This window comes from Drosophila sulfurigaster, chromosome 2L (assembly GCF_023558435.1).
Source record: "Drosophila sulfurigaster albostrigata strain 15112-1811.04 chromosome 2L, ASM2355843v2, whole genome shotgun sequence".
In the NCBI taxonomy this organism is placed as follows: domain Eukaryota; kingdom Metazoa; phylum Arthropoda; class Insecta; order Diptera; family Drosophilidae; genus Drosophila; species Drosophila sulfurigaster.
In genome coordinates, this window is record NC_084881.1 from 17,471,338 (window position 1) to 18,048,053 (window position 576,716).

The window sequence follows — 576,716 nt, forward strand, 5'->3', positions numbered from 1 at the left end:
CTTGTTCTACTTCTTTGTCTTCACCTTCGTCTTATTACGGTACTTACATGCTGTCCTTTTCACTCGCAGGGCAATGAATACAGCGCTGAGCTGAGTGGTCTGCTGGAGAATTTGCATGTCTCGCTGGGCTCCACTTTGGGATTACCACAAAGCGGTAAATAATACTAACACACAAAAAAAAAAGAAAAAAAACAACGCATACAACACAATCGCGCATTAACTTGTTGCTTAATAACCACTTTACAATGTTTTTCACACCTTCACTTATTTTTGCTGGCATTACAGCGCTTTGCTGATCTGCAGCTTTTATTATTTATGCATTTTCAATGCACATACAATTTAATTTGCACTTGTATAAACACTAACAAAAAAAAAAACACACACACACATTCCAATTGCACTATAAATAACACATAAAAAAACCAACGCACTTTAAATTTGCGAAATATTGCGCATTAATAACGACTTTTGCGTTGGGAAAAGTGTGGACAAAATTCGTGAAGATTACACAAATTGATTTTCAATATGGCGATCACAAAAGTTAGTTGACTTAAGTTAACGAAGCATTGAATAGTGCAATCTTTTTTAATATTTGCGTACATCAATTAACCGATAATAGCAAAAAGTATTACTGCGCTTACTGAGTCATTAATTTTACTAGTTTACTTCACCTTTGTGCATTTTTTATACACTTTCAAAAAAGCATAACAAAATGCCCACTTTAATTTTGTACTTTTAAAATACTTAAACATTCATTCGGTTTTGCTAAAAAAAAGGCGCTTTTATAGCGTCGGTAGCTCCAATTTCGCGCCAAGATATAAATGTGGCCAAAACTTTCTAATCCTTTCGCGGCCTTTTGAAGGTAACTGTCGATCCGCACTTGTGACATCACAATAGCAAACATTCCTTCGTTGAGGTCTATGCTGACGTCACACGACTCAGCTGTTTTTACGCACACAATGCATGTGACGTCACGATACCAACAGCATTCTTTTGTTGTGGTCTCTTCTGACGTTACACAAGCTATCCATTCTTATTAGAATTATCGCGCACAGCGATCAATCGATAGTTTTAACACTTCACTTATTGCAATGTGGTCACATTGACGCCCGCGATTTTGTCAAAGTAACGGAAGTTCTTGTAAAATAAAGAAGCAAATTCTGTACAAATCTTTAAAAACATTAAAGTGAAATTAAAATAAATAATATGTATTGAAAATAGGCATTAGCAGCATTAAGGATGAAATCAAATACTGGAAGCAGAAGTTGGGCCAAAAGTCCAGTTCCCGCTTAGATCGCGAGACCGCGCAAATTTTCATTGGAGTGCTGGAAAAGATTGAGCAAAAAATTGGGTAAGCCTTAAAAATGTGCAAGAATCGCAAATAAATTAATACAGAAAACGCACGCAGCTCAATTGATAATGGAAGCAATCGCATTGAGGAGTTTCTCGACCATGCCCACAACAGTCTCGACGAACTGTGGCGTCTGCCCTACAATTATCCGCAACAACGAATGGCCGACTTGTTGGACATTATGGGCAATCGCCTGCTGGAGGCGTGTCTGCTGCAACTGCATGCCGAGGACATCTGGAGTCTGGCCTCGTACAATGTGAACAATCTGATGGGACAGTGCATGGACACAGTGGACGCTTGGATGCAATTGTGCGATTCGTTGACGCGCCTCTTTTGGCCCAACTATGTGAAGCATCCGTGGTTGGGGGAACCGCATGTGCCGCGTCGTGGGCAGCAGTTCAAGGCGCGTCTGGGGGAAATACGCAGCATTAAACAGCTGTATAAACAGATTGCCACACTGCTCAACGATGCCGAGTTGCAGGAAATGTTCCAAGAGCAGGCGGCCTTTAGTGGTAAGTAGCTTACTCCCCCTTGCTCTGCTACCGTTAATCGAATTTCCTTTTAGATTTCAATATATTCGACACCACGCCACCAGGGCAAAGCAAATGGAATAAGGCGCTGCAGCATTTCGAGCTTGTGCTTCAACCCATCGATGAACGCATTGCTGCCGCCTTAAAATCCCAGCTGCATTATCATCTCAGCAATCCACGCCAGGTCATCTACATATTCAGCAAGTACGAGATGCTCATCCAACGTCCTGCGGTGTTGGAGCTGCTCAGCATTGAGCGCGAACAGTTTTTGCAGTCGTTGCATCTGCTGTTGCAGGATTTGCGCAAAGCGATGACGGACACCAACATGGAACCGGATACGGGACACTTGTCGGTCATTTGCAACGAGTGCCGCTGGCTCAAGGTGGTGCAGCATCAGATACAGGAGATTGAGAAGGTTAGCCACTTGATAAGTGGACGCGAAGGCTTTGAAAAGATCAACAAAGCGGTGCAGGAGATCAAGGAGGAGACGGAGTCGCTGTTGCGCACCAACTTTGAGATCTGGTCGGGTCAATGCTCCACGGCTGTGAAGAGTGGTGAACTAAGGTAAGTTTCCTAGCTATTAAAGAGATCTTTAAAGGCGCTACTTAGAAAGTGAAGGAGTGTTGTAAGGGAAAGAGGCATCTTCATCACTATAAACTATTTAAATTCTGGGTTAAAGGCACTGCAAAGTCATGTACATCCATCCGTCTGTCTGTCTGCATGTTAAGAGCACTAAATTCCTTGTTTTTGTAATACAAAATATCTTCTATGAATGCTCTCAAACAGAAGTTTCCTAATGGAGCAATCTTCTTTCCACTGTTTTCGTATAATCTAGCCTTTTTTGTAAAAGAATTTGATACTTAGTTATTTAGCATAATAATTAATTCTTTTCAGACTTTCGATATACCAAATATAGCCTTCGTTCGAATTTTTGCGGTATATTTTTGGTATATTTTTAGAATATGGTTTATGAAGCATACTCGTCTGCAGCTTTCTAACTTGTTATATTTTAAGGTATTAAGTATAATTGCTAATAAATTCAATTCTTTTCAGACTTCGCGATGATCAGGCTGTAGTCAAATTCGAAAAAGAAGGACGTCAATTAATGCGAGTCACCTTCAACCCCAAGCTCGTAACATTTTGTCAGGATGTGCGCGAGTTTGAGAATCTGGGCTACAATGTGCCTCTCGAGCTGCGTTCTGCGGCCACACACGCAGCCAAATACATGTGCTATGCGCGACGTTTGCAGCAGATTGCCACCTTTCATAATACCATTGGAGATCGCATGATTCCTTGCCAGCGTCCCATTATGCTGAAGAATGCGCTGGAGCTGCAGCGTCTGGTGCAGAGCGAAACTGTTGCCTGGCAGGATGAGGAGTCGGTGCAGCGTTATGTCAACACTCTGCAGCAGGCAGTGTCCAAGCTGTCCGCGGATAATACGTTGCTTGTGGGTTACCATGAGCAGGCGAAGCGGACAGTCACCAAACTGATGGACACAGATCTGATGACGCAAAATCAAGTGTGGAAGGATGAGCTGCGTCACTTGCGTGAGCTGCTGGCGACGTTGGAGCGTCAGGGTTACACGAATTTAGATGCCTTTAAGCTACACTGGGATCATCAGCTGTACAAGGTGCTGGAGTATCAATATATACTTGGCCTGCTCGATATGAACAACAAATTGCCCGATGTACACATCAAGTTGGTGCTGCGCCAGCGTGAACTCTGCTACAGTCCGCCGCTGGAGGAGATTCGTGAGATTTACTTCTCGCAGCTGCGACGCTTCATCGAGCGTCCGAGTAATTTTCATGGACTCTCCGAGCACAGCGCTGCGTTGTTCCAATCGATGGTCACCTTGAATCGCCATCACTTTGGACCGTTGTATGCGCGAGCAGCGGAACTCTTTGACAAGCTGGAGGATTTCAAGAGCATCTGGTTGCCCTGGATTGCCTTGGGCTGTGTGGACATCGAGCAATTGTGTGGCATTCATTTGAACGAAGCTGCAGATTGGGATCGCAATTTCCGAGCTTGCAAGCAGTTTAGTCAACAGCTGGCGAAGCTGCAGCAATCGGAGGAATCCATCGATTGCATTGTGATCAATGTGCTGTCGCTGCGCACGGACATTGAGTACTTGAGTCGTCGCTACTGGGAAGCTTTGGCCAACAGCTTGCGCACCTCGATCCTCAACGATGTGAGTGTGGTGCAGGAATTTCTGCAGAATGCGCTGCAATTCCTGCAGAACGTGCCCATGGATGAGGGCAGCATCAGTCAGTCGGGCATGAAGTATGAGAAAATAATGCAGGAATTGCCGCAAATTGCCAACACGTTGATGCTGGTGCGTGAGAAGGATGCCTGCTTAGCTGGTTGGTGCAAGGAACGTGTCACAGCCTTAGCTGCCATTATGTTGCAGTGGGAGCAACTGCAGCCACTGCTCGAGAATCATGCGGTCTTATTGCAGCGTCAGGTGGACATGATCAAGACGCAGGCGCACACACAGCTGCAGAATCTGCGTAATGAGGCGGATAAGTTTCTTTTACGTTGGGAATCCACAATTGCAGAGCTGGAATCCAACGATCAGGCGAGCTTGGAGCTGTTCAAAGAGCGTCGCGAGCACTGGCAACAATTGCAGACCAAGAAGCAACAGCTGCTCGACGAATGCAGCAAATTCAACATGGAATTCCCCGAGGATGCATTGGCGTCCTTCACCGCCATCGATGAGCAGCTGGCGGAGCAATCCAAGCAGTGGCAAGTCTACGATAGTTTTCTGGCCGAACTGCAGCCCATATTGCAGGAGGAATGGGCCATCTATAGACGGCGTCCATATGTTCTAAACGAGTTCATTGCACGCTGGGAGAGCTCAGTGCATGCCTCGATTGATCTGCCCTCGAAACGCATTCGCCAGCAGGTGGAGCGACTGCAGGCCACGTTGCCCATTCTGCAGCAGCTGCAATCGGATGCGTTGAGCGAACGCCATTGGGCGCACATCTTTCAACTGCTGAAACGCAGTCAAACGAAGCCGTTGCATGCCATGTTGCTGCAGGACATCTTGCTGGACATGGACGCACTGCAAGCGGCGGCGCCAGAGATTAACAGCATTGTGCGGCAGGCGGCATCCGAACAGATTGTGCGCCAAGCGCTCGTGGAACTGGATCAATGGTCGGTGACGGCGCAACTGAAGCTGATTGAGCGCACCGATGCTGCTGGACAGACAATGTCGCTGATTAAAGACTATCAGGAGGTGCTCAACAAGATTGGCGACAATCAATCGTTGCTGCAGTCTGCCAAGAACTCGGCGGCCTTTGACAGCTTCTCCGATCAGGCGGGACTTTGGGAGAGTCGTCTCAACACGCTTGACGTGCTCTTGACTAGCTTAAGTCATTCACAGCGACGGTAAGAGAAGTTAAATTAACCTACATATATAGATTTACGATTGTAATTTCTATTCCGTAGTTGGGTCTACTTGGAGCCCGTGTTTGGCGCTGGCACTTTGCAGCAGGAGCACGCTCTATTCAAGCGCATCGACAAGGACTTTCGCTTTGTCATGCGTGAGATTCAAATGGATTCACGCGTCACTTCACTGCTGAAGATCAACAACATTAGCACCATTGTCAACGCGCTAGAAACGCAACTGGCGAGATGTCAACAGAACCTAATGAGCTACATTACGGTAAGCGAAAAGTCTATAGAGAAAAGGCAATATTAATATCTGAAGGCACGAATTAGAAAGCTTATATTTAGAGTAGACTTTTGTCTTTATTTGGTTTTATCTAGCTACCTTAATTTTAATCTTTATATTTGTGTTGAAAGTTCAGATAACTTGACATCAATTACTGTCCGTCAGACTATTTCATGTACTTTATAATCACATCTTAAATACAACCTTCATCGCACTAGCTGCAATCTTCTAGTAAAAGACATAAAGCAGTGAAAAGACCAATTAAGAAAGATTTCATTTAGATTACACTGTTACTTTCTTTTGACATTTTTGAGTTTCCTTTTCATAATTTGTTGGCGTTGAAAGTTCAGCTAACTTGCTGCAGTGTAATCTCTTTGTCAGAAAAAGCTTCCTTGGATATCCTATATCCTTTAGTTGTCATTGGTCACAAATAAATTTCTGTTTTTATAAAGTATCCAATTACCATAAATACAAAAATATACCAAGGCCAACACTTAGAATATCGATATTTTGCTACTATATACCGGATTATCGGCCAAAGCAACTAAGACTAAGATTGAAGTTGATGTTTTTTTCTATACGAATTTTGATCTTATATTACTTATACAATTTGTATTTCTTGGCCACCAAATTTAAAGCCTTTGCTTTAAAATTACAGTTGACTGCCTTAAACAATTTCTCAAAAGCCTAAGTTGTTTTTGACAGCGAAAAGTTTATATTAAAATGCGTTATTGGGTTTACAAATACTTAATTAATCTGGAAACAAATTATAGAGAATATAAATATACCCTTTTTATCTTAATGCAATATTGGGCATTCGATTTTTGTAAGCATTCAATTTTAGTTACCATATTGTATTTCAATTCGTTTGTGAAATGACTTTTTGCTACTAAGTTGAGACCAATTAAAAATCTATTATTTAGATTAATGAATACCAAATAACTTTGCTTGCAATTTTTTCGTGCAAATCTTTTCTATACCCACACACCCAAAATCTTTCTAGGACAAACGCAATTCGTTCCCTCGCTTTTACTTTCTGGGCGACGATGATCTGTTAGAGTTGCTGGGACAGGCAGCCAAGGACGCGGAGATTATCAAGCGACACATACGCAAGCTCTTTCCCGGCTGTCACAGTCTGGCCATCGAACAGTCGCCCACAGGAAAACACTATCGCATTCTGGCCGTGCACAGCGCTGATGGCGATGAGCTGCGTCTAAGCCAAGCGGTTGACATGACGGGCGACATAGAGGTAAGAAAAAGTAAATCAACTAAAATAAAATCAGCAACTTTTCTAACAAAATTTACGAACAACTTGCAACAGCGTTGGCTCAATCAACTGATGCTGACGATGCAGGAGACGCTGCGCAGTCAAATCAACGAGTGCTACAACAATACGAACGGAGCCAGCGACAATGTGAACGAACAATTGTTGCAGCGTTATGTTAGCCAAGTGTTGGTCACAACGCGAGCATTGCATTTTACGCGACAGGCGGAAAAAGCCATTGGCAGCATGTCGCTGGCGAAGCTGCAACAACAGCTCAAGGCGGAGATAACCCATTTGTCGGGAATGAAACAACGCACGACGACGACATCGGCGACAACTGGAGGCAGTTTGATATGCCTTAAGCTGAGTGCTTTGCTGCTGGATCTGGTGCATTATGTGAGTGTTGTGGAGCTGCTGCAGGCGCATAATGTGATGCATGCTACCGACTGGCATTGGCTAAGTCAACTGCGATATTACATGGACAGCGGGATCGGGAGCGGAGGGAGCGAGAAGCTTCGGGTGCGAATGGTATATGCTGAATTTGAATACGCCTACGAGTTTCTGGGGCATGCCAATAAGCTGGTGCACACACAGTTGACACACAAGTGTTATCTCATACTCACCCAGGCCATGCACATGGGACTGGGCGGTAATCCTTTTGGCCCAGCTGGCACTGGCAAAACCGAATGCGTTAAGGCATTGGGCGGCATGCTTGGACGTCTCGTGTTGGTTTTCAATTGCGATGAGGTGAGTGTAACCACACACATACACACACACACACACACACTTCCTCTCTCTAGATGCAATTTGTCATTATGTGTCATCTGGTTTGGCAGAATGTGGACACTGAATCGATGAGTCTAATCCTCACTGGGCTGGCGCGTTGCGGTGCCTGGGGCTGCTTTGACGAGTTCAATAGGTTGCAGGAGGCCACTCTATCATCCATATCAATGCTCATTCAGCCCATCCAAACGGCACTCAAGGACAAGTCGGACACTGTGCAAATTGGCGAACGAAAGGTGAGAAATTACTTCTTGCTCGCGATTGATACACTGCATTAATAATACGCTTTGCTGTTTTGCAGGTGCAACTCAATCAGCATTGCGGCATCTTTGTAACCCTAAATCCAGCGGGCGGTGAATACGGCGGCCGCCAAAAGTTGCCCGGCAACATTCAGGCGCTCTTTCGACCCATTGTCATGCAACAACCTGAGCCAGGAGAGATTGCTCGTGTGATGCTGTTTGTGGAGGGCTTCGCGGCGGCCGCGAATATTGCGGAGCGTATTGTGGAGCTGTTTGATTTGTGCGGCAAAATGTTGTCCGCCCAGCGGCACTACGATTGGGGACTGCGCGAATTGAAGACGGTGCTACTCGTCTGCGGCGAGGGACTCCGTGCGCAATTAGCGACGACGTCGTCGTCTGCGTCTGTTAATGAGCAGCGTGCGACAAATATGGAGCATGAAATGCGCATTGTGGTGCACTGTCTACGCTCATCAACCATGTCCAAGTTGGCACAACAGGACGTTGAACGCTTCGAGATGCTGCTGTTGAATGTATTTCCGGAAATTGGCATCACAGCGACGCCATCAACGCCACTGCAACAAGCGCTCGCTGCCGCTTTTGCGCCACTTGGTCTTTCCCCGAATGACCGACAAATCGAGAAGGCATTGCAATTGCATGAGCAGCTCCAGAAGCGAATGGGCGTCGTACTCGTGGGTCCGCCGGGTTGTGGAAAGTCAAGCATTTTGGCGCTGCTGCGTCAGGCATTGACCGCAACAATGGGCACTCAATTGCGCGTCCACACCATCAGTCCCAAGTCGATGAGTCGCGTTCAGTTGCTCGGCCGGCTCGATACGGATACGCGGCAGTGGCTAGACGGTGTGCTCACCCACACGGCGGTGGTTGTCAATCAGGAGGCGGCTCACGTGCACTCTTGGATTGTCTGCGATGGCAGCATCGATCCCGAGTGGATAGAGGCTCTAAACTCGGTCCTTGATGATAACAAGTGAGTCGATTTTTTTTTTTTGTATTTAAAAGTTTATGAAGATAGCAATCTGATTTTCTTCATAATCAATATCTACATCAATGTCTATATCATATTCACTGAAATATTACATTCTGGCTGTTCTTGGGGAAGCTACTTACATACCTATGTATTTGTCAAAGTTTTATTCTTATGTTTGGAAATTTCCAAGTATATTAATTCACTATTTCAAATAACATAAAAGAATGAATTAGTCCAAAATGTACGAAAATTGTTTAGAAAAGCTTATAGTTAACTTCTTGCTGTATAATTCTCTGAAAACATTTTTATACCCGCTACCCATAGGGTAGAAGGGTATTATAACTTTGTGCCGGCAGGAAATGTATGTAACAGGTAGAAGGAGGCATCTCCGACCCTATAAAGTATATATATTCTTAATCAGCGTCAACAGCCGAGACGATCTAGCCATGTCCGTCTGTCCGTATGAAACACTGGATCTCAGAGACTATAAGAGATAGAGCTATAATTTTTTTTCGACAGCATTTGTTATGTTTGCACGCAGATCAAGTTTGTTTCAAATTTTTGCCACGCCCACTTCCGCCCCCGCAAATCAAAAAAAATCGAATAACAAGCGTAATTTTGCGAATTTTGGTATATATAATAACTGCTATAGTAGTTATGATTCCTGAAAATTTGGTTGCGATCAGATAAAAATTGTCGAAGTTATTAAAGAAATACTTTTGTATGGGCATAAACGCCTACTTACTAGGGGTCTTAGCTGCTTTGGCTGACAATCTGAAATATTGTGCCGTCTACGGTATATTTTGAATGCGGTACTATGTCGATATACCAAATATACCATTTGGTATATTTTTAGTATATTTGCAGTATATTCGGTATATTTTGAGAAAATACCGCAAAATATGTTTCTTTTATTCAAAATGGGTAGCGGGTATCTCACAGTCGAGTACACTCGACTGTAGCTTTCTTACTTGTTCTAACTGATGATGGGAAAGGTTCTCATGAATTTAAATTTGTGGTCCTAATTTACATATGAAAAGTTTTAAATATGTTCGATATTTTTCCAGTTTTTTATATTTTTCACCAGGTTTTATTCTGAGGAGAAATAAAAATGTATATTCTGCCAAGCTTATTCCAAATTAATTCTCTCTAATATGCTTTCAAAGAATATCGTTCACATCACCCTATTCCAGAGGAATAAATTTGTTCAGCACATACGAAAATATTTTAGAAAAGCTAAGAGTCCGATTATTGATAACAATTTTAAAATGAATTTAATTGGAGCTGTAAATTTGACTATCGCATTAGCTTTAGCATGGTTGAAACTTATCACATCCAAATTTCGTAAATTTTGAACTTTCGTACAACATTCCTCAAAATTGAAAGTGCAAATTATCAAAAGATAAATCCCTTTTCATCCACCCAATATTGAAAAGCACCTTCGATTCAATTTCGCAACAGCTTTTGCTATTATTTTATATTTTGCTCGTATTTGCGCATAAATTCGTAATAATTATTTGCGGCTTGCCATTTATATATGTATGTATATGTATGTATATGTATGTATATATCATTTATCATTCATTATACTTGTATATATACTATATATGTATGTATGTATATCGTATTGGGTATACAATTATCATTATATCGTATCGTATCTTATAGTTGCAAGTATTGTATTGCACGGGACGAGCCAGAAACGAACTTAGCTCATCCCCTATCACTTAGCTACCAAACTGAAAATAGTTTACAGACTTGTATAAAACACAAAAAAGCGAAATGCGGATAATTCTTTTGATGACATCAAATGAGGGGAAGCCCACTATAAAACATAACGTAACGTAACGTAGCGTAATGTAATGTAACTTAAGTGTTAACATAAACGTAATACACAACGTAACGACATTTTACAAATGACGTTCTAGAGTTCTCTTACATATTGAAGGGGAGTAGAGTCTTCTTCCTTTGTTCATTTACGTGTTTTGAGTATTGATTTTGTCTAATATATGAACAATTCTTTTGCTTTACTTTCATCTTACTTTTAATCGTATTAACTCAATTTATGCGAGGATTCGTAAGATTTCTCTATTTCTGTTTAATTTAACTGACATTAATTGATTTAATTGAATTATCTTAGGTTTAAAGATTGAGAAATACGTCACGATAAATTTTGCTAGTTGTTTGCTAGTTTAAATATTTAAAATGCAAATATTTTAGAAGGAATAGAAAAATACTTTGTGATCAGCTTTGCCAGTCTTTTTTTTTAAATATTTAAATTAAAAATATATTAGAAAGGCCAAGAGAATAACTTTCGAAATTCTTTGCTACTTTGTACGTTTAACAATTTCATGAAAACAATTTACATCACATTTTATAAGAATCTCGCAGAAATTAGAATACAGTATATAAAGGCTCTATTTTGTTAAAAAGTTAATAAATTAGTGTAGCAATAAATATACTCTATATTTTTAAATTAAGCTGCACAAGTATTGTATTACAAATACAGGAAAATCTATTCAAAAATGTTCTAAAAAGTTTACCAAGCTTTACAAGATCTCTACTTTAACTAAATAGCATGATTTTAAAGTGAGAATCGCTTTTCAAAATCCTCGCATAATTTAAGATTTTAAATGTACAATTTTCTTTTGCTACACGCAAATAACACTGAACTGTGAATACTCTTTCCACTCTCTCTTCGATGCTCTCCATCTTCGCTTAACTAAAATAACATAAAACTGAACTTTTCAAATGCATATGTGTGTGTTTGTATGTGTGTGTGTGTGTGTGTGTGTTGTGGCTAGTTGAGAGCTTAAGAACTAAAGGCGAGTTGGGTTGAATCTCATTCTCACTGCTGCTGCCCATGTGGCGGTGGCTGCAACTGTTGCTGCTGCTGCTGGGGCGGCGGCGGTGGTTGCTGTTGCTGCTGGTGTGTTGTTGGTGGCGGTGGCGGCAGGACAACTGTGGGCGGTGGTGGCAACGGCGCCGGTCGCATGTGTTGCATGTGAGCTTGTGGCGCCATGTGCTGGAACATGTTGCAGTGTTGCTGCTGCTGCTGTTGTTGTTGCTGCTGCTGCTGCAGATGATGTTGCTGCTGTTGATGGGCATTGAAATGATGCTGTTGTTGTTGTTGCTGCTGCTGCGCGGGATTCACATCGGGCGGCGTTTGCAGTATAATCTCTGGCTCCAGATTCAATGCCATCTCCGGATCATCCGCTTGTCCGCCTCCGCCGCCGCTGCTGCTGCTGCCACGCAACGAGGCGAGAGCCGCTGCCTGGGCAGCAGCCACCGCCGAGGCAGAGCTTGTGGCCGCAGCCGCTGCAGCGGCACTTAAACTACTCACATCCTGGCCGTACTCCTGTTTGATGCCATTCGGTGGCCCGTAGATGGAGGCGCCCAGATTCTGATGCAGTATCGGATGGCAGAGTTGTGGCATCAACGTGACGCCGGCGATGGGCAGGGCGGGATGTGCAAAACTGGGCGGCGGATACAACTGTTGCAGCTTATTCAGCTGCTGCAAATGCGTGGGCGTGGCATGCGCCGTCGGCGTATGCATGGCGGCATTGCCAGCGGCAGCCGCCGCCGTTAGTTGCGTCAACGTCGCGCTATTCAGACTCGATGTTGCCGTTGGCACGTGGGACATGTTGCGACGTCGCTGCTGCTGTTGTTGCTGATGTTGTTGATGTGCTGCTGCTGCCGCTGCAGCTGCGGCAGCCAATTGTTGTTGCTGTTGCTGCAGATGATGTGTGGCTGTCTGTTGTTGCTGCTGCTGCTGTTGTTGCTGCTGCAATGTTTGTGATTGCTGCTGCAACGTTTGTGATTGCTGCTGTTGCTGCTGCTGTTGTTGTTGTTGTTGCTGTGTCTGCGGCGTCGAAATAATCACCTCAGGCTCAACAGGCACTGGCGGTATAATGGCCGCAAACTCCGGCGGCAATTGCGTGGGATCTGTGACCAACAAACCCTTCTTACGCTCCTTGCGTATCTTATCACGCAGCTTCTCCAGCTGTCGGAACGCTTCGTTGGCCCGTCTCGCCTTTTTGCGATCCCGATCACGTTCCTGCTCGAGTCGTCGATACTCGGGATTCATGCGTTTGATGCGCTTGCGTTCGCGATCCCGTTCACGTTGTATCATCTTCAGGCGCAATTCCTCCTCGGGCGTCAACTACGAGTCGAGAGATGAAAGATGGAAGAGAAAATGTAGGGGGAAAACTTATTAAAGCAAAACGTAGCTGGATTAAGCAATTGTTTTTGGTTGTTGTTATTTTCATTTCTTGGTAATGGAAGAGGCAAACAAAATACATAGTAATGTCGAGTCAAGTGTCCGTCGTAAATCGAACGAAAGCTAAGCAACTAATTCCCCACGCTCCCACTCGAAAAATAATCCTAGATTCGAATACTTTGTTAAACTAAATGATGTCTAGGTGAGTGTGGGTGTATGTGAAGTGTGTGCGTGATTTTAAATATTATTTAGAAATATATATAAGATATTGGAAAAATGCTACGTTAGCACGTCGTGCCTTCTTGCGAAATCTATCGCGCTCGCGCTCCATACGCCGATATTCGGGATTCAGGCGCTTGATGCGCTTTCGCTCTCGATCTCGCTCGCGCATGATGAACTTGTGGCGCGCCTCCTCCTCGGGTGACAGCAGCTGCAATTAGAGATGGGAAGCGGTTTTTGTGTTTGTTTTTGTTTCTTTTCGTTACAGAGACTGAGAGAGAGAGAGGAGGGTGTGAAGTTCAAAATAGAACGCAAGAGAAATTTTGTGAAGCATTCTTCTTCCTCTTTGATCATGTATATGTCTCTGAAGGCTGTCCCAAAATGTAAAATAAAATAACACTGTCTCAAACAAAACAAAAAACATAACATTCTAGCTACGCTGTTAAGTAACATTCACATTCATATTAACATTAACATTTTTCTTGCCTATGGACATATACATGTCAAAGAAGCAAAGCAAAATTATAATTCAGAGAGTGTGTTCTTATGTTTGTTTGTGTCTTCTTCTATGTTTTATACATTTACAGGCTGCTCACTTTGCCTTCAGGCTGGCGCATTCAATTTGGCAACAATGTCAACTTCATATTCGAAACGGACGATGTGCGTCACGCCTCCCCGGCTACCATATCACGCATGGGCATTGTCAACATGAGGTGAGAACTAAGTCAATCTAATTGAAATGCTCTCCTAATATGAATCGAATTTATCTTTGCAGCTACGACTATTATCCTTTGCAGGAGATGCTTAAGCACGAGCTGAGCAAGGAGCCTTATGGCGATCTACTGCAAAGCTATGTTGATGGCAATTTTCGCATAGCAGTTGATTGGCTTGAAGCTGAACATGTGCTAAGGTGAGTATTTGCTTTGAAGAAGTGAGAAGAATCATCATATTATTGATACAACTACTACATTTTGAATTTCGATCAATTAAAGTGAAGGGGTTTGAATAGAAGACTTTTTACTGAATGAAAATTATGAATGGCTGATAAATCACATGCCAATCAAACAGTAACTGGAGCTGGTACAAAGGAATACGTGTAAACATAAACGATAGCCATGCTACAAACCATGTTAATGCTTGGGAAAGTGGAAAGTATCAGTCAAGCAATCATCAATCAATTGTTAATAAATGAAATGACAACAAATTCTTTAAAAATTGTCATTTCAAATTCTTATTTATATAAAAAATGTGATGTCATTAATTGACAAGTGAAGAGAACTTCACAGAAGTTTTGAAAATGATTCTGCTAGCATTTATATAGCAATCAATCAATTGTTGTTGTTGAAATATGTTAAGTTAAAATGAACTTACTTATGAGAAGAAAAAAGTTTGCTGACTATTGGATACTCTCAATACAATTTACTACTCTTGAAGAATAGTAATTTGGTCAATCAATGAGTAATCAATCAATTTCCTTGATTGATGCATATTATTAACTTGCAAAAGAGGTTATTTGGTATGCTAATTTATTCAATGTTAGACAATAACACATGAATAATCGATTTAGTCAATCAATATTGATTGATGGAAACTAATAGCTCTGAAGGAGTTGTGTGGAACTTACTGATTATCTTAGTTTACTTAAAGCACTTTAAATAAATTTGATTGATGGAAGATTTTACTACTCTTTTCTCTACTCTACAGTCAAATGCCCGGTATCAGTCAAGTCAGCTTGCTGCGCTCGCTGCTGCTGCAGCTGCACAACAGTCAATCGCTGGAGGAGTACGGAGCTGCGACACTGCGAGCACTGCTCGGCTACGTGCCTAGCGAGCGGCATCGTGACTTTGCGCAACTTGTGCTGCAAAGAGCCAATCTCTATGTGGCACAGCCGAATCATGCCGATCTCAGCTACTTTGAGCCGCAACGTAATGCACTCGAACAGTATGCGGTGGGCATGATTGAACCGCCCGAGCAAGAAAGTCAACTGATAGTCACAGCGTATGTGAAATCCTATTTGAATATCATAGGATCAATGCTGGAGTTGCCCGCTGGCAAGGCGGCACCTTTCATGTTGGTCGGACCAAGCGGAGCGGGCAAAACGCTGCTGCTGGAGCAGGCGATGCTCGATCACTCGGGCTATCAACTGGCCAGCATCAATTGCTCCACCCAGCTGACGGCTGGCTATGTGCTGCACACGTTGCGGACGCACTGCGTCACGGTGAGCGGTGTTCGGGGGCGAGAGTATCGGGCGAAACAATCACGTTTGGTGCTATTCATGAAGAATCTGGATCTGTGTCAACTGGATGCCTGGGGTGCTTGTGAAATTGTTGAGTTGCTGTTGCAGCTGGTGCAACGTGGTGGCTTCTATGCCGACAATCTGCAATGGATTACCGTGAGCGGATTGCAAATCTGTGCGTCCATTAGCGGTAATTTGCTGAAAATTGCGCCCCGTTACTTGGCCATCAATCAATACGTGCGCATCGGCCGACCCACAAACTCCGATATGCTGGCCATCGTCCAGTGTCGCCTCGAGCCGCTGCTCAATGGACATTTCAGTAGCAGCAGTAACGGAGGCAGCATCAATTTGCAGCATGTCAGCGAATGTCTAATGGAGTGCTTCGAAAAGGTAAGCCAAACCCCTCGTGAAATCTCTCAGTCTCTCAACTCATTGCTTTCCCTGTGTCTCTCTCTCTCTCTTGCAGTTGCAGACGACTTTTACAGCCTCTGGAGGTCAGCAGCAGCAACAGCAGCAGGTTCACTATCAGTTCAGCCCCAAATGCATTATGAAGTTATTGCAGTCGCTTCTCTTTTATCCGCCCACGGACTTCAATGAGGTAAGTTCATTTATTAGTCGCGTCTCTCTTTGAATTGTCAATTTCGGGTTTCGTTTCACTTGCAGGCTTTGTATTGCGAGCTATTGAGCATGTTCAAGGATCGACTTGCTAATGAGCAACATGTCCAGCACTTTGAGGCCATACTCAAGCAGACTATGCGCAAGTATTTCGGCAAAGAGGTGTGTAACTTACATGAAATCAATTCTCTTTGTAATTGCTAATTGTATTGCATTTGTTTTGCCATGCAGAAAGTCTACTTTGTGCCCAAGTCGCCCAAATCGAAGGGACAACTGCATGGACTAACGCACGATGAGTGGCTCGAGGAGGTGCAAAGGCAGATCACCATATGCAGTGAGTGCAACATTGATTATACGATTAACTAAAGTACATTAAATAAGTTTTAAATTCGTCTTATTCTTTTGCATTCATTTTGAAAGCATTCGTTTCTTGTTTAAAGTACTTTCGAAGCTTCATTTCTTGAACTATTCTTTTAGAGATTTCTATTGAATTTAAATATCTATTCATTCATAAGTTCTATTCAATTAGATTGAAATCCGACTAATATACTAAAACTAGATCATTCTAATTCAAGTAAAAAACCTAGCGATTGATTACTATTCTGTTTATAATAAGCCATTATAATCCTGAAGTATAATAATTTAAAAAAAAAAACTATCCATCTAGATCTTCAAAAGAAGTATTACACTTTCTTTAACAATCGTCATAAAGCAAATGTCAACCTTAAACTTTTGTTAAAAGACGAATGGAAGACTTTTCTAAAATAGTTAGATATTAAGAACTTTACTAAATTCTTTTAGGGTGTTTTGAACCATTCCCCCACTGGAAATCTGTCCGTTTTTCTAAATATATATTATTCTATTCACACTTGTGGCGTCACGCGCATCGAAGTTGAAGTTGTGTACATTGCTCCAGAACTATAGATTTTGAGCAGAAAGTCGCATTAAAGAACTTTCTTTAACTGTTGTTTTCTCAAATATGCAAACTGAATATAGAAGTAGAAGTGAAACATAAGAAGAAGAGCACAATCTGTGAGTGCGTGTGTGTGTAGGTGTAAGTGTGTGTGTGTGTGAGTAAGAGAGTGTGTGTGCTTAGATGATTGGGGATAACTACACTGGGCCTTGGCGTCTGTTTGCGAAATCGATCCCGTTCCCGTTCCATTTGTCGATACTCGGGATTCATGCGTTTGATGCGCTTTCGTTCTCGATCTCGCTCCCGCATGATGAACTTTTGGCGTGCCTCCTCTTCGGGGGTCATCCACTGTAAATACAATACAAGAACGGGTAGAAAAAAACAGAAAACATTTGCGACTTTTTTTTCAGATAAAGTTGTGCAACAAATTTAGAGATTGGAATGGAAGAATTTCAACTATTTGTTTTTTTTTTTTCGAGTTAACTAATTCCATTTGGAGGCAACTTCAATAACGATGCGCGGGTAGAGTTTATCCTTATCAATTAATATTAAATATAAATAAACTTTTTTTTAGTATGACATGCAATTGTTAGTAAGAGGTGCGCTTAGATATGAAGTTGTAGGAATAAGTTTATGATTTGTGTAATATGTATTGAATGGAATTAATGCTAACTATTCGGGAATCAACTTTAAGTCTGGTCTTTTTCTGTCCGTATTAATAAATGTCTCAACTATTATCCTCTTATCTTGTAGATGCCGAAAGCTACAACATTGCAGCGCCCATTACTGAAGAGCTGCTCCAGCAGACAGCCAAGATAGCTCGCGTTTTGTCCCGCAACGATGCGCACTTGCTGATCCTCGCCGAGGCTGGAGATCGGCACATGGATGCCATCTATGCAGCTGCTACACTGCAGCAGGCCAAAGTGTTGAGTCTGCAAGGTGGCGTCAGCTACAATCTCTCGGATTTCTACAACGAATTGAAGTTGGCCATGCAAACAGCTGCACTGGAGCAGCAGGCAACTTATTTGTTAATTGAACACTGCTGGCTGGGCTATGTGCCGGATATATTGAAGCCTATTGAGGCGCTCCTCGAGGGCAGCGAGATACTCGAGCTGTTTGGCGATGATCTCGAATCGGTGGCGAGTACGCTGAAGCAGGCAGCGCAACTGGAAGGCTATCAGGAATCGCTAGGCGCCTACTTTATGAAGCGTAGGTAACCGAAATTTTAAAACGAAAGCTGTTCCTTAATACCTTGCAATTTACAGGCGCACGAGAGCAACTGCATTTGATACTAGTCTTAGATCCAAGCAGTCCTCAGCTAACAGAGTACTTTAGTAGCTGCCCCGCGTTGCATCGCCAAATGGATATGCTTTATGTGTGTCCCGAATCGCGTGAGACACTCGCCATGCTGCCCAAGCAGTTCATCGAGCTGCTCAACGAATCCAGCGCAAGTGCGGGACGTGGCAAAGTCCCCGTTTGCAGTCACTTTGCGGATGTAGCCGAGGAGCTGCCGCCGGAGCAGCCTTCGCATCGTTACTATCAACTCATCAGCAGCTATTATCACATGTATAGCAATGCAGCAGCTGAGATTGATCAGCGTTTGAGCAAGCTGCAGCTGGGCGTGGATAAGCTAGCTGCTGCTCACGGTTTAGTGGATACTTTGAAGTCCAATGCCGCAGCACAGGAGCAAGCTTTGGGTGAGAAGCGACAGCTTGCGAATGATGCGCTGCAAATGATATCGCAGACCATGCACAATGCCAACGAACAGAAATCGAATATGCTGGAGCTGAAGCAACAGACGCAATCGAGCAGTGAACAACTGAAGCAGCGACAGCGTGAGATTCAACAAGAACTTGCTGAAGTGGAGCCCATATTGGCGGAAGCCAGCAATGCAGTGGGCCAAATTAAATCCGAGGCGCTGTCCGAGATACGTTCGCTGCGTGCGCCGCCCGAGGCAGTCAGAGATATTTTGGAAGGCGTCTTGCGACTGATGGGCATCAGAGACACCTCCTGGAACAGCATGAAAACGTTTCTGGCCAAACGTGGCGTTAAGGAAGACATACGTTCACTGGACCCCGCTCACATTAGTCCCGAGAACTGTCAAGCTGTTGAGCGTTTGCTCGAAGCGAAGGGCGATTCCTACGAATCAAAGAATGCAAAGCGTGCCTCAGCTGCAGCGGCTCCATTGGCTGCCTGGGTGCAAGCCAGCGTGCGCTATGCTCGCGTCATTCAGAGCATTAAACCGTTGGAGCGGGAGCAGAAGCAATTGCAGCGCAATCTCAACGAGGCAGAGGATGAGATGCAACAGTTAGCCAGCGGACTGGACGATGTGGACAAGCGAGTGAAACAGCTCTCTGAAAAGTTGCAGACCTACACTCAGGAGGCGGCTGTGTTGGAGCTGAAGCTGCAGGAAGCGGGCGCCACTCTGCAGGCAGCGGAGTTGCTCGTAGGCAAGCTGAGTGCGGAGTATGCCACGTGGAGCGAGCAGCTGGCGGAGTTGAAGCGTGCGCACAAAACGCTGGATAGTAAGATGCTGCTGCTTGCGTTGGCCATCAACTATTATGCGGGCTGGGGCGTGGAGCAACGCGGGTGAGTGGACAACAAAATAGTTGAGATTGAGGTGTATTGCAAGACATATTTAAGGGACCAAAGCACGTTTATACAAATTGATTTGATTAATCTTGAAGAAGTTTTCAGAAACTATTCGAAGCATAACCAAATTGCAATTTATCATTTTTAAATCATTTTGAAATTGATATACTTCGATGAATGAAAGGTGTAGGAACTAAAGGAACTTTATCACTAAATATGGTGGGTAGAGCTAGAGATCGATGGCCCAAAAATCGTCGAATATCGATGGCGCCCACTATCGATAGTTCCCAGCCTCTAGCTATAGCTCCAATATCTGCTCAGATCTTGATGTTCTTTATGAAGATGGATGGTCTGACAGACAAATCGCTTTATTCGTTCAAAGCTACTTTCTGATGTTCTTATAATGTAAAGATATCAGGTATTTAAAGAAGCCTCGTTGATCAATTAGTAAAAGATGGAAACGTTAACTAGAATTCGTATTTATAAGAGGCAACATTTAAGTGGCTTAATTTGGAAATATGCATAGAGTTTGTCTAAGTATTATGTTATGTCTATCTATTTTATAAGAAGTTTCTCTATAACGCCTCCCCAAGCGATTAATACATAGTATTAACCTGAGATGGTATTTGCTTTGAAGATCAGCAATTTATCTTTATATCATAAATATTAACTATTTTCTAAAGAATCTGATTCTGAGATTAGAAACATTGTTTTCCAACAAAATTTGATTGGAGTTTAGAAATACAATTACAAGTGTCTTTTGGGGTTGCGATTGATTTGTTCTGAATACCTTATATTATTTATAGCGTCTCATTTAGCTATTAGAACCCTTTTTTCTGTGTTACAAATCGTTGCTAATGCTCTGCTCTCACTCTGCAGCGCCTCCATGAAGCGTCTTGGCCAGGAGTTTCGTCTGCCCGCCGGCAGCTATGAACTGCGGCAAACGCTGCTAACGGAGCAGCAGCAGATCATCTGGGAAAGTCAGGGACTCGCACGGGATGCACAGATCATTGAGAGTGCTGCATTGCTGCGTGAAATACTGACGTTGCCCTATGGTAGTTGCCCTGTGCCGTTGCTGCTCGATCCTACGCAGACAGCGGGAGCTTGGCTCTCGGCGCATTTGCAAGCGACGGGAAGAGCGAGTGAATTGACCACGCAAAGCAACGAGAGACTTGCCTACCAATTGGAATTGGCTGTGCGGTTTGGCAAGACGCTGCTGGTCACCGACTGCGAGCAACTGCGTCCGCCGTTGTTGCAACTGTTGCAGGGACACATCTACGTGCGCTTCAACAAGCGACAGTTGGCTGTGGGCAGCAAATTGGTGGATTTACATGAGGAATTTCAGCTGGTGTTGATCAGTAAATCGCAACGAGTGCAGCAACTGCAGCCGCCGGAGCAGCGTGGTCAGCTGAATGTGCTGCGCTTTACGGTGACTGCCACAGGATTGGCCGATCAACTGATGTCCAAGGCAATTGTGCTGCAGAATGCGTCGCTGGAACAACAGCGCATTGAACTGCTGCAACGCGAAGGAGAACTGCTCAAGCAACGCATGCAACTGCAGGATAAACTACTTGAACAGCTCTCGAAAGCCGAAGGCGATATATTACGCAATGAGCCGCTGCTCGCCAGTCTCAACGAGGTGAAGCAGAGTAGCGCACAAATCGATGCGGCGCTGGAGCAATCGGGACAGGTGAAGCAGACGCTGCTCGCCGAATTTGGGGCATTGCGTGAACTGTGCGTCAAGGCAGCAGAGTTCTATGCTGGACTCTGGCAGGGTTACGAATTGTCCGCCTTGGTGTTCATCGAGCTGTTCTTGGGCGCCTTGCGTGGCCAACAGTTGCCGCAACTCTACGAACGTCTCGTGCGCAGCGTCTACTTGCAGCTGGCGCGTGCCACGCCACGCGATGGCCAGCTGACGTTGGCCTTGTGGATCTGCCGGCAGGCTTATGGCACCGCTGTCGGCGCCAAGGAGTGGGAGCTGTTTGTCAGCAATTTTATGGTCAGCGCCGATGGCAGTCAGCTGAGTGGCTTGAGTGGATTGCCCGATTGCATGAGTCGCGAGGCGCAATTGAAGCTGGGGCAGTTGCTGCAACAGTTGCCTGAACTGCGTGGACAGCTGCAGCTGGACAAGGATTATGTGTGGCGCGGCTTCATCGAGCAGCAAACGGACGATGTGCTGCGTAAGTGAAGAGCAAACTTTTAATTTCTTTTGAAGCATAATAACTTATAAATTCTCTACTTACAGCTGCTGTTAAATCGCCATTTCAGCGCGTGCTCTTGGCTCAGATCTTTCGACCCGATTTGCTGTTGTCTCAGCTGCGTTTGGCCAGCGGCCAGCTGTTGGGCCTCTCGCCAGAGGCATCAAGTCAACCGAGTGTACAGCAGTTGCTGGAGCAGAGCAGCTGCGAGCGTCCCATACTGATGATCAGTCAACCTGAGCTGGATCCGGCCAACGAGCTGCGCGCCTTGGCCCACAAAAAGTGGGGCAATCAAAAGTATCACGAGCTGGCCATTGGTCGCGGCAGCGAACAGCGTGCGTTGGCTGCAGTGCGACAAGCTGCCGCAGCAGGACAATGGCTGTGCGTCAAGAATGTGCATCTGGTGCCCGAGTGGCTGGAGCAACTGGAACGCGAACTCGCCGAGCTACCAAAAGCGCCAGAGTTTCGTCTGTGGTTGCTGTGCGAAACGACGCGCGGTTTCAGCTCGTCGACGTTGTATCAAAGGTGCCTCAAGGTGCGCTACGAGCAGCCGCTGGGACTCAAGCAGCAGGTGCTGAGCATGCTGCAGAATTATGCCGCCAGCGTGGAGCCACAAAAGCAGCAGCCAGCCAAGTGCCTGAAGATGCGCCTGGTGCTCTTTCTGCTGCAGGCTGTGTTGCAGCAACGTCGTCAGTTTATACCGCAAGGTTGGTCCAAGTACTATGAGTTTGGTGAGGCCGATTTGAAGGCGGCGCTGGGCGTGCTCAGCTGGCTGGATGCCCAGCTGGCCAACGGACGCTGCGATTGGACATTGATGCAGCGTTTGTGTGAAGCTTTGGCTTATGGCGGACGCTTGAACAACGAGCGCGATGTGCAAATCTTGAGAAGTTATCTCGCGCAATTTTGCAGCGCCGATGTGCTGAGCAATCGATGGTCGCCGTTAGGATTAGGCAACGCCTTGCCCACCAGCGCACAACTGCAGGATTATTACTCTGCTTTGGAGAAGCTGCCAGCTCAAGATGAGCCGCGAATGTATGGACTGGCGAGTCAGGCGCAGCAGCAGCGTGAAATTAAGCAGGCGCGGCAAGTGATTAAACAGTTGCGTGTGGTGCACTATGGAGGCGGAAGCGGAGGCGTAGGTGACGCAGCTGACGAGGATGTGACCACGTTAAATGCACGCCAGCGTTTGGAGCAGCAAGTCAAACCACTGTTGAGTTTATGGCGCAAATTGGCTGCCGCTTGCAGCATAACGCAGACAGCCAAGGAGGCTGAAGTAATGAGTGCAACGACGAACACAGCAACATCACCTTGGACGCTCTTTGTGCACGCCGAGCTTAAGCTGGGCGCACAACTCTATCGAGCAGTGCATCAGCTGCTTTCCCAACTACACAACTGGCTAAAGGAGTCGACAACAGGGCAACAACAAGCTCTAGAACTGGAAGCCACAACGTTGAAGGCGCTGGCTGAACAGCAGGTGAGTCTATGTAGAGCATAATGTTGATAACACAAATTGCACTTAACTGCAATGTGCAACTAAATGAAACATTTTTTGGCATTCTTTTCACCTTTAACGAAAGTTCATGACCTATTCATACCTCGCCACAATCGAGTACTTTTTTCGCTGAGCTGCGCTGAGCAACTTTTGCGCGCTTAAGTGCAATTTTTCATATAAAAGGAGTAAATCAATCGATGAAAGAATTCCTTGAACAACTGTTTAGCGATTAACTAAACATTTTTCCGTGCAAATCTATACATCGAATGCTTTTAAAAGACCCTTTTATCCGTTATATGCAATGCATTTAAGTTTCATTTTACGATTGACTTAAAAATTAATGTCATTATCTAAAACTGAGCATAAAAATTGTATTATGCGCAATGCAGTTAAGTTGGACAAGTGAATCTTACAATTTACATTAAAGTGAATTAATTAACTGCAATTTAACTGCAAATTTGTTCATATGTCTTAAAATTCCGATGCAGTAATCCGAGATGTGCAATTATGTGCAATGCATTTCAATTAAAAGTAAAATACATTTTATTTTACAATTTCCTTACAATCACGACTATACTATATATGTGTATAATCAAATTTAATCTCTTAACCCTTCCCATTATCCCGTATATGGGCAATCACTAATCGCTTAACCCTTCACAGGTGCCCAGCAGCTGGCAGAAACTGTGGCAGGGACCCAGCAGCAACAGCGCTGTGGATTATATGCGTGCCTTGATGGTGCGCGCGACTGCAGCGGAGCAGCGCTATAAGGAGCAAGTGCAGCTGGTCTTTGGCATGGATATTAACCTAATGCATGTGTACAACTGTGAGAATCTCTTTGCCTGCCTCAAGCTGCAGCAGGCGCAGCAATTTGGAGTCTCCACACAGCGACTGCAGCTGCAGTGCTTGCAGGGCGGCAGAGACGGGGCGGCGACGTCGACGCCACCCGCAACTGCCTTAGTGCTGAAGCTGGCACCGCTTAAGGTAAGTCTAAATTAATGAATCTCCAAAACTGTGTCCGTCTGTTTGTCTCACTGTCTGTCTGTCTCTTTCGCTTGCCTTTTGTCTGTCTGTCTGTGTTTTTTTTTTGCGTTTTTCTCACTCGCGTTGATTTTTTTCTTGCGCTTACCTTGCCCATCTTGGCCATAAAATGCGTCTCCAGCTTGTCGAGTTTGATGGTTAAACACTTGTCGCTTGATTCAATTGCTGCACTTTTATTTACAACATTTAGTTTGCATTTGTTGGCTCTCGCATTGATTTCGCTGCACTTTTTTCTCGCTTTTTTCTTCACGCCGCTTCTTTTTGTTTATTTGATTGACATTCCGGCGCTCTGTTAACTCCGACCAGGGCTACAGTGCAACTCAATGCGCACTGTTAAGCGTTGCAAGTATTTTTTGGGTAGCTCTGCTAATAACTCACTGTTGGTGGACTAACAAATTCCACTTGCTTAATGCCGCTATTTTTATATGCATTTAATAGTGGCATTTTACGCGTTATTATTGAGGTTTTCTTTTGATTGATTAATATTTTTTGGTGCTCCTCACAAGTATCTTACGAGTTAACAGTGCGGAGCTGCTGCGTTTTATGTTAAGTTTAACGGCGGATAAAGGCGTGTACTTAACATTATTATCATATCCAACAGCTTTTGTCAGAGCATGTGCTTGCGGTATTGGTGCTTGCACAGGCTAATCTAAAGGTTTTTGTCTAAACTAACTTGCGATGTTTCTACTCGTTATCAAAAAAAATAAAAAAGTAGGATACATTTAAATTTATTAATTTTAATTGAAATTATTATTGTTTTCAGCTCGATGGAGACACGCAATCAACGAATGCCAGCGAAACGAATGCATTTTACATCACATACAAAATTAAAGATGAGCGCGAGGCGAGCGCACAAATCGATAAGTTTAAGAAAATCGATCAATTCGTGATTCCCAATCGCAGTCAGACGTCGGAGGAGAAGCTTACTTTACCCCTCTATTCGAGGGCGAGCAGAGACAAGCTACTTTGCCATCTGGAAGTGCAATCGATGGGCGCCACAGCCGAACAGATTCTTTTAGCTGGAACTGCGCTCATCGTTAGCGATTATTGATCATCCCAGAAAAACGATTCGATAACGTAAATGAAACACGCAACTCCACACCAAACATAAATGAAAAGAAATACAGCCAGAAATAACATTTTTCAACATTCAATTAAAAATAAACTGAAAATGATTGAAAAAGCAAAGAATATCTGAAAAAACACTTCTTTCTATGCTTATCGATAAAAGCACAAAAGGAATTAACAATCGATGTCACCATTTCACTTGCTTATCGATTTTGAAAACCTAAAATCGGTTATTTTTTGCAGGTAATAATGGGAATCTCGTTTTAATTTGGATACGCGTATTTTTCCCTTCCTTATTTTTTCCTTTTTTTTTTTTGAGTGCAAATATTTTATTTACTTACGTATGTGTGTTTTTTTAAATTTTTTTAAGTGCATTTTTTTTATAATATAATATTTTATTCCCTTATGTGATTTTTTTTTGTAATTTTTTTAAGTGCAATTTTTTTTAATTTTTTTTATTGTGAACATATTTAATGCACCTAATGTGTATCTTAAAGGGTATTTCATTCTCGGTAATTTTTTGCAGGTGTCTTAGATCAATGAGAATCTCGTTTTAATTTGGATACGCGAATTTCGTTCATATTTTTTTTTGTTTTTTTTTTTTTTTTTGAGTACAAATATTTTATTTTTATTATTTTAGTGAAATTTTGTTTTTTTTTATTGTGCAAATATTTTATTCACTTAATGTGAATTTAAAATGTTATTATTTTTTTTATACAATTTGTTTTTATGTGCAAGTTTTTTTTTTAATTTTTTTTTAAGTGAAACGTTTTTTTGTTTGTATGTACAAATATTTTTTTGAAATTTCTTTAATGTGAAAATTTTTTGTTTGCCCAAAAGGCATTTTTTATATGAGCAAATATTTTTTATGTGCAAATTAAAAAAAAAGGGAAATGTGAATTTTTGTATGTGCAATTTTTTTATTGTTTTTTTTAAGTGCAAATATTATTGTGGTATTATTTTTTTTTTTATAATTTTTCTTGTGATCTGTTTTTTTTTTTAAATTTTTGTTTGTGTGTAAAGTGTTTATAATTTTGGTTTTAATATTTATTTATTATTCATGTAAAAAAAGTTTATGGATGAGAATGAAAAAGTTTAAAGTGTGTGATATATGTATACATATGTATATTTGTTATTTTTCCCAAACAACATTGGATTTATCATCTTACCAACGGATTTCAATGGACTCCATTTACTGGTTCGTTTATTTTTTTTTATTTTAATTTTTAATAAATCTTATGTTTTAGATCTTTCTAATTATAATATTTCCATATATCTAAAAACTTGATGCTAACGGAATATTTGTAATTCTAATAACCAATTCCTGTTCGTTTATCTTTGAACTTCTTTACTGCATTGAAGTATTATTGAAATGCCATCGGCAAATTGAATATATAGACAATTTAATTCAAGTGGCTCAATTATTTAAATGAGCAACAGTGTTGCAATTGAAATAAGTAATTGCCGCATTTGGCTTTTAGCTATCGTTTAAGCCAATTTGCAAATCTGTTTAAATATTTAAACGGGAAGTCATAAATGTTTAACTCCATCCATGTGTGTGTAGAGAGAGAGAGGGAGAGAAGAGAGCGAGTGAGAGAGAAGGGAGAAGAGATGATGGTTTATTTCTGTTTTGCGTTTGCAACATGTTAAACTAATTGGGTAATGCCAACAACAAAGTGTCATAAATGTTTGGAGCATAGTTTAACACTGGTTGCAGCTTGTTCTGCCAAGATGCCACGCCTCCCCTTACCTCTCCCCTCTCTCTCTGTACAACGTCTGTGCGCGCGCCTCATTTGTCGGAGGCCTTTGGAAAAGTTGCTTAACTTTAATTAAGTGGCATTATGTTCAATTAGGCAAAGTTTCGAATATGCAAATGAACACAATTTGTGAGTAAAGTGCTTCAAGGAGAAGGCCGTCTGTCTTTCTGTCTTTATTTCTGTCTTCGTGTCTGTCTATGGCAGGCAAATTGCTGGGGAAAAACACAAATCAAAGCTGCAATGACAACGACATCTCACACACACACACAAACACATATAACACACACTCCCAAATCGTTTCATCCATATCGATGGTGGGCGTGGCCGTAATTGTAATTCACCGAGCTTTTAGTTTTGCCTCTTTTGCCATAAATAAATTATACACTCCAAAAGCACAGACCAAGACCAACAACCAGAAGTTATTACGCATTTTCCACCCATCCCCAACCCCCCACATACGCATTTTCCTAGTCAAATTTTTGGGCTGCACCTCGCAAATAACTTTTGAATTTTCCAAGGAAACTTTGCTAAGCCTTTTCCTAGCTTCGCATGTTCATGTGAAACGAAAATAGTCGAAATTATTATTGCTTTCGCTTTTTTTTTTTGGGGAAAATGAAGTGTGCTCGACTGGGAGAAACTTCAGTTTTCGGTCTAATAGAATTAACTTAATCGACAGAGTAATTAGTTGTAGACGTTTTCCCAATTTGCATAGCGTTTTTGGAGTAAGTGGATAATGATTTAGTTAGATACTAACAGCATTTATTTAAGTGTGTGAAAGGCAACCGACAAATTGCTGAATTTAGATCACTTAATTTGGGAAAATTTCTAAAGAGTTTTCTAATTTTGCGAATTTTCTTAATTTTTTGATTGGTTCAATATTTTAATTAATGAATTTAGTCACGATACTAACAGCATTTATTTAAGTGTCTAAAAGGCTAAAGAGTTTTCTAATTTTGCGAATTTTTTTACTTATTAAAAAACTTTCCACATTTTTATGTGGATAATTGATTGGTTCAACATTTTAACTAATGAGTTTAGCCACGATACTTTATTTTATTTATTCAAGTGTGTAAAAGGCAACCGACAAATTGCTAATTAAGTGATCTAATTTTCTGGATATCTATTAAATTTTGGAATTTTTTGATTGTTTTGCTTTTTTTCTATAAAAAAAAAAGTTGCTGTTTTCTGCTCAGTAAATTTATTCAACATTTGTGACGAGGTTTTAAATTTTGTAAATTTAGTAACTGCTTTTCTTTTTACTTTCTAAAAAATTTCACTGATTTTTTATGTATATAAAAGAATTTTTCACCATTTAAATTAATTAATTTCAAAATTCAATTGTTGAAAAATTAATCTAAATATGGGAAGGGTCTTTTAAATTTTGTCAATTTTTCTGCTGAGTAAATTATCTAAAGTTTGTGAAAAGTGAGATTTTTTTACTGATTTTCTTTTTACTTTTATAAAAAAAGGTTCGCTAATATTTCCTGTACACAAAAAAAAAAACTAGATTAAAAATCTTGACTTAAGATTTTTTGATCTTTAAAAAACAACAATCTTGAAAAAGATTTTTGTTTTAAAAAAATCTAAAATCAAAAGTTTTATGCTAAATTTACATTTTAAGATTGAAAACATTTTAAATTAGGATCAAAATCTTGATTAAAGAATGTTTTCTTCCACATTAGATTACAAATCTTGATTTAAGATTTTTAAATTAAGAAAAAAAAAAACAATCTTCAAATAACATTTTATTGCATAATATATATATATATATAAAATGGGTTACTTTTAAATTATCTAAAAGTTGTGGAGATTTTTTAAATTTCGCGAAATTATTTACTGATTTTCTTTTTACTTTTTTTTTAATTTTCGATGATATTTACGGCACTGGTTATGATTGATGAAATGATTCAACATTTTAATTAAATTTTTTATTTGAAATTATGTTTTTTTTTTGGTTAAATTGAATTTTCTGTGAAATAACTTTCTATTATAAAATTATTATTATACCCGCTACCCATAGGGTAGAAGGGTATTATAACTTTGTGCCGACAGGAAATGTATGTAACAGGTAGAAGGAGACGTCTCCGACCCTATAAAGTATATATATTCTTGATCAGCGTCAACAGCCGAGACGATCTAGCCATGTCCGTCTGTCCGTCTGTGTGTCTGTCCGTCTGTCCGTCCGTCCGTATGAACACCTAGATCTCAGAGACTATAAGAGATAGAGCTATAATTTTTTTTCGACAGCATTTGTTATGTTTGCACGCAGATCAAGTTTGTTTCAAATTTTTGCCACGCCCACTTCCGCCCCCGCAAATCAAAAAAAACGAATAACAAGCGTAATTTTAAAGCTAGAGTTGCAAATTGGTATATATAATAATAACTACAGTAGTTATGATTCCTGAAAATTTGGTTGCGATCAGATAAAAATTGTCGAAGTTATTAAAGAAATACTTTTGTATGGGCAAAAACGCCTACTTATTGCTGACAATCTGGTATATTGAGCCGTCTATGGTATATTTTGAATGCGGTACTAAATCAATATACCACATATACCATTTGGTATATTTTTAGTATTTTTGCAGTATATTTGGTATATTTCGAGAATAATACCGCAAAATACATTGTTTTTATTTAAAATGGGTAGCGGGTATCTCACAGTCGAGTACACTCGACTGTAGCTTTCTTACTTGTTTTATTTTGGCATATGCATTTTTGGTTAAATATATTTATTTATTTATGCTATTCAATTATGGTATTCTTTTGTTTTTGGAATATGTGTACAGTTTTGTGAAATACATTAATAATTAAAAAAAAAAATTATTCTTTTATGCTATAACAAATTCTATCACTTAGTTAATACAACCGAAATTATAGGATATAATTTCCGTACAATAAAAACTTACAAACACTTTCTTCGATAAAAACAAATAAAGTTTTCGCTTTGTTTGTTAAGTTAATCATGAATTCAATTTGAGGCAAAAGTAAATTTTGTTGTGAAATGTAAATGATGCTTGAATGTGATACAACTGGCTTGAAGTGGCTTTTGGATGTTAACTGAATTAGATATTCTCTTGTGTCCACTCGCGGCTTAATTATGTCATGTGTGGCAATTCCCAATCCCCTATTTCAAACGTTCCCCTCTCTTCGCCTTCGGGGCAGCTTCATTGCGAATTCGAAGGCGAAGGAGAAGCCTTTTGTATAGCCCAACTTTGATGATTAAATTTCCAAATGTCTAATTGGAATTTGATTGGGAATTGTGTCTCGTAAAGGAATGTCGAATGTGTCTCTGTCCGTTTGTGTGTGTGTGTGTGTGTGTGTGTGTGTGTGTGTGTGTGTGTGTGTGTGTGTGTGTGTGTGTGTGTGTGTGTGTGTGTGTGTGTGTGTGTGTTCTCTGTGACATTTGATAAATGCATGGAACAAATGACTATAGTTGTAATCCTCTGCGCTGGCAAATGGGCAGCTGGCGTCTCTAATTGCACTGTGCCCCGAAACTTCAATGTCAAGGATTACAAATTAATTAAAATTAAAGCAAAGCTCTCGACAGTCACTGACATTTGCATATGTCCTCTCTGTATTTGAGTGCCAGTCTCCTTTACACTTCCCTCGACTAATTGTAAGCCTGCCAAATGTGATTAATCGGCCATTCTTCTTCTCTCCCTTCCCCCTTGTATTTTACTCGTAAGGCGTTTCTCGCTGTTGTGCTTCCACTTGAATGAATCGTTTCATGCATCAGGTCAGATTTAAGTGGCGGCTAAAGGTTATGACATGCCCTCAACATATATTTCAATTGTCGGAAGGCTTTTGTGATGCGCTCATTCATTCATCGGCCTGGCCAATTGAGTGTGGATGCGGCTTAAATGAGCAAAGCCATCGCTGCTCTGCTGCTTCTACTATCACTGATGATAGCTGAAATGCTTGACATGTTACGAGTCCTTTCACCGCAGTGTTTACTTAAATTAACTACAGAGAGAGATGTGTTTAATGAAGCTTGCACTTGACTGCACTGAATGATGATATTTTGTGGCATACAAGTAAATATAAACTAGCCATTTTGTGTATGCTAATTTTAATTCGTTGGTTTATGTTAAGCTTTTGTGGTTGTGTAAAAACTACAGTATTTTATATAGTGTGATGCCAACTACAGAAAAACGCCATTTATCGGTTTATTAATGCACCAATTTCAATTAAGAAGAATGAAATGAAAAAATACGAATTGCAAAATGCATTCTTATTTTATGATCAAATGTGTTTTTGCTATGTCGTTTAAAATGTACAGCCTCCTTTTAAAATATTGTTTATTTAAATGTATTTTATATTTTTGCATGCATGTAGTTTGATGTCAACTACAGAAAAACGCCATCTATCGGGTTTATTAATGCACCAATTTCATCGTTGAGAAGCGTCATCGGGTTCGGGTCTGTGTTAAGCATTAGTTAAAACACAGGCTACGGTTTTTGTCTAGGCAAAACCTATGTACGATGTACATACATAACATAGTTCAGTTTGTGTCTGGGTAAAAACGAACGACTTCAAAAAATTTGAATTTTCATAAAATTAAGTAACATAATAATAAGAATGAAATAAAAAAATACGAATTGCAAAATGCATTCTTATTTCATGATCAAATGTTTTTAGCTATGTAGTGTAAAATGAACAATCTTCTTTAAAATGTTGTCTATTTAAATGTATTTTATATTTTTGCATGCATGAAGTTTTATTAATGCACTAAATTCATTATTGAGAAACGTTATCTGGTTCGTGTCCTTGTTGAGCATTAGTTGATGTACATGCTATGGTTTGTATCTAGGCAAAACCTAAGTACAAAGTTCATGGTTCATTTTGTATCTGGGTAAAAAGGAAACGACTTCAAAAAATTTCAATTTTCATAATAAGAATGAAATAAAAAAATATGAATTTGCAAAATGCATTCTTATTTCATGATCAAATGTGTTTTCGCTGCGTCGTGTAAAATGTACAGCCTTCTTTTAAAATGTTGTCTACTTGAATGTATTTTATATTTTTGCATGCCCGAAGTTTGATAGCAATTACAGAAAAACGCCATCTATCGCCATCTATTAATGCATTTGGTACATTGTTAAGCGTCATCTGGTTAGTGTCCTTGTTGAGCATTTGTTTATGTACATGCTATGGTTTGTGTCTAAGTAAAGCGCAAAAGTAATAAAATAATAAGAATGAAAAAAATGAAAGACAAATTTCCAAAATGCTGATCAAATGTTGTGTAAAATTTACAGCATCCGATTTTTTATCTTCTTATCTTTTAATACAATCTTTAATGCGCTATATAAAATATGTAGCGTATATATTAAGAAAATTATGTTTTATTGTACATTAAAACAGGTAAAATTAACATATCTTATATAAAATTCCTCCTAGATTTTACCTTACTTTACTCTCTCAAACTTTTTATACAATCTTTAATGCGTAATACTATTGATACTACTATAATATGCTTAATCGTAAGTTTTAATTAATTCAAACTTTTAGCACGATCAAATTATGCAAACTACATCAATTTTATACAAATTGTACCCCCCTAGCTCTTACTTTTGGGATTTTTATTATTCAAGTGTTCGATTCACATTTTCCTTACATAATTGCATCAAAGTGCTTTCATTTTGATTTAATACATAACGTTTGTTTCTCATCAAATAGAATTAATATGACATTTATTAAAGTTTGAAATTTAACTTGAATATAATTACAAATTAATATTTGTCTACAATTTATTTATTATTGCTGCAAGCGAACATCAAGCTTAACAAGTTATCTAATTTATGCAAATATGTGCTTCATTATGGATACCAAGGCATACACAATTTGTGTCCCAATTTGTGTCTTCCCTTTAGCAGTCATGTTGTGAAATTTGTTGCAAGTTTTAAGCAAGTCAATTGATACGCTTCCTTTCGATCTGAATAGTTTGCGCTGCGTTTTGCCAGCGGCAGTTGAAACTTTCAACTAATCAGAATTTCAGCATTTTGAAAGAGTTTTAGTCAGATATGATTATCAATGAAGTTATCAGATGTCGAGCCTCGAGGGATTCACACTTGATAGTCTCGCTGTTGACTTCAAATGCTAAACACAGGTGCCAATTTTCTCATGCTAATGAAATCATTTTGAGCTCAGATTTATTATAAGAGAGGAAGAAAGAGGTGAATTTAAAGGAGAAACCCGCTGGAGAACCACAGAAAAGCAACAACAATTACGACAAGCTGCATCACAAGTGGCTTTCATAAAGTTTTTGGGTTTAGAGCGAGGCTCTGTCAAGGACGTGAATAGTTTGAGCAACTGCCATGCCAAATTCTCAGCCAAAAGCACAGTTCTCAACAGCAACAGCAAAAATAACAATAACAACAACAACGTTAGCGAAAGCAAAACGAAAACTTTTGTAAAACCGCACGAAACTTTTAAGATTCAAAACTGCAACATTATTTGAGGCGTGTTGAAAGAGCAACAAGCATACACACACACACACACACACAAACATAGAGACATCCTGCATATCCTGGCTTGTGCTTAGCAAATGAGTTTTGTCCTAGTTTGTTTAATGCCCGAAGCCAGAATTTATGTCCACAACAACAATTCTGACCGGACTGTTTTGGTGTAATGAACAGATAACTGCTGGCTAATTGTACCAACATCCATTAAATGGCAAAGTGAGTGAAGACTAGAGTTTATTCTGTACAAATATGCATAAATATGTTATATAAAGTGAAGCGCAACAGACGTATTTTAGAAAATTATACTAAATTTAGCTATTATACCCACTATTCATAAGGAAGAAGGGTATTTTAACTTTGTGACTGCAGAAGGATTTATCTCTGACCCCAAAAAGTGTATATATTAACGATCAGCGTCAACAGCCGTCTCTCTGTTCGTTCTTATGATCCCCAACATAGATCTAAGAGACATCAGAGATTATTTGTTATTTTTGCACGCAGATTTGTTTAAAACTTTTTTGCAACACTCACTTCTCTTTCTCAAATCGAAAAAAGTCAAATAGCAAGTGTAATTTTGAAGCTATAGACGCGATTTTTGGTACATTCATACAGTATTTATGATTCCTGGATGCGATCAGATAAAAATGTTAGAAGAGTATTTAAGAAATAATTTTGTAAGGAAAAAAAGCCTACTGCAAACGAGTCTTAGTTGCCTTGACTGACAATCTGGTATATTTTGTATTCTATGGTATATTGTGAATGTAGTATGAAGTGTTTAGTATATTTTGTATTCTATGGTATATTTTTAATGTTGTACAATATCGATATACCAAATATGTTGTGTAGAATTTGTTGTATTCGATGGTATATTGTGAATGTAATAAAAAAATGGATATACCAAATATAGTGTTCAGTATATTTTGTATTCTATGGTATATTTTTAATGATGTACATTATCGATATATATTTTAGTATTTTAACGGTATAATGTCGGTATATTTTTAGAATGTGGTTTTATTGAAAATATTTACCGGGTATCTCACAGTCAAGCATACTCTACTGTATTTTGTGACATTAGTATTTTAGTATTTTTGCTACACATTGTTGGTATATGTTTAGATATATATAAATAATGGGTACCTGGTATCTCACAGTCGACCACATTCTACTTTAGTATTCTTGTTTTCTCTTGCACCTGTTGCCTGGGCAACTATGCTGTAAATGCACAAATGGAATTCTCGCTCTTATAGAAAATCATGATGGCAAATATTTTTCGAACGCTTGCACATAAATTCCATTTCATTTAGCTGTTAATTCAATTTTATTTTGCACCTGTGGGTTGGCTAAGCGAATGAGTGAAATAAAGGGGGAATGGGGGGAGATATTGAAAAAGCAACGCGCTGTGGAAATGCAAATTAACCCAGAAACGTTTTCGTGCATAAAATGCCAAAAATGTTAACTAAAATTATGCAGCTTTGTTAGTGCTGCTGCGCCACAAAACCGGCAAAAAAAAAGAAGTCAAATGAACGCGACTCTCGAAATTCACCAATGGGATAGACAGCAGCAGATGGAGAAGGGGGAAAGGCAGCACAGGGGGGAATGCATAAAGCGCTGATTGCAGAACAGGCCGAAGTTCCCGTCCCTCGCTCTCTCTTTTTTCTCATGAGTACGTGACTGAGTTTACACGCAAATAAATAAAAACGCGACTCGAGCATCAGCAACGAGAACAACAACAACAACAACAAAAAAACAGGCAACTAAAATGCGAGTCTTGCATAATAAAATCGCGGGCAATGTAGGGTTAAGCATCGACAACATCAACAACAACAACAAGAACTGAAGCAGCAGCAACTGCGACTCGCGCCCTGCCAAAACAAATGCAATTTATTTGCTGCAAAAGAGTTTTGCCTCTCTGCTTTTTTTTGTTCCCCTTTCTTCACTCTCTATCTCTGTCCCTCTCTCTCTTTTTTGAGTCGCTGTCATAACTTTATCACGTGCCGTGGCCAACCGTCGCCAGGTGCCGCTAGTGTAGACGGCAAGCGTCGTGCGCCGGAAACGGAAGCGCTGTCAACAGGCCTGTAGCTGGCAAACTGGAAAAGCTGGTAAAGTCGCGCGTGAAATGCAACGCGTTTTATCTCTACATTTTATATCCGGTAAATAAAAATTAAAAAGGGTTTAAACAGCTAATTGAGAATGTGAGAAATAAAAAATACATTCTTAAACTTCTTTAGCGATCTTCAATTAAGTGTAGTTTTCCTTAACATGTATATATAGTTTTATCTTAAACAAAATAAGGTATCTCTTGGTCGTTCCAATTCGCTTTTTTTTTCTTGATTTTCCTTTGCATTTTCGCCAGCAAAAAAGAAGTGTGATAAGCTGCCCTTTTGGCTTTCGGGAAATGCAGTTTACCTAAAGCGTATATTTTGGTTGAGTGAATCGATAAGATAAGATGTGAGCCAAGGCAACACATGTTACGTTTTTGAGGATTTGAATGCGGAAACTTTGAGAAAAGCCGCAATGTGTTTGATGAATTTTAGATGCGAGAGATGAGTGAAAGTTTTTGTATACAAAAAATAGTAGAAAGGATCCGAGATAGGATAGAATGAAGGAATAAAATACATGAAATACAGATTCTAAACAATTTGATGAAATTTGTAGGAAAGGTTGAGAATTAGAATAAATATAAGAACGAAAAAAAAGACAAAATATGGTTTCTAAAGGGGTCTAGTTAAAAATAAAGAATAGGTTAAGAGAATGGATAAGAATAAAAATAAATAATATAGATTAAATATGGATTTTAAAAAGTTTTATAAAATAAATGATGAAAAATGTGTCAAATAGAAAGAACTCATTTGGAAATATTATAAATATAATTGAAAAAATGGTCATAAAATGATAGATGAGGTATAAAATAAAAGTTTAACGAAGATTATTAATAATATTGAATTCTCTTCTATATCGTATAAAGTACTCGTAGATGGCCGAGAGTTAAATGTCACAACATTAAAAGAGAATTTCTTAAGATTAACACAGCTTTTAATGGAAAATAAATGCAGTTTTAGACGGATGAAAGACAATGTGGCATAATATTAGAAACGAATATTTCTTTAAGAATATCTTACTATGTATTGATGGAAAGTTTTCTAAGTTTTTTGCTTACATTGTGTGTTTTTATTTCATTGCGTTATAACTTACAAATATTCAGAGAGTAGTGTATATAAAATTTGTTGTTGATGTTTTTATGGCGATTCTTTTGTTTCGGCATCGTCACATTTTTCTATCGATTGCTTCCGAGGAGGAGTCAAGCCCAGCAAAAAGTCGATTGATTTGGAGCATCATTCAGTTGGCATTACTAGTGACAATCTGGACATTCTTTGCCGTACTCATTTGCATAACGCCGCCCGATGATCATCAAACGGATGTCGTCTCCCTGCCGCCGCATTTGCCACAGTTTGTCAAGCTTCTGAAGGTGCCTTCGGGCGATGCTGTTCGAATAACGCTGCACGGTAGTATTAATGTATTGAAAACCATACATCGAGGCCGAGTGTCGGAAAATGAATTGTATGTTGGTGTTCGTCTGATCAACTACAATAATCGGACTAAGGAAATGGTTTGGAAGTCGGGTGAATGGAAAGTCTATGTCTATACGAATATCTATAAAGTTCGAACTGTGCGCTTTGACATTGAACTCAAAGAGGATGAGAATGACGACGGCGGCAATCAATTGAAGCTTTTATTTTTGAATCATAAAAATGAAACAACTGGCTTCTCGTTGGCCATCGATGCGAATCCTTTTAATCAAATTCACGGCATCTTTTGTGGCCTTCTGCTAATGGCATTGCTTTACATTCTGCTGATATTCAATATTATGGATCCAATATTTGCTGCCTGGCTGGTGGCATGTGGAGCTCTGGGAGTTCTCTGCTTGGATGATTCACGACCAAAACTTGCCACAATTATTGGTTGGATCGATGTGGAGGCGTTGGTGCTGCTCTTTGGCATGATGATAATGGTTGCAATACTGTCGGAAACGGGTCTCTTCGACTATTTGGCTGTGTTTGCCTATCAACTGTCGCGAGGCAACGTTTGGTATCTTCTCTTTTATCTGTGCTTGCTCACAAGTGTCTTTTCTGCGATTGTGGACAATGTATCGACATTTACGCTGATGCTGCCCGTCACGTTGAGGTTGTGTCAAACGCTTCAGTTGAATTCGACATTGGTGATCATTAGCATTGCGATCTTCTCGAATATCGGTGGAACTATGACGCCAGTCGGGGATACGGCCAATGCGATAATTGGCCAAGACAAGCATGTAACGGATCATGGCATTACTTTTCTCAAGTTTTCCTTACACATGTTACCAGGCGTTGTGGCTGCCATGGTCGTCACGTTTATATTGCTCTATTTTCTGATACGCAACGAACTCTTTGAGTCGAAGCCAGCGGATCCTTTACGTGCGACACGTTCGACACGTGTCAACTTGTTGGATCATCATCGACACTGGATGGAGTCGAACATAAGACATCGACAACGCATTAATCATAAAGAGTTGCATTTTATGGAGACACTTGAGGAGATGAAAACGAAATACAGAATCAGGAATAAACCGCAACTGATTAAATGTTGCATCTGCTTTGGCTTTGCTCTGATTATGTTCGGATTGCAATCGATGCCGGGCATTCGAAGTGTGAAGCTCTGCTGGTCAGTTAGCTTGAGTGCGATATTGTTGGTGATGCTGGTGAATCAGGCGAATCTTGAGTCGATTATGAAACGCGTCGAATGGTCGCATCTGGTCTATTTGGCAGCGCTCTTTGTGCTCATGGAATGTCTCGTCGAGATGGGCTTCATCGATTGGCTGGGACAGCTGACCATCAATTTGGTGATGAGTGTGGACAAGTCACAGCAATTGACGGTTGCCATTCTGCTGCTGATGTGGACAGGTGCTCTAGGCTCGGCTTGTGTGGATGCAGCGCCCATCACAACGATGATGCTGAAGGTGACCATTCAGCTGGCTGCCAGAAATGAAATTCCCTTTTCACCCTTGATTTGGGCTCTCTCCTTTGGCGTTTGCTTGGGCGGCAATTCGAGTTTGATTGGTGCATCGATGCGTTTCTTGCTAATTGGTTTACCAATCACAATTGCCACGGTGTTTGTTTCGACCGTTTATCTGCTCATTGCACACTGCCTTTTCCATTGGCATGGATCAGATGATATGCTAAAGATATGATAATGCCGTAAACTCTTAGGAAGTGAATTGAATTAAGTGTTGGGAATTAAGCCAGAGACAGATCGTAATTGATTTAATCTGAATAGAGATAACAAGAAGTTATGGACTACAAAATTTTTAAAAAAAAAGAAACTTATAATTTTGTATAGTGTTTTTTAAGTAAATTGTATAATATTTTATACGAAATTGAACAACTTAAAAGAAAGGATAATATTCGTTTTACTTATGCATTTTGCTCTTTCAAAAAGGCTTTGAAGATGTTTGATATCAATTGACAAGATTTTTCAACTGTTTTTTAAAATATAATTTAAATTTCTATTATATATATTGTACAAATTTAGATCGTCTTGAAATTTATTTTTATTTTCAATTACAATTGGCAATTTTTTCAATTCAAGGACTTTCCACTTTAATTTGTCATTTATTATTCAGTCATAGAACCAAATTCTTAGGTTTCTAATTATTAATTTTAGCACACTTGTAGCCAAGGTTTAGATGCCCATTTCTTCTCTTTTCTCTAACCTTAGTCTGATTAGTAGTCAGACATTTCATTGTCTTCATTCTCATACTCTTCTGTATATATTTTACTTTATTCAGTTCATTTGTAATCATCATCAAGATCTGTGCAGCGGCTGCTTCGCTTGGCTAATTTATGCGTCTCGTTTGATAATAAATTTTATATTTACGTTGAGGAAATACAAAATATACACCATTTATACTATATATACAGACTTACACAAAATGGACATATGTATATAAAGTATGTGTTATGCATATGTTATGTGTGTGTGTGTGTTTGACTTTTGCTCTATTTTTGCCGGTCTCGACGCTGTTTTGCCAATGACAATATGTCATTTGTTCCACATTCGGCGATGTCCTTCGTTCATTTGTTATTGTACTCAGCTCTGTGCTTCTTTTTATCTGTACATACCTGGTAACTACAATGTGTGAGGGGTGTTTTAAGGGTTTGGTAAAAGGAGGGTTCAAGTTATGAAGGTAAAAAATAAAGAATATATTTTATTCGAACAGTGTTTATCTATCCTATTTTAACAAATTTTGGTTTGTTAATAATTATCAGGTATCTTACAGTCGTGCGGACTGTGTAGTATACTTTGCTCTTAACATCAGCAGCTGTATTTGTTGTTTCAATTCCAAAACCATTTGTTATCGAATTTGTTTTTGCTTATTTAGTATGCCGTAGCCTAAGCCGAAATTGGGGGCAAGGGTCTTTCAGTAGTCGTGGCTGGGCAGCACAGGCTGCTCCTGTGGGCAAACACACACACACGAGTACACACACTCACGAGTACACACACACTCACACACAGAGGAGATAAACTCGTATGCATGTTAATTTGCTGTGATTCAATAGGTTTGCATTGAGTTATGGCCGCATTAGGCATCGGATCTAGGAATCTTAGGGGGCAACCATATGTACAATACATATGTACGCATTTGTGTGTGCGCGCGTGTGTGTTTTGGGTAACAAATGTTTGCCGTCTGTTAAAGTCCTTTGAGTACCAAAAGCCGCAATATGGCGGAATATTAATTTATATTGGCCATAGACAAAATTGCTAATAACGTTCTGTGGTCATTAAAATGGATACAAATTTAATGTGTGTATTACCATTTGCAAAATATCATAAATTAATTTTGGAATATTAAAATACTTTAATTGGGTGAACGTTTAAAGCATTACTGCGTATTTTAAAACATATTTGTAACTTTTGCAATCATTTGAATATTCCTAGTTTGTTTTAGTCCACTTAAAGTAATAAATCGATTGAAAACGTTACAAATTTAATGTGTGTATATTTTAACCATTTGAAAAATACCATAAATTAATGTTGGTATATTAAAATACTTTAATTGGGTGAAAATTTAAAACGCTTTTCTTGAGTGATTTTCATCATATATTCACAACTTTAAAAGTCACTTCAATATTCTTTGTTTGTATGATTCCACTTTAATTAAGAAATAAATTGAAAACGCTGCCATTTGAAAAATACCATAAATACTTCAATTGAGTGAAAATTTAAAACTCTTTTTAAGCATGTTTCAATATATATTTATAATGTTAAAAATAATTTAAATATTTCAAGTTTCTTTTAGTTCACCTTTCTTTTGAAATCAATTGAAAACTTTATCATTTGCTAAATACCATAAATTAATGTTGGTATATTAAAATACTTCAATTGGGTGAAAATTTAAAAGAATATTCATGTGGGCTTGAATATATATTCATATATTTAAAAATCATTGAAATATTTCACTTTTATTATGAAATCAATTGAAAATGTTAAAACTGAAAGCATGCTGCAGCACATAACTTTAATATTGCTGCCGGAGAAGGAAAGCAATTGAATCAAATTTCAATTTTGCCCTCAGTCAAAGGCGATGCCATCAAATTATGTTTAACATGTTCAGGAAATTCTTATAAATGTTTATGCATTTTCTGTTGCGCTTGGCAAACAGCTGCCGATCTACTGGAGAGTGGGGGACAAAAGCAAAAGCTTATTGAAAACTTTTACCAACTGCTGCGATTCCTTTGGGCATTTTATCTTAATGCTGCCTGGTTGTTGGCTTGCTTGCTTCCCATCCAACCAACCAACCAGCCATTCAACCAGCCTGCCTCTCAACTGTTGCCGGCTGCATCCTGCCTGCTGCCTGCTGCCAAAGAGGTCGCCAATATCTATGTGGCAGCAATGTGGCCTGGATGCGGAGCGGAGGCTTGTGGCACTCACGGGGTTGGAGTTGAAGTCGAGGTCGGGTTCGGGTTCGAGTTTCCTTTATTTGTTTACAGCTTGTAGTTGGGCCGTGACTGAGCATGTTCAAGTTGCTTTTTATACCCACTATTCATTGGGTAAAAGGGTATTATAATTTGTAACGACAGGAAACGTGTGTATTAGGCACCTAGATCTAAGAGCTTACAAAAGATGAAGAGGTTCAATTTTTCGTATAGTAAAAAACGTCTATTGCTGTTGGATCTCAGTTGCTTTGTTTGACAATCTGGTATATTGTGTACCTTTGGTATATTTGAGTGAAGCATTAAATTGATATACCAATTATAGTTTTCGGTATATTTGGTAGAGGGTAAGAAATATGTCACACTGATTTTCTTTTATTAAGAATCTTACAGTCGATCTGGTATATTTTGTATCCTATGGAATATTTGGGATATACTATTATGTTATTAGGTGGATATACCATATATATATTTTCGTATTTTTCGGTATATACATTGTGTACACTTTAAGAATATACTTTTTTCTTGGATATCTTATAGTTGAGCAGTCTGCAGTTTGATATATTTCAGTATTTTTTTGGTATATATATTTTGTATACGATTAAAATTGTACCACACTATTTTTCTTTTATTGAGTATCTCACAATCGGTCTGGTATATTTTGTACCCTATGGTATTTTTTTTTAAATATATTCGTATATTGATACACCATATAACCTTTGATGTATTTCAGTATTTTTTTGGTATATACAATTTGTTAACTTTAAAAATTATACCACACTGTTTTTTTTATTGAGTATCTCACAATATATATTGTAACCTATGGTATTTTTTGAATATAGTAGTATATTGATAAACCAAATATAACCTTTTATGTATTGTATTTCAGTAAATATATTTATTTTTTTTGGTATATCGATTTAGCATACGTTAACAATAATACCAAAAATTATTTTCTTTTATTGGATATCCGACAGTCGAGCACACTCGACTGCAGCTTTCATACTTGATGTTGTTGTTTTTGTTGATGCCGCTGCTGCCACTTTGATTGGCAAAATATTGCGGCCGCTGAAGTATCTGATGCTCAGGTTCTGCTCCTGCTGCTGTTGCCCGCGTTGTCATTGGCAGCACACATGATAAATATATATGTATACAGTCATGCCAGGACACAAATACAGACACACTCGATTAGGTGCATGCCGCACTCTCGTGGCGAAACTTAATTTATACAAATGTTGCCACTGCCAGTTGATGGCAGCTGCCACGCTATAAATGTAATTGATTACGCACCGAAGAAGATATGTTCCCCATTCTCCCCTTGGGCTAAACAGTCCTGAGACTGCCCACAAAAGCTGGCCAGCAATTTCACGGCATTATAATACACTACACTGGCTCCAAGAGAGTGTGGGAAGTCTATCTCTGTGTGTGTGTGCTTGTGTGTGTTTGTTTTTTTTATATGCGCCCATCACATTTGCATATGCAACACATGCCGCACGGGGCTTGGACACGTGTCTGCCGGCAGCAGCACTCACAGCAAAATGTTGCATATTAATTTCATGTAAGTTTTTCTTTCTCTTTTGATGCTGCTGCTGTTGTTGCTGCTGCTGCTGGTGCTGCCAACATTTTTATTAATTTCCATTTCAAGTTGTTTGGTAACGAACGTCGTCGGCGTCTCTCCACATGCAATATAAACTTTTGTTTAAAACAAACATGCTACCGTCATATGATGGACGGTCAACAATTACAAGGGTAACAATAACAACAACAACAACAGAAACAGAAACAACAACAATTGGGTTAAAATGTAAATTATAGCAGCAGATGTAGGTAGCATTATAGCGCTGTTACTGTGTAACCAGATGATATATACCTGAGGTTAAGTGCTGCAAAATATTATAAAACAATTGCGCACACATTGAAATTGTTTCCCTTTTTTTTGCTTTTGCTCTTATGTCAACAAGTGTGAGGAATGGTTGTGTGGAAATCTGTCTCCAAATGGGAAATTTAGTATGTTTTTGGTATTTTAGGGGCAAGTTATAAATTCTAAAGGTATGACTTTTGTAGACAAGCAAAAATGAATTAAAGTGCTCAAGAAGTAAGCTGCGATAAATATATAAATATATATAAAAAGTTGAGTTTAGTTTAGTAAAAATGCAACATAATTATCATCAGTTAAAAAAAATGATCAAATTTTATTCAATTTAATGTTAGCTTGAAAAAATTTGAATTTTTTCCTTTATATATATAATTATTTTTATAAACTGTAATGTTAGTTTGAAAAAATTTGAATTTTTTCCTTTACATATATAATTATTTTTATAAACTTAATAAAAATTTAATGGATGGTTTTATTCATTAATTTATTTACAAATTTCAATTAGCTATATTTCACGATTTCAACATATAAGCAAAGCTTTATTGAATGAAGTTACTAAGCGTTAATATTGCTAGTAAATTTTATATTTTGTAAATTATATTCTTTACTATATACATATGTACTTATTTTTAACTTAATACGTTACTGTGAGTGCACCACAGCTGTTGAAGTTAATCAGAGTTGGTTTTGGCAAGAAATCTGTCAGTTTTGCTTAGTTGTTGGTCGCCTGTCTAGCTATGTACTTGGCCATCCTTTGACTTTGGTTAACATATGCAGAAAGCTGTGCATTTCATTTCACGTTCGGAGTAACGAAAAAGCAACAGCATCCAGCCAACAGAGCAGTCAGCGTGTTGGCCTTAGAGGTTGCTTTAAAATGCACAGAAAACACAAGTGTGTGTGTGTGTGTGGGCATGAGATTGTGACGGGCAAGTGGGGAACGAGATGATGGTGATGATGATGATGATGAGTTTTGCTAGTAGTTGTTTCTATGCCAACTAGAATATGGCCGTAGTTCAGTTTACTGCTGCTGGCTGCTGCCACATGCCACAAATCCAACGCTTTATGTTTGCGTTAACGTGTGCAAAATCTGATGGCTGCACTAACTTGCGGATTTAGGTGTTGAAAATTATGTGTAAAATGTGTCACAGCTAAGCTGCGCCATGTACGCCAAACAGCCAGAACAGACCAGGCCAAGCCCAAGCCCAGGCCCTGGAAAGCCAAGGCTAGCCAGTGAGCCAGCGCGTGACGAGGAGCGAGAACAGTTGCGTTCTCTCTTCTCGGTTCTGGGTCTCGGTCTGGGTCTGGGTCGGAGTGCTGAGGCCAACAGCGACATTTGGAAGCGGGGCGTTGAAGGTGGCGGGCGTGCCAAGTGTTAAATGTCGCCCTCAAGGCTGGGCGAAAAACGCGTGTGGCGAGAGCTGATCACTTTTTCATATGCAGAGTTGCGTGAGTTGCACACTGGTTGGAATAGTCCTTAAAATCCTATAATGTAGAGTGTTGTTAGTTAGTAAATTAAATAAAATTAATGCATTTTGAATTCCTTTTGGCCAAAATGCACTCTAAAACAAATAGATAGTAAAAGAGATAATTTTTCAAAAGATTGAGGAAAATGCTCTTTCTGAATTGAATGAATTTTTATTTTATATTTTAGTTCGAGTCGGGATTTGAATTGTAGAATCATTATAAATATGTTAATTATTCTTCAAGCTATAGGTATCTAGAAATATTTATACAAATGGCTTTTCTTTGAAATATTTAAAAATATGTTAAAATGCTCGAAGTTTATTCTTAGTTCATTGCTTTATTTTTGGAACCAAACAACTTATTTATCTATAAACTTTGCAGTCCTCCTTATGTTGTAGATATTCGTCAATAAATTATGAATTATATCTATGTGAAATTATACATTTATTTCACCATGATTCTGTGATTTTGACCACTGTGCTTTACTGTGCGTGTTCCTTATACAAATAAGTTGATGCACTTTTGGCCTAGCCAAAAAATAAAAAGAAAAACTTTGACTTTGCCAGCAGTTGACATTCTATCTTAAAACCTTTACCAGATTTCCATCGAGTATGGAGTTAGGAGGCAAAACTTGCAATATGCTTTACTTGACACAGGTTGCAACCTTGTCACATTCTCATCTTTGACTCACACCCTACACCCTACACCCTGTGACATGACCTGACTCTTAATTAAAATATTTATTAAGCATTTTTGGTGCATGCAACAAATTAATACCCGAAAGCAAAGAGCTCGCTCAACAAACCCATAGTTAAGGACAACCCGCAGCCTGCACACAAATTTTATGCTGTTGCAGTTCGTCTCTTTCCTCCTTCACGCTTTCCCTCTCTACTGTGAGCGCAACAGCAGCGTCAACATTGCAGTTGCCGCATGCCAAGTTGGCCAACTACTGTGCAGTATGTAGTATATGTATGCAAGAGTTGTCCAAAATGGAGGAAGCAATGGGGATGGGGGCTCGTCGTATAACAACAAGCGTCAGCCGGATGAACAGCTTGCCAGTTAGGCTGGCGAAATATGCAGCTGTCGCTATTCTTGACTCCTCTCTCTCTCTCTCACTCTGACAGCAACGAAAAGTCTGGCATACAAAATCTAAAATATTTATGCGGCAGTGTTTGGCAACGTCAACGCCTATAGACGCCACTTCAATGTCTCCTGTCCCCGTCCCCGTCCCCCTGTCCAACACTTCTGCTACTCTCTTCAGTTTTTCGTCAAAACTTTTGGCTGCCACACACACACAACACTGAAATAGCAGCAGGTGCAGTGGAGAAGCCAGAGCCAATTGCTGTGAGTACAAGCAACGCACAGAAACAGCAATTCAATAAAAATTTGTAATAAAATTTAAATGGCAAATGTTTCGAGTACATGCAAAATCTTGTTGGTTGTTGATGCATTTTGAACTGCAATTTTTGTTGGAAATTAATTGGAATCTGCTCTAGCTGAAAGTATTCGATATATGTTGTGAAAGAATGTCGTAAAAAAGTAATATGAAATAAGGTGACTACAGAAAATATTTGAGATTTATTTTTGGATTGCAATCCAACATAAATTATCAGAAAAATGTAAACAGATTTTACGATACAAATATTTTGAAATGTATGTTCAATGAAAAAGGTTCAAAGTGTTATTTAATAGGTTGTTAAGCAAACATTTGAAGAGATGCAAAAAATAAATATTTACTGAAACTTGCAGAAATTTCCAAAGAAAAATTGTATTCATTTAATATTAGGCAACTTACGGCAACTTGTTTTTGGAATTGGAAACTTAAATTGTTCATTGTTGTGCAATTCACAAATTAGTACTTAAACTTTTAGAGACTGTAGAGAAAAAGTGTATTTATTGATTTTATCAATTGTATTTTACCAATGAACTCATTTTAATTTGGAAACTAAAAAATAGTTTATGAAATGCCCATAAATTTAGACTACAGTGTGAACAGTGTGAAAATTGCGAAGAAAACAATATACATATTTAGTTAGTTATTCATTGTTAAGTAACATAGGGATAATGCTAAAATTTAGTCTGAATTGAGTTTTAAATTGGAAGCTCAAATAATATTTAACTAAAATACCCATAAATTTAGACCGCAGTTCGTATAGTGTCGAAGAACGTTCAGATTATTACTTTTTATTACTTATTTACTTAACATATTTATTATAAATAAATTCACAGATAATGCTAAGTTTTTGTCTGAGTCGATTTTAAAAAGGAAGTTCAAATAATAATTATTTTAAATATTTGTTAGACTGATGTACGTTCAGTGTTGTGCAACGACAATTTAGTACGTAAACATTAATATTTATTTACTTAAGTTACATGATTAAGTGACTTACAGATAATGCTAAAATTTTGTTCAATTTGAGTTTCAAATTGGAAACTGATATTAGTTCAGTTTACTAAAATAACCATAAAATTCGACTTCAGTTCTTATAGAGTTGAACAACGCTCAAATTATTACTTATTTAATTATTATTATTACTTACAGATAATGCTAAGATTTAGTATGAATTGAGTTTGGAAGTTTAAATAATATTTAAGTGAAAAACGCATAAATTTGGACATCAGTGCATTGCACAGATTATGTTAAACATCAAACGAACTTTGACAAGTTAGTAACTCTTGAAATTAAATGCGAAGCAAGCGTGCAAGCGATAAAACTCTCACCAAAACTTTAGCCTTTAAAGCTTCAGTGCTGGGTACGCTGAAAATGTGCACGTTTTAGCACACTGTTGTTGCGAGATTTAGAGTGCATTCCATTGCTGTGTAGCTGGGGAATGTGGCGAGTTGCAGAGTTGCAGTTGTTGTGCATTGATGCGTTGTGTAAACGACTTGCCAACAATTTGCATTTGGCCAACTTTGGGCATTTGGCCTTCGTTGTAGTTGTAGTTGTAGATGTTGCTTGTAGCTGTTGCTGATGTCCTTGCTTAACCCTACAGATATTTTTGTGTAAACTTGTTAGATAATTACAACAAGAAAGAGCGAGAGAGTGTGAGAGGGGATGGTAAAACAACTTGTTGGCGCAAAAACTTTAGTCAAATGCATTCAGCGCCATTTGAAATTTGCTTTTTTAATGTCAATTCTTAAATAATTAATAGTTTTGCGGGAAAAAAGCCAATTTCAGTTATGACTTTGCTAAATATTTGCATTGATTTTGCGCTCCATTTTCTGCAGTTTTATTTAGCAAACGGATATTCTATGCACTAAATGAGTTTTAGTGCAATTAAGAGTTGTTAAAGCTGATAGAGTAATAAATACGCTAGCTTTAAAAAGAAAGTGCTGATAAATTTAATAAAGCTGAACTGAAGACTACTAAGAATATAAATATAAAATTCTCTTGCTTATTCAACACGTTTAATTTTTAATATGTATCATACCCCATTGCGTAATATTTTACAGGGTAAAGCTATTTACGTTTTGGAGAATTTCAATTTCGCGCTACTTGAACAAGCCAAAATGCAAATTACCATAAATATATTGATATAGTGGTAAACGAATTGAACAAAGTCCGCTTAATTTATTTATGTCAGCTAAAGACAGCAGGAGAGAGAGAGAGAGAGAGAGAGAGAGAGAGAGAGAGACAGAGCAGAATTGCTTTCACTGCATTTGTGCTTCATCAATTGGAAAACAATTATCATAATTACGAAAAAGAAACGCGTGGCAAAAAAAAAATATTAACAGTGAAATTAACAACAATAACAATGCGAAAATAAGAACAAAATAGTGCGAGTTACGCTTAATATGCACTTAATGAGATACTTGTATTGTGTCTGTCTGTGTGTTGGGGGAAAATCATGCGTCCAACATTTTCGAGTTTTTTTTTATACATATTTTTTTTCTGGTCAATTGGCCACTTTCGCTCTTCCAACAATTTGCATAATATTAATTGCAATTGTGAATTGAGCCTATTTGTAATGCGCTTAACTCTGTCAATGTCCTGGTATAATAATGTGCAACTCTTTCAGCTTGATTTCAATTATAAATAATCACTTTTAATATTGTTTATTTGTTCGCTTACTTAGTTAATGCCAATTGATATTTATTAGTTATTTATTTACACATGGTATTTTTTTTTTGTTGTTGTATAATATGCGACTTAATTGTGGTTCGATAAGCCTAAGCTGTCTATGTGAGGAGCATAATATTGTTTCAATTTAAACAGACATCAAATACTCAACCACGAATCCCACAATTGTCCTAATTAAAGCCTCTTTTTAAATTAAAGCGACTCAAAATAATATGCATAATGTATTGATTTGATTTGAGTTGAACAGATATAAAATAGTTGCTTAATTGAAATCACATGGAAATAATATTTACTTAAATTAATCTGATTATATATATAGATTATAAGTAAGATTGTTTTTTTTAGAATAGTATATTTACTTTTTTAATTTAAGCTTGTGAAATATCAATATTCGATTTAAAGAGAGAGAGAGAGAGAGAGAGTATATTATTGGGTGGTGTCAAGTCTATTTAAATTGTTAATAAGAAATTTAATTAGTAAAGTGCAAAATCCAAAATTATGTTCAATTAATTTTGGCAACTCTTTAAATTATTTGATCCTTGTTTAGTTTGAAAGAGGAATAAAATGCTTACAACAATATTAAATTTTCTTTATTTAGCAAAAAATCTTTTTATAATTATAAATTTATTTATTTAAAATTATTTTCTATACCATTTCGTGCAATTATTTCTGTTCATAAATCTTTAAATTAGTCTATAGCTTTTTTAGTTGAAATATGCCTAATTTTCTATATTTAGTAAAAACTCGTTTTAAATTTTGAATTATAAATTTATTTATTTAAAATTATCTTCTATTCCATTTTGTCCAATCATATCTTTGGCCAACTTTTTAAATTATTCGATCCTTGTTTTGTTTGAAATAGGAATAAAATGCTTAAACAATATTAAATTTTCTTTATTTAGTAAAAAATCTTTTTAAAATTTAAAATTTATTTATTTAAAATTATTTTCTATTCCAATCATTTCTGTTCCTAACTCTTTAAATAAGTCTATCGCTTTTTTATTTGAAATATGCAATGATTAATTTTTCATGTTTAGAAAAAACTCCTTTTAAGTTTTGAATTATAAATTTATTTATTTAAAATTATCTTCTATTTCATTTCGTCTAGTCATTTCTTTGAGCAATTTTTTAAATTCGATCCTTGTTTTATTTGAAATAGGAATAAAATGCTTAAACAGTTTTGTGCGCAACTCAAGCTGCACTCGAGTTGTTTATTTGTTTAGATATTTTCGTTATTTATTTAGACTGCAGTTTGTTGATTTTGTCAGGGCAGTTGCAGTTGTCCAGATACACAAAACGAATGCCATTTATATGCTCAACAGATGCACGTGGCATACATGATATTGTATTTCATGCCCAGCAGAGAGAATTGTTCTTGTATTTTTAGTTTAAGAGTTTTTCATATTTTTTTTTTTTTTATTTGTGTGTACATATTTTGTCTTTTTTTGTGATTTGCCTGTGGCGGTAAAGAAAATGCACATCAAATGCAAATTTGTTGTTTTCTGCGATGAAAAATATTCTACATAGGGTTGAATGGACTAGGAAGGAAAGAAAACGAGCAAGTGAAGCAAGGAAAATAATGCAATTTTTTAATCAAATTACGTCTGTTTAAAGTTTAACTTTGTAAAGTTTTTAATGGGTATTTCGAGCATGTTGAATATCCTCATTTAGAGTTGTGTATTTCTGTTTATTTGACTAACTCGACTGTGAATGCAACTGACAAACGCACAGAGTCAAGGTGCATACATATTTATGTTGCCACTGGCAAATTGTTGTAGTTACTGCTGCTGCTGCTGTTGTTGTTGTTGTTGTTGTTAGTGACATGAATGGCGCTTGTAAATATAAGTACATACAAATGTGTATTTAATGCGCCATATTCTCTATTTTTTTTTCTTTTGTGTTTAAATCTAATATTGACAGCATCTGCCGTTGGCCGTTGAACATTTATTCGTTGGTCATTTGTTGCCATTGTTGCTGCCGTTTTTGGTTTTTGCGGCAACGATTTTGCGGTTTAGCGTAAAATGTTTTGTTATCTGCGGCGAATTTTAATTGATTTTCCATGTGAACGTGTAACCCTCTTAATGAACTGTGTAAATTAGAAATGAACATGCACAGGAATTGAAGTATTTTGCAATTGAAATGAGAACAGCTTGAATGCGAGTCAAGGACGACAAACGACGACAAAATCTAGTCAAAATCCTAGACAAACACACTTGTTAGCTTATCATGTTACCCCGCATGTTAAGCGTATTAATGTGCGACGGGTCTAACAATAACAACAACGACTAGAATAAGGAGCACAAGGACGTGAGTGTCTAGCACGTATCCTGGCAACAACGACAACACAACACAAGAGCAACAAAGGGGCGTCAAGTCGACTGGCTGCTGGCTGGCTGGCTGGCTGGCTGACACAAAACAAACAAAAACAAACAAACCAAACAAACCAAAACTGAAGAAGTAAAATATTAATAGCCAGATACTAAAATAGCAAAACGAAAAATGCAAACAGAGAAACCGAGATAGACAGAGAGAGAGAGAGAGAGAGATGCGAGATGGATTCAAAGCACTTTTAGTGGCATGTGGAAAAGGTTAAAAGCTCTCTGTCGAAAGTGGGTCTCTCTCAGGCAGCAGACTGTGCCGCACCTTGAGTGTGTGTTGATAGCTCTGCAAGTTAATCTTCACCTCAAAATTGTGTACATGTGTCACACAAGTGCTGGTTACCCACACACACACACACACACACAACACACACCTTTACGATACGCATCTGTGTCTGTGTGTGCGTTTGTCGCTCTTGCACTTTGCGCGCCCTCAAATAGCGCTCTTGCGTTGCATGCATCTGCGGTCTGCGGCGCTTTGACTCAACCAAATAAAACGTCGTCCATGTCAATTGCAGGGCCACAAAAGTTTTCCAATTTTGCAACGAATGTTTTAACTAAACTAATTAAACTACAGGCTACAAATTGCAAAATGATTAAATACATACAGGGTCATTTCACACTTTTATTGATTAACTTAAAGATAATCAAATTTTATGTTATAGTGTTAATAAATGCAACAAAAAATTGGTTTCATTTACAATTTGTATATTATGTTCCCATTTTTATTGGTAAGTTAATCTGATAGAGTAGAAAATGCCAATTTGGCCTTTACTTTTTTTTCATTATCTTACGTCGTACACTTGTACATTTGTTTTACATTTGCTTTTATAAAGTTAATTAATTAATTGGGAAAGCATTTAAGATTATTTCAATATTTATAAATTTGAATAAATTTTTATGTTTATTACTTATTAGTTTAAATAATATTTTCAAGCATATTGAAAAGTGTAGAGAAGTTTTCTATTTGTTATTTTTCTTATGTGAAATATCAATTTGTAATTTTAAGAGATTTTATTTATGTTTCGTTTATATACTCTATATGCTGGTTTTTATTTATTTTTTTTTGTATGCCAAATATTTTGTTTTAGTTTTCTCATTCCAATTTGGTGTTGTAATTAGATTACAACAAAGTTTTTATTGGTGTACTAAAACTTTTGCGTTTGTTGCGTCTATTGCATAACTTAAAAGAGACTCTATATTCACAAGAATCGTATCGAATTATCGATTCTTATCCAACAATATGTGTTTGCCGATAATTTTTGTTTCGAGTATGCCATTAAAGGCATTAAATGGTATATAATATCGTCTAAAAAGTTTGACAGATCAAAAAATTTTTAATTTATTTTTTAGTTTTGATAATATATTTATTTTTCTTGATGCGGTTACTTTGCTTGTCTTTTTAAGTCAATTTGATTAATATCTATTTACATTATTCATGTTTTTTATATTATTTTATTTGGTAAAAACATTGCTTTTAGGCGTTATAATTATTTGTATATTGTTGTGCTCATAAACACATCATTAATTGTAACATCGACTACTCTCTTTATTTTTATGTTAACAGCATTTTAACGAAATTTATATCCAATAGTTGCGCATATTCTAAACAACACAACAAAGCTTTCGAGCAATATTTATGTATGCATATTCTTATCGAAAACAAATATATTATATACCTTTCGACAATAGTTTGCTCTGCTAGACAATCTAAACATTCCGTGTATTGTGTATGCTGTTTGCCAATTTCGGGCTTAAATATATCAAACTAAATGCCAATATATCCAATGTATTCATTTGCTATTCTCTCTTTGAGGCCGGAAATTTATTCCGAAATTAAAATACATAACTTAAACCTGATGGCAACAGCAAATAGAGCCCAGGCTCAGGCTCAGGCCCAAAGTCCAGGTCTCTCCCCTCATTTCCCATGCCCCGGCAATTTGTCTAAAGTTCAAAGTCAATTTTGATCTCATTCAGTCAATGTGTAAAGTCGATGGTTTGTTTTTGTGTGTGCTGGCCGCCTTGACTATCGACATACAATATGAATGGAGAGCAGCCAAATGCATAAATTGTCGTCCATTGACAGGCGCTCTGATCCGATGGGCGTGGCAATTTGTCATGTTAAGCGTTGAATACAACAAACTGCATGGCTACGTACATATATAGATATTGACATATTGCCAGGCGTATTTAAATGGATCCTGTTCTGATTCTCGATTGGCCGCCAAGTGACCGCGCCATAAAAATAATCAACATAAATTGTGCTGACCTGAGAACGAAATGCTTCCGCTCTCTTTGGCAAACTGAGGGGAAGCGTGGGGCGAGCAGCAAGTGGCAAGTGGCATTCAGAGAAACAATAACCATAAAAATAATAAAGCAAAACAATGACTGAATATTTATGGGCACTACGCAGCCTCCAAAACACCCCGCAACAACAACAACAACAATAGCAATAGCAACAGCAACAGCAACAGCAACAGCAACAGCAACAACAATAGTGAGAGATTGTTATGCGCCCAAATGACTGTGAAAAAAAGAACAACAAAAGCGGGCAAAATGAAAGCGACGGACGGGAAATGTTTTTTTCACACACAGCCCCCCCCCCCTCCTTACCCCTCCCTTCACCCCTCTAAATGTGCAGCTGCGTCTGGCAATGTAAGCAAATCAACAGCCAACAACTGCAAACAGAGCAAAAGCCAAATGCTGCGCTGGGAATTGCTATAGGCCGGAAAATACCACCACACACACACACACACACACACACAGAGAGACACACACACACACACAGACATAGGGGGTGCACACCCTCACAATTACACACGCATCGTTGATTCTAATGCCCCGTTACCTAGAAAAGTTGCTCCACTTTCGAGCAGATCCTCAGCCTTATTCACTTTTTGGCCTATTTGTGTCAGCATGTTACATCCCTCCATACACAATTTATTTGTAACAATTTCACATTCACTTTCACTCCCTGAGTGCATGCGGTACTTTGTTTTCTTAGTTATCTCTCTCGCTGACAGCACAGATTGACTTGTTCTCATATTTTTGTTTGTCTATAGAAATTGTGGTATCTCGATGTATTTATTCTGTTTATTATTTTGCTTAAATAAATTCCAAGAGATGTGTGTGTTATTTGTGGTTAGATTTTTATTTCAATTAACTTTGGATTTTTTAGAAGAAAATATATACGAGTATATATAAAATTGAATTTGTATTCGTTTTGAAAAATATTTAAAGTTTGTAAATATTTCAAATATTTATTGCAAATTTTAACTGCATTTTTCGTCACACAAATTTTATAGAAACATTTTTTCAACTCACTTTTTTATTTTTCTAGTTAGTTAAAAATGACAATTAGTAATTTTTTTTTTTTTTTTTGAATATTTGAAATAGAATTTTTAATTGACTATTCATTTATTCAACAAGAAATTTAAAATTAAAACGAGTTAGAAATATTTCAAATATTTTGTATTTCTCCAATCAACATTTTTATAATACACCCTCAACTTTTGAAAGCGCATTTTCTATTCGTTGCTTAAAAGTTTGGCACTTTTGTTGTGTTCATTTTATTGCATGCTTAAAACTTACACACCAAGATATATTTTGACTAAGCCGTCGAACAACAAAAGTCACTTAGCTGTTGCATACTTTTCGGAGTGTACTGTGTTTGTATGTGTGTGTGCCTGTGTGTGTGGGTGTATGCGTGTGTGTTGCAAACAAATTATAGAGGCGCTTCTCAAAAAAAAAAAAACAGCAAATAAATAAATATGCAAATGTAGTTGTTGCTGTTAATGTTTGGGGCTCTAGCGCTCTTAAGATTTTTCCGTTTGCGGTTTTTATTTTTATTTTGATTTCATTTTTTTTGGTATTTTTTTTGTATGCCTAAAAGTTTCTTTATGTAAATAAGAAATTTATTTTTATGTTGGCGCGAGCCTAAAGTTGTAAAATTGTTGTTGGTTTTCGGCTGGGGCTTCATCTCGTTTTTGGCTTGTTTTATTACTCAGCGCCTTAATTTAGTAGTTCAAGCTAAAGTGGCGCAGTTGCTTGCAAGTAACTGTACTTTTGGGACTTGGCAGCTCAACTCAACACCGCTTGTTGCTATTTTTGCCTTTTTTAAAACAAAATTCTTTTTAGTTGCTTAACCTTTTGAATTTTATTTACATTTTTATGCTACTTTGAAGCTGTTTTCCACGCTTCGAGGAGTTTGTTTATTAAGAGGCGAGAAGCAAATGCAATAAAAATATAACGATTTAACATATTTAAAGAGCTTCTGCTTTAAAATAATATATATCTTTAATTTAGTTTTTGTCTACAAAGAAAATAGTGAAATAGTTCACAAAGTAATTTCTTTGATATTTCCTTTAGTCTTGCCTTCACTTCCATCAGCTAACATAACAATTTTGTTTATTTATTTTCTCACATACACAGATTGTTTTTTGTGTTGTGTGCTTCGATTTGTGTGAGTTTTGTTTTTTGTATTTTTAGCATAATATCGTTTTTATATTCAGCTCACAATGGTTCGATGGCCCAACCTAATTACGTTGCTCAGGCGTATCGGAGGCCTTTAAGCACATAATGGCAGCTGATTCCATTCACATCACACGTATGCATGCTAAAAAGGCGAGTGTCTGTCATAGATTTCCATTTGCATACATGTTTCGTGTAACTCACACACACACACACACGAAGGCATAAAATTTTGTTGCCTACTTTTGTTTTTGTGTTCGATTTTTATACCCGCTACTCATAAGTAAAAGGGTACTATAACTTTGTTCCTCCAGGAAACGAGGCATCTTCTGAAGCTAGAGTCTCAAATTTTGGTAGATATAATAATAGTTTCTATGATTCATAATCGTATGATTTGATTGCGATCGGATCGAAGTTGTATAAGGTATTAAAGAAATACTTAATTTGTATGGGCAAAATCACCTACTTTCTATGGGTCTTTGTTTCTTTGACTGACATTCTAGTATATTTTGCACACTATGGTATATTTTGAATATTGTATATGATGTACTTTAAATTGATTTGCTTTTATTCACAATATGTACCGGGTATCCCAAAGTCGAGCACACTCAAATTTCCTACTTGTTTCTTTTTTTGGAATGGGGACAGACATAGACTGTCTGAGCGAAATCGATAGAATGGTCTCGCAATCAAAGCAAATGTAGTAAAGGCACAAAGCAGGAACCCAATAGAAGCAGCAGCAGCGGCAGCAATTGGCACTTCATCACTTAAGCACCTGAAAGGCATTTTTCACTTTCAATTTCAACGCGGCGTGCCATAAAATCAAGCAAAATGCTGATAGCACACACACAGTGACTGTCAATCGAGCAGCTGTTGTGCAATTTACACGCACAGCTTCAAATTGACAGCAGGAAGACAGCAGCAGCAGCAACAATTTTTTTTGCTTCCTTTCTTGTTTTTCTCTTTTTTGGTACGTGTGCACTTTGAGCGCAATCATAAAAAACAATTGAAATGTAAAATATAACATTCGTTTTGTATTTCGCATTTTGTTGTGTCACCTGGCAGTCATCGTTGTTGTTGTTGTTGGCGTTGGCGTTGACGTTGCTGTTCTTGTCATCGTCATGCTTTTAGCAATCGCGCGCTGATTGCGTATACGCCGAGTTATCCAAATGCACACGCAGCAATTTCTATTGTAAATTGTGCGCATTTCTCTCAAGCCCAGCACACAAAAAGGATAACCAACATCTCCTCGAGTGTGTGTGTGTGTGTGTGTGTGTGCCCTATAGCTCCTTCACATATTTGGCCCAAGGCTGGCAAACAAATTTCACTCGGTTGGCTTTTTGTCTTTTTTTTTTCTTTGCTGGTTTTGTCTGTTTGTCGCCTGAAGCGTCTGTGGAGACGACGCTGCGACATGTTGTCAATAAATTGACAGCAATTGAAGGTTTATAAAACACTTTTGAGCCCTTGTGCTTCCCGTCTAACCAGCACACAAAATGTCTGGGCGAGTGCTTTACATTTGTGTGTGTGTGTGTGGCAAATATTTGGCAACCCAAAAGCAATAAATTTTATGGTAAAAATGATTTTGTGCACCTTGCGCTGGGTTACCTTTCATTTTTTGTGCTGCTCAACCTTCTTTACGTTTTCTTCTTGGTTTTGGTATCATTTCGTTTTATTGTGTGATAACCTTAAATTGATTGAAAATCGCTGCAAAAGACTTTAAATCTTTAAGAGACTGAGACAGTGCTTACATTCTCTTCTCTTTTGCATTTTCTGATACAGTTTCAATTTCTGTACAGTTTGCAAATATTGCCACTTCTATTTTGAGGAGAAGGAGCAGCAGATGGAGGCTGCTCGAAAAACCAATTTCAGCAAAAATTAGCCTCATGTCTGAAATTAAAGCGCATTTCTCTGCAGAAATCAAAGCGATACACCCCGGTAACCATGTGGCCAATCCTCTTCCTCCTTTTCCTTCCACCCTCCACACACACTTTCCTCTGCTATTCATTTGGCTGTCAGCTTTGCCAGCTACGTAACCAAGCTATGGCACCTTGTGCCTCTTTTGTCTGCGATATACAGGCAAAACCGGCTTGTAATAAGTTCCTACTAAATTAACATGTCACCGCCGAGAGACATTAGCATTGAGAAAGTGCTGTGTGTATGTGTGTGTTTTTGGTTGTGGCTCGCAAGTGGAAGGTATTCGAATTAACAGAAATCTGTTGTATATAATTCCCCTGCGAAGGTTTTGCTGTTATTTCCCCTGCTGCAATGTTAACAGTCTGTTTAGCCAAAGCATTTCTCCAGTGGATCTTAATGTTAATGTTAGGAAATGCTGAAATATTTTTCAGCTTTTCAATAAGTGACTGGCAATTATCGCTGCATTTCTTTTGTCACTCCAAATGTGATTTCAATTAACCCTAATGCATCTCACTCGAGTTAATTAATAGCAAACAATTCAATTAGCACATGTTACTCAATTATCAAACAATGAAATTCACATACAAATGAAGTCACATTACTTAAGCACACCGCAATGCATATAAATCAATCTTTTACCTCCGTAAGCTCTCATGCGTTAATTGTGTGTGCCAGGGCACACTTCATTGGTTGCACATGAGTCGGCGAGTCAAAACGAACTTTCGACAATTGTAATTAATTTTGCATGTTGAAAACAATTTGCATTCTGACAAAAGTTGAGCCTTTCGGCGAAACCTCTCAAAATCACGCACCACAACACCATTTTACCGCAATAATAATTGGCAGTCGGTGAAACTTTTCAGGCAGGGAGCAAAACAATAATAATCATCAGCATAATAGGCAAAAACAATAAAGCAATAATTTTGACAGCGATACGAATGTCGATTGTTAATTAAACAGTCAAGTGAGGTTGCAAATTTTGCCAATCATCCAAAATGCATGAGAACATTATTAATGTAAACGCTGGTGTGTGTGCATAAGTAAGGTCATGTTTGCTTTTGGGATTTGACGTTGCGTTATCCAAGCCAAATTATGCATTGTTTTACGATATTTGGAGAACTGTGTTTTTCGTTGCGTATTTAGATAATATCGATGCAAATCAGAGACTGTCCAATACTAACACAGTAACAAGCTAAGGCAAAGTCAACTAATCTCAGCAATTGCCTTGTGTTCTATTTGCCAGTCGCATGTGCGTGTGTGTGTGTGTAATACATAGTTTGTTATATTTGCTAAATGCTACTAACCAACATACACCCACACACTAACACGTATACTTACATGCAAATGCATCGCAAATGGGTTACACAGCGTGTGGCAATTACAGGCAACGCTTAGTCTAAGTAAGGTAAAGGGGGAGCGGGAGGGGGAGTAGAAGTGGGCTTTAGACTGCCACGCCCATACGCCAACGATTTGCATGAGTATTATTGAGGCAGCAAAACATAAAGCTAATGGGGAGTGTTCGCCAAAACGCAAACACCAAGAAAAGAAGAGAAAGCAAAAAGTATAGCATACTTTTTAACGTTTGATACAATATGACTGAAGAACTATAAAAAAAAATTATTGAATTAATATTTAAAGACACAAATTATTTAACAACTCAATAATGAACTTCATTTGCTTAATTAATATAATTAAATAATTTAATGTATTGATGCGTTCAGCATTGGAGAATATGACTAAAGTACTAAAATCAAATTATTGAGTTAATATAATATTATTAATATATTTGAATAAATAACTATAAATATATAATATAAAATAATATAATTTGTTTTATAACTTAATAATTATTATAATTGTCTAAATTTGTATTATTTAATAAATAAATGAGTTGATGAGATCAAGATTTGTAGTCTTTGGCATAATACGCTCAAATAACTGTTAATAAAGTTAAGGTTTTTAATTGAAGAAATAAATTATTAAAATAATTAATTACTTGAAACATGGTTTTATTTTATTTTTTTTTTAAACTTTCTTAATATATTAATAAAATGATAGTGATGATTTTATTTTGTTTTTTAAATTTGAACTATCTTAATATATTAATTGAATAAATACATGAATTAGTATTAAGAAACTTGTTGAGCCATTAAGGAATTTGATTTTTATTCATACTAAATTCGTTCAATATATAAATTCAAGCAGCGTTTTCTTGGCGATTTATTTTATGAGAACATTATTTGAGCCGGTAAAGTTTTGCCAATGTTATGGCAGCGTTTTGGCCAAATTGCCAAATGTGCTATGCATGTTAGTGTGTGTGTGTGCGTGCGAGTGTGAGTGTGTTTGTGTGTGTTTGTACAGGAGTCAGCACACCTCGAGCTTGGCTTTGTTGTCGCCATACTCGTACAGTGGTTTCAGTTGTGTTGTTTTGTTGTCTGGCTCCACTTGTTTGTCATTTGTTTGCAGATTTTTGTGTAGATTCTGTGGCTGCTTTGGCTGCTTGTTTAGTTTATTTATTGTTGGCCTTGTCGTTTTCAACGCCCATGCTCTCTAACTCTGCTCTGTCTTCGTCGTTGCCAAGCCGTGTCAAGGTGTACCACAGGAGAATCATAATTTTCTTCTTCGTTTTTTTCGTGTTGCTTGTGCTTTTGCTTTTTTTTAAGCTTGAGTAATGTTTATGCGGCCTTGTGGCTGGCAGCGGCTCAGTTTTTGTCGGCATTGTAAATAATGAAGACTTTAAGCTCTGTGAAATTAGCGCAACGCTCCTGTTGTTGTTGTGAGTGTGTGAATGTGTGTGTGTGTGGAAGGTGTGTTGTTATTGTTTGCATGACGTTGGCATAATGAACTTAATTCGGTTGCGTAATACTGGCCACAGCTGGCGCCTGTTTCTTACCTTCCCATTCCCTCGATCAGTTATTTTTTGGGCATGCAAATATTTTGATTAACATATGCAAGATTAAACAAGCGTAATGGTTCAGTATTTGACATATACAAATGTACATACAGCACATCAATTAAGCTGACATCTCATGCTGACTTTTCTGGAGAAATGTGATCAAAATTGTGGAATAATTAAACTGGCATTTTCCTTTTAGTCAGAAATGTAATGCTGCCTTTTTGAGAAGTATCAACTCCAAAGTAGCGAAAGAAAAGGTTTTGCATCAGAACAAACAAGTATCAAAGTAAAAGTCGAGTGTGCTTTATTGCAAGATGCCCGTCAACCATTGTCAATAAAATCATATTCTAAGATTATACCAAATTTAAAAAAAAAAACTGAAAATCGTATTTTGGAATTTTACCAAATACCGAAAAAATACTGATATATATCGATGTCATAGTATATTTAAAATACACCATATACTACAAAATATACCAGGTTGCCAGTTGAAGCAACTCCTTTGTCTCTGAAATCTAAGCGTTCATACGGACGTCTCTGATCAAAAATATACATATATAATATATACATATATGTATGTATTTTATAGGGTCGGAAATGCCCTTTTTCGTCTGTTACATACAAAGTCATAATATTCTTCTTCCCAATGGGTAGCGGGTATAAGAACAATCCTAAACATACAAGTCTTTTTGGTTTCCTTCTTCGCAGAATTGTGAAATAGCTAAAAATCAAATTAGTGGCAAATTAAAATTACTAGGAATCTCTTTTCAATGCAGCTCTGTAAACTTTGCTTCTATTTATATCCTTATTAATAAATTGCTTTTAAAGTTGTTACAAGCATTCCCTTGTCGCAGTTTATTTTACGCTGGTTGAAGAGAACTTTGCTGTGATCATAAATAAGTGCACATACTTGGGCACAATTGAAGTACACTTACAAACAATATAGATAACTGAATTGATTGTTAAGCTCCGTATACGTCTCCGTCTCCGTCATGCGTCTCTTCTCGCTATAAGCCAGTTCTTCATGCTTGGGCGTTGAGATTTTGACCACAAGTTGAGAGCACTTGACCTGATTCACGCTGACAGGCAAGTTCTTTGAACTAAAACCCTTTCCCCTTCACTACTTGGCCACAATAACCATGACAATTCATTTTCTTTTCATTCGTCGACTCGACTCAAGTCGAGACCCGTGTTTGCAGCACATTCCAAATGCACTTCGTTTGTGTTTTCAGTTTTCAGTTTTCAGTTTTCAGCTTTCTGTTTTTTTATTTGTCATACAAACAAATATTGTGGTTGGATTTTCATTTCGTTTTCGTGCTGGTTCTTGTTACTTTCCATATAGTTTTATTTTATACTTTATGTTATTTATTTATTTTTATGTGATGACACGCGCTGTCTATTATTTTTCTCGTTGTTGTCGTTGTTGTTGTAAATTTAATTTTGTATGAGCCCAAGTCGTATACATTTTTGAGATTTCTTTGCCTTGGCATTTGCGGTTAGTGTGGGACTTAGACAACTCTTCCAGCACTATTTCTCTTGTCACACACACACACACACACACACACACACACACACACACACACACACACACACACACACACACACACACACACACACACACACACACACACACACTCACTTACACACGCCTCTCGCCTCTTGTTTTTGTCTGGTTGTGTCCTTGCTGAGCGCTTCTTCTTCGGGCTGATGTCGTTGTCGCTTTTCCCCATGTCGACGTTTATTTATGCAAATTTAATTTCCATACTAAACGTTCTATACATGTGGGTGTGTGTGAGTATGTGTGTATGCGAGTGTGTGTGTGTGAGCAAATTCACTTTGCTGCGCCCAGTTGCCTTGCTTTTACTTACACTTTGCCACTGTTTTGTGGGTGGCAAAAGTATTTTTTCCGTTATTGCTTTTTATCAAGACCTGATAAGTGAGTGGGCCATTCCTTCCCTCTCTCTCTTTTTTTTTCTTTCTCTCTCTCTCTTTCTTTTTTTACTGCGTGAAGGCAATTTTATTATGCTGCGGCCTTAAAATTGTTTGCTTGCTAATAGAAAATGATTTTTTTTCGTTCCCTTTTTCAACTTTTGTTTTTTTTCTCCCCGTTGTATGTCGCGCACTTCATTTGCATTCCTTGGACAAGGGAGCAATGTTCTTAATTAAGTAGCAAAGTGAAGTAAAGGGAAGGGGCGATAAATTGAAGTGCTTGCAGTTAAGCTCCTTGTGTGTCTTATACATATGTATGATGCGCTCTTTTTGCATCAGTTCAGTTTGTTGAGCCACTCTCGCATCATAAGCTAATCTCAAATTTCTGCCATTTAGCTCTTATGTATTTTTGCCCAGTTTTTTATGCTTTCTTCTTCACACTTTTCCATTTGTTTGCCTCTATTTGCTTTGGCTGATTTGCTATTCTTTTTTTTTTTGGGTACCAGTCAGCAGTCAGTTTTTATGTAAACAGCGCCCCAAGGCAGATAAAACATTTTTTTTTTTTTGCTATTTCGCATGCGCCTTGAATTATTGGCAAGCATACAAAGGCGTTTGCCAAACCAACCGCCCACTTAGCCATCATCTGTTCTCTCCTCCCCCAAAGCCACCTACAACGCTCATACAGCGTTTTCGCAACGTATTTCCATTGACCGAACGCAAAAGTTTTCATTTGGCCCATTTTGTGGTGCGCCCTAACGGTTCAACGTGGTTAGTTCTATCATTTCGATTCGATTCGAGCGGAACAAAAGCGGAATGCAACAGACAGGCACACAGTCACATATCCCTCGCAATCGAATATGCTTTCGAAAGCTTCTCGACTGCTGTCATCAATTTCTAGCCAAAAATTTTGTTGGCTTTGCCTACTTGTATTTTTTTTTTTGTATGTGCATTTTGTAGATAGATTAAATGAATATGCGCTTGTAGTTTGAAATTGAGAAGACCACAAATTATTTGCTTATTTGTATATAGTATGGTTAATATTCATATGTTTTGAAAAAAAATAGTAAATGATCAGAGTCTGTATTCAATTTTATTTTTACTCTTTGCACAATTTAGAAATACAATATTAAATGTTACATGCATTTTTATAAATTCAATTAAAATAGAAATTTGTAATGTGTACAGAAAATAAATCGCAAAGAGCAGAACCAATATGGAAGTCATGTGAATAGACTCATATAATTTTAAATAATTAAAAAGAGCAAAACTGACATAGAAGTCAAGTGAATGTGTAGTCTATTCATATGACTTTTATTTCGTAAAAGCTATTTGCTCTTAAAAATTATTTCAGAGTGCGGAAAAAGTCTGATTCTTTCAAAAGAAAAAAACAATTTATTTCGACAAATTAACTTTAAATTTACTATATTTTAAGTATTATTTTTCATTGTGAAATATAATATAATTAATTATCTTGTATATTTGAAATAAGGTTTCTTATCGAGCTATATTTGTACCAGCATAAACTATGTTTGTTTTTATTTATTGTATTAATGAAATAATTCAATTGAAGATAAATATTCATCATATAAAAGTATATAGTATTAATGATATTACTTTAAGAATTTGTTTGAATTTAAATGAAAATGTATAGTAATAATGCTATTAGTTTTCAAATGAGATACATTCGTAGTTTCAAACATATACAATTACCTTAAGCTGACTCACGAGATTTCAAGTTTAGCAACTTATAAATGCAAGTATATTATATATTATATATTTATGTATATATATTACCTAAGATACATCAATAATTTACATCGATTGAAGTGAGGGGCAATTCCCAATTGTGGTCATTGCAATAATTTACAAAGACTAATGAGCATGTGTGCTAAAGAAGTTGTCTTCCTATCTCTCTCTCTCTCTTTCTCTCTTCCTCTCGCACTCTCTTTCACACCTGCTCTTCAGTTCGAGACATTGAACTGTAGCCTAGGATACACAAGAGTCGCGACGCCGCACATGTGAATTGCTATTCGGGGGATTTGTTTGGCTCCATTTCCTGTTTGTTTAGCTAAGCTTGGCCAGCGGGCGACTTTTAAGCACATATCCTGCAACAAATTTGAAGGTTGCTTTAAGCCTGCGTGCGGTCTGTGCAGAGGCAGAAGGCAAAGAAACGAATTGGCCAAATAATAATAAAAGAGAAGAAAAATAATAGTAGAAGCTAAAGCAAAAGCAAACGGCAAAAGGCAAAAAGAAGCAACATCTGTGCGAGCATTTAGACAGCGGGTGATATCACTCGCCCACAGAGCAAAAGTCTTGTCATCTCTCTTTTTGCTTGTTGCCTTGTGAAAAGTTATCAACGCGCCATTTTTGCTGCTTGAATTAATTTTGGAGTGCAGGCAACAACAGCAGCGGCAGCAGCAGCAGCAGCAGCAGCGGCAACAAAACAGCTGGCTGTGTGGCAAAAGATGGAACGGAAGTGCTGCCATAACGCAGAGCCAACCGGAAGCAGCCATAGAAGCTCCTGTTTGCCACTGCGACATCGTTCCATCCCCTTTCGTCGTCGCGTGAAAAGAGCTTGGCTAAAAGGATTCCGCCACAATTTGTTTGATGTTTGCTACGTGTTTTCAAATAATTCTTCAGTTTTATTCTGTTTGCTGTTGCTGCCATCGCCATCGCCAACGCCAACGCCATTGCTGTTTGCTGCGACAGTTGTTGGCCAAACTCGGTGGCTGGCTATGTTATAGTATATATATATATTTTTTTAAAGCAAAATTTGTGCAAAAAATAATACAAGTTTTTCTTGTGCAAATGGCGCACGCAAAACCATCGCTTATCGAGTGCAGCATTTTGTGGGCATTTTCATAACAATTTGCAATTTAAAATTTGGTTTTAAATTCAACATAAAATGTGCTTAATTTTTGTGAAAAGTAGAAAAACGTGTAATGCTGCCGAGTTCAAAGTTCATGGCATATGCAAATTTACGCAGCAAATAGTTGAGTGGCAATCGCAGAGAGAAAATTAAAACTAAACAGCTACCCAGAGGAGCAACTTGAAAAAAAAACCAGCAGCAGCAGCAACATGAGAGAAAATGAGGCTGAAAAAAAGTGCGCATAAAGTATAAGTTGGCCAGTTCGCACTTGTGGCTAATAAATGGTGTGAAATTTCCATAAAATAAAAGTAAACGTAAAAAAAGCAAAGCGCACACATAGCATAGAAAGAACCGGAATAATGTTCATGTGTATGGTTGGGTGTTTGTGTGTGTGCCGGAAATAGGAAGTAGTAAAATCTCTAATAGGAAAAGAAGGCGAGGCAGAGGCAGCCACACAAAACTAATTTCCCCAAGGCGCTGCAGCTAAAGCAGAAACAACAAATACCATAAAAGAAGCAGAGACACAGAGCAAGAGTGAGAGAGGAGGAGAAAGAGCAAGTGAGAGGGAGAGAGAGAGAGAAAGAGAGAGTGAATGAAAACTGACCGGCAAACTGACAGACGCACAATAAATTTAGCAGGCAGCATTAGCAACTTGTTACGGGGTGTTGCTAGGGCTGGGAATAGGGAGACGAACAACTGACAGGATTTCTTTTTATGGACGGTCGGTCATCGCCTTTGGCTGTCCATCAGAGCATTATATGTGAGTTAGCAAAGGTTATGGTAATCAGGTATGTCTTTAGCAAAAATAAATAACATTTCTTTTTATAGATTTCTCTGAGATCAGAACGAAGCTGCATAATATTTAACAGCGAAATGGGTCAGTCATATATATATGCATATGAACTCATATTTCGTTTGAAGTTATAAATTCAGTATCTTTTTTAAGTATTAAATTAAAAACTAATGATGGCTTATAATTGTTAAATTTGAATGATGAGAGTTTCATAAATTCATAGGAGCTTAATTTAACCGGTGTGAAATTCTTTTAATAAATAAGAAATCATAATAATGGTTATGACTGACTATTTGGTACATTTTGTATTCTATGGTATATTTTGTACTTAGTGGTATATTTTAAATATATTACTGCATGTATGTAGTTATATTCTTTCTGTATTTTTTTTATAATTTTTTGGTATATTAATTCGGTATATTTTTATTATATGGTTATATTGCAAATTGTCGGTGTGCTTCCTTACTTGTTTAATATAGTTCTTTCAATTTAAATTACTAAATTTGTTTCCATTTATGAATTGCTACCTTATGAATTTATATCTTGATTCGTTACAAACTTGCTTACATTTATCTTTTCCTTGCAGGTTGTTATTTATTTTGTGTTCTAAATCAGCGAATGTAAGTATTATCATATTATTTATGTTTACTTAAAATTTTGTACATTTTCATAATATTTTTCTCTAACAAATAAGCTCATTTTCCAAATGTATTGAACAGTCAAATATTTCTATTATAAACAGCTGCAAGCAAAGTTTGTTTCCTCATGGTTTTTGAACAACATTTGTTATTGTTATATTCTTTTTTTTTTTTTTGGACCGTTGTTGTTACATGAGCTGTTTTACGCCTCACAAAGCGCAAAAAATAAAGAAGAATGAAAGAGAATGAAAGAGTGTGAGGGAAAGAGAGAGATGAGAATAAACAAACAAATGTCAAGGCATAAAAAATGTGAACCCCACACAAAGAGGGCGTCCCACTACAAAACCAGAGCAGAGTACAGCAAGAAGCAGGAGGAGATGACGGGGAGAGTACCATTAATATATGTTGAAGTATACACTTATACAGCAGCCAGAGCTATACATTTGTATGTATGTATGTATGCTTGTATATATATTAGCTTCAATTCGTCACTTGGCAGTTAAAGGAGATGATGATGTTGCTGCCGACGACGCGTCGTCGCGTCCTCGTTTCGGCTTGGCTAAGTGTTATTAAAGCCCACGGACGACTGACGACGACTGTTGACTGCTGACTGCTGACTGCTAACTGTCTGCATTGACGTCGCCGCCGTGTCGGTTGGCTGGTAGCTGCCTGGCAGCAGCCTCTTAGCCATAATTGTTGCTTTACTTAGCCAGCCATGCTTCGTGTCCCCGGCCTCATGCCGCATGCCGCACATACCTTCAGTCCCTTGCACCCTCCCTTGCACCTTTTTGCGCTTTTTCTGTAGTTTATTTCATTTGTCTGCTACGGCACTCGGCGGCATTTTCACTTATTTCTCATACAATTTTTGTTGCTTTTATGACTTTTGGCTTTTAGTGGCCTCTTAAGAGGCTCAGAGTATTTGCGGTGGCGTACACCACGTATGAGTAATGTCCCAAGGCAGCATCCAACAAAAGAGAAACAGCAACAGCAACAACAATAACAGCAACAGCAACAGCGAATCCTGCTGTATAATATTACTTATACGCACATTATTCCCGTGTTGCTAATAAACACCTTGTGGGCATATCAAAAATTATTCAACTTTATATCAAAAATATATACACGCATCTCTCCACATACACAGTGAATGAGCCGAGTGAGCTAAATTAAGTGAATATATCGAGAAGGAGAGAGGGAGAGAAAAGTCTCTTTGACAAATGAGCTTGTTTTAGTGTGCTTGCGAGCAAACATTTAATTGCATTTTAGTGGGACAGTTATAAATGCGACCAAATAGTTCAAGGCAGCTTGATTACATTACAGCATTTTGCAGTTTATTTTATGGTCAACAACATAAAGGTTCTGCCAATGCTATATCTAAGATAAGATCATTTATAACTCGGAGAGCAATCAAAATGATAGTAAAAGTGTAAGTTTGAAATACCTAATGGAAATTGAATTCAGTGCTGAATAAAATAAATCCACATATAGAAGAGATTGCTGGGGAAATAATTGATATACAGGTTCAACATAATTTATTGGAAACTTAATTCTATCTTGTGAATATGTGATAAACTTAATAGATAAACTATACGAATTTAATGAATCATCGAGAGATAATTGAAATATCTACTAAAAGTTTCAATAAATTTTCATTTATGCTTTTACTAAAGTTTATTTCAGAGTGCATTACCAATATTTCAATAGCGACTTGATCCTGACGCTTAGCTTGATGGGAAAAATTCGATTAGGAAGCAACAGGAGAATTTAATGAACATTTGGAAAATAATTGATAGAGATATCTGCAAGTAAATCATGGATATTTTTTCGTTAAATCTCTAAAGTTGATTTCAACTTATGTCACAATTATTTCTCAACAAAAGATTCCTCTTGATTTCTGTCACATAACTTGTCAATATGCTGAGAACTTTAGAAGGAAACGACTGTCAAGAGATCACATATATTTTTAGGTAACCTTTCACTTATGTTAAGCTCATTTGAACCTGCATAACAAATGCAGTTCCAAAGCAGCTCTATTCAGCCTCGTAATTTGCTTGATTTCCAGGAATTGAGTCACATTCGTTTTTGCTATTTTCAACTACAATTCCAAAGCCATTTATAACGTTTTGTTAACTGTGCGTGCTGTAAAAAGTGCTTTTTAACTTTTTTCCTTTTTCAATTTGCATAACAAATTCGTATCTCGAGTTGAGTTGAGTTCCATTTGATGTAAACATTTTAATGGCAATTTTCACATCAACAGCCTGAGCTTCACTTGAATTATCTTTTGAGTTATTATAATACAAAATGGTCACAGCAACAACAACAACAACAACAATAACAGCAGCCACAACAACAACAAACTTAACTAATCTCACAAACAACAACATGTCACTGGCACAGATTGAACAGATTTCGCAACGAGGACGTCAACATAATGCATATGAGCATATTTACAAAATATGTGTGTATACAAAGAGCCGGGAGTACGTATTATGTTTGCAGCTAGTGTTTAGAAAAGGGAATATGTGTGTATTTTGTATGTGTACGAGTGTGTGTGCTCGTCACATGTGCACTTGAGCTCTTGAGAAATTAATTTCAAGTGGAAATATTATAGCTGAAGCAAGAGCAAACAAATAAACAAAATATGGAAGATGCCAGCAAACAGACAACAAGACAACTGAGGACAGACGACAGCTGTAAATTTTGATAAGCCTCCATGACACGATGAGAGAAACACGGCCATGACTGACAAGGCTTAAATGGGTGTGAATGTGTGTGTGTGTGGGTAAGTGTGCTTATGTGTCTATGTGTTTGCCTTGCTGCATCTTTGTGGCATGCAAAATATGAGAAATTGCAGAGTGCGATAAGGAAATCAACTGGAAATAGTTGAGGCAATGAAAACTAATATAAAAATATCATTCTGGACTATGCCTAAGTAGATTAACATGACACAAAACAAATGAGAAGCTTAAGCTTAAAATAGAAGAACTCGTAGCATATTTCGTAGCAGCTGTTAACTTATTGAATTTCCGTCACTTTGGCGATAAACTAATTGTAGACGAATAGATGGAAGATGGACAAGCTAACAATGTCAAAGGTCAGCGCATTTGCTTATCATAATGCGCCAAAATTAATGAAATTATTTATGAAATCACTTTACAAATTGCCAAAGCAGATAGACGAGCAACAACAGCACAACAAAGGAGAAAAATATGCCACAATGTTGTGCGAACATCTGACTCCTATGTTTGGCCCATCGTGACTATCGAGTGGGTGTCAGAGTCAGAGTCTGTGAGTTGCTGAGTTTGAGTTCTTCTTGAGCCAAACGCGAATATACGAATATAAGCATGAATATAGTGAACATCCAACGTTGATGGCAATACAATGCGCAGCGAAGCGTTTGTATATTTCATTTACCATGAAGCACTTACGTATTGCCAGCCATTTTTCTGCATCAAATGAAATTGAAGTTTTCGTTGGACGATCCCCCCTACAGTCCCCCTCTCGGCGCCCCACTCCCTTCACTGTCGTAGCAATGCCGTTATCAATATCCTGGCAAGGAAGCGAAAGCCAATCAACAAGAAATACATTTACTCACTTTCTTTGCGCTTTTCTTTTTCTCTCTTTCGTTTTTTTATGAAATCTCGCATGGTTCATTTCTTGGGCATAAAACGCGAGTGAGAGGGGGCGTGAATTGGGGCGTGGCTTGGGTGGTAAACATTTGTTCATTTCCGTTTTCACGACAATATTCATATTAGCGGGTAAATTTACGTCCAAGCCTGGGCATTCGCCCATGATGATTTCCAATCTGCATTTTGTTAGCTTTTGATGTGAACGTTTTGTTCAGTCCGTCTGTCTGTCCATCCGTCCGTCTGTCCCTCTGTCTGTTTATTTGTTTGTCTGCAAGTACTATGAGCATTTGGAATTTTTGGCGCTTCCGAAATGAATTTGTAATACGGCAATCGCAGTATTATTTATAACGCATTTGTGCTGATGTTTTTTGTATTTATAGCATTGTGCTGAGATTTATTTTTATTGCCAAGTTATTACGCATATCGATATGGTAATAAATTTTCTTCGCTTTCGCCCCAAAAATTTTCTGCTGGCTCAACTCAACGAGTGAAAGCTTACAGCTCGCTCAAGCATTTAACTTTCGCCGACTTTGCCATCAGTTTCAGATTTTGATTCCGATTCAGTTTTCCATTCCCTTTCCCATTTTCAGGCTCTCGAGACTGTTGTGTTACTCTGTCATATTTTTGCTCTGAAGTGGATTAAATTTTATGTATTTATTTTTCTGCTCATATTTTATTTGTTTTGGTTTTTTTTTCCTTCTTTGCTATGCCTTAGACAAGCAAATGTTATTGTTGAGCCAAGTTTTAAGCAATGCCAATGGCATTGCGCTTTTTTTTTTGCCTTTGGATATATTTTGTTGCCAATTCGGCAAAGCTCTTGAAACGCATTTGCCAATTGGCCACGTTATTACATTCCTTCTGGCTTCGTTTCTTGGCTTCGCTACGTTATAAAGTCATTGAACTTGTATTTAATTCAAGCAACTATTTGCCAGTTACCGTTTACCATAATTTAAATCTCAGCAGGTTTTTCCTTATGCAAATTCTATATTTACAATATAACTTGCCAGCTTCAGTAAGCTTTTCACACTCTGCTTAACCGCTGACTTAAGAACTAAATTGACTATTTGTCTTTGGCATTTTGCAACATGCATAAATAACAAAACCTTAAATCATAATTCTATAGACAAAAGACTTAGCAAACGTGTTCAAAATTCATTATTCATTAAAGCGCCAGAAACATTTATGACTTTTGACCAATTTCCTCTGGACACTGCAAATTTCTTAGTTCTCATTTGTGCTCGAGTTTTAATAGCAATTAATTTAACCGACTTGATGCAATAGAACACAAAACACATTATTCTACAGCTTGAGCATATGATTAAAGGATTTCAGCATATCTCTAGAAGTCATTTGCAACAAGTAATAATTCATTGTTCGAAAAGAGCATTAAATAGATGGCGATTCAATAGGAATACCATATATGAGTTATAAAGTGATGAATGACATTTATATATTGGAATTATTATTTTTTTATTCAGTCAATGTTTGTTTAAATTGGAATCAATAATTCATTATTTAAGAGAGTTTATGAGAACGTTGTTATTAATTTATCAATGATGAAATTTTCTGTTGAATATATTTATATTTAAATTCATAATCTTAAAAGACGTATCTTAAAAAGCACTTTATAAATAAATTCTATTAAAATTTACTTCATAATTTATTATTCAGGTAAAAAAAAACATTATTATTAAATTAAAAATAATAATAGCAAAAATGAAGCCAATTAATAATTCGAAAAATACTGAAACTTGCCAATAAATAAGAAAAATACAATCCAAATTAACTAAAAATTCTATTAAATTGCAATTCATAAATAATTGTCTAGCCTCATAAAGGAGATGTAAATGCTATTATTAAATTTAGTCAGTGAGCAAATTATTGGTTATGAAATTTCCAATTAAATTGTATATTTTGCATGTATTATAGGTGATGAAATTTTCAATTAAATTGAAGAATTGAATAGTTTTCTTTTTATGAGAATATTTTGAGAAATCAAAAGCAATGTTAACTATTAATTACATCAGAATTAAATTTTCATCTTACATACTGTAATTAATATAATCTTCCAATTCCGTTTCCATTTTTCTGCCATGCTGCCTTCTGATAATTGAAATCATATTTATGCTAACAATTCGACATTTATTAATGTGGTATGTGGGCAAATGTCTAATAAACTTTACTGTATATTCGAATATCTCCCACATTGAGTATTTGGTTAGTAATAATAATATATGTTATTACAATTTTAATGATCATTGGACCATGTTACTCAAGCTACAAACATGCAAAATATTCGTAGGAATAGCCAAAAGGCAGTTTGCTGAAATCGAGCCGCTCAATGAACTCTTGACCTTTTGCGAAGCTGTTGCTTAGGCAGCGGCAGAAGCAGAAACCAGTGAAAGCAGCTTGGGAGCATAACTAAATTTCAATTAGGTGCACAGTGTTGTGCCGTTACTAGTTGTAAATACATAGAATGTCCAATGAATGTCCAGTTCATTGCGGCCATAGATTTGAATTAGATGTTTCACCTACCGACAATGAGAATGAGAATGTACGATATTAATGCGTAATTATGCTAACAAGTCAATGCAATAGTAGCTATTCTGTTCTGTGTGGCAATATAGCAGCTTTTCGATGTGTTGCTAAATCAGTTTAATTATAAAAGATTAACTAGGCCCAGACAGTGTTGTGTCTGTGGGGATTCGATTTGGATTGGAGCTGAAAGTTTGAGGCGGTCTTCAGGCTTTTGCCTTAATTGAAATTCCACACGAACTCAATTCAAATCCAATAACAACACAATGCAACAGACAGGAATGGAATCGAAACAGAATGGAATGGAACGGAACTTGATTAGAACTAATCCCAGATGATTAACGAAAATGCGCGTGAAAGTGTTGTCTGGATTTCGATTTATCCAGCCTCAGGGCACATAATTCAATGTGGCTTAAATAATGCTGTATTGTATTGCATAATGTTGTTATTGTTGTTGTTGTCAGTGTTTGTTGTGGGCGTGTGTTGTGTTGTGCGTGTGTCAATATTGAAGGAGTGACTGTTTTGTGTGCGTGCGGAATTCAATAAAAATTCTAATGGCTTTCTGATGATAATCTCATGGCTGCAAAATCAAACAGCAAACGTTGCCCTGACAATATTTGCACTTTGGCTTGTGGGCCGCCTCGACTCGATTTTCCACAGCTTTTCCATTCCTATTCTGCTTTAGTATGTATGTGTTTTCCTTTTTTTTTATAAATATTTGCTACGCTCAATGCTGTCAACTAGACAAGGACTTCGATTGAATTCCTTTATCGCTCGTCTGGGCTTTGTTGTTTGTCTGAATGTTTGACTCCACAGACTGTTTATCTCTATTTCGCTCGCACCTCTTTCAAACGCTCTATCTCGCTCTGTCGCGTTCGCTTTGTTTGCTTGACTCTTTTGCGACTCCAACTTCACGCTTCGTTAACTGTAAATTCCAGGCAAGCAGAACATACGTTTTGCCCCACTATCTCCCTATCGCCATCTCTATCGACTGCACACCTGTCTCTCTATCTCCATCTCTATCGCCATCGCTCGTGCTCTTTTTGCAGAGCTTACATATTTGTTAATACCTATATCCTTGGACCAACTGCTAAATTCGATTGGCTTTCATCCTATTTGCCGCATTTGCTGCTTGGTTAGATTTTTTCATTTTACTTGCAGTTCTTTTCAGTTCTCTCATGGCTTCCTTAAACCTCTCTCTACTCGATCTGTCTGTCTGTCTGCCTAACTCGGTGTAATTCGCACTTTGACATTTTGATTGGCATTGACAACACACTTTTGTTTGCAGGAATTGACTTTCACATTAGATTATGGCTCCTGTTGCTCTCTCTCTACTCTCAACTTGCTTACCTCAAATTGAAAGCACAACAGAAAACAGAAAACAAACAAGTTGCAGCTTTTAGCTTTAAATTTCTATTTTTTCGTTCATCACTTTGGCCACATTGCGTATGCGCAATTTTCAATTTATTTTCTTGCCTCACTGTTTGTTTAATTTGTGCTCCGAAATCCCCCACGGCTCTAGACGTCTGGGAGTACTTGCTTTTGGCACAAGGAAATAAAATGAATGAACCTCAAATGGAATCTGGGGTATTTTTTATATGATTTTTTAACCACACAAAAAAAAAACACTTGTGAGCATAGAGATTCTAATTAAATATTGCGTGCTGCAAGTATCATAAGTATTTGCCCATGAATTTTTAATTCAATTTCTTAATAAGTTTTTTCTTTGGCATTAGGGTAGTGTTTTTTTTATTTTAATGTATCTCTTTTTTTTGCAGTATTTGGTAAATGAAGTCTTTGCAAACAACTAAATGTTCTAATTAATTTTGAAGTGAATTCCTTTATAACTTTTATGAGATAAGGAAATATTTGATTGACAACAATTTAATTTATAATTATTTGCGGTTTATTAACTAATATTTTTATTTGTAGTTAATTTCTATGCGAATTCTTTTGTCAAACTTCTTGACACCGACTCAAGACTTTAATCTCAAGTGTGTCACCGACTCTTGCAACTCAATGCGGTTTCTGCTTTCACTTGCAAACTTGAACTATGCCACTTTCTCTGCAAGTAATCTGTTTGCCACTTGCAACATGCCACATGCGCCACATTTATCGTGTTAAAAACTCTACCGAAAAGTCATTAAACTTGAACTCTGGGCAAAACTCTCAACTCTGATGCGTTTGGAAAGGCATTCAATTTCATTTCTTGGCACCAAACAGCTGTGGGTTAACACACGCACACACACTGACACACAAACACATATACATACGAGTGGTTGCCTGCAAATAGCCAAACAAATTAGCGACAAAAGTTCAGTTGCCGCAGCATAGCAATTAAAAAGCAACTGGAAAACGCTTTTGGGGCGAAATGAAAATCAACGAGAACTAACCGAAAAATCAGCAAACGCAGCTATCTTTATCTATTTTCTCTATCTATCTCTCTCTCTCTCTCACTCTTTTCACTATATTTTGGGGTTACGAGAATCGTTGTTGAGCTGGTCTCATATTCAATTTGCCGGTGCTTTTAATTTTAATGAGAGCCAATTAAAAGCAATGCCAGCTATTAGCACTAGTTCCCTCACTCTCTCTCTCTATCTCTCTGCTCTCTGCTTTCCTCTCTTCTCCCCTCTGGGCATTCTACTAAATTGCGCACACGCACACAGAAAACAAATTGTCGTGTGGTTCCCAAAACACTCTGCCACGAAGCAATCTTAAACAGTCTTCTTCTTGAGCATCAGCTTGAAGTTCGTAATTGCTTTTCGCCAAAGCAAAAAAAAAATATATAAAAAATTCCTCATATAATTTTCACTCTTATTTCGTTCAGTCGCTCAACTTTTCGAACCTGGTCAGCGCCGTTTTGCCGAGACAGTTGAAGTCAGCCAATCAGTTTTGCGGGCTTAAAAACAAAGTCTGGTCGAAGAGAAAACCAAGCAAACGAGGTGAAATGAATGGGTGAAAGAATAAAAACAGTGGAGAGAAAATACATGAAATTCAGCTATAGAGGAGCTCTCTCAAATGCTAAAGACCTGAGCTTAATGAGCTGCCAATAAAGTTACCTTACTTGGAACTTGTTAATTATAATTCATTCAATTACTTTGTTCTTCCATTGTGTGCAGTTGAGTGGAATTGCAATAAGTTATAGTAAAATTTTGAATATTTGTTTATTGAGTGCAATTTGCAAGTTAATTTTAGTTAGAATTATTTATTATTTTTCAATTATTGCTGTGGGCCTTTAAGTACATTTAAATGTTTTTCTTTTATTGTTTCTTTTTTTTTTTCCATATTTCTATATTTTATACTTCTTATTTCATATTAAGTTTTTGTTTATTATGTTTATAGTAAAATTCGAAGTGGTCTATAATCCTTTATTAGATTCTGATCTGATAAAAATACATAAATTATTATAGAAATTTTGTTTTATTTTTTTTTTCGAGGGATTTATAGATTCTATATAATCCGTTATTTTTTTTGTTATTTATTTCCAAGTCATTAATCATTCACATGTTTCTATTCAAATTTCAATAATAAATTTTAAATATTTTTAGCAACACATCAGTTGTATATCGCCTTTTTTGTTTTATAGAAATAAGAACCTTATAGTAAAGTACTTTTGTTATATCAGTATTTATAGTGATATTTAATGAATTGGGAAAATGTTGAAAGCAAATCACAACTGATTGACAAATGTTTGCTCCAATCAGGAATTGCTTTCAATAGATGTTTGAAACTATTCATTCAAATTCACGGTTAGCAATTCGCAATCATACGTGTATCACTTGAGTATATGTCTTTTGGCATGTTTGAGCTTTGAGCTACTTTAATGGCAATGGAGAGAGCAGTGAGAATGGTGCTTCGTTCTGCTTCTGGTGCTGCTGCTGAAGCTTATGGCAAATCAACTGTTAAATAGTGAATGCTGCTTTCGATTATCAGACGCCATTTTGCATTCAATTCGATGCGCCGTTTGGCTGAGCAACTGACAGAGCTTCACCTTTGCACTGAGTTTGGCACATTTAAATTTCCATTTAAAATTGGCAGCACACACACACACACACACCGATACACACGAACGCAGACGTTCGCAGACAGAGAAACCGAAAGACAGACAACGAGGAAAAACCTAACCAAACAGACAGCTGTTACAATATTATTGACTCATATCGCATGCATGGCATACACACACATACATTTATATACCAATACAGAGACACGCACAGGATATTCTCGAGCAGCTGTTGGCTGTCACAGCGCGTTCTTCCTTCCGCTTCCTTTGATTTGCCAGCCAGCCGCCTGTTGGCACTTTTTGCCTCCACGCTGAACTTGGCATAAAATTAAGTGCTCCATTTTAATTGAATTGAGTCTGGGAAGCGGAGGGTGAGAGGTGATGCCTCACCTCCACCTGCTTAAGTTCCTGCTTCCAGCTTCATTTCACAATCTGGTGTCGTCGATAAATGAAGCGTGTGCATTGGCCATATGCTGCCAATTGTGAGCATCGCATCTCCTTCTTAACTCTCACAATCAGCGTCAACATCTTAAAGGTGTCTCACTGAGAGTTTTTTCTTCTTGGTGCCTGCTAAATATTCTATTAGGAATTCCACTTATTCCCAAGGTGGCATTTAATGCTGACAGGCATGAAATGAAATTATGTTGTGGATCGCAAAAACGTGTCAACATTCGCCAAAGCTAAGACGAAACTGTTTCAATATTTTTTGTTTTAAATCAAGAGATAAAAGATTGTCTAACAATTGAATGACAAATGAAATTCCACATTTCTTAGCACGCACAAATTTGTCGCTTGGCAAATTTATTAAGAATTTTCACAGATAGCTGCTAAATATGAGAGAAAATTGCTCAAGTTTTGAGAGTTCCGTTCACAGTGTGTGCGTGACATGTCACAGAAAGTTCTTGCCACTTGCCACTTACCATTTGACATTCTACTTTTACCCCCGATACTTCTCAAGCTGCTCTAGCTATATCTGTCTGACTGCTTACTATTACCACAAAAGGCATAGACGTTAACCGGCTGCTGAGACAGTTTTTTTTTTGGTGTTGTGGGTGGGAAAATGTCAGATAACGATGACGCTGCCAATAATGTTTTTTGAGGCAGACGCCGATGTTTAAAATGCCGTTTACGACTCATCGTATGTGTAAAATTGGATTTAAGCGACAATTGACAACAGCGGCGAAAAGTTGCGAAACTTGTCAATCAGAGGGCAAAACTTCGAACAGCCAACAACATAATAAACATACAGCGCGCAAGCATCAGCAAGAGCGACGCCCATTTTGTTGACATTCGAGATAATGATGTCAAGCGTGTTGTACTTAACAAACGCCACTTAAACGCTACGCCGCTCTCACACACAGAAATATATGTATATAAAGCAGAGTGTGGAGGAAATTCGCGCCAGGGAAATTCGCTCACTTATGCGCCCCACTCTGTCAGCCATTGAATTTCAAAAGCTTCAATGTCAGCCACAACTTTTTGTAGAGCTCTGCTCTCGGTTGTTGCTGTTGTTGCGCACAGCTCGCGATATGATTTTGCTTTTAATGATGCTGAAAATTTCATACTTAAGCCCTGTCAAAGTTTGCGACTCACTGTGCGGTAATTAAATACCATACAATATTATTTTCGTAACTATTTTAGACACAAAGTACGACTGCTCAAGGCACTGAATAAATGAGAGAGCGCATTGCAAGGTAAAGCTTTGCAAGGTTTCACACCAATCAAAACTTAAGATTGAGAAAGAGGTTTATAAACTTCAGTTTAATATGCATTTTAATTTTTAGATAGCTCTAAACTTGATGCAATGTCAATTAGAGCACAACTTTGTAAGTGATATTCGAGAGGGAAAGAAATTAAACTAAGCATGATGGAAGAGCTAAAAGTGTCAGCAATCGATCTTCATTTGCTTGCGCTACTAAAATAACATTTTTGTTAGCTTATATTTATATTCAACATGCGAATCGCATAGAAAAACTACTTGAATATTTTATTTCTAAATCCAATGTCAACAGCATCTAGAATTGTTATTTGATGCATTGCTGATTGATAACAGATGTGTTGTTCACTTTTTTTTTGTTGGTTGGTTTGTTGGCTGTTCATTTGCGTTTCATTGTTGGAGAGAGTTCATGCTACACTCATTCGTTCTTTTGCATATGTTTCGATGCTTAAGCGCCCTCAATTTATGCAACGCAACTTTTGCATAGAATTTTCCGGGTGTGTGCGAAATCGGAAACGAAAAAAACTTGACATTCCTAAAAAATGTTTACACATGCATAAAAGTTTTTCGGGCAAATTGTTGCTACATGTACGCTCACTTACATAGATATATTTAAAGCAAGTTTTCCATTTTTGCTTGCTTACATTTTGTATTAAAAATATTTGTAGCTGGGCCGAAAAAGGTATGCATGCAAAATTATATATGAAAAGGCAAAACAGGAAGTGTGGAAATACAGAAATACAACAAACTCAAATTTCCGGAAACAGTTATTTTTTTGTTTTCTGTGTGTGTGTGTGTGGCTAATAATAATTGCAGTTGTTGTTGTGCTCACACACATTTATTTATTTTATTATTGTTCTTAGTTTATCTTTTGCCGTGTTTTTGTTATTGCTTACGAAACGAAAAGTGAATTAAATACACACACACAAACACACACAATCACGCGCATACAAATGAAATTTATTAAAAAAGTTTGCGTTGATGTTTTTTTTTTGCCGTGTTGCAATATATGTTTTGATTTTATTGTACAAAATGGAACAATGGCTTGCAGCCAAAGGGTGTGAGACGTTTTTGACAGCTGAGAAATATGTCAGAAACTGGGCAGGCAATTTGCATACTCATATGTATGTATGTGAGGGTGTGGACAAACTAACACCTGCCCAACAGCACAGCACAGAACAGAACGTCCATGTCAACTGTTGACGTTGTACAATACTGAATTCTAAAACATTTTTGCGAAAACATTTCGTGTTCGCCTTGTCATCATACACACACACACATTCACGCAGACAGTCGAATCCTCACACACAAACACACACTCTCACATTACCATAAAATATAATTAAAAATAACAAAAGGCAGAGAGAGAGACAGAGAGAGACATAAATGGACAGCAGAGTGCGGAGGGAGGACAGCTAGGGTGTCTGGCTAACAGCTGCAAAATTTGTGTAGCATACAATTTGGGGCCAGATTTCTTGCATATTTCGTTGTTGTTCGTTGGTGCTGCTGCTGTCGCAACATATTTTGGGCTTTGCTTTAAATGCAATTATTGTTACGATTATTGTGTAAATGCAAACAACTCACAACACAACAGTGACAACAACGGCAAAATAATTGGTTTACTCAATGTTACTCAGCAGTCAAGCTGACAAATGTGCTCTGGCTCTGTGGTCTCTGCTTGTTGTTTGCCTTGACTTTAACTATGGCTAATTGCTACGCATGGGTAGCGCTTTAATGTGGAATAAATTTAACTCTACTCTCGCTCGTTATGTAAAAATGGAAAATTACATTGCAAGTTAGCTGCAGCTGAAGTTGAATGACAGAATGCCTTGGCAGAATATCAAGTATACGCCCCGACGAGCCAACAAAAACGGGCACAGCACAAAAAGCGGGCTACATACAGCTTTTAGCTTTATCTGACATAATTTTCGCTTGCTTTGTTTCTCGAACAGCGAGAGAGAGAGCGAGCTGAGAAGGCGGCCATATCGAATGACTGTTAACCCAAAAATTCACGCTCGATTTGAAGTTCATCTCATCGCTGGCTTCTATCAACAGCAGCAGCAGCAACAGCAGCCAGTGACTAAGCTGAGAGTCGAGCATTGAGAATCGAGAGTTGGGAGTCAGAGAGTTGAGCTTGGGAAGCTGTTGGCTGCTGTTAGCATAGCACACGTAAGCGACAGTTGAATGGTTCTCATCTCAATGACCTCCCTAACAACATCCAGTCAGCATCCTGCAGCAACACTCATTAGATAAAGCCCCCTGTTTCCTCCACCGCCACCTTTCTAGGGGACGAGGAAGCCCCTGACAGCTACAGTGGAAGCCAAAGCCTGCTGTCATGACAGCCTGGACTCATGATAACCCGTTCTGGTCTCCAGTTTGTGTTTTTGCATTTGGCGCTTCGGTTGTTTCGTCACTTAAGTGAGGAGAAAGGGCCAGCCCATTGGCAAATTGTTTTTGCATTAAGTGCCTACTCCCCATACATTTGCTCAGAAAATGTTGCTGCTACAGTTTGATAAAGAAGACACACACAGAAAGAGGGAGGCATAATTTTTGGGGCATTGTGCGGTCACTGTCATTGTTTTCAAATTGTTCCGAAATGTGCTACAAAATTAGACCAATTTGTAATACACTCTTGAAGCTGGCCTCTTAAAGTGCTGTTGCTTTACTTTAAAGAGTGCTTGAGGTCATTTCTATGCTAAGGTAACTGAACTTGAACCTTGATAGACAGAAAAAAAAAGAACTATAACAGTTTATAAATATTTAGTTTAACTTCAATTTGAAAGATAAACACAAATGGCAGCATTTACTTTTGAAATTGCACAATTTCGCCTGCAGGCCAAATGCTTCGTGATATTTAAAGTGTAGACACCTTTCATTCGCCAAATTTGCAGCTACTTGGCAAAGAGAGAGAGAGAGTTGCCTTTACTGTTAGCATCTAATGAGATTATGGAATTATATATTCATAGTGCAAGAAACGAAATGATGTCAGACGATGGCTTAGACAATGGACCAACGATGGCAAAATGGGAATAAACTGAGCAGAAGACAAAACGCGAATTGTGCATACAAATGCAAAAGTAAAAAGGAAGCAGACGACAGGCGGCAGCTACTTGGCGAGCCCTTAAACGTTGACGTTCACGTTCATGTCTTGGCCACATCTTAGTGAAAGCGCTTTAGTTAAATGCATTTGCCCAGCTGGCTGGCTAAACCTGGCAACTGACAACGGGCCAAACTTGCAGCTTACTTCCGTCACATTGTGCAGCAAATATTTTCTGTTTTCCACTTTTGATAGTTGCTGCCTTGCGGCAAAACACAGAGAGACAGCGAAAAGAAATGCAGCTGAGATTGGATTAAAGTTGCAGCGTCTTTCAATCAAAATTAATTAAGCTAAATGCTCTCGACCTATTTAACGGCGTCTTTTCTCTATCTGCTGCTTTGGTTACGAACATATCAATTGTTTTTCTTTTTTTTTATTTTGGCGTTCGTAAAGTTTTGCCATAAATTTTTGAAGTCGCGTCTTCCAGTTGCCGACTTTTTCTTCAATGAGTTACGATACTCTGTAGCCTATTTTTGGCGCATTGCCTTTAAGCCAGTGGGCATCATAAGTTTGTTGGCCTCGTCGAAAAGTTTAGGCACCTTTCGGACGCATTTGTTAAACTAGGCATAAATGAAAGATGCTTAGTTTAGATATGGCGTCGAAAGTTTTAATTGAATTTTTCGTTTGCTTTTAATTGAACCTTTTCTTTTTTTGGCCGGCCTTAGCCTAAACAAAGTTTGCACAACAATATAAATAACAACTTTATTTCGCACCTACTCCAACTCACTCACTTTATCTTCTTCTCGCTGTTGGCGCTTTGCTCATTCACTCTCGGTTTCAGTGGCCTGGAACTATTATTGAACATTTGCCAGTTTGGTAAATGAAAATATTATAAGTTTTGGCACGCGGCCGCAGCCTTTGCATAATTTAATTATGCGTCTCTCATGAATATTTAATGTAAAAGCTTTTAAACGCCTCTTTATTTATGTATTTTGCGTACGACACTTTCCAAAAATTTATTTGCCTATCCCCAAAATGATTATTTTTGTTATTGAAAGTGCCAAGAAAACTCACAGAGCAGGCGGCGAGAAAAATTTCCCTTCGTCTTTCGCATTTTTAACACTTTTACCAAGTGTTTTTCTCGCACATTTTAATTCAATTTGAGTAGCACAACAAAAAAAGAGAGCGAGAGCGAGCGAAGAGAAATAAGTAAATTACGTAATCACATTTACAATTTGCGCTAATTGGCAAGTGGCAAGCTTAAGCTTTGAATTGAAGCTACGCCATAGATAGATTTTCAATTGCCACAACCGAAATGGCTTTCAAAAAGCTGACATCGTTTTCTGCACTGCGGTTTAGCAAACGAAATTGATAAACAAACGTATGCCATGGACAACATCCCTTCTACACACACACAGACACAATCACACACACACAACACACACAAACTTTTGCATATATTTGCATGTAGGCGTTTTAAAAAGTGTTCGCAAGCCAATATTGATAGCATTTCCCAGGCGGCAAGTCGTGGTTTGTGGGCTGTCCTTGTTTCTATTGCTTCAATTACAATCTCGCCATGTCGATAGAAGCACAAAAAATAAACGCTGGTCAACGCACAGTGGATTAGATTGACATTTTTTCGCGTATCAATTAAGCCTATTCAATTTTGGAAGATTTTTTACACGCTACCCGGTAGAAAGGTATTTTGTTCTTCCAAGAAGAGTTCATTTAACATTATTATTTGTATTTTTTTAAAATAATACCACACTCGACTATAGCATTTTTCTTGTTGTTATTTAGAACTATAGAATTTTTTTAAATGTTATTGTTTCATATTTAAAATTTGATATCTTCTTATGTTGTAAATACAAAATTTAACACAAATTTTACAACTAATTTAAGTGATATATTACTCAAAATGTACGTATTTTGTGAAGAGTGCAGCGACAATATTTACGATCCATTGGATGTATTAGATAATCCTTATTCAAGTATTTGTAAATAGCTTTTCACTTAGGTAAGATTTTTTATATACAGGTTTTCTTATTATTTTCATGTAACCTCTTAATTTTCTTCAATAGAGTATTATTTTGATATTTTGTTTTTCTTTCTTATTACAAATTGCCTTTTTCCATAGTCCAACGACAAAATTCACTCGCTTTCCTCGCTAGAATTTTGTTTGGTTTCGACGCATGTTCATGTTTAGCTACAAATGTACATATCAATTGGATGGCTGAGAATTTCAACCGCCCAAAAACCAAATGCAAACAGTTGATTTTGAGTTTTCGTCAAATTTTGGAAATTACAAAATTTCAGCAGCAGCTAAAATGTTACTCCAAATATGTGTAGATTGATTTAGAAAAAAGAAAACATAGAAATCATAATCATGCCTTTAGGCAGCATAAATTGAACAAGAAATTAGCATATATGCTTAGCATATTTGACATCTAATTTGATATTCAGATTGTGTAAAGCATACGAAATTAGCATAGCATATTCCATTTATTTTTTATTCTAATTTCACTTTAATTTATTTCGATTAATCAAATTACAATGATGTTTTTTTTAAAATTTGTCGATCTACTCGAACTGAACACGCCTTTAAATTTTGGTTGCATGCAACTTCTGTCTACTTATTGAACTATCCACAGACACAAGCGGCTTTCATTTTGTATGTGCAACACACAATTTGGTTGCAGGGCTTGGGCAATTTGGTAACCGCATGAAATGTGCGCTTTTGCTTTTATTTTGTTTGGCTTTTTAGCTGATAAGTTTCTAGGGCTAATTACAAAACACACACCGAGCAAAAGAGTTGTGCAGCAGACAAATGGCACAGAGATGCACAAAAAAGTCGCATTTGCCTATTTATTAGAGCCAACTACTATGCCAGAGCCAATTGCCAATTGTGAATGTTTGTCGGTGTGTGTGGGAGTTTGTGAGCGTGCATGTGGCATTCAAATTTATTCAAAACAATTTTATTCAAATCGCAAAAAACTAATTCGAAGCACGTACGAGCAACAACAACAACAACAATAAGAACAACAAGAACAACCGACGTTTGCTAATAAAAAGGCTTCCCTACACACACATGTTTTGCTAGTAAATTCATATATCTATGCTTATTTGTGTGTGTGTGGTAGTATATTTGTGTTTGCTGTTTGTTTTTGCCAACGTTTCACAATAGTTTTGCGCGCCATCTCCAACAGTTAACTGGGAATACTCGTATTTTGTGTACTGCCCAGCAAATTATGTTATTTCGCATATATACGCATGTGTGTCTGTGTATGTGTGTGAATTGATTGTATTAGTTTTTGCGCGTGAATGTGTGTGTGTGTGTGCTATGTAGGCAGTTCTCTTGTAATTATGTCTAATTTTATTGCCCTCCCTTAGCAACATCCTCCCGCTATTCGCATTCGCATTCGCATTCGAGAGAGTCGGACGGGCGTTGGCTATTTTATGATTTTTGTTTATGCTGTTGTCGCATTGATTTTTGTTTTAGTGCTAATTGCTGTACATGTGTCTGTGTGTGTTTGGGTGTGTCCATAAACTATATTGATTCTATATCTCTCCTCTGCACTCATGCTATCTATGCACATTTCTACAGCTGTTAATTAATTGTATTTGATTCCCAAATTATACAATCTGTTGATTAGACTGTGCTTGCAAACCAGAAATTTGAATTCGTTTGTTAAACAAATATTTGAAAATAAGTGCAACACTGACGATAGTTTTTTTTGTTTGGATGCGTTTTCTATGATATTTATATTAAAATTAAAAAAGAATTTTGCTATGGAATACAATAAAGAAATGGCTTTGCAGTTTTAAATGAAATAGAAATGAGATCATATTTTCACAATTATTAAGCTGCATTTAAATTTGTGTGTGAAGCAATTTAATTTTATAAACACATTTATTTAATGTTTATTGGCTTGAATGAGATTATTTTATTGATATGAAAACACATAAAATCAATCATAAAAGCTGTTTGAAGTCAAGCTATGATTTAATTTTGAAAATACAAATGTCATTCAGTCATATCCTCTAAATATCTTATTTTTGCAGAAATATTTTGACGTTAATTGACACATTTATTTGCAACTAAATATCTGTATTTGTATCTGAATTTTAAATTCATATTTTGACTTTTAAAATAATGCACTTTTTATTATGCTGGAAAATTCAGTTTCAACATTGTGAGGAAAAGTATGAATTTTATTATATCTCACTATTTTATACATTTATCATTAATTGACAAATTTAATCGAAATACAATAAAATAATAAAAACAGAATAAAATTATGATTCAATAATATCACGAAAAAATATAACTGAAATCGCATTTCGTATTCATTTTGAATCAAATTGTATATTCAATTGCCGCATTTTAGTTTGCAATTAATAAAGAACATTTCGAATTCTTATCATGCATTTAAAATTAAAGAGAATAAAATTATAAAAGCAGAGTCAAATTTCTATTCAATATTATAAAAAAAAAAAAATAATAAATATAAATGAAATCGTATTTCGTATTCACTTTAATTTGTATCCAAATTTTAAATCTAATTGACACATTTATTTGCACCTAAATAGTTTTTAATTTGAAAGCAATTATTAAAAGAACGCTTTTAATTCATATTATGAATTTTAAAATAATGCATATAAAATTTAATAGATAAACCAGCATTTAGATATAGTTTTGATTGTACTTTTATTGCATTCACAAGAGTTGCATTTTCGGTGGCAAAATCCAAACAATTATTGCCAATTTATCAAACATGTTTATTTGTTATTTTAATAAATTTTAATTAGACGTCGAACAGCAGCGTTTGTTTTGTATTATTTTTTAATTAAAACTACCGTCAAGTGCTCTTAACATTTAAAATGTGCAATTATTTTGGCAACAAAACAATGGCAAAAAATGAAAAAACAATTAAAAGTACGTTGATTAATGGAAATGACAGCAAACGAATGACACAAGAAACGGCATAAAAGTCGACTCAATAAAATCAAATAACATCATAAAATATAAGGGAAATGTTGTCGACAGGCGACAACAAAGCAACACACACACACACACACACACACACACACACTTCTACATAGACATCATAAATTGCAATCGCAATCGTAAGTATCTGAAAGAGAGCGAGAGTGTGTGTGTGTGTGTGTGTGCGTGTTTGGTGGCATTTAGGTGCGCGTTAACAAGCCAGAAGCGTGTATAATATTTTCTAATTTCTCAATTTCCCGCACATTGACATCCGAAACTAATAAAAATAAATCGCACTTTGATATCCGCTTTTTGCACTGCATTTGTTTTGTTGCCGCGCGCGCGTTTTGTTTTTGGATGTTCTCTCTTTTATTTTTCGTTTGACATTTTATTCTATTCCATGCCGTTGTTATGTGTCCTTTTCTTTTTCAATAATCGTTACACACGCTCGCACACACACACACACATTCGCACACACAGACATTGAGGCAGATATAACGGCCAGCTTGCCACAATTTTTATATCATTTTTAGTATATATATTCGCTATGTATTCATTTTTATTTTGTTGTTGCTGCCTTTTCATTGTTTTTGCCACACTTTTGGCCTGGCGAGTTAGCGCCAACAATAAATAAATGCGCGCACAATTTCACCGACTACCAACACACACACACACATCGGAAATTTATAGATCTGACCGGATGTGCGTCTCTCTGGTGACATACACAGATACCACCAGTAATACCGAGCGAGCGTTGGTTGGGCATGAGATACGAACAGAGCACAAACTTATAACGCCAGTCGACTCGCTGTGCCTGTGTGTATGTGTGTGTGTGTGTGTGTGTGCGCGTGTCTATTACAAATACAAATAACAACAAAATGACCAACTAAATAAATAGTTTTGTAACCACACACAGACAGGAAGTGGGCCATGTGGTGGGCCACTCCCAGAAGAGCCAAAGCTCTGACTCTGAAGCAAGCCGAGTTACAGCCAAAAGTGGGATGAGGTGGAAGGAAGGGGGTGTTGCCCCCTAAGCGCACAGAGCATTCAGTTTTATGTTTGAGCAAATGGAAACCCTATACTCAATGGGCTTCAAATGATTGTGTGCGCCGGCATTTATGTGAGTGTGTGAGTCTAAAACTTTGGCCAGCTGATAACAAAGTTGCTGAAACATTAAAGCGAAAGCGTGTCAGGTTATTTAATTAGAGACTGAAAAGAATTACGCCAAGGATTGTAAGATTGCCAGGAATTAGACATAAGTATTGTAGCCCTAGGGATTATTGCTATAGTTATTTGTATTGGCAATACACGAGCGTACTTGGCGTATACTTGATATTGTCTAGGCAGATCAAGGAAATGTTGGCGTATACTTAATAATAATGTGATCATCATATCATTTTTGCAATTATCAAGCTTACTTGTCGTATACTTGATATTATAAAGGCAGCTTTATATGGTCTGAGCATCTGTGCCGTATACCTATTATGCAATGATAGACTCTCTTTTACTTAATTTTTTTTCAAAGTAAAGCAGCAGCAGTACTCTATCACATTGACGTATACTTGATATTGTTAAGTCAGCTACAGACAGCTTTAACGAATACTTAATATACATTTCATAAAGACTTTTTGACTATTTTTATGTGTAAATAAATCATTTAATTATTATAGTTGACCCTGGCATACTTTGCGTATACTTGATATTGTTAAGGAACCTTAATATGTTCAAGGCAGTGGCGCATACTTAATATACAAATTTAATACTATTTTTAGATTTGATTTTAAATATTTAATATTTGAACACTTATTTACATTTATTAAATTTAAGTGTAGGTTTGAAAAGTTCGAAAGTTACATCCAATCTGCTGTAAAATGCATTTGAATGTGTGTAATAATTTTGGTCAAACTAAAATCAATATCCCTTTCATCTTCTACTGTGCTGTGCACTATCAGCACATTGCAAATTGCTATACGCCACATTTTTTTTAACTTTCAACAGTTTACTCAGCCAGCAGCACCTCTACAACGTATACTTAATCTAAGCTGTCTCTGTTTAAACTGCAGATATTTTTGGCGAGTTCAATACGTACCACATAGTTGAGTTTGATATGCCTTTAATGGTCTGCTAATATTTCTGGTCTGCTCTGGTTGGGGATATAAAATTTTCTAAGAACATTTTCGAACGTAGCGTTTGCACATGTGATTTATCGTAAGCTCCTCATTTTACTGCACTGCTCCAACAGACACACATACAAACACACATACACAGACACATACTCTAACTCTGCCATTTGCTTTCATCCGTACTTCAAATAAAGACAACGTTGATGCTGCTGTGGCTGCATCGTAAATTCTGTAAAATATATAGTATAGTGTATATATCTATCTTATACAATACAATATATATATATAGTATATAGTTATAGAGAGGGTGGCGGGCAATGCGACATGGAGCAAGCAAGCGTATTATTGCTTCAGTTTTTAGGTCGCAGCACAATAAAATGACTCAAGTTGATGATGGAGCAGAACTCTACGATTGTATGTGTGTTTGTTAGATGGAGAGCTAACAGCAGCTTGCCCCATTGCAAATCTGCTGAGAAGGTGTGTGGGGTGAGGGGGGTTGTTGTGGATTGGAGAAGATTGCAACAAAGCTGCTTATCGTTTAACGCTCAGTGTAATGCGTTTAAACTTGATGATTGATTCCGGGGACGGGAACGGGAACGGGGGCGGAAGGCAAGACAATTTGAACGTCTCGACTGCAACTAAGTGCAAAAGTGAGCGCTAAAGGAGTTTGTGCTTTGGTATCTTGGTCAAACTTTAATGGGTAACTAGTCGTATACGTAACTAGGCTGAGCTTAGTCCGGTGCGGTGTTTGGCTGTGCTGTGCTGTCTATAGCCCCGGATCCACGACGATACGGATACGGAGCGAATGATGCTCCGGCGCCATTGTGTATGGGTTCATTTTATGTTGCTGCCTGCGTTTTATTGACTCGATGGTGTGGCAACGATGGCCGCGCCATTGTGCCCTAAACTAAAACAAAGTACTGCTAGAAATGCCCTATGTATGTATTAGTGTGTGTGTGCTAGTGTTGGTTATAGCTCGTTATGTGCGTGCGTGTTACTGCGCAAAGATGGCTCATAAATTTCGCGCGTTTTCGCCTTCAATTCTTCTATTTTCCTTTTTCCACACAATTTTTGTTTTATTTTTTTTCCTAGTTTTGCCACGCTTATATTGCACAATTATTTTGTGCCGTTTTCTGTTTTTTTTTTTTCTTTTTCTAAATTTAATGACTTTGCCAGCATTTTGGCCACTAAATCAAATTGTTATAGTATTGTTTTTTCTCTAGCCTATCGTTTTAGCTGTCGCTTAATTTAATTGTAGGTCTTTTGCTCTCTCCAATTCTCAGTTTGCTGATGGCATTTCAAATGTGCTTCGGAAATCGTTAGCGTCGACATCATTTCTGTTTTCCGTGAAGGCAAAAACCTGTCGTTCCGCCCAGATTTATGACAACTAATTAGCCCAAAAAGCGTTGGCCATTTCTCCTTTTTTTTTAAATTTGTCTGGCATGCGAAATGCCGCAAAATCAAATTGGAATTGATGCACAAGAGCGCTGAATCAAGCAACGACGAGAAGGCCAAAATGAAATCAGCAAAGAGCATGAACATGATGAAGAAGCGGAGCAGGTAGCAAAGAGGAAAGTGAACTTCCGTTGGCGGCAGACATCGAGCGAGCGGGTACTCATAGCCAAACATGAAAAAGTCAGGAATCGAACTACAAGCACATTTATTTTTATCATAAATGCAGATAGACATGAACCTCGAGGCTCATATGCGAGTCTCTGCGAACTGTGCTGGAGCATAAATGTAGCTGAAATGCGAGTGTTATTCACATATTCACATTCTCAATTACATATGCGATGAAAGTTTCGCGTTATGGATATTAAATGGCGCAGCCAGTATTTGACGTTGAGCAGCAGCTTACTTAAAATTTGATGCAGGTTTAAATGAATTTTATTTCAATATAGATGATATAAAAAAAAATAAAATAAAAAACATTGTATATAGATTTACTTGAAAATAAAATCTGTCATATATTTTGTAGTAATAAACGAATTTACTATATATCCAATTTTTTGTAAAGTGAACGATTAAAATAAAGTATTGCTTACTATTAAATAAGTTTTAAATATGAGTGGTTTATATAATTATGTACTGAAACATTGAAAAAAAAAATAGTAAAGAAAAAAAAAAAATATTTTATCTACAAATTTGGCTCTATATTAGGGGCATTTTGTGATCAAATTTTGTTGAAATATAATATTTAAAAAAAAAATTGATTAACAAATATTGATGAAAATTCTAACTCTTACACATATAAATTTCGGATCAAGCATTGTTCCAAAATAGTATATGTATATAAAAAAATAAGAAGACATTTTCAAAGTTTTCGATATTTACAAAAGTTATTCAAATTAATTTTTTTTAAATTAAATTCAAACCTTTTTTTTAAGAAAAACTTTCTCTTTTTTTTGTATTAAATAAAAATATTCATATCATTTCTGTCAACTCGAATTTCTTGCCGGATATATTGTGAAATTGTAGTGAACGCGTTTGCTGACTTGTTCTTGCCCATTGCATTGTGTCTCCGAGGGTTCCAAGAATTTACGATGTCAGCGACAGTTGAACACTTTGCATGCACTCGAAGCTGCAACTGGCAACTGCAACTGTAACTGCGAGTCCAAATGCGAGTGCATCTGTAACTGGAACGGTGAATGTGGTGAATGCTGCAGCTTTTGCTTGAATATTTTTCGGCATTCCACTTAACACTGTGGTGCACACACACACACATACACACACACACACACACTGAGCTGACCACAATGCCGAGGCGTAGGCGTACCAAGGACCAACGAAGGCTTTGCATTGGGTTCAGGACAGACGGCACTTTTCCGTGCGCGTGCAATGTCCATTTCCACATTTTCATATTATTTGTTGTTTTTTTTTGGTAGTATTCCCTCTTTTGTTTTTATCTACCGATTTTGGTCGCTGTCGATGACGGGGCTCAGGTGGCGTTAACACTTGTTTAAAAATTTGTTATTGGGTTTCTTTGTTCGCGTTGTTTATTTGTTGTCCAAGGATGTGGCAGAGTGTGTGTGTGTGTGCCAGGATATTGCCAGTGAAACAGTATGCGTAGTGAGAGGCGAGTCGGTAGGAGAGATGCCTTGCCTGTTTGACCATGTAGGTCAGCTCTCGGCTTGTGACTCTTTTTGGGAATGGTCTGGGGCTCTGTATTGTCACTTTGCGTTGGCTTTATCGGATTGCACGTAATATTGCTGACAAATTGAATACAATTGCGTTTAAGCTGAAAAGCTCATTACCGAAATTGGATATCGGACTGTGCGTCATCCGAAATAAAGGTTATAAAATTAATTTAATTCGCCATATGTGCCCATAGTGAAGGTAATTGCAAAAAAAGCAGCAGCAGACCGTTTTTACAGCGCATAATTCAACGCTGATTTTTGCCAGTGAAATCGTAAAATAAAAGAAATATTAAGCTGATCAGCAAACAATATGTTGCTTATATTTATGAAATGAAATTGAGCGCAGATTAAATGTGATTAATTGCCGTTTTATTTTTATTGCAGATCACCAAAGAGCGAATATAAAATTTGGCAATAAGCAAAGATCAAGGTGAGTTGTAATTTGAAGGGTTGGTATAACTAACGAGTCGTTTTATTTATAAGATTTAAGAAAAAATATAGGTGCATATTTTAAAAAAATCCTTTTTATTATTAGCAATTAATATCTAAATTTTCTTTTCACATATTTCTCAGCAAAACTAATTTCTTAATTAGGCTAAACTATCAAAGCTTCAAACTTTAACATTTTTCTATAGAAACACGGTAATTACTTATTTGAAACTAGAAACAACTTCCTTTTCCGTAAAACTTTGCTTCTCCTCTTTGGGAATTTTTGTGACTGCAAGTGAATTAGAGGTAAATTATTGTTTGGGAATGTTATGTTGTGAGCAGGAATACTAAAGATGATGTTGGCATAATAAACTGAATTAAGATGGAATTTGTTGTTAGCTTACATTAGACAATAATGAATTAACTACGTAAAGTATTTTGAACAAATGAATATGTTAAAAGGTTTTGATTTGCAGGAGCACACACACTCACTGACTGTAACTAAAACTGAAACTATTACCTTGGGGAGATTTTTCGAAGTTCAACTTGAACAGAAGCTGAGCAAGAGTGCAAAGTTGGTAGCCAGCAGCGAGCCAGCGTGGCTAACAACAAGTAAATTAAGTTAATTACAAGCAAATGAAATATGAGAAAAGTTTTCATTTAAATGTTGCAAATGCTTTCAAGCCAAAGTTGAATGTTGTGCTGCTATTGTTGCTGTTTAGTCTGGGCTGTCAACAGTGCTGCATGTTGTTGTCGTTGCTGTTGCTGTTACTGTTCCTTGGTGCCCCTGTGGCACGCCCCGCGAGCATGTTGCATAATATTTGCGTATTAAATTGTTGAGAGGCACACGTTTTACACTTCAGCAACATTTCCGCCTGTTAAATGTTTGGCCATTACAATGGCGTAAAATCATTTTGTTGGTGAATTTAAAACGACCCGCATTCCCCCCGCTGTCCCGCTGCCCCCTTTCGTCCCGCATACAGCATGGACACTGAACAGCTGCGCGTAATTTTAATGAGAATATTCATTGGAGCCACAATTGAGACAACCAAAGCGGCAGAGTCACGTGCCCCAGCTTCTCTCTGTCTGTGTTTCATTTTGGTGGTTGGGCGGCTCAGTGGTTCGGTTCGGGTGGGTCAGTCGGTTTTGCCTGCGGTTCGTTGCGTGGAGTTAGTGAAAGATTGGCCGCAGCTCTTTCCGGTTATGGCACAGAAAATGGCAGCTACAACAGCAACAGCAACAGCACCAACAGCAGCAGCAGCAGCACTTAATGTAATGTAATTTTATGCTGTCGGTTAATTATTCAGCGTATTTCCTACCGGAGTGGAGAAAGGGGAGCAGCTGACAACGATGGCGATGACGATGGCCATGTCAAAGTGCGTGGGTGACACATTTATTTACATCACTGTGTGTTAAATGTTGAAAATATTTTATCAAATAGTTGACTAATTGCAAATCGCGGCGACAATTGTCGAACAAGTAAGAAAACTACAGGCGAGTGTGCTCGACTGTGAGATATCCGCTACTGATAAAGCAAAACTGTGTGGTATTCTTCTTAAAATATACTTAATAAGTATACTAAATAATTATTATTATTCTAAATAATATGCTACAAAAATACTAAACATATTCCGAATGTGATTCTTGGTATATTGATATAGCATCTGTGGTATATTTCCATAACAAAATTAAAATTTATATACCACAAAAATACTTAAGATACATGCCAAATATACCAGGGAGTACGAAATATACCAGATTGTCAGACAAAGCAACTAAGACCCGATATAAAAGTATTTTTTTACTAACTTTTACAACTCTTAACCGATAGTTATTAATGTCTTTACCAAAAATCGTGACACAAAGTTATAATACCCTTCTAACCTATTGGTGACTGATATAAAAATGAAAGGCCAAATTGCGATTAATTGAAAGCAGAGTGCTGGCGTAATAATAGCATTAAAAACATTTAAAAACAAAACAATTAAACATACTGCGAGGTTTGCCATATAATTGTCAAATTAATTTAATAACACGCAATTAAATTCCTATTTATAACGATAAAGCTATTTTTTATACACGCTTGCTCATTCGGGTATATAAAATAAATTTGTTTTTATAATTATATGTTATTCAGACATTATTTTAAGCTATTTGCATATTATTTATAGCATTATTTACCTATGTAATTTCGTCTGTTTTCTAGTCCCTTCCACCGATTTTCCTTGGATATTTACATGCTTTCAGCTCTTTAAATAATTCTTCATACTTCCCAATGCCCTCTTAGCTTTTTTTTTGAGCATACATTACACAATTTGTCTACATTAAACTGCCAAATTTAGCCAATTTAGCATTTGGTTGACGCTTCCCTCGCTTCTGCTTTTTGGTTCAAAGTGTCGACTACTTTGATTTCGATTCGCATTTGATCTGTGTGTAATTGGATTTTATTTGCATATTGTATGAGAATATGCAATCATTTTAAATGGTTCGTTTCGTTTCATACATTTGCGACATACTTATGTGCTGTAAAATGTAATATGTTAAATGGGACTGCGACTGATTACAAGTGATGACAGAAATGTACTGACAATATTTATATGTATATTTTATTTAAATCCATTTGTTGGGTATATTTTAGTCATAGATTTTTCTAAATTCAATTTGAAGCATAGATATATAATATTTTTATTTCTTGTCAGGGGTTTTGAAAACATCTTAAGTGACAGCTATAAATTTTAATTATGCTATTTAAATTGTTAGGTAAATGTGTATCTATTGAAATTTTCAAACAGCAGAAGGCAAACTTTGTATTTTCAAAATATGCTGCACATTAATTATTGAATCAATGAAATTGATTTAAACTTTGTCATGCAAAAGCAGCAGGAGTATCATTAAAAAGTGCAATAAAAGCTTCACTAAGCTCAAAATTAATGCAAACTTTTTTGTTTTGCGATAGCTGCGAGTCCTTTTAGCGCCATAATTTAACGGAAGGAGGCGGCATGGCAGGTGCGTGGACTTTTGCTAGAGCTGCATTAACCAAAAGGCATTTAGGCAGTAGCCTGAATGCTGATGCCACGCCCCCACAGCAGCAGCTGGTTGCGGCAACTGCCACTGCAAAATTAAAAGCAAATTCCCGACACTCTCTCTGCGAAAGCTTGCGACCTCAGCCTCAGCCTGCTGCTAGCTGTTGTCCTGGCAGTTTTACGAGCCGGCTTTAAAATCACGTTAATGATATTTACAGCGGCGGTCGTGAGAACTGAGCTGCAAATTCGAAACTGGAGCACACCAAGCAAAGGCGACTGAAGAGCCAAAATGGAAAATGGACTGCAGCAAAGTGTGAGAAGGGAAATGGAAAATGGGGGACGAAGTGGAGAGCGGACGGCGGAGTGGCTCTGCCTTTGACCAACGCCTGGACGAAAGTCTCTTTTTGCCATGGTGTTAACTGTGTGAATTTTGCGTTGCCTGGCGCAAGTCATTTGCATAACAAAGTTGCGCCACGCCCACCTTCCAGAGGCAGAGCGGCAGTCGACGCTTCAGTTTGGTATTTACAACATTTAAATTAGACATTAAATTTGAAAGATGGGCTGCCGAACAACTTTTTTGTGCCCACCACAACATCCAGGTGTCTGTTTGTCTGCTTCTTGTTGTTGTTTTTTATGATTCGCTGAAATTTCTATATTATTTTTTTTGCTCTCTTCTTGTTTTATTTTGTTTTTTTTTATTTAAGCTGCAGATAATTTGGACAGTGGCACTCGGAGAATTCTGCTCTTGATTTACCTATTTACTTTATTTTTATGACACTTAAATGGCACTTGGCATTGTTGTGTGTAATTTGGCTTTGTTGTCGAGCGTTTTGGGGCTTGATGCGTCTCTGATAAGCGTAATTCCCTCTGCCACCCCAAAAATTCAGTTATGGTATGGCTGCTGTCTCCTGTCTGCTGCCCGTTTTATTGTTGTTGTTAACAACATTTTTGGGGCCAGTTCATATATTTACTTATTGACAACAATTACGTGCGATAAACTGAGCTCGCACTTTGGCTCCTGCTCCTGCTGTCTGCTGGCTGCTGAGCCTCAGAGACGACAAGTACAGCACTCGTGCTCTCGAGATTTATGGCTATTGAAATCGTAATTGCTTTTCACATATATTTTTAATGAAGTCGACGTGGATGTAGATAAAACAGTCGCCCAAATCAACAGCCAGTTAATCAGCCTTAGATGCGCAGTCAACATTAACGACAGATTGCACAGATAAAACATATAATATTGCTGTTGTTAAGTTTCATATAGATGAAGACTCTAGTTGTATATCCTTATTAGACGCTATTGTAGTTCTCTATCATTCATTGAATAATCTAATAGCCAGAGCATGAATTGCATATATTTTTAATAATTTCATGGATCTAATAATATTGAATTTTAACTATGTCGGTTAAACAGAAATTTTTGAACAATTACTGGTATGTTTTTACTAAAATGTAATTTTCAATTATTTTTAGCACATATTAAAATCAATTTATAATCTTTTAAACTACGTTGTCTCTTATTTTGTGGATTTAATTGAATTGTATAAAAAGTTGACATAAAATCAAAGTTTCATATAAAAGTCCAATTTTCATATTAAAGGTTTATTGCAGAATTCTGTATTTTACTCAAGCTCAGTTTAGTTTTTACACTGACATTGATTTTGTTTTCCTTTTGTCTATGTTTTGTGCATTTGTCTTGTCCTTGCCTTGGCTTAGTCTTAGCTGTGTTCTATGTAGACTTATCTCATGGTCTTGACTTTGATTTGCATTTACCTTGTTTACTCACAGCTGGTTAGCTAGAAAGGGTTGTGAAGAGCACTCACACAGAGAGTCCACAATAATCAAGTGCACTACGGACTCGTTGTAGTAGAAGCAATCTTTAGCAATGTTCTCATTATTGGCCGATTTACATTTCATTTGCTGTCTTATGGCACCTGCTGTTCTTTTCCAATTGCTGTGGCAGCTGTGACGCCACCTGCCAGGCGGTAGCTGTATCTGCAGCTGTAGCAGCCGGGAAAATGGGCAGCACAAAAACAGATTATGTGGCACAAAGTATGCCTACTTATGGCCATTAGGACTAAAAGCTCAAACAAAATACAAGACGAGAGCTCAAATTAATTTTCATACAAAATGTATAACGCGAGTGGGGCAGCAACAGTGGCAACAATAAATAAAACACCAACAATAACAGCAACAACAACAATGCGCCACAATATGTCTCAGCAAAAACAACAAGAGAACCAACAATGAAATCAGCACATTTGGTTTTAACGACTATATGAGCTTTTTTTTCGTTGTCTGTCTTCCAACTAAGAAGAAGATGCTACAGTTTCTTTCTTGTTGATTTTTTTTTTGTTTTCCCATATTTTTTTGTTGTCGTTCCGCTTGTTGTTGTTCCGCTTGTAGTGGTTGTTGTTGCTTTTTAATGTGCATTTGCGATGCCGTCGGCGCCAACGTCGCCATTTGAGCATTCCAACATTACAGACGTCACGGCAAAACTTTTTTGTGGCATGAGAGTCCGAGAGCGGTCTCCGCTCTTTGTGACTGGGACTGGAAACGGGGAACTCGGGACTGTGACTGTTGGTTTTAATGGAACTGACAATAAAAGTATGATGAATTTCCTGGGGTGTTGGTAACGCACTGACTGTAAATCTAATGTAAATACCTTAAGGCTTGCAGACTAGCTGACGCCTTTCAAACTGCTTTTCAGCCTGCCTGTGTGTACATTGTGTGGGATTGTGCGATTAATGCTTAAGCGGAAAAATAAGTACACATGTTTTGATCATTCAAAATTTCAAAGGGCATATAAATTTATATATTTAAATAATGTTGGTCAATGACAACAGAATATTTTTAGAAACATATTGTGTTAGACGGATTCATTTATATCAATTATTCTCATTAAAAACCATTTTAATATATTTTTAAAATTATTTGAAATACTTTAAATTAATACTATTTTATATTTATCGGGAATGATTCTTTTATTTAATTTAATTTATGATTTTTACTATTTTTAAATACATATGTGTTACTTTTAAATAAAGTAAAAGTTAACGAAGATTATTGGAAAAGAAATTAATTAAGACTGTCAATAAAAGTACGTTGCATATTTTTAGGCATCCTTTACCTTTCTTTCTCTGAATAATTTGGTAGCACATTTAAACTTCGTCTATGCCCAATTTGATTATTCCTGTAATTTTTTTCTCTTCTTACTTGTTTGTCTGTGAATTTGAGCAGCTGATTTTGTGTCTGTGAGCAGATGAGGCCAACATCATTTCATATCCGATGTTATAGCAGCAGAGAGCACAAAAACCCAAACCCAAACCAAAAAAAGCGCAGCATCCCGAAACCAGAATCCAGAACCCAATCCAACAACCACAAGCAGAGCATAGAGAACGAGCTGAATTGTTATTATGCAAACAAATTACATGGCCGGGCATATTTCGGTTCTTCAACATCGTTAACGTCTTTTGCCATTTGAATGCGAATGTGTTTCAAGTTCCATTCTCCTGTTTTTTTGTTTCTCTTTTTTTGTTGGGAATTATTATTTGGCAATTTTGAGTAGTGTCGAGTGTAGTATATAGTTGGTCCGCTTTGTTTATAGCTCATTTAATTAAAATATCCAATTAGGCGGCAGAGTAGTTGCTGCTATTGTGTCTGAGTCGCCGCCACTTGGATTGGCATTTGAGTTGGTGTTTTTATTTGTTTCGCTTTTCTCTTTTTTTATGAGCTGCTCATATAACTAATGACCACACATATAGCAAGCGATTCATCCTGCTGCTGTCCCGTTGTGTTCATTCCTGTCGAGTCGTCTTCTGTGCTGTGCTGTGCTGTGCTGTGCTGTTCTGTTGGTTTGGCAACATAAATTCCCTTTTGGGAAAAATTAATAAAAATGATTGCAGGCGGTCGCCCGTCGAGGCGACTACAATGAATGAATGGCGCATGCCAGCTGTTGGCCAAACATGCTTTTGATTGCCAGCAACAACAACTCAGAAAGTAACAACAAAAATAGCTAAAAAAAAAAAGAGACAACTGAGAAAAAAACGGTGCCTTTCATCAGCGTGTGCATAACAAGCGGTTGGAAAACAACTTGGACTATCCGTCGCTCACACTTGACGAGACGAGCTGCTGCCTTCTGCTTTCAGTTTGCTGGGTTTTCTGTGTGTGTGTCTGGATACTACACGCTTGTAACCCATTTGCCATGTCCTACTGCCACGTCCTTCGTTTTGTCGTTCCTGTCACGCCACTGCAAAATGACGAACAGCGAATCCAAAAAATACAACCATTTGTAGCTGAAGCAAATGAACATTTAGCCAGGACCAAAGCACCATCATACATAGTAGCAAGCCATAGGCCATCGCGAAGTGGCAACCACAAGAAAAAAAAAAAGAAAATTGCAACACAATCTGCAGCATGGGCAAACACAATGCGATGCTTTGGCCACAACACGCCGTCTGCTTATAAGCACTTCACATCTAATCAATTATGCTATCTGCACATTTGCTGCGCCTTCTCCTCTTTCCTTCCTTCTAGTCATGGCGGCCACATAACATTTAAATATGCATGGATGGCTTTAAAGGGCAAACATAAGCTGGCCAAAAACGTGGAATATGGCAAAGCGGAGCCTAATGTAACTCGAGGAGATAACGCCAGACGAATACAAACCAAATAAACCGAACAAACAACGAAAACAACGAAAAAAAAAGAATGGAAAATGTTTCTCAGACTGCAATCGCTTCGGCTACGGCTTCAGCTTCTGCTTGTAAAACCGGATAACCAGAAAAAAATATAGTAGAAGAGAATCGGTATCAGAATCAGTCGTCCTGCTGCTGTTTGTGTTGGTTTGCTGTTGGTGTGCTAATTCCGTTAGCAATTTCGCTTGCAAGCTGTAAAGAATAACACAAACAATGGTCTAAAGAAGGCCAATGGAAGACGAATGGATGCCCTGTAAAATGTAAACCAAGTAAAAAAGCTGCAGTCGATAAGAAAAGCAAAACAGTGCTGTGTATATATCAAATTAAAATACCAAAAAAAAGAAAATATACCGAATGTTATATACCAAATAAATATACCAAAAGTTATATTTGATTAAAATTTTCAACTTAAAGTCGTTTCCGAAATACAAATGACAAAAATATTTTCTGATTCACAATTTTAATTTAATATAAAATCTTAAACACATTGATTAAACTGATCAATCTAAATGTAACAACAACATTTTTCCCCAATGCATAAAACAATGAACCCAATCAATATATTGTTGTAACTTGCAACTAAATGTTCCAAATGAAATACATAAATATTTTGTCGGAAGAGGGATAAAAACAATTTTGCAATAATCGAATGAAAAACTGTGCAACGAATTCTAATGTTTTTGCTCATGTATGTATGTATGTGTGTGTGTGAGGAATTACTGACAATTTTATTTCAATTTATTTATTTTTTTTGTATTTGTTACATTCACAATGTATTTGTTAGAATTATGTTGCAGGCACTTAATGATTGAATGAATAAATAAAATCGGATTTACAAAAACCCCAAAAAAACAAAATGAAATTATAATTTTGTAGTTGAATTACAAATGCCAAAAATACATAATGAAGAGAAATTACAAAAAGCCATTTAAGGAAATCAAATCGAGAGAACATTAAATTGCAATGAAAGATAATAAATCAAATAAAAGGATGTACTTGAATAAACGAGTGTCAAATGGACAAACTTGGATACGAATAAAAAAAAGAAACTTTATGCATATAGAAAAGCGAATCTTGTGCGGCAAAATGAAAAACGAGGCGAAACTGCTTAACGGCTGTTGCTTTGGAAATCGCTGTTGCTGCTGCTACACGCGCAAAAAAATGGCCAAGCAAATTGCGTTAGTGTGCGAGAGTGTAAGTGTGTATGTGTGCAAAAGGGAAAATCGCAACAGATTAACTTGCTTTGCCAAGGCTTAAGTACAGTGCAAATAGTGACGGGGGAAAATTGAGAGTGAGAGAGAAGTGAAGATTGAGAGCTTGCCCAAAAAGTGGAGGCCACACAAAAGCAACGTTAATTGCATTGAGGGTACACACAAGCCACGCCCACACCTTCTCCTCTCTTCGGTCTTTCCCACCTTATTCTGTGGTACAACTCACTTTAAATAAGAAAGAACTGGAAAACACACACACACGCACTCAAATGTTGTTTCTTTTTTGCATATGGAGCGTATTTTCTTGTGTTTATTTACATTAATTGGATTTCAATGTGTTTGCCACACTGTGCACACACACACAGACACACGCATACCATAGCACTATGTTGAATTTGACCCGTTTTTGTGGCCAAAATTAAAAATTTTGAAATTAACAAGATTTTTGAATGCAGGTTTCTTGTATAATAAAGGTTATTGCTATAGGAAGGTATTTTAGAAAAGTGGGCGTGTCAACGCCCACATAAATCGAAAAAAAGCGAATATATTAATCAATTTTTAAGTTAGAGACCCAAATTTTGGAACACATGATGAGTGTCCTATTTCAAATGCGTCCTGAAAATTTAGTTCAGATCGGATAATAAATATGGAAGTTATTCAAGAAAAAAAAATCGCAAAGGCTTTACCAGCTCTGCAATTCTGATCAAAATGTTGCTCCCTAATAATTCAAATTACGCAAAAAACCGCAAAAAACGCATAATGAGCTTACATATTATGAATTCAGAATTGACAGATCTACAACATGTATATGGACACTCACTGAAAAATTTGAACATTTTAGTTAAAACCTTTTGGAAAGTTCAACTTTCTTTCGAAAAGTGACAAGGGGACAACACTTGCTAAATATACAAATTGTTTGAAAAATACGAACAAAACACGCAACATATTAGTATCAACACATAGTAATAACTTGAGGAAGTAATATTCCTTTTGAATTTTATTATTTAATGATTTTTTGTGGGAGATATGCCAATTTGAAATTGCATCGCAAATTTAACATTTAACACTGCACGTATTGTCTGCTTGCAACAGCTTACTTTAACAGCTGTTATTTTAACATTAAACTGTTAAGTTAACATTTTAGGTATACAATATCGCGATTTGATCATTTCTCAACATGGTAACATTAAAAAAACGGAAATTTGAATACTTGCGAAAAATGAGTTTTGGCCACGAAAACGGGTCAAATTCAACATAGTGCATAGGGGGGAATGCCGAAAAAGCCAAAGGGAAAATGCCAGGCATAAAAACAGAATATATTTTGTAATTTACGAGCAGCTTTTGCAATACACAACTGCTTTATGCATTTCGAAGTCTCTTTGCCTGCGGGGCAAACTCTTAAATATGTTTTACTTGTATTCTCACTTAAAATCTAGTTGTTAATACCTATTCAACTCTAAATAAAAGTGTCTTTCGATATTGTCGAAATTCCTTGAGAGACAAGTCACACAATACTTTGTCATAAGCTTGCAATATTTTTGCCATTATTCTACTCACATTCCAGCCAATCAAATGGCACCCAAAAATTCTGGTTGAAAGCAAATCATTTAAAGCACTTTTGGCCTCTGGAAAACAATAGGCAAATTTATTTGTGGGCCTCACAATTGCAGTAGAAAATCATGGCCCCAAAAATTGCATTTAAAAAGGACATGCATATATTTTGATTTCGTGCTTCTTGTGTTGTGTTGTCTGTTGCTCCATAGATACAGAGATAGGACAAAAACTGGACAAAAGGCGCTCCATTGAGGCACAAAATAAGATTATTAACGTTGTTAAAACGAACGAGAATGAGAAGCGGAAGAGGCGGCAGAAAAAGCAACAGGACAACAGCAAATACTGGAGAGTGGGATGCTGACGATTGGCTTTCGGCTAGGGGAACAGGATGTTTTTGAGTGTATGTGTATGTGTATGTGTGTGCGGAAACTGCAAACTAAAAAAAATTTACTTCTAGGAAGCCGCAATACTGCAAGCAAAAATGGACTAGGCAAAAATGGCAAGAGGCAAACAATTTAAGAAAACCATTTGTTGTCCAAAACCCTGAGGCTGCAAACAGAGCTGTAGAGAGTTGAAAATAATGTTGGATATGCACAAGCTCTAGCCCCTGTCCCCATCCCCATAAACCTCGACTTGGTTCTGGCCAGCTGATAACTTCCGGCTGCTGTTTTTGGATAGCTTGGACTGGCTTGGTTGGCTTGGCTTTGGCCAGGCATCATAAACAGCCACTTGGCCAACAATGGAGTTGAAAGTTGTTGGGGTCCTTTTTCTCTCTTTTTTTTCCTTTCTTTTCGCCCGCCACCCATTGCTGAACAATCATTTGAGTTGATCTTCTACGCAGACATGATAGATGAAGCGCACAAGCTGACGAGCTGCTGTTGCTGTTGCTGCTGCTGCCACAACTTTGATGCAGTAGCAGCTTCTTTCTAGTGTATCTTGTGTGTCGCGTGTCCCGTGTCCAAAGGAGTTCATACTCCATAAATTGTCGCCACATGTGCGGGGCATATGTTGAGCTAAGCAAAGTCATCTACTGGACCATGTAACGCTAAATCTTTGCGTTTTATGCTCAATATGCGCACGTCTCCAAAGTTCCCCCTGCCTGCGTCGCTGCCTCTTCAGTGTTCATTGTTGTGTGCTGTTCCGACAGCTTTCATTTGTTATTGTCGCCGCTGCACTTGGTTGCGGTCAGGCTGTATCCTTACACTCCACCCCATACTTAGCAGTGTACTACACTCGCATATCCTTAAGTGCATGTGTCTTTGTGTGTGTGAAACACACTCATCATCGGCTTGCTAAAGCCCTTAAGAGATGCGCTTGTCTTGTTGCTGCTGCAGCATGTCGAGGCAGCTTAATTAAATTCAGCTATTAATTTTAATCTGGACATTAAGTGGTCAGATGGGTTTCGGCCCCTTAACAACCTTATAGATGTTACATACTACTATTACTGTTACAGAGCGGAAGCAGCTAAGTTGCTTCCATTAAAACATTGGCAAACAACTATATCAAAATCAAATCAAATATATAAAACAAGAAAAGGAAGCAAAGCACTCAGCACAAATGCTTAAAGCGGGTAAGAGATGAGGGAGGAAGGTTAACAAATTCAAAGTCAAGAACACAAATACCAATGTGTAGTAGCGGATGTCAGGTGAGGAAAATCCTTTTACCCAACTGATGATAGCTAAATGGAAGCCGGAAAAAATTATACACGAAAAAACAAAAGAATAACAGAAAGCAAACAGATTATCCAGAAGGAAAAAAAGTTAGGTAGTTTGACTGAAAAGGAATAAGGACTACAGGATATGCTTTAATAAATAAGAAATTTACATTAAATAATATTTACTTATTCAAATTTTGTATATTTTTGAGTAAATACTAAATACTAAATCATATATATAGTTTTTTGCTTTGTTTGTGTTTATTCCCTTTTTGCATTTCTTGAAGCTTATCTTCCACGCTAATTATATTCCCTTCCGATTCTCTTACTGGTTACAGGGTATACTCCCACACGTAACATAAACCGAGTGGCTGCTACCGAGTGTAGTCATCGAGTTGTAAAAAGAAACCGTGGAATAAATAAATAAAATCAGAAGCCAACGCTGATTTTGTCAGTTGAATTTTTCGGTCCTTTTTCAGCTGACCAACCCCTCTCTACAAAAACAACAACAAAAAAGCACACAAATACAGGTGCAAATGAAACGCAGCGAAGTGAAACTCAAACAATAAATGGCTTAGATAATGCCCTAAAATATTCAATTAGTTTATGACCATGTTTAGGTTATGTATTTTTTTTTTTGTTTTTGCCTCAGTTGCAGGCAACATAATCATCTAAAATGAAATGAGTTTCGGCACGTTGCCTCTTGTTATTATTATTTTATTTCATTTTTTTCTCTCACTCTCTTTCTCTATCTCTGTCTCTCTGTGTTTGTTGGTTGGATGGTGTGTTTTCTACATTTTTCACGTGCCACAGCCCTTTTAATGGCTAGCCCGGAAGGCAACCGTAAAAAATGTGCATTAAAATATTTTTATTGCCTGCAAAGAACGCGGCGGCGGCGGCAGGAGAAATTTCTAGGATTAAAGAGCGCGAGCGTGAATGCGACCGCGAACAGCCAAGTAGCTTTTGGGGCAAAAATTGAAAATAGGCATTAGATAATGAAGCCGGAATCACCATGAGCTTTAACAGCTCATAAAATGAAGCCTGCTAAGCACCATAGACACAAAAAGCGAATGGAAAACAGAGCGAAGCATACATAGTTAAGTTAGCTTTGTCAAGTGATAAGCAGGAATTAACTACGCTCTTGATGTGTAGATGGCGAGAGGGATTTAAATGCATGTTAATGTCATGCTAATCGTAAGCTAATGGTAAGCATTTCATTTTAGAAAAGGGACAGTAGCTTACAATGCAAATAAACTGGCTTGATAATAATATTATCATATGTCATAAAAATAAAGATAGTGAGAAAATTATACTTAATGTGAGTATGTAGTGCTTACATCATAAACAATTTAATATTATGCTAAATAATATCTTTTTAAGTTATAAAACACTTTGGAGTAAATTCTAGTCAAATATAATATCCATATATATTTAATTATAAGTGCATACTTAAGACTTTGATGCACTATTTTAAATGAGGAATTTGTTATCATCGTCTGCTTCAGTATAAATTTCAAATGTCATGTAAGTTTAAGACTGTCTTTATTTGAATTTATATTTATTTGTGAATGCATTTTCATGAATTGAATCTGTTATACGTTTTAGCCTATTTGTAAGTAAGTGAGTTAAAATTTTTTAACCTTTTTATAAAAGTTATTTGCTTCTTCTTCCCAAAAAGTTAATAAAATATTAATTATATGTGCTCTGTTTTTTTTAGTTAGAATTGTTTTTGGAGTTTTTGAAATTCGTAATTATAAAAAAATATTTCTTCTTTCGTAACAAATTTAAAATTATTTGAGTAACAGTTTAGATTTATTACCGCAAGGCAATTTGTATTGTTTCTGTCTTAAATCCAGATGCATTTAAAGTACTTCTTGTATTTGCTTCAAGGTTTCTCCGTCAATATCTGACGTCAATTGTTAGGCTCTTCATCAACTTAAATGCGAGACATATGCATTTCAGTTGGCATTACTCAGGCAATCCATTTCATCCATCTCACTTTGGCAACACGAATGCCACAATGCTGCAACACAATCTCAACCATAGCCAAAGGATCGATGCGATGCGATGCATTGTAGTGAGGCAGCCGCTCATTATTCACGCATTTCGCTTGCCAGACGACAAATTGCATTAATCTATGAGTGTGTAGAGAGAGAGCAGCGCCGCGTACTTCAAGTCACAGTCACAGTCGTAGTCGCATTTGCCAGTGCTCTGACAAATTAATGCACATTTGCGACAACATCTTCAATTCAAATCACGCGACATGTCACATGTTGTTTGAGTGCCATTGAAAATCAGACAGCAGCTCATTTGCTGCATCATCTGAGGGGACGACTTCCATCCATCCGTCGTCAGTTCCGTCAACTTATCCGCAGAAGCCCAAAACTCTCATTTGTGTTTTGTGTGAGTGTGTGTGTGTGTTGCAAATGCGCAACAATTCGCTCAAGTGTAAATAATATATAGTAGTCTCGACTGGTCCTCCTCCGCGCTTGGCGTAAAAATGACTAAACACCTGCACACGATATGGCGGCATGCGGGGGCAATATCTTTTGTCATTCTTTATAGCAAGTGGCAGCTTTCGCGTCACGCCCCTCCATAATCCCCTCTACAACCCCCTCCACAATTCCACCCACAACTGCATTGTCTTTGTGTGCCTCTGTTTGTTGCACGTGCTTCTTTCTGTGCCTGTGCCTGTGCTGGTGTTAATGTATTTGCCAGTGCCCCAAGTGGCAACAACGTTGCGATGCGGCATGACTGCCAGCTATCTCTTTCCCACTCTCTCTCTCTCATGCTCTTGTTCTACCTGTATCTATAGCCATTTGCCTGAGCTTTGGCCTGAGTTGTTTTTGTCTAGCGTTCAACTCATGGTGGCGCCACAGTCAACGTTGTCAACGACGGTGTCGTCTGCCCGAGACTGCTGCGGAGAGAGGAACGGGGGGCAACGTGTTGCCACTGGAGAGATAATAAGTCTGGCGTAAATTAGTTTGCCATTTTGAGTTATGAATGCGCATTTCAACGGCATCTACCTTGCTTTATGTGTGGGTGTGTGTGTGTGTGTGCAGTGGATCACAATGGATTAAAACTTAGTTGCGTATTACTTATGATTGTATTCTCACGCAGGCGAAACTTTGAGTGTTACAGATTGTCTGGCCTCAGCTTCTGCTGTTCTGCTGTTCTGTGTGTGCTCTCGAGTGCTTTGCTTCAAATCTGTGACTGAGCTTTGCATTTCTCCATCCAAAATTTTGGACAACGAGTGCAGATTGCGCATAGTTTATGGAGTAAGCTACTTAGAAACTTTCAAGCTGTCTGATAACTCTAAATATGATAAGACTACTCTGCTATAGCGAATTTGAGTCAAGTAGCTGCCAAGCTAAATTTAAACAGGTCACTTTGAAAGCAATGTTTAAAATTCAATTTATTAATTTCACTTTTATTCTTGTTTTTGGCTTCTTGGTTCTGAAACAATTATAAACTCTAATTAACTTAAGTCTTAAATCAAAACTTATGATTTGTTTACTACTCCTGTTAGTTAAAATATCATGAAGTTAAACAATGCATATTTATGTGATTTATATAACTATTCAACGAAATTATTAATTCTAAAATTAAGCTTGTAATAACAACAAATTATTCACCATTTACATTATTGTAAAAATTTAATATGCATACCATTTATGAAATCATTTTAGAAAAACCATTTTAATATATATTAATAAAATGTATCAAACAATTATCAGCTTAACTATTGTAACTACAAACGACATGCAATATTATTTGAGGGGCAGTGAAATAAATGAATTTAATTGCCAAATGCTCAAAATTCTGTGCTTAAGTTGAAATCGTAGCACAAACGTAGAAACTCTAAATAATTGCATAACTCTTGTGCATTATTGCTGCAAGTAAATTTACACAAATTTTACACATTTTTAATCAATTGTTTTCTCTGTTTTTATAAGCACATCTTTGATTGTAATGAAACTTTACTTAGCTTGTAAAGTTGATGTATTTGTGTTAGCAAATAAATAGATATTCAGTTCAATAAATGCAGACAATGCGGCTGAGAATTTAAATTTAATAATCACACGTAAAAGGATTTTACAAATTTATGGCAAACATCTTTGAAACGTGAATCAACAAAAACAAGTAAGAAAGCTACAGTCGAGTCTGCTTGACTGTGAGATACCCGTTACCCATTTTTGAATAATAAAAGCATAATAGTGCGGAATTAATTTTTTAAATATGTCAAAATGAATATACCGCAAAAATACTATGTTACAAATTTACGAAAGGCTATATTTGATATATTGATATAATAGTATTACTATTAAATGTGCCATAGAGTGTAAAATATATCAAATTGCCAGTCAAAGAAAGTTGTTTTTGAGTCGATTGAATGATAATTTCAAAATTAATATTTTTGTGCATTATACATGAATTATTTAAAACATACATAAGTAAATAAGAAATATTTAAGAAAATATATTTTTAAGAAATACATTTAAAAAAAGTTATTTTGAAACTATACTAAAATCAACGTCATAGAAAAGGTGTCCCTCTGAGCAAATTGTCCAATTATTAGAGGTGTCCGCTAAGGCAGCTTGCAGTGTACATATTTGCATACCTAAGTGTATTGTCCATTTACATTATGCATGCTTGATCAGGCTGGCACTGGCTGCAAACCAAATTTAGCTAATAAAGCATGAATGAAAGGCAAGCACACACAGCCATAGTCAGTGTGTGATAAATATTAGTTGTGGGAAAGGGCGCACATCAGAGAGCATAATTAAACATGTGATTGTAAGACAGGAGAGAGACAAAGGCAGAGAAAGAAAGAGAAGGAGAGAGCAAGGTCAGAGCCGCATGACTAATATGCCCAATCATAAAACTAATCTTCATGAAAAAAGCTCATTAAAATAACGCATACGCCTCGTTGGACGCTGTCAACAAGCCAGCCTTAGGCGAAGCATATAAAACAAGACAACAGCAACAACAACAATGAGGAGTGAGAATAGCAACGAGAGCAATGACAGCAAACATTAAGAATATGTAACAAATGTGCAGAGCTGATAGATGTTGTGACTGTAAATGCGTCTGGCGTTTGGTCTGGCCTCAGCCTGAATGTGTGTATGACTACGTGTGTGTATGTGTGTGTGTGTGTGAGTGGGGTTAACGCTCTTCCTCCAACTAGAAACTGGTTTTTGCGGCCAAGAAGTCTAACCGAGCAAATTAACATAAATGAATTTGCAGCTGTCGCTCGTAAAGTTATTACACCGTACCAGACAAATGTGGCCGGGACCCGGGAACAAATCACACTGACCTAGTAGTTAAGTGTGTGTGTGTCTAAGGGGAAGGGCTGTGTTTGGTTTGCGGGCTGAATTAAAGATGTGAATGGAAAGTCGGGTTTGTGCACTGCAAACATGTGGCTTTAATAACGCCACATGAATCATTTATGCTATGCTAAATCCCAAATAACCAACGACGACGACGACTACAATAGAAGAGTCTCCCGCTCTAAAGCCGAGTCGAAGGTGCCAAGCATATTAAGTAATACACCAGCAACAGCAACACCAACAGCAACATAAGCAGCAGCATCAGCGGCGTCGACTTTAAGAACGAAGGCACTAACCTACAACAATAAGCAAAAAACTGTGTCAGCCGAACAACAAACAGAGAAACACTGAGAGAGAGAAGAAGTTCTGAGAGAGAGAGAATGTCGCGTGTCCTGCGCAGTGTGAAACGCAATCCACAAACAAAAATTCGAAAATGGGCAAAAACATGCTCGCTCGCTGGCGTTCGTAGCGTTCGTAACATTGACCAAGAAAAATGGTGAAACGCAATGCCGACAGCAGCATCCGTCTTCAGTCAAACGGCGTTGCTGTTAGCGTGCACAACACACACAACACATCCTTCCCGAAGCCCGGCCACGTCCCAAGCATTGAGCGTGTGTGCGTGAGTGCGTGTTCTTTGTGCTTCAACTTTGAGTCGTCGATCTGCCAGAAATCGCGTGTGAATACGCGCAAAAAGTTAACCCACACACACTCACCGGCAAAATCGCAGAAATAAATTGCAAAATAACGAAATAGGAATACCAGGGTAAAAAGAATTCAATTGTTGCATGTTTGCTCAATGAGGCGCAACTAATTGTTGTTGTTGTTATTGCAGTGTGTGTGTGAGTGTAATCGAAATCAAAATCAAATCAAATTAAATTACAAGTCAAACGTGGTCAAGTGAAAAAGCTGTGTGTGTATTTTGCAGTATTTTGACTTGTTGCAAAAGTTTGCCATTAAATTTCGAAGGTGCTTGAAAGGCTTCGACGTAAATGGGCAGCTAATTAGAATTGTGTCTACGGCATCACTTTTGGGGGAGCTAAAAATAAATTTCCACTTAAGTTCGGGCAACAGACACGGCCAATTAAATTGGGGAAGCAAAATCGATACAAAAAGATCAAAGGCAAAAGGAGCGTATCAAATGCAGTCAACGATATTAAATTCGATTAATTCATTAAAGTGAGCCCGTAAATCTGCAACTAATAAAACAATTAAGCCTCAACTGACAACAATACACATATATGTATATCTGAAATAAAATTAAATGCAAAAGTGTCGAGCGAATTAATCAAAAGTGACAAAGGATAAAAAGCAAAAAAAACAGATGTTGCGCATGAAAATTGAATTGCGAGTGCCGGCTTAGGGCAATAACAATTGCAATACGAAACGTAATCGAAATCGAAATGTAATCAAAGTGTTTGACGTTCTGACCTAAAAATATATCTACTTGAATTTATAAATATACTATACATATATTTATATGCTTTTACGATATCGTCATGCAAATTGTAGAAATTACTGTGAAAGCAAAATACAAATAAAATAGATACAAAATTTTTCAAATGGCAAAACTGCAATAAATCGATGGCATAAATGTGTTTAAGTGTTTTTATCTCTCGCTCGTGTGAGTGCGCTCGTGTGTGTGCAATAATTGAGCACACATTTTGAAATATTGAAAAAAAAAGAATATATATCTATAAATTAGTAACGTCCGTAAAATATAGAAAGGTTTTCGCTGGCATAATTTAGGCTTATAAAACATTTTAAGCCGCGCTACCAAACACATTTAAATAAAAGCAGGAAATAGTGTGGAAAAAAGGCAAAAATCACATAAAAAAAAGTGTCATATCAATTTGTGTTTACATGTGTGCATTTGAGTGTGTATCCGTGTGTCATAAACAAAACGACAATTTGGATTAGCTGAGGCATAAAAAAGAATCCCTCTTTTACTGGTGAGCAAAGCTGTAATAATTATTCATAAATTAAAAGCATAAAATACATTTGTATTCATTTGCATAACAATTCATCAAATTACTTGCCAAAGTGTCTGCGTCGACAATTGTAAATTTACTTAATTCAATTATGCTATTTAGATAGAATTACAAAAAAATTCTATTCAAATTAACATGTTATACTGAAAACAAAAAACTGAATTTAATTGATCAAAATGCACAATTACGAAGCCACCTTATGTTCCAAGTTCGTTTGAAACTTTGCTATATAAATAATTCATTATTCATTATATTCGTAATTAGATGCCAGAAAACAATCTGTTGAAATAACAAAACAGCGCAAAAGGCATGTTTCTGGTGGCAAAGTCGAGGTGGGAATACTCCTTTGCTCCAGCACTTCAATTTGGCTGAAGATAAATGAAACTTGTGTAAAAAAATCGCAACAAAATCATGTTTGGGCTATTAATCAAAACACAGCTATAAAAGAGAGTCAGTATTAAAATTGGCTTTAGACTGAATTTAACCAATTACATTACAAATTGAAGCAGAAATTGCCTTGGAGTATATGTAAATTAATGAAATTTGTGAATTGACTAAGTAAATTTGTGATTTAGTTGAAGTGAACTGCGAGTGCAGTAAAATTTTTAATGGGAAAATTATGTTGTAAAGTTTCTTCTTCATATGAGCTAAGGGTGCAGCAATTTACAAGTATTGTTTAGCAATTATTTAGATAAAGTCTACGGCAATTTTCTGCTTATTTCCCAGGGTATTCAAGTGATGCGGAGACTGTAATTCATTATTGATTTCTTTTTTGTGTTGGCATAAAAAAGAAATTAATTGATTTCTAATCTAAAATTGACGAAAAACTCACTGAGCCGACATAGAAAGTAAACAGCACACTTGACAACTTTTTGCTGTTCTGCAGCTCTCTTTTTCGCTTCCATCATCCATCTGCCAAGTTCTTGTTGGCATTTCTTCTTTTTTTTTTCTTTACTGACAAAGTTTGCTGTGTGTGTGTATGTGTGTGTGTGTGTGTGTGGATTTTGAGGAAATGTCATCTAGCAGCTAAAACTTCCATTCCCCCCGAGGAGTTTGTTGTTGCTGTTGTTGCATGTAATTAATTTTGGCTGGCAGGCTAAGAACTGGCGAAGGCAGATAGAACATGAACTAGACTGGGGGAGTAATTAATTTAAATTAAGCTTAAATTGTTTTGATATATAATGTAAGATGACGCAGCAGCGAGACATACAGCTTAGACCTGCGGCGGTTTATTGGCTTAGCAACAGGCTATGGTCAGCGGCTGGCTGGCTTACGCGGCGTATGCGCAATGTATACGCATTATCTCATTTACATTAATTGCCGCCATGAGTTGTGACGCAGACCTAAGCGTATTACATTCTTCTTGCTTTCCTGATTGCACGGGAAGGAAGTTGTAATTTCTGAAATTGATCTCAAAAGAATTTCCTCCCACTCAACTTGTTGACAACAAAGTAACACAACACAAAACTGAAACATTCAATTGAATGCTGTTTGCTGCTTTTCCTTCCTTCGCTTTGACTTTGTCTGGCACAGTTTTTGTATTTTTTTTTATGCTGTAACTGGAGCACTTGGCTTCTGGCCTGGGGGATTGCTGGGTAGATATTTTGGTGCGTTTCGAACTGTGTCGTAACTTGTAACTGAAACTGCATTTGGGTTGATGGACTAACAATCGCTTTGCATAATGCAAATTAAATGCTTCGTTTTACGCTTTTGCGTAAATGGAAATGCTATCGATTGCCAACTTAATTTTCCATCGCACTCCGGCATTGATTGACATTGATTTATTACGGGCTTTCTGCGAAATGAAATATTTTATTTATGCTTATGTTTATGTGCGATATATTCGCATTTCCTTTTTCCCACTGCACTCGGCATCCAAATATAAATATGTAGTGGAAGTGTTTTCTAGTTTGGTTTATGTTTATTGTGCAGTTTGCAGCTGTGCGTGCTCAGTTAAGTAAATTCTTTGACCAGCTTAGCCTGGGCGCCACAAAATGCCAACGAGGCTTGGAGTGCTTGACAAATATGGCCGAGGGTAGAGCTAAGCAAATCCCCCGCATCTCGTTTGCCTGACCGACTTTCCACCACCAGCTGCTGCACAGCGGTTTATGCGGTTGACTGTCTCTGTGTATCTGCATCTGAGTCGTTACAGTGCGGCATAGAGTGGCAGGGGTCTAAGTGGAAACCAAACGACGTAAACAATTTGTAAGTCATGTGTAAACATCATAAGTTACGCGCATTTCTGTTCAAATTATAAGCACTTAATGTCGCACCAGGGATGTGGAATGCGCGGAGTAACAAAAGTGGCAGCTAGCTAAGAGCTAAGAGCTGGGTGTAGGCAACGCTACGTATACGTGATGCGCAAATGCGCAAATATTACGCATACGCCACGTTTGGCACTGAAGAGCATAGTCGTTAAAGCCAGCACACAAACACAGAGGAGACATAGAGAATGAGACACAGCTGCTCGAAGGCGTCTCTCGTTCTCGTTCTCGTTCGCTTGCTAGTTAGTTAAACAGCAGCCAAGTAATTAGATTTTTCCACATGATGGCGACATTGCAGTTTAGTTTCAAGTGTAAACAAAGAGATGGTAGAGCTGGCTGGAGTGCGCTGTGCCACGCCTCTTACGCCAGACGCCCATACAATTCAATTAAAAAGCAAACTCGCAAGCGAAAACTTAATGCGTTTAATGCGTGAGGGGCAAGCAAATGGATTAGTAACTCCGACTCACACGCCACAACTAGCTACTTCTTAGTGCCGCAGCTACAGCGCTGTGCCATAAAGTTTATCCATATGCCACATGCCACAAGCCAAATCTCAAAAGTGTGTGCACAGTTTTTCCCCGTGCAACGCGTGCAATTTTTTGCCCGCCTTATTTTTCGGCGTAAGCTTGTTTGCCGCCACCCCCTTGTTACATGTTTGTCAGGGGCCGTGAGCAAAAGTTATGGCAGGATATTTCCACCCATCCCCGAAAAAAAAATAGAAAACTGTATGCAACGCTTTTCACGCTCTTGTCGCGCACGTGGACCCGCAAATTTCATGTGACTTTGCTGAACATTAACAAAAAGTTTTCACTGCCTCCAAAACAGCGAAAAAAAACATCCCACTACCTGCGTTGCGACACTGAGCTTTACAATTGCTTCTGGCATTTGTGCTTTGAGGTCGAACTGCATAAAAATGGAAAAAAAATTTATGCATCCCTCTGGCATTCAAAAATATACAAAATATTAAAGTGAATATTTTAAATAATAATAGTCAGCTGAGATTTTGGCCTCAACTAAATCAAAGCAAAGCCAAAATATATGAAACATATATAGAAAACTCTCCGGTTCAGTTGCTGCTGTGTGCAGTGTGCAGATAAAACAAGCTGCACATAAATCATGTCATGCCCAAGATAAAGAGAGTGCAAATAGCCCAGGAAAAGTAGAAAAGTAGACTCCCGGCAAATGCCATTGCAATGGCCATGGCAATGGGGCAAAAGTGTAACGAGTTTCGTTGTTTTCCTTCGTGGTTAAGCCAGACAGACACACATAGAGAGAGAGAAAGACCTGAAGATCCTGGCGAACTGAGACCCGAGAGACATTGTTTGATTTAGTCAGCTTACCATGCAAAATGTAAAGTATATAGTTTTATGTGTATTTGTGTTATAATTGAATTACCGTTGGAAATCATGGCAAAAACTAGAAATTAAAATATTGTTTATCTTTGGGATTAATGCATGACAAGTTAATACTTTGCCAACGGGCAAGAGAGATAAATTCAGTTCATCAGCTAACAATTTTCAGTTGAATAAACTTTTGTTCTATGAAGCGAAAGTTGTTGCACATTGTTGGCGATAATTATTCGGCTATGCGCTGATTGCAAATGTAATAAGTAACTTTTCAGTGTATAAAATAACATGATGTGAGTAGCGCACTATGTATTATATAAGAAATGAAAAATTCATAATTAGGTATTTATTTCAATTTTATATAGCAAAATATTCTGTTTCATTTTTGCAAAATAATTATTTATCATCACTGATGTAAAATGTATTATTATTAAAAAATGAAATGTAATTTAAGTTCGATCAGAATTTCGTTAAAAAATTTATTAATATTTTTGTAGTAAATTAATATAATTTATTTGTATACAATTTTCTACTTAATTTAATACAGCTTTAATGGAAAAATTGTGAGTTGCAAAAATTTAATGAAAATAAAGCAATTTGGCAATAACTAAATTATGAAGCTAAGCAAGCGTAATTTTCAGCTGACCTACATTCAGTATCTTGTTGACTTTTCTTAAACTACGAACTCAATCAGTTGCTCACTCACTCCGCGTTATGCCAGACATAATTATAAGTTGATAGCTGTGCAGCGTAAGAAGGCAAAAACTTGAGCATAGAAGAACGTTGGAGATGGAAGTTGTTCCCAGGACAACCATCGAAATTTGCTGATAATCCCCAAGTAATTGTACGCTTTAGCGTAGAGACTTGACTCTGGCTGTCAATTTATTGACTTGGACGTCGTCGTCTTCGCAGATGTCGCAGGTAGTTAACTGTCCCAGTTTGTTGTTGTTGTTGTCGTTATTATTGCCATTACCTTTGATTTTCTATTTCTGCTTATACCTTTTTGGCATCAGCAAACAACTTTCCGATTCCTTTGCTGGTATTCTGTTTTTTTTTTCTTCTTCTGTCGTTGTTGTTGTTGTCTGCGCTTAGAAGTTGGCAGCAAAGACGCAGTTAGCACGTCTCAAAGTTTTCCCCACTTCAATTTTTATTACGCGATTTTATTTATTTTGATTTTACCCAAGAGAAAGTTTGCCACGACACCGAGGTAGCTTCTAATGATGTTAACAGCTCAGGGCTTATCCTGTGAAGTAAATCAGCTTACCCATCTAATAATAAGTACTGACTTCACTTGACTTGGCCAGTTGCCATCTATATATGTATGCATCATATATATAAGTTTTTCGACTGCATTCTGTGAGACCTTAACTAAGAGGCTTGGCCACGTTTTCCCCGCCCGTAGCTTAATTAATACCTGCATACAGAGTTTTTATGTACGTTTTACCCATATGGAATTTCAATTTTCACATTCTGCCGTTGCCCTGCAGCACTGCAGCAGTGAGGAAAGTGGAAGGAGGAAGGAAAATGCAATTATTTTTACTCTGCTTTCGCACCCACTTACATGCAGTTTGAAGTTGGAGTAGGAGTTGGAGTTGTATGCAGTTACCCTGCAGCATTCTGTTGTCCTGATGCCGGACGGTGTCGCTTGCGCTTCCGGCGCATTGATGGTCATAAATTTTTAAACAACAGAAATTACAATTACTCTCTGCGTTACCGTCGCATCGTGAGAGGGGTGAACAAAATGGCGAAAAATGCATAATGAAAGCAATCCTTATTAAAATATAAATCACGCAATGCTGCAGAGAACACTCATTGTGCTTCCTTATTTCCACACAATATCTGTCAGATCGCTGCTCTCCTCGACTCTCTTGGCGCGTGGGTACAATAATAATAATACGAGCAGCTGTCAGTCAGCACACCCGCGGCGTGCGTTAAGGCAAATAATTAATTGGCTGCATTATGGACCTTGCAACTGCCACATTCGGCGTCAAAGCGACAGACATACATACACACACACCAACATTGGGTAAACATTTTAAATGGAGGGCCACCTGTCACTGGCAGCAAGCCGACAGCATTTCGGCCCCAATTCGAACCATAGGAATACCACACAATCAACTCCACTCGGGGCCATTATGGGTAGCATAATTTTCAACTTGTTGTGGTCGCCCAATTGGCGTTCATTAACAGCGCGTAATTGCGGCCAAGTGATTGCTGAAGAGGCGCTGCCGCTGCCGCCGCCGACGTCTTTACTTTCCTGCCTATCAGTGGCATGTGGCATATGGCATGTCAGCAAGTTGCCACGCGCAGATACAACAGATCATATATATTTTTATTTTCAAAAATTAAATATCATCATCTAGTTTAAAGCAATTTAAGTCGTATAAAAATGTTATTTTATTAATGTTATTTCAATATTTGTATGGGTCTTTATTATTGAAAAGCGACATCTAATTTAAAGTTATTTGAAATGAGTATTGATACCAGCTACCCCAAGAGTAAAGGCGTGTTATTACTTTGTGCCTGCAGGAAATTTATATATGTGACAGACAGAAGAAGGCATCTCCGACACTATATATGTAAAATATATTCTTCATCAAGATCAACAGCTAAGAGGATATAGCCCTATCTATTTGTGTTCGTCTGTCCATCTGTCCATCTGTTCATATGAACACCTAGATCTCAGAGAGTTTGAAAAGATTGGGATGGTATTCGGTTTATTTTTCATATTTTTGTAGTATATTAATTTGGTATATTTTAAGCAGAATATCGCCCTGCTTAGCTATTATTGCAAATGGGTAGCGGATATCTCACATTCGAACACACGTGACTGTAGCTTTCTTAATTGATTTTATAGAAAAGCAGCATCCAATTTAAAGCTATTTAAAATACGCTTTCATTGTTATTACTTAAACTATAATAGTAACATTTATATTGAAACGTTATTTAAAAATACTTAGTTAAAGCTTGAGTGATTATTCTAATAAATTTAAGTATTTATTTTTGTGTTAAAAAGAGCTGCATATAAACATCTAATTTGATGCCATTTTAATTTCGATCTTTTTGATTATTAATATGCTTTTCTATTGGTATTATTTTAATTAATTTATTTATTTCCTATTTAATTTTGCAGACAAATAATTAAGGTAAATATTTACTAACTACTAATGGCACAATTTTTGTATGCTGTAAGTCAATTTGATAAATTATTATTTATTAAATTAATTCATTTTTGATGGTTTTTTCTCTCTTATTGATTACTGTTTGCAGTTAAACAAATACTTTGTATTATTTTATATGCTATTTGATTTATTTAATATTTGATTAGCCACCAAATGGCTATTTTAGTAATTTATTATTTGCTGTTACTGTTTGCCAATGCTTCAAAGCGAATTTATGACTTGTTTTTAGCCATAATTTAAAGTTAAATCAAAGTGGTACGATGAGATTTACTTTCGCAACAAAAAAAGGGCGCAAAACATTTAGTGTAATAAATTGCAATGATTGCGCCTTTCATTTAAATAATAAATTGCCCATTAAAGTTTGAATTTAGCGACCTCTGGCTTATCTATTATGTAGGAAATGTATTTTTTGTTGACAATACTCTTTAATGTTTTGATATTAAAATGGAAAGAAAATACGCCAGAAAAATTGGAACATAAATTTACATTTATTTGTTTATGCTTTTGATTTATTTAAGCGAAAAAACTGTTGCGCTATTTGGGTTAAAGGAAGCTAATTTTTGCATAATAATTTGTTTCTATTTTATTTTATTGAATAATATTGCAGTTGAACAGTGTCAAGCTGTTGATTTCCTGCGGTCCATTGCCAACTATTTGCAATTGGCAACAGCAAGGATATTAGCTTGTAGCATTGAGCACAGCTGTTTTCATTGTTGTCGCTGTTGTCCTTGTTTTTATAAGCTTCGTTGCATGTAATCAGTTAGGGATATTCATGGACATGACTATGATTTTAGTATATACACAATTCCAGAAGGGAAGCAGGATATATCCTGTCGGTGCGGCGCCAAACTCACAGCAGGTCCTTTGGCGCGTAGCACAAGAAAAATGTGTAAAGCAAAAACAAAAGCTAAACTACTAGACAAAACTGCAATGCTATGCAAATCCTTGCAGAGAGCAACATGGCGAACTCGACACGACATCTGCCTCTGCTTGCTTGATGGAAGCACTTTCTGTTGATGGCCGAGCTAACAGCAGCAGCAGCAGCAGTAGCAACATCAGCACTAACAACTTCAACAGCAGCTACAGCAGCAATCTTCTGCAATTTATGACAACAGCACATAATCAGGCGATTTGCAGGCATTATGACCAGTCAGCCAGGCATCGGAATCGGTCAGTTTGGGTGAAAGCATCTGCAGCTATTGTCGCAAACTTTCAGTTCTGAATCTGAAGTGGATTTTCTCTCTCTCTCTTGGCAAGCGATGCATCAATTAACAGGGTGTGCTTAAAGTCCTATTAAGCTGTAGTCTCAGTTCCAGTTGCTGTCATCGTAGTTCCTTGTTGCGTGCATTTTATGAGCTGCTTGTCGATTTTCACAAGCCATACACGCAATCTAGTTAAAAGACACTCAACTCGATGACACAAACTTTTGCAGCTTTCTGAGATTTTCTCTGTGTGTTTTTCGGGGAGGTTTTAGCTTATGCCTTTTAACCGCTTTGCCTAGCTTCTAATCTAAGGTGGCTTCTGCATAAAGAAAAGACAGAAAACTGTCATCTATCTCTTTGCCATATGGGAATCTAATCCACTCGTTTTTCGCCTCTCTCTCGGTCTCGCTTTTGGCTTAATTCCCTGTCTCAGCTTTCAAATACATGCATATCGCATGCAAGTTTTTGTAGCTTTTGCGTTTTTTTTTGTTTTATTTCAATGCCGCACATATGCTGACATCTTGCACAATTTTGCCTCGCAGTGACAGTTGGTTTAGCTCGCCATCTCTCTCTTCCTGTTGCTATATCTCGCTTTCGTTCCTCAGTCTTTATAGTTTTTTGTGCACTTTTCATTACGTCTGGTTGCCATTGCCCTTACTTTCTTGTTACACTTGCTGCTAAAGAATTATTGCCTCTGCATATTCTTCTCTCGTTCGTCCCATTTCTTTATTTTTTGCATCTTCTTTTTTTTGGTTTTTTTTTGCATTCCCCACACTAAAATGACAGCTGACACTTGCGTTTAACCGCACAGATTTGCTCTTTTATAGTCTCTCGTTCTCCGATTTGCTGTCTTCAGGCCCCTTAATGTGTGTCTGCTTCACTCGCTGGGAGCCATCAAATTGCGGTCCGTCTGTTTGTATGTTTATTTGAAGGCAAGCTGTAATTGTCGTTTGTATTACCACCGACCAAGCACTGAGCTTCGGGTTTGCGGTTTTCTGGCCAGAACGTGGCTGGCATGGCCAACACACACCAGCTGACTTCCTCTCGCTCTCTCTCTTCGTTTCTCTTTTCCAAAAGTGAAGCGAAGACAGCGTAAAGTAAAAAAGAGAACGTAAGAAGTGCATGCATTTGACTTGACAGATTTATAGCCTCCATTCCAACAAGCACACTCACAAACACACTCACTTACAGAATGATATTGCAAATTAAAAACGTGTTTGTGTCAATTGCCCAACCCGATTTTCATTTTCATTTTCATTTTAAAGCAACGCTCATTTGTCTACATAAATATTTGGCATTTGGCTTAAAAGTCACTGAGCCTTGGTGTCAGCTGTGGCCCAGCTTGTGTTGTGGACAGAAAGGGACCAGCAAACGGTCTTGGGTGAGGAGGAGAGAGAGTGAGGTTGTTGTGCCTGATGTTGTTATGTGCATACATTTGCATGCAATTTGAGTTACACCAAAGGGCCACAAGAATTCCAATTGTTGATGTTGTTCATGATGTAGTTGTTGTGGTTGTTGTTGCTGCTGCTGTTGGTCTGCTTAAATATTTGCTTACTCCAGCATTGGCATTTGCATAACAACTCACATTGCCCTTTGGACACCCAAAGCGCTCGTCAAGCGCGCACATTCGCTGCCCACGCTGCGTATGCTTGATTTCAGTTCATTCATTTTTATTTTTCATTTAAAAACACCTCACACAGCTCGTGTGTATTGTTTGTATTTTTGACGCTTTTCATTTCAGTCTTTGATACATATTTTTCACTTTCAAACAACACGCAAATGTTTGCTATGCGGATATTCTTCTTCTTCTTCTACCCTTTGTGGCCCATTCTCCAATTGCGTGTACATTTTTTTTTATTGGTTTTTTATATGCGTTTGTTTTTTTTTACGGTTTGTTATAATTGCGTGAATTGTTGGTGCTCGGACATGTTCGTAAAATATGCCAAAGGATTTTGTAGAGTCGACGAATTTTCAAGTGTTTTATGTGCTGGTTGCCATGATGAAGTATTGCACTGTGCTGTGTCGAGGGATTTGACACGTTCAACAAAAAACCAGAAGTGCTTCTGGTTCTAAAACAATAAATTCACTATTTGACTCTCTTCAGAATTTCGACATTTAATCTGTGTACAAAGCGCATAGCTAAAATACTCAATGCGAATTCTTTTTCAATGCTTTGTAAACTAAATTTAATATACAACATTTTTTTTTACTGTTGGGAGAAAAATGAAAATGTACAAAAGGTTTGCCGCACATTAAAATATTATCCACAATTTTTCACAGCAGCTTATGATGGCATTTACTGTCGCCTGGTTGTGTTTTTGAAGCGCGCAAAACTTTGTAATCATCATCCACTTTGGAATATTGCAAAACGAAAGGACAAAAGGGAAAGGAAAGTAAAATAAACATAAAGTCCAAGAGCAAATGGCTTAGAAAATGTTCGCAAGCAAAATTGACATAAATAAGACGATGGCCAAAGCCAATATGAAACAAAATAAAAGAATTATCGACAGTCGACAGTCGACTGAGAAGCAGATGATGACAAGTACTACGACAAACAAGAGTGGAAGGCAAAGCGAATAGAAAGGCAACTCAAAGCTGACAATAAACAAATAAGATTTGCTTCAAAAATTTATTTAATTTCATTTTATTGGCTAAAGTCAGACAGCCAAAAAACAAAGTGAATGCCGGCTAAGTTTTTAGCATAGAACGAAAGAAGAAAGCATCTCCGAAGCCAATGCCAAAAACAAATCGGGCGACAGCCCTATGAGAAATCATTAATCTTATTGTGCTGAATCAGCTTGCTGGAGAGCAGCTTACAAAACAGAACTAGAAGTTGAAGCAGAACCCAAGACAAGCGAGCGACAAGCAAGCAAGTTAAACAGCCAATTTCAAGCACTGCCAACATTTTGCCTACTCACTGTCAGTTTTCTGCCTCTCACATTCTGTTGGCCATTTGCAAATGAGTCGGCGTCGCGTCGCGTCGACTTTGTCTGCGACCACAAACAAGGACAAAGACTCCAACCATGACCACGACTTAATGGCCAAGCTAGCTATTTGGCCAGTCGATCGGAATAATGGCGAAAATTGTTGCTATACACAACAAATGATTTTGAACTGCAAGACACTCTCTTTTATTCGGGGGGAAAATAAACAAATTGTATACTATCATGGTTGATATTCTAATAACCATAAATAGTTGAGGTGTGTCCTTGATATATAGTATGTTTTATCTTGTATAATTTAATCTGTGCTGTGCAAATAAAAACTAATTTTCATCGTAGGAATTTCTTATGCCAAGTCAGTGTCATAATGGGTAGAAATATGAAAAAATACGTATACGTATTTTTCTACTGAAATATACAAATTAAATAATAAATAAAAGACATAATTGTTGATAAGATTTTTCGAAATTTCATATATAGAATTTTCGGAACTTTCTATGACAAGCTAATAAATGAGAAAAGAAAAGCGTATACGTTATAATTATTTTTATAGTGATATACGCATATTAAAATTTTTGAAATCATACAGCTTTAGCAAAAAATGTTGTCTATTGAATTCCAATTCGGAACTTTCTAAAACAAGCTAATGAAAGAGGAAAATATTTGCGTATACGTTATTTTAATTAGGTATAAAGTATACGTTAAGTATACGTATTCAACATTTATTCTATTTTTAATTGCTATATAGTAGAAAATAAGAATTTTTAAAAGCGTTTACCCAAGTTGTTAACTACATTTGCCAGTGAATGAAATCATCAGTTCCATATTACACATTACGTATACGCAAAGTATTTTTTATTCGTTCCTAGCTTTAAAATGTGACTTAAATTTTTATTCTTATTGCCTATTTCATTGTTATACATAATTAAAAACACAAATCAAATTAATTTAAACTAATGCAATTAAATAATTTATAAGGCATTTGATGAAATTATTAAGCCAATTTGTATGCTTTTCTTTGCCAATTTTGTTTCCAATGTTGTCTGTAGTCAAAAAATTTATATCTACAGGGTATCACCACAGAGTTCCAAGCTAAAAATTGGGAAACAATTTTGCGTGGTTCGTTTGGCAAATATATAGATGAATATTCTTCTTTTTTTTTTTGGCAATGTCGTTGACATTCTAGCAATTGTTGTTTGTTTATTTGCAATTTATTTGGGCAGCCCCCGTTCAATTTGCTCAATTTGTTTATAATTACTTTGGCGCTGTTTGTCGCTGACAACTTTCCATATTGGGCGTATTTGCCAAGCACTTCACTGGAACGAACGAAAAGCGGACAAAACTGATCGACAGAGGCGTGCCACTTAATTTGCGCATACAATTGAAATTAAAAATTTAAACGCAACAAGAACCCTCGAGCCGAATCCCTGGGACTCGGCCATGGCCAGGGCCAGAGCAATAAAAATGAGAAATATGCGCCTGTTAACTTGTTCATTACCCTAATGTAGCGTTTTGCTCCCATGCATTGTGCGTGTGGGCAAAAAAGACCGAGTACCCCGCCTCTTTCAAGAAAGTCAGTCGAAGGGTCTGAGGCGAAACCGTTGTGGCACTTCAATCTCTTTGCCATTGTCGGGCGTTAAGAGAGTGAGCAAGAGATTCAGAGCATGAGACATTCAGGCTGTTGTCTGCTTTGTGTTTGGGGTTTTCTTTTTCTGCTGCTGCTGCTGCTACTGCCTACCAAACTCGAAGGTTGCCCTCTTGAGGCGACTCCCTTTGCCTGTTGTTTATTGTGTCCCTTTTCATGGGTGTCGACCGTAATAGAAGCGCATTTTTCAGTGTTGTAGCCAGCGATGTTATATTTCATTTAAATGACATTTTAATTAATGTCAACATTTCGCTATTGCGGTTGCCTTCCCATCCTATTAACTTTGTCAAGTCGTTGAATGGGATGGAGAACCTTAGAGTCTGTTGCCTTTCGATTTCGTTTTATTAGGTTGCAAATAAAGTGTATACTGAACCTTAATTTCAAAAGGTAATTTTTAATAAATCATAATATTATAATTACAAGAAAAATATATGAGTTTCATTAAATTAGTTTATTATACCATGAATAGTTAAATTATATATATTATTAATCTGCTGCATTAAATTTACATTATATTTTATATAATTTACTTTCATTTAATAGTATTCATCTAGAGCTCAAATTTAATTTTTACTCGAGCAGTGCATGGAATTTGTAATGCCTGTCTTTACAATTGAAGTATTTGCTTTGATAATTTAATTAGTTTATTCAAAGAAATAAAGCAAATAAGTGCTCTTACTCTCATGCGTTTTTCTCATTAAGTATTGAAAATGCAATTATTACTGCATTAGAAGACAGACCAATTTTTTACATTTCACCTTCAGTGATTAGAAGAGCTTTACATTTGAAATTCGATTAAAAGTGAACATATTTATTGAAAGCCAAACTGACTTATAGTTAATAATATAAAACACAAGTGGCAATTCAAAAAGGACTTAACCACAATTCCGAGATTTGTAAGAAAGAAAGACTGTAAAAGCTGCAGGAAATGCGTGTCGAAGGGTTGTGCACAAAAGTCAAAAGCAAGTCAACTACTAATCTTGAGCTTAATGTCAATTTTAATCCCTGCCAAAGTCCACGCTGACAGTTGAAAGTTTGCCAAAGTAAAATGTCGAATCGGGCGCACACACATAAACATAAACACACACACAACACACAGCGAGACACGAACGCTCTATAAAATTGTACACAAGAGAGCAACAAAAAAAAAAAGAAAAGAAGATCAGGCCGGCAGCCTTTAGAGAAAAACTTTTAGTTACAATAAATTATATGCAACAGTTTAAAAAAATGACCCCATCCTCAAAAAAAAAAACAAGCTAAAAAATGGAAAACACAAAAAAAAAAGAAAGCAAAGCAGAGAAACCAAAAGAGTTAACAAACGAGGCGGCCAACTGAAATGCTTGCCAAATAAAGCACTTGAGGGAATTGCACATAAAACGAGCGCTCGTCGAGACAAGAGACACGAGACAGGAGACTGGAGACGTGGCACGAGGCCCACATCAGAGGCCCATCATTGGCATGTGGCAAAAAAAGAATCCTTTCATTTGGGAGTGCCATGTGTATGTATGGGAATGTGAATGTGAATGCGAATGTGAATGCTCCAAATATTTGCAGGTAAAATAGGAAAGCGTAAGGGACAAATCCCAATGTGCCAGGCACTTTATTGCAATCCCTTTAAATAAGTTTCTTTTTGCTTGTTCTCGCTCTCTTTTTTCTTCTTATTATTTGTGTGTGTGGAGCTACCTGTCCACCAGCTCTACGTGCAAATGCGCAAACAAATGCGACTACTTTGGACTACAAGTCCAAGTTCGAGTCGTAGACCCTTTTTCAAATCCTTTTCTTTTCTACTTTTTGTCTTGGCCTTGCCTTGCCATATTGTATAGACTAGGCCGTATCTCAACTCTTGGTCAAAGCGAAATAAAATATGGAATTACTTAACGGCAAAACGGGGTTGACTCCATCACCGAAAGTGTGCGTCTGTGTTTTCCTAGATCTTTTGTGCTGACTTTGGCTAGGATTTTATTTGCTCTGATGTGATTTGTTTAGCTGTCGCTTTCCCCACACTTCACACACACACACACACACTCGAGGATTTATCCATATGTCAGCCGTGTCTTTAAAGTCGAGTGTGAAAGGTTTACTTCGCATGCCAGCCAAAAAAAGAAGCCATAAGTGCTACATGTGTTCACTAGAGCTTTAAGGGGTAATGTTATTTCAGCGAAATTGTTTTGAGGGTCTTAAAGTAAACAGCGCACGCGGCGTATGATTGATATTTGCGCTTTGGGGCATATGTAGGTTTCTTATGCTTTATGCTTTAAGCTTTAAGCTGCTTGCGTGTAGAGCTAACGAAAACTTTGCCATGCGAAACCATTAAGAAACTTTCGGATATCTGTTCAATAATTTTCTATGATGGATTTTAATAGCTCGCATGTTTTTATCGTTCAATATGCATAAATAAAAAGTTTCGTTTTTCTTGCTATGCTGCTGTTGTAACTATCAATGTCGTGCTGCTCATTAAAAAGGTTTTTTTTTCGGTTGTGCGCATAAATTTCGTTTTTCTATTAAAGTGAAATTTCTTTCATTCTTTTTTTTAAGTTGGCTACAACAATTTGGCACGCTTCATAAAGCCGCTGAAAATGTCACTGGCAGTCGCCCAGTTGTCAGTCGACAGTTGGAGCGAAGCTAAATAAAAATAGCGCCCTCATCTCCCCATCTCGAAAAGGGTTGCGTTGTGCTCTAAGTAAAAGTATATAATGGAATATATATGTATATTTATATGAACATATACCAAACATATAAATATATGTTATAACGAACGTCAGCGACTTGAAAACTCATCATAAATTCAGCGTACGTGGGCGAGTCTTATGAAAACTCAATGCCGCCCTGATGACATTCATTGTTTTGTGTTTTGTGTGTGTGTGAAAAGGGGACAAATGACACAAGCCAGAGCGAGTCGTGAGGCATTCTTTGTGCCCAAGCTACTTGGAAGCCTCTCCAAAAATTTCGGGAATAACTCAGCAAATTTATATATGAAATTTCGCTGGCATTTCTTTGTTCGCTGCGGATTATACTTTACTTTACATGCTTTCCAAGAGCCGACAAAGAGTATTCTGTTGTGTTGTGTTCTGCAGTAAACTTCTCTCATTTCCGTGTTGTAGCTTGTGACTCAGGTGACATTCAACAAAAAGAAAGAAAACTTTTCGAATGAAAAATTCAGCTGCTTGCTGTCACATTTGTGGTTTTTGATAATCTGCATGCATTAAGCGCAAGCTAAGTGGATTTAAACACTTATTAATGGACGATTTGAGCAGCTTTTTTAATGCCTTGTTTTTTGTAAAGACATTACTTTTCGGTCTTGTCTTCATCTTCCATCTAGAGTGCAATGAATGGACTGCCCAGCTGGCCCTTGGTCATGCCTTGGCTTTGCTTGGCTTGGCCATTTCATTACAGCCTATCTACCCTCAGACAATTTATTAAGTGTCGAGCATTAAATTTCCACACCCCTTCGTCGCCAACATCGTAACAAGAAGGCATGACTTGCACACTGCGCTGTACTCGAGAATGAAGCAATTTTAATTTGCTGGGGGTAGTAAAACATCAACAGCAACAAGCAACAACCGAGAAGCCGAAGCCAAAAGAATGGGGGCCAGAAAGAAGGAGCCAAAAGTTTTTGCAGTTGCCAAAATGCAGTGGGCGTTGCCCCAAAACGCAAGTGTTGCGTCTCATAAATAAAGCCAACGAAAGTGAGCAAGGAGATGAAGAGGAAGGAAGTCCATTGCTGAGGCAGTGGCAAAAGGCAACGCTCTCTCTCTCTCCTCTGTCTCTCTGTCTCTCTCGCCCTCTCTTCTGGGCAGTGTAAAAAGCATATTTTCTGCTTTTAATTGCAATATATTCTTTTAGACAAAATGACTGATGATGGCTGAAGTTGGTTGGTTTTGGCCAGCACAGAAAAATATATTGCCATAAAATTTGCACAAGCCAGGAAACAGGAAAGCCAACGGAGACAGCGTTCTTGTTGTCGTCCTCATTCCCAACCTCCTTCTCCTCCCATTCCTGTATCTGCTGCTTGTCGTTTGTCGACGCTCCGTTTGACTGCTAAATGAACAAGCCACGCTCATCCGCCCCGTTGGCCGACGACTGTGTAGCATTGTGGTCGCCAGCGTTGTTGGTTACTGCGGTCGGTTGTCTAAATCCCTTGCATCTAAGAGAGAGCTACAAATAACTCTCGAGCAGCAGAAGCAGCAGTAGCCAAGCTTTGTCTTAGCTCCATTTTGATGATGAATAAATGAAGGCCTTTGTACTCGCGAACGTGGCCAAAACGAACATTTACCACTTTCATTTAGTCATCGTCGCGTGGCTTTTTCTCCAGCATTTCTTAAGGCGAAACTCTTGAAAATGGAATAATTAAAATGCTTCCTCGCGCTGGCCCTCTGTTTGTCTGTCTATCTGAAAAATTGCACAAATCTTAAAGCGCCGAAAGTTATCGTTAGCAACTTCTTGGGCCATAACTCATAAAAAAATATAATTCTTTAATTTATTTAGTGCTGATTTACAGTTCACAGTTTGCCATTCATTGGCCTTAGTCACTGGAAAAAGTTGCACACATTTTGGGTCAACTCAAATGCAAACTGACGGCGCAATCACTGAAAGAAATCTTATAATATTTTTTACTCTCTTACTCTCTCTCTCTCTTTCTCTCTCTCGCTCGCTCTCACTTAATTCGAACCAGCTGCCATGCTGTGAGCAGCGTAAATTTTATTATTGGCAATGCCAAATGCAATGGCAACAACAACAAAAATAATACTCGTACTTTAGCTAAAGATTTCCATCAGTTTTATTCGGTTTTTTGTGTGAGCTATTTTTCGTGCAGTTTTCAACTAAAAAACGAACTATGCAAAAAGTCGGCAAAGCCTCGAAACCTTCGGACCTCTCAAAAACAAAATGATTAATGAATCTTTGAAAACTTGAGTTCGAAATTTAATCAAGCGCAAAAACAGATCGAAACAATCGCATAAAAAAAAATAGCAAACTTATAATAAGCTTCAAATTTGTGCTGCAATATGCTTTAAAAGACCAGCAAAAAAGCAAACCGAGTAAACTACAAGAACAATACTTCAAATGGGGGGGCTTAGAAAATAAATTATGCTCTCTGGCTAACCAAGTTGGCAGTACTTTCGCTCTCTCTACGCTTTGTCTCTCTTAGGCGCCTGTGATTTATTACGCGATTTTTGACATGTATTTATTCAGCATCCTTTTTTTTTGGGTTGGCTTCAAAGCAAGTGTAATGAATTGCTTCTATGTAAATTATTGAGCAGCAAAAAAACATACAATATTTTATTGAGAATATGCATTGACATATTGTGGTTGTCGCATCATAAATTAAAAAAAGCATGCAGTAAATAATGTAAAGTCATATATTAAAGCGGCTAATAAACAAATTTGCTGGCCAAAAATCAAGTTTAGACGGACAAAATTCAAACATGGGTTTGACTTATCGCTTCACATATTCTATTAAGGTAACTTTGATTTTCACCCTTGGACAATAATCATATTTAGATTTTCTGAAAAGTTTTATTTGTGCTTTCGCACCTTTATCTCATGCACGTGTTGTCCGTCAAACCCAACACAATATTTAAATGAGCACAAAACTTGCCCCAAAGCATGCATCATGGCTGTCAGTTTTATGTTCAAATTTCATTAAACTTTTAGCTGTTGAATTTCGTTGGCCTTCGTCAGTGGACAACTCTCAACAATCTAATATAATCAAGTGCCCATTTCATGCGTATTTGTTTTTGACGTATTCATGAGCTACCAAAAAAAATAAGAAAGCACCATCAATTTTCCGAGACCAGCAACAAAAATTTGGTAACATTTGGAAGGCCAACACAACTAACTTCTGACACGCCTTCTGCGCGTTGAACTCTGGACTGCAAATTTGACAGGTTGAGGCCCATATTGACAGCACGCTGCCATCCATAGTCATAGTCGAAGTCGATGTCGAAGTCGACTGCCCAATTATTATCATAAGCCCAAAATGAAGATGAAGATGACGTTGACATCCGAGTGGTGGCGAGTGAGAAACTTTTAATGATACTGTTAAGGTCGCGGCTGGCACGACTTCAGCGTACAGCAATTAATCACAGTCGCCGACAAAGACTGATTTCTCTTTGCCCTCTGTTCCCTTCTCAGTTTGAGTGTCACTTAGTTTTTATGACCTGGTCCGCGCGCATCATACACCATGCCATACTTTCAATTGTTTTATGCCATCTGTGGCTCGAGGTGAAACTCTCGTTTTTGCCACTTCCTTCTCCGCTTCCCCATCCAAAGTTAACCTCCTACTGCTACGGCTGCTGCTTTATGATGTCCTTTGCTGATTGTTGCTATTGCAGAGGGCTGTTAAACTTTGCCTGCTACGTCAATTTGGCACACAAATATATATATGTATACACTTAAAAGGACAGCAGGTCGTGGTTTTTAATGGCCATTGAAGGCAGTTTATGCAGCTGCAGACTTTAGCTCTCTTGTTTGTTCATGATGGTGTTGTTGTTGTTATTATTATTAAATTAGTTGCGGGCGATTTGCGGTAATTAGACTCGAATTTTATGGTCCTTTGCACTTTGTGTTGCTGTAGTCAGTCGCAGCCATCGCTGCTGATTTTCTGCATATTTGCTGCAATTTACGAGCGCACATAAATATAAATTTACACGCAAATTTACTTGCATTTATGTGGGGGAATTACATAAATTTAAATAGGCTCAGATATGTATATATTTCGACAGTTAAAGTGTCTTTAAATATAATATATAGGAAAAAGAGTGTTTTAAGTTTGTCGAAATAGAAAAGTTGTGGAAAACATAAATCGATATCTCTGATCAATCAATCAATTCTTCAAATTGTACGAATACTGACTTACAGTGCGTCCTTAATTTTTTATATTATAATATTCACTTTGCGTTAGTTAAAAAATGAGTACAGAAGCTCGACGAGCGTGCTCAAGTGTGCGCTACCCATTTTCAAAAAAAGCGAAACTGTGTGGTAATATCCTTAAAGTATATACAAAATCTATATATACCGCAAATATTCTAAAATATACTAGAGGCTACATTTAAAATATACTATATTTTTCTTTGGTATATTAATATATTATTACATTCAAAATACACTATAGCTTAATTTAGTATATTAATAAAGTACTACATTCAAAATATCCTATAACTTTATTGGGTACATAGATATAGTTTTACATGCAAAAAATACTATAGCTCTATTTGGTATATTAATATAGTATAGTATTTAGTACTATATTAATATAGTATAGTATAGTATTTGGTAAATTAATATGGTAATACTGTAGTTATTGTTGTATGTACCGGAAGTCGTGGCTCTAGCTTCAAAGCTTCAGTATAAATGGAACTAGAAATATATATTTTACTCTGTGCAATACTTAAGTGTATTTTTAAAAAGTTTAATTTCTTTACATAAATATTAAAATACTTTTGTTTAAAAAAAGTGCAGGATCCGTTTAAGTCAAAAGTCTTTCTTACTTGCTTGTTACTTAATCACTATAAAGTATAATTGTTAAAGTGGAAGTGGTCTTTAGCAGCCATGGGATACAGCTGAGTTCGCCTAATGAGCGCCCAATTCAAAGTTTAACGCTTATTTCAGCTGTGTGTGTGTGTGTGTGTTTGTGTGTGTGCTGTGGTCTGTCGTTCATCTTCATGTACTTCAGCTGTCTGGCAATCAGTCCGTGCGTGATGTTGAATCTTATCCGAAGCATCATCATTTATTTATGCTTGGCACAGCTTCACAGTTCTCCGCTGGCTGCCACGCCTTGACGCGCACATTTCAAGAGAGCAGCGACGACAACACCTGAGTTGCCTACCTACCTGGCTGCCTGGCTGCCTGGCTAGCTGGCTGTGTGGTTGGCAGTGTCTGCTGTTGATGCATTTGTGTGGTTGGCCGTGTTAATAACACGTCAACAGCAGCGCATATCAAGCATACGCCATGTTGTGTGCGCAGAGATGCTACACAGAATATTGCCACAAGCCAAACGATGCAACGTAGCAACGTAGCAACGCAGCAACGTTTGCAACAAGCCTTGGCATCTTGTCTTGTCCATTCGAAGAAAGGTTACTGGCTGTGGCTGCCGTATTTCTATAGCTACTGCAGCTGTGCTCTGAATGGTTTGAAGGGTTAATGCGAATAGCGGCGCACACTAAACGCACTTTATGGCCTCACGTTGCGCTCTTCATCCTCGCAGCTGGCAATGAGCCATCGACACACTTCGCCTTTGCAAATTGCAATTAATTAATTGAAGTACTTGAGAGGGCACATCGCTACTTACTTACTTAGCCACCTGCCTTTTGCTTGTGCCACGATGCCAAGCACATTAATGACAGCGTCCTTTTGCTACCTCACTTATGCACAATACTAAGCTCCGATTTTAAATGGGTGTCACGTGTCTCTTCACAGTGTCGCCATGTCTCAATATCTCAATGTCTTCTTCGTGCATCTTCTGCTTCGTGTGTGTGTCTCAATGTGTCTGAGCTGTCTTATTTATTTATGTGGCTTAACGCTGAAGCAGCTATTAGAGCCCCTCGACGTCGCAGCAGCACATGCCGCATGCCACACGCCACAAGCAAATATATATATTCGTGCATTCACTTTTCACTTTCAACAGTTTCTTAAGAAAATGTATTCAACATAAAAATTTCACTTGAATTTAACGCATATTTACTGCATAATTGGCATATATTTATATACCTTGTGTACATAAATATTGTGTCGTCATACGTCGCCTGCAATTATGTTGGTCAATATACGCTTAATTAACAGCGAAAATATGATTCATTTTGTGCGCTGGAAACACGTTACATCGATTGAGTTCTGTCTGCGAAAAATATCGTAAATTAATTCTTAACATTTTCTCCCTACCTTAAGTAAACCTCAATGAAAAGTGCGCAAATGAATAATTCCTCTTTTTGTGCGTTGCCAATAAGTAAATTAAAAATCGTTGAATGGCGATTGCAATTTCTGCAGAAAGTTAATAAGCTTACGGAAGCATAAATTAATTTATTCCTTATATATTTTCATTTTACTTATTATGCACATAAGTCAGCGAAGGAAGTGTTATGACAAAAGTCTTAAAACTCGAAATCGAAAATTTAAAATTAAATAAAACTCTTTTCTTTTATATGAAGGTATTGACTAAAGTGAAAAATGCCTGACCTCAGAACTGTTGTATTATTATTTCGTCTCTTTAAATGAAAGCCACACACACCTTTTAATATATCTATTAATTCTGATGGATCCAACGATATATCCATTTTAATATATGAGCTCGTGCACTGGAAATGTTTACGCACATGCGTTTACAATCTGATAAAAATACAAGAGCTTCAAAAATAATATTTATTGTAATTTATTTGACATCGCGTAACGATAAAACGAATTCTGCTTGCAATACACAGGCACACACACACAACACACACACAAAAAATCGAAATCAAAATGAAAACAAATTTAAAAATGTGCCCACATTTAATATTCATTGGAAATATTTTGTAGCAACAACAATAATAATGCGGCATGTGCATGTGGGCAATAACAAATACAGCAGCAAGAGCAACAAACGATGGCAGTGACAACAGCAAACGGCACAAATATTAAAACGAAACCAGCCAATAAAATATACATACGAGTGTTGACAGATGAGTTTAGAAATTTAAAGATAATATACGATTGCAATCGAGTTATATTTTAAATTAATATTATAAAAAGTATTGTATAGCTTGGACAATATAAAATAGAGTTTATTGCTAACTTTTTGAGCTGCCCTTGCGGCCAATGCAAACAATTGGAAATGGCAAACACGTCGAAAAGGTCGAAAGGTTGCTGAACGTGAATGTGTTGTTTAACAGCGGATAAACTTAATTCCATGTGTGCGAGTAATGTGAGACATACAAAGGAAAAACATTGTAGGAAAAACAAACTGAACTTCAAAGATTGCGCAGAAACACCGAGACGTATGTATTTCGGTAAAAAGAAACCTTTTTTGATCTGACAAACGCTGATAAATGCACTAAAGAAAGAAGTGATAACTAGATTTAAATCAGAGTAAATTAAATAAAGTGAAGAAAGGATTATTCGCATAATAATGTTATATTGACAGCAATGCATATTTGAAGGATCCAAGTTTATTAGATAAAATATTTTATTACACTATTTTAGAAATTATAAAAATTAAATTTAATCAAAATAAAAAGAAGACGACTATAAAAAAATTATAATATATGCTAAGAAAATTGAATTTGCCAATAAAATCAAGTTTACTACCTGAAATAATTACATATAAAGCGGAGATCAAATTATTCACAAAATAAAGCAATCTTTATTCAAAGGAACCAAAATAGTTTAATTCACTTTAAAAGTTATAAAATATTATTATTGCCTTAAATTAAATGAAAGGAAATATATTATTCATAAATTGCAAGACATTTTAAGACAAATGAGAAAATCCAGTTTACTTTCTAAAATAGCTTTATTACATTATATTAATAAAAAGATTGTCTTGATGCTGCTTGAAAATATTTGAAAATTGAAAATACATTTCATTAAATTACAACCAAGTGCAGCACAGAGTTTCACAATCATGACAGCCACAAGACATGGTGTTTAATGCACTTAAATTCTCAGCATTTTCATATGTTATTTAATAGAGATTGTGGCATCCAAGGCATTTGATTAAATGGCAATTGGAAGCACATGGTGATATATGCTTGTAATCGCACAGATATTTACTCATATTCTCATATTCGTAATATACTATGTACTGTATATGGTATGTTCAAGGCAACACGACTCGTTCTCGTACATCAGCCATAATGAATTCAATTAATTTACTCTTGCCAAATATTCGGCAGTCCTTTTATGCTTATGCCAGGACTTCGACCTTGTCTGGGCATCATTATGATGACTGATTATTGCTGTCAATGTGCGTTTCTCTGTGTGTTTGAGTGTGTTTCTGTCTTAGCTGCTTTGGGGTTTATTCCTTTTGCTTTCCTTTTATTTTGCTTGATGTTTTTTTGCTTTTGTTGGTCGCACGTTCCTGTGGTTTTATTAATGTGTGCTAAATGTGCCGTCAAAGACGTCTTCTACTTATAATACCCACTCGAAATACATCTTCACATTCATATAATAAACCTCCGCACGCTTGTGTGTGTTGCCTCACTCATTTTTATTATGAACACAAGAAGCAACATCTCCCACCTTCTGTCAGTATATGGGTTATTTATCCAAGTAAACAATGCCATGGAAGGGCATGTCAAGGCCATCTATCTCAAGTTAGTTCATTCTTTTGCTTCAAGTGTTGGCAATTTACCCACATCCTTTATTTGAGATTGTTGGCAATTTTTTCAATGAATGTACTCTAAAATGTTTGCTTAAACACATGACAGGCAATTTAACGATAAACTATATTGCACATACTCGTATATTTAACGCCTAACGCCCACTCGACGACTAAATCATAATCAGCATCAATTTCCTGGCTGCCGTTGACATTATTTGTTGTTGCTGTTATTTGTGAAATTGTTTTCGCTTGCGAAAAACGCAGCACAAATTTCATGCAGCACAAATTTCGTGCACAAAATTCTCGTTGCAAATTTACGCAAATTCATGCAATTAAAAGTTCTTTCCGCAAAGAGGAGGAGTACATAGAAGGAGGAGAAGTTGCGTTGTAAACGCCATGTCGGGGTTAATTGGCAGCACATTAATTTTGCAACACACATCAATTGCATATTTCAGAGTTTTAGTATTCAGTGAAACAAACTAAAACATTTTATGGAAACACATCACCACAAATATTTTTGGCATAAAATATTTGTCATGTAAGTGCAACATTTTTGGCTAGCCAACAGGCAGAGAGAAGGAGCGAGGCAGCGAATAGTGGGTTAAAAGAAGTCAACATAATGCGTCTATTTGCCACTTAATGAATTTTTCAAAAGGACAACACATATACATAGTAAAGCGCATAGTAGATGGGGAGCAGACGCAGAACTTGACTCGGCAAATGGCAAACCTGTGTATTTTTGCTCTGCGCCAACAACTTTGCTGCCAACTTGGCAACGGCTGCACTGTCCCTGTTACGCCCGGTTTTTTAGTTGCAAAGTGGCAAATAAAGTAACGCCAAGGAGAACTTCTTCTTAGTTTTTGCAAAAGCAAACTTTTTGTTGTCATAGTTTTTTCCATACAGCAAAAGAATGGGACGACTGGTAAACAAACATTCCACTCGACTCAACTCAGCTCGAGTTGAGTCTGACGCAGTGCTAGAATTTCCGGAGGCCAGCAGAGAGTCTGCAGTAGACTCTGCCAAGTTAAAATGTAATTGTAATTTTTAATTTTAAGTGCTGTGCCAAAAATTGTATGCAAAAGTATTTTGTGCAAGCGAATGCGAATGTTAATTGCGCAACACATAACTCATATAGCGTTAAAAACAGAGAAATAATAATGAAGAGGGGAGCGCACAAAGTATAAAACGAAAGAGCCAAGAGATAGTTAAGTATACGACATGTATGCTGCAATGAGGGCTACACTCTTTAATGGGCTCTGCACCATCATAATTGGAGTTCTGCTGCACAGCAACGAACAACAACGGCAGCGGGCCCAATGTTGCCAGTTGGCTCACCCAGGGCAAAGCTGCTTCTGTTGCTGTTGCAGCTTTTGCTGCTGGCACATAAAGAAACAACACAACTACGTTCGTGTTCTTAAAAGCAGTTTCCACAACAGTTTCACATGTATAACATACAATGAACATTTTCGGTCAAACTCTTGGTGAAGAATAAGTTGCAAAAGTACAATTTGCGTGTATCTTAATATTTAATATCAATTTTAATTCATATAAAGCTTTTTATTTTTAAATTAAAAATCTTTTTGGAATAAAAAATAAGGTATTCAAAAGATTAGGGAGATATTGGGGAAAATTCTATGCTGAATATATATCTTTTTCCTATACGTGGTGATCGACTACTGGTTTTACCAACGATTTGAAGAAGATTCTTAAATATTAAATCTTAAATTGTCTTAGGCGAAACGATCTTAGCGCTGTGGAACAATACTTTGAAGAAATACTACACATCTTTTGTTTTTATCGAAATCTAATACATACATATGGAATTATTTTATTAGGAAATAATTACTAGATACGAAAATAGAAAATTGGCAAACATAATTGAAATTTAACATATTTACTTTTGATTTGAGCGTTCACATCTTTAAATACAACTTTCAATTTCATCTACATGGTAATATAGAAAACTAGTAACCATATTTTAAATTTTTCAAATATATTTATTTTCATTTTCAATCTAGCAATCAAACTCTAGATTACAAAGTGTAGTTCGAGCAGCTTGGGCGTACACATCGATAAATACAACTGTCAATTTCGTCTAAATATGAAAATGAAAAATTGCAATTTAATCTGTAGGCGAAGTGATATCGAGTTGGAAAAACAATTTAGCGAATTGGCTTTGAACTGGCAACTTTTTGAGTTACTTGAAACTGGAACTAAAAAGAAAGAGAGAGAGAGAGAGAGAGTGAGGGGGGCAGCTGTGACTCCCCCTAAGGCATCGTTCACACTCGCCGCCTGAGGCAAGTTTGAATTGCTGGCAATTGTCAACTGACCCTTTGCTGTTTGTTGTGTGCTGTTTGTGGCACAGTGTAGCCAGTATTATTGTGTGACTGCTTCTGTTGTTTACTGCAAGAACCAATGTTGCTGTTGTATACTGTATATATATACTGTATATTGTTGTTGCTTTGGTTGCTGCTGCTGCTGCCTTTTGTGCGTTAGTTATGTGCCGCTTTTGTGCAATCGTCCTGCAGCAACAATGCATAAATTTGGCCATGTTACAAGCGTTGTACCAGTGTTCAACGTTCAGTGTTCAGTATCAAGTCTAAAGGGAACCCACATGCCTGGCTAACTGCGAGTCGATTGTCCTTTACAGTCCTTTTGCGCCTCGCTGCCATTGCAATTGTTTTCTATGGCGCATCGATGATATGCCCATGGACTTTGCGTGTGTTATCTAAGTCGTCTGACTCCACATACACAGACACAAACACATGATGGCTTTTGACCCGTTGTTATTGCCGCTACGCCGTTTAATTCTCGCTCAGTTGCCTCTCCGTGCAAAATAGTGCGATTTTAATCAGCGTGAAATCGTTGATTGCGTCTGACTGTCAGCCTGACGGCGGCGCCTGTTCTCTCAACTTGATTATCACTCGCTTATATGCCACACACACACACGCACACAACATTGTGTCAGTGTGTATCGTAATGTTAACTCACTGACTGGTTGACTGGTTGACTGCTTGCCTCGCGGCCAGTTTATCGTTCATTATCAATTTGCTGTTTACTAAACGGAAATAATCGAATTGTTGTCTCGACGAGACAACAACAATAACTCGACAATGATGAGCTATTGAGTACTTTGCACAGCAACTACAAACTTTGCGCAATCAATTTCTAATTAACTGACTAGCAAAATAGCTGGCATTATTATTTACTTTTTGCGCAAAGCAATTAAACATTAAAACTCCCATAAGCGATTTTTATATAAATGAATACACATTTTTGTAATACAAGTTTTAGTATATTGAGCTATGTAAAAGAGTTTATTATGAAATAAATAATATTATATCTAATCAATTTGTATAATATTTATCGGGTTTTGTTTAGCTAAGAATGTCGAGCTAAACTTATTTTAGCAAGAATGTTGCTTGTATTTTTTACATCTCCAGGATGAAAGTAAATATCAAATCAAAATAAGTTCAATAAAATGTATATTACTATTTTTGTAATCTGGATTGAAATGTGGTTTATGTGCAAAATCATTTGACATCTAATGATATTTTATATGTAATATACAAATTTGATAATAATATGTTTTTCAAACATTTTCCTTAAGCTACTTAAGACCTGATCTGGCCTAGTCATTATATCAATATGTTGGCTCGAAATAAATTAACTTGGCAAAATTTAAGAAATGTATTCGTTATTCCTTAGTATATTTAAGACTAAGTTATTGTCAACGATGTTTCTATAATACCTTTAATATATAAATTTATATTTAAACTATAAACATTCATGTCTTTCATCATAGAATTACGAAAGCTAAGCGTAGGATTAATAATTAAAATCGTCTACAAGGTTTTAAGTATATTATGAATAATAAAAATAGGGAACTGCAACTTTTAGATCTTCTTCTTTTTACAATTTTTGAAGATAATATTTTGTATGCTAAAAACTTTGCCTCTTCCTGTCAGTCTCCTCAATATTTTAACTCGTATTTGCATGTATACTAATTGAAATAAATGCTTAGCCACAATATACAAATCACATCGACATCATCCATAGATTTGACCGCTGTGAAGCAACGAAAAATGCATGTTAAATTTGTGCAACTGTTTGCAGCTGGTTGACCTCTTTGTGGGTTGTGGGCAGATTGTGTGTGTGTGCGTGTGTTGGTGTGTGTATGTGTGTTTTTAAATTTGCTGGTACATATTTTTGGTTAGATAATTATGGGTTGGCCTTCGTTACGGAGAGATAGCGAGGGGGAGAAAAGAAGCGGATGCGGTCGCCAAACTGCGTTGCTTTTCGGTTAGCTGCGAAAAATTATTCCTCACTGTCCAAAAATTCAATATTCGCCGATGCGAACTGTGTGTGTGTATGTGTGTGTGGCCGGGTCGCGTATCCTGTCGACAGCCTGGCAGCCTGGTCAATTTTTCTGGCTAATGATTTGGTTTCCGTGTGGATGTGGCAGTTCTTCCTCTCATTCATTCTTCCCCTCGCTCTCCGCTCTCTATATGAGTGCACATGGCACTATTGCGGTTAGGTGTGTGTTAAATTTATGGCCTGCCAAGTGGTTGATTGTGAATGCCAGCGTGCGAAGACTGGCGCTGAATGCTGTATGTTGAATGGTGAATTGTGAATGCGGATGTGGATGCGACTACGAATGCGAATGCGAATGAGAATGTGGTCAAATCGAATGGCTCAGCGAAATGGCAAATGAGCGTTGAGCAAGTATGGCACATCGGCATAAATTAGCATACCAAAAAGAGACATCGCTGGCAATTAACGGTTGACATAGCTTCACATTAGCTCAAACTCTCTCCTAAAGTTGTAATCTTTTTGCTATTTCTGAAATTACGTGTTGTCAGTTTGCTTTAAATGTGAGAGCTTCCTGAAAACTACTTTTAGAACGAATAGTTGACAGACCATGAATACTTCTAGATATTCTTACGCTATGAAATTTCTGCCAATACTCTAGAAATATGTTATACAAATATTATTGGATTTGCTATATGCATTTAGTGTTGGAAATTACATAGCAAAATATATAAATTTCGATTAATAATGTGTATCGGAACTGATATTGACCTTAAAGTTAATAGAGTCAGCTAATTAGTGGTGTGATTTGACAGTGAGTGACAGCAAAAAAGAAAACGTTTAGAACTAAAATACCAAAGTGTTTAATTTTTTATTTTGCTCATTTAAATTAAAGTTTATTTTGTGTTAGTCTAATTCAATAAATGTTAGATTTAAATCGCACAATAACGCAGAAAATTTTGAAATTATTTGTGTGTTCTAATTAAAAACATTTTCTGTTTTATTTTTTTAGACATTTTGATGAAAAAGTATCTGCTAAAAATTATTGTGTAGAAACCAAAAAATTTAAATTGATTTGTACAACGTATATTTTTTTTCACTTGTCAGATTGTTCCAAAGACAGAAGTAGAGAACTTTAATATTCATGTTAGATGTTTGAACTTCATTACTTGGTTACCTTCTCTGTTTACACTCGTTATGAGCAATGCTGTTAAACTGCCAACCAAAACTAATTTCATCTCAGTTCAGTATGCGACTGCAGGACTTACGCATACTTACAAACACTTCTAGCTATGTGCATGCAATATGTGCATGCGTGTTTCAATCCGTAAAGTTCACAGATTTCTTGTTGGCACTTTGTGGTGGTATTTAGTCAGTGTTGGCTTACATGAACTGCAATATGCACAGCCGATTGAATCAATTAAGAGTTGACAAAGTTCAACACGCTCTCCAAGAAAAAAATGCAACATGTAATTTCTCCGATTTCTCAACAGTTTGCCAATTTGTGTGTACTCAATGTTCGTATGTGTGTGTGTGTGTGTGTGTGTGTGTTGGGCAAACTTTATTTGATAGGTAATATTCAGAAGTTGCAATGGCAAATATTTTGAGCACGCTTTATTGACCAATATGCGAAAATGCCAAAGACTGTTGCACTCTGTGTGCTTTCCTCTGCCTCCTGACTGCCAAATGTTTGCAAAGTTATTTCTTACAATCCAAAGTTTCAATGTGCACACACACATACCACACATATTAGAAGGGGGGAGCACAGACTGTGCCAACAAATATTGTTGTCCTAAATTAGAAGCTCAGAAGGTTTGAAGTGCAGCAAACTGCAAATAAGGACCAAGTTTTGAAATGCATGTCAGAATTCTCGATGCATATTTCTCGAATTGTGAAAGAGCAAAAATGGGCAGCAAAAAATAGAGCTGAGTAAGCCTATGAAAAGAAACTTATGCTTTTTATGTGGTTCTTAACAAATTGTTAAAGATTGCCGAAGAAAAAATATTCAAACTCTTCTCAATTGTTATTTCGGCCTGCAGGCTAATCAAAATTCTTTGCAATATTTGTTTGGCAATAAGAATTGCGAATAAAATGTAATGTCAACTTTGATTTAACAACTCTGGAATTCTAATGAAATTCAACTGCAGTCACAAAAAATATAAGAAGTAATTGGCATGCAATAAAATGAGAGCGAAAAGAAAATGTCTGTGCTATGCAAAAAAATCACATACGAACACATAGATAGAGACTGGTGCTTGTGTTCAATCTATTTGCACTAAGTGTTCGTTAGAAAATGTTTGCATAGCAGCACTCAACGTCATTCAAAACACATGTAAAGCAGCACGAAGTGAGCTGCTTGAGATCCAGTCGAGGCACTGTAACGGCGAGTCTAAGTGAATGAAAACGCGTGTGTTATGTGTGTGTGTGTGTGTGTAAAGAAAATCAAAGAAAATCAATAAAGGCAAATTGTCGTAGGAAAACAGAAATGTGCATCATTTTCACTTTATGCAAATTGCAAAATGTGTGTGATGAAGTCGACTGCGTTGCAAGTCGAAGATGGAGATGGAGATGGAGATGAAGATGGGGCAGCAACTGGAAGATGGGCATGAAAATGTCAAGGGAGTTGCAAAAAGATAAAGATAGGGTAGGAGATGAAAGATTTGCAATGAGCAACCAACATTGCGAATCGTATGAATGAGTACACATACTATATTATATATGTTATTCGTACACACATTCGTAAGTAAATGTGCTCAATTCCGGCATTTTTCGCCATGCTGATTTCACAGTGGCGTCGCATAAAAGCAGATTCAAAGCAGGAGTCTATCAAATTAAATATATTACGTCCTGCAATGTCATAGAAGTAGTGGAAGAGATAAAAACGACTTAAAATATTTTCATTTTATTTTGAATTCTTTGGAGAAACTTTAAAATTAAACAAAATTACAAAAAGAACAGATTTACTATTAAAAAGTTTGTCATTAATTTAGAATTTATATTTAATATATTTTCTTAGCCTTTTAAAACTAATATAAACTATAATAAATAAATATTATTGTATATGTATGAATATTATTGTATACTTTTGTCATTAGCCAAATAAATAACTAGTACAAAATATTTAAAAAAATGTACAAGTTTGTTATTTAAATATTTATTTTGAAAATCTTTTCATAGACAGTTGATATGTTTTCTTTGAATTTAGAAAACAAAATAAAAATAGGAGATTCATTATCTCTTATTATTTTAATCTATTAGTTTCATTAGACAAAAATAATACAACATTTTAAATGTTTCGTTATTTAACTATTTATTTGTAAGCTGCAGTTTCTATGCAATTAAAAATATTTTGTTTTATATGCATCGTATTAGTTTTATATGCATAATATATGTATAAAAATACTTAGTTACTATTTAATGGTTTTGTTATGAAATTATTTATTTGCATTTTCTTTTCTAGTCAAATATATGTTCTTGACATTTCAAGCAGCCTGTACTTAATTTCAAATTAAAAACCAATTAAAGTTAAAAGTTCTGCCCTTCTTTGACTTTAATATACTCCACTACTGCAACAAAGTTGTGATGAATGTTGACCCCCGAAAAATGTTTTTTTAATAAACGCCCCTGCATCTTGTATGCGACTGTGTGTACTATATGTATGTATGTATATGTGTTTGCCATGTGTAAATGCATGGCTGACAAAAGGCATTTGCATATTTAATGTTATTACGTTATTTTGCATGCCACACAAAAATTTATGATTGCACTCGGGCCGAGAAACCGAGCAACACCCAAACCACAGCCTCAAACCCAACCCCAACCTCAAGCTCGATTTTCACTCGCAGCACAACTCCAAAAACTGGGGGAGAGTCCAAACTCGTCGTAGGTCTAGCTTGCCATTTTCAAGCTCGATGCTGGCTGACATTCCGAATGTGCATATTCGTTATATATGTTGTATATTTTCCACAAAATTTTACAATAATTCCGTTACAACTTTTTGAACACTTCCTACTCCATCCAGCTCCAGCTCCTGCAGTTGCTTCTAGCAAGCGCTGTTACGATTCCTTGTGTCGTTGTCGTTGCGCCGCTGTCGTCATCATCATAAATAATAAAATTATTTTTGCTGCCAGTTTGAATTTACGCCCAGTGTCACGCCCACTGAGCTGCTCAGGGCAGCCAAGTCAAATATTGAAAAATGTTGCGATAAATGCATTAAAAAAAAAGTGCCATTAAAATATCGTTTCAGATTTCAATGCAATGGACAGAGAAACAAATAGTACAACATAAAAGAGAATTTTGGGTTGTCAAGTTAAAAATTATAATTACTAGCAGACAAAAAAAACAACAACACGGCATATATTTCTTAGACAATGCAAGTTACGACTTCCAAGTGAAAGTTATTAGTTATTACTTTTTCAATTACTTGACTAGCAAATACTCTAAACAGCAGGGAAATGCAACAAAGCACAGTCGTACATTTTCTAACCTAACTAATTTTATATACTTCTCCTTTTTTACAACTTATTAACTACGTACAAAGCCAGCATAAAGCTCTTGTTTTCATTATTTATTTAAGATATATTTATTTCTTAAGCACAACCATTACTTTAATTACTTTATGCACAACAATGACCCAAGTAACTAAATTCGCCAGACAACTTATCTAATGACTGTCATAAAGCATATCCTTTATGTTGTATGAAAGTGATTACTGAGGTATAATTTAAAGGGAAAAAGGTTTCTGTGTGTTTGTGTGTGTGGTGAGGCATAATTTCAATTTGCCAAAAATTAATGACAATGTTGTTAGCATCATGTTGGCTGGCAAAAACCAGGGGCCAAGTGGCCCAACCACAGCTGCCACATGGTGGCACAGATTGGTTATAGCCAGAAACCAAAACAATGTTGCATATGTGTGAGTGAGTGTGAGTGTGGGGCAAAAGCTTCGAGTGTGACTTCAGTCACTTTGAATGGCCGGAAACTAAAGGCCAAAGCCCTTCTCACAATATTGTATATTGTTTGTGCAGAGATGGGGGAATAAACACGGAAGTGTCGACACATACACACATACACACTCACACTCAGATATTGAGAGGTGTATTAGTGTGTGAGTGTAAAGGCAGACAATCATGGCAACCACAAATCATCATAGATATTTCGAAAATTTCATTATACTTACTACTCTCTGCCTCTTGGACTGGTTGTGGGATAATCCACAGAGCATTTGACTGAATGTTATCTACAGCAGAGAAATGATGTCAATGAATGGTTAGATGAGGTGTGCAAAGGCATGAGTGTACGTGAGTGTGTGTGTGTGTGGGTGTGTTTGAGGCTTACATAACTCCCCTAGCTGGCAGTTGAAAGGCACGCAGTTAATGATGGCTCAACCTCAGCTCGAGCATCTGAGTCCCTGGCTGACATTCAGCACAGTCGACAGTCGACTCATGGGCGGGACTTTCATCTCTGCCTCCAGCTCAGCTTTATATATATATATATATTTATTTTGTTGTTGCCGCGTCGTCAGCAACGTCAGTGCGGCGGAGTCGTTGTCTATTGTCTCATTGTCTGTGCGGCCATGTATGATTTTTTATTATAAATAAGCTTGTAGGCATGTGTCGGTCTTCCTCGGTCTCGCTTCCGCTCGCTCTCAGCATGCCAACTAAACTACACAGCCGTAATCTCAAATGGCAAAACAACAACAACGACAATGGGCACAACAACAAATGTCTGACAATCATGTTTGTAGCTTTGGCATCCGACATGCCACAACGTACACTCGCACAACAAAATGTTTTTCTCTTTTTCTACTTTTTTTTTGTGTTTAGAGTACGATTAAACTTTAAGATTTAAAGGAAACATTAACCGGAATTGTGAGCATATTATTTGCCTTTGTTGCCTTTAAAAAGCCAAGGGAAACATTGACGATTTGATGGCACATACGTGTTCATACAGCATTGAATGTGCATTGCATTTCAATTAAATTTTAACCCCTTTTCTCCTTCTCTTGTCTCATTGCAGTTGCGGCGCATAATTGACACTTTAATGGTAAGCAATATCTTCTAATTATTTAATGCTAAGCAATTTACTGTCAAGCGAGCAATTAAGTAGTTAAAGCACAGTTTAAGTTATAAATTACTATATGAAGCTAGAATGGGGCAAGTCAATTACTTAGCGAAAAAACAAAGGAATATTTGACGAGCTATTTCCGGATGTTTCTGAATCTTTAAGTCATCAATTTGTTATTCAAAATCGGAAGTAGCTGCTTATCTAACAAAATCCTAGCCCATAGCAATGTATTTTTTTTGCTACCTTTAATCATTTGGTTGATCAAAGCTAAGACCCAAATTTAAGAAAAACAATTGAAAAATTGCTTAAATCAGAGAATTTATTTGGGATTTGCATATGTAAAGCACAAATTGTGGCAGTCAATTTAATGAAAAATAAAAATTGCCTCTAGGCTGAGAGAGATCTGGTACGTATGTATGTATGCTCACATGTTTACCTGTCTATTGAAACCAATTTCTGGCCTGGCTTATATACATTTTCGATATACACAATGTGCAAACAAATCGAAGTCTTCTTTAACCCCAGGAAAGCCCAAAGCAGTGGCAAAAATAAAAATACAAAAAAGAGGAAAAGAGGGAAAGTCCTGGGGAAACAAATAAGAGTAAGTTATAGGTTGGTGTTGGTATAGGAAGCTACTTTGGCTTGCGGCTATTTGTCGGCTGTGCATTTGCAACACTCCAAGGTTTAAATGAATAATGGCAGGCAACCGTTGTAGTCGGTTTAGCTTTAGCTCATCGTCCCCTTTTGCCAAACCAAATCCCTTACATTTCTATACAATGCCTTTCAACTTGAGTGCGAAACTCAGATGAACACGGGGTGTGTGTATATGTAGTTTGTGGTTTGCTGAGGTTGTGCCAATGCCATCAGCTGATTGCCATTATGTTGTTAAGGTGGAATGCGCAAAGCGCATTGTTGCACTCTGCCAATGTGCACGAAGTGCATTCTGAATTGTTGTTATCGTTCTTGTGGCCTTCTCCTGTTGAGTGGAAAAAGAGTTTACACTTAAGTGACTAAATCATTGCGTTTTCCCATTGTCAAAATCAAATTTGCACTGCAGGTGGCAAAGCGAGAACAACGATCGACAACAGCTAGCTAAACCAAACATCTTGCTCTGCACGTAACACATTGCGTATACGCAACCTGAATTGCATTGCATTTTTGTCTTTTGGCCATCAGACATCAGACAATTCATCAGCAGGCAAGTTGACCCTTGTGACGTGCCAAAATCAAATTTGATTTTAAATTGGCGGTTTGAGGTGGTCTCTGTGGCTGACACAAGCAATTTGCTGGCTAATTTAATATGCAGACGGCAAGCAAAAGCAAACCTATGAAAAAGGAGTACGAAAACCATAAGGAATGGCCAAGTAATTGGATTGCAAACTTATTGTCTGAGGGGCAGTTCCATGCTCTATCCATCTTTTTTAGCTTTCCTTTCCTTCGCTTTTTTTTGTATTATTCGAAATATCGAAAAAGTTTGCTCAAGAGTTTTACTTTGTTACTTGTTGAAGAGGCCAGAGAGGAGAAGGAAGGAGTATTCATATGCAAATGGAAGATTCATAAGACGATACGACACGAGTGCGTTGAAGTAGTATGTGGAAAGTGTATTCATCGTATGTTAAGTCATGTCTGACCAAGCATACTAAAACTTTTAAATGACTTTTGCCTACTGCCAACGCAGACATTTCTATTTGCACTTGCTGCTGCGACCATTTTCGACATTTCATAGGGGCCAATGGATATGTTGGAAAACACAACAACTTTTGCCATCCAAGTTTAGTTTAATTAAAAGAAAAGCAAAATACAACAAAATACCAAAAAGAAAAAAGCAAGTAAGAAAATTGTCAACGCTGCTGCTTGTGCAAGTTTTGCATGCATTTTGTGACTTGTCGACAAAACTATTTCAATTTATATAACGTTGCACATTTGACATGAAGTTTTTGCCACGCTGTTACCCCAAGAAAATTTTGCTGATGTATGTGCATAAGTGTGTGTGTTTGTGCACATGTCGCATTTACTTGTTAAATTCTGAAGTATTTTCGCATTGGCCAATTACTGAGTTTATTTTGCCGAAAGACTAAATGACCATATATTTGGTCATTTATTTTTATCTCTGCTCAGTATTTAGGCAATTTAATTTGTTATATATTGTTATTAGATTATTACAAAGAAAGTCTAGTCTATTATCATTTATTATACAGCACTTTTGATTTGCCTGTGGTGGTATTTTTATTGATGCTCCTTTGTGTCCATATTCAATTAGAATTTATTTTCTTTAAATATATTTAATACTCAAATATGCAGCACTAAAAGACAGTTGAGATTTTAATTAACTCTCATTTTAATCACAACAAAGAGGAAAGCTACAGACGAGTGTGCTTGACTGTGAGATACCCGCTACCCGATGTAAATAAAATCAAATCAGTGCGGTATTATTTGTAAAAGATATACCGCAAAAAAGGCTGTTTGGTATATTTACATATTCCTACATTCAAAATATACCATAGAGTACTAAAATATACCAGATCATAAGAAGGCGTGGCAATCAAGTGCTGTCGAAAAAAGTTGATCTTTATCTCTTGTAGTTTCTGCGATCTAGATGTTCATTGAAAACTTGAAAAATCACAAAAATAGATTTTAAAGAAATATACCCTTTAAAGTAATGTAAGACTTAAATTTTAATGCTGTCAAACTTTAAATCATTCTGAAGTTAGAACTCTATCAATTACCAAAACAAATTGTACTCAAAATTTATTTACCTAAAATATATGTATGAATTTTTACAAAACAAATATTTAGCAAGATTAAAACGCTGTCAAAACTTTAAATCATTTTCAAATTAAAACTGAGGTATTTAACAAGTTTTTTTAGAGACTGAAAACTCTGGTGCTCATTTCATACGAGAAAGTTATACTCGACTGATACATGAAACAACTTTCAGCAAACACAAATACAAACAACAACGACAACTACAAGTTGGCTGTACTCTTCTTCATTGCTTATTTCATGCGTGGCATAACTTGTCATCTACAGAAAATGACTTGGCACGATAAAAACGGAAGCAGGCTCCGCTTCGACGACTACTTTCTGGCCTTAAAAGTTGAGCAACTTTTCTTTTTGCCACACACACTCGCACGCTCACGCACGAGAAGCCTTGACAGCCGTCTATCAGCCGCCTGTGTGTGCTGCTGCTGTTGTTGTCTACCTGCTGGTCCATATACATATGTGTGTGTGTGGTATGTTCTTCTGCAGACAGGATATTAAAGAAGAGCATACAAAGCGATTCGCAAAGTTGTTTCCTTAGCCTTGAAAGTTATGCTGGAAAGTATGCTACGAATATTTGTCTCTAACCCCATGAATATTTAAATACTTAAGCGTCGTTTATTAAATAATGCAACTACGCAAAAATTTAACTTGCAATTCTTGTGGCTATTTATTTCAATAAACTGCTCATTTAGCAATTTAATTTATTTATGTTTGCATGCAAACAAAATAAAAAAAACAGATATTTTCAATTGTTGTGTCGCTTGTTTATTTAAATATTCTGAGCTATGGAATTTTCACTTGTCGTTTTTGTTTTTGCACATTCCGTTCAATAATTTCCGGCCGCCAAGAACAACGCAACAAAAGGCTGACATGTTTATGCGTGTGTGTGCTTGTGTGTGTTTAATGCACACTTGTTTTGTAATGAAAATATGAAAAGTGCAGGCATAAGTTGCAAGTTTTTGCCATGCTGTGGCAACTCGTAGTTATCTATGGCATGTATGCTTTGAACTTGCCACCTTCCGTTGTAATTCACAACAGTTTTGTTGCCAGTCCGATAACGACAAACACACACCCAGTGTGTGTGTGTTGGTGTGTGTGTCCGTTATCAGGTGCTTCCTGTTGTTAAGTTTTGTTGGCCAAACTCTGCTTACTACTAAAAACTGGCCACAGTCGATTTTAAATTTAATGCCACGTTATAGCAGAATGTTACTGTGCAAAAATCAAAATCAATTCCATTCCTAAGCAAGAAAAAGAAAAGAAGAAATTCACTAAGGGAAAAGCAAGCGGGACAGAGTGATCATAACGCTGATGCTTATTGCGCAATTCAAAGTGCTCTGCTCTGCATTTGACAAGAGCAACAATTGCAAGTGATAATAAAAATCAAATGTTATTGAAGGGGCAGAGAACAGCAAAAACAGCACAAAGAAGCACCGCACACCAGATGCAAAGCAGCACTAAGAATACCGAGTCTCGGCAGCAGTAAAAAGTCAATATGCCACTCTGGTGCATTACTCAAGTAGGTAATGTTGTGGTCCATGAAAATGGCAAAACTGGCAAGCCAAGCTCTTGCCACAGAGCGACAGAGCAGACACGACTGGCAGAGGGAGCAACAGAGTTGCAACAGCTTCACAATTTTGCTCGTGGCAGCGGTAAAAGTTGAGTTTTGTGGAACATCTTAGTTTTTAGCCTTCTGTTGCCTTTTGTTGTTAATCGCCTGCAAAAAGCAATGTACTCAAGTGGCACAAACAACTGTGTACTGGGTGAATGCCACACTATTCAGTTTGTAGATGCAAAATGTGGTTTTTTGCCCCTTATTGAACTTGCCACAATCATTGCAATTGCATTGTTGCAACATGTCAGGCAAGTGCAATAGTTCAATGCTAGCACAATTCTTCAGCATTCGAACTGAAACGTGATAAAGTTGAAGTATTATTATTCAAATTCAAACACAGCATAAACTTAGTAATTAGGGAAATCGTATGAAAAAAATGTTGTATATAACCCCTAGCTATTAAATCATTTTGTTTGTAATTACATATTCTAAATATTTTTTTATTGACTAACAGCAAACAGTTTAATACGTTATGCTTCTGGCAAATCAAAGTAGCGAAACTGTAAGCAAAAAATAAGTCAAGTGTGTTCAACTGTGAGATATCCGGTACTTATTTTTAATAAAAGCTAAACTGTGTGGATTTATTTTTAAAATATATTCAAATTAATATGCCAAACAAACACTAAAATATACCATACCATAAATAGTGTAGTTATATATACATACATACATTTCCTGCAGGCAAATTAATTTTGCTCTCGATTTTATAAAAATTTGTTCTATTTTTAAGTATTTTTTTAATGTACTCACTCAATTTGAAAACAACTATTTTGTTTAATTTAACAAATCACGTACATTAAGAGTACAGTTCTTTAATGAAAACATTATTCGGATATTGGATGAATTACGTATGACTTTTGACAAAACAAAAATACAGAATACATGTATATAAATCGATTTAGCTTTGAGCAACACGTCGTATACTTGACATGTATAGAAATAGCAGCAGATATAGTTGTGCAAAGTGAAAGTCAAAGTTCATCAATTTGAAATGCCGAGAGTTTACCTTTATTGATACAAGTATATAATATAAACACAAAAACAACGAAGGCCTATAACAAATACTATAAAGCTACTATAGAGATGTGCTGACTGCTATTTGAAGTGGTTCCCAATGAATTCGAAATGTGTTTTTGTGCTGCTCGCTTCTCAGAAGTTGCTCAATCCATTTCAAGTGTTGAGTTGTTGCGGCTGACGTTGTTCATGTTGTTTTTCTTGCTTGCTTTTGCTTGTACAATAAATGAACGAAAAGCTATTAAGACATGTCGTAAGTTCAACAGTTTATTGGCTACTTACCCATTTTTGGCCCACAAACACACAGAGCAGTGGCAACAGCAGCAGCAATGAGTGGGAGGCCAAATATTTTACCGTACTTAATTGAAAATGCACTCGAGCTCGTGCTTCAGCTTTTCTCTCGTCTGGATGGAATTCAACACAGCTCAGCTCAGCGCAGCGCAGCGCTTCGCTACTCAACTCAACTCGACTGGAGCATTTCTAATGAGCACTTAACAATTACGTACTTACTTGCGTCCCGGGTGCTTCCAATGCAATTCCTTTTTTCCTCTCTACGTTCTACGTTCTCTCGTTGTTTTACTGTCTGCACTTTTGTATGTGCTTCTCAGCTGACTGTTTAAGTTTATCACATACTTTGCTCTAGTTTATTCAACAATGTTCGTTTAATCAAAGCCAACTTGACCAACAATAAGGACAACTCGTCGCCATTCCATTGGGCATTTACCTATTTCCACAAGTGCCCTGTAAGATTCACTTCATTTCCTCTTTATCACTCTCTCGCTCTCGCTCTCATTCGCTCTTCAGCGTAAATCAAAGTGAACAAGCTGTCAGATGGACTCTTCAACTGTCTCACATCATGTCGCAAACTTGCATTTGGCATTACTCAGCTCGCTTTTGCATTGATTGGACTCTCGGCAAATGTTTGTCCTTTAAATATTTAAGCAAATTGAAGACTAACTGTGCCATAATTGCATGGCCACATGACATAAGCTTCAGCATTCGCATTCGCATTCGCATTTGACTTTGCCTTCGAACCGAAACCGTAACCGAAACGAAAATGAAAATGAAAACGAGCTAAAAAGGCTGTCGATTGGGTCTCGCATCCTAATTTTGAGGCAACCACAGCTAAGTGGACGGCTTCCCTTATGAGCCACAGTCAGCTGAACTGCTGCCAAAACTGGCCAAGTAGCTGGGCAAATGCTAACAAGTGGCTCGCATGTCTCTGTCGAATTAATAAACCAGCACTCAGTGGCCAAGCACTCTGCTCTTACGTTTCTGCTTGTTTCTTTTCGTTATACACATAAAACCAAACTGTGATTTCCATACCCTTGAGCCCAAGCAAAGCATGCGAGTTGGGTGTGCTGAATTAGGAAGTTGAATTCGAGTGAATTTCATCCGAAATTATTTTCGCATTTCAGCTTATTTTAATCACAATAATATGAGTAATTATTGCAGCAATACGATAATTAAAAAGGTATTAATTTCCAGCAAAACACTTAATAGCTATATTAATAAATTATATAAAAGTTTCATACAAGCGTCGCTGGGTAATTGATATAAAAAATAATTACAAAATTATTTTGATATTGAAGCCCAATTACTTATTGTAATACTTATAAAAGGTATTTTGTTACATAAATATTTGTTTTATTCAATATATGAATATGTTAAGTCATCTAGTATTTATTAAATGTTAGTTTGTCAAAAATTTGTGATATCCATTAAAAGTACATAATTTGTGTTATTAAGATTTAAATTATGAAAATGTAGATAGTGGTAGACTGCTTTAAATCCAAACCATGCTCAAATAATAGTAATACTATTTTTATTTATTTCGGAAATCAATACATATTTAATTTAATTGTTGTTGTTTTCCACAATATTTGTTACGTAAACCAACTCTACATTGGATATCTTTTCTTTATCTTTAGAAAATCATTTATTGTTTCAATGGTATGTTACAAAATAGTTAAGTTAATATTTAAATTTATAATACAGCGCAACGTTTAGTCGTGCATTGCCTTTGCCAATGCGATTACATTTTATTTTTGTACGATTTTTTTTTTTGTGCTTGCTCACGACGAATTTATGCGGCAGGCACGTTAATGATATGACCAAGTCCATTTGAGTGTGTTTCTGTGTGTTTTTGTGTATGTGACTGTGTGTGTGTGTTAATTATGCACGTGTGCAAAGCACGGGGGATGGGGTCAGGTCGTGTAACAGCAAACTTGTTTGTTTGTGTGTATGTTATGATAATGAGCAGCAACAATTAATCGTATAAGGCGCTGGCAAATGCGATAAAGGCAAATGAATTTTGTGAGTCTGAGTGCGGAAAGCGCAAAAAGAAAAGCATTGAGAAAATGCGCACACATTAACACTACTCAGCCGTTAGCTTAAATAGTCTGCAGTAACTATTCACACACATACAGTTGCATATGGGAAACACTCTTGCGACTGGTGTGAACTCTTTAGCCCATTGCTCCCATTGTGATTATTGCAGTAGTCATTGAGCTTGCTCTCTCTTATGGCTTTTCCACTCGATTGTTGTGTTTCCCAAACAATTACAATAAGTGCCACGCCCACCACTTACAATCGCCCACCGGGCAAACTCGACCATGTTACAGCGCATTGCAAAACTGTTTAATTTTTAATAACAAGCATTTAATTTAAAGGCCACAGCCATTAAGAATAAAAGAAATAAAAAAAGGGAACAACGGAAAAAGTGGGCGTGACACGATCAATTCACACTTCATGCTTTTGTCATTACTTGAGTCAACATGCATTCAATCTGATGTATTACCAGCCAATTGTTATATAAAGCCAAATAATTGCATTCCATTTGCCAATCGAATCCAATCGCATTGCAGCGCATCGCATTCCATCGCATCGCATCGCATCGCATTGAAATGAATCGCATGAATATGTGACACAATTCTTACCATTTCAAGCAGTTAAGGGCTTAAATCTGTCAACAATGTTGGCGTGTGGGCTGAACTTCGCATGCTTTAATTATTTATTGTAGTGCGATAGTAGCTTGTGTGCGTATACTTGATGTGAGTTTTTTTTTCTCCAAAAGATCAACGCTAATTAATTCTGGGTTGCAAAAACATTAAAGAGAGAGAAATATCCATTTTTTAAATGAACTGTTCACCAAATCTTAAGCTAACGTAGCGTATACTTAACGTATTATTCCCTTCATTGAAACTCATCAAGTATACGACATGTGATGCTATGGGGAGGCAATACTTGAAGTGTTTGTAGTGACTCCGCTATTTCTTTATTTGATTAAAGTAAATTAAAACAAATTTGATTAGTAATAAATAAAAATTAACAATAATTAAACTTATATGATTTTTGTCGGCTTTACGTATACTTAATTTAGTGTTAAAGATGTTAAGAAAGATTAAATAAAACTGAACTAGAAAAAAATTTTGATAGACATAAATGTCGTATACTTGATATTTGTTTGTTCTTATAATTATAATTGTTATCCGCCTGAATTCTAATTCTAATATTCTGAAATAATAAACATAAACATAAGCAATGATTATTCGCTTTGTATAGAGAAATCGATTTAATGACCGTATCAAGATTGTCAGAAAAGTTGGGCATAAATACGACATTTACTTAATAAATGTTCACTATATTTCTATTTTGATTCTTGTCAATTGAAAATTTAACTTTAATATGCCATACTCAAAATAATATGGTAAAAAACTGTGACAATAGTTTTTACACATGATTATTACCTTCAATCAATATATAAATGTGAAATCTCGTAGTTTAACTTTTATGACCCCAACGCAACTAACACGGTAATTACAATTTCAATGGCTGTTCTGGTGGTGTGCACTTACTTTTATGGAGCACACACACTGCTTGCTGTAAATGAATATGACAGAAACGTTGATCACGTAGCACTTGCCAATTGATTGTGAAATATGTTGAGTTGGCAACGAGCGGTCAGATGGTTCAGTTTTCTCAATACACAGGCGGCAGCAACGCGAGGCATCATTGCTCGTGCGCTGAGTGATTTCGTAATTAACACAAACTGTGTGGGAGAAGTGAGGTGAGGTGAAGGTGGAGGTGGCTAGGGGGAAGTTGGAATTGCGGTGGGGTCAAGCATATGACCCTGGGCAGAAAGACAGATAGAGCGAGGGGAGAACTCTTCACATTCACAGAATGCCAACAGGCACGTGAGCATAAAAAGCTCGGACACACGCATCAGGCGCAGAATCTAGGATGCCTGAAAGTGTTCAATGTGGATTGGGGTCGAGGTTCAGGTCGGGTTCGGATGTCATTTGGGTGGTTTTTGCTGAGTGCAGAGTTTGTCCCCCCCATGTTGATGGCACAGAACACAGAGCACTGTGGCGACGTGACAATAAAGCGCCGAACCGTTAAACTATTGTGTACTATAAGGATTAATGACATTTACATAATTTGCTCATGTGCGTTTTGTGTGTGCTTAGGGAGAGCAAAGTGTTGCCTTCAACGTCGACGTCGTCGTCGCCGTCGTCGTCGTCGTCGCATAAAACCAACAAAGCAACAACGGAAACATACATTGGTATTGGCCACTCGCACGAAACATCTGCTGCAACATGATTGAGCTTTCAATTTGTTGGGTCATTCTAACGCCCCTTTACCTCCGAACAAACTCCTCTTCAAAACCACTTTCCATTCCCAGAGCAGAGCTGCAAAACCCATCAAGCAACAGCACTGGCAACAGTAGTAAAGGGCGTTCAGTATGTTTCAACAAATTTCTGTACATTTGCCACGTGGTTTGCTGCGCTGTCCTTCACTCTGATGCGTGTTCATTTGCCACACTAAGCCGCTGACAATGAGTTGCATTCTGTGGGTGAGGGCTGGGAACGGACGTTCAAATCTATGTTATTTTGCAGCGAGAAGGCAAATGTGGTGCCATGTACTTTTTTTGCAATCTGATTACCTGTGATTTCTTTTGCCACCATTAGCAAAAGATTTTCTAACCCCACTTCTAATTATGCCGAGTGTTTGCCATAACTCTCTAATCTCAGCTTTGTCTTGGTCATTACCACGTTGTACGTTGTTGGTAATAAACACGATAGAGAAATGTGTATTCAATGCAAATACTGCAGATGACACGCTCGAGCAGTGAATCGTGTCGAGTTAGGAATTTTTGACAATTACAGAAATAACCGCAATGGCAAAAGCGAGCGAGTCATTCATTCGCTAACAAAAATAGTAGCTGAGAGAGTGAGTTGTCAACAGCACAAAAAAGTAAAGCAACAACAAAATTGTGTAGAAAGAAATGGACGCTGTCAAAAACCACAATGGGAGTCACTAGCTCGATTCGTGGATCACTCACACGCGTGGTTTTTGGCATAGCTATGAGTATAGTATGAGTAACACACACACAAGCTCATGTCATTTGATAGTTCTTCTTTCTCTGACATGCCACGCCCCCTGACAAACGCCCATTCAATTGGTGTACACATTGCTCGGGCAGCGACGCTGACAATTGCATCGGAAATTGGATTAAGCCATCATGTGGCTAAAAGGAAACCAATGGCAGCTGTCTGTCAATCTGTGACAAGATTCAGTCGACACGACTAATAACTGAGCTATCGCTCATAATTACGACTCAAGATTGCTTGCTGTTGACTTATTAATAGCATAACATGTGCTGTTAAATTGTATGTTAAATTTATAACTTTCATTCACGATGCAAAATAATAAGCTGAATTTATCATTAAGGTAACACAGTACAGATGTATGTATATACATTTAATTACCTAAAAGCTCCGCTGAAAATTTATGAATTATTTTTAAAAGTGTTCATTTGGATGGTTTACTTTGATGGCACTATAAATTAAAAAACGTATTTTATGAATATATTTTAATTAATTAATCATATGAATTTTTTATGCATCATTGTGATCATTTTTTGATGATCTATATATTAGTAGAATAACCGCAGTACCACAAAAAATCAAAATATAAAGGCTTATATTTCAAAGGTTATGTTTAATGTCAAATATTTACTTTAAAATCAATCGTAAATTATTTTAAGCGCAGATACACAGGTAAAAGTTATATTAATTATAAAATAACGAAGAACTTATAAATTTATTTTTATAAAACGTAAAATTGAAATACATATTTCAATTTTTTATTGAATTTCCCTACATGTCCTAATTTAACATAATTTATTTCGAAAAAAGCAAAAAAATGTTGCTTATTAAAATTATAATAATATGACAATAATAATAAATTGTTATTATATAAAAATTATAATTTTTTATTTTATAAAATAATGTGTATAATATTATAATATTTAATTTACTTAGAATAGAATCCACTATTATTTAAAAAAATATTAAAATATTTTTTTTTGCGTATTCCCATCGTAGCTAAGAATTTAAAAATAATTTTTACCACAAAGTCTTTGAAAATGTCTATGATAATAATTTAAATTATAAGTTAGAAATAAAAAAATATATATTAAGATTCTGCAACAATTTAAATATATAACAAATTGAAAATCTGTAAAAATTTTCAAAATAAAAAAACTCTACAAACGATTGAAATTTTCAAAATAAGAAAATCGTAAATACCATTTAGCTCACATGATCAAATGTTTAAAATGCATTTAAGAAAGGATTAAGTCGATGTAGTCGTAATAATGTTCTCCATAAATCCGCAATTTCTTTAGCAACTAAGCTGCCCTGTCGCGTGTAGAGCACTGTGAAAAATTACTGGATGTGTGTGCAACAATTTCAGTTCACTTATTTTTGACTGTCGCTGGCCGCTGCTTCTGTTGCTGTTGTTGCTGCTGCAGAGGAGGAACTCGAAGAATGTTCGCGCATGTATGAAACATGCATTCGACTGGTGTGCGACTACGAGAATAGCGTTTTATTCGACAACATACTCGCAGCTCGATGTCATCGCAGTCAGTCATATTTCATAGCAGTTTTGTCTATGCGGTACATGGTCTCACTATTTGTCTGACTGTCTGTCTCGTCTGTCTGTCTGTCTGTCTGGTTGGCTGGATGAGTCGCTGCTCTTGTTTGCTGAAAGCACGATAGTAGCAGCTCGGTATATTTGGGTTTGCGTTTCGTTGATGCGACGTGATGTGGCAAGACTTTTGCCTCGTTGAGCATGACAATGCCAAAAATAGTTGGTTGCACAGCAACAGCAACGGGAACCGAGGCAGCAGCGTCTAGTCAAGTTTTTCCAACTGCTTTTATCCGTATATATGTATATATTTAGTATATATATATATCTGGATTGCTGGATTACACGTGTCAGTGGCCATGTCAATTGTTTGAATGAGTTGCCCGCTTAATGTGACGCTGTCCTAACTGACTGCTGACAGCTGTGGTTATTTGTGGCCCAAATAAATCAAAACTATCGACAAGTCCAATGCTATATATGATAGTTAGTTGCTGTTCATGTGCAAAACCACATCAATTAAATTTGCCAAAGCAGTGACCACTTCACCCGCTTTCTCCTTTTTGCAAATGTCTTTTGCAGACCAACGTTCAATCATTATACTATACGCAGTAGTCGCGATTATCATAATCACATCAGAATATCAGCAGCTTAATTATCATAAGCCAAATGCTGATTAAACCAGCCCACATAATCATAATCAAAAAGTTGTCGACCCGTTGCGAACTCGCGACATGTGTGGGTGTGCGTGTGCGTGCATGTGAGTGTATGTGCTTGTGGCATGCGGCATTAAGCGATAATGAAAACGAACTCTAGATGGCGCCAGTTAATAATTTCTGCATTTCATTTTGGCGAACAACTTTCTTGTTAGCTGCTGCCAATTTGAGCTCCCTTCGCTATCTCCCTCTTTCAGTTTCTGTCCCTCTTTATCCTTATCTTTCTCTCTCTCTTTCTTCCTCTCTTCTCATGCTAATTTCTTGCCTCGATAAATGGCAAAGCTTTTAATATGCTTAAACTGAGCGTAAATTTCGGTCAAACTAATTCGATGACGAGAAAGAGCTGAACATCTCCTTCGAAGGACGTTGAGTAGCAGCAGTAGAAGATGATGCAGCAAATCGCTTGGACTTGAGAAATTGAGTTGAACAACGAACACGTTGCGCATTAATAACTTGTGATTTATAGGATGAGGCCAATGTCCTCCAGCTGCATTGAACAACAACAAAAAACATAAGACGAAAATGGAGTCAAATTACTCGTAGTTAGATAAAACTTTTCCTGTGTGTGTGTGTGGGTGTGTGTTTGTGTGGTGAAAAGTTTTTGCATAATTGGTTGGATGTGCAAGAAAATTCGATAGCGTAGTATGAAGTCATCGACTGGATAAAGGCAATATTGAGGTGTCGTGTTAAAATACAAGCACAAAGTTAGCTAATACTTTTAGTCGACTTATTAAGCTATTATGCATAATTATAAGTGAACTTGTCACTATGCAGAAAAGGTCAACAAATTAATATGGAAGCCTTATGATATTTAATATGTAATTTAGTCAAAATATTAAGCAATTGACAGCATTGGAATTGTATGAAATTCACTATGTGGTCAAAGGAAAATCGATTATTTTGGCATGTATTTAAGGCATATTTTGCGCACCTTCAAGCATTAAAGCAACAATTGTGACAATCGCTGCAACGAACCTTAACATATATACATATAGGGGCTTCAAGCTTGTGGAGCTTACGTTGCAAAGACAATGCGAAATGTTGGCGAGGCTGTTGCGACTGATTTCTAAACTGCCTTTTGTTTTGCGGCGGAACAAAAAAGCATTAAGTATATGATAACCATGCGAGGGGTAAGCCGCAATAAAGTAGCGAGAGTAGAAGGAGGAGAAATGGAGGAGGAGGAGGAGGAGAGAGCAACAGCCCTTGGTTGGTTGGTGTAAGCGATGCTGCAAGTTTTGCCACAATGCACAATTTTTACGCGCTCTACTTCATAAATTAAATAGCAGCCGAGTGACATGGCACAGTCTGCGTATGTGTGTGTGTTAGTGCGTGTGCGTGTGTGCGTTGCGTAATTTTCTATACACAAACTCATAGGGAAAAGCGGAGAAGGCCCATTGTCTTCTGCGCTTGTTGGTTGGCAAACAAAAAAAAAAACGTCAAGAAAAGTAATTCACTGCACAAAAGAAACAAGACGAGAGACAACGAAAAAACAAAAATGCCAGACGAAATGAGTTGAAACAGGATGGCACGGGTTGGAATTGGAATTGGAAATGGGAATGGAAATAGGCATGAGAAGGCGATGAGACATTGTTAATGCTCCAGTTTTGGCAAAGGCAAATGACACAACCAACTGCAATTTCAATAAATAAAAACGCAAAAACTCTGACACAAAATTGACAGCTGCGAGCTGCAAAAGCTTTAAACATAATAATTCAATTTTCATAACCATTTTCGCTTTGCAAATTTCATATTTCTATAGAATACTCCACACGAATTTCCACTAAGTCTTCATGTCTGGCATTAATTAACCGTTTGACTTGCTGAAGCTGTAACCAACCATTAAAACGAACGTACTTACTTAATTAATTAATTATTTTTTCAGTGAAATGTCAAATGCAAAAAAAAGAAAATATGCACACAAATTAAAAATGGCGACAAAATGCGGGCATCAGTTTTCACCATATTTTTTATCAATTTTCTTTTCATATTTATCACATTTTTAAATCGAACTTAATAATGCAGTTTGAAATATTGAAGTTGTTGCTGCAAAGTTTGCATTCATTATTTGTGCTTGTGCAATATTTATTATGACAATATTGAACTGAACACACAGAACGTGCGCAGATCAGGCGTGCATTTATCCGGACAGAAAGCGAATGCGAAGCATAAGAGTCAGAGGCGCCTTTGTTTTATACGCATAATTAACCAATTGACTCGAATAAACAACAATTGCAACAACAACAACAATAACAATAAGAACAACATCAGTTGCAGCCATAAAAACAACTGCATTTGTTGCAATCAACTGCATATATCAATCCACTCGCTTTGTTAATGCAAACACTCAATACAACAGCAATCTGAGTTTTTTTTTATTTAAAAAATAATTGCAAATATTTATTGTAAAGAATTCTGCGTTTTCAATCTTGTATAAAAAGAGGATTAAATTCTGTGTTTTTTGCAAGCAAAAATATTCAAATGCATATTTGGTATATCGATATCTGTTATCGTCAAATCAAAAGTCAGTTAATTGATAGACATAAACAGTTAACAAATAAAGCTCATGTTTTCATTTAGCATCTTTTTAACCTATACAGAAGAAAACATAAATAAAATGAAGCTACACATAATTTAATATAACTATTTTTGTTACATAAAAAACTAAATAAAATACAAGTGTAATGAATTAAATTGAATATAGATTTCAAAAAACATAAAAGTAATATTTTTACTTAGTATTTACAATCTATTTACAAAATTAGTTATAAAAGGAATACTTTTATGTAGGCAAAAATGCTTAGTTAATACGGGTTAGTTGCTTTGGCTCACAATTTGGTATATTATATTTTAAAGATAGTGTATCTTGAATGTAGTATTATATAAGTATACCAAATACATCCTTTGGCATAATTTTGGTGCTTTCCGGGAAATTGTTGGTATATTTGTAGAATATGGTTTTATTAGTATACCAAATTTAGCCTTTGGTATAATCTCAGTATTTCTGAAGTATATTAATTTGGTATACTTTAAAATAATACATGGCGGTATCCAGCACACTTGACTGTTTCTTTTTTATTGGGTTTTTTTTTCATTATCAGAATGGGTTGCTTGCTCAGGCTTGTCCATTTTACTCGTAGAATTATAACTCTAAGTAAAAACAGAAATATATATAGTAAAGAAATAAAATTCAGTACAAAAACAAATAGTTACAAAATTTTGGTGTTTTAATTAGCTTTTCGACATTAACCTTTGTAGTTTTTCATGAACTAAATCTAACGAGTTCCACAAAATTTAATATTAATAATTTTGTCTTTTGTTTCTTGTTCTCTTTGCAGCACTTCAATTCGAATTCAATGCCACAACATTTGAGCACGAGGTCGCCATATAATAACATTAACTGCAGACAGTAGATACAGTCTCTCCCCACAAACTATATAAGTATATACTTCTATAATAAAAATATACAAAAAAAAAAGGAAAGCGAACTGAAAATTAAAGCTGTAGCAGAGATAAAAGAAACCACTTTGATTGCAACATAAAATTGCCATAGAAAACTGCATAAAAATTGCAACGAGAGCGGGTAAAATAAAATACAGCAAGCAGCAAGAAGGAGAAGGGAGCAGAATAGTAACGAAAGCGTAATAGATAACTGAAAAGAGTCAAAAAGTCGACAACGACGACGACGATTGTCGATTCTAAACGGGGTCAGTAATTTGCTGCACGATTGCCAGAAGAGCCAACGGCCCAACGAACTGGAAGTTTAATTGCCTCAGCATCAGCCTCTGCTTCAGCTTGTTGTTGTCAATATTCGTTGTTGGTGTTCCTTCCAACTTGTCCGCAAACGAATGCAACAATTAAAGGCAAAAACTTTTCGACAAAATGCAGTTGCCTACGCTAAGGCGCCAATTCGCTGAGCAAATTCATCGACAACACTTGTCCACTGAATAGGCAACAAGGACAACAGCAACAGAAAAAAAAAAGGAAAATTTAACCCGAAAAATATAACATCAAACTTCGCCAAAGACCGAAACGAAGAAGAGATAATCGAAAGGAGGAAGGGGCGAAGCTTATAAATTGTCTGCTTCTAATTTGAATGGACTCAACAGCATTCGACATACAAATGCATATTTGGAAACTTTTGTTAATTGGTAAGTGACAAGTCTGTATATGATTTTCGAACGAAAGTGAAAACTTTAAGCTTAACCCTTGACAACCCTTTTGTTCAACGCTCCAGTTGAACAAAGTCAAGTTGACTCGCCTTGTAAACAGCAAAGGCATCGCCAACAAAATGAGAATGCTAATTTAAAACTTTCAACACGCTGCATTCGTTAAAGAACCCAAAAAAAAAAGAACGAAAGGGAATGTAGGAGGGGATGTACACAAAAAATAAGGAGAAAACAAAAATACAAGAAGAAAAATAAGAAAATGAATATGACGAAGGCGCGCAAGTTGTAGTTGTTGTAGAAAAAAAGGGTTCAAAGTTGCAGGTCCACGTAGTATTTTCTTTGGCTTGTAGTATCTTCTTTGCTCTTCGCTCGCATTCGCCCTTCATATTTAAGTTGGTTTGGTCCTGCGAACAAAAGTCCCTGGCAGTCACTTTTAGCTACTGATGCCGCCTCAAGAGCACTGCAATTTGATACCCTGTAATGTGGCAATGCTAAAGGGAAATTTTGTTAAAAAAAAAATTAGGCAAAAAATGTTTTCGAGTATAGTAAAAAACTTGAGAATTCAATTCAAGGTAAACAAAGTGCTTTGTATTTATTATTTTTATCATTAAATTAAATTCTAAATTTTAGTTATTTATAAATAACAATGATGTCAGGAAATAGGAAAAATATTTCAGTTCAACCACGATTAAAATTTACCATTCAATTATGATTGAAATCTTGAACCTTTATTGCTTTGCTTATGAGTCTGAATTTATAACATATAGTGGCTCATTCCATGGTTCACATATTCCTTAAGTATTTTTATTAGTATTATTAAATTCATCAAGTTATTCTAAAATTAGATAATTTGTTTATCATTTGTATCTTAATATCAAATGCTGAATGTCAATATTTGTATCTTTTGTTTAAAGAATTATTATTTATATCTTCAAAAAAAATTAGTCCTCTAAATAATTGTATCTTTAAAATTTACTTATTACAGGATATTTTGTAGCTTCAATCATTCTTTTCCTTCGCTTTTTGTATGTTGTTTTTAGCACATTTTTTTTGCTGCTTTACGTTGCGCTGATTTAAATAGTACTCGTAGTTTTGCCTACACTTTGCCTTCTGGCCTGAAGAAGTTGTTGCAAGTTTCGTTTGTTGTGCTGAGTGTGCGGCAGCCGAGAGTAAAGTGTTGAGTGTTCGTTCAACAGTAAAGAGGTGCTGCTGCTGCTGCTGCTACTGCCTCCCTCTCCCCTCTTTAAGTCGTTTCTTTTTCTCTCTCTCTTCATCTGTGCTCCCTCTTTGAGGTGTTTAATTATGGAGTAGCCAGCAACTTGCGGCCGCTTAGTTAATTTTGCTTTAAACTTTTTAATGATAACTTTATTAGGCCTGGAACGCAATTTGTTAAAGCGCAGAAACTAATTGCTCAAAAATGCATCAAATTATACAAAAATGCTGCCCAGCTGCAGCTAATAACTAAAATTTGCTCCACTTTCAACTTTCTTTAAAAGAAGAATAGAAATTGATGAGCTGCTCTCGTTGTAGTAATTATGAAAACAAAAACTTTGGCAGAAAAATTGAATTTTGGAAAACAAACTTACATATTGTGAAGTAACTTTCTAGTTTGGCGAATGTGACTTAATTAAATGCTCTTAAGTACATTTTCAATAAAAATAGTTTCTCGTTGGTAAATTAAAAATCGAAAGGGTATTTGCTCCAGTTCAAAACCACAAACTGCATTAAATTCTGGTTTCATTTTCAATATCTCTGTGCAACTCGAGAGTGTGTGTATTTTTTGTATGCGTCTGTTTCCGTTTCTGATGTGTCTTTCATCTCTGTCGTGTTTGGCAAAAAGTTTTGAAAAGACATCCTGACAGGCAGGCAGCAGGCAATGCTGCACTTAATAAACTTGTATAGTGGAGTCAGAAAAGCGTTTGAGACGGAAACTTGAGCTTGGGTTCAAGACTCTGACTATCTGCGAGTCACTTGTGCTGTGTTGTTGCAAGTTGATTGATGATATCGATAAGTTCTTATAAATTGCACCCACATGTCCTGCTGGCTGCTGCAATAACAAAAGACCAACCACTTCCTGCTGTCATTTCATAATGCAGCACTCCACATGAAATTCACATGAATTTGCATTCTCTGACCACAAAATCCAGTCTCATTTCTCATTTCGTTGGCATTAGCTCTCACACTGAATAATTATTCTTTAGGTATTAGCTCACGCAGCGTGCTCGAAACAAAAAATGAACTCCACTTGAGACTTTTTTAACTGGGAAAGAGAAAAAGGCAGAGAGTGAATGCCATGCATCTCTTTCTCGCTTAATAAGTGACTTGCATAAGTACTATATATAAAAGTGTGCATATATAAATTTGCACTTGGTCTGCTAAGCGAATGTTTTTTGGGGGCAAAACAAAAGCCAAAGCAAAAGTCAGACGCTAAAAAACTGAACAATTAAACTTTGACTGAGTTTTGCAAGTGGCAGACCAAAACTGTTTGTTTGTTTTATTTTTTTGTTTTAATGAATGTAAACCTTCTCAGTTATGCAAAACAAAATGGCTGCAAATTGCGTTGCAAACACACAAACACACACTCAACTGCGAGTGTTGTTGTCACTTTATGGGTGTGTAGTGTGCTTGACACTTCTTTCCCTTTGCCTGTTTATTTTCGAGAGGTTTATTGAAAAAGACAACCCGAGGGCAGTGCAGTTTCCCTTTGTGTTCTTGTACTAAGCTGCAGCATAGAAGTTTTGCTCCAGTTCCCCTAACATTGTTAAGGTAGCCAACAACAACACTTTCTCCATCGCTGTTAGCTTCTTGTAGCAACTCTTATAATTTCGAAGTGTGAATTTTAACTCAACAACAGGCAAGTCTCCAAAGGTTCTTCAACATTCAATAATAATTTTACGAATCAACACAAAGCCTTTTTGCTATAAAAATATAGCTATAAAATGTTTCGGTTACTGTTTATCGAAAGCTTGTTCGAATAGCAGAAGACGTCTTATATTATAATTCTACTACATTTTTCGCACTTATAAAAAGAATGGATTATAAGTGCAAAGACTTGCCTACTCTTATACGACTTATACGTAGAAAACTTGTCCTGGTGAAATTGCTATAATGAAGCTTTTAGTACAGTGTTTTGTATAAGTATAAGTTTAAGCTTTTCTGTCTTATACGATTACTATTTTCGAAGTGAAGAATATATAAGATGCACTTATACACTTAAAATATTTAGTAAACTATGCCTTTTGCTTATTTTTTAACACTATACGTGCATAAGCATGCATACTATACGTCGTATATTTTGCTTCAGCAATCTTCTTATATTTTAAAATGAAAGTTGGTTATACTGATTTAGTACATATAAAAAGAATAACTTATAACAAAAGCAAAATATAAGTTTTGGTATAAGTAACTTCTATGTCAAATATACGTTTCAATATAAGTAACTTCTACGCATACAAAACTTCAAATTACAATATGTCTTACAACCAAATGTATAAGCGAAAATATGCCAAAAGCTATGACCGAAACACTCCGAATTTAAATTCCTTGTATTCGCAAGCTTTGCTAACAAATTCCTTTGTCAAAAAGGCACATTTTGGGTTTCCCAATTTTCAAATATTTCACGGTTTGCTATAAAAATGGAAAATAGGTAAAACTGTTATATACACAGATGCAGTAAGAGAAAGTACTGTTTCTCTTTAACGAAAATAATATGAGGCAGCAACTTAAGGAAATTCAAATAATTTCATTTAATATATAACATTACTTCATATACTTTAGACAATTTTGGAAAGCCTAAATTTTATTTTATTTTGATTTTATATAATGTATTAAACTTTTCAGTATTTATCACAATATTTTTGCCATGTAAAATTCGAATTGAATTAAATTAGTTTGTGACTAGAAAATTTATTGCAATCAGTCCATCTGACAGTTGATTTTGTGACGACCGCAGTTGTCATTTTTCAACAAATGTCATGTTTAACTTATCGTGGCGCAATTACATAAACAAATTACAAATTACAAGAGTGCCAACCGAAGCGTCAGACCAACCCAGACAAAACAGCAACAACAACAACAAGAACAAATTTGCAAACTAGCAACAAAATGTTAACAGGCCAAGCGATAGCAGAAGCAACACAACAACCAACCACAGCAACAGGACTGGCGTTAGAAGTCGAGGCCAAAAGTCAGCTAAAAACTATAATTTGTGTGTGTTGCATAGCCCCATTAAGCCCCGCTCTCTTTCCACTCTTCTTCAACAACACACACACACACACATGATGAGTGTAGTTTTATTATTGTGGCTTCATTTGCTATGCACAAAGAGAGCATCAAGAGGCGAGGCGAGATAGTGATAGATACAGCAAGGAAGAAGGAGACAGAGGGAGTGGCAAAGAGGAGTCAAGTTAGCGGCCGCATCTAAAATGAAAAATCTCTAGGACTCATGATATATGCACATACTTAAAAACATATACAGTTACATATAGACTTGGCGAAATATTAGAATGCGTTTGTGTGTGTGTGTGTGTGTGTGTGAGAGAGAGAGTGTGAGGGCAACACTTGTGGCTCTTGTGACCCCAAAATAATCTATATTAAAGCCACTCCAAGGAGTTTAGCATGAAGAATAATTATGCACAAATCGTAAATATCAATAAGAAGTTTACCCAAATTATGTGAATCTCAACTTTGAGTTTAAGTTTACAAGTTAAAATTTGGTTACTTTTAAGTTAAAACTGAGTTTGTTAAGTGAAGCTGAAAAGGTGCTTTAAAATGGATAACTAAATTTCAATATGTTTTTTATATATTTCATAAGTTGACAATTTTTTTTAAATTCTTAGTTAATAAAATTTTATGTATAAAATATAAAATAATATATTCATTTTTTAATATTAAATGAATGTAATTTAATAAGCCAAAAATTAAGATAACAAGTAAGTGAAGTTTGTTAAAGTAAGCTGAAAAGGTGCTTTAAAAGGGCTAACTTAATTAAAATAAATTGTTAATAGATGTTAGACAGTCTAAAATATTTTAATCCTATTATTAAACAATCCTTTCGAACACAACTTGAAGGCAATATTCTAAATTTAGAAAAATTAAATCAATTTAATGAACCAAATCATTAACATAGTAAATATTTTTCTTTTACTTTTTACTTGTTAATATAATTTTTAATTTTTTTTTATTTTTTTTTTATTTTTGATCGATAAAATAAGTTGATCTTCTAAAGAATAATATAGGAATCACATTGAAACTTCATAGTAGATCGCTTTCAATGCAGTTTCAGCAAGATTAATCCAATCAATTTCGCTTTCAATTTCGAAAAGGCTTGCTCTGAATTTGTATACGTATTTACTGCAATACATTTATATGCTATGGCTTGGTTTGCGCAGTGAATGCGAGAGAATAAGTTACGTATGTGTGTGTGTGGGCGAGTAAAATGGCCACAGATACAATTTGTGTTACCACCAAGTAAATGTTGACACTTGACATAGACAAATACAAGCGCAAAGGAGACCCACACATACACGCACACCGACACACAATGAAATGGAAAAAGAGTTGGCAGCTAACCCGTTTTGGAGTTTGTTTTATGCTTCCGCACACTTGACATTACGCTTGCCATTGCGCCAACCATTTGCTCACCCACTTTTGCCCCCTAACCATCTACTCGGTTCTCTGTTCCCAGTTCCCTATCGTGCTTTTATGGCAACTATTTTGCCCAGTGCCTTGTCTCATTTTGCTTTCGCTCTTTGTTTATTTGTTTGCCCACGGACTGGGGAACCTACTCTCTATGCTCTACTCTCTCGACTCTCGAGGTTCGTGCCTTCATTCAATTTCACTTTGACTACTAAGCCAACTAGGCGGCACTTCGCTTGCCACCACCACATTTTATATATAGTAAGGTGGAGGGGGGGGAGTAAACTCCGCACTTGATGTAGAATAAGGATCCCGCTGTGGCTCCCTTGGGCTGTCGCTCTCGTTCGTGACACTCTGATAGCAAATTATTACAGTCTGATGAGTTCGTCCTGCTGATGAATGTTGGGCCAATAAATTATGCTTTGGGCTCACTCTCCCTCCCTCCTGTTATCCTTCGAAAACTTTCGCCGCTCTCCTGCTGCTGTTGCTCCTTCGTCCGTTAAGTCGCTCATTGTGCGGGGGTCACATAAATTTGTTTGCTTTATTTAAGTTCTCTTCACTTTTGGGTGTTGTGATAATAAAAAGAAAAAAACCCCAAGCACCAACAAAAAATATAAATAAAACCCAGAAAAAAAGCAAATTTTTTCCTCGTGCTTCATTGATTGTTTGCCTTGTGCATTATGATGGCAAAAATATGTTGAATATATTATATATTATGCTTATCGAACTTAGAGGGCTGTCAATGGCATTTGGCTTTAGGCCGCAACTTAATTAAACTGCTTTTAAAATCGGCAGCGAAATGCGTAGAGTCGAGATGCCAAATTAACCGCGTGCATAACTCAAATAGCGCCGTCTGTTTGGTGGCCAGGATAAAGCCAAGGAACTGCTACCGCACACTCTGCTTTCCCACAAAACTTTAGCTGCTTTCCAAAATATTTTCCAAGAAATTAATTACACAGAATGAACGAGGTAAACAGAAGCAGCAGCAGCAGTAAAGCATCTCCAGCTGCTGCTGCTGTTGCTCCTCATGTGTTTTATGGGCACCGCAGCAGGAGGCCAAAGATATGGGCGCTTGTTACATACCTGTGTGTGTGTATCCTACTTATTGGCCATATAATGCGCCTCAGCAACAACTGCTGCTGCATTCCTTGGCTTGCAGACCGCAATCCTTGCAATATAAACTACTTTGCGGTTCAAAGTTGATGCCTGAAACTTTGCTGAATGCTTTGCGTCTGCAAGTTAATTAAAGTGCTTTATAACCCCTTTTCGCAGCTGACCCCTGACCACTCTCCCTCTGTCTCTCTAGCTTACTCTCTCTCTCACCCTTTCCCTCTAGTATCATTTTCACCTTCACCTTCTGTTTGAGAGAGAGAGCTTAGTGTGTTCCGCTCAAGCAAATTGCCACACAGCTGGCAGTTTATCCCACAGTTTGTTGACTTCTGCATTTGGTGTAAGCGATCCCAAGTCGCGATAAACTTGGCACCTTGCACAAATCTCTGTTGCACAAGAGCGGAGACCCTTTGAGTCCCCGGCTAATTACACTCTGTCACAAAACGCCACTTTTCTTTGAACACAAGCTCGACAGGAAACTGGCAGTTTACAATTAGAGTAAGAAGCGGGTTGTAGTTTAACACAGTATTATGGATTATGCTTTAACATTAAAGAACATTTTTAATGACTAAAATAATAAGGTATAATTTTAAATAATTTTAAATTATTACATAGAACATTGATACTTTGTGTAAAGATTTTTTATTAAAATACGTTTTCTTTATGTCTATTATACATATTAGATTAGAAGTAAGTAAGAACAATATAAAAAAATAGTAAGATTGATTTTATTATAGAAATGAAAATGAATTTGTTTTGATATATAAGAGTAGTCAATTATTTCTTAGTAAGTTAATTTAATAAAATACATATATTTCTTTGTAATTTATGTATTTTAATTACTTAAACTAATTCCAACAAAAGATGCTTAGATCGTGAAAGCAATACAAAAGTAACCAATCATCAAACTATTTCAAATTTGTTCTGTTCTAGAAAAGAAGTCTATCAATAAAAAAATATAAAGAAATAAAGAGAGGAGAAAAAAAGAATTAAAGAAATTAACGTTGAATTTTGAGCAAAGTATTGCTGTAACTAATAATAATAATGATTTGTAAGTATTATTATTGTAAGATTATGCAAAGGTTTTAAAATTTTTTGAATACAAATTTAATACAATTCCTATTTTGTAGAAGTTGATGTAAAATGAGTGAAAGCGATGAAATTCCATAAACAGTATTTAAAATGCAAGAATTAGTCAATAAAATATCCCTATTTTTGCTAATCTCTTAGAATAAATATCCTAACCGTTGTCAGCTTCCATAGCTATTTACAATTAGTTTCAATAACTTGCAATAATGCTGATTAATGATCAACTAAAGTGTGATTATCTTTACTCAATGGTTATGACAAGGTGTTAATAGGTGTAAGCCACAATGAAGTGGAAGAGGGAAGAGGAGGCGAGAACAGGGGAATGGGACGATCTAATCAACCAACAGTTTAGCCACAGAGTGTGTATTCAATTATGCAAACGAAATGGGGGAGCTTGGCCCCAAAGGATCACGAAGCAAGCAAATGAACACAAAAGCCACGAGTTTGTGTCAAAAGGAAGCCCACAAAAGCAGTAGCAATAGCAGCAACAGCAGCAACAGCAACAGCAACAAGCACGACAGCGACAACAACAATGGCAACAATCGCCCCCTAAGAGCAGCAATTTTGTAGCTGAAATATCTGGAACTAAGTTCGCATTTTGCTTTGGCCTGCAACAGTTTAACTTTGGCTTTGCTTTGCTGCGTGCTAAACAAAAGCTCGGACCGACAACTTTTCCTCCCTCCCCGTACACTATTTGGCTTTTCTTTGTCGTTTTTGTAAAATTCTGCAACAACAAACAACAACAAGGGGCAAAGGTAGCATAGCAAACTTTACATGAAAATTAAATAAGTAGCAGCTTAAATAAGTCGAAGGGGACTGAAAGCAGGCAGGCAGGCTCAAACAAAGATGAACGGAAGCGTGCGTTGCAGCTCAATGAGGAGAGATGCGGCAAACAGCAAAAAAGAAACGAAATTAAAGGGAATGCCAAATAATACAGAGGACATGAATAAGTTAGCGAGTGTATCAAGGGAGAAACACAAACAAACAGACGCAAAGAAGAGGTCAGAGAGTGCAACTTGAACCTGTGGCATAAATGACAACAAACCCGGAGTGGGCAGGAGGCACAGGTGTGTGGCAAGTTGTCCGACAGACACGTGTGCTGCATTGTTTCCCTCACAGCCACAAAAAAAAAAGTAGAAGCAGAGGCGACATCAACTTATCTAAAATGGCTGCCGAGCTGCCACAAGAATCTGCTGTGTTCATTCACAAAACTTTTGATTTAAACAGTTGCCAGCTGGCTAATGCTTATTTTTGTTGTGACAGCTGCTTTGCATTTTGATTTGGGTTGTTTGTGATGGCGACACACAACACACAAAAATAATATTTATTTAATTTTAACGCCTAATATAAACACATGCATAGTGGTATTTATTTAACTATCATAAACAAATGTTGTGTGTCCAGTTAATCAGGCTACAGCTTGCAGTTGCACGTGCCACATGGGTTCACCCATCAAAATATATAATACCTCTATCAAAAGTATCCTATACACTGCAAGAGAATCGAACAAATTTGTGTCGTCTTCTGGATATTTATCATACTTGAAGCAGACGCTCAAAAATCTTGATAATCATTACCCAAAAATGTTTTACCCATTTCAATGGTCTGTGTCAATCAAAGAACCCAATCCTCCTTGATTCAGTTGGCGTCAGCAAGTTGCTGGCGCACAAAGTTTCTGCTGTGACTTCCATTTTCACTTCCACTTTGACTTCCACTTCCACTTCCGCTTCACTCGACAGCTAGCTAGCCTTTTGTCTTCAGTGCTTTTGTTTCCCCTTTTTGCCTCTTTGCGGCTCTCTCTCTCTTTCTCTTTTTGCTTGTCCTCTTGGCAGCTGCAAATTGTCACATTAAAGTTTCGACAACATTGCGTATGCGCAACGCCCGCTTTTAATTGTTTGCTCTGTGGCTTTGATTTATGTTAATTATAAGCGCCTATCGAACGAAAACCTCAACAGTTCAATTCACATTCAGCCATTATGCAAAAGACAAGCAACATGGACATGAACATGGAGCCGAACAATTGCCATTCAAATGCGAGAGACTCTAACGACCACAAAGTCCTTGACGTTGTCGTTGTGTAGTTGTTAAAAAGAATCGATGTGCGGAAACTCGAAGGTAGCTGCAAACTGCATTAATGCATGTGAAGTCCGAGTACAGTCAACCCTCTGCATTGATGGTTAGTGCCACATAAAATTGCATTTGCAACTGGCTCAACAATGCGGAGAGAGCGAGAGAGAGTCGCATGCAAAAATAGTAAAAATACTCGTAGACAAAAGGAGGCCACACAAATAACTCATGACAATGCTGCTTGAAATGAAGATAGATGCCTCGCAGCAGTAACCCAACGAGTCCTCCTGCTGCTGCTGTTGTTGCCTCATATGAATGATGTGTGCGTGCAGCAAAGAGAGAGTGAGAGAGAGTTTAAATGAGTGACACACTAACTGCATGAGTGAGCGCATTGAATGAATGCCCAGCTGACTCGCCACTCACTGAACGACTGAATGAATGTACGACTTCCTTGCTGACTGACTCATTGACTGTCTCACCAATTCACTTGCTACTCGCTGCAAAGTTATTGTGCGTGCTCGTCAAATGCATTGTTGTTTATTTGTTTCACTCACTCACACACACTTTGACAAATTGCTGACGTCTATGTACTTGAAGCCATTTAACTGCATCGCGTTTTATGCAACACTAAATTGATATAAAGCAAGCACTGAAGCCAATGAACTTCTTATGCTAAAATGATCAAAGTACAGTACGTTGATTAACACTTGACCCCGCCCCAAAAATGTGTAAACAAATGCAAAGTAATGGCAATTAACAAAAGCATTTGCTAAATGCATTTTCTCAAGCAGCTACTAAGGACGGTAAAATTGAATTTTGAGTTTTGTGAACTGAAACCCTTGACATTGTTGGCGGCAAACACTTTAAGGACTTTATCAGACTTATTTCGGAGACTGAGACATACAGCAAATTGACGACGCAATTGTAGGCAAGGCCAAAGGCGCGCTGAAACGTGACAATGGCAAATTTATGCGTTGTTCTCGCATAATGAGGCAAAATAATAAAACAGCAAAAAAGCAAACTACAGTCGAGTGAGTGCGACTGTGAGATACCCGCTACCCAATTTAAATAAAACCAAAGCTGTGTGGTATTATTCTTAAAATATACCAAAAATACAAAATATATTTAAATATGTATATTTATACAACACTACATTCAACATATGCCATGGAGTGCACAATATACCACATTGTGTGCCTATAACAAGTAGGAATTTTTTCCTATACGAAAGTATTTCCCTAAAAACTTCCACAATTTTTAACTTATCGCAAGGAATCTTAAAGTGGACGAGGCAAAAATTTGAATCAAACTTGATGTACTTACAAACATAACAAGTGCCATCGAAAAAAAATAATACCTCTATCTCTTATAGTCTCTAAGATCTAGATGTTCATACAGACAGTCGGACAAACGGACATGGCTGTATCGTTTCGGCTAATAACGCTAATCAAGAATATATACATTTTATAGTATCATACATTTCCTGCAGACACAAAGTTATAATAACTTTCTACCCTAAGGGTATCAGGTATAAATACATAGTGGAAGGAAAATTGACATCAATTGTGGATGCGAAATTGCGATAGCTTCGCAAAGAGAGTCTATAAGCCTTTAAACATCAATTTTAAATTACGAAATGAGGCAGCAAAATGGCCGCGTGCACACATACAAATGCAATATATCATGTTATGCTGCTGCCTGTCCATCTGTCGGTTATTTTTGCAGAAAATAATTTTGGCAAAAGTTGCACATTAGTCGAATGAAGCGGCATGTAAATATCTGATGGGTGCCAGCAAAATGCAAATGTATCTGCTGCCTGCTGCTGCATTTGCTCATGCATATCAAAATTTATTTACAAAATATTTATGCTAATATTTTGGGCAACCAAACATTGTAACAGAAAATGTTGCATAATACCGTATATACCCTGTAATTATCCAGACCATGCCAATGGGCATGTCTGCTTAGTGCAACACATGCAATGAAAAGTCATGTAAATATTTAACCAAAGGGTTATTTAATGTTGACATCATGACTGCTGCTGCTGTGTCTGTGGCTGCGGCTGTTTGCTGTTTGCTGACTTGTTTTCGTTTGCCAACATTTCACTTTAGAGCCGAGTTAATGCATGTATTACGTGGCTGTGTGTGGGCAGTCAGCTTTAATTAGCCAACAGCAGAAAATAATATACATTCATTAATTTTCGCAAGCTGCCACAACAAATAACGCAGCCGAATGGAGCAAAAAAAACTTATTTGATTTAGCTGCAACGGATGAGCTACAACAATGTAGCAAAAATAAATGCACAAATTTAAAAGCCAGCTAAACTTTGGCAAAAATTGCGCATATTGAATTTTTATTAATTACTTAATTAGTATTTTGAAATATTTTGTAGCTTTAACAATTAAAAAAGTAGCTAAAGAGTAGAGCAATCTTTTTGTTTTATGTTATTACTAATGTTTTATAATATTTTGTGACTTTATGAAACAATGTTGCAAAAATAAATGCACAAATTTAAAAGCCAGCTAAACTTTTGCAAAAATTGCGCATATTGAATTGTTATTAATTACTTAATTAGTATTTTGAACTACATATTTTGTAGCTTTAACAATTGAAAAAGTAGCTAAAGAGTAGAGCAATCTTTTTGTTGTATGTTATTACTAATATTACTATGAAACAATGATGCAAAATAAATGCACAAATTTAATAGCAAGCAAAATATTGAATTTATAAATTAGCCAATTAGTATTTTAAAATAATATTTGCTTAAACTAGACTAGCTTATTAATTTTGTTACTTATAATTATTTGTAACTTTCTTTTAGCAAAGCTGCAATGATATATTCACATTCTTTGTACAACAAATTGTTGTAATTAATAACGTAACTAGTATTTGAAAATACTAAGAACTTGAAAAAGTGTTTTCAAGCAATTTAATATGATTACTAATAATTATTTTGCGAATTTTTTTTAGAAATGTCGAAAATTTTTTTTATTATTTATGCACATAAAATTGTTTGTTTATTTTTAGGTTTGAAAATTGGCTGAAAATTAAAAAATTATTATTCTTTTCTTCTAAAATAATATTATTTTGGTATTCCTAAACACAACTTCTTAAAATTTCTAAAATTTTATTATTGTGTTTCCTGAACACAATTTCTTAAAATAATATGATAATAAACAATACAGAAGAGAAAGATAATTATTATAACCGATTGTAAACTTCTAAAATTGTCACTTAATTTTTTTAGTTCTATCAATTTTTAATTGATTGAACTTTTAAATGGCAAACTTTGTTAAACACTTCGGTCAATATTTTATCAGAATGCAATGATTTGATGTGCATTTACATGGCTGAGTTACCTGCCACACTTTTCCGTTTTCTACCTCACATTTCGTTTTCCCGGTTTCGTGCAACCGAAATCTAAATTCTATTATTGCAGAGTTTGGTAGAAATTGAGCTGAGCTTGCCGGCTGCTTTTAATGGTTGTCTGGCTGAGAGAGTTTGTGGCATGTTTAATGTGTTTTATGTTTGCCAGTAATCGTTGTTGCTGCCACTGCTGTTGCTACTGCTCTAAGTGATCGGCCTGACCAGAAAGCAACGAAAGTGTGTCCAGTTTTGGGACAACATGTTGACAACAACAACGATGACAACAAACATGAGCAAACACTCTCCTCCACATGCACACACACACACACAAGCATCGGAAATTATACGAGTACATAACAAGGTGATGTTGTTGTTGCTTTTGCTGTTGCTGTTGTCCATGTATACATGAAGCTAAAATATCGTTCTGCTCGGCAAGAACTGACATGACAGTAACTTCAGCTGCAATGCCAACATCAGCAACAGCAGCAGCAGCAAGTGCAACAACAACGACAACAACAATAACAATGATGCATTCATGTGCGGGCCAAAAGTTGCATTTATGCATGCGACGTGTTTGTGCCTGCCCCTCGATGCGCCTGGACACGCTGCCATTTCCCCCAGAGTAAGCTAAAGAGACAGCAAACAGAGTGTGGGCGACAAAAAAGCAGGGCAGAGATGTTGTACTATAACAGGCTTCAAATTCAGCGAGATATTTTCGTCCAAAAAATTGCACACAGCATGGAAAAAAATTTGAGCATGTAATCAAAATACAGCTGATTAGAAGCTATCAAATCAGTGATTACAATTTATAAACTAGCCAAAAAAAAGTTGCATATTTAGTTAGGCATAAAATCACATAAAAAATACCTAAAATTAAATTATTTATATAATTGACATGGTAAACTTTTTAAAAACCATTTAAATTACTTAGTAAACTAAAAGAAAAAATAGAAATGTTGACATTAAAATTGTTCCATGTATTCACAATTCTTAATTAAATTTACGCATAAATTATTTATGTTGTAAAAATCAATACAAAGTTCTTGCTTTTAAATTGTAAAATTTCTATTTCAACGACTCGTATTGTTGTTTCTAAAAACTAGAAAAAAGAAAGCTTTGTATGCAGTCGATTTAACAGGGAAATTTTTTATAAATATTTGAACATTGTTTTCACTTCCTGCTGAAAATTAGAAATACCTTTTAGCAAATTCTGCAAATTTGACAGTTCTGCCACTCGACTCTAGTGTATATTTTGTTTTTGGTTGTCACAGCCGCCACTTGATGAATCATCCAATGCATCTGAACTCATATTGAGCGCACATGTTGGGTCACTGGAATAATGCTTTGTCTGCATGCGTGTGTGTGTGTGTGTGTGTGTAATTTACATGAATGTCTATGCTGGCGTGGTCTGGTGGAGGTCGTTGGGCTGTCAGTTTGCAGAAAAATTTTGCAGTTTCGCATGTTAAAATGCATAGAAAGTTTCATGGCAGGCAACCTTCAAAACAGTTGCATGCATTTTTCAATTTTTTCCCTTTTTTTTGGAGAGTGGATTTCTGAAGAAGCAAATGGCGAAAAGGAGAGGGGAAGGGCAAGAACCCCGCTTTATGTGGCTGGCCTTTGCTGCACAAATTTCACCACATGATATTCATCACAAGGAACCCGAAAAACCAAAACTCAAACCAAGCCGCCCCTTGTGTGTGTGTGTGTGTGTGTGTCTAAGAGAGATGCTCGTTGCTGGTGCTGTTGTGGGGTGCAGGGGGGTTAAGCAAATGCTAAATGTGGGCAGCAGAGAAAGCAGCAGGAAAAGGAGACGGAAGAGAAGGGAAGGCGGGTGTCATTGCTTTTTTGTTTGCTCTTGATATTTCGGTTTGTTTTTCTTCTTGTAGCGCACAGAACAATGATAGAGGAAGCTAGAGAGGGAAAGAGAGAGATAGAGAGAGAGAGAGATTGAAAGGAAAACAGTTTGCGTGTGAGTGTGTGTGTATGTAGCCAAAACAAACATTGTGAATTTATGTCGTCTCATAAATTTGTAGCATAATTCTGACGATGTTGCAGCCGCCACTTGAAAATGTTTGGCTGCAATTTTGCTTTTGGCCAAGCGACCGCTGTGGCAGCTTCTCCCCCCTCTCTCCACCCACTTTAAATGCCACGCCCAGTGGGCGAGTCAGTCAGCCGTCTGTGCCAGCTCGTTTTGCCTTTGAGCTTTTCGCCTATCACTCTCTCTCTCACACACACACACCCCCTATTCACCCCGTCATGTGTTTGTTGGGCTAACGAACCGCGTGAATGCAATTTCTTGGCTTTATGTTTTTTTGGCCTTTGGCTTTTTGGCTACGAAACTTCAAATATTTGGGCCTGCATAATGTTTAAACTGAACTTTATAGTTTTTTTGCTAACACACATTGACGCACACATGCCCACAAACATTTGCATAAGCCACTTAGCTTCGAGCTTCTGAGAAATTGCCACAATTTTCACCATGCGTATGTTCCAGTATTTCATACTTATTTGGCTTGGTCTAGCGAATTTAGATGAGTTTTTCATCTTGAAAACTAATGATTTTTCATATGTTTTTTCCACACAAATAAATTTAAAAATTACGGTTTATATATGAAACAAATTTGCCGCATTTTTGCATAAAGTATACGCATACTAATCCACTTAAAAAATACTGAAAGATGAATGGTCATGAATTGTGCAGTATTTTCTGATTAGGAAATAATGAAAACATATTTCTAACATTTGTATTAAAAAGAAATACATTTTATTTTTTATGTTATTGGAATAGCAGTATTTTGAATGAAATTTGGTTAAGCAAAATTAATATTTTTTTTTTTGTATTTATAAATGACACTTAAATACTTCTTTTTTAAATTATATTTTATTAAAGAAATAGTTGTTAATATTTTCTTATAAAAATGCATTATATTTAAAAGTTTTCAACTAGGTTATATATGTATTATTCTTTTTCGATTTAAAACATTATTAAAAAAATACGTATTATTACATTTTTAAATCGAGAAACACATTCAGATGTATTAACTACTTTTGAAATATGACTTTCGTTTGCTTTAAACCATTTTAAATGCACCAAAGACCGTTGAGAGAGTGACTACACCATTACTTTATGCCTGGCAGCGCGTTATTATTATTTCAGTAGCTTCTTTTAGAACTTAACCTTTAAGTTTAGCTGGGGATTTAGCTTTGGGGGCTTTGAACGTGTGCAGCGGGGCCAAAAAATGGCGTTGCATTTCTTTTGCTGTCACTTGCATTGGACTCTTCGCCACTGTGTGGCACTTTTTGGCTTTGAGGCTTGCTACTTTGGTGCTTGAAAGGAAGAAGAAGAAGTAGTGAGAGCATCTTATGCATATGCATCAGGGAATGACAGCGCACGGTGCGTATGCGCAATCTCACCTCTGATGCTCTGCTTTGGCTTACCCCAAAATGCCAGCTAAGCTTATTATCGCTTTGACTTTTACCCAGAGACTGACTGGCTCCTGACTGGCTTGCATTACACTAAACTTTTACACTAATTGATTTATTAGAACTGCTCGCCGCCAAGTGAATTTAATCCCACCCAGCGTTGTGTGCCCTTTGCACACTGAGCACGGCAAATAATTGATGATGGCCATGTGCGTCACTCGAGAGCGAGAGAGAGCGCGAATTGTTATGGATTAGTTGCTGCTTGATTGTGCAGCATTGCATGACTGAATAGATTGCGGGCCACTGTGACACTGACATCAGTCTATTAATATTCAAAAAAGTTGGTCAATTCGCTGACAATGCGCATCATCGATAACTTCTGGCAAACTATTCAACAAATTTTGCTCTGCATAATTGTGGTTAAAGTTTGCAATTGACATTTGAATTCTTTGGTCAATTGGCACGACTTTGCATCAACTAAATGAATGATAAATTGGAAAGAGCACAGAATAGACCACAGCAAATCTATTTACAACTGTAATGAGTCTTTGAAAAGTATTTTTCACAATGAATGCGTAAGAATTTCAAGGCTAACCCGCGGCAGTATAAAAAAAATCTGCAACGAGGCAAACGGCATAGAAATGATAGTGCTGGCAATTATTTTTGCAGTATGATAGGACCACAACAACAACAAAGAACAAGAACAGGATGCTTGAAATGCCAGGATGCCACGATGCCAGGATGCCACAACCTCCTGACACACACACACACACACGCACATAGAGCGAGCGAAAGAGCCAAAGAGCGAGGCAATTTTGTCGCCCATAAAAGTAAAAGCCTATTCCATGTCTGAGTGGCTTTTGGGGGTCGCCTTGTCGCCTAGTTGACTTGCAAAATTGTTGAAATTCTAGCCAAAGCAACGACAACGACAACGACAAAGACAAAGAAACGACAAAACCAAGCGGGCGTATACTTGATATGCAGACCGGCGCACTATTTGACCCACATGCATACGAAATGCTGTTTGTTTGTAGCTGCTAGAGTTTAGTAAGCTCTTGCCTAGGTGCTCGTCGTCGCCGTCAGACAGCACGAAGGCGCACAGAAATTTGAATAATTCACTGCATAAATAAGATGAACTCGCAGCAGAAACTCGAAAAAGCTAGAAAGTAAAATTATTTTATTTCATTCTTTTTTTAGTTGTTGTAATTTTTATTTTTATGGTTTGCGTGTTGCTTGTTCTCGCTCTGTTGTTTCTTACATTTTTTTTATTGAATTTACATTTTTCCTTCACGTCTGCAGTCATTAATTCACAGCTTAAAAATGTTGAGCAATTTGAGGCGGTCGCCGCTCGCTTAAGCTTTGTCATTAATTTGGATTTGGTGCGGGCGCCGAAGGGCAGGCAAATGGGCAAATGGAAATGGAAATGGGAATGAGGGACGTTTTGCGTTTGGTCAGCACATTTTTTAGTAGACCGCAAAAAAATTGCTTTAAATCCATTTTATGAGCGGGCCATTAAAAATAAAGTTAACCAGCATGGCATGTGTCATACTAGGAACTTCTCTTTTCGCCTTCGAATCTGACACAAAAATGTTTATGATGATGCGTATACGCCACGTGTGCCATTCGCTGGATATTTCAATGATGGCCTCAAGGTAAAAGATTTACTCTGCATGTGTGTGTGTGTGTGTGTGTGCCCCTCTCAAACTTTGTTAGTTTCCCAACTCGTTGGCCCTTTTGTAACCTTCCCAACCAAAAAAGCAAAAAAAAATCACGCATACGCCACGTTAGGCGCAGTAAAACACACATTTTCGCATTGAAAACTTTGCTCATTTATATGCTTATTAAATATATGCCTCTAATATCCTCTCCGTCCCCCCAAAAAAAAGTATCTGATCAACATTTAGATATCCTTTATCCTTTACACGTCTGCTACGCTTTCCCAGTCTTTGGCTTTAAGTCGTTTCGGTGCTGACGTTGACGTGCTGTGTATTCGAATGTAACCCAATATACCCATTAAACGCTTCGCATAGTGCTGCAAAAATCATCAAAATAGAAATTGTTGATTTTGCGTCTCGTTGCGCATACTAACGAGTTTAAAAAACACGAGGAAAAAAAAGAAGAAGGGCGGACAAACTTTAACCCAATACTCTTCGGCACCTCTTAATGTGAATCCCATACCGTGACACAGTTTTTCCCGGTGTGCGTTTCGCTTTCGCTTTCGATTTCATTTTGCATTTGCAGATCTCTTGTGTCCTTGTCCTCGTCCTCGTCGTCGTCGTCATTTGGTTTTTTGTCGCCAACTGGCGGCACTTGTAATTTCCGCTGTATTTTCATTCTAACTCTTTCTCTCGATTTTTTCACGGTTGTTTTTTTGGATGTGTTGTTATACCGAAACCCTTTTTTATGTTTTCACTTTTCATTTGGATCCCCAGCAACCCATTAAACCCTTCCAATGCCCTTTTTCCCGACTACTTCGGCTGATGTTGACTGCCTGCTAAACTGCTAAATGTCGCATAATTATCGTATTTTACTTGACATTTTTCCCCCAGTTGCCGAGCATCGAGCATTGTCGGAGCATGTCTCATTATGCCGCATTGTCTGCCTTAAAAACTCAGTCCCTATTTTCTGCGCTTTGTTTCTTGTTTTTATCCAGTTTGCTGGCAACATATTACCGACATTAAATGAAATGGTTTTTTATTAATTTCGGCATGTTTCATACTTTTATGTGTGTGTCTGTCTGTCTGTCTGTCTGTATGTGTGTAGGCAGAGCTAATTTGGTAAGGGTCGCATGACTGTGCCCAATGGCTTTGAATAGATTACCCCAAGAATACACGCATACACAAAAATGAGTATTGTCATTCTGGGGATTCGCACATAAAGCATACACCCAACATTAGCTTTGCAGTGAAACGAGATTTTTGCCATGGATTTTGCGTTTCTCTTCTTCTTTTTGGGTGCACGTGGCTGTAGAAAACTTCATTGAAAAGACTGTCAAAGCGAAATTTGGCTCTTTGAGAGCATCATTCAAAAGGGAATGTGAAACATAATAATGTTTAAAATTCACTACAAAATCTGACTGCATTCGAAATATCTTTTGCAAATTAAATTGTATTCAAATCTTACCTTTGGGAAGTAGTATTAATGCAGTTAAATAATGTGACTGAGCAATATGTTATTAGAAAATTTGTCAATGCAAAACTTTTACTCTTGGAGAACGCCATTCAAAAAGGAATGTAATATGAAATAATACTAAATAAATGTAATCTACGGTTTACAAATTAAATTGTATTCACATTTTACTTTTGAGAAGAATAATTAATGCTGTTTCTAGTTGTGGCTAACAAAAACAATATTACATATGATTTAAATGTAAAAATTTGCTCTTTGAAATTATGCTTTCAAAGCGTAGTAAAATATTAATGTTTATAATAGGCTACTGAATAATAAAGAAATGTGGTTATATTTAAATTGTTTTTGGCATTCAGATTAAAAGTAATTGCTTTTTTATTAAAGCAAGTACTCATAAAATATGGCTAAGGAAAATTTCAATCAAAGGCTGCCAAAGCATTATTAACTTTTAGGAAAAGAATATATTTCTCTGTAATAATTAACAGAGCCCACCAAAATTACTTGTAATGTGTGAGTGCTGAAAGGAATTTGATTATATTCGAATTACCTAAAATAATACCTGAGTAGAATTTAAATTATTTAAAAGACCGATAATTAACAGTCAGTCTAATCTAACAGTCAGGTCTTCGTTCGCCTTGAATTTCATTAGAATTTATTTTATTAAAATAAATTAAACCTCTAACAATGAAATTAATTTTGCTTTAGAAATGCAAATTGAAATTTAATTATGATTTCAAAATAACAGTAGAGCAATAACCATAAACTAGTCCCACATTCAGACTAATCGAATAAGCATTAAAATCAATTTCAATTACCAAAGGCTCAATTCAGATAATCTGACAGAAATGAATCAAATCTTAGATTGCGGCTGGCCAACACAATGGCTAAAAGCGGAAGAGGCTATGGCAACACAGAGTTTTGGCAGTGCTCGAAGAGCCAGAGACAGAATCTAATTGCCATTAGCCTCAAAGTGGATGAAGGGAAGGAACAATGTGAAATGGCATAAAACTTTTGGGCCGGACGAGGACGCACTAAAGTGCAATTAAAGCGCACGATAACAATTAAAATCATTTAAGCCGCTCAAGCTAACTTAAAGCGCACTCACTTACATGATAGAGAGAGACTATGTATGTGGTATGTGTGCGTTGGTGTGTGTGCAAGTGCAATAACCATAAACTATTTGCACAAACTTGTCCGACGCGGCATCGTTAAAAGGACGACACCGAGCTTCAAGTGCTGCCGCCGCCGCCGTCGCCGATGTCGTTCGCCTCCCCCCAAAAAAGCCGCAAAAACTTTCCAAAAGTCCTGCACTAATCGTTTGACAAGACACCCCTCACAACCAGTGTGACCAGAGTGCTGTGAACTTTTTAGGTATTGTTAAACATACAATACAAAATACAACGCAGAACAGCAAACGAAACAAACAAAAATAACACAACGCAAAGAGAAATAATTTGTGGCTCAAGTGCAGCGACTACAATTTTGGGGTTTTTGCCTTCATTTTCAGTTTTCAGTCTGTAGTTTGTTGTTTTTGCTTGGCCCAATGCGGCGGCTTCTTGGCCAAAAACTTGTGTGCGGGCTTTTTACGAGCGTACATTTTATTATTTTGTTACATTTTATTTCCGTTTTAAAGTTTCTTTATATCTCCCGCTGAGCCTAAATCGCTTTGCTTCGTCTTCTTTTATTTTTTGCTGGTTTTCCACTTTTGCAGCTGGATTTGAAAATTATTGTTTCTTGGCTTTGTATTTTGTTTTGTCGCAAGTTTTCCCCCCCACAACAACAACAACAACAACAGAAAAAGAAGAAAAGTTTGGCGCTGTTATCTGTAGAGTGTCAGTGCTCCTTTTTGGCTTGGCTGCCATTCATTTTGGGGTCTAAACGTTTTATTGTTGCATAAATACTTAATATGTGTTGTAATTACTTTTAAGGATCTTATCATCATCGTTGTTGGTCACCTCCTCCCTGCTCCCTCCTCCTCTCTTCCTCCCATATAACCAATGTAGTTTTGTTCTTAAATTGCCCTTTGTGTTTAACTTTATGCGCAAATTAAATATGTGAACAATCCGTTTTTGTGGCAAAGTTGATGCTACCAAAAGGACTCGGCTCTCTCGCTTTGTGGTGCCACACAAACTGCCCAACACTTGGTTGACCCACAGAACAGACACACACACACACACACACACACACACACATATGTTGTCACTTTTGCTTTGTCAAGTATGAGTTTAATTACAATTTAAATGATAAGAATGTATGTCTTGGTTGTGCTTTAACAACTATTTGGAATTTTTGGGATCAAATTGCTGGCATTTTATGGCGCATATTTCTCAATCAAATAACTTGATTTATTGACTTATGAGCTGCTATTTAACGCAATATGATTGCAGATAAAAATTTGTATGTATTTATTTTAAATGGTATGGGTAAATTTAAAAATATATGCATATATAGTCGAGCACATTCTATGTTATGTACAAACACCGAATTTATTTGTTTCGGTTTTTGGTATTTCTTTTTTACTATATTTAGTATATTTGAGTAATACGACACCCATTAGTTGCTTTGAGTGTCAATCTGGTGTATGGTATATTTTGAAAGTAGTACAATATCGATATACCAAATATAGTTTTCCGTATATTTATACTATTTTCGTGGTACACTAATTTGGTATATATTGAAAATAATACCATACAGCTGTGCTCTCATTGAAAATATATATCTCACAGTATAACAGTGTCTCCCAGGGAAATGTAGTTTCTAAAAAAAAAAGTATCTTTATTGAACTGTAACAATTTAAAATATGTTGCTAATAACATGTGCAACTTATTTCGGCTAAACAACAATTATTTAACTCTAGACATGCAAATTCATTTAAATAATATATATTTGTAGCATTTTGGAAAGTGAAAACTAATGTTTGAGATTCTTAATCCATGTCTTGTGTGTTACTGTGGTTGTTAAAGTTAAAGAACATAAAAATCGAGTAAAACATTTGAATACTGTTATTTTGCAATTAAAATGTATGTAGTGCAAAGCAATTCGTATCAAAAACAAATACAAATAAATAGAGACAATGGCAAAATAAACATATCCAGCTGCGATAACTTGACAGATAAACAAACTCCAGCATAGTATATATTTAGAGGAAAAAGGGGGAAACAAGAGAGTTGTTGGATAGTTGGCAAGTCATCGTTGACAATTGGCACATTGAATTATGAGGCACTCCACAAGTTTTCAGAAGTAGAAGTTTGCGCAGAAACCCAATAAAAGTCAACATATAATAACGAGCAAGTGTAAAGTGTAAAGTGTAAAGGATTGCCATGTGCAATGCACATTCTAATCCACAAAAGAAAACAACAAAGCACGTACTGGACATACCATACAGAGATAAATGCGAATGCGAATGGAGAGGGAGGAGGGAGGAGGGAGAAAGTACTATAGATAGAGAGTGCAGAGTGCAATAAATGTGTGCAATAAGCTAACAATATACAAAAGGGCGACAAATGCCAAACGACAACGAAGAACGAAGACTGCGAATAGCCATGTTCATGTTCCACGTAGCAGCAAGCCAACATCTTCCACACACACACACACTTGTGTATGAATGTAAAAAGTGGCCAAATAAAACCCATAAATCGCCACACAATGCACCAAAACACACACCCAACAGATGGTGTATGGGTGTGTGGAAATATAATAAAAATAAAATACAAGTCAGTGCAATGGCAATTGCATGTCGAATAACGAAATGGCCATACAACTTGCCTTGCCCTTCACTTCACTCCCACCCCTTCACTTGACCCTGAGCTACACGCTTGGCATTGGGATTGACAAAAGTATTATGAAGTGAAACCACACTTTTCGTCATCCGTGCACTATTTTTTTTATTTTTTTTGTGAGTACCAAATGTCATGTTGTGCAGTGTTGTCCATTCATCTCGTTTTTAATAAAATTGTGGCAGCGAATGCCTGCTCGCTCCTCTGCCTGCCTGCCTGCCAAGGTGGAGTGAGGGGAGGTGTGGAAGAGGCAGATGTCTGGCAGATGCCAATAACACAGCAACTGGGAACTGGGAACTGGCAACAACAAGAGCAACGGCAGCGACTAGAAAGACTACAACAAAAGCTATCAGGCAAACACTGAGTGAATAGTCACTCAGCTGGACAGAGCTAGAAAGAAAGAGCGACATACAGAGAGTACAAGAGTAAGAGAGAGAAAGAAAGACAGAGGAGAAAGTTGGGCGAAGATGAGGAGGACTGCCATCGCACTTGACCACATTTGAAAAGAGTTATGAATATTGCAGTCTAAGATGCAAAAGGAATGCGCCAGTGTATGTGTGTGTGTGTGTGTATGTGCCGTTGGATGTGTGTGTGTGTGTGTGCGCGCTCTATAGAAATTGTTATTTTTCTTATTTATTTCAATTTATGAGATTTTTATATGCGCACTTCTGTGGCTGCTTTATGGATGTTTATGTGTGTTTGCTGGTGTGTGCGTGTGTGTATGCGTGTATGTGTGTGTGAGTTTGCTTCACTTGTGTGCGATTATATTGCCTTCTAAATGAAGTTTAGTTCCTTTGGCAGCTGTAAAAGACGTTATGGATGCAGCTGTATATTGAATTTATGCAGTTTTCAAAGACAACTTTTTCTTTTTTTTTTTTTAATATTTTGCTAAAGCATATAACCTAAATATATTTTAATATAACTTAGTTTCTTTAGGCTTGAACGAAGTTAAGGCAAAACAAATTATTATATATTATTGAAGAATTTCTTATAAAAATGTTTGGAAATTTTCAATTTAATTCAAATTTATTTTGCTTTTGATTTTAAAATACATTTCTGGTAGCTAAGTATTGACTTTGTTTTTGAAATTATATATTCTTAAATTTCTGGGTATTTCTCTATTTAACAATTTTTAGTTTAATACCAAATTCATAGTTTTGAAATTTCTATGGAATTGTTTCTTACCAAAATTTTATATTTCCTTATTTTTTGAAAATTACAAAATTCAAATAATAAATACACTTGTTTTTCATTAAAATCGTTCATCAATTTAAAATTATTTTTGAATGTTTAAATGCATAATACATAATTTTGTAATTTTGTAGTAAGCAACTTATACTGCCAACTACGTTTTTAATTAATTAAAAATTGATTAAAAGTTGAAATGACTCAAATCTCTAGATGATTTTATCTCTTCACGCCACAAGAATAAATTTTATAATCTCCTTTGCTGTGAGTAAACAATAAGCCTACCACATGGCTGTGTTTTTTTGCTCAATACTTTTGCTTTCAATTAATAATGAAAACTGCAATGTGGCTGAAAGTCAACGAGAAAGGGAAGGAAAAAAGCGATTTTTAAGATTATTTACTGATAAAAAGCACTTTTGTGAAATGCTCATGAAATTATCGCAGTCATCCGGAAGGTGCCGCAGATCCACTCACAGATTTCCAAAGCAACTGCCAATGTCACTAATTCAATTTTGCAGACCAAAAACCAAAGTAAAAAATACTAGAGTAGATGAGAAAAAATAGTGTTGCAAAAAAAAAATAAAAACAGAGAAGAGAAGAGAAGTTAAAGTTGACTGCAACTCGGTCACGAACTGCCATAAAAAAGCGCAAAGCAGAATCGAGTCAGCAGGCGACAAAAGAAGAAAAGGACGAATGAAAGCGAATGTGAAGCGAAACGAGAGACGAGTGACGGTGCAACGAGGGATGGAGGGAAAGGGTGGTGAAGTGTGAGTTGGTTGAGGGGTAAGCCAGTGTATTGGAGTTGATATTTGCGCATCAGTGCGCACATTGAACTGTCAATGCCAAACGACAGGCGACACTCCTTATGGAGTTGTCAATGGGGAAGAAGAAGGGTGCGGGGAGAATGTACTGACGACGGGTTATTGCCAATTTATCAATTGCAGCCATTGCATTGGGCCAATGGAGTCCACACTAATGCAGCCATTGCTATTTGACCTGACAACGACAACGAGAACGAGAACGAGGCAAACGGCATTCGCCAAAGCGGCAAATCACTTGAACCCCTCGCTATGCTTTACATTCCCCTCTGTACTCCTCTTTCCACCTCTCTCACTCCCTTGTTGCTGTCTGGCTCATGATGTGCGTGTTGAAAAAGTAATTACATCGCTGACTGCCACTATAAATAAGTTGCCTTGAATTTTTATTGCAACTTTAAACTGTCATTTGGGGCATAAATTCAAAGGCTGAGCATCTGCCGCATCTGGGCAATGCCTCTTCATGTATACCCCGTAAACAATATTAGGTGACAGCGGGTATAATGAACTTCATATATAGGATTCAAGGACATTCAATGAAGCAATAAAAGAGAGAAATTTAGTAGGAAAACTTTTATGGGTTTTCTTTTGTAATGGGTTGCAATTATTTAAATATAAACAAATCATAAATAGAAACTGGAATTATCATACATATGAAAATATGAATTTTTACATTAATTATTCATTCATTATTTTTATATTACATTTCTGTGATAGAAATAAAACCATAATGATGAGAAAAGCTATTATATACATTTTAGAAAACATAAAGTGAAAGGAATATACAAGAAAATGTGTATAAATGTAATGAATACAATTTAAGCTCTTACAATTAAATGAACAATTACTTATTAGAAAAAACTAACTTAAAAATATATTTTTAATAGTAATTTAAACTTTTATTGAACATATATAAATTAGATTTCATTCGAATTAGGGACACAGATTTTCTTCAACCACACTTTATTCAGACAGTATGTTTTAGCCAAGCACTTCGAGTCAAAATAGTTTTACAGATTTTTGCTGCTAGTCTGTTTTTCATCTGGTGGCTGTTAGCCTGCATAAATCAACGCAAATGAATGCTATTTAGTTGATGGCCTCAGCCAGGAAATGCGCCAAACATACACATTCAGACTGTGTGTGTGTGTGTGTGTGTGTGTGGCAAAAGTTGGAGTGTTGAAGCTGTAGCAACTAATGCAGTTGCAGTTGCAGCTGCCGAGATGCCGAGTCTTGCCATTTTCCACAAGCATTTCTCAAAAGGCGGGCAGCGGAAACGAAGCCAAAAGCGAATCCTAACTCCTGGCAACACAGCAACATCAACAAGCAAGCTTCTCAAGATGTATTGCATTAGTCTGTGACCTGCAGATACACATGCATTCGTATGCATGTGTGTGTTTGAGTGTGTGTGTGTGTGTTTAGTTGGCATTTCCGTTTGATATTAGCCCGCACTTATATGCGTTTAGTCAACAGCTACAAACATGGCGCAAAACTTGCAACAGCTTCGCATTTTCGGGGCGTAATGCATTTCTGCGGTTTGCTGCCGCCTCTGCCCCCCAAAAGGGGGGCGTGACAGCAGTCTACTACTGCCAACTGCCAAGAGCCATGCTTTTCTTTTGTTGTTGCTGATTGCAATGCTCCGATGCTGCTGCTGCCGGCTTCTCGGGTTTTGTGGTCGTCTCGTCGACATCGTCAGTGCATTTGCGTATCCCCAGCTGGCATTTTGGCCAGGCTCATATTTTGAATATTTATGCATTGGTCTGGCCCATAAATTCAAGCGGAAATGTATGGCAACAGAAACTGCAACTCGATCTGCAGCTGCAGCTAGCTACTGATAAGGTTAAGCGGCTTGCCACATGATTTCGGCACTCAATTCTAATGACTGAGCCTCCGGCACAAAATGTTCGACTAGTTCTACTCTCTGGCAACTGAACTTGTGAATTGAGCGAAGCAATTTAAGCCGTTTATCAATAATATTATTATTGCCATCGTTGTTATAATTATGCGCAATTATATTTGTTCAAATGCACTCTAATTAACATTGTTTACCTATTCGTTTTTTCTCTTTCATTACAGGTAAGTGAATTCATCCAACTTGTTGCCTTTTGAGCCATAACGTAAGTAAAACATTTATTTTTCTGTTTGTTTGCATTACTATTGGCCATGTCAATAACTGCAAATGGCCAATGTAAATAAGCAAAACATTCCATTTTTTTTTTCGTTGTATTGTGCCTAGCCAATTAAATATGGCGTAAGACCACAACTATTAACTAATACAAACAGCTAAAATAATTACAGTTTAGCAAATACCAAATTTCAACAATTTTCCTTTGTGTTTATTACACTTTTTTTGTAGTTTATCTATTTTTTATGAAAATTGCAAAAAGTCAACAGAAGCAACATTTAATGCAACTAATTGAAATATAGTTTATAGCTAATAAAAAAAACAACTAAAGGTGGAAAAGTTACATATTATTTGTAATTTCCAATTATCTTTTCGCTCTAAAAGTGTTTTTAATTATGACAATATTTCAATAAAATATCTATATAAATAAGATATTGGTTTCATTCAGTTATACAAAATATATTTTTTTAGAATTTTTAGATTGAGAGAATTCACAAAATATAGTTCAAATTATTCAAAATTAAATGAGAGTGAAAATGTCAAAACATTTCCATATAATTCTAATCAATAAAATGTGTGATACAATTAGTTACATAAAATAGGTTTAAAATCTTCATTATTGAACCTAAATTAAATGAAAGTATTTCTCAAATCATTACATAAAAGTTTGAGACTTAAAATCTCTGAATAAAATGTGTGATACAATTAGTTACATAAAATAGGTTTAAAATCTTCATTATTGAACCTAAATTAAATGAAAGTATTTCTCAAATCATTACATAAAAGTTTGAGACTTAAAATCTCTGAACTTTTTCGTGAAATGTTAACGTAGATAAGATATTTGATACCTTCAGTTACACAAAATTTAAAAAGTTCATTATTTAATCTTCATTAAATAATAGTTTTGTTGAATTTATTTCTTTAAAGCATTAGACTGAAAATGTCTTGGATGTATCTTTCACTTTTATGTGTGCCAAATTTTTCATTCTTCTTTTAGAATCTTTAAGCTTTCAAAGACAAAACTTTCTCAAGAAACGAAATGATAATTTTCAGTTGACACATTAATTTATGTTCATATATGCTATTTGTTATGAGTGCAAGTCGAGAGACTTCATGCAAAATGATATATTTTATTAAAAACAAGTTAAACTGCTCGTTAGTATAATTAAAACTATAAATTATGAAATGCTAGTTTAATCAAGCACAACCAAATGCGATGCATTGGAAAACTTCAAAAATAAGTGAAGTTGCATTTTATGTTTCTTTTATCGAGCAGCTGCATTAATGGCAAAAAGCCGAATACAAATCATAGATGCAAGTCGTTGATTTGTAGCCACTTTTGGAATTCATGTGCAAATACGCATAAGTACACACATACACATATATTTGACTATTTTTGCATAGTAATAATTCTGGGGGGAAAACTTCATGAGGTTTTCCAAAGAGTTGGCTTAATGCTGGGGCACTTAAGCTGACTTGATGTATGGTGAACATAACATAAGTCATAACAGCGCAAGAGAATCGAATTGAGAAGGAATTGAACAATGAATCAACAGCGAGAGCGATGCATAAAGTCTCTTAAGAGAGAGCTCTGTTAAGTGTTAAGCTTGCACTCAGTTAAGTTTGTACTAAGAGCTCTTCTCTCACTTAACATCCTCGCGCCTTTTAACATACTTGTTGAGCTGTTGAGCGGCTAACAGCAAACCGGCTTAGCTCTTGAAAGAGTAAATTTCCCTCTGTTAACTTGGTTAACTGCCGGCATTGATGCCAAGTGCAGACAGTGGGTCAACCTACTAACCTACTGAGCACACACTTTAACAGCGCCCACATACAACTGACGACGAAATTAAGAGCAAGCCTTAATAGTGACTGTTGCTGTTAAGCTGCTGTTGATGTTACTGTTAAGGTGCATCTGCTTTTATCCAGCATCCTGTCAAAGGCTGCTGCTGCTGTTGCTCTGGCAGTTAGTACATTTTTAGCTGTTGACGGCGGTGCGCGTGTTCTCGGCTACTCTGAGAGCGATTAAAACGGGGGCAAGCGATAACGATAACACAACAGCAACTGCGACAGAGTTTAACAGTATCTGATGTGATCAAAGTTTATTGTTTCGCGTGCCGAATGTGCATGAAAGATTACACACCAGAATGTAAAATAAATTCAATGTTCAATTGTAAGGCAATAAAGCAGTGTGCGTGTGTTTGTGTGTGAGTGTGTGTGTGGGAGTGTCTTTTTACTCGGCGAGAGAAATTCAAGTTGTAACAGCAGCAGCAAAGGAGATAAATTATATTAATGTGATATGATAGCCGAAAATTTATGTGCATGTTTCACATTTGATGGCAGCCCGATAAGAAATGTTGAATTTCCTGAATATCAATTTCGCACCACTCCAAATGAATAATGTAATGAATTTAATTTAAAAATAAAAAAAATAAGTATCCTATGCCAAAAATATCTGTCTGTTTATGCGGACTACTTATGATAAATGGTGTGTGAAGATGGCGCCATTAAAATGTTCGTTTATCTTAATCAAATCGTGCGTGTAAATAGTTTAATTAATGCTCATGCCATTTGCAAAATGGATTATGGATAGAAAGCAAATTATGATATGCATCATAAAAATGATTTAGAGCGGAAAGTGCGAAGCTGTTAACTACTCAATTGTAATTGCAACTGCAATTAAACCCAAATTGATATTAAATAGCCCCAAGCGCTGTGTTCATCATAATTCCAAAGTGATTAAAGCCAAATGAATTTTTCACAATGGCAAATCTATTCAAATAAATACAATTTAGTTTTAAATCAAAAAGAAAAACATTACATGTAATAAATTAATGAAAAGCAAAATAATAAATTAGAAAAAAATATATTCAAATAAAATGAGAATAAATCTATTCAATAACAAATATATTCAATAACATTGAATTATGTTTAAAACAAATAAAAAACATTTCAAGCAATAAATTAAATAATAAAACCAAATATTAATTTAGAAAAAATATATATAAAAAAACTGAATTAATAAACTTCAAATGAAAATAATAAATACGTATTCAAATTACATTTTACAAATGAAATGAATAAATGATATTTTCCATGAGCGCAATTATAAAATGTTTAAAACAGATGCCATTAATTAAATGAAAAATGCGCATTATTTAATAGTGTGATTAATTATGAGATGTCAGGAATGTGTTAAAAGTTGTGACTTAACTGTTAAAAACAGCAATATAATATGCTTTAAAATAATTAACATATTTTGTGCGCATTATGTGAAAATGAGACGAAAAAACCCAATGCAGCAGCAGCAGCAGCATTGTCAACGATTACAACCACAACAAATATAAATATATATATATATTAAATATGCGATTTATACACATGATGCCCGAGGGGCAGTTAAATGAGGCGGGGAAGGGGGAGGGAAAAACCCAATGCCGCTAAGCCGCTTAAGTGCTATCATGTTGTATACAACGTCAATCCGCAAAAAAGGCCATCAGAAACATGATTAATCTCAATTTATGACAACCCAACACACCAGCGAAAAAAAGGCTAACAAAATCAACTTGGCTAACAGTTTGGTTGTTGTTGTTGTTGGTTGCAAGGGTGTCAGCTGGCTGCGTTAACGATCAAGCTATCGAACGCTCAACCATCCCTCTGATAGTCAGCCATCAATCAATCAATCAATTTATCAATCAGCACTCTACGCTTCAGTCAAACCAAGTGGGAAAAATTTATAGAAGCCAGAAGCCACTGATTGCATTTGGGACTCCGAGAGCAAGCGAACGAGCGAGAGGCGTGGTCGATAGGCGCTTAGTCGCTTGATTAAGGCATAATTGGCATTTAGGTTAACCTAATTATGAGCACACACAAAGTCAGTTTAGTTTGTGCACAGAGGCCATGATTTATGCAGATACCCATAATTAGCATGTGGATCTCGGCTTAGTTCTCTCTCGTGTCTGTCTACATTTTGACTCTGACTCTTCTGGCCCTACCAAATAAAATAATAATAATCGTAATAACAAATAATGTAATGTTGGGTTCGTCGGTCTAATCGTAATTATGATTATGCTAGCTAATTAGTTTCATGCTCGTAAATCAAGCTATAAAACCGGATGCGATGAATACGAGGCACGAGTACTCATGAGTGTGTTTGTTTGCCTTGGGCTCGCTTCACCATAATTGATTTCGAATGTTGCGCTGGGCAAATTGTTATTAAGCCAGAGCTTTGGCTAAAACTCTGACAAGAGTTTTGCATTTGCGTTTTAGCTGTTGCATAATTAAAACGACTTACATATGCCACTTTATGAACCACATAAAATGGGAGCAAGGAAAAAATTCCCCGCTGCTTTCCTCTCTCTTTCACTTTTACTTACACCTTCAGCCTTTTTGGCTTTCGTCTCGTAAGCTCAACTGCAACTGTGAGATGCGTAGACATCAGCTTCGTCGCCGTCGTCGTCGTCTCTCTTAATTTATTATTTCAGCTTCATTTGCTTTCGTTCTCCGTGTGTTAGTGTGTGTGTGCTACCATTATATTTTGTGGCCCTCTTTTGGCTGGCATAAACTTCACTGGTGCGGACCCATAAAAACCGTGCAACATTATGATTACGATTATGTGAAATGTGTGTCAGGGATATGTTTTGTCAAGGACTCGCTCTCTCACTTTCTCACACTTTCTCGCCCAAAATCTCTTGAACTTGAATTTCGGTTCGATAAAACTGACAAACTTTTACCGAGATATATGTTATGGTGTATTCAAGATACAATTAAGATTAAATTTTCAAGTGCTTTCTGAACAAAATATACGATTCCCTTTTGGATCTTTGGATATGTTTATTATGTATGATTATCACGCAATATTTTTAAAAGATTTACAAGCTTATAAAATGTAAGGTTACTATTTAGATTTAAATAGCAAAAAAATTAATTTTTTTAAATAAAATTTTGTGGAAAGGCAAAAGTTATTTGTTTTTTTAATATACCTAGATTTTTTCTGGGAATAACTAATGTTAGCGAATTGAATAATTAAATTTTTTCCAAAAATATTCAAAAGCAATTTAATACCAAGTGATTTTTCTTTAATGAAATATTGTAGTAATAGAGAATTGACTAATATTATTTATTCTTCAATATACTTTTATATTGACCATTATCTTTTCAGAAGCTCAGCAATATTTATGAATTACATTTCTTAACGAATTGAATTGAATTTTTTAATGTATTCCAAAAATATTCAAAGGCAGTAATTTTTAATTAAAAGCAAAAATATAATTGCATATCATTAAGATATCAATAATAATAATAATCACAAATAGGCTTGGTTTATGACTTTTATTTATGATAAGTAGTTTAGCTTCGAACTAAATTCTTTAGTGCTATAATTTATAGCCTTAGCAGCCTGCAGTCATTCATGCAATATTTTAACAATAATTCACAATTTATTCGGTGCTCTTATCTGTACCAAATAATTTGTTAAAATTTTTAATTTTGTATGAAGATTTACGAGCTGTCTTTTACTAATACTTTAGCTAAGGCCATTAAGTGCAAATACGCTTAGATAAACCAAGTTGAATGCAGCTTCCCAAAGGACTACTTGAATATAGTAGCTGGTATGCAGCTTCCCTGAGGATATATGATATGATATTGAAGTAGCCAGTGTTAGTCGGAGGCAATAATTGATAAAGTGTCACACTGTTGACCCACAATAATTGCATATAATTCTAGTGAAATCCGCAGCCAATTACATGAGCTAAGCCAATCGCTCTGGGCGATTGCCAGCAAACACACATATTTCGGATGTCAACAAACGACCGAATAACGTGCCCCTATTTCATCTAGTGTATATGTGTGTGGTTAAACATATGGCATATATATGTATTTGGATGATATGTGTGTGTTATCTGTGTATCTATATTCCCACTATTTCAATACACAGTCGAGTGGCCACACAAAGACTGAGGCAACTGAGGCAGTCATGTGTGCAATATCTGAGCCTATAGCCAGCAGCAGTAGAGACAGCAGCAACCATCTTAGCAATCTCAGCAGCTTCTGCCCAAAAACCCGCACAAGAGAGAGTGAGAGAAAGAGAGGGAGACAGGGACACGAGCGAGATAAACGACTGTGATTTATTGCATCTAATTGCTCACAAACGGGGACTGAGCACGTGCTCCAATAACTTTTGGCTTTCACACCTCAGCAGATTCGCGAGGATGTCGATGTAGAGATGTCGAGAGAGATGTGCAGAAAGGAAGGGAAGAGGGAAGAAGCGAGGCACTGTGGATGAGCCGCCAAAACCAATGTCGATTTTAGCGGCAACTAACGAACATTTGCGGTTTACAGTGGCGCCAATCAATTTACGGTCAGGCCAACGTTGCTAACTGGCCCGCAACGAACGCTTCATTAAAACCAATTTCAATGCGCGACCCCAACTGATAGACAGGACACACAGGACAGACAGTTTCCCCATTTGTCGACTCTGTTTGTCAAACAGCAGGTGTTTTAAAGCAGCACTTTATATTTGATATGCTGATATGTTTTTGATTTATTTTGCACGCGAACTGTAACCAATCAATACAAATTGATAGCCCAGCTATAGATTGAAACAAATTAAACTATAACATTTTTTGGTAAAACTAAATCAATGAATTGCGACCTACAAAGCGATCAATTCAAAAAGCCACTAAATATCATGTGCTCCGTCAGAAATGACTGAGTATTCCAAATTATAAACTAGCAATTCATTTTGATTGCAGCACTGATAAAAAAAAGGCAAAAAAGTCTGTGAAGTGAAAGTCATGTGAAATTTACATGTATTGCAAACGAGCTGAACAACAAAAATTTAGACAGGTGTCCAGTCGGGTTCTAAGTTCCTTCAAGTTGAATGCATTGGAAACTTTTAATATTATTTTTGATTTTTCGTATGAATACTAACAGGATATTCTAACAATATTTGCTGATATTCCATATTTGTTTTCAAAGTTTTTTTTTTTTGAACAACTTTTGGAACAAAACTTTTTTGCCTTCTCTCACTGCACAAACATTGTCATAAAATTTGAAGAGTTGTGCATTAGCACAAAAAGTGATAAAAATGCCGCAAAATATTGAAGAGAACAAATACACATATATTTTAAAAGTAAAGTCAATGTAATAATTGTGTTTAAGGTTATACCTCAAGTTATGTTGATTCAATTTGGTTTCATTTTGGCAGTTTTTAATTGGAGATATTTTTATATAACAATCAACAAACAACAAATTTGCAAATTTGGTTGCGAGCAGTTAAAAATTGTAAAAGCTATTTAAAAAATACCTCTGTGGTTTAATACAATATTCAAAATATACCAAAGGGTGCCATATATACCGTATATATCAATATACCATCGGTTCATTTTAGTATTTATCGGTTTATTTTAGTATTTTTGCGGTATATTAATTCTGTATATATTAAAATTGAGTAATGATTTAAGAAATACTTTTGTATTTTAATTCAATATTCGAAATAAGCCATAAGGTGCCAAATATACCGTATATATCAATATACCAAATGTAGTCTTCTGTTTATTTTAGTATTTTTGTATTATCATTGTTTTGCTCTTATTCACGATAGGTAGCTTTCTTATTTGTTTAAATTATTAAGTTTAAAATTTATTATATTATTCAAAAGACTTTTGAACTTTGAGTAACCTTACGCCTTCTGCATATTTCTATTCAAAATATACCATAAAGTGTCAAATATTATATACCACATATACCAAATATAGTCTTTGGCTATTAGAATTTTCGCGGTATATTATTTTGGTATATCTTAAGAATTATGTTGCACTGTTTTGCTTTTATTCACGATGGGTAGCTTTCTTACTTGTTTAAATTATTAAGTTTAAAATATAGTATTGTAGGTTTTCTTATTTTATGATGAGTCTTTTGAGCTTTGAGTAATTTTACGCCTTCTGCATATTTCTATTGCTTTATAATAACATGTTTAATAATCTCCCCAGCTGCTTAACCCTGATTGGGCTACACTTTACCTGTCTGGTATTATAATCAACATATCAATTAATTGCTTATCCCACTTCGAGTCTGGGCCACATTTGGTTTTTGACCAAGTTGTTGAACCACATCACGTTGCAGCATTTTATTTGCTTTATGTGGCATTAAGTATGTTGCCGCCGCCGCCACTCAATTGATGCTCGGGGAAGGGAAGGCGGAGGTGGATGAGGAGAAGAAGAAAGGCAAACAAAAATCTTGCAATTGGCACAGCAGCAGACAACTTGAGTTTTACTTCATGTTTTTCATTTGTTTGCGAGCGGCCTGAAGCGCCACCTCCTACACCACCTACACCACTTTCACAGTCCACCCCTCATGCATATGCATAGTTTGGTCAGCTGGGCGCAACGTGCCACTTGAGTGTTGCAAGCGGCGAGAGAGTGCCTCGCTTTTATTTACTTTGCGTTTGCAGCGAGCCAATTAATTTTTATTTATTTTAATGTCACGTCTCTGCTTTTTGAGCGCGCGAGTGCGGGTTGAAGGGAGTGTGATGGGAAATGGGCTTGGTACAGTTGCAGTTGCAGTTGCACGTTTCCGTTTCAGCTCCAAATTTTATGCATTACTTGCAAATTTATTGACCCAGTTTTGCAACAAAGATGAAAATGTTAAAATTCAGTTTTGCCCCGCGCATTCACCCCCGTCTCTTTCTCACTCTGTCTCTCGTTTTGGTGAACCGGAAAACAAAGTAACAATTTTTGGTACTATGAAAAAATATGCGCTGTGGGTAACTTGCAACTTGTATGTATATTTTTTCTTTTCGTTATTTTATGTATGCCCAAAGTTACATTGTAAACTTGTTACACAAAAGTTGTGACCTTTTTTTTCTTTTCTTTTTTTGGTACAATATTGTTTTCATGTTTTTGACTGAAATATTAGTTTGAATACTCTGCTGTATATTATTTTCCCAGCAAATCAAATTGGAATTCTTTTTGTTTTTTGCTGTTGTTGGTAGGCACACGCATTTTGATGGCACGCTAATTAGCATTTTGGTTGGGGAAGGAAAACAAAGCCATTGTCAGAGGGGCAGAATGACAGCTTGACAGACAGCTGCACACAATTTTCGAGGGGTGGTGGGATCTCACTTGCTATGCCACTGGCAAATTAACTTAAAAGTTAATTACACTGATTTAAACACTCCACTCAAATGCAGAGCGCGAGAGAAGAGAGAGAAATCAGCGAATGGTAATGGGGATTTAGTCAACTGATTAGCAGGCAATGAAAGCCAGTTTGGGACACATCAACAGGCATGCTATTTTTTTTTTTTCTTTTGGATGGTGAGGAGAGCAGAGAGTTCGAATGCCAATGAATGGGAGTTGCCACAGCTCCCGTTAAGCTACTCTCGTTCGCTCGCTCTCTCCCACAAATTGCTGCGGGCCTTGTGCTGCCTTTTTTGGTTTCGACTTTCAATTTTTTGGGGGCGCCTCGCTACGTTTAGGCGACGCGTTCAAGTGGCTAAAAGCAGCGAAGAACGTAGCACAGAAAGAGAAGGAAAAGAAAAGAAGAAAAAAACGTGTAGAGAGGCAGAGAATTTGAAGGAAGTTGCAAGTTGTTCAGAATGCTGTCGAGGGGCGTGCCAACGAAGGCGGTCGGGCAACTAAAGCTTCAAGTGAGCTGGGGCGTGGAACGTGAAAATTTAATTAAGTTGCTGTTGTTGTAGCTGCTTGCTCACTCTACAGTTACTCGTTGTTGTTGTGGATTTGATTAAATTGTTTGCATGCCACAGCATTCTATTTGTTATTTGCAAGATTTCCGCATAAATTAACTTTGAAGTATGCGCGTGTGGAGAGCTTCGAAAGCCCCAGCCAAAAAGCTACAACGACAGCCATCAAAACAAGATTAGACCCTAAATAAATGGGGTGACTAACTTTAACTAATGAACTACAACAAAAACAAAAGTGCCAAATAATTAGAAATGTATTGCCAGAAATCAAACGAAAATTTAAGTACTAAAGCTTCGATAGAAAAAGTGTTGCCTACTTATAAGCGCAGCTTAGGAGGAAACTTATATTCCGCCGTTTTATTGGTAAAATAATATTATTATTAGGACTAGCGTACTCTAACCACATTTTGGCAACTTAAGTTTGTGCGAATTTGTGCAAATTTATTGGCAAAAATCAAAGCTAACTTTACTATAGCCCAGGTTAAGAAGTGTTGCCTACATTTAAGCGCCACAAAAAGTATTACCTACTTTCTAGCGCAGCTCTTGCAATATATGACCTTTTAAGTTTTGCTTCATTTTTTAGTGTCTACTAGCAAGTTTAAGCCTTTTCCAAAATTAAATTTAGTAGCTTATAGCTTCTGGCTAAAGTTTTTTTCGGCAACCTGTGCCACAGCGTGGCAATACATAAAAATAGCGGCAAAGTGCGCACAGCTCGTTCATCAAATCATTTTATGATAACGACCTACTACCCAAACATCTGGGAAGATTGAGGAAAAGTTTAAGGCGAACACGCCAACCAGCAAGGCAGGCAAATCATGTGCTACCATGGCAGCTGCAAGTGCCACTGCAGTTGCACTTGCCGCCTCATGTATATGCAACAAACATTGAGCAGTGAGCAGTGAGCTCATTTTTCAGCCAGTCGAATGCAGACTTGGCTAAATGGGTCACACGGCTGAGTGCATTTTTGGGCGCGTCAAAGACGTCGATGTGTAAACAGCAGCAGCTGCTGTTGCTTCTGATGCTGCTCGATTCCAGTCCAAAAAGGACTCCCCAACTGCCACCAAGATTATTACACTGTAATGCGTCGCTTTCTACTTACTTGCCAAGGCAATATGGAAAATGTGTCACTAGGGGAAAGCTTTGAGGGGGCTTTGAGTCCCACACCTCTCACCTCTTACCGCGTTGCCGCCATTTCCTTTTGCCGCTTTTGCCTATGAAATATGCTAATGATCAACTTGAGACATGTTCAAATTATTGTCAAGCTGCTGCGTTGCGTCCACACAAGTTCAACATTTGCAGTCAATGTCTTAAAACTGCTGCAATTCAGTTTGCAAAAATCAACTTGAAAACTTATTCATGACTTTGGGCCGACAAACTTTTACCTCACTCCTTTAACAACTGCAATTGTTAGATTCCCCTTGCCAAGCAAAAGCATTCATCCTTGCTAATTAAGTGTGTTCTTATTTCTACTTTTTTTTTTTGTGTCTTTTTCTTATTTTCTTATATTTCTATTTTCATTTCGTGTGGGAGTCTCTCGTAATTTTTCCCAGCATACATTTTTTTTCTTCTGTGTGTGTGTGTTTTTTTTTCGTTGCTGCCGGCAACCGAATTTCTGCAATTTGTCTCGTCGGGCTGGGGCAAATTATGCGAGTTTTTTTTATATAAATTTAATTAGCACTGCATATTATTAACAGAAGTGTGCTGGCGGCAATTATTTCAGCAACACTCAGACGGACTTGCACCAACTCCCCCGCACCAAAACCTTAAATGGGAGTTTCAATTATGCTGATGATCTCGGTGGTAGTTAAAGTGTAATGCTTAATTGACTTTATGGAATGTTTGCCAAGGGAAATTAATTATGAAATTATGAAATTCATAAGAATATATTTAATGACTGGCTAGCTCACTTCCACTTGAATAATTTTCAATTTTCTCTCTTCTATTTATTTGCACTTTGGATTTTCATTAAATTTTTAGTAAAAATTTTGTTGGTCTCGAAAGTAAATTTTGCTTTTCAGTATTCAGTATAAAATAATTTTAATTTATTTCAAAAGAAAATCTGAAAGCAATATAATTTGTTTGCTGTTTACAAAAATATTTCAAAGCAAAAGACATATGTATATGTATTTTGCAAAATTTGAACTATTTGCAAGTCAGACACTTTGATTATTTGCATTTCAGGTATTTATAAAATTAAGATTGCTCATTTAATATTTAGATGAAAACCATTTGAGTTAATTTTTAAAGTAAAGTTATGTGTTTTCTTTTGTTTTAAGAAACTATTTAATATATTTTGTATCCATATTGCCAAGTCCTGTAAGTCAAGCACTTTATTCATTTTTCTTAATAAATATTATTCCCATTTAGTATTTATTTTGAAATAATTAATATCTTTTGTTAAGAAAAACAAGTTGTAATTTAGTTACCCTTTCTTTAGAAAAATATGTTCTAGTTTGTTAAATGTTTGATGGTTCCCTAAACAGAAATCGCTGCTTTCACATATTTTTTATTTACTTTAAAACGGTATGGTTAATATTTATATAAGTTTGTGTATTTATTAAACTGCCATTTTTCTATAACGAATTGTTTTAAAATGCCATTGTTCAATAATAAGTTTCTTTAGAATTGTCGCATTTATTAAATTGTCATTCTTCAATAATGAGTTTGTTTAGAATTGTCGCATTTATTAAAATGTCATTGTTCAATAATGAGTTTGTTTAGAATTGTCAGAGTCCAACACTGACCTACATAAATAAGTAGGACAATATATTAAAAAGGCGGCAGTAGAGACTGCGACTAAGATTAATTCATTGAGCTAAGTAACAGAAAGTATCTTTGAAAAGGCTTCGCTGAGCTGTCAGCTTGTTTGTCTCCTTGCTTGGTATGTGAGTAACTTATCCCAACATGACAATAAGCTTAGTGACACCTACGTTGCATCCTTCACCTCGTCCTCTTTCTCTTTATCTCTCTCTCTCTCTAGGCACTTGTAGTGTCACACTCTCCCGTTACTTGTTTTAATTGCAATTTCTGTTTTCGTTGCACATTTCAACGTGTGTTCCACTTTTGCTTTGTTTCCTACTCTTTTTTTTTGCATTTATTTTCTTGTTTCGTTTTCCCTATCAGCTAACTAAGGCGCGACAAGAGAATGGTCTTTGCCAACTCTCTAATACACACACACGAACACACACACGCTGGCAACGAAATAAAACAAAGCACACACGAACAGCAATTGCACATTTTCCCCATTTGCCACTTGGCGAACGTTGCGATGTGATTGTAGCGAATGCAAGGACGAATGCACAGGATCCCGCATTAGTTCACGCACGGTTCAGTGCGCCAAACTTAATCCTTGTGCTCGCTCCCCATCTCGCTTTCTCTCTGACGTCCCAAACCCATTTACTTCGTATCTACGTGTGTGTGTGCGTGCTTCGCTGGATCGTTAGTTTATAATTTTAAAGTTGGATTAAGCTAGCAGCAGCAGCAAACTGTGGCTAGAGTTAAGAGGGCGCTGCGAAGGACAACGCAGAAAAGAATGTGCTGGTAAAATCAGGTCAAATGTATGTGTCACTTTTACAGCTTATTACGGCAAGCAGGATAACCAGCGACCTCTGCTCCTGTCCCCTCTTCTCTCTCTCTCTCTGTCTTCTCCTCTCTCTATTCAAGCTCGTCGCGCGTTCAGTTTATCCTTTATCCGTCTCGTGCAGCCTTTATGGGCAACATTATCGCATAATGTAATCATTGGCCCAATGATGGCATGTCCTTAAGACAAATTCTTTGTTAACGCACAAAACACCAACCCGAACCCCAACGCAGCATCGTCCTGGCACGTTCGTTGGTTATAGTGTGGTTCAACCATAAAAGAAATCCAATAAAATAATAAAAGTTAGTTTAGTTAAAGGCAATAAAATGACAACACCTCGCCGTTGCCGTTGCTGTTGCCATCACATCCTGTGCTCGTTCAGCCCTTATTTGTCTTCGGGGCTGTGCATTATATTAAAACCCAGTTTCTTGGCTGGGCTCTACTTAAGTGGCAGTCGATGTCTTCATCTTTTTGTGCTTGCAATCAATAGACTCCCTGAACATGCAAATGCCATAATTCATGATAAACTCAGGTGCCTGCGGCACGCCACACAAAAAAAAACTCAAGCACAAACTATTTGCATTGTTAAGTTTTATTAAAGAAAAAGTTGACAAGGATAGGCCTTCAGTTAAATATGCTTGCGCTTGCGTTTGCGTTGTGCTTTATGATTGTGTTTTGTATATTAACAAAAAGAAATTCTCGTCGAGTTATTACAAAGTTTTGCTACGTTTGTGTAAGAAGTCGTTTCGTTTTGCGAAAAACTTCCTAATAAGGTTGTTTCGTCACACAAAATAAAAGTTCATTATGGCAAAGTTGGCAGAGCGAAAAAATGGAATTGTTGCCGCTGTCAACTGAAAATAACTTCTGCTCTCTGTCTCCATTCGCATTGCACAGCACAAAACTCACAAAAACTAATGAGTTTTGTACAGATAAAGATTTGCACTTGTTTCACAAGTTTCAGTGATTTGCGGCTAGTTTTGGATTCTTTCGCCGCCTGCATTGCTTTTTATGCCTCGCTGTGCTGCCCTTGGGGTCAGCTTTTTATTTGTTATTTTCAGTTTTTATTTTGGCATCAAATTTGCATATTTATTGCACAGTTTTGTAGAGCAAATAAATCTTGAAGAAGTGCTGTAAATAGCCATAATGTAAATAATGCTAACCATAAAACATAAAGCAAAGATGAATAAAACGAAGTGAGCTAAAATGAGTTGCTGCTTATCGGCCATATTGATCTTATATGTTTTTTTTTCGCACAAAAAATATGTTTACATTTGAGTCAGCGACGATGTGATGTACGACGAGAGTCGCAAGATATTCGCAATGAGATAACTGCGAATTTATTGTGTGTTTTTCTTTTAGTCAACCCACACTCACACATTTAATCGAAGCAATTCACAACACTAACAAAATCAAAATGCTTTGTGTCTACAACTTTTTAATGCGACAACTGCCAAACGGCTAAAAGCGAGAGCAATTTGTCAGCATAAAACTCTTATTGTGTGTGTGTATACACTTACTTATGGCGGAGAGTGTAATGCTGTCGTCTTGGGTTCCACGATAATTGATTTACTTTCTCCTCATTGTCGTCAATCAATTGCCAGTCGCAGTTACCAGTTCCCAATCCCATACGCATTGCCATTGCCAACACTCATACGCCACGTACACCCGCTGACATCATAACGAGCGCACACACCCACACACACACACACACTCACATATTTCTTGCCAAAGCATACACAAACATGCCGAAGTGCTGATAACATGTGATTTTCGGTTCACTCTTTTGGGCAGAGGGCGTGGCAAACGCCCATTGATTGATGTCACTTTGTCAGCAGCAATGTCGCCAGAGGCCACTCAACTTTTGCTCAGGCAACCGATAAAGGCTTTGGCCTCGAGTTAACTGAAGCTCAGGGCTCTGATCTAACGGGCTAATCTCAATGCGTACAAAGTATCGCAAGTATCGAACTGCTTATGCACATATATCAATATTGATAGAGTCCTTTTTTATGGCTTGTTTAATGGCAATTCGTTTTATTAAATCATTGTTGGCAATTTTTGATTTCTTGCTTTGAATGAATTTCAAATTTAATACCATTATATTGATGACGTTGTATTTTGTGTAGGCAATAATTTTTTCTTTGTTTTTTCTTATTATTTGAAACTTTTTGCCGCAATTCATTACAATTTAAATTGCAGCAGTACTTAGAGATATGGGTTTTAATTTGTTTTATACTATAAGTGTTTTATACAATGCATATAGAACTCGAAGGAAAACATAATTAAAAATTGTATTCTGATTATAATTAGGCCGCAACTACAACAATACAAAATTTACCAGTTTAAATACAGCTGTTGTAAATTCTTTAATTCCTGGGTTTTCAAGATTAAATTCTAAAATATAACCTGTTTTCCTAAGTACAAAAAAGTGTGCTGCCTAACATCAGTATTAATTGATATTCCTTATCATAAAGATAATAATTGAATTTGCATATTAAATGAATAATGAAAAGAATACTTATATAATATATCATAAGAAAGTTTTTTTCGAGGCAACAATAATTTATTTACAATTTTATGTTTAACACCGAAATAATAATTAGAAATTATATCTACTTTTGTTGACAATTATTAAAAGTAAACTTTATATTTATTTCAGGCATATTTTTATAACATTTCTATTAAAATTGGGGACGTATTTGTAAGGCTTCTTTATGTATTTTATATTTTATTGGCAATTATTAATAGTAAACTTTGTATTTATATCTATAGCCCTCTTTATTTATTTTATATGCGCGTTTGCTCTGCGGAAAACTGCCTGAAAATCATCTAGGATATCCATTCAGTATAAAACATAAACTTGGCGCAACTTTGTGATGCTTGCTTATTGCCATCTTTTACATATCTCACATTTCGTTTATGCCATTGTTTATATTAAATGAATTGATAAATGTAATATTTGAACGTTGCTTTTTTCTGCTGTTCCCCACTCTGGCACGTTGCCAAAACTCCACTCAAAGAGTGGAAGCGCAATTTCATGTGTGACTCGCACAATTGCGCCATTTAGATGAGATTGAGCGTGCCACTCTCAGACTCATTCTATATGTGTGTGTATGTGTGTGTGTGTCAACGAGATTGCGTGTGTATTAGTGTCACTATGTGATGGGAAAAGTTTGGCACGTGACAAAAGCCTGAGCCTGTCGCTAAGTCTCGCGACTGTGCTGGCCACAAAATGGCAAGCCAAAATAATGATGCTTATATTTATGAAATTTATGCGTGACACCCACTTGAATACGCTCTTTCTCTATGCGTTTGTCTGTGTGTCGCTTATCAGCAGGCCGCCAAGAGCGAAGAAGTCCTTTTGCTAACTGCGGGAAGTCAAACGAAAAAGACGCTGCGCTGCGTTGCGTTGCTCTCATTTTTAATCTTAATAAGAGAAAAACTTTTTTCTAGCTTGTTTGCCGAAAGAGGCGTTTTTATTGCTGAATTCGTTTGTTGGTGGCAGGGCTCAAACTACTTGTTAGCCAAAATGCTTGAACAGAAGCCATAAGTGGATGGCAATGGCATTGTGCTTCCCATTTTCTGAAAGGGGGCACCATTATTATCAATGCAGGCTAAAGTTTTGCCCAGCTTTACTTCACACTTGACTTCTATGCTACACTCGTTCATAAAATGAAATCAAAATATCATAAACACTTTTCCCAGCACATTCGAATGTCTCATGCTATTTACTTGGTGTCCATGTCAGTCTCTGTCTGTGTCTGTGACTGTGTCTGGGCGTGTGCCAGTCTATAGAAATGTATATTTCTATTTTTATGCCCGACAGCCTGGCTATTAGATAAATAATAGCAAGTAAAGCTGCTTTCTTACTTCTCCTCTTTCTCGAATTTGATTCAAGTTTCGCTCACAAAAGTTTCGCTACAATTTTTTGTTGAGGGGCAAGTTCAAGTTTGCGCTTTTGGCAGGCATTCGCTGGCAAATCAACAAACAAATAAATAAAGCCAATAATGGCTTGAAAATTGATGCGTTTTCTTTTTTTAACTTATATACCCTAGACACATTAAAAAAAACAAAAACTTTTTGCAGGCGCTTGCAAAAAACAAATTTGTGTGCAGTCAACACTTCAAATAGCCAATCTATTAACTACTTTAATTTATAGGGTAACTTTATGTCGTTCACTTGCTTATCTTATTTCTTATTTTTTGGAAATTTATTATTGCGCTTTTGAGTCCGTCGCCCTTGAGTGTGCTTTCTGCTCTTCTTGTCTCTTGTCTCTTTTTGACTTTGACCCCTGCCTGGATTTCTTGTGGGCGTCTCTCAACCGAGTCAAAGAAGTCCTTTTTTCACTGGAAATAACCTGGGTTCATCTGACCCACGTTATTTTTTTCTCCGCCTTTTGGGCACTTAATAAAATATTTATTTACTGGCTGACTGTGTTCATTGTATTGTGTTGTGCTGCTGCGGCGGCTCTTCTAATCAAATTGAACAATTTTAAATTTTTTATAAGTATGATTCGTTCAGGGCGATTTGTGCACTTTTAATGCTTTAAATTAATATTTGCGGAGCTGCGAAATATGATTTTTTTATATTCTCTCTTCCTCTACACGAGCATTAAATGCAATGGCCTTTGGCTGTCATTCAATGCTCCAATAAATTCGACAAATTGCTACCAGAATCCTGACATCAATTTGCTGTTGGTTGCATGTCTGAGAGAAAAACGGCAATTGTGATTTTTATTGACTATCGCACAAAATCAAATAAACAAGAAAATACTTTTCTATACATATTTATAAAGCGAAAATGCAGCGTGTCGAATGTTGAGCAATTGAAAAATGCCCTGTGGTAATTTGTTTATGGAAAATAGAAGTTGATTTGATTTAAACTACAAATAAATTGAAATGCACTTTTTGACAACATAACTGAATTAAGTATTAAATTTCTATATATGTTTTTCGTTATTCAAATTATTAATCTTTTAAATTATTAAAAATTGTATTTTATATTAGTCGAAAGTTGGGTTAGCTGATTAAAAGTCACTCTTTCTGTTCCATACTTCATCCTTTTGCTTACACCTTTTAACACTCTGTAGATATTTCAGAGTATCTCTCAATTTAAGGCATATCAAGCTCGACTATGCCAGCGACAAGCACGACACAAAATGCACAAATACAATACAATATTTCACACAGAAAAACACGCACAGCACACACATAAAACAAAAGCGCGGCAGTCAAAAGAAGAACACAGCAAATGTCCTGGAGAGTGGGGGAAAAAGTAAACGGTGAAAATCAAATAAATCAAATGCTCGTAAATAAATCATTTGAATTTATTTTCATATGACCAAAGCGAAATGTTGACAAAATAAAAGCACAATAAATGTATACTCGAAAAGGCAAGCAAATACGACATGACGACTCGACACGTTGCATAAGGACCTTTTTGCCTGTTTTCACTGCGACACACAGGACACACGGCAGAGACACAAGAGACCAGGAGACCAAAGAGACAAGGGACACAGACACAGAGACACGGGAGTGACAAGCGAACAGCGAAGATGCCACCAACCACAACGGCACTACAGACACGGACATTTAAGGTCCTCGCTGACTGACTGACGAGCTGACGGAATGACTGAATGAGAGGCTGAAGCTAAAATGTTATTTACTCACTTTCTGCACCTTTGTCTCTCTCTCACTCTCTGTGTGTGTGTGTGTGTTTGTGTGAGTGTGACTGAGTGTCTGTTTGCTTTGCACTTGTGGTTAGTTATTTGGATGCTTCCATTGCTATTGCTGCTGCTATTGCTGCTGCTTCTGCCAGAGTACTCAAGTATTTGACGAATGGCGACAATTTCACTGCCCACTCTCTAACTCTCTCTCTACCTTCTACTTACTCAAAATAAATTTAGATCAGAGCAATAAATTCATTATGGCATTTAAATGCTCTACCTTAAATAGGACTGTTAAAACCTTCTTCAAATTTATTTTAATGTCTTAAATCCATTTGCGAGCATATATACAAATAACTTATTCTTTTTTTATACTATTGGATAGAACTTTGTGACTTTATGGCTCCCAGAAATGTAGAACCTATTCAATCTTTAAATCAAATCCCCAAGTTGAGTTTTTGAGTTTAAGTTTATTTTTTTCTATGGTCGAATAGAGTAATATTAATTTTTAATATTTGTAATATTTATGAATACATTTACAGTATCTTAGACATCTCCTTAGGTCTGGCTTCTTTAAGATTTTTACGCAGTCGTAACCACTTTAATTTATTCTGTTCGAAATGCAGCTCGTTAACATTTGCTGTTGAATGTCACGCTCAAGTCGATAGAGCATTAGGTTGGCGCCTTTTGCGCATTATTAATGAGACAAGTTCAATTAATTTGTAGCTTGAGCAAATTGTCAGCACGTGTCGACATTTAGCCACGTTCTCCGTATCTCTGACATCTGTTGTTTGCAGCTCAAATACAAAGCTTGCTCGCTCTCGCACATTGTGTAATGCGATTTGATGTCGCTATATCAACATAAAGCATTGAATCTTTTGAAGTGGCAGCTAATGGCATACAATAGCAAAGCTTGAACTTAAAAAAACCAAATTGAAAAAAGGAAATAACACTTGACAATAGAACTGCTTTTAATTAAATCGAAATGACAGAGAAAAATGCTAGGAATAAAACTTCAATAACAACCACAAATTAAATTCTTTGTTATCAATATTTTTTTCGAAACTTTTCTACTGTCTTAAATTGAAGTTATTAAATACTAATTACGTGCTAATCGCTAAGCTTAGCTTAGCAGCTCATCATGTGCTATACTTTGTGTATTGCCAAGCAACCAAATCAAGTGATGTGACGACATAAATGCCGCTTCACATTCTCATTTCGGATTTGGCAATTTCGCATTTCCCCCTTCGAAACATTTCCCGGCTGCTGTTGCTGCTGCTGTGCAAATTTGGTGCGCTCAAGAGCCGACTTGCCTCAACTTAATTTACCAATACTCTGCTGCTGGTGCTCGGCAGCCCGACAAATCCTTTAAGCCTAAGCGTAGCGGCTTGTTTATGCCAACTCTTAAGGCAGGGTAAAATCATTTGGAGCTCTCAACAACTCATCGGTCGGTTGCAAGTTTGCCTTTGCCTCAACTCAAGCTGTGCCTCCGCTCACTCACCTCACTCTGCCCAGCTACAGCTGAAATTAATGCAAGTCGGCATAAGCCTTTTTCTAGGCTCTTTCAATGTCGTCTCGGCTTGTGCTGCATTGTCAGTTAAGTTGGCGCAGCACACACAAAGTTGTGGGGCAACTTCCTACGCTGGCTAAACAAATTAATTACATTTTATGCAAGTTGCGAATTTGTTTCGCGGCCAAATGCAGAGCGATTGAATATTTCTTCGTCTCCCAATTTCGGCAATTCATTTCGAATGCAGGCACTACCAAGAGCGCCAACTTTTGTTGCAAATTGCAGGGCGAAAGTTACTTGCAACTTGTGCGCACACAGTTGCTTTTACTGTTGCTGTTGTCTCCCCTTCGTTTGTTTGTTCGCGTGGCACGTGCAGCACTTCCATTGTGCTAATTGAATAGTTAAGCGCATTTGATGCACCGCCAAGTGTTGCTCGGACGCAAACTGTTGCAATTTGTTGCTGCTGTTGTTGCTGCTGTTGTTGTTCAGCTCAGCCAGGCCCTTGAGTGCTTCATTTGCAAACGTGCAACACTCGACGACGTGCGGCTGCTTGTCGTTGTTGCCTCAACAACTGACGGATGAACGTAACAACAACAGCGGCCACTTGGCGCCTTTGTCTGCAACAGGCAATCTGCTACTTTTGCGGATATGCTGCTTATAATTGTTTTAGCCTTCCAGCCGTGCAACGTGGCAACAACCACAGAGAGTCGTCGCTTCAACATATGTTGTTAAGCCTCTCAACTCACTCTTGTTGTTGTTTTTTTTCTTTTGCTTGTAACTCCAAGTGACGCCACTTTTTCATGTCTTTTTAATTTTTTGTGTGCAACTTTTGTTGCCACTGCTCCTGCGTGGTTTATGTAGGTCACTTCTTGTGTTGTTAACTCATTTGAATTGCACGTCAACAGTTCAGAAAACAAAGCCAAAAACTTTTGTCATTTGCCCAACAACAAAAACAGCAAAAACAACAACTTTGTAGACGCATGCTTTTGAGTTGAGTTGGTTGCAACAACTTTGTCGCTTAAAGCAGCTTACGGATGTGTACAATTTTTTTCTTTGCAGCTTGTTGCTACAAAGTTTTTCCAGTAATTTCTCAAACAAAATGCAACAACGACTTAAAAATTGTATTTGCTTATTTATGTGGATTCGCAACACAACTGTGGAAATGTTAAAAACTATGCCTTAAGCTTTTTCATAATCATTATCGTAAACAAATGCAAAGATTGTTAAATAAATCATTTCGCTAACGTTTTTAGCAAAGATGGAATAAAAAATTCTTAACATTACTATGGAAATGATTAAAATAAATAAGAAATTGACAATTGGAGTGTGTTCATCTTTGAAATACTTGCTATCAATTTTAAATGAAAACAAAGTAGTATTTTGATTTTAAAATATACCGCAGTAATACTGAAATATACCGAAGACAATCTTTGGTATATTGATATAGTACTACATTTAAAATATACCATTAAGTATAAAATATTCCATTTTTTCAGCCAACCTCTCCATCTCTATCTCTTATAATCACTGAGACCTAGGTGTTCATATGGACGGAACGACAGATTGACATGACTATAGGCTGTTTACTCTGATCAAAAATATATATACTTTATAGGATCGGAGTTGATTCCTTCTGACAAAAGGTAGAATAACATACATTTTCTGCAGGCAAAAATTCTTAATACTCTTCTACTTTATGGGTACCGAGTATAATGATCATAATAACAATTCAGGTCAAAACATTATTTACAAATATTGTTCAGGTTTTAAACTAAACCTCTTTCAAATGCTTGCTATATAATGTACAGCATTGTTTTTGTTATTTTATCATAATTCAGTGCAAAACAAATTTGCGATTCAGGCTTATTTTGACAATCCTGACACAAATAATATTAATACGGTTAATTATAATTCGTATCATATTATTATAATTCAACCAGCCATCAATCCGTTATTAGTAAATTATACTTGATTTTATAGTGAGTAAATTGAGTGAAGCAACCTAAAAATAAAATCCGCATTAAACTTGCAGTTCAAACGTGTTCTTATAAAATATCAAGTCTTTATTAAATATTATTTAAAATAGCAAAACTTATAATCAACTAAAATGTGTCGGATTGATTTATTGGCATTCACATAACTTGATATTCCTTTGAAAATATTTTTCGTTTTAGTTCCAAGCTAATTTAAAATGTATTTCGGCATTTATTGACATCAAATGCATATACTATTTGTATCAATTTGAAAACTTAAAGGCTTTAGTTACTTATTCGATTGTGCAGTATTTGATTACATTTCTGAGCAGCCATTTGAAATTGTAATTTAATTAATGCGAATTTTAGCATAATTAAGCACAGTCGACTTCAAAGTCAATACCATAGTTGTGCTAAATATAATAGGATTAATGTTTACCACAAGCATAATAATTTACAGCACTGTCAAAGCAAAGGCAAAACCTCAGCTTTCCCCCTCCGCAACAACAACAAGAAGAAGAAAAACAAATGTTGGCCGCTAATTTGTATAGAACTAAAAGCGAGTGAAACTTTGTTGTGTTGTGCCTTTGAAATGCGCACTCTCATTTCCCACTTCCTATATTTTGCGGTAATTAATATTTTTCTTTTTTGGTAGGAAATCATTGAAGTAAAATAATATTTCCATTTCCATTTCTTGTGCGAAGGTTTGCCTCGACTCGAACAACTTAATTTACTTGGCGTATTTCCTGGTTTTCTTTACTATTCTTTTATTTTTTAGCGGGATCAGCTAGCAAGTTTATGTCCATTAAACTTCCGTTACATTTTGCGCTTTATGTCGAGAACTGAGAACTCGGACTCTGTTGGTTACTTACTTGTAACTTGCTGGCCGGAAAGTTTATGCTTTTGTATTTCCGGCGCAAGTAGCGCAAGGTTCTCTCAACTATTTTCGGTCATTCACTTCTCGCTTTTCGTTTTTTTGTCTTCTGGCGGAAAAGTGCAATTTCAAAATTTGTGCAGCTTCTCTTTTATGCGCGTGCACACAAAAGTAATGCTAAAAAATGAGCAAGATGAACTTTTGTGAGCGGGATAACAAGAAGCTTGCTTAACCATTCTTTAAGCTGTGACTGCAAAATGTGCTTACATTGATGGGCGCGACAGCTGAACCCACATAAATTTACATAAGTTGCGAAACGAAACGCAGTTAGAGGCTTAAGCCCTCAATGAAAAATTGACGCTAATTTCTCTGACCTCAATTGACTGGCAACTGGCAACTGGCACATTGCAAAATTTGATAAAACTTGCTCCAGTTAAGCTGTCATTTTGCCAATTGATTTGAGTGAAATGCTTTTCTATTTTCCATTTTTTTTTTTTTTGTCGCACAATTATTGACATTACTCGCAGTGCTCGGCAATATGCTATGCATAATTTATGAATGAGGCTGGGACAACAAAAAGCAGGCCAAGAAAACCGCCAATAACGGAAGCCATTTGTATGCAGCACTCAACGCATTTTCGGCGTGAAAGCGAAAGCGAAAGGGGGAGAAAGCAATTGAGTTACTAATTACTTTGCGTAAGCTTTAATCGCTCAGCTCAAAGTGTGGAGGAGGACGCTTTTGGCTGTCCATTAAAAGTACCTTGGCTGAAGTGTGCTTAGACGATGGCATAAACAATTAAATATTTACAGACAACAGCAACAGCAGCAGCTGGTGCGCTTCTCTTTGCTGCTGTTGCTGCTGTTACTGTTGTCAATCGCCTGCAGATAAAGGTCAAGGCTGCTGGCAAGGCAAGGATAAAATGGTAGCAGCATTCTCTTCTCCCCTCAACTCATTTGCCTAAGTCTTAGCTGCGTTAATTGGTGCCTTTTGTTTGGCCCTAACTGCGCTAATGGCCATAAACTGTGTTGTTACAACCAACTGGGCAGCAGCAGCGCAAAAGCGACTGTTTGAAGTGCGATTGAGAATTTCTAAGCAAAAGCCCTCTGACTGCCTTCCAGCTGCTCACTAATTGCTTAAAATCCTGGGTTGATATTTACCTTGCCCCAGGTTACCTTGCAGCGCCACAACCTTGGCAACCATTTTGCAATAACAAATATAAACACAGATTGTTAGCCAAAGATTGAACTCTAGCGTTGAAAACTTTCAAAAAACCATTGCCTACTTTTTTGTGCTGGCAAAAAGTTTTCTGCTAGAGCCCAAAAAAACACACACAAGTACATCATATATCACATACGCTCAACGAGAGCAGCTTAATCCAATTTAATGCCGAAAAACTCTAAAATGAAATTGAAAATAAATTGCTTAAATTGCTGCTGTGGCCAAACAAAAACACTGCAGACAAAAGCTGATTTAAAGTTTATGAGATTGTCATAAGTTTTTAATAGCTGCCAAATAATAGACTAAATCGTGATGACAATAGAAGTTTTTGACAATGTTGTTTTACTGCGGCTGACGTTGACATAAATCGAGTATAAAATTTAATTACAGTGCAAAGCAAAACAATTTTAATTATCTCAGCTCAACTCTAAAGTCGTTAAAAATAATGGATAGACAAATGTGATGATGCTTTCTGTAAACTCGCTTAAAGAAATGTGTAAAAAACGTAAATAAAATAAAGTGAAATAAAATTATAGTATAGCATTGTTGTATATGCTTAGTACTATGAGAAACGCGCAACATTTCGATTTATGCAAACGCCATAAAAGTGCACAACGCAAATTGCAAAAATACCTCAAAGGCAACAGCAGAAGCAGCTGGCCCACAACAGCGATCATCATTAAAACTAGTGGAAATCAACAAAGAGAGAAGAAAACTAACCAACAACAGCAAGTGAGCAGAAGGAGCAGTTGTTGCATTTATCATTTAATCATTCACAGCAAGTGCAACAAACTGAAATTACAAAGCTTCTCGCCTCGGCATAACAATAATAATAACAGCAGCAAAAGCAACAGCAACAGCAACTACAACTGCAACAGCAACAGCGACAACAACCAGCGGCAACAACAAATTAATTGCTGGCTCTGCCACAAGGTTTGGCAGTAAACAACCGACTGGAGACTGGCGAAAGGCAACGCGGCAATTTGCTACGCTCCAAAGGTGTTGTTGCCGTGCAACAGCAATAGCAGCAGCAAAAAGTAGCAAGTAGCAAGCAGCAACTGCAGCATCAGCAACACAGCTTCACATAAACAGCGTTCGCCTGCGTAGTTATGGTCGATCCATTAAAAATCTTTTGGGTTCTGACAAATAGCACCTATTTGGGTAAGTGTGTATAGCAATTTGGATGTGTGTGTGTATGTGTGTGTGTGTGCGCATATATGATTATTTACACCTGTTAAAATTTCATGATATGTGTGCTTTTGTAAGCCAAACTAATGATACCCCGGTGATTGCGAGTCTTGAAGCTTTTTAAATATGCATTTATATTTGTGCGAGTGCCTTTTGCCGAGTGCGACTTCAACTTGAATGTAGAACATTTTATTTGCTTTTCATTTTAATGGCATTGCATTAATATAAGAACCAAGGACTAAGGACTTAAGACTAGCTTAAAAGATAGGCATAACAATAAGAACAACAAAGAACAAACAGCAGTCATTATGCTAATGACTGTCATATGTTGAAGTGCCATAATAAAAGGGTTTACGTTTACAACGTATCATAACTTGATGGAGTTTATGAGTAAAGTTTGTGAAGATAGAAGTGGTAAAGTAACTAACAATATGTACTAAAAAATATAAGACTAGAAATATTAGTAAGTAAAACCAACGTAAATGTGCAATTAAAAAAAACAATAACAATATAATATATTTAATTTAAAAATGCAACTTTTAGTTACAAAAGAAAGTATTTAGAAACTCACTAATTCTCTGTGTAACAATTTGATTTGTATTCATTTTGACTTAACTTTTGCCTTTTTCGCTTAATTTTATTAAATTAATTTTTATTATGTTTAACTTTATAGTATTTAAAATATTGTTGCTTTATAGTTTTGCTCGCACAAATGATTTTCGTCATAACATTCTCTATGTCGTTTAATCCTGCCTTCAGGTCAAGTGCAAATCTGTTTGCATAAAATGCGAGGTCAAAGCTTTTCTCGCAACTGAAATACAGTTTTTAGCATACGCTTTTAATTTACTAATTAGTTTTTGTGCACGCACATAAACAAATGAATAAATAACAGACAAAGTAAATATAACAAATACAAATATTATTGTATTTTATATGCTTTTATTGCTTTTCCCATTTTGTCAACAGACAAACATTTTAATCCTCAAAGCAGTTAACGCCCTTCCCTCCTCCCTCCCTCCCGTACATGGCTTTGCATAAGAGCGACAAACATTGTGTAATAAATTAGCCAAGTTTATGATAATCTCCACGTTGTGTTTACACATGTATTTTGGATTTAGTTTCAGTTTGCGACATAAGTTTTTGCCTTCGATATGCAAAAAAAAAAGAAAGAAAAAACAGAACAAAAAAGAAATTATTGCCCACAACTTTCTGCCTGTTTTGACAGCAAGTGCGTGAGTGTGTGTGTGTGTGTGTGTGTGTGTGTAACTACTTATTATTATTAGCTGCGTATGCTATAGAGCAGGGGTTACGCTGCGTATGCGTAATGTGTCAACTTGTCATTGCTTGAGGCATAGGCTCTGTTTTGATAGCGAGTTATGTTGTGCTATTTATAAGTCAAAGGGTTTCGCTCGCTTTTCCCTTTGAGCTTGACAGCTCAAATAAATGCAACTAATTTAGCCCCAAGTTAAAGTTGATAGACATGTGTGTGACACAGAGACTTTTAATTAGTTTTTCACCTCGATTTACAAGCACATTTCTCGGAACCCTTTAAGGCAGCTAAAGTTAATGATAATATTCATCAAAGCCATGCATGAGCTTTTAGCCTGAGCCATGAAACGTGAACAGCAGCAGGCCAGATTATATAATAAAACAACTGAGAAAGCTACAGTCGGGGCTGCTCGACTATAAGATACCTCTGCGGATTTTGACTAGAAGCAAAACTATTCCGCACAGTTTTTTAAAATATTCCAAATTAAAATTACCAAAAAATATACCAAATATTTTACACTGAAAATATACCATGGAGTACTGAAATATGCCAAAGAAGTAAGTGAGAAAGCTACAGTTGAGTGTGCTCGACTGCGAGATATCCGTTACTCACTTTGATGTACAGAAAATATACCAAAATATACCAAAGGATATACATTTACATTTTAAATATACCATAGATTACTGAAATATACCAAACAAGTAAGAAAGGTACAGTTTAACGATATATATACTTTATAGATGCCTCATTCTGCCTGTTACATACATTTCCGGCAAACTTATAATACCCTTCTTCCTTAGGATAAGGGGTATTAGAAAAAACGAAATTCACGCGACTGTCGAAAGTCAGTCAGATCAGTAAAAATGCGAATTCTTGCCGCATGTATTAAAATCAGCGAGCGAAAAAGTTTTTAATTGCGGCTGACCCTCAACGGACATAGGTCGTAATTAACACGCTGCCGACGCTGCGCTGATTCTCCTTTTTTTTTAGTCCCGCATTTGAGGCCGCTCTTCGAGCTGTGTTAATGAACAACAGCAGCAGCAGCGGTGAGCAATGAGCAAGGACCTTGACAGGGACACGGACAGCGGCAGCAACTCATTATGCCTGGCAAAATATTTGTCAACTCATCAACCGTTGACGTTCCCGTTGCCGTTGCCGTTGTCGTTATCATGCGCCATATTTTTGTGCGCCATCTTTTTGTTTTTGTTTTGTTTTTATGGATTTGAAATCTTTTTCTCCTTTTTCGCGTGTTTTGTGCGTTTTGTTTGCCATCTGTCACTGCAACTCAGTTTTCAGTTTTATGTTTTTTTTTTATTCATTGCTGTGCCCGCGCACTTTTTAATTAGTCAGGGCAACGCAACATCAACCTGGTTAAGATGGCAACAGCGAATTTGATGTTGTAAAGCATAAAATAAAAAACGAAAAGCTGGGCAACATTTCCATAAGTTTAATTAACATTTCACTAACAGCAGCCAGCAGAAGAAGCCAAAGCCAAAGCCGATGCCGAAGCAACAGCAGGAGCAGCAGCCCAGTCGAGTTAAGTTGAGTTCAGTTTTGAAGTGCAGGTCACATCCGGCAATGGCAGAGTGGCAGCGGCAAACGGATGTTATCCTTTTGGCTAACTGGCAATGTGCTGGTACATCCTGCTGTTGACGGCTAATGAATACAAATATGAAAATAAAAAAACAAACCGTATATAGATGTTATTTATATTTACGGGTCGCTCAACGCAAGGGAAAGCAACGCAACGCAACGCAAAGCAACGCAATGCGATGCCTAATTGAAATTTCCCATCACAAACAACGTGAAAATCATATAGCGGTCGGCATCAAAGTTAATGAGCTGCACTGCTGCTGCGGCCAAGTAGACCGAGGTTGTTGTGTTGTAGTTGCCCCAAGGGCGTTATTTCGAATAACATTGGGTTTGGTTTCAACGAGTTTATTAAATGGATTTAATTGTGTTTTTACTCGTATTTTGTGCGCAAAGCAAAGTGAGGTTTTTGCGTTTTGCGGCTTTATTTTCCTTTCTTTTTTTTGCTGATTCACCAAATCCAAATTTTCGTATATAAATCATGCAGCCTGGACTTGGTAATTACCTAAGAAAATAGCGTGTGGGATATACAAATTGCAAATGAAAGCCAAACAAATGCTTAACGACTTGAAAGGAAGTCAAAGCAAATACAACAGAATTATTAATATGGCAATTATAATAATATTTTTGCGGATAGGCTATTTAAATAGCATTAGATTGCATAATCGTATTTCATTCAAATATATACATATTTATAGCTGCTTAGAAGTTTATTAATTTTTAATTACTTTAAATTCTATTTTACTGATCTCATTAGCTAAATGCCACGTTTAATCAACTACAATTTTTAATCAGCTGCTGCAAACTCAAAAGCGTGCTAGACTTTTTAGCACACAAGAAAGTTTCCTTTTGATTCAATGCATGAATGAACACACACACACATCACATGACTAGCGGCTGGCAAAACATCAAACGACAACAAGTTGGAGTGGAACTAAAAAAGCGAAGAAAAATATTTTCTTTTTCCCCAAAAAGTTGTACAATGTTTCACCTCCTTCCCCCAACCGGCTGTCACCTTAAATGTGATGCGCTTTGTTGCTCTTTTGGAAAAACGTAGCTTCCGTCTCAGTAAACTATTCGCCTTCCTCCATCCCGCTCTCCTTTTCCCATCAATTTTCCTGTGCTTTTCCATCTGCCCACGCTTTCAACATACTTTTTGTTTACCATGGCTGATTTAAGCAGCTCTGACATTTGACGCCACTTTACGACGCGGGGCGCTGTTAAATTATACACCCACACATACAAACCCCAACAAAAAAAAAGAGTGCAGAGAAAACTAAAGAAAAATAGAGAAAAATATTTATTCCAGCCACTGACAAAAAGCTCAAAAAGCAGCACACAGCATAGAGAACACTTTGTAGGTGTACAAATGTGAGCTTGTGTATGTTGTGTGTGTGTGTTTACAGAAGCTCTTGTTACTGGCACTCATTCATAGACTGACATATGCTAAGGTTGCCTGCCATTGCTGTGTTAGTGTGCCAGTTATGCGACCATAAATAGCTGAAGAGCGAGAAGAGCCAACCCAAAAAGGGGGTGTAACGGAAGGCGCTCTCCACGTGCGGCACGTTAATAGTTTAAAGTGACTCCTTTTGACTGGCTGCCAGGCTCAGTTTGCTGCTCAATTTAACACTAACAAAAAAAATGGCCTCTTAAACATGCAGTACGCTCAGCCAGCTGCCAAACAGTCAACAATTTTTTTAATACCCGCTACCCATACGGTAGATGAGTATTATAAACTTGTGCCTGCAGGAAACACGACCTTCATATCTGACCCCATAAAGTATATCAATTTTGAAGCTAAAGCCTCGATTTTTGATACTTACAAATAACCACAATATTTATGACTCCTGATATTGTAGAAGTAATTTAAAAAATACTTTGGCATTCCAAAAAAACGACCAAGTATAGCCTTCGTTATATTTATATTATTTTTGTGGTAAATTAATGTATATTATAATATAATAGAATATAATTTAACAATATAACCGCACTGTTTTGATTTCATTAAAAATGCGTATTAATACACAAAATAGATTCTTCTTTTTATTTGTAGTATTTTGGTGGTATATTAAGTTCTTGTCTTTTAAAATGATTACAGCAATATTGTTCTTTTAATCACAATGGGTTGGGGTATCTTACAGTCGAGCACACTCCACTGTAGCTTTTTTTCTTGTTTTTCTTTTTTTTTGGAGTGCCAAAAATTAAGTCGAAATAACGTCACGCAACCCAGCAAATAAATTCAATTTCATAGGTGCGATTGTGTGTTCGGTAGTATTTATTTAGGTATTTATTTAGTGTATAACAAACAAGTTGCTTTTATAAATAAATTTTTTGGGTGTTTATTATTTTTCGCTCTATTTACAGAAATCCTACGCTTGGTTGAGCTGCCTCGAAAAAAGAGTTGCTTGCGTTTATTTACTCGTACTTTTGCTCATTTCTCATTTTTTCTTTCGTTTTTGCTGCTCTTAAGCTTTACGTGCTGCCGCCCTCGAAAACTTAATAAGGTCGAGTTAAGTTTTAAATTAGATTTCATTGGTTATAAAGAAAGGGAAAGAGAGCCAAGCCAACGACCTGAATACTTTCATTTAGTCGGCAGCACAAGCTCGTTAAAAATGTAGTTGGACTTTGCTGCCACTTACATTATTTTTTAACGGATTATTTTTTGTAGAAAAGAGTTCTTGAGTCACTTGTTTTATTTTACTCCGAACTATAAAATTGTATTCCCAAATTCGTAATATAAACTCGACTTGAATTGCATTTCAAATTACAAATCCATGGCAATTAGTCGACTTTATTTTAAGCTGTTGCCGCTGCTATTAACATGTAAAACTAGTTTGCAAATACAATTTTTACAAATTTACTCTATAGTTTAGTCAAACAATTATACAAGCATACATATATGAAAATAGTTTTTAAAATGCATTGAATGGCAGAAAGCCATTGAACATGCTTTGGGTTGTGAAAATATCTATAGAAATTGCACATAACTATGCAGAGCATGAATTTTTAAGCCTTTAAAATGTCATTGAAAAGATTAAAATGCAATAGGAAATGCGTTTAATAAAATGCTTTATGCATTCAGGGCGATGGCGAACGGCAAACCGGCAGCAAATGGCAAAGGAACGCCCAAGCAAGTGGCGTCTTTTCAATATTACGTATACGCAACGAGTGCCTGGCATCGTTGCTCGCCTGTTGGCTGTCGACTGCCTGCTGGCAATATTAATTTTCCAACAACTTTATGATGTGTGACCGTGTGTGTGTGTGAGTGTGAGTGTGTATCTGTGTGCAATTCTCTCTCATCTCGTCTTGTCTTTTCGTTCTTTTTTCCGTTCACTTACAGCATTTACAGACTTTATTTCGAAAGAAACATATATATTTTTGTTATTTATTTATACAAGAGTTTACTTTTTTTGTGTGGCTGTGCAATTTCTGCCCGAATCTTTTGTGTTTACACATCTTGCAGTTTGCCATAAAATTTTAACAGGAAAAGCAGATTATTGCTTCCGCATGTGGGAAACATCACAAAAAACGAAATAAAGAGAAAAAAACTAAACTTTCTACTTGCACATTTTGAATTGGCTTGGCTGCCAAAATTTCACTTCAAGAAATCCGCATGAAGACCATTTGGCCCTGCCAAAGTAAACCAATTATGGTCAGGTATCAGGAGTGAATATTTAAATTTTGTTAACATTTGATTCGATATAAAATCAACTTGCAATTTATTGAATATCTTCTTTATATTTTCGAAGGTTTTGGTCCACTTGGTGTAGAAACTATTTGGTTTTATTAAATTAAAAGTTTTAAAAGATTTTCTGGTACACGCATGCACAAAGAAAGTCATTAACGCAGTACAAATAATGAAGAAAATACAAAAGCAGACCGAGGAAGAGAGATAAACTCTTGAAAGTCTTGAACAAGTTTTTGGTTTAGCAAGACATTAGCAGGAAATAAGCAAATAAACTGTACAAAGTGCTGGAAAATCCAATACTGGCCTCAGCTTACGCATCAGTTTCGGTGTGCTGCACTTTGAGTGAGTTTGTGTGGGTGAAGCTGTGGATAAACAACAAAAAGTTTTTCGCTTTGAGCAAAATGTTTTCTAATTTCTAATCACACAACAGACAAAGAAAGTGAGAAAGAGAGAGAAAGAAAAGAAGGAGAAGCAGCAGCTGCACAAGAGGCAAAATATGTCTGCGTTAAGTGACATGGCGACGAGCTGTTTATTTTTATTAATTTCATTGACAATTTAATTATGCTCATTACTGGCAACACACAGAACGTGGCACTGTTTTATGCATGCCACGTTTCTCACATAAACCAAGACAATTTACGACACTCTCAAATGCCGAAAGGCACGCACAGTAATTTGTCAATCGATAAATTTTTGGGGCCATAATTAATGCTGCTTATTGGCATTTCATACACCACTCACTTCAAATAATAAGTATCTTCACATATAAGTATCTATCTATCTTCATCCATATATCTATATATAATATAAAGTATGTATCTTTATCACATATTGTATGTGTATCTTTTTTGTGTGGCTTCCGCTTGATTTTTTTCTTCACATTTTTTCATTTGCAGTTACAAAATTTGTACGCATTGGTATTGCCGACAAAAACGACTCACCGCCATATTTCGATAGATTTCTGTACGAGACTGAAATCGATGAAAATGCCGATTTGCAGAGCACAGTTCTCACTGTCAACGCCAAGGATCACAATGAGTGTGAGTACAGCAAATAAAATACATTCTATACTCGTCTATATACACAGAAAACATTCTTATAATTATTTAATGCGATTTGTCACTGTCTCATTTCGGCTTATTCTTATGTCTATTGGATATGGGATTTTAATTCCATGTTCTTTAATGCGCGCACTCCGCTTGAGATACAATTTGTTGCATAATTTTGTGATTGATTTAATCAGCTTTGCTTTTAATTGCAATTAGCACAAGGCATACTAATAAGGGTGTTCATAAAAGCTAATAAGTATACAGAGATACATTCTTAAGCCCTACACCGGGGATGAAGTATGTTCAGGTAAGAAGGTATAAAGATAAAGCTTTTATGCGAAAGGAAAGAGCTATTTGCAAGTAGCTGCAAATTATGCTAAAAGGTAGCAGGAAGTAGCAAAAGTAGCAAAATTGATGAAGCATCTAAAAGGCTTGCGCAAGGCTTGGTGAAAAATGCGAAGAAAAATCCTTTGTCCATTGGCGAAAGGAAGAGAAGTGTACAAAAAATAGTCTTTTAATCTATAGAGTTCAAGCAAAAGAGTTGAAAACTTACACGCAATTATTTATTTAACGTTTGCCAAGAGTTTCACTTTAAAAGTTGCAAAAAATTGCATATTTTCAACAAAGTTTTACTACAATACAATTTCAAAGAAAAGCAATGCGAGGAAATCACAACGATTTGAATTTAAATTTGAGAAAAACTAGATCTCTACCTTAAACATGACTTGCAGGAGCTAAGCACGCAATCTGATGTTTCCCTAGTTACGTTCGAGGATAATAATCATAATGTCATCAGTCCCAAAGTCAAGCTTATATGATTTCGCAGCATCATTGTGAGGCTTTTTTTCGCATTAACATTTCAACTCATATCGTTTAAATGGCATAAAAAATGTACAACATTGAACTTGTACATAAATGCGTACTTAAATAATGCCATAAACATTAGGAAAGAACCAATTTGGCAATTTCCTATATGCGGTTCGTTTATGCATAAATATTTCAGAGATGGCTTTGAATATTTTTCATATACGAGTAGCCAAAAAATATTTGCTGCTGCTGTTTTTGCGTTTTCATTGTGTTGGTCGTGTTGGGCGGGGCGGGAGGCGGTAATAAACATTTTGTTTATTTTAATATGCCGCCGCAGTGTGTGTAGCCCTTGTGAAAATATTATTGCGCATACGCCATGTACGCCAAATATTTACCAAATATTAACAAATAAAGGCTCATTGAAGACAAAGATACACAACACAAGATACTCGTTCGCTCTATGAATAAATCCATAAAATACAAAGACAAACACGACCCAGGCAAACATCTCTCACACTCCGAATATCTCTCATATCTCGCACTCAAACTCACACTCACACTCGCACTCGTATTTATACATGTATTGATTCCCAAGCGAAAACTATCATTGTAAATATTATGGGCACGAGAATGACATGATTTCTCGAGGGGAAAGGAGAAGGGAGCGAAAAAGATTTGCAGCAACGAAACATTCAAAATCTCATTGAGAACGTTTAACAACTTTGATACGGGAGATAGGGCAAAGGAAACGTAGAAAACGAAACCCACAAGATATACACACTCCCCTCGAGGAGGGGAATAAGGGAAGCAGCAACAGCGCCAACGAAGAAAATCTTCATCCTGCATGCTGTCGCCGTTCTACTCGTCAATGTCGCCGTCGTCCGCTTTTGCTGCCGCCGCCGCTCTGACGACTGCGAAAAAAGCATTAACCCGAATTGGAAAAAATTGGGAAAAAGTAGGAATAACAAGAACAACAACAACAAGAGCATACAAATTGGAATGTGTGTGTGTACCAACATATGAGTATGAGAGTTTGAGCACCAAAGTTGAGCAACAGCAACCGAGGAAAAAAAGAAATGGAAAATAAAAAGAACACATAGAAAATGCTGTTAGCTAGCCAAATGCTGGGATACATAGAAATCCATATCGCATATCGTACATGCCAAACTCGCACAAATAATATATGAATGGCTCCTCCACACATACACAAATACAAAAATACACACAAAAAAAAAAAAAGAAATCCACAAATATAGCAAGAGGACCTGCTGTGTGCAAATGGCAAAATGGGAGCAAGCCCAGGACCATGACAATCTTTTATGTGATTTCTTTGCCTACTTTGCTAGTGCAAATGGCATGGAATGCCAGGCACTCACAACTACTGAAATAGAGCTGTAAAACTTCACTGACTCCTTCTGTCTGTCTGTCTGTCTGCAAAAAATACATTCTATACATGTTAGATGCGAGTGTAGAGCATTCGAAATTTATGAGCGCCAAAAATTATTTATTATACGGCGCATGTGAGGACTTTTGCAAAATGTTTACAACATTCTTCGACAGTCGCGACGGTCGCCTTTTCTCTCTCTGTGTGTGTCTGATGATGTCCTTTACTTTTTCCATTTTCCTAGCATGAAATGTGTCGCATTTGTTTTGAAATTGCTAGATTGTCAATGCTGCAGAGGTTCAATGATTTAAAAGAATGTTGCTTTATAACAAGCTTGTAGAGAAATTGGATTTCTATAAAGAATTGTTAAACATACAACTAACTAAGTTTTATATGATTGACTTAAAGGAAATTAAAACACATATGAAACTATAAACATTCATATTACGCACATGGAAAAATATATAAGATGAGTGAAATTTAAAAAATTAATAAATAAAATTCGAGCTTTGGAATCAGAAATAAAATATTTACATTTATAACGGAGAAGATATTTCATTGAAAAATATATAAAATATGATAAGTTAAAAAAAAATTAAAAACGATTTTTTTGAGTATTTTACGATGAATCAAATATATATCAAATCAAATTTAAAATTGCATTCTATGAAAAATGAATAACATATTTTTGTTGTGACATTTATAAATATATAATAAGAAGTTAATATAATAGGTTATACATTTATTTGTAATCTGTGATGTAATAATAGTAATAATAATACAAAAAATTAAGCACTAAAAATTCAATAAAGACATATTTTATTGAAACATAAAGACAATCACAAATATATGAACCATATTTTCCCTAACTAATTTCATTTTGAATGAATTGGCAAATTTTGACTTATTTGCGACAGCTCAAATATAAATGAAATAAATATGTCATGTAGATATATTAATATATCATTATTCAAAATGCACTGCAAACTCTTTCGATAAATCAAGTTTGTTGCTGCGTCATGCTTTAAGCGTATTAAGCAATCCTTTCATAGAACACTTCCTTCCCCTCGCTGCTCATTTTGTACTTGCATTGGCTTTGCTGGGCCATTAAATGGCTTTCCATTATCATCTCAAGTTCTTGCTATGCTATAAAGCATTTTACCGCCAAACACACAATTTAACAATAGCTCCACCAGCTATTGCTGACGATGAGGCAATGCCTACAATGAAAGCGCTTTGGCAGTGTGAGCGATAAAAACACTTTGGAGCAGGTCCTAAGCATAGCCTCAAAGGCACTCAAATAAAGTAAGGTCAGAAAAAGAGGAAGACAACGAACAACAATAACAATGCGCAAAGCGGCAAGAATAACGCTTCTATTTTCATTTTTTTTGTTATTTAACATTTTAAACTGACTTTTCATGCTAAATAAGTATGGCATAAAAACAACAACGATCGCATAGAATATATACGAGAGCAGCTGAGGGTGTGTGTGTGTTGAAGTCTCTGCGGGACTGAAGCAAGCAGCATTTCCCATGGTGTCTGTATATTAATTTATTATCATTATCAGTGATTTTAAAATGGCGTCGTGACATCGTAAATTATAAATGGCGTTGTCTAAGACTAGAGACCATAGAACAGAGACCAAAGACCAGAGACCGGGGGACTACTTAACAGCCACACAGCCCCTAGGTTGGACGTAGTTCACAGCTGCCGCCTTCCTCACGTGTGTGCCTCATTGTTTTTTTGCACTTTGCTGTGTGTAATTTGTGGCATTAAAAACAGCGGCATGTGTGTGTGTGTGTGCTGTCATAGAATGCGTATACGTAATATAATGCAAACAGCTTTAATTATAAAGCGAGGGCAGCAACTGAAGTAGGAAATATTGATTCACATTTATTTATTCATTTTTTTATAGTTGTTTTAAAGCTGCTTAATCTGAAGACTACTCTCGACACTTTGAGTTCATAGTTGTGTGATTTAAATGTAAATGGCACTTAATCTACTTCGCTTCAATCAACAAAAGCGGCTGTCACACATTCTAAATCTGTTTACACACAAATCTAAGCTGCTAATGCAATTTAAAGCGACATAAAGTGGTTTCTGCAAATATCTTATCTGCGTCTATGCCAAATGGCATGTCACATTTGCTTAGCTCATCTTCTGGCTTTGTCTTTAACCTCTTTAATCAAGTCAAGTCAAGTTACCCACGCTCAGCACATGATTCTGCTGGTGGTGCTCTCTAATGCTTACATGCTTTAATTGAGCTGAAAGCTGTAAAGTTAACACACATCTTATGTGTGCTCAGCCAAAAATGGGGCCAAGTTGTGCTTCCCCCTTTTTATTTTGTGTTGTCGTAGACAGCGAGTTAAGCGATTTACGCGTCGCTAATTTACACTAATGTTTGTCATTTTACATTTTTGCATAAATGAACTGGCAACTCCTTGTTCTTCATGTTGTTGTCGTTGTCTATGTTTGCTACTCGTGTGTTGTGCGCTGCTGGTAGCAACACTTTCTCCAAGATGTTTAATCATTTAATAAGTAAATTATACGCCCCGTTGTACAGCCATTCAACCTACTCCTGACTCTTTAAATGCATGTTCACATTTCTTGCCCGGCAACAGCGAAAATGTTTCTTAATGAACTTAATTATTTTCGCTCAGTTTGCCATTTGCCATTTGCCTTTTTCTGCAATTTGTGAACAGCTTTTGATCTTTTTTGGCGGAGCATTCTTGCAGAAACAAAAAGTTTTTCAAGTATTTCAAGGCTTTTGCTGGAAATATCGAATATAATCAAATGCGCTGCAAATGGCAGTTTGCAAGGCAGCAATACAAGCAAATTTTTACGGAAGTCTTTAAATGAAACGTAATTATTGAAAGTTAATTTTAGCTATTGGCTTACTGAATTAAATAAATGTTGATGATGAAATTTCATTATTATTTAAGGTTAATTTTAGCTATCGGTTTACTGAATTAAATAAATGTTGATGATGAAATTTCATTAATGTGAATTTTATCTGTTGGTTTAATAAATTAAAAACAAATTGATAATGAAATTTCCTTAAACCTTACAAGACGTAAGATTGAATTTCAATTTCAACTATTTTATTACCAAGTTAAATAAATGTTAATAATAATAATTTTACTGACAGATAAATTCTCAGCTTGGCAGCATTTAATTTTAAGCTTTTCCATTTTGTTCCTCATTTATTGTCTGCTGTTGTTAATTAAATTGCAAAGTATCTGCCGAGGTGCAGACATTATAAATTTAATTTGCTGCAGACATAAAAGAAATGACGCCAATGTGGTCTTAATTACACACACGTCAACAGTCAACACCTTGTATTACGCATACTTCAGGTGTGACGGTGCGAAAAAACACCTCTTAAAGTTTTAATGACATCACAAAACTTGAGAAATTGACAGCATTAATTTGAATTTTCCTCTCTCTTTCTCTTCTTCTGTCTATTTTGGATTTTCTCTTGCAGCGACGAATATTCGATACCAGATCACAGGCGGTAACATAGGCAATGCATTTGCCGTGCAGAACACAACCGGCGTCATCTACGTGGCCAGTCCGCTAGACTATGAAACACGGCCAAGGGTAAGTCACGTCTCAGCACTCCGGTGTCGCTGCTCGTCTCATTTCTTTTTCCGGTGTCGCTGCTGACAGCCGCTACTCAGAAGTCTAGCTGTAACTTTCAGTTGTTTCCGTTTTGCTTTCATACTTTTTCTTACTCTCTGTATATTCATCTTCAAGTTGCAGCATGTACAAGTATTTTGTGTTTTTATTTGTGCCTCAACTTTTGGTTGTGCATGCATAATTTATAAATACACATACACAAACATACATATATATATGTGTATGTATTTTTTGCTGCCTTACTGATTCCACGAGAAAATATGCAAAACTATGCAAAACTTTCAGACGAACAATTTTCCAAACGCAACGCAATGCGACGAAAGTCCACAAACAGAGCACAGCAAAAAAAAAAAAATTAATCAAAAAAAATATGCGCACATGTAAATACACAAACATGCACACACACACATGCTAGGCTAATATGCATGTGTGTTTGTGTGAGTGAGCAAATTGTAGTTGTAGAGATCTACAGCTGCTGCTGGTACATTTCCCAAAGCGAATTTTTAACGTGATTGCACGCACACTACTATGTGGCATAACTGTCGAAATCTAGTATGGCTGCCATCCATTTTGTTCCCCTTTTGGGCAGCTTTGAGGTTTGCGTGTCTGCACACATGTAGAGACACACGTTCCATAGCTGTCAATACGCCATCAAGCAACAAGCAAATGCCAACGAACATGTGTTGTCTTTTGATTTTCTTTTTTACCATTTTCTGCATTGAAACTTTGTAAAATAGAAAAAACTGCATTTATCTAGAGACCGTAAAAAAGTAAACATATTAATCAAATTTTTGTTTTTGTTGTATCGCATACATATCTGTGGAATTTTAATTAAAAGTTGTCAATATTTCTTTTTGAATAACAGTATGAACTGCGCTTGGAGGCAACACGCAATCGAAAGAACAACTACACCACCGTTGTAATCAATGTACGCGATGTTAACGATAATCCACCTGTCTTTGATCGCCAAACATATCGCACACAAATCACTGAAGAAGACGATCGAAATTTGCCCAAACGCATATTGCAGGTAAGCTTGAGTTTAATGCAAAAAATGTTGCCTACTTTTAAGGGCAGTAGCAGGCCAGTTTGAATTTAATAAAATGTATTGCCTACTTTTCGGGGCTATCGCTTGAAATAACTTATAGGGGAAATTATTGAAAGAAAATGTTGGATATCGTTAATAAATAATAAAAATTAATTGATTCTGAATAAAATATTTAAAAATAATTATATTAAGTAAATGTAAAAATAATAATAGAAAAAATAGAATTTAAAATAAACAATAATAAATAAATATAAGTGAAGCAAACAATAAATAATAATAACTTAAAAATATAACTTAACGAATAAATAATAATAAATGAAAAATAAATATTTATTGCGTCCATGTGTTGGCCACTTTTTTTTACAGTTGCCATTGCAAATACATAATTTTAAATATTGCAGCAACTATAGAACTATATGCTTTGGGCAGTGCCGCCCCAATGCTATCATTATTTTGCGATGCCCACATTTATTATCGCCTTCTTGCTTTTACGCAATTTAAATATTGACAGGCCGAGCAACAACAAGAACAATGTTGAGCAGCAACAGCACAATGCATGCAATTTGCATAAAAAGCCAATGCTCGAAAAAGTGCAGAACGAAAAACAAGCAAACCAGTTGAGTACACTCCAAGCCACATGATCGGGCCACTCTGGCCCCTCCTCCCCCTTGCCCAGAGCAGGACCAAGTTTCAGCTACAGCTGCATGCTGAGGTCCAAAGGGAAGCGGGGCGAGTCCCCAACGAATCACTGAGCCGAGCAATTTCAGCCGTAAATACAAAATAAATACTCATTCATTAATAATAACGTGATAGTTGCACAACGCTCTTACATGAAATATATGAGAAAACAAGCATGTGTACGCAATTGTACATGCATATGTATGTATGTGTATGTGTGTAAGTGCTCTTGTGTCTGAGGCAGCGACTTTTATTCCAGCCATAATTTACAACAATCAACAACACGAAGGAAATAGCAATCTGTGGCCAGGCAAAAGGTTAAATGCTCTGCACAAAACAACCATGATATGAATATAAAATTTGTATAAAAATAACAAGTAAAAATTCAACAAACAATTGAAATATAATAAAGATATAAAGTTAAGCTATTGAAAACCAAAGAGTTGCAATACAATAAAAACCGTAACTTTAACTTAAGCTGGAGAAAAAAATATACTCGTAAGCTGTATATGAAGTCCTCGCAAATATTTACTTCAAGTTTATTGCACAACAAAAAAAAATAAAATAAACACGAAATTTCTTACTTATTTAATTATGAATTAGTTCATAAGTGAACATTTGATTTAGTCTGATCCCGAACGAGCTTTTCGCAAATAATTACAAAAGGTTTTATAAGGCAAAATTCATTTGATAAAGCAAAATCTTGATGAGTAATGAATGGGTAATTTATTCTAAACTGATTTCAATTAAATGTCATTTGATTTACTCTCAAATAGTCAATCGATGATTTGATTTTTACAGAAGATTTAATTAATATATAATTGCAGGCAAAATTAAATGAAATTGCCATTAATTTAAGGTAAAACCGATTCAATAGTTTGTGGCCTTTAAAAATCTAATCAATTTCTATAAAATTGCATTTGACTTTTATAGAAATGTTATACAGATGACATTAATATTTGTAGACAACTTTAAATAGAGTTTTTGGCCTTAGAACTCTATTGAATTATTATAAAATTACAAACATTTTATATAAATGACTTATATAATTTTTGGATGGAATTAAATCAATTTGTTTTTAGTTTTGGACAAAGATAGTTTTGGCCTTTGGTTTTGAATCTAATAAATTCGTGTGAAATTATTATGATTTGGCTTTTACATAAATTTTACAAAGATGTCTTAAATATTTTTAAACAAAATTGGATTAAATTTTACCTTTAAAACTGCAATAAATTCCTATGAATAATTTACATTTTTGTTTTACCATAAATCCATAATTTACCTCACCATTGCTCTAGTTAGAGTATTTTAGTTTTCGCTATGCTATCGATTGCTGACGTTTCTTATTAAATACAAATTTAAATAACACGAAGCAAAGTCGATGGCTGAATGTCATTCGCGTCTACCCGGCGCGCATTTTTAATTACACATTTATGCAAAGGATGGTACAAAGGAAAAAACAGAAATAAAGTGGAAACGGCGCCAACTGGATTCTGGGCTTTTATTGATTGCATATAATGAACGACAACGAACGTTACACATATAAATAATGTAAGGATGCGACAAGAGCTAAAGGCGTTGTCTACAGTCTTCGACACCTTTGACCAAATTGATTTTTGTGCGCGCAGCGTGTGCGGGTAAAAATGAAATGCAAATAATTTTCTTCTTTTTTTTTTTGCTATGCATTTTGTTGCTGGCAACGCGTTGGCTGGTGACAGGGGAAAAAGACCCTTTAAATTATGCATGCTGAGCCCACGAGCTGGCAGCCAGATACATGGTATTGGTATGCGTTGCTTTGTGTGTGTGTGTGTGTTTCTGTTGAAAGGACAATGGCACCACGCACACACTTACACTTGCAATAATAATGGGCACAATGATGGCACGTAGTCAACTCTTTTGTCATATCAAATTGTGTTGAACATTTAACGTAAATTGTCGCATTGTATGGCACGGAAAGATAGAAAGAGGGGAAGGGGGGTGTATATGGGAATGTGGTATTGTAGGCACTTAACTCATGGGCGATAACAGCATTTATTTCTTTCTCTTTCTCGTTGTTTTTTTGTAAGTCAAGTAACTGTGGCTTACTAATGCTGCCAGCTCCATTGAGCAGCCAGTGATACATGCATAATAGAATGTGTGCTGTGCTGTGGCGAAGCAGGGGGAGGGGGAGATTTCCTCACTTAGCAGCTATTATTTTCCATTGAATGTGTTTTCTTTATTGCGAGCTGATGGCTGCTGAAAGTTATCACATTGTTTGCAAAGCAATTTTTTTTAATTGGCTTAGCAAGTGTTTGATAGCTTGTTTGGCCACACACACACACAGACACACACACACACAAACACACACACAACACACAGCGCAAATCCTCAAGAGTGCATTACCAGAAAACTGCCAAGACTTTGGAGACTAAGTCGCAAAATAATAGCTCTGACAAGCTTAACTCAATTGAATCATGTTCAACGTTCAACAATGTGCAGCACTCTTTGTTTTACTTTTGTCTCCGAGAATGAATGCGAGTGCGAATGTTGTAATTGTCCAGATGCCAATGGCTATCAATTTTAATTCCTTGTCAGCTATTAAGAGTCTGCTTAATATTTGTGCAAACAGCAAGCTTTGTTCAGTATTTATCTAGATTGACAATAAAATTATTCGAAATTGTAGAGAAAAATCAACATAAGGTTTAAATAACAGAAAGTTCATTTTGCTGAAAGAAAATAAAATCAATAATCAAATAAATAAAGGTAATTATTAAAAAATATTTACAAATTAAAGTAATAAATGTAGGCAAGGATTTCCAATTGATAAAGTAATTGAATATGTAAGATAGTTTTTTTAATATATTTACAAATAAAAGTCATAAATGGTTTGCCTAGAAATGGTTTGGCTATAAAATGAACTAAAACAAAAATATTTATAAATAAATGCAATATATATTTGCCTTTAAACTGAACTTATTATTATAATTATATACTACGAAAATAAACGAACGAATTAAAATAAAACACAAAATAGTACATAAACCTTTAATTCACTTTTATATTCAAATAATTAATACAAATATGATGAAAAAATAAATAAAAAAATACTGAATATAATAAAAATAATAAAGAAAAAATAATACAAAAATATATACAAAATATTTAAAATAATAATAAAAAAAAGAATACAAAAATGCATAAAGAAATATTATTAATAATTAAAATAATAAAGAAATCATTTTCAAGAATTTTTAAAACCAAAAATATTAATATGAACTCAGCCATTCAATCTTAAATAATGTTGCTAAAAAAAAATTAATGTGCTCCAAATGAAACATTGCTATTATAATGCGATACTTAATATATATGAACAAAGTGCGCATAAATGCTTTCCTCACAAATACAACTCTTAAATAAATTATATAAAATTTCGTTTAAAATTTATTTGCAATCAGCATTAATATTCAGCTATTATCTCTTATACGTGAAACCCTTTAAATAAGCCCTTGTCTGCATTTAAATTTCCCGTGCTTATCCATTTAATAATCGACCAAAACAAGACAAACAATTGACCCAAAAAAAAAGAGAGATAAACACACAAAATAAATATACATACATTATAATAGTTTGAAAGACAACTAAAATATTCCAAGCGCGCACAACAAAATTGTCCTAAACACAGATTCAATCCAGCAACCGCAACAAAGAATGCAAGAAAAAAAAAATCAAAAACAAAAAGAATGAAAAGACAGCAACATAAAGGGAGTAGCAACAAAATACCACAAGCCGATTGAATAATTACATAAATCTCGGTAATATTAGCATTTTTCACTGAGGCAGACAGACAGACAGGGACTAGCAATATTTTGTAGTCGAAAACAGCAGCAACAAAGCGAAGTGAATAAAAAAAATCAAAATAAATACATGTATATATAAAGAAAATACTAAATCGAAGCATAAATTTACAAGCAAAAAATCCACTGAATGCCACGCCCCCTAAAGCCCGTTCTCTCTTATTGGACATTTAAAGGTTTTTGCTCATTTGCATATTTGATTTATAGACTGAATATTGTAAGTAAGTAAAGGTCCAGCCAAAAAGGACCACCAAAAGCTTAACAGTTTTTCTTCACTATGCTGCTCATTGTAATGCATTTCTTGTTGATCTCCTTTTCCGTTTCTTTTTTCTCTTCGTTTTACTTGCAGGTTACTGCTACGGATGGCGATGTAGATAGACCAATAAATATTGTATATTTCCTAACCGGCCAGGGCATCGACCCTGATAATACGGCAAATAGTAAATTTGATATAAATCGCACAACTGGCGATATTTTTGTACTCAAGGTAAGTGGCACTCACAAGCGCTTAAGAAGATTTTAGCCAACCAGCCAACCAACCAACCAACCAACCAACCAGCCAGCCAAACAGTCGACCAAGAGCTAACATCGACATCGACACCATAAAATCCAAGCCCTAATGAATGCCAGTTAAATTCCCCAACCGATGCTGATGCTCTGATGGGACCCCCGGGGGTGTGGCGGGCGTACAAATGGCTCACCATAACATTTCATTTCATTTTTTTCCCTCCTCCTCCTCCTCTTCCTTCTTCTTTTGTGTTCTCTTTTATTCACCTGCAGTGTGCACTCTGGGCTATGATTGCCGTGCTGTGGAGTAGGTTGTACTCATAGGTAGGAGGAGAAGGAGGAGGAGGTGGCAATATTGCCTTTGGCAGTTTACAATTGGGCCAACAGTTTATACACACAATGTGCGCAGTTTATTTTGTGTGACGAGCTGACTGAATATGTACATATACTATATATGTGAACAGCAATTGAGTGTGATGGAAACGTCAACGGCACAGTTCATAATTTTCAATAAATTTAAATCAAATTGATTTTAAAAATTTGATGATTAAAAATTTCACTTTTTAATTGTTTCAACACAATTCTGGTAGATTCGTTAAATAATCGAAAAAAAATGATTGAAGATGATCAAATTGTTTTTAAAAATGCCGTGAAGAAATATTTTTTGAATATTTTTATTAATTTTTTAATTCTTCTAACAATTACCGCAATTTTTATTCTTAAAACAATTCCCGCAAATATTTCAAATAATCGACAATCGTAAGTTTTTTTTTAAATAGTTTTGTGGATTTTTTATAAATAATTTAATTTTTTAAAAAATGAATCCACTCAATTTCTAAAATATTCGCGGATTTCGAACCTTTTATTATGAGCCAGCATTGCACTCATAAATTTTATCAAATTTCACACACAAAATGACATTCAATGCAAAACTTGAATACTCACTTAAATTTTATTTACACCTTTGAAAATATTTGGCTTTAAATTTGAACCCACAAAAAGTAGCAAACTTACAAAGTTTGAATTCAAATAAATATATAAAATTTATATAAATAACATTTGGCGAGTTAACCACATTGACTTTATGTGTGCCACATTGTTTGACAGCTGACATAGCTCTAAAATATTTTCACCCAACACACGGATACACTCATTCACGCTCACACTCACCCACACTCACGAATAAAATGAATGCCATCCAGGATTCACAACAAAATACTTGACATCCTATACATTTTGTTTTTGTTTCCGTGTGCTTTTTTTTGGCTGTTTTTTGATTGTTAACACCGAGCCTGGTGAATTGTAAAGTTTTCAGCGCGTTTCGGTGGCGTATGATTAATTTAAAACTGTGTCAAACCACACAATCTCGTACACACAAAGAGCGAGACAGACAGAAAGACAGAAAGAGGGAGAGAGCAGAAAAGCGACATTTTTGGAGGTATAAAAAACTGCAAACCGTTTGATGCCCGCTGCATGAACTCCAATTAATTTCAGACAAAGTCCATAAAAACAACCAGTCAAATGGCAGAGCGCGGCAAACTCAACCCAGAGGGTGGCATCCAAAATGTGTGTGTGTGTGTTCCCCGCCGTTTAGTTACAGTCCTGGCAGCATTCTCATGCTGCATCAAATGTTCAAATGTTGCTCCTGCTGCTGCTGCTGTTGGCGGCTTGCTTTATTTGTTTTATTGTTTTAGTAACTCTCGGTGTGCGAGTGTGAGTAAAACGCTTTTTTGGCGAAGGGTTTGCCAAGGCATCGACGAGGGGAGGGAGGAAAGCGGCGAGAGTGTGAGTGAGGCGGGACAGCATGTGGCATTTGTGGTTTTGACGCTCTACAAGCAACCACATGTAAATGACATTCGTCGTTCGTTATTGGTGCGTGGCACGTTGTTGCTGCTGCCGACCGACTCGCATAAAATTGTGTTTTAAAATGTTGGCAAATGTTGGCAGCAAATACATGTGAGCAAACGCTTTATATATACATTTACATATATGTGTAGAACTGCCTGCCTGCCTCGTTGGCTCGTTGGGTTTTAGAGCGAACCAACGAGCGACACTCGACAGCTGCAACGCGGTATTTAATTTGTAATTGCTATTGCCATTGCCAGGCAATAGCTCTAGAGAGCTCCAACTCCCAACTCCAACTCCATCTATAGCTATTGCTATCACACATCAGGTTTCGCTCCACTCGAATGTACATAGATGTGAATTTTGTTTGTTCTTCTGCGATTTAATTGAACAAATGCCGCCGCACTCGGAAATATTAAACATTAGCCTGAACAATTTTTTTTTGAAATTTGTTGAAAAATGGATTGGCGAAAAAAGGGAAAGTATTGAAAATCTGATATTTACTGAAATTTTTATTGCGAAGAATTTAAATTTGATTTGTTTACTTTTGTATGGGAGAGTGTTAGTTGATTTAGCTAAAAATCTGGTATATTTGGAATGCAGTACTATATTAATATACCAAATAAACCAAATGAATACCGCACTGTTTTGCTTTTATTAATAATGAATACTGGATATCTGGCCGAACACACTTGTTATTTAAATACAATACTGATTAGTGAAAGTCATTTTCAGTTTGCTCAGGGATTTGCTCAAGTTACCATTCAATGGATAGAAATACCAGAGTCAAATACTGAATAATTGAATCTTTAATTTAGGAAAATGTAATATAATATAACATTGAAGTATATCTAATATTATTTTTCTATATAAATATTAATTATTGCAATAACACTATAGAAAAAGTTTGTACTCATTTAATTAACATATAATTTCTTTTCATTGAAAGTATAACATTATTCATAATAATGAATTCTACACGTTTGCATAGTTTATAAAATACCTTTAAAAAAAATGCATTTATGAAAAGTCAAAATAAAAGCGGAACCCGCTTAAATTTCAATTCTGTCTATCGCATTTACAATTCCACTTCCTTTTTGATTTATCTTCTTAATTCAAACATATATTTTAAGTAATGCACATTTCATAAGCAGCTGCATTACTTGATATGTCAAGAAACCTAATATAATTGCACAAATAATAATTTATGCATTGAGTAAGGCTAAGCTCATGAGTAGGAAAATCGAAGGCACGACTTAAAGGCTTCAGTGCCGAATTACACCTGTGGCAGAGGTAAATTGTTTGTGTTTGTTGTCGAGTCATCAAAATAGATATATAGATGAGAGAGACATATGTTGGATATATTAGTAAGCAGAAACGCAAACAGAATAGCAGAAAGCAAAGCCGCACAAGAAAGAAGTCAAAGTAATTTGAATTTGCATTTAAGATATTCGAAATGATTTTGAGAGCAGAGCTTCTTCGAGCGAAATGTAATTGAAACAGTCTTAATCCAAGGCTGGCCAGCAACAAAAGCAGATGCCAAAATGAGCTGAGTAAGCAATATTTAAGGATAATTTAAATAGGATAAGAGTTCAGGTAAGAAGGGGGCAGGAGAGGTGTACAGCAGGTACAAACACATCTGACACACATATATTCTGTTGAAATTGAGCAGATTTCATTTGATTTGATGGCTTTTATTTGCTCGTCTCTCTCTCTGTCTCTCTCGAAGGAGAAGGAGGAGGAGCAGGAGAGACAGTGGACAGATAAAACGATTGAGGCGATTTCATGAGGATAACTCATTTAATGACAGAAATCTAATATGAGACACAGAGCAAACACACACACAACCAAACACCGCAAAGGATAAACAAAACAACAGGACAACAAGACAACAGCGAGGACTGTGAAGGGAATGTGACGCTTTCAAGGACCTGAAACTGACAATGAGACATGTCAGCTGTATGTCGGATTGGCTTGCTTGGTTGGTTTTGCTGTGTTTGGTTCAGTTGCAGTTTCCTGCCACTGGCATAAAATAATTTGCAAACAAATAGACAGACTGAGAGTGTGGGACGGGACGAGACGAGAGAGAGACAAACAAACAGCAAGAAGCTGGCGAATCAAAATGCTTCTTCTCACTCTACTCACATTTCATTCATTGACAGCCTTTGGACCGAGATCAGCCCAGCGGGCGTCCGCAATGGCGTTTCACCGTATTTGCGCAGGATGAGGGCGGCGAGGGTCTGGTCGGCTATGCGGACATTCAAGTTAATCTGAAGGACATCAATGACAATGCGCCACAGTTTCCGCAGGGCGTCTACTTTGGCAATGTCACCGAGAATGGCACCGCCGGCAGCCCGGTGATGACAATGTCTGCCATTGACTATGACGATCCCAACGAGAGCACAAACGCCAAGCTAATCTACTCAATTGAGAAGAACGTCATCGAGGAGGAAACGGGCGCACCCATCTTTGAAATTGAACCCGAAACGGGCCTCATCAAGACCGCCGTCTGTTGTCTCGACCGTGAACGCACTCCCGACTATTCGATCCAAGTGGTCGCCATGGATGGCGGTGGCCTCAAAGGTAAGCAACAACAGTACATAGAACACACATCACTTACATTTGCCCTCATTTGTTGTCATCCTCTCTCTAATCCAGGCACTGGCACCGCATCCATACGCGTCAAGGATCTCAACGATATGCCGCCACAATTCACCAAAGACGAATGGTTCACCGAGGTGGATGAGACCAATGGCACCCACATACCCGAAACACCCATACTCACGGTCACTGTACAGGACGAGGATGAAACGAATACTTTCCAGTACAAAGTGGTGCCAAACAGTGGCTTTGGTGCCGATAAATTTGCCATGGTCCGGAATGCTGATGGTACTGGCTCGTTGAAGATTATTCAACCCTTGGACTATGAGGATCCATTGCAGAGCAGCGGCTTTCGTTTTCGCATTCAGGTGAACGACAAGGGCGATGACAGTGGCAGCGATAAATATCATGTGGCATACTCTTGGGTTGTTGTCAAGTTGCGCGACATCAACGATAATGAGCCGCGCTTTGAGCGCGATCACATCGAAGTCTCGATCTATGAGGACACCAAAGTGGGCACTATTCTCGAACAGTTTCGTGCCACGGATGCCGACCAAGGTGGCCACTCGAGAGTCAACTATAAGATTGTGCGTGCCACAAATCGACGACGGCAATTTGCCATCAGCGACAAAGGCGCCATCAGCATACAGCGTCCCTTGGATCGCGAGTCTGTCGATCGGCATCATGTGCAGATCTTGGCCAGTGATGATGGCAATCCTTCACGCACTGCGACTGCTACCCTCACTGTGGTTGTCAAGGATGTGAATGATAATGCGCCTACGCTGGCTGAAGATTACAGACCTACGTTGCCGGAGAATGTTTCAGCGCGCAAGATCATCGAGGTAGCCGCTAAAGATGTCGACGATCGACAGCGCGGCAATGGCGGTCCCTTTAGCTTTCGACTCGATCCGCTGGCCAGCGATGAGATACGTGCGGGATTCAAGGTGGAATACGATCGACGTAAGTACAAGTTGAAATATTACTATTACTATTATTATTTCAAGAAATCAGTTGATCAATAGTGTAAAGATTGTATGGGAAACATATAGACTTAAAAATATTTGAAAATAATTAATATTAAACAATTTTAATTAACTTTAAGTGTTTTATAATAATAGCTTAGAATTCAAAATGCGAGGTCGTAAAGAAATAATGCTTTATTAAACTAAAAAGTTATTACTTATAATCATAAAGATATTAAATGAAAGACACGTATTAGTTTTGATAATTTTAGAGGTTTTTGTATTATGAATTTATGGTAAAGAATATTTTGTTATTGTTTGCAATTAGTTCTTAGAAAAGCTGTCAAAATACACTGAAATATATATCTTATTTTAAGTTTCTAATATATTTAATTTATAAATTTTGCATAGTGAATAAATTGATTTGTCAGGAAAGTACTTGGTGAAAGCGTAAATGAAACACGTCCATCTGATTTGAATATTTATTCCCGACTATTCTGTCATTGTTAGTTTACATAATTTGTACAGTGCAACTGTTTATGTTAATGAACAGATAAAATTGGTTATCGATAGTGATATATGCGATACATTGATAAAAAATTATTATTGAACTATGTTAAAATATACATATTATTTTAAAATTTTTGAATTTTATTTAGAAAGTTACCGTTTAAAAGAATTTTATATAATCATGCAAATATTCAACGAGTAGTTTCTTATACTGGCATTACTGCAGAAAATCAAAATGAGAATCTGTAATATTCTTACTTAAATGCCAGCAAAAGCACATAATATATAGTTTATTTTTTTATTACATATTATTTAAATTAATCAAGAACAGAGTCAATGAAATGATCAATATTAAATTGCCAGACTTTCAAAAATCCAATCCTGATGGATTTGCTTTTCAGCAACTACAAGTTCAAACTAAGCCATTCAAAAACAAATTTGGCAAACCAAGTATTTTTTAAGACCCAATGAGCAAACACTTTGTTCAGATCCAAATCTTTTGGGTAACAGCAGCAAGAGCAGCAGCAGCCACAGGTCAATTTGTGCTCATAACCAATTGCCATTGACAGGGTGCTGATAGAGAGAGAGAGAGAGAATCCCTCGGAACTAATCTACTATACTGCCCAAAAAAAATAGAAAGCAAAGAAACAAAATCAGCACTTGCACAATTTGCAGAGGCAAGCAAACGCAGCATGCAACCGCTGCCGCTTGGAGTTGAGTTCAAGTTTTAGTTTGGCTTTCGTTTTGGGTTTTGCACAATCAGAATCAAAAACGTTAGACCAAAGTGTGTTTCCATAGTAATGGTGATTGAATTATGCCACAGACAATCAGCATCATCAGCATTGTTTGTTCACAGAGTTAGTTAACTGAAAGAACCAAAAAACACAAGAGATGAGAAGAGAAACGGGCAAACGATATTGTTAAATGGTAGATGAGAGTTGGCTTCAAGGCAAATTTCTGGCCAAGACACTCTCAAAATGGGAGAGAGACCACTTCTCATTTTCTCTCTCTCTCTCTCTCTCTCTCTCTCTCTCTCTCTGTTTCTTTTGCTTTTGGACAGAGCTGTCATTGTTTTTATGGCCATTTCATGTGCTTTTCTCCGGGGCGTAAATGAAATTGGTCTACCAACTTTTCCAGCCTTTGTCGTCGGGCCCAAAGTTATTCGAAACGGTATAAAAAATATCTTTAATAAAAGAAAAGCAAATAGAATTGAAAATAAAAATCGAGGGGTGAAAGAAATTTGAGGTGTCACTTGAATACGAGTACGTTGCTGACATTGACAAGCCGTGCATTTTCGATTTTCCTTTGAAATTTGTTTTGACCTTTTTTTTGCTTTTTATCATCGGTCGTCGGCGCGTGCTTGGATTTCAAGGTATACAAGAAGAATGCTTGTATGTTTGTTTGTTTTCTTTATTTACTTGTTTTGTGAATGGCGGCAAAATAAATAATTGATTCGAAAAGCCGATTAAATTCTCTTTTTTACTTTGGCATAAACAAATAAATGAAAAATTTAATAGAATACGATGAACGCTGCTAAAAGTGACGTTATTAATTTGCATAATTACCTAAATGAGTTGTGTAATTAGTACGAAACGTAGCCAATTATAGATGGCTCGCCAGCTATCATTAAGCCTATAAATTGTTAATCAAGCTAATGCAAAATCCATTTCAATTCAAATAGCCATTCATGTACATATGTTCAGTTCTCACTGAATGTGCCATTAATTATGCCTAATTTAAGAATAAATGATGGCCACACTTACACCGCGTTTACACTCATAGTTTATTCCGAATGTGAACCAAAATAAAATAATACGAAAAATACGAAAAAAAAAAACAACTAAATTACTCTGTTGCCTCGTATTAAATATTTGATGTATAGACAGACGTAATGCGCATGCAAATATTGGTTGCATATCAATGAAACCACATTAAAATTCTATAATCACTAGTTGAATTTCACATAAATAATGCCACTAAACAGTTCAAGAATTATTTGTGCAATTTATGCAATTAACAATGTTCGTGTCTGACCATGACAAGTTCACGTGTATATTGCAATTTATTAACTCGAATAATTATTATTTATAGATTTTGTTAATGTTGCGAGCGAGCTTGAAGCAGAAACTAGGGCAAAGACCCTATTTATTAAAGTTTAATTAAAAAGTCAATTTAGTGGGTTGATTACGAATTTAATTATGTTGAAGATAGAACAAAATTACATTTGATAATGGAAAATATTATTATTGTTAACACATAAAGCAATATTTATAGTTTTTAAAAAGAAGTTTTCCATTTCATTAAATATTGATGAATTATGTCTAATGAGTTTTTTATCGTTTATCGTTTTTAAATTGATTTTTTAAAGAATCTTCAAATTCTAGGACGTAATTAAGAAAACAAAAAATCTATATTAATATACAACATCCAACTATTCAAAAATATAATGTTTTTTTATTATATATTAAAGAATAATATATTTTTATTAAATATTTAAGAAATATTTGAAATTGGTATCATTTTAGTTTTATTTTTAATCGATATTCAAGAAACAGTTTCAATTCGTTTTTTTTAATTAATTTAAATTCGAAATAATTTCTTTCTTGGGTCTTTTAAAAAATCAAAAATTATGTCAACAAAGTAATACAAAAAAAAATGTTATATTTAATTAATTTGTTTTGACCAGTTAAAGTTTCCTTTTTATTGTTATATTCTAAGCACTATTTTAATAAAATTTTAAATAAATATCTTTATTATATTATTATTTATTGTTTTTAATTTAAATGCTTTTGGAAAACAAAGCTGCGTAGAACAAAAATTTTAGTTAATAATATAGTTTACAAATTATACTATTTTCAAAATTTTAAAATTGAACATCGCAATCAAATAAGTTTCATAATAACCCAAATCATTTAACGGAGCAACACAAGAATAAAATTTAAGTGTTGACAATCCAATGAAATATAATCTCTTTAGTTTGTCATTAAAGATATCAAATATGCAAACATACGAGTAGTTGTGAACCCTTTTACTACTTGAAATTGCCCCTATTTGATTGTCATTTTGGCTCCCTTTAAGTCTTGAATTTCCCTTTTTCTTATGTTCGAATCTCTCTCGTTTCTCTTTTGCCTCTGCTTTTATGTGCTCCAACAACAACAACAACGACAACTTGAACACCACCCCAAACGAAATGAAATCCATTTGAATGCTTCTCGGAATGAACACAAAATGCCCTAAACAGGAGGCGACAATGGTAATGGGGTGGCCATCATCTCCTCGCTGCGTCCCTTTGACCGTGAGCTGCAGAAATCCTTTACCATACCCATTGAGATAAAGGATAACGGGGCGCCAGCCATGACAGGCACCAGCACAGTGACGGTGACCATTGGCGACGTCAACGACAACAAGATGCAGCCGGGCAGCAAATCGGTGTTGGTCTACAACTATCAAGGACAATCGCAGGATACGCCCATTGGCCGTGTGTACGTTAACGATCCCGACGACTGGGATGTGCCCGACAAGAAATACTACTGGGAGGCCCAGGAGCACCAGCGCTTCAAGCTCGACACCGACACCGGCATTTTGACAATGCGAGCGGGCACAAGACGTGGACGCTATCAGCTGCGCTTTAAGGTGAGTTCTCTTACTGGTATTCTCAACTTAAGTGAAGTGTACCCTGTGCTCACGCTGTAAATGAGTATATTGAATTTGTGAATGTGCTGGGAAGACATTAAAGCAAATTTGCATTAGATACCCTATTTATCCTTAATCAGCAATAGTTGTAGAGGTGATTTAAGTAAAATAGTTATATAAAAAATACTTTCACAAACTAAGTTATAAATAAAATAATACATTTCACAGATATATTACAGAATAAAAATGTAGTTAAACAAAATTAACGAAAATTCAGATTCTAATTTTTTCCCTTAGTAACAGAAAGTTTTACATTTAACATAAATTTTTTATTACCAATGGCCCAAAGGAGGGATAAGTACTTAAGTACTTACCCTGGAACTGTTTTGGAGTCTTGTATTCTTTATGTAGCATATGAGTTCCTTACAACATGCATCATATATTTTATAAACCCAAGTAAAAATATGTATTTGTATAAATGTTTTGAAATAAAATGAAATATCTGAACAAAACAAGTAAGAAAGCAGAGTATGCTCGACTGTAAGATATCTGCTCCCCCTTTTCAATGAAACCATATTCTATAAATATACCAAAAATATACCACAAAATATTAAAATATACCGTATGATATATTTGATATATCGTATTTATATTGTACTACAATCACAATATACCATAGGGTATAAAATATACCAGACAGTCAGCTAAAGCGTCTATAAACCAATTACAGTAGATTATTTTTGCCATACAAAAGTATTTCTTAAATAGCCTCGACAACTCTTATTCCATTGCAAGTAAGATTTCTGAAATCATAAATACTAAAACTATTATTGTATGCTCTTGTCTCTGAGATCCAGTGTTGCATTTTAAACAAAGTTGAACAAAATTTTCTGTACAAATTTTAAATAGTATTTCATTTTCTCCTTAAGGTATACGATCGTGAGCATGGTCAGGAGGACATACCCGCCAATTTGAGCGTCACTGTGCGCGACATCACAGCGGAGGCGGTGCAGCAAGCTGGCTCCATGCGCTTGGCACACATCACCGACGAAGACTTTGTGCGCACCTGGAATCCACTGAAACAACAAGTCGAACCCTCGAAGCTGGAGCGTTTTCGCAACAAGCTCGCCGAGCTGCTCTACACGGATCGCGACAACGTGGACGTGTTCAGCGTACAGCTGCGAGCTCAGTCGCCATATCCGCTGACCGATGTGCACTTTGCAGCCAGATCAGCAACGCAGCAGCCGTACTTCAAAGCGGTGCGACTCAATGGGGTGGTGCAAATGCATCGCGAGGAGATCGAACAGGAGGTGGGACTGAACATTACGATGGTGCACATCGATGAGTGTTTGCACGAGGGTCGCGGCAAGTGTGCCAGCGGATCGTGCACCTCCCGTGTGGATTTAGGCAAGAAACCGTATACAGTGAGCGTCAATCGTACGGCGCTGGTTGGTGTGCGTCTCGAGTTGAGTGCACAGTGCGTTTGCCGAGCGAGGAATTTCACCGATCACGATCACAATTGTCGCACGCATCATTGCTTCAACGGGGGACGATGCGTGGAGACGCGCAATGGGCCGCGTTGTGTGGCATGCCCCGTGGGCTATGGCGGACCACGTTGCCAGCAATCGACACGCAGTTTTCGTGGCAATGGTTGGGCCTGGTATCCACCGTTGCAACTGTGCGCCGAATCGCATTTGAGCCTGGAGTTTATCACACGCGAAGCGGATGGTTTGATACTCTACAATGGGCCGATTGTGCCGCCGAAAGTGGGCGAGCTGGTAATCAGTGACTTTATAGCCATTGAACTGGAACAGGGCTATCCGCGTTTGCTTATCGACTTTGGCTCCGGCACCTTGGAGTTGCGTGTGAAGACCAAAAAGACGCTGGACGATGGTGTCTGGCATCGCTTGGACATCTTTTGGGATGCCGAAAATGTGCGCATGGTTGTGGACTTTTGTCGCACGGCTTTGGTTTCGGAACTCGAGGATGGCACGGCGCCAGAATTTGATGATAATGCGTGTCAGGCACGGGGTCAAATACCGCCATTTGCCGAGACACTGAATCTCAATCAGCCACTGCAATTGGGCGGTTTGTATCGACAGCATTTCGATCAAACGCTGTACAATTGGCAATATGCATTCAGCTCGAAGGGTTTCGATGGCTGCATACGCAATGTTGTGCACAATTCGGAGCATTATGATTTGGCTTTCCCAGCGCTGTCGCGTAACAGTTTTCCCGCCTGTCCGCAAACCGATGAAGTTTGCTTAAAGACGGAGCATACAGCCAGATGTTGGGATCATGGCAATTGTGTCGCCAGCTTGGTGCAGGCCAAGTGCCATTGTCAACCTGGTTGGATGGGTCCGGGTTGCAATGTGCCCACTGTGCCCACCACATTTAAAGCGCAAAGTTACGTTAAGTTTGCATTGAGCTTCGAACCCGATCGTTTTAGCACTCAGCTGCAGTTGAGATTTCGCACTCGGGAGCAGGCTGGCGAATTGTTTCGTGTCAGCGATCAGCATCAGCGTGAATATGCCATCTTGGAGTTGCGACGCGGACAGCTGCAGTTTCGCTACAATCTGAATTCGCTGCGGAACGAGGAGCAGCTTCTGACGTTGACGGCAATCACTGTGAACGATGGACAGTGGCATGTGGTGCGCATAAGTCGTTATGGCTCGGCAGCCATTATGGAACTGGATGGCGGCGAGTCGAGGCGTTACAATGAATCGTTTCACTATCAGGGACATCAGTGGCTCAGCATTGATAAGCAGGAGGGCGTTTATGCAGGCGGCAAGGCCGAATATACGGGCGTCAAAACGTTTGAGGTGCAGGCGGACTTTCAACGCAGCTGCCTCGACGACATCAGGTGAGCTTTTGCTCTGAGTTTGCTAATTATGCTAGCAACATTTTTACACCATCTCTCTCTCTCTCTCTCTCACGCAGACTTGATGGCAAACATCTGCCGCTGCCGCCGGCAATGAATGGCACCCAATGGGGACAGGCGACAATGGCAAGGAATGTGGAACGAAATTGCCCATCGAATCGACCATGCTCCAATGTCATCTGTCCGGACCCCTTTGATTGTGTTGATTTGTGGAATGAATACGAGTGCACGTAAGTACAACATGATGCAGTTCAACGCTTCCTCTTAGTTTCTGTGTTTCAAAATGCCGTTGTTGTTGTGTGTGTATTTCATCTGCCTCTAAGTGTGTGCTCTCTAACTGCACTCACTAATTGCACACATTGCAACGCATCGCCTCATTCACTTTGTAAGTCCATTGTGAATGCTTTTTCCCAACACACACACACAACAATAATGCATAATTTTCAACTACCTGAAATTCTCGTCAGTACTCGTTGTTGTACTCACTTTACTCCTAAGCTGGTTACTCAAAACAATGTGATGCACTCAATTAACCATTCGATGTAGTTTCCATGTTCATTAATGTGTTAATGGTCTTTCATTTTCTAGTTTAAATTATATTTTATTTGATTGTAAATTTGGACACTTCGAAGCTGCCTAATTAATATATTTTATGGGCTAATGATTATAGGATTTTGGGAGAACTAATTTAATAGTAAATAATAGAGTTGTAAATTGATGCATTTTGCGATTTTACCATACAAAAGTGTTTAAACAGAAGTTTACTTCTAACTAAATGTGTGCAATAAGAAGTATATTTAGAGATTTTTCGTTTCAGGATTGCTATGTTTAAAGTATTTTATTTATGTAAGACATGGGCTGAAAAGTTCCGGGCCTAACAAAGAAAACACGCTTTTTTTGGTTCAAAATTGGCTTTACCCATCAACTTAATCTTTCTCAAGAGCATCGCAATCATTGCAGAGCCGCTGTAAAATTTCAATATCAATTTTTTAGAACGATTTATTTTTTGCCTCAAAATAGGCTTCAATTTCAGTGATAACCTCTTCATTCGTTTAAAATTTTTTACCGATGAGCATTTTTTCAGGACTGAGAACCTCCAGAAGTCGCTGGGAGCCTAATCTGGCGAATTAGTGGATGTGGGAGCAATTCGAAGTTAAATTCATGTAGTTTTGTCACTGTCATGAACACATTCTTGTTGTTTGTCAAAAGTGAGCAAACGCGGCAGCCATTTTTAAGAGATTTTCTCATAGTCAAATGCTCATGCAATATTAAGCCAACATGTTCTTTTGATATCTTTACGATGTTAGCTAACTCAGGCAAATTTAATTTTCGATTATTCAAAACGATTTTGTGGATTTTTTTTAATTTTCTGGTGTGACCTCCCATTTGGACGTCCACTGGGAAGTCAGCAAACCAACGTTTAATTGTTGTTTCTGATAGAGAGGAGTCCCCATAACACTTTTCAAGCCAAAGTTTAGCTTGAACGATATTTTTTCCCATCAAGAAGCAGTGTAAGATTAGAACACGAAATTGCTTTTGACCCATTGTTTTGAAAATAGCAAAAGTAGTGTCACTCTTAGCTCAATAACTTACAAACTAATGAATAGAATATTATGAAATTTTAGCAGCTGTCTTCTGAAGGATTGTATTAACTGAAAAAAAGTTGACTGCAATAAAACTAGCGCCACCTATGTGTTAGGCCCGGGACTTTTCAGCCCATGTGTTATATGTAAAAAAGAAAATTACATTTTTACATTTTCTATATTAGAAAAACAAAAAAAAAGTTAAATTTTTCGAATTAATTAATTACTTTGATTGAAAAATGGTACGAAACTATTTAGAACACTTTTATGTGTTAGGTGTATACTTTTTTTTAACCTTTTGCATACAAGCCGCTTTAATATAAACTTTATATTCTATCACTGCTGCAAAGTTTTGCAGAATAGTCACCTTACACACACATGCATAGAGTAGCAGTTTTTTAAGAAACTATTTTGCATATTATGAAGCACCGCAACTTCTTACTAGCGCCATCTAGCGCTCGAGTGTATATTTAAATACATTTATGTGCATGCAATGCGTACTTTGCATGCATGTGTGTGCTATGTTAAAACGTGAAATAGCCAATCGTAAAAAAGTTTAAAATAATATTCACTTCTACTATATTTAAAATAATATTCAATTTATTCAAACCTTAAAGTTATATTAAAAGTGATAGGAGAGCTAAGAACAAAATTAAACCACAATATTATTAATTTATTTATGACTTTAACAATCACATAGCCATAAGTAAAACTTTTAAATTTTTACGTTAGTCACATATTTGAATTTTTGAAATTTTTGCATAATTTGGTGTTAAGCTTGAGACACGATTCTTAGTACACACAATAAAAACCGCAGTTTTTATAATTCCTGATTCAGATAAAAATTGTAGAAGTCATTTTAGCGCTAACAATTTGGAATGCTTAGTACTCTCTGGTAGATTTTAAATGTAGTACTATATCATTATATTGCCTTCGGTATATTATTGTATTTTAGTGGTATATGAAATTTGTATATTTTGCTTTTATAAAAAATGAGTTACAGGTATCTCACAGTTGAGCATCCTCGTTTACCTACTTGTTTTAAATCAAGCCAGAATATTTCGTTAAATTTGTTGAATATTTGTATAAATATTTCCTCCTTAATACGAGTACTTTCACCATTTTGCATAATTTTGCTAAACATTAAAATCATGAAATTGATTTATTTCCAATTTTGAAATCAATCCAAAATATATTTCGTTGAATTTGTTGAATATTTGTGGAAATATTTGAGCAATGCTGCAGCAATTGCTCGCCTCAAATGTGCAACCCAATCAGTCGCACATCAGTGTGCCATTAACTGTGGCATGAACTCTTCCAGATGCCATAACAACATCGCATCGCATCGTATGGTATTTGGCATCTGCCATCATTTCTTTTCTATTTCCCACAGCTCACCTAACAGGTGCTGAGAAGTGAGAGAGAGAGAGAGCGAAAATGAGAGAGAGTATTAGGAGGGGAGAGTAGCAAACAAATCGAACAGCATCAGCAGCAGCAGCAGCAGGGCACAAAACAAATAATATCAATTGTCATCAGCATGTCCTGACACATCCCAGATGCAATGTGCCACCGCCACACAAATATCAACATAGTATAAATTGTAGATATATATATATATATATATATATTTGCATGCTAGCACATGACTTTCGATCCTTCTGGCAGCTGCCAGTTGCAACACCTACTCCAATCGTTGTGCTAGAAGCGAGCACATTTTCCACATCATTAGTTTTGCCGAGTGACTCCATTTGAACCACACTGAGAACAAACAGACGCCCGTCCGCAAACCTGTTCGTTGCTCCTATCTATCATGCTTCTGCTCCCTTATTCTCCCCCTCACCCAACAGCTTCGTGCTCCATTTACGTTTGCCATTATACATATCATCAGCAGCAGCAGTAGCAGCAGTAGCAGCGGGTGGGAAAGCTGCTGAATGGCAACTTCTACATTTCCCTCTCTGGCTAGTGCTTTTTGTTGGCCCCATTTGTAAGACGAATTGAGGAGTGTTGGCGCTTTAAGCAAATTTAAATAGTGCCACACGGATGCCGGATACCAACACGAACACGGAGAGCCAAAAACGCTGTTGCCTTTGCTTTTGCCGTTGCCTTGCCTTTGCGTTATGTCCAGGTGTCGACGTTCCATAAATTATGCTCGCTTTACCCTCAATTCGAATTTCATTGTGCAGCGAGCGTTGGGATTCGTGTCAGCCGGCGAAATGTGGCCACTCTTTAGCACTATCTTTCTCTCTGCTTCTCTTACAAGCTTCATAACAAGATGAATTGACCCACATTGTAAAAATCTTTATATGTAAAAAATCTGTCTTGCATTCAAAAGTGAAAGTCAACTTGTAGTTTGTGCTTTAAGTTAAATGCAGTTTAAAGAAGTTTCCATTACAAATATTAAGTCAATGAAGTAGAAAAACAATTTATATAAAAAGCTGAATACTTAATGCAGTTTAAATGGTTTTCCCATTACCAAAATGGAATTGGGGAAATAAAAAAAATCAAATATTTATAGAGAATTATATATTCTTAAATTCGTAGTGCAGATTATTGCATTTTCCATTATGGAAATGAAAACATTTAAAAAAAATCTACCCAACATAAATATAAAAATAATGATAGAAATAATTGATAAAATAATTGATATGTATAAAGAATTATAGTATATATTGTTGAATTCGTAATGCAGATTAATGCATTTTCCAATTTGGAAATGAAAGTATTTAAAAAAATGCATCAAACATATACATATATAAAAAAAATTAATAGAAATAATTGACGTGCATTTCCATTATGGTCAATAAAAGCAAATCCTAAAAAAAATTAAATTTACATAAAGAGCTAGCGATTTTAATTTTTTCAAATTGTGATATGTTAATTCAATTTATGCAGTAGACGAAATCGTTAAAAATGACCAGTATATCAAACAGCAATAATTAGTAGATTATTGAATATTTCAATTATTAAAAAATATGTTTTAAGTGTTAATTGATTAATTTGAAACTCTTTTCAAGTATTAGATACTATATTTGTAATTTGAAAGTTAATATATTTTATAATTATTAGTTTCTTAAATTATTTTTAAATATGATTATAGTCGAAATTCTTAATTTGTACTAAAATATGCCGAGATAACATTTTCCAAGTATTTAATTTATACTATTATTTATTTAGTTAATTTTATATTTAAGAAAAAAAATTTAATTTTATTAAGTTGCGTTATTCTCAATTTTTCCATGTGTAATTATTTTCTAAAGTTTTGGATTATGCTGCGTAATGTTTCATTATTCATTTAAGTTAATTTCAATATGTTTAACTTCGTTACTCGAATGTTTTTTCATCTTGTATTTAAAAATTTTATTTTAAAAATATAAACTTTTACGCATTTAATTTGACGATTTTATTGAAATTCATATTTCAACCTTATATTAACTTATTTTATTAGTAGCATATTTATGCTTTTTAAAGTTTCATTTAACTCATTGAATTTAATTTAAATTTGTGTCTTAATTTCCTTTTTATTTATTATAATTAATTATTTTTCTTCAGATTAATTTGAATGCTTTAATTTTGCATTCACTTGTATTTTAGTGAGATTTCCACATTTAGAGTTTAATTGTAATTTTCCTAACTCCTGGAGCTGCTCTATTAATACTATTTAATCACATTAATTTGAATGCTATTAAATCGCGCAATGCCACAAAATCCAAGGCAGAACCTTGGCGAAGCGCAGCATCAAATATGCATGCGCTGAAATTGAAAATGTTTTGAAACACACATTTTGAATTTAGCTGGTTGAAATAGTGATTACTCCGAGAAACTATGACCTAATCCTTTTGGGGGAGAATTGCGAGAGCTGAGAGAACTGAGCGTGTCTTCTCCCCATAGAGCTAACGCGCTTAATGCACACAAAAGATGCAGCAGCGGTATTCCTCCATTCCCTTCCTCCTTCCTCTTTCCCCCTTCTCCTCTCCACCTCCTTTCACTTCCGCTGTGCCAACAACTGGCCAGCAAACTTTTTGTGTCGAAACAAAAAAAAACAAGTATGAACGTTTCAGTCGAGTGTGCTCGACTTTTAGTTACCCGTTATACATTTTGATTCAAAGAAAAACAGTGCGGTATAATTCGTATAATATACTGAATTAATATACCGCAAAACTAATAAAATACCAAATAACTATATTTGGTATATTGATATAATACTTAATTCAAAATATACCATAGAGTATAAAATATACCACATTGTCAATAAAATGTATTTGGTATATTTTAGTATCTCCAAATAATATATATGATTGAATCTGGTATATTTTGTACACGATGGTATATTTATATAGTTAACCGTCCAGTATTATTTTCATAATATACCAAAATAATATAGAGCAAAAATATTAAAATATTCCAAAGGCTACATTTCGTATGTTTATATACTATTTTATTAAAAATATACCATAGAGTACAAAATTTACCAGATTATCAGTCAAATATATATAGGTACAGTATCTAAGATATACGGACAGATGGACATGACTAATCAAGAATATATATATGTTACTTAATGGGGTCAGATAAGGCTGTTAGATAATTTTCCTGCAGGCACAAAGCTGTAATACCCTTCTGCCCTAAGTGTAACAGGTATAAAAAGTTGGAAGCTTTTAAAAAGTTATGCACAACATGAATTTTACAAAACGTAACACTAAAAAGCAGAACAAAAAAACCAAAAAAAAAACTAATTCCCTTCTCTTCTCTCTCGCACACTTGCAGCTGCAGCGAAGGACGCATCATGTCAACGGACACGAAGGGCTGTGTCGATCGTAACGAGTGTTTGGACATGCCGTGCCTAAACGGTGGCACGTGCATCAATCTGGAGCCACGATTGCGATATCGTTGCATTTGCCCCGAGGGCTATTGGGGCGAGAACTGTGAACTTGTGCAGGAGGGGCAACGTTTGAAGCTTAGCATGGGCGCCTTGGGCGCCATATTCGTCTGCCTGATTATCATACTGAGTAAGTACTGTAACGAGTGGCAGCTGTGGCAAGAAGGCGAGTGTGTGTCTGTGTCTGAGAGTGTGAGTGTGAGTGTGGCACAGCAAACACCTCCTCGCTAAGCTGCTGCAACAATTTGGCATGCATGTGTGTCAGTTAAAGCGGCTTAAGCCGCATTCACATCCGCATACAAACAAACGTTTCCCTCTTGTGCCTGCCCCTCCCCAGGTTGTGCCACCAAGTGTGGCGTGTTGTTTTCAGTTGTCTGTTTTTACATGTAAATGCAATTTTCAGTAGTTTGGACCCGCGCTGCACTTAAATCCCAGCGAGAAAAAACATCTCTCGCCTCACACACACACATACACACACACACACACACATATAAGCAACGCCCCTTTCTGTTTATTCAGCAAAAGGGGGGCGTGGTTGTTACTCTTGCAAAGTGCCACATTTCTTGTCCTCGTATGTGTTTTTGTACAACGCCAAACCGAGGGCAATTTATTTTGTTGGCAGAATGCAGGATGGCTAATTAAGAACATCCATTGCACAACCCAAAAAAAAAACATTCATAACATTGCAAAAAAAACATGAATTAAAATATAAAATAAAAATCAAATAATCATGCAATTCAAAAAAATTACTTCAATGAAGGTAATAAAAACAATATTGAATGAATTTTTTATGAAATTGATTTTTATCGCTATTTATTTTAATGGGAATTCATTTGGGGAATCGCTGGAAATTCTATAATAACAATCAAAGAGTTATAACTGCAAAGATAAATTAAAGTGCATTTTATGCTAATAAAAAATTAAGCAAATATATTGGAAAATCCAAAAAATAAACTCAAAAGTTAAAACAATTTTGAGCATGAAAATGATAGATTTAAAAGCATTATAAGCTAATAAAAAAGCAAAAATAGTGGGAAATCGAAAAAGAAACGGAAAATCAATGAGTGAACAATTAAAACAATTTTGAGCAGAGAAAGTAAACATTTCAATTTCATTTTCTGACAACTGAAGCGATACATAAAAAATCATTAGGCTAATAAACAAAAAATCAACAATAATGGCAAATCAAAAAGAAAGTGAAAAGGAAATATTATAGAAAAGATTTTCAGAAATAATAAAAGTCTTTTAAAAAAAAAATTGATGAAAAAAATCAAATTTGTTTTATAAAGTATTCGCAATTATTATAAATTTAAATGCAATTCAAATAAATATGTCATGTTTACATATGTAATGTGCAGTTAATAAATATGGAAAATAAAAAAGAAAGAAAAAATGTAATTAAATTTATAATTACAAATCTGAAAAAGAATTGTGTGAAATAAAAAACTTTAAGGGAATTTACAAAAGCAACAAAAAATGTTGCACAGAGAATACATTTGTTTTATGAAATGCTGCTACTATTGAAGATTAGATATGATAAATACAAAAATTGAAATGCATTTAATGCTTATGAACATTTCAGAATGGGAAATGGAATTCCGAACAACAAATAGGAAATCCCAATGAAAAAAATAAAATTAAATTAAATTTGAAATGGAAATATTTAAATATGTGTTAGGAAGAGTTTGCAATTATTGAGAAGAAAATTGTTGAAATATATATAATATATGAAAATATTTATTTGAATACTAGGTAGGGGAAATAGAAACACAAAACAAACATTCCAATTTGAAAACCAAATAGAATGTAGAACACTGAATGCAGCTGTCCACAAGCAAAAGCGACTTAGAGCACAGAACAAACGGAATCAAAAATGTTATATCAAAAACAAATATGTTGACAGTTCGAATGCGATTTATCAACGTTGATTTTGAAGACCACTCGAAGGTGCTTCAAAATGGAAACAATGAGAAAGCAAAGAGGAAACTTTGAAATACACCTCAAAGAGCATTAAGTTACTCCGACAAAAGAAATTGTTATGCAGGTGACAATTGGTTGCTAATGGACCGTAATCAGATTATTAATTTTGTGACAATGTTTCAGAGGAAAGCTCTAAAAAAAACCAGAAATGCGCTTCAGTCTAAGCGTGTACTATTTTACCCTTTTTTACGTACTTTCGATAGCTTTGATTTTTATACTGTTGTCAAAGATTTCATGTGGTTTCAGTGTAACTGTGGCACTTAATGGACAGCGGACAAGAGCGAGCAAGATAGCGTTAAGTGGATTTGAGCATTTTCAAAAATGTTGCACAGAGACAAATGCGAAATGCGCAATGCGAATGGGACCCGCTGGCGTATACGCAATTTCACTTTTTCCCTTTTTTTGTTGTTGTTGTTGTTGTTGCCGGCAATTCGACTCGTTTGGGATTTCAAAGGATTTTCAATTAGCGTCGCCTCAATGTGTTTTTTTTTCTGCGCTCTCTCTTTCGCATTTGGCTGCTGCTATCTGAGCTGCGCTTTATTCAGTTTGCCAGTTGGTCAGCAGCTGCTGACAATTTATTTGTAGCCATATTTAAAAGCTGAGGCTGATTTATCCCAGTGCCAAAAATAATCGGGTGCTAGTTTTAATGAAAGGCGTTGCGTGGTTTGAAGTTGCAACGGGAACGAGAGAGGAACAGTTACAGTTACGAGTTACAACAACAAGGCCTTAAGCTAATTAGCCGCCTTTCGAGCCGGCTAATTACACAGTTGCCTTTTTTGCATTGCGCATACGCAGTGTGGGGCCATAAAACCGCTAAACCGCAAAATAGGCGCAATAAATAAACGCAAACGAATGCTCCAGAGAGAGAGAGAGAGAGAGCACAACACAGGAAGTGCTCAGATCTCTCCTCCCCCTCACTGTTTCCCTCGCTTCCTTCCCCTTCCTAGCTACACTTGCCGTTTATGAAGTGAAAATTTCAAGGCACTGACAACACTGGAGGCAATTTCGTCTTTGTTGTTATTGCATTAAAGTGGCGCAAAGACAAAACAAAAACTAAATAATTATCTAACATTATTTACAGTCAACGCTTCGCTCTCCACCTTTCCCTCTCCCTCTCTGCCTTACTTCTTCTTTGTTTTCTCTGGGCCTGTGTAATCTCAGAATCGTTGAACTGTATTTTCGGCATGAAATTTCAAGTGCCATTCCCAGTCAAAAAAAAAAATTGTATAGTTCAATGTGCTCGACTGTGAGATACTCGTTATCCATTTTTAATAATAACAAAACAGTGCGATCTTATTCTTAATATATATCGAATTATTATACCACAAAAATACTAAAAATATACAAAATAGATTTTTTCAGTATATTATATAGTATTGCGTTTAAAATATATCATTGAGCAGAAGATATACCAAATTGTCAGACGAATGTAGAATAAACTACATTCAAAATATACCATAAAGTGCAAAATATACCATAGAGTAGAAGATATACCAAATTGTCAGACGATTGTAGAATATACTACATTCAAAATATACCATAGAGTACAAAATATACCGGATTTTCAGCTAAATATATAATATACTCCATTTAAAATATACCATAGAGTAAAAAATATACCAAATTGTCAGTCAAATATGTAAAGAGATAGTTTCTGAAATCTAAAGGAAAGAAAGAATGACCGACGGACATGACTATATCGTCTCGGCTGTTGTAGCTGATCAAGAATATATATGTACTATATATACATACATTTCCTGGAAGCACAAAGCTATAATACCCTTCTACACCATGGGTAGCGGGTATAAAAATAGAAGCCCTCAGCTCAGGGAGACAACTCTGATGAGCTGACTCGTCCTGCTGTGTCCTGTTGTGTCCCCTTACTTTTTTTGGGAGCAAAAAAAATGTCAGCAACTATATGCAAAAGATGAGCTGAAAAAGTGCCTGTGAATGTGTTGTGTGAAGCTCGCTGCAAACAAAGGACAAACAAGCGGCTTTGTTATGCCATTAGAACACAGTAGCTTCTCTCTTTTTTTTTCTTCCACTTTTTTTTGCTGCTATAGTTTGTTACAATTATTGTTTAGTTTCTAGGAAAGTCGCTGGCCTTTAGAGTTATGCTCAGGTTGTTATGTATGTAGTTGTCTGTTGTGTTCCTGTGTAGTTTGACCTCACAAACAGTCAACACAGAATAATTACCAAGTACTTTCCTTTAGCTCCAGCTAACAGCTACTGTTGCCTAGCACTGAGCATAAAGCAGCTTAAGTGGCGAGCGAATTACGCTAAAGAGTTCTCAACATGATTTCAATTTATTACTATAACGTTTTCAAGTACTGCAATTTTCTAAAGCTTAAAAGGTGTGCATAGATTTGGAATGTTTTTAAAAAGAATCATACAAATTTAAGATGTTATTGAGTATGATTTAATTCAGAAAACTTATGAAAATCAAATGCTTTTTTATTTGGCTTAAGTTCAGTGATATGTTTTACTTTTCATTTTAGTCGTAGTTCTTTTCAAATTCATTCAAGTTAGTACCATTAAAATTTAAAAAATTTTAAAGTGAATTTAAGCGAAATTGCTTTTTAGCTCAGAATAAAAATTTCTTAAATTTTAAAAAGTTCTTTGAAACAGAAATTTGAAAACCTAATTTAGTGTATTCAAGGTTTTGTAGAGAGTATGATATCTTCTAAGAAAAGTTTAAAATAAAATTTTTGTTTAGCTCATAGTAAAAAAATCTAAAAGAATTTAAGAGCATTTTAAACTATGATTCAATGATAGTTTTCTAAGGATACAAATAAAATACAATGGTAAAATCGAATTGTCGAGAAACTTTTATTTAAATTAAAGCAGAAGTTTAAAATTTAACATAAAAATAAATGCAAAATATTTTGTGTACTTAAAACATTTCTTTCTTTTTATTTGAAAACATTCCGCTTAGTCCTCTCTTTACAATTTTCAATTTAAGGACGGAAATTGACTGTAAAAATAGTAAGCTGTAAAATTGTTCAAAGAATAAATCTATTTAATTACTTTTAATAGAAAAGGAAGTTGATTGTAAAAATAGGTGAAAATGTTCAAGGAATAAATATTTTTAATTACATATAGTAGTTGCTTTTAAATGCTCCCCTTCATCATTTCAATAGAAAACAAACTTTCTTAGCTAGTTTCATGGGGCAACGAACCTCTTAAATTTCTAATTTGATATTATTCTTGCATTGATTACCTTTTAGCGTCGCAACCTTTTTCCCTGGTCTAGAGCAGAATAACTTGCCCCAAGTGCCACTTAATGAAATCAACTCGTGCCGCCGCGAAGCATCTTTTGTGGTGGCAACGCGAAAGCCACCTAGCTTTGGATGTTGTTTAAAAACAAGAATGTGAAATAAATACGCAAAAAGGGACGACGCACAGTTGGCTAAGTGAGTGCGGCTAGGTGGTCATAACAACAGTAACAACTCCATTTACGTTTAATGAGGCTAATTAAATCTAAAGAAAAATGTACACGAAAAAACAGATAAGATGAACATATAAATGTTGCGCACACAATAGGAAATAGGACCGGAAAATTTGGGATGTGGGAAATGGGAAATGGGAAATGCTGAAACGCGGCACGTTCAAGATCATCATAATAATGATGGCAAAATCATTGAAAATGTTCAACTTTGGGCTCATTCGCATTAATGAACTTTTGGGGCAAGTTCTATTCTATTTAATGTTTTCTTTTCGGCAACAGCAGCAGCTGCCAGTTGTTGCAAACTAATGAATCCGCTTAACCAAAGTCAACTTGCAACGCGCCCTGCAACAGACATTTGCAGCACAAATTTTTGGAAAACGCAAAAAACTGAGAGAGACTTTTAATTATTTTTACTTGAGTGAACGCGAATGCGAAGCAAAGACTGAACCCAGTTAATATTGCTGTCAACCGAGGGCACAAATGATAAAATGCACAGTTTTCTTTCCACATTTCTTTTCCAGTTATTGCAAGTTGTTTACACGCCTTGCCCCTCGAAGAATATGTTGCAAGTAGTTTCGCATAAAAGTTATTAATATAACTTGAAGTTAAAGCGAGATGAAAACCTAAAGTGAAATAGTAAATCTAACAAGTTTACTGCGTTTGAAATGTTTCAGTTTTTTTTGCTCTTGTTTTGGAGGTTGGTAATCCGCTTAGTGTCTCCCACAGTTTCTGCTATTTGCCATCTCACTCACAGCTGGCCATCCTTTCTCTTTCGGTCGACAAAGTTGAACCTCACAATTACAAGAGCAGCGTCAGTTTGGTCACCAGAAATAGTTCATTATCAGTTCGACAATTGCAAAGTGCCTTTTACATTTCTCTGTCTCTGTCTGCCGGCTCAATGAATAAAACTTTTCCAACTTTCGCATTATCTAACCAAACAAGTTGTATTCCAAATGCACTCGAGTCCTTTTTGCCTTTCAGCAAATATTGGTAAATTATTTAAGTTGTTCTAGTGGAATTGTCGTCAATACATCGACTATTTTCCATTATTCAAAGGGTGCCGAAAGAACTCATTTGATGTTTAAAGTAAATCTCAAATTTAAGGCAGCTACTAAGTAAAGTAAGCTAGTTCAATCAGCCGAACTGGCTAGTTAAATTTTTATCGTTGTTGTTAACCATAAAGCAAAACTTTTTAATGGCTATGCAGCCACAAACTCCACTTCAATACACATCAATATTTGAAAGCCATAAAAATGTTGTAGAAAATGTAAATAGTTTTTTCTAACGGTAATTATTGGTTCACAAAGTTATGCCTCATAAAATCTAGCAAAAAAAGAGTTAGAAAAACACTTAACGTTGTCTAAACTTCTATTGGTATTAAGTAAAAGTTATACAAATTAATATTATCCTTTTTTTTAAATAAGAGAAAATTACAAAGTTTGAATTAAAAAAAAAAATTGGTACCCAATAACAAATTCATATTCTTATATTCCTCCTGTTTGTAGTAATAAAAGTTTCAATTTATAATAGACTTGGGTTGGACCCACGTTGGCTTACATTAAAATTTGTTAAATATTTATCATTTCAATGATGATTGATGATGATGATAACAAATACATAAAAAATATACCGAAAAATACTAAAAAATATGTTAAAACTTGTATTCGGTATATTGACATACTACTTCAATATACAAGTCTTAGTATATTCGAATTTTTTCGCTAGATTATTTATGTATATTTTACCGATTATTACGCATTGTTTAGCTTATAAAGAAAATGGATCAAACACACTCGACTGCAACTTTTTTGGTTAACTATTAAATATAATTTGTTAAGTCAACCTCTGTTCAAATCATTGTGAACCGATTTTTGACATATTTACGTTAGCTACATTTTTTAATCTTTTCAAAGTAAGTTGAATTTTAAACTTCCTTTTTTTTCTTTTCTTTCTTTTAGCAATAATTAGTTAGAAATGAATTCAGTTACTGCTTTTCATATATGCATAATATTAATAAAAAACTTAATAAAAAAGAAACAATATAACTAGAAAACAATATATTAATTATAGTATTGAGTTTAGACTCCTTGTAATATCATGCATGATTTCCTTTATTTCCAGTTCTCGCATTGATATTCGTGCTGTACAATCGCAAGCGCAAGACGACCAAAAAGAAGAAGCGCTCCGGCACCGAAAAGGATGTGCGTGAAACGGTGATTAGCTACGAGGACGAAGGCGGCGGCGAGGATGATATGACGGCCTTTGACATAACGCCACTGCAAATACCAATCAGTGCACAGACCGGCAATATGCCACCCGATATTGCCGCCTGCAAGATGCCTATTATATGTGAGTAAACACACGACTTAATACAGGGAGAGCGAAGTTCAAGCTTCCATATACAACAATAGATCCAGTGATGACGTTGCTGCCACCGGGCCAGGAATTGAATGTGGCGTATCTGATGGAGGAGCGTAAGCAACGCATCGATAAGGATCCCAATGCGCCGCCCTTCGATGACCTGCGCAATTTCACCTTCGAGGGCAGTGGCAGCATTGCCGAATCGCTAAGCTCGTTGGCATCAGGTGAGTGAAGAGTGAGAGAAGAAGAAAGCACTTTTAACTATATCACTAAACTCTCTAAACCCAAAACCAAACCCAATCCCAACGACGGCAGGCACCGACGATGAGAATCAAGACTTTAACTATTTACAAAATTGGGGTCCACGTTTCAATGCCCTGGCCGCGATGTACGTGCATGATAAAGCGAAAACCAAACATGACTCTCAAGTGGGCGGCGCCACGCCAGCGGATAATATGCTCGCCGTGGTTGCAACAGGCAGCGGTGCCGGACCAGGCGGTGGCGGTGGTTCTACTTCTGCTGTTGCCACCACAGAGCCGGGCAAAGTTGTATTATAAAAGCGAAGAAGAAAAAGCAAAAAAAATAAATGAATAAATAGTTAAGTTGTAGTTAAAAATAATGAAGGAATCCAAAAGCGATTTCAAACTTGAAACTAAAAACTTAAGTAATTCAATGTATATCGAAAGTGTATGAATGTGAATGTGAATGAGTGTGAATGAGTGATTTAGGTTAGGTTAATGTTACTTCTCTAATACCAAAGCATACTGAAAATACTAAAAAAGATAACAAAATATACTTGAAATCAAAATGAATGAAACTTTACCAACCAATTTCCAATCAGGAATTAAATTTTTGATTTCAATTGTGAAATTTTCTATATACTGTATTTTCATTTAAATACGGCATTTGGTATTTTTTCCCAGTGAACCAAATTTGAAATCAAAAAATATACCCAAAACCATAAAAAATTACTAACAAATATATGAAATACTAAAGTTAAGCATACTGAATTCGAATTACTTGAAGAGAAGAGTTTCTAAAACTTGACACCCTGTATAAATACTGCATTCCCGTTAGCACGTAAGTTTCGGTCCCTCCACAGACCAAAAAAGCTAGAACTAACCCTCTCCCCCTCCTCCTCACTCGTGGAAACTCGAATTTCACTGGACCAGAAGATGCACGTGTCCAATTGCCAACCGATTTCGCACCTGCTGCTGCAGGCATCACGTGTCCAGCGAAAAGTTAATGGCGAACGAGCGAGAGAAACTTTTGGTGAAATTTCAAACAAAACTTGTAACATAATTTTGTACATAGTGCATTGTGTAATTTAAATACATATACATATACTTAAATATTAAATATCTGATGGAAAATATAAAACACGTGAAAACTACCAATTGAAAAAGTGTGAAATTCATACCAAACAAAAAAAAAAGAAAGAAAAAACAAAATAATAACACACAGAGAAACACACACACATACGACTACTAGACTAATTGACTACAATTACAAGTAAATTAAATTAAATTTAAATTTAATTAATGTGAAAACAAAAAGTTGATCAAAAATACCAATTTCATATTTCTGCATTTACTAGCAAATACACAACGTGACGTATTCAGAACAAACAAAAAGAGAAATAAGAAAAATAAACTGAATAATATGGAAAACATCAAACCGAAAACGATAGAAAAATATACCGCAGAAGAGTACAGCAAATTATAATAATAATTAAAATTACAATAATAATAATAGTCATAATAATATTGTGTAACATGTATTAAATTAAATTATAAACAAAGAAAAAAAAAACAAAATTGAAAATGAAAATGAAAAAACTCGCCACATTGCGATACCAAAAAAGGGTTAATTAAATTTACGTTAGTTAATGGACAATTTGTTAGTAGTTAGCATTTAAGCATAATTTTTTAAAAATCAATAAACCCCCCAAAACGAAACAAAAAAACAATAAAAATTGACAAAATGCTAAAAAAAAACCTCTTTGTTACTATTTTGTGGAGGAAAACTTTTATGATTTTCCAGCGATTCTTCTGAGCTAACGATGCTTGATGATGGAAACCAGCGATTGTCGCTGCTTTAATATGCCATGAAATGACGTTAATAATAAATGTTTATCAAGGTGGCAAATAGCGAGTGATTTGTTACCTAAAAAGGTTTTTCAACACGACAATACCCTGTAGTTTTCTCTTAACTTTATTAGATTAAATTGCATTAGTAGAAAGGAATTTTATTTTTTGAATAATACAGCAGGAAGTTATGTACTTTTCTTGAAAATTGTTTCAAAACTTTTATTTTATTTATATTTAATCTAAGAGTAAATATTAAAGTTAATTATTTTATGCACTACACTTGTTCAATTATGAGTTGATTTTGTTTGTTTATGAGTGTTTTTATAATTCTAAATTCATTATATTATATTATTTTATATTACACATGAAACACTTAAAAATATAAAAAATCGGGCTGATTATGAACAGATAAATTCATTTCGAAAATTTTCTTACACTTAGAAAGGGAAAAATTCCATATTGTTATCCATATTATGCTCCGAAATCAAAGGTTATAAAAAATAAGAAACTAGCACAAATCTTTTAAAGTTTTCTCAACTCAGATTTCTTATTTTATATTCTTATTTGATGTAATTTGATTACATCAAAGTTTTTATTGATGTACTAAAACTATATAAAGTAGTTAGTTGCAGAACTTAATAGAGACTTTAACTACAAAATGGATTCTATTTAACTATCAATACTTATTGATAGTGTGCCCAGATGAACAAATGTAGTAGGGTTGCCAGATGCAGATCCAAAATTATTTTACATATTTTCAATTAGTTTTTGGACTGTTTTTATATAACTAACATATTTGCAATTCCAATTTTTAAATTGACTAAAATCTATTCACTAATTTTACCAACATATTTTAACCAATTTAATATGTACTTCCTTTATATTAATCTTAGTCTTGCTCAGCATTCAATATACCCCACTTCACTCATGATTTAAAGAGTATGGCGTACTTAGAGCAAGTGCAAAATCTTTGGAAACTCAGCGAAGCAAGCGACAGGCGACAGGCCAAACATGCAATGCGTTTTATGCCAGTAAATAAAACCAAGTCTAGGCTTTTGTCAGCGGCTTGTCGGAGAGGGGAGGAGTAGGAAGAGATGGGCGAGGAGATGGAAGTTCAAGCGAGTCATAAAGAAGGCTAACCTGACCTTAAAGGTCTCGTCGTCTGGTCGTCGCCCAATGTTTCCGTCCAAAATGTCATTTGCTTCGATAACAATTTTCTTTTCTTTTCTTTTTTTTTTTTGCGCATAATAAATGAGGCAGCTTTTGTGATATCGATATGAAATACGAGCAAGTGTATAGAGAGCCAGGCAGAATTTGTTGATAAAATTGATAGCCTCAATTAGTTTAAAGATAACACGAATGGTTGGGCGAGTGTACCGTGTGTGTGTGTGTGTGTATGTGTGTGTGTGTTTGTGGATTACTTGTCGTTACTTGCAACATTATTGTGCAATTTACAGAGTAAGCTTATTCACATACACGATTCACATAAATAGGCATGATTTTTTCTTTGTGGATTACTCGCAGGAGGCTTGAGCATTTTTCGAAGTGAATTATGCAGTTGTGACAAGTTTTCATGGAGAATAAATAAATGCCGTTTATTAACTGCGAGTTATTTAGAACTTGTTAAATATTTTAGTTGACAAAACGATTTTTTATTTGCTCTACATTACAGACGTTCTTTATTATTTGATAAGCATGTTTTTTTACAACCTAAAATCTGTATATGAATAATTTTAAATCTAAAATGTTGTATGTGACACTATCTAAAGTGAAAAAAAAACATTTCTTTTCAATCTTTTAGGCCTTGATTATTATCTCAAATTATCTCTAACTAAAGTACTAATTAGAGTTTAGCATGTCACAGAAATTTTTAATTGTCTTAAGATAATTGGTACAAACTCTTAAGAAAACCAAAAAATGATTGAATTTATATATTTTATCGTAATACAGAAAAAGTTCCCAAAATCAAACTTACCTTTAAATGTAGTGCTAAGCCAGAGTTATAAGAATAACCTTTACTTATTTATGAAATTGTTTATGTATATTTCATTGCACATATTGTCGCATGCAATAAATTCCTAGAGAATTATTAATACTCACTTCTTCACTTCACTTCTTCGAGTCACTTATCATGTTTCCTTTCTAAAGCTAATCAGTGAAATACTTATTTCTTCACATGCATTCATTAATAATTTTAAAGGGACTACATTGAATGACTTTCAATACTAAGGAATATTGCAAGCACAAAATAAACAGCACTAGGAGTATTTGAATCAAGTAGAGTAAGTAAGAAGTAGAGTAAAAGACGTACAAGCAGTAGATGATGCGAAAGAACAAGTCACGATGTTCGAAGTAATGCAAGTGAACATGAAAAAAGCAGCTAATTGATGTTGTTGACGAGCAACGAATGCTGCAACTTGCAACATACAAAACAACAAAAATTAGAAAAAAAAAACCAACAAGGACAGCAAGAAAGCCAAGTCAGAAGATGCCTTGCAGTGTTTTCCCTCAAGAGAGGTTGCGCACACAATGCTTAAATGGTAAGAGTTATATTAAGTGTGTATTAAATTCTAAAGTATGTACTAAAATTTCAGATTAATAAGCATAATACAAGTAGTTGTTCTTTTCTGCATATAAATTTAATCACATTTCAATTTTACATTTCAATTTTTATTAAATATTTGAACAATCTTTCAAAATTCATCTTATTTGCTTAGAGAATGCTAAGCAAAGTTGCTGCAGGAAATACACTAGCGCCATCTAGTGGCCATGGAATTCGCGGTTTTTGTATTATTTGAGCTACTTTAGTATTACTTGTAGACCCTTTAACTTCATGCCAAGTTATCATCTAAATTATCTGAGTAGGAGTGTACTCTATTGAATTTATTTCGAGATCCTTAATTTTTTATTTTTTAATATTAATTGTTGAATTTTGCTGGAACACATATCTGCTTTCATTCCTTTCGTCGCTGCATTTTGTAGTGGACGAATTTAAGCTTTCTACAAATAAGTTTAATCACATTTAAATTTTATATTTCCGATTTTACTAGCAATACCAGCAATCTTTAAAAATGCAATTAAATTGCATAAAGAATGCTCCACAAAACTGCTGCAGAAAATGCGGTGGCGCCATCTAGCGGTCATTCCAGCTTTTCGTGGCTTAAGAGCTACTTTCTGTATTTCTTTAAGACGCTTCAAATTCATGTAAATTTTTCATCTATATTATCTGAGAACGATTAAATGTTATTGTATGTATTTATAATTTTGAAGTTTAAATGAATTTTAATATAAATTGTTGTACGTTTCGGTGGATAATCCATCTGCTTGCTCTCCCACTCCTTTTTCCAAGCATCTGCAATGCATGCAATTCACATCGATTTCACTAAAATTCAAATTTGTAATTATTGACTAAAATGCACTCAATTTAATTATTTTTACGCTGCAGCCCAAATTTGTGAAATTATTTATGAAATGTGTTTCTCCATTGCCCATTTAGACGAGCTCTCTCTTTATCGATCTACCCCGAATTTGCATTTAGCCATTTAAACCTTCTCTATTAGCAGCTCAGTTCAATGCGCATTACTTGGTCGACATTGAAAAAAACATTTGAATGTTGTTATTATTTCTAATTGCCTTTTTAGCCGAGTTGCCCCCTGAAAATGTTTCGCTTTGACCGAAATGTCCGAAATTGTTCGGCATTAGACGTTTTCAATTGTTTAATTTAAATATAAATTATCGCATTAACATCAAATTTAATTGTGTTGTTCTAATTATAGCTTCGTTTGGTGCTTGTTGTCGTTTTTCGATTCACCTGCAATGATTGTTAGATTTTAGTGGAAGCTAATGTTATGATTATAAAGCAATTAAAAGAAATGGTTTCTGCAGTTGATGGATTATAAATAGATAAAATGTGATGCGATTTTTAATACGTTAGAATTTTAGAATTTGTGTGCGTCTGCATCAAAACAAGTATTTATAAACAAATTTAACAATTTAAATTTATTTGCTTATTTCTTTACAAAAGTTAGATAAAATTAAAATAGTTAAGTTAAGAGATACGTTGTTTCTAAAGTACTGGCTACAGAATTCTTCGGCTTACTAATTAAAATTTAATAACTTTTAGTTTTAGAATTTTATTTCACATTTAATTTATTGAAGCTATGCAGTTCTGATTAAACGTTTATTTGTTTTTATATCTATTATTTCTATTTCAATAACTATATTTCAACAACTGATAAAAATGTCTTCTTACTGAAGTTACGATACTCACATTACGATCTCCATACCAAGGCAAGCTGTTTATTATATCGTAAAATTGTTGAGGTCGTGTCTACGCTAAGTCATATAACAGTGTGTGCCACTGTTAGCTGGTACAACCACTCAATATAACATTTCACAGGACTGCGGTTCATATTTTAGTTAACAGAATGTAAACCTGTTAATAACAGTAGTTGAGAATGTTAACGGTTATGATGTTATGTAATGTGAAGTTATTCAACACTGATAAAGAATACGTTATAAATCAAATTGAAATAATTATTATATGCTCAGGAATAAGTAAAGTATTTGAGAAATGACTAGATATCGATAGATAGAATATTGTGGAAGTTTGTGGCAGGCAGAAGAAGACATTTCCGATCTTATATAGTAACATAAATATACTTAGTTGCTATTCTTTATAGTATTATATATACTATATATTTTGTATATACTTTAAAGCATAATATACTCGTATTTCGAATGTAGTATAATATTATTATACCAAATATAGGCTCTGAAATGTTTTAGTATTTTTGTGGTACATTTGCGGTATATTTTAAGAACACAGTTTCATTGAAAATGAGTACAGGGTATCTCAAAGTCGATCACACTCGACTGTCGCTTTCTTACTTGATAGTATATGGAGGACTGAAGCTTATAATTTTGGTTGACATAAATAAACAATTCTAATTTTACATTTAATATTGCAGTAATTAATTATTTATAGAATGACACCACATAATTAATAAAATGATGTTTTAAAATAATTGTTTTCATACATACAATTACAAGAAGACAAAGAACACTTCAAAAAATTCTAAAGAGAGTGTAAAGATTTTATCCATCGAAGTCATGTGCAAAAATCTAACATTTTCCCCCTTCGGTCAGGGGCTTTATTCATCCCAAAAGTTAGATAAAAGAATTAAGCAACTAATCTTTCTAACTTTATTAAATAAAATGATAATCGCAATGTTTATAATAATTTTGTGATATGTGCATTTGTCAAGTGTTGAATCTTAGGAAATTGATAACTCTGTTACTAATTATAAATTGAGTATGAAATATTTCTTTCAACTACTCAATTCCAAATCATGACATACAAATGTATGATAATATTCTTAGCTTTCACACTTTTGGAATTTGTGTTGATTACCCGACAAATTCGATTTGTATTGACACCCAAAGCTCAAAAGAGAACAATAAGAAAACGAGGCAACTAATCAGGCGTACTTCATTCAACGAAAAACAAAATAGAAAAAAAATGCTTACGCGAAATTCTCACGCCGTGAGATGCGAGTTGAAGAGCTTCCCAACGGAGCTGGCTGTTAGCATCCCGTGGAGTTGCCTCCGCAAAGTAAACCGCACAAAAGAAATGCAGATTAAAGGGAAGGGGCGAGTGAAGGGGGGAGATGGACAAGAGGAGACTCAGTTGATGGACCACACGTTGTGTGAAACTATTAATCATTTGATTATTAATTTTTTACATTTGTGTTTTGGTGAGGTAGAAATAGATAATAAGGCTGAAAGCTACCTGAAAACTTGCCAACATGGAATTAAATACATTTAATCAATAGAAAATTAATTTTAATTAGTAGGCCCACAAGATAAACATTTAAATAAATCATTCATTTGTAACCAACAGATGGCAAACAAAATTCTTTTGCTCGCTGACAGCTACAGAAAAAATAAACAACAAATTAAATTCAAAACTTGTGTTGAGTGTGAAAATTCATATTTAAAATGACAAATGACGAAAAAGTCGAAAATGGGAAATTGTATTGTAAATATTTAATTAATGATCTGTTTTAATCAACATTGAATTAAAGTTGGCAAAAACTACTCCTAAAAGTATTTAACAAACATATTCGTTGTTAACTTTTTGCTGGATTAAAATCAATAATGAACTGCCAACTGGAGGCTGTAAGTCGGAGTTTTTGTTGTTGGTATTGTTGTTGTTGCTGCCACTTTGTGGCATCAACGTTGACCTTTCTAGATGACCGCAGTTGCTATGCCACGTTTTCTGTTTGTTGTTCCGGCTGCCTTTAAAACATGTTAAGTGGAATCGCATTTTTTTTCCATTTTTTTTTTCGTATTTACGTATTTTGAGTAACGCGCAAAAAAAATTTCGTTAATGACTTTGCTGGGGCAGCAGTTGAAAGTTAATTGTCGTTAAAGATATTTAAACGATAACGAAGAGAGCGAAAATGAACTGCGATAAATATCTCGAAAAAAACACAGCGCAAAGAGAAATATTTGAGATTAGTTTAACTTGCGAAAGGTACGTGAAGTGAATGCTTTGCAAATAGTGATAATTCTTAGCGCTATTAAATTAATTAAAAATACAAATTAAATAAGACTAAATAACTTTTCTAAAACTATTAATTTGTATGCGAGTGTGGTCGCCTGTGAGATACTCTCCACCAAGCCAAAAAGGTTTGTTTTCCCAAAATATATTAAATTGATATACTAAAAATATATTAAGCTATACTATATATCATAGAGTAAAAAAATTTTAAAACATACTAAAATATGCTGAAGACTATATTCAGTAATCGGTACACTATTACATTAATAATATACCGTTAACTAAAAAATACTTAAAATATAATCAAAGACTATATTCGGACATAGCGGACAGAGCGGAAATTAAATTAATTAAATTAATTAATTTATTTATTAAATTTTTTATCGCATATATAGTAAATAAATTCTTAAACAACACTTACTTCCGCCCATTTTAAATAATAATGACATCAATGTATTTTATATATAATATAATATTTTTCTGAATTTTAAATAATAGTTTGTTGATTTGCTTTATTTTTGTACAATATTATTTTATTTACCTTCAATAACATACCATTATATACCATTGCATTCATAATTAATCCTAGAGTAACAAAGTTTTAAAACATACTAAAATATACTGAAGACTATATTCGGTAATCGGTATACTATTCAATTCATAACTAAAAAAATACTTAAACAAATAAGAAAGCTACAGTCGAGTGTACTCGACTGTGAGATACCCGCTACCCATTTTGAATACAAGAAATATACTTTGCGGTGTTTTTTCTCTCAAAATATACCGAATATATTGCAAAAATACTAAAAATATACCGAACCAACCACTAAAAACTGCCTCCATGAATATACTCTTAGCGACTTTAGCCTCACAAAATTCAAATTGTTATATGGGCATAGTTTCTGAGATCCTATGTTTTATAAGGCGGACAGAGCAGACAGAGCGGACATAGCGGAAATTAAATTAATAAAATTTATTAATTTATTAAATTTGCTACTCATGAAATTCAATATTGTCCATTTATCGCATATTTAGTGAATAAATTCTTAAACAACACACGCTTCCGCCCATTTTAAATAATAATGACATCAATGTATTTTATATATTTTGCTGAATTTTAAATAATAGTTATTTGATTTGCTTTATTTTTTTACAATATTATTTTATTTACTTTCAATAGCATTAGAACACTATTCATCTCAATTATCACAGAACTGTAATCTATCGAAGGTATTCTTTTTTTTTGATTGAAAATCTCTGAGGTTTAATTTGACCCAATTTTCAAAAATTCTGCTGTTCTATAGTTGCACTCGCTGCATGCGATGTTAAATTTCTTTTTTATCTAGCTTCACTTTTTAGTTTTTTGTTTTTTTTGGGTTTGGTAGCACTTTTTTGATGTCGGTTTTTTGTGTGAGTTGTTGTCGTTGTTGTTGTTGTTGTTGTATTTAGTTGAAACTGAAACTTTTGCAACTGACACTTTTATCGCGCTGTTGGTCAAAAATGCAGGCAAATTTGTTCGGGTCGAAAAAGTGGTCAAAAAGTTTTTTGTTTAACTGCGTCAGTTTTAATGACTCTGACGACGAGCTGACAAACTGAAAGGCTGACAAACGCACGTGTCGGAGAGAGGTGGAGAGCTGGGGCGAGAGAGAGAGAGAGAGAAAGGGGGAAAGAGGAGGCAAACTGTTCAAAAACACACCTTACGCACGTCTTCTCTAACTAATTTCTGCGCTTCTCAACTTTTACCCAAAAAAGCCTGACAGACAATTGTCGGGCAGCGGAGGGAGGCGAAGATAAAAGAGGAAGGGGACGTAGATGGGTGTCCAATGAAGTTGGTCTTGGCTGCTGCTGTTGCGAGAAGTTTATGAAGCGGCCGCGGGCAGCTGACGGCGACCACAATGCGGAGACCAGACCAGACAATTCTGAACGGCACTCAGTCACAGTAATGGAGAGTGGAGAGAGTGGAAAGTGGAGACTGGAGAGGGGGAGAGCGAAAGAGAGATGAGGGAAGTTTGAGATGCGAAGACTGAAAGCTCTTTGAGATATTTAGCTGCTGCTTCTGCTTCTTCTGCTTCTTTTGCTGCTGCTGCTGCGGTTTGTCATGTTCCATGTGTCTGCTGCTTTGAGGTCTTCGCCAAGCGACACACACACAGGTGTGTTTCGGTATGTGTGTGTGTGAGTGTGTGTGCATCAGTAAGGTGTGTGTGTGTGTTGGTGTGTTAATTCATCATTCGCTTAAATGGGTGTTACCTGTTAAGTGCGTTTATCACGTGCTGCTTCGGCTCTTTTTTTTTATGAGCTCGCCTTGCTGCGGTTAGCTGCGTCTCTTGCCTCTTGCCTCTTCCCTTCCTCCCATGTACTTGCCACCTTTTGTGGCGCTATTTAAATGGCGTCGCTGCGCTGCTTTAAAGTCAATAACTTTTCATGATTTCAATAAAAAACGTGAGGCTTTTTAATTAAATTTTAAGCTCTTGTTTTTTAATCTCAAAATATTAAAGATAATTTTGAGGTTTTGATTAAAGTTGTGAATTCAATTTGCGGAATCTTCAATTTTGATAACTTACAATATTAAATAAGATATAATAAATAAAAGCCTTCATAAAAATTCAAGAAAAATAATGTTTTTATATTTTATAATTTAATTGAATAATATATGTTTTGGGTTTTAGATTAAAATCAAAAATAAGTTTAAAAATAATTGAGTTTCGTTTTCATATTTTCCATATTGAATTCCTAACAGAAATTGTAAGGAGTAAATATAATAAATCCTTCAACAATTTTCAAAAATAAAACAAAACTAATTCTAAAATTATTTGTAAATAGAAATCAGTATTATTTTTAATAAATATCTAAAATGCAATAAACGCTTCAGCGTCTAAAATTCCCCCAAAAAATGTACAAATTAATTCGTTTATTAAAATTCAATTTCAGTCCGTGTCTATCTAAATAATTAGACATATTTATGTGTTCATAAATTTAGCAGATATGATTACCACTCGGGATGTTTGGTGGCTCATTAAGCGTTCAAGCTCTGAGGTGAATCAAAACTACGGCAGCTTTTAATTAAAACCTGATAAAGGCCGAGAAATTCGTTGCGGTTTGTCTAAACGGACCCACAAAAGCTAATCAAAATGAAAGAAGAAAAATTCCAGTGAATAGAAAAACGAGCTGCATATAAAATGCAATGACGTTTTCTTATCCCCCTCGTTTTTTGGTCTTTGGTGCGCACTTATTTATGTAAATCTTGAAAGCGTCCACATCGAATCTCTGGCAACTGGCAAACAACCAAAATGCATTTCAAGCTCCGTTCCAATTCCCTCCTCAGTTAAATCGAAATGAAAACCAAACCAAAAAAGCAAAAGCAAACGCCAAATCCAAATCCATTGGCCACTCGACAAGCTACAAAAGCCAAAAGCCTATTGAATAATTTTGATTTGATTTCTTGACTGTATTTTTTTTTTTTTTTTTCTTCTCTATCCATTTCCTTTTTTGGCCCGCTTTAATCACTTAGTTACTTGATTTTCCACTTTATGACGGATTATGTGCAAATGTTTGTCGACCAAAAAAATCGAAAAAATAAATCTATTGAACAATTGTAAAATTTATGCAGATTGGTATTTCTTCTATCGGTCTCGGTGTGGAGCTTATAGACCATTAATCATTTCGGATTCGCCCATTGTGACTGACTGACTGAAGCTAGGTTCTTTCAAATTTATGTCTTTATTATGTGAGAGCGAAAAATGTCGAGATTTTTATGGCACATTAAAAGGTAAAAATCGTAAAGATTTCGATATGTACTTGGGATTGGATAAGCAATAAGTTTTATTCAATTATATTTGAAATAAGGGGAGTGTGGAGCAAAATTCTTTAGAGTAAACCCTATTTAAGTTTATATAAATAGTAAAAAACGAAGTTTTAATTAAAAGATACAACTGGATACTGATTTGGATGTATCACATCTATAGAATGAATATTATCAATATATTTAAAATCAAAATATTAATAAAATAAGAAGTTTTAATTTTCAAAATTTTTATTTTAAAACTAAGATACGGTTTATAGTGTTAGTGATTATAGATAAAGTTTTTTTTTGGGTCGTATATTAACATACTAACATATCGAAAAGAGTTTAAAATAAGCAAATAATCAAAATCGAATCGAGTTTGAAAATTTTTAATTTTAATCCTAATAAATTATAACCTGAATAACTTTAAATTGTTATCCGATTAAAAATACTTATAAGATCTAAATGGAACTTTTTTAATTCAAAAGAAATTTTTAAAGAAATATAAAAATGTGAAGTACATTTCAAAACAAATCCGTGTTATAAGCGCTCAATTAATTTCAAGTGTCATATTTTGTTTTTTTTTAAATAAAGATGTTAAATTTATTAAAAGTGTGCTCCTCATTCACCAACAATACTGAGTAGCTTAGCCTTCTGATGCTACTTATATTTGTTAGAGAAAAAATAAACTGCTCTAATTCCCTGTAAGCTTCTTTTCCCACTGTCAACACTTTGAAAAGCACGCCACAGTTTTGTAGTATTGTAGCTGCTGCATTTGGTAGCATTAATGTGTGTGGCTACAAAAGCTGATCAGAGCTTCGTAGTAGACGGTTTGCATCCGGTAGCTGTTCCAGCTGAAGCTTAAACTTTAAAACACTCATCAAGCGATGCGTTGACCGTTTAGCTCTCAACAACTTCCGTTACGCTACAAAAGAATTTCGCGTTCATTTATTTTGTCGACGCTTTTGTATTATTCGAAGCTTTTCGAGATGCTTATCTATGCCAAACTCCCTCCCTCTCTCTTTCTGTTTCACTCTGCTGCCTCTTTCCCCTCTTCCCGTCCTTTGACGCTTTTGTTGTTGTCCGCATTCGATCGCCTTTCATAATTGTCACACATTTTCAATAATGAGCTAAAGAGCAGTAGAGCGCGAGAGTGAATGCAGTGGAAAGGATGGGAGAGAGAGGTAACCGGTTCTCTCAGCAGCTCTTTGGGTCAAGTCTGTGTGTGTGTGTGTGTGTGTGTGATTTTTCTATCATTAGCGCATTTTAGTGCATCACCATTCCCCATCTCCCCTTTTCTAATCGCCACAACTTGCACATTTCACGGCGACTTCTTTTGATTTTCGTATTTAATATTTTAATCGCATATTTGCTTTATCATTGCACTAATGAGAGCGACGGGAATGTTCCAATGTTGCACAGAATAACGGCGAGAGCGTGAGACCGAATGCAAAATCGACCTTTGTCAATTTAAAAAAAAACAAATAACAAATTTTTAAACAAAATTGTTTATTTCAATTAATATGTTTTATACTAAACATAACATACTATTTAATTTATTTTCGTTTTATCGCTGCGAGCTAATTTACCTAATTGCAAATAAACGCAAACAAAACATAAACAAAAACAAAAGCAGCGTTCATTTTACCGGCTTTTTGTTTGCCGCAAATGAACGTGCGAGTATTGCTCTCGTGCTCTTGCTCTCTTTGGTGTTCACTACGAGAGCGGCGCTCTCCAGATCATGGAAGCACGTGCAACGCAACGCAAACAGCAACAGCTATGAGGGGGTCAAAACATAGTGCATTCTCACTCATTCCAATTGGCGCGCTATTGGGCTAAGTAAAACAACAACACTGACAAACCTGCAGTTAGGAATGCGCATTTATCGTGCTGTACACTGCAAGACGAACACGACACGACTACGAAGTCACTTGGCAAGGCAAGTCGTGTCTGAGTTCGGGTCACGAGCTCGCCACTAGTTGAACGCAAGCATCCACATTGGAAGAGGCGATCATCGCAATGGGTCTTCAGTTCGATTTTAACACGCGAAGTGCGCGCGACGTACAATTTGATCATTTTCGGCTGCAGCGCAACGCGTCAATTGATGCGCATATTTTCGTATTGGAATAAAGTGATTGGAGTTGGAGGCATCATAACGCATAAATTACAATTTTCACTGAATGTGCTCCCGCTCCCGTTTTGCTTACATTAACTAACGGCTCTCGGTGTGTCTAAAGTTATTTTTGGAGTTTTTCGTTTTTCTCGTTTTCGTTTCAACTTCGCTTTAAAGTTACGCGTCGAGTTGGGCGTCGGGTGTTGTGCGTTTTGCATTTGGATTTGCATTTTTCCCGCCCCGCAGGGGCTTCGCGAGGCATTCACAGTTATTTTTGCAGCCTCCCTCAGCTTCATTTCCGCCCAGCAAGTGCAAAATATTTATGTGTGCATGTAAAGCAGAAGTAAAATAATAAAAGGAAGAAAAAGAGAAAGAAATACACACTCGAAGCATATTTATTTTTGGCGCGACCCTTCGCCAATGTCCCCCGCGCTCAAGCGTTTTCGCTTTCGTTCTATGTGTCTTCCGCTCTCTTCGCACATGTGTTTCTAATAATGAAGTGTTTATTTTCGGTTCTCGAGTGAATTGTATGCATTTTGTGTGTGTGTGTGTGTATTTTTGGTTTTTGGATTCTTTGGGTCTCTTATTCGCCAAGTGCAACTGCGGATTATCATTGTGGATGGGGAGAAGGGTAAGTGAAACAGTGTATTTTATGCCTTAATGCATCATTTCGATGTTGTACTTTTTATGTTTTGAACTTTATCCGCCCACGCTCTCTTTGTCTCTCTCTCTTGCACCCGCTGGCAATTGTGATTTATGCAGTTGCATATTCCAAGTATCGAGCACTTTTTACATTACTCTTTTGCGGCGTCGTGAAAAATGGCCAATTTAATGGCTGCAGTAGAACTATAATTTGTGAGATTCCCTTATTTAGATAAGGTGCTCCCTCTTTCTTATCTTCCCGGTGGATTTTAGCGTATCCCAAGACTTTGTATTTTCTAGAAATTTAAGTAAATCATGGTCATATAAATTTTGTTTGTAAATTAACAGTTCATTCAAGACAAGCACTGAAAATTACGGCAATGACTTCTCTTATTTACGGTTCATAAATATCAATTTCCATTGCATTTAAACGATTCTATTTAAACAAGAAACTCTTGTTGTAAAACAAGATAAGCAATTAACTGAATTAGCTATTATTTTGTGTTTTTACATATTTATTTAAATTCTTGTTTTTGTTTATTTAATATTTATTTTTATTATGTGTATTTAATTTGTATTTATTATTTGTTTGTTTAGTATTTATTTTCTTATCTATTTTTTTATTATAATTGTTTATTTTGTGTATTTATAATTTCATCTTTCTCTAGTTTTTATTTATATAAAGAAAAACTCTAAAATAAAATAGCTTTAATTTTAGCTATTGCATGCAAGATTAAATACGTGACAAAGCAACATAATTTACATTTGAATTGTGTCTAGAATATTTTCTTCTCATTGTGTTCAAAACTATCATACTTTAAAAACTTTTGCGAAGCAATAATTTTTGTGTGTCTTTATTTTGGGGTTCTTATCCTTGTTGTCGCTTTTGGCTTTTGGCTTTACAAATGCTTTTCCCAGGCACTTTAACTTGATCTCTTTCTTATGAAAGTTATCTATTTGGAAGTCAAGTGAGGCATTTCGTGTTATTTCATATTTTGTTTTCAGTAATTTTTCTTTTGTTATTAGAGAGAGAGAATGTCAACCTCAAAACAGAAACAGTTGGCCGTTGCTTGTTGCCCATTGCAAATGTTGCCAGCGTTGCCAAGTTGCCGGAAAAGCAAAAATCCGCCTTGAGGCAAAACTTTTAAACAAAAACTCACAAATCATATTGCATACCAAGCAAACAGCAACAGTCCCACCAACAATAACAATAACAATAACAAAACAGGGCGTTCATCTCCGAAGTTCTGCTCTTTCTCTTCATGTTTTCTATGCCACCCTCTGTGGCAGGCTCCCAACTATTTGCACACATAAATCTGACTTATGACGCCCCCTCAGTGGAGGCCTTTTGATGGCCAGCAGCACGTACTATATTATATGGTATGGGGGGTACTCTACCGATAATACTAGGACTGGGACTTGACAGGTCACAACAGTTAGTGTTGATGATGTGATGTCTCTCTCTTTCTCTCACCCTCTTTTTCTCCCTCTCTCTCTCTCTGGGCTATCTCTTCATCTGTTTCGCAGTGCCAACTGCCAAAAGGCTTTAAAATGAAAAATGCTAATAACTGCAACAAATCACACACATACACACACGGTACACTTGTCGACGTAAACTGAAGAATGTAAACTCGTTCATAAAAATCATATATGGCCCCAAGACAACAACAAACAAACAAAAACTGAGCAATTTTCTCTTAAGCAGTCGCTAAAGTTCAATTTCAACAATTTCATTGTTATTTTTTTACTATTAGGACGCAAATTATGTGCGTATGTTGACATGGTTGTGTTTATTGCCATTTTATGTTGCATTTTTTAAACAAATCAACTAGAATTCGACTGTTGAAACCTTAAAGACTAAAGGCATGCTGATTTATAATTTATTGAATTATTTTTAAACTGCTTTCAAAAAGCTAAAGGCGTGCTGATTAAATTATTATCATTAAATCCTTTAAGTAATTTAAACTGCATTTAAAAGTCAACAAATATGAATTATATGTTTTACATTTTAGCCTCAACTGCAAGAAAAAATTTATCTAAAAGGTTTGAGCTTTTGAAATTAATAAACAATATATTAAAATATCTACACTTTATATGTTAGATTAGCCATAGTAAAAATTATGATGAGATTTTCAGATTATTATTCAATAATAGTTTCAAAGGTCTGTTAAGATCTAACAAATTATTCTTTCAGAATATGCTTTGATTTCAATTAGACTTTAGAAATGATTACATCTACTATTATCCCAAACAAAGGCAAAAGGTCAACTGTAGCTGATGCAGTCAAATAACAAAACAAAGCCTGTTACAAAAAAAAGGAGTGTTTTGCTCAAGATGATGATCGCTTTGGAACACAGTCTTCTTCTTCTCCTGCGATTGAATAATTTACAATTTTTGTGTGGTGCCCAATCGTGTTTGGTTTGTTTGTCTATACACTTTAACTTGCCAACTGTACAATGAGTGTAATGCGACGCTTGAGACTCTATTTCAAGTGAAACTCTTAAACGTTTGCCAGGCAATTTAAATAGGGCTATTCACCAAGTTGCAGAGTAGTTGTGGATGCTGTGGTTATGGTGTTTTGTCGCTGGATTAACTGCAATTGACAGGCGAAATAATACGAGAGAAAAATTGCCCAAAACAAGCTAAGGAAGGAAAGGGAAGTTAACGGTGTTGGTCTCCATGGGAGAAAGATGATGATGAAGATGCGCGCGCGAGAAAAACGTGACGTACCCAGGCCAGTTTGGAGGCATTTTCCGATTTGTTGTTTTGGTCGTAGTTGAAAAGTAGCAACAGCAGCAACAACAACAATTGCAACTGCAACAATTGACAGTGAGAAATTTGTCTTGTATCCAACTGTGGCGCAAAAGTTTTTGGGAATGCAATCCAAATGTCAAACAACTGCAAATTGAGGGCGACAAGCAATATATTGTATTATCGATGGGTTTACAATATTGCCAGTTCGCTATTTTTGACATTAATGATAGTCGAGCCAAGAAGTTCTTCTTTTGTGCGCAACTTTGACAGGCCAAAGTGAGATGAGCCAAGTGCGAAATAGAGATGAGTGCGTGTGAACAAAATGCGTTTGAGAGCAATAGGTAACGAAAAATATGAAATTATAGAGCGATTTTTCTGGAATTTAATTTCAGATGAATAAAAAAAATTTATAAATGAAACGTACTTTTCTGGTATAGAGACTTCAAGAATCTTTTTGCGATATTTTTCTTATCAATTCGCAACATTTCTAAAAAGTCTACTACCTTTGACAAGACAGATAAGATAAGTGCTAATAGATCATTAAAAATTATTATTATTTAATTTCATTAAAAATGATTCTCAGTTTAGCAGCACTTTGAAACTAAGTTTGGGAAATAATTCCATACTCAAAAATACAAGAATACGATCTTTGACAAGACAGATAAGCAAAGTGCAAATAGAGATTATTTAAAAGTAATTTATAGAACATTGAAACTAAGTTTGGCAATTATTTGGCAACTAAGCTAAGCAAGGAAACTTATCTATTCCACATTAAAATTTAAGTACAAAAAAAGTATCTGATGAAGGCAACACTCAAATTCTTAAGTATTCCAAGAAACTTTTTTTATCATCTCTATGATTTATTCAGAATATTTTAAATACCTACAAGCAGTTTCTTTATGTAAGTTCAATCCTTATTCTCTTCACTAATTATTGCCTCACGTGGCCATCGCTATGACAAGCTGTCTCAACTCTGCTCGGCCCAGTTGTATCTTCAAGTAACTCTCCCACTCGGCTGTTGCCACTGTCGCCCTGGCATTTCGCTAAATTTTTATTTGTTCCCACAGTTTGTCGCTTGGCATAAATACGTCGTTAGTCGAAGTCGAACTCGTACTCGTCGTAGTCTCAGATACAGATACAAAGCTACAGCTTCAGCTCCACTTGAACTGCGAGTGAGGAAAAAGTTGCAGGAAGCCGCCGCAAAAAAAAAAAAGTTGAACTAGACAACGACAAGAGGAACAACAACGACAACAACAACAACAACGACAGCAAAGTAGAACCTTTCGAAGTCATCGCAGTCATCCTAATAGTAATAGTAGTTACTGCCATACAAGCTCGTTTAATGTTCTTGGAGGCGGCAAAGAATGGGAACAGATAGTAGGAAGAAAACAAAAACAACAAAAAAAAAACAGTAAGACCGTGTATCTTCAACGTGAAGTGTCTGTGAAATGTTGCACAAGTGAAAACAACAAATGGGTCGCCTTGTCAGTCCACAGACTTACAGCAGGCAGTGTGTGGCACAGTTGACCCCACATGCCACACACTCTCTACACCGCGTTGCATTCACGTTTCTTCTTCTGGGCTCTGTCGATTAGCCGGCAGTTCATGTCAATGTCTGTCGCTGCAAAACCTCTTTGCACTCTTCAATATCGCTCGCTCCACATGTAAAGCCCGTTGCAAATTTGCTCATCACAACATTGAAGCTGCTCTCGCTCTCGAAATGAGAAATTGTCGCCGATTGTCAGTTGTCAGGATGTGAGTTGCCCTCTTTCCCCTCCACTCTGCTCTGCCCTGTGCCCCTAAGTGCTTATAAATCAACTGTGCCTCATAACTCTGTTGCTGCTTTTTTTTCTGTTCTGTGCAAATGTCGCAACGCTTAATGAAGTTCGTCGGGGGACACATTGGAGTCTTTGGGATGCTCCCGCGGCCACTTGGAGCACATTAAAGCATATGCACGATTCCAGATTGAACTGCCCTTAAAGAGGATGTTTGCATTTATTTATAAGCATAATTTTCAACTTTGCGTATTTTGTTTCGCGTTCATTTAGCAAAAGTTCCCCTTGAAAAGGCCGCAGAAAAATTGTTTTTCCTTTTTGTTTTTTTTTTGTTGCTGCAAAAATAAACACACAATTGGGGTGAGAGTTTTGAATAGGAGTTTTTGAAATGAATCTGGGGAGAAGAAGTATTAAAATAAATTAAGAGATTTATGTTAGACTCTAACGAATGTCGCTTAAATGAGCTGTTGCTTTAATGGTGCTTTAGAGATGAAATAATTTCATTTGCCAAATATTAATCTTGGCAATTTCTGTTAGATTTTGCCTTTAAATATAAACATGCTTTGTTTTAAAGTGAAAATTGACAAATATGTATTAAGGATTCTACGCGAATTTCATAAATAAGAATCATAAATTTTATTTGTAGTAATATAAATTACAATATAAGGAAAAGATCTCACGCTTGCCATATATAATATAATTGCTAAATAAATTTAATACATAATATTACTTCTATGTAATTTTGATATAAACAAACTTCTTATTAAAAAGAAAATTAAAAAATATCTTGAAAGTATGGAAATTATTTATAATAATAAGTGAAACTATTTAACTTTATTAAATAAACAGAATTCAAATGATAAATTTCACTTTTATATGATAAACAACTCACACTTTCGAAGATATATATTTCCTGGGAAGTCTTCTTCGATATATATCGCAAATGTTTCACATTCATACTAAGTTTCATTCAAGATTTACATTTTCTTTTCGCAGTTTTCTTTTCCAAATTGTTTTCCATACAAGAAGTTCTCTCTTTGAATTCTCCCACGATAAACAAATGCTGCGAGCGCTAAAACTAATTGTTTCATTCACATTCTCGGCAATAGTTTAACCCACTCGATGTGGGGGAATCGCATAAATAGTTTTCGATGTTGCATTCGTCAGGGTAAAGCTCATTTGGCTACCACTTAATTTGCACTAGGAGAAACTTCAATCTCAAGCTTTGGGCATTGCACGTTCTCGAGTTCTGTGCGCAGATTCGAAATCGTAACTTCAATAATCATATTAGACATACGGCAAAAGGAAAAAAAAAACCTGAAACGGGTTACAATTACTTAAGCTGAGAGCACAGGTAGAAGGAAATTGTTGGAGGGGGAGGAAAAAGAGAGGTTGTGGAGGCGTAGACGAAGGTGCTGATGCTGCTAGTTTGTCAACCAATTTGAAAAGCCGTTGGGCAAAGTATCGTGAGAATCTTTTTGCCAGCCACAAAAGAGGAATCAGCTCGCAAAAGGAGAGAAACAAAGCAACACCAAAAGCATTAACAACAACAACAACAACAACAGCAGCTAAAACAGAAAACGCAAAGTCACGCGCAAGATTTTTTTTTTGCCTTTTGGCCTGAAGCTGAGGTCGTTGTTGTGTAGTTGTTGCTTTGCTTTTGCTTGTCGATGCGGCCCAAAAATATGGCAAGAGTTAAGGCCAAGTTACAAGCACATAAAAAATGCATTTTGCACCAGGCAAACTTGTGTGTAGAGTGTGTAGTGTGTGTTGCTCTTGCCCTCTTAGCGCGGGCGTGCAAATAAATCTTGGCCACAATTGCACTTTGTCTGCACTCACTCCGCTCAACGGCTTAAAAGGGGCCAAGGCTGCCAAATGTGCAATGCAAAGTGTTTTCTGCCCAATGCCAAACAGGAAGTCATTGCGCGTGTCCTGCCATCTATGGATGGAGGATTCTTCTCCATCTCCGACTCCGTCTCCGTCTTCTTCTTCAGCATTTCAGCCAATTTTCGCATAGTCTTCTCTAGGTTTTGTGTGTGAGAGCGCTTTAAAAACGCTAAACAGTTTCCATTGGAATGCGTTGCGATTGAACGAACACCGAACTATGCGAAGTTTATTCTCAAAGAGATTCCAGATATCAAGAAAGAGAGAAATACCAAATCAGGTTGCACTTGCGACGTTGACGTTCTTGTTCTCGTTGATCGTAATGATGATCGGTGGATCGCTTGGTTCCATGTAGCACAATTTATTTGTTGCCTTTTTTCCGTGTTGTCCACATGTTGTGACTTTGTTTGGCATACATAATAACAAACAGCCAAGAACAAGAACATGACGAAGACGTTCTGAGAGATGTCGATAGATCACTGACTGATCATCAATTCACTGACTGTCTGTCTGTATGTCTGGTCTGGTCTGGTCTTAACGTTGCCTGCCCTCAGTTGGCCTGGCCTAATGATCGTCATGAGTTTTATTTTGTTTGGCATGTTTATCTGCATCTTTCATGTTCGCATGTAATTTACTTTAACAAACAACCAACTTTGTAACTCGCTGTCCTGCTGTACCGATCTTCATTGATCTGTGCTGATCTTTTGCTGTTTACATGCAATCGTATTTTTCCAACCTAATTAGCTTTTTGACTTGCTCGTTTCTTTTGCCATCGATGTCGCTCACATTGTTGTTATTGTTGTTGCTATTTGTGTGTTGCTGTCACTGGCTCTGATTTCATGTTGTGTTGTGCTTGTGCCTTTCGATTGTGAGTGATCTTCTTCACGTCGCAACAATCAGCGGCGCGTCAATTGTTCATGAGAAATAAAACGTGTCTCGCTTAAATGGAAATTCAAGTGGAATTAGTTGGCTAACGAGTCAGCAATTATCCAGACAGTAATTCAATTCGATTAGAGTTGAAGTGCCATCATTCATTTGCCGAGAAAGAGCACAAAATGAAATATTACACTTTATATTCATTCAACTATCTCTCACAAAATTGTTGAGTAATCCGTAATTCTAAACAACTTGTCTGTCTTATCAAATTTGTTTCTAAATTTGAAATGTATGCAAAATATTTGTTATATTATCAAAACTTGTGCTCAGTTTCTCAATCATTCACATTCATCTTATCTTAAAAACCAAAAAAAAAAAACTCGTTTTTGTACTCAACAAAAAAATGCACAATTTCCACATATCATAAAGAAAGATCTCTATCGGTATCTGAGGGCCCATTCAGCAGACAAAGACAAATTGCCACATTAAGCGATAGCCGATCTAAGGGAAATAACAACAATTAATTCAATTTGCATTTGTTTAAAATAAAACAAGCAGCCGCAGAGAAGAAAAATGAAATTTTTGCCATGCATATGCAAATTGAAAACCCAAACAAATTGTTGAATACAACGACAACATCAACTAGAGAGAGAGAGAGAGAGAGAGAGAGAGAGAGAGAGAGAGACGAATGAGGCCGGCGGGGACTATCAAAGCCATACAAAATAGTTGTCGGCATGCGATTTTATTGACCATTTCAGATTCAATTAGGGGTAATTTAATTTCAATAATAACTAGATATGTGGCCAACCCAACCAACACACACACACACACACATCAGATACTCTGCTGGATAGATACATAGATACAATATTGTATCTCACTCGCCTCTGCCTCCTTCTCCATCTTAGACTGCTGCTGCTGTTGCTCTTGATGATAGCTCTGTGCCGCAAGCTTTTGGGCACATTTTCTGTGTGTTGCATGTTGGTTACAGTTATAGGCATGGAATATATAATGATATTGTTATTGTTGCCGCATTGTAGATGTGTAACTGGTTTTTCAGTCAGTCAGACAATCTTTTTTTTTTTTCCTTCTACTGCTTTTTTATTTGGTCAAATGCTGATTTGAATTTTGCGTGCGGTAAATGCTTTAAAATTGCTATGCGTTGCACTTATTTAACTTGTTTTTCTTTATTGTGTCTGCACTTCGAGTGGCACTTTAGTGAGTCCATCTTGGTTAATGAATATGACTTGCAATTGTAAATACAAGTACAAAATGGATTCACACACACATTTTAGTTGCTGAATGGGCTTTGTCTTGATGAAAAGTGTGTTAGCTGTACAAACAATTTGTCGAATGAGATTTTGTAGAGCAGAGCAATCATTATTGTGGCTATCACACTTTACAAACTTGAGTTGCAAATGAAGCTAACATACGTAGCTAAGGCTACGAAATTCTTTATAAAGTTGCTCAGGAAGTTACTCGATCTGAAACAAAGTACAAATATGTTTTTTCTAATATGTGAAAAAGTCATTTGTCTTTTAGTAGTAAGGAAGACTCTTTATAAATTGGCATACAGAGGAGGTATTTGATTAGAAACAAAGTACTCTTATATTTTTTAAATAATATAAATAGATATTTAATATTAGTATAAACTTGCTTAAAGACCTATTTGATTAGAAACTCTTAGTACTCTTATATTTTTTTATATGTTTGAAAGAGGCTCTTAGAACTTTATTAGTAGGGAACCATGATTATAAAGTGGCTTGAACAGTTGTTTTATTAAACGCAAAATACAATTATAGTTTAATAATATTTGACATATTCTTTTAGGTTATAATAGAGAGAAAAACTCTTCAAAAGTTGCTTAAGAAGTTATTTGAAGTACAATAATATCACTATAATATGTGAGAGATACTTTTAGTCATTAATAAGAAAAAAAAAAACTCTAGAAAAAAGTGCTTATAAATAACAAAAACTTCTTATTTGATAAACACACAGTAAAAATATATTTTTCTAATATTTTAGAAAGGCCGTTTAATAGGAACGTTCTTTAGAAAGCTGCTTAAAAATTTATTAAATTAGAAACATATAAGAAATTGTAATTTTGTACTAAATGTAATAAGCCTTTGAATGTTTGATTGAATGGAAATTTTTTTATATATATATTATTTGGTTTGAAGGGAAGTACAATTATATTTTTATAAATTTTTGAAAGAGGTATTTAGCCGTTGAATAATTAAAAAATAATTTGAATAATTTTTGTTTAGTTAGTAAATTGTTTTTCTTGTTAAGTGTCCTCATTCAATCTAGTTAATTATTCTATTAAATTCACTTGATATTCTCTTTAAGATTTACCTTATAAAATTGTCATTATACTTATTATACTTGACCTAAAACAACTTCGTTGTGTACTGCTTAAAAGAAAGGTCGTAATAAATTAGCCTAAACAAAGTCTATTTTGCTATCTACTCCTGTCATAATTATAGACCTTTCTAAGCAGGAAATCATAATAAATAAGAAATAAGACTGCAAAAGAAATTTGAATGCACATCCCTTGTCATAATTAAGTGCATTAAATATTTATAGCCTTCAGTTCGTGTTGTTGTGTGTGTTGTTGTTGTGTGTGCATTATAAATATGTTAAAATGTTTGGACATTTCACCGTAGTTAACAAACGCAGTTGAAATTCCAAAGCTGCTGTCTGCCCTTCGTCAGGTATGTTTTTTAATTCATGTGCTCAATTTCAGCTAATTTGTTCGTCACTTGACCACAACAAGAGACATGCCAAAACACATTTTTGTTGTTTGTCTTGATGTGGGACACAGACTGTGTGGAAGAGTGTCTCTGTTTGCGTGTGTGTGTGTTTGTGTGCTACCTTTTGTTAGTCGCGTGTCCAGTATTTTTGGGGTTCGCATTTGAATGTCGACCCCAGCACCTGCAAAAACAAAGAGAGTGAGAGAGAGAGAGAAAGAAGCACGCAAATGAATTTCTGGCTTGTTTTGTTCAACACATTTTGTTTACTCTGTGGCCAGAGCTTGAATGCGTGCAACTTGCGGTTGAAGCAAAATATTGAATGCAACCAACGAAAAGCGTAAAAATTTCAAATCGAAAATTATGATACAACAACAAAACGGCAACCGTGAAAATGTTGCCAAGCACACGCACATTGTATCTATGTTAATTAATTAACAATTAATTAAGTGAAACAGCGAGACAACACAACAGCAGCAGCAGCAGCAGCAACAACAGCAGCAGCAACCTCATCGATGACGTCGCTAATGGTTAATGATGAGTTTTTTGGGTTTTAGGGTTTGGCCTCATTTCCCAGCTCTTTTCTTTTTTTTCGTGTGCCCGGTTACGGTTAGCGTGCCTAAACCTCAAATTGTCTGTTGCCCCGAAAAAAAAAACACAACAGAAAAACGGAAAAGAGAAGCCGCTTTCATGTCTGCTGCGGGTCAAAGCCAAACTGCATAGATGCGTGCCCCAAACGCATATCCAACATCCAACATATTCGTATCTAAACATTCATATCGACATTCAGTCCAGTTTGGAGTTGCGTTTGTTGTTATCAGGGGCGTATATCAAATGCGGGACAGCTTTTCGTTGCTTTGTTTTTATTAGAGTGTTCAATCGATGGCTCCTTCGCATATGAAATTGATTAATACAGCATGATAAATATTTTCTACCATCTATCGCAGCTTAAACCCATGATGTATAGTCTTTCGATAAGCTGCCTTCGATAATAAAGCAAGTTCGAGGTGTGGCGAAAATAACGAACAAAATAAATAAATACATATATTTTGAAAATCCATTAAACAAATAGAGATAAAGAACGTAATGAATTCGATGATCTTACCACAAATGATTAATCAACTGAGATGATCTGCTGTGTGTGAAAGTTTTTGAGGCGAAACTAATCTTTAAGTTAAGAGTAAACAGCAAACTGACAGCAATTTAATTAGTAAAGGGTAAAAAGAACTCAAAGCAAAGCTGCTTGAATTCAATTAAAACCCAAAATTACTCAGTACACGAAGAAGAGCTGAGCTCACACTATACTATATTACACATACTTCAACTCCACTTCATGGCAAAGCTGCTGCTGAGCAGCATTCGGGCCATTTAACAAGTGCAAAATCTGCGTATAAATCTTCTAATCTCTTTGCCCAAATCGCGAACACAAACAACAAGCCAACGCCTTAGCACCTCGACGTGTAAAAGAAAACGAAGCCAAGTGTTGGACGGGGAGGGAAAGAAGATGGCGAGAGAGAGAGAGAGAGTGAAGACATGTCCGTGTCCGTGTCGGTGTCTGTGTCTGTGTCTGTGTCTGTGTCCGTGTCTGTGTCGCAACAACTAAAAATGAATCAAATTAGAATGCTTTCGCCAAGCCCAACAACTTCCGGCTGAAAGTGAACTTTCCAAGCCACACAAAAAAGGGTTAACCAACTCTCGGGCAAGGGCCATAAAACTTTTTGGGTGAGGCCATTATGCGGTCGGTCCGTAAGGTGCTGTTGCTTCTAGTAAACTACAAAACATAAGAGTCGCCACCTTTTTGTATGTGGGTGGAGGATTGGTCTTTGAAAATGGCACACAACACAAATTGCTTGCATGTCTGCGCACTTTTATGACAGTCGCAATCAAAAGTTGTGGCAGTTAATTAATATTTGAGTATGTGAGAGTCGTTGTCGTTGTCGATGACGATGTGTGTTGTGCTATGCTCACATGCTGTAAATTTGCCAAGCCTTGAGCATTTGCCAATGATTAATTCGTCACTTGATAACAACTTGATTAATTAGTAAATGCAAATTTTTTGTTGGAAATATAAAACCCATTTCACTAAAAAAAACGCACATATAAATTATGCTAATAAAAACTATATGCATAGATTTGATGGCAGATTAAATATGCTGGCAATAAAAAAGCTAAATTAACGAGTTAATTAAATTAATGCAAATGGTGTAGAAATTCACGGTAATTATTATTTTTATTAGTTCGAAAATATGCTTTCAATAAAAAACTACTATTGTTATTTTTATTAATTATGAAGCAAATTAAATCATATTATGTAGAATACGTTTGAACTTTTTCTTAAAATATTTCAAATTGATATATCGCAAAAATACTAGAATATACCAAAGTGTTTGGTATAATGGCATAGTAGTACGTTTAAAATATACCACAGAGTGCAAAATATACCAAATTATCAGCCAAAAATAATAAGTAAGCCTTTTTTCCTATACAAAAGTGTTTCTTAACTTCTTCTACAAATTTTTTTTATTAGGAATAATTATAGTTGTCATTATATGTATCGAAGATTATTCAAAATTATGATTAATATGAATATTTTAAAATATTTCTCAACAAATTACACCGTATAGATTAGATTTGAACATTATAATAGATATTTATACCGATGATTCCATTTTTATTTGCATTATCTAATCGAGAACATATTTCTTATTCATGTTCATAGTGTAAAGTGAAAATCATTCAGAGAGAAAAAATGTAATCATACGTAACACGAAGTATTGTAAACATCTAGGCAATTAAAAAAAGAATCGTTAGCAATTTGAGGGGCGTTATGAGAAGTAGCATTTGAAAAGAGCGTTAACAGCGTTAACGCCCAATCAAATCAAGAAGGTTTGCGAGGGGTCACAATGAAAAGTGCTGAATAATTGTGCCAGAACTAAGCAAAGTAGCGTTACTTCAGTAGTTGTAGTTGCCTCCTTCATGTGGCGCAACGACTTTCAACTTTTCATGTCAAATCTTTTAAAACTCATCAACATCATTTAGGGGGCCTGGCCGCCAATGATAAATGATGCCACATTCTAGAGCGTGCTTTTTATTTTTCTTTTACATAACGAGCATTCATTTTTTATTCATCCTACGAGGAAGTTGGAAAAGTGCACATATCATTGCCATCATCATCGTCGTCGTCGTCGTGTCTTGTTGCCAAAACAACAAAAGTCGCAATAATCATAACAAGCTACTCTCGACACTTGCTTTACACCCAACAAGAAGAAAACAATTTATGATGCTTTCGAGAATTCTTTGGAAATGCCGTGAGACCAAAAAATGGGAAAACATTGGGATGCTTATGAATTAACCGCAGCACTTATCGGTAAACGCAGCGGGGTTTTGGGACTACTCCAAATTCTGGCGAAAAAAAAACATTTAGTTACCCTCTCTCGCTCTCAACGAAGTGCTCTCAGTCTGTTATTTATTTATATGAATTTTTTGTTTATTGCGGCGGCTGGCCAATGTGGAGCACACACAATGGACACAGCTGGAACAAAAAGAGATGAGAATATTGTAGATATGATAAATGATGCTACACGCAAATTTGTTTATGAGTGCAGCATCTCGAATTGATGTCTGCACTTCTCTCAGTCAGCAGCAGCTGTGAATTGTGGTTACTTCAATTGTTAAAGCATAGTTGGAGAGTTCACTTTTAGCCTTAGTTTAGGCTGGCATCGTTAACGGTTTTATGGCACTCTAAAATCAAAGCTAATGACTTAATTCAGGGCTGGCAAATTAAGCAGCGGGATTTATTCCCCAGTATTGTTTTTTTTCGGGCCCAGGCACATAAACTTTGGTCCCCGAGGAACCTAAATAAAAACTGACCAGCAATGGTAACGGCAACCGCATTGGCAACGACAACGCATGCCATGCAAATAAATCAATATTTAAATTTTATTAGCTGTGCCACGGGGCGTATGCGCGCTATCAGCAAACGCAAAACAAATGAATGTTTTTGTGCTGTGCTCGGCCTGCGCTGTAAATAATTGTTAATGGCCACATAAATACGAAACATACCTACGTTAAGGCACGAGTATAACTTTGTTGTTTGTTAGCCAAACATTTGCCTTTCCACCAATTTCCAAACACTAGCTAGTGACTGCGTGTGTTTGTTGGTAGCTAGAAAAGTTGAACCAAGTCTGGCTAGTTAATCAATAAAATTGAAGTGGATGTCGCATTAACTGCAGCTTAAAATGATTAACTTGCAAAAGAGAAAACTAACTCTATTTTTTATTTACATTTTACTTATATAAATTTGATGGCAATTTTTTTCGATTATTATTTATATTTGATATATTATGATACAAATACATTGCAATAATTGTACTGCAAATAAGTCCTAATTGCTTTTGCTGAAAGTATGGTAGATTTTACAGTCTGCTGTATATTTTGTGTGTAGTATCTTTTAGTATATATTTTGGCATATTATTTTAGTATATTTAAGGAATTCGTTATGTTATGTGTTATTAAAAATGAGAAGCGGGTATCTTACATTTGACCACTTTCGACTGCAGTTGGCAGCAAGAAAAATAAAGCCAAGTCTGGCGGGTTAATCAATAAAATTTAAGTGAATAAAAAGTGAAAAATTTAATAACTTGCAAAAGAGAAAACTGATTCTATTTTCAATAACATTTTATTTAAATGAATTTTACTGTCTTTTTTAACTCTTTTTTTAATATTTATTTAAATTTTATTATACCCGCTACCCATACTAAAAATATACCAACGGTTATATGCAGTATATTTGTATATATCAATATATATACAACAGAGTGTAAAATATACCAGATTGTGGTATTTATAAATACACCGAATGCAACATTTTGTATATTTTTAGTATTTTTGTGGTATATTAATTCGGTATATCTTACAATTAATACCACACTGTTTTGCATTCATTTCAAAATGAGTAGCAAGTATCTCATAGTCGAGCACACTCGACTGTAGCTTCCATACTTGTTTATATTAAATGCATTGCAATAATTTTCATTTCCTATTTATTAATTCAAACATTTTATGTTGATTAATTTCAGCTGTCTCTGCTTTTGTGCCATAAGCATTATTATGCTTTGACGCTCGCCAGAATAATATCTCACATTTATCTAGATAGTTGTTTATTTTTATTGACAAATTGCTCTATCAAAAAGCAAGCATCTTGCACACCAAAAACAATAAAAATAGTTTGTCTTTATTTTCGCATACTTTTCCTCGCTCGCCTGGCATCATAATAAATGTGCGATAGGAGAATCTACTCAGCGAGATGGTGGCTGAGGAGAGTGTGTGTGATTGAAGCTGGCGGGTAATGATAAACATTTGCTTGTTTTGTCTTGGATGGGTTCTTGGGTAATGTGGCACTCGCATGTAATGATTATGGGGTCACTTTTCTCATAAAAATTCAAGCGGCAGCTTCATGATGATAATGATGATGATGACTATAATGGAGAGAGAGAGAACAGTCTGTAGCTGCTGATGTCAAAAACAAGCAACAAATTAGACTAGCAACAACAACAGCATCGAGAATGAGGGGTAAACACTTGAATTGAATCATTGATAAACAGCCAGTGACTTTCTATTGCCTTTGATTATGCTGCCGGGAATTTTTTGGTTTTTTGGCCACATCCTGATTATTCAGAAAGTATTTTGCGCCAACACACAGCTGAGACCCAGACGCAGACGCAGACTCCGACCAGACCAGACCAGACCACATCATAATCATTATATTTTATTATAAATATTAACACGAGAACCCACACGATAAGTTGAGTTCGTGTCTCCCTTTTTGCCACCCGTCGTCGGGAAAAAAAAGAAGTTGCACGCCTCAAACATCGTTTGTTTTATCAACCGAAAATGCTCCAATAACAAAACAGAATTTTTGGCTAAGGGTTCCGTATAAGAGGGTCGTGTTCGAGTAGCTACAAAGGATCAAATAGGGGGTGTTCTTTTTTGGGTGAGGGGGTGGAAAGTCAACGCTTTCGGCTTGTTTTCGCTTTTGGTAAGTCGACGTCGTCGTCGTCGTCATCGTAGTTTGTTTCGTTGATTTGCTAATTCTGTGGGTGTGTTTTCTCGGGCATTTAGACAAGCCAAAACGTCGTCTCCTTTCAGCCTTTCTTTTGGGTTTGGATTTCCTTTTGAAATGAGATGATTCGTTCTGTTCTTTCATGTTGTGCCAGCTTGTCAATTGGTTACTTGTGCCAGCTGAAATGAAATGAATAGCAGTCCGGCATTTCCTTCGCTTTGACTTTAATGCAATCAAATTAATTTAAGTTTTGTTAATTTGCCAGAACAAAGCGAACGGTAATCTAATCCAGAGCTAAGCTAAATTTAATTGATTGTACAATTAAATGCAAGAAAATGAAAAATTCAAGAATTTATACTGAAATAAGGTTTCTTATATCTCATTCGCAACAATGTAGCAAAGATATTTCAGATTTATATAACTGATTGTTTTTAAAATATGCTAAACTTAAAGCTCACAACAATTATTTATTGTAAAACTTCTGCCTTAGGAATATAAAGATTAGTGCAATATTTGTCCATATGGAATAGATATTTATGTTCAATACACTTGCCACATTTTGAAATATATAGTCATACTATACGTTAAGTAAACCGCAGAGCTAGCCAACTGCTTCACCTTGGACTCGGAGTGAGCATAAAAAGTTTGAGAATAAATTGGCAAAGTAAATTTTATGTGATTTCCTCTCAACTACAAAGCTAAAGCAAAAGCAGAAGCTAAAGCTAAAGCCAAATCCAACTCAAAAGCAAAAGCAAAAGCAGAAAGCCGGTAGCAATGTCAGTGAGTTTTCCCCAGAAAATTCAATTTAATTCAATTCCCGTCAAGGAGCAGTCACAAAGGGGGCCAATGCAATATGTTTATCAGTTTATTGATTTTCAGCATACAAAACAAACATGTTGCTCCCCCTTCCCTCAGTGCCACTCGCTTGTGCCTCCCTCGATTGCAACGTGCCACACACAGACATTCACATACATTTGGCAAATGTATCCACATGCTGGACGTTTTTGGTTCCCTCCTCTACTCCAATGTTGTAGCTGCTTCTTGAAGACTTATGTCAAATGGCACAAGATCAAATATCCTGTGGTTAAAATGCGATTCAGTGATAAATGCGACACACATGCGACGGCCAAGCGAACAAAACAAACACACACACACACACAGTCCGAGACCCTTTCCACATGTGCCTGTATGTGTTTGGGGCACAGCAAAGGTTAGCAATGGGGTCATTTGTGCCCGTCACGCGCCCCACGCATAATGCATGCCAGGCCATCAATATCTAGAGACTTGTGACTTGGGGGACTCCACCACACCCCTTTTCCCACATATTCCGAGAGTACAGAGAGCGTAATCCCATTCCAGTTCTCTGACCAGACTATTCCATTTCCATCCATCGAAAAACTTCTTGCACGTTCTCAATGCTGGGCGCCATTAGTTTCTCTCTCTCTCTCTCGCCCATTTGGGTTTGGGTTTTGGTTTGGGTTTGCTTCATGACTGTGTTTGCGGTTGAAATTAAATTGCAATTTCAAACTTCCTTCAGCCAGTTTCATTTTTATGGGATTTGCGTTGCGCCACGCTTTGTTGCAACTGCTTCTCTCCACTCTTTACTTCGCTGTCGCTACGTGCAAAGTGCAGTGCAAAAGTTTGCCAATGGATAAATGCTGTAAGGAATATGGATGAAGGGTTTGTCTTGTTCGTTTCGTTTTTTTGGGAGTGGGTTGAGCTCAGGTTGAGCTTGAGGTTGAGTTTGAGGTTGAGGTTGATATTGTTCTTGCGTTTTAGGGATAGGTACTCTCAGTTACCGTTACGCTTAGTGCATTTGATTTGCACTTGGTGTGTCAACAATATTCCCTTTTTCACTGCCACTCCAGCTGTGTGTGTCTAAAGAGCTATCAGACAATAAAAATGATTCTCAAGCAACTGCTGAAAGGGTAGCGTGATTACGCGTAGATGAGATTATTGAATGATTCGAATTTTATTTGGACAATAAGGTGCTCTTGAAGTTTACTTCGTTTATCTTATGTATTCTTGAAATGCAATACTTAGGAGGAATCCTAACTAAAGGTTGTATTAATATTATAGAAGAATTGGGGACTCTTAGATCTTACATTCCAAAAAAAATAAAAATTACACAGAAATAACCCGGATTGTAACTTTTCAAGACAGTATTGCTTTAACGCTTTACTCAGGATTAAATAGAATTTTAGTGTGACAACAACGCATTGTGCAAATGCAGCCTTCTTACTCTTACCTTTTAGACTGTGTGTTGACAGTACACTCGTTTTATCAGGAGAAACCTGTTCATATATGATATATAAAAATACAGAATAAAAGAAACCCTATATGAATTGTAGATCATTTTATACAATTTGTATAAATATTGCAACCTCCTAGCTCTTACAAATTCAGCCTCCTAGCTTATACATCAAAAGTCTTATTCAGAAATAACTATAATACAAGTTGAAAGGCAGAATTGTGGAAGAGCGAAGATGTGTTATGTACACTATGTAAGAATTGCAGCCCCCTAGCTCCTACCTTTTGGGTTTGCGTTAATAGTTTAGTAAGTGAATCAGTTTGTCAGACAAAGAAAACTCCTTTGTCTATGCAAATTAATTGACAATAAGAGAAGCCATGAATTAAATGTCGAGTAGTCCTCTCTGTCCAGCTTTTGTTAGGGTATTCATTATTGCTCACTCACTTTAGGTAAACTATCCTTTCCTGTTATGCTCAATCCCATTGGAGTTTGCTTGTTTTTCTGATATTTTGTAACTCAACTAAGGTTCATTCATTTAGCAATGTCAACAGTTGGCTGACCAGAGGCGCCTTTTGTTCCCTCACTAAATGTGCGAATGAATGACTGGGATGAAAGAATGAGTGACATAAAGCGAACACAATGGGGATGGGCATATAATGGTAAGGCTCTGTAGCTCTCTCTCTCTCTTCGGCTCCTTTGCTTCTCCTCTTCGCTTCCTGCGTCTCTCGCTCTCTCACGTAGCCGCAGTTAGTTTTTGGGTCGTGTCAAGTGTCGTTGTCACTGGCGCGGAAATCCAAAACCTGCCAACTTGACTGACTAACTGACTGAGCTGACAGAACAGACTGACTGACTGACTGACTGAATGCTGGTGCGAAATCTGTGCGTTTGCCAACAACAATGCCGAAGAACTTGACCAGTCTCTCTCTCTTTGTCCTTCTGTGTTACTAAATCTCTGACCATTGAAAGTGTGGTAAGAAAAATGATATTACGGCATTCGGTAGCGCATTGCAAATGAATTTGATAAATGAAACGCAATTTTTTGTGCCAAGGGCTTTTTGGATACCACTTGAAGCTTGAGTTCAAAACAGATGTGAGTGAATAGCGCATTAAGCATTTGAGATTGCACCAAATGCAATCCCTATTTTCGTTGGCTCTTTATAATTTCGAACTGATGGGGGAAAACTGCAAAGTCAAGACCTCGCGATTGTCTTCAATTGCCATTTGACTTTGAGCCAAAGAAGAAGCTCCATATAATTCAACACTCTCTTTTCAGTCGCTTTACTTCTTCCTTCTTCCCAACGCGGGCACCCAGAAAGCCTGCAATTAATTTCACTTTCAATTTAGCGGCGGTCGCTTTTAATTTTTATACACACTCGCTGACAGAGTGTGTGAGTGTGTGTAAATGTGTTTCACTCCATGTAGGCGGCTGCATTTAACGGCAAATGTGTTGTTAAAAGTCAGAGAAGAGGCAGAGAGAAAAGCGCACGCCTCGACATGGAAATTACTTTTAATTGCAACAATTTAGATAATCAAATGAATGTTGATGTGAAGTAAATTAACCAAAAAGCCGCACCCACATGTTGCGCGCCTAAGTGTGAAACAGTGTTGAATAAACGTTGCTGCTGACCAGTGTTAAAAGCCGTGGCAATTAACACTTGTCGCCCATCAACTTGCAAATTCACTTTATAGTTTCAACACCAAATTCCCACTTAATTACAGCACATTACAGTTTTTAAATTTGGTATTAAATTTATAACACGAGTATTAATTTGTGTTTTTTTTTTCTTTTCCTCCTTTCAGACAAATGACGCATCGCATTTAATTATGATAGCCCGAAGGTATGTACAATGTTTAATCGAGTATATATTTTGTGCTTCACTTAATAACCGGATAGTTGATTGTGTGTTTTCTTTTGCTCGCTCTAGTCGGAATCAATTAAACCTTCCTCAATTATTAATTTGTAAGCATCAAATTGCAATCAGCTACTTCCGTTTTGCCGCTCTCCAATTATGCACAACTCTTCTATATACTTTTTTGTAGATTTTTTTGTGTTGCTTTTGGCGCACGAACCCAACATTAGCCTAATTCCATAGCTTAGCTTCGGCTTTTATTTCCACACTTTTAGATCTGGCACTTTATACATACACACACAGTAATTAGTCGTCGCATTGGCTTTTCAATTAATGAAGAGGTCCGACAAAATTTTACGCCAAAAATAGAAAAAAACGTTAGACTGATTAAGGAAACACGCAAGACATCAATTTCAGTTAGAAATAGGAATTATTTGAATTATATTATTTAAATAATTTATTAATTTTCCCATTTTGCCAAAGTGTGCGTCACAATAAAGTTTAATGACTTGTTTAGCAAAGTGATTTTTATACACTTTTAATTGTGAAAGAACTAGCGAAAAAATGCCCAAAATTACAATAGGATTTTAGCACGCATGCTGTGTGCACTTTATTCACATGAAATATGCGGCACAACTTTTGGCTAATGCCCAAAGCTCGTTCTGGCCAAATAATAAGCACGCAAGCGTGAAAAAGAAGGAAGAAGTGAAAGAGAAAGAGACAAGGAGAAGTCACTACTTGTAAAGTAATAAACGTTTAAGTGGTCGCCATTGTTTGGCAACGCGATATTGGACTTGGAAATGGAAGCAACTTTTGCTAGGGGGAGAGGGGGAAGAGTTAGTTGATGTCGACTATATGCTTGGCAGATCGCCAGCTATAGCATTACCCACTTATTAATAATTAATTTTCTTTTATTTATACAAACATACGACGAGTGCTGGAAAAGCCGCAATATAAAAGTGCTTAACTTTTCACTATACGCCGTTGACCTTGGCCCGTTGTGAGTTCGTCGTTTTATGTGTGTTGTGTTGTTTTTTTTGGGCCATAAGAAGTATTACCAACCATTACACTTAGTTGTTGCCTCTGCAGCTCAAGTAGAAGTTAATGGTCTCTCTCTTTTTATACCTGGTACCCACAGGGTAGTAGGGTTTTATAGCCTTGTACCTGCATGAAATTAATGTAACAGGCAGAAGGAAGCATCTTCGACCTCATAAAGTATATATATATTCTTGATCAGTGTCAACAGACGAGACGATATAGCCATGTCCGGCTATCCATAGATCTCAGAAACTATAACTATATATATTTGACTGACAATATGGTATTTTTTGTAATCTGTGGTATATTTTGTACTGTACGATATTTTTAAATGTAGTACTATACTAAAATACCATTGGTATATTGTGGTATACAAATTTGCGGTATTCATTTTAATATATACTAAATTGATATACCGAAAAATACTATAAAAGTACCACTCAACATTCCAAAAACAAATTTTTTGGTATATTGATATACTATCATTCAACATACCAAGAAACACATTTCGTATGTTTGAGTATTTTTTCGGTATATTAATTGAGTATATTTTAAAATTAATAACGGACTGTTTTTTTGTCATTAAAAAAAGATAGCGGGTATCTCTTAGTCAAGTACAGCGTTCTTTTTGGTTTTTTGCTGTAGCTGTGTGTTTTGTTGTATAAACTACAAGGAGCCAACTATGAGTTACCTCCTTCAACTTGTGGCCAATTGACTTCGTTTTTAACTTTGACATTTTTACGGTTTTGGCTTTTGGCATTTGGCATTTGGTATTTTCTCTCTGCGTCCTTGGCATTTACATTTTTCATAGTTTTTAATGCTTTTCCAATGTCGCTGTCTCTCTCTCTCTTGTGGATGCGAAAGTAGCTTCACTTTATTTCGAATGTGTGTCAAATGCTGTCGAATAAAAATGTAGACAAAAATATTTTTTGATTGAACGAATCGAATATTTTGAAAGAACATTTTTGATCTAATCGCATTCGCATAAGCCACATTTGATGGACTTGCTAAATTGTTGCCGGCTTTCACTTTAATGATTATTCATTTGCCAATTTTTATACTCAAAAAAAAAAAAAAAAACGATTTTGTTTTTGCGCCATAAATTGCAATCGCAATGGCATCTGCTGCACGATGCTTTCAATTTATAATCAATTTGCAGTTAAAATTCACACAACGAACACACAAAATGTACGTCGATGCCTGCGATTGAGTGCCAACAGCCTTTTTGTTTATGACCCCCCACCCCAATGCAAATTTATTAAACACAACAATTGCAATTTTATTTTCTCTCCCTCTCTCTCTCTCTCTCTCTCTCGCAAATTTTTTGTGAGTGTGTGTTTGCTATCTGCGGCTAATTGCAGATGAGTCTATGGAAATGTCTGGCATGCGGAATGCACGAAAAAAATTTCGTTGCGCCAAAATGAAATGAAATGCAAACACATAAATTTTGCACAGACAAGCGGAGTTTTCTGACATTGAAAACATTTGGAGAGGGAAGGAAGGGGCAGACGACGTGTTTCAAGTGTCGCAACACTCATTCAACGAATTTGCAAACTCAAGTCGCTTAATTAGCTGCAGGGCACTTGAAAGTTGCTTTTTTGACCAAAACATTGTCAATTGTCTGGGGTGTAAACTTGTGTCTGTGTGTGTGTGGCCACAGCGAGACCATCAAGAACTCATTTCCGACTCTTGGCCAACGGCTGGAGGGAAAGACCCTCAATTGCAACAGCCACTTGCACCGCAAATTCGTTGCCATTAAATTATTAAATGGAGCGCAAAACGAAGACATCGACTTGGACATCACAGTTCTTCGGTTGAGCGTCAAGTTTTTGTATTTACAATTTTCCTGGCTAATCAAAAGTTGTGTGTATGTGTGTGTGTAGTTTCCGTTTTCATTTCCCACTCTTTTTCCCACAGCTCTAATTATGAGTGCGTTTGTGTTTGCTTTTTGCCAGCCACTGTGTTGTTGATTAACCTTGCCTAGGATTACCCAGATCCTTCTTGTCCCATATGTGTCCATGGTATTTGGATTGAGTGTGGAGTCTGTAGTATTGTGTGTGTGTGTGTGTGCGGGTGCCTATAACTTGTAGCTTGTTCTTTTGCGCCCCCTAAACTCGTTCATTCTAATTGAGTTTTGTGCGCTCGTGACAGACACCAGAGATAGAGACAGAGACAGAAATGAGAATGAAAGCATTGGGGAGAGAGAGAGAGAGTAGTTGAAAGTGTGGAAAAGAATAACAAGAAGAGTTGAACTCAGCCTCAGTCTGAGCTGAGCCTCAACTCACATCGCACTTGTCGTTTCAGTTTGATGCATGGCATTTTAATGGAAAGCCAACAGGAAAATGAAGATTAAGCTTCTGCAGGATATGCGTTGAGTTCGCTTTTTTCTCCTCTTTCGATTTTTTTGGCTGTGCAGAGTAAAGTGCAGAGATGAAATAGTGCAAGATGTGAAAAAACATGGGTTTTAAAAGCACATCGAATTGATGTTTGTACCTATGGCAAGCTGGCAGCTTGAGCTTAAGACTCTCTTGGCATGGAGATACAGCTGGTTTACCAAATATAGGCAGTGCTTGTAAGCTGCTGTTTATTGGGTTTTATTTCTCTACTTTGTTGTACACAACTGCAAAATGAGCTCAAGGTTGCGCTAGTCATTTCTTTTATTAGACAGCAGTAGTTAGTTTTATATTAAATGGATAAGCATAGTGTAAAGAATTCATACAATTTGAAATTAGATAAATTATATATATGTTTTCGCTTTCAATTTCTTTTATCTGCCCTTGACTTAGTTTCCTAATTTTTGGTTTTTAATTAATGAAAAGAATTTATGTAACTTGACGCTCAGTTATTCGCATCTTATAGTTCTTTAAAACTTTGCTAAACTCTTGTCTTTTTTTTCTTCTGAACCGTAAGGATAACGTTGATGAAAATTATGTGATTTATGATTTTAATTTATGGAAAGCTTGTATATAATTTGAAATGAGATAAGTATTTATAGTTCTTCAAACCAATATACAGATCACTATAATTATAGTTGCTAAAATATCTATTCTGATTAAACAGATCTTATATTAGTATTTGAAATCAAATAATACTAAAATGAAATACAATTCCAGAAGTTAAGCTCAGCATTATGGAAGTGGTTTTAAATTAAATTAATTCTTAATTTCTAGATCTTCAAACAGTTTTTTGAACTCTTTACAATTTGATAATAGAATATAAAAATACTAAAATGTGAATTTAAATGAAGTGTTTATTTCAAACAGCTAAAATCTCGATTCTCAATGTTGGTTAATATTAGGTTGGCCAAAAAGTCTTGCGGTATTTTTATTGAATTTTCAATTGTTCATAAAATTGGTTAGAATAATGCGATTTAAGTCCAATATGCGCCGTTTTGTTCGATGACGAGTTCCCAACGAGATGCCAACTTCATAATGGCCCTCTTATAGAAGCTCGCTTTTCTATTGGCAAAAAACTCGGAGAGCCAATTTTCACAGGACTCTCTTGTGGCCAATTGACGAATTGACTACCAAGGTCGTTCGCCATGGACAGAAATAGGTGGTAATCACTTGGTGCGAGATCCGGACTATACGGTGGATGCAATAGAACCTCCCATCCGAACTCCCGGAGCTTCTGGCGCGTCACCAAAGATGTGTGTGGCCTGGTGTTGTCCTGATGGAAGACAATTCAGCCTCTGTTGACCAAAGATGGCCTCTTCTGCTTGAGTGCTGCATTCAAGCGGTCCAGTTGTTGGCAGTACAGGTCCGAATTGAGCGTTTGGCCATAGGAGAGCAGCTCATAGTGGATGATTCCCTGCCAATCCCACCAAACACACAGAAGAACCTTCCTGGCCGTCAATCCAAGCTTGGCCACCGTCTGGGCAGCTTCACCGCTTTTCGACCACGACCGTTTGCGCTTCACGTTATCGTAAGTGATCCACTTTTCATCGCCAGTCACCATCCGCTTCAAAAACGGGTCGATTTTGTTGCGATTCAGAAGCGATTCGCATGCATCCATACGGCCAAAAATGTTTTTTTGCGTCAAGTCGTGTGGCACCCATACATCTAGCTTTTTTTTTAATCCAAGCTTCTTCAAATGGTTTAAAACGGTTTGATGACTCATGCCAAGCTCTTGGCCGATGCTACGGGTGCTACTATGCCGATCTCTTTCGATCAATTCGGCGATTTTATCGCAATTTTCGACGACAGGCCTTCCGGACCGTGGCGCATCTTCGACCACCTCCGCACCAGAACGAAAACGTTGAAACCATCGTTGTGCGGTGGAAATGGAAACTGTATCGGGTCCATAAACTGCACAAATTTTATTGGCAGCATGAGTTGCATTTTTTGCCTTTATCGTAGTAGTACTGTAAAATATGCCGTATTTTCTTTTTATTTTGCTCCATGTTTGTGACGCTATAACTCACGAACGACTCAAGACAAACAACAATAAATCAAACACGTGTTAGCGCGGGAAAAGAGCTTTCCAAAAAGGTATCGCATGAACCGATTCGATAAATAGAACTAGAACTACGCGCTTGCAAAGACACCTATCGGAAATACCGCAAGACTTTTTTGGCCAACCTAATATAATATAAACTCGTTATTATTTGTCGGCTTAAATAATTAAGTTATTGAATTTCAAATTAAATTCAATTTTAACTTTCTATGACAATAGTAACTAATGGAGATTCTTTCACTGCTTTTCTGTTACTTCCATGAACAATAGAGATACTTACTGCGCCAACAATTATTAGTTCATTATTTAATCTGCAAATAAAAAGTATGCAGCGCATTAGTGCGTTATGCTCCCCACTTTAGCTAAACTTTGCCACATCGCTTTGCTCTATGATTCTCTCCCTTCTACATCAGCGTTGGGTAAACTTTTGTGGCATCAACTAAAATACACACACATTGTAAGCAGTCAAGATGTTGCACAAATGAAAATCAATTTTTGTAAGTTTAGTGTATTTTTACTGGGGATGAAGTTGCACAATACGATTTTGACTAGCAAATCCTTGACTGTGTATGTGTGTGTGTGTCTATGAGTGTGAATTTGTGTGTGCGAGTATGTGTGTGTGTGTGTGTTACAATAATAAACGTATAGCAAAAAACTTTATCGCTGGGCAAAAATCTATTAAGAAAGTTTTGCCAGAGCGCAGCAGTTTTACTTGGTTTTTGTTTCATCGCCACAAAAGTCGAAGATGCTGCAAAAAGTTGCAGTTGCCTTTATGAGTTAGTTGTTGTTCTTATTCTTGTCTCTTGCTGGCAACTTGCCTATAGTTAAGTGTTAGCGATAGGCTATTGAAACTAAGCCGCAAAACTCTGAACACCAAAAACCAAAACCCCCAAAAAACATGAAACATGCAACAACACAATGGAAATGGTAATGGTAATGGAAATGGAAATGGAAGGATTTTCCTTACCTTTGCCGCAAAATTATTTCACTTTACAAAGTCGAGAGTACATTTTTGTTGTCTTCTATATGTATGTATGTATATATGTATTGTGCGTTGACATCATTTTCGAAAGGCAGCTGAACGAAGCAACAACTAAACTAACGGAGGCAGCTTTGGAGAAAATGTCAGGAAAATTGTTTCGACTCTAGCCGCGAGGCATTCACCAATTGAGTTTTAATTAAGAAAGTTATGAAATGCCAGAAAGCATTTTGCAGTTATAATTTAATTTCAAATACGGCTACAAAGCCACAAACTTAACAAACACTTTTCCACCTCCTCCTCCTTCGCTTTCTGTCTCTTAACATTTCTGCTTGACTGGCAGCCGAAGAGGCAACTTTACACTTGTGTCTCAGCTTTCAGTTGAAAAAGGCAGAAGCAACCATCAATGCCAGACATATCAATTGTCATTATTTGTTAGCATCACAATTTCGAACTGAAACAAATACGCTTTACCATTGAGAGTGTGTTTATTGGCGCCTCAAAGTCTATTCCAATTTATCTATATACTTTGGGTTTACTCTAACTGAAAATTATTTTTTACCGAAGATTTATGTAAGTTTAAAATTATTTGATTGTCAATTTCCGTTTCCAAATAAAATACACAACATCGATTTAGTTTTAAATATATATAATCGTTATAACACCGACTAAAAAAGACAAAGAGAGAGTTAAGATCAAGTGTGACCAAACATCAATGTAATGGATATTTGAAATCAAATATGGTCACCTTTTTTTTATGCTAATTATGATGTATATAAGATGGGCACACTTAAAATAGAATTAAAGCAATCAATTATGCTGAACTTTTAGGGAAAAAACATAATTTAGGTTATAGTTTGTTGATTAAACATTTTCTTCAAGAAATTTAGTACGATCTAAAATAAAATAAGGGTGATCTCAGTTCTTTATTAATTTCTATTTCAACAGATTGCAAATAAGCAGAGTTGGTATAAAAATGTACACAGACTATAAGCAGAGTATCAAAATGTCGATAACCTGTCTTACCTTGTGATTTCACTTACAAACTTGAAACTGCCTTGGCAAAAATTGCTTTTATTGCTTAATGCACAAGAAGTGCGAAAGAAGCGAAGCAAAGTTTGCTCTATTGCATTACTTTTATTGCCATATCTTTAAAGCTTTGAAGTTTTTCCGGTGGAAAACTATTCCATTGGAGCATGTAAACTGTTCGGTAGTCGTCGGCAAGTTAACCAGACTTGAATGTACGAATAAAAATGTAATGAATGAAATGTGTATTTAATACGCGAATTAATAGTAAATTGAGCTAGAAACAATTGCGATGGCCAATGAAAGCGTTCAATTGAATGTTGAAACAGCACTTGGCATAAATAAAACAATAAATAAATAACAAAATGCGCCACTTGAGCAACCCAAAATGGTGCTGAGAAGCCAGGACTTTGAAGTTGAAACCGGGAATGTCAACGGATCTCCTGGCAAGAGAGTTGAATTGTCCGACACGTACGTGACTCGACTCGAGTGTGAAACCACAGAGAGCACTGCGATGGACCAAGGACCCACGCTTGTTTGTTTGCTGTAGGGATGCTCGATGCTGTTAACTCCTGCCCCCACCCCCCTCGAAAGATGTCAGTGCTGAGCATGTCGTCCTTACACGCACTGGCGTCAGGTCAGAACCGCTTCGCTGCCAGGAGCCAGAAGCATGTGTCTAGCTGGTAACAGGCCAGGTCTCAGACATGACTGCTTCTCTGTTTCTGTTTCTGTTTACTAGCAAATGGAACACGCCGTCTCTTTCTCTCCTTTGCTCGCAGCTGTCTTACTTCTGAAATGAAGATAAATGTTTTAATGTAAAGTTGAAATGCCGGCAGTACAGAACGGAAATATAGCAACAGCTAAAACAACAACGAGAAATGAGTGACATGAGCTTGCATAGTTTCAGAGAGAGAAAGTTTTTGTAATGCCATTTTGCTATTTTATGTATGAGAGATATGCATACGATAAGCCCAGCTTAAGTAGCAGGATAATATAATTTAACCAGCTGGCATTATTGCGACTTAATGTCACGTGTCTTTTGGCTAAGTTTGTTAAATGAAGGGCTCAAAGAATTGTCGCAGTATATAGAACATTTTGTCAGTCAAATGAAATAACAAAAGAAAATCGTTTTATTAAAGTGAAGATAATACAATAATGTTAACTAACTTGTATGCTGGATGCTTGCTTAGAATTCCTTAAATATAGCGAAAAGTTCTCCAAGAAAGAGTAACGATGTTAGCTAACTTGCTAGAAACTTGCTTTAAGATATAGAGAACATGCATTTAAATTTATTATAACTAAAAATCAACAATTGTGGCAATATGAAAAACATTTTTGTGCTAACTTAATATTGAACGAAAAACATTTTATTAAATTGCAGATAATAGAATTACTAACTAAATTGTATGCTAGAAACTTGCTTAGAATTCCTTTAATATAGAGAAAAGTTATTTCAATTTATTTTTACTCAAAAGTAAACAACTGTCGCAATTTTTAAAATATTTTATGGTCAAAGATTGAAAGGAGAGGAGAAGTAAAACTAAAGAATTGTCGCAAATTTAAAAACATTTTCTGGGCTAACAAAATAACAAATGAAAAAAGTTATTATATATTGCAGATAATATAATTATTTAAATAAAAATAGTAAACTAGAAATTTGCTAAAAGTTCACAAGAAAAAGTAAACAATTTTCGATGTTTCTAAAACATTTTGTGTGATTATTGAAAAACATAATAAATACGAAATGATATTAAACTCTTTTAGAGTTGCATAAAGTTCTTTTTAGTTGTTATGTATTTTTTTTTGAAATTTAATAACAATCAAGTTGAACTTTGTTTTAAGTAAATTTCTAGGAAATTCCACACATGCATGCTAGAAACTTTTTTATATAAAATATTAGTGTTGATGCTTAGTGTTTTTATTCCGACTTTGATATAAATAAAACTTGTGCAACGTCATGTTAGCTTCAACAAAAGATGAAATGTTCTCTCTCATCCGATTCCAAGTATTTAGTTTATATTTTTAGGGCATCTCTTCGGCTAGCACTTAACATTTAAATTGTGGGTCAATGTATTTGCATATACATATCTGGTAATGTTTGCCTAAAAGCAAAAATCCAATATTAAAGTTTTATGCTTACAAGCAAGTGTTTTTTATTGTTTTGTTATGTTTTCCTCCAGCTCCCCACAATATTTGGGCATTAAATTTTCATGCCCAATCGCCAGAGTCTAGTTTGGTTTGCCTCTCTTCTTTTATTTTGTTGTTGGTAGAATGGCAGCACAAGAAAGATATAGATTTTCCATGTAACATACATATTTCACATTTAGTATTCATAGCGCGTTTTTGCTATATTTTTATTAGAAAATGCAACCAACCATTCACAACAGCCACAACAACAACAAAGCAACAAGAAAGAAAACAAACAACAATTGTTTATTTACTTTAGCGCGAATTGAGATTTTTCTCCTGATTTTTGTCCATCAATTTTTCGCTTGTTTCTTTTTGGGTTACTTTTGCTTCAGCTATGGAAATGATTTCGGCATAATTTGTCTCATTAAAATTCCATAAAAGGCGCCGAACAAGTTAACGTTTAATTGCTTTTTTAGCACTTCATTCTCCATTCTCGAATCGATAAGAAATTTGATTGCGGTGTCCAAACAACACCTCAAGGAGCGCAGACATCTCTTCTCTTCTCTTCTCTTCTCTGCTGTTGTGTTTTATAATTAAAAATTGTGTCAGGCCTGTGATATCCTGCTGATCTGTTGATCCCCTATCTTAAGGGGCATTTTGCTTGCTTTCCTGCTTTTCTCTTCTTCCGCACACATTGCACGCACATGTTTGTTGGCCTGAGAATGGGGAGTGAGTTTTCGTTCTCTCTCTCTTTGTGGCTGAAAATTTTAAAACAATGGCTATAGCATATGGGCGTCTGCCCTCATAAAAGGTTCAAATTCATTGGATTTAATAAATAAGTTGACCTTTCAGGGAGAGTCTTTGGATCTTTATTGGTTTTTGGCTGACATTCACGCACGCGCATTCCATATATTTTTTATTATTTTGACTTTATCTGAACATGCTTATCCATCACTTAATGCAACTGCTGTCCCAGCTGCCCCCGTTGTCATCGTAAAACGAAATACTCTCAACCCTCGGTGCACAATGTGGGAACATGCCTGGGTCGTTGATTCGTTTGATTATGATGACATTATTGGATGAGCCCATTTGAGAGAGCGAGCTCATGAACCAGCATCATTTTGCGGTTGTGGATTGTGGCTACGACTTTGACTTTGACTGTGGCTTTGGCTTGAGCTGCGCCTCTGGCTGTGGCATCTGATGTGATGTGATGTGATGTGATGTGATGTGATGAGGCAGCCCCTTGATCGCATAATTATAGAGCAGGGAAGAGAATAAGAGAAAGAGGGAGAGAGGGGCGTGTGTAGGTAGCACAACATTTGACTTTACTTCCCTTTCTCTGTCTTGCAACTCGCACAACATCTGTTGTAGTAGCTCTGCCTCTGGCGTGGCGTCTGCCACATTTTGATGCGCCGCTTCTTTGTCTTTGAATTGTATATAAGTATCATATAATACCCTATTATACAAATAATGAACATGCGATCAAAACATTCCAATATTGTTTATTGATCTATTATTTTGATTACATTTGTGTCACAATTCTTTTATTTACATTACGTTTTTGTATCTCATTTGTTGTAACGTATTTTCTAGTCTTCTTCTTCTTTTGTTTCTTTTGTCAAAATATGCAAACAATGTTTCATTCATCTTATTAATTCTGTAAGCAATCATAATTAGTATTTGTTCTTTATCAATTTGAGGGTATTTAGCAGTCTTGTACTGCTTAATGTGTAATTTTTGTTCCTTGTCTTAATGCTTTTATTTTTTTTAGTGCATTATGTTGTTCTCATAAGTTCTTTTAATGCGCTTCATTTGTCGCTTTATTGTGACAGTTTCATTTGTCGGCAGTTCATTAGTCATCGAATTTGTCACAGGACACGGACCCATCCCAGAACACAGCTGTTGATAGGGATAGTGGACGTATCGATGAATTGTCACTAATTTATATGCACATATTGACACCTTATGTTACCTTTTGAGCGGAGTCATTGAGAAGGCGAAGGCGAAGGCGTGGGAAGGCCGCTCAAAGATAATCCTATTGTTTTAGGGTAGTTTAGGCTTGGGAATATAAAGAACAGTAAAGAAAATAAAATGTACAAAATATATATTAGAAATTTGATAAAAAAAAGTGTGTTGTATATTGTTTAAAGAAACTAATTTTCTTTTATTATTGACAATAACAAACATACTGTTGAAGAAAGATAATGTAAACTTCATAAAAGTTATTTAAGTAAAACTTTTGTCTTGCAAATAGTGACGCCATAGGCTCCTTATTTCTTTTGCTCGATGGTATTTTTTAAATATAGTACTATATCGTTATACCAAATATTACATATGGTATATTTTAGTATATTTCGGTATATTAATTTGGAATAGAATATGATTTTATTGTATCTCAGAGTCAAGTCCACTGGATTGTAGCGTTCATATTTGTATTTAAATAAAGTTGAGTAATATTATTAATATAAAATTTTTAGTGACATTTCTAATAAAAGATAATTCAACTGCAAAGTTGTGACAGAATTTTTGCAAATTTCGAATATTATTAATATAATATTTTAAGTGACATTTTTAATCAAAGATAATTCAACTGCAAAGTTGTTACTGAATTTTTGCAAATTTCGAATATGAAAGTATAATAATATTTACGCTTATTATATAAAATTTATTCAAACGAATTCAATTCAAACTTCTGACAGCATTTATGAAATTCTACGTAACATAATATAATCATTAATATAAAGTGCTCGATTTAATGCAACTTTATTAATGTGAAATTCTAATTTAACTTGCAAAGTTGTGACAGAATTTTTGCATTTGGCGCACATATTTTATTCATTAATCCCACTCACATATCTCACCTACAAACACACATACGAGTATATCGAATTCATTCAGTCATTCACTCACGTTACATCAAAAACTTTTACGAATGCGAAATTGAAACATTTTCCCAGCGACGAGTCAAGTCAACTTCACAGAATTTATTGCTAAATATTTGATGAAACTGCGCTTTTGGTTTCACTTTTTCACCAAAACGATTTTAGACTAATTACGGCTCACAAATTTCTGACTGAGTTTCCGTAGAGTAAGTCAGACTTTGCGTTTACCTGTCGCTTGCCGCAAACTTTTAGCCAGCTCAGCTGTCATTATGGCGCCCCCTGCGACCCCCTTCTGCTACTCCTTAGAAGCTTTGCCACATTTACGCGTCGCTGTGTTGCAACACAGCATTTTAATGCCAACACTTTGGGTTAATTAATTGCGTTTCTTTTCAAATTTCAAATTAAAACAGCCTTAACCCGAAACGCGTAGTCTAAATCGACTCGTTGCTCTTCCTCTTCTCTTCTCCACCTCTCTTTCTCTCTCTATTCCTACTGCCCTTCTTCTTGCCAAAAACTTACGCATAGCTGACGCTTAATTACAGACGCTTGTGGAGTAAATTCTCCCTACCAAGCTCCCTTCTCCCCTCTTTCTCTCTCTCTACAGAGCGTAAACGTATTTGCTGTTGCATGTTCCATTTGCCAAAACGTTCCACGCTCGCTCCTTGCCAGCCGCAAACACAAAGTTCCACTCAGAATTCCGTTTGCTGGCGTCGCGTGCGGTGCGCGTCTGCATTTTTTTGTTGCTTCCTTCGTCTGATTGGAATATTTGTGCGACGGTAACGGGACTTCTGTCTGTGTGTATGTGTATGTGTAGTGCCTGTAAACAACGCAGACTCCACAACATCTGCGATGCCGTGTGTGTGAGTGTGTGTGTTGTGCATTTCCCACTTGGCGTGTTCCCATTTCGCTGCCTGCACTTTTTTCGCCCATTTTTTTTTTTGTTGTCATCGTTTCTTGGGTTAACTTTGTTCTTGTATTAATGTGTTGAGTGTGGGTGTATGTGTGTTTACTTCATCATATGGCGCGCATTTTGCTTCCTCTTCTTACTCTGTCTCTCCCTCTCTCTCTCTCCCTTTCCCTCTCTTTCGTTGCCAACTTCCTGACTCGTCCTTTTTGCCATCGCGTTGATTTCATGCTAAATTTACCAACTTTATGTGAACGTTTATTGTGTGCATAACTGTCGCTGCCGGGATCTGAACGTGTGTGTGTGTATGTGTGTGTGTGTGTGCGTGTGTGTGGGTGACAACCTTAAATAACTGCACATAACTGTAACTGTGTATAATATTGCGGCGAATTATAATTTTTAGCTGCGTTGCGCGTTTCTTTTTTCTCCCTCACTCCCTCTCTCTCTTTCGCTCTTGTGCTGTGCAGTCGAATGCAAATTTCATTTTATGCTTTTGCATTCATGCAAATCACAATTTACGAGCTTGACTTCGACTGCGCTTTTGCGTGACGTGTTCCCCAAATCTCCCCTAACTGCCCCTTTACCCCCACCCCTCTTGCCACTGATGTGGGTGTGGTTTAACATGTGGGTGAAAACCGCTAAAAACTTCTCGGAAGTGTCGAAACATAAATTAGAAACAAATAACAAATGGGAATAGTCGGTTTGCTCTGGAAACCAAATTTTTGGAAATTTATTAATGAAATACTTCACTATTTTATATGCTAAACTAATTAAAATTTATTACGATTTTCTATGTGTAAATAAATTGCACATTGAATATTAAAATCAAATAATTTAGTATTGATGAGCAGTTTTGAAAATGTATTTAAATTATTTATTAAACTCAATAAATTTATTTAAATATTTATAGTTTTTAAAATGTATTTTTCTAATTTTTGAACCCTAAAAAAATATTATTTATTCCTTCTATTCTTATGACATTAATTATTATATTAAATTTTGTAATAATATATCTATATATTGTTTATAAAACTTTTTTGAGTAGTTTTGAAAATGTATTTAGATTATTTAAATAAATTTATTTTTTTATTTATAGTTTTGAAAACGTATTTTTATAATTTTTGAACCCAATAAATTATTTAAATTAAATTATTTATTGTATTTATTATATTATATTTATAAATGATTTATTCCTTTTATTATTATGATATTAGTTATTATATAATTTATATAATTTTTTGGTTTTTAATTTTATATTATTATTTTTTTATAATTTTATTATTTTTTCTTTTTTCTTTATATAATTGTATTTTTTATTTATTTTCTTTCTTATTTCATTTCTCAGTTATTTTTTGTACTAAATTGTATCCAATTCTTTAAAATAACATAAGGTAATCTTTTCCCAAGAACGTGTTAAGATGATTATGGTTTTATGCCTGCCAAATCTTTGGCAATTCCAATCAGCATTAGTATTGTGACCTGGCCAAAAGTCGTCTAACTGCCTTACAAAGTTATCAAATGCAACTGGGCAACAAATTTTAATAGAACCCACTACCGAAAATGAAAAAAGAAAAAGAAAGAAAGTTAAGAAACCACTACAACAAATAGAATAAATAAAAAACAGACAAAACTGTAACGAGAGTCTGGCGGAAACTCATGAAAATACAGGATATTACACAAATACTGATAAACAGCCAGCACATCTGAAACGTGAAGAGGTGAAGAGGGAGAATAAGGAGAGAATGGTAGAGGCTGAATTTGGGTGGAACTAGAACTAGAAGTATAGGAAGTCAGGAAGTTTCAATTGCGGTTGGCATGAGATCCAACTGTGAATAACAGCAGGATGTGTGCGTCTCTAAGGATTGTCCAAGAACTCGCAAACAGATGATGCGACTCTCACTCTCTTTGGCACTCGCTCTCGCTCTCTCTCTCTCTCTATCTCCACTCTCTACTCTCCACTTGGCATATTCCAATTGCAGAAAGAGACTCCGCTCTCTCTCTCTCTCTCACTCTCGCTGCACATGTTTTGGTGGTGGGAAATCGCTGTTTTGTGGCCTAGGCGAGTGAGTTGGATTTTCAGTTTTTCATCGGCTCTGAGGACTTTTCCAGACTGCTGCACGCTCATTGTGTCGATTGAGTTGCTCGTGACAGGACAACGCTGCCGGATAAATCTCGTCTCGTCTCGACTCGTGACTGTGTGTGTGTGCGTATGTCTGTTTGTGTGGCAAAGTTTTAGCAAAGCAAAGCGACCGTCGCGCACCGACTGAATGCAAAGGATATATAGAGACACACACCGCCGCTCGCTTCCCGCTGTCGGCGCCCCTCACAAATTTTACGTTGTACATAGAGGCGCTAAGCGTGTTTGTGTGTGTGAGTGTGTGTGCGTGTGTCGCGTCGCGTGCTGAATGCATGCAAGTGTTTGCGTGTGTATGTGTGTGCGTGCAAAATGGGCACAGTGAAAAATTATTAAACAAAATAATGCCAATCGAAAAAATGCCCGTAAAATTCTTTTCGAAAAAAGAGTAAAAATTTGTCAACAAAAAAATAATACAACCAAATTATTATACATAGGGAAAAGAAGAAGAAGAAGCAGCAGCGCTGAATAAGTGTCGTGAAAATTGTGAAAACTAAACAAAAACCGCTTAGAAGAAGCGAAAAGGCGAAAAAGTCGCAAAGCAAAAGAAAAACTCGCATGAAAATCAATAATTTGGATTAGTAGCTGTTGTTTGATATTTCGGCAAAGAGGATTCAAAACAAAAGTAAGCACAAAACGTACAAACAAGCAAAAAATAAAATGTGTATAAATAATTGAGTAATATATTTAGTCATGAAATGTTTCCCTGACATTTTATGGCAATATTTACAAATTGCGACGAGAGCGCAAAATCTAGTTTAAAAATCTATTAAAAATGCTGCTGTAAGCTGTGGCTATAAATTAGCAGCGCTTAGACCAATTAATTGTATATAATTTTAATTAATTATTGGCGTACCTGTAGAAAGCGTGCAAAAAATGCTAAAGAACCCAATTGCTATTTATCTGATTTTACTCGATGCGAATGTGTGTGAGCGCATTTGTGTGTGTGTGTGTGTTTGAGGTTAACACACCTTAGACATGTACATACACGTCGCACACACACACACACATATGCAGCAAGTCTTTTGTATATTGTGGAGAGCATGGAGCGGCGCTCTGGCAGCCCCAAAAAAGCGAAGCTCTGAGCTCTGCTCCTGTGCGTATGCAGCACTTTTTTTTTGCTCCCGCTCACATTTCTGTTGCTGCTGCTGCTGCTGCATGAAAAATCGATCGATGTCGCCTGCCCCTTCCCCGGCCCACTCACGTCTAGCGCTCCTCCCCCCGAGCCAACTTTGCCGTCACTCACTGAAAGCGGCGCGCCGCTTATCAGCAGTCGAAAAATACTCCTTCGTAGTAGTATTCATACTATGTGCACAGGAATTGGCAGCACTGTCTGCAAAATTTCTACAACTACTACGAACAGAGAGATAGAGAGAGAGAGAGAGCAAGAGTGAGAGAGTGGATGTCTGAGCTTCTGCTGTGGGGTGTTTTTTTGCGCAGTTGGCGCTGCCAACTCTGAGAAAACTTTACAGAATTTAGACACTGCGCTCTCTCTCTCTGACCTGCTGCCTCTCTCTGTCTGTTTGCTTTCTCTTTTCTTGACACTCTCTCAAATTTTTGCTGCCATGTGCTGCACTTGTTCTTGGCACTTTGCTTTTGCTGAGTCTTTCTTGCCGGTTCTCTGTTGTTTGCTTTTATCAATATTCTGCAGTTTTAGCGATGGACAAATAACTAAATAAAGTGAGAGAAGTATATAGGAAACTATCTATATATTTTATTTACTATATTTACTTTTAATAATGCATAACTTGTTTAAAAGGAATTTTTCTTTGAGAAACATAAAATACCCCAAACTATGGGAAACAATAATTGCCATATTTTAATAAACACAATATGATTATACAACACTTTACTTTTAAAAAGTTGCCACTAAATTATTGTTATTTTGTCGTTATCTGAGCGCATAAATCGATGCGAAAATTGTTTTGTCAAAAGAGTTTCTCGAAACAAATTTGTTTGGTCTGATTGAAAAACATAAAAAACTAATAACTATAATTTGACAGGCAATAATATGGCAACAATAACATCACCAGCAACAACAACTATAATCTAGCAATTTGCCAGCAATAATGTAATCAGTAAATTGCGTCTACACTTTGAGCCCAAAACCAAAAAAAAAAAAAAAAATACGTCCAAGAACGTAGCAAAAGACAAAAAAGACGCCTCAAAGCGTTACGAAGATGTTTTACAAAACAACAAAAAAAAGGAAGAAAAAGAAAAAAACAAAATAATATATACATAAATCTACGTGCCAGTCAGAAAATAATAAAGCCTCGTCTGGGCCGCAGACAGAGCAAAGTATGAGCAAAGTGTGGCACATGGCACAGTGGGGCAAGACATGCTGAAAATGTAAGAGTAACCTGTTGGTTCAATTAGCATTTATATTTTAATTCATAAAAGACAAAATTTCAAGCAATTTAGTAAATTAAATATATTATATTATATTATAATTATGAAATTTATATTCTGTAATAGTAATAGAAAGACTTCAGTACACTATTATATTTATACTTGACAAAAAAATTTTTAAAATCAAGATTTTGATTTTCGACTATATTATAGGATAACAAATATATTTACTATATTAAAAACATTATAGAAATTTTGATGACTTACAGAATTTTTTAAGCTAAAAGTTTGTAATGAACTTATTTTTTTAGAATTGGTTTCTAAAGTATACTTATTTCAAGAACATTATTTTTAAATACAATGTTCTTAGTTTTAAAAGTTGGTCTTTTTTCTCAAAGTAGTTCTACAAAATTTATAGATTTAGAAAAAAGTTTCTTTACAGTTTTCTTAACCCTAATTGAGTTTTATTTGTAAGATATTTTTGTGCGTTAAAAGTCTTGCAATGTATACATTTTTCTGGGCTTGTCTCAATTTCTCCGTTAACGATTTTCGCACATTGTTTGTGAGTCCTTGCCACACTGTGGCGCGTTTTGGTCCATTGACAGCCATTGGCAGCATCGGGCTGATGTTATCGCCTTGGACCAAAACGCCGCTGACTTTCAACGGTGGGAACTTCTGGGGCAGACGAGACAACCCAAACTGCTTGCCACCTCAAAGCTTTGATACTCTTCTATCTTCTCTCTTCTCTCTCTTCTCCTTCTTCATGCTTTGCTGTTGTTGTTATTCTTCTTGGCCAAGTCAATATAATTGACTTATCTGCAGCCAATGCTTTTCGGTCTGCACCATGACGCCAAGTTGTCGGTCGTTGTTCATATTGTTGCTGTTGTTGTTGTTGGCTCATGAAGAGGGCTCTTCTGCGGTTTGCAGCTCACATAATAAAGCTCGATGGCCTCGTATTTGACTTATTGCGGTCGCGACTCGCCAACAACAACAGCAACAAGAAAAAAGATTCATTGATCGACGCGAGAACTGAAAAACACGTGAAATATTGGGTCATAACTATTGATTGGGTTTGAGTTGAGGCCTGCCTCTGCGGTCAAATTGAAAGCAAAAAACTTCAACATACAAAAAAAATAAAATAAAAGACTGAAAAAGGTTGTATGCAAAATACGCGCAGGGAGATTGCCAACTTCCTTTAGACTCCGTTTTTTTTGTTGCTGTACATAATAATTTCCATTCACGCCGCAATATGCAGTTAATTTTTTCTGCAGCAAATTGTCTATAACAAATTCAGTTATTTATCTTCTCTCTTTGTAGGGCAATTTTCCGCTTAAGCGACAAGTCAAGCCATGAAGAAGAGAACCCAAGCAAATGCAATTTGTTTGAACCTTAACCCAAGCTGTGATCTGTGTCTCTGCCACTTTCTTGTTCTACGCACGTTCTGAGCATTCGTTGTGCTGGAATTGATGAAGCATAATTTAATTTTGCCTATTGTTTACATGGCAAAATACCCCAAGCTTAGCTTTGTTTTCTATGCTGACCTCACAACGGATTGCGCAATGCACGTAACAAATTTGCATGGGCTTTATTTCAGCTATTTATTTGTGATGAAATTAAGCGAAAAGACAAAAAAGCATAATTAACGTAAATTGCTGATTATAAATCATTAAATGATGTAATGAAATAAGTAGATTTAATTCACCAAAATATTAAAAATATCAGCGTGAAGTGGAAGATGAAAGAACTGAGTTCACTTGAAATCATAGACTCACTTTTATATTTTTCCTCTTTCTGCTCATTAATCTTTAAGTAGAACCTTGGGCAAATAATTCGATTTCATCATTAAACTTCATTTTCTCAACATTTTTCGCATTTCGAATATTGTTTTTATTGTTTAAGTGATACGCACACTCAAAGAGTTTCATATTCCCAATAAATTTTTACAATATTTGCATGCACATCGTTTCTGAAATTGTAATTTTACGATGCTTCAGTACGGTTTCGGTATGCCTTTGGATATTCCATGGGCGTGGGCTTTCCATATTTAATGGCAATAAATCTTGCAGTTGCTGTTGTTGTGCTCAGGTCCAGTTTTTCTTTCTCCATGTGCGATTCCTTCTTGTTGACTGCCGCCCGCCTTCCTTGTGGTTGCTTTGAGATGGGCAAATGCAAAAGGAGAAACAAATATACAAGTATAAAATGAAATCTTTATGAATGAAATTTCTGCTTAATGCATTCGTCTCGACCGCGTTCGCTGTCCACACATGCGGTTCACACATGTTGTCAGTTCTCAGTCTCCCGAGATGCTGGGTAAAAAATATATATATATTCATCCATATGTATGTACGATCGGCATCTTGAGTATGTTTGAGTGCAGTTCGTATTTGCCATGTTGGGATTCTTTTGCCTGGCATTTCACATTTCAAGAATGCAATAACATTCTGTTTGCCTTCTCGTTTTTTTTTCCCCACTTTAATTGAGTTTTCGGCTTGATTTCTTAGCTCTCAACATGTGATATTTCTAATGGAATTTCATATAAAAATTTTGCAGTTTGCCATTTGTCAACTTCCGCTTTTTCGGGCTGCACTCTCGAGGTCTCGCACATTAAGTTGAAGCCCCAATTTGCATTGCTCTCCTCTCGTTTTTTTTTTTCTTTTTTTTGTGGTGCATTCCGTTGCTAATTGAGGACAATTAAAATTTATTAGCTGGCAACAGCAATTAAATGCAAGACCCGCACGCAATTTATGCTCGCTGCGAGCGAAGAAGATTTTTTTTTAAATTTTTCAAACAAAAAACCCATCAAACTCATGTTGATGAGCGAAACTGAGTTTGAATATATGCGCTATAAAATTGTGGAACACATTTTGTGGTCGATTATGTTATAATTATTGTGCACTTTATGATGTTATGCGTTTCTAAATATGAACACAAATTCTTGCTTGAAATTATTATTTAATTGTCACTTTATACGAATTTACATCGAGCTAATGCTGATTAGTTTTGTTTCTATTTAAGCAATTTTAATTAAATAATGAATGGACACATTTTTGGGAGTGGAAACGAATTCATATAGATTACTAAAAATTACTCTTTTTAGATAAATTCTTATTTGCGATTTAATTGGGTATACAAAATGTTGAATATTCACCAATTCTGGGGTTTAATATTGACATTTATTTCCTACGCAAATTCAGCTTGATATCTGTGCAAATATTAAGATCTTTTTCGCTGAAATTTTGGTAGACTGACATTGTATTGACATTGATTTATTTAGGCCTTAAAATGGAATCAATTTCGCAAAATATTCATATTGTAATTTGTCTTCCCCTGAAAACAAAGAGAATACAGAGACTTGCGTCCAGCCGTTTGTCCACTTGACAATCAATCAAGCTGAAGTGGAGACAGCGGGCAACGCTCACAAGTGGCAGGCAGCGGGATATTAGCAGCTAATCTGCATATTGCCACCAGTTCTTAGTTTATTTTTCGTTTTCCTTTCTTTTTTTTTTTGCGCCAAAGTGGCACTTGCAACAAATTGCCCATGCTGGCTGGCGACACCAGCTGCGGCAAATGAAGCTGCGGGCTTGCTTAAGTTTATTCGAGTTGCAAGTAGCAAGTGGCAAGTGACAAAGAAACAAAGACACAGAGAGAAAGACCGGAAAAAAAGCAAAAGATATTATAACTGCGCCAAAAACAAGAAGGAAAGAAAGAAGGAAAGTACTGAACGATAGTACAAGGAACTTGCAACTTGACGCACTGCAGCAGCAACAAAATGAAAATCGATGAAAATTGCAACCCCAAGCGAAAAATCAAAGTTAGGCAAACGGCAAACGGCAGAAAGACTCGGTGCCGGGTGATTGCCCTCTTTGCCGGCTCTGCGGTTGTATTAGAGGATATCCCGCCTGTTATATGTACATACATATATACTATATGTTCACACATACAAATAACTATGTGTGTGTAGCATCCTTTTGGCAGGACACAAACACACTCGCAATTCACATGCGATATTTATGTGCGCTCGCGCGTCACATCCTTTTTATTGTGCTAGCAAAAGGAAGAAGGGTGGCTGAAGCTGCAGCAGACAGCAGAGGGAACAGAGTACAGAGAAAGAGAGAGAGAGCAGAGGGTGGCGACGACAAATAGCAACCTGAGTGCGGCAATACTTGTGACAAATCTGTTCTGGAAAAAATTATATATATATATTTATGAGTGTGTACGACACAGACACAGACACAAACACAGACACAGACACGGACATACGTGGCGCTATAAAAATGTAAAATTCATTCAGAGCAGCCGCAGATAAATAGAAAATAAGAAAACGTACAAGACGGAGGCAAAAGAACTGACAGCAACAGCGTGACTGCGCATAAATACGTGGGCCAAAGAACAAAGCACCAAGGATCGAAGGGAGGTGATGAAGAAACTCACAACACATATGGGGAAAAAAAGGTGTTGGGGAGCAGATTATCAAAGATATTGCATACAGGAAAGAAGCAAAATATTAGTTCAAATAGACAAAAGATGAGTAATTTAAGAGAGAATGGAAACTACCATAAATCCACAAATTATTAATATTATGTTATACAAATAACGAATACAATTCTTTATTGCAATGAGATGAATCAGGCAAAGTTCTCAAATATAATCTCATAAACAAATCCATAAAATAACACAAAAATAATTATAAAAGTTCAACTGTTAAAAGTTCTTCAAAAGTACTAATTATTTTCTATAAGGTGTCTTGTAAATAAAATATTAAATTAAAATGTAGAAACTATTGTAGTTTTCTTGTGTCATTCTCTATGATAAAGAAGCTTAAATTAATTGTTGTTAGTTAATCATGATGATAAATGAAAAATTGGCCAAAATTATTGGGCACATTTTATAGGACTGCTAAATTCGTGTTTAAGAAAACAATGAATTCGCATATGAAAATAGAGATGGATATTGAACCAATATAAAAACAAATTGACATTTTTTGTTTTTCTTATAAACTTGCATATTCAAGCTTTGTGTTTAAACAGTCATGCAATGACTTTTTTTTTTTTTAGTAAATACAAATTTTATTGAAATAATCTTATTTGCTTTCTAAAATATATTTTCTGTCAATATACATTTTTATTGCTTTGGCTGACAATCTAGTATATTTTAGTACACTATGGAATATTTTAAATGTAGTGCTATATCAATATACCAAATATAGCTATGGTATATTTAGAATGTAGTACTATATAAACATACCAAGTACAACTATAAGTATACTTTAGTATATTTGCGGTATATTAAATTGGTATATTTTATTAATAATACTGCACTGGTTTGCTTTCATTTAAAATGGGTAGCGAGTATATCACAGTCGAGCTGACTCGATTGTAGCTTTCTTACTAGTTTTTTTGAACACATTTATCGTAAATACAAATTTTATTGAGATAATCTTATTTGTTTTTAAAATATATTTTCAGTCAATATACAAGTTTTTTGGGCTTTTTTATTTATATGCTCTGTAAATTGACATTTTTTTGGTATTAATACTTTATTTCTCGTATGCTTTAGTGACGTTATCGAATATGCTTTTTGTGTGAAATTAATTTAACCCCACAGCAAAAAACATTTCCAGTCTTTGCCATTGGCTCAGCATCGTTTTTCAGAGCATTCAAATTGTGTGTGTGTGGGGATTACTAACGTTTTGCTTAAACTGTATACAATTTTCTCGTATTTATTTTCTTTATTTATTTAGGCACTTTAATTCCCAATGGTGTATTTTTCTTTAGTCGCATTCATGTGTTTTTATTTCTGGGTTCGTTTTGTGTTTGCTGCAATGCATACCAATTAATTTTTCCTCACAATTGCCGACGGATGCGATTTTCAATTAAATTAGTAGGGCAGGAAAAGAGAGAGAGAGAGAGGAGTGAGAAGTGTGTGAGGGGGATTGGGTTGGTTTTTGGCGCAACAATGTTGCAAATGAAAGTGTAAGGGGCGTGGGAGGGAAAGATTCAAATAAACAAGCGGCTGAATGGAAAGCAAACAAAATGCTATTAAATGTGCACAAACAGGGCACAGAAATGCAAATATTTAACCTTGATGCTAGTTACACACGTGAGTGTGTGTGTGTGTGTGTGTGTGTGAGTGTGTTGCAAGTTGAATGGCCTTTTTACTTGTGTCGTGAGTCACCCTCCGAACAAAACTATAGAATGCATTTTGTATTGATTCGTAAGAGAAAAAGAATCAAAGAGAGAGAAAGAGAGAGAGCGCAGATATTACGTTCTACTTTTGTTGTATATATTTTCTTTTTGTTTAAATTCAATTTTAGTGCATTGCACTTTTTGCCGACGTCAACGCCACGCCGGAAGTGCGGCCAGGCAGGAAGGTGAACAAGCGAGGGGTGCGAGGGGAGGGAACTTGCAACGTGCAACGTTAAAGGGCGGCGCAGACAGTTTGGCAACAGTTGCAGTCATCAACTGTTTTTGTTGTTCGTATTGTTTTGGGCATATTGCCAGCGTTTTCAGCATATATATATTCTTTCAGTACTATATTCTTTTCTTTGCTTCCTTTTCTTGTCGCTTTGTATTTATTTGGGCACATTTCATGCTTGATTCAACAGCAGTAAAAATAAAATACGTTTTTCTACACTCATTTAGTTCTTCTTTTGCAATTTGTGTAGCTTCTTCCGAAACCTTTCAAAATGAAATTGTTATTGTAAGCATCGCATGCTAAACGCAATGCAACAAAATTACTTAATCGTTTGTATAGACCTCGATACAATGTAATCAACAATTGGCCAATTCAGCTGTGCTCCCAAATGGGACACCTCAGTGTGTGTGTGTGTGTGTGTGTGTGTGTGTGTGTGTCTGTCTGCAAATTTAATTAAGGTGTTATTACCCTTTGTGTATAGTCAACACCTTGCAGGCGTCACAAACTACTATGCTATAAGAGAAAAAGCTAATTTCCAGAAAAGCATTTTTTCCTGGAACTCACTTAAAAGGCGGCACAAGCTAAACGAAGGTGGAGCTCAAAGTCAGAGTCAGACGCAGAGTCGAGTCTCTGGAGTTGAAGCTGTTTGCTGCTGCTCTCGCATTTCAATTTAATGACTTATTTCAAGGGAGTCATGTAGCCAAAAGGTTTGTTTTGTTCAACAGAATTGTGATTACAGCACACACAAGCGACCGTGTTGTGCCCTGGGCTGGGGCAACTAGTTAATGAGCTTATAATGGAAATTGCCATGCATATTTACAAATAAACTTGCCTCGTTTGCTACCACAATTTCATCAAATAATATTGCTTTCTCTCCGCACTGTTGCGATACAAGATTTATTTGTAATTAAACATGGCAACTTCGATTGCAAGTTGCCGATAACTCAAGTTAATTAACAAAGTGTGCACTTAAAAGGATTGATTGTAAGCTTTCTGTTCAGCTAATTGCACAAGAATTTGTTGCAGATTTATTTGGCTTTATTTTAAATGTATGCACAGCGAAATTATTAACAAAATTTTGTGTACTTTCAAAGGCAATTTTCTTAAAATAATGCTAATTGAATTGAATTGAAAAGAATTTGAAATCACAAATTTTACTAAGAAATTTGTGTGCAGAAATTTGATAAAGGCAAGTTTGTGATGCAAATAAAAATGATTCAATTTATTCTAATTACTAAAACTATTCAATGTATGCAAGTCACTTTGGCATATTATTTTCTTAAGTTTTGGCAACTAATATATTTTGTTTTGCTAATCATTAACTTACTTGTGATAAGTACAACTTTATTTAACTTCATGTGGTATGAATCAATCTGCTAATTGGCAGTGTGACTGCTTGTGGCATAATTGCTAATATTACAATATTTCAAACGTGTTTTAGTCGAAATTTCTTTTCAAAATATTTATAAACTTAAATTTGTGGTTCAAATTGAAATTTCTTCGAAATAAAGAATTCGAAATATCACATCTTAAATATATAAAATAATAATAAAACAAGTAAAAAAGCTACAGTCGAGGGTGTTCGACAGTGATATACCCTTTACTTATTTTTAATAAAAGCAAAACATACCAAATTAACATATCATATACATACTAAAAAATACCGAGGGCTATATTTGGTATATTGATAAAGGACTACATTCAAAATATATACCAAAACGTACAAAATATACCATATTGCCAGCCCGATTGCCTTAGGCAAAAGCATTTCCTAAATAACTTCTCCAATTTTTATCCGATCGATATCAAATATGCAGAAATCATAAAGACTATAATAAGAAAGATGTTACATGGCTTATCTGATTATTTTTACTACATTATAAACATAAGATCAAAGAAAATTTTCTAAACATATACTGGCTTCTTCATTTGAATGTTTAAATTTATGTTTAGCATTGTAACCACCAATTTGTAATCATCAACTATCGTCTGACTCGTGAGTAGCACACAACTTTATTAGCTTCGATGTGGTGTGAATCACTTTGGTAATCGAAGCCAGTCGACAAACGATTTGTTCACTCTTAAGGTGCTTCTCTCTCCGACTCTGACTCCAACTCCGACTCAGACTCAGACAGAGCTCAGTTATCATTATCGCTGAATTTCCAATTAGCGGCAACTGCTTTCAGCCAGCTGCATGCGTCTGGCCAGCCACTTTTGCCTTCTCCACAGTCAACTTACAGTAGGCGTGTCACCAAATGCCCATGTTAACACATAATTTGTAGCTGCCTCCAACAAGGAGACCGGCAAACGAGTCTTTTCGAGTCTTCGACTCCAAAGGTATCGCGTTACCTGTGTGCGTGCCGCGACAAGACTTGATGCCATGTCTGGGGATCGCAAGGTTTGTCTGTCTGTCTGGCTACTGTGCTTACCCTTTGTGTATTCTTTCTTTCTTTGGGTTTTTGTGTTGCCTTGATCTGGGTCTGCACATGATATGCAAATATTGGGCGAGTGTTGGCACGAGGTACAGCAAAAAGAAAAAAAAATGTGCGTAATGACTTTATTTATGGGAACGGCGGCGTTCAACGTTTTGCTGGACAGGCAGACAATCGCCCTCGAGGTGCAATCCCGCCAATATTTGCATTTAAAAGTCAGTTTTCAAGCGAGTGAGATGACAGCCTCTTGTTCTCGCCTTCAAGCGTACGAGTATTTGTTTAAGGGGACGCAACTCTGTCTGTATCTCTTTTGTAAGTGTTGACAGTCCTTTCGGGCCAATAAATAAGTGCTGCATTAATGAGTTTTCTCGGAAATTCGTAGAGATTAAAAATTATATAGGATGAATAAAGCATGTAGGGATCTGTTACGAATTTAAATAGCCAAACAACAGCTCAATTAATCATTGTCTGCTCAATTTCTCAGTGTCAACAAAAATGGGGACATCGCTTGACATTTTCCCAAAATGCAAAACCACAATGGGGGCAACTTGAAATTGTTGGCTGAAATTGTTCCTGTTTCCCATTTGCCAAGTAGCATTTCCCTCTTTTTTTCCCAATTCATATTTGATGAAGCACTTCGCTAGGCCTCTTGGCCACTGCCGGAAGTATTAGACGAACCCTCAGCGACAGAACCAGAATCGGAATCGGAATCAACATCAGCATCAGATATAGGCGCCGTTACAAAAACAAACCCTAAAATGCTCGCTGCCTGTGCCCCTTTGGCTTGGCTTCTATTTTATTCGGAAATGCCAGTTGTGGTCGACTACCTGAATGTGTAAGTTAACAGACAAAACATTTCGAAACCCAAACAACAAATCCCACAAGTCCAAAATGCAGACTCAGCGTCTGACCAACTTCCTGCACGCGCCGAGTGCACCTGCAAACATTCCAAGAAGACCCAAGCCAAGTTGCCCAATACATCCGCCACATGCCGGTGCAAGCAATTCCAAGAATAAGAAGCATTGCACCCAATTCACCAACCAAAGCAGCGCTGTCAACGCCGCTGCTGAAACTCGCAGCTTTATATAGGGCTAGCTTTAGAATTAGTCTTTAGTCTCTAATTTGATTTCAATAAAGAACGGTTCCAATCGGAATCTTAATCAAATATATTTTTGTTATTATTTTTAAATAAATAATTAACTGGCGCCCGAGCAGGGACCGGAAAGTTCGCGTATCGATAGTGCAAAACCGTATCTAAGTGCGCCAAAGAACATTTTCGGTCAAATCGCGTTACGATAGAGCAAAACCGTATCTAAGTGCGTGAAAACGAATAGTGCATCGACAGAACAAAACAGTTTCTAAGTGCGCAATTCAAGTTATTATCCCAATAGAGGCTCGTGATAATTAATCACTGGGAAATAACAATCAGCCAATCGGACATTAATTTGACGAAGTGCAACTAAGCCAAAAGGACGTTAATTCGACCAAGTGCGACCAAAGCAATTAAATTTGCAAAACCTTCTCGACTATTAAATTAGTCAGTTGAAGGAACAGTTCAAGCAATCTCGGCAATTAAGTTAGCCAACACAAACCTGTACCAAGCCATTAAATTAGCTAGTGTAACAGGTGAGATTGTGAGAACTGCATCGGTGGACCACATATTCTGCAAGATCCGTTCTCAGAATACTCTCCAGAAGGTATGGATCACGGAGCCCCAGTAGCAGCTGCAAAAGGAACAACCCCGTCCCATCAGGAAAGGTGGCCACATCATTGCTAATGTAAGTTAGATATAAGAAATTTTACAAAGAAAAGAAAACAAAAACGGAAATAAAAACATAAAGCAAAGTGTAAAATACACAAGACTCCAAGGAGTCCATATAGAATATAGCAAATCGCAAGCAAATAAATAAAACTAAAAGCGAAAAGCAAAATTTTGAAAAAATATATAAGAAAAGAAACAAATTATTGCAAAGTAAACAAGACTCAAAAGAGTCCATAGTAAAAGAGTAAATAACATAAATAAGCGTAAAGCGATAAATCAAACAAAAGATCACAACGGTGATATAACTTATTCCAACTTTGCGATTCCCAAGGACCCTCCAAAGTAGAAGGAAAAACCATCCACTGGTTATAAACTTTAATATAAAACAAAAAAAAAAAAAAAAAAAAAATAGCTTTTAAATTTCATCTTATCGCTTATGGCCAATCGTCATAACTTAATTCGACCCCCCATACTAAATCCAGAAGAAATAGAACAAGTGAACGAAGCACAAAGACAACGTTCAATTGAGAGACAAAACAATAGGCATTTAGAACATCAACAAAACAGACCCACAATGAACGAAGATAACAGAGCCGCTCTAACAGCCGCTATAAGCGAAATATTAGCCGAACAATTGCCAATATTAATAAGACAACATACCAATCCTGTAGAAGATTTTCTAAGTCTCCCAGATCATGTTATTGCGCCAGAACATCAAAGAAATTTGACAGATCTTGACAGAGTACCCGACATAGCAAAAGGTTTGCGTGAGTTTAGTGGAAACCCAGAAGAATTTAGCTCATGGAAAAAAGTGTAGAGCGTGTTTTACAAGCATATAACTCATACCAAGGTACGCCCAAATATCATAATATCTTGCACACCATCCGAGACAAGATAACGAAAAGTGCAGACCAAGCTTTAGAAGCATATAAGGTACCGCTTAACTGGGATGCCATGTGCAGATGTCTTTCACTACATTATGCAGATAAACGAGACATAGCAACCCTAGAATATGAAATGACTACATTAGTACAAGGTCCGAATCAATCAGTGGAAGATTTCCACAAAGACGTATACAGACACTTGTCTCTAATTTTAAATAAAACGAGTAGCATGGATATTGACAGAAACGGGGAAGCAATGTTGACAAAATTATACAGAGACAAAGCGCTAGACACTTTCATTCGAGGGCTACAAGGTGACTTGCCTCGGTTATTAGGCATGAAAGAACCAGCAGACTTACCTACCGCACTACATCTCTGCTTAAAATGGAAAATCAAACCTTTAGGTCGAAACATGCCACTTTTAAAGGACATCCGACACATTTTAGAAACAGTAATGGTAAACCCATACCAGCCCCACGGAATGTCATCTTCTCAAACAGACAACCACCACCAATCCCTTTCAGACAACAACAGCCACGACAATACTTACACTACGGACAACTACCACCAACTCCACTACCAAGACAATATTTCCCAAATTCTGGGTATCAACCAATTGCCAACCCACGGCAATACACTGTTGCCACAACCTCTCAACAGGTTGCCCCACCTAGGCCAATGGCCCCGAAACCGCTACCGCGTCCAGAACCAATGGATGTGGATTCCAGCGTTCAAACGAAATTTGTCAACTACATGAACAGACCACGATTCGAAGCTGGGAAAAGACCCCCCGGTCCTATACCAGACGGACAGAAACGACAGAGAAACTTTAACATACAGACAAACAACGACGAAATAACAGAACCTTCGACAGAAACTTACGATACCACAACTAACTATGAACAAGCAGTCGCTGAATACGAGACTCACGCAGACGTAGAACAAACAATAGAAGAATACGTAGAGCAAGTAGACCAATATGACAACAACTATGAAGATGACACTTGCGAATTTTATGACTACTCTGCACTAAATTTTTAGAGTAAAGAGTTCCTCTCTCCCATACTTTACTTGTAGATTGAGGAACGGCCAAATAATTAGAATTCTCATTGACACTGGATCCAATAGAAATTACATCAAGCCGAAATTTGTAGAAAACCCCACTCCAAATAAAAACCCTTTTCACGCCGTCTCGATAGGAGGTAATACACTGGTAACACACCACAAAAATGCCAACTTGTTCAATATAACAGATGTTGAGGTGAAATTTTTCTTATTAAAAGATCTAGAAACTTTTGATGCTATTTTAGGAAACGACACCTTAAAGGAATTAAGAGCAGAAATAAATCCAAGTAAAAACCTAATGGTAATCAGAAACAAGATAAAAATCCCTTTAAAAGAACAAATCTTCGAAGCAGTAAATACAATAGTACCAAGAACAAGCCACCTGTCAGAAACACAGAAAACAAATCTAAACCAACTCTTAAAAAAATTTCCAAACCTCTTCGCCAATCCAAATCAAAAACTGACCTACACAACCAAGGTACAAGCAACAATAAGAACATCAACCGACACCCCTGTATATTCCAAGTTCTATCAGTATCCAATGTCACTGAAAGATGAAGTGAATAAACAGATAAAAGAACTTTTAGAAGATGGAATAATTCGACCGTCTCGGTCCCCATACAATTCTCCCGTATGGATCGTACCCAAAAAAGCTGACGCTTCAGGAAAAAGAAATATCGCGTCGTAATAGACTATCGCAAAATAAACAGAGTAACCATTGCAGACAAATACCCTATTCCTGAGATAGGTGAAGTACTTGCACAGCTAGGCAATAATAGAGTATTTTCGGTTTTAGACCTTAAAAGTGGTTTTCATCAAATCCCTTTGAAACCTTCCGATATAGAAAAGACCGCATTCTCCGTCAATAACGGAAAGTATGAGTTTACACGACTCCCATTTGGTCTCAAAAACGCGCCCGCTATATTTCAGCGAGCTTTGGATGACATACTTCATGAACATATCGGTAAGATATGTTTCATTTACATAGACGATATCATCATATTTAGTAAAGATGATGAATCCCATTACAAGAACTTGGAGTTAATTTTTCGAACTTTACAAGATGCCAACATGAAATGTCAGTTAGATAAATGCGAGTTCATGAAGAATAAAGTCGAATTTCTAGGTTTTGTAATTTCCGATAAAGGCATCGAAACAAATCCAAATAAAGTCGCAGCGATAGCCAACTATCCCTGCCCTAAAACACTAAAAGAGCTGAGATCTTTTCTTGGACTCTCCGGCTACTACCGAAGATTCATACAAAGTTATGCTAAGTTAGCAAAACCCCTTACGTCTCTTTTAAGAGGGGAAGATGGACACGTGTCCAAAAACAGGTCATCAAAAAAACCAATTACTCTTGACTCCGAAGCATTGAAGGCTTTTCAAAAACTACGAAGTTGTCTTATTTCAAAGGAAATAATTCTTCGCTATCCAGATTTTACTAAAGAATTTCACTTGACAACGGACGCGTCTAATTACGCAATAGGAGCAGTCCTATCGCAAGACAACCAACCAATTTCATTCCTATCGAGAACACTAGCAAAAGCAGAAGAAAACTATGCAGCTAACGAAAAGAAATGCTGGCCATCATCTGGTCACTTAAAGCTCTCAAAAATTATTTATATGGGAAAGCAAAAGTCAAAATATTCACCGACCATCAACCCCTTACACATTCCTTGAGCAGTTGGAACGGAAATGCTAGAATTAAAAGATGGAAATCCTACTTAGAAGAATATGACTACGAAATATTCTACAAACCAGGAAAGGAGAACGTCGTAGCTGACGCACTCTCGAGAATATCAACTGATCAAATCAATTCCATAGCCTCAACTCAGCATAGTGCAGAAAGCTCAAGTCACGAACTAATACCCAGTATGGAAGTCCCCATTAATGTTTTCAAGAACCAAATATTTCTTAACAAATCAGATAAATCCGACTACATATTCTCTATACCATTCCCCACGTTCCATCGACACGAAATATACAAAAAGGAATTTAACGATAAAGAATTAGTAGAAACACTTAAAAAATACCTCAACCCTTCGGTTATAAATGGCATCCAAACAACTGAGGATATAATGGGGAAAATACAACTATTATATCCTAAATATTTCAAAACGTCAAAACCCGATTCTCTCAATCCATGACTGTAGACCTCACCAACGAATCTAGACAAGAGGAGGAAATCCTCAAAATCCACAATAGAGCACACCGCAGTGCCGAAGAAAATAAAATTCAATTAGCAGAAAAATTCTACTTCCTAAAATGAAACAAAAATAAGCAACATAGTAAGGCAATGCAAAATTTGTAAGGAATCTAAATATGACCGACATCCCCTAATCCAGAAATAAAAAACTCCAATACCAGAATATCCCGGTCACATCATTCACATCGACATTTACTCAACCAAAGGCCATTTAGTTCTTACAGCAATAGATAAATTCTCAAAACTAGCACAGGCACGCATAATCAATTCAAAAGCAATAGAAGACATTCGAACACCACTTAGGGACATTATTTTCTATTATGGAGTTCCTAAGTTCGTTGTAATAGATAATGAGAAATCTCTCAACTCAAGGTCCATAAAATTCATGCTTGAGGATCAGTTAAATATTACAATTTACACTGCGCCACCATATAAGAGTACAGTTAATGGACAAGTAGAAAGGTTCCATTCGACACTTTCCGAAGTAATGAGATGCTTACAGAAAGAAAACCACCATAGAACTTTCGAAGAGCTCCTGGATAGAGCTATATACGAATATAACTACTCTTTCCACTCCACAACCAAAAGCGACCATTAGAGGTATTCTTTGGAAGGAGAGTCACGACAAACCCAGACCAGTACGAACAGGCCAGACAAGACAATATTGACAAACTTAAGATCGCACAAAATAAAAATTTACAATTCCACAACAAAAGCAGAAACGAAATAATAACTTATGAGCCAGGACAAGAAATATATGTAAAAGTAAACACTCGTTTAGGTTCAAAACTTTCCCCAAGATTTAAGAAAGAATTAGTTAAAGAAGATAAAAATACAAACATTTTAACAGAATCTGGAAGAATCGTACATAAAAGTAACATCAAATCATAATATTCGCAGGGTATTACTATGGACAATAACGGAAGCTACAATGGACATTACAAACTACACGAACGTTCAGACAGTGACCATTCATAGGGACTGGGAAAGTTACAGACATCCTCAACAAAATTAGTACATGTAATAGACCTTAATCAAATCCAGGAAGCACTAGACCTACTTAACAGTCACACTGAAGAGGGCCTAAAGCGTAGTCCGCTATATTCAACAATACATCATGAGTTAATCGCTACCACTAACGCACTCAAAACAATAACAGATTCCCCAAATAAACGAAAATCTAGGTCACTAAATTGGTTAGGTACAGGTTGGAAGTACATAGCAGGTAACCCAGATCATGACGATCTCGTCATGTTAAAGGAAAATATCAATAATCTCATCAGTAATAATAATCAACAGGTTATAGTTAATACACAACTGGAGCAAAGAATTAACAAACTTACGTCCTTATCGAACTCCCTAACTAATTCAATACAAAAAAGTAGTTTTCTTAGTAACGAGGTAGCCATTAGCCTTCATAATGAAATCCGATTATTAAAAGATGAAATAGTAAATATCAAATATGCCACTCAGTGGGCCAAATTAAATATAGCAAATACTCTTTTACTAAATGAAAATGAACTAACAGAAATTGGAGAAATATTTAGAAAAGGCAATATGCCACCATTGTCAATCGAAGAGATAATGGAATTTTCCGATATATCAATGCTTCATAATAAAACTACACTTTTGTATATTGTCAAAATTCCTAACCTAGAAGAAATTGAATATCAAAATATTTTATTAAAACCAATAGTAAAAAATAACGCAATTGTACACTTAGAAATAAGTCAACTATTTTTGTATAATGATATAGTATATGGCATACCAAAAAATTGTAAAACCTACTTAAACATAAAAGTTTGCGACAAAAAGAATGTTATTGATGTAAGCCAAACACATTGTATTCCGAAACTAGTTAAGGGAGAGAGAGCACTGTGCAGTTTCAGCAACGCGGATCACATCCCGGAGATAGAGGAAATCGACAATGGTCTAATTCTCCTCAACAACTTCAACGGCAATTTGGTCTGGAATGGAACCGGAAATCATCTGGAAGGGTCATTTCTAATTCACCTAATCAACGATTCCATGCAAATCAAAGAGCGGCTATTCAACAATATGGAGCCAGTCATTATGCAACCAAAAGTGCCAATCTCACAAATAACAGCCGAAGAAACTGAACGTTTAAGGATTTTATCCCTAGAAGCACTGGAGGCGCTTCATCTCAATAACACCAACAAGCTGCAATACATACAGACGCATTCCATGGTCAACAGCATTACAATGTTAACGCTCTTCGGTGTCATCCTGATAACAGCGTTAGGACTTCACGCTTGCAGTCGGAAGAAGAACACCATTACCCTTCAACTTGGACCAACACCAGCTCCATCAGAAACATTGAAGCCACCACTCCGCAAGCAAGAAGATTTACAGAAAAATCCACTGCCTCAATTCAACAACATCCCATACTTTTGAGAAATAAAAATTGCTTGAGGACAAGCACGAATTAGAGGGGGAAGAGTTAACAGACAAAACATTTCGAAACCCAAACAACAAATCCCACAAGTCCAAAATGCAGACTCAGCGTCTGACCAACTTCCTGCACGCGCCGAGTGCACCTGCAAACATTCCAAGAAGACCCAAGCCAAGTTGCCCAATACATCCGCCACATGCCGGTGCAAGCAATTCCAAGAATAAGAAGCATTGCACCCAATTCACCAACCAAAGCAGCGCTGTCAACGCCGCTGCTGAAACTCGCAGCTTTATATAGGGCTAGCTTTAGAATTAGTCTTTAGTCTCTAATTTGATTTCAATAAAGAACGGTTCCAATCGGAATCTTAATCAAATATATTTTTGTTATTATTTTTAAATAAATAATTAACTTGTATGGCAAAGAATGTGTGTGTTAGTGTGTGTGTGTGTGTGTATGTGTGTTGTATTTGTGAGGAGATTTGCGCGTGTTACCCTGTAGGGGTTTTTTCCATTGTTGTTGTCGCTGTGTCGTTGTCTGATTGTGACTGCCACGCGCTACATTCAAACCCCAAAAAAACAAGTCGAAAAAAAAAGAAAATCGAAAAAACGAAAACAAGTAAGCAACGCATTTCCTTTTGACAGGACCTCGTGAGCGCGTCGTCGCCTTTGATAAAGTGTGCTTGAATATTTCATGCAATAGCGAACAGACACAATGTTGTGTGCTCTTCACTTCTATTGTATTCCTTAAATTGCCTGCTAAATGCTTAGTTTCAATTTACATAATCATTTTTGTAGGGGTTGCCCGCAGTTCCCCAGAATACTAAACTATACCAAATAAAACAAGAAATTCGTATAATTTAATAAACATTTTTTGCCGTTGCATACTTTAATATGGGGTGTTTTAGGAAAAGGAATTCACCGGAAAGTGTCACAGATATTACTTAATTGAATATATATTCAGCAAAAGGGTGTCTTTTCGAATAGGGGATATTGAGGAATAATATAAAAATTATAAAATTTTAAAATTAAAAAAAAAAAAATAACTTTTTCCTAATGTTTAACAGATGTTTTAATTATCGGAGAAATATACCAACAAAATATGGAAATATTTCTTATTTATTGTATATTCGGTATATATATCAGTATTATAAAAAAAATTAAAGATATTATTTGATTTATTTGTATACAAAGTTGTTAATTATAAAGTAGTATTTAGGGACAATAGAAATTTCTTTTAATCATAAATTGATGAAGAATATTAATTTTTATTAAAATTAATAGAAGTTGGTCTTTTATACCTCATTGAAATACATAAACTGAGTATAATTTATAGCTCTATAAAGAGAACTCGATTGGTAATTATTTATTCAAATTGTTATTCAATATTTAATGCAGTCCTCTCACATTATTCGGTGTAAATTTAATATTCATCAAAATTTGATTTGTGTTTGCTTTGAATTTCCACCATACACAATTTCCAGTAGCTATTTGGCTAGCTGACAGTCTGCAGTTGAGGGAAATCCATCAAATTGCCGACTTTATAGCATTCCTTATATTATTTATGAGCTGTTCGTTGATGTTTCACTGTAAACGCCCACTCAAGAGAGCGCGCGTTGTTTGCCATTCACTTTCGACGCCTTCGAGGGTCTGCGACTTTTTAACGACATTTTCTTTTGTCAACATATATTTGTTTCTCACCTCTTATCAGCGGATCGCATCTTAATTGCAATTAGCTATGAAAATGTCTAGTCGTAAAACGGTACAGACTCTTCCCTCTCCCTCTCTCTCTCTCTTTCTATCTCTGCATGTCTGTTATCTATCTGCGATCTACTAATCAGTTGTCTACTGGTCCAGCTACCACAAAACAAATTATCAAGTGCTGACATTTGCATAACTAGCTGTGCTTTGCTTTGCTTTGCCGCTAATAAACCTATTGGTTGGCTATAACAAGCTGGAAAAACGAGCGAAAGAGAGAGAGAGAGAGAGAGAAACATCTTGTTGTATATAAATCATTTAACATTTTGTATGGGACCCTTTTTTTGTTGGTTATGTTGTAATTTCAGTCTGTCTCCGAGTCGAGTTTTGAGTTTCGAGTTTACCGCAAAACTAAATTATTTCTTTGTTTTTATTAATTTGATTGGCTGGCATTTTGCAGCGTGTTAAAAATTCATTAAAAATTCGCAGCGTTTTTCTATTAATCAAAACAAAAGCGGATTTTTTTCATGTTCAAATCAATACGCAATACACAAATTGTTTAGTGGCACTTAATTAAATCTAAAAATGATAAAGCGAATACGAAATCAACTTAAAGAGCAACTTTAAAAAGAGTTGAAGTTCGAAGAGTTGGAAAATGCCGAGCGTTCTCGTATATGCGCTACATTTTGGCATAAATGAATAAATTACTTTGCGTAGTCTTTACGGAATTTATATGCTTTAATATGTATTTATGCATCCATTCAAATGATTGATGCGTAATACCAAGCAGAAGGCAGACAACAGCAACAAAAAATGAGACAAATATTATTTGCCGCAACGAATTTAAAATGCTCTCTTAGGCATTTGAATTAAAAAGTTCTGACTAAATTATTTGCATATTTCAAAATAAATATATATTTTTATTCATGACTTTGATTGATGGCCAAACGAAATGATATTTCAAAAATATTTGAATATACTCGTAAAGAGCTTAAACTTTGCTAAAGTTTTGTTGATTTTCCTGAGCCATAATTAAGGTAAATTTCGTGATATTTTTTGGCACGCCCACAAGGGATCTTGAGGCACAGTTTTGCAGCCACTCCTCGCCATATCTCGACATATCTCGGAGCAATTTAAAATCGATTAAAAATCGACGCCCGAGACCACCTGCTGTGCACTTGGATTGTGTTGGATTTCGTTGCAGAGTCGCTTCTTTTTGTTGTTTTTTGTTTTCCCCCCGTCCCGCTTCTTCATCAATAATTTTGGACAAAAGCTCAAGGCGTTGGCCCAACATTGTTTATTAGAATTTTAAATGTAGGCAACATTTTAACAAGTTTCGGTAGCACAACGAAAAAAAAAAAAAAAACAGGCCTCAATTTTGTTTATTTCGTTTGTGTATTTTAGCTTTTTTTATTTTTATTTATTTTTGTGTATTCACAAAAGGGGCTGCGCGGTATTAAATTAACGCGTGCCTGGCAGCTCTTTTGTGATTGTCATAAATATTTGAAAAGCTTGATCCAAAAAGTGCTTAAATATTTCGGTTATTAACTGCATGTGCTCAATGCCACCACAAAAAAAACAAAACCAAAAACCAAATCGAACAAATAGATAAAACGTTGTCAAAGTAAACGACTACAAAAATACGCTCTAAATGAAAGTATGACAAACTTTTATGGGACAGTAATAGAAAGGAAATTAATCAATGAAATTTATTATTCAACGATTTGAATTTGGAATATTGATTGGCTGAAGGTATTCACATACTTTCCTTAATTAAATATATTCATTTAACTCACTTATAGGGTATTCAGCCATTTCCTAATAAAGCTTTAATTGACGCGTTTTTTTTTCTTTATTTTCGTAGTCAATAGATAGACAATATTTCGATTCATATTTTCGTTTTTTATTGATTTTCGTTGGCCAATGGCATGCAATTAAAATTCATGGCATTTTACGAGTATTTACTAGCTCTTCACCCGCACCAATAGACAGACAGAGAAGCAAACGAAATTGTTTTGTCTACTTTTTGATTCATGCTCATTCACATTATTTGGCTAAAATGCACATAAAACACATTTTGAATTGGCATTTTCTTTGACCACATTCGGATGACCACATACGAATATCAATTTCAAAAATTTATGAGCAATCATTTTCATGTTTTTCCTTTATTAATATTCCAATATTTACAGCATGAACTATGCATAAAAAAGGCAGAGTTATGAATGTTGATAAAATTTTGCCCAAACCATAATTAAAAACAGATTGAAAGTTGTTCCTCCCCTTTCACATTTTTTTCTTTCACGATATTTTTAGGTCTCTTGTGGCAAAGTCATTAATTAATGCTTAGGGGGTTTGGGGTTTGTCATCTCAAAGTTTTATTAAACTTGAAGCAGAACGAAGCTTATTGATGAGTAAGGTCAAGTGAGACGACAGGACTTTGCCGAATGGTTTTGCTGTCAGTTTGTGTTGTGCGGCTGAGCAGAAAGCTGCAAAGTAGAATTTAATTTGCACTCGTTAACACACAAATGTTTCTGGCACTTTGGCTGCATTAATTTCGCCAAGCATTTGTGTTTGACTTTGACTTGAAGTTGTTCTATGTTCTACTTTGTATTTCCTTTTCATAGATTTATATTTCCTTATACAGAAATATGAAAGTTTTAATAATTTTTAATCAATCCGATAGCAAACTTATTCGGCACCATAATTTAAGAATAATTTAGACTGAACATTCTTGAAATAAGTTTTTTGTAAGAAAAATAGAATAAAAATCTTTGATTTTAGAGATTTCGAATTTCAAAACATGAATTGAAGCTTTAATTTTGAAGTTAAAACGTTGTTTTATGTTCTACTTTCTATTTCTTTATACAGAAATATAATAGTTTTAATAACTTTCAATCAATCCGATACCAAATTTATTCGGCACCATAATTTAGACTGAACATTCATGACATAAGTTTTTTGTTAGAGAAATAGAATAAGAATCTTTGATTTGAGATGATTTCGAATTTCAAAACATGAATTGAAGTTTTAATATTTTTTAGATTGAAATATTCTCAAATGCAAGATTTTTAATTCAAGTTCTGAAAACTGTTTCTCTCTTTCTCCTCATTGTGCACATTTATTTTCAAAATTGAAATATTCTTACAATAATTTCGATTTAATTTTGAAAAGATTCGAAGTGATAGATTTTTATTCATTTATTTATTTTCTCCCTTTTTGGTACTCCTCTTTTGTGTATAATACTTTTGAACTGTCTTTTCAAGTTTTAACTTTATAAAATTGAAATCTACTTATAATAACTTTTATTTCAGACTGAAAAGTTCTTCTAGTTTTCGAAACTTTTCTCGCTTTGTGCACAATTCTTTTCAACTGTCATTAGGAACACACTTGCGCAATCATTCAGACAATTTGTCAATGTTGCAGTCGATAATTAACATTGGCTTGTTAGAGGATCGTTAGATTAATGACAAGCATGTTCATTCAGCTGTCGCACTCTCCTTCTATCTTCCCTCTCTCTCTCTCTCTCTCTCTCTCTATGGCTGCAAAGTGCATTTGTTGAAGCTGAAATCCTCACGATAATTACGCGTAAAAAGCAAATAACAACTATTGTCAACACTACATCGAGCAAGTCACAAAATTGGAAACGTGAAACGGCCAATATCAAAAATAATAATAATAATATTCGGTTTGGGAATTTCTGGCGTCTGAGGCGGCGCCTGCGCAGCTGTTGTTAATTCCCTGTCACGTCCTGCCCTCGGACAGAACCTTTGTTAGGGTCTCAAAATGACAGGGTGCGTGCCAGGCCAGTCGAGTCGAGTCAGGTCTGTACTCCGTTGTAACCCGGGGCACATAAGTAGTACATTGGGTAATTAAAATAATGTCCGGAGTGAAAATTTTCAAGGGCGGCCATGTGTGGCACACATTTTTGTAGTACATGTTGCATTGGGGTGGAAATTATAACGAAATTTATGTTACTGACGAAACACAGTCAGCAAAAACGAAAAAAACCAGATGAAAAATAGTACGCTTAAATTGCAAAAGCCACAAGTCGAGGCAACATCAAAGGGCCACAGTAAAATTTCAAATGTGGCGCAGAATCCTTGACAGCAGTAATTCTGTCTCTGTCTCTTTCTGTCTCTCTCTCTCTCTCTCTTGCTCTCTCTCCCTCACTTCGTTTCACTCGTTGGTCGTGTGCTAAATATCTTGAATATTTGAAAATTTGCTGCTAATGTCATTAAAAAGTTTTTGCTTTGTGCAACATTTTGTGTTTGTCGCATGCACTTTGTGCACTGACAACCAATTAAAAATCTGAAAAGTTGACAATTTCCTTTTGATGGATCTAACAATGCTTCGTTTTTCTCTCTCTGTCTCTCTCTCTTTGTCTCGCACTCAGACTGTCTCTAGAGCATTTGTGAGAAGCCAGAGTTCAAGCAAACAAAAGCAAAAGCAAAAGCAAACAAATGTTGTGGCTGCAAATTTGATTTAAATAATAGAAACACAATTTGATTGTTCCTGCTGCTGTTTCTAATCAAAACTTTTGTGCTCTAGTTGCATAATTATTAAATTAAACTTCTCTTGAATAATATTATTACTACAGACAATATATTGACTTGTCTCTTGTCTTTCTCTTTACAGCCTGCCGTCATCAATAATAATAATAATAATGAATTGAATAACGAACACAACGCTCATGTATTATTCAAGTATAACGTGTATAGTACACAATTGAAACAACAACAAATAATAGAGAGAAGATACAAAGTTCCATTTACATTTCATAATTACAACAAGGAGGCAGCAAACTTCCTTGGCAGCGGCAACAAACGCGTGCCACAGCCCAAAAATGGTGGCACGACGTTGCCCGTTGGCGCCCACAGCGCGTTGCAGAATGTTGATGCTACTGTTGCTGCTGCAACTCAGCAACAGTCTGCTTGCAACAGCGCCAAACAGTTATGCCGGACTCAGTGCTGAGAATGCGGCCAGAATGTTGGCCGGCAGTCCAGGTGAATTAGAACAGCAACAACAACAGCAACAACAACAATCGCATTCGATTGAAGGAGGAGGAGCACACAGTGAAATGTCTCTGGTGTTGCCACACGATACGTATCCCGGTTTTAGCATTAAAAAGTTCAAGACACGTCCGTTGCATGCCACACAGAATGGCACAGCACAGCAACATCATCATGGCGCTGAGACAACAGCAGCTGCGTATCACATGCTGGACAGTGATTACTCCAAATATTTCACAGTGCTCGACGATGGCGTTGTGATGACCACGGCGGACATTTCGCCGCTGGTCAATCGACCTGTTCAACTTGTTGTCGTGGAGCAAACACCGAATGCCACGAATACGCACAGCCTGCAGCTCTTTGTGATGCATCGCAAGGACATGTTGCGTTTCTCCGGCTCGCTGCTCGATGCCAGCGGCGAGGTGCGTGAAAATCATCCAGCCGGCACTCGAGTACGCGGTGTTCCCCTCATGCAGGCTTTCAGCGGTTCGATACTCGATGAGGAGCTCGCGGAACCGAAAAAGGTGCGCTACACCATCATCGATGGCAATGTGGACGATGCTTTTGCGTTGCAGGAGCGACGTGCCAATCAGAATGTGCAGTTGAATGCCAAATCTTTGGTGATTGAGGGCGATGATGAGTCGGGAGTTTGGCTCGTTACAAATCGTCCGCTTGATCGCGAGGAGCGTGCTCACTATGATCTCTCGGTGGAGGCATCCGATGTGGATGGTGTGGACAAAACTGTGTCGAAAATACAAATCACAGTGCTCGATGAGAATGACAATCGTCCCATTTTCAAGTCACAGGATTACAAATTTGCCATTGCCGGTCAGAAGGCATCGAGCATGGAGAGCAACAATAGCATCACATGGCAACGATTCGCGATACTCGGCAAAGTGGAGGCCACCGATGCGGATGGTGATAAGATCGCGTATCGCTTGAAGTCGCCCAGCAATGTGGTCATCATTGTGCCACAGACAGGTGAACTAATGCTAGCCGGCGAACCCACATCGAATGAGCTGCTCCTCGAGGTGATTGCCCACGATCTGCGATACCCCAGCCTGCTCAGTGCTCAGCCAGCGAAGGTTCTACTCGAATTTCTGGCCCCCGAGCCGGTGTCGTTTATCATGCAGCATCTGGAGCACGATGCGGTCAATGCGCATTCGCATCATCGAGAGAAGCGTCGCGTGACCCGCGCCGTCCGACCAACGAAGCGGATTGAGTTCACCGAGGCCGATGGCGATACCGAGGGCAAATCGGTGTTCCAGCTGGAGAAGGAGACGGACAAGGAGACGTTCAAGATACGCGACGATAATCCCTGGGTGACGGTCGAAACAAATGGCGCGGTCCGTGTGAAAAAGAAGTGGGACTATGAGGAGCTCGGTCCCGATAAGACTATCGATTTTTGGGTCATCATCACGAACATGGGACACAACGGTGAGTAGTCCAGTAGCAAAAGCATTTTATTTTGTAATTAATACTAATTCAACAAATTTGTGCGGGAAAAGCAAAAACCAAAAACAAAAGTGTCAACTCTCTATGGCAACAAATCCTTTTTGAGGCAGCTGTGTTTGAAATGTCTTAATACTAAAGATAATCTCAGCTTTTCTCGTCATTTTTAACATGTGTATTTAATTATGCATGAATAAGTTGACATAGTTTTAAATTGGTTTGCTTAAGTGAAAGTAAATTCAATGGGGCTGAAAAAAAACTTGATAGGAATTATTGTTTAAATAAGAGTATTTATTTCCTGCAGACTTAATATATTTTAAATGATTTCTTTTAACAAAAATATGCTTTCTTCTGTGGATTATAAATATCTTTTTATGATCGAATATATCTTGAAAGGTTTTTTTTCTTTGTAGACTTAATATATTTGTAATTAATTTCACTTAACTAAGAGAGTATTTTTTGTGAGGAATATAAATATATTTTTGTGATAAGGTATAACTTGATATAAAAGTTTACTTTAATTTAAAGAGTTTGTTTTAAATAAGAGTGCATTTTTTTAAGGATTGTAATCTTACCTTTCTGACTTGATAGGAAATTCAATTTAAATACAATTTTATTGAATTAGTTTATCTTACATAGAAGCATTTTTCTGAGGGTATTTATACATTTTTCTGGCTAGAGATAACTTTATATTTAATATATTTAATGCTTCAAAACATTTTGTTCTGTGTCGAATTTCTGTTCACTGCATTCAAAGATCCTAATTTAAAATTAAATTTCTTGTCTTATTTTGTGAAACTATAAAAAATTCTTCATTCTCTCCCTGAAAGTCAAAATAATTTGTTAATTTATTGGATAATTCATTTAATAATAATGTTCGTGCTTTATTTATTGATACCATAAAAAATGACTTCAACCTCTCCCTAATGGTCAGAGTAATTTGTTAAATTGTTGGATAATTTGAAAGGAATTTCCTTTTTGAACTGTGCATTTAAATTTATTTTGAGTCAACTAAGCTGATCTCATCTAAAGCACTCCCCAAATACTCCGAGTAATTTAAAGTTGTCTCCTTTAACTATTTATAACTGCGACATATTCTTCAATTTATTGTGCAATAAATTAGTTGCAGCAGAACTATCCATTTCAACTCTATATATAGCTGAGAATACTTTATACAACGACTTTTCGTTCTCAATCGTTTTGTATAATTGTCTCTCTAATTTGTGGCTTCAATCATTTGATAATTATCATTGTCTGTGTCTCTGGTATTTGACTTAACAATGCGCTGGCATACTATTTATAGACCAATGGAGCCATTGTCCACATGCTGTTTATAATAGAGAGAGAACAGATCAAAAAATTGGATTCATATTGATTTCAGAATTATTGTGGCAAATGCATGTGGAAGGTTGCAAATTATTTGGTAAGTTTTTAGGCAATTAAATGCGAGTTGTCCTAACAGGCTTTGTGGAAAAATGGGTATTCAAATATTTGGTTGTCATGACAAGTAATTACGCTATCAAGTACAAAGCACAATCAAAGCAAAAGATGAAGGCGAGTTGAGAGCATGTTTTTGGTTGGCTGGTTGCCTGGTCAACACACACACACACACACACATTCACTCTTTAGACATTTCGGTCATTGTGTTTTGTTAGTTATTTCAAGCGTGGCTCAATAAGCAAATATTGAAGCATTGAAGCAACATGAGCACAAACATGCCCAGCACTTACAACTGAGCAGTCCTTGCAAGTCCTGTCGGCCAATCAATTGTCCCAGCTCAGTTCTTACCTGTTTTGGCAAAAGTGACCAAAATGAGTCTGAACTAAAACTGAGTAGATACAAAATGGTTTGCAACCTCATGAATTGTTCAACTCTTTCTCTTGTGTCTCTTTCGATTCGTTGCACAAATGACTTCAAGTTGAGTTGAGTTGAGTTGAGTTGAGCTCAACTACGGCCTGGATTTTCGCCATTTTCCTTGCGTTTTCCGCGTTGCATTCGCTAATTGTTACACAGACTGGAACAATGCTTGAGTGGGATTGTGGGTTGCCTGCCTGCTTGCTTGTTTGCTTGGGGTTAGCCTGGAGTCGCAACGCGCTGTTCAACTGTCAGTCAATTAACAATTTCCATAAATTCATTCATCCAACTGCAGATTGTCGCATTCTTTCTGTCTCTCTCTCTCTCTCTCTTTCTCTCTGACAATGCAGATTTTCATTCTCATTCGCTTTTCAGTGCCGATTTTCATTAAACTTTTGTATTGTGTTCTTTTGCTTGACACATTCGAGAGGAGAATGAACTTATCAATTATATATAAAATGGCGGATTTTAAGAGCTGTGAGTTGCGAATTTTCACTGAATATTTCACACAGAACATGTGTATTGATTGCTTTAACTGAAGCACTCGAGTTGAAGAAATAAAATCCAAAAATAATAATGAGTGAAAATGGAAACTTGTTTAATTACTCTTCAATTAAAAGGAATTAATTTAAAAAGGGAATATTTCGATAATATATGCAAAAAGTTTGTTGGAAAATATTATTGGAAGATTGGTAAAGAGTTCAAGTTAATTTGCTATTTTCAAATTAAACAGTTTATGTTAAAAGCTTTTTCTTATTAACTATTGTTTGCTCTAAAATATCGAACAAAAGTGAATAATTCAATTTAATTTCTTTGGCATTTTCCTCTTCGCAAAACTCTCAAGTTTTCAAACGTGTTAGAACCCTTTCAAACTCGAATTTTATTATATTAAAAGTTAACAGACTATTCTTTAAACGAATTTGAATTTGCCATCCATGTGTGAAATAAAAAGAGGAAAGAAAATCTTGAAACTCGTTGAACAATTTCCATGCAGAATGCGGAAAATTCATCAGTATTCAAGTGTGTGGCTGCAACTTGAACACTTCAACAAGATGCTTAACAACATGCCCGAAAATCATTATCCTTATCGGTAAGGATGCACAATGGGTGCTCACCGACTCTCAATTGGTAGTCTACTCAAATATCATGCTCAAATATGTAAAGTATATATAGAACTGATTGTTACGGTTGCTGCTCTCTGCAATTTGAGTTAATTTATGTAGCAAATGCACCGAGAAAATACAAACAAATAACATAGAATCTGTTGGGCCACTTGTGTGCGCCAGGACACAAATGCCAGATAAACATAATTCATTTAGTAGACACACACTCACAAAAATGCGACTAAGAAGAGGGGGGACAGCAAAAAACAAACGAGAGAAAGGCAGCTTAAAACACTTAACAATGCGTTGCACTTGGCGTAGGCGTTCTGTTGGAGGGTTTTCCTGGGAAGCGAAGGACAAGAAATTTACGACAATATTTTTCATTCATTTAAAATGCTACGCCAATTCACACACCAGAGAGTGAGGGGTGAAAACACAGGCACACACAAAGAGCGCAGAGAGCGCTGCAGTTGGAACACTGAAAGTGAAACCCAAAACGAAACGAAATGGAATGCTGAGCAGGCGCAATAAGAACCAAGAGAGTAAGAGAGAGCGAAATTTGAGTGCGCTCTCAATGCTAGTTTAGGGGTTGGGTTGCTCAGGCGAACGCGTGCCAAAGTCCAGCAGGAAAATGCTCATAACAATTAGAAGCGAGAACTCAGACCCAACTTGGAATTGAAAACCCAACCCAAAGCGAAAACGAAACGAACGAACAAACGCATGATTTGCTGCAGATTGCAGAGCAGAATGTGGCAATGAGGGGGAGGGTAATTGGAGTGCGGGTAGTGTTGGGAGGTGGAGTGGAGTGCTGGGGAGGTTGCCTGCAGCATAGAGAGTGACTGACTGATTGAGTTGCCCACTCGAATGGCGCGTGTTTGTTTTAGAAATTTCGCCAAACGCATTGTTTAGACGAACAAAAAAAATTTATGCAGAGACTGACGGAAAAGAATCCTCATTCTCCCCTTGGCAAAAGGGGAGAGAAAGTGGGGGAAAGAGAGACAGAGAGAGCGAGAGGTTTGGCATTCCGTCACTAATGCAACTCACATAGCTACTGTGATATACGATGTATATAAGAAAGCGAAAAGCGGGAGAAGGGAGAGGGGAGCAGACGGGACTGCTTTTGTTATTGTGTCATGTGAAAAGGGAAAAGGCATGAAAATTTATGCAATGCATGAAAAATGAAAACTTGCACGCATGCAAAACAACAACAGCAACAACAACAACAGCAAACAGGATATACAGGACACAGTTGCTAAAAGGGATCAAAAAGGGGGCGCAACGGAATAGTTGATAATGTAAAGTTATGCAGCAAAAGGGCGTGTGTGTTTGTGTGTGTGTGTGGCAGGTGGCATGTGGCAGGCGGCAGGTGGCTGCTGCCACTCGCAAAACTCAAAGATTGGAAAACCAAAAAAGGAAGAAACTTTTTCTTGTTTTTTTGCTGTCCTTTCAGGCTATTGAGCTGTGTGTTTGTTCCTTGCGGGAGGCACAGCTGCAACTTTTGCTGGCGATAAAAACTTTGCGTTCGTTATTTTTCTTTGTTTTTTCCTGCGGGTAACCACACAACACACGAAAGCTCAGGCAAAAACTAATGCCCAAGCTACTAATATCACTCGCAAAAGTTGCGAGAAGCCTTCGAGGGAAGGGCAAGATAATACGTCATAAAATGCAGCTGTTGCAACATGCAACATGCAGCATGCAACATGCAACAGTATGCGAAACAGCATGGCTAATTTTGATTGCCAGCTATGGAATGCAACACTAAGCATAACTTTTGTGCAAATGGAGAAAGCGAAAAACCAGACTGAAGTGGAATGTGATAAATTATGAAAATGCAAATTGAAGTTACGTGTAAAGCGGAAAGTCTTCGTCCTGCCATCGACTTGCAAATGAATGCTGCTTAAAAACTTAAAACTCTAGCAAAAGAAACCACACCCTAAGTATTCTATGGCGAGGGGGGAGGTGGAAGCTCTTTCAGCTAGATTAACTGTTGCTGCTTTGCTGGCAAAACAACAAACTCAATTAAGCATTAATTAGCATAATTTATATGCATGTGGCTGAATTTGCCAGCAAGGTCTGTTAACACACAATCCTCAAGGTTTACTTCCAAGAAGTCTTCAGTCGTGGTGTGTGTATATGTGTGTGTGTGTGTGGATGCTTTGAGGTTGCCTGGAAAATTCCTGCTTGAAAATGTCTAGAGCTGAAATGTCTGCTTAAGACTAAGTGGATTTAAAAGATACTAAAACAATGTGTACTTATAAATTACCTAAATCCCGGTAATATACTAAAGACATTGTATATTTTGAAATTGCAATTTAATACAAAAGTGTTCGAGTTTTGTAATGAGTTAAGAAATATTTAATATCTCTTTCCTGAATATGTATTTTGTGTTAAAGATTTTTTGATTTAGATATTTTTTAAAGTTCTTCAGGAAGTAATTGTTGGCTGAAAATTTGGTATATATTGTACTATATCGATATACCAAGTATAGTCTTCGGTATATCTTAGAATTTTTAGTATTTTAATTTGGTATATTTTTCTGACTTGTGTTATTTTCTGACTGCTTTTGCGGACACTCTGGTATATATTGCATTTGGTATATTTTAGTATTTTTGGTATTTTAATTTGGTACATATTTTCTGACTTGTATTATTTTCCAATTGTGTTCTGGCTGCTTTCTGGTATATATTGTATTTGGTATATTTTAGTATTTTTAATATTTTAATTCGGTATATTTTCCTCACTTGCTTTAATTTGGATTTTGGAGAACAAAAACTTTTTTTTTTGATGATTTGTTTTCTGAGATGCTAATTATTTTTATAGTACTTGAAATTTATTATTTTGATATATGTATATAAAATCACTTTTCAAGTATAAAGGAAAAAATATATTTTAGTATGAATAAAACTACTCGAACTTCACTAATAAATTAGTAAGTATTTTCAACATTTATTTGTAAAGTTTCTACTCCACATACTATCTTTATGTTTATGCTATTTATTTAAACATTTGATAGTTGAGAGCAAATGCTGCACACATCAAATGTGTCTCTCTATCTCGGAAAACTTTAGTTTATTTGATCTGTGCTGTGTGTTAGTTTTCGGTCCATTTCAAATTCATATTCTGATGAATTTCCAAACTGTGTCTGTGTAAATTATTAAGCACATGTTTGGACTAGAACTCAACTCAAGCAGAGTTTCAACAACAACAACAACAGCAAGTAGAAGAGACATGAGGGTAAATATCATTTATGGCATATTTCATGCTGATGTTTTGCTTAGTTCTCTGGTTCTGGTTCAGCAGCCGTTGCCACAGCCCCGACCTCGAATACATACAAGAAAGAGACAGCTAAGAGGGGGGGAGAGAAAGAGAGAGATAGGGAGATAGAGTGAGATTGAGAGGGAGGAGCGCAGCATGATGCGATGCTCTTCTGGGCTTCAAAGTGTTTTGGCCTAAATTTTGAAGAGCTACAGCAACGAAATGCTGAAGAAATCGCGTTGCAAAAGTTTCGCGACATAAATTTTCTATATGGTAAACGAAGAGGGGAGCAGGGAGAGAGGGCGTGAAGTGGGGAGTGAGGAGGGAAGCTGCGAGTTTTTCAATGTGACAGTTGAGCATGGTGAATATTTAGCAAGTTTTAGTTTACGCTACATAAAATGTATTGTACGCACACACACAAGCTGTCTCTCTCTCTCTCTCTTTCTTGCACCCTTAAGTATGAGTGTGTGTGCGTAACCTTTCAAGGCAGCCACACACACACACATGTTTGCAAAAACAATGGCCGAAATACACAAGAACAACAAGTGTGTCACACAGCTGCTGTTGCTGTTGCTCGGATTTAGCTTGGCGATTGAGTTTTACCTTTTGACAGGCTTGTCACACATACAAATACGTACACACACATATACACACACACACTCACACACATCTAGTCTGTGTAGGTTATGTGCGCGCAATCTTAACCCAAATTAAAAATGCAAATCGCTTTTTTGGCCAAAAACGTTTTGACACTCAATTTGATTGTTAACGATTCTTGGTTATGCGTACGTGTGTGCGTGCTTGTATATATGTGTGTGTGTGTGCGTTGCGGTTGTTGTCATAATTCTAATTGGAATTGCATTTAAATTTGTTTGTCATGCGGTTTCACTGACACACATTCCGAGGCTACACTTCAAATGGGCAGTTAAACAGATAAGCAAACATTGTTTAGAAAGCGCATTCTCATTTGCCAATTTGCACAATAAATAAATTGTATTCTTCCACTTGTCAAATCTATTATGCAAATCGATGGCTATAAATAAATGGCAACAAAATTTGCGAGACACGAAAATGGCATCAAGTTCTCTCGTCAAATAAAATTACTCAAGTCTGTTTGCAGACTTCTTTTGTTTTTCTTTTTGTATACCAAATTTATTTTTGTTTTTGTATTTGAATACAGATTTCGTATTGTTTTGACAAACATGAGCCAGAAATGTTTCATCTCTGCATCCGAAACAAGAGCAAATAAATGCCATCAAATGATAGCTTTAAAATGTTCTCACTAATCTTTTCATGCGCTGCAAAGTATGCAACATAAAATATCAATTCAATTGCTCTCTTTTTCGGCTTGCTGTGTTCAGTTTTGTCTATTGCAAATCTGCCACAAACAACAAACTACCTCATGCTGTGCATAAAACTGTTGCAAGCCACTTACAAAAAATCTAGCAACAAATTTTTAATCCAATTTGTTTAGAAATAGAAAAATGTTTATTCGAAATTGAAAGCGCTTTAAACAAAGTTCGAGTTGGTTTTTGGATTACGTTTTGTTGACCAGAAATTGAGCTTAAAAATACAGTGCCAAATAGTACTATAGAAATCACTTGAAACTATCAATTTGAAAGTAATAAAATTCAATTGATAGGAGATGAAAAAACTGAACTGAACTCTTATTTTTTAGAATATTTTTAAATGCATAAAATCAACTTTTTTATGGCTTACTCTTTGACAACTCATCACTTGACTGATTTGACGTGAATAACCTCAATAAAATGTTACATTACACTAAAAAAAGAAAGGCTATTCAAATTAGTTGAAGCAAAAAAGCAGCTTGCGAAATTTTGTTTGATTTATGCGAAAATTATCGACAAAAGTTCGCTTAAAGTCTACTTGAATTTTATGAACTTTTGTCGTCGTCACAACCAACCGGCCATTATGAATTATAATAAGCTGATGTTTGCCATGAAAGCAATAGCAACAAAAAGTGTTGACAACAATGGCCAACAAAACTGTTGACAGCCGAAAAAGACAGCCAAGAAAAAAAGTCAAAGCTCAGCAAATTTTACGCTCTGTTGATTTTTGTCTATTCGCCCAACAACAACGACAAAAGTGATTCAAGTTTTTGCTATATAAAGTATTTATCTACACATAAGTTAATGTTGCTATTGCTGTTTGCTGTTTGCTGTTGCTGTTTCTGGCCAAGGGTTGCTTGTCTGTAGACGACTTCGTGTTATTATTACATTTGTCGTTTAGTTTTGCTCTCGCTTCTGCATTGCGTTTCCTGTTTTGACTGCACAAAATTGTGTGTTGCCATTATTTACGAGTATTTTCTCGTTTTCGTTCTTGGCCATTTTGTGTGTGTGTGTATGTGTGTTATTTGCCATTGCACATTCGTCGGCCATTTTGGCCAAACTCGAATGCTACTTCTGTATTTTTGTCATCTCTATTTTTCATGTTTCGGAGGCAGCTGCTTCATCCGACGGCTGCCATGGCAACCAAACACACACAGAGAGTAAAGGGCGCCATTTTGTTGCCAACTGCGTGTTTCAGTGTTTATGTGTGTGTCTGTGTGTGTGTGTGACTTTTGTGTCTGCGTTGCCTTTAGGCTTTATTTGAGCTCGTTCTCTCTCTGCGTCCAAAAAGTGTCTGGTCCGATTATTCTGCGGTTGCAACTTCGTTTTGTGGCTTTTCAAAATGCCGTTGACAGTTTTTTTGCTGTCTGGTTTATTAAGCCATTGTTGTTGTTGTTGCCGTTTGTCATACAACGCATTTCGGATTTTAAAAATATTTTCGCAACATTCTGTGTAGTTTTGCATAATGAATTACGGCATGTGTCGAATGCTAATTGATCGATGCCCAAATGTTTATTCTACTTTATAATTAGTTTTACATGTCGAAAGTTCAATTACAATTTGGTTTGTTAATTTCTGTGTGTCGATGAATTAAACATGTAAATGCCGCAGCATTGAATTTGTATACAAAAATTAGCATTTGTTGTGGCAAATTTTGTGAAGCCAAATCCAAAAAAAATGGCATTTTTAAAAACAATGTAAAAATTATTAAAATTTACAAAAATTAATAATATTTAATATTTTAATGAATTGTATTTGTGCACAAATATAAATAATTTAAATTTTGGCTGCTACATTTAAAAATTTAATTCAAAATAAAAATTAAAAAAAAAATTAATAAAAATAAAAAATAAAATAATACCCTAAAAAAAAATTATAAATTGATTAAACTTAATAAAAAAAATAAAAAAATAAAAAATAAAATAAAACATTAAACAAATAAATTATAAATTGACTAAACTTAATAAAAAAATAAATAAAAATAATAAAAATTAAAATATAAAAAAATAAAATAAAAAAAAATAAAATAAAAAATATAAATGAAATAAAATATCAATAAAATATAATAATTTTTCAAAATTGTTTTTAATTATATTAAATTTTAATAATAATTACATAATTAAATTAATTTAAATATTAATTACATTCATTCTTAAATATTTTTATGAACTCGCTTTAAAATGTTTTAATATTTTATATACAAATTACTTCAAACAAAACTAAACCAGCATTGACAGTTTTTCCCTTGTTGTATGCAAATGAAATTCACATTCTAAAACGCTGTCAAAATGCCAATCAAACAGTCAATCAATCAATCAGTCAAGCAGCCAAACAAGCCGGCGAAATCAGCTCCAATTTTCAATTGCCATTTTTGATAAATGGCACTGACCACGCCTTCATTGGAAAAATCAATAATGCTGGAAAATAAACCAAAAAAAGAGAAAAAATTTGTTAGGCAAAGTTTCGCGTTGTCGTCGTTGTCGGTTGCAACTTTCCTAAGTTAGAGTTAGATCCTTGCAGGGAAGCAAGGATGTCGTTGCGCTGTTGCCATTTGTTTTGCCTTCGCTCGCACATCCGTTTTGGCAAACGCCGCAGTAATAATTCATGGCACAAATTGCGTTTATTACAATAAAACCGTAACAGGCAAAGGCAAACACACGGACAGAGCAGACGAACAGAACAAAATCCCGAGGCCGCTGCCATGCGAATAGCCAAAGGCCAGTCGACGCTTTCGCCATGTTGATTTGCATTGCAAAAGGAGAAAAAAAAAAAGAAAAAGAAAGAGTTGTATTCCGACTTGCGGCAGTTATTTATCACAGTGTGGAAATTGTTACACTGTGATTTGTGTGTGTATGCGTGTGTGAGTGTGGGCGTCGTTTGTTAGCCAACACGTCATGGTCTAATTAGCAGCGCACGCCAACGAGCCAAATGAACTTATCACCACCATCAGCAGCATACACACTGACTGCGAAAAGTTAACCAACGCCTGCTTGGCGTCTTTACACTTGATTTGAGCTGCTGCAACAGCAATAAATATGTGCGTGGCTCTTGTGCCACTTGATCCATGAAATTTCACATGTCAATGAATTTGATTTTGATTTTGAATATGATTTGAATTTGATTTGTGGCATACGCGTGATCAAATTAGTGGCATGCAAATGCCTCTGTGTTACACTTGGCCTCATTTTTCGGCACTCAACTAAAAATATATATTTTCTAGCATTTATCGATCCTTTAGCTCGTTCAGAAATACGCATTAAGAACACACAAAAAGAACGCAAATATTGCATGAGAATTCAATTACAAATTGTAATTAATTTTTATAATGTGTCAATACTATATTTTTATGTTCGATTAATGTCTGTAAATAAGTGTGGATCGAAAAATGCAATTTAAATGTTCATTAATTAAAAGTAAAATGTATTTTATGTTGAAAGAAATCGTTTTATTTGCTCAATGTAATGAGCAAAGCTTTGTTTGTTCTTTAAACAAGTACGAAAAGTACAGTCAAGTGTACTCATTATGAATAAGAGCAAAACAGTGTGGTATTATTTTTAAAATATACTGAATAATATAGCACAAAAATACTAAAATATACCATTGGCTATATTTAGTATATTGATATAGTAATAAATATAAAATATAGCAAAGTGTAGCTAATATACTAGAGTGTCAAGTATTCGAAATATACCATAGAGTATTAAAATATACCATATTGTCAACCAAAGCAGCTAAGACATAATTGCAGACACAATTTATTGGTGTTTATACGATCAGACTGTCAGTCGAGCGGACATTGCTTTATTGTCTCGGCAGTTAACGCTGATCAAGAATATATATACTTTATAGGGTCGGAGATGCTTTCTTCTGCCTGTTCCGTACATTTCCTGCCGACGCAAAGTTATAATATTCTTCTCCTCTATCCGTAGCGGATATTTAAATTGTATAGCTTAATTTCCTTTTTATTCCCAATTACATCAAATTCTTTACAAAAGTCAATTTAATGAATTCTAATTATTGTCACATATCCGTAATCACATCAAGTGAAAATTAAAGCTCAAATTGTTCGCTTTTATGGCTCAATCATTGAATTAATTATTTGTGAATATGCTAAAATATGCTGACAACTTTGATAATTACAGCTGAGCTGTGGCATTATACGTCGGATAGGATATTAAATGCGAACATTTAAGCTCTTAATCAGTAAACATTTACACAAAGTTTTTTTTTATCGAGCTGAACAGAAAAAGTCACAGCGCGATATTTAGCAAAAAAGTTTTTGTAATCGTTTTGTCTATTTAGTTAATATTTATTGCCGTGTGGTCAAATGGTGAAATGAAAATAAAAACACGGCAATACTTTTTACGAGTGTTGCGCAAAGAACATAACATAGAACTGAACTGAACCGAGCCGAGGAACACAGAGGACACAAATCAAACAGCAGGTGGGCAATTCAACTGCAAGGCTGACCGAGACCAAGACCCAGACCGAAACGAGAACGGGAACGAGAACCCGAACCAGTTTGCCATTTTGTTTTCACAACGCAAATACAAATTGTTCGAGAGGTTTTTATGGCCAAAAAAACAAAGCGAAAAAAAAGTTTTGCACCCACCAAAAAAATGGCCAGAGCTTTGGTTAAAATTTGTATTTGCAGCGCCAACATGCTGTGTGCTCTCCACTTTCTCTCACTCTCTGGCCAATCTCACTTTGCACATGCAGCGTTTGCTCACATTGGGAATTGCATCTACCCCTCACCTTGCTTCCCTGGTGACTCAAACCACTCGACGATGCGGTGCTGTGTGTGTTGAATGCCATGCGGAAAGCGCAATGGGGGATATTCAACGTTTACTCATTAAAATGCAAAATGTTCGCGCTTTTGGAGCTGCTGTGCATTTGCCTGCTCCATCACAAAACAACAACGAACAGCTGCAGTAACAACAACCAAAAACCAAAAAAAAAACTCTGATAGTGTTTGGGGTCCTTTAATGACAACATGCCAACTGGTCGAAGCGTGTAAATTGCTGCACCATTGTGTGGTTTTAACTTTATTGAATGGAAAGTGCGTGTCAGCAGCAGCAGCAACAACAACAACAACAACACGAACAACCGAAACAACAAGCATCATTTACATGGCTTAATGTGCCAAATGAGGCATTTCTTGTACTGTGTTGTGTGTTAAACATTTTCAACATTTCCCCAAAATATTTACGCTCTTAATTTACACAATCTTTACGCCTATTGTGCGTAGAGGCGTGGCAGAGAGTGAATTTTTGGTTTTTTTTTGTGGTCTTTTCTCTTTGTATGCGCAACATGCGAGACTTAAATCAGCATCAACAGCAGAAGCAGCCAAGAAAACCACTTGAAATAGACAAGCACGTTCTACAAATTTTCATAGCATACATTTCAGGGCTTACGAAATGATTACCAAGTGGGAGAAGAGAAAAGAAAAGAGAGAGTGAATGCGAGACCCAGCTAGGGGCTGCATTTCTTGTATATATCCTTATGACTACTTATTGCGATTATTATTGGAAAGCTGATGGCATAAAAATGCATATTAAATGCGACATTAACAATAATTCTTTGCGCGTTCTTCCTTGGGGGTGAGATTTTTGTGTAGCGTTTGCTCAAGTGGCAAACGCATAAAGTTCAGAGACTGATTTATGGGACAGCGAGAGCGCTTGTGAAAAAGTAATTGATACATACTCACATATACGAGATTGAGCTATGAATATGATGCTGCAGTCTGCGATATAATGAAGTGCTTCTTGGCGACAGCTTGAAGGGTGATTGTGTGTTTGCTCATGAGTTGGCAAAATTAATTTCATAAAATTGTATTCAACGAAGGCAAAGAATTATTCTATATTACTTTATATAATATAATCTATTAATGACTAACAAATTATGCTGACAAATTGGAATTAGTTAAATTCTTTACTGAGCAAATATTTGCAGCCCAATCTATCACGACTTATTCTTTGTTATTTTACAAAACATAATTAAAAAATAGAATACTCTACTCTGTTCAGTCTAAACTATCAACACTTGTTTTACATTAATTTATGAAACATATTAAACATGTTAAACTACACAAATTGAAACTAGTTAAATTCTCTGCTTAATAAATATTTGCAGACTAAACTTGAATTATATTTTGCGCAGTCTTTTGGTGCATAAATCACATTTAAACAAACAGCTAATACAAGTGTACACTTGACTAGCTTTGGCTGGCCATTAATTAAGTGCAATTCAAGAGTCAATTCACAGTCTCAGTATGGCAGCAGCAATTCAGCAATTTCGCAATGTTTATCAGAGACTTTTCCAGTTCAATGCGTTTTCCAGGGTCATACAAACAGAAAATTTATGAACTTTTAACTTTTTGAACTGAACAACTTAAAGCAACTCGTTTGATGCCATTTGCCAAAGTGCTGTTTGCTCTCTCTCTCTCTTAAGCATTTTTCTAGCTTTAGCTCCACATAAAGCACTGGCTCATCAATCAGAAAGCAAAAGGAAAAAAAAAAATGGGGAAATGAAAAACGAAACTAATGTGCCTTGGCAATGCCAGGGGCTTTAATGACTGAAGACTGTCAGTCGAGAGTCGAGTGTCGAGAGTGGTAAACGCAGGTTGACTCATCTGCCGCTGCCTTCGGTTTGATTGGTATGCAAGGTGCCCGCCAGCTTTTCCTGTTCTGTTCTGTCCTGTCCCCCATCTAGTCGAGTCACCTCTCTCTCTCTCTCTGTGTTTGGCACTAAAATTGCAATCAAGTCATAGCAGTTGCTGCTGCTTCGACTGCTGCTACTGCTGCTGTTGCTGCACACAATCGCCATCAAACTCAATCAGGCTCATGGCTGATGGCAGGATAACAGCCAAACGCAAGCCAGATAAAGCACTAGGCTCCCTCCCAAGAATCCAGAGGCTGTGGAAGCGACTGCGACTACGTCTAGTTCCACCTTCTGCGTGCTGAAAATTTCATTAATTTTCGCTTAATGTCTGCCATGTGCGCAATTTCACTTCGCATCGAGCCCAGAGCCCAGCAGCTGTTTTTCTCCTCGCCGCATTTATGCAAACTTGGTCCAATCGCCGAGGCAGTCAGGTAGCTTTGAATCAGGCTTTATTATGACACTTTAAACAGCGTTAAAGCCTTTACAAACTGCCTTCTTTTTAATGGCACACATCTAATCACAGTTAAAGCAGGATGAAGCTGAAATGCAGATTAAGTAAAGAAAAAATAAATAAGTACTGATTGTTAGAGTTGAAATAGTTCGAGAGTAAGTTATAAAACTACAACTTTAAAGTTAAAATAAATAAATAAATACACACAAACATAAACATGAACATATTACATACATATGTTACATAATAGACATTTATTCTTCATTGGTTGTCATCAGAATAATTTAGGATTAAATGAATAATATGTCAACTTATTATTAAAAGAGATTAAATAAATAATATACCAAAGTATTTTTTGCTCATTTTTATATTTATAATTTTAAAATGAATTAAGTGAAATATATTTTGAAATTGAACATGTTTAAGAAATAATTTCTAAATTAATTAGCTTGTTAGGCAACTTACTTTGCGCTCTCCACATATGTACATCACATATAATAGTCTTTGCTATTGCATATAGATTCCTATATTGGTCTAGAAGCTGCAAAGTCTATTTACTTTCTCAATTGCCATTTAGAGCATATTAACTTTGTAGCATTTTCACTCACACCAAAGTTCGCTACAGCGACTATTTGCTATCTGCTCTCTGTGTTGTCCTGCACTTGCCCTGACACAGCTAATGGCCTTATGGCCTTGTTTTTGGTGGGGGGTGATGATGAAGAAGAAGAAGAAGAAGAAGCGAGAAGGCTTCTAGAGTTTTCTGCGTAAATTTTAATTGAGTCTTCGCTCGGTTGAGCAACTAAGAGTTGTTGCCGCGCAGTGTGCTAATTAATTTATTAATGTTGGCAATTTTTGCTGCTATTTTTCTTTTTCTCAATTACGATTTTTTTTTTATTTGGTTTTGCGTTTTTTTTCTTTCTTCATTCTACTGAAATTGGCAATTAAATAGACGGGCCAAGCTTATGGTTTATGTCTGGGGTCTAGGCTTGGAGGTGGTTGCCGTCAATGTGGCAACATCAGCGGCTAAAGAGCTGCTCAAAATGCTCAAGCGCGTTGAACGTTTTAAATTGCGAGCTTTATTTGTCAGAGCAGAGAGTGGAAGAGGCGAACCAGCGATAAAGAGAGGCAGAGAAATGTGACACCTACTAAAGTAAAAGTCTTTATGGCAGCAACAGCAACAGCGGCAGCATCGACGGCAGCAACCATAATATTATCTTTATCTGAAACTGCCAATTTGCTGCTGCCTTGACATGCGGAAAGGCGTGGCAAGGGAGATAAGCAGACGCAGCCAAACGACACGTCTCCATCTGCGTTCACGTTGGATGTTGCAACACACAGAGACTCCGTTTTTGTGCCTGAGCTGTCGCATAATTTTGCATTCATTCAGCGAAGCGAAGCAGCCGCTGCTGATGCTGCTGCTGCTGCTGCTGCCTTGGGGCAACAAGCGCTACCTTTTCGCTAGGTGTTAACTCATTTGCGTTGCAGTTAAGTGACTCAATAAACGGCAACTCAAACTGAGGACTGCACGCTGTGTTACACACAACACATACACACACAGATACTCACACATATATACATACATTCATATATTTATATAGTTGTCGCAATTTGAGCCTGAGTTACATGCCAGCTTATGCCGGATATATGTGGCATGTGGCATGCGGCATGCGGCATGTGGAAGCTGCTGATTTGCAATGACAAATTTTTAATGCTGTCAAATGTTTTCATTAGTCCAGACAGCCAGTTTAAACCTGTTTCACAACTCGGGCCTAAATGATCTAGTCGACAAATGCGGCCAAAATGAGGTGTGAAATATTGCCCATTTGTTTTGTTATTCCACTGAATTAGGCATAAATATTTAAATATTTGTGAAAGTAAATTAAACATGTATTTTATGCGGTTGACTACTAAATTCTAAGATTTGAGAAGCCAAATGGAATTCATTATTGGAATACAATATTATTATGATACATATTTTATGATTTGGTGTTGGGCAGCTTTACAGTTTTATATGTTCAACAAATGAATAAGTTTTGTTGTTCATCACGTATTTTGTTATTCAACTGAATTAATAATTTAATAGTTTTGAAAGTAAATAGAACTTAGCTGCTGTGGTTCAAAATCTAGTATATTAGGTAATGTATGGTATATTTTGAATGTTGTAGTGGACAATCCGGTATATTTTATACTCTATGGTATATTTCGAATGTAGTACAGTGCAATCCGGTATATTTGGTCATCTATGGTATATTTTCACAGTTCGGTATATATTTACAGTTCGGTATGTTATGAATGCGGTACTATATGAATATACCAAATATAACATTCGGTATATGTTAGTATTTTTTGGTATATTTTTAATTAAAAATGGGTAGTGGGTATCTCTGTCGAGCACACTCTACAGAACAGAATATAGAAATATCTTCGAAAGTACGTCAAATATATATTTTATGCTTTTGATAGTAAATTAAAAGTTTAAACGAACTTAAGTTGATTTATTTTTCATACTACTTATTTTTTTATTCATATTTCATTCAATAGTGTTGTTGATTTTTATTTGTTTTACAAATTATTAAGTTTTACTCTGCTGGCTCACCTAATATTTGTGGTTTGCGAAGTGAATTAATATATAAATATTTTTAATAGTAAACTTCATTATTACTTTCATCAATATTTCGTTCTGTATTGTTGTTCATTTTCGTTTGTGCTCGAAATTAATAAGTTTTGCTTTGCTATTTCGACAAATATTAGTTCATGAACTAATCAATTATTTGTCGAACTATTTCTGAGAGTTTCGTAAACAAAAATGTGAAAAATAACATTATTGCTCTGCAGTGTACTATTTATTAGACTACAACTTGCTCCCCAGCATAATCTCTGTCAAGATTCGAACAAAGTGGCTGGGCACAAATCCCCCAGTGATTTCACATCTTGCACGCCCTCTTGACTACTTCATCAATAAGTTCAATATTTGACTTTAGCTTTAGCTACGCCACACACGCACAATGCTTTCCTCTTTTTTGTTCTTATTGTTGTTGTTGTTGGCAGCTTCATTAAAGGCATGCCATCAAAAAAATAAAAATAAAAAAAGAAAAAGAAAAAGAAAAAGAAAGGAAAACGAGGGGAGCAAATGAATGCCAAGGAATGAAAACGAGCAGACTGAGCGAGAAAGAAAAGAAAAGGGAAAATATCCATCAAACCCATAACGCAAATATTACGGGGAGCCATAAAATCCGGCAGCAAAACTACCTGCAGTATTGTGCTCTTATTTCCTTGCCCTCGTATTTATCGCTGGCATAAACCGAACCCACAAGGCAATAACCCAAAACAACAACAACAACAACAATGCCAAGAAAAATGAATGAAAATCCAAGGAAATTCATTTGGAACTTTAACCAAAAAAAAAAAACGCAACTGAAATGTCAGAACGAGAGAGTGGAGAGAAAGAAAAGTTTCGACTTGACTGCATTTTAATCAAGCAAAGAGCAAAAAAGAAAATATGAACCACATTGTGGCACCCTTATACTTAATATGACGACGACTTTGCTACCTTGCCACCACGAAGGGGAGCTCAAATGAAGTGTCAATGCTTAGCAAGGGAGAGGATGGGGTAAGGGGAGTGGCATGTGGCATCAATAAAGTCTTTGCAACCATTTCTCGTTTCCTCTATTTCACTATCTTGCAATCACTTTTTTTTGTGCTGTGAGGACAAAGGTTAAGTTGCCGTTAAATTGCGGAAAAGTAACAATCAAATGATGATGACATAAATGTTGCAATTCTACTTCAAGCAACTGCTGGTTGATTCTTCTTATTTTATTGCCGCAATAATTTGTTGCAGACATTACTTTGAATGCAGTCAAATCAAATGGAAAAACTTGAGCAGCTGTTGCATTAATATTCACAGAATTAGCGTGAATTGACGTGACTTTGATGTCAATCGAATATTAAATGTTTTAGGGTGACTACAGAGTTTAAGTTTTTAATCACCTTGGGCATTTGACAATGTGGTTGACCTCTATAGTATATTTTGAATAAATTACTTCCTGGATATAAAATCCTTCGGTATATTTTAGTATTTTTGCAGTTTATTATAAGGTATATTTTAAGAATAATACCGCACAGTTTTCTCTTACTGAAACTTCGATTTTGTTTTTGTCGAATTAGTTTTTTAGTTCCTACTGTCAAAACTTTTCACTTTTATATATTTTTTGATACTAATCTAAAGATTTTTTTATAGCACTCCAATTAGCTATAAACTATTTGTTGAGTTGTCTTGTCTTATTCACACTAAGAATACGGCTTTAAAAGCAAATTCACGTTTTAGGCAGTATTAGCTCATCTGATTGATTAACAATTAAAACGTGAATCTCCACTAATTGAACAGCTACTGGCATTTTATATGCCTTTCAATCATCTCTGCTTATCTTATAGATTTTGCCACAGGCTCAAGCAATTAATGAGCACAGCTTTGTGTCGCATTTTAAATTGTTTGCCTCAAAACAGCTTTAAAAGCAAATCCACTTTAATTGCTTGTTTAACTTGTAGTTTATTATGGTTTAGAAGTGGCTCTGGGGATAGTGTCGTTAAACTGCTTCGCTATTGTATCGCATTTCTTATCAAAAATTACCACATGCATTAAGTGACAGTTGCACGCAGAAAGCATCTCAGACTCTTAAAAAGTCAAAGCCATGCAACATGGGGCAGGCAGACAACAGCATCAGTTTTAATGCTCTGGTTATCACCACCGAGGGACAAGCTTTCACAGCCATTCAAAGCCATTGTCATCATAAGCCAAGTCAAGCTGAGACTGTGTGTGTGTGTGTTGCTGTATTGCAGTTGCTTAGGGGTTAGCATCACGAACTTGCTTGCAACATGCAACACGACAAGAGACGGCAAACCCGGAAAGGCGCCAGTCTTTGTCTTGCATTTACTTTGCACTTCAGCGCGACGTTTTGAGACAACAATGAAACCGAAAGACTCTGCCCAAAAAGAGAGTGTGTTTTTTATTTCGCTGTCTGGTTGATCTCCGTGTTGGGTTACAGAATGAAAGAAAGAAAGAGAAGCGGGAGTAAAGCATGAAAAGAAATCGCAAAAGCCTAAAGCCACGACAGCATCATGGGTAGACAAACAAAGCTGCTTATTGTTTCAATGGATTAAGTGGAAACCAGCCACTGTGGACCACACGGCGGACCACACGAACTCTGTGGACTGATGTGAGACTGAAGTAAAGTGTAAAGTGTGCTGAGCGTAAGATGATGCTGAGCAGAGGCATCAGGCATCAGAGAGTGTGCTGTGGAAGCAGACGCAGCTAAGGCTAAGTCCTTCTCAGACAAGGGCACGAGAGTTTGTCGCTTAGGGTGGCTGCTTGGCTGGCTGCTCTCTCAGCTTCAAGTGGGTGCCAGCTTCAAGTTCCACTTCCACTTCCTCACATAGCACAGCTTCCTCATATTTTTTACGCAGAATATACATATATACTTGTAGAGACTATATGTGTGGAACTTGGCAACGTTTGGCGCGGAAGTTTCGCAATGGGCGGGCACTCAAAAGAAGAAGCAGAAGCTGGCAGGAATAACTCTCATGAGTGTCTTGATACAACGACATCTTTTTCTCTCGTGCATGATGGGGGGTCCTTCCACTTCTACTTCTATTTCTCCTTCTGCTTCTACTTCTGCTTCTGCTGTCTTGAATCTCTGTGCTAAATTGATGCGCATAAAAATTGAATTTGTTAGGGAAAATTGACAACTGAAAGTTGTGTTACGTGCAACGTAAGCGAAATTTATTTATGTTCTACGTTTTATAAATTTATTTTAATGGTCTCGTAATGTGATGTCATCTTGCCAGACCCAACACAACTTTCCTTCTCACTTTTCTGTACGTTTTCTGTGTGTTTGTGTGGGCGGGGAAAAACTGATGATAGTTGGCAGCATGCGAGGGAAAGTAATTTACAAAATACAAAGCAGCTAATAGAGCAACATAAATCAGTTAGATTTCTACATATGTAACACTTTAACTGGAGCTCGAAGTTTGCTTGATAAATGTGCATAAAATAAACTGCAGAGTGCTGAATTATTTTGTTTTTCATATTTTTTCTTGCTCTCGCTTAATACATTCAAAGAATTTTCGCATTCACTTGCCATTTTAACTATGTATTTTATAAAAGGTGAGCTTAAGAACAACAGCTTTTTATCTTCAATTTGCTTAAAGCCTAACGAAAAATATGTTTTTTCTACGGATTTGAGATTCAACTAAATTCATTTATTTTGAACGTGTTGTTTCTTTAAGATTTTTTTAATAAAACCTATGTGTTATTCCTTCACATTTTTTGAATATTCAATTCGTTTTAAATAAATTCTCTTTTATAATTTTAATACATGAATTTATTATGGAACTGCTATTTCTTCTTCTTAACCTTGGATACGGCGTTCGTGAAAATGTTCTATCCGAGACTATCTGGTATATTTTAATACCATGTCGTGTATTTTAAATGTAGTACTATATAAATATACCAAATATAACCTTTGGTATGTTTTAGTATTTTTAATTTGGTATATTTTAATCAATTTAAAAATATACCAAAATATTATACCGAATAAATACTAAAATCACACTATTAATAACGCACTATTTCGCTTTTAATGGGTAAACATATTTTTTAATTTTAATTTTAATTTGTTATGTACTCGTTTTTAAAATACTAAAATACTACAACGTAGACAAATTGTGTCACAGTTTTGCGCAATTTATTTGGCAATATTTCTTGTTAGGCTTTTCCAGCCGGAAACTTCTGAAATATTTGGCATTCGCTCTAATGCGGTACTAATAGTACTACGCTGCCTGAAAAGAGGGAAAAATGAAATCAAATGAAATAAAATGCATGGCTTGTTGCCAAGTCGATTTTAGCATTTAAGCCGTAGCAAATCTTTTGCACTTTTGTTGTTTGGAAGGGTGTGGGGGAAGAGGTAAAAGCAATGGCAAAATGGCTATTTATTTTAGCATTTTGCCTATGCGATTTTAAATTTTTGTCTACCGTTACGTTTCGCTTCGTTTTGCTACCTATGTATGTATGTACATCGTCGTAAGCATTGTCACCACGGAAATCCGCCATGTTGGCTGCTGGCTGCTGTTGCTACTGCTGCTGCTTTGTGGCATGCCTCAATGCACAATGTTGTGCACGCTCGCTCTCTATCTCCCTTTCTTTCTTTCTTTCGCGACGTGGAACGCGACGGGCTTTCATTTATGCATTTCGTGTTATTTAAATTTCAACTTTACCTGAAGCACGCTCGCCACAATAAGCCATAGAATAGCGTTACAAACAATGCCAAAGCTGGCAAATAACAAAAACTTGTGCAAAATTGTAAAGAAAGTTAGCAAGGCGTCCTCAAGAGAGTGAGAGAGAGTAAGTGCATTCTTCTCTCTCTCTCTTTCTCTCTGTCTTTGGGGGTTGCCTGCCAAAGTTTGTTGCATTTTTGTGCAATCTGTTGAACAGCTGCAAAGTATATATACATGTATATTTATATATATATATATGTATATATATAATTTTGGCAGTCCTTGGCTCAGACTCTTTGTCTTTCGCGTGATATTTGCTTAAAGGCGGTGGCTTGAAACAGAGCGAAAAGTAAGTGGGGGTGTGGGGGTATGCTTGTGCAGCCTGTTTACAATTCACTTTGCTGCACTTGAGAAATTACACATGCTTCTCTCCTCATCTTATTCCCTCGCCCCGCAATCCACTTGCTGCCCTCATATACATTTTTTTCTCTCTCTTTTTTATTTTTTGCCTTTTATCGCGCTCGAATTTCGTACGCCTTTGTACTTAGTTCATGGTGCACAGAGAGGGGCAAGGGGCAAGTAAATCGTCTGTCTTATTTGTCTACCACTACACTCTAAACACACACACACACACACACAGGGCCACTTCACCCACACAAATACACTCACACACACACACACTTGTGAGCAACACACGCGTCTAATATGCGCCAGAGTCATCATTGGGGTTCCTTTTTGGACCTTTTGTAGGGCTGCCACATTGCTTGTTGTTGTTGTTTGTCGTTTCTGTTGTTGTTGTTGTTGTTACTTTGTTGTTGCTGTTGTTGCTTAGCTTGTGCTGTTTGCGCTAACCAACAGCAACGACAACAACATGATTGGTATTTTCCGCTGCAGACATTTCTCGCAAAAGGTAGCAAAAGGCGACCCCTGCATTATTTTTCTTTTTCTCGCTCCCCTATTTTTTTCTGTTTTTTTTTTTTTTGTATTTATTCTGTTGCTGCCGGGCGGCTGTTTTATTGATTTTCTTCTTCAAGTTTGTTTTTTTCTGTACTTTTTCGCCCATTTTTTTTTAAGAAATTCCAGCGAATTTTAGTTGAACATTTTGCAACCTTTTCAGACATTTAGCGCGTGTATCGAAAACGGTTTCTTTAGTCGGGAAAAAAGATTGCAGACAAGTGAAATGATAGCAGGATTAGTTAATTATTAAGGGTAGAAGCTCTAAATATTAATTTGTTAAAGTTCAAAAAGTTCCAAACAACTTGAATTGCTTGTCAAAAAAGCATAGCATACTTATAAGGGCAGCAAAGAGAAAGAGTAGATAAATAATAATAGAGTATTAAATTTAAAGATATTTTAACTAATATTATAAAATCAATAAATAGAGTATTAAATAAAAGATTTTCTTTATTGAAAATTTTAAAAAAATTTAATTTTTCGTTAAGATATTTGAAGTGTTGTTCATATCATAATTTATTTATTGGAAACATTTTAGTAAAAGAATAGTTCATAGATAGTAAATGAGAAACTAATAGAATGATGATGGAGCCTAAAAAGTATCTTAAGTAAAATGAATATTCAACAAACTTACAATCCAATTGAAAAAATTTATTTAATTTAATTCTATACAAAAAAGAATACTTAAGACTGCGAAACTTTAAGCAATATTGTAATGTAGAATGCAAATGCTTGATGAAATAGATTTGCAGAACACTCCTCTTCTTGAATATTGAGTGCTTGCAACACATGCAACACATTTGCCTTGGACTGCTTTTCCAGCTCATTGCATTTGAATGGCTTAAGTGAAATTCGAGCGCTTTAAATTACACGCCCTGCCAGTGGCAGTTGTAAGCGTGGGCTGAGTGCCTAACCAACTATCCATTAGTTGTAATAACAATGGCAAACTTTTTTCTCGGGGGTATGCCACACAGACATCGACACCGACACACAGTTGCTGCTAAAAGTATATGCAGAGGCAAAAGACAAACATAAAGTGCACAAATTTCGACAACAGAAAAACTAAAATTTCTCTTTCTCTCTATTCATTTGCAGCTGGCATCAAGTACACGGACAACCAGCGTGTCATTATCCTGGTGAAGGATGTGAACGATGAGCCGCCCTACTTCATCAATCGTCCTCTGCCCATGCAAGCTGTGGTCCAACTAAATGCGCCACCCAATACGCCAGTGTTCACGTTGCAAGCACGCGATCCCGACACCGATCATAATATACATTATTTCATTGTGCGCGATCGCACTGGCGGACGCTTTGAGGTCGATGAGCGATCCGGTGTGGTGCGTACTCGGGGCACAGATCTCTTCCAGCTGGACATGGAATATGTGCTGTATGTAAAAGCAGAGGATCAGAATGGCAAGGTGGACGATCGTCGGTTCCAGAGCACGCCCGAAGAGCGTCTGTCGATTGTGGGCGGCAAGCGAGCGCCGCAGTTCTATATGCCCAGCTACGAAGCTGAGATACCAGAGAATCAGAAAAAGGACTCCGAGTAAGTAAAGTTAAAACTACTCAACGATATTCTCTTGTGTGTGTTATGCAAATGGCCAAATGCCAATAAATGTTATGCGAATTAGAGCGTGACAATGTGATGTTTTCGGGCTCATTGAAATTCCAATAGGAAAACAACTGTCAAAAGGCAGTCGAGCGAGTGACAGATGAAAAGCCAAAGCCAGAGCCAACTTGGTCACTCTCGCAGCCTCTCTCTCTCTCTCGTAATGTATGCATGCATTTTACATATCCGCCACATGATGACAACTCTCTTAGCCCCAACCACAATTGAGCCACAACCACAACACAACCTGCTAGCTGTCAGCTTCACTCACTCACATTTCTCTCTCCCTCTCTTTCTGCTTGCAGCATCATTTCGGTTAAGGCCAAGTCTTTTGCAGACCGTGAAATACGCTATACATTGAAGGCACAGGGACAGGGCGCTGGCACTTTCAATATTGGACCCTCGTCGGGCATTGTCAAACTGGCCAAGGAGCTGGACTTTGAGGACCTGCGACAACCGCACGTTTACTCACTGATTGTGACAGCCACCGAGGATTCCGGCGGTTTCTCCACATCCGTCGAGGTAAGATTTAACAAAAGCTCCCCCTCCTCCTTCCTCCATAACAAAACAACAATTTCACCTCTCTATCTCTCTATCTCTCCTTAGCTAACCATACGTGTCACGGATGTGAATGACAATGCGCCCAAGTTCGAGCTGCCCGATTATCAGGCACACAATGTCGATGAGGATATTCCTCTGGGCACCAGCATATTGCGTGTCAAAGCCATGGACGCGGATTCGGGCGCCAATGCTGAGATCGAATACCTAGTTTCGGATGATCATTTCGCTGTCGACTCGAATGGCATTATTGTGAACAACAAACAGCTTGATGCTGACAATAATAATGCCTACTATGAGTTTATTGTCACCGCCAAGGATAAAGGTGAACCGGCCAAGTCAGGCACTGCCACAGTGCGTGTCTATACCAAGAACAAGAACGATGAGGAACCCAAGTTCTCGCAACAAGTCTACACCCCGAATGTCGATGAAAATGCCGGTCCGAATACTTTGGTCACCACTGTTGTGGCCTCCGATAAGGATGGTGATAATGTGCGCTTTGGTTTCGTCGGTGGCGGCACTTCGTCGGGTCAATTTGTCATCGAAGACATCACGGGTGTCATCCGGTTGCATAACAAAGCCATTTCACTCGATCGCGACAAGTACGAACTGAATGTCACGGCCATGGATGATGGATCCTGTTGTGTGAATGGTGATCAAACTATTCACACTTCAACTGCTGTTGTGGTGGTCTTCATCACGGATGTTAACGACAATAAGCCAGTGTTTAAGGATTGCGGCACCTATTATCCCAAGGTGGAGGAAGGAGCGCCCAATGGCAGCCCAGTCATTAAAGTTGTGGCCACCGATGAGGACAAAGGCGTCAATGGACAGGTAAGAAACAAGTTACTAAAATAGAAGATACGTATTTTAAGAAAGTGCAGTTCTAAAGAGTTAGATTTTTGCAGTGAAATTGTACAGACTATGTTGTGCAGAAACGTTAGCCCTCTAGCTCTAACCGTTTTGGGCTGCGCGTTGATAGTTTAGTAAACTAGTCAGTCACAACAAATGCTGTTATTTATAGATCGAACTTCTATACTAATAAACTACCTGATAAAATAATGTCAGCCACTTAGCTTTTGCAGTTTGAGATGTGTAAGGATTACAGCATCCTGTCTCTCCCAATTGAACTGTTTGTTAATAGTTCATTCAGTCTATTAGAGAAGACAATAAATAAATAATACAGATACATAACACAGATTAATGAATCAAGCTGCGCAAACTATGTTGTGTGAAAATTACAGCCTCTTAGCTCTTACCTTTGGGCATGTGCAAGCCTTCTAGCTCTTACCATTTCGACTGTGCATTAATAGTTTCGTCAGTCATCCAAGACAAGTAGTGTTTATACATAGAAATATTACAATGGCGCACTATTTACAAATGTTTAGAAAAATTCAGCCTCTTAGCTCTTACCATTTTTATGCAGTTAGTCTGTCAGCAGGTTTTATGATATATATTTTATTTAACCAACTAATATTGGTTACTTATTTTTCGACTACTAAAGAAAGCCATTGAATTAATTACAAATTTTTCTATGAAATTGTTGCATATTTTATTTCCTTTTTTATTGAAAATTGAATTACATTAGCATCTTTTTACCATGATTTTAATTTTGCGCAAAATAATATATTATTTCTTTATTTTTTCCTGGTCTCAAGTGTGACACATTTACGTTATGAACTGACACGCCATCTCTTTTGTAGCCTTAACTATGTGTTAGGCGATTTTATAAATTAAATTTTAAACACATATGCATACATAATTGCACTTTATTTTAATTCATAAAGTAGGTTGGTTTATACTCAAAAAAAGAAAACATGCCAAAAATTGAAATCGCTGCAAATTAATTGAGGCTTGTGATTTTTAGGGCATTTACAAACACGATTAGGCCAAATTGCATTACAAGAGATTTCGTGACGAGATTTCGCCGTGAGCTACGCTGTGCCAGAGTTGCCACGCTCAAGTTCAATGCACCCTCAGGCAACCAAGAAGGGTTGCATGTCGTGTTGTTTGTGTTTGTGGCGAACAGCGCCTGAAAGCTATAATCACAATTGTGTCAATCATTAAGCAATTTTGCATGTTTCTTGTCGCCCGTCACACAGGTTAAATACTCGATTGTGCAGCAACCGAATCAGAAGGGCACCAAATTCACCGTCGACGAGGAAACCGGCGAAGTGTCCACCAACAAAGTGTTTGATCGCGAAGGAGACGATGGCAAATTTGTCTCAGTTACGGTAAAGGCAACCGATCAAGGTGATCCCAGTCTCGAAGGTGTTTGCTCTTTCACTGTTGAAATCACCGATGTCAACGATAATCCGCCACTCTTCGATCGTCAAGTAAGTAGAGAAAAATGTAACTCTCAAAATTGGAATTAACTTGTATTTAATCGTTTTTTAGAAATATGTGGAAAATGTGAAACAAGATGCCAGTATTGGCACAAATATTCTGCGTGTCTCCGCCTCCGATGAGGATGCTGATAATAATGGTGCCATTGTCTATAGCCTGAGTGCTCCCTTCAATCCCAATGATCTGGAATACTTTGACATACAAGCCGAATCGGGTTGGATTGTGCTGAAGAAGCCGCTTGACGTAAGTGTTTGGTTTCCCTATTATTAAATCCAATTTATAGTTCAATGCCATTTGTTTCGTTTTAAGTTTGCGAACCCAACTAACCAAGTTTTATAATTTCACTTGCAAGCCAAAAAAAAGAAACAAAAATAAAAATATAATAATAATTTATGATTTCATTACTAACAATCTAAAACTGGGCGCTTATCGCCGTCAGAGTAAAAAAACGTAAAACTATTCAAAAACGAAAATAGTCAAACATTATTATCATATTCAGTTCTAATTTATCATTTCAAATGCACCTTTCTTTTGTTTGAGCCCAATTTAAACGTTAGGCAGTCTGAGTTAAAGAGTTGTCTAATTTTTGATAACTCAAACAACACAGTTGAATCGAATTCGATGTGAGAGCAGTGCAAGTTTTTTTGTCACAATCGAAACGAAGTATAAAAACTATAATATATAATTTTCATTTTTAATTTAGTATTTTGTTTAGTTTATAGTGCGTAATTGGCAAAAAAAAAAAAACAAAACAAAAACGTAAAACGTAAGCAAAATGCCAAGCGAATTGATTTTTAACATTTTTTGAAACAAATCAACTTACAAAAAAAAAAAAACACAACAAGAAACCCCGACAAATGTCCATTAAAAACAAGTAAAACTACTGTTGGTTCAGGTTTGGGAAATGGAAAAGCTTTTAACAGACAGATGCTGCTTTTATCTAGGCTTAAGCAAACTGTACAAAGAGAAAACTAAAAGGTTTCATCAACTTTACCATATACAAAAACAAAAAAAGAAACGATATATATACAAAATATTTCCTTTAGAAACGATCACGCCTATTTTTGAGCATCGTTGTACTAATTTTTGATGGCTAAAAATACGAAAAAAAAATATTCTTAAAAACAGAATTATTATCTCTCCTAATTTTTTCTTAAATGGAGCTTTATTTTATGTGCCAATTTTTTGTTTTCTTTTGCTACTCTCCAAAATCCCAAAAAAAATAAACCCCATAAACTAAAAAACAAAAAAAGAAATCATATTATAGATAATTCTTTTTTGTCGAGACTATGACAATTTTTGAAGGTCTCTTGCCGCAATAGCTATAAAAAATCGATTTTTGATTTTAGCTAAACAAATTTTGACGAGCGCATTTTTGCATGCCTCTATAAAATAAAAAATGCGAATGCCAAAGTGTTTTTCATTATTTTTCCTTGTAACATATCTGTAAAATATATAAAACTGAAATTGATGATAAAACTTAGCTGTAATGCAGGCGATATTTCTTACATTTTTTATTTAACTGCACCATTTATCATATAATTTAATGAATTTCTTTACGTGCGAGTTCAGCGAGTTTTAATGGGTTTTTATTGTTTTTAATTTCATATGAAAAATCATCGAAAAACTGTTATCAACAATTGTAGGGTTGTTATCCTGTAAGTAATCCGAATCTACTCTCGTATTCGTATTCGTATGAAGTGTTTTATTAATTTGCTTTTAATTATGTGCTAACCCAAGCAAAAATAAAATGTCGAACAACAACAATTCACAAATTCGCACTCCAAATTGTGTAAGCTAACGAAACTAACTTTGCTGCGAGAGCACAGCATACTCTCTCTCTCTGTCTTTCATGTTGTACATAATTGAAATCTCTCTCAAGGATTTCAATCATTTACCAATAATCTATTTACATACTCGTGCCTACATATTTAACTTTCAAGTTAATGTTCAAAAACACACTTCATTATTTTAGTGCAGGATACTCATAAAATAGAGCAAGAGATAGTCTCGTCAAAATATCCAAAAACCAAAAAAAAATACTCCCTATTAATATATGTTTCATTGACTATCCCAAATATCCAATTTGTGATAAATCCATTCCTTGCTTATCCTAACAAAAAGCTTTCCATTCTGAGACCCGCCAATATCTTATTATTTTTATATATTTCATTTATATTTATGTTTCATATACAAAAAATATTCTATACTAAAACAAAATTTCAAATATTAACGTTCACGTAACGTAACGACAACGATGCCATTGAAATACGTAATCGTAACTCTAACCGTTATACGTTACGCAAAAAAAAATAAATAACCAATACACAAACCACAACAAAACTAACATACGCGTTTAACATTGTGGCTAACATTTTGGCTGTTGAATCTGTTACAAAAAAAATACTACAAAACATTTGACATACTGAATCAATCAACAGCGCGATCGTTATCGCCTGCGCGTGCGCGCCTCGGATCGCGGTGATCCGCCCTCTTATGCAGATGTCGATGTTGAGTTAGAGGTCGTCGATCGCAATAATAAGCCGCCCATTTGGGATAAGTCCATTTATGGGCCGATCCATTTGTCTGAGAATGTCACTGTGGGTACGGTTGTAACATCGGTTAAGGCAAGGTTTGTATAGCCAATGCACACACACACACACTACACAACACTTACACAACTAAACACACTCAACACTCTAATATTACAACTACAGTATATGCTGAAGTTTCTCTTTACAAAACATAAATAAAAAGCCTAACAGCAGCGACCCTAACATAGTTAGAATTTTTTGGAAATGTATAACAGCATTTTAGCTACATAATATAGCTTTAAGCTTCCGAGTAACAGTTCTGTTAAGCTTGCAGCTAAATTCGTCTGTTGAGTATAACACTTAACATACAATAGTAGTATAACAGTCTCGGTACTGTGTCTCGGCTAAATTGACTCACTCAACGAATTGGCGCCTGCTTAACGAACCTCAGCTCACTTAACGAACATAGCTTTAAGCTTAACATAAGGTCTGTCGTAACTTTCTGTCTCTTTCTCTCTCTCTGTCTTGTCTAACATAATGTAAAGCTTACATTTTGAACTGAAGCGATAACATGTTTTTTGGTCGTTTATCGTAACAAGGAAAGCTCAATGATTTTTTCCACAACCATCAACAAAATGATTTGACAAAATACAAAATTCGAAAAATCCCAAGGAAATATCGAAAAATTCTTAAAATTGAAAACTTAATGCTGTTGGTGTTTGTTATGAGTGAGCATTTTTGTAATTGACAGTCTGAATAACGGTTGTCGGGTACTTTTGCATTTTGCTGCAACTCCACACCACCCTCCACACATTTACCCATTGGATTATGCTTACCCAGAACTCTGACTTCTTCCCCCTCTCAGATTTCAACTACACATGGTACAAAAAAAAAGAAAATATTTATAATGAAATGCTTGAAATAACTTTCCAACCGCGAGTTTGTTTCGCAAACAATTTGGTGTTGGTTATTAATTGGGAAAGAAGAATATATATCATTTTATACCAGGTTGCAGTTTAGTTTAAGCTCTAGGAAACAAAAACAAGGTAACTACTAAATAAATCTGTGTTCAAAAATGTTAAAAAGCAATAGTCGAACAATGCAAAACGAAAAACCAAAAAAAAATAAAATAAACAATTGAAAAAGTATGCTATGAAAATTGTAATACTAAAATGCACAATACCCTTTTATCATTTCATTTGTTATGCATTTAGTTTCAATCATATCAAATACAATTAAATAATATATATACAACTATTATATAATTATGCTCAAAATAAATTATTTACAATTAATATGTATGCGATAAAACCAAAAAAAAAAAATTTAGTTGATATTTAGTTGATGTTCATATTTTTTGTTGACATTTTGAAGGCTAGGGTCGAGACATGAAAATAATTTGCACTGCGAGTAAAAACCTTTTGACAACTGAATAAAAAACAGTACTAAAGAAACTAAAAAAGTTTCTGCAATTTTTTTGAATTTTTCTTTTTAAGTTTTTCTACTGAAACTACTTCTAAAAGGTGTTGGTTCCGAATTTATAAATTTTGATTTTGCTTCCGTTTGAATTTCAGTTAAATCTACTACTAAAAAACATAGATTTGAAAAACTATCTAAACGTTTTTTTGTATTTTGCATTTTTTTCCTGTCTCTGTGTGTATTTTTGCAACGATCGCTTAATTTTGAAAACGAAACAAAAATCGAAACGTGTCTTGTATTTTTGTACTTAAAAAAAAAAAAAAAAAACTCCATTGTATGTTTGTGTGTGTATACAAAAATACAGCGTGAGACATACAAATTAGAGGCGATGGCCCAAGACAAGGGCTATCCGCCATTATCGCGTACGGTCGAAGTACAGATCGATGTCGTTGATCGTGCCAACAATCCTCCAGTTTGGGACCATACTGTTTATGGGCCGATCTATGTCAAGGAAAATATGCCCGTTGGCGGCAAAGTCGTCTCGATCAAAGCCAGGTCTGTTAGTTTTACAAAAACAAACAAAAAACTAAAAAGAAAAACCAAATTTTCACTCAATACCAAAAAAAAAATAAAATATAGTCATATACTCTACCATTCTGCTTAGTTTTATTTGATTAAGCTACTCTTTACAAATTGTATGTAATATTTTCTCTAGGTGTTCAGTTTTCAATTTTCTATTTCATTTACATTTAAATTTTTTCGGTTTTTGGTGTCATTACGTAGTTTTAGTCTTTAAGTTATCGTGTTCTGTGTGTTGTGAATGTTATTCTAGTTGCACTCGAGAGTGTGCCAATTAAATACTTTGCACTCTCCGAAATAGTTTTAGATACCCCTTTTACCCCATCCTCATCAACATAAAATATATATAGCAAAGCACCACAGTCCACAAAATGCACCAGTAAAGAAAAAAAAAAAACACAAACCACAACCTTAGAAAACTCTGCACAAAATAACACCAAAAATGCACATATTTTTTTTTTTTATTATTTCGAGAAGCGAGTTGTTTATGAATATAATCATCATGTGTATAACTCAATTGCACTTAGCAGCGGAAAGTCTTTCTATTAAGCACTTGATGCTTTCTCTTCCTTGTTGAGTCTCTTTTAACCTTCAATTAAAAAATTATGTGCCAGCCACTTGCCAAGCCCTTCGGTCAGTCTGCAATGATCACTCGACTTAATGCTAACTTATGTCCAGGCACAAAAATGTAAAGTTTGTAAACTCTGCACAAAATAACACCAAAAATGCACATATTTTTTTTTTTATTATTTCGAGAAGCGAGTTGTTTATGAATATAATCATCATGTGTATAACTCAATTGCACTTAGCAGCGGAAAGTCTTTCTATTAAGCACTTGATGCTTTCTCTTCCTTGTTGAGTCTCTTTTAACCTTCAATTAAAAATTATGTGCCAGCCACTTGCCAAGCCCTTCGGTCAGTCTGCAATGATCACTCGACTTAATGCTAACTTATGTCCAGGCACAAAAATGTAAAGTTTGTAATAAATAAAGTTTTGTTTTTCATAATTGCAATTAAAAACTTGAAGCAGCGCACTTAAATGACTTTTGGTCTGCTCTCGCTCTCTGCCACACTTCATTTTCCTATCTCTCCCTCTCTGTCTCTCTCTTTGCATTATCATAACGCAAAGCGTTTTATCTGCGTGGCAAGGCAACCACATGGCACTGACGTTTTAATTATGCGCCAGTTTGTGGCCACTGGCAGTTAGTATTCATATTATATTTTTACTATTTTTTATGAATTTTTATTGTTGGCACTAAAAGCAATGCACTTAAAACGGGACCTTCTTACAGATTGCACATACGCACCGTGGCACAGATCAATCACCAATGCTAGTTAGTTCTCTGTCTACGTTTTGATTTCTAAGCTAAGTAATGTTTTAGGAAATGTGTCAATCATAATTTAATATCATTTTTTAATAAGAATTATTATAAATTTTAAGTTTTTTTTTGCAATTATCTTGTCCCAGCACAAATATTGTCAACTTGTATCTTATATCTCGCATATATGTATATATCTATATATAAATATGAAGAAAATACTATGTATAGTTGTTTGTGTAGCCCAAGATGCTATTAAAGAAGAGCGACAAAGTGTGTAGAGACAACACGGACACACAGACAACAGGAAGCATTTTCAAGTGCGCGCGTATATATATCATAATAAATGTGTTTGTTGTCCTGGTTGTCGCTGCCGTTGCCGCTGCCGTTGCTAGTGCTTAATGCTTAGTGCGCTTAATGTGCGCACTTTCAAGTGTTTGTCGAGTGCCGAGCACACATTTAAGCGCCAGCTAACCAGCAATAACAGCAACAATCAACTTTGCCGAGGGTCACACTGAAAAAATAACTCAACGACGATGTTAGCCTTAGACTTAGATTTGTTATCATATAAAATCATAATTTACATTTTAAGTTCTAATTTAATTAATTAAACTATACATAGTTCTAGTTCAAACTGCAAACCTAGTAACCAGATTCAAGAAATTTAACAAATTTTAATGCATATTTCAAGTGCTCAGCAAGGTTCACTTTTAAAAACTCAAAAATTATAGTTTTCATTTTGCAATACAAAAAACCAAAACAATAATAACCAACAATTGATATACAAATATATTTTATACACTGAACACAACTTATAACATATATTTAAAAAAAAAACCATGCTCAAGTAAAACAAGTAAAAACAACAAACAACAAATTTCATGCAATCCACAGAAACAAAACTTTCCCAAGAACATCTCAAACTTCCCTTCGCCCATCCAAAAATGTTGCCACACATTTTTTTTGCTATACAAATCCCTTATCCTGCCTTTATCCTTCTGCTAGCATATTGTTTTTGGTGCTCGTCCTTGGCAACAAATTTTTTTTGGCGCAGTCTGACAGCTTTCATATTGTGTTTTTTTTTCTCCACCATTTTTAAGGCAGTTCCCAAAGTTTTTATTTCTCGACCATTTCTTACGTTGTTCTGTCAGCTGCAAGTGTTGTCCAAGTGCAAATAAAATTTATTTTTTTCTGTTTGTTTGTTCCTGTTGCCTAATTTGTTTTTCATTATCATCGCCTTGCCATCTCTTCCCTTCAACTCACGCTGAAATATATTTCTGCGATCCCTCACTCCAATAAGTTTTGATACTCGAATGGCAATTAAATGTTTTGAAGCCATTTTTTTGTAGAGTTGAGTTTCTCTTTTTTTTTCGTGTGTGTTCTGTTTGCGTCAAGCTTTTCTTCATTACACTTTTTTTCGTTGCACGAAGTGAAGGAGAAAAGCAGCAAAAAACCCAATTTGAAGCGCACTTTTTGTTGGCCGCACACAGCAAATCGAAAGTCTTGAGAATTATTTTCTGTTTTGTTGTGTTGTGTCATAAATCAAATTTTTGTATTTTGATATGTCGCATGATGTGTGTATGTGTGTGAGTGAGATGATGTGAGTGTGTGAATGAGTGAAACTGAGTTTATGTCTAACTTGTAAAGTTCATTAAGCTTCAACTACTATTGACTATTATTCATCATAATTATTTTTGTTATTGCAAGAGTATACAAAAAATATACTCTGCATTTGCTTTTTGATATTCAACAATTAATTGTAGCATAATTTGCATAATTTTCAAACTTAACATATTTCATGTAGCCAACTCTTTCGACACTAACTAACTGACTAATCAACTAATTGATGAAATATTTAAATGATAAACTTTACTCACATGTGATTTTTGTTTTTAAACAACCAATTCTTTGGCCCCTCGAAAATCGTCTGCAGTTCGGGCATTGAAGGCAATCCGACGGTGTTCTATAGATTAATGCCGGGGTCAACGGCGCAAACGAACAAATTCCATACGTTCTATTTGCAACAAAGACCGGACAATGGCGACACTTGGGCCGACATAAAGGTGAATCATCCGCTGGACTATGAGAGCATTAAGGAATACAATCTAACCATACGTGTGGAGGTAAGTGCAAGCGATAAAAACTCCTTGTAATAATATACTGCAAAAATACTCAAATATACCAAACTAATACTAAAATATAAAAATAAACCAAAATAAAATATAAAAATAAACTACCACTAAAATATAAAAATATACCAATGTCTGTATTTGGTACATTGATATAATACTCCATTTAATATACCGCAATTCTAAATTATACCGAATGAATATGCTGCAAAAGTAACAAAATATACCAATGTGTATATTTAGTATATTGATAAAGTACTAAATTAAAATATACTACAAAATACTGAGAGATTCAAAATTAATATACCGCAAAAATACTAAAATTAATTAATGTATACATTTCGGTATATTGATGTAGTACTACAGTTATTTGGTATATTAAAATAATACTAGATTTAAAAAATACCATAGAATGTAAAATATACCAAATGGAAGCAACTAAGAGACGTAGCTCTTATCTCCCTTATAAATATATCTCTTATAGTCTCTGTGATCAAGGTTACATGCCTACATAAATCGTCTCGTCTAGCGGGTATAAAATGAAATAAACACTATGAATGCATAGAGAGAAAACCCGAAAAAGCGCCCGAAAAATAGGAAACTTTTTCAAGTTGCTTGTGCGAGCTCAATTAAGCGCACAGCTTGAGATGGCGGCATGTATTTGACTTTTGTATTTGAAAATGACTTCAAAATACGTTTGTAATTATTTTATTTGAAAAGTTTTAATTACTTGCGCGAGTTTTGTGCTCTCCTTTTCCCTCAACGTTTCGTTCCATTCCGTGTCTTGCTCTGACATGCAAATGCAGTGTGGCAAGCAATTTAACAGACGATAGAGTTTTAGCTTGGGTTGAGAGTACGAGTTTTGGTTGTGGCACAACCCCATTCATTAGAAGCTCAAGCTCAGATTGACTGACAGTTGACAGTGAGTTTCTCTTGGCTAGTAACTAAATTCGATTCGATTCGAATCTCAATTGGAATTCAATCAGAGTCAAGTTTTGCGTACAGCTCATTAGTTGAGCCATTCACCAACACATAAACCCACACACTCACAACTAGCTGGCAAAATTATGTGACAAATTGTTTTCAGCTGCTTTATAAATTAAACATGACCAGCGACCAGCGAGCAGCGAGCAGCTTTCACAAGTGCCACAAATGAGAGTTATTCGCTTGCCCCAAAGGACAGCGTTTTGCCCCAGGTTGCATTGCATTAGTTGCATAGTTGTTATTAAAATTCAATTGCCCTGACATTGCATATTGCATATTACATTTGGCATTTTGCATATTGCTATTTGCATTTTAGTTTCATGTTGTGTTGTGCGCATTAAATGCAGTTAATTAAATATACCCGCAAATGACACAAGGATTGTTTTCACCATATTACAACATTTTTGAAATTAATTTTTAAAATTTGTTTTGCGGTCACAAAAATGCATTAAATGTGCACATCTTTTTTTTCTCCCAAATTTATGCAAAACAATGACAAACTCTAATTACAAGATTCATCGCACTTTTATTCTATATCAAATGAGGTTTGAAAGACAACAAAACACCATTGTGGTTGCATAAATAAATTACTGGATATACTTGTATGAAGAGTACATAATTTTTAACGATTTTTTCCCTTACACATAATTAATTCAGTACTTGAATCTATCGATTTATTTGCCTGCATTTATTTACCTTTCATAGCTTAGTTTCATTGTTGTTGGCTGTACTACATGCAATAAAGCTTATACATCACAATGTTTAATTAATATTTTGTGTGCTGTGAAATGTCATACAAAATTGTCAGCAGCATTGCCTAATCAAACTTCTGCCCCCAAAAGATGCTGGGGCCGTAATTAACTGGTAAACTAGTAAACTAGCAAAATTCATATTTACTCAACAAGATGGCATTACCACAAAATAAATAATTCATTTCGAATTGCCAATGGTGAATTAGTTGCTCTGCTTACACATCGCTTCTGACTCCTTCCTCCTCTCTTGTCATCACTGATTGAGTTTTATGTATGTAAACATGTCGTGTTTATGTGCATATCGCATATGCAATCGAATTGTGTGCAAATAAATATGTTTTTGCCTTACATAGTATATGATATAGCATTAGGGGCTGTGTCTAATGTGCAACAGCTGGGTTGAAAAGACTAACGATTGTGTCTTTGGGGGAAAATCTTCCACTAATCTAATTCACAAAAGCGTTTGAATTGCTGATTGATTACCTTGGCTCAATCAATCAACTGAGTCGATGTTAGGCGTTCAAAAGTTTGTCTCGTGAGTGTCATGTAAATACAAGGAAGGGGAAGAACGGGCAACAATAGCTAGCTGATACTCTACTTAAAATGTGGATTTGTCAATCAATCAAAAATCTGTGTATTTTTATACCTGTAACCATAGAGTAGAAGGGTATTATGACTTTTTGTCTGCCGAATGAACACCGAAATCTCAGACTATAATAGATAGAGATAAAGAAATTGGCTGACAATTTGGTATATTTCGTTATGTGTGGTATATTTCAAATATATTAGTATATCAATATACCAAATATACAAAGCGGTATACTTCAAATATAGCAGTGTATCAATATACCAAATATATCCTTTGCTATATTTTTAGTATTTTTATCGTATTATATTATTATACTAAATATAGCATTTGTTATATTTTTAGTATTTTTGTGGTATTTGGTATATTTTAAGTATAATACCGTACAGTTTCGCTTTTATTAAAAAATGGATAGAAAGTATCTCACACTCAATATGTCATTCATTCGAATGTCAACACATCAACTAGTAGCTAGCTTAAAGATAGCTTTAAATGAATTACAAAAATCTTCTATTTTACATTAATCAATTAACATTAATAAATATATATAATGGCGAAAAATTGAGCGATTAATTATCAAAGCAATCGACTAAAATATAACGCAAGCAATTTTACAATAATTTTAATTAAATAACAACTCTTTAGGGGATGCCATTATGCATTCCATCTTTACAACACATTGTGTGGACATTGCTCGAGGCGATTGTTTTATTGAAAAATAAAAAAAGAACGCTCATAAATATTTATGAGCACATTTTTATTCACACATGTAAATACTCGCCTGGCAAGTGGTCTGTAAGTCAAATATGTAAGGAATTTTTTAATAATTATTTTTCACAATAATTAAGTTTGCGCATTAAATACAATAAAAAAAAAGCTGACGCTGATTATATATGCGAGAGAAAAACAACAATGCCATAGTGTTGAACGCTTGATTAAAATATTGATTGATTACTTAAAGGTTAAACATCAATTTAATCGTATCTATTTTTAATATTTTCCATTCCTTTTGTTTCAATACATTTGCAGAACAATGGCGCCCAGCAATTGGCATCGGAAGCGACCGTTTACATAATGCTCGAGGATGTTAATGACGAAATACCGTTATTCACGGAACGCGAACAGGAAACGGTGCTCGAGGGCGAACCGATTGGCACGAAAGTGACACAAGTCAATGCCATCGACAAGGATGGTACATTCCCAAATAATCAGGTGAGCACCCAACAAATTGAGTGAAGCAGATTAAAGAGCGCGAGATGGAAGACGTAAAAGGTGGTGAAGGGTAAAACAGAGAAGGGGGACAGAAGGGGGTGTGGCAGGAAATACCTGACGATTGTTGGCAAAATGAATGAGTCTGCGAGGCGCCAACGAGTGTCGCAAAGAAATCAGCTTAAATGGAAAGGGAGAATGCACACAAACATTTTCAAGTGCCATCTGGTTAATGTGCCATGAAGCACGTCAATAACAGACAACTTCAAAGCAGATTAACAGTTGGCTGTTAGACAACAGTTATGTTACTACTTAACAAGGTGTTCAGGATATATAAGAAATGTAACAAAAGATGAGTTATTATGTAACTTTGTAAAACTAACAGAGTGCTATTAAGCTACAGCTGTTGAAGCATTTTATAACAATGGATTATTTTTAAAATATATAAAATTATCGTACTTTTCATATGTTAAACTTCAGCTAAAAATACCTATTCCATACTTGATATTCGAAAATTAACAATCAGTTGTCAATATATACTTGAAGTATTTTAAAACATTAAAAAAAAATACATTAAAAATTTGTTTTTAACAAAACCTAGCTTTAAAGATTATCAGTGTTACATTGAATTTTGAAAATATTATAAATATTATGGAATAATAATTATATACCAAACCAGAATACTATTTTTTGTTAATCAAAACTATCAGCGAATAAATTACTTATTTAGCTGGACTTTAGTAAGCAAAATATTCATTTAGCTAAAAGTGGGATTCAATAACTAAATCTTCATCAAGACTTTTTCCCTAAGCAAAGCTCTGTCAACTATTCTGTATGTAAAGTCAGCATTAGCATAAGCACAATTTTCAGCCTGCATTTTTCAACTATGCGTCTCTTTTTGGGGGCGCAAATGAAGCAACTTTTGCAGTTTAATCAAGCAATCTGCATGGATTAGATAATTCTACTTCGTTTTTCGTTTCATTTTTTTTTTGCTTTTCTTTTCTAGTACCTTCATTGCCCTTTTTTTTGTGCATACATATTTACAAGAGAAGCTTTCACACTTTCAGCACTTATCAAGCTCTTCGCTGCCTTTATAATTGTATTTTTATACCCGCTACCCATAGGGTAGAAGGGTATTATAACTTTGTGCCGGCAGGAAATGTATGTAACAGGTAGAAGGAGGCATCTCCGACCCTATAAAGTATATATATTCTTGATCAGCGTCAACAGCCGAGACGATCTAGCCATGTCCGTCTGTCCGTCTGTGTGTCTGTCCGTCTGTCCGTCTGTGTGTCCGTCTGTCTGTCCGTATGAACACCTAGATCTCAGAGACTATAAGAGATAGAGCAATAATTTTTTTTTTCGACACCATGTGTTATGTTTGCACGCAGATCAAGTTTGTTTCAAATTTTTGCCACGCCCACTTCCGCCCCCCGCAAATCAAAAAAATCTAATAACAAGCGTAATTGTAAAGCTAGAATTTTTGGTATATACAATAATAACTATAGCATTTATGATTGCTGAAAATTTGGTTGCGATCAGATAAAAATTGTAGAAGTTATTAAAGAAATAGTTTTGTATGGGCAAAAACGCTTTCTATGTATGTGTTGTATGTATGCGTATACGTATATACATGCTCGCCTCTATATTTGTATATGTATGCAAGAGACACTGCGATAGCTCTATTGGTAGAGTGCAAGCTTATTACTGCTGTGGTAGTCGGGGGACTCGGGTTCGAGTCCGCTCGGGGTACAAAATTTTTTTTTTAATCGTATTTACAACAATTATAAATACAAATTGTGGATTTTGTTAAAGAAATATTTTGTATGAGCAAAACCGCCTGCTATGTATGTATTGTATGTATGCGTATACGTATATACATGCTCGTCTATATTAGCATCTGTATGCATAAGGGTTCTTAAGCAATGCGATAGCTCAGGTGGTAGAGTGCAAGCCGCGTATGTTGTGGTGCCCGGGTTCGAACCCGCTCGAAGTACAAACTTTTTTTTAACCATGCTTTTATTCAAAATGGGTAGCGGGTATTTCACAGTCGAGCACACTCGACTGTAGCTTTCTTACTTGTTTGCCCTTGCCTCAGCTGGACATCCCGGCTAGGCTAATAAATGTCAAAGAGTTGCCACGTCTCTCTCCCTTTTTTTTGTGTGTTATTTTCTTTTTTTTTACTGCAGTATTTTCACACGCCCTTAAGTATGCTAAGCCCTTAGTGAAAGTTCAAAGCGTGGACAATAACGAAGGGCGCAGAAAAAAATGGAATAAAATGAAGAAACTAAGATGGGGACAAAAGGAAGAAGAGAAGCGAAGATCCTTTTATGCGTCTGACAGTCGACAGTCGACGAGACCTTGGGGCGGGACTAGAGTGCGGAAGGGGGGGCAAAAGAGTGAGGATTGTGGCGGCCTTAAGCCACACTCTCGCGATTATAATAATATGCCACTTTGGTGACTGGTAAAATGGTAACAGGCGACTCGCAACTGGTGACGCTGGCCATTCTCTTGGCCACATTTCGTGTCCTGCAGCCAAGTAATTTGCATGTACGCGCAAAATGTCCGCACTAATTAGCGTTCTCTTATTTTTTTCTTTGTGTTTCTGTGTTCGTGTTCTTGCTCTTGTTTTTTATCATTTATAGCCAGACGCGTCGCCAGAATTTGATTATCATTATCATTATTTTTGGTTGCGGCTTTAATGCGTGCATTTGCTGTAATTAAATTGGTTCGACAAGGTTCGAGAGAATTAAATTTTCTAGCAAATTTCCGCTTTGAAGTCGGCGTCGTCGTCGTCGTTGTCGTTGCACATGTTTTAATTAACTTCCTGACAATTTTTTGATTTTCCATTTACCATTTGCCATTTTAGGTTTTCAGCAATTTTCTATTTTCTACTGCATTTTTCATGTTCATCACAATTTTCGATGTTTTCTTTTTTTTTGTGTGTTCTTTACAGGTTTACTACTACATCGTGGACTCGCCACGTAACGAGGGCAAAGAATTTTTTGAAATTAATTTGCAAAGCGGCGAGATCTTCACCAAAACCGTATTCGACAGAGAGAAGAAGGGCGCCTACGCCCTCGAAGTGGAGGCTCGCGACGGTGCGCCCTCAGCACGACCCAACAGCAATGGACCCAATTCAGGTGAGTCTCAAAATGACAACAAGCTCTTTTTTTTAATGTCGTTGCATAAATTTTGAACAAAATGTGCAAATGTGAAAAGGGATGTGCTGTAAAAATGGAACGAAATTCGGAGCTGGAGCAGCAGCAGCTGCTGTTGAACATTTAACATGTCAACTAAATGGCAAATAGGTTTGGTCTCGTTTAGGTTTTAGCTTGTTGTTGGGTGGTTTTTATCCGGCACATGTGTTTGCACTGCAATGACAGCAACTTGTTTGCCGCCCTTCAAACCGAATATCTACTGTAAATATTGACCACGTGACGACCGACCCAAATAAGTCAGAGTCCCAGCCACAGTCCACTGTATGTCAATGTGTGTGTGTATTTAGCCAAGTGCATTTTGGCTTTTATTGATGCAGCATGTTGGCCACGCATTTGCCACAAACAGTGGCTGCCACTTGTCAAATAAATGTGCGTATATTGAAAGGCATTTGCCCAGCCGCTGTAAATTCATCAACTGTCGATTTGTTGCTGCATTTTTTGGCATTAAGTTGCGTGCAATCAAAAGAGGATTTACTAGTATAGTACAGATTTATTTCTATATAGTATGTGTTCATCATAGCTAAGTATCACTGTACTTCCCTAGTAACATTTTCGTTTGTCAGCTGTTAGATTTATAATTTCAAAAGACGATTAAGTAGTGATTTTTGATTGGTTTATTTATTTTACTTGTTCTTCATAGCCATACTTCACTGTACTTAAGAGCTTTTAAAGTAACTCCCAGCTGTTGGATATCTAATTTCAATTGAAGCTTATACAAAGCACAAAAAATGTCATATAAAATCTATTCACTTGCCACAAGTAGCAGACTCCCTCTCTCTCTCTCTCTCCCTCTTTCTGTTTCTTCGTGATACACCAGCTGACACTTTATAAAATTGCGCGCTAAAAATAAACAATTAAACGCATGTCCACACATACACACAAATTTTACATTGTGTTCCGTTTTGCCCAAGTATTTTCTGTTCATTAAAAATTGCCCCTGAAATGGCAATCAATTTTCGATGTACACACAATCTAAGTGCGTCTATTTGTGTGTGTGTTGGTGTATGTGTGTGCTTTTCGATTGTTTAATATGTCGCTGAGTCGCCCATAAGCGTTCTCGCTAAATGGGGAAAAAAATCGTAGCATACTTTTCAGCGCCGCAGCAACATTGAAAATGATGTGCAATCAACACTCTGGGAAAACGGCTCAAAAAGCCGGCAACGACTTTCTGTTGGCCCTGAAAACGAGCACGAAAATTAAAAAGTTTTTTTTCCGCTCTCTTTTTGTTTGTTTGCCTTACTTTTTCGGGGGGCCTAGATGAAGCCGTGAGCTAGGGGGAGCGAGGGGGGAGAACATGTAAATTACAACAGTTGTTGAACTAACCGAAGCTTACAAATATTGATATTCATGCAACAGCGAAAAGTTACGCATTGTTATGCTCGGCATTGTGGGCGTGGCAACAGCTTGTGGTTTGTGCCCCACTTTGCAGCTATAAATATGAAAATGCCTGCTTTTGTTTATAAGCAAAACATATAAACTATTGTCGAAGGCCCAAACATTTTGTATATGGTATATGTTCCTGATAATTTGATTTTTAAGCTATATTCCATTGAATTGATACTTTCATTTTTCAATAAATCGAATTTGTTTCAGTTATAAACTGTGTTAAAGTGAATGAAAGCAAAGTGTTTAGGACATGTTCAATAAATATCAATTTACTTATGGAGAAGTGAAAGTTTTTAAATTTATTTGCTCAACACTTCATTTAAATTGTTGTATTTTACACAATTTTATTCAGTTTGATTTATTGCTGAATTTTTGATTTCATTTAAATTTTTGTATTTTTAATAATTTTTATTTAATTTCATTATTTGCTGAAATATTTATGCAATATTATTATATTATATTATATTATAATATTTGCATTTAGATTTTTCTATTTTTAATAATTTTCTTTTCATTTATTGTTAAAGTATTTGTGGAGTTCTTTATAACGGACTTTGCATAAGATAAAATCACTTAAATGCATTTCAATTTAACTTACTTTCTCTCTCACTATGTATTTGATTTACTCAGCTTACAATTGAAATTAATTTCAATCATAGAATGTGTATTGGAATATTTGTTTGTTATTTACTGCAACCACACGAAATCCTCACTCGCAATTCGATGATGTGCTGTGTTGTGTTTTGTGTTTTTGTATTTTGTGTTTTGGATGTACTTTGCTTGTTGAGCTACAAGTATTTTGTTAGCTTGATTATTCTCTACTCTATTTCCATTTTATTTTATTTCATTGCATTTGCTCGTTCTACTCTTTTTTCTGTGTTGCATTTTTGTTGCGATGCTTTGAGTGCATTTGTTGGCAATTTCGCAACTGAAGTCGACAGAAGGTTGCGTCCCTGTTGTGTGTTCGTGTGGGGTTTCCTTTATATGTGTGTGTTTCCCAGTGCTTTTCTATGTTTGCCACTTTGTTTGCCCTTTGTTATTGTCTGGGCTTTGAGTTGGCTTGCACAGCATTTGACTAGCAGCAGGTTTCTCTCTCTCTCTTCTTCTTTTTTGTGCGCAATTGCGGTTTCCATTCCAAGCTCTGGACGCTCGTCGAGAGTATGTGAACTCGTTGCCGATTTATTTGCACAATACTTGTCACATTATTTGTAGGCGAAATGGGAAATAAATTGGGATCCCAAAATGTAAAAGAAAATCATTTGCTCTTAAATAAGAAAAATACCATGTAACTGTCGTGCGTTTATCTGCAAACTGTAACTGTATACAGTTATCAATGTTTGCCTTTTGCCTTTTTTGCTATTGCTTTTGTTTTGTTTTGTTATCTGCGGTACGTGCTCTTCTTAGTTATGCATACTTTTAGGCTTAACGCAGCCTGCACGTTCCACTGACTTTTAGCCTGACTTGGCCAATTCATGCATAAATTGCGCCACAGGGCAGACAGACGCAGAGACTGAGAGACTGAGAGTCACAGATTGTCAGACACGAAGACAAACAAAACATGACAAATGCTAGAAACTTGAATTTTAAGTTGAGCGATTGTCTTTTGATATACATATGGTATATATATATTTTTTTATACTTGTGCTCTGACCTCACCTTGTCGACAGTCTATTTATAAAGCGATTTCAATATATATATGAGTACTCGAAACCTTTTACCTGATCCACAACAATTGAGCCACTGAAATGAAGCCTATTTTCGGCTCCAAAAAGGGGTTGCCATCAAAATTGGCGCTCATAAAAATCGCATTAAATAAAATAAGCAAAATTTGCATGACACACTTGACTTGGACCCCAAACAATAGACGCCCCGATTGTTACACACATCATAAATTTTGTGCAAAACCGAAACCGACTCGGTATCGAACCAAACAAAAAAAAAAACTCTTTCTCTCACTCACTTTTTCCCATGGCCAAGAAGTTATTAGGCGTTGTGTTTTTGGCCTTTTGCGTTTTCGCCTTTTGTTTGCGAGGAGGCGCATAAAATGTTCGAGGCAGTTTTCTAATTTCTGGGGCGGAAATAAGTGCTCATAAAAAATGTTCATGCTGCTCGTAAAAATTGCCAAGCAGCAGCCACGTCGTGGTATCAATAATACGTATACGCAGCATTACACGAACTAAACAAGCCGGCAGCCAGCTAGCACAAAATAAAACAATAACAATATCGTCGTTGGACGCTAAACGCCTCTCTCGTATCATATTCGATAATGTTTTCATGTGCCGGGGCCCATCATCCAGTTTATGGCCAACGCCTTTTGGCCTTTAGCTCCTTTTTTTTGCCCAAACTATTGCGCTATTTGTAAATAGTTTTGTTTGATTCTTCAGCAGACGAAAAAAAGACATTTTAGTCGTTGAAAATGTTTTCAATTGCACATACGCACTTTGCTCTTTTTTTATTTTTTTGGTCGCTTTTCTTGATGGGCGTAAATTCCATCATCAGTCTTTTCGGCTTTAAACTTTCACTCGCTGCTATTCGCACGCTCTTTGCGGCCATTTGTCTGGATTGCAGGCGACGACATTTCAGTTCATCATTTATGATCGATGTTTTAACCAACTCGCTGCTTAAATTTAAATCAATAATAAATATTTTCTCTCTCTTTTCATTTGCAGGTATGTACAACATTTTAACTACAACTAAAGTGCACTTAAGGTAGGAGTTTAAACATATTAAATTTAAGGAATGAAAAATGACATTTCCGCCTTTGGCAACTTGATTTACTTGCTTCCTCTTGCGTTGGCCGCAAGTGACAGAAAGTCAACAAGTTGCCCAAAGTGGCAGCTGCATTTGCAACGCAACTGTCGACAACTGTCTTGAGAGCTGCCAATGCCCAAGACAAAATGCAACGAAAAACGAATAGAAAGAGACAGACAAAAAGAAAGAGAAAGAGAAATAAATATATATTTACTTACGACCATTAAACAAAGCGACATTTCGCCCGAAGCTTGAGATGTGCTGCTCTCTCTGTACACTTTTTTTTTTTTGGCAATATTTAAGCAAAAGTTTGCCTTAAAGCTGAGAAAAAAGTAGTAGACTCTAGGCTGCGACGCGTGTCTGATGCAATAAATCTTGCAGATTATTTTAATTTCATGCAAACTATTCGAGACGACTCGAGGCTGAGCCTCAGCTGAGCTGAGCCCATGAAGTGGAGTAAAGTGGCGCGCTGAGTTTGCCTGTCAACAACTTTCGCGACTCGAACTGTAACGCGTAACGCTAACGCCAACAGCAATACTACCAACAAAAAACAATAGATAACACAAACACTCACACACACTAAGTCGCAAAAAACAAAACAGAAAAACAGTTGGCGTTACCCGAGCAGCGTCTTTAGAGCGGCAGTTTCAAGCTACCAGCTACCAGCTGCCAGCCACCCATCCATATCCCACAGACAGACAATGATAATATGCAGCCGAAATACTAAAGCATAGCGTAGCCAAAAAGGAAATCAGGTTAAAATCCACAAAAACGCAGCACACGAAGCGTAGACGAAGTCGCAAACGAAGTCTCTGAGAGAGCGAGAGCAAGTTCAAAGAGAGCAGGAAATTCCAGAGAGCGTCAAGTGAGGGGCACAATTTTTCGAAGTTTCAACAGCATTTGTTGTGGTTTGTATGTTAAATGTGAGTAACTTAGCAGGAGAAGTGAACAGAGAGAAACTTAACAGTGGAACTCAACAATTAAACGTAGCAATGGAACTTAACAGTGGAACTTACAAGTGAAACTTAACAGTGGGACTTAACAGAACAACATATCAGCGGAACTTAACAGTTGAGTTTGGTATTTCAACTTAACAGTTGACAAAGTTTAACAGTCGATGGCAATGGACACTTTGTTGGGGAAGGCAACATATAATGTAGTCGTAAATGTTCCACAAGTTGAGGAAGTATAAAGTTGAAAAAGTGCTGAGTCCTATTTAACATAAAGTTGATTAACATTGAGGGACTTCTGTTAGCTATTACTGTTAACCAAAAAAAAAAAAACAGAGTTGTGCCTGATTTACTTATTGTGGAAGCCAACTTCCAGCCTTGACTTTGAAATATTGGGGAACAAATGTTAGTTGACTTAGAAAAAATATTAACAAATATTAATATAAATAATATTAATTTAAACAAAAGAGTCTTTTAGTATACATTTTATTCAATATTAAACTAAATAGTCAATGTAAATTATTGGCTTTAGAAGAGTTTTTCGTTTTTAGAAACTTTATCCACAACTGACAGAATTGCATTGAATTTGGGGTCTTTTTGATCCACTTTTAGTAACAGAATTGGCATATTCCCCCTCACTAACTCACGTGGATGCTAAACGTAGCTACACAACAATGTTAAATGCAGGTTAACAGTCTGAATGTTTGTTAACAGTCTGGCTGAATTTCTCCACTCCTGACTGTTAAGCTCCTAACCAACACATCGTATGTTAAACGCACATGACGTATACGCCTCATCTTCACCCTTAACTTTGTGGAATCTTTTGCACGCTCTGCAATTTGTTGCACATTCGAAAAATTTAACAGCGCTTTAGCAGCGCCGGCATTCGTCAGGTCTTTGAACTCAACGTTGCGGGTCTCCCCACCGCCTGCGGCTCGAGACTCAGGGCCAAGTTGGCTGCGTTTTATGCCAAGCGCTGCTTCAACTGTTCTGTAGTTGTTGTCCAACGAAGCATGCAAGGCATGTTGAACATGAATGTGAATGCGAATGTGAGTGTGAGTGCAAGTGCGAGTGTGAATCTGACAGTGAATGAATTGTTGAATAGAAATTCTTGTAGCATTTTGCTGACCTTGAGCAGTTGGCAATTGACTTTCGCTTTTGCTCTTTCTTCACTGGTTCAACGGCCTTAAAGTTACTGTTGTTGCTGCTGCTGCTACGGTTGCAACATATGAGTAATAGCTTATTCTCAGCTTGGCATTTTGCTGAGCAATCACTGCGAGGACACTTTAGAAAGGCCAACTGCGAAGGTCTTCACCTCGCCTCGCCACAAGAACCTCGAGCAGAGCTTAAACAAATGTGCCTGCGCCTCCCTAAAACATTTGACGCCCACTTGGCAATGCTGTTCACACACCTACACAGAGAGAAAGAAACAGAGAGAGAGAGAGAGAGAAACACCCACACACATACACTTAATGCCGCAGCAAGTCATTGTGGGCGCGTCTATTGAAAGCGAGCCTGTGTGCCACTTGACCATATTTATGGCCTGGTTCCCGCTGCAACTCCCACTTCAGTTCTCAGTGCTCCATTCTCGCGCACTTTTCAATAAACTGCTTAGTCGGGTGCATGCAACCGCAACAACAACAACAACCACAAACAAAACGATATCTTGCAGTGCTCCGTGATTTATAAGTGCAGCCTCCCTTCATCTCTCCCTCCCTCTCTCTGTGTTTTCCTTTGCGATCTGCTGCGTTGGTGCTTTGCATCTTGTTGCTATCAAAGTGCAAATAAATTACCAACTCCTGCACTCCGCTTTCCTTCTGCGAAGCGACAACTCCTTCTTTCGCGATGTGCAGCCTAAGCGTTTTCTGATTAACTGCAAACACCTGTGGCGCAATCTGGCTGACTTAAAACCCAAGACTTCAACTTGAATATCGCAGCAAAGATTGCTCTCTATTGAAGATAGTCAAAGCTGGGAATAAAGATTGTTGAGAGTATATAAATTTTAACATGATTTTAGCTATTGAATTCTATTAAAAATACAAAACAATTTAATGTATCAAAAGTACAATTGAATATAATTTTGTATAATAGCAAATTCATTATTCAAAAGTTTAAATATAATTTTGAGTAATAGAAAATTCATGGAATTTTAACTCAATAATATTTTTTTAAATTCACTGATTCTACAAAATAGTTTTCTTTTAGAATTCATTGATTCTGCCAAATAGTTTTAGCATTTAAAAATACTTTATTCCCATTTGCAAAATAATGGAAAAATAAACAGGAAAGTTTATTTTCAATTCCCCACAATTTGTACGAACTAAAAATGTTTTGCCAAGCATTGCATTCACTTTCCATGCACATCAAATATCTCAATTTGCAGATTTTATATTTAAATTGCAAGCTTATTGTTGAATTCACAAAATGTTTGCTTTAACTAAGTTGAGCATCAAGGAGTTTAGTGTTTGCTAACGCAATGATTCACAGCTAATTAAATGTCGCTTTGCCGAATATTTGTGGCCTCTTTGCTTCGCTTGTCAGACTCAAGAATTTTAATTAGACCTCAGACCAAAAGCAAACACACACACGCACAGCGAGAGACCAAAAATGCAGCAATGTAATTGTGGCACCTGCTGCCAGGCCGCAATTATGTCAACTATTTGTGCGCTTCAATTGTTGTTGTTGTTGTTGTAGTTGTTGTTGTTGCTGGCAATCATTAACCGAATGCCATTCACTTTTGCTTTCACTTTCAATTGTGTGTGTGTGTGTGTTGACACCTTGAAGCACAAGCGACACGTGTCAAAAGTCAACAGAAAGTGTCACGCCCACATGACGACGCTTTTAATTGTTTTGCAAGTCCTTTGGCTGCCCCATTGAGACGAGGCATGAAGCATATCTGATTGAATTTTGATGCGCGACGTTGATTAACTGACAGTTTAGTGCATTTTTTTCAAATTGTTGTAAAGTCAATTTATGTCTTTGTGATTAAATTGAATTATTGAATAGTTAAATTAAATTATTATCACATTAAATATTATTAATAAGGATTTCAGAGGGTATTTAGAGTGCGTTGCACGTTTTTCTTTCGTATTTGTCGCCTTACTTTTTTCGCCGCCGGCCGCCAAGATTAACGTCAGCCACGCTTGCCACCTTTTTGGCCAAATGATTAATGACAGCGATTTTGTGTTGATGGCCAAGCCCAAGCAACGCCCATTCTCTTGCCATTGCCTGCCACACTTGTTGGCGCCACACAGTTGCTGACGCAGATAATAATGATAATCATGATCATTACGTTGCAAAATTAAGATTACGTTTCGTTCGGCCACTTGAACTACAGTTTTTTTTTTTTTTCATTATTATACCAGCCACCCATAGCGAAGAGGGGTATTATAACTTTGTGCCGGAAGGAAATATATGTTTGTGATAGGCTGAAGGAGGCATCTCCAAAAGTAGTCTTAAAGCCAGAGTATAGTTTTTGGTACAAACAAAAATAACTAACATATAGTCCTCATAATCCCTGACAATTAGTTTTGCGATCAGATGGAAATTGTAGGAGTTATTAAAGAAATACTTTTGTATGGAAAACCGACAATATGGTATATTTTGCTCTCTATGGTATATTTTGAATCCAGTACTATCAATATACCAAATATAACCATTGGTATATTTGTAGTATTTGTGGGTATATTAATTTGGTATATTTTAAAATGAATTGCATACTATTTTATGACAATTTGGTATTTTGTACTGCATGGCATACTTAGAATGTAGTACTATAACAATATCCCATATTGGTATATTTTTAGTATTTTTGCGGTATATTAATTTGCTGTCATTTAAAAATAATACCGCACTGTTTTGCTTTTATTCACAAAGGATAGCGGGTATTTCACAGTCAAGCACGCTTTACTGTAGCTTTCTGACTTATTTGTTTCTTTTTTTTTGGAATACGCATTTACATAAATTATTCTGGGCAGACTAAAACTGAACGAAAAGTGAACGAAACCGAACTAAACGAAACTGGGTCGAAACTGAGAAACTCAGGTCATCATAAATCCACAAAGCACAGAGCAAAATTCCTTTTAGTCTTTGGCTGCATGCCTAATGATTACAGTCCTTTGAGATCGTCGCTTGGCGCTCGCAAAAAAAACATGTAGCGAACCATGGCGAAAGCGGCTCATCAATTGTCGGGAAAAGACTTCAGGTAAAAACGAGACGAGACGCGATGAGATGACTTTGAGTTCGAATTCGAGTCTGGCGCAAATTAGTGGAAAGAGCAAAAGGTTCAATAGAAAGATAGCTACCAGGCAAGAGTAATGAAAGAGAGAGAGAGAAAGAGAGAGAGAGAGAGAGAGGCCGATGGGAAGCTGCTCTGAATCAATGTCGATAGTCGGCATTTGTCACGTGCAGCGACAGCTGCCGTCAATTGGCGGTGGCAATGGCGGTACCGGAGGCGGTGATGTTGGCGGTGGTGCAACCAAAGTCATTCCGTGTCGGTTTGTTTGTGAATTGTGTGTGTGTGAGTGTGCACAGCGTTTGATTGAAAGGCGGTGCGATATGCCCGACTTATACATGTGCCACCTTCTACACACAGACACACACATACACACATACGCACAGTGTTTTTGTCCGCCATGTTGCATGCCACAAAAACCTCGCCAAAGTTGCCAGGCAGTCGTCGAAATGAAAACAAAAAAGCAAAAAAAAAAAGAGAGAAAAAATATTGTGTATTCCTTTTTGGCTTTTGCATATTTGTAGCACGCGCATTGACGAACAATCACTCAGTCGGGCAGTCAGTCCGTCTGCCAGTTAGTCATTCAATCAGTTATTCAGTCAGTCATTCAACCCAACCAACGCATGTATGTGTTGCACATCATTGAATCGCTTTGTGCTTTACATTAATATACAGTCGATTATTACGTAAACAACATGTTAATTTGCTGCAAGTGTTTTGTGTTTAATCAACACTTTTAAAGTGCTTTCGAATGCCGTCTTAAAGCTGTCGAAATGCGCATTTAACTGCAGCGAGAATTCACCTTTTTAATAAACGTTGTGCCGCGTCTGCTTTGGGGGCAAGTGCAGCAAAGAAATGTTCTCATGTGCTGACCATTTCACGATAAAGCTGCGCTCCACTTCCAGCTATTTGCCACTCACACACACTGAACTGCGACTGTGCGATAAAGTTGACACTTTATGCGTTTTGATGCGACGAAGCAACAGCAACAGCAACAGCAACATCGAAAGTTTCTGCAGCTGCCTGAAGCGGCTCGTTGCCATTTTACAACGCTTAAAATTGCGCAATTGCAAACTTGTTTGCTTTTTTTTTTTTGCCTCTGATTTTTGACTGGGAAAATTGTAATTTAAAGAGAGAGAAATGATAAATTGACGGATTTGTAGTATTTAAATATAGAATGAAGAAAAATATGTAAAAAGCTTTTCGATTTCGAGTCGTATTTATTGGGTTTAAATGCGTAATTCAGCACAAACTAAAATAATCTGAAAAATAGAAATATGATCTATAAAAATACCTAAAAATTGCTATATTTTGAACTACAATTTTATGGCAACAATATTTTATAATAGCTCTAAATAATATATTCATTTATAAAAGCTCAAACTAAACTTACATTCGAAGCGTTGGTTGGCTCGCTTTGGTAGCCTCACTAGCAACGCTTTAGATTGGTATTTATTGTTTTAATTGGTTTTAGGAGTTTAGTTAGTTAGTGTTTTTTTCTGTTTGCAAGTGAAACACACAGTCAGAATCTAGAATTGCAAACAGAAAAAATCTTCCACTTTCCATTTTCCACCACTTTCTTATGCCTTAAACAATTGGGGAAATTCGTTGACGATTTCGCGCACTAACTGCTGATCGGATGCACTGCATTCGGTCTCCTCGCAATATATGCGGGTGAAGATCTTCATGAGATCGAGAAGGCGATGCTGATGCTCCTGATAGTTTGTGTTGCGCAAAATGCGACGCCACAGCTCCAAATAGCACGGACGTAACTAACATCCAGATTATTAGTAAGATAAATATATAATACATATATTATTACTTACCACATTGCCCGCATCCAGATCGTAGAGTTGACGCACCACAATATCGATGAGCACCTTAATATCGTTTGTATAAAACATGCCAGCCGTATCCGGATGACTGAAGATGTCAATAAACATGCGCAGCACCGTGTTCATGTGCTCATTGTGATGCTTCAGCAGTCGCGTTGGATCATCTAAGTCAAATTCAAATCAAATTCACTTTTAGTAAAAGTAATCACAAAATAAAGTACAAATTGTTTGGCTTTACCTTCTCGATTGAGCAGCAACAACAGCTTCTCGGTGAACACTTTGGCTGTGGGCAGATTCTGCATGGCTTCGATGATAACATTCACCGCATGCTCGCTAAACTGTTGATTGAATGCCAGTATCAGAGCGATCACCATATCCACCAGCACCTCCGGGTTGTTGCCCTCGACAATTTCCAGCAAAAAGCTGGCAAAGTGCACGCCCAAATAATCTGCAAAAGTTAAATACAAAATTAATAGATATGTAAGTGAATAAAATAATTGAAAATGTACTAATCTATCTCCAAAATACGAGCAATTCTTTATGATTATATAGTATATTGGAAATTCTCTGACGAAAACACCGCATACGACAATATTTAATGTGGAAAAACATATAACAAAACATGTTTTCATTTTAAGTAAAAATAAATCTTATAGCTCTTGATTAGCACTTTTATTAGAGCCAAGAATAATTTTGGAATCTTTTTTCTGTTTAAAGATTTTTGCAAATATTATCGAAATGAATGCAAAAAAATAACGAATTTATGTATTTTATAGAAAAAAAAAAACTTTCTAAGATCAATCTTAGCTCTTAATAAAAGTGTTAATCCAGAGCTATAAAAAATACCCTTTTCTTATTTTGAAAATTCTTTCAGTTTATGTTTTTTCACTGTAAATATCACGTGACAAATTTTGTCTGTGAATTAGCCATATACAAATTTTTGACTTTAAACAACCAAAATCAGAGCTATGTATTACGTTAACAATTTGAGAATCGCAGAGAAGGGATGTTCAGAATTTACTGACAAACAAAAGCTAAGAGCTACAACATTTTATGCTTTAATGATTGCTAAACTTGCAGTTAGCGTTTTAATGTTGTTAAAGTACGATTTTTGCAAGTAGAAGTAATTTGCAAGTAAAGTCAACCAATAAATAAAGAGTTTGTCAAGACAAACGAATTAGTTGATTCTATTCCAAATCAATGAAATTTCACAAAGCAAAAGTGCTGGTTTTATGATGTGAAATGTGGTTCCCTCAGAAACAGAGTAATTCCCATTTAAAGCTGCTTTGAAATGTAATTTGCTCACCTTGATGATTCATAGGCATCAGCTGGCCCAGCGAGAATATTATGGTTAGCATCTTGACCAGCTGCTTAACCGATCCAGATTGGCAAACTGTGCCTTCATGTCTTCGACCTTAAGAAATTTGAAATTTTGACCACAAATTAGATCACTTTACTTTGCAAAGCAAATATATATGAATAAAAACTGCAACTTACAATCTCGAGTGGCAGCACTGAAGTTAGCAGAATGTCGACGATAATGTGATCAAGATGACAGGCAGCTGTGAAGGTCTGAAGCAGGAGGCGTTTGATGGACCAGCGTGTCTCCATCTGATAGTACTGCACCAGATTGATGAACATCTGATACTGATCGCACGACATGATGTTCTCATCCGCATTGTTCTGTGCAGCACATGAAGACAGAGAAGAGAATAAACAAAGTCAGTAAAAGGTAAAAAAGCTTATTTCGTTTAACGGCCAAAATTGCTATTATAAAGATAGATGAAGCAATACCACATTTCTGTATATTTCTATGCAATTGTTTCGATCTTGTGTGTTCAGTAAAGTGAATAAACAATGCCACTAAATGCGTTACGTTCTTGTGTTACCCTTAAGTGGGTAAATTTAGAAGTGGCCGTTAAGCGCAAAGGTTGTGATGTGCAATTCTTTCTAAATTTTGACAGTTAAGAGAGTAAACTTCGTCACTAAGTGCATTTTAGGAGTGGCCGCTAAGTGCGAAATAGCTGATATGTAATTCTAACTATTATCTGACCCTTAAGTAACTTTGCCACTAAGTGCATTTCAGATGTGGCCGTTAAGTGCGAAATTTGGAATGTGCAGTTCTTACGCTTTTGAGTTACAGTTAAGTGAGTAAAATTTGATGATGTGGTCGCTAAGTGCGAAATAACTGATGTGCAATTCTAACGCTCTTGTGTGATTCTTAAGTGAGTAAACCTTGCCACTAAGTGCATTTCAGATGTGGCCGATAAGTGCAAAAGATATGATGTAGCTTCACTCACAAGTATTTCGACAAGTTCCTCAAGAAACTGTATAATGTCCTCCTCATCTTTGTAGAGCATCCAAGTACGCTGCTCCGTATCTGTAAAATTACGAAAGTCGAAAAAATAATTTGTTGTTGGGAGCAAAAAGATGAGACACTTTGAGGGCTGCTGATGTGCAAATTAAAACACGTCTGATTCGTTTGCTAGTTGCGAAAGGAGAGAGCGACAATTTATTGTTTGCCGGTTATTCCGACATTAGTAGTTAAAGTAAAACAAAGATGAGCGAAAGCTATAACTAAAATGTAACAACTGTAGCAAAGAAGAGCGCAAGATTGAGAGTAAAATGTAACTGCTCAGTTAGGCTGAGCAGGCTTACAGTGGGACAAGGCGCTTGATTTAACAGTATCGTTCTTGCAATCGGCCAACTGGTTAAACAAATACTGCAAACGATTCGCATCGTGTGTGATGCCCAGCAGCTCCTAGGGCGTCGGCACTTTGCCGGTAACATGCACAGCAACTGCCTCCAGATACGGATTGATGGCGCCATTGTACAACTGCTTCAGGCTGGTCAAGACAACACGCCATGCCTCGCACGACAAATCGAAACTGAGATTCGTTTTCCGACGCAGTTCATCGACAATTTGATAGACATCCGATGACTCCACCTTTAGCAGACCTCGGCCATTGCTCAATGATGACGCTGCCGCTGTTCCCGCTGCTGCTGCAGCAGCTGCGAGACGATGCGATGGCGATGGACTCTCGATGCTGTCGTCCAGCGCTTGACTGTTGTCGGCACTATTGATGGCCGGATTTGTGCAGCCATCATCATCATCATCCTCATCGCTCGCCTCATCCGATTTATCCTCCGCTCCCTGGCTGAGACTCAGACTCTGTGGCTCAGCATGCGTTGGTTTCCGAGTCGATGACGACGCCGTCGCCGCTCCTGCTGCTGCCGACGATGAAGCAGCCGTCGATGAGTTGGCCGCTGCTGCTGAATTGCCGTTGGCTGGCGTTGCCGAATTTGACGCAGTCGTAACACCGTTGGCCGCACTCAGTTGACTGGTCTCCTTGTATGTGGTGACCACATCTTCACTGGTCGTCGTTGTCGTTGTGGTTGTCTCCGATGGCTCCGAGGTGATGCTATTATCCTGTGCCATCTCCGAGGCTGTGAGTTTCTGTGCTGCCGCCGCCGCTGCTGCGGTTGCCGCTGCTGCTGCTGTTGATGTGCTGGCCACCTGAGGAGCTGGCAGCTGCTGTTGCTGCTGCAGCTGTTGCTGCGGCGTCTGTATGGTGCAACTGCTGCTCTGCAGCTGCATGCTGCCCATGGTGGGCGATTCGGGCATGGCATGTGGCACACTAACGCCCACCACTGGACTCGACATGCTCTTCTTGCTCATGTCCAGACGCTTTGTGGCAGGCGGACTGTTTTGTTGCGATTGCAACGCTTGTTGATGCTGCTGCTGCTGCTGGTGGTGCTGCAACTGTTGCTGGTGCGAAGAGTGTGGATGCGAGTGTGAATGGCGATGCGAATGACTGTGACTGCCACTCAGCTGCTTGTCGCTGTAGCTGTGCGAATAGGACAACGATGAGTCTCCGTCACGTTCCGAACTCTCCTGTAAAAGGGATATCAATTTAATGCACTTAAAATGATTAAAAATTGTTGTATGCATACGGCATAGAGACGCTTCATGGTGTGCTTCTTTTCGCGCAGACGGTCGAGCAGCTCGTCCTTGGACAACAATTCCTTTTCAATGTTTAATAAAAAAAAATGTGTTATAATATGTTTAATACTAAGTACGAATGTACTATCGTTCATACATATGTACATATGTTTAAGTACATATAAACTTACCGGCAAAATGCAGTAAAAGAATGAATATTCGTAGGAAAAAGAACAACAAACGTAAGTTCTTTCTCGCTCTCTCGTAGATTGTTTGCTCTAAGCGGAGTTGGGCTACGCTCAGCTGTTGCTCTGACAATATTAAGAAACCGAAGACGCGATGCTCTGCTGCTGCGGCTTTTTTCTCTGTTGCTGTCGCGGCTGGCTTAAGGCGCAAAACAAAAGTGACCTGTTTGTTGTTGGTGCTGCTAGCGTCGCTCTTACTGGCTATCTCTCTTTCTCTCCTTCTCTTACATGCACATGTACACTGAAAATAAAAAAATAAAAATAAAAAAATTTCAGTTCTTGCGAAAAATGTTTTTTTGTTTGAGTTTTAAGTTACCACCCGACCCATGGGCAGGGGGGAATTATTTGGCCGCTCCCCTAAGCACCCGACCGAGAACTGGTCGATGCCTTTATAAGGTGAAAAACGCCACGAAAAATTGATTGAAGTACTCAATCAGAGGTCCAAATTTGTTTCTTTTATGAAGTCTATAATGGTTTTAATGTGCTCGACATTTCCTTCCTTCAAGAGAGCGTGAATGTTGTTGTTATCCTAGTGTTGGGTAACGTTGGCGTACAATATCGTATTTTGAACAGCTGAGGATTGCATGTGAAGCGTTATCGATAGCTCCACAAGTATCGCACAAATCGTCCAACGTGACATGCATTTTGAAAAGAGTGGCCTTATCGAAGCCGTTACCACTTAATAAGCGATTGATCGTTTTTGCGAAAAATGTTATTACTCTTTTGCTTTATCTGTTTTGTTGATTGGTTGCTTGGTATTTACCCGCAAATAACAAGCACGACGATTGTTAACACAAAAATTCAAAAAACTATAAAAACCTGCCACTGCGCGAGTTACCAGTCCAGTGGCCGAGGGAGTCTCATTTGCGAGAGAATTCTGTAATATGTTAGAAATACTCACAAAATAAAGCACTGTCCTGTTTCGAGAACTGAATAAGACTGACTATTTCGTCAAAAAGGCCTGAACATGTGTGTGTATGTCAGAATCTAAGTATGAGTGTATTATCGTCAGAGTTGCATAGAGTAGGCTTGGAGTTGCATAGAGTAGGCTTGGAGTTTCCGATGCCAGCACACACACCTGATAGTGTTGCAAAATGTGGCAAAGGCAGCCGGAAAGCCGGGACGCAAAGTGGTGCCAAACAGCGGAGGCATCGCGCCCAGAAAGATGGTGTGTGTAATGCAGCCTTGGGCCAAATTGAAGCGGACTAAAAACATGGCAAGAGAATTCGAGTTAAACAAAAAAGCTTAGTTCCACTATCAAGTGCAATAACTTGCCCATCTTGATGTCATTGTCGCTCGCCTCCAGCGGGTCCTCCAGATTGGGAATGGGTAACGGCTCGGCCGGAAGCTCCTGCTCGGCAAGCAAATCAACTTTTTGCTTGCCCATACTTAGCACGTTTAGCAAATAAATGTTGTTGATTAAAACAATGTCGAGTCGAAGGCCCCAGCAGCCAATACTCTCTTCTCTATTAAATGTAGTATTAAATAAATAAATAAAACAATAACATATTCTCGGTGCAATCCGCCAAAAATTGCCAAACAAACTACTCCCCAAAGTAGACATGGCTTTTATTGTTTTGCCATGTGCAACAAATTTGGTGCACAAATTCAAGCGATTTGTCGACTGATTCAATATTTAAATTTAATTTGCCAATGGCTTTGCTTTCCTGTGGTTCTCTCTCGACTTTTTGTGTGTCGTTTTTGACCACAATCAAATTGTTGAAGCATTGATTTTTATGCACTTCCAGTTGCATTTTCTTTTTTCACTTTTTTCATTTCCAATTTTGCCGCGCGAATATCAATTAAAAGAGCTCAGCACACATACATACATGACGTATACGCAACGTGTGTATGTATCGTATTATATACTATATTTGCTGGCTGCTGACCTGATTTTTGCTGTGTGCGACTTAGTTGTGTAATTTAAATTGCCAACACGTGTACTGCTCATTACTCCTCTTTTTGTAGGACAGCCTTTTATTTTACTCACTCTCCCTCTCTCTCTTCTACATATGAATTGTTGCTCATTTTCCCTTTTTATACCCGCTATATATAGGGTAGAGTATAGGGTAGGGTATTATAACTTTGTGCCTGTATGAAGCAGGAAATATATTCTTGATCAGCGTCAACAGCTGAGACGATATAGTCATGTCTGTCAATCGTTCTCTGTGTTCTTTTGGCTGATAATCTGGTATATTTTGTGTTATATGATATATTTTGTACTATATGGTATATTTCGAGCTATTCGGAATATTTTAATATTGCACTATATCGACATACCAAATATAGCTTTCGATTTTAGTATTTTGTAGTCTATATTTGCTATACTTGTAGAATGTGGTTTACTAAAAATAATTATCGGGTATCTCACAGTCGAGCACACTCCACTGTAGTTTTCCTACTTGTTTTTCATTTTATTTTATTGTGTTGTTCTCGCAGTGCGAAGTACAACGAATTCTAATTAGTTCAATTACCGCACTCAAACTCTCACCTCTTGTGCTTCACGTTAATTGTCTCAAGTGCAACTATTTAAATAATAATTACATTTTGCTATTATGTGGCATTTGTTGTTATTATTATTTGTGGGGATGAAACCGAAAGGCATGAGATAGCGAAAGGTTTGAGCATAATTTTATGGAGTAGAGTAGAGTAATCTTGCAACTAACGGAATTCATTAGATAATAATATTAAATACTTTTTACTGTACATTCACTATTCTTGTTGCTAAAATTATATTAAATACTATAGTTCCTTTATTGCTACTATTTTGTTGGTGATAAAAAGTAAAACTGATTGACAGTACTTTTCTCAATAACTTTGCAACTTTTTGCCTGTTATTCCACAACATTTGAATTGACAACTAACTTCATTTATTGGCTAGTAATGTTAATTACTTTTTGCCACTTATATTGTGGTTATAAAAGCAAAAGATTTCAAACAAAAATTCTTTTGCAAATAATTCAATAACTTTGCTGGTCATTTGTATGCAAAACTAATTCAATTTATATGTTTATATTTTTTTTGTAAGCATTTTTATTCAACTACTTTTGTGGCAAACTGTCTGGCCATGAATGAATGAATGAATGAATGCATTTTGTATTCAAAACTAACTCAATTTATACGCATCGAATGGCTTGTGCTACACAATGTTCAAACTTCCATGTAAACGTGGAAATTTAATTAAAAACTTTATGACAAGATGTTGTTGTAGCTCCTCTAATATTTTTCAAGAAAAACAAATTCTTTATTGTCGCATTTTCATCTTGTTCGCTGCAATTTGTTGTTGTATTTTGTTGTTTTATTTGAAAACAAAAAAAAAAAATGCTTGGAAAACTTCTGTGGCAGACAATTGTGGCAGCCACAAGAGCAACAAAAGCGCAAAACTTTTCTCATGTAACCAATAATAGCAAAATGAGAAGAAGTTCGTTGATGTTCTTGTTGTTGTTGTTGTTGTCGTTAGCTATTGTTGCTGTTGTTGCTATTATTGTGGCTGTGGGTTTTTTGTTGTAGAAGCTAGCTATGATATATTGTCATAAGCGTTGACGAAATGCAAATATAAAAATCACAAGCTGGAAAATCATCTGAAAGCCAAAACGAGAAACGAAAACACACACACAGAGACAAAATGTCCACAGAGAGAAAGAGAGAGAGAGAGAGAGAGAAAGAGAGATATCGAGTGAGCATACACAGCTGTGTCTGACAGTGGAGAATCACATGAAAACAACATGTCGCTGACATGTTTAGAGCGAGAGTTGGGGAGGATGAGGAGTAAAGGGAGGAGACGGTGAAAAACTCACTTTAGACGCTTGAAAAGTTTTTGGAATGCCTGGGCAAAACTTTTCACATATTTTACTTACAATTAAATGCAATTGTTCGCTGGGAAAGCAGACAGGCAGCCAGGCAGCCAGGCAGCCAAGCCAACGAACGCAAAACGCGGAAATGGAAATGGAACTTGTTGTAGCAAGTGAATCAAATGGATAAAGCGAAAGGGAAACGGAAAAGGGAACAGGGAGAGAGACGACCCTGAAACGAAGGTCGCCAAAAAGCGCTGTGTATAAGAACACATGTAGTATGTGAGCTTGTTTTAATCCCCATCCCACTTGAGTCTGTTACAGTAACAAACTCAAAATGAAGTTAACATTCAGCCACCTGAAAGGCAAAGGGACGCGAAGAGCTCGACTCTCGGAGTCGGAGTCAGAGAGTCGGGTGTCTGCGCGTCTGTGTAATAATTTATGATTTTTGCTGCGCACATCGCGTAAATTATGAAAATCTACTTAAACTTGCGCCAAACTCAAACCGCACGCATCCCGACAAAGAGGGAAATCTAAATAGGAAGGGGATGGAGAAGGGAGTACGGGGGAACAGGGACGAAATGGGATCTCAGCTTGCAGGCAATGGGCTAACGAAGCAAAACAAAAGTCGTAGACTTTTAACGCTTCTTTCGCATTGTTGTTGTTGCTGGTATTTGCCACTGCTGTGTTGGCATTTTTCTTATCTTCTTTTTTGGTTTCTGTTGTCATTTTTTATACCCTGTTGCCAGGGGACAGAAAACCACAATTATGATTTGTTTGATGTCTAAAGATAGAAAATGCCGCATCTAAAGCTAATTTATAATCAACACCACAATGAGGATCAGCAATAAAAGCAGTTAAAACTGAATAAAAGCTGATATAGACATAATTTATATGTTTAAAATAAAGACAATATTTTGAATACAATAAATTGTTTAACATATTTTTGGAAAACAAAATTTTATACTAATAATATTTCGTATATAAGTATTTAAATTTATTTTCGAAAAAGATGTTTAAAAATATAGCATTTATAATAGCACCACATGGAATTAAGGCAGTTGGAGATGTAGCTAATGTTTTGAAAGCTTTAATATAAAATTGATGTGAATATTTTTCTATCTGGAGAAAATTTGATTTTCAATACATACAATACAATACAATACAATACAATAATGAAAGTAGAGCTCAGATAATTGTATTAACACTACAGTTTATTGGCAATATTTAATCAAATTGAATTGAACTATATATAATAATACTATATTTTTTCTGTTAGCTGAAAATATCAGGAAACAAAACACATTATGCTCTTATTTTAATGAGTAACTCAGCGTCAATCTTTCGCTTCTACCTATCATTTTTTCATGCATTAATTCCTAAAGTTAAATTCCCATTTGTCGCATTTGTGTGAATTGTGCTTCATTACATTTGTTTTAAGCCTTGAATCGTCGCTTAATTTGGCGTGTTCATTTTTGCTTTCTCTTATTTTTTGTTTCTTGTCACTTTTTGCATTTGTTTATTAAAAAGCATAAAAGCCACACTGAGCAAACATAATTAAAATTGCTCAACTTAAACTTTGTTTTTTTTTTTGTTGCCAATTAGATATGAAAATGTGCGTTTAATTGCGCGTAATTAACTCTAATGAATTTTAATTGTACTCAACATAATTTAATCAAAAAAGACAACTGTGAAATGTGCTCAAAATATTTTGTGATTGTTGTAGCTGTTTGTTTCGGTTTGTTTGCAGTGTTTTGTTGAATGTTCTGTGATGACGGTTTGCTGTTCTGTTTGTCAGCAGCTGTCAACAATGTGGTTTGGTTTTGTGCCCATTCGCAATCATTGACGCTGATGTATGCCATCATTAATTTATGTATGTATGTGCAATGTCATAGGGGCAGTCGAATTACTAATTAGGTTAAACAGCAGCAGCAGCAATAATAATTATTTCATTAAATGCAACAATTAAATGGTCAAAAACTATAATCAAGTTGCAATTAATTAAGCAATTAAGTGAAAGTGAAACACAATTTATTGCCATCGAAATCAGTCAATGAGAAAATGAATTGTTGAAACATTTTCGGGCTTATAAAGCTATATTAAGGCTTATCTGATTATTAGTATAATCAAACTTGAGAAGCAAACTTTAATGCAACATATTTTCTTAAGCACATTTGCTATGCAACTTTTCGTATTATGAGAAAACGCATTAACATATCGTCCTTAGCGCTGCAAGTGGCAGAGACGTGCATCAATCATCATTCACTTGAGCAAAGTAAATAAAAAACCTTGAATTTTTCAACGCTTTTTCATCGTCTCGCGCAGCAAAGTAAGTGAACACAACAATTCAGGTCAAAAGATGCATAAAACTGTCGGCATAATTCACAAGTTTTCCCCCAAGTAGCCTGACTACGATTTGGCGACTTTACTGCAGATGGGGTCCTGCCAAAAACAGAAATGTCAGATATACCAGTTGAGGGGGTGTTAAAGAGAAGAAGGGTGGAGGAGAAAGAGACAAAGTACAAGTGCAATTACCAATTAGAAGTTTCAAGTTTTGTGTGTGCAGCGGAAACATTTTCATTGCAATTTCTGATTTATACGCTGAGACAGCGACAGCAAGGAAAAGAGACATGGACAGAGAGAGAGAACAAAAGTATAAAGTGTGGGGGAGAATGAGCCAAAAGAGAGTCCAATAAATCAAAGATGCAAGAGCGTAACAAGTTCTGCTTTATTGCGAGGCTGCAGTAAGCATGCAATAACAAAGCCAAAAGCACAAAGAGAGAACTCACTTAATGAAAGAAATAGAATATTAAATGAAGAAACTGCAAATATATTTAATCGAATATAGAGTTTAAAAGGTTGATTTTACATGGAGGAATAACAATATTAATTTATAATTTAAATATTACATGTTTAGTAAAAATTGTTTTTATATGGCCCACAAATTTCTAAATTATAGTATATCTACAAAGGAATAATGCTGATACTTAGCATATTTATATACTATATTTAGCAAACTAGCAAATTAGATCATCAACTCTTAAAAATGTGCTTTAAAGTTAAGTTATTTATAGTTTCATTCATTGCTAATCGTTCAAAAATATCAAAAAAGATTGACTAGTATTGTAAAAAGAAAATTACTCCTTTTCCATTCTCAATATCGACTACTAATCAATTGCTAATGCGAAGCAACTTAAGCCGAAAAATTTGTTCGCATTTGCATGCAAATTATTTGAGAGTCCAAAATGAATTTAATTAAAAATTCGTTGGCCTTAAACTTAGTTTCGCCAACTATTTTGCCATGTACATTATTAAACATTGAATATGCAAACAGCAATGGCTCTCTTCACCTCCTCCGTCTACAGTCTGGTAAAAAGCATGCAAACACTGTTATTATTAAGTAATTTTTTAAGAGGGTCGCCGCCTTAGCTCTTCACCCTTCGCCCTTCCCTGTCCTGTCGCTGTGTAACTCATTGCATTTTGTTGCTCTGCGGTTTTAGACGACATGTCGCATTGTTGTTAACGCAAATTTCCGTGCTGCATGCAACAAGGCAGAAGCAACAGAAGCAGCAGCAACAGAAGCAGCAGCAAAAAGGAAATCTGCTTCCACTTGCCCCCTTTGACATCCTCTGCTAACCAAAAAGAGCTCAACGCTTTTGACTTTTAATATGCAGGCAACCCAAAGCTGTCGTTACCTTAAGCTCCCCTCTTTCCCCATCCCTAGCTTAATCTCCACTGCATTGTTGTTGCATTAAAATTACATATTTTGTTGGGGCAGCTCTGACGTTGAGTGTTGCTTTGTTTGAAGTGCTACTTGTCCCCTTAAGGCACACACGCACATGCACACACCTCCTGCTTCGCCTCCCCCTGATGCTTACTCCTTTGCTAGCACTGCAAATTTATGACTCGCTTCTTGTGCTCCCCCCCTTTGCCCCTTATCCGCTTTCTGCCTGCATCCTTTGCACAGTCTTTTATTAAAGCTTGCGCATTTCGTTCTTCACATGCTTCTCGTTTATGATTTTCTCTCTCTCTCTGTTTTTCGCCCTCTTCTTTATACCCTACACAAAGGGCATTCTAATTATGTGAAAAAGTGGGATAAGTGGTTAAAGATGCATGCATTCCATATCCAATATCATGTACATATAATTATCATTTTGCTGAGATTACTCCAGCTGCTGCTAGGCGACAGTCTGTGTCTCTGTGAAATTACCAATTTAATGCACTGTTTAAGTTACCTTTGGATGTAAACTGATACGTCTGCGAACATTGCGTATGCGCGATATTTAAAATGCACTCTATAGCTGTTGGTATGGAAATGTGCATTTAGAAATTCAGATATATTGATAATAAAGTCAACTATTGAAATGCAAATTACAAGAATTTGTTGTCATCATGTTTAAAATGTTGCAGTATTAATTGCCTTTTAAAACTATTTACACTTCAACCATAGTATTATGCTTGAAAAGGCATTGACAATACAACCATTTAATATGAATTGTATTTTGTTTGGTATTTTTGTCTTTCAATTGTATTTGCAATTTAAAAATTTATTTTCAAAAGCATTTTGCTTGGTATTGTTCTAGTCAACTATTTTTAGGGTATTTCTAAATCGGATATTAACCAAAAGCAACGAGTTTGTTTCGTTTCTTTTCTACTCTGACAATTTTTCATATGCAACGAATTTGCATAAAAAATAAAACAGCAACCAGAAGCAACAGCAGCAGCAGCCACCACGCCGAAAAATTGTTGCGTTGCTGTTTTTCTTTATCTGCGTTGCGAAAATGCGCAAGCGGGGGGAGGAGATGGGAGACGGCAACGGATCTGTTGTTGTTTTACAGCTACGCCTTTTGCCTCATGAAGATATACGAGAACATGCAAATTTTGTGCCAGTTTTTCATATTTTTCCTTCATTTCCCCAACTTCCTCTTTCTCTCTGTCTATCTCCATCTCTTGTAGTTTGCACGTGCTGCCATTGCATATGAGTAGCCATAATCATCAACAACCCACTTAACCCGCCCTCGTCCTCTTATCTACTCGAGCTACTCACTCGCTATGCCCAAGCCAAGGCACTTATTAATGTCTAGCTTTTTGATTGAAATTCTATCAAGCTGTGGATAACGACAGATGACCACAAAAAGGAAAAAACAACTTTGACAAAACTTGAAGAGACAAGAAGTAGAAAAAGTCGAAAGTTAATATCGTGGACTTCAATGACTTGACGAGTAGTTGCATGAAAATATCAATCGATATATTGCAGACCATCGATAGGTCGATAAGTGCTTACAGAGTTGTTCATTTAGTATACGACTGATAAATTGAATTAATCAAGATGAAACTGGTCGAATTTAAAAGAGAAATAGAAAAAGTCGAAAATTAATATTGTGGAATTCAATGCCTTAACGATATAAATCGATATATTGCAGCGCATCGATATGTCAATAATTGGTTACAGAGTTTTTCATTGGTAAATTGATTTAATCAAGATAAAACTGATCAAATTTGAAAGAGAAATATGTTATTACGCTTTCCATTTCATGTTTACTTTACACAAATTTGAGTTATTTGCCCCACATATTTCTATCGATTGCTGCACTTATCCAGCGTTCTTTTTATTGCAATGAAATTTCATAAAAATATTTACGATTTGATGCACATATCCAGATGTAAAGTTAAGAGAAAAGCGTAATATGCAAATTGTATTCGATAATTTATTTGAATTAATGCAGTGTTGCAAATTGCAATGCATAAACATGTGATAGTGGAGTAAAGAATTATCAAAAGTGTTAAACAACACTAGATTTTTTAAGCTTTGGCTTTGCAGTGTACTTTATTAGGGCAAGTGTTGTGACAACGAATTGCTCAATCGCAAACAAAATCATTTCATTTGCACTTCATTTCGATATCAAAATTAGCAAAAACAAAGTGTGGCAGCATTTCACCGAAATCGTGCGTGCAACATTTGTGGCAAGCGTTTGTCATACCGAAGCACAATTAGCAATTTTCGTATGCATATGTATCGCTTTCATTTTGATGTGCCGGGATGGATAAAACCTACTCTAGTAATTTATAAATTCTTTTAATTCTCAAACTAAACCTAATTATAATCATATTCGTAGAAACCGAGGAAAAATCCGATTGAAAAAGTGTGGAAGAAGCAGTTAAAGAAAGAGGTAAAGGAAATGAAGAGCAATGTTAATGTTATTGCTCCAATATTGGATAAACAAATGGTTGAGGGAAAAGCCTTTGATGTAGAACAGATTCAAGATAAACTTGTCAAAAAAGCAGACGATTCAGCTCATAAAACTGGAAATCGAAGAAAATAAAAGACTGTTGATCAACATATGGCAGAGAGACTAATGCTAAGAAAGTAGCGAATCCTTTATAAACAGCAGTCTCAATGTTAAATAATTTATTGCTATTTGCAATAAAATTTCCCATGTTAAAGTCAAATTTTTTGTAACGTAGAAATGAAATCAATTTCTCCTTTGTACCCAGGCCTGAATAAACATATGTTCAGGCTGTTGGCAGCAAACAACAGACATGCTCTAAATGTTTACGCAAAAGAGAGGAACAAACAAAAGACGAGTAGAACAGCGTATGATGCAACAAACAATAAACAAGTAAAGCAAAATAGAATGCAAATTGTGCACGCGCTCAAAGTGCAACTTGCAACTTGCGAATGCATTTCAATTTTGCAGCAAAGTTGTTGAGCGGCAACAAAAAAATGTTAACAAAGGCCGCCAAAATATGCAATCGAACTGGGCCACGCCCTAGACAACTCCCACGATCCCCCCTCTCTCTCACTCTCTCTATCTGACTGTACAGTGGGGCCAATAAAAGAGCTTTGTTGGCACAAAAATTTGGGATACACGACGCGACTCAGGCTCAGGCTTTGTGCGAAGCCTTGTTTGACTTTTTGGCTCTGCAGCAACTGATAAAGGGCGAGGGGGTAAAGAGGAGCAGAGTTGGGAGGGGGAAGTCAGATTATCCCTTGGATTATTTTCTGTGCAGCATGACTGCGTTTTAGTTGCACTTTCTTAAGCACATAAGGCAAAGCAAGGGCAGCAGGACATGCAGTTGCCTCCTGCACCAGGATACACGATATTTGCATAAAGTTCATCGTTGTGTACGTGTGTGTGTGCATGTGTGTGTGTCTGACATATGTCAGCTTCTTTATGTGTGTGCTTGAAACTCAATAATTCTCTATGCAGCCAGCAAGAGAGGGGCCAAAAAACTTGTGCTTGCATTTCTTTTACAACTCTGTGCACAGCAGCAACAAAATGCAGACTAACAACAACAGAAGAAATGCAACAAAAAAATATGTATATGAAAAGCAAGAAAAGAGCGAAACTTTCCATTGCCTAATTGCAAATGTGTTAGCAAGAACCAAAAATAATTTCCATAATTTGATTTTACGCAAAAGTTTACAACAGTTTACAGCCGAGAAGAGGCGTCCTAGGGTCATGTTTACGCTGTGTATACTGTACATATCGAAATACGTAAAATTAATTAAAAGAAGTAAAAGTCGGTCGTGTATCTGTTGGAAGATGAAAGCGACTAGCTGATATCCTGCAATGTTAAGTTGAGTGAAATTTGTAGCTCAGATGCTGACTCCTTTAATTTAAACTATCAATAATTGTAGAATCTTTATTTGTTTTCATTTGACTTAAGTAAAAAGTGCAGAGATAGATAACTGTGGGCTTTAGGCTAATTGTTGATTCTCATTTCTACTTCTATTCTGAAAAGAATTAATTTACAAACTGAATTTGCTAGAATATTTAGTACTACTACTCAAATTATCATTAGATGAAAGAAGCATTCAATTTGACATTAAATCAAATTAAAAATAGATGATATCAATCCAGAATAATTGAATAGTTTCTTATTGCTATCAGCATTTAATTAAAAACAAAGATAAAAGTATGTCTTCGGTTTTATTCGTCTGAAAAAACATACTTGTAAGGTCAGTTTTTTCAAATTCCTGTGAAAAATATCCTTTTAACAGGGTATGCAAAGTTGGCTCACACACACACACACACCCACGGATGCATACTTGTGTTTTCGCTGCTTTTGTTGTTGTTTTAATTGAGTTCATCAACAAATTGTTTTCATAAAACTTCGACTCTTTTGGGGGTCGACGGGGTTTATTCGCTTTATTTTTCTCTCCTTTTTTTCGTATGCAAAGCGAGGGCAAAGAGTGAGAGAGAGAGAGAAAGAGTGAAGGGGGAAAGTGTAATACGCTTAGGACGCTGAAAGCGCGAGAGCTTAAAAAAGACACAAATTGCCATTGTTATGTGTGTGTGCGTGGGCGTGTCCTTTCCTCTTGCTCTCTCTCTCTCTTGTCTCGCTCAGCATCCTTTTCTACTTCTTTTTTGTTTTGGATTTTGTCGCTGTAATCCGATGCGCTTAGTAATTTTTAGCGGTTTTCCACATGGTCACGACTTAAGCACACACACACAGAGGAAGACAGGAAGAGAGAGAGACTGATAGACAGAACGCCCACAAATATGCCACACACACACATCCTTCAAGCACTGACAACAGTCACAATTGGCAGCACACAAAATGCTTTGTTGATGCTGCTTATGACAATCACAATGACAATGACAAAGCAAAATTTCATCACATGCGAGATTTAAATAACTTTTCAATTTTAACAGAGTTTCAATTATTCACACAAGCTGAAAGCTGAGTTTCTCCATCCACGCATTTAGCTGACTTTTATTGTTGTTTTCGATATTAAAATGGAGAAATTTAAGAAGTTGTTGAAGGCGTGTCATCAGTTTAAGTAAAGTTAAGTGGCTGAAAAGCAGCAGCTGAGAGTTTAATATGTGTTTAAGTTGTTTTTGGCAGTGTTCTATTAGAGTTTCTAAAAATTTAACATTTTATGACTGCTTTAACAATCAAATGTATCTTAAGTTGCAGCACAATTTGTTACCAACAAGTTGTGGATATTTTATTATCAGAAAGAATATATTCAAATAATAAAGTTCTTTATGTCATTGTCAATTTAAAGAATTATTTTTTTTATAATTTTGTTGCAATTTCCAATGATTTTACTATAGGATTTTTTTTATAATTTGGTTGCGCTTTCCATTGCTTTGTCACTTTCATTAAATGCATTTGTTTTTTTACTTTTTAATATAAATATTATCAATGAATTTATGACGTTTAGCCTTGCAATAAATTCCGTAATTGCTGTCAAATATTTGTGATAACATTTGACGTTACAATAACAACATCTACCATTGCTTAATTGCAATTAAATTAAACTTTTAGTTGTTTGTAATTTAATAGTTTGGCTGTCAAAAGTAATATGTTCTATAATAATAATGTATATGTTATGCTAGTTGACATGACTTTTAAAGCTACCAAGTTCTTTAAGCTAATAATTACAGCAAATATGCTTTAAAAGCATTAGAAATGGCAAAAGAGTTAACTTTTCACCTTTAAGGCACTCGTATGTAGGTGTGAACTCAATAAGCTATACAAACAAAAGAGTCAAGCGGAATCTGGACAAATATATACATATAATACAATACAGAAAAAAAGAGTAAACCCTTGGCAAATACAAATGTCAGCCACAAAACAAACGAAGGCAAATGGAAATCCTGTCCGGCAATAAACAAACAATGCTCCCAATGATTATGTGAGGGTGTCTGAGTACTTTAAAGTGTGAGTGTGAGTGTGAGTGTGAGTGTGTAGGAAGGGTGTGCGTGGTAGGTTACTTAGGACTGTTGTGTGTTGTGCGGGTCAGTTGCGGTCAACGTGGGATCGAGTCGAAGCCGTTGGCCAGTTTGGTGTCAAAACAACAAATTGTTTTATAATGCGCAACGCGCCAGACAAAAGGCAAATACAAAGACAAATACTTAAACACACACGTACACACACACCCACGTGATGTTAACCAACAAAAGGCAACAGCTGGAAATTCACTTCAAAAAGAGAAAGAAGGGAAAGGGAGGCATCCATTCGAAGCTTAAACAAAGCCTCTCTTATTGCATTTCAGTCTCCCCTCCCGCTCGCAATTTCTAGACGCGGCGGTCAAAAGTCACACAACAATGGGGCCCCATTTTCGGCTATTGGTTCAAGGGGTGTCCAAAAAGGGTGTCCAAAGGGGTGTAGGTTAGTGGAAAGGGAAGTGGAGGAGGAACAGTTGCTGCGGAAGTTTAAGGGCGCTTTGAGCCATTGTAAGCTCACATTGGCTGTGTGCGAGAGGTTTCACTTAGAAACGATTTTCGAGCAGTGTGAAGTCCTACTAATTGTTAAACTAACCCCCCTCCCCACAGAACACACCCTCTACTTCTACCCTCCCTAAATATAGCCTTTCACCTCAACCCTTTTTTGGGGCTTGAAGCCTTGCAAAAAATCGAGAACGTTATGAAATAGTTTAGCGTTGCTTTCGCAATGCTTTTTTTTGCACCTGTCCAAAAAAAGGAAAGAAAAGTGTTCAACCCAAAAAGCCTTTGTTAGTTACATGTGTGTGTGTGTGTGTTTGTGTGTGAGCACTCTATGACCTTTTGTTTCGGGGCAACAAAAAGCTCTAAAAGCTGTTGCATATTTCACAAAATTAAATAGTTTTTCAACGTGCTACAACTTGACGTGCGGCATTTATTGGATATGCCCATCAGTAGCGCAATTATTCTTCTGCAACATAGCTACAAAAAAGCCTTTGCAAGTATTTAACATGCATTTTCAGAAAGATAAATGTAGTTAGACATTTATATATACATATATAATATGTATAATTGAACAAAAAGCAGCTTGAAGAATTGTGTCATTTATTTTCACATTTAAATCTGACACAGTTGGCAGATCTTTTTTTAAGAGCTGATAACTTAAGAAGACTACTTATTGCTTAGTGAGAATAATTCTGTAAAGGAAAAGTAAATAAAAGGATTATACATGTAACACAGCTTTTAATTGAGTATATTTTGCATTTCAAATAAAATATATTTTGTATTTTACGCTTTACTACAAAGTGAATAAAATATATTTCGCATTAGATACTTAACATTTTAATCAAAAACATAATCTACTTGTTTTTTTTAATTTTCTCTTTATAAAATATATTTTGTATGCAAAGAATATAGTTCAACTTTTAAGCTTGTAAACTTTCTTTAAATTGAGCAAATTTGTTGCACAAATCATGTGAAATTGTGTTGAGCAATCGTGCATCAAAAAATGTTGAATAGAAAATGTTGTTTCTTTTAACATATTCAGAGTGCTGTTGATAATGCATGCTTTTGCCCAAATCCAAGTCAAATTCAATAAAAGAACTCCATTAAAAATGCTAGTTCATGTGGACAGAGAAAAGGGATTGAAAGGGAGATAGAAAAGTTATCTTGTTGCATTTTTCGGGGGCGTAAAGTGGCATCGTTTTAAAGTGATTATTTATTGAGTTCACACCTCGGCAGTTGCAAATTGCCCTGACTAATGCAATTGAGCGAGTGTTTCGCTCTGTTCGTCCGTTGAAGTTGTGCTCGACTCGTCGTAAATTGGCATTCATTTGCATTACCGTCGAAAGTTATTTGCACATGTGAACACACACACGGAGAGAGAGAAAGTAGAGAGAGTGTGGAGAGTGCACTTTTGCCTGGCCGCACGCTTCAACAAATTGCAGCTAGTAAAGCGCTAAAACGTGACACACACACAAACACAGAGAGAAAGAGACAGAACACAAGGACATTTGTGAGCAAATCCCCAAGTAAATTCCAGTGCAACAAGCAAGGCAGCAGATAAGGTAAATGCAAGCCAGTTACTTAGCTGCTGCTGCCACGCCTCAGTTCTCTATAATATAGATATTTTATTTTATTTTAGTTTCGTTTCGTTTATTTCACTTTACTTGCACTCGAGTGCGCCTTTTACTTAAACGCTTATTGGCTTAGTCAAAATGCAGCTGCATCTGCCATCGACTCAATAAACGTCATATCCTCGTGATGCTTCGGCTCTCGAAGCGGCCAAGTTGCATATAAGCCGCTTTACTTGGCCTTGCAATGGCACTTGGCTAAGTGATGCAGATGACAGATGGCTGAGTAGAATGCGACAGACAACAATCTCGTTACACTTTGCTTAATAAATAACACAATCATTCGCTAACTTTATGTTTTCTCTCTCTTTTTATTGCAGGTATGTTAACCCACTGTTAAGCCACTGTTAAGCTAATTAACTGTAAGTTACGACCACAAAATTCATTTAAAAAGTAAGCAAGTAATTGAAATGATAATTTTTATTTGTATTCAGTCGAATTATTGTGAGCATTAAGCGATATTCAGCTCATGCGGCGCAATCTCGCATCGCGATTCGTAATACATAATGTCATTAAAATGAGTTTAAAAATCAATCGAGCAAATATTTATGCATGCACTTGCATAAAGAGGTGGGCGGGCGAAGAGCGCTGCAGGGCGAATTGAGGAAGAATTACCTTCACCTGACAATGGCATCGCTGCCATTTACAGCTCTCGTCGCTCGAAATAAACACAAAATGACAGGCAACACAACACGCAACACACAACAACACAACAGTGAACGGGACGCACAAAGTGCGAGCGTAGTTAAAGTGTCACAAACACGCATTCAGAGCCCCCAAACCAGCCAGACACGCCCCTTTCTATACGCCCACACACAAGGTGTGTGCGTCATTTTTATGCGAAAGTTGCGAGCTACTTTTGCATATTTCATTTGTACATAGTCAACGACATTTCCGCTTTTACTAGTTGTAATAAACAGTCAAAGCAACCCTCGCTGCATAGTGGGTCAAAAATGGCCAATCAAATATATTTTTTTTAACTGAAGCAGCAGTACAATTTAATGGTAGTACTACTACATCTAAGTTATGCAGCTCAAACATGTAAAGTAAATTTCTTAACTAATTTCATTTTCACTAGGCAATATTTTGTATATTTCTAGGTAAATAATAAATTTAATTCTCACTAGGTAATATTTTACATATTTCTAGGCACAATTAATACTGATCGCATTGTTCCCCACGGTGCACTGTTGCTGGCAGTATAAATAAAGTAGTTTCGTTTGCTGTGCACAGTAGATAAAAAATAACATATAAAATATACCGAAAACTCAATTTGGTATATTGATATAGAAATACATTCAAGATATATTAAATACTATATTTTGTATATTGATATAGTAATACAAAATATACCAAAGAGTACTTAAATGTACCAGATTGTCAAGCAAAGCAGGGGCTCTTTGACATTCAAAAGTATTTCTTAAATAACTATGCATGAATATGCATTTCATCATCATATCATTTTGCTAAAGATTTTTATCGTCTGCGTTTATTTCAATTGACAGAAATTTCAAAAATTCCTGCATAAATTCTTTACCCCACTGTGCGCCATGGACATAACATATTTGTCATAAATATCGAACAAGCTGGCTTCCTGATGTCCTCCTGCTGGCCGCCAGCAAACAAACACATCTACACACCCACACACACACACTCAACTGCTGATGTGTCATACTAGTTCTTTTTGGGGCGTGGCAGGCGCACACAAAACAAAAGCAGGCAAAAACAAAGCAAAGCGATTGATTTAAATCGCACTTGAAATTATGTATATACATAACATACATTCTATATATATGTGTGTGTACTAGAGCACATATACTGTAACACAAGTGTGTCTATGTGTGCGTGTGTGTGTGTATAGTTGCGTGATTGCCGCGAGGCGACACGTGAATTTACGAGTATTTCAATTGGCCGTGTGCCTCGCTCGTTGGCTGCCTCGATGCCATTGCAGGTGTCTGACAGCCCAAGGGGGCGTTTGTGGCATATGGGGCGTATGCGTGTTTTTAACTTATGAAGACACGAACGGCATTGTCGTAATTTATGAGTTTCAAGTTTCAAGTGGTGCCGCTGCTGCTGCTGCTGCCGCACAGCGTCTGTTTTTAGGGGTCAGCTCTTTCGGCCAATTGTTTATGGCCCAAAAACAAACACACACACCGGGCAATATGTGTGTGGGCATGTCTATAAAGTTACAACAAATTGCTGGTCATATTTTATGCGAAAGAAAGTGTGACCAATGCAAAGCAAAATTGAATTAAGAATGCAAAACATTCCACAGAAGTTGCTTGTTATCCTTTTGGTTGCTTCTCAGTTTTTGTCTGCATTTAATAAGCAACATCCTACGAAGATTTGGCAGCTCAAGTGTTTATGGCAACGTTGCGAAACTTGAGTTAAAAATGCCAATTTCATCATCAATATCAGAAGCGTTGCTGCTGCTACTGCGTTTGAGTGGTTATAAAACAACTTTAAAGCATCTGCTTATAACATGCAAAAATCCTTAAGCTAAAGTCAAATGAAAGACTAACAAAATACCCTATTAAAGATGAGGCTTCTGCCACTTTCTACGACGCCTTCTACTAAAGTAGTTTACAGGGTATTCAGTTTCAACCTTGTTAGAGAAATTCACATGGTTATAAAAACTACTTTAAAGCATATGCTTATAGCAAGTAAAGCTGCATAAACTAATACAAAATGATAGACCAGCCACATACTCTATGAAAAGTGTGAGTTTCTCATAATTTCTCAGCTTCAGCTCTTTACATTTTACTTGCGTAGTTCACAGGGTATTCAGTTGCAACCATGCTGAAAGCATTCACTTGGATGATGCTGTCAAAAATGTTATGCTACTTTGCAGTTTTTGAAGTATTTTGGTTCTTTTTGGGGTGTTCAGCACGTTGATGATAATGAGCAAAACGCAGGCTTAACTAACCAAACGCTTGGCTTTTGCTTTTGCTTTTACCTTGGCCCACTGTACTGTGTGTGCTAATAAACTTTTGTAGTGCCTGTCGAGAGTCTAGAGGAGATAAAGTTCCCAGCACTCTCTCTCTCGCTTTGAAGTGCGGCTTAAGATTTTTCGTGGCAATCTCAGTTTAGTTCAGCTCGGGATTAAGAGCGTGTCCGGCGAAATGCGGCTTAGAGTGTTGGGAACAAAGTTCGTACTGCAAATTGCATGCAAAATGCATTCCCCATTTTAAACTATGCAATTTTAATTATTACTTTAAATACAACATTTTTGCTACGCATAGCTTGTTGGGTTCATATGCCTAAGTGCTAACTCTTATACTCGCTACATTTTTCACCAATTGCAGTAAATTACTTACTATTATTTCGAAATTATTTTGGAGACTTTGTCATGAAAGTTCTTTAAAAATGTTTTACTATAATATTCGTAAAAAGTTTGAAATCTTTCTATAAATCAGAAACGCCATAAAAGCTTTCGAGCGCAGGCGAAATTATAAGGTATTTATAAGAGCTTGAATTATACAACTTCACTTATACAGTAAAAGTTTCTTATAAGAGCTTGACTTATACAACCTTTTCTAAACTTTTGTGAATTCGTTTCGAAGTTGAGTTTAAAAGCGAAGCGTATAAGTTGCTGGAAAAGTATGGCTTGCATAATTTAGATCAAGCTCTTGTGTATACGAATTCAGTATACGAGTAGTAGCAGAATTTATGTGAATGAGACTTCTACAAATTTGAATGATATTACTTATAGTATAACGTTAAACTTGTATAACTTTTTTGTATACTATATTTAGTATAACATTTACAATCTTATAAATGTGCAAGTATACGATTTTTTGTCAGTTTTAGTTATACAAATGTGACTTATGCTATTCTGTGTAGAATTTCTATGCATTGTTTATATTTCACTAGTAACAGTTAGATAGATATACGACGGCAAGAAAACGGTTTTTTTATTGTTTTCTTTTTATAAGATGAACATAAAATAGAAGAGTTTTAGTAGCAACTGTAAATGTTATAAAAAGCTTAACACAATAAATATTATCAGACTCACTTGTGTTCTTATAAAGACCACTACTACTACTTCTACCACTACTACTACTTATTCTACTACAACTTCTACAACTACTTCTACTAGTTTGACTTTATAATAATGTTTAAGACACTTCAGCAAAGTTTCAGTGAGCTTTTTAAGGACTTTTATTTCGGAAACAAAAAGAGGGAACAGCTGCAGCTCAAAATACCATTTCATTCTTTGAATTTCCCTTTTGTTGCTGGGACTTTCAACCATAATTTCCCTCTTCAACTTTGTATAACAGCTTGCACTTAAAAGTTCTCTCCCATTTTAAGAGAATTTCGTAGTTGAGCTGTTGGATTTCAGCAAATCCCCAAACTGCATAAAGAACTCAAGAAGTTTGATATCTTGGTTTCGCGGTTGTCTGCGCTGCTTTTGACTTGGCTTTTCTTGTCTGCGTTTTGGCTTGTCTTGAGTTGACTGCAGTTGTGAGACGCAGCGGGACTCATTACAGTAAATTATGAACAGTTTAAAAAGTCATTAAGAATGTGTAAAGGAATAAGCAAAAGGAAAACAAGTCGAAGAGCAGACAGAGAATTGTCGCTAAGTGGGCAAAGTTGCAACTCGAGGGGGCAAGGACAATGTTAAATGCTGGCTAATGTTAAGCAGTTTGTCTGAATTGACAAACAAAACCTTGCAGCGACTTTACGCTTCACATGCAATGCAAATAACAACAACAGAAACAGCAACAGCAACTACAATGGCAACCAACAATGACAACAATGGAAAGCCAAACACATTTGTCAGTCAATTTTCAATCGACATTTGATCCTTTGAGCTGCACGTAAATTTGTTTGCTATCAAAATGGGAAACGCGACAGCAACTGAGCGAGAAGCGGCTGTGACTGCTGCAATGGAATTACTATCACAATCAAAATCAGAAACAGCATCAAAATCAAAATCCAAATCAGATTTGCTATACGAATCGCAATCAAATCACCACGACAACACCCACACAGACATACACATATGTACATATGAATGTCGAATAACACCTGTCTGCCTTCTATACACGTGTAGAATTCGCAGCTTTTGTGTTGTGTTTGGAATCCGTATAATGCAGTCAATTGAGTTTTGGCCCCCCAAAAATAGCGTAGCGAGGATTTCAGCGTTGCAACAACATGCAAAAACACAAACACAAATACAAATCATCCATCCATCCATACAGCCAGCTGCCAGGCACAATTTATTATGCCGAATTTAGAAAATCTCTAGCAGGTGTATTTGCAGAAAAGAACAAAAAAAAATACACTTTCATGATTTATCAGTCAGTAAAGTAATTCTAATCCAGTCGAGTGTAAAGCTGTAATTAAGCCAACGATGCATAATTCGTTCTCATTTCATTTAAAAATCATGAGCACACAGTTGTGGATTCATCATGATGATTGCATTATGCATAATGCTTGTATTAATTTCAATTACATTTATATAAATCAGTTGCCCTAAGTTGTCGCCTTCCTTCCTCCATTCGAATTGTGGGGTGGAGAGGAAATTACGATTATTAATTACATTTATGCGTTTTATTGTGATTTTGTGATTTATGTGACGGGCACAATAAGTGCCAGGCATATTTTAAAACGGATAAATACTTGAGACATTCCATTTTACAAAAAGGGTTCTTCAATTTTGACAAAGAATTTGCTTCGAAATCCAGATAGAGTATTTAGCTTACGGCTTTTGAAGTGTGCGCTTGACATTCTTTCAGCCTCTCGCAATTAAATATAAATCAACGATTTCTTTGTGTTTTTGTCTTAACAAATTAAAAGCGAAAAAGGGGGAAAACAATGAATAACAGTATTCAAAGTGCAGGGGAAACAGGAAACATTTAATTTGAATCATATTTTAATTAATTATGGGAGACAAAACTTTTTGTGAGACATGCTCGTAATTTTTGTAATTTTCAATTAAGCAACAATCAAAAGTATACAAAGCAATAATTTAGATGGCCAAATGAACAAAAATAGAATGAGAGAAAGAAAACGTTGAAAAGTGTCTCTCGTTGTGCAGCAGATTTTTCAGTTACAGTTTGCGATGTCTGCTCCGCCTGTCTGAGCAATTAATTTGCAGCAAAGGCGGACACAAATCAGCTGAGTAACACGAACTGAAAGCAATTGCTGCACTGCCAAGACGTTGCTTTTTATACCCGTTACCCATAGGGAAAAGGGATATTATAACTTTGTACCTCCAGGAAGGCAGATGGAGGCACCTCTTAATACATCTCGCAGATCAAGTTTGTTTACAATTTTAAAAGCTATAGTCATGATTTTTGGTACATACAATAATTACCAAATTCATTATGATTTCCGAAAATTTGATTTCGATCGGATACAAATTTTAGAAGTTATTTAGCAAAAAACGCCTACATTCCACAAGTCTTAGTTACTTTGCCTATCAATCTGGTATATTTTGAATCTACTACTATATCAAAATACCAAATATAACATTTGGTATATTTTCGATATTTTTGCAGTATATTAATTTGGTGTATTTTAACATTAATACCGCACAATGGGTAATAAGTATCTGACAGTCGAGCACACTCGACAGTAGCTTTCTTACTTGTTCTCCCAGTTTTTCCATTTTGTTGTCGTCTGCCTTCTTCAAGCTGAATACGCATAAATTCACATCCGGCGACAAGATGCTGTAGTCAGTTCAGGCTTCGTGGAGAAGAAGAAGGGGACAACTACAGTTTACCTCACTCTGATTTTAAGACGAAGGCGAAAAGAAGAAATTGTAAACGTTGCAGTTTCTCAGTTTGGCAACATGGCAACTTCCGTTTTTAGCGAAACGACACTGACAAAAAAAAAAACGAAAAACGGAGACTCAAGGAATCGGAACGAACCGAAACGGAACGGAACGGAAATGTGCAAATGAGCACAGCATGCATATCTTAAAGGGGGAAGCGGGAGGCAGAAGGCAGGTCCAGTTGCAGTTTTAGTTTTAGTTTCGAGTGCAGATTTTCTAGTACCCAATTTTATTTCTCTCTCACTGCTTGTCGCTGACAATTTTATACTTATTGCGTCGCCTCCTCCTGTTGCACCATTTTGTGGCAGCCATAAATGAAGATGACAGGCAGCGTGGCAATAGCAAACTTTTGTTTTTCTTTTTCGGTTTTTCCTTTTTTTTTTGTGTTTCGCCTAATTGGAAAACTATACACAGACAAATTGCCAAAGTGCTGGCTGCGCAGTGCAAACAATTTTTGCCACATCCATGCGGCAACGAATTGTGGCAGCGAGTTGGCTGCTTATGAATTTTGCCAAATACTCACATCCTCGTATCTGCTTAAATGATTGGCATTGTTGCCAATTACAAAGTTTTGCATATTTTCGCTGAAAATTACCCTTTTGCATCAGCGATATCTTTGGCTAGATTTGAAATTCCAATTTCAAGCAATACAAATCACTGCAAGAATTTTATGCTGAATGTCAATTGAAGTTCTTAAACAAAACTGTTCACTATATTAATGTTTCTTAAAATAAAATGTTTTTAATCTCAAATTTCACCAAAAAGAAATTTAAGATTAAGAGAATTTATACTTAACTTATTCAAAAAGTGTTTGATACTTCGATCTAAAAGTGTTGTTTCTGAGAAGTGCAGCGTTAACTTGACATTTCAATAACAATTTTCGATGTCTTGTGTTGATTACTCAGGATTACATTGATATGGTTAGTTTGCAGATAAATCGTGTTAAGTAGTACTAAATAATATTCAAGAACCTTCAGTAAGTTGCCACATTTTACAACACAATGTCTTTTTAGTTGACTAAACGAAACTTTGGGCCATTTTATCGGCTGTTACAATTTTGCATTGCAACAAACTATTGTTTTAAATTAGATTAGATTCGAATTGCGCACAACAGCAACCGACAATTTATCAATTTCCGCACAGCCAAAAGGCAAATCGAGAAATGAAGAGAGAGAGAGAGAGAGAGAGAGAGAGAGAGAGAGAGAGAGAGAGAGAGTAAAAGAGAAAGGGAAAGGGATGAGACCTTAACCCAAATAAATGAAATACAGGCGCGGAAAAAAACCACAATGAAATTTTGTTGCTTAGCTATTTCAATTTGTTAGTCATTTGCTCGTCACAAACAGCGTCAAGACCACGCCCTTTCCGCCTCGCTCCTCCCTTCAATTGGCCTCGCATCAAGCTGAAGCGAACGTGCTGACGACTCTGCCAATTGACGCTGCATTGGGCAAACAATTTTGCAAACCACTTTTAAGCCAAATTCGAGTGTGTTCGAGTGTATGTGTGTGAGTGTGTGTGTGTGTTGTTTCAATTTGAGCCTTAATTAGATTGCATTTGCGCTTAAAACAGGGAAAAACAATGCAACCACAACAACAGCATCAAGAGCAACATCAACAGCAACAGCAACAATGAGAGCAACATGAAGTAATTGAAATTCTCGCTCTGGGGCAAGGTTAGGAGGCAACCAAAAACACATCAAATGCCAACTAAGTATAAAACATTTGCAATTTTAAATACAAAAGAGAAAAGTGCAATATAAATGACAAGAAAGTGTAGCAAAATAGTTGATTAAAATGCTTAAAGTAACGGCAAAGTTTTTGTTATGTAATTATTACTGCTCATTGTAATTTTAAGACAACAGGTGCCTTTTCCTTTCGTCTCTCTCTCTCTCTTTCACTCTCTATCTAATTTCTCACTCTGTTATTACAAGTTTTCGCGCTTTTGTATTAGAGATTTAAGAACCGCAATCTTAATTTACTCTTCCTACTTTTTCATTTCTGCTGCTGTCTGTGTCACTGTTTCGCTGTGGCTGTTGCTGTTGCTGCCTTCATTTTTCATCAAATGCCATTGAAGTCAACCGCAAATGCGAACAAGCACACACGCACACCACACGCAACCACACACACACACACAAATACACACACACTCAACACACACAAAATCACACGCAATACAGCGCATCTAACTTTGACCGCAAAAAGCGCGTGTCAGAGTCGCAGCTTCACTTCTGTTGCTGCTGTTGCTGCTGTTGCTGCTGCTTCTGTTACTGCCACCGCCAGCTGTGATGAATGACAGCAGTGAGTGTGTGGCGCATCATTCATCAGGCTGTGTAACTGTATACAGCAACGCTTCCCTCTCCTTTTAGCTGCCCTCGCTCGCACTTGTGGCAAAAATTGAAAAATTCATTACAATTAGTCGACGCCACTGACCAGGCTTTTCACATTATCTTCTCAGTCTCTCTCTGTTATTATATTATATTCTTTTTTCTGGCTGACAAGTGTGTCTTGCAGCCTTTCAATATAATATCTTGGCAATTATCACATGTCTGCAAAAAGATAAAATACAACCGACAAATAGACAAGTGTAAAGGGCTTTTAAAGACAGATTTACTCTTAGCTTTTATGAGTGCATTGACTTGTTATTTATGCTTATGATTATAAAAATGTATAATCTTTATGAATGTTAAGTATATAAAAAGTTTCCTTTTTTCTATGTGCTTTCTTCAAATGCTGTTCTCCAAATTAGTGAACTCTAATTCTTATAGATTTATGACTTCTGAATTAATTATCAAAGCTTGAGTTCAGAAGAGCTGAATGCACTTTATATTAATTTATATTGCCATTATATTTGCATTCATTTAGATGACTTTTTAAAGGGTATGCAAGCGCTGTTGACGTGACGCTATAAAACGCATATTTTTATGTGCGCTGTGGGTGCGTTTTTTATTTTCATTTTTCACTTTTTTTATTGCAATCTGTGCGTTACTTTATTAGCAGGCAGGTGTCACCATTGCGACCTTTATCACACGACGACACCAGATAAAAATTTTCATTATCATGTCAACTGAAGCGAAAGCAACGCCAGCTAGACAGAAACACAGACACATGGACACCAACAATTCCCACTCTTTAAATATATATATTTTTTTATTTGTGTCTGCCTTCTAATTGATCAAAGAAAATTGGAGAGAGAGAGAGAGAGTGGGCAAAAAATGAAAGAAAGTTATCTAAAGTTGCCTCAACAATTTTCACGGCAACTTAAAGCCGCTTAGCAGCTACTTAGGTATATAGGAGGCAAGGCACTGAGGTATGTGTGTGTGAGTGTGAGTGTGTATGTGTATGAACTTATGCTCGAGTGGATTTTCGGGTTTGTGGGTGAATCTACTTGACAGGCCAAAATCCTCGACAACTACCCAGACCTCGAATGAACTTTGCCGACTCAACGCTCATTAAGATGCATTGCACAGCAGATAGGCTGACGATGGAGTAGGGTTCCATATAGTCTATATATACATATATATATATATATATATTCGAGGTGATGAAGAGGTAAAGATGCCTTGCCTGTATGCATTATGTGTTCTTGGCTGCGCGACTGATAATAACGCAAAGTTTTTCCACGGCTTGAGTTGATTATTATGCGACTGGCAAACTTGGAATTGTTAGTGCGTGTTAAGGATTTTGCATTAATTATCTGGCTGCACGGCAAAAGAAGTAGAAGCAGCAGCAGCAGCAGCAATGGAAGCAGTAGCAAAAAGTTTAATTAAGTCATTATGCAATTGCATACGATGCACTACAAACTAATTAAAAATGCAATTAGATGTGCATCCCATTCCATGGCGCACAAATCAATAAACTAGCAAAAAAGAAAAACTTCTTGTTTATGTGGCAAAACAAGCGCAATCGAATAACGATAAATGTGCGTGTGCCCAGAAACTTTTTCCTATGCCATAAATGCTAAACTACATGTGCCAAAAGTTTTTGGTTTTGTTTTGGTTTTTCATTCAGCAGCATTTTATGACTACGAACCCCACGAGCCTCTTCAACTTTAGTCATTCGTCAGACGAATAGTTTTTATTACAAATGTTATTCGAGTTGAGTTTTTATTGACATTTTCGGGCAAGAGGTGCAAACACAACTTATCGATCAAGCTGACGTCAGTTTCTTATCAATTTTGCGGACTTTAGCGAAGGAGACTTTAAATCATAAAGTTTCCCTTAAACTGTTGTTCCATTGTGGCAAACGAGAATTTCTATACTTCTCCTTCTCTTCTCTCGACTCACTCTCTGCTATTCGTAATTCGCATTGTCAACGCGTGCACAATTGAGCTCAAGTGCCAGAGTCCTTGGCTGCTTCCCCGACTCAATACCCGACTCAAAGTTGAGCTCATAACAAGTTTAAATGTCTTGGAAGGGCGGTCGGTCAGTCAGTTGCTGTTATTGTGAAAAATTCGGAGGGAATGAATGAAAGCTAGAGATAGAGATGGCAATGAAGAGTGTGAGTTTGCGCGAGTTGGGCATAATAAAATTAAAAAAAAAAAAACAAAGTTTGCTCATGCAGCGCGGTGTTTCTTTGTGGTTTTGCGAAATGAAATATTACAAGCACCCCAATATAGCTCATACGCACTGTGGACAGGCCTTAGTTAAGCTAGTAAAAGGTCTATTTACATTTCGAAAACAACAATAGATTCTATTTTTAGAAAAAGTTAATTCATAATTATAAAAATTATACTTAAAATTTAGTTCTATTTTTAAAAATTCTTAAATTTTGAAATATTTGTAATTTTATTGAATTTTTAAGCAATTTTTGGTTATTATTTTTCTACTGTATCTAATAATATATCTAATCCTAGATTATAATTTTTTATGTATGTCCACAATACGAGTTTACAAACATTGCGCATACGCACTGTGAACATCATATTTTTAGTACTTAACTTATTTTAAGTTATTTAAATAACACAACGAAACTATGTTAACATCAATTTGAGAGCTTCTTTCTGCCCAACGCAGTCGCTCTTTAATGTCTTTAAGTTTGCCGATAAAGCTGAAATTGCGCTGAGCATTTTCTTCATTCACTATTATTATTATACTTATTATTATGATGGGAGCCAACAGCGCGTATTGTGCTTGCCCCGTCAGCAGCTAGACAATGCCAAGAGCCAAGAGTGCAATTGTGTCACACAACTCCCCAACTAGCAACTGCCTCATCCTCCTCCTCCACCTCCGCCTCCTTCGCCATCTCGCCAGCTCGTTGCCATTATTTGATCAGACTTCCACTTGACTCCAGTTTAGCTTTTGCTTGCCGACTCTTCGTCTTCTGTTTCAGCAGACATACTAGAGCTTTTTAGTGGTCATAATTCGCAAAAAAAAAAAACAAGTAAAATAAATAGAGAGAGATGATTATGAGGAAGGCAAAGTATAAAGGCAAGTTAACAGCTAATTTAATTTCCAACTGAAATGAAGCTGATGGGAATTGGAGCATGCTTGAAACTAAATGAAACTAAACTAAACATTGCCTTCAAATTAACAAAAGGTCTAGAGAGAATTGTGTAACTACGAGTACGAATAGTTAGATAGTTGTTGTATACGTAGTTTGTATATATTTTATTGAATCCGTTTGGTTTCTTTTCCTTTTCGAGCCTTAATTTTGTAGGTGCACACTGATTGCAAATGGCAAAATAGATGAGTGAAAAGAGGGGGACAATAATAGCTGAAATGAGGTCAGGCCTTAGACAACAAGCTTGGGCAAATAGAATCACAGTTTTACTCCGAGTTCGAGTCAGCAAAAAGCAGGGAGAAAAAAAAAAACTAAAGATAGAGAGAGGAAGAAAGGAAAATATGACAGCAGCCTTGAGGCTGAGCTCTGCCAGCTTTTAGCAATTGAATGAAATAAGCCAGAAAACAAGCACTAACAATGGGCAGCATCTCAACAAAAAAAACAAATGAACTAAGCACTGAACATTGAACACGTAAGGTAAACAGAATACTGCTAACAGGCACTGTGCACTGTGCTCTGCAATTGAAACTGCTTCTCTTTGGTTGGTCAGCTAAAACATTTAACAGCTTAACTTTTGTGGGCAGCCAACTGCAATTAATCAGTGGCACGTGCCACGCCCCAAATGCCTCGTATCGTTCACACGCGCACAAATTATGGGCAGCAGTGAAAGCAACAGCAGCAACATGGCCAACGATAGCAACAAAGACAAGCAACAGCAACAATATAGCAACAAATGGTGGCGATAAAAATACGAGTTGCCACTTGCAACGTGTTGCCAGATTGTTGACGTGACTTTTTTTCCGTTTGGTTGTGCAAAGTTTTGCTCTTGTTCTTGTTTTTTATTATTGTTGTTGCTCGTTGTGACTGCAACAATGCGGCAACTATTTTGATATTTTCTGTTAAATGGGCTTTGAGCACTTCTGTTTTTTGTTTTTTTTTTCACGCTCTCTGCAAATTACTCGAACAAACTGACGTTGACGATGACAATACTGACGAACATGATGATGTCGATGTTGTTGTCTCTGAACTTTTGTGTTGTCGGTGTCGTATTTTTGTGTGTTTTTTTTTCTCTGCTTTTTTGTTTTCGAGCTTGTCAGAAGTGGCCACTGGTTTAAATCGCAGGAAATTGCGTGCAACACTTGTGACATTTTTCAAAAGTAATTAAGAGCTGGACCAAAAGAGTGTCATAAGTGAGAGTGAAAAAATTTGATTTCATTTTGATTATAATTGCTCTCAATGTCAATGCTTAAACAGAAATGCTTTATGACCCTAGAAAATACAACTAAAGAGTGAAAGAGATGTTTGCAAATAGAGAGTGAAATAAGAGTACAGAAATCGAATAAACAGAAGAGACTGAACTATTTGCCCTTTATTGCTAAACTTACTTTAACTATGTTGCCTCCAATTTAATCGATAGCACTTAAATTGTAACACAACTAGAGGCGTTACAAGTGAAACTTCTTCTTCCTTCACCCCACTCTCTCTCTTCCCTCTCTCTGTGGCGTAAAACAGGGCATTTAACGCATCAACAAAATTCGCACATGTCACACGCATTTCTTGTTATTTGGCACTTTGTCTTTGTCTTTATCAAATTTCGTTTAGTTGTTTTGCAGCACTTGTCTTGCGGCTGTTTATTTTAACTACACGCAACACACTCCTTCGTCTTCTTCTTATTATTCTATTCGCCACAAACCGCAGTGCCACGCCCACTAATACGAGTGTCAATTAGTAATGTATTTTCTTAATTAAAATCCGAACAGCAGTCGCCGAATTTTGGGTGTTAAAATGCTGATGCCTTCGAGCAATTGTCAGCGACAAGAACTTCAATAATAGCTGATTGCTATAACACTTTGTGTGTGTAGATTGCAAATTAAATTCACAGCTGTCGAGCATAATTGATGTACTATATTATATATATATGTAGTACAACACTCATCTCTTGTCAACACTCAATTGAATCATCTTTTGAAATAACATCCAAAGCAGCTGCAAAGCCGTTTAATTTAATTTTACATTCTGTTGATTACATTTCTGCTGCTTTCTTGTGTAGTTAACAATTGTTGTTAATATAATTGTGTTTTTATTGTGGCAACTTCTGCGCTTGACAAACGCACAATATGCTGTAATTATGTGCCAAATACCCTGTAAATTTAAGCAGCAGGTTTTCCATATTAACTTTAATCTGTATTAAGTTTAGCAGCAGCTTCAGCTTTAATTTCTTAATTTAGTTCAACATGAAATTCAACTTTTACTTTTAATTATATTCTCATTTAATGTTTTTATTGTTGTTTTAATTTATATTCTCAAATTTTCAGTTTTACTCCAACTTTAAAATAGTTTCATCAAATCTTGAATATTTTCATCAAATTTCACTTAATTTTGACCACTTCCAAGGCATCTCTTAGTCGATCAAACTCATTTCGTTATTATCGCCCATTGTAGATGCATTTTAATTTCAAGAAAACACCTCTGACCAAAATAAGAATGTTGCGTCCAGCAATTTGTATTTAATTAAAAAAGAATAAACGCACGTTCTTCTGAATTCCATTTCATTTTTTTGTTGTTTGCTTGAAATGTTAACAAAGCAGCGAAATTTACTCACTCTTTATGTAAGCTGATGATGTGGGTAGGGGTCGAGAACACAAATCACAACAAAGGTGCCAAAGATGACAATGGCGGGGAAAATAAATGTGGATGAGAAGGGAAGGAGGGTGGGGAAGGGTGTGGTGTGGTGTGGCTAACAAAATGTTTTGTAATCAGCTTAACTTTGAATGATTTTTGGGTTTTTTGGTTTGGTTGTTAGTTGTTCGTTCGTAACCTGACTTGTTATATATTATATATATATAGCATACTTTTCAGAGGGTTGCTTTACCCTTGTGTCTGCTGTATTTTGGGGTTACGTGTTGAGCAATCTGTGGCGCTTATATAAACACTTTGCTGTTTGCCGTAAAAACGACGACACGTGTGACCATTTTTCCAAATTAAGTCATTTGTCAGACGCAGTTTACAGCGCGACTTTTGTCAGGTGCGGCCAAAGCAGCTGTGGCTGTTGATGTTGCTGTTGCTGTTGCTGTTGCTTTTGGGGTATTGTTTGCTTACATCAGTGAGGAGGAAGTGAAACATCCTCGCATCGCATACTTCGTAATCAGCATTAGATACGAGTAATTTCACGCCTGGGCAATTGTCGAGTTCCGACTCTCGACTCTCGAGTGTCAACTGTCGACTGTCGAGTGTTGAGTGCTGATGTCTAATGTCTCAAATGCATTTAATTAACTTTAATTTGTTTTAATTAAAACTTGAAAATGGCGTTGCGATGCCGCCGCCGCCTCATTAACTGACTTGCCCAAAATGGCAAAGTTAACGAGAGCGAGATAAACACAAATAGAGTAAGAGAGAGCGAAACAAAAAGAGTGAGAGAGAGAGAGAGAGAGCGAAACACATGCAACTGTTTTGCCATGTGCTAAGTCTGCATAATCCTAAGCAACAACAGTTGCAACATCCAAGCGCGCAAAAAGAGAAATACTCGTAACATAAAATATTGTAAAATGGCGCCCGGTTGCATTTTAATTACATTTGCATAAGACGCAGCTTATCTGAGCAGCGACAGCGACTGTGACGCGGGGCAAATGGGCAAAGGGCAACAGCAACATGCTACAGTGGCATTTACAGCTTTCAATATATTTTGCATATTTAAACAATGTTTGCTGCTAAGCGCAATAAGTCAAGCGCATGCCATGTAAACTTTGGCACAAACATTCAAAGAGAGCGAGGATGAGCGAAAACGAATTTTAAAACAGACTTGATAAAGCGATCTATGAATAAGCATGGGAAATAAAAAATGTGAGATTACAGGCAGAAAATATTGAATCAAATTTCATTCGTAACGAAGGGTAATATGAAGAATAGTAATACTTAAATAGAAATGTTAAAAAATTTTCATCGAGAATAAGAGACAACCAAGAATATATTGTATATTGTCTTATATCAAATAAAATGCTTCTAAATATTCTGCACATATACTTATAAAAATTGTAGGGCTTCCAAATAAACATACATAAATGGAAGAACTATGGTTATTTTAGTATATATAACATATATCTTACTTATTATTTATAAAACATTTAATAATAATAACAGAAATATATTCACGCATAGTTACAATATAAGCTCTATTCCACAATATTTACTATTTAAGTTATATTCAAATAAATATATAAATTTTCATTTATTATAGTTATAAATTCAAGTTGAAATTCTTGACTAACTTTTGTTCTTAAATTTCCACATTTCTTTGCAGGTGAGTTAATAAACAAGGCACAACAAATAGCAAACAAACAGACTGCATCGTTGGACCTTAGTTGGTCCCTAGTCAAATCGGTTTGGTACTCTTTGAATGTCCTGCTCCTGCCTGTGTCCGAGTCGAGGAGGTAAAACTTTAATTACTTTGGCGCTAAAGTTCAGCGCACTTAACTTTGTGCAATCCACAGAAACTTTAAGCCGCTTACCAAATACGATTAGCAAAGGCGCAAAGCGAAACCTGAGCAAATTGAAGCCAAAACTTTGCCATCTTTTTTTCTCCTTCTTTTTGTTTTTTTTCGCTCTACTTGGGTCAATAAAACAAAATGGAAACTGCAAACTGGCAGATAGGCAAATACTAGCAAGGGACAACAAAAGACCAAAAAAAAAAAAATAGAGTAGAGACTAACTGAATTCGTTAAAAAGGAAAACAGAGTGGCAAAAAAAAAGTAAACCAAAAAAATGCATGCTCAAAATTCATATGCCATACACACATACACAAAAGATAGCGAGAAGATTTGTAGAGTGGCCACAAAAGGCAAACCAACTAACAAAAAAATAGAAAGAAGAGAAGAGTAAGCTCATCGAAAAAGCAACAAATCAAACATCAAATGCGTAACACAACAACACAAAGTGGAACATGATGTTAACACAAGTCGAAACAAAGCAAAAAAAAAAAAAAAAGTTGAGAAAGGCAACAATTTAATTCGCCCCTGCGAGAAATATAGTTTGGTAGTTATGCACGAAATGTTCTCAAATGGCATTGTGGATATTGAATATGCATTCACCTTGTTTTCACGCTTTTCCGCCAAACGTGTCGGAAAAACTGTCAGCATAGACTAGTGCATGGTGCATAGAAAATTCCAGGCACAATACGAGTATCTCTGGATTTTCCATTTCCGACTCGTAAAAATCTCTCTTCGAATAGTTTTTGACAACAACATACACAGTTTTGTGTATGTGTGTGTGTGTATTTGATACACAAAATAATTTTTGCAATGAATTGAAATTTTTGGTAGGAAAAGCCAATGGAAAATGCATTGCAATATCACATCCTATGCAAATCCATGTCCAGATAAGCTGCGATTCCGTTTTAGCATTTGTGAACTCAACTCAAAAGGATAACACTCAGTTCCTCTCAGTCTCTCTTTGTGTGCTTCTGTCATAGTTTCATAGTTTTCCAATGCATTAACTATTTACAGCTGTTTTCCGAATTCCATTCGACGACTAATACAACATAAATATGCAAAGCTTGCTTTAGGGACTGAACGAACTTTGGCTCAATATGTTGCAGCAGTTGCGAAACTTTGGCAGTATTCAAAGAAAATCCATTAATTATTACAAGTTTGGTATTAGGAGCTCAGCAAATATTGCCAGGTAACAAGTACGAAGCCATTGTCGTAATAATTAGTGTTGAATATGAAATTGAACTCTAATTAATATCGAGAAATCAATTATTTATTTGCAATTAACTGCAGTAATAACTGCAATTTTGGCAGTCAAGAGAAATGTTTTAAAATACACACATAAATACGCAATTATATCTATGCATACCAAATGTGTTTGAACGCTAGATGGCGCCAGCAAGATTCTCTTCGCATTCCTCACAAATAAACATAGCATACTTATGAGTGCATTCCAGAATGAAATGAATTTCATTTAATTTTCAAACAGATTTGAATTGAAATAAATGTGTTATTTTTATTTTCAAGCAAGTTTATACATAACTCATTTTACACGTTCATATTTCCGCAATTCTCACTCACTCACTTGAATGTCAGAGACATAAGTTAAGCTTATTTACAGCTGCCATATGAATCGAATCACTATTCATTAAATCAATAGAAGTGTGGGCAAAAATAAAAGCTGCACATAAAATGCAATTTAATGCCTTGCCTTGGCTGGTGACAACAACATGGTCATATCTTCTGTCTATGCTTGTGTGTTTGTGTATTGTAAAATAGTAGTAGAAATAGGAGCATAAACAATATTTATAGTTACAACAACTACACGCCGTACGTCTGCTCAGCAAACAGGCTAACGACTATGAATTTTGCGGTCATAAAAGGCAAACATTGTGGCCGCAGCTGGTCGCGTTACACACGAAAGTGACATACAGTATATTCAGCCAGACGACGGTGGCACTTTTATGTACATTGGCAACTTCATTTGGCCCCCATTCGATCAGCATTTGAAGCACATTTCAATGGTTTTTATGGCCCTCGGGCTAAGCACATCAATCAAATGGCCAAATATTATTGACAAAACATGCGCCATTGCTGATTTGATTTCGTCGACTACTCGTTGTTTCTTTTTTGTCGCACTCGTAGTGTCCATGAAATTGTGCTGTGACAAAGCATAACAAAAAAAAAGAAAACTTGCAATAAATATAGCCTCACTTATGTGCAGAGACAGGGGCGTGCCGCCGCAAACTAGGCTGCAATTTTAATGCCAACTTAACAAAAACGAAGCGAACGAAGTGGCAAAGAGTGGAGAGCAGAGAGCAGTGAATAGAGAGTAGAGAGTAGAGAGCGTCGGTCACTGCGTAATAGTTTGATAAATTGCGCTAAAAAATTGATTGATGCTTCGAGTAGGAGTTCTTGCCACACCATCAGCAACAGCTACAACAGAAGCGGCAGTGGCAGCGGCATTCGTGCGGCACTGTTGCAAATTGTGCTGGCTCCAAAAGCTGCGCTGTCAGAGCAGCCAAGCAGCCAGACGTCGTGTCTGTTTTCAATATAAATAAGCGCAAATTGCGTCTGTGTCACTGCCGGTCATCATGTCTATAAGTCAAGTTGGTCTCGTCTACGCGCCAGAGCATAAATCAATGTAATTAATGCGAATTTAGCAAATGTTTTAGCTGTGAGAGGATCCCCACACACCAAAAACGCTCCCTAATGGCGTTTCGAGTACAACAATTATTCACATTTGTTTCTCTCATTCGCATGTAAGCTATCTCTCTCTCATTCTCTCTCTCTCTCTCTCTCTCTATTTCTCGGTGTCTCTCTCTTAATTTTGTTGTTCTTTTTACGCTTGTCTATCATTATTTACACACACTGTAGGCCGTCAAGGACGTGCAGCAACATTCACGTTCAGCCAGACAAAACAGCAGAAGAAAGCTGGAGAATTGTTGTAATTTATATAAATAGCATTCTAATTTGTTGGCACTAATTCAGCTCGCTTGGCATGTGAGGCTGATACTCCCATGTAGTAAAGCATGTTATTCTGAGTTTATTATGCTGACAATTGCCAATGAACTATGAACAGAGATGTATAGAAAAGTCTGCTTAAATAGTATTTGAATTTTACAAGTGGAATATAAAAAAGAAAACAGAGTACAGATTATCTTGGCTACTTCTACTTAAGCAGTTTAATCAAATTAAAGAAAAACTTTGTACAGAAATATATGAAATTTGTAGGGTTTAAGGGTATTTAAAAACTTGTAAGAAGGCAACAGTTGAGTGTGCTTGACTATGACATAGCCGCTCCCAATTTTGATTAAAAGCAAAAGAGCGCGGAATTACTATTAAAATATACCATATAATATGCCGCCAAAATACTAAAATATACCGAAAGCTATAATTGGTGTATAGGCGAAGTTCTGCATTCGAAATATACTATGCAGATCAAAAAATAATAAAAATACTAAAGTATGCGGAAGGCCATAATGATATATCGATGAAGTAAAAATATACCAAGGATGTAAAAATATACCAGACTGCCAGCCAGCACAGCTAAGGCCCGATTACTGTAGGCGTAATATGTCATTCAGAAGTATTTCAGTATTTTCATTTTTTGTAAAGCTTCGAATTATTTCTCATGTTCTTTAACTAAAACAAGAGAGACTAGAATTCAAATTGTCTTGTGGAATATAACCTAATCTGAATCCTAAGCACTTTTTGACTCACCTTCTCAACTAATTTTATATTAAGTTCCTTCTCTTTTTCTCTCCTATTTTCTCTCACTTATTCTAAGCATACACTTTGAAACTGAGCTCTTTTGCCTCTTAGTAATTGAAGCCTAACCAATATTGACATTCCCTTCAAGTTTCTTCACTCTTTCTCTTTCCTCTCCTCTATTTGCACTATTCAAGCTCTCACTCTCTCGCTGACAGCTGTCCGCTTGAGTCAGCCACCATGAATAGTTTAGTTGCTGGCAAATAAATATGCCTGAGAGTGTGGAAGAAGAGTTCAGCTCCCCTTTTTGGTTAGGTCAGTTCATTTAGCCGGCTGTCAATGCAAACGCCGAAGCTTTTCTGCGCTGAAAGATACAATTTAATGCTTGACTGCTGCGCTGCGGCATAAAACTCATTTGAGGTACAAAAGGGGGGCGAAAGGCTGAATGAAGCAGGACTGACTCTCAGGAGTAAATCTGCCATGCCAGGCACGCGTAACGTTAGTTGCGACCGGCAAGTTCTATCAAGTTTGGGGCAGGTTCAAGCTGCTACCTGCTGCTGTCGCTGCTGTTGCCACTGTTTCTAATGGATAGTGCAACCAATCAATGCGTAAGCGTTCAACATATGCCAACTCTCTCTCTGGCTCAAACATATTTACAACGCAACGCGGGCAGGAACCGAACAGAAAGAGGATGCTATTAAAACTTTTCCTGAAAGTTTCGCACATAATTTAAACTATGACATAGAGGCCGCAACTAACTTCCCTACACCCAGCCATCTACACCCGTTAACATGATTAGTCAGCAGCTGTAACAGCTTTTTTGTCCTCCTACACAACTGCTCCCTCTCTCTCTCTCTCTCTCTCTCTCTGTTTGGGCATGATATAGCACTTTAGTGAACCGGACTTCAGTGACAAGCGAGAAGCCCAGCCAAGCTGAAGGTGTCAACTGATTTCAAAAGTTTTGCCAGTCAATTTACTTCAATTTATTTCCATTGCCAATCCCAAGCACCAAAACTGACCGAATGCTGTTTAAGCAACCAACTGCTCGTCCATTTATTATGTTTGACTAGCTGTTGCTGCAACTGTTGCAAGTTGTTTTCATCGCAGTCGTAGTCGTAGTCTTTGCCCCATAAACAAGTCAAGTGCAAGCGTTGTCTTGGCAACAAGCAAGCGAACCACAGTTCGAAGTGTTCGCTTCTGCTTCTGTAGGCCACAAAATTATGAGCGTTTGCTAATTGTGCAAAGACAGCAGCCAACAACGAGCAGCATTATTAAGAGAAGTTCTTAAGCTACTTGACAGTAAGATACCCTAGATTTCTGCTTCTTTTGAACCACAGGCAATGAAAATAACTGCTGCTTGATAGCTGCATTTCAATTGAATTACAATAAATTCAATATAAAATGAGTAGATTGCATTTTAATGAAGTTCGAGTTTATTATATTCTAAAATTATTTATTCCTTTGAATTAGTAACATAAAATTTTAAAAACTAATTCTTCAAAGCCAATTGAATTAAAAATTAGAAGTTAGTAATCGGTTTATTTTGTGGAAAATACAATTTCATCGAATGAATATGAATGGAACTTAGGATGACAAACATTAAATAGCAACAATTCCAAAAATATGTGAAGTAAATTATTAAGGAATATTTTGCCCAGAGTTTATTAACCTTAATTTGGTTTAATCTGAAATTTACAATATTTAAACAAAATAAAGTTCATCTTCAACTCATTCATATCTTATTTAAGTCATTTGTAGTCTCTCATCTTGCCTTGCATATACGTGGTATAACTTTGGCTGCACTTCTAGCCGCAGTATGCAAATTTCAACATGTTGCCCAGATGGCAAAATTGTGTCCCTTTGTTTGTGGCATCTATACAGAACACGAGAAATTGCAAGCGTAAATAACTTGGCAATTGAAGATTAGATCTGTAATTTATTCTTTAAACTGTCACCAAGTAATTTTCACTTTAAAATTTTGGAAAAGTTTGCTCAACTCACGTTCGCTGTCATAAATCTTATGGACTCGCTGGCGAATCAATTTATCATGCACCTGAGTTGATTCGTGCTTTATTTTTCGGGCCATTTGCAATTAATTTGTTGTTGATATGCCGAAAATTCCTGGCTTCATAAATTATCCACTGTTGCGTACGTGACAAAAATTTTTGTGGTTGACTTTCTTTCCATTAGTAGCTCAGCTGGCGTATCCTTGTCGTCCTGTCAATTGATTTAAATGGCTTTGAAGCTGTCGCTGGCACATAAACTAATTAAAACTGTACGTTGACTTTCCACTCGCATGCGAGACGGCAATTTACAATTTGTCTTGAAATAGAGAGAGAGAGAAACCTTGAAAGAGAGAGAGAGAGAGAAGTCTTCATTAAAAAGTTAAATTCAACAGCATAAAGAAAAGGAAAACAAAACTGAAGAATTGAAAATGAAAATGAAATTCGACAAAAAAATAAAAAACGCTTGACTTTGCACTTTGATAGTTTTTCACTAATTGCCAACCGCAGAAATGCGACGAACGCAACTGACAAACCGACAAAACTGAAAACTGAAAACGGAGATATAGAGAATAAGAAATTGAGAGAATAAGGATAGAGATGCACTGAGACAATGGGCAATGTTTGCATTGTGACGTCATTTGGTTTAAATGGGAGAAGCCACACAAACCGCAAACATGACAATCATATACAAAAATCAAACGATATAGAAAGAGAGGAAAAGGAATAGTAAGATATGCGAGAAACCGCAACAACATTGTTGCACCTCGCATGTGGCATCAACAGCTGTTGGACAGAGGCAGAGCAGAGTCTTTTGCTTGCTTTTGCTCTGGCCACAATCATAAAAAAATCAACGAAGCAGCCAAGCGACAAATGCATTTCAACAATTTTTACGACCATTCAACGTGCACAACAACAGAGTGAGAGAGACAGAGAGAGTGAGGGAGAGGGTGAGACAGGAAAGAAGCAACCACAAAACAGCAGAGCACAGCAAAGGACAGTTTTAAGAATTGCAATAAAACATTTGCAACAATTTAGATGCCGTTACAGTTGCCCTTCTTGTTGCTGCAGTTGCAATTCTCCTTGTTCCTCTTGTTATTCCTTCTGTTGTTGTTGATGCAGCTGCAACTGCAACTAGCCAGCTCTATACACATACACATTTTTGATATCTACTTGGACATGCAGTTAGCTGACTTTATGACCAGGCCACATTAAGCGCCATTAATGGCCAGCACATTTCCGTTTCCGAGCCAAGCGATTCGTGTTCTGATTTCCGTTTCACTTCCCTCTTCGTCTGGCACAGGTTTCACATCATCCCATAAAATAGCTAGCGATCTTCTTCATTCTCTATTATAGTATGTTATATCGAGGACAAGTCACCAATTAGTTCTTAAAGATAAACCCAATACCGATTGCACAAACAAAGTAGGCGAATTCTCTTAAATTTCATGCAAGAAAATATTTTGTTGCTTGTTGCTGTTCTGCTCTGCTCTGCGACTATTGAATATAATTTCAAAGCCATTCAAGTGCGAAACTTGACGATAAACTTGGCTGAACGCTAAGAGAAATTTTACAGAATAAATTGTAAACAATCCGATATTCAAATACTCTAAATGCAGCTGCCGATACAAGAGGAATTCAAGATGGAACATTTATTGATTTGATTATTTAATAATAGTTCAAAATATATATTCGCATTTTTACAGTATAAAAATGAAGTTTTTAAATGGAAAATTCATGTTTAATACGAATATTATCTAAAAGAATTTGTTGAGTGTGACACTACTCGTGTTAACAGTGGGAAAAAATAAGCTGAAACATTTTTAAAAATAAGTTAAGGTTATTCCTATAGCTCTGGGCTACCAGAATATTTTAAAGTTAAGTTTGATTTTAGGAACTTTTTCTGTTATACGATAAAATATACAATTTGTTAATTTTTTGATTTGCTTGCCAAGTTGTAAATTTATGTAAATATGTTTAAACAGAAAAATAGTCCTAATATCATTCGCAGCTTTAATTATCATAAAGTGCTAATCAAGAACTATAAGATTGATTATTATTCTAAGTAAAAAAATGGTTTGGTATATGTATGTTTTTTTTTGCACTTTAAATAGTGTCACACGAGACACTTTCGACATTTATTTTCATTAAAAGATTTTCATCTTTTATGAACTCTTTAATATGAATAAAATATAGAGATAAGCTGTAATTATATAGATAAATTGTCACTTAACTTAACAGCTTAAACTTGAGCAAGTGTAATCCAAAGCTCGCATTTTTTTTTCGTCAAATACTTAGAAAGCGTAGAACACGTGTCACCCAAACACATTTTTTTTGAGAGAAATTGTTAAGGAAAGCGTGCAAGAAATATGGCATCTGCGATTCCGATGCTAGTATGTCTATATACCATGTGTAAGTATATATGTATGTATTGACACGTTTAGAAGATACGCATTGGTATGCGTAGAAGCAGCGCATAAATTTCCTGACTGTTGAAAGGAGTAAAAGCGGCAAGTTTTGACTGTGTGGCATGTGCAGCAAAGCGTGGCCTGGCAACTGTGAAAATCGAGCACTATTTATTTGGGCATCCATACATACACACACATACATATATATTCACTAACACACACACAGCTCAACGCTTGCACTTACAAATGTGATACATTTTTATGTGAGCTAAGTAAGTGATAAAGTTGACTTTGATTTTGCCACTCGCTCAAGCTTGACTCGCATTTAGCCACGCCCAACACTTACAACGCCTTCCACACACACACACACTCATGCACACACGCACAGTCAAGTGCAGCAAAGCCAAATTGCTTCAATGTCAATTTTTATGGCTGACACAAAAGACTTTGTGTGTGCCTGATATATCGAAGAGTCTTCGATTTGTTGCCCAAGCTTTGGCCAAACATTGCACACAACTTGCCAACTCGATACACGATGGCTCCCAGATACAAATATAAGTATCTGACGAGTGCTTCCACGGTTTGCAATTCCAGTTATTTGCTCAGATCAAACAAGGCAGCAGCTAGTTTATTTTTAAACACGATGCTCAAGACATTTTCCTGCAATTTCTTGCAATGCACAAACTAATCATAAAGGCCGTTACCTTGACGGTTTAAAATTGATCAATTTATTGATTGTTAATTAAGTGCAGCAAAAGAAAAGACTTAATAAAAGCAATAAGATTGAAGACATAATAGGTTCTGGAATTTTCTCTTGTTTCTTGAGCAAAAATAATATCGATAATTTTACATCCAAGATAAATTCATTACATTTAAATTTAAACAAATTGCATATAACGACACTGTCAAAAAAGAAAAGCGAAATAACTCATTTATCTGCGCTTTTATCTTTCGCTTGCGTTTCTTTAGCTTGCTCATTTATTTGGTCTTTCTTTTCTTCTTTTCGAAATTATTTCTTCATAAAAAACGATAAAATGTCGCGTGTTGCTTTCATGTGAGGATTTCGCGGCATGCGGCATGCCGCATGTGGCATGCGGAAAGAATCCGTTGCAAATAACATGCAACATGAAAATTTCATAGCTTAAACGTCAACTTTCAATAAATATGACAGTCTTACCTACCGCACAAACAAAAAAAAAAAACTGAAATAATAACACAAATACTTGCACATAAATACAATCTGTTATGTTTGAGTGTGTGCGTGTGTGTGTGTGTGTGTGTGTGTGCCAATATGCTGCATATGAATGTATGTGTGTATATAAATAAATTGAATTTTGATGTAATAAAGTCAAGGGAAAAATGTTGTGAGGATTTAATGAAAAATATGCATGAGAAGCGGCGAGCGCAATCAAAAGTGAAGGAAAAAACATGCAAAAATAATAAGTATGAGCGTTTCAGTAAATTTAGAGTATGATGCATATCGAGATACCCTGTAAAAAGAGAAATATAAAAATGTGTATTCAAATACTTCTTTCCATATTGAACTGCCCATGTTTACACCCTTTTCGGGGTGAATTACTGTAGAGTATGTGAAAAAGTTAAACATGACATATTGTATAAACATAAATAAAAATTGCATAACAGTTAATGTGCATGACGTCAGAGGATGATGACGCTGACGATGACGATGACGAGGACGCGTCCTTTAATTAAAGAGCCGGGCTTAAAGTGCTGCCAATTATTGTAATCAAAATTTCTCTTTTCGCACAAATAGTTTCCTTTTGCAGCCGAGCGAAGGAAACAAAGATTAGCAGCAGCTAAACACAGTTCGAGGTTGCTCCAAGTGCACATAAGTAGGAGTATTTATTTATTTATTATCATCATCATGTGTGTGTGGGCTCTGCAAATTGCCAAGTTTTAATTAAAATGTCGTCGACAGAACTCAGTCAGGTTGGCAATTAGCAATGTCTTGCCATAAATTTCATTCACAGAATTGGCTCAAGCATTTGCCTAGCACAAACACAAATACAGAGCGAGAGAGTGAGTAAGATCATATCACACATACGCCAAGTACGCCCAGATGCAGTCAGAGAGTTGTCAACCTGCTAACTAAATGTGCATAATTTTCGCTAGATAAGATGCCAGCAAATGCAAATTATAAACCAAAATACACAAATGACACTGACAGAAATAGAAACAGAGAGTTAGCTAGAGCGAGACCGACAGAGAGACAGAGTGATAGTAAGAGACAGCAAAGTGCAAGAGGGAATTTAAGTAAATTGATAAACAGACATCTACACACACATAGTATATTTTGCAAAACGGTGTTCGAGGTGACCTATTTGGAATGGAGGCAAAGTTTTGTTGATAAACCTTGCCACATGTGCAGCAAATGTGCGAATGTGTTCTGGAGTTGCAAATCTTTTGCTTGGTCAACTTGATGTGAAATTTATTTAATTAAAGCAATCCTGTTGTGCTTGCTGTGGCTCTTGTTATTGCAACAATTATAAATGATTTATGTAATTCACTTGCAACTCGACACTGTCTCTCTGTCTCACTGATATCACAGACTTTCTCGCATTTGCATTTCCATTCACTATCTAACCCTAGAGTTTTGCCTTCTTTGCCAACCAATTGTGTCTCAGACGCAGTCACTTGTGTGACTATTTTGGCTTTCTTGGTTACTTGTTCATTGAATTATGAATGCGTCGACTAAGCGGTTGCATTTCGTATTCCAAAGCCAACGTGAGTGTTGAGCATGATACCGATTCTTGTTGTCATGGCAAGGCTGCAATTGTGACTCACTAAATGGCTACAAATATTGCATGAGTCAAGCTCTAGATATTTTATTTTTGTAATAGAGTTGTGAGGCATTAGATGCATGCTCTGTTAACAACTGTACTTGTTTTGCATTTGCAAATTCAGACCAAATATTTACACATTTTTTGTTAAATGAAATTCACAAAAACAAATAACTTATCAATTAATTGAACCAACACAACAAACATTTAGAATTCGAGCACAACATTCAATAAATTCGAAAGCTTGCCAAGTGTTATTCCCTCGTTTTCTTTTTTTTTTGTGCTTCTTTAATACAATTGAAAACGCCATCAAAATCTCATAAATTACATCATCACATTGGCGCTAGGACGCAAACAAATGAATAGAGAGAAAAACCCCAAGACAAGTTCAACTATTTAATATGCAAAACGCGTCACACACAACAACCAGAAAAGTCACCCAAAAAAAAAAGAAATGATTGTCGCCACGAATGACAGGCGTCGAATTGTTGTTGCTTTTGTGCCTGAGTCTGAGTTGGAGACGGAGACGAAGTCGAAATCGGGCAACTTTTTGCCGGAAAAATTTCATTCATTCATGTGTCTAGAGTACGTGATAATTGCAAACATTCAGAAGAAGTGCCAAACCGAAAAATGCTAGAAAATTGTTGGAACAAACGAGTCGCAAAAATAAAATGATTATTCTTATTCCTTCCTGTAAACACAGTCACAAAATTCATACGCATTGGCATCGCCGATAAGAACGATAATCCGCCCTATTTCGACAAATCGCTGTACGAGGCGGAAGTGGATGAGAACGAGGACATACAGCACACAGTGTTAACAGTGACAGCCAAGGATCACGATGAGTGTAAGTATACTTTACATATGTACCAAAGTATTTGCATGCCACACACTGCGTATGTGTGTTATTTTGAGGTCCATGTGAATAATACGAATTGCTCACAATTATTTTCCAGCCTCACGTATTCGCTATGAAATCACCAGCGGCAACATTGGCGGCGCTTTTGCGGTTAAAAATATGACGGGTGCCATTTATGTGGCCGGCGCTTTGGACTACGAGACGCGACGCAGGGTAAGTTGGGCGTGGCATTTCGCCCCCCGTCCCCATCTTCTTTTTTTCAGCTTGACAACCGATGCGATTTGCTGCTGTTGTTGTGACAGCGTCATATATTTATGATATAATCGCATTTGGCTCAGTCGACTGTGAAATTTGTTTATGTCGCATAAAACTCACTTATTTTCCGAAGAAGTGTTTTACTTCTTAAAAAGCAGACTTTGTATTTGACTTTGACTCGCAATTTGGTATATTTTGCACTCTACGGTATATTTTTATTGAATGCAGTACTTTATTAATATACCAAATATAACTTTTAGTATATTTTGAATGCAGTACTACAACAAAATACCAAATAAAGTCTTTGGTTTATTTTGAATGTAGTACTATGTTATATTAATATGTTATACCAAATATAGCCGTTGGTATATTTATTTCAATTGGTAAAAGAGATTTGTACATAACTCTACCTTTTATATTCATTTGTCAGACGCGAATTGAGTAGAAAACTTTCATTGATTAGCTTTCGATGCCGCGATGCTAGAAAATAAATGAAAACGCTTGTGCAATCAATTTAGCAATTCAATATGTAACCCGAGATCTCTTCGATAGCTATAAAATTCATTAAGAAACTGTGTGGCAAGTGCATTTCCTTCTGAATTTCATTACACTTCACAATGTACACCGAGCGTTCACCGCGAGGCTAGTTAAATATTAAACAGTTCAAACAAGTTTAGTTACACGCTGTGGTCAAAAAGTCGAATACAAAGCTGCGAACAGAGACCAGGCAAAAAAAAAGCTACGAAAGGAAGGAAAGTTGGTAGAAACATTAATTGAATTTCAATTTCGAACAATTGGTCAAAAAGCATAGTCAGTCAGTCAGTCAATTCACTTGAAGGACTTTAATTAAATTCAATTTGCAATACAATGCCCAAGCATATGCAAATATTTGACTGCGATTTTAAGGGCAAAACACACGTAGGAATGTTGGAAAGTCACAAAGTTGGCAAAATTGAAATTAATAATTGATTGCATGACATTTAATTTGTCGTTGTTCAGTATGAGCTGCGTCTGGCCGCCTCCGATAACTTGAAGGAGAACTACACAACTGTCATAATACACGTTAAGGATGTCAATGACAATCCCCCAGTGTTTGAGAGGCCCACTTATCGCACTCAAATCACCGAAGAGGACGATCGCAATTTGCCCAAACGTGTGCTCCAGGTCATTAACCAAAATCTAGTCTGCAATTAGTTGCAATCGTTTCTTTTATTTATTTTTCGTAGTGTTTATTAGTAAATCAAGCATACGATACGTTATCCCCTAGTTATTCAATTCCCTTAGTCTTAGTGTTTTTATTGCATGTCCTGAGTTTTGCTTGAGATTTGATTGCACCAACATTAGTTTCGGCCATTTGCAAAACAAGCTTGTGTTTGTTATTTCAATTCTTTTTGCAGCTTTCGTTATTGATGCATAAAATCAATAATTGCTTAAATTAATGCCATTTCAATTGAGTTGGCACTAAGTAAATATTTATTTCAATTATCTACATTATTTAAAGGCTTAAATTCTTTGCATTTTTTTTCACACTTTACACACATCTTTTTTGTTTCACACGATTCGAGCACTTTCGGTAATTACAAAAGCTTTATCAATTTTTTTTGCTCTAGTTTTAAAAGTGTTCAAATTGTTGACGTTGTTCAACACTAGTGTGAAAAAAATTGGCAGCTGCTTGTTTATATTTATGCTTTACGATGTGCAACAAAAAATTATATATTTGGCAGCTGAAGATTTAATTGAATTCATGACATGAGTTGTTGGTGTGTAAAAATAATTCTACATATTTATCAAAAGCTACAAAGAAATATTTGATCATTTTATAAAATTAAAATGCGGTTGGAAAAAGTCAGCGAGCGCATTAAAAAATTAATATATCGATTAATCATTAAGCACACACAGGCAATTAGTCAATAAAAAAAAAACATAAAAAATGATTTTCAAACATAATTATGAATTATTGAATAAGTTTATTAAACGTGACTAGCACATTATTATGCAATCTATTAGGTAAACAAAGGATGAGATAAAGGAGTAAGCACACATCGCTTATACATAAAAGAGACATAAATATGCACATTGAATTTGTGCAACATTAAATGTATTTTAATCAACATTTTTTTGTTATGTATACAATATATATTTTAAGTTGATGCATAATTTATACGTATGTTTTTTTGCGTGTATTTTAAATTTATACTTGATTGTATTTTTATTTTCTCTTTTTCTTTCTCGTTCTTGTGTTTTTTATCCTGAATTTTTTCGGTTACCCGTACTTTGTTTTATTTATGGCTTTATTTATTGTTTGCTGTCACACACACACACACGATTGCTGTTGTTATTTGTTGTGTGCGCGTGCTCTCATTCAGTATGAACTGAAATTGGTTGCCTCGGATAGTTTGAACGAGAATCAAACAACAATCGTCATAAGTGTGCGCGATGTCAACGATTTGCCGCCAGTGTTTCCCCAGACACTCTACGAACGTTCGCTCAACGAGGAAATGGCCACGCCTTTTACCATCATGCAGGTCGCTAAACCAAATAAGAAAACCAACAATCATATATGTAGTATCGTATCGTGTATATATAACAATTAATTTAACACGACAACAAACAAAATGAAAAACAAATTTGAAACCTCATCGTAAACATTACTCTCCTCTTTCGCTCTGTAAATTATATTCAAACACAACAATAACCATTATTAATGCAATCATAAATCCGTGGTATAAGGTGTACAAATTCAATTGTATTAAGCGGCGATATGTGAAAGGAAATCTCATTGTATAAAACAGTTTCCAATTTCCAATTTTAATCACTGAATTTTATTTAAAGTAAATTATTACATAGCAGCAGCATTTTGATTTCATCTTACTTTAATATCCATCAGGTTGCAACTGATGCTCTGTTTGCTTGCCCATAATTTAATTTCATTTAATTGCATGCGTAAATATTTTGTATGTACTAATTAAATTCAATGTGTTATTTAATTTTTAATGCGACACATTATTGAGCTTAAATCTTTCTCTCTCTGCAGCTTTATTTTACGAAAATATATTTGTGTGTATCGAATTTGTATTTGTGGTATTTGTGGTTAACTGCAGTTTAGTTTGCAAACTAATTAAACGTAAGCACAAGTAGCGTTAAAAACAGAATCTCAAATGCGAAACGTTTTATTTAATTATGTTTAACAATTTTATCATAAAGTTACTAATACGCAGGGTAGCCTGAGATTTGCATGCTTTTAGTTTGTAGCAAGTAATTAATTTGGTTGCATATTTAATTAATATTTCTATTGTTCTCGCACTGCACTGCAAAACAGGTTACGGCAACGGATGGCGATAAGGATCGCCCACAGAACATTGTCTATTTCCTTACCGGCCAAGGCATTGATCCAGATAATCCAGCGAACAGTAAATTCGACATAAATCGCACCACGGGCGAGATATTTGTGCTTAAGGTGAGTGACAACCGCAACAGCGAAAACATGCATCGTATATAATTCAACACGAGCAATAACAAATAAATCAACAATAAAATATAAAAGCGATAGCGCATTCTTAAAATAGCGCAACAAACTGCAATTTAAGCATTAACAAAACTGTCAGCAACCGCAACGACTGTCGCATAAAATAAATAAATAAATAAATGAAAAAAGAGAGCAGATGAATAATCTAATTGAGTAAGCAAGACTTGCATATACTACGTAACTAAAAAATAAAATATATTTTACGTATAAAATAATACAGAATATAGAAAAGATATAGTTTAAATATATTTTGAATATTTGTATCAATTAGTTCAGAATAGAAAAGAGATGAAAATATCATCTGTTTTCTATTCCCTTTTAATTAATAACTAAAAAATATTTGAATTGAATTTATAGAGATAATTTTCCGCACTGAATATTGATTCACTTCAAATATATTTTGGGTATCAATTAATACAGAATAGAAAGCAGATAAAAACATAATGTAAACAAAATTTTCACCAAGCTGAGTTTTGATTCACTTAAAATATATTTTAGAAATGAAATTATGAGACAAAAAACATTATCTTATTTCTATGCAGTCTATTCTGTGTTACAACTAAAATATATTTTCAGTGAATGAATATTAAGTGTGGAGGTAGTTTCCTTTACTTCTGGCACACCCTCTTAGAGTTTCAAAGCATCTCTAGGGTATTGCAAAGTGCTTAAAAAATGCATCTGACCATGGCCACATTGGAATACATCGCACAGCACAGATGTTGTGGCCAATGGCAACTGAAAATGATTGTGAAATATGCGCACTGATTAAGCCCCACGAATGCACACTTAAGCTGCCGTCTGCGGCCCGTTTCTGAATGCCACAATCCGATCCCCGTTCCCCTTTCTGCTCTCTCTCTCTCTCTCACTCCTTCACACGACAAGAGAAAGATTGCGAACGTGCGAAACTCATTATTTAACATTTAAGTTTGGGCTTCGCATTGTGGGCGGTTTTGTGGCAACGCCTTTGAGTCAATGCTCAATGTAAGGCTAGTATTATGCCGCTATTGATTTATGAAGGTGCTGTGATTTCGTTTTTCTGTATTTTGCACCATGTTTTTATTAATTGAAGTGCTTCAAGTGCAGCAATTATTAATGAAGACTCCACCAGTCAATTAATTGAAAAGTTATGCGTTGTACAAAATGAACTGCAAAGTGGACTTCAAAAGCGATTTAAGCAATCAATACTATATATATTTGGGTCAATATGTTTCTCAGCTTCTTATTAATGCGTTTGTTAATTAAACTGCAGTTAAAGAGTGTAAAATTCAACAGTTAACATTAATGCCCATTACATTAAAGTTAAGAGCATTAAATGAGCAGCTTAACTTAACTGCAAGAAATGCGCAATAACATTGAAGTTTTCCATGTGAAGAGGATAATATCTTTGTATACCTGTCAATATTATTGTTGAGAACTAATTTAAACTTCGTTGGCAGCATTTTAACCACTCTCTAAACCTTTGCGCTAGCAAATGAATTTTAATTGCCGCTGGCCACCGCATTGGGAAAAAACTGCGCTAGCCAAATGAATTTAAATGAAATTCCCATGTTAGGCTATAAAAAGAAAATGGGGAAAATGCCAGAAAGCCAGCAAAAGGGAAATGCTTTGAAAATATTTTTCACAATTTTTGTCCATTAAGTGAAATAATTTCGCAAACGAAATACTCAAACGAATACGGGATAAACTTTTGCGGCTAACGTAATAATGTTATGTGACTGGACAACAACTGCGACGAAAAAAGGGAGCAAAAAACCGACCAATGAGCAAAATGGGAATAGAAAAACACACACACACACAGACAGACAAGCAGATATTCCAAGATAGAGATAGAGAAACACGTAAAGCTAAACTAATCCCTTAAATTGAATATGTCATAACAATGCTGTCAAATTTGTCATGCAAATTAAAGCGATGACGACGCATGAGTTTTTTGCTCCTTCTTCTGCGTTTTTTATTCATTTTTACATATTTACTTTTTTGTGCTCGACTCGTTTACGTATTTTTATTTATATTTTTTTGCTCCTTTCATTTTTTACGACTAATCCAATGTCAGCGCTATGAAAAGCTGTTCCTGTTACTCCAGTTCAGTTGAGGTTCTTCTCTCTGCTCTTCTGTTCTGTTGTTATCATGTTATATGTGTTACGTTTGTGTGTGTGTATGTGTGTGTTTGTGTGACTGTGACTGTCATGCCAAGGGGTTGTCAATCGGATGTGGAGTTGGAGTTGGGGAATGAGAGTGGCGTAACAACGTGAGGCAAGAGATACAAAGTGCTGATTAAAATCGTTTTTTCACTGGCGCTCTTATTATTATAAAGGTAGGCTACCAGGTGGGATTGGTTAAGGTGGATTGGGTTTTGGCTTTGGCTGGGGCTTGGGCTTTGGCTTGAGCAGAGGCTTCACATCAGTCAGGCTGCTTCTGTATGCATATCAAAGTCAAAATCAGCAGCACAGACGACCCACAGGTTCAGCTCAGCTGGGTTGGGCCATTGTGAATGGGATAATTTCACAGGGGTTACACACAGGGTTTCCCTGTCCTCAGCTGGAGTAAGGCCAACAATGTTTTCACTGATGTTAATCGGTTTTGCGGTTATGACAGCTAAAATTACACAATAGCCAGCTATACACACATGCTTTACTCCTACTTTACTTATCTGCTGTTTTTCTCTTCTTCCCTCTCTGTGTCTCTCTAGCCCTTGGATCGTGATCAACCCAATGGACGGCCACAGTGGCGCTTCACAGTCTTTGCCCAGGATGAGGGCGGCGAAGGTTTGGTCGGCTATGCGGATGTCCAGGTCAATCTGAAGGACATCAACGACAATGCGCCCATTTTCCCGCAAGGCGTTTACTTTGGCAACGTCACCGAAAACGGCACCGCCGGCATGGTTGTGATGACCATGACGGCCGTCGACTACGATGATCCCAACGAGGGCTCGAATGCCCGTTTAGTCTATTCCATCGAAAAGAATGTGATTGAGGAAGAGACGGGTTCGCCCATCTTTGAAATTGAACCGGATACGGGTGTGATTAAGACCGCTGTGTGTTGTTTGGATCGCGAGCGTACGCCGGATTATTCGATACAGGTCGTTGCGATGGATGGCGGGGGGTTAAAGGGCACGGGCACGGCGTCTATACGTGTCAAGGATATTAATGACATGCCGCCGCAGTTCACCAAGGACGAATGGTTCACCGAGGTGGATGAAACCGATGGCACCGCCCTGCCCGAAATGCCCATACTCACGGTCACCGTGCACGACGAGGACGAGACGAACAAGTTCCAGTACAAGGTGATCGATAACAGCGGCTATGGCGCCGATAAATTCACCATGGTGCGCAATAATGACGGCACCGGTTCCCTCAAGATTGTCCAGCCTCTGGACTATGAGGATCAGCTGCAGAGCAATGGCTTCCGTTTCCGCATACAGGTGAATGATAAGGGCGAGGACAACGACAATGATAAGTACCATGTGGCATACTCTTGGGTTGTGGTCAAGTTGCGTGATATCAACGACAACAAGCCGCACTTTGAACGCGCCAATGTTGAGGTCTCGGTGTTTGAGGACACCAAGGTGGGCACCGAACTGGAGAAGTTCAAGGCCACCGATCCGGATCAGGGTGGCAAGAGTAAGGTCTCCTACTCTATTGATCGCTCCTCGGATCGTCAGCGTCAGTTTGCCATCAATCAGAATGGTTCTGTGACCATTCAACGTTCACTCGATCGCGAAGTTGTGCCACGTCATCAAGTCAAGATCTTGGCCATTGACGATGGCTCCCCGCCGAAAACAGCCACAGCGACGCTCACTGTAATTGTGCAGGACATCAACGATAATGCGCCCAAGTTCCTGAAGGACTACAGACCCGTGCTGCCGGAACATGTGCCACCACGCAAGGTTGTCGAGATCCTGGCCACCGATGACGACGATCGCTCCAAGAGCAATGGACCTCCATTCCAGTTCCGTCTGGATCCCAGTGCTGATGATATTATTCGTGCATCCTTCAAGGTTGAACAGGATCAAAGTGAGTACAAGATTGTTATTACTTCAGTTAGTTCTATAATTGCTTAGTAAATACGTTCATTATTATCTAATTCTAATAAGTGATTACGCAGTGAATATTAAATAGTAACATGACTATACAGAGCAGCTCTAAATTGTCTTAAAAGAAGATGAGGATAAATTCAAAGAATTTAATTTAAGAGAAAGAAGTTAATATAATTTTGATGGGTACTTTAATTTGTAATATGCAGCTCATTATAAATATTAAGTATACGTATAGAGTACATAAAATTATTGAATATGCAGCGAAGACTGAAAAAGCATTTAAGGCAAATAAACGTATACATAATATTTGCATATTATAGCTAATATTTAAAACATAAGTCATACTTTGAATAATATTTATTTAAGCTCAGGCATTTTAATTTAAAAGTTTTGTTATAATCATAATAAGAAATATTTAAAGCATATGTAATTCCCATTAGTTTCAAAGTGAAATTTATAGGCAGATAAACGTTTAGTTGTTAGTTGAAATTAGATCTTGTTTTGATATTTAATTGTAAATATTGTTAGAAACGAGTATTAGGCATTCTCTTGTATATTTTTCGAAAAATGTAGTATTGTATGTTTGTTATATGCATCAATCTTTGGCAAAATCAACAAAAGAAATGCCATTCAAGTTGTCCGAGTTGTTGTAGGTCAATGCAAAATGCACAAAAGTTGCCCAAAATAAATATTTGGGTCAAAATTGAAAACAATGCCAAAAAGCATATAGAAGAGCAAACAAAAAAAAAATAAGAGAAAACGAAAAAACATATCCTGGTAGTCGTTAGCAATGAAATGCACCGGAAAGCAATAACAACAACAATAATAACAGATAACATTTTGTTGTTGGCTCAACGAATGACAACAGTTAGCTAACGAGAACAAGAAAGCTTCAAATACACGAATGTACGAATTTTTAGGGATTTGAATTCGTGCTCGTATTTGAATTCAAATTCAAATTCGAATGCGATTTGCGTGCAGTGTGGCCAGGCTAACGAAAGCATAAAAATGCAATTACCTTCGAATAACCGGCAAATGAATAGTCAGCCATAAAAACGGAAATAGTAAACCGCAGTCGAAGCACCAAGCGATGCCGCACCACAACATGAAATTTTAAATAAAAAAAAAAGCTGAGATACACCACACACACCCACACACACTCGCACACCCACCTAGTCTGAGCTGGAGTCAGAAATAAAATGGCAAATGCACAAGTTTTCAATTAAATTACCCAAAACGGAGAGACGCGGGAATCGTCGGAAATCGTCCAGCCAGTGAAGCCAACTACATTTGGTTTTGTGCCGCCCCAAAGAACATGCCATGCACCTAGACATGAGTGTGTATTAGTTTAGTGTGTGTGTGTGTGTGTGTATGTGTCTGGAGTTGGGGGTGGCAATCCAATTTTGATGCGCCAACAGGGAGTCAAAAAGTTTACGCCTGTGGCTTGACTTTCGCTCAGCTGAGTTGAGACTGTGTGTGTGTTGCCAAGTCTGTATATGTGTGTGTGTGTGTGCTTGATTGTAGTCATATGTGTATGTGTGTGTGTAGTTCTTGTCTGCTCGTATTTGCATACAATTTGCCTAAAAACACACCATGGAGTGTCTTTAAAAATATATTTCAAATGTGTAGCATTGTGTGGGTGTGTGCTTGTGTTTTGTGGTGTAGCTGGATTAGTGCTGCCATTTGTTGTGTGCATAGGCAGCACTGCAACCAGTTCTGTGTGTGTGTTAACACTTGTTGGCTCAAAGGCGTAATTACAACAAATGGGGCACCAAGCTGGTCGAGCAGCTCAAGCTGCCACTGCAATCAGCCGGAAACGTGTGTTGGCTAATAAAAGGTGCTTAGTTTTTTGGCTTGCCAGCTCAACATAGTCACCATCATCTCTCTACTATTTCCCCTCTTCCTTTACCTTTACCTTTTGGTTCCCCTTCCTCTTATCATCATCAAACTCCCACTCATTTGGTTTGCCGGGCTAACTCGAAAATGCTTTTAAAAGCTCAGCAGCTAAGATAAATTTGTCATTAGAGAGAGCATTGGTGTAATTTGCTCGCAACAAGCTACAGTGCCACACAAAAGTTAACTGCTTCAAATGTGAAGATATGCTTGGCAACCTCCTACTACCATAGGTTAATTAAATGAACTTTGAGCTGTCGCATAAAAACTGTGCTAGCAACACGAATGTACGACAGAGGTGACTACAAAAGCTTGCTAATGAAAAAGCGTTGAATGAAGTAGTTAGAAATGCACGGAATTTTTATTAAATTTTTAAATGGAAGACAAATTTGTTTCTTAATAAATAATGCATAAATGTCATACATTATATTAGTATAGGCAGGTTCAAAGAAAAACCAAGTTGAAAATAACATTTTAATATGTTATATGCAATTAACTTCATAATCAAGTTTAAGATATACAAATTAAATAAAGTTATTTCAGAATATAAAACTTGAAATATCCCATTAAACTTCCTTACAGTAGTAATTTCACAAAAGAGTGTTCAAATTATGCTCTCCCCAATTCTCTGTCTATTCATATTGTGATTAATTTCTTAAGAAATAATTCAGCTAAAATGACATTACCAATTTTAATTATAAGTTAACTTTAAATGAAATAACAATATAAATTTAGATAAAATCCATTATTAAATTTACAATAAGTTCTGCTAATGAATTATATTTATAAACAAATCCAATCAATAATACAATACAAATACAAAGAAATACAAAGGAATACAAAATTAAATTTCAATTACTAATAAATTCTCCCCACAATTACCTTTCCTCTACCCGACAACAGAGGGCGCCAACGGCGATGGCATGGCTGTGATCTCTTCACTGCGCTCCTTCGATCGTGAACAGCAAAAGGAGTACATGATACCCATTGTGATCAAGGATCACGGCTCACCGGCGATGACAGGCACCAGCACACTCACCGTCATCATTGGTGATGTGAACGACAACAAAATGCAGCCGGGCTCAAAGGACATCTTCGTTTACAATTACCAGGGACAATCGCCCGATACGCCCATTGGCCGTGTGTATGTCTACGATTTGGATGACTGGGATTTGCCCGACAAGCGATTCTACTGGGAAGGCCTCGAGAATCCGCGCTTCAAGCTCGACGAAGAATCCGGAATGGTGACGATGCGAGCGGGCACACGCGAAGGACGCTACCATCTGCGCTTCAAGGTCTACGATCGGAAGCACACACAGACCGATGTACCAGCGAATGTGACCGTCATAGTGCGTGAGATTCCCCACGAAGCAGTCATCAACTCGGGTTCAGTGCGTCTCTCGGGCATCTCCGATGAGGACTTTATACGCGTGTGGAATTATCGCACCCAGAGCTTGAGTCGCTCGAAGCTGGATCGTTTCAGAGACAAGTTGGCGGATCTGTTGAATACGGAACGTGAGAATGTGGACATCTTTAGTGTGCAGCTCAAGCGTCGCAATCCCCCGCTGACCGATGTGCGATTCTCGGCTCATGGTTCGCCCTACTACAAACCCGTGAGGTTGAATGGTATTGTGCTGATGCATCGCGAGGAGATCGAAAAGGATGTGGGCATAAATATCACAATGGTTGGCATCGATGAGTGTTTGTATGAGAATCAAATGTGCGAAGGCAGCTGCACCAATTCCCTGGAGATTAGCTCGCTGCCCTACATGGTGAATGCCAACAAGACGGCGCTCGTTGGAGTTCGTGTTGATACCTTGGCAGATTGCACTTGCGGTGCACGCAACTTCACCAAGCCCGAGTCTTGCCGCACCACGCCTTGCCACAATGGCGGACGCTGTGTGGACACACGCTTCGGTCCGCATTGCTCTTGCCCCGTCGGCTACACGGGACCACGTTGCCAGCAGACGACGCGCAGCTTCCGCGGCAATGGTTGGGCTTGGTATCCGCCCCTGGAGATGTGCGACGAGTCGCATTTGAGCCTGGAGTTCATTACACGCAAACCAGATGGATTGATCATCTATAACGGACCCATTGTGCCGCCTGAACGTGATGAGATGCTCATCTCGGACTTTATTGCACTCGAATTGGAGCGTGGCTATCCACGTTTGCTCATTGACTTTGGCTCTGGCACTTTGGAGTTGCGTGTGAAGACAAAGAAGACGCTCGATGATGGCGAATGGCATCGCATTGATTTGTTCTGGGACACGGAGAATGTGCGCATGGTTGTCGACTTTTGCAAGTCAGCTGAGATCAGTGAAATGGAGGATGGCACGCCACCCGAATTTGATGACATGTCATGCCAGGCACGAGGACAAATACCGCCCTTCAACGAGTACTTGAATGTGAATGCCCCGCTGCAAGTGGGCGGCTTGTATCGCGAGCAATTCGATCAGTCGCTGTACTTCTGGCATTACATGCCCACGGCCAAGGGTTTCGATGGCTGCATTCGCAATCTGGTGCACAACTCCAAGCTCTACGATCTGGCGCATCCGGGACTCTCGCGCAACAGCGTCGCGGGTTGCCCCCAAACCGAGGAGGTCTGCGCTCAGACTGAAGCCACCGCACGATGCTGGGAACATGGCAATTGCGTGGGTTCCTTATCCGAGGCGCGTTGCCATTGTCGTCCGGGTTGGACGGGTCCTGCCTGCAACATTCCCACGGTGCCGACGACCTTCAAGGCGCAGAGTTATGTGAAGTATGCGCTGAGCTTTGAGCCCGATCGCTTTAGCACTCAGGTGCAGCTGCGCTTTAGAACGCGCGAGGAGCACGGTGAATTATTCCGAGTTAGCGATCAGCATAATCGAGAGTACGGCATCCTGGAGATCAAGGATGCGCGTCTGCATTTCCGTTACAATCTGAACTCGCTGCGCACCGAGGAGAAGGATCTGTGGCTCAATTCGGTGGCCGTCAACGATGGCCAGTGGCATGTGGTGCGCATCAATCGCTATGGCTCGGCAGCCACTCTCGAGTTGGATGGCGGCGAAGGAAGACGTTACAACGAGACCTTTGAGTTTGTGGGCCACCAATGGCTGCTGGTAGACAAGCAGGAGGGTGTCTATGCCGGTGGCAAAGCGGAGTACACGGGTGTGCGCACCTTTGAGGTGTACGCCGACTACCAGAAGAGTTGTCTCGACGACATACGGTGCGTATACTTAATGTGTTTTCATCCTTTATTTACTTTACACTCATATTTCAATTATAGAATATGAGATCGCATTAGTATTATTATTTTATAATTAATTTTTGGTTTTAAGTTTAACAATTTTTATTAATATTTTATATATTTCTCCATTTAATTTCTGAAATTATCATGAAATTACTATTTTGTATTTTTGAATTAATATTACATTTTTTTACTTTATTTATTTGCTTTATTAATTATATTCTATTTTAAGTATTTTCAATTTCTTATTAATTACTGTTCTCTCTTCTTGCAGTCTTGAGGGCAAGCACTTGCCTTTACCTCCGGCCATGAATGGCACGCAATGGGGTCAAGCGACCATGGCGCGTAATCTGGAAAAGGGTTGTCCATCGAACAAACCCTGCTCGAATGTCATTTGCCCCGATCCCTTCGAATGCGTTGATCTCTGGAATGTCTACGAGTGCACGTAAGTTTTATTTGAAATCTTATTTATTACTTTTCACATTTGCATTGCATTTTCGTTCATCAAAACGTAATACCAAAAAAATTAAAGACAATACAAAATGAAATTGACTCGGACAGACTGCAACAAGAAATGAAACAGACACCACATCTAGCATGCTTAAAGACTCGCCAGTTATGCCGAGCATCAAGCATACGCCACGTGTTACAAGCAGAGCAAGTATTTCTTAACACATCACCAAACTAGAAAATGAATGAAAAGAAAAGAAATCCCTGCGTTAGGCTTAATCAATTAAAGGCTGTGCCAGAAATAAAACAAATCACAAATGAAATAAAGCAAGTGGAGCTTAAGCGGCGTCAATCAAAGGACATCGCCAGTCAGGACACACACACACACACACTCTCATACTCTCACACACACGCAAGTTAGTCAGCTAACGTTGCGTGACAAATCAATTGGATTAGTCCAGCGATATGTGCTTGTCCCCCACTCGTTCTCTCTTTCTCTGTCTCTCACTCACCTCTTCACGCTTGCACTGGCACTAGCTTACACACATACACACACACACACATACGAACGTACTCTCACACACACAGACAGAGTGAGAGCCTTTCACGCGTGGCGTTCTTGTGATTATTTGGCTTTTGGGCTTTCACGTATTTCGTTACCAAACAAAAGCAGCAGCCAACAAAGACTTTCTGGACTACACAACAAATGAATAAGAATAAACCCATTGGCCCACATTTTGATTATTTGCTTAGCTAACTTTACTATATACCATATACTGTATATAGTATTTATTTTGTTTTTTTTTTGTAATTCGTTTTCAATGTTAACCCCAATATTTTGTTGTTGCTTGCCTGTGGCATTTGTGTTTGTGCCACACACACAAACAGTTGCGGCGAGGGACGCATCATGTCGCCCGATTCAAAGGGTTGCATGGATCGCAACGAGTGCCTCGACATGCCCTGCATGAACGGTGCCACATGCATCAATCTAGAGCCGAGACTGCGCTATCGCTGCATTTGCCCCGACGGCTTCTGGGGCGAGAGCTGTGAGCTGGTTCAGGAGGGTCAGACCCTTAAGCTGAGCATGGGCGCTCTGGCTGCCATTCTCGTTTGCCTGCTGATCATACTGAGTGAGCAATCTGCCAATAGAATCTATCTACATATATGTATATGCAACAACAACAAGAATAGCTCGTTTTTATATACTACATATATCCAAATACTAGTTGTAGTGATTAAAGTTTCGCTCGCTCTCTTATTTCGTCATCTATTTTATTAGCCTGTAAATTGAAAATCATTCATGCAAAATCATCCTCACAAAAAAAAAACACATAACGCTCTCATGTGGCTTAACATTTGAGTTTTCATTTCTCTTTCCTCCCCCCGCTGGCAATTGTTTTATTTGTTTTGCGCCAATAGAAACTGATTTAGCCATAACCATAGTATACCATATCATGTCATACAACCTTACAATCATTTACCATTTACCATTTACCATACCTCATCTCATCGCATCGCATAGCATCTCTCATTCATTCATATGTCAAATGCACAAATCCAATCATTCAGCTTGCACATGCCTCGATTCATTCATAAAATGAATCACAGCTCACTGAATTTGGAAACACAAAACAACAAAACAAAAAAAAAAAAATGTATCATACCTATCAAACAAACATGGCACAAAAAAAAAAGCTAAAGAAATGTTTTATATTTTTGTGTTATTTACCAGCTTTGTGATTCTTAGTTCATGATATTCATATACATACATTTATATATATCCTTATATGTCCATATATGTTGAAAAAAATGTGTTGTGCATTCACTATGTTAGCTTTAACTTTGTACTTTACTCTTTGTTTATGGCACATTTTCAATTTACTCTTCCACCCCTCACCCACGTTTCTATGTTCAATGTCTCTGTGTTTAAATATTTAATAGCTTAAATACGTCAAGCTACAAAATAAGCGTTTAACAAAACTGAAAGGTATGTACGTAGTGTTCTTCTACTTAGCAAATTGTACACAAAATATATATTTCAATGTTTCTTATCCAACATAACATTTATAACTCTAGAAAAATACTTTAAATACGCAGCGCATTTTACTGAAAACAAAGTAACTTTCAATTGCTTTCATACAACAAAAAGAACATTTGCCCATTTGAATTATAAGTTCAATTGGCAAAGATGAAAATTCAAGTTTAAAAATTATGTTCCAATCGAAGTTAAACTTTATATTGAAGTGTGGAAGTATTTTAAAATAAATATTCATTATAATTGTAAAGACAATCCTTTCTTCATGCTGATAACTATTATGATAATCCTTTATTGCATTGAAATCCATCCATTTCTGAATAATATCCGAGGCCACAATAATTGGCTTAATCGAAATTCTCTTGGCTAACAAGTAATTATGATAATTAGGTATTGATTAGAATTAAACGTAAGCTCAATGTGTATTCAAACAATAACAGAAGCTTAACAATTTCGTAATTGTTGGGAGAAACAAATGAAATATTCCTATATATATGCCAAAGGCAAACATATCAAGCTTGAAAGCTTGAAGGTCTAAAGCAAAACCACTTTTCTTAGCCCATATGAGGTACAATAAGTAACTCAGCTGTCACGCCCCTTAAAAAGAAAAGTACACACACTCCCACTGTGGCACTCTGGCACTCGCACTTGAATGCACTTGGTTGAAGAAGTTAAGCATTGGAGGAGTCCTGAAGAGCTCAAATGCCTTCAGGTAAGATAATAAATGTGCAGTCAAAGATACAAGTTGCCCATCAGGTTTAAAAAGGCAGCAAAGCAACGTGCAGCAAAGCAAAGCAAAGCGAAGCGAAGTGAAGGCCAAAACTTAGGAGTTGGCAATGGCAGATTTAAGCTTTGGCATTTCGAAAAATCACAATGGAACGCAAGCACTTGAGCCAGAAAATAGTAGAAAGTAGATATGGGGATAGATAGAGTAGTAGAGTAATGGGAGTTAAAGTTGCTAGACAGCTCAAAGGAGTCGTTCTGCCAGGTTCTCTTCCTAAGTCTCAGTCGCAGTCGCAATCACAATGTGTGTTTTGTTTTGCCTCGCGAGCATTTCTTATGTCTATTTTTGGCCATCTGTGACTTGGCGAAATTTCTATTAAATACAACTTGAAAGCATTTGCTGCTGCCTGCCTCGAACAGCGCAAACACACACATATAAAGTACTGCACACAAATCTTCTGACTGTGTTTGCACATTTGTAGGTAAATAATGATCAAAAGGAAGAAGCAAAAGCAAATTGTTTCCTGCTCCCAAAAACTTTAAGTAAAACTTAATGACGTAAAATATGGCATGAAAAAGGGGGAGACAGAGAAGACGAAGAGAAAATTATCAAGTACCCACTTTTGATCAGCTTTAACTACGCACTTGGGAGCAATCAGACAGCAGCAAAAGAAACCCAAAAGGCGAAAAAACTATGCGAACTTTTCATTCGAAGCCAAAAACTGCCGCTGATTTAGTGTGAAACTTTTTGCCAGCAGACCATTGGTTGCCTTTGTGCTTCAGCTACTGGCCGCTGTGCGTCGCTTTTGTTAGCTCGCTCTACTTTGCTTTTTTTTTGTTATCTTTTGGTCAAGAAAAGTCTTTTGGCCAAATCTCTGGCATTTGCCAATAATCGTCAATATATCAACCAAGTGTCTAATGTCTGCATTTGAAAAGTATTCAAAAGGCATTGTTCCATTGACTTTTCTGATGGCGGGACAAAAACAAAACGAAACGAAAACGAGAATGCCAAACAACAAGCCCCAAACTTGCCAGTTTTATCATTATTTTTGCATTTGCACTACGCCAAAGAAGAGCACAAGAAAAAAATATGAGCAGCAAAGTGGAAAATGAAGTGAAATTGAAAAGAGCAAAGAAAAATATTCGCATAACTTTGACAAAGTTTTTGGATGAGCAACAACTCGAGCTTTGTAATAATCTCTTCAGAGTGAGAAAAGCAAGACTTTTCTCTTCTGTAGTAAGAGGGAGTAACTCTTGAATGTGTTTCGCTTGAAAGAACACACTAATAGCTTTTAAAGAATTTAAAAGGATCACAGCGAAGGTCACACTCAGCACCTGCAAAGAAAAAAACATGTCAACTCTCTGTCGCTCTCTTTCTGTTTATCTCTGCGAACTAATCAAAAGAAACTTATGGTAGTGCCAAAAGCATTCAAATGCCTGAGGAAAAAAAAGCAAGCAAAGAGGGTCGAAAAACTTTATTCAATTCCACAACAATTGCAGCATAATCATAACAATAAAGCAGCAACAAGAACAACACACAAGATAGAAAGTGCAAGTGGCAAAACAAAAGTGCACTTAAGTTCCATGTTGCCAGCTACAACTTCAGCGAGTTGGGGGCTGTTAGAGTTGTGGGCGTGACCCGTTGTATACACCAGCATAAATGCATAAAGTTTTGTCAATGCTGAAACGAAACGAAACCCTTAAACTGCCAACGAAAAACCGAACGTTTCATAAGACTTTCTGACAGTTCCACAACACACAGAATACACACACATGCTACCCACACAGGCTCATATGCATAACATTTGCGCTGCTGTGAAATTGAAAAGCAAACAGAAAAATCGCAGCGGTCGTATAACGTTGACGTAGTCGTATAACAAAAGTGCAGAACGAACAAAGCAAAGACTCGGATACAGATACAGATACAGATATAAATATATACATCATACGCAGATTGAGCTAAAGATACATCTGCGTATGATATATCCACTAGACACAGTTATAGTAACAAACAGATGCCATACACAAATTTAACAACACAAAGATACAGTTACAGATTCACCTTCATACAGATAGAGATGCATCTGTTATGCACAGATATAACTACAAACTAATAAAGATACGTCCACTGTACGGAGTTACACACACATAAAGATACAGATACAGATACATGTACTATACGGATATACACCTACATGCAGATATAGATACTTCTACGATACTTAGATAAAGAGACATTTAAAGTATGCATACTCAGATATGTACATCAGCTCACTTACAAATACATCGACCATACACAGCTACAAATACATTTAGTATAGAGATACATCTACAATATTCAGCTAGGAATACAGAGATACATCTCTTCAACTACAAATACATCTACCATACTCAGCTACATAAACTTACCAACAGCCAACAAATTCCTCTCACTCATCTATACTATATTTCCATTGCATGATGAACAACAAATTTTTTAAATAATCTCCTTTTTGTTTTCCAACACGCCACATTCAACCACACACACACACACAAACACCTCGACACACACACACACACACACACCGCACACACCTCTCGAAATGAAATGAAACTTTTTTGTCGGGTGCTGTCAACATCGATACGCTTTCGGGGTTTCTGTGCTCTCCTCGCTGCTGCTGCTGCTATCCTGCTGGCTCTGGCTCACCATTGTCACGTTTAGGTGTCCTGCGGGCTATAAAGTCTCTGGCAGCACTTGCGTCAACGAGAACGAATGCTTGTTGTTCCCCTGCCGCAATGGCGGTCGATGTCGCGATCATCATCCGCCAAAGAAATACGAATGCCAATGCCTTCTGGGCTACACGGGCATGCACTGTGAACTGGAGTTATTGGCCTCTGGGGTGTTGACACCGTCGCGTGATTTTATTATTGCCCTCGTCCTTTGCCTCAGCACGCTGATATGTAAGTATACAAAACACACACACACACACATAGAGTACGGTAGCATAAACAAGGTGAAAGGGCAAACGATGTCGTAACTTAAGGTTAAGTAACTTGTAAACTAATACGCTATACCAAACTCTCAAGTAAGTAAGTCTTGGCAAACAATTTGCATGGCCAACGTAAAGATATTTTTATAACTAGCTGCTCTGCATTGACTTTACAATTGCCTTTTCCAATAATTTGTAAATTTATTTGCATATTACTTGCAACACTTATTATTAATCGATTTCAATTTGCAAGAATATCAAGTTTCATTTCATTTCATTTTGGATTCATTTGCGTTATGTTCTCAATTACAATTTGTCGGGCATAAAAACTGAAATTACTTAAATTAAAATTACAGTGAATTCCAATATGTGGGCGCATATTAATAATAAATTAATTCATGTTTTTGCAATTGATATTTCGATGTAAATTCTCATTCCAAATTATGAATTATATTTTGGTCAATGCTCGCGACATTTATCAGACTTTTTGTGAATTTCACAAATTCTACATCGATGGAATTTCACGAAAACAAAGCTACATTTGAACAATTTGCATTCCCAAATTATGAATATGTGGAATATATTCCCAGCCAAGGAATTCAACAATTTAAAATCCGCAATAATCTGCTTTACATCAGTCTGCGATTTTGTAACCTAGAACACACACTCGCTGTGTATCTATAAGTACGCGTACTTTCTTTTTATTGGATTCTTATGAAAGGTATTGAACGGGCAGCTCAGCTCGGCATTCTCGTATACGCGTGTGTCATTTAAATATTTATGGAATTGCCAACGCCAGAAAATTAATTAAGCCATACATTTACCATTTTGCCACGCCCACACACACAGACACACACACAAACAGGCTGTCTCTCGCTCTGAGCGCCTTTGTAAGTAGCCGTGGCAAATATCAAAAGTCATTTCCGCAAATTACATGCGGCCAACCGATGCACATAAATTAAAGTTTATTGAATGGACGAGTTGTTATTCTTTTTTTTTTAAACCTCAACGGAATGTAAATTAAACAAAGAATGCGTATGTGTGGAAAACGAACGCAGAAAGAAACGAAAACGAAAATGAAAATGGAAAAGCAAAACCGAGAAATGTGAATTTGAGTAACACAATAATTGCAATTACGCGACGTCCATTTTGAGGCCATTGCCAGCTGCTCGGACAAAGTTGAGACTCTCCTTCTCTTCTTCTGTTTGTGTCTTGGCCTTGTGTGTGTGTCTTGGCCAGGCAAATTACTTGGGGCCAACTTCTACGGCTGCGGTGGCCACGAAACAGAAACAACAACAACGCAAAAAAAAAAAGGAAAAACTTTGCTGTGCAACAGATGCTGCAATATGTTGAAATACGCGCAGACAAAATTAGAAAACACAGCCAAAACGAAACAGGACAACGTTGGGCCAAGTGCAAAAGAGATGGCAAAAGGAAAGCAGGACAATGGCGCGCCTGCAGCTCGATTTTGCCATTTTGCCCAACAATTTTGAGAGAACTGTAACTGTAACTGTAACAGCCACAAAACTCAGCAGAAACTGGGACAATCTGCGCCATATTTGTTTGTTCATTTTTTTTTTGCTCCTTCTATCTTGATTTCTTTTTTTTTTTTGTATATATACATTTTTTTCGCGCGTGCTATTTTTTTCTATATATTGCTTATAGCACATTTTATGCAATTTCCCAGTATTTTTATTTTGTTGGTAAGAATTTAATTAAGAATTTTTCTATATATATTTTTGTTGTGGCAATTGTAAAGTGCGCGAGCAGAGATAGCAGAGATTTTTGCCAGCATAGTTCGTAGTTTCCCATTTTAGATGAAATTGCTTTACGTTACGTTAGTAAAAATTGTCGATTTAAATGGCTTTTGCATGCTAAACTCAAGTTTATTTAATTTCGTTTTGTTGTTGCATATGCTATGACCCTCCAAACGAGTTGTGTATTCAAACTAATCAAGCTATTCTATTCATATTCACAACACAGTACTCGTACTCGTATTTGTGGTCTACAATCGACGTCGAGAGGCGCACATCAAATATCCCGGACCCGATGACGATGTACGCGAGAATATCATCAACTATGATGATGAGGGCGGCGGCGAGGATGACATGACCGCCTTCGATATCACTCCATTGCAGATACCCATCGGTGGTCCAATGCCCCCTGAGCTGGCGCCTATGAAAATGCCAATTATGTGTAAGTGCTGTTCAATTTTAAATTCTATATTTTTACTCGAATATATATTCGATCAATTTTAAACTATTTTTAATCGACTTCAAATATGCACCAATCCAGTGCAGCATACAGAATTTCAAATTGCATTTTTCGTAGTATTTTGGTATTATTGCAAAAATAACTAAACAACTGTTAAGTGAGCTTATTGGATTATATGCAACATACAACTATGTTCATAAATATATTCAACAACTCAGCCAGAGTTGACCGTGACTATTTAAATTTTTAGCAGACTTTTTGACCGATAAACTAGAATGAATTGCAGGGTGATGTTCTTTTTTAAAAGTACTTGAATTATTTGTAAAACTTATTCACCAAAATGAAAGTATGAAAAATGTATTGCGAACAATATTGAATTTTAATAAAGCTTTAAGTTTTCAAATTACGGGTGAGATATCAAAAATTGACAACTCTTTTCTGCAATACAGAATTACAATTATATGTATATACCTTCCTTAATTATACAAAAAAACGTTATTGATGAAAATTACGTTTGGTTTGCATCACTCAAATGAGCAATATCAACGGTTATTGGCCTTTATTAATGCACGAACTGACATTGTTGTTTGCTTGCTTTCATTATTTACAGATCCCGTGATGACACTCATGCCTGGCCAGGAGCCCAATGTGGGCATGTTCATCGAGGAGCATAAAAAGCGCGCCGATGGCGATCCAAATGCCCCGCCCTTCGATGATTTGCGTAATTATGCATACGAAGGCGGCGGCAGCACAGCCGGTTCACTCAGCTCACTGGCCTCAGGTTCGTATACTACTACTACAATTTTTGATTATGGCTATGTCATTAGCATTTCTCTGAGCTTACCATGACTAGAATTTTGCACCCAATATCCAGCAAATAACTGAAACTGGAACACAATCGCTGGCAGGCAGTGTAGCTGCTGCTGCTCTCCCTTCTCGATAAGTAGGCTAGAAAACATAAAGTAGACAGACTGTGGGTTTTCCGTTTAATTTATGGTTCTAAAATTCTTTTTGACATTTCCAGGGCAGCAACGCTCAAGAACCGCTGAATATTGGGTGTAAAATTAGGCAGAAATATGCTAAACAAGAACTACTTTTTTAAGCAATAAGCATGGTACAATTTTACCACTTTTGTTAACACAAATGTATAATTAAAATCGTTTTGACTAACTCTTTGATTCGCACTCTTTGCAGGCACTGATGATGAGCAACAGGAATACGATTATCTAGGCGCTTGGGGGCCTCGATTCGATAAGCTGGCCAATATGTATGGCCCCGAGGCGCCTAATCCTCATAGTACCGAGCTCGAGTTGTAAGTTTCCACGTGAGAAGCGGGATTGAGGATCACACAGATGAGTAGCCACAAAAAAAAAAGTTGCATTTAAAATGAGGATATAGGGCATAGAACAGTAAAAATGCGTAACAGAAATTCCCCCAGCTGACTTACACACAAAGAAGCGCAACCAAAGAAGCATCCAGCTATCGTTGGCAAAAACTAAGTTAATTCTCAAACAAAACAAAACTTCGTAAAAAACAAAACAAAAAGAAAAAGAGGAATAGAAATCTTCAACACACATGAGACGTAAAATGACATTTGTATAAATACTTCATCAGCATTTAAATTTAAACAATTATTATAATTAATTTATTAAGTGCGTGAACGCAGCAAAATTCAAAATGCGTTTCGTCGTACCGTGAATTGAGATTTAGGCAGAGCAAATGGATGAGAGAGCATACCAAAGTTAGTTTAGGCAAGTGTGTATGAAGAATTTCTAGCTATAATTTCGTGTGTTTTGTGCGAAAGCGATGCAAGATGAACATTTAATTATACATATATATTCGAATTCTATTTGTTGTGCATATTAATTTGTAGATTATTGTAATTATTATTTGATACTCGATACGTTTAGGTTTTACATATTAAGTTATTGATTTCCGTTTGGCTTCCATGCAAGTCATTTTAGGTCACGAGGCCAAACGAAATTCTCTCTCGATACGATTTAGTTTTAACATTCATTTTGATATTAATGAATTTACTTAAAAACGAGTATTAGATTGTGTTGACTTACAATTAATTTCTAAGATTTACAAATACAGAAAAACAAATATATAATTAAACAACTTTATATAAAATGAATACCCAAAGACTGTTTTCGTTCCATCATAACACGTACATATATACATGCAAAAAAAACAAAAACATAATTAAATATACATACTATATAAATAAATTAACAATTTTTAACTGACATTACAAGGGGCGTTTAGTGTGTGTCCGCCATATTTGAGTGTATCACTAAAGATTTACAACTAAAACACAAAAGAAGCAGAACAAAAATGCGGGAAACTAGACGGAAACTGTTTCTTTCAGACAACAAAAAAGATAGAAAACTTACAGGTCTCTGTTTCCAGCTCCAAGCACGTAACAATTTCGCGAGAATTTATTGAAATGTTTGTGGAATTGTCCCGAAATTCAAATGCGAGAGCAGTCCTTTTAAAGAAAAGAAAACAAAACAAAAAGATACTCCTACAAATGATATTCTAAAACAAAATTAAGCTAAATCTCTATACACACACACTGGAAAAAAATGAAGATGAAAATCTGACTAGCAGCTGCTAGTGGGTAAAATGATAAAAACAAAACAAAAAAAATGAGAGAATTACCTTTAGATGAACTTAGCGCAATTGATATAATTAAATGGAATACTTCAAAAGAGAAAAACAAAAAAGAAAACGTGAAAGAAATCATTAAACTTATATGATAAAGACAAGTATTTTACATTGTATATATTATTAGTATTAGCACGTAAAGCAAGTAATTAAAGCAAACGAAATTGGTAGCAGAACCTAAAAAGTCTTATTAAGTCATTTAAACTAGAGTCGAGATAAAACGAAAATGAAAATGAAAATTAAACAAAAGAAAACAGATGACAGCATTCAAACCACATTTCATATAAATATAAATATATATGAATATGAATATGAATATGAATACTACTCGTACAAAACAAAAACAAAACCAACTGCATTTAAATAACCTTTTTCCACACGACAAAATACAAATACAGAAAAAGAAACAGAAACTGAAACTGAAATAAAAACAAGTTCAACAGAGAAAGAATGAGAAACTACTGCAAAACTGTTATTGGGCTAGTTTATATATATAGTACATATATATATATTTTTTTTTGTGTTGCAGCAATTTTTAGAGGCCGTGCAATAAAGATTCGCCTGGCATACATTTTTTTGTTTTAGGCGGGAGAAAGAAAGAGAGAGAGAGAGAGAGAAGAGCGAGATGCCAAAACCAAATCCACAAGTTGAGCCACAGTTATGAGTGCAATTTAAAATAATAACCAAAATGTTTATTGTTTCATTTGTTGCATACATCGTACGTACACACACATAGAGATACAGTTACAGATATAGATCCACACACACACAACAGTATATTTACAATGATGTTCCACATTTCACTTTCACAACATAAAAGTTTTTTTTTTCGTTCATTCTCAATAAAGCTGAAGCAAGTGTGTGTTTCAACTAAAATAGTTTGCTAAAGTGCAAAGCGGAGCATCTCAGTTGATTTCTCCGTTGATTTTATGTGTTTTCATTCAATATTTCATCTTTTCTATTTTTGTGCATTAAAAAGTCAGCCAAGTTTAGCAATTTTAAATGAAATCGTTAGTGCAGAAGAAGCAGCATGAGCAGCAGCAACAACAAACAGAACATAAAGTGAAATAGACTATACATAAATAAAATCATAGAGTTTTCCAGGCAAAAGCCAATTAAGTTTTTTTTTGTGTTCCCCCTCCTTACCCTTGTCCATTTTGTAGGCAGGTACGCAGCTTTCATTAGATCGAAAAGTAAAGAAAAAGCAAAAAATAAAAACATAAAAAAAATTAACCTAAAGAGAAACTACAACAAAAGAGTTGATTATTGAAAAGTGCAAAGATTTTAACGTAATTGTTAAACCATACAGCGAAAAGAATATTTAAATGGTAGAGAAGATGATGATGATGAAGAGAATACTAATAATAAATGCATTTTTGCTGTACTTGTTTTTTGATGAATTCATAAAAAGAGAGAAAACATTTTAAAGCACATTTACTGTTACAAATTTGATATACACAAAATACACTACGAACGAGTAAACTCGAGATAAATGCGAGAGAATTTTTATTCTATATTGATTGCGTGCAATTCATTTCGAGATGCTTTTAAAGATCAGTACAGCAATTAAAAAAAAAAATACTAAAACACTGCCAATTGATCATTTGATTTCAGAAAAAGACTTTAAAGCAAATTCATCGAATCTTAAGTTCAGATTTAAAAGCTTCTTTGCCAGCTTTTTGTCGGTATTATGTTCTATGTATAGGCCGATTATTCGTACTTAAAAGTTGACTTTCCAAGCTACACAAATAGTTACAGTACGGATATATTTTATATTTACAATACAGCAGCACATAAAGGAGAAGAAGAGAAAGAAAAGAAAAATAGAGAAAACCAGATATTAGAAAGGCAAACAAATTATATACTCATTTATACACATATTTGTTATATATTTTGTAACGTAAGTTAGAGGCATATACGAGTACATAAACATAAACTATAAATAAATAATGCACACACACACACACACACACGTCATATAACATACAAACAGACATACACTCATACACACATACACTGACATGATACTATTTGATAACTATGTATTTATAATGTATGCATTTTTTACCAAAACAACAACAGAAGCAAAAAAAAGAATCCTCTATAAAACATAACAAAAAAAAAACAGCATCACATTAAGTCAAATGAAATGGAAATGCAAAAATGGGAAATAAACAGAAAATCACAAAACCAGAAAACCAAACAAACCAACAACCGACAAAAACAAAAAAGAAAAAAAGAAACCAAAAGCCGATTTCAAATGCAGTTTTAGATAAATTTGCATATAAGTACATTATTATGTAAAATCACTTTAAAAATACAGTAAAAACAAAATGAGAGAAATTAATATTAATAAAGAAAACACAAAAATGAAGTAAAATAAATATAACAAACGGAAACTAGTATTAAAATTTATGAATAAATTACGACTAATATTAAAAGTACACTGCAAGCGAAACTAAAGTAAAATATAATGAAAACAAAAACAAAAACAAAATCGATAGCTCTTGGCATTTGCAATGCGAACTACATGAATAAAATATAAAAATGGGGAAAACGAGAAGAAGAAATCAGCAGGAAAATACAGTTGAAAATTATTGAAAATGTGGAAAATTGTAAGCAGATTATGGTAGCAGTCGAGAAACGGGAAGAATCGTAAGTTAAGGCAATTCACACACACACACACACAAACACACATATACACACAAACACATTACACCCACATTTATACAGAACAAAAAGAAACAACAACAATTGCAATTATATTAAACGAAATTATTATAAAAGCGAAAAATGCAAAAAAAATGAAAAGCGAAAACAAAAAACAAAAAAAACGAAGAACTAAATAAAGAATCTGTAACGTTATATGGAAAACCAATTAAAAATTACTTTTCATTTCAATTTTCCCATTTAAGGTCAAGGATGCCAGCTGAGTCACAGCCATCCAAAAAGGACAAAAGCCAATCGGCAAATATTTAAAGTGCTCTCGAAAATATTTTATCTAAATTTTTTGCAGCATCTCTCTTCCTCTCTCCGGATGCCAGGACAAAAGTAATTCCATAAACTGCAGCACTTAAGCAAAAAAGAAAAATCTTTGATTTATTTAAAAGTAGTAAAAGAGCAAAGAGTGCCGAAGAGAGGAAAAGAAAGTAGCTAACAAAAAGATGAAACAACAAAAAAGGAAACAACTTAGTAAGCTGACTGCCGTCATAAAATTTCTCAACCAAAATCAATACAATTTGCCGTGAGTGTGGGGTCAATAACTAGGATTTTTTACTGCAAATGAGGAACGTCACAAAACTCCCTCCAGTCTTAGGCGTCAATGAAAAATATGACAAACTTATTAGATATGATGAACAAGGCTCTGGCTGGGACTCATAAATATTTGAGCTGGAGGCAGAAAGCGATGGCAATCGATAGAGTTGCTCCTTGCGATCCTAGCAATGAGTGTGTTCTGAAAGTGCGAAAACAGATTCTTAGCATTGCACCCTCAAAGTATGCTATAAAAATTTAAATAATCAACCTTAAATTTTTCTAAGGGGTGAGTATAGAAAAATTGTCAAAATTCGAAAAATCCGCCATATCTCGGCTCTTTGAAGGACGATCGGGATGTCCTTTGGTACAAGGATAACTCTTTTGAAATGAAACCGATTGCCATACCCAAAAGGACGAATGTCCTGCAAACACCCAAATTGGAAGGACTTTTTTAAATACCGAAAATACTGTATTTCTCGGCCGTATCCTGTCTGATCCTTGCGAGTCCTATGTCAAACTAAATCTTTTAATGAGAGCTATCATCCTGCCAAAGGACATTCGAATTGTCCTTGTAGTTCCCGAGTTATCATACACTTAGCCAATCCTTATTATTATTCTCATGAGCCTCGGACCAAAAAATTTCAAGTGTTGGATCCTTAGATGACCCCATACATTTTTGATGGAGATCGATAGAGTTGGTCCTTACGATCCCAACAATATGTGTCCTTTCAAAATGCAGCAGGATATCGCTGAAATATAGCTTGTTTTCGAAAAAAGATCCTCTGTACACCCTCAAAGTATGCTACAAAAAATGTAATTTTTAAAGCTTCAATTTCAAATTTGTATTTTTTTTTTTTTTTTTTTTTTTAAAAATAATAACGAAATGATAACAAAGAAAGGTGCACTGTTACCTAACTGGGCAACTTAATCAAATCAGAAATAATAAAGAGAAAATTAATTATGGCAGCAGCGCATAATAAATATAAAGTAAATAAAGATTGTGTAAATTGAACCTAAGGATATAAGGAAATCTCTGTTAATTATTAGGTCAAGACCCGAGCCAGCAGGTCTTGAGGATGACATCGTTTAAGTCTTCTCCTGACTGTAGTGCGATGAGCTGGCGTTAGGCGCTTAGCCAGGCTGTTAGGGTGACCTCCAAGCCTCTCTGTATATTTTTGGGCAATTGTCTGTATTCTATCGCCAATTTTTGGTACTTTGAGGTCGCGCTCGATGTCCGCCGTTCTCATGTACCATGGAGCTCCTGAGATCCGCCTCAGCGTTTTGGCTTGCAGTACTCGTATTTTGTTGAGGTGCATTTTAGCTGTGATACCATACACCTGTATTGCATAGAACAGGCTCGGAGCTAAGATGCACTTGAAAATTCGAACTTTGTTGTCCAGTGAAAGCTTGTTTTTAGCGGAGAGTAGCCAGGACATACGATTTATTTTGGTTTTATATGAGTGCAGCAGCGACTTGACATGGCTTTCAAAATTGAGTCTTCTGTCTAGAATGACTCCTAGGTATTTGTGAGATGCTGAGTGGGCTAACACTCTACCATTAAGCGTCACACACGGGCATTTGCGCATACGATTTGCGAAGGTCATGTTTGCGCATTTATCTGCATTGATGCACACGTTCCAATTCCTAGCCCATTCCTGGAATGCATCTAAATATTCTTGGAGACCTATTTTTGCAAGATCTATGGAGCTGTTTTTGGTGAGCACCGCGGTATCGTCAGCATAGGTTGCAATCAGAGTATCCTTTCGTGCAAGTGCTGTGATTGACGAGTGGGTTGGCATGTCAGCAGAGAATAGTGTGTACAATGTTGGGCCAAGCACGCTACCTTGAGGAACACCCGCTTCTATAGACTTGGTCGACGATTTATAACCATCGGTCATCACATGAAAAGTGCGTCCTTCTAAGAAGCTCCTTATTAGCAAGAAAAGCTGAGGTGTTAGCAAGTTCTTTGCTTTGTGAAGAAGTCCGGGGTGCCACACTCTGTCAAAAGCTTGCTGGATATCCAAGAAAGCAGCCACCGCGTACTCTTTCTCCTCCAAGGCCTCCAGCGCAAAGTTGACAACTCTATGGAGTTGCTCTGGGGTGCCATGCTGTCTGCGAAAACCAAACTGGAACTTGGGAATCGCACGGGTGACAGCCTCGACACTCATCATTCTGTTCAGAATCAGTCTCTCCATTATTTTTCCTAAAGAAGGAAGAAGACTGATAGGCCTGTAAGAATCCACATTTGATGGTTGCTTTCCTGGTTTGAGTATCATAATGATGCTCGCCGACTTCCAAGCTCTCGGAAAGTATCCCAAACGCAGGATGCTGTTAAAGATGAGGACCAAGAATAGCAAAGCTTGATCTGGAAGTATTCTGATGGTCCTGTTGTCCAGCAAGTCCTCGCCAGGGGCTTTCTTCACTTTTAATTTCGAAATTAAATGTTTAACTTCGTCCAGCGGGACAGGATCTGCGGGCAAGGCCATTTGAAACGGAGTTTCAAGTGACTCCGCAATCATTCGGCGATGGCTCTCTGGCGCAAAGTCATGTGGCCTAAAACGTTGCTCTAAATTGTTGGCAAACACTTCTGCTTTGTCACGGCTAGTGCGGCACCAGCCTCCAGCAGGGTCTCTAAAAGCAGACTTTGTTGTGGGCAGCGTCTTGTACCTTTTAGTTATTTTCCACAGAGAATAGTTAGTAGAAGCATCCGTCCCTAAGCTATCGAGCAAGTTGCCAATTTGCATTTAAGGTCAAGGATGCCAGCTGAGTCACAGCCATCCAAAAAGGACAAAAGCCAATCGGCAAATATTTAAAGTGCTCTCGAAAATATTTTATCTAAATTTTTTGCAGCATCTCTCTTCCTCTCTCCGGATGCCAGGACAAAAGTAATTCCATAAACTGCAGCACTTAAGCAAAAAAGAAAAATCTTTGATTTATTTAAAAGTAGTAAAAGAGCAAAGAGTGCCGAAGAGAGGAAAAGAAAGTAGCTAACAAAAAGATGAAACAACAAAAAAGGAAACAACTTAGTAAGCTGACTGCCGTCATAAAATTTCTCAACCAAAATCAATACAATTTGCCGTGAGTGTGGGGTCAATAACTAGGATTTTTTACTGCAAATGAGGAACGTCACAAAACTCCCTCCAGTCTTAGGCGTCAATGAAAAATATGACAAACTTATTAGATATGATGAACAAGGCTCTGGCTGGGACTCATAAATATTTGAGCTGGAGGCAGAAAGCGATGGCAATCGATAGAGTTGCTCCTTGCGATCCTAGCAATGAGTGTGTTCTGAAAGTGCGAAAACAGATTCTTAGCATTGCACCCTCAAAGTATGCTATAAAAATTTAAATAATCAACCTTAAATTTTTCTAAGGGGTGAGTATAGAAAAATTGTCAAAATTCGAAAAATCCGCCATATCTCGGCTCTTTGAAGGACGATCGGGATGTCCTTTGGTACAAGGATAACTCTTTTGAAATGAAACCGATTGCCATACCCAAAAGGACGAATGTCCTGCAAACACCCAAATTGGAAGGACTTTTTTAAATACCGAAAATACTGTATTTCTCGGCCGTATCCTGTCTGATCCTTGCGAGTCCTATGTCAAACTAAATCTTTTAATGAGAGCTATCATCCTGCCAAAGGACATTCGAATTGTCCTTGTAGTTCCCGAGTTATCATACACTTAGCCAATCCTTATTATTATTCTCATGAGCCTCGGACCAAAAAATTTCAAGTGTTGGATCCTTAGATGACCCCATACATTTTTGATGGAGATCGATAGAGTTGGTCCTTACGATCCCAACAATATGTGTCCTTTCAAAATGCAGCAGGATATCGCTGAAATATAGCTTGTTTTCGAAAAAAAGATCCTCTGTACACCCTCAAAGTATGCTACAAAAAATGTAATTTTTAAAGCTTCAATTTCAAATTTGTATTTACAATAAAAAGAATCCGTTAAAATTCAAAAATAATTGTTTTTATTTTTTTATGTTTTGGTGGCATAACACTGTCAAATCGTTGAGAATCTTGGCAGGATTTACATTTTTGTAAATACGGTAAGCAGGACTATCGGTTGGCATTCAAGGATATTAAGGATCTTCGAAAAAAGAAGACCTCAAATTTTTGCAAGGGGGTGGTATAGAAAATTTGGCAAAAAACGGAAAATGCCCCGTATCTCGGCTATTTGAAGGACGATCGGGATGTCCTTTGGCACAAGGATATCTCTAATCAATACAAACCGATTGGAATAGCAAAAAGGACGAAGGTCCTGCAAACAGCCAAGTTGCAAGGACTTTTTTTGAATACAGAAATTTGCGTATATCTCGGCCGTATCCTGTCCGATCCTTGCGAGTCCTGTGTCAAACGAAATATTTTGATGAGACCTATCATCCTGCCAAAGGACATTCAAATCGTCCTTGCAGTTCTCGAGATATCCTACACTTAGCGATTTTCACATGTTTCCTTTGGCTCAAAGACTGAAAAATTGCAAGTGTTGGATTCTTAGATAACCCCATCATTTTTATATGCAGATCGATAGAGTTGGTCCTTGCGATCCTAGCAACACATGTCCTTTGAAAATGTGACATGATATGGCTGAGATATAGCTTATTTTCATGTAGTTTGAAGACTTTATCTATTTGCACCTGTAAGTATGCAATGCAAAATTTCAGCAGCGGAGTATAAATTTTCTACAGTTTGAGTGACATTGCGAAGCATTTACAACCATATTTTCGCAGCCGTTGCATACTTTCAGGATGATATTTTAATGAGTGTTCGTATGGTTTGGGAACTCTTAGAGACTAAAAATTTGTATGCATACTTTTAGGATGAAAATATAATATTTTTGCGAAGTTGCATTTGATGTATTATTTCGTTGTATACTTTTAGGATGGATATGTAATGATATTTGCATCTTACAGTTTGAATTGAAATTATTTTAAATGCATACTTTTAGGATGCACATTTAATAATATGAATGCATTTTCATTTTTACTACACAGCATACTTTTAATGTGATATTTAAGAAGTACATGAATAGAATAGATTGCCAACATATTTTTAGTATGCAGATAAAATATTTTGTGACGCTAACATTACGAGTTGCATTTAAATCAACCGCCGTAAATTGTCTGACTAAAAATAGTTTACATAAATTGCGGCTTAAATATATTGCCTGGTATTATTCATTGTACTGGCCGACTTACAACTTGTCGTATGCGCAATTTGTTTGCTGCTTTAAACAATTGCGGAAACGTGCGACAAAAGCACTGAAGAGTGGCAGGAGTTGGAGGCGGGCAAAAGAACAGTTCTTTTTTCAATGTAGGGGGCGGTCGCTGAATCGCGAAGATAAATGTTCAACAGGGAGCAATAATATTGTAAATTTGATGCTTCATTGGCGGCAACGGAGGCGGCGTCAACAGTGGCAACGGCAGCTTCACCAAAGGACTGAGAGGACCCGTTTATTATATTTGTTTTGTGGCTGCGCAAGGATTTTATTTCACTCCACCCGCTGGCGACAACAACCTTTGCCTATAAAAATGCCAAAATGAAGTCGCAGAGGGCCAAATCCATTCACAAAGGCAACCATGTTCATTTTTTTTCTTTTCTCTTTTGTTGCTTTGCAATTTTCAAAAAGAATGCGACAAGAAGAACCCACACAATATTTGTTTTGGAATTTTCGCCAGGGGCAAGAGAAATTCTTTTTTTTTTTCTGTCTTCTACATGCAAACTGTTGTTTGTTAAGTTGTGTGAGTGTGTATTTGCTAGTGTGTGTATTTGTAGATGGTGTTGGCTTTATTTGCTGATAGTGCAACAAACAAACGCCAGGCAAACCAAATAGGATACAAGCATATATATTATGCTACTGTCTTAAGACTGACCTCAGGCTGTTTAAACATCTATTGGCTTTCGCTTAGTCATACAGTGCATGTGTGAGTGTGTGTGTGTTGTCAGCTGATAAAAGATTGTAGACAATAGCATAAACATTTGCATAGAGCTGACTTTGATTTCCCAACTCGCTGGACTCGGTAAACACATTTTAATGGACCGACTTTAAGTGCTGCGGCCAAAGGTGTTTTTTATTTCTCTCTCTCTCTCTCTCTCTCTAACATTCGGCTGTAAACTTTCAACAAAGTGACACATTGCTTGACAAAGCAAGTAAATTCTTGCATATTGAATTCAAGCCAAAAAATCATGTTACACATTCGCCCACAGGATAAGCACACACACGTCATCGGTCTTTTCATTTTTTGTGTGTGATTTTTTTTGTCGTGTTCTTTGTTGCTTGTTGAGGATTCTTTTTCTCTGTTGCTCATCTAACATATTTCAATATTTTGCCAACATGTCACATAGACGACATTCATTTCCTATAGTCAACACGCACAATTTGTCGCTTTCAAATGAAATGAAATGCTTCAAGACAACAGAAGCATAACAAAAACCTGTCTGACTGTGAATGATCGACAATCACATACTCTTTTTTTTGCCGAATAATTCTCCTTAAACTCACTTCTTTTAGAGCGTATTTGCTGACGGGTTTTACATCCAACTGAAGCTGTTTATCATCATTTGCTCAATCCGCAGACAATGACAGCATTAAGCAAATATTCGCTGTCAATATTCTGTAGCAGGGTATAAAATAAAAAAAAAGTAAAACAAGCGAAAAAATCGTCTGGAAAAAAAAACGGTTAGAAAATCGAATGTTGCACCGGAAAATCTTGCAAAATAAAAATACAAAGGCGCACGTGTTGCAGCAATGATGACAAGACGAATAGCTATCCTCGTTGAATTTGTACATTCTGGTTGCAATCTGTGGTGTCGAGCTACCCTCAAGCATTTTACACAAAGGGTATATTTGACAACGAAACATGTTTCAGCCCAAAAGCGAAAATCAACACACTGTCGGGCCGCTGTGAGTGGATCAGGGACAGCAGCAAAGCAGCTAGCTCGAGGCCAGGCGGCTTGAGAAAGATGCCAGGATAACAAGTGCGGGGGCGACGACGATGGAGTGGGTGTGGCATGCCGAGAAGGGGCTGTGTTTAACTAGACACACGCGTGTGCACAGCACGGAAATACTTAAAAGCAAAGCGGCAACAAAAGCAACACAAAATTTCATTTGATTTCAGCCTTTTAGAGCCAGGCCAAACAAAATGTTGAACAAGAACAATTTAAGCAGCAATCATACAAGACTTGATAGCGACCAGTTCCATTTTCCATTTGCCATTTCCCTTTTTCCCACTTTCCACTTTAGTTCGGTCGCTCGTTAAGGCCAACTTGTCAGTCAATCAAAGGTCAAGGGTCGATCCCAAAAAAGGGACAACGCCTCGGTTTGGCTGTGCTCATGACAAGAATTAGACAAATAGCGTAGCAAACATATTAAATTTTGTGGTTACAAATTGCTTAATGAATGCGTCGCACAAAACCTCAGGCACACGCTCCCAGGCTCTAGAATCCGCTTTCAACATATGCAAATACAACAAAAAAAAAATAGAAGAGGAATAAACTGAAACCATGGAGAAAATGGGTAAATGTGGATGCGCTTTATGTGGCGACAAAATTTTCATTACTATTTGGTTTTCCCACACACATTTGCATAAATTCAAATGGAGCACGTCTCTCAACAGGCTCCGGGCGATAGATTTCACAGAGCTGCTGGCTAGAGATGGACACGGGTCGTGAGACAACCGAATAAGGATACTTTGACAAAGGAGATTGCAAAGTGAATGGGATAATGAAGAAAATATTCAGGCAAATAAAAAGCACTTACAAAACACTAAAGGTAATTAAATGCACAAAAAGAGAAACCGCAACAATGTGTTAGAAACACGCTGTCATCTCCAAAGTGGAGACCACATCAAAATGCGTACAACTTAATTGTGTGCCCAAAGAGTTTTTGGGCGATTTGTTGCTTAAGCTCCTTTTAATTGCATGCCAAAGTCCTTTGCTGAGATTTCACTACTAGCTGCGTGAGCACACACACACATATTACATAACATATCAAGCGGTTAACCGCTATTTGTGATATTAATTGGTCTCTTTGTCTCAACTCACACTTCAAAACTCAACTCTAACTCACTCGATTTATTCGATTTACGTGTTTGCCAGTGACTTCTGGTTGTGTGGTAAATGTTTGGCTTAGCTTTGGGCCTTTGTGTATTATCCAATTTAATAAATCCCATTAAATTATTGAATATATGCCGCAACTGCAGCAACTTGAAGCTGCTTAACAAACATGAGAAATTATCTACTGCAACGGCATTGAACACATGTTCACTAAGCTCCAACATTGTCCAAGTCCAGGGCATCAGTTCAGCTTATGGTCTTGTTGCATTCAATGCAAATATTCTAATCATCCATCGGGAGTCACGCCTCTAAGCAAACTTAATGCAATTACATTAGGCTTAGTGAAAGCTATTAAGCTATTATGCGGACAGCGTCGTCGGTGTGTCTATAATGCTGATTTGCTTCACAGCCAAGACTCTCTCATTGATATCTAGATGATGACAGCGTGGCAATGCAACTGACTAAAATTACTCGACTCATGTCTTATTCACATTAATTTTTGAACGTTAACTTACGCAATTTAAGCGTGTCTTTAGCAAAGTTTTGACCAAGTGGCGTATGCGTAATTTGATGGGCGTTTATTGCATTCATATCATTTAATTGATGATATATTGTTGTTCAACTTTGAATAATTGAGCAACCAAATAAAAGCAATTCGTACCGTTAGTTCATACGTATACGCAATTTATTTAAGAATAAAGTGTATTTTATTATGGAATATATTGTTATACATTATCTAACGAAATTCTAAACCACAATTAATTAAAAGTTTCAACGACGATTCAAAAGAATATCAAGAATTACTTTTTATTTAAATTATCTCAAATTGTTTACAATCTGATTTATTGCTATAAATAATCTGCTGTTTTATGCCTTGATAATGTAATCTATATTAAGATAAGATTTATGTGATTTCAAAAAATGTTGAAATGCTTTTGGCATCTTTAACAATAAATACAACTTATAAAGCGCAACAAAATTTACCAATTTCACAGCTATTTCGCAGCAAAGCAAACAACATCCTCGATAGTATAGTGGTTAGTATCCACGCGGGAGACCGGGGTTCAATTCCCCGTCGGGGAGGTGAGTTAATATTTTTTTTTTATTTAATTCTTATATTTATACATTTTTGGTATTTTTTATTTAGTGCTTTAAAATGGCAACACATTTATTTTATATTCAAATATATATAAAGTATTATTACATTGTATAAGTCAAAGCATCATTAAGCAATAGAATTAATAATAAATTATATTATATTATATAAGTATATTCTTTTATTTATCATTTATTAGTAATTTTTGTTAAGCACTTTAAAAAGACAACAAATTTTATTAATATTAAAAGGAAAAAACAAATTTTTAATTCTATTAGTTGAAACATCATTTAGAAATAAAATTAGCTAGTAGATATGTAAAAATTCAATCTATAAGATTAACATTTATTTAATATTACAAAAAATTGAAGTATTATTATATTGTAGAAGTCAATAAAATAAACTAGTAAAAAATAAGTTGAATAATTTTATTTATAAATTTAATTGTAATTATATTAAGCTCTTTAAGATGACAACACAGTTTTGTAATATGCAATATATAATATATATGTAAAGTCAAAACATCATTTAGCAATAAAATTATCCAGTAAATATCTACAAATATAATTTAATATCATATGAGTCAAAATTTTGTAAAAATAAATAATAGTTTTTTATGCAATTTTCTATTTTAATAAAGTCTATTAAACAGTCAAAGTTTATTACTATATGACAAAATTGCAATATTTTATAAGCCAAGAAAAGAAATGAGAAATACTTACTAAAAACTACAGCTCAAAGAAATTATCAATTTTAAGTGTAATTATGAATTATGAAATGCTTAAAAATTAAAAAAGTTACACACATTTTCTTGACGGACTGCAGAAAAGAAGTGTTTAACCAATTTATTACCTGAACTTTTTCTCTCACCGCACAATTGCTGCTTGGAAAGTTAAGAAAACATTTTCCGCCTTTTCACGCAAGATAATTATTTTTTTGCCCGGTTGCAATTGCATATGAAATGAGCTGATGAAAACAATTACAGTTAAAGTTATGGCAGAAAAGAAAAGACAAGTTTCAATTGCAGACTGTTATTAACTTTTGTTGCCACAATTCATTTGCCCAATGCCCGCGATGCAATGCCGGTGAAATGTGATACACAATGCGTTCGGGCTCAAGAAATATGCAAAACTTAATGCAACTCGCACGCGCTGCAAAGGCAGCTGCAGGGCTTCGAGTCCAGAGATACTTTATGGGAATTAATCAGCGCAATTATGCTCGAACGTAATGCAATTTACGAAATGAAAAATGGCACAGTGTGGCAAAGTGCTGCTAAAGAAAAGAAGTGAAATATAAATCGCATAAATGAAAACTTCTCAATTCGAAATGGAATTTCTTAAGTGTTGTCTTCGTTTAAACATATGAAAAGCATAAACGTTCCGCTGCCAAGAGTCAATTAGTCGTAAAGAAAACGCAAAATATGCAGTTTTTCATTTTTGTTGATATCTTCTTCAATTTGTTTGCTGCACTCGCGAAGCGCTTTCAAGACACGTTCTCCGCCGCATCTTTACCATCTTTCCATTTAACGTAAATACACAATGACAAGATACACTCGCACACAACACACACACACACACACACACACACTCAGACACTTGTGTGCAATTGGCTACTTCTCTTTTGGGCTGTGAACACTGCAAATGAATTTTACACATTTTATTATTTGAGTGCTCTACGGCAGCAGACCAGACGATGCGACGTTCTGGCATTTATTATGTCCTTTCAACGGGGCAGCGCGGCACGTCAAAAGCGCCCGGCAAAGAGTTTATCAGCGAGCATTGCATCCTCATCGAAGCCTGCCTCAGCCCCATTGATATAACGATTGCAGCTGCCGTGCCTGCTGTTGTCATCATCGTTGTTGTTATTGCAGTTGTTGTTGTTATAGACGTGGCTTTACGTTCTCCTCCGGCGTTTGAAAGCCCCAATACACACGTTCACACACGCTCAAACACACACACACACACACACACAGCTGGTCTTGTATGAACGCACGCTCAGAGATGGTCAACACTCTCGCATTTGCACTCTTTCATTAAAATTTGTGCGCTGTTGGCTTTTATTAAATGAATATCCATGTGCATTTACTTCCTCTTGCACTTCTGTTGCTGCTTCTACCTCTTCTCTTGTGCCCTTTTTCCCGCAATCTGTCGCTAGTCTTTGCTGCCCAAGTAAAAATGCAATCAGCGTATATTACGCACATACAAAGTTGTTGCATTCAAATTATCCAATGAAATTCATCTGCAATTCTATACAAATATTCTCAACACTCGAAGAATTTATTCTTTTAATAAAATATGTAAAATTAATAATTTAATCTCATTTATTTTAATATAAATTTGATAAAAGAAAATTGTGTGCTAATTCATGATTAACAAATATGAAAATAAATGTGATATATTGCGTATACGTAATTTATCTAATTTAATAGATGTGCATTCTTATTTGAATTTAATGCATTTGTTTATTTGACACCTTGCAGAGAATTTTTGTCAAATTTACCTCATGTCATAAATATATATAATTTCTTAATAGAAATTGAAGTTGAGTTCAATTGAGTTTATCAATCAAACTGAAAAAAGCATACATATATGAAGTTTTTTTTTTTTTCTGAATAAAGATGATTAGCATTTTAGTTGGCACTAATAATGATTTTGACATTATTTATCCATTTTAAGATAATTGCATAAGAATGAACAAATTTAGTGTTCAAATTAAAATTAAGATTAATATTTAATACGTGATGTTCAATATAATAAATGACGCAAGAGCAAGCCTCAATAATCACAAGTAACATAAATATAGTTATTCTCTTAAATGGTTTTAGTTTCAATTCACATAAAAAATTTAATTAAATTGAAACAAGTTAACGTATACTCAATTTTATTATAATACATAAACGTAAATTCTTCATTGACAAAAATTTATATCCAAGCAGTTTTATTTCCGAAATTATCTGCACATTTAATTTAATATAATATAATTCTACCAAATGTAGTTGTTATTTAAATAAATGTACTCATAAAAAAACCTTTAGTAATTATTTGCTTTATTATACTTGTCATATTTTCCAAAGAGAACTGTCACATTGCATTTATTTTATTTGATGTTTTTCGAAATGTAATTTCTTTTGGCCGCAGTCATTCCACACTCCCCCCGCTCCAAACAAAGGCTGCAAATTCATTTGTCTACTCATTGTGTTCGAGCATTCATTCCCTTTTGGGCGCCGGGCAATGTAACGAAAAATTCACTTCCCCCAGGTGGAGCAGGAAACGCGTGACATTTGGACACACCGTGAAACGGATGTACAGAATTTTTCGACAAGCACTGTGGAAATCACGTAAATTTCATTTACAATACACTCACAATCGCACTTGCAAAATACAAACCAAAGGAAAGTGCAATGAAAATCATAAAAAATAACAATCGTAATAATAATGGTAATAATAATTGCAACGAGATTTAATTGTGCTTGGACGTTGTGCCAAAAAAAAAATACAGTTGCAAAAGCCGCACACACACACTCACGCACACACACACACACACACTTGGTGCAGCTATAGAAGAGTGTGTCACAATGCGCAGAAGGTGCAAAAGGATATGCGCCATGAAATCCGTGTGCTTTTAATGTTGAAAAATGAGTTTGTGAGCACGTCGTACCCAACGACCACGACCACGCCCACAACCCCTCTCCCGCCCATGACCGAGAGGTGGCCTGCACTTTGTGTGTGCAGCGAAGCAATTTGGCGTATGAAACGGGTCAGGTCAGTAGCGTATCCCCTCTTTTTCCCACCCTCCTCCTCTACCTACTCCATCTGCTGCTCTTGCTGGCTTTTATGCAGCACTTTCGAAAAAGTTGCTTTTCTGCTCACGTTGCTGTTGTTGTTGCTGTTGTTGTTGCTGTTGTTGTTGCTGTAGTTCAATATATGCACTGACTGCTGGCTGTAGCTCCTGCTTCTCTCACTTTGCCAAGTCATTAAGCGTATGTGTTTGGCGTGTGTGTGTGTGTGCGTATACACTCAAATGCATTTCTGCTTCTTCTGCCACATTTAATTGAAGGAAATTAGTTTTAAGTGGCTTTAATATTTTAACTGCCCGCCATCAAATGGTCACTATGCCATGCCACGCCATTTCAAGTATTGCCAAAATTTAAGAAAATTATCAGCCAACAAAAGCTTCTTTAAAACTACTTGAAAAAATTGTATTGTAGTGAACGAGTTTTTAGTGGCAGTTTAAGAAGACTGCTTAAAGTTAATGTGTACAACTTATAAAAATCTTATTCTGAAAACATTTGCTAGAAATATTTTAAAATACAAATTTATTAACACCAACAAAAATGTATTTATAACAATTTTCTTACTGTTATAATTGCAGTCCTTGTTGAAATTTGGAGATTTCCTTGAGAGAAATTACACGTACATATTATATATTGAGAGTCACTTTAAGTTTTTTATACCCGCTACCCATAGGGTAGAAGAGTATTATAACTTTGTGCCGACAGGAAATGTATGTAACAGGTAGAAGGAGGCATCTCCGACCCTATAAAGTATATATATTCTTGATCAGCGTCAACAGCCGAGACGATCTAGCCAGGTCCGTCTGTCCGTCTGTGTGTCTGTGTGTCTGTCCGTCTGTCCGTATGAAACACTGGATCTCAGAGACTATAAGAGATAGAGCTATAATTTTTTTTCGACAGCATTTGTTATGTTTGCACGCAGATCAAGTTTGTTTCAAATTTTTGCCACGCCCACTTCCGCCCCCCCAAATCAAAAAAATCGAATAACAAGCGTAAAATTTAAAGCTAGAGTTGCGAATTTTGGTATATACAATAATTACTATAGTAGTTATGATTCCTGAAAATTTGGTTGCGATCAGATAAAAATTGTGGAAGTTATTGAAGAAATACTTTTGTATGGGAAAAAAACGCCTACTTACTAGGGGTCTGAGTTGCTTTGGGTGACAATCTGGTACATTGTGTCGTCTATGGTATATTTTGAATGGTGTGCTGTATCGATATACCAAACATACCATTTGGTATATTTTTAGTATTTTTTAGTATTTTCGGTATATTTTGAAAATAATACCGCAATATTTTGCCCTTATTAAAAATGGGTAGCGGGTATCTCACAGTCGAGCACACTCGACTGTAACTTTCTTACTTGTTTTTTTTTTTTAAGAAGGCATTGGAATCTTGAAAAAGATAAGTTCGACTACCAACTTTAATTTCAATTAATATGCTAATATATATTTCCCAAAATACAAATTAATTTTGGAAGATATTTACGGGGAATTCTCTGATAAAAAATACGTGCAACACTATTTCAAGATAAAATAAAAATCTGAGCCAGTTTTAACAATAAGTGAAGTTTATTCGTATAGCTCTTGATTTATGCTATATTTAGCGTTAAAATTGATTTTAGGAACTTCTTCTGCCTTACAATAAAATATATAAATTCGTTAATTTTTGTTTTTCGTACGAAATTGTTAATTTCTGCAATTATATTAAGACAGAAAAATTTATTCCAAAAATTTTCTTAGCTCAAATCAAAGTGCTAATCAAGAGTTATAAAATTCATCTTTATTCAAGATAAAAAAGGGGTTATGGTATATGTTTTTTTTTTTTATATTAAATAGTGTGGAAAAATATAAATATACAGTAGAATCCGGTTATAACGTCGCCACTTATAGCGTCCATATTATTCATATTCTAGCACTATTTGCAAGTCATATTTTGATAAGTATATTTCTTCGAATATAAACATAATTTAAAAAAAATGTTGATATTCATATTTTCTAAAATCTAGTGGAGATTACAAAGCAGTCACAAGTCAGTTGTTCCAGCAGTAAGAAATGAAACGTTCTGATTGCAAAACGATGATCAAAAAGTTGTGAAAATCAGAGCATCTAAAACTCAAATGTCGGTTTTGATCCCAAAACTAAAACTAAGCCGAAACGAGAAAGCCGGAGCACGCCTGTACATCCATTTCTCAAAATAAAAACAGTATTTGATAAAAAGCAATTCAATTTTGGATACATTTATAGATCAGCTCTGATCCAGAAGATTCATAAATACTATAAACACAACGAAACCGCAATGAATTTACTTAAAGTTTAAAATAAGGTTCACTAAAGTTAAAGCCAACCAAAGTTTGTTTGCTCGATTTCAGTATGAAATTATTAAGCTTAAGCCAATATAAACATCAAGTTCAACTTGCTGTCTGCCAGTAAAGCAAGTCAGTCTGCAAACAAATGCAAAGAAAAGCTTAAGTAAATTGTATGCAGAACAAAGAGCTGCTGTAAGCACAGCTGTTTGGTCAAGAGCCACTGACTAGAGTCAAGAGCCAGGCAGCCAGGCAGGTAGTTAGCTAGCACTTACAACTTACCGCAGTAAGTAAGCTCAATGGGCAATAAATTGTATATTTACCTGCTGCGTTTATTTCCGTTTCCGTTTCAAGCTCACGCTTGCGTCTTATTGATTTCTCTGGCTGCGGCTCTGCGGCACATGTTGTGAGAATTGAAATAGTTATGACAAGCCAAGCAGCGTGGGAGCAAAATTCGCAACGAGGAATGCGAATGGGAATGTGAGTGTGCCAAATTACCATATAAATGGATTACGCGAGAGGAAAAAGGGTTGAGAAAATGGAAAAATCAGCAGCACTCACTGGCAGCAGCAGCAGCAGCAGCAGCCACAAAACGTTTTTCCAATTTGCCAAACGGAAATCATTTTCTTATTATACTCGTAGTTGCAGCCAGCTTGCAACATCATCATTATCGCCTCTCTCACTCACACTTGTGCTCCATCTCTTTTGCTCTTTCGCTCTCTCTCTCTCTCCGAGCTGATTAGCTTGGAGGCTCTTTGCCACATTAGCAACACTTTTACTGTCAACTCAAAAGGAATTATGAGCTGACGCCAAAGGAAGCCATGAGTTTGCTTTAGAACTGCGGAAATTGCAGCAGTAAACGACGACAGCCAAGAATGAATATCAGCCAGTAGCTGTATGAATACGACTAAGAGTATGAGTGTATGGGTGTGAGTGCGAGTGAGTGCCTTGGCAAGTTTTTGGCTTGATTTATGACTAAACTGCTGCTGCCAGGAAATTAATATTCGCGAATTATTCATCGACAGCAAGTTTTGCGCCATTTAAGTCGCACATATTTGTTTATGCATTTTTCTTTGTGAATTAATGCTTGAATATTAGTTTTAAGGATGTAAGACTTACACATTCGTTTGTGCATTTGCTATGCGAATTAATGCTTAAGTATTATTCGAAGGCACTATTTATGAAAGTTGAAAGTTTGTATCACAGTAAACGCTATTTATAAGTTGTACATTAAATAAATGAATAAAAATGTTCTATTATACAAATATTGAAGCAGTTAAAGTGATTCTTTGACATTTTTATTTATTTATGAAGTGCAACACTAAATTAAAAAAAAAAAAGAAATACAAAATACAAACTCTACTTTAAATGGTGTTTTAAAATTAAAAGAAAACAAGTAAGAAAGTTGTAGTCAAGTGTGCTCGACTTTAAGATACCCCATTTTAAATGAATGAAAAACAATGCGGTAATTATTATATTCCAAATTATTATACCAAGGTCTGTATTTGGTATATTGATAGAGTACTACATTTAAAATATACCACAGAGTACTAAAATATATGTCATCTAAGACCCAATTGTATTACAATTTTTTTGCATTCTACATTTTTTAGCTGATCACGACTTTAGCTTTAAAATTCCGTTTGTTATTCGATATTTTAAATAATATAAATCACTACAATTTTTAAGAAATTTCATAATATAATAATATTATATATAAGAAGTATATTTAAGCACAGTTTTTTTATAATTTATTTCTATAATAAATATAAAATTAATTGAATTTTGGTTAGTTTATATACTGAACTGTTAGTTATTTATATTTTAAACTTATTCTTGCTTACAGAAACAAATATTCACTTTTCAATCTTTTGGGTATTCCGAGAACTCTTTCGTATGCGATTAGTTACGCTCATATTATTACTCTCTTCTCTTTTGCAACTCTGTACTTTCGAAAGAGTAATTTAGATCGACGCGATCAGTCTTGATGGAAGAGTATATTAAATCGATCGCTCGAAATAAAAAGTTGCCACAACTTACAATTAAAATAAATAAGATAACTTGTGTAGTTTTGCACAGAGTGTTAATGCTGTGGAAACAAAATCCAAGCAAAATCTTAATATCATTGATGAATTGTAATACCTACAAATTATTTATACATTTTGGTTAGCTGAACTTTTTAAACGCTTTTTAATTTAAGCATTTTCTTCAGCTCAAGTTAAATCGTTGATATCAAATAAATTAAGCTGTAACTGAGTGTAAATTTTGTTGTGAGCGAGTGAGATCAAAGCGACATCAGCTGCGAAAACTGAGCACCGAAATTTGGCAATAAAAATAAATTAATAATACATTTAATTAGTTTTGTGTGCGTCATGCAACACCGTTGGGTGCCACAATGACGCACGATGTCGACTCGCATTGTGAAGCTTTGCATTTAAAAGGGATTTTTAGTCTGAAATGGCCGAAAACAGTAACGTTGTAATTCTTATTGTTGCTGTTCCAGTGGCGAAAACTAATTTAAAACATTTTAACACTTGTTTGTAATGTTGCAAACACTCGCAGTGGCAAGTTCTGTATTGCTATTGTTGTTGTTATTGTAATTTTATTAGATTTCAGTTGTGCCACGTTCTCATTTTTGGCCACATTAAATTTTCGCCAAGCATTATTACTATTATTATATTCTCTTCCTCTCTCACTTTCTCGTTCCCACTTCCACTTCCACTTCGCATTTCCTTTTCCTTTTTCTGTCTCTGTCTCACTCTCTCTCGAGTTCATTGGCTAAGCCCAGTTATTTGTTTCTGGGATTTTTGCCGCCTTTATTGCCAAAACATTTGTTCAAATAACGAGCGCAATAAGAGCAGAAACAACAACAGAAACACAGCATAAAATATGTATCCACTTTTATGGAGTTTTAATTTGTTTTGTCGCCAAAAACACTTCGGCTTCGGCTCCCCCAAAAACTCTTGCCCTTTGCTAATATCCGTTTCACATTTTGGCTAAAGCTGAAACACTCAAAAAGTGCAATTACCCAAATGGCGTTATAATTTACACGTGCTGCTGCCGTCTACCGACTACTAAATACCGAATAACGAATGCCGAATACTGAATATCCGGTTAACTCAAATCCATTACTCAGTAACGATTAAACATTTTGTGGCCAGAGTTAAAGCCAATCGAAGCCAGTCAAAAAAGAAGTTGTTTTGGTTCAAGCGAATGGAAAATGTAAGGAAATAAGTGTAATCAAATCATCGCCATCATCATGAAAAGTTAACAGCACTTTTATTTGTTTACAACACACATAAAAAAGAAAATTATTAGTATAAATATATGTCTTTATTGCCCGGTTATAGATTTGGTTTAATCTTTGTAATGGAAGCGATTGAAATATAACAAATGGAATATGAGAAATACTTATTAAAGTGGAAGCGATAAAAATTAATTTATAAAACTTATCAAATTGTTATCTCTTAATATGGACGGTTTTTTACATTTAAAAGATGTGTGTTGTTTATTTCTTTTTACTGTATATCTGCAGCTATGCACTTTGAAATAGCAGTGGGATAGAAACAAAACTACAGAACGATTTTTTTTGTGCATATTCCATTTTATTAGTTGATCGCTTGCATAGAGTTAAAAACAAGCAAAAACACTTTTAGATTTGCTCAGTCTTCTTGTTATTTTAGAAAGGTTGTACGCACTGCTATTTCAAAGTTCACAGCTTAATATTATAATAACTTATAACTTATGCATAATAGTATTAAATATACATAAAATATATAATTGGAATAATCTTTCATAAGAATAAAGAACCACGGCCATGGAAAGATACACATATATATTCTTAAAAGATCTTAAAGCTATCATTAAAAATAAGAAAAGTTTATTCTACAATTACAAATTTTCTTTAAGGAATTATTTAGCAATTAAAAAGAAAAATATAAATTATTAAGAAATATGTGCACCTAAGTAAGACTCAACAATATTTTTAAAATCTTTCATTCGCTTTAAAATATGAACACTAAAATTTACAAAAAAAAACAAATCAATATTTTATAATTTAGAAAAACTTTACTTCATTCACAAAACAAGAGTTGTTCTAATTAATTTTATTTTAATGTCTAAACTTTAATTAAAATATATACTGAAAATTAACTTTCCAAAATGTATTTTTGCTATGTATGTGTAAATATACAAGGCAATTCTATCAGTAACTCAAATTAATTACAAATTACATTACGCTATTCTCTCAGTGCATAAATGAAATTAAATGTCTGCTTAATTTTGGCAGCAGTAAATGTGAAATAATTTACAAATTTATTCATTTGGATAAATAGTGATATTGCAAATATATATCACATATGCAGGATGAAGGATAGCTGGGGCTGAGGGAAAGCCAAAACCCCATCTGCACTCAATAGCCTGTTCAATTCGAGCGGAGAGTGAAGTGGGGGTCTAGGAGGAGCTTTGCAAATAAATTACAATCCAAAAAACGTGAGCTAAACTGAAATATGTTTTGCAAAATTCCGTCGAAAAATTTGTGAACATTGAAATTGGGACAACATGTGCGCGCCTTTTGCTCTGGCATTTGCAATAAATTTTGCTGATTTACGAGAGCAAAGATGGAAGCCAAGGGAGGGAGGGAGGTAGGAATGAAGCAAAGGACGCTGCACGCTTAACTGAGTAAATAAATGTTGCATGCGATTTTTTTTTCATTCGTGTGTTGTTGTCGCATGACATTATTTGTTGCACTTTAATGTGGTGAGCGAAAGTCTTCATCCAGAACTTTTGCATGAATGAATTAAACACTTAGACGTTTTTTATTCTCGCTCTTTTTCTTGCCATGAATTTGAATAATACATTAGCTGCGACCTCAACAGGTGTGTGTGTGTGTGTGTGTGTGTGTGCGAGTGTGTGTAAAAGCTTTTAGCGCCTAAAGCTATGCAAAGCAGCTGGCAAGCATAACTAAGAAGCACAAAGTTGCAAGTTGCGAGTTGAGCGAGTTTTGTGAGCTGCATTTGGAATGCAAAAAGTGCACTTGTCATTAGCCACAGTTTGGATTGCTGCAAGTGCTGTTGCAATCTCGATGCGCACATGCCACACACACACACAGACTTGCATACACAATCTAATCTTTAGCCGAAAGTTTTCGCATTAACTCGGCATTTGATGCTCGAAAAAAAACTATTATAGAAAAATATTTTTCCAAGCCAAGTCTACTCCTTCTACATTGTATTAGCTGTCACTCTCAATATGCGTGTGTGAATGCAAGGCTCTGTGTGTATGTGTGTGGAAATTGCAATGAACTCGCCATTGACAGGCAGCAGAAGAAATGCCTCTCCATCTGTGTGTGTGTGTGGGAGGCGTAAATGGGGTCAACTTGCCTCAGCTACTGTTAAATACTTGCTATTGCCACATTGTGTGTGCTAAAGGCGTCACTCTGTGGCACTGTGGCACTTGCAACCGCGGCACGTCGCCAAAATCAAAGACAGCTCAACGATAAAGACTTTACAGCCTTTAACTAGCGATTACTTTTAGTTTAATCAAAGAGATCTAAACATTTCTTCCTTACTTTCTCTTACACTTAAAGTGAAGTGAGTGCAACGACAAATTTTTACAACCTGTTTGCAAGTTCTTAACTTAACTTAACTTAACTGCTTCATAAAAAGTTTGCAAATAAATAAAGTGTTGCTCGACACATAAATTAAATAATGCTTACAAATAATTTTAAAGTGTTTCAACTGCGTTGTAATTTAATTTCAAAACTTATTTTACACCCATCATTAAGTCTGCTTATTATGGAAAGTATTTTCCCTGAATTTCAATTTAAGTGTTAAACTTACTCTTTCTCTACATTGCATATTGTTTTACAACTATGCAATCATTTTATTAGTTTATAAAGTTATGAACATTTTGATTGGCATAAACATTTCTTACATTTAGCAAATTATTTTTTAGACTCTTAAATATATGTGAAAACATAAAGTAAAATTCCCATAATATTAAAACAATTATGTTTTAACAATTATGCTTTAGATATTAATATGATTTATTTAACTTGTAGGAAATTCCTATTAATATTAAAAAAAAACGAAAAATAAACTGAATCAAATCTTTTTTATTTATTTATTTATTCTTAAATCAATAACAAATCTAGATGGCCCAATTTTATTTCAAGATTCTTTCTTTTAAGATCGAAAAAATCTCAAATCAAAAGATTTTCAATTTATATTTTTTTCTCTCCTTGTTTATTAAATTTAAATCATTTTTATTAAATTGTTCATAATTTTGTGAAGTCCAAAAAATATATAATAAATTCACATTCTCAATAAAGAAGAATGTAAATTATATTGTTTTTTGAAGTTATTTCTCTATTTCGAAAAATAAGAAAGGAATATTTTTTTATGTGATGCAAAAGTTGTTGACTAAAGAAGTTAAAAAAAATTGATATAAGACAATATAATTATGCCTAACCCTAAACAATACATCGAAGAAGTCAACACACAGAACTTCAAAAGTTTAACAAAATAACTGCTAAACTAAAAATATGATAAAAGGATGAACTTAAACCGACTAAAGACCTAAGTAATAAGAAGACCTACAGTAATAAAGTAAAGTAAAAAGTAAAGTAGTTCGCTTTGTTAACAAACTGATCATTAAATTCCATTTGCACTTTCTCAAAGCAACACATATTCATATTAACTCTCGTTAGTTATGCTCTCTTTATAACTCTCTCATCTCTATTACAACTCTGTACTTAAAAATATATAATTTTGTGCGACGTTTTTTGAGTGTTGATCGCCATTTCACAAAGCATGTTATTTATTTAAATTCTTTTCTGCCACACACATAAATACAATTTTTTTTTTTAATTTTAAAATATGATATTAGGCCACTGTGCCTTTCTTCTTATATTTTGTTTTTTTTGTTGTTGTCTGAGGTTAGATTGGCACCCCATAGACCCGAACTGCAATGGGCTGCATTCCCGCAACGTCACTGGCACGCAAGTTGCTGCTGCTTCAGCTGCCGATGTCGATGTCGATGCTGCCCTTGCAACAGGGCAAACTCAGCTGTATTTGCAGCTTAGTTAACACAAAGGCATATTTACTTGCTGCTGGTCTTTTTTTTTTCTTTTTGTTGTATTCTTTTTGGCCAAGTTGCTTGCATAAAATTTGATAAATTCCATAGCCAGGGCAGAAGCCCCAGACTTTTCAAGCTTCCAAGCTGACTGACGGCAAATCTAATAAAGAATGCGTCAATGTGTATGTGTATGTGTGTGTGTTAGTCTATCTTTGTGTGTGAGTGTGTGTGTGTGTGTGTGTGTGTGTGCCTAGGTATCAGCATGCCAATGCGGTCAAAAGTTAAAAGGCTGAGAGTGCTTTAGCCTTGCAAAAATGAGGGAAAAAGCAGCAGCAGCTTTTTTTTTTTTGTAGGGGATTTTTGTTGGTTAAACTGTTTTAGTTATTGCGTCGACTTGGTTCAAACTGATGGCTTTACCACTTTGTGGTTATTTAAAATCTTCAATCCCAAACCCAATATCGTCCATTCCCTTGCACTTGCCCCACCCCAAACCACACTCAATAACGTTGATAGAATTTCATTTTGGAGCTTAAATTGAAAATTGTTACAGGATATGTGAAAATATTTGCCTTGGCATAAGCAAAACACTTTGCACAGCCTTAAAGCGTGCTTCAAGTTGGCAAACGGAAACCTTTTTTCTATATATTTTCCGTAGGTAGTTGAACCAACTGTTGCCCCGGTGATATGTAACTTGTCAGAAGTTTGTTGACGCACAGATTAAACGTCGTACACGATGTCTGGAGCAACATGTATGTAGATGCCATATAGTTGAAGTCGGGATCATTTATCAACTGGCTTGGCAGCACTTAAGACACACTCGCAATGTCTGCATAGTTAATAGCATATATATTCTCTATGCTCTCTAGTTTAGTCGTTGGAGTTCTCCAACACGTCACACAATGCCACACATTTATGATTGCTCCCCTTCACGAAAGTGTTGAGTTGATTATGCGACGTGTATCATGTCAGGCATTCACTTTTAAGCTAATGATGAGTTGCATTTGTAGCTAGAAATTTACATTTCATAGTTCACAAGTTGTTTCACATTTTCGCGAAGAGCTGAACAGCTGTTCTCAGCTGCTAGGCAACTGATTAACATTTATGCGAGCTTGTCACTTAAATTAGAATGAAATGTATAATTAAATAGTAATTGAAAGTGCTTAAAGCAGTCTAAGTTTTGTGAAGCCCGGAATGATGTCAATAAATAACAAACTAGTTGTAAAACTTGCTATGAAACTGATTCAATTTTCACTTTAATAAATTTGCAATAACTAAATAATTGAATAACATTGAAATTATAGAAATTTAAATGCAAAATCTAAATGAAATATAATAAAAGTTTATATTAACTTCTTTTTTAACTTTTCAGTAGTATGTCAATATGATATTATTGTCACTTTAACAATTATTCCATACAATCACAAAATTCTAACATGCATCATGTAATAATAGCTTTACTTATGTATGATATTAAAAGAAATTTTTTATTGAAAGTGTCAACTAATAATGACACTTACTAAGTGAAAAAATTGAAATTGTTGTAAGTACATATCTTTATCTCCATAAGATATTTTATATACTGTTCCTAACTTGTTATAACCTATACCCATAAAGTACAATGGTATTATATCTAAAGCTACTGCAGTTGGGACTTAGCTGATTTGACTGGCAATCTGGTATGTTGTCTACGGTATATTTTTGTCTGTAGTACTACAATCATATACCAAATATATCCTTCGGTATAATTTATGTGGTATATCCCTTTGGTATATTTTACTGGATTGTACATTATTTGTCTGCAGTACCACATCAATATATCAAATAATGCCCTCGGCATATTTTAGCATTTTTGTGGGAAATTAATTCGGTATATTGAACTCTATGGTATATTTTTTGTCTTCAGTACTATTTCAATATATCAAATATTACCTTCCATATATTGTTTTGCATTTTTGCGGTATATTAATTTGATATATTTAACTGTATGGTAAATTGTTCGGTTATTTATAAATATACGAAATATAGCCTTTGGTATATTTTACCATTTATTTGGTATATTAATTTAATATATCTTTCTTGTTTCAATTACATAAATGAATTTTTTAGGCTTAATATGAATCAAAGTGCTTCTAATATAATTAAAGTTAGTGCTTATTGCCTCACTTTAATCTGAACTTGTGATCAAGACTTTTAGTTTTGAGTTGACATCGCACTTTAAATTCTACTTCTACTATTACTTTTGAACTACTAATATTGTTACATTCACTTAACTTTTTTTTAAACCCTGCCTTGAGTAAATTGTTAAAAATGGCAAACAAATTAATAACAACCTCAGTTTAAATCAAGAAAAATGTTGAACGCAGACTTAACACTTGCTGAACAGCTTCAAATGCTGTTAAAGTCAATTTAGCATACGAATTTGGGCAGACCGCAAAATTCAAATATTAATTATAAACGTAATTAATGAAGCTCTATTAATAATACACAGTATATGGACTTATTTTAAAGACAACAGGCACACACAAAAGACCTTTGGCTACAGTAATGAAATATGTTAAGCAAACTCCTTAGCTTTATGGCCTCTATGGCTGCGAGACTGCATTGTTTAGGCCAAGAAGCAAAGCCACAGATATGAACCAAGTCTGGTCTTGCCACCTGCTGTGCGCCGAGTTGATTAAGTCCACAGAGTGTCTGAGATGCTGACAGAGAATGAGATTGAGACTGAGTTTCGAGTCTAAGCGATGGAGACTGCAAATGAGAATGAAGTCTGAGGTTTAGTTGGTTGGAATTAGTGGAATCTTCTCCTACTCCTTACTCTATAAGATGTGCTCTTCACTTCTCTCTCTCTCTCTCTCCTCTCTCTCTCTCTCTTGGGTACGTTCGGAGGCATTACAAATCACAACAATCATGGCCGTTCAATTGCGCATATTGATTGTCAGCATAATGGGCCACAATCACAATCGCAAACGTTGCGGATGCTCGGCTCGAGGATGTGGCCAAGGAAGTGTGTGAGGAGCATCTTGTGTAGTGTGGTGTTGATTACGATTACAGGTCACATAGCGTAGCAAAAGGAACCGCCCACCTACTGCTGTTCCTGCTGCTCCTGCTGCTGCTGCTGCTGTGTCGAGTCTTAAAGTCCGTTGTGTCTACTTTTATGCCCGACGACATGGCTGCTTGGCCTTGTCACAGTTCCTCGTTCTTGTTCTTGTTGTTGTTGCTGCTTCTGTTGCTGCTTCTGTTCGCCGTTGTTGCTTGTGTCTCAGCTGTCATTTGTCTGTGTCAGCGCGTGTATTCCCTGGCAGCAAGGACGAGGCTCATCCATCTCAGATGTGTGCGAGTCGTCTAACATTGTCGCGTTGCTGTCAGCTCTTTACATGGTAAGGGTTTGACCCCGCCCCTGTGTGTGTGTGTGTGTGTGCGTGTGGGTGTAATTGTGCGGCACCCTGGGTAGCCTCGTTTGTCATTGTAAATTATACGGTTAAATTGTACGTATGCCTGATTCCAAGCGTCTTCCTTCCCCAATCCAACCTCAACCTCATAATCACCAACATTTCGTTGTTGTTATTGTTGTTGCTGGTTTACTTATAACTAAGAACTAGGAATTGCAAAAACCAACGCAACTGTCCAGTACTTGACTGAACTTTTATGGCAACTGAATATTCATAACATTTCTAAAAAAAAAAAGCTAAAGTTTGCGAAAAGAAAAATACTGTAGAGCTGCTCCGACTCTGGGCCAAGCTTAGCCCAATTCTCTTGGCATCTGCCAACAATTTCCATATCTTGCACATGTGCACAACAAAAAAAGAGAAAAGAAAAAACATAAAAAAAGAGAATATTAAATAAATTTCTATACTGTGCGCTTAGTTAAAGTCGCTCTAAAGCCAAATCTAAATGCAGAAACTGAAACGAGTGAAAAAAGCGTCGTATAAAATAAGTTGTAAAAGTGGCGCATCAAATAAAACACCACAAAAAAAAAAAGAAAAGACTAAAACATATTCAGAAAAAAATGTTATAAAATGAATGTTATTAAAAACGGTGAAAACTTAATGCTCTAACATAATATTTTAATGCATGCGATTAAAAATACTCAAAGTTATTTTCACTTGTATGTTTTGAGTAATTGTGGTAGCGAGAAAAAATAAATGCTGTAAATCAACAATATTATTTGAAATCTTGTGAAATCAAAAAAAAGAAATTAAAATAGGAAACACAATATTATTTGAAGTTTTTTGTTGAAAATAAAATTCTATATGTATTCCATAATAAAATGGTCTGAATTCAAAATATTTCCATAATAAAACTTCAAATTTTCTATAAACATCAAACAAAATGTTCAAAAGGTAAACAAAATGTTTGAGCTTGAATTTCATTCCCCCAAATTGAATGGCTTAAATATTTAACAACACAAAGTGCTGCATTTTATTTGTTATCAACAAACAATATTAAGCATAAATCAATGAAAAACGAAAAATAAGGAGAAATAAAAATAAATAATCCAAAAATTTGCTTTGCCAAAAAAAATAGTAAATTTTAGTTTCAACAATACCAGACAAAACAAAGAGTATTAAGGGTATTATATACCAAGCTATGACCTTTATAAGGAATTGTGTGTGTGTGTGTGTGTGTGTGTGTGTGTGTGTGTGTGTGTGTGTGTGTGTGTGTGTGTGTGTGTGTGAGAGAAAGAGAAAGAGAGAGAGAAGCATGAAGAAGAGAAATCAGTTGAGTATTTGTTTTTATTATTACGAGTTGACTGCGGACCAGAATTTGCATTTATGCCAGGCACTTGATATGAAGCCTTGTGCATATATGAAAATGCAATCTTAGCTGCTTTATTAAATTTCTCCAACAGCAAGCAATATGCGCAAATCCAGCCATGGCCAAGACTTTAATTAACACGCTCAAACTCGGTGAGCTGTGCAATTTTGCAGCTAAATTCAATGCGATCTCCATCGTCGAGCAACGTCAAGCATTTGATGAATTAATCTTCATCGTGTGTGTGTGTGTATGAGAGAGAAGAGTTCAGCTTTTTCATTTCTCTTTTCTCTCAAACGTTTTTCCGTGGTGTGCTTGGCATCATAAAGTCATTTAAGCATATAAATTGCACTTTTACGCTGTCCCGCTTGTCGCACAAATACAATTACTTAGATACGTTCCATGGGAGCAGCTAAAATCACAAGCCACAAAAACGTGTCGTGTTGTTGTTTTATGCGAAAATGAAATGAAATTCTAGAATGAGTGCAAGTTGTCTGTCTGCCCTCGTGCTGCAGTTATGTTTACATTGTTTTTCATTTTTGTTTTCTTTTTTTTCGTTTTAATGCCTAGCGGGACTTTCTGGACCCGGCAGCTGACCTAAAAGTACAGGCTAATTAACGCAGCAGGCAGCAGTTTTTCGGCCAGCCTAAAATTATGCATTAATAATGGCCAGTGAGGGAGAGTCCAAAGTGAAAGAGAGAAAGAGAGAGAGAGAGAGAGAAGGACAACAGGCATAATTGACCGCACAGCATCCACAGGCATTGTTCAGAATGCCTTGCATACTTTTAGGCGTAGCTACAAATTACAATGCAATTGTTCCTTTCTCTCTCGCTCTCTCTCTCTCTGTGTGTGTTGACTTGCAAATTTATGTGTTTGGCTGTGTTTCCTGCATTGACATTTACTTGCGGTTATTACCGATGCAACAACAGCACACGACTCCACAGACTAATTTTGCATAAATGAAAACTGAAAGGAAAGTGCCTGGCCAACGGGGGGAGGAGGGCCGAGGCTACGTTGCAATCGGCAACTGCAAATGCAACTGCAACTCGAACTGCCTGCTAGCCTTGTTGTGGCTGCCATGGTCGCATTTTTCCGCCAATTGTTTTCAGCACTTGCATCGCCCGAGCTCTTCACACACTTTTGCTACGCTTGTTGTTGTTGTTATTGCCATGGCATTTTGGGGTCGACCACATCCTGGCCAAATGCTTCCTCTCGCTCTCTTTCTCTCTCTCTCTCTCGCTCACTCGGAAACTCCAAAATTCTGCATGCCATTAAACTAGCCTTTAATATGAGCATAACAAAATATTTTGCTTTTGCAGCTGTTGCTTTACTTTATCCTACCCAAGTCTAACAATTCCCTCGACAAACACAACAGCACAATATATTATATATATGTATGATATAATCGAACGAGCCTATTCCCAGACAGTGCCAAACAGACATTGCAATAATTGCAGCTGTGAGTTGGGTAAACAAAAATTAGGCGAGAGATTGATCGAATTAATTATACCCATCAAAAGACTAACTAATTGAATTAAATATACACTTTGTGCTGTTGGACTATTAATATGATTTCATAATTATTGAAAAAAAAAATTAAAAAAGAAAAAATTAGTTTATAGACTCATTATTTTGTCAAAAAGTATAATAAATAACATTTATGATAATTTAAAACAATATTTCATAATTATTTTAAAAGCTTCTCTCGGTAAATAATCATGCAATTATATTTTAAATATTATATGTTAATTGGAAATTCTCTGGCGAAAATGTTGCCAGCGACACTATTATACGTGAATAAAACTTATATCAAATCATTTTTTAATAAAGATGAATCTTCTAGCCCTTGATTAGCACTTTCATTAGAGATACGAATTTTGGAATTACTTTTCTGTTTGAAGATAATTGCAAAAATTAACCAAATCATTCGATATTGAAGAAATTATCAAATTTATATTTTTTCCCAAATCCAATCTTAATTCTAATATTAATGCTAATCCAGAGCTAATAAGAATATCCATTACTAATTTTTAAAATTCTTTCAGTTTGTGTTTTTTTTATTAAAAATTGTAACTCGCCTGAGAATTTTCAGCAGATAATTAACAATATTTATGATATATAATAATTTTTTTATTTTAATTAAATTGTTGCATGCTTGCTAGAATATTTTAAATAAACAATATTTAAGATTTATTTTTTTTTTTGTGACGGACAAATTTAAAGTGTTATTTTTTTTTTGATACAATCATTAGCTCAATAAGCTGATTATAATATAAAAATTATTGTAAATTTATTATTATTTAAAATACTATGTTATACATTATATATTATTCATATTTTAATGAAATTATTTGAAATTCTTTTGTGAATTATTATATTATTTATATTCATGATATTTTAATGAATTTATTAAGTTGGTTATATTATAACCATTATAACTTTTAATAATGATCCTATTCATTTCATTGCATTTTCTATTCAATAAACTCTGCTTAATAATGCAGAAAAACACATACTACACTTGTGTGATACTTGAGAGCATATTAATTGTGAATAATTGCGAGTAAATGCAAAATAATTTCTGGTATGTAATTGTTTTTGGCATTCATAACGAATCAAACTGAGTGAGCGAGTAAGTATCCCTGAAGGCATGTCAATATCTTAAATGTTATGGCAACTTGTTGATGGCATTAACAACAGCTCGAAAGAACAACAATAGGAAAAGTTTTAATCAGACAGGCGACGAAGAGCGACGGGAAATAACAACACCAACAACAACAACAACAGCAACAGAGAAAGCAAAAGCAACAACGAATGTTGTTGCCAACTTTGAGTAGACATTTTGTGATGATGTTTGACAGGCAAGCTGGCAAAAATTCGATAACTTTCGACACGCCCACAAAAACAGTAGCATGAACAGCAGCAACGACGGCATAACGACGCATAATTTCAATGCTTGCATAAACTTTAATTAAAACGACTTTGGCAAGCGCTAAACACAGAAAGAGAGAGAGCAAAAGCGAGAGAGAGATGGAGAGAGCTTTGCTGCCACTTGACATGAAGCTCCTAATGAAGTGCATGAATACCTTAACAACATGAAATGTTCTTTATACGTGTTTGTGTTTGTGTGTAATGATGGGTGTGTGTGTGTGTGATGATGGGTGTGTGCTCATAATCATTTTGATGGGCACGTAAAATTCAAACTAAAATCACTCGAGCGCCATTCAGAATATAAGTATGTTTTGTATATGTGGTGCGCTGTGTGATATCGTTGCGCCCGAAAAATAGTCAGAGAGGAAGAGAGAGAAGAGCAACAACAACAACTACAACATTGCATGTAGTTGGCCAAACTAATATACAACATTTGCACGTGACTTTGATATTGAAAGCGTACGCTGAGAGGCAGCCAACACACATTTTGCACAAGGCGAGGCGAGCCCCGTTAAGTATGCTACACAAAACAACATTCAGCATTCATTGCCACACACACACAAGCACACTCTTTCTCTCACACACACTCACTAATAAATGTAGTAAGAATATATATGTGTGTATATCATGCTATCTGGATTTATGCGGAAACTTTTGGCCAAAATTTAATAATCATTTTTGCTGCTGTTTTTTATTTTGCGAGTTTTGTTTTCGACGATAAAGCCTCAAGAGCCCTGGGCACGTTTATCAGCATGACATGTTCGTGTTGTAGGCGTGTGTGTGTGTCTGTGTTTTGTGTATGTGAATGAGTAAAACGTCGGAGATTGTGGCTGTGTGGACGTGCATAAATGTGTTACATGTCCAGACAAGTGTCATGGCTAGTGTTATTATATTATTTACATAAATTCGCATATAGAATTAATAGAATATGCAGCGGGAGTGGTGACAGATCGATAAGCTGACACGTTGAAGAGCTAAAGTTAGACGCAATATATTCTAGACAAATACATTTTGTTCTAAAATAAGACTGACAACTGGAATTCATTTTACTTTGGCTTCAAACAATGTAATAGATGTTTATGAATCTTTATTTTATGCTTGATTTATGCTTGCATATCGTTTATAAATAAAATTAAATAAAACATAATGAAACGGAATAAAATTAAATGAAACGATATGAAATAAAATAGAATGAATAAATAAAAATAAAACAAAATATATTTCACAATGAAATTTAAATATTAAGCTTTTGTGGAATTTAAATAAAATATACTCTATGTTTAAATGAAATATTGCCTAATGAATTGAATCAGTTTCTCTCTTGATCACACAGTCTGTCATGGATTTTACCCATCACTTCATAGTTAACTTATTTGTGATCCCAATTTGATTAGCTTTCGTCTTGTTTTTTTTTCCCCTTTCAAACTCAATACTTTGGTCATACATTCCCACACATACCTCAATGCACATTTGACTTTTAAGGTACAATTCACATTTGTTTGAATCAACTGAATAATTCTATGATCAGCCAAAGCGATTGTTAATAAAAATAAAAATAAAATGAATGTCAATCGATTTAACAAGCAATACACGCTCAAACACACTAACTAACACACACTCACTCACTCACACACACACACACACCTAACGATGTTGACCTCAATTTCTTAAAACTATCAGAAAATAAGTCGAAATTCACATTTTACTGTGAAAATGACTTTGGCATTGAGTTTTTTTTTTACACAATGCGAAATTGTTGCGAGTACTCGAATTTATAGTTTTTTCCTCCCGTTTTACAGATTTTGTTCGTTTTTTTTTTATTTTTGTTTGAAACTTTGCTCTCTTTTCGTTTTTGGGCGCACGTGCATGGAATTTCAATCTAAATATTTACAATGGCTTTACCAAAGGGGTGACATGGGGCATTGGCAGAGTGAGGTTGGCCACAATTGTTTAGGAAACTGTTGCTGTTTGACCTTTTTTTCGATTGGAAAGGGAAAGAAACAACAAAAAACACGTAAGAGTTTAAGTAGAGTCAAGAGTGCTTAGTTGTATATACCCTGTAAGCAGAGTTACTGAATTACTCTTTCTCCTCCTTCTTCGTGTAAAACCTTCCCACATTCAACTGTTGCGCCTCTTGACTTTAGCCCAAAACGAGAGGAAGAAAAATCGATGAGTCCGCAGAGATATTTGGCTACAGACAAGGATAAAACATCTAAGGCGGCTTTCTCAATTATTAAACAAAAACCAAACTGACCGCAGGCGAGCTTTAAGATACAATGCCCGCAGCTGTTGGATAATATAATACAATAATTAGGTAATTAATCATATAAAGCACACGCACACACAAGGAGAGACAGAGACAGCACTCCGGGCAGGTCATTAAGTCGCATCCCCCGTCAACTCAATGGACGAGAGCCATAAATTGCTAATTAAAGACAAACAAAACACTTAAAAACGCACAATGCGTAAGGCAATCTCTGGCACATGGACGAAGCTGATGATGAAGCTTGGCCAACTCATGAACATTCTAAAGAAAATATTTAATTATAAACGCAGCACCTAATGGCAAAACTGTATTAAAAACTTTACCTGTTGATAAAAGCAAAAAAAAAAAGAACGAAACCGCCAACAAAAGCCGCATTCCGATGGCGGAGGTTGAAAATCTCCACTTGGGCTCTGCAAATACATTATCTCACTTTGCGAGTGTTCTGTGCTAATTTTGCTTGAGGTAAATGCCAACATATGCTACCTGTTTGTTGGCTAATTTATGTTATGTTTATCATTTGAGCAGCGATGAAATGCTAGACTAGGAAATACTCAATGTTTAAAATTAAATAAAAATCGAAGTTCTACAAAATTGGTGATTGATTGAATTTGTGAAATTTAGTTGTAAAAAACATTCTAGAATGATTTTATAAATGATTACTACTTATAATTATTAACAAAGGCCATTCAAATCTTGAAGTCAATTAAGTCAAATAAGTCAAATAAGCTAGAATTGATCGCCATTTTATATATTGAAAAAAAAAGCTATAGTACACTTGAGTATGCTCGACTGTGAGATACCCGCTTCGCATTTTGAATAAAAGCAAAAAATTTCAGTATTGTTCATATAATAATTATAAACCAAAGAAAAATACTTCAAAAAGTCTGAAAAAGTGCAACAGTCTATATATTTGGTATATTTACATTAAAAATATACTGAATATGTAGCAAAAGTAAAGTATGAAGAACGTAATATTTGGTATATTTCTAATGATTCTAAGTCAAAAATATACTGAAATAATGTACCGTAGGTTATGTTTGGTATATTGGTACAGTGCTTCATTCAAAATATACCAAATTGACAGCCAACTTGACGGAAGTGTGTTTTTATACTTGCACAATTTTGGCCTTGAACAATATAACATAGTTAGCATAAAGCATTTAGCTCATATCTAAAATAATTACATACTTGATAGCTGATAAAATGATATTTTAATTTCAACATATTAAAATGACTTAATTAAACAAATTACAATATATGAGAGACCAAAAATTGTACATCATTTTTATTTTCATATTTTAAAGTTGTTGTAGACAATTCTTCAATAAATGTAAATTAATTTGATAAGATATTTTTCAATTGATTAAGAATTTAAATTAGTATTCATTATTTCAATAATAATAATAATAATAATAATTTTCTTTGTCTTTGTAATAATAGTTTCTACTCAAACCACTTAATTTGCAGTCCACTGCAAAGTTGCATATAATTTATAGCTGTTGTGCTTTAAACTCCTTGGCAACGATTAACTTATAGGCTCAAATAAATACCCCTCTTCCCTCTAGATAATTTAAAGCATTAATGCTGTTGTGTTTTATTTATTTATTTTTTTACCAGCTAGAATGCGTTGCAAAGTAGATAAAAAGCCATATAATGTCGCCTCCAATTAGGCTGGGGCTGTTGATTATGAATAAATTGCAGCAATAAAACAGCACGGAAAAAACCGAAATAAAAGAATAAAATGAAAGTGGAAGAAGAGAGAAAGAAAGAGAAAGAGAGAGAGAGTATTGGGGACGTCGGAACAATTTAAAACTCATCAATTTACGTGAAAGCTGAGCTCTAAAAACAATTGAGCCGTAAATGTTTGTTTACTTAAGGCGACAAAAGATGCGTTGGCTAGCAGAAAACAAAAAAAAAGCAACAAAAAAAAGTAGCAAAGAAATTGTAGACAAGAAAGCAGCAAACCATTTCCACGCTTTTGCCTTGTTTTATACAGGCTTTTCTCTTTGTGAATGTTGCGCGTAAAAAAGTTTTCATAATTGAAATATATAACAAAAAAAAAATTGTATAACGAAGGAAAATAGTCAAAATGGGAAAACAAGAGCACTTTTATAGGCTGGCGCGTACGTAATGCGCCTGGGAATTTTCCAAACACACACACACACACACAATCCATAAATACGAAATCAAAGCACTTGGTATCAATGAAAACTCATTTGAAGCCAGAAGCTGAACAGAACTGAGCTGAACTGAGCTGAGCTGAGTGGATGGTCCAAATGTGGCAATCGTTGAAATGGTTGAAATGGTTGAAAATAAATATAATATGCTCTGTATGCCCAGCGGATTCGTAGCGAAAATTTAATCAAGCTTTTGCCCAACTGCACAAATAATTTTCACAAATTCGTTTACGCATTTTCTTTCCGCCACAGCGCCATTGACCCATTTGCCCTTCCCTCGACTCGATTCCCTCCCCCTTGGCTACTCTCTTTGGCCTTCAGCTACCCGGTTTTGCCTCTTCGCCGTAATGGGCATGCAAAACGTTTTTTAATCCCAGCACTCTGCAGCAACTGGGAAGCTCACAAAGTTCGCAGCAGCAGTTGCCCGGACAAAAGCATTGGCCAATTTACGGGCAAGTAGGAAAAAAAACAAGAGTGTAACTGAAGGTTGCAGGCTGTCAACGCCGCAAGGATTCGAGTTAACTGACAAATTGACAGCGGATGTGGCAAGTTAAAGCACACATTTAAATATATGTATATACAATCCATATATATGTGTATAATACAATGTATATAGGAATGCATTTAAAAAAACAACATGCTCTTTAGCTTAACGCAACTTTCTGATTAACTTTTGCTTTTATGTCAGTGTAAAAGAAAGTTGTTGCACTCAAAAAGGTATTTAAGCACATTAAATGAAAAAGGCTTAAATAAGCATAGTAAAAGTATTTTATAAATAGTTTTATATACCTTAAATAAAATGTTATTAACTCAGAATGTGAATAAGTTGAAGAGCTGATAGTCCGACATAATTTAATATATTATAAAAATATCAATAATATATTATTTGATATAATATAATAATAATATATATTTGCTTTTGCTTTCGTCAAATAAATAACAATTAATTGGTAATTTCATTATTATAAAATCATATAAAGGAATTCGATAAATTTAGAAACTGTACATGAAAGAACTACATTTTCATATTTTGCTATCTTTTTCTATAATTAGTTATATTTTTCATAAGTATAAATTAAAAATAGTAATTTTAATTTTGATGTATTAAATTATCTCAAATTAAAGTTATGGTTTATTTTAAGAGCTAAAAGTCATCTACTATCATTTAACATTCACATTTCTCTTACTTTAAATCAAACAGAAACGCAATAAAAGACTGTTCTCAACTTTCAAATTAAACTCTAAATGCTTTTTTAAATAGGGTGCAGTTTGATAACAAAATAAAACAGCATGATGAATAGCAAATGAACAAACACAAAACTCGACTAGATCATTTGATAGTTGGCTAACATTTTTCGTTCAATCGAGCCAAGATTATTGCAAATTAATATAGCATACTTTTTTGGGGCAGTTTTTGTCTGAGCATTAAATTGAAATTAGCACAACGCACAAAAGTCGTAAATTTATTTGGTTTGCTGCACTCTATTAAAAACAAATTCATTAAATCAATATGAATTTTTCAAACTTTATTGCAAATTTCTGTTAAAACTCGATTTGACTCCAAATCAATTGGCTGCTACTATATTCTCATTTATTTTCTCTTTGCCTCGAGTTTAATAAATAGTAGTAAAAATGTTGCCTTTACTTTGAGCAAGTTTTGCTACAGCTGCTTATTGTTGTCTGGGGCAACGCTCAAGTCTCGATCTTTGGTCTCAATGGGGAGAGAAAGAAGAGAACGAACAACATTATTATCCTAGCCTGAGCTCGATTTTCTTCGATTTACTTGCTTTCCTTGCCATTTTCTATACGTATTTTGCTATTTTCGTATTTTATCATATTTTATTTGCCAGCAGCAGTGTTCCGCTTTCAATAAATGTGCATAAAATGAAATGAATGGCCCCGTCAACCTTGCCCCTGGCAAACAAAATGAAACAGCTACTGCTGAGCCTATATTCTTTCTTGGCCGCTCAGCTTCGCTCACTTTGTTGGGTTTTATTAAACACAAGTAAGAAAGAAGTCGAACACACTCGACTGTGAGATACCTGCTACCCATATTAAAGAAAAGGAAGACAGTGCGGTATTATTCTTAAAATATACCGAATAAATAGACCGCAAAAATACCAAATTATGTCATAAGCTATATTTGGAATATTTATAATATATATACCATGTTATCCATTTGGAGTAAGAGCAAAACAGTGCAGTATTATTCTTCAAATATACCGAAATAATTTACCGAAAAACTAAATTATACCGTACGTTATATTTGATATATTGATATAATACGATACCCATATTGAAGAAAAGGAAGACAGTGCGGTATTATTCTTAAAATATACCAAATAAATATATCACAAAAATACCAAAATATACCGTAAGATATATGTATTATATTGCAGAACAGTGCAGAATTAATTTTAAAATATACCAAAATAATTTACAAAAAATGACTAAATTATACCGTACGCTATATATGGTATATTGATATAGTACCACGTTACCTATTTTGAATAAGAGCAAAACAGTGCGATATTATTCTTATAAAATATCAGATTAATATACCACAAAAATACAAAAATATACCGAAGGTTATATGTGGTACATTTACACTTAAAATACACCATGTGGTAGAAAATATACCTTATTGTCCAGTACTACATTCAAAATATACCATGGGGTATAAAATATACCAAAATACCCAGTAACACACCCAAAATATTCCATACAATACAAAATATACCAGATTGTCAACCAAGCAAAATTATAGTACACCTCTACCCTATGAATAGCAAGTATAAATGGCAAAAAAGGAATATAGAAAACTTTGACTGCTCGACTAGATATTAAACAAAGTTTTAACTGGCAACACAAAAAAAAACAAAAAAACCGCCGGCCAAATGTCAGCTGAAAAGCTTGAAAAGTGGACAGCTTGCAATTTTGTGGCAAACAAAATATGCTCGCATTTAAATGCGGCAAGCTTTTCAATTCATGCCAGCGGTTTATGGATTTGCATTCGAAACTTTCGAGAGCCAGCATTTGCTTGTCACTTCAAACCCAACCAAAAAAAATAAATTACAAGTTTTGAGAAAAAAACAAAACTACAAAAAAAAAGATGTCAAACTAAAACGCTGCCAGCAGCATGAAGAGGGTCGAGGCGACAACAGCGTTGGATCCGCGACAGCCGGTGCTATACATCGAGCATTGTCCCGTGACCACAGCGTATCGGAAACAAGCCCAGTCGTTGCATGCCTCATTGGCGGAAGCGTTGCGCACGATGCAACCAGAGCTGAAACTTCAGCTGCGAATCAACGAAAACAATGCCCCACGAATGGGCGCCTTCGAGGTGCAAATTGCGGCAAGGCCAACGGATGAGCCGCAGCATCGTTATCCACTGTGGACGGGGATAACGCGGGTGCCGGTGACGGCAAAGGTGCCAAATGTGGATGACATCATTGTGCCCGCCTGTCTGGCATTGAGGCTGCGACACAGCCAAGCGGGCGCCAGTCACATTAACCTTGTGCGCACCAGCGACAGGGACATCAACAAAATCCTTCAGCGGGACCGAAGGAATAGCCTCTAGTATAAAGCACTTTTACCTTTCTCTCAATGTTGCGATAAAGTGTAATTATGTTTTGTCAACTAATTGCTAAATGAAATGGGTTTGAGAAACGTATTTCCGGCAGCATTTTAAATTAATACACAATAATCTTTTTCAGCTCGTTTCAGCACCTTTCTGCAGCTGTCAGTTTTGATTAATTCTCAACCCAATTATTTGGAAGTAAACTTGAAATGTTCACTTCATTTTCGAAGGTAAGAATTTAGGTTAAAGCAAAATTCGACATTTCAAAATATACATTGACGAAGAAAATATCAAGAAGTCAAATTTTAAAGCATATAAAAGAGTTAAAGTACTTTAAGAAATTAACATAAAGTATAATTTCGAAACTTATGTATAATATATAGATGAGTGAAAGTATTTTAAATAAAGATAAGTAACATACATACATTTTTATTTTCAGATTAATGCTTTCAAATTTGAATCGAAAGAGAACTAACACTATAAATATGTAAGGTAAAAGTATTTCAGAAGAAAAATAACTTTATTTTTGTAACTGTTCAAAGCTAAAAATAAGTTGAGTTTTTTCAAGCAATGATCAAAATTTAAGGTATTGAATTATCTTTTCTTAATACTTTACTTCACAAATTTCCTTATGAAGTATTCTATATTTTTAAACCGTTTGTTTATTTTAAAAATTTCTAAGTCCGAAATATAATTTTGGAGACTTATCATTCTAAACAATTTACTTTCTATTGACCAAGTCTTCTACATTTCTAAACAGCTTTATGCCCAAAGTTTTAGACCAATAATTATAAGTTTCTGAATAGTTTATTTTAAATATTTCTAAACCCAAAATATTTATTTTTATGAAACTGCCAGTATCGGAAAATTGTCTCTTAAACAATATGTTACTATCTCCTGAGACTTTTACATTTCTTAACAATTTACTTCACAAATTTGCCTCGCTTGATGTGCTTACCCCAAAGGCTAGTTATAACATTATTGCAAACTTTGCCCAGGCAAATTTCATGGCGAAAGAAGGCGAAAAATAATCAAAAGAATAAAGGGGCAAACTTCATTATAAGAAGACGGCTTTATGTTCGCGTCATGATGTGTAATTGCCGGCAAGAGTTCAGTTGCTGCTATGCAACGTGTGTGTGTGTGTGTGTGTGTGTGTGAGTGTGTTGTAAATGCCGGAAACTACAGCACTGAAGGGACACAGTGCCCCCTGCTCCCCTTTCTTCCCTTTAGTTCACTCTTTTTTTCAGCACTGACAAGCGGCTGCTCATTTTCACTCTTCACACACAGATAGACAACGGGGCGTGGCTGTTAAGTCTTTTGGTTGCATGTGATAGTTGTTGCTGAATTTCGGCATCATTGCATTTTCCGACTAAAAACATACAAACACACACATACACATACGCACACACGCACATGCCTGGCTGGTGCACAATAAATCCTTGCTTCAAAAGTAAGTTGTGAGTGGAAAATGTTTGTTTGTACGTTTGCATTTTGCTGTTGTTTTTGTTGTTCTTCTTGTTGCATGCCACGCGCTGGCTTGCTGCATGACTTAAGTTTTCAACACACGCACATACACACACACACACACAGACCATACTCGAAGAGCAGACAGACATGCAGTCATTAAACTAACACACACACACACAGAGCGAAAGATGTAAAGACTACTGCCAAGTTGGCAGGACGTGCTGTGCGTCCTTTAAGAACTCGCCAAGCTTGAAAGGCAGCATAAGTAGTAGAAAACGGCAGCATATTAATCTAACAGCAACAACCGGAACAACAACAACTACATTAAACATTACAAAAAGAGGAAGAAGAAAAAGGAGGAGAAGAAGAAGCAGTTGCTTAACACAATAGCCGGAGTATGCTGCAATCCTTGCTTGCACTCGTTTCATATGCTTCCGCCGGTTTTTCCAAGACAAAACAAAACATCCAAACGGAACATGATATTAAAGCGCTTTTTACTCTCTTTTTCTCTTTCTTTTTTTGTGTCCCCCTTCATGCATTGTTTTCCTTTGTATGGCGCACAAAGTCCAAATGAACTTCATTATAAATAAAATGGCTCCAGCAGCTGCCTTTCGATTTCAGAGCCTCACACTCACTCACACCGTCTCACCCCAAGCTGAGACTTTGTCTCTGCGACGACATCGCAGCTTCTCTTTGATTGCACAAAAAAAAAAAGACATAAAAAAACGTCTACATGAGAAAATGTGTGAGTTGGTGGCATGTTTGACTGACTTTCTGCGATATTCATGATTAAAAAAATCAGAATTATATTAAAGACATTTTGCATAGCAACCGGAACTTTGAGTATTGCTTTAAAATTATATTTCTCATATGAGGTAGGAATAAATTTACATTTTAAAATGGACTCACCTTTAAATTAAACATAGAATATGTAATAATAGTTATAATGAGTATTTTTGTATGTTTCCATGAATTGATCTGTAATAGGTAAAGGAAAGTTTTCAATAAATGTATGGACAATCAAAAGTAGAACTCATACGTCAATAAAATATTAATTAATATGTCTGATAATATGACTGACTGTTGATTATTAATATGTTAATATTATTAACTCATTTATTTACAATTAAGCACAATATCAGTTACACATGACTTGATTTGGAATGAGAACGAAAAACGTTTCACTAAATACAACAAAAAAAAATAATATGAAAAAAATGAAACTGAATTCTTATTTTAAATGATAGAATTTTTAATCTTTAAAAAACTTAAAAAAAATAGACAATATTATAAACAAAATTACAATCTTTTATTTGCCATTTAATAAATTTTATCTTGTTTACTTCAAACTTTCTTAATTACTTCAGTTGACTATTTATAAATTTGTTAACTTAAATATGTAGTGAAAATGTAAATATAATTTTAATTAATTTAATTGCATTTAATGTTGCTCAAATTTGCTATTAAAATAAAATAATATGACAAGTATAAATTTTGTATATAATTAAGTATAAATTGTGTCTCGCTCTCGCTCTTCAATTTCAATTTTCATTGCGCTTTTACAATTTTAATAGACTCGCGTCATTTACATTGCTGTCGCAGCAAGTATTTAAAATATAAAATAGTGCCAAGCTGAAGAGAAAAAAAAAAAGAAAAGCGGAAGGGACGAGGGAAAAAGTGGAGTGCTGAAGGCTGAAGACTGAAGTCGAACGAAATTCCAAGAAAGGCAGCAGCATCTATGCAAATTTAATGCTGTTGACGCATATTTTGACAAACCCTGCAGGATTCGCACGAAACTGTGACTGCGACTGCAACGGCGACAGCGATTGTGAAGCTGAATTTGAATCTGAAGCTGAATTCGCAACGCCAACTGTCAGAGAGTGAAAAAAAAGAGACGCTGACGGCCATTTATAGCTGTAGCTGCATTTTGTCATTTTTTAATAGCTTTTATCATCATCCGACTGCCATTATGAAGACTTGGCAAATCAGCAAAGAATTTCAGCCACTAAATCAAATTGCAAATTTATTTGCCAAATTTACCTCAACTTTGATTTGACTGCTTGATTGATTGGCATAATAAATTCATAATTTATTATTTTATTATTGATTTCAAATATTTCCTTTTGACATAGTTTAAACTGTTTGTCTGACTTTATGAATTTAATGCTTTGTGGATTATTTGTATAACCAAAAATTAAATTTCATTTTTGACCACAAAATGCATTGATGCATAAGACAACTTTTAAATGCATTTTGTACAACAAGTTTTTTTGCAAAAACAAATAATAAATCATTTACAATGGACGAGTGAAAAATATTCTAATTGTAGCAAAACTATTAAATGCAAATTTCGGATAAAGTCAACGCGGGAAAATATTCGCTGCAGGCACAAAACATGGTCGAAAAAAAGACATTTGACAGGTGTTTCTATTGACATTCAAATCGCATTGACTAATTGTTATCGATGCGAACTATAACTGCCCATTGAATGCATAATTTTTTGTCATTAAAATGGGATAACAGCTGTAAATATTCTCGATAATCTACTGACAAGTTTTTAATTTTTGTTTATTATGGAAATTAGCCTTTGGTTAATAGTCTTGTCACTTTTGTATTGTGGATTTAGTGAATGCCATTCTTTGTTCCATTGTTTGTTTAACACGACCTTAACAAATCAAGGTCAGGTTGTAAGTGGAGCAAACTGAACTCGATTTCAATTAAGCAAACTGGCAGCAGGTGCAGGCAAATACGCCTCGAAATGGAAAAAAATGCAAATAAGAATTTGACATATTTCCTGAACGAACAGAGAGACAGACACACAACAGTCACGGAGACAGACAACAAGACAGCTGAAGAGTAAAGACTGTGCCACAAATGGCACTGGGAGATGAGGTCAGTCAGGCATGCGGTCAACTGACAACTGAGCCGACTCACTTTTGCCACTGAGATTCCCAATGCAGATTGTTTTTGGCACAGACTCTGATGGGGAGGTGGAGGATGTTGTATTTTGAGGATGTTCCCAATATAATACAACACAAAAAGTCAGAGTAAGCAAGTAAGTTTTAGTAAGTTTTGTAGCAGCAAATGATTTAAATATGTAAATAAAATATAAATAAATCCTATTATTATAAAATTTAAAGCTTATGATGCAATGAAAAGCACAACAATTTGAAGGTGGCAGCAACAAAAAATAAATAGAGTTAGGCTTAAAAGAAAATAGGCTTTATTTACTTATAAAAATACTTAAATTAAATAAAAATCCCTGAGAAATAGATTGAATAAATTTGTTAAATCTATTTTCGGAATTTTCAGTTCTCAAGAAACTTTAAACTGAAAAGATAAAAGTTGCTTGAAGTAAAATTTTGCCAAAAATTGGGAAGTTGAAATTTCTCTTAATGCAAATGCAATGCATTAATGCGTAAAAGCAAAAGAATGCAGTATTTATATTATATACCAAATGCTATATTTCGTATATTGATATAGTACCACATTTAAAATATACCATTGAAAACTAAAACACAACGTAAGTAAGCTTATTTTCTCATGCAAAAAAATTCTACAATTTGTATCTAATCCAACCAAATTTTCTGGAATCATAAAAAATCGGGAGTCATTATTATATCAAAAATAGCTTTCAAATTACGATTAGCATTCGATTTGTTAATAATTTGCGGGGACGGAAGTGGGCGTGGCATAAATTTAAAACAAACTTGTCGAAACAAAATTATGTCTCTATCTCTCTGGTCTCTGACAGACGTCATTGATGTTCGCGAGGATCAGGAATATATATAATATAATTTATAGGGATGCTTCCTTTTGCCTGTTACATACATTTCCAGCAGGCACAAAGTTGAGGTTTTTTCTAAGCAAATGTTTGTTGAAATAAAGTAAATATAGCACCATAATATATAAAGTAAAGCTATCATATAAATACTAAATTATTCTGAACTCTTTTTTGGTCATGTCCAATTTCATGACTAACTGTTAAATATGAATAATTTCAAAATATATAATTCTAATTCTGGGAGTTTTCGCTTTTGAGAACATTTTGCAATTCTAAGTTCACACAAACTTGCTGGCAGCAGCAGCAACACTAACAACTTGCAGCAAATGTGTCGCTTTTGCCATGATCTATGAGCGAACATAAATTTTTACTGCATACTTGCAGGCGCGGGCAGCTGAGGGAAATGTTATACGCGGTGGCTTAGCAACGTGCAGAGCGAGCGAGGTAGAGAGAGAGAGAGAGAGAGAAAGGGAGGGAGGAAGGAAGGGAACCGTTTTTGTGACGTTTTCATTTTGTTTTGTGTGGCTCATGTCAACGATGTCGATACGAATTGAATGGCAACGAATTTTTGAAATTATTATAACTACATATCGTGGGCAGTTTTGTGCGCAATGATTGTTGCAATTGCAGCAAGTTGTAGTTGTTGCGACTGATTGTTGCCAGTTGTAGGCCGCGCTAAAAACTGATTGCCGGAAATGTCTGTAATTGGTTGCACATGCCCCACGAGCACAAGTTACTTTATGAGAGAGGTAGAGGAAGAGGCGTTGGCGATAGCGGTTTTTAGGGCGAGTTGCGGCTTGCATGTGCCACACATGCCACACATGGGCATTGTGGCAGCCGTCGGACTGTTGCAGTTTTTAGCATTATTATTGTTATTATTTGTGCGGGGCTTGTTAATGATTTATGCATTTTCGCTGTGCATAGAAATGACATTGCACAACGGGCGGGCGAGGAGGCGACACAAGGACGCAGTTGCCTTGCCATGGATGCTTGCTAATTTAAATGCACATTTGGGGCACAGTTTCGCATAGTGAAGGCACTCGATGGGCGGGGGGCTGCGGGGGCAGCAACTGCCACGCTGCCACTGTCAACGACTGCTGTGATTTATGCGCTTTGCGGCCAGCCGCATAGCAGCGTCGCAAAACTCTGCTAAACAAAAACTGTGCTGTTAACTAACAGTGGCTGTTAACAGCAGCCAAAGAGCGTGAGTTAAGCAAAGAGTGAATTTCCCTTTTGAAGAGCATCTCGCTGTTAACACTTAACAGCAGCTTAAGAGCGTTGCTTTTGCTCTTTAACTTTAACAAGTTAACAGCGCTTTGCTCTTTTCTTGTGGATGTCACAACAATTACGATGTTGTGCCTGCCTGGGGAGCATACATAGGTCAGTAATTTAAGTGCGGCACGTGCAACATGCATAAATCAGTTGACAACGTTTTTGCCAGACTCTCAACGAGACATGTCCGCTGTCATTGAAAGGCAGTTTAATTGATTATTTTTTGGGGGTTGTGGCTGCTTTCTTTTAATCATGTCTCCGCATAATCGAGTAACAATTGCAACCGATAGCAAGTGCAACAACTTTGTTTACACTAGCAGAGACTCATGTTGTTCTTCTACTTCCCTTCGCCTCTCTCCTGTGTGAAGTGTCTTTCGAATCGAGCAAAGTCATGAGCCTGCAACATGCTCAATTGAAGCAGCCAAAGTTGCAGCCACAGTCGATGGGCTGCTGATAGAGCTTGCCATCTAATTGGTAGACTAACAACAACAACTACAGCTACAACTACAACTGCCACTACAATAGCAAGTAATGCAACAACAGCAGCCATAACGAGAGCAACACTTTAAAATCCCATGTGCTTTGTAGGCTTACTTTGGTTCTCTTGCTTAGCTTCATTTTGCCCAAAGGCAGGCAATCCAAGTGTATGCCTTATTACTTTCAAAGCTTTAATGCACTGTAAACAATTTGAGCTTAGAAATATTTCCGATTTTAATTCTTTAACAATTAGAATTGAAGTTACAAAAGTAATCCCACTTTTTTTTATTTTTGATTAGAATTAAAGTTACTAAAGAAATTGCAATATTTTTTATTTTTGATTGCATGTAGTAAAACATAGATGCATACTATATATATTTCTCCTGATTCCTTAGGCAAATTTTTAAAATGAAATTTATAAAACTTCAGGATATTATTTACGTATTCTTTATTCATTCATTTTGTAGTATTTTGAATTTAAGTCGGTTCTCAACAAATTCTTTTTATACCCGCTACCCATAGGGTAGAAGGGTATTATAACTTTGCGCCGACAGGAAATGTATGTAACAGGTAGAAGGAGGCATCACCGACCCTATAAAGTATATATGTATAATCTTGATCAGCGTCAACAGCCGAGACGATCTAGCCATGTCCGTCTGTCCGTCTGTGTGTCTGTCCGTCTGTCCGTCCGTCCCTATGAACACTTAGATCTCAGAGACTATAAGAGAAAGACGCCTCCTTTCGACCCTGCAAATCAAAAAAATTGAATACCAAGTGTAATTTTAAAGCTAGAGATGCTGGTGTATACAATAATAAATAAATAAATAGTATACTAAAAATATACGAAATGGTATATGTGGTTTATCGATATAGTACCGTATTCAAAATATAGGTATTTGCTCTGGTTCAATTTTGTTGCAAACCAATAAATAAACACACAAACCAATAAATAAATAATCTTCTATTTCAATTTATCAGATTATACTTTCATTACTTAAAAATTTGCTGTTGTAAAAATGAAAGTTAAATCAAAGTTAGTTGTTCTTTACACAAGATTACAAAACGGAATGTCAACATTATAGCTTAACATACATTAAAGTGCTTACAGAGCACTGTTAATTAATGAATGTTGCCAAATTGATAAAGTCCAAAAACGTTCATTATTCCAAAAGATAAAAAATAAAAATAAATAAAAAATCAAATAACAATCATCATAACTTTCCCTTAAGTAAATATTTCAATTAAATAAATTAATGGTTAAATATTTGAGAACACTGGAATACGATATTTATAAACGTTAGGAAAAGAAATAGTTAATTAAATTAACTGCTTTGCAGCTGCAAAGGGAAAAAGTTATTCCTCATTTACATTTCAAATAATAAATGAATTATCAGTAAAAACAGTTGCTAAAATAGAGGACAATTTTGTTGGTTTCATCTGGGGAGATTAGATAATATAAATGCCAAGAATACATTTATGTAAAACTGCAAAAAAATGCTTGAACAAATAGTAAATCTTTAATCTTTTAAGAACTGTGCTTGAAAGTTCTGAAAAAACTGTTGCTTTAAATTGAAAGCAGATTTCAAAATTGCTTTACAACTTTTAAAAGAAGGTCTTTACGTATCTCACACTTTCTCACTCTCTCTGTCTCTCTCGCTCTCTCTCTCTCTCTCTCTTTCTTGCTCTCTCTCTCTCTCTCTTTCACTCTCTCTCGCTCTCTCTTTCTATTTCAGACCCAAACTCAGCCGGGATGTTGGCAAAACGCACTCGGCAAGGCTTCATTAGCAAAGCCACTGACTCAATGAGACTGCAAGAGGAGAAAATGCGACGCTTTGGTCAAACAGCGTTTATTGTGTTGTGCGTTTGTGAAAATCTGCGAAAATTCGACAACAAGATAAACAAAAACTAGGGGAACAATGATAATAACAAGAGCCGCAGCCACCGCAGCCACAAAGCGTTGGTTTTTTGGCCAATTGGCGATTTGCATCAGGTAGAAAAAATACATACGCATGGCATGCAACACGACTTCCGGTGTGTGTGTGTGTGGGTATGGGTGTTAATGTGTGTGTGTGTTGATGCCACGCAGCTTAAAGCGCGAGTCAACAATTTGAGGCGCTGACTGCAGTGAGCAAAAGTTGCGCTCCTTTTGAGTCACACTCAGAAACAAGAAAAAATGTGCCAAAGGAATGCAAAATCAACAAAAACAACAACAACAAAAGAGGGGAGGAGGAGGAGGAGGGGGAGTGATAGACTCCGCGAGACAGGAGTAGACAAAGGCGGGACGAGGACACAATGACGCCGTCAAACGATGATGAGAATCTGCCCAAAGGAATGAGAATTCAACTCGAAGGAGTCTGCGAGTGTCAATATGAAAATGTATGCGTGTCCTTTGTGCCCCCAACACACATGTGTATGTGTATGTGTGTGAGTGTTGCTATGAATTATTCATAAAATGGCAAAGGCACTCAGAGAGTCGCTGAGCACACGACGAATAAAAACCAGAAGCTGTGGCAGCAGCATTCGTGACGCTGCCAGTCAAAAATTTAATTTTTTCTTTACTTCTTGCCACGTTTTGTGGCATAGCACAGAAACAGGCAAATGCACAGCGGAATTGGAATATAAGAGGACAGACAAAACAACAACAGCAACAACAACAACAACAATAATAAGCGCTGTTTAAGGTGAATGTGGTTAAGCGCACAGTCTAATATTGCCCCTTGTTGCCTCTCGCTCTGTCGCTCTGTCCCTGTCTTTGCTCTCTCTCTCTTTCTACTTGTGTGCCACTCTAAGTGTGGCATGTACACGTGGCATGCCGCAGGTCGTGGCCATTTGAAGACGTGCCACTCGCAGCGCTAAAAATCAGCAGAAATTAGAATTCAAATAATTGCAGCACAATGGCAATAAGAGCCACAATTAAGTAAAACACAACTAAACAGCTTCCTTGTAATTGCAAGGAATGTTTTCATTCTATAATAATCAGAATTAAATAAACGAAACTAACCAAAAACTTTAAAGTGCTAACAGCTTTAAAATGCTTGACTATACAGAGGAAACAAACGTTGTAAAATCAACATATAAATAGTCGTAAATAAAGCTGAAATTATTTTAACATTTAAAATCAAACCTATAAAACAAAACTTCAGATTTATTCTTGAAATTCAATCAAGTTCTTGTGAACCTTTAATTTGCTAACAGTTGTAATCAGGTCTCTTATATTTTTAGCAGTGCTACAATACATTTCTAAAGATACATAACTTCTCACACAACAAACATACAAGGTGACAAAAAAAAAATCTCACATGAATTAAATGGAGCCAAAAATCTAATTTAAATTGAAAATTTCAAAACTAATTGAAAACCATTTTCAATGGTATCAGTTTACCTAAGATTTCTATGAATTATTTGCACTTGCTTTGTGTCTCATTTGCTTGCACTTTGTTAAATCAAAGCGAACATGAAAAGGAATTTTCAAAAATTGCAACTAAATTGTTGCATAACCCAAAACTTATGCATAAAACTGTTTGATGTTATTAAAAGTGCTGAGAATGTGAAATTTACAAAAGTTATGAACGAAAAATATTAATCAAAGCAACTAATCAGCAACATTTTCTAATATAAAAAAAATTAATTAAAATTAACATTTTGCGAAATATTAGTTTTGCTTTTAACATAGAAGAATCTAGAGTCAGTAAAAAAAATATATGGAAAAGTAAACCAATGTTAATCTTTAAATAAAATTGATATTTGGTGAAAACATTGTTATTGATATTTTTGAATTTTATGTGCTTATGATATTTTATATTGTGTATGAAAATATTAAAATATTAATTAATTAAAATGAAAATGCATATTTTAAGTTTTATGAGTTTATACTTTGGGTTATCGTGGAAGAAAGTGTTCAAAATAAATGTTGTCATAAATAATTTATAAATAATTAGATATCAACACTTCTCAAATTTTGAGTCACTGAAATTTGACTCTGAAATTTAATTAAAGTAATTGATTGTTTACATTTCAAATTTATAAATTTTTATTTAATTAACACTGATTTAGTTGTCAGCTCTTTTTAAAGGTTTCCAATGCCAGACGCAAGTAATTCGCATTCAATTATTTATCCCTTTCGCAGTTGACACCGAAATCGAACTTGCTAAGCCGTTGAATACTTAAAAGTGTCCTTTCTCTCCCCCTTCTCATGTTGTTGCTTTGCAATTCCGTTAATTATCTAGTCGTGATTTGACATGGGTATCGAGATTAGCATTTTTTTGAGGGTCTGCTCCTAAGCTAGACTTGTTTATCGGCTCCAAACACTTGAGCAAACCATATTTGAATAAGCCCTGAAAAGTCGCGCACATTTGCAATGCTAACCAAATTCGCAAATCGAGGACAAAAAAAAACACATACACACAGAGACACAGATACAGGCACACAAATGCAAATGCGCAACGCATACGCAGCAGAATTTTCGCCCCCATTTCACCCGCCATTTCGCCTGCCACTTTTAACCCTTTTTTTTTGTATGTTGCGCAGTTGTTGTTGTTGTTGTTGCAAGTTTTGCCGTTGCGTCTGCTTCGATTAACTTTTTTAGCTTCGATTGTTTGCGCAAATATTATGGATTTTCACGTGTTCAACGTCGTCGTCATCGTCGTGTGTGTGTGTGTGTGTGTGCGTGTGTTTGTGTGTGGATCACATTATGCTCTTGCGGCAAAAGGGATAAGCATTATAATCAGCTCGATGATGATGTTCATGTTCTCCACCGACTTTGGCTTAGCTTGTTTTCCCTTACACCAGTGATTGCTGTTGTTTTTGTTTTTGTTGCTCGATAAGCGCTTTTTGCATTTTTCATCGCTTGTCAACTGTGAAATTTTCACCAAATTACTTTGCCACTTAATTTACGCAACACTCAACAAAAGTTTTTCAATCGACATTGTTGAAGTATGCAACGCATTTTCCTAATTAGCCAAGAATTCAAGTGTATCAGCCAAAAGGGGAAAACAACTCAGCATACAGTTTGTCAAAGATAGAGAGGGAGAGCGAGAGGGAGATAGAAAGAGAAAGAGAAAGAGCAAGGGAAATATATGGGGATATCTTTGCATATACGAGTTTTCAATTTTCTACTTGCAGATTTATGTGGCACACAATTTTTCAAATTTATGGCATCTCTCTCTCTCTCAATATTTCTTTCATCTTGAAAATTGTATTTTAATTCGAAATTAAATTCGACAACGATGAATAAATTACAAAAAAAAATAGCAGCTATGCTTTTTGCCTACTTTATTGGCCTCCAATTTTAAATATAAATGTTGACTTTAAGGCTTCATAAATTATATATTCATTTATTAACTTAAATATAAAAAACTACACTCAAATATGGATTTTGTTTTGAATGCAAATTTGCAAATTACTCGTTTTAGTTTAATTTCATTTTAGCTCAAACATTTGGCAGCCACTTTGCACAAATTATTTATATTAAAATATGACAGTATAAATATATTTTTTCAATATGAATTTAGTTATGCATAAATGTCACTGCTGTTAACAATATAACATAGAATTTATTGATTCAACTATATATGAAAACTAAACTAAAATATTGATTTTATTATAAATCACAATTTAATGCCAAATTGTCAATGTTTTTACCATAATTTACACATATTACCAAAATTTAGCAAATTCATTTAATAAAACAAAAAGGCACCCCGTAAATTATAATCAAAACATATAAAATTGAAGTATTTTAAAATAATCAAAAACAAGTATGAAAGATACTATCAGTTAAACTATATTCCACACATATACTGAAAGTATACAGAAAATATACCCAAATCTACTAAAAATATATCAGAATCTACCGAAATAGTCAGATATACCGAGGACTATATTTGAGAAATTGATATTGTACTACATTCAAAATATACCAAATATATAGAATACAAAATATACCAGATTGTCAGCTAAATTGCATTAGTATTGTATAATAAATATTAATATAATATAATATAATATTATAATATTATTATATTATAGTATAATATTGCATTAATAATAATAATACAACTTAACTTTATATACTCAATGTCAGAAGTAAGTAAATAATAATGGATTAAATAAGCTGATTAATTTAGTCGTAATTTATTCTTTTAAATAATTAAGTATAATAAACTGTTTTTAAATGACTTTTTGAATATTAGTTTGCTGTGCTACTATTCAAATTTATGATTTCCAAATACAAACATAGCTGCACAATTTATGCATTTTTAAATAAATAAATAAATAAATGTAAACAAACTGTTTCTAAATGAGTTTCTAAATATTAATTTGCTGTGCTACATCTCAAATTTATTATTACTAAAATACAGTCAGCTCTCTTTCTCTGTTTTCTCTCCTCATTCCCTACTCATTTTTTTTATATTCTTATAATAGACATGACGAGCATTATCAGTCCATCTAAGGCAAGTCCAAGCATGTCCCTTAAACAAGAATAAGAAGAAGAAGAGGAGGAAGGACTCGTGCCTATTTATTCAGTCGCCATTCGCAGCTGAAGCTTGAGCTGTGACTGTTGACTGTTGACTCGTGACTCTTTGCTCGCTACGAATGTCCTGGGCTGTTTGTCTTGTTTGATAAATGCGTGTCCTTGGGACAAATAACCCTTGTAGCAGCATCGCAGTCACGCCTGCCAGTGTTCTCAAGCATTTCCTGCCAGGCTGTCAGGCTGCGTTTTGCTTATTGCCTCAGCCTCACACACACACACTTCATTTGTGGTAATAGTTTGTTGGGAGAGTAAAAACAAAAAGGGAGGAAAGCATAAAACAATTATAGTCCCGCCGCTCGCTGACATAAAAACCTTTGACAAATTTCGCCGCAGCCTTCTACTTTATGGCCAGCAGGTCCTGCACTTAAGGCGGCCTTTTGTCGCGCCAACAACAACAAGAAGAAGAAGAATAACTGACTTTGCTAATGAAAAGTTTATGGCCACGGGGCATAGCAACGCACTCGCGCTTGCTTGCTGACTGTTTAGTGTTAATATTATTTACACCAGCGACAGAGACACATAAGCACTTTATGTGAATGACGCCCAAAGGCATCAAAGTGACATTATATAGCGTATACGCAGCGTGCGCCAACTATGCAACAACCATTCGTTTTTGTTTAAACATATTTTAAAAGCAAAGCAGCAACAGAAACAGAAACAGAAGCTGAAGCAAGTGCAAAATGTGTCAGCCGCAAGCCAAAATGAGCTAGCATTGACAGGCGGGGGCGGTCAGTTGACCAGTTCGCCCTAAAGGGGGGCGAGAGGAGGTGGGCGTGGTTGTTTCATTACGCTAACATTTGAGTACCGTCTCTGCTTCTGTCTGCATTGGCTTTTCTATAACTGTGTGTGGGAGTTTGTGGTGGTAACTTGTTTGCACAATAAACCTTGGCAAAGTCATTAGAAATTTTCAATTATGTAAACAGAAACCTGAAACCATACGAAATAAACACCTCGAGCGTGTACACACACACACACACATACACTCACAGAGTCGTACACTCACTCACACAGCTATAAACACACACTGCCTCTTACATTTAGAGATGCACGATAATGAATGTACGAAATTCACTTTTCAAATACTCCAAGCACTTTTATATGTCGCACGTTTGCAACTCTATTTACATTCAAAAAAAAACAAAAGGTGCAATAAATTAAAAAAGAAATGAAGAGACTTTTAAAATAATAATATGAAATTAAACTTTTTTTATTTAAAAAGGTTGAGATACTATAGATCATTTTATCATTTAATCAGGCACAGTTCCTACGACTAATATTATAAGTTGAAATGGTTAAATTAAAAATAAATATAAAACCTTTGACAACATAAATACCAAGAAAACAAGTAACATATATTACAAATAATTTAATATATTATATTGAATTATTATTTGTATGACTGTAAAAGTTTTTAAATAATGTATTCTATTGATTTAACATGTATAAAACATTATTATTTCAATGTATCCAACATTAATCATTTCCCAAATACTTCATAGTACTTCTTTTCTTCCACAAATTTGCAATTTTGTGAACTACCATTTACCATTTAACATTGCATAAGAAACATTATTTACAATATTATTTTGTAGTTTTCGATTTATGGCAGTTTGATTGCATTAAAACATTTTTAATAAATGTTAAGTGATTTAATATTATATGCGCCTGCTGCTTTTGGAGTGTTTGTTTCAACCAAAAATTCACTTGCCAATGATTGCTTTTGCTCATCTCTGGCACATGTGTTTATGGCTCTTGTGTCAGGTATTTTACGAGCTTTGTATCGATAAACAATAAAATCACAAACACACACACATACACATGCACAAACACACACCCCATTGACCCGTTCTTCGGTAAATGGTGCAGCAATGCCGCAATGCTTTTATAAATTTTTATTTTAATTTTATTTATTTTGTTGCCTTTGCCTTTGCCTTGGCTTGCCATGGAAATGGCTTTGAGCGTTGTGGAGTTAAGCTTCGAGGGGTTTTTTTCTGCAGCTTTTCTTATTGATGGCATAGAATGCAAATCGAAATTGAATAGAAGCTGAAAGAGAGTTCGAGAGAGTAAAATGTTCGCTCGGTTCTTGAGAATGATTACGAGTGCCTTGTATTATTTATAATGCAATAAATAATTTTATTATGTGCCAAGACCAATAAACGCATTCGAGCCAAACAAATAATCGGCCCCCGGGCTGAGACAGTCACGTATATAAATCAGTGATGAAAATGAAAATGAAAATAAAAAGAAGAGTAAATACTCGAAAACAAAAATAAAGTCACATACGTAACGTGTAACACGCTTTTAAGCACTTTCGTTTATTTCGCAACATTTCGTTCGCTTTGGTTTCGTCCTGTTTCGTTTGCACTGACATTAGGAAATGAGTTTGCCAATTTCCATAGACATTTTCATTCCCCAACTACAGCGGCAACACCAGTAGCAGCTGTATTCTCTCTTCTGCCTGCCACAAACACTGTTAGCTTCACAGTCCCGCTTGACTGACTGTGGGCGTCTCCGTTGGGTAATCCACGAGCAGACATATATGTACATATAGTACAACATGTACACGTATCCTCCACCTTTCCCTTGCTGCTTTCCCCCCGCTCTGCTGTGAAAAGACAAACGATATGCGAATTTAAATGGAAGCACCTCTTAAGGCATGTTAACAGCGAGGCCAATGCCAAAAGTGAATCTCAAGGCTTTGTTTTATGGTGCTCGTTTTTCGAGCGAGCTAAGTGCGGCATAAAAGCAGCCAAATTACATTAATTTGTTTACATTAAATTATTAAAATTATCAAAGCTGCCATGTTACAGTTTTTTAAAGGGTTTGAAATTGAGACTTAACTTTAATAAACATGTGCCACAAACGTTAACTTATTACTTGCTAAATGTTCTGTGATATGAATGCAATTTTTTCAAATACATATTCTTCTTAATATGTTCGTTGCTTAAATTTGATAATAAAGCTTACATTTTCAAAGAATTTTTAAAGAGAGTGATAAATGTATTTAAGTGTTAGCAAAAAGACTTCAAATTGTACACAATTTAAGTCCCTATACCTATAGGATAGAGGGGTATTATAACTCTATTCTAGATCAGTGTGAACAGCCGATCTTTCTTACTTGTACTTGTATTTCTACTTGTCCTCAAATAAATAAAAGCTATCTAAGTATAATAATTTGTTTAAGCTTAATATTTATAACGTGCATTTCTTAGCTGTTGAAGAAACGAGTTGCAAAATCTATTAAAACATGATACGTGATTGAATAGTATTAAAATTTTTGTATTCAATTATATTTTTCATTGCTTTTAACTTTTACTAATTTAACGTTCAATTTTAAAAGGTCGATTCCACAATTGGTATCTACTCCTGCTTTTAAAAAATTAATTTATTTTTAAATGGTTTAAATAATAGTTGAACATTTTATAAAAGTGATTGCAAAATACTTTATAATTCATGTAAAGTGTTGACAGTTTATAAATAATTTAAGCAACTACCTAAAATAGCTGAAATTTTACGCGCATATATCATGTTATCTGCATAGCTAGCAAAGTCTTCTTTTTTGGGAAAGTGTTGCAACGTTAACATAAATATGTGGCACATGCCACCCAAAAAATGATATGCAAATCCTTGTTGGGATAAACTGCAGCATCGCTTCGCTTGCTCACTCCAAAAACTCAATTTCCAGCACTTTATCAACTAACTATATGTTATTTTTTCATTTCGTCAAGTGAAATTGACACACACACACACACACAGATATACACACACACACACATACACTATTACGCACACTCATACGCAAATGTGTGGCGGACATATTGATAAATAATAATTTGACGCAACTCAGTCAAAGCGAAAATTTAATTGCATGTCGCTCTGGGGATCAGGCAAAGAAGAGGAGAACGGTGGGGAAGGGAAGGGAAAGAAAGGGAATGGGCGTGGTTGTGGGCATAACGGAATATGCCGCTAATATGCAACTGTGAAAATTGTTTGATTAGATGTCTGCAAACAGTTGCTTCACTGCGGCATTACGTATACGCCGCGTCTGCCCAGCTGTCTGCCTGTGTGTATGTGTGTGTGTTTCCAAGCTTTGTGCATTGGATAACTGGCAATCAGTCGCCGTTAGGACTGGGCTTGCCACTACTTTTGATTGGCTTCCACATGGCTACATTAATAAATGGCGCGCTTTTGTGTGTGTGGCGCAATTTGACAAATACTCTCGCGATCCCAGACAACCCGATTGCCGCGACTCCAATTCAACTGCCGTCTCAGCGGCATCGAATTAATGCCATTCAGCAGACACATGGAGTATGAGAACAAGTAAGAAAGCGCTAGTCGACCTCACTCGACTGCGAGATACCCGCTATACATTTAAAAAATATATGTATGTATATATCATGAATATACTAAAAATATGCTGCAAAAATACTAAGATCTACCAAAGTTTGTATTTGCTAAATTGTGTTATATATTAAATTTGTGTTATATATTAAAATATTTAATACAGAAACCCGCTACCCATATTCAATATTCTATTAATATACTAAAAATATACCGCAAAAGACTAAACTATATTAATGATTTTACTAAATTTAATAAATTGAATAGAGATAACCGTTATACAATAAAAACCCTAATTTTACAAATATACTAAAAATATACCGGTAAAATACTGATCGATATTCTACTACATTAAAAATATAGTTCACCAAATATACCAGATTATCAGCTAGATCTAGGCCCTCATACAGACGGACAGACAGACAGACAGACGGACGGACATGGGCTGTTGACGCTAATCAAGAATATATATACTTTATGGGGTCGTAGATGTCTCCATCTGAATGTTACATACATTTCCTGCAGGCACAAAGGTATAATACCCTTCTACCAAATAGGTAGTGAGTATAAAAAGAAGACTTGGTGAAAACACTTTTACGACTGCTGCAGACTCAGAATTTTCTTATATACCAACTTCTTCTCCTATTCTTCGCTGACACTTTCAATCAGCACTCGCTCTTCAGGCGAACACTTCACAATTGTCGCTGCAGCAGCTAAAGTTCTGTTCCTGCTGCTGCTGACTCTGCCATCGCTGCGACGTCGGCTTCGCTGCCGTTCAATAAATGTCATTACATTGTCAAGTGCATATTAGCGCCATAATTGCGAGACGTGCGCAGCATTTTCATCTGACAACGAAGAGCGACAAAAAAAAATTGAGTTTGCTGCGCATAAGTGCGACATTTACATATCAATAAAGCCAAACTAACGACAAACATGACTAAAATGCTCGCTAAGTAAATGATGAACGAGCAGATATGCTATAAACACACACAGAAAGATTACAAATTACATTTTAACTATTTTAAAAAAAAATTTATAAAAAACTTAATAATAAAAGCTGATCAATCAGAAATAAATATTATAATTTGAAAGAAAAATGAAAATTAAAATATAAATATGCTTTGGAAAAATGCAAAACAAGAAATCAGAATATTATTTACATTAAAAAAAAAAAAGAAAATTTTGGAACTTAACAATTTTACTTTCTCAGAATATAATTTAAAAAAATTATTGAATTGCAATGTCAACAAATAAAATAATATAAATAAAGAATATTTTTTCCGCTTTTCTCAAAGAACAATATGTACCACATTTGATACTTTTGCTCTCTCAATTAAGAATGATAAAAAACTCTTATATTATCTGATGGATATATTATTTCAAAAACAATCAACATTGACATTTTTAGAACTTTTTTTTAATTGATAACTTAACTTATAAAACTTTGCGAAAAATTCTTCATTTATTTGAATGCAAAATTCTATTTTATAATTTATAATAAAATATAATGCCTCGAATACTGAAGGTATTCAGATATGTTCAGATTACATATTCTCGCTTAAAATATGTATACAAAAATAACATCAATAAGCTACTTCGTTGCGCAAATATCAAAAATATACTTATATTACTCAGTCTAGATTACAAGTCGATAATTATTTGTTTTTTATATATTATTAAGTACATTTTAAAAAGAAAATTTATTTGCTCGTTGATTATCATTATCTATATTAATCCTTACAATTAATTCGTTTTGTATACTACCCTCAATTAATCTGAAATGACAGGGTATAAGAAACATTGTAAAGTGCGACGCAAACACAATAAAAATCCGTAAAAAGAGTTTCTCTTGCTTCCATTTCACTTATTACGATATAATTTGCAAAACACAATTCACATGCTGAGCAGGAAATGCTTCCACTTGACAAAATTAAATATAATGTAATATTAATTGACGCAACAACAAAAAAAAATTGTTGGTAAAACATATCGAATACGTGTGATTACAAGAAAATTAATTAAATTGCGCGAACAATGAAAACAAATTATGTCTCTTTGTCTAACACAGTTCGATGGTTAAATATAACAACGCGATTGTGAGAAATAGTTTATGATTAGTTCGTAAAAAGTTTAAAATTAATTGAAAGTAAATTAATAACTGGAATTTCATGAGTATTTAAAGTTTTAAATTCTTCTTTTAAAACAATTTTCATTAAGCTGCAGCAATAATTATCGATTTCCCTTAAAATATATTTTTACTCTCCATTGCACATTTATAAAATATATGCGCCGCAACCTTGGAGACTAACAAACAAAATTAATTAAGTGAATTTTGCGTATAACTTGGTGAGTTCATTTAAAGATCATAACTAATTGGCGTCCAAAATTTGTTGATGTTTCAATGTCAATATTTGTTTGACTTTGTAAATTACTTAAATGAATGTAAACAAACGTTTTCCCGAGTGCCAAAAACATTACCAATTAAAATTTGTGCGCCCAAAACAAACAAACAAACAGACAACAAAAACTTCAAAAAGAAAACCAGCTATATTTATAGGAGGGGCGTCGGTCAGCCAGTGAATTACACAAAAATAAAATAAAGCACAACAGCAAGCAAATAAAATGTGGCGGAAATTGATAGAAAAATGCGTTGAGCAAAAGTTTATAAATTTCTGCTTGTATCTTCTTCTCCGTCTGAGTCGGAGTCTGGCTGGAAAATGCCTCGTATTTTCCAGCTGAACGCTTGCAGTCAAAATAGAATTCATAAAACAAAACTCCCATAATCATCAGCAGCAGACAACTTGCGCCCCCAAAACCCGAAACCCTGTTTCTGTCTGCGGCATTTGCGGTTGTCGCTCGTCGATGAAGGACAACAAACAGCAAGGACAACAAACATTCGTGATTACAACAACAAATGTTGGCCGACTAGCTGGCCAACGGCCAACGGCCAAAATGTTTGCCAGGACATTCGCCTTTCGGTTCGTTATACAAAATCGTGTGGGCGTGTCTTTCGCCCACAAAGCAAAGACATTCGCTATTAGTCGAATCTTTCATTTTGCTTGCATTCTATTCCATTCATTCTGACCTATCTCCACAAAAGTTCCAGGATAGAAATTTTAAATTTCTATGGAAAATATGCAGCAAAAATCTTCATGTCGCTTGTTTCGCAAAAATTTATGACTATCGAGCATTCAGCAAATACGGCAAAAAAACTGGCAACAAATAAAAACAAAACAAAAAAAAAAACACATAAAGCATAAACAAAAACGAGAAGCAGAAGCAGAATAGGGCCAACAACATGCGAGTAACTTGGCTAACAGCACTTGGACTCATAATACGGATTTCAATTCGAATTTTTGGACTCTCGCAACACTTGAACTTTTGCAACTTTTTTCTACTTTTTTTCCCATTCATTTTTTTTTTGGGGGGCAGTGTAAAGTGTTCTTGTTGTTCTTGTGGCATTACTTCAAGTAGTTATTGTTGTTGTTGTTGATGTTGTTGTTAGAATGATGCAGATTTATATTTTATGAGCAAGTTTGTCTGCCTGCCATAGTTTAGCCAGTTAGCAATGCCAAACACATCATGGCTGGCTTTTTATTGTAGTTTGTTTCCATTTCTGCATACGTAACATAGAAGCTGCACTCTGTCTGCATTCTAATTGAAAAATGCTCAAATTATGAGAGTGACTTGCATATGTCTGTGAGCAATGAGCATTTAAGTAATCTACGACTCCCCACTCTCCGACTGGACAGCAGATGAATATACATAGATTGTGCTTGTTGACGTGGCACAATTCAGCATTTATGGGTTGATTTACTAAAAATAATACTGCATTTGCAATATAGGCATGAAAACATAAACTAAAACCTGAAAGGTAAATCTATGAAAAATAAGAAGAATACACAATATTGTTGGCAAAATAATGAACAGTATTTTTCTAAACTATAAGTAAATTAACATGCTATACTATTGAAAAATTGAGAAAGCGACAGTGAAGTGTATTCGAATGTTCGATATCCGATACTCACTTAAAATAAAAGCCAATCAATCAATACTTGAAATAAGTATATTGGAAAAATATTTAAATATACCGAATGCTGTATTTGGTATATCAATAAGCAACTACTTGCAAAAAATGTACCATATATATACCAGAGGGTACACAAACGATTTTAAATATACCAAATGATATATTTGGTATATCAATAAACTACTACTTGCGAAATATACTACATATACAGCGGGTATAAAAAACGTTGGCAACAATTACAATACCAAAATAAAAATAACGAAAATTTATAAGTTATGAAATAAACATCATAAATATTTTAAAAACAATAAATCTAACTAATATATCTCCGCCAATTCTTTCCATAGAAAAAGTAATTTTTTGAAATATATAGTAAATTCCCTAATTATTAAACAACCTTCAAATTTGAATTTGTATTATTTTAATACACATATACGGTGTATTAATAAATAATAAAATAAATAAATTCTCAATAAAATGAATCATCATTTTTGAAATCAATAAAACTACAAAAGGCAAGTTTAAAGTATAAAAGATACATGATATTCTAATTTTTTTAAATCGCAGCTTCTAAAAAGCCAAACAATAATTATCATTTACAGTTAAATTGTATTGTAACATAGTATGAAAACAGCAATTGTGTAATTTGTTCACTCTCTTGCCTTGTAACTTAAGCAACCATCGTTTAAGTATTTAATTGATAACAATAAAATAAAATTTAGTTGAGGTGTGAATGAAGTTCTTTTATTCCAAGAGAAAACTTGATACTTTAAGTTGTAGATGAAAGCAATTAGCAAATTAATTAAAAAGGCATTTAATATTAAGTAGTAGTCACAATTTACAGCAGCTTCCATGTTTTATGACGTATTTCTGTATTCAATTTGTAGCTTTTAAGGAACTAAAATTGTCTGTCACAATGCAAGTAATGCTGTCATATTTATTAAAGAAACTTCCTAAACGTAATTCATTTGTGGTGTCTCAGTTTTCCCAGAAATACGCGACTCAAAGAATATATTATTCTTAGAATTAAAATAACAAAGGCCGCGCATAAATCTATATACTGGAATATATGTATAAATATGTATGTATGTGTATACAACTTAGATCGATTTCAATGAAGCACTTCTGTGCTATGTATGTACGATTTCTGTATTTGCAAATCATTTCAATGGCTCCGACAAGCGATACGCCCAAATACACAGCCAAAAATAATATCCAGCCGCATCCTTTTCATCGCCAAGCACGGCCAGCAAATATTTATCATAAATATTGCTCGCTTTCCCCTTTGTTCTCTCCCTTCCACATTGCCAGTAATTGTAGCAAGTGTAACAGTTATGTTGGCAATGGCAACGCGTGTCCTTACATCTGTTGCTGTTGCTGCTGCACGTGTCGTTCTTGTTGTTGTTGTTGTTGCAACGTTGCTAGTTGTTTTCACATGAATGCCGCGTGGCAAACGCGATAAGTTAAATCAGTTTGTTACGCCTGCAGCGACAACCAAAACATGAACTACAAATGGTTTAACACAAATCGCATGAATGGCAACAAGAGCGCAACGCGCAGAGAGCAGAGGGCAGAGTTTATGGGGGGCATGCAAAACGTTGGAATGCCAAGTGTCGAGTGCTGATAACAAAACCCAAAATGACAATGCCAGGTGTGTGCTCATGACAATGTCCCTCGCAGCAATCGCAATCTGCGATTTTGATAATCGTATAATGCAACAGCATGTGAATCGCATAAAGAAATACTTTCCATTCAATTTGTGCCCAACAAAAGCATATTGAATTGTGTATTGATTAGAAATGTACTTGATTTGATTTTTCAAAGTAAATTTAGCATAACTTATATTTCAAATGTAAAGGAGAGTTATGATATATGTTATGTTATTCCATTCCTTCTCTCCCATTCAAATAGTTTGAAATATTTGCAGTACAAAATATGTGAAATATGTATTTACTTGAAGTCTTAAATAAAGTTAAAATCGTTTATAGAGCACTAAACTTCGATAGTAAAAAAAAAAAATTAAAAAATAATACACATAAAGTTGAATTACTAATGTTGTACGATGAAATTGTTTCAAATTTAAATATTTTGAAATATTTGCAATGTAAAAGATGTGAAAATTTTATTTATTTGAAGTTTTTAATATAATTAAAACCATTTATAGGCTTCGCAAACTTTAAAAAATAATATACATATATAAAGTTGAATTATTGCACAACTAAATTGTTTCAAATTCAAATAGTTTAAAATATTTTCAGTGCAAAAAAATATAAAATTTATAAATATTTATTTTAAGCTTTTATTATAATTAAAAACATTTATAGAATTCTAAACTTCAAAATATTAAAAACATTAAAAGTAATATAAGTAATGTTGAAAAATTAACAAGTAAGAAAGTTACAGTCGAGTGTGCTCGACTGTGAGATACCCGCTACCCATTTTAAATAAAGGCAAAATATTGCGGTATCATTTTCAAAATATACCGAAAATACTAAAAAAAATACTAAAAAATATACCAAATGGTATATGTGGTATATCGATATAGTACCGCATTCAAAATATACCATAGACGGCACAATGTACCAGATTGTCGGCCAAAGCAACTCAGACCCCTAGTAAGTAGGAGTTTTTGCCCATACGAAAGTATTTCTTTAATAACTTCCACAATTTTTATCTGATCGCAACCAAATTTTCAGGAATCATAATTATTACAGTAATTATTGCATATACCAAAATTCGTGACTCTAGCTTTAAAATTACGCTTGTTATTCGATTTTTTTGATTTGCGGGGGCGGAAGTGGGCGTGGCAAAAATTTGAAACAAACTTGATCTGCGTGCAAACATAACAAATGCTGTCGAAAAAAAATTATAGCTCTATCTCTTATAGTCTCTGAGATCCAGTGTTTCATACGGACGGACGGACAGACGGACAGACACACAGACGGACAGACGGACAGACGGACATGGCTATATCGACTCGGCTGTTGACGCTGATCAAGAATATATATACTTTATAGGGTCGGAGATGCCTCCTTCTACCTGTTACATACATTTCCTGCCGGCACAAAGTTATAATACCCTTCTACCCTATGGGTAGCGGGTATAAAAACCCAAATTGTTTTAAATTCAAATTTACAATTTATATAGTCTATTTTTATTAATACTAAATTTCGAAATATTAAAAATGTTATAAAAAATAATTTTAGTAATGTTTATACTATATATTCAAAACCCAGCCTTATTACACGATCAAATTATTTCAGTTCCTGTTTCAAGCAATCATTCAATTAATCAATCAAGAAATAAAATCCTTACTTTTCGTATATTTAATCAATTTTTAATGTTCCTCATAATTTCAACTTCTATTTTTCAGTAGACACAAATACAAAAGCGAATGTTTTACTCAAGTTTATCGAATCGAATTTTATGACAATATCAAGTTAGTCCCTCGGAATGTTCAACAGTGAGGTTATGTTTTGTGAGGCCAAATCTGATTGAATTAAAGACACAAACAAAGCGAGCACATCGAAGGACATCAAAACTGAGGAAGACGTCGAGCAAAGAACAATTACCTATTTGTGTCACGTGTGCTTCCTTTGCCTCCTCTCCACCCCCTCTCAACACTTGAACGGGGACCGTTCCCTCTCTTTCCCTCCTCCATGCTGTTGAGGCTTAGTCACATAAATAGCGAGTACATCAAAGTCAACGTGGCGCAACGTGGAAGGAATCCTGCTGATTAGGAGGCACTGAAGCAGTTGGTTGGCTTTTCACTACTATTGTCAAAATATCAGGCAACTCAGCACTAGGCTAACACACACACACATACACACGCACACACACAGAAAGAGGAGGAAAGATAGGCGTACATAAGTTAACCACAACTCGCTACGTGCCAATTGTGCGGACACCAACTGTCCCATGGCTGTCCCATTCATGTGCTATTCCAACTTGTCCTGCCACCTTCAGTCCTGCGTCACAGTCACAGTCACACTCACACAGTTACAGTCAGAGAGGCGTCTCACAATTCTCCTCTTGCTTTGTCCGCCTTTCGTTTCTCACAGTTCAGTTGCAGACATTCGTGATGATGTTTAAATCACGTTAAGATTTTCAACGCGACGTCGAGAACGACAACGACAACGATGACGACTTGGCATGTTTGCCCTCTTCTTCATGCCTGCCCGGAACAGGAACAGAGAACAGAGAACACGCGACACGCTGCATGCCACAAATCCGCACGCCCAACTCAAACACACACACACACAACACTATTTTAGGGCAAGTACAATCCATCCCATCTGTAGTTGCATTTTGAAGCGTGCCTCTGATTTGCCCTGCAGCAGTTGCATCTTTCGAAGGCATCTGTCAGTTCGCATTCTACTGTCAAAATCCGCCGTAAGCCGCCGCTGGTTATGGCCATGGTTAAGTAGTCCAATCAACCCTGCCCCCCTTCACACTTTTTGCCGCAAAACAACATTTGCAAACTCTGATTTGATTTTCAGTTTGTTGCGAAGCGAACTTAAAGCAAAGCGAGCGTCACGCAAGTCAATCAAATCAAAACATTTTAGAAAAGAAATTGAAAAGCACGAATTGAGGTGAAGTCAAATGGAGTCGCATGGCAGAAAAGCATAGAAATTTAAATATAGGAATGACTTTAAGCAATTTTATTATTCAAAATGGAGAATAATTTTAAAATATAATGGAATTAATAAGAAAAGCAAGGGAATTATTTTTGGACTTAATAGAAGCTTTTCAAATTTAACTGGATTTAAATAGAAGAGTTCAGAATCCTTTAAAGACAAATCACTAATAGTAAATGCTTTTAAAATTTAACTGGATTTAAATAGAAGAGTTCAGAGTCCATTGAGGAAAAATCACCAGGTGATATAAAGGAAAAGTATGTAAGGAGAATTGTATAAAATATGAAATGCATTCAAAAAGTGACGATATTAATTTTATACATTATTAAAAAAATAATAAAATATAATATATATATATATTTATATACATATATATAAAATAAAAGTCTAGAAATTAATACTAAATGAATACTATTAACTTTGACTCTTTCGTTTAAAAAAAGTAGAGGAGGCAAGTTGAGAGAGCAAATTTATGAAAACAAAAAGATAAAAAACTGAACTTAATCATTTGTAAATTTTATTCAGGTTGAATTAAATAAAATGTAGGAAAATAAAAAACACGAAACGAAATCGGAAGAGTGCCTGAAAATTCAAAATGCCAAACTTAAAATGCAACTCTAAAATTATTTGTCCAAGGAAATTTAACATATTAATTTAAAAATTTAATTTTATTAAAATCAAATTTAAAAATCCTATGTTCAAGCCAATGAAAATGTAAGAAAATTTTCAAGTTTATTGTTCGACATTAAAATGAAACTTTATATAATTATGAATCGAAATAAAAACTAAAAGTCCTTATTACCCTGAAAAATTAAACTGTTGAGTTGCTCATTAGAAAATAAAAACAAGCAATTAAATTAAACAGAACTATAGAAAAGAAAATTGAGTTCAAGCCAGCATAAAAATGTAAGCAAATAAAATGAAAGCCACACTTCGAATCATCGCAAGCTTGACTGCGACATCAAAATGAAATGACAGCAAAAGTCTAGTTTATGCACGCATTCTCGTATATTCAGCAATAAAAACGCAAGTTTATGATCCGCCAGAGAATATAACTCTGGGTATCTATATAACATAACTCTCAGTTGGAGCATGATTTGAGGTGTGCTTTCGAAGCCATTATGAGAATAGGAGAGCTGTGATCCATTTGTCAGTTCCACCTGGTTGCATAAACTCCTTGAAAACTGCAATATCTCGGCACTCCAAAAACTGGCCACTGAGCCACTTGAGGGCATCAGAAAAAACGGGGAAAAAAAATATTTACGACTTTGCGCCTAAATTCCAATTAAAAATGGATAGCTTTAAGTGTCCCCAGTGCAGTTGTTGTTATTTTTTATACTCCCTACCCATAAGGTAGAAGGGTATTATAACTTAGGTATGAGGGAGAACCATATTGCTTGGTATATTTTGTAATCTATGGTATATTTTGAATGTAGTACAATATCGGTACTATAAAGTATATAATTGGTATATTTTCTACTCTATGGTATATTTTGAATGTAATACAATATTGAAATACAAAGTGTATACTTCGGTACATATTAGTATTTATATGGTATAATATTGGTATATATTGAATATAGTACAATATCAATATACTGAGTATAAGCTTCGATATGTATTAGCATTTTTACGTTATATTTTTGGTATATTTCCATACTCCATACTGGTATATTTTGTATGTAATACAATATCAATATACTAAGAATATACTTCGGTATATATTAGATATACCAAGAATATGTTTAATATAGTTAAATATAGTGAAAGACCGATATGTCAAGGATATGTTTCGGTATAAATTAGTATTTTTGCGGTATATTTTTGGTATATCATAAATTTAATGAAAGACCGATATACCAAGGTTAAATTTCGGTACACATTAAGATTTTTGCAGTATATTTTCGGTATATTTTTGCATTTTAGCATTTTTGGGTTGGTATATTAGTATATTTTGAATTTAATACAATATCGATAAACTAAGAATATACTTCGGCATAATTTAGTATTTTTGCAGTATATTTTTGGTATATCTTAAATAAAGCGAAATACCGTTATTCCAAGGATAGATTTCAGTCTAAATTAGTACTTTTGCGGTATATTTTCGGTATATTTTTGAAATGGGTACGTTTCAGTCAAGCATACTCGACTCCAGCTTTCTTACTTGTTTTTTTTTGTGTATTGCTTTGGAGTAGCCATAAAAGGGGCAAAAGTGGTATATGGGATGGGAAAACAATATTCAAACGATTTGTGTGCATCCGAAAAATGGCAAAAGCCGCCAATGGCGACGGTGCAGCCACCTTGTGGAGCTCAGTGCGGCTCTTTGCAGTCGTTGCCCAGCAATTAGAGTTCTACACTGGTTGACCACCACACACGAGAGACAACAAACCCACAAAAAAGACACTGAACACAAAAAAAAAAAAGAAATAAGTAAGATGGAAAACTGCAGAGTAAAGTGGAAAATCGTACAATCAAAACGAAACTGCTGACCAGCATTGAACAGAGAGAAATAAGAGTTTAGTACCACGATGGTCGAAAAACCTCATGCTCAACGGGCATCTTCATCCTCTTGCTCATCCTTATCCTTATCCAGACTGGCAACTCTAAACGGCATGTGGCATGCGGCATGTGGCGTGCAGCGTGTGGCATGTGGATGTTGACCATTAAAGTGTGTGGAGCTGTTGCTAAAAATTGCATGTTTGCCAATGTGACCAGAGCTCGATGCTGTGATCCACCGTGTGTGTGTGTGTGTGTGTGTGTGTCTTCCTGGCCTCCAAAAACCGATGGTGCGTTGTCCTATTTACGTACTCTCTCTCTCTCTCTCTCTCCCTCTCTGGTTGTACTTCATGCATTTCAATCACCCAACACAACACAATTTAAATATGCTGATTGGGTGCGGAAATTTGGTTGTGCTCGTCAAACCAACAACAGACCATCGCCCAGACGATAGTGTTGGCCATGGCTAACAGGATTTGCCAGTGGGAGAGGGAGAGGGCGAGGAAGAGAGGGGAGTTTTGGGCAATGTTTTTCAGCATTGTGACACGCCTTCAAATCCAAAACTGCTGCTGTGAGGCGTGTCTTTAATTGGCTTTGCCTTTAGTTATCGCTTTAGCCGGCATCCCACTGTGGTTCCAGCCATTTGGCTATTACTCCTCCTGCTGCTGCTGCTGTTCACTGCAATTGTGTTATAGCCATAAATTTTGTTTATTGATGAGTTTGAGCGGAGTGGATGCAACCACACATGTGACATTGCTTAGCTTCAAATAATTTAATTAATTTCAGTCTGCACTTTTTAGCCAAAACAGCAGCACCAAACAACAAAATAAAAAGAAGACAAAAACAACATTCGCTGCTGTTGACACATAAAATTGGCTTTTATAATTGCTTTGGCACTCTTTCTGCTTAGTTTGGCGCATTTCCCAACATTGCAAACACCATTAAATTTCACGCCTAACTCTTTTCATCTCTCTCACACTTAATTGCAAATGTCGATAGCGAAAGCTTAGCTTTTGCATCTAAAAGCGAAATGTTCATAAAGTGTGCAGAATAATTAAACACTTTTGTTCATGATTTCTCATTTCATTAATGAAATGATTTTATTTCCTAGAGCCGCGACATTTCTGCTGGCGCCATCTGGCGTTCGCATGCATACTTTTTGTCTTTTAGTCGCTCATCAACTTCACAAAGTAGACTGTATTTTAATTTAATAAAATTCTAATTATTCTATTTTTATTTCATTTTATTCTATTTTATCTATAGTAATTATATTTATTTATTGCAATCCTCCAGATTAATAAATTGAAATCATACTATATTAAAATTTGCTAAAGCTGCAACAGCGCCATCTAGCGTTTTGTTAACCCTCTACACATTCTGTCCATTGCTTTTGATTACTCGCCAACTACCAATTAGTATGTTTTTCCCTTATCCAAGGATTCTCCTCTCTCCACACTCACTTTTTCCGATTATCCAATACATAATCCACTGTCAATTGATATAACAAATGACATTCTGACAAACAAGCTGAGCGTTGCAATGATTATGAAATCGGAAATAAAATGAAAATGACGAAATTGCTATTCGATAACCAATACAATAAGCAGCTGCTGTTGCACAAGTATTGAGCTGACCCTTTATGAGTGTGCGAGAAAGAAGGAGCATTGTGGTGCACACCTCGCCATTGCTGATTTCCCTGGACAATCTCTCTTTTCTTTTAGCTGCATATCGTCATGGAATGAACCAAGTCAGACTACATATAGTAAAATCCTATCTAGCATCTGCAGAGGCGTCACCAAGCTAATCTGCTAGCTGTCAAAAGTCGCTGAAACAATTGGAAATGACAACAAATATGAAGCAACACAGAAAACCGAAAAAGCAACAACAACACGAACTACTCTCACACATTGTACATTGTCCATGTAAGCTGAGCCAAAGCAAACACAGACACACATACACAGAATCACACTAGCTTGCATAGCCATTGAGCTAGCCAAGTAAATCTCCAATTGTGAGCGAAAACTTCCTCAGAAGCGAACAACGAAAACTGCTGACAGTTGCATAAACAATAAACGCCACCAAAAAGAACAACAGATATACCCAAAAATCAAACTGATCGCGTGACCAACACATACCCTGCATCTCCTCACATATAAAAGCTGCAAAAGCACAACCAACTTGCATTTGTACTTGCATATACCCGATAATTTGCCAAAAAGGATGAGAGCGCAGCTAGCGAAACGAAATAGCGAATGCGGTCAACATCAAAAGGAACACACAACTAAGCTGCAAGACAGAGACGGGGCGAATAAGCGGGTGAACGAGTGTGAAGCGTGGGAGACGAGTTGGGAGCACAGTCGAAAGTACCGAAAACAAAAAGCGAAATGTAACAAGAAACTAGAACTAGAACTATTACTAGCTGCAGTCGCATACACAGACAAACACATGGCAAAGTGTAATGCACAGCCATAAGCGACATGTGTGTGGGAAGGTGAAGTGATGGCAAAGAGTGGGGGACACATGCCTGCTAAAACAACAATCTGACATTTTTTGCGCTTTGACGACAATTTCCCCCGCGGCAAAAAGGTCCAACACCATTGCAGGAATGCAACTGAACGATACAAGAACAAGAGCAACAGCAGCCAAAAAGAAAAACAAAACAGCAATAACAAAAGGAGTGAGCGAAAGCGCGTGAGTGCGAGAAGTAGAAGAAGAAGCAGTAGTAGTAGTAGCAGAATCAGTCGTGCTCTCAGCATTTGCCGTTCGCCTTTTGCCGCATGACAAAAGCTCGAAATTGATTGTGTAAATAAGAAAACGAAAACGTCGTTAGTTTACGTTTTCCGCTGACAAGCTATGGAAACGGGAAAAGCAGCAAAAGAAGTAAAAGCAGAACGAGCAAAGAATTGGACAAAATGGCGTTGAAATAGACAGAGAAGCACGACGAAATTAAAAATGGAATTTGCTCGTTAGCAGTTAGCAGTTTATTGGCAGTCACTTTGATGCTCAGTATTTTGGGCGAAAAATTGATAGCTGAATGAGAATGCGAATGAGAGTTGAAAATACAATGAGCAAAAGCACAAATCCAATAAGTCAGGACAATATAAATTGAAAACTTAAACAATGAAATGACACTTACCAAGTAGATAAGCACTTTTCATCTTAACTATTGTCAACAGCACTTTATTTTCACTTTTTTGATTCTTGAACGTTATTAAACTTCATGTAACGATCCGCGCGACTTGTTTTTGTTTACATTTGTATAGAAAACAAGGATGCCACATCTTATGAGCTTCACAAACTTGCGCTATGCAATTTGCAATATTTCATACAGGTGGCATCCCTGTGCATAAGTCAGAGTTTAAGTGCCAGTGAAAGCAGAGCAACGAAGATCGAAGGAGTAAGTGAATAAGCACCAAAGCGCCAAAAAGTGTTTGCGGTCAATTCTAGAACTTCAATAAGAATGAGAGCCAGTTGCCTTTCCGAAATGACGCAGTGCGGAACAATGTAAGAAGGAATCTCATACATCTACATATACAGCATTAGCTGTTTAATTGCGCAGGTAATTGAATGCACATATTATTTAGTTATTAAATCATAATTAAGTGCTAAATTATCATAATTTTCTATTTCAGCTACTGCAGTCGTTAACTAATGGGGGGAAAAATTACCTGTGGAGAGATCACTAGACACACGTGTCGATGTATGTAAGAGAAAGCGAGTGCGAAATTAAAGTGCGTAGGTGCGAGCGGAATGCCAAGTCAAGTATGCTGTGAGATAATCTCAGCGTTGCCACATTTGCGGATTATAAGCAAATTTCAATCATGTGGCAGCGATAAAGATAAAGTGGCTGGCGCTAAAATACGAGTGCGGAGTAAGAAGTTCAAAGAGAAAGCCGTTTGACTACTGCAAAAAAATTTGCGCATCATTTTCTGCTTCAATTCAGGTAAATTAATTAATTTAATTACGTTTACACAATTGCAGCATATTATTCAGTAATTTAATAGTAATTACTTAATTATTTCATTTTTCAGTGCTATCATGGGTGAGCGAAAATCGCCAGCAGCTGAGATAAAAACACAAATGCGTTGCAATTGTGTCGTGTTAGTGTGTCGAAAACCAAAGGTGTTTAAAAAAAGGGGAGCAAGTGCGTGCGCGTTAATAGTTATGAATGCATGAGCACAAAAAAAAAATAGTGCGAATAAAATAGAAGTCTGTGAATACAATTTTTTTTGTATGCTGCTATGATAGAAAGCAATAATGTGTGCAACAAGTATGTATGTAGGTATAAGAAAGTGTAAATATAAGTGCAAGTGTCGCGTATGTGCAAAACCAAAAGAGGTGTTGAAAAGCGAAACAAGTGCGTGCGTGTTAATAATTGTGTAGGAGGAAGTTAGAATTTTTTTGTTTTTTTTTTGTGTGCTGCGATTATCAAAAGCTCATGTGTGAGCTTAAAGTATGTGTAAGTGTCAGTGTAAATATAAGTAAGTGTTTGTGTTAGTTTGTGGTTTTCGAAAAAAAACGAAGGTAAGCGCGAAAGAGAAATAGTGCGAATGAAAGGAAGAAGTCAGTGAATATTTTTTTTTTCTTTTTTTGTTTGCGATGATCGAAAGCTCTTTTGTGTGGAGCAAGTATGCGTAAGTGCAAGTGTTAATGCAAGTGTAAAGTGCGCTGCACAGATCAAGTGAGTGAGTGAGTGAGACGGCGATGTTGGATATTACGCATCGTATATGGAGAAGCAGTAAAGCTGATATCCATGAAGATGGAGCACAACAGTTTTTATATGCAGGTAAGTTTAATTTAGTTTATATCTATTGTTTATGTATTTATCTTTTTTTTTTATTATTTTCAATTGAACTATGTAATTCTTGGTTCTTCCGAAAGAATTAGAATACAAATATTAATTAAATAAAATAATAATGTTGATTTATGCTTTTCTTTTCAGCGAGCATCCAAAGGTAGGTGTCGCGTGAGCAGAAAGATGACATCTTTAAACTTCTTCAAAGTGAGTCCAATCCAGCTTTTGTTTATATATATAAGTGTGTTTATTAATAATAATTGTTTTAGGTGCAACTTTTGTAATAATTTGTACTTGACGTTAATAACGTTATAGTTTTGTTTTTTTTTTAAGTTAGGCAAATCAAGGATTGCTTTATTCAACGATCTTCGGCGAACTACTTCAAATGCAAGTCACAGGCGACTTTCTGCGACGCAGTGGACTGCAAGATAGAATATAAGTCTTCTGATACTAAAATGCAGGTAATTACATTATTCTTGGTTTATTTATTTACTTACGCACTATTGAAACAAATAATAATACTTAATTATTTTCATTTCAGTTGCTGCTATCATAATTAAATGTGTGAGTGAAAATAGCTTGCAGCTGAGATAAGAAGATAAATGCGCTGCAATTGTGTCGCGTGTGTGTGTTAGTGTTAGTAAGTGCAAAACCAAGAGAGGTGTTCGAAAAAAAGAGAAGCAAGTAAGAGCGCGTTAATAATTGCATGTGCATGAGCACAAAAAAGGGGTGACGTCAGTGATTTTTTCTTTTTTTTTTGTGCTGATCGAAAGCTCTTGTGTGTTCAGCAAGTGTGTGTAAGTGCAAGTGTCAGTGTTAACTCAATTGCAAGTGTAAAGTGCTATGCAGAGATAAAGTGAGTGAGTGAGACGGCGATATGAGGTATTCCGCATCAATTATGCCAAAGCTGATATCCATGAAGATGGAGCAGAACAGTTTTAATATGCAAGTAAGTTAAACTCACTATTACAATACATTTTTATGCATATATTTATTTCTTTAGTACAGTGTATTATTAAATATTAGATTTAAATTTGGGAAAATTTTACTTCCTGAAATTAATTATAATTATGTATCTTGTTTCGTTTCAGCGAGCATCCAAAGGTAGGTGTCGCGTGAGCAGAAGGGTACCATCTTTAAACATAAGCAAAGTGAGTCCAATCCATCTTTTCTTTATACATATATGCACATTTATAATAATACATAACTTATGATAGGGGAATAACAATAACTTTCTACAACAGTTTGCATTTGTACTTGAAGTTAATTACGTTATAGCTTTGTTTTTCTGAAGTTAGGTTAACTCAGGATTCCCTCTTTTGATGCATTTGGAAATACTTTGATCAACTCAGCGAAAAACTTTCCGATATGCAGTGGACAGCAAAACGGAATATAAGTCTTCTGCTACGGAAATAAAGGTAATTAAATCATTTTATATTAAAACATTCATTAACAATTTTTTTTTCTTTTCAGCTTCTGCTATAATAGTAATTTTACTTTTTTTTGTGTATGAAAATGATCAAAAGTATTTGTGTTAAAATATTTATAATGTGAATAAAGTAGTTTGCGATATTGTCGATTACGAATCGGTTATGCTGAAGCAGAACAACAAATGTGCTGATTTCCATAAAGATGTAGTCCAATATTTTCAAGTAAGTTGATCTAACATTTGGTATAATAATTGTATTCAATGATATATTTAAATTATATTAAATGCAAATTTATAATAGATTAATTTTCCAATATAAACAATAGCTTATTTCTTTTTTTTTTAGGGCGCATCTCAAGGATAACAACTCTTAACTTTGCAATAAGTGAGTACATTCCACCTGTTGCCTATGTATAAGTATAAGTATAACATTTAAGAAGTTGTAGCAAGTTAAGAGCTTAATAAGCTTATAGTTCAGAGTTTGCACTTTAAATTTATTACGAAACCAGCTGAAAACTGAACTCCCAAGGGATGGCAAACACAAACCAAATATTTGGCCAAACAATTTCCCTAGCTTGCGGTGTCGTTGTGCTATCTCAGATGTTTACAATGCTGTCCTAAGGCCAATGCAGATACGTCCACACACACACACACACACAGACACATTCACACACACACACACACATGTATGCAAGTTCTTAGCCTGACAATCTATCAAAGAGCAGAGAGTTTCCGTTGGCGATAAGCAGCTCTAGTTGTAGTCTGCTTTTTGGCGCCATCTCAACTCTTGGCAATAGTTCAAAGTTCTCGGTGCGGTTGCCGTTGCCATTGCCCTTTTGGCCGGCATCCACTCTATTTTCGGGCATCTACTTTTGCCACTGTTACCAAATTGAATGAAAGCACATTTTGATTGAAAGGAAATTCGACGTCTAACTTGGAGACACCAAGGACTGCGGCCCTGTGTGTGGCATGGCTGCTTTAACAGCCAATGTAGCGTCACCCAGCTGCACCCTCATGGATTTATCAGTCATTGTTGCAAAATTAGTTAAAGGCTGTCCGTCCACCCCCACCCCCCATCCACACCTCCCCCGAACTTTATTTTTACGCCAAGTTGGTCAACAAGTTGCCAAACTATTTGCCAAATAAGTCAAGCTACACAAAAGACAAAAAAAAAGGCCGAGTTTCTCGAGTTGCCTCGACCTAAGACATTGACTGCATTCTTCCACAGAAATTGCTGGTGATGGGGTGAAGTAAATACTTATATAATAGCCACATCTGATGTTAAGTAATCAGTTTGATGTGGACTTAAAATGTTTTCAAGCAGAGTTCACCTTAATGTTGATGAAATGAAAAGAAAAGTTTTACCTTTTTGGAGGCTTTTATTTTTGAGTTGAAGAAGTTTTATTTTTAGCAATATTATTACACGATTGTTTCGGTTATAGAATAATGCATTTCAGCTAAGACTATGCTATTAATTGTATTAGTATAACAATGATTATCATAAACTTTATATCTTTGATATATTTAACTGCAGAATGGAAATATTCAACTTTTGTGCCCATTTTTCTATGTTCGACCTGAAACCTCTCATAATATCCAGCTAAAAGATATACCGAAAAATATGCGATAGTTTTGTCTATAGTTTGAGGTGCGATTTTCTAAGCTTTGACTATGCAAATAACTGGGTGGTAAATATTTATATAAATAGTATATATAGAACTTTTCCGATTTCCGTTTTGATAGTTTTCCGAATTCTTTAGATAATAATTTTTGTAATTTTGAAATTCGGTTGAGCTCTAATTAATATAATTATTTGTTAGAAATATATTTCTTATATAACTGCATCTTAGGTACTTCTTGACATATACATAGCACATACATATAGGTATTTTGAATACATACGATTATAATTTGATTTTATAGTATAATCTTTGATTAGTCGAGTAATTGATACTACTGGAAAGCACATAAAGTTTAGGTGTTTGAAAATAGTTGGTTTCTATTTTTATGTTTAGTACTTCATATTGTATATATATTTTTTTTTAAATATTTCGCGCATTCTCATTCTGCTTCATTCTTAAATGTATCCCTGCAAATTCCCATAAAAATTTATTTGCCAAGTGACCTCGTGAGGTATTTTTTTTCTACTAGTTGAAACACAACAGTTTTTGTCCTCGCTGTGGACTCTAGTTCTTGTTGGTTGTTGTCTTGGCTGTGGCACCCAAGTTGTTACCCGGCTCCTGCAACGGAACCCACTGAGCGGTTGCGTTCTTGGCACGAAACATTTCCTCGAAAAAGATTTTCTCCTCGTGCAGCACATCGGGTGAGTTGCCGATTAATGCCCGACCCAGTATTTCGCTAGAACCTGTATTCGATGAAAAGCTTTAGTCACGACTCAATGCAAAACTTGCGTTCCACTTACCCAAGAGACTGTCATGCACGACTGTGAACTCTAGCAGGCAATTCTTAAGCGTTTCCTTACCCACGTCGAAGGCTAAAGCCTCGTTATAGACTGGATTAACGGTATTACGCTGTACGCCTGTTTTGCGCTTCTTCAACTTTTTGCCACCTGGTCCCAGCAGTGACACTTTGACATACGGATCCGAAGAGTTGCGAGCATCGTCCACAATACGCAGATTTCTGGCCTTAATCAAGACAACCATCAAGCGTTCAGCGGATGGAAGATAAGCCAATGAGACCATTATATCACCCAAGTCTACTTTCATGTCCTGTGCCGATGCTGATGTTAGAGGTGTCCAGAGTTTCAGCTGCTCACTGAGATCCAAATGGGCCAAGTGCAGCTTGGTTCCGCCAATGCAAACGTGTCGTGAATAGGCATCGAAATCGTACAGAAGTATCTCCAAAGTGCGCTTGTCAATCACACCTGCTGTGACCTCAAACACAAAGTGCTCGTCGAAAACTGGAAAGTATAAAAATATGAAATGATTAATATCAGAACAAAAATTACTCTATTAAAAAATTCTTGAATTAAGATAGCAATTTCTTCTTCAAACTTAAAAGAATTTTTCATTTCTATACTAAAATTTGGCTCCTTTCAACTTTAACTTAAATTTATCTCTTTTTTACAATATCCTGTTATATGATCTTATTTAAATGTTAAATTTAAATTTTTCTAGAATTTTCTTTTGCTTCACTTTGTTGGTCTAGATTTTCTTCTTGATGTTCCAAACTTTTTTTTCTGCATCAATTATAAAATCAATTGCTATCTCACCTGGACTGAGTGTCTTCTTGTGTATGCGAGTTTGCCAAAAGTTTTTCTTGTCGGGCAGCAAACGTATCTTAGCATAGGGATCGGCTGTGCCACTGAACTGTCGCGGTTGCAAGTTTTGCGCCTCCAGTAGACGCACATTAAGCAAACCTGCAGCAGGATCGTAGCTTAGAGTCACATGTAAATTACCGCGTACTTCATTAACAACTGCAGAGGGCGAGGAAGATTTAGGCTGTGAGTGCTGCTTAGGGAAATAAATATAAGAAATAATCATTAATCAGTCAAAGCTGTTATCTAAGCAGTAAAATCTCATAAATAAAGTAAAATGTACAATTAAGACTTAGATAAGGTCGTGTAGAATCTTTTCAAAATGTTTTCAAGATTCAAAAATACTTTGAAAATGCTATTCAATTTATTGAAGAGTAAATAGAAAAAAAATGTAGTAGACTAAACTAATTTTAAAAATAAGAAATAATCATTCATTAATCAAAGATGTTTTTTAAGCAGTAAAATCTCATAAGTAAAGTAAAATTAAATAAGGTCGTGAAGAACATTTTCCACATGATTTAAAGATTAAAAAATAATTTGAAAATGCTATAAAAGCCTTAATGAATTTGTATAAAGTAAATATTATGCCGGGATGGTAGTGATTTTTTTTAATTTAATCCCTTATTACTTGAGTTTATTGGAGGCTAACTAAAGACAAAGTAATGAGACTATACTATTTTTTGAGTCTTTACCCTTTTTTATACTGAAAAATAATGCTTTAAATGAAGGAGAATTAGTTGTTATTGTTTAATATAAAATCCCAAAAAAGATAATCTCCCCCATCAAATATAACTTCTGATGACTACAGACCCCAATTTGAAGCCTTAACTACTTACGCTGCGATACAAGGTCATGTCGATTTTGGTGTGATCCAGTTTGGCATTCATCGAGGAGACCCTCGGGCGACCGGGATGCATGGCGAGCACAACATGCTTGTCGGAGCGGGCAATGGGCACCGCCGAGGTTGTGGAGCAGTAGGATAATGTGTTTGACTTGAGGCTGCCAGTGGGCGAAGTGGGTGTGGGGGGTGCCGACTCTTCGGTGGTATTCGAGACCTGCTGTTGGACTGCGGCCGCTGTGTTCGTCACTGTGGATGCGGGCACCCAGAAGGCGGGATCAGCATCCTCGGACTTGAGTGAAGTGGGACTCAAATTGCCGGCATTATTGCTGACCAATTTGCTGCGTGCCACACACTCGTTCACATTGTCCACATTGTAGCCAACGGCACCGGCGACGAGTGCCTCACGGCTGCCAAACAAAATACTTAAGTGTCTTGGCTCTCAAGACAACAAAAATGACGAATCTTACCTCTGTTGCTCCTCATCCTTCTCGCTGGCCGACTCCAAGAGGTTCTGTTCAAACCAATTCAAGCGATAGCGTCTCGAGCATGTCGTATAGAGAGCAGCACCGACCGCCGAGACGACAAGGAATGAGACAGACGCATAGATGCCAATCTGCGTCAACGATATGTCCTCCTCACGTATGACAATATCCATGTCCTGTTGTCGGTTGGTGGTTGGTGGTTGATGGTTGGAGAAGAAGAATGGCAGCAATTAGTCGTTTGTCTTTTGGTTCTTAGCCTGGATAATGAGACCCCAACTCGCAGCCATAAAACTTTCATTATCAGACCAAAACCACATGGGATAAAGCCACCTTATAAATAAATCACAACCGGTTCAGACTTACGTCTACGTCTCTATATATCCTTGACCCAGTCTCCCACCTGTCTCCCCGCTTAGGCTTTGGGTTATTAATTGCGCTGCTAAAGGCGTCATTGTGGCCATGTCGTGACCACAGTCACTGACGCTGCACGTGCTGACAGTTTGGTCCATGTCTGTGTCAGGCTTCTGCCACAAAATTGCCATAAAGGTTGCCGCATAGCAAAAGCAAGGCAAAGCGTGGCAAAGGTATGACAACGAGGTGGAGATGAGGGCTTTTCTCAATTAGGCTGGCCAAATAAGGAGGCCTAAGTTCAACTTGGCCAAGAAAGTGCGAGTGTTTTGCTGTGAAATTGTAGCACAACCCTTTCCAAGACGGCTCCTTAAACACCAAATTTATTGCCATCTTGTTAATTAATTAGTACTTTGAAGCTACCTTTTGCGATGCGTTTTGCTTTTTCGCCTTTTTCGTGGCACCCTATAGACTTAGAAATATGTAAAGAAGGTATATTGAATAGGCAATTGAGCCAGCTTATGAAAACTCAAGAGTTCATTTTGTTTGCTTTACAAATCGTATTTTAATTTATAATTAGTTTGAAGAATTTCCGTTAAGGTTGTTTACATTCGATTAGTCATTAGGTAGCTAAATCTTTCGATGGGATATTTTAATGAAACCCATTTCATGTTGCTATAAGCTCCTCTATCTTCCCGCTAAGGATGTTTATAATCGATTAGGTAACTGAATATTTCAATGGAATATTTTAATACTATCCAGAATTTCCTCAGCCTTTTACTTCTCCAGGATATCTTGCAGTTCAACATTCTTTTGCTTAATTATTTTGTTTTGTGCTACTCCCCATTCAGCAATTTTTGCAATTTGTTTTCAGTTTATTATTTATTTACGCAAACTTTTTGTATGGGGTTTCTACTTTTACGGCAATTGAATGAAGTGTGCTCCCTTTTGCCCTTCTCCGCTGTCTGTCTTACTCCCACATACTCTCTTTCTCCCACCGGGGATGTGTATAAAAATAGAAGTGTAAGCGAAAACAGTAGTTAGAGCCTGAAAGGAATACATACTATATTAAAATACTGAGGAATGTGCAATGTTCATTTCATTGTTCGGGTCTCGTCTAAATGATTTATAAGCCTTTGTGCAACTGGGTTTGGGGGGGACAGGAAAAGTTCTTCTCCGCATGATTCATGGCATTCCTCGAAATGAGAATATTATTTAAAATGCAGACAACCCGAAAAGCTGAAAACTGAAAACTGAAAAGTCAGCAATTTAATTAGATGCTTCTTTCCCAGCTCTAACATGAATACAAAATTGTGTTTTTCCCAACTTTAAGGTTCACTGAGATTTCCCAAGCCTACATTGGGCTTAAGTTTATTAACAAATCAATCAACCCTCGCTATATAAATCTCATGGTAAACCAATCATGTCAAATTGAGTCAGATCGTAGGCGGCTTTATAAATCGATGTCAGTTTTTTTCTTCTTTTTTTTTGCGACTCATACCTTATGCATGTGTCAGATTTTCAGTCTGTGACTCGACATGTGACAAAGAGGGGAAAAGAGAACGTGCGGCTTTAATGTATTTTAGAGCCTTTTAACACCGACTGCGGCTTTGTCTCTCTCTCTCTCTCTGTCTTTTCACGTTTTTATTATTATATATTTATTGTTTGATTGCGAGGTTGTCGTGTGTGCATACATTGAGAGCACAATTTATGACAGTTGCCATAAATTCTCATACTGCGAAACTCCGACTGAACATCGCTTGGCTGTCTGTCGTCTGATTGCGGTTTTGGCCAACTGGCTGTATAAACAATTTTCGGTCGTTTTATCGTATTTTCACTTTTCGCCAACCAACCGCAATGCCACAAAGATAAGCGATCCAACTATTTCCGTTAATGGTGGCAAAAAGGGGGGCAAAAAAGAATGAAAATGCTGCGCAGCAAAGTCAAGGGCATTCAGCCATTTGGTGTCGACTCATTCACTTGCCTCTCGCCTGTTGCCTGTTAGCTGTTGCCTGTCATCGTCGTCGCTTTCTGTACTTTAATATATTGACACAGCGACTAAAATTAATTTTATCTAATCGATGAGGCAACAGGGGCCAACTCAACTCAACTCAACATCGACTCGACGCGACTCGACTCGATTCGCGCTTCGTTTCATTTTATTTGATATCTGGTCGCTTCGCACCGCCACGTGCCACATATAACGGCATTATTTTGTTGTGATTTTCATTCACTTCGCCTGGCAATTTCATGCCAACTTTGCTTTATTTCCTCATTATTTTAAAGAAAATACTTGCACATTTCACATAAAGACAACATGAATTTCCCCAATGGCAAACGACTTCAAATTGCACAATTACGGCAAATTATGTTCATTAGTCTAATGAAGTATTTGTCACACACACAAAGTATCACCCATGACCACGCCCACACCAACGTGAACGACAACGCCAACGCCCATGCTCACATTGTCAACAGGAACAAAGGCAGGACGACGATGGACAAGAGACAAGACATCGTGTCTGGACTAAGGGGACTGCAAGTCAGTCTCGACTTGTTTTTGTTGCAGCAAGTCTTTAGGTTAATTGAATTTTAATAAAATGAAAAACAATAATATTAAAATTCATTATTTTAAAGCTTTTGTTCTGACTAGCATAACAAGTTGTTATGCATCAGCTTATAATGAATGTGGGAATTTCTTTGCTCGCAAATATCTGATTTAATTAAAATTATAATTCTCATTATAACTTTTTTATCAGCACAAAAGTTTTGTTTTCGCTGCTCATACATCGCTAGTTTGCAGATGGCTTGAAGTTATTTTATGCTCTTCTTGTTTAATACGCCATGTTTTTAATGAAAAGGATTCCGATGCAACAACTCATCATTGTGATTTATTTATTATTCATTGTGATTTATTATTTATTTATCTGTTATTTAAATGTGCTCATCTTTTATGTAGTAGCCCAAGTTTATTCTCCCAACTCGAGTAACACATTTTCCAGCTTGTTTCGTCGAACGCATTGTCATAATTAGATTACCACATTGTGTCCAAGTTGTGCAGGCGCCGCAGGAGTAGAATAACATCCTGCATAACATTGCTTACGTATTTTTTACACACGTTACCCATAGTGTAGGTAGATGGGTATTTAACTTTGTAACAGGCAGAAGGCGGTATTTTAGACCGCTTAGGGAAATATAAAATCTTGATGTCCGTCTGTCTGTCTGTCCTTCCGTATAAACACCTAGATCTCAGCGACTATAAGAAATGGAGATATAATTTGTTTTTGACAGCACTTGTTATGTTTGCATGCAGATCAAGTTTGCTTCCGAAAATCGGAAAAATACGAACAACAAGCGAAATTTCAAAGCTAGAGTCACCAATTTTGGTAAATACAACGCAGTATAGTATTTATGATTCCTGAGAAGTTTTTTACGATTGAATACAAGTTGTAGAAGTTATTCAAGAATAGCTGGTATATTTTGCAGTATTAATAAAGTACTATATGAATATACCAAATAAAGCCTTTGGTATGTTGTGATATTTTTTTGGTATATTTACTATTTTAAAAATATGGTTATATTGAAAATGTGTTGGGAATATCTCACAGTTTACCACACTCGACTTGGTATATTAATTCGGTATATTATATTTTAAAAATATGGTTTTATTAAAATTGGGTAGCGGGTATCTCTCGGTCGAGCACACTTGACTTTACCTGTCTTACTTATTTTTGTTCTGTATCTGCGTAGGCGAGTAAGTAAGTGTGTGTGTGTGTGTGGGAGGGGGTGTGTTGTGTTTTGTGTGTTGCCTTGCCGCCGGAAGACATTGTGTGGTAAAATGCTTTATAAATGCCGTCAACTGTGGGTGCAAAAGTGTGAAGGCTGTGAAGAGCGTTTGACTTGCTTGGCTGCTCTCTTGTGGTTCTTTTTAGGAATCACACAAATCCCTCGAAAAAAAAAAGTATGCAAGAATATTATACGCACTTATTTATAAATATAGCAGATGTTAAGTATACGCCAAAGTGGCTGGAAACGAAAGCTTAACACACTTGCTGATGAGTGATTTTGTGCGAGATAAACAATTTGTAATGCTTATATAATGATATAGTCTAGCTGGTAAGTATCAACACATCAGTCGAGTCAAAACATCATCATTATTATCACGGTCAACCTCAACTCTTGTGTGTGGACATTGTGTATGTTTGTATGTGTTTGACATTGTTGTCTGTCGTTCACTGTCTCATTATTCGAGTTGATTGCTGCCGCCATTGGCGTTGACTTTTGCTCCATTGTCCTCCTTTGCATCATGCCAAATAGCAAACAGCATCAACAACTGAGAGATTGAGCGATTGAGATATTGAGCAATAGACCAGAGATACAATTAGCAGTCAATGAATATTTATGGCTTGGGCTGTCAGCAAGTTTTCTCGGACTCCGCCGCCCGAAGTGTCATAAGCAGTTAATGCTCCATGGAGATTTGCCCAAGAATTCCAACTCTCAAACTCTATCCTTAATCAGCTCACAAACAGAGTTCGTTCTCGTCTAATTTCCTGCATAATTAGGCTGCTGCTGCTGCTTAGAAATGCTTGTGATTGACAGGCAACAAACTATGCTACAACTCGGTATGATGTCGAAAATTTCTTATTCGATTCGAAGTGGAATTAATTTTCGTTTGCTGGCTAAAGAAAACTCCAGGGAAAATAAGCACAAAACTATACTATAAAAAAATGCTTTGCTCTCTGTCTCTTTATCAATAATAAATGCTCAGTCTACTGGCAAATGTATTTTGGGGAAGTCGTTTTATTCTTTGTCACAAGAGACGCTCGTGTTTGGATTTTAAAATGTTTTTTGGCCAATAACAACATGCTTTTTGTCAAACTTTTATTCGTATCGATTTGCGCAGAAAAAGATTAGAACTTATTTTATTTGAGGAGCGAAACGAAATAAGAGACAAGAGCGATTCCAGTGAAAATGCGAGAAATGCGGCCAATGAAAATAGAATATCCTATTAAAATCAAACAACCATATGTCAACATAGTAAGAGACCATTAAGCAATCGAACCCAAAAACCAAAAAAACAAAAAAAAGGAAGCAAGCATATAAACTTGTGTCTTGATGGCCAAGATAAACAACAATTTAATAATGTGACCCCAACACACACACATGCACGCGCACACAACGACAACGGAAGGAAGCATAAAAATCAACAAAAAAAATATGATCATTAAAGCGGCAATATGCCCGAGACACTTGTTGTTTGCTCACAGTTCACAAGAAGGGAAAATAATAAGTGCGATATTAATACAGAGCAGCACAAAAGGAGGATGAAGGAGAGAGAGAGAGAGAGAGGGAGGGAGGACACAACACACTCATCATCAAGCCCAAAAGGCCAAAGTGGCAGCTGCTGTTGTGGCACCCGCCCTGCCAATAACTCAGCATGTCAACAAACATTGAGAACTTGTCGTTGTCGTCGTTGTTGTCGTTGTTGCCCCTTTGTTGTTGCCCCCTATTGCCCCATTTGGTGCTGCCATTTTATTGGCGTCACGCCCCAGGCCATCAATGCGGCTGACTGGCTGGCTTTCTGCTCTTTGTACCTCCCTCGAAAAGCTGTCTTGTGGTGTGTTTTGCATTAAAAGTGCATTAATCTTGGACACGTGATAAATATTCATGGTCTTTATATATTTTTTTTAGCAAAGCTTTTTAACATGCAATTTTAAAATGCAGCCTTCGCTTCGCACCGTCTGATTGCTTCAACATTGTGCATAGTTGGTCCATCTGTTCGTCTGCTTCATACATACATATATATTTTTTGTATGTAAGTGTGTCGGTTAAGGTCGGGGTCGAGTGTTTCAAGGGCGTGTCCGTGTTTGAGTGGCCTATGAAGGCAAACAGAAAGTAGAGCTCTGTCCGATTCACTGAGCATTCTCGCTAGGGTTAAACAACCTGAGGCCAGGTTACTTTTTCAACACAAATCTCAGCTACTGAAAATCCCCACCACTTTCACCCACACACCACACACACACACCCACCACTCACCACACACACACACACACTCACAACCTCCACACATACTCGCACTCAAACTGCGGTAAATTGAAACGGCATTGCAAAGCAGGGCTTAAGGACTTTCCCAGTGTAAGAGGCTGCAAAATACAAATGCGAAGCTGAATGGAAAGCGAGCGTATGTTCGGAGATGAGGGATAAGAAAAAACAAGGAACAATGTATGCGATGCCACGATGCCACATTATTAAATTAAAATGTATTTCTGTCGGGGGAATTTATGAATTTTTGGCGTATATGTACTTTGTTTGGTGTTAGTCGACCACAACCCACGTTGCGTATGCGCGATGCCAGAGCATGAATCTGTAATCAACTGATAAATATTCAATTAATTCAGGATATTGGCGCACAATGCAAAACAGTGCCAAAGGTGCAATTTATATTGATTATAAGCGACTCGTTTTCAATTAATTGCAATTCATATTTAATGAACCGAAAACGTTGTTAGCCTCTGTTGTTAATCCGACTATTTCCCATTCGCACTCACACGTATGAAGAGATTAATTGTGCGCCCTGTCTAGCAAAGCAATTTGGGGACAATTTATGTGGAAATAAACAAAAGAAATGTGCTGCCATATTTTAGTGCTATCATTTTCAATTTTCTTTGTGTAAACCCGTCATAAATTTCAATTTTAAACCCCACGTTTAAATTATTTGCTTAGGCATTTGCACTTACCCTTTTTTTTTGTGTTTTCTGTTGTTTTTGCGTTTCACACACACGAGTTGAGCGGAGTATGCGAACAATTTATTGTCTTTGACTCGCTTACACGCAATAATTCGCAACAATATGTTGACTTATCCTTGCGCTCTACGTGTCGTATGCGCAATATGCTCTAAAAGCACTCGCACAGCCGCGGCATTCCGAGTGTGTGTGTGTGTGCGTGGAGTGCAGTTCAGCGTTTAAAAAGCAATTTCCTTATTAATGTGCTTTCATGAAATTTTAATTCTATTTGCTCAGCCGAGCAGCGAACACTCTCTTTTAAGCGATTTCGACAAATAATCTATATATACTTGTATTCAAATGTTTATGGTTTAACACTGTTGCGCCTCTTCAGTGGCAAAACGGAAGGCAGACAGAAGACAGCAGGCAGCAGCAGCAGCAGCAACAACTTGGTCGACGCGTTGCTCAAACTCGACTGTGTTGTTTTTCGCCAAAAATTACACGCAGTTGCCGTTGTCGTGTTCACTCACACACACGCACTCACACACACTGACGCTGACGCTCACAGAAACTCAAACACAGTTACCCAAACTTAGTTAGAAAGTTTGCATCCTAAAGTGCGCGCTAACTTTTTGCATCGTTGTAGACCATTAAAATCATTTGTTTTACTGTGAAAACTTTGCATGTTTCTGTCAATTTTGATTTTATCATTTCCATTTTCCTTTCATATTATTATTAAATAAAATTTCGTTATAAAACCGGCATTTCTTTTCGGACAACTAACTGCAACGATTACTTTGACTGTTTCAAAGTTGTCGAAAGCTTCTGGTACAAGCAACAGCTGTCTCGTTATGGAAAAAGCTCGCTCACGGCCTTACAAATTGTTGCTCAATGTCAAAGCTTGAAAGCTCACGAAACTCAACTTTTATGGCTACAGTTACTTTTGGCGTTGCCACAAAGTTGCAAAAAGGTTTTTTTTTAATTTTGAAATACAAATTATACTCATTGTTTTTAACTTATTTAAAAGTTATTTTTCCAATATGAATAGGCAAAATCACTAATAATAAATAAATAATAATTAAATGTAGAAATTGTAAAAATAATAATAATTCATTTTCGTACTACACTTCACATGTTTATTTACAATTTGTTTATATTCTATGCCATGAACTTGAATGTGCTTTGTCATTTAATCTCATAATAATTCAAGCTGAAAACAAATTGTTATTGCTATTGATAAGGTGTAGGGCTAGGTGAACTAAAAATAATAAAAATACAATGAGTTGGCAAATAATGAGGGATTTCCTAAGGAAAAGAAAACAGCGCAATCTATATTAAAAGTTCAGCATAAATTAAAAACATATGTGTTATTCAGCCTGGCAATTTGATTCCATATACTCATCTTGCAATTTTTTTGCTACGTTTGCTTTGCATTATCTCAAGTTCAACTATGAAATATGATATGATAGTGGCTGGCTAGTGACAACCTCGCAAGTCAAAGTCAACACGCGTAACCCACTTATATAATACAATTTATACGTTATATCTTACAATCCACTCTTAGTACTTTCGATGCCATTCTGTGGTTTTTTCGTGGTCTGAACTTAGATGAGGTTTTGATCTTAACACTGACTTACATAACTGATGAACATATTAAATTACTAGAGCTCTTAAAATACGTCAACATTTTGGAATTTCGCACTCACGTTTATATTTTGTTGATTCAATAATATTATTGTCGGCATTTGAATCAATATTATTTGTTTAGTCTCTGTTTAATTGCGCATTCAAATTTGATAGTCATGCACTTCAACAAAAATATTTTCATTTCTTATTGAATTTATATCTTCAGCTGTGCTTTTGCAATCTTTTTACATATTTTGACAACAACAGAAAAACAATAAACTTCACCTGCTTCATTAAATGCAAAATCATTTGAATTAATTAGGCTAATCTTAGAAAGGTGAAATAAAAACGTTTTGCCATCTGTTGACGATTCTTTGCTAATTTTAAAAGTGTATATATTGTGTCTATTTTTAATAATCCCATTCAACTTTTACTTTGAATATGTTGCATATAAAACGGCATAAATTATATAAGAAAAAACTCAGATTATTAATCACACGATTGCACATTATATTCATAAATTGTTTTAAAGCGCGTCAATTGGTGAGGCCAATTAATCAATTGCAATAACCGATAAGAGTTGAAGGTGCTTTGACGTTTAACATTGAACAAAGATCGACAAATCGAAATGTTTCATACAATGTGCAAACAAAAATAGTTTATTTATAGAAATGTTTAGCTTTATTTCATTTCCCTTTCAACGTCAGCCGCAGAGGAAGAGAATGCTCTGACAATTATTGACAGGTAAATAAAATTTAAATGATTTCAAGTTGCGTTAATTAAATCTTGGTTCTTGTTATTATTATTTTATTGAAATTTAAATTACATTTTAATGAGCCAAGTATTGTGTTATTGATATTAATTTAATATAAATAAAAATTATATCTGCTCAACTTGGAGAAAAACTTTTATTTCTTCACAACCTTCTTTCGAATACCATCTTTATTTTGTACTGACTTAAGAGGGTGTTTCTTCTGGATAACTAAATAATAATCTGGTTCAGTCTAACATATGTATATTATAGAGTTTCACTTTTTTTGGTAATATTCCCTTATCTATTACATAATTTAAACGACTTGACGCGCCTTCTACTTTCTCTATCACAATGCTTGATAGAATCACCATGCTCTGAAAATAAGAGTACATCAAAATTGTACAATTCATTGCGTGATGATAAGTGAAACTGATACTTCTCAACATCTCTCTGCACTCAAACGACGTAAAGCGAGTACATTTTGAGATGCAGATTAATCTAAGTAGCTCGCTCCCAGCAGAGAAAGGCTCTTTTTGATTTGATTCAGCAATCTTACGCACCATTACTTTGTACTATTATAGCTGATAATAACACAAGCAAGCTGATTAGAAGCTCAAATTACTGAGAGAGATCGCTTGAGTCGTTGGCGATCTGGAAGCCATATCAGCGCTCTTTTTTCTCAGATTGAGATTCACGTGTCGACACTTATAAAGCGATTACCATTTGTGTCACGACAGACACTCGACTGTGAGTACTCGAATGAGACGCAACTAAAACCGGACTAAAGACTAAAGTATAACTTGCAAAGACTTTGTGACTAGGCCACGCTCCATTTGCCACACACACACACACGAGTGACGTCGCAACGATTACAGAAGCATAAAATAAAACAAAAGTGAAAGTTGACACGTTTTGCGATTGCAAATACAATATTTTACCGGAACTGTAATGACATCGGCATTGACAAATCTGCTGCAATCGCTGCGCATTGGACCGTTGTCCTCAACCAGCAAATCGAACCCGAACGATGTGTTAATCATACCCAAAGTGGAGAAGATGAAATCAAAGACTGAGCTCATTGCGGTGCCTGAAATCACACTGGAGGAGGTTGCCCAACATGACAGCTTCGATGATTGCTGGATTGTCATCTACGATCGCGTCTACGATGTCACACAGTTCCTGCGCGAGCATCCGGGTGGCGATGACGTCATCATGGATCATGCTGGACGTGATGCCACGATCGCCTTCCATGGCACTGGGCACTCTCGACATGCTGTCGAAATGATGCGCCATTATCTGATAGGACAATTGCCGGACATGCAATGCATCTTTAGATCTGGCCAGAACAAGGTTCTCTCCTCGGGCATACCAGATTGATTGATCAGCTGTTGTGGCTGTAAACATTTCCTCGCCGCCGTCCGATCTATGTGTTTTTTGTTTTGATTCCTATTTATTTAGCGTATAGTTGACTTAAGCTTTCGTATTTGTAATCTGTGTGTACTGTCTGTTTTTCATGAGCCCTTTTCATGCTCAGTTAACATCAGTTCGATTACCTCTCTATATATACTACAGAGCTTTCGTATAGTCGCCATTATTCACTTAGCTTGTAGATAACCCAGCTTTTGTACTTAAGTGCTATTGCTCCGAAATTAAATGTCTATTATATGAATGCATCAGCAATATTTCTTTTACATTTTTTAAATAATTTTCAGGAAGCAGAAATTAAAAATTCATCAAATCTCTACTCTTAACAACAACTTGATTCTGTCATTATCAAAATCAATATTCATTCTACAATTCCTGAACATTTCTCATCCAATTTAATATTCATTCTTTTATTCCTGATCATTTCTCACAGTACAACTCAATTGTACAAATCATGCACTACGTCGTGAACTTATTCTCAAATTTGTCCTAAATTCTTAATCACCATGAACATGAGGCAACATTTTTGGAATTGATTATTTCCTTGACCTTTTGTGATACTCTGTAGAATTCTTAGACGCATGTGGCAAGATTTATGATGAAGTTTCGGAACTGAAAAATTTCCCAAATTTCTAGTCTCTTATCAGCAACCACGTCATGAAACTGATGAAACCTTACTCTTGAATTTCTACAGATTACTATGTCTTTTTTCGCCTTGAGAAACACATGATTAATAATTCATAATCATAGTTTTTGAATACTACATTTTATGTTCATTTGAACTTGACTTTCTTCTTCTTTTCTTTAAAGCAATCTAAACATTTTGCATAATATAAGTATTAGGCTGATAGCGTAGCAAATAAATCTAATTTTAATATTCAATATACGTATATAATAATTATGTTCAATTACGATTTTCTGTCAATACTACGTCGTAGTTTAATCTGAAAGCGTGCCCCAAATTGCACATAGTGAAAACATTAACACAGATTCTCGATCGCAACTTTTCCCTGACCTTAAAATAAAAGTTCTCATTTGATTGTGAATGGGATGTCAAAAGTGTAGAAAAACTAGAAAAATGCGGCGCATTCTTTTTGATTTATTCTGCATTGGAATTTAAATTTGTATTTTATATATTCCCTTTCATTTTCCTTTTTAAATACTTTGCTTATTCTGCGTCATTTTTGGGGCACAATATTTTCAACTTTACTGAAATTGTTATCGCAATACTCAGATTATAAAAGTCACAAAATTTCAAATTAGTTTTGTTCGTTTTATTACTCGTACTGATTATATTCGACTTAGAACTAAGTATGCAGACATTATGGGAAATGCGCAAAAGAAATGCTTATAAAAGAACTAAATATCACTTAACAGATTCTCAACCTCAATCATGACTAGTACACAAATACTTTGGCTCTTCAAATTGACTTCTTAAACATTATGTGCGTATTGCTTCACTCAATTGCTTATCATATCCCCAAAAGGGGGACAATTCGCTTATTTAGCTGTTGCTGCTGGTGGGCGGATCGTTGTGAGGTCCTTGCAGCAAGGCCTGCAACTTGGCGGCGGCCGGGAAAGCCCCCAAATCCAAAGGAGCAGCTCCCGTGGTGCTTTGTATATAAGCAAGGAGTCTGGAAGGAAGAGAATTTAAAATTTATTAATAAACTTAATATTTTCAAATATATTCCAACTCTACTCACCGGCGCAGTTCCTCGAGGGCATTCTGCTGCATTAGTATGTAGTTTTTGGCCAGCAGCAAGGTGGCAATCTTCGACAGTTTACGCACCGAGGGAGAATGCGCATAAGGAATCACACTGTAAAGAGAATTATAAAGGATTGACTTAATGCTTACAAATTTTGATAAACCTCTCTCTAACCTGCGCAACTCATCCAGCGCATCGTTTAAATCGTGCATTCTTCTGCGCTCCCGGGCATTAATGTTCAGTCGCACCGTCTTTCCTTGACGGTTCTTTTGCTTGCCCCCATTCGCTCCACTTCCTCCTGGGCCACCGCTTGACACACTGGCCATGGCTGCGGTGGTGGTGCCACCGCTAATTGCCGCAATCGCTGCTGCCGTCGGACTTAAAGGCTTCTCGGGTGCACTTGGTCCCGGCTTGTTCTCATCCGTTGGCGGTTGGCTGCTCATCCCCAGTCCCTGGGCATAGAAGCCTCCAAGTCCCACCGAGCCCAGAGGTGTGCGTCTCCCCGGGACGCTTTGCGGCGGACTTGCTGTGGGTGCTGGATGTCCGTGAGTGCCCAGCATATTGGCCGTGGGCGGAATGGGCATATGGCCATGGCCTGGCAACCCTGGAAATCCGAAAGCCAGATTCGATGGATCCATTTTGAGACCAAAAGAAATTCTGCAAAATAAAATTCGCACTAAATTGAAAGGCTGAGCACAAAAGATGCGTAATGCGTAGGGTTGTCGTGCGTACAGCAGCAATGAGTAAACAGGGTTGTCAACACATGCGCACAGTACACAGCGCCAGCTAGCGGCCAATTGTAGAAGCTTCTATTTGCACAAAGCTGCACACAGATGGCGCTTTAACTATGTGCAAAGATCCAGCTTATTTAACACGGTTTTTTTTATATACAAACAATAATTACGAATTACTTTAATATTTGATTTTACTTGTTAAGTATGCACTTAATTTTTAATATTCATTTCAACTTTTTATATTATGGTTTTATGCCGGATTTGCTGCACACACTTTAAGGATTATTTATTTAAATTAACCACAAATCACAATACAATAAGTGAACCCAATGGTTTTTGCGGCAGAGCCAGAAGATATTTATACAAATATGTATAGCTTTATATATGCAATATTAAAACGTTACGCACCACAAAAATTAAAATGCGGCTGTTGTTGCCGCTGCCGTTGCTGCTGTGGCAAGATTCGAGTTCGTTGCGCGAGTGTGAGATTCAGTTGGCAGGACGAGGCCCAAAAACAACAACACAAAAAAAAAACAACACAACACTGAGAACAACGGCGTTGCGACCGCGATTTTGTGGTGTACTCAACGTATAACGATTTTCCGATTTTAATGCTGCTGATGCTGCTGCCACAGCCTCTGCCAATGCTGATGCTGCCACTGCCACTGTTGTCGTTGCTCCTGCTTGTGCTGCTGCCGCTGCTGTTGTTGCCACCGACGACGACGCAGCCGATTATAATTTTTGCCGTTGCCGTTGCCTTTGCCGCCACCGCTTGCTGGTGTTAATCTCGGCAGTGAAAGAATATTACGAGGCACTCACTATACACACACTCACACAATCACAAATGAATAAGTGTGTCTGTGTGTGTGTGAATGTGTGTCGCCTAGCCTGGCGTTGACGTTGGTGGTTGACGTTTAGTGGTTGTCCTTATACTCTTAATGCACAGCCTCCATGTCCATACCAATACCAACCAAGGCAACACACACACACACACACACACACACACACACTTACGCACACTGTGAAAGCACTATGAATCACTGGCCGTAGCACTTTTAATGCCCAAAATAAAAACCAAAGAAAAGAATCATTCATTCCTGTTGTGGCAACGTTTTTATCGCCTAGCTCTCGCTCTCGGTCTCTCTCTCTTCATCTCTATCGCTCTTCATCGCTCTCTCTTTATCGCTGCCTCCCCCTTTTGCCCTTTGGCTTTACAACCCTGCGCTACGTTTTGTCTCTGATTTCAATTTCCATTGAAACTGAATCTAATCACATGCTCACTGCCGTCGCCGCCTGCTCCTGCTGCTGCTGCTGATCCTAGTTTTGCTTGCTTGCTTAGTCCCTTTCTGGCTGCAACAACAACAATAACAACTCTCCACGGTGGACAATGCGAAATCCCCCCGAAACCACCCCTCAACTCAATCTATCGTCCTTTTCAGGGGGGGTTGAACGATGCTCATGCATCATAATACATTCGAAATTTCTACTACATCTGCATGTAGTTTGATATATGTGCGGGTTTCTCGCTTCCTCTATGTGTGTGTCTGTATGTGTATGTGTGTGTCTGTATGTCTATGTGTGTGTATGTGTGTGGCTGTGTGTGGCTGTGTGTCTGTGTGTGTGTCTGAGTGTGTGTCTATGTTTGGTTGCCTGGAAATTATGGTATGGCATTGTTCAGAGTTGGAACAATGCCATAAATGGCACATGCCAAATATTTTTTCGTTAAATTTTTTTCGGGCCAGTGTTGTGCAGCTTCACAATCTGTGCATGAACGCAGCACGAGCTCAACATTTGATTTCCTCAACAATTCGCATTCAAAATTCAGTTGTTGAGCTGAATACAACATGTCTCTCTGCTGAGATGCAGGCGAAAATAATGAAAGTAACATTTTTAGCAAATATGGAAATAGAAACTACGCAGATTTCATAATTTCTAAAGAATATTTGTTTTTTTTTTACATAGAAACTCCGCAGTTTTTATAATTTGTATATTAGGACAACTAAATAATAGCGAGTTTAAAATAATTCTACATCATTTCGTAAAAACTTATTCTAAATAAAGAGTTTATCAAGCTTCAGCTGGGTGATCAGTTGGACAGCGTAAATGTGCCAGCTGATTATATCCAACTTAATAATAGTTTATTATTCTTAAAATTATTTTTTTTTTTTAATGTTACCCAAAATTTCATTGAACTTATGATTAGAAAAGTGTTAAATTTCATATTACACAAATTAAAGGTTTTCACAATAAATATTTAAGGAATTGACAAAAATCAAAGATATGATAAACGAATTCATAAGTAAATATTTATTTTTTTTTATAAATTAGACAGGGCTTTGATACATGATAAATTGTTGTTAATATTGTTTTTTGTTTTTTTTTAATATTAAAATTTCATGTTTACAGCATACAATCGTATTTTTTTAAATCGCTACTTAGAAGTGGAAACACTTGTAAAATCGCAAGTAAATTGCTTCTAAAATCGCATATTTTATAAAAATTTAATATATAATTACTCAAAAGTAAAAGTACTTATAAATTTCTTTATATCATTTTTCTTAATTTAATATATAATTATTTCAAAAAATTAATATATAACTATTAAAAAGTAAAAAAAATTTTAAATTTCATTATAATTTGTTTTTATAACATCTTATATAAAGTTAAAAAGTATCAAGAATTTGCAACCAAAGCACTTTACTTTTATCGTATTTTTAATAATAGTTTATTACTGCAAATGTGGTTGGTTAATGGGCCCAGCATTAAAGTGTGTGCTACATAAAATGCCCATTAACCTTGGGCTTTACTCCTTTAGAGGACCCCAAAAGAAACCATTTATTAACAGCTGCTGCCCGCGGGCTGGATGAATGTAAGTCAAACTATGAGTACGGGACAGGCCTAATGATTTAGCGCATAATAAATTCCACAGGAACAATATACATAAAATGTATATATACTTCTTTTTTTTTCAATATTAAAGCTGCTGCCGCTGAGTGTAAAGAATTATTGTGTCAGATGTTCTTGGGCCTGGCGAACCGTCTGTTATTATATTTTCCCAAAAACGAGAACCGAGAAGCGAATCGCGAGAAACAAGAGCCGAATGCTTCTTCTCTGGGTTGTGCACCCTACGCGTTTCAATTCTGGACAGCCCTCGGGGCAATGCGCCATTTGTGCATTGCATTGTGTGCAGTACACGTAATTGCAGATGTGTTCTCCATCTCCCTCTCTCTCTCCACTTGCTGTCTCACTCTCTCGGTATTCGGTTTGCAATTGTTCCGTGGACTAATTCAGTTTTTATGCTGCATTTACATTGCAATTTACAATTTCCACCCTGTGATGGGTCGGAATTAAATGTTTGCTTTATACTTTATACATTTCATCAATACACACATACATATATAGATTCTACTATATATACTCTGCAGTATATAAATATATTGTAATTTTGGGACTGTGTTCTGGTTCGGGTTTTGCTTTCTCTCTGCGCTATGTCCATGAGGAATTTCATTATAATTTACATAATTTATGCACGACCGTGATTTGCATAATTAAGATCTGTACATTTGTTGTCGAGAGCGCAACGCATCGCGTTTTGCTGTCCAGTCATCATTAGCATTACACTATCTCTCTCTCTCTCTCTCTCTCTCTCGCTCTCTGCCTACCAATAGGATACTATTTTATTTCGTTTTTTCCTTGGCAAGCATATAATTACGAATGCAAAAAGCCAAAACCTCAATTTAAAACTTGGTCCGACCACAGAAAAGATGTCGATTTTGGTCCTTTTGTGGCTCCTGCGTGGTCCTTTCCTGGTTGATTCGTCATTTGCTTTGGGGAGCAGAAATTGCACTCCATGGTGCCATGTGAATCAATCATTAGCATTTTATTGTTGAAACCCCAAATTGGCACGTTTCGAAAGGTTTCGACTTCACTCTCTATCGCTCTCTTTCGCTCTGCCCACTGGGCTTTATGGCTTTCTAACCTTATTATCGATGACTTTATTGGCTACCCTATATCAATATTTATGGCCGACACTGTGAACAGTCGCGTCTAATGATTCCCGTGTGTATCATTTGCAAGGTATCCTGAAGTACACTCCATTCAGTTGAGTTTTCAATGATTAGCCAACCCCAGTTGTTGTTGTTGCAGCTCTTTATCATATTGTAGTTGTTGTTGCTGTTGTTATTTGCTGTGTTTTATTGCAACAACAAAAATGTGTCAATTGCACGCTGGGGAAATCGTTGGGCTCTTCAAAATACGAGTCTGTATTTATATTTATAGCTCATTTCCTGTGCTAAGCTCTCTACTATGATTGTGTATAAGCATGAGTACGTGTGTGAGTGTGTGTGTGTGCCTATCTGTGTGTATGCGTGTATGTGTGTTCGAGTGTTGTGCGTATCTTGGCAATTGGCAAAAGTTTTCAAACGCGAAACTTTGACCATTTCGTCTAAGACGTTTCGTGCGTCAGCAGCTTAAGTAGCAGCATTAATTGGATTAACGGGCAGGGAAAGTACTTTTGCCTAGCACTGTTGTTATTACAGTAAAACATGTTTACAACCTACAATCTATATGCAATTGTCTTTCTTTTATTTATGAAATTTATGACCTTGTTACGTGTGTTTTATGGCCAAACATTTTAGGTGCTCTTCGATATCAAGCAAAGTTTACAATTTCATAATAAATGAGCAGAAAAGGTTGTTAGTTTAACAAACTTTGGAGAAACTAAAGATTTTAATACAAGAACATTTATGTTTATTTTAGTTGGAAAGAGTTTTTGCAATATTCTTTTTTCTCATCTTTTATTTACAATCTGTCTGTTTAAACAATAAGTAAATTGTACAATTAATATTAAATTAACAGGAATATCAATGAGTCCTGCTGCTATTTTATATAACATCTTTTCAGTTGGTTGGATTTACATATCTATCGGGGAGATCAAGTATTTGATATTTTTGCAATGTGAAATATTTTTGTAAAATGCAATATTATTGTCAAGTTAAATGAGTCTTTTATTGAGAAATTTTATAAAAGTAGAGTTATACTTGGGGAATACAGTCATATTGTTATTGTATTGTTAGTCTTTATAATTATTATATTAGAATTATTCCTTTAATTGATTAAATATATAAATATAATATGAAAATATATATATAAATTATATGTTGTTATCAAAGGTTTATTGTAATAGTCATAAAAGCAAATGTTACTTTCCTTATGACCTTTTTTTTTAAATGATTTGACAGTGACTCCTTTTCTAAAATAAAGCCAATTTGAATTCAAGAATCTTTTAATATCCAAATACTAAAAATAATGTTAGTTTTTTATAGACGCTATATATTTTGATAAATTTTGAACTCTATGGTATATTTTGAACATTACAGTACTGCATTTATATACCTAAAATAGCAGTTGGTATATTTTTAGTATTTTTGTGGTATATTTTATAATTAATACCGCACTGTTTTGCTTTCATATGAGTTTTCGAATATCTTAAATATTTATTTTTCAAAGTTTGATATTATTACATTATAATTATTTTATAATTTCCTGCTGAATGTTGTCTATAATATCCATCACATTAAGAAATACAGTTAGCTAGCAATAATTGCAATATTTAGCTGGAATCATTTGTACCCTCTTTTAACAATTTTCTCATACTTATCCTAGATCAAGATTTGAGTAATTACGGTGAGTTTGCAATGAAAAGATTGAGCTAGTTGACAGTCTTGGCAACCCTTGCTCTCGATGTATAATTAATATGGTAGTTAGGCCATCTAAATGGGTTGTGTGTCACATACATTCATTTAGAACTGCGAGCTCTTATTGATTACATCTAATGCCCATCAAAGGGCGCCCTCGTCTATGGCCAAAAAATAAAAAAAAAGAAGGAAGAATTGTGAACAAAGAACAGCATGCAATATTTTATCAAATTATGCGTTGTATGCAACTTCCTTTTTGCTGCTTGAACACCCTTCTGTGGGATGAACCTGGACATCCCCTTCCCTTTCCTCAGTCCCAATACCCAACTCTAAATGTATACCAATTTCAATCCCAGTCACAGTCGCAGTCACCGTCGCAGTCTGAGTCACAGTCGCATTGGCGGGTTCAAAAATTCACCCAACGCACTTACAATTTATCAGCATCAAATGGAAACCAAATAGAGTAGGCGAAGAGGGAGGGGGGGAGAGCAGCACAGAGAGTGAGAGATGTGGCAACGGCAATGGCAACAGAACAACAATAACAATGCCTGCAATACCAATTCGAATTAAAATGCTGCCGTTGCGGATGAGGATGAGACTGACTGAACCTGAGGATGAGAGGCAGCCGAGGGGATTGCGAATGCGATTGGGAAATGGAAGAGAGAGAGCGAGAGTTGTGAGCTGTGAGTGCGAATTGCCACCCCGTCTTTTCCAAAGGGGTTGTTTGTCGCCCGTTATTGTTGTTTTCTGTTATGTTGTGTTGTGTTTTTTTCTCTGCTTTTTTTGCGCGCGCGTTGTTGCAAATGGATATGGAATGTTACACAAACACCAAGCCGAGAGGAAACGCTGCTGCAAAAAAGTCGAAAAAAAAATAAAGTACAACAACAGCAGCAGTTGAATCAAAATCGTACACAACACGAAGCAAGCAGAAAGCAGTCACCACACACAGACCAACACACACACACACACACAGTCTGGCAGTCAATCCAAGTGTACGCAATGAAAAACAATGCCAAAGTTTTTGGGACAAACTCCCAATTGTGAGACCTACTCCTGATGTTTTCGCCCTGAGTCAGCAGCTCTTTGCGTAATTTTCGACCCACACACAAACACACACACACACACACAGAGAGTCCAACAATCAACCTCCCTTCTACCCCAAAAAATATGATGATGATGTGACCGTAGCTGATGATTTTCCTGTTTCTCTCTGAGTTTCCCTATTGCTGCTGATTGCAAGCAATGTGTGTGTGTGTGTGTGTGTGTGCTTTGGGATTACGCTTAGTTTGTGCTTGCCACACGCATTTTTGATGATGCCACTCGTTGTAGGCTGGACTGCAATTACAACTCGGGGGCTTAGGAGTTGCCAAGGTAACCCATTGAATTTCGAATATTTCCAACTGAAGTCAACTCTTGTTCCTGTTGCTGATTGTGATGAATTATGCACTGATCCCATTGTGAATGAACAGCAGCCAGGAGCTTGTGGATGCGTTGCTGCACGTGGTGGTTTATCCTCTGACCATATCCAGAGGGCTCTCGGATTGTCCGGCTGTCCAGCTAGCTGCAAATGGTTTGCTCCTGCCTTTAATGATGTGTCCTTATTTCTAATGCTTTCAACGCACCACTGCCGCCTGGCATAGAGATTAGTTCAGTGCCGGCCTTAGGTGCGTTTCACAGATTTTGTGATTTATGTATTATTATGAGCATTTCACTTCCCTAGAGAAACGTTTTTCACCCTGCCACGAGGCGAGCGAAGAGTAAAAAGGAGTGAGTATCTGAAATTGGATCACACATCTCATGCATTTTGAATAGCTTTCGTCGAATTTGAATTGCTGAATGCGTCGAAAAAGGTTTTTATTACATTTTTGTGCCCTGAACTTACGCAGAAAGGGCATACAATTAATCACAACTGCTGAGTATGGCATATATATTGAATAATTCTGAGTAGCTAAAAAGGCAGTAGAGTTAAAGTTTATTCTTTTTATTTTCGTTTATTTTCTATTATTTATTTAAAAGATTGGATCTGCTCACATAACAAAAAGTACCATAAAAACCTGTTCTCTCATACATATATTTTTTTCCCTACTCATATCAAATACTCTGGTTCAGTCGTAATGCGACGAGACGACAACCGCATGCGTCTGGTTCATGTCCGGACCGCCTCCAGGGTCCGTCGCGTTCTCTACCGCCTACAACATCCATTAATAGCGAACATGCAGCAGCAAGCAAATGACAAGAGCTGCCAAGCTGAGCTTCTCCTGAATTCAGAACAATTTGTTGCTCTGTCGCTGATGTCGATGCCACTGCTGTTGCTGCTGCTGTTGATGTTGATGTTGATTAGACTGGCCGCAGCATCCAACCCACACACGTAGCACGTAGCGAAAGAAGCGTCAAACAACCACCCAAAACAGAAGCAATGACCATACCGAGTTGTTTCTCCCTCCTCCCTCCTCTCTCCCCTCCATTCCGATTCCCATTCCCAATCACCACATCAACCAAATTGAATAGAATCGACATAGTCAGGAGTGTGTCCATCCATCGTCCCCACTCCAAGTACTTATTTTTTGCACCAATGTTAATGACTGATTGTGCGTTTCTCAGCATTTTCTAAATGGAATTTTGATTGTATCCGCTTACGTGCACATTTCCCTTCCGCCTCGGGTGTTAATCATTATTGCATGCGTCAGGCTATTCAACTTCCACTCCTGAACTATACTATGCAATACTATACTCTCCAATTGCCAAGGCTTCGGGCTAGTTTTCTTAGTCACGTCTGCATTTGGACATCAAATAATCTAGCTGCACTTCCAAATAACACAGTCAACGTTTTGGGCATATTCATAACTTTATTTATCTAACTTTGACGAGGGTGGAGGATTAAAGAGAGGCAATTGTGTGTGTAATAATAAAATATTTCAAATAAATTTCCTTTTAAATTATTCGTATTTTAAAGATAACACAAAATATATTTGCATTTACCATAGTGAATTTCTATATTTCATTATTCTTTCATATTAAACACTTAAAATATTATTTAATAAATTATTAAAAAACGAAAACTTTAATTTCTTATTAAATTATTTTTTGGCAATTAAAAAATACATTTGTCTTTAGGGATATTTGTTTGATATTTATAGTATAATAAATTTAAGTCAAATTAAATTATATAATCTTCTAACGAATGAAAACAAAACATGACTTTTTTGTATAGTTTTATATAAATAAAATTCTAAATATGTCCATAAAACAATAGAAAGACGATTTTTTCTTTAATTGTCATTCGTAAGAAGATTTTATTTGCCACATTAAATGTAATAATTTGTGTTTAATTTTTAACTTTGTGTATTTTGGTATTTATATCAGTATTTTTTCTTCACTTTGTATACTATAAGAATTATGATTTTATTACTTTGCTTCAGAAAAATAGCAAATTTATTTGTTGAGATGTGGAGATTGATAATTGGGATTTGATTTTCACCTTCAATTATTTCCATTTCTCAATAAAACAATAAACCTTTTTGCGATCGAATTATTTGATTCTAACATCAATTTCTTCCATTTTCTATTTTATGTTGCAAAGAAATTGTTTCATTTTTCATTTTGTTTTAGCAATGAAAGAGACAGATTTACGTTTTTTTATTTCTCTTCAGTTTTATTTGTCTGTGTATTGGCAACCTTTCACTTAATTAAAATTTCCTTTTGAATGTCAAAGAAAATAAATATAAAATGCGCTTTACGAACTTTTAATATCAATTCATTTTCTGTTTGAATTAAATGCATATTTATTTGCATATGTTCGAATACATACTATATATGTTTTTATTGCAATTCCCATTTTTGTTAGGATATGTGAATATTCGGTAAGCTGCAAATAAATAAAAAAAATGTGTTCTCTTGCTCGGTTTTTATTGTGCAGTCGAGCGAACGAAATGTGCAATAATAAATGCTGACTGTCGAGCAGCGAGAACGGAGAGAGAGCGATGTCTTTGTCCAGCCACGGACGTGGAAACTTTATGTGCTTACAACGGTTTTTGGGTTATTTCTGGTGCCCAGGACTCGAAGTTTTATTTGGGAGAGTCAGAGAGTAAGAGCAAAGGGAAAAGGGAGAGGGGAGCTGACATCGTTAACATCATCAGTGAAGCAGTCAAATGCTAATAGCTGCCGTTTCCTGCAGGTCCGGTATTCAGGAAAATTATGCGCACAAGCGAGCGAGAGCAGCGTTTTTGCCCCTCTTCATATAATATCATATTTTATTTTTCCTTCATTTCTGTGTTCTGTAGTTTTTCAGTTTCATTTTATTTTTGCACAATTTTATACAGACAGTTTGTTTGCAACGCAAAAATCAGCTGCACAGCAAAGTGGAGCGAAGACCGAGTGATTATACATTTCATCTTTTTTTGCATTTTTGTTGGTCAGCTGAGGGAGTGAGGAGGAAAAACAGAAATATATGTGTATGTATGTATATGAAAATGTTGCATTTACATTTTAGAATATGCAGCAAATTAGAGCGGGAAGTGCACACATTAACGAGGAGCAAATCCTAACGAGAACTTTTCTTGCCCAGCAACTTGGCAAAGCATTTGCAAGGCTAAATAAATGCTAAACAGGTTATTCACTATGCTTTATATATAGTATGTATATACTATATTATACACAAGTTGCACAACTGCAACTAGGTGAGCTCTTTAAATGAGGTTAAATTGTTGGCAAACTTCAATCGAGAAATGTAACTTATTTCAACTTGTATTAGATTATGGCATTACTCGTATAATTTAAATTGATTTTTCAATTCAATTTTGGCAAAGTTCTAATTATGGAAATTTGAATATGTTCAATTGAATTTAATTAATACTCTGCTCTCAAAAGTTCAACTAGGCTTGTCACTCAAAGCCAAAATAATTTGATTGATTTGCGAAATTAAATCGTAATAACCAATGAAATTCCAAAAAGTAATAAATGCTCAAAACGAGCAAAGCAAATCAAAGCAAAGCACAAACAATAATGGCAATAATATAGATTTATATTTTTGGGCACAAAGGCGAAATTAAACAATGAATTGCCGAGTCGTCAGTGAGCTGGAGGGGGGCAATATTTTCAATAAAGAAATTCCACAAATCATTACCCGAAAAACCGCAAAACACACAAAACTCTCTCTCTCTCTCGCTCTCTCTCTGGTTGGCAAACTTTCTGACAGGTCCACAAATGGAGAAGGACATGACGCCAACAGAACTGAACTGAACTGAACTCAATTCGAGGGGGCAACAACAGAATTTTTGCGAGGCAAACAAGTTGTGAAAATGGCGGACTGCTGGAGAAGCGACTTCTACGTCTTCTCCATCGTCTTCTTCTTCTTTCTCTTTCACTGACAGCGCCAAATAAATTGAATCAAACGAGGAAGTACTGCCAACAACAAGAACAACAAGAACTTGGGTGTGCTGTGTGCAGCATTTTGAAGACGAGGCAACTTTGCATGCTTCGAAATTCAATTCTAATTAACATAAATTTGCACAAATGAATGTCAACCACAAGAGGCAGCTGGAAAGAATACTACGACTTTCACACACACACACATACACACACACCCACGCACACTCAGAACTTGTAATTTAATTTATGTAGCTTGGCAACTTTTTCGTGAAATCATAAGTCAGCCTCCAGAGCAACAACAGGTAGTAGAGAGAGGGGAAAGGAGAGAAGATTGCCCTGGTGCTTGATTAAAGTGCGCTTAATCCAACACCAACACACACAACTTGTTTCCGCTCATATGTGTGTGTGTATGTGTGTGGAGTGTAGGAGTATGGGAGTATGGGTTATTTCCGGTTCTCATCTGCCTTTGGACTTTAGCGTCGTCTTCGTTTCTGTTGTTGCCAGCTACTAATGAGCTCCACAGCAAGCACAAATATTATTTGACTCACAATTTATGCAACAGCAGTACGACGCCTGACACTTTCCTCTATCTCTCTCTCTCTCTCTCTCTCTCTCTTCTTTCTCTCTCTTGTGCTTTGTCTTCACTTTTAGCATACTTCTTGCAAAGGATATGCACAATTTTTCATTGTGCCTGCCACATTCAATGATTAATTGAGTCATAAATCTAAACTGAGCACTTTTCCTAATGTTTTTGGAGGCGACTAATTAGCAGCCTTTAAATTTATATAACATAATACCAAAATGCTCAGCTAATACATATAAAAGTTCGTTTTTACTTGGTAACAATGATATATTGCATCTTATCAAATATATTTATCATTTAAATATAGTTCATACATTTAAACACAAAACTAATTCACTTGATTGAACTAATTTATTGCTAATTCATTTTCATTCTAAGCTTTCTTAGTACATTATTATTTGATACATCTGCTTAAAGATATTTGAATGTATTTTTATGATGTCATCAAATGATATTTTTCAAATGTATTATAGATTTAATTGATTACAGCTATTTATTTTTATAATTTTTAGACATTTTTTATCATATATTTTGGGTTTTAAAATACACGTTTTGTAGATTATTTTTATACCCTGCCTGTAGGAAATGTATGTAATACGCAGAAGAATCCTATAAAGTATATAATCTGGTATATTTTGTACACTGTGGTATATTTTAAATGTATTACAATATCGATATACTAATTACAGGCATCAATATATATTAGCATTTTTGTGGTATATTTTTAGAATCTTATTTTATTGCGAATGAGTAGCACGTATCTCACAGTCTAGCACACTCTATTGTAGCTTTTTTACTTGCTTTATTGCAATTCTTTAAACATTTTTTGGAAGCACTTGGGAATTTTCTTCTATTATTGATATTGTGTTGATTGTATGTCATATTTTGCATGATGAATGTAGCTTAAAATTCGCTTCAGCATTGATTGATTGATTTAAAAGGTATAACTCTTGATTCCCATTCCCTTTGAAAGAGTATCACAAATGCGACCTGCGTGTTGTGACGTCAAATTTCGTTGTATATGTATGAGTTTTGTGAATTTTTTTTGTTCTTGGCAAAAGTTGCCGGAAACGGAAATGGCATTTTGTGCGCGCGCTTGCTGCAAGGCAAGTTGACTTAACTTTGCACTTCAAGTTGCCGAATAAACTTTGAATGAAGTCGTGCCGGCAACACAAACGAGGAGGAGGAGGTGGAAGGGGAAATGGATGTGCTCGTAATGGAATAGGAATGGGCAATGAGGTGATGAGCAACGACGACGTCACGGCGATGCCAAAGTTAAGTCGATGCAGTGAACCAGATGCACAGAGCACAGAGATGACAGCGATGTGATGCGCTTTACAGGGTAGCTCAATGTCAGGCACGCCCGATTATGCGAATGCAGCTAAAGGGAAGGCAACAAATTTGCCAGCGGTTGTCAGGACAACGGGCAAACAAAGGCACTCGGCGATAACGGATGGTAACGATGGCGACTGCGATGGCGATGGCGATGGCGGCGCATGTCAGGATGCGCTCTACGAGGATGTCGACGGCGATATGCAAATTAGATACAAATAATAGTGAACGAAAGCAAAGCAACAAAACCAAAAAAAGCAGCGTACAAAGTTGAATGTGCCGAATGTAAATGGAAAACAAAAATAAATTCCACAAAATCCTTGCACGTATCCGCCGTATCTGTAGCTGTGCATCTGCAAGGTAGACAGCCGGTCAGGCGAGAGCAAAGACCAAAGCAGACCAGAGCAGTCTTAAAAGGGGTGCAAGAAGGGTGGCGGGGTGTTTGATTCGGGATCGCGTTGGGCTGCTGCCGTTGCTATTTGATATGCACAGCGTCATAAATAATGTTCAGCATTTAATTTCATTTCCATTTTACGATATGATATTCAGTTCTCGCTTGCTCTCTCTCTCTCTCTCTCTCTCTCTCTCTCTCTCTCTCTCTCTCTCTCTCTCTCTGATTCCTGACTTTTCTCTCTGACTCTGTCAACGCAGCTGCCGCAGCGTGCACAAATTGACAGAATTGAAAGTGTAATAAAATTGGAAATTGTATTTTCGTTTCGCGTACACTTTTCTCTGCCAGGCATTTAATTTTATGATTTTTGATTTCAATTGCAACATTTGTGTGCCCCATATATAAAGTTTCACTTTGACTTCCACTTCCACTATTGCCCCCCGACTAACTTTACTTTAATGCATTTCATATTGCAAAAGTTTGTGAACGAACAAACAAAAAAAAAAACATACAAATTGGCAATTTGGACAAACAACACAAACAGCTGCAATCTGTCAGTGGAAGTGAAGAAGTTTGTCATTTCTTATGCAACATTGAAGATATCAAATTTTGTGCAATTGAAATGTTATTTAATTTGTAAAAAGAACCCGAATTTAAGTCGATTTATTCTTTACACATCGAGAAAACTTGATTAAAGATTTTTCCCATCTACAAAAGAACAATTTTGAAATAACATTTTTTAAATCAAGATTTTTACACTAAATTTGCATTTTAAGATTAAAAACAACTTATTTGATGATTAAAATCTTGATTCTAGAATGTTTTACACTAGATTGAGAAGTTGACTGCAAATCTTGATTTAAAATTTGTTGTTCTTGGAATTATTGTTTGTTTTAGTTTAAACAATATAAGTTTGAGATTGTTTGATCTTGATTTAAGATGTTCAGGTTAAATTTAAAGATTTTTACATTATTGAAACAAGATTATAATCTTGAATTTCAAAATCTCTCACCATCTTGGTTAAATCTTGTTTAAAGATTTTATTCTGGATCTTAGCACCTTATTTCTTTCTGTGTACCATTGATAATCTCTCTTTCTAGTCTCGAATTTGCATTAATTTCGTTTGCTGAGAATCCTTACTCGTGCCGCATTGTTTGACAAATATTTGACTCTGTTTAATTGCAAGCTATTTGCTGGATGTCAAAACAAAGGCGAAGATTTTGTGCAGAGGATGACAATGTCAATATGCAAAACCAAACTATTGTCGAAATACAGCTGCGAAATTAATTCATAAGCTAAGCAAGTGCAGCTGCATGATATCGCATCGTATTGTTTCGCACAATATATTAACAAACAAAAGGAGAGATATCTAAAGTAGCAGCAGCAGCAACCGCAGCAGTTTGTGATCGATTACTAAGGCTTAAACAGGCACAACTGTACTAAGGATTTGCATATCCATTTCCCTTCCGTGTCTTTATTGATTGCTGCTGTTGTTGCTGTTGTTGCTATTGCTGTTGATGCTGTTGCGTGGGTTATAGAAAACCAAAGTCTGACCACACCTTGGCAACAATCTGGCTTAGCAGCAGTCACTCAACAATGGCGTTCATATATCTTCTATCTTGCAG

The 576,716-nt window shown here is 36.3% G+C and overlaps 10 protein-coding genes, 3 long non-coding RNA genes and 1 pseudogene across 34 annotated transcripts; 6 read left to right on the plus strand and 8 right to left on the minus strand.

The window, feature by feature from the left end:
- Window positions 1-1,121: 1,121 nt before the first annotated feature.
- LOC133834978 (cytoplasmic dynein 2 heavy chain 1) lies at window positions 1,122-16,509 on the plus strand. Its single transcript, XM_062264788.1, has 15 exons — window positions 1,122-1,351; window positions 1,409-1,863; window positions 1,917-2,445; window positions 2,935-5,268; window positions 5,329-5,545; window positions 6,558-6,803; window positions 6,876-7,565; window positions 7,655-7,837; window positions 7,903-8,822; window positions 13,848-13,973; window positions 14,036-14,170; window positions 14,965-15,886; window positions 15,963-16,094; window positions 16,160-16,273; window positions 16,343-16,509. The coding sequence occupies exons 2-15, from the start codon at window positions 1,512-1,514 to the stop codon at window positions 16,475-16,477; spliced, it is 7,035 nt and encodes a 2,344-aa protein (XP_062120772.1). The 5' UTR covers window positions 1,122-1,351; window positions 1,409-1,511; the 3' UTR covers window positions 16,478-16,509.
- On the minus strand, window positions 10,268-24,809 carry LOC133834984 (transcription factor SPT20 homolog). Of its 5 annotated transcripts, none has more exons than XM_062264806.1 (4): window positions 24,436-24,798; window positions 17,226-17,372; window positions 13,325-13,471; window positions 10,268-12,984 (listed from the first exon to the last, which is right to left on the minus strand). In XM_062264806.1, the coding sequence occupies exons 1-4, from the start codon at window positions 24,451-24,453 to the stop codon at window positions 11,671-11,673; spliced, it is 1,626 nt and encodes a 541-aa protein (XP_062120790.1). In that variant the 5' UTR covers window positions 24,454-24,798; the 3' UTR covers window positions 10,268-11,670. The 5 variants fall into 5 exon arrangements, with proteins under 5 accessions (XP_062120790.1, XP_062120791.1, XP_062120793.1 ...); XM_062264807.1 differs by having other exon boundaries at window positions 13,340-13,471; window positions 24,436-24,797; XM_062264809.1 differs by lacking the exon at window positions 17,226-17,372 and having other exon boundaries at window positions 24,436-24,809.
- A 12,065-nt stretch (window positions 24,810-36,874) lies between these two features.
- LOC133847988 (P protein-like) lies at window positions 36,875-38,860 on the plus strand. The gene has a single exon (XM_062283352.1). It carries the CDS (start codon window positions 36,875-36,877, stop codon window positions 38,858-38,860), a length of 1,986 nt encoding a protein of 661 aa, XP_062139336.1.
- Window positions 38,861-102,466: 63,606 nt separating this feature from the next.
- Window positions 102,467-102,707, minus strand: LOC133850491 (uncharacterized). Its single transcript, XR_009895637.1, has 2 exons — window positions 102,558-102,707; window positions 102,467-102,518 (listed from the first exon to the last, which is right to left on the minus strand). It is a non-coding gene; the product is annotated as an uncharacterized LOC133850491 (long non-coding RNA).
- A 7,824-nt stretch (window positions 102,708-110,531) lies between these two features.
- On the plus strand, window positions 110,532-263,808 carry LOC133850476 (putative neural-cadherin 2). Of its 3 annotated transcripts, XM_062286592.1 has the most exons (16): window positions 110,532-111,926; window positions 146,166-146,192; window positions 162,584-163,396; window positions 224,283-224,426; window positions 230,111-230,226; window positions 231,131-231,295; window positions 236,174-236,311; window positions 240,339-240,759; window positions 240,835-241,737; window positions 245,491-245,882; window positions 246,812-248,745; window positions 248,823-248,993; window positions 255,111-255,352; window positions 262,772-262,999; window positions 263,062-263,235; window positions 263,327-263,808. In XM_062286592.1, the coding sequence occupies exons 3-16, from the start codon at window positions 163,342-163,344 to the stop codon at window positions 263,566-263,568; spliced, it is 5,325 nt and encodes a 1,774-aa protein (XP_062142576.1). In that variant the 5' UTR covers window positions 110,532-111,926; window positions 146,166-146,192; window positions 162,584-163,341; the 3' UTR covers window positions 263,569-263,808. The 3 variants fall into 3 exon arrangements, with proteins under 3 accessions (XP_062142576.1, XP_062142577.1, XP_062142578.1); XM_062286593.1 differs by lacking the exons at window positions 110,532-111,926; window positions 146,166-146,192; window positions 162,584-163,396 and adding exons at window positions 193,135-193,306; window positions 216,041-216,811; XM_062286594.1 differs by lacking the exons at window positions 110,532-111,926; window positions 146,166-146,192; window positions 162,584-163,396; ... (1 more) ...; window positions 230,111-230,226; window positions 231,131-231,295 and adding an exon at window positions 235,889-236,041.
- On the minus strand, window positions 151,580-152,258 carry LOC133850172 (uncharacterized). Of its 2 annotated transcripts, none has more exons than XR_009895593.1 (3): window positions 152,113-152,258; window positions 151,885-152,053; window positions 151,580-151,816 (listed from the first exon to the last, which is right to left on the minus strand). It is a non-coding gene; the product is annotated as an uncharacterized LOC133850172 (long non-coding RNA). The 2 variants fall into 2 exon arrangements; XR_009895592.1 differs by having other exon boundaries at window positions 151,885-152,048; window positions 152,113-152,248.
- A 3,589-nt stretch (window positions 263,809-267,397) lies between the features above and the next one.
- On the plus strand, window positions 267,398-469,502 carry LOC133850473 (neural-cadherin). 15 transcript variants are annotated; one of them, XM_062286578.1, is made up of 24 exons: window positions 267,398-267,641; window positions 298,354-298,391; window positions 339,809-341,619; window positions 365,625-366,075; window positions 366,444-366,660; window positions 366,745-367,530; window positions 368,799-369,032; window positions 369,094-369,285; window positions 370,689-370,700; window positions 371,484-371,674; window positions 376,826-377,015; window positions 380,373-380,555; window positions 383,509-383,695; window positions 443,101-443,244; window positions 443,354-443,469; window positions 444,511-444,675; window positions 446,831-446,968; window positions 449,727-451,050; window positions 453,870-456,171; window positions 456,467-456,637; window positions 457,531-457,772; window positions 464,353-464,565; window positions 465,194-465,364; window positions 465,778-469,502. In XM_062286578.1, the coding sequence occupies exons 3-24, from the start codon at window positions 340,017-340,019 to the stop codon at window positions 465,897-465,899; spliced, it is 9,354 nt and encodes a 3,117-aa protein (XP_062142562.1). In that variant the 5' UTR covers window positions 267,398-267,641; window positions 298,354-298,391; window positions 339,809-340,016; the 3' UTR covers window positions 465,900-469,502. The 15 variants fall into 15 exon arrangements, with proteins under 15 accessions (XP_062142562.1, XP_062142561.1, XP_062142575.1 ...); XM_062286577.1 differs by lacking the exon at window positions 267,398-267,641 and adding an exon at window positions 277,523-278,191; XM_062286576.1 differs by lacking the exons at window positions 267,398-267,641; window positions 298,354-298,391 and adding an exon at window positions 313,945-314,576.
- On the minus strand, window positions 387,164-387,928 carry LOC133850943 (uncharacterized). The gene is made up of 2 exons (XR_009895718.1): window positions 387,600-387,928; window positions 387,164-387,537 (listed from the first exon to the last, which is right to left on the minus strand). It is a non-coding gene; the product is annotated as an uncharacterized LOC133850943 (long non-coding RNA).
- On the minus strand, window positions 394,585-399,056 carry LOC133849014 (NCK-interacting protein with SH3 domain-like; annotated as a pseudogene).
- Window positions 400,088-400,625, minus strand: LOC133849009 (uncharacterized). The gene is made up of 2 exons (XM_062284814.1): window positions 400,393-400,625; window positions 400,088-400,322 (listed from the first exon to the last, which is right to left on the minus strand). The coding sequence occupies exons 1-2, from the start codon at window positions 400,502-400,504 to the stop codon at window positions 400,126-400,128; spliced, it is 309 nt and encodes a 102-aa protein (XP_062140798.1). The 5' UTR covers window positions 400,505-400,625; the 3' UTR covers window positions 400,088-400,125.
- Window positions 469,503-508,004: 38,502 nt separating the features above from the next.
- On the plus strand, window positions 508,005-508,640 carry LOC133850579 (selenoprotein BthD). The gene has a single exon (XM_062286704.1). It carries the CDS (start codon window positions 508,107-508,109, stop codon window positions 508,545-508,547), a length of 441 nt encoding a protein of 146 aa, XP_062142688.1. The 5' UTR covers window positions 508,005-508,106; the 3' UTR covers window positions 508,548-508,640.
- Window positions 508,641-545,186: 36,546 nt separating this feature from the next.
- Window positions 545,187-555,958, minus strand: LOC133850151 (synaptotagmin-1). Its single transcript, XM_062286146.1, has 6 exons — window positions 555,493-555,958; window positions 548,393-548,583; window positions 547,921-548,332; window positions 547,040-547,277; window positions 546,230-546,727; window positions 545,187-546,172 (listed from the first exon to the last, which is right to left on the minus strand). Exons 2-6 carry the CDS (start codon window positions 548,578-548,580, stop codon window positions 545,994-545,996), a joined length of 1,515 nt encoding a protein of 504 aa, XP_062142130.1. The 5' UTR covers window positions 548,581-548,583; window positions 555,493-555,958; the 3' UTR covers window positions 545,187-545,993.
- Window positions 555,959-558,580: 2,622 nt separating this feature from the next.
- LOC133850033 (uncharacterized) lies at window positions 558,581-559,539 on the plus strand. The gene has a single exon (XM_062285990.1). The coding sequence runs from the start codon at window positions 558,806-558,808 to the stop codon at window positions 559,232-559,234; it is 429 nt and encodes a 142-aa protein (XP_062141974.1). The 5' UTR covers window positions 558,581-558,805; the 3' UTR covers window positions 559,235-559,539.
- On the minus strand, window positions 559,307-562,444 carry LOC133850032 (class E basic helix-loop-helix protein 22). Its single transcript, XM_062285989.1, has 4 exons — window positions 562,131-562,444; window positions 561,163-561,645; window positions 560,986-561,099; window positions 559,307-560,916 (listed from the first exon to the last, which is right to left on the minus strand). Exons 2-4 carry the CDS (start codon window positions 561,624-561,626, stop codon window positions 560,787-560,789), a joined length of 708 nt encoding a protein of 235 aa, XP_062141973.1. The 5' UTR covers window positions 561,627-561,645; window positions 562,131-562,444; the 3' UTR covers window positions 559,307-560,786.
- Window positions 562,445-576,716: the final 14,272 nt, after the last annotated feature.

What these genes read in the sequence shown, in the direction of transcription:
- LOC133850579 (XM_062286704.1), top strand. Translation starts at nt 508,107, where the DNA reads ATGAAGAGGGTCGAGGCGACAACAGCGTTGGATCCGCGACAGCCGGTG.
- LOC133850476 (XM_062286592.1), top strand. Translation starts at nt 163,342, where the DNA reads ATGGACTCAACAGCATTCGACATACAAATGCATATTTGGAAACTTTTG. An exon ending in GCGATATTTTTGTACTCAAG is followed by an intron (nt 236,312 to 240,338) that starts GTAAGTGGCACT and finishes ATTCATTGACAG; the next exon opens with CCTTTGGACCGAGATCAGCC. An exon ending in TGGAATGAATACGAGTGCAC is followed by an intron (nt 248,994 to 255,110) that starts GTAAGTACAACA and finishes GCACACTTGCAG; the next exon opens with CTGCAGCGAAGGACGCATCA.
- LOC133850473 (XM_062286578.1), top strand. Translation starts at nt 340,017, where the DNA reads ATGGTGGCACGACGTTGCCCGTTGGCGCCCACAGCGCGTTGCAGAATG. An exon ending in ACTACGAGACGCGACGCAGG is followed by an intron (nt 443,470 to 444,510) that starts GTAAGTTGGGCG and finishes GTCGTTGTTCAG; the next exon opens with TATGAGCTGCGTCTGGCCGC. An exon ending in GCGAGATATTTGTGCTTAAG is followed by an intron (nt 446,969 to 449,726) that starts GTGAGTGACAAC and finishes GTGTCTCTCTAG; the next exon opens with CCCTTGGATCGTGATCAACC.
- LOC133850033 (XM_062285990.1), top strand. Translation starts at nt 558,806, where the DNA reads ATGACATCGGCATTGACAAATCTGCTGCAATCGCTGCGCATTGGACCG.
- LOC133834978 (XM_062264788.1), top strand. Translation starts at nt 1,512, where the DNA reads ATGGCCGACTTGTTGGACATTATGGGCAATCGCCTGCTGGAGGCGTGT. An exon ending in TGGTTTTCAATTGCGATGAG is followed by an intron (nt 7,566 to 7,654) that starts GTGAGTGTAACC and finishes CTGGTTTGGCAG; the next exon opens with AATGTGGACACTGAATCGAT. An exon ending in GCAAGTATTTCGGCAAAGAG is followed by an intron (nt 16,274 to 16,342) that starts GTGTGTAACTTA and finishes TTTGCCATGCAG; the next exon opens with AAAGTCTACTTTGTGCCCAA.
- LOC133849009 (XM_062284814.1), bottom strand. Translation starts at nt 400,504, where the DNA reads ATGGGCAAGCAAAAAGTTGATTTGCTTGCCGAGCAGGAGCTTCCGGCC. An exon ending in CGACAATGACATCAAGATGG is followed by an intron (nt 400,323 to 400,392) that starts GCAAGTTATTGC and finishes CCATGTTTTTAG; the next exon opens with TCCGCTTCAATTTGGCCCAA.
- LOC133847988 (XM_062283352.1), top strand. Translation starts at nt 36,875, where the DNA reads ATGGCGATTCTTTTGTTTCGGCATCGTCACATTTTTCTATCGATTGCT.
- LOC133834984 (XM_062264806.1), bottom strand. An exon ending in AACAGACGCCAAGGCCCAGT is followed by an intron (nt 13,472 to 17,225) that starts GTAGTTATCCCC and finishes CTCTAATTGCAG; the next exon opens with CTGCTGTCACCCGAGGAGGA. An exon ending in AGAAGGCACGACGTGCTAAC is followed by an intron (nt 12,985 to 13,324) that starts GTAGCATTTTTC and finishes CTCGACTCGTAG; the next exon opens with TTGACGCCCGAGGAGGAATT.
- LOC133850151 (XM_062286146.1), bottom strand. Translation starts at nt 548,580, where the DNA reads ATGGATATTGTCATACGTGAGGAGGACATATCGTTGACGCAGATTGGC. An exon ending in ACATGACCTTGTATCGCAGC is followed by an intron (nt 547,278 to 547,920) that starts GTAAGTAGTTAA and finishes TTCCCTAAGCAG; the next exon opens with CACTCACAGCCTAAATCTTC. An exon ending in CAAGAAGACACTCAGTCCAG is followed by an intron (nt 546,728 to 547,039) that starts GTGAGATAGCAA and finishes TATACTTTCCAG; the next exon opens with TTTTCGACGAGCACTTTGTG.
- LOC133850032 (XM_062285989.1), bottom strand. Translation starts at nt 561,626, where the DNA reads ATGGATCCATCGAATCTGGCTTTCGGATTTCCAGGGTTGCCAGGCCAT. An exon ending in GCGCTGGATGAGTTGCGCAG is followed by an intron (nt 561,100 to 561,162) that starts GTTAGAGAGAGG and finishes TTCTCTTTACAG; the next exon opens with TGTGATTCCTTATGCGCATT. An exon ending in GCCCTCGAGGAACTGCGCCG is followed by an intron (nt 560,917 to 560,985) that starts GTGAGTAGAGTT and finishes TCTTCCTTCCAG; the next exon opens with ACTCCTTGCTTATATACAAA.